At 35.2% G+C, this 576,716-nt stretch overlaps 2 protein-coding genes and 3 pseudogenes across 7 annotated transcripts; 3 read left to right on the plus strand and 2 right to left on the minus strand.

The window, feature by feature from the left end:
- Positions 1-61,406: 61,406 nt before the first annotated feature.
- Positions 61,407-220,763, plus strand: Elapor2 (endosome-lysosome associated apoptosis and autophagy regulator family member 2). Of its 3 annotated transcripts, XM_078040122.1 has the most exons (22): positions 61,408-61,803; positions 136,717-136,837; positions 158,282-158,477; positions 161,037-161,184; positions 164,373-164,459; positions 166,741-166,846; positions 167,863-168,015; positions 168,606-168,694; positions 176,647-176,827; positions 177,314-177,442; positions 183,564-183,654; positions 184,465-184,567; positions 186,159-186,296; positions 187,776-188,039; positions 188,733-188,906; positions 191,919-192,108; positions 193,558-193,654; positions 194,339-194,440; positions 204,754-204,880; positions 206,979-207,157; positions 208,169-208,334; positions 218,030-220,763. In XM_078040122.1, the coding sequence occupies exons 1-22, from the start codon at positions 61,603-61,605 to the stop codon at positions 218,087-218,089; spliced, it is 3,102 nt and encodes a 1,033-aa protein (XP_077896248.1). In that variant the 5' UTR covers positions 61,408-61,602; the 3' UTR covers positions 218,090-220,763. The 3 variants fall into 3 exon arrangements, with proteins under 3 accessions (XP_077896249.1, XP_077896248.1, XP_077896250.1); XM_078040123.1 differs by lacking the exon at positions 164,373-164,459 and having other exon boundaries at positions 61,407-61,803; XM_078040124.1 differs by lacking the exons at positions 61,408-61,803; positions 136,717-136,837 and adding an exon at positions 149,600-149,617.
- Positions 142,097-143,312, plus strand: LOC101956886 (catalase pseudogene; annotated as a pseudogene).
- LOC110596880 (catalase pseudogene) lies at positions 143,086-143,813 on the plus strand (annotated as a pseudogene).
- Positions 220,764-225,490: 4,727 nt separating the features above from the next.
- Grm3 (glutamate metabotropic receptor 3) lies at positions 225,491-433,009 on the minus strand. 4 transcript variants are annotated; one of them, XM_040291707.2, is made up of 8 exons: positions 432,032-433,009; positions 416,865-416,948; positions 386,181-386,235; positions 310,422-311,033; positions 290,440-291,295; positions 249,824-250,890; positions 239,789-239,963; positions 238,366-239,077 (listed from the first exon to the last, which is right to left on the minus strand). In XM_040291707.2, the coding sequence occupies exons 4-8, from the start codon at positions 310,887-310,889 to the stop codon at positions 238,959-238,961; spliced, it is 2,685 nt and encodes an 894-aa protein (XP_040147641.1). In that variant the 5' UTR covers positions 310,890-311,033; positions 386,181-386,235; positions 416,865-416,948; positions 432,032-433,009; the 3' UTR covers positions 238,366-238,958. The 4 variants fall into 4 exon arrangements, with proteins under 4 accessions (XP_005335985.1, XP_040147641.1, XP_040147640.1 ...); XM_040291706.2 differs by lacking the exon at positions 416,865-416,948; XM_005335928.4 differs by lacking the exons at positions 238,366-239,077; positions 386,181-386,235; positions 416,865-416,948 and adding an exon at positions 225,491-226,054 and having other exon boundaries at positions 432,032-433,008.
- A 60,546-nt stretch (positions 433,010-493,555) lies between these two features.
- Positions 493,556-493,900, minus strand: LOC101956304 (U1 small nuclear ribonucleoprotein C pseudogene; annotated as a pseudogene).
- Between the last annotated feature and the right edge of the window lie 82,816 nt (positions 493,901-576,716).

Here is a 576,716-nt window from a genome sequence, read left to right on the forward strand (position 1 = left end):
TGTGTATTTAAATTTGTCCAGAATCTTACATTTTAATTGCATATTTTTATTTTGCTAATTTTAAGAGTTGCTGAGGTGGATAATAAGAAGGAAAACAGCTAGTCTGTGCTATAAGTGGAAAAGAAAAGGGTGAGGATGACCCTTTTTAGTGCTTGCACATGCCAATAGTGGCATCAGATTGGATGAATATATTAACTTGATAGTTCTTGGCTTTAGTCAGATATCAGAATCATATGGGAAATTTGTTTAAGATGCAGCCATTTAGGTTTTATTCTACTTTCCTGAGCCTGTGTATTCCTTATAAACTTTCTGAGTGGTTTTAATATACATTCAAGTTCGAGAACAAGTGCATTAACAAATCATCCCTGTGGTAGATATTATTTCCTGCTTTTCAGAAACCCAAAAGATCAAGGAGCTTAAAACAGTGATTTTTGCATTAATAGGTGGAGATTTAGAAAGTTGAAGATATTAGTTGAAGTTAATATGACATTATTCTTGTGCATAGTCTGATAAGAACTAATGTTATTATAGGTATGCTTAGAAAAAAACATTGAATATTAAACCACAAAGAAATAAAATTTCTCAGGGTTAGTTTGTCACTTTTTATATTTTCAGACCTCTTTTTCATTAAGCTTTTCAAAATTAAGTAAATATAACTTCAAAAACAACAAGGAAAAACTTTTTCTCTCAACACTAATGTTTCTGGTGTATCCCTAAATGCATGAAGCTATTTATGCATTTTAAAAATATGTAAGTAATTTTGGGTTATCTTTCTCTAGCCACAGTCTCATTAGCTTCCCACTATATATGAAATAAAAAGTCAGATTTTCCACATGATCTAAAAGATACTTCATGATCTGGCCTTACCTGCTTCTTTAATTTCTGCCATCTTCCTTGGCTATATACCACCTTGCTGCTTTTGTGCTGAGCATCTTATAGTCGTGCTTTCTTTGCCTGAAATAGGCTTCCCCAACTAAGTCTGGCTTTCAGGTCTTACCTCACTATATTTTGTATGGTTTATCCTATAAGTCCATGTTTTTTTTCTTTATAGCATTGATCACTATGTGAAAGTATCTAATTTTTTTTTAACTTTTTGCCATCTTCTCCACTTACAAGAAAACTCTGTGTGAATAAGGATTTTGTCTTATTCCATAAAATCTAGACAGGAACAATGCATGGCACACAATAGGGCATGTTACTTATCTGTTGAGTTAATTTACATACCTTTATGAGGACACATGCACACTTTAAGACATTTGCACCTATGGGGTCATGATATGTTTTCTTTAAAAATTGGGTTATGAAAATTTTCCAAGAAACATATATAGATCAATCTAGTTTTTAAATTTTTTTGTTTTGTTTTTATGACTTTCTTTGTTGATCTGGATATTTTAGATGTTTCTAGGTTTTCCATTTTTTTAAATCATGGCAATGAATATCCTCATACTAGTATCTTTTGATTCTCTCTTGTAAAATTTTACTATTTCAGATACATGTGTATTTGAATGACATTTTATCAAAATAACTGTGTTATGTGATTGATATTGCTAGTAGGAGGAAGTTATTACTATTCATTAAAATGAATACCTGAGGATTTCCAAAGATCAGTAGAAATATTATTATGGAGAAGACTTTGCTTCTCTTACTGTAGCTCCAAACTTATTGTAGGTGATATTATTATGTGTAAAGTGTCAATTCTTTAATGAATTTCTTGGAAAAGAAAGAAGTACTTTTCTTATTATTGAGACTTTTGAAGTGAAACAAAGAATTGGTTAACATTTCAAGTGTAAAATTCAGTGGACTCCATGCCTGCTGACCCTTGAGGAATTTCAAAAGGCTGGCTGATGTGTTATTGATTGCACTGGTTCTAATTAGTTCTAGAAAGTGGGCAGCCCTTGGACCAGGGTAGGGGATACAGGGCCCAGGGCAAATCATAGTATGAGTCCCTTTCTCTGCTCCACAAACCTTGTCAATCTAGTGCTATCAGGTTGTGAGGAATACAGATAGTCTTGTTGATGAGTTTCTAAAAGGACTGTGGATGGTACAAGGAAGTGAGTGAGAGGCTGTTACTCTAGCTGAGCTCTGTAAAGGAGGATAAAAAAATGCACTTTGATACACTCAATGTTCATGTAAGATTTAGGCCTGAATAATGAATTCCACTTATAATTATAATGCACTAATAAAATTATTAGTAGTAGTAGTAGTAAAATAGAAAGGTGATCAGTAGAGTATATCAATAGAGTAGAACAAGTGGATTGGGGAAGGAGAAGGAGGGAAAAGTACTGGGGAATGAGATTGATCAAATTATGTCATAATGCATTCCATGATTATATATAATTATAGTACACCAATAAAAATAAAATTAAAAAATATTTTTTAAAAATTTAGGTCTGATCAGTCAGCAGAATCAATTTCTGCTTTGCCCCATGGCTGTTGCCTTGATTTACAGTTCAGTTTTACCTTTCAGTAAGAGGAGAGGAGAAGGTGAATGGCAGTAAGCCCAGGAAATTTATCTGATCCATATAACCTAGATCAGTATTTTTTTCAAAGAATTACTTTCCTCTGGACATCCTCCAGTTTATCAGTGTTTGTTTTAAATACATCAGTGTAAACCTAAGCAGGAACTCCCACCTGCTGTTCCCACCCCAGCCTATATTTTGGTATGTTGTCACCCTCTGGGCAGCCACAAGTTACAGTAGCCAAGAACAATGGCCAGCTCTTTTAAGACCTGGCAGGGCCTGCCTCTGCTTGGTGGTAATTCCAGGTTCCTTTACAGAGCCAGCCCCAAGCAGAAAGAATGTCAAGGGAGAATCTTTGCGTAGCATATGCATTGTATTTATTTATTTATATTTAAAAAATATTTTTAAGTTGTCAATGGACCTTTGTTTTTTTATTTATTTATATGTGATTCTGAGAATCAAACCCAGTACCTCACATATGCCATGCAAACGCTCTACCACTAAGCCACAACCCCCGCCCAACATATGCATTTTAAATGCACAGTGAATTCTTTTTTTAAAAAAAACATTTTTTAGTTGTAGTTGGACACAATACATTTATCTATCTATCTATCTTGAAAGGTTAAAAGAGATTGGAATGTCAAGGATAAGATTTAAGATTAAGTTCTGTTTTCCTGGAACCTGAAACTCCTGTAGAAGTCAAAAACAATTCCCGGAAATGCCCACTAGATGTATGTTGAAATCTCCTCTGACTATCTGGCTGCTCTACGAAAACACCCCCTTCCAGAAACCGTGCAGTTCAGCATGTACACACCTCAGGGCTCAGACCAATCAGTTCTAATGTACACCTTTCTTTGTACTGACCAATCACCCCTACCTGACCTGTTTCTGCCAGTGAATGTGCTAATCATGTTTTAGAGTTGTTATTTGATTTTCCTGCAGTGTGCGATGATTTGCTATGCTGTATGCTAAGTCCCTGCTCTTTCCAAGAAATGTATATAAGCTCTGCTTAAGTTGTACTCGGGGCTCTCTGCTCTATTCAAGTGAGCTCTGAGCCCCAGCATGCTGGACCCCCAATAAACCCTTTGCTGTTGCATGAGACAGTCTCTTGGTGGTCTTTTCCTTCGACGTTCGCCTGACCTTTACAATCTATCTATCTATTTATCTATCTATCTATCTATCTATCTATCTATCTATCTATCTATCTATTACTTGGTGCTAAGGATTGAATCCAGGGCCTCCCACGTGCTAGGCAGGCACTCTACTACTGAGCCACAATCCCAGCCCCAGCACAGTGAATTCTTTTAATTATAACCAAATAAATACTTTCAGCCTTATCATTCTGATTAGCAAGTCCTCTTCACGTTGGAAGAAGGGAATTGGCATAAAGTGGGTAGACTGGCAAATGGAGTCTTTCCTCTACATATCTAGATTAAGTTTTTTTAATTAGTTGCTCAAGACAATACAATGATCTTGACATATCATACATTTGATTCAAATAGGGTATGAATTCTCATTTTTCCACATGTACAGATTGCAGGATCACATTGGTTATACATCCATGTGTATACATACAGCAATCCTAGTGTCAGTTGTATTCTGCTGCCCTCCCTATCCCCACCTCCCCTCCCATCCCCTCCCATCACTATTCTCTACCCATTCTACTCTGACACTTATCTTTCTCTCTCTCTTTTTTTTCTTCCCTTCCCCCTGACACCATCGTATATGTATTTTGTGAATCCAAGAGGGTCTCCTTCCATCTTCTGTGCAATTCCCCTTCTCCCTCCCTTTCCTTCTCTCCTCTTTTCCTTGTTTCATGGTAATCTTCTTCTCATGCTCTTCCTTCCTACTCTGTTTTGAATCACCTCCCTTATATCAGAGAAGACATTTGGCATTTGTTTTTTAGGGATTGGCTAACTTTGCTTAGCATAATTTGCTCTAGTGCCATCCATTTCCCTGCAAATACCATGATCTTGTTATTTTTTAGTGCTGAGTAATATTCTATTATGTATAAATGCCACTTTTTAAAAATCTATTCATCTGTTGAAGGGCATCTGGGTTGGTACCACAGTCTAGCTATTGTGAATTGTGCTGCTATGAACATTGATGTAGCTGTGTGTTTAGAGCCACAGCTAAGTCAGAATGGCCCCTGGCATTTTGCCAATAGTATTGGTTGAGAGGCAAGCCATTAAGATGATGCTGGATTGATTCGGTTGTATATTAGACTTTTACTGTCCACCTCGGCCTGCTACTTTGGAGTTCTCGTGGGGATTCCCAGAGAGTTCCCATTGGTTGGGGAAGTGCGGGAGGAGGGATTTCCGGAAGAGAGATTTCCGCTTGTGGGTTCCTGGAGGAGCTGTGTGGCATTCGGGAGAGTTCCCAGGGAGCGTGTGTGGAGTGTGCTGGTGGAGTTCAGAAATAAAGTTTGTTCCTGCTTCAGTGGCTCATGATTTGTGCCCAGCCAGACTGCAGCAGCTGTGACCCTGTAGTATGCTCTTTTTAGGTCTTTTGGGTATAGTTGGAGAAGGGGAATAGCTGGGTCAAATGGTGGTTCCATTCTCAGCTTTCCAAGGAATCTCCATACTGCCCTCCAAATTGGCTAGACCAGTTTGCAGTCCCACCAGCAAAGTACAAGTGTACCTTTTCCCTCACATTCCTGCCAGCACTTGTTGTTGTTTGACTTCATAATGGCTGCCTTTCTTACTGGAGTGAGATGGTATCTTAGAGTGGTTTTAAAACCGAGTTTTCAAGTAGAAATATTAGTACTCAGTTTAAGCAACAAATGACTACAGATAGGGGATAGTTTGATTCCACCTTGATTCCTATTACTTTTTACCTTTCTGTGCTGATTTATGTAATTTTGGTGGTTCTTTATTTGTTTTAGTTTTTCTTTTCTTTTTTCTTTTTTTTTAAGCTAAATATTGGGGGAAGGAAGCATATAGAGATAGGTGATAACGATGTCAGGAGTGTTCTCATCTATCTGGGAAAATTCTGGTACTAATAGCACCAGATTTCATTAGATGTCAAAACACCTTGGAAAGAAGATGAGGCTGGTGGCTGAGAGCCCCACTACCCAGTAAGGACAATGTCAGAATGATAGATGAAAACCACATTGGGATTTTTCCCTTTCTTTCTTTTTAAATCCCAGTGCTTACTGTAAAAGAGTGTAACGACAATGAGTAGAGTATTGAATTTTTAGTAAAGAATGAAATGTGGGAAGGTTTCTCACCTGTATAAGACACTTTTTAGGAATGTTTGCCTTTGAATTCTGCTTGAGGTATCTCATTAGCAGTTTCCATGTTATCAGTAGGCTGAATTGTATAATAACTTCAAAAATTCCACCTGGAAGACTCTTGGATAATTTTTTTTTTTTTGTACTGGGAACATGCTATCTGTGAGCTTAACCCCAGACCATTTTTTAAAAACGTCAGTTAATAATTAACTTATTAGAGCATTATAATTTTACACAGTATTTGGGTTCATTTTAGCAAATTATACATGCAAAGAATTTTATTTCCCACTTTTTCTTTCCTTCTCCTTCCCACTTTTTTTTCTGTTGATCTTTTTACTCCTTTATTTATTTTTGATTGTTATTTTCTACATTATACATAAGGGTAAGATTCCCTTTGATAAACACACACATACACACACACAGGTACATATATATATATATATATATATATATATATATACATAATATGCATATAGCATGGGATATACAGTATGTGTGTGTATATATATATCTAACATGATCTTGTTAAATTCATTTCACATTTCTCTTTCCTTTACCTCTCACTCTTTTACTTCTACTCCACTGATCTTCCTTGTGTCTTTATTGTATCTAATCCCTCACACCTTCTTTCCCTTATTTTTTTCTAGCTTCCACATGAGAGAAAACATTCAACCCTTAATTTTCTGAGTCTGACTTATTTCATTTACCACAATTTTCTTCGTTTACTGACAAAAACTCCATTATTTCATTGTTTATGGCTGAGTAAAACTCCTTTGTGTATACATGACACATTTTCTTCATCCATTCATCTATTGATGGGAATTTGGGTTGATTCCATAATTTGCTATTGAGAATTGTGCAGCTATAAGCATTGAGCTGGCTATATTTCTATAGTATGTAGAGTTTGGTTCTTTTGAATAAATGCTGATGAATGGGATAGCTGGGTCATATGGTGATTTCATTCCTATTTTTTTTTGAAGAATCTCTATACAACTTCCAAAGTGATTGTACTAATTCGAAGTTTCACCAACAATGTACGAGTGTGCTTTTTACTGCAAATTTTTGCCAGCATTTATTAGTATTGATATTCTTGATCATTGTCATTCTGACTAGAGTCAGGTGAAATATCAGTGCAGTTTTGATTTGCATTTCCATGATTGCTAATGATGTTGAACATTTTTTTTCATATATTTCTTGGTCATTTTTGTTTCTTCTTTTGAAAAGTTTCTGTTTAATTCTTTTGCCCATTGATTGGGATATATATATATATATATATATATATATATATTTTGGCACTGAGGGGTTTTTTGGTATTAATTTTCTATCAGAGGAGTAGCTGGCAAAGTGCTTTTTTTTACCATTATGTAGGCTCTCTTCATGCTCTTATTTCCTTCACTGTGCAGAAGTTGATAATATTCTGCAAAATTTGATAATATCCTACTTATTACTAGTCTTATTTCTTGAGTTTTAAGGTTCTTGTTGAGGAAGTCCGTGCCTGCATCTATATGATGGACCCATGTTTTCTTCCAGCAGTTGCAAAGTTTCTGATCTAATTCTAAGACTCTGATCCATTTTGATTTGATTTCTTTATAGTGTGAAAGATAGGGATCTAAGTTAGTTTTTCTACATATAGATATCCAGTTTTCCCAGCATCATTTGTTAAAAAAAGGCTATCTTTTCTCCAACATATATCTTTGATAAATTTGTCAAGTGTCAGATGGCCTTAAGTATGTGAGCTTCTTTCTGAGTCATCTGTTTTATTTCATTGTTTTTCATGTCTAGTTTGATGCCAATACCATGCTGTTTTTGCTACTATAGCTCTGTAGTATACTTTGAGATTGGACATTGCATCACTTTTCTTATTCAGAATTTCTCCAGCTATTCTGGGTCCCTTATTCTTCCAAATAAATTTAAGGACTATTATGATTTAGATATTAGGGGTTCCCCCCAATTTATGTATAAGATAATGCAAGAAAGTTTAGAGATGAATTGATTGGGTTATGAGAGCCTTAACCTAATCAATGAATTAATCCCCCTGACAGGTGGTATCTGTAAGGCAAGAAGGGTGTGACTGGAGGGTGTGATTGGAGGCATGCCTTTGGGATCTATACTTTGTTTCTGGTGAATGGAGTCTCTCTCTCTCTCTCTCTCTCTCTCTCTCTCTCTCTCTCTCTCTCTCCATCCTAATGCTTTCCTCTCTCACACTCTCCTACCATGATGTTCTGCTTCATCTAGAGCTCAGAGCAATGGAGCTTACTGACTGTGTATATGGACCACTGAAACTGTAAGCACCAAATTAACTTGTCTAATATTGCTATTATCAGGCCTTTTGTTCACAGCATTGAAAAAAGCTAACTAAAATTGTTTTTTCTAGTCCTATAAAGAATGTCATTAGCATTTTAGTGGGAATTGCATTGAATCTGAATATTGCTTTTGGGAGTATGATTATTTTTACAGTATTAATTCCACTTAGCCAATAACAAATCCCCATCCATTTTTAATTTTTATTTTGAGGCAGGATCTTGCTAAGTTTCTGAGGCTGGCTTTGAACCTGCATCCAACTGCCTCAGGTTCTGAAGTTGCTGAGATTGCAGATGTATCCCACTGCACCTTGTTTAGATGCTTGTCTATTTTATGTTGTATTCCAGAGAACTTGGAAGAATCTGAATATTAAGAGATAGAAGGCCAGTTCTGCTAGTGGTAACCAAAGGCTTTTGTTAATACTCTATTTGGGGAAATTGCTACAATCTCATGAAGATTTTACTATATTTTAAAAAAATGGTGCTTATTCAGTAAATGATATGGTAGCACTTTCCCTTGAACATAGGAAAGAAACTTTATAGTATACAACTTTGCCCTCAACCTAAGAACATATTATTAATGTTAATGATTTCTAAGTCACTATTATTTTGCCTGATGCTGGTAGGGAAGGGTCCCTCTGGAGGTTCCAAATACTTACTTCCATCATTATAAATAATACTTCTAATAATCATTGAAAATTCTTTTGTAAATGTAATTTTATAAATTGAGTAATAATTAAAACTCTGGTGAATTATTTCATTTCATGTAGATTTCCATTTTATGGTATTGAGCATCTTTATTTTAAAGCCAGGTATACTTAATGAGTAGTTTCCACTTAGGAAATGAATAATCCTAATCCTTTCATCCTTAAAGGAGGGGAATAAAGAGGCAGACATCACAGGAAACAGGAAAAGATTGAGTTATTCACCCTTTCTGTGGGTAACAAAGAGAGCTTAGAGACTATAGTCCAAGGATGAATTCATTTTTCCAAAACAGAGACTATTTCTTGTGTCTGATTGTAGACATTCTTTCAGAAATAATATGAGTGAAAAGGAGCACAGTAGAGAGTACACAGTTATCTCCTCCAAAGAAGTAAAATTTACATCAAACACATATTTATGCTTAATTTTTGGGTCTATTTTAAAACTCCAGAATGACTCTAAAATTTTATTGGATTAATTTTTAAAAACATTTTAGTTGTAGATGAACATAATACCTTTTATTTATTTTTTATGTGGTACTGAGGATTGAACCCAGTGCCTTGCATATGCTAGTCAAGTGCTCTATCACTGAGCTACAACCCCAGCCCTGGATTAAAGAATTTAAAAGGCATATTGTGCATTTTTGGAAAGTTAGGATCATAAGTTGAATAGGACCTGGAAAATCATTGGAGATGTGGTAAGATTATCCAAATCTATGACACAGCATTTTCGAGCTTTGACCAAAACTAGATTGACAGATGGTAGCATAATGAAAGCAGGGAAGCAGATACTGTGAGGCTGTAAGGAAGGGTCAGTAATGGGAAAGAAGAATATTTTAAGTGGGACATTTCATTCTCTTACCCTGAAATTGCCAGAAAAAAATATTTTCTAGAGCATCAGGAAACAATATGAAGGATGACAACAAGGCCTTAGCAACAATCAACACTCTTGCACTGGGAATTAAGACCCAACCTAACACAACTCAGAGTGGTACAAGTGAGTAAGCATGGGATATCCCTGAATATGTAGGCCAAGTTCCTCTGAGGGCTACCATGTCTAATTTTATGTTGTCATGAAAAGATGGCAACAAACAAATAACAAGGAGATGGGTCCATTTATTTTTTCTTGTTAATTTCATTGCGGTTTCTTCCTGTAAGACCCTTAATAAAATGAACAGTACCACAGCATAGTTTGAGTTTTCTCAAGTTTTACATTTTTTTTTCTCTCATTCCTCTCCTACCCTTTTGCTCAGTCATAAGACATAATTATTAAATGCTCCAGTTGTTTACCCCTTGAATTAATTATCATAAGATATAGAGACACAAGTTCTGCTACCTGTTACACATCATTAAGTGAGTTCATTAAAGCACTAAATTATATTAGGATGGAAAATATTTATGAGTTTTGCTCATTTATATACAATGTGCTGCACACTTTGTTTTTGAACAACTATCTGTACAAAGGTCTTGAAGAGAGAAGTAAAACCTACATATTATATAGCCTCTTAAAAAACACAATTGAGTAACTCATCTTTGTCTGGTTTGTGTTGCTATAACAAAATACCAGAGGTTTAGTAACTTATAAAAAATAGAAATTTATTTGTTTCATAGTTCTAGAGGTTCAGAAGTTAAAGATCAAGGGGTATATCTGATAAGGGCCTTCTTGATATATCATAACATGGCTGAAAGCATCACATGGGGAGACAGTGAGCCAGAGAAGGTCAAACTTGCTTTTCTAATAAACCTGTTTTGTGATAATGAGCCCATCCCATGATAAAGACTTTAATTCATTCATGAGGGCAGAGTTCTCTTACCTAATTGCTTCTTAAAAGGTCCCATCTCAACACTCTTGCACTGAGAATTAAGAACTTTGAGGGATATCTTCAAACCACTGCAGAACTCCACAGTAATTATTGATCCACAATAAGTCCCCATAGTGCTCAAGTTTAGTTTGGGTGAGATTACAGAGCTCCACTGCTTGGACCTTTAAGAAAACCATGTTTGTACATATGCCAATTTCTATTAACAGCAACTGTGCTACAGTTTCTCTGTTAGAAAGTTACTAACCCTAGCAAAAGTGCTATTCCAAAGAGCTCCAAATTCATTCTCTAGGTAATTGGTGGGAGCATGGGTGGTCATCATGTTGGCAATCTCTGAGGGAGACAGAACGGATCAACCTGAGGCTTGTTTGAGGGTCCTTGTGTATGTAGAGATCATCCCACCCTGACAGAGTCTGACAACTGGCTCTAAGATATATATCTTTGATGCTGACTAGAGCTTTAGGTCTCAAGGCTCTGATGTCAGATTTATCTGGAAGTAAGTCTTGGGTTTGTCACTCACTAATTATGTGAAGGCTGAATCTCAATTTTCATATCTATCTTGCTTTCTAGAGTTGTTTGAAGGTTAAATTAATCATGTCTATAACGGCTCCATTAAGGATAGTTATTGTTATTTTAGTGATGTAACCATGGATGTTTCCATTCTCTCCTAAAGATTGGGTATGAGGGTTAGGAAGTAGAAGAAGACAGTTGTGTGCCTAGGAGACAATATGGCTACACTGCCTAGAATTTTACACAACCCTTGAGTTCCTGTGGCCCCTGACTTCTTAATGTTCTTTGTTTCCTTCCTTCCCAGAGCCTGAGTTTAAGAGTTAGAAATAATGAACTGATGAGTAGACAACACTGAGATGAGTATATATCCCCTCTACAGGATATTTGTTTAAAATAGTTATAGATTTAAATATTCTCAAAAAGAGGCCAGAGTCTGTAGACCAGCACTGAGTCCAGAGTAGAGATTCTGGGATTTTACTGTGTTCAAATTTCTCTAGGATAAAAGACTGAATCAAATAGGAAATTTAGCAAACGTGGTACTATGGGTTGATTTGTGTCTTTCCTCCCAGTGTTTTCATATGTTCATTTCATCCTCCAGCAACTCAGAATATGACTTTATTTGGAAATGGAGTGATTATAGATGTAATTATAGTCATGCACCCCTTAATGGCAAGGATAGTTCTGAAGAACTAATCATTAGGTGATTTTATTGTTATATGAACGTCATAGAGGGTATTTGCACAAACCTAAATGTTATAGCCTACTACACACCTAAGCTATATGATATAATCTATTGCTCCTCAGCTATAAACACGCATAGTATGTCACAATACTGTATACTGTAGGAACTGTAACACTATGGTAAGTATTTTGTAGCTAAACATGGAAAAGGTACAATAAAAATACTAGGTGATGGGAATTTTTTAGCTTCATTATAATTTGGGACCACTGTTGTATATGTTGTCCATTGTTAACCAAAACATTATTATATGGCATATGATTGTTAAGATGACACCATACTCCTGTACGATCATCTAATGATCATTTTAATCCTCTAGTTCAACACAGGGACCCTAATGCAATATGGGTGGTGTCCTTTATAAAAAAGAAACATTTAGAGGCAAACACATACACACACAGAAAGAACATCATGTGAATGCAAAAGCAGATATTGGGTAATTAATCTATAAGCCAAGGAATGACAAAATATCCAGCAAACCATCTGACCCAGAAGAGAGGCATGGAATAGATTTTCAGCATAGCTCTCAGAAGGAACCAACTCTGCTGACACTTTAATCTTGGACTTCTAACCTCCAGCCTGAGAGATAATACATTTCTGCTTTTTGGGACATCCAGTTTATGGTACTTAGTTATGGCAGTGCTGAAAAACTAAAGCGTGTACACACACACACACACACACACACACACACACACACACACTGTTATCTAGATTTCTCTTAAACATGGTTTGCACTAGGGTGAAGCAAGTGAGGCATTTGCCTCAGGCATAAAATTTAAAAAGCACCAAAATGCCTCTCAGTAATAATAACATTCTAATACAATAGTTAGGACTTTAACATTCAATTTACAATAACTAAACTATGGAATCAACCTAGATGTCCTTCAATAGATGGATGGATAAAGAAAATGTGTATATATACACAATGGAATATTACTCAGCTTTAAAGAAGAATGAAATTATAGCATTTACAGGTAAATGGGTGGAACTAGAGAATATCATGCTAAGTGAAATAAGCCAGTCCCCAAAAACCAAAAGCGGTATGTTTTCTTTGATAAGCAGAAGCTGATGCATAGTGGGGTGGGATTGGGGTGGATGGGTAGGGAAGAATGAAGGAACTTTGGATTGTGCAGAGGGAAGTGAGGGGAAGGGAGGGGCTGTGAGATGGGAAGGACAGTAGAATGAGACAGACATTATTATGCTATATACATGTGATTATACTACTAGTGTGACTCTGCACCATGTACAGCCAGAGGAATGAGAAGTTGTGCACCATTTGTGTACAGTGTGTCAAAAGGCATTCTACTGTCATGTATAATTAGAACAAATTTTTAAAAATTTTAAAATATTAATTAAAAAATATATACCAAATGTAATATCACTTTTCAAATAAGGACAGGATATTTTTGCTGAATATTTTAAAACATGGTGCAAAAGTAACAAAAAATTAATACTGATCCTTCCTTTATTTAAACTTTTGATATTTTATTGTGGATTTTTGCATTATTTTTATTCCTTAAAATGTTGTATAAAATATGATTCATCTTGATTACTGAGATTATTGGTATGCCTTACATTTTACACCTGATTTGCCTCACCTTAGCTCTTGCTCTGCCTCAAAACCAGGCTAGGACGTTATTTTCAGCACACTTAGCTGAAATCTCTGTGACTCCTACATTCATCATTTTGTTGTGGGCCCAAGGAATGATGAAGTGCTTGCTGGATATTTCCATTTGGTTTTCATGTCACCTCAGATATAAGGATTAACATGATACTCAACATCTCAATTCAAAAGTGATTCCTTTGCTGTCACCATCTTTAGTTATAATATTACTCTTCCATCAATTCAAAACTTCATTACCATTATTAACACTGCTGTCTCCTGTGTCATCCATATCCAGTTCTTAAGTCAGGCTAATTCTTTCCCTTGCTTCTGAGTAAAAACGATTTCATTGGGTTTTTTGTAAATTAAAACATTGAGAAATAAAATTGTATATATTTTAGCACCTATTAAAAAGAGAGTGAAAATTTATCATTAATCTCACCATTCAGATAATCTCCCTCTCTTAATATTGCAGCATATATTCTTCTAGATACTTTATATTTGCTCTTCCAAACATATTTTTAAAAATGGACTTAACCTACAAAAATTAACACAAAATGGATCAAAGATCTAGTAATTAAACCAGAAATTATGCAAATCCTAGGAGAAAACATAGGGCCAACATTCCAGCATTTAGGCACAGGCAATGGCTTTCTGTATAGGACCTCTAAAGTTCAGGAAATAATGCCAACAGTTAATACATGGTATGGCATCAAATCAAAAAGCTTATGCACAGCAAAGGAAACAATTAGGAATGTGAAGAGAGAACCTATAGAATGGGAGGAAATCTTTGCTAGTTAGTCTTCTGACATACTAATATTCAGAATATTAAAAAAACTCAAAGGACTTGACATCGCCACCACCACTACCACCAACAACAGCAACAAATAATCTTATTAATAAATGGGTAAATGAAGTAAACATACACTTTCAAAAAGAAGAAACACAATGTCAACAAATATGTGAAACATGTTCAACATTATTAGCAATTAGGGGAATGTAAATCAAAACTTTGCTAAGATTTTATTTCACTCCAGTCAGAACAGTAGCCATCAAGAATATAAATAATAATAAATGCTGGAGAGGATGTGGAGAAAAGGGAAATTTTACACTGTTGTTGGGATTTTAAATTAGTACAACCATTGTGGAAATCAGTATGGAGTTTTCTAAAGACTAGGCATGGAACCACCATATGACCCAGCTTTACCACTCCTCAGTATTTATCCTAAAGAATTAAAGTCAGCATACTATAGTGATACATGTATGCCAATGTTTATAGCAACACAATTCATAATAGCCAAACTATAGAACCAGCCTAAGTGTCCATCAACAGATGATAAAGAAAGTGTGTGTATGAATGTGTGTGTATGTGTGTGTGTGTGTGTGTGTGTATAATTTTTTTCAACTATAAAAAAGTTAAATTATGTCTCTAGCAGGAAGTTAAATGGAAACTGAAACCATTAGATTAAGTGAAATAAACCAAACTCAGAAGGTCAAAGATTACATATTTTCTCTTATATGTGAAAATTAGGAAAAAGGAAAAGAAGGTGTTGGTGGGGGCAGTTTTATGAAAATTGAAGGGAAATCAGTGGAGTAGAGGAGGGGAACTAAAGGGAGGGAGAATGGGAGAGAAAGAGAAAATATTGGAGAATGATATTGATCACATTATATTGTATGCATGTATGAATATGTAAGAATAAATCCCACCATTATGTAGAACTTTAATGCACCAATAAAAATATGGAAAAAATGGTCTTAGGCTATATATGCTATTTGGTAATTTTCTCTTGTTAACATGTTAATTGTTAGTTGTGGATAGTTTTCATGTTAGCTCCATAACATTCAAATAAATGGATTTACCTTATTATAATTAATAATTATAATAAGGTAAATCCATTTAGAATATTTTAGAATATTAAGATTATATCTGTGGTTTACTGCTATACACAACACCACAATATACTTGATGGCTTCCTTAAGCTAAATTGTTAAAGTGAAATTATTGGCCCAAAATCGTACACATTACTTTTTTGTACTTATTGCTAAATTAAAAAATTATCTCCTTCACCATTGGTTTATAGAAGTGCCTCCTTTCTCCTGGATATCATTTAGTCTTTTTAATATTTCACTTGTTTTGTGAATTGTCTATTCATGTCCTTTATATTTTTCTCTTTTGGATTATTCATCTCTTTAAAAATTAAATAGCTTCTATATTTAGGATTTATCTGTGCATTGACTCCTAGTTAGTATTATATATATTGCTAATCTTTTCTCCAATATGCTATTGATCTTTGAACTTCATGTTGTATTTTATCCAACTGGAAGTTTTATGTAGTAATATCTGTCAATATTTTTCTTCATTTCTTACTTGAGAAATTATACTTAGAAAATCCTTCTCCACAAAGGGATTTAACTAAAATTTCTTCCAGAATAGTCATAGTTTAAGTTTTGAAAGTACATTATTAATCCATTTAAAATTCATGTGGTGTAAAGGTTCTGAGGGTTCTTTCTTTCTAATCCTCTTTCTTGTTTCTAATCTTTTTTTGGGCCAGGTATAATTGTAGTTATTTTCTAATTTGTCTTTCTGTCTTTCCTTATTTTTTGATTAAAAATATTATTCATGTTACCCTTTTAAAGACTCTAAAGATTTTCCATTGTTAAAAAAAATATAAAAGCTAAAACCTCAGAGGACCCTAGCCATTCCTGTTTCTCTAAACATATTCCTCAATCTCTAGAGAAGCTTCCTACTCATGATGGGCTGATACAATCCCTGTCTCCTCACCAAGCTTCTGTCCTTTGTGCATCAGAGATGCTGTTTTCTTCTGAAATACCCTGCCCAAATCCAAACCATTTTTTGAGGTATCTCTAAGAAGTCCTTTCTGGTGCACAGTATTCACAGAGTCTCCCTGTACCTCCATCTTAAACTCCTATATATCTTGGATATTTCATTTTTTAGTTGTATACTAACTTATTACTTAACTTTCCATTCATATATTTAAAGTCATGAAGTTACAGAGTTGGAAGAGACTCCAAGATCTGTGCCATTCAATGTGATATCTGACATGGAAATGCTTCCACAATATTCTTGCTGGACCTCCATAATGGAGAACTCACTATATCCAATGAATGCCCATGCCATTCCCAGCCATAATACCCTAAAATCTGCCTTCTTTTGTCTTTTACTCTTGTGGGGAGTTATAGAAAGGACAATAAATGTGTTTGGAAAAATCACCTTTGAATCTTAACTCTATAACCAAATCATTTTGTGATCTTAGGCAAAAAGAAATTTGTTCTACTTCTGTTGGGCTTCCGTTTCCTCATTTACAAAATAGAAATAATAATACCTAACTCATAATATTACAGTATGAATAACATTGAGACTTAAATAAATTGGGACATACATGAAATTCTCTGGCATAGATCTTAGTATTAAGAGACTGTTAATAAATATTGGTTGAATTAAAATTTGCTATACTTTTGTGTTAACAGACAAAAGCAATTCCTACATGTTAGAATTATAAGCAATTTGCTGAAGTCTTCTCCATCATATATTTCTAGTTACTTGAGTTATTTTCTGATATCATAACTTCTCAAGTCATGATTTCCTGCTTCCCTGGTTACTCTCTTCTTAATATAATCTACTTTTTTTTTCACAGATTCCATTTAAAGAAAGGAATTCTTACCTCCAGTAGGCACCCCAAAAGTTACCTCACCAGTATCCTGTCATTCCATACCTAATTTTGCAATTATAGCAGTTCTCAAACTTGGAAAGCTTTTTAAGAGTATTAATGCTACATCCATCAATTCTGTTCTAAAAGATGTCTACAGGGCCAGGGAATGTGATTCGGCAGTAGAACACTTGCCTTGCTACATGCTCTGCAAAAAGGGAAAAGATCCTGAGTGAGGACTGAGCACTGAAAATTCTTAACTTCTGATCAGGTGATTCTGATATGCATGGGTCTTTTCTTTTTTATTGATTTTTAAAATACATGGCAGTGGAGTGTATTGCAATTCATATTACAAATATAGAACACATTTTCATATCTCTGGCTGTAGATAAAGTATATTCACACCAATTTGTGTCTTCATCCATGTACTTTGGATAAGGATGTTCATCACATTCTACCAACATTTCTACCTCCTGCCTCTTCCCTTCCCCTCCCACCCCTCTGCCCTATCTAGAGTTCTTCTATTCCTCCCTGCGTGGGTCTTTTCTTTAGGAACATTTTCACAATCTCCACTTGAAATGCTTAAAGCCAGAAGTGTTTCATACCATGATTCTTCTTCCCTTACCTCTTGGAAAATTTACATACACTATTATGAAACATCTTCAGTGGGTATGGATCTGCACCTTGCAGTTAAATACATAAATATTTTGGCAGTGAGATACATAAGTATTCAAATTAAGAGGAAACAGTAAAGTCTATAAATAGCCTCATTACTAGCTGAAACCAAGTTTGGCAGGCAAAAGAACTGGTCATGAAATTGAAGAAGAAAATCGCAGTTTTTAGAACTTCTAACTAGTCGATAAGGGTGAGCCAGATCTAAGTGGCATCTTTCCAGTTTTTAGCCTGGTGTGCTCTCCAAACCTACCAGCTTACAAAATGTATGCACCAAATAAGTGAATGATACAAACTTTCAATGTGGTATCTCCAGTTCTATTGGTTATTTCCTAAAGTTGGTTCTATTCCAACAAAGAGTGCCTCTGGATCTTAAAACTGGAAAAAAATTAACTTAAAAAACACTGAAGGATGACAATAAAAAATCAGTTTGTTTTGTTATTATTTTCTTAAGATTTCTATCCCATAAATAAATACATATCAACTCACTGGGAAAAAAAAGGAGATTTTTCTTTTATGAGAGTTAAGAGGACCAATAAAACATTGACTTCCCTATAGTATTTTGTGCAAGGCATCATATCAATATCAGTAAAAATTGAGAAAAAGATACATGCACAGTTGGAAAAATGTAAAATTCACTAAAATCCACAATGAAGCATTCTTAGTAAGAATATACTTTCTTTAACTAGAATTGTTAAATCCAAGTTTAATTGATATTAAATAAGATTTACCAGGGTCTGCAGCATACATAGCATTAGGCAATAAATAAATAATTAAATAAACAACTCAATCTCTAGTTTTGTTTAATTTCAAATAGAAGGACTCAGAAATCAGAGTTGTGTATACACATTTAAATAATTAAATAAACAACTCAATCTCTAGTTTTGTTTAATTTCAAATAGAAGGACTCAGAAATCAGAGTTGTGTATACACATTTAGTTGGTACATAACAGCACACTTCCCGCAGTTTGTAAAAAGGAAGCACTTAAGAGACATTAAGGTAGTGAGGTTTACTGAGTGGTACTCTGAATCCTATTTACAAGGAGGAATACTTTGTGTGTGTGTGTGTGTGTGTGTGTGTATGTGTACATATTCGTATGTATAAAAAAGATTAATTATAAAGAGCTGGCCCATGTGATCATGGAGGCTGGCAACACTAAAATCTGTAGTATGTGGCAGTAGGCTTGAGACCCAGGAGAACTGACAGTGCAGAAAATGTCCAAAGTGGTCTGCTGGAGAATTTCCTGTTGCTCAGGGAGATAGGTCTTTTTGTTTTGTTCAGGCCATCAGCTGATTGAACAAGGCTCTCCACTGTTTTAAAGGATAATTTGCTTCACTCAAAGTTTACTGATTTAGATGTTAAGTCTCATCCAAAAATATCTTTCAAGTAGATATGTAAAATTAACTAACACAGACATTAATTCAAAATAACATTCCCCCATCCTCAAAATTTAGGTTTAATTATTTATATTTAGATTTTTTAAAAGCTTCAAATGTGTAATGCTCCTTTTCATATACACATTATACACATATAACATATTAACATATATAATATACATTATACAATATATCATGTATATATTTAATATATATTATAATATCATAATACATATATACATTATATTTAATATGATAAATTTAATATATTATAATACATAGTACATTATACATACATATATATTATACATACATATATATTATATATGTATGTATAATGTATATGCATATATAATGATACATAAACATGAATGCATCTTAAAAATATACATATAAAATTTATAGATAAATCTTATATATATATATGTGTGTGTGTATACCTTAAAAAAGATACATATATATCTTTCTAAAGGAACACACATTTTTTTTAAATTTTTTTAATTCATTCTAATTAGTTATACATGACCATCGAATGCATTTTGACATATTATACATAAACAAAGTATAACTTTTCATTATTCTGGTTGTCCATGATATAGGATTATACAGGTCATGTAATCATATATGTACACAGGGTGATAATGTTCAATTCATTCTACTATCTTTTCTACCCTTGTGTCTCCTCTACTTCCTTCACTTCCCTCTGTCTAATCCAAAGTATCTCTGTTCTCCCTCCTCATTGTGAATTAGCATCCACAATATCAGAGAAAACATTCAGCCTTTGGTTCTTTGGAGTGGCTTATTTGGCTTAGCATAATTATCTCCAGTTCCATCCATTTACTGGCAAATGCCACGATTACATTCTTCTTTAAGGATGATTAATATTCCATGTGTATATATACCACATTTTCTTTTTGCATTCATCAGTTGAAGGGTACCTAGATTGGTTCCATAGTTTAGCCATTGTGAACTGAGCTGCTATAAACATTGATGTGGGTACATACATTTAGAAAGTTTCTAAGTGGGGCTGGTGTTGTGGCTCAGTGGTAGAGCACTTGCCTAGCTCATGCAAGGCTCTGGGTTTGATCCTAAGCACCACATAAAAATAAAATAAATGTATTGTGTCCAACTACAATTAACAAAAAAGTTCCCAAGTAAGCACCACAGTTGGAGTACCAAGTGGCCATTATTTTATATTCGTAGTTCAGATGGTGTTATGGTTATATGTAAGGTGTTCCCCAAAAGCTCACATGTGAGAGAACGCAAGAAGGTTCAGAAGAGAAATGATTGTAAGAGTCTTTACCAATTGGTGACTTAGTCCTTAGATAAGGAGTAATTGAGTGGTCATTGAAGTGGTAGGGGGTGGCTGGAGGAAGTGGTTCATTGCAGGTGTGGCTAAGGGGTGTATATTTGTATCTGGAGCATGAAATCCCTCTCTCTGCTCTCTGATCATGATGTGAGCTGCTTCCCTATGCCACTCTTTTCCACCATGATGTTCAGCCTCACCTTGAGCTCCAAGAATTGGAGCTGGCCTTCTATGGACTAAGACCTCTGAAACCATGAGCCCTTAAACTTTTCCTCCTCTACACTTGTTCTGGTTGGGTCTTTGAATCACAGCTGTAAAAAATCTGACTAAAACAGAGGAAAAGAATATAGAGAAAAAATGGGGAAGAGGAATCTTTCCTGTCTAAAAAGCCTCTGGGGAAACAGGAAAGAACTTAGTTAACTAAGACTTTGAAAGACTAGAGGGAGACCCCGAGGTAAGGGAAACATCCTTTGGACTGGACAGCAAAGAAAGTGGGAAGGAAGATCAAGGAGAGCTTCCAAGCTGTGTCCCTGAGGAGATCCCCACTCCCCACCCCTTGTCCATTCACCCTGTGGAGAGAAAGACTCCAAAAGAAATGTGGGGAAACTGTGGAGTTACATAAATCATTCCTGTGGAAGATGTGGAGATTCAGCAAGGAAATTAATCTGGCCAGTGTAAGATGTGCCTGATAATTCTCTTTTTTAACAGTATTGATTTGTTTTGTGCTTACTCTGTGCCAAATGCTTTACATATTTTCTTATTTCATCCTCACACGAACCCCATGAGCCATGGGGTTGATATCTTCACTATGTTTATTTTACAGCTGATGCTCACTGGCATGAGAGGATTTGCTCCCATTCCAGTTAGTAGGGGACCAGAACTAAAATTTTTGTGGATGGAGTAAATTGACATCTGTAACATATTTGGAGCAGTGCTTGAAATTTAGCAAATATTCTATAAATATTAGCAATTATTTTTATGATTCCTTGATGTTAGATTTGAGAAGATCCCCTCCCAATTCTTTCTCTTCTATCCATAGACCTAAAATTTTCTTTCTGCCCCTATTCCCAAAGGAGCCAACAGACACTGTGACCTGTGGTCACTCCTCCAGCCAAGCCAAAGGAATTCAGGTGGGAAAAAACCACATTCCCCAAAATTTGTAAGAAACAAGAAGAGAGGGAAAGCACCTTTTCAAATTTATGGAAACAGGAAGTGGTGACTCCAATAGGGTGAAGGGATAAATGAGGGTGTTTTCCTAGGAATTTCTGGAGAGAAGGAAGAGAACACAGAAAGGCAGAGGCCCCGGGCTGGTGGGGAAGCTTCTCCTCAAACTAGCGCAACAGAAGGAAAGAAGGACTGCATTGGAGACCCAGGAAGCACTCCAAACTCCCTGTGATGAGTGATTTTCACCTGAATCATTGAATAAAAAACTATTCAATCCATCCTTGGGGTCTAGTGTATAGATATTCATTTGAGCACCTTATTTGATAATATGAAGTCACTGCAGCAGAGGAGATGATCATGGGCAAACTACTGAGCATCCAGGGCAGACACCTGAAATTGACAGTAGGCGAGAACAGTAGGAATTTTCACTATGCTTCTCTCTTACGCCTCGACAGCAGAGTGTGTTTGTATGAATTAGTGAATTCTACTTTTTAGCTTAAGCCAGTTTTACTTGAGTTTCTGACATTTGTAACTAGGAAGATTCCTGACCCGTCAGTCCAAATAATTGGGGGGAAACAAAATCTTTTTATTTTCTATTTAATAAAAAGAAGAGATTTGAGAAGAAACCAAAGAACTGGAGAAGTAGAATTCATTATCCTGATTTTAGAGGGCAAAAGCCCAGGTGATATGTACTAGGTTATGTAATTAAAATAAGAAGATAAATCTTGATTTTGAATTATGAAAGTTAGCTAGTATTTACACAACTTTTGAATTCTCACTGAGGGTGAAAACTTCTTTTGTTTTCCCTCAAGGACAACTGCCTCTAGTGAGAGAACTTGCAAATTATATTGACTTTAGACATCCTGGGATCAGGGCAATTATTTTTTATTGTATAATAGGAACTTGGCATTTGGATTTTAATGCTTCAGTCTCCTTAGTTGGTTCATGGGCATCCTTGCTGGCCAGGTGGCTGTGCCCTCAGCATGCTAGGCAACAGGACCTGACAAATCCTTCAGGTGGAATAGTTAATCTGCTGGCTTTTCCACTCTGTGTGAACGCACATCACTATGTGCCCGAGAAAGTTCATTTTAAAGAATATGCCTATGAGGCTGTATTTTTTCCTTTGGATCTTGTACTGATGGCTTAAAAGTAAAAAAAAAACTGTTGTAATTAAGATATTATTGCAGAAAAAAATTATAAATTGTCTTTTGAGATTTTTTTCTATAGAGAGATTTATTATGTATTTTAATATAAAAGTAGAATACATTTAATATGTAAAATAGTATCCAAAAATAGTGTGGCAAAAAAGTGAGTCATATATTAAACTTCCAAAGACGGTTGTCAATTTTCTCATGTCTAAGATGTCATTGATTTTTTTACATTGTAGTAGAATTTAGATTTATATTCAGGGAAAAAATACCAGTTTTAGGTATACAACTTAATAAGTCTGATAAAGGTCTGATAAATCCCAAAGCAATTATAGGTTTTTATCATTACCTCTTTTTTCTTGAGTGGAATCATATAGTATGCACTCTTGTGTGTGTGTGTGTGTGTGTGTGTGTGTGTGTGTTCTATTATGTTTAACATAAAGTTGAACAAATTATGTGGTGGGCATCAGGAGTTCATACTTGCTTATTGCTGAGTAGTATTCCATTGTATTAATATAACAATATGTTTATGCATCTCCTGATGAACATTTGGCTTGTTTTATAATTTTGGTTATTATGAGTATTGCTTTGCTATACATTCTTGCAAATGTCTTTTTTTAGTAGATATATACTTTCATTTCATTTGGATAATTACCTAGGGGAGGAATTGCTGTGTCTTGGCATAAGTATTTAACTTTATGTGAAACTTTCTGTTTTCTTCAATGATTATGAACTATTCTGTACTTCTAACAGCAATATCTGAAAGTTTCAGTATAACTTTTCAGTAATCATTTTTAATATTTTTATTTTTTATTTAATTAGCACATAATACTGATATGTATTTATGAAATACAGTGTGGTAGTTCATTACATGTGTGTAATGTGTAATGATCAATCAGGATAATTACCATTTCTATTGCCTTATCATTTCTTGTTTGGAGCATGCGATGCCTTCAAATCGTCTCTTCTAGCTCTTCATAAAATCTGTAACAAGTGGTTATAAACTGTGTCACCCTATGTGCTATACAACACTAGATAGTTCCGCCTATCTAACTATATTTTGGTACCTATTTTATAACCTTCCTCCATCTTCCTTCCTCTTTCATTCCCTAGTCTCTAGTAATCATTTATCTATTCTCTTCTTTGAGATCAACTTGTTTAACTTGCTCATATGAGTGAGAACATGCAGTATTTACCTTTCTGTGTCTGGTTTATTTCACTTAACAGTATATCTCCCTCAATTTCCAACAATTTTGCCACAAATGGTAAGGATTTATAGTGAATAATATTCCATTGTTCTTATAAGCCACACATTCTTTATTGGTTCATCTGTCAATGGATACCTAGGTTGATTCCATATCTTAGCTGTTGTGAATAGTGCTACAATAAGTAAGGGATTGCAGGTTAGCTTGGGTAGCTGATTTCATTTTCTTTGGATAGTACCCAGAAGTGGGATTGCTTGATCATATGATAGATCTGTATTTAGTTTTGTGAGAAACTTTCATGCCATTTTTCATAATGGCTATACTATTTGACATTCCCACCAATTTTGAATTAAGAAGTCTCCTTTCTCTACATCCTCACCAGCAGTGACAATATTTTTTTTATAATATCCATTCTAACCGAAGTGAGATGATAAGTCACTGTGGATTTTATTTTCATCATGATGATTAGTAATGCAGGATATTTTTTTCATTTGTTAGTTATTTTTACATCTTCTTTTGAGAAATGTCTATTCAGATCATTTGCCCATATTTATCAGATTGTTCTTTGTTTTTGAGTTCCATGTATTCTAAATTCATAAATATTTTGTGGATATTTTCTCCCTTACTGTACATTGTCTTTTCCCTTGGTTGTTTTCTTTGCTTGGCAGAAGCTCCTTAGTTTGATATAATTCCAGTTGTCTGTTTTTGCTTTTGGTGTCTGTGCTTTTGGTGACTTATCAAAATAATAATAATAATAATAATAATAATAATAATAATAATAATAATAATAATTTCCTACATCAAGGTCCTGAGGTGTTTCTCCTATATTTTCTTCTGGTAGTTTCATAATTTCAGGTCTTACATTTAGGTCTTTCATTCATTTTGAGTTGATTTTTTGTATATGGTGAAAAATAAGAGTCTAGTTTCATTCTTCTGTATATTGATTTCCAATTTTTCCTGAGCCATTTATTGAAGAGGCTGTACTTTTTCTTCAATATATGTTTTTAGTTGCTTTGTTGGAGTTGGTTTGATGTGTGGATTTATTTCTGTATTATATTTATTGATTTGGAATGTTGAATCATCCTTGCACCTCTGGAATAAATTCCACTTGATCATGGTATTTTTAAAAAGTCTGTAATTGGGGACTGAGGTTGTGGTTCAGTGGTAGAGCACTTGCCTCACATGTATGAGGTACTGGGTTTGATCCTCAGAACCACATAAAAATAAATAAATAAAATAAAGTTATTGTGTCACTCTACAACTAAAAGTATAAAAATATGTGACTAGATTCAGTTTGCTAATATTTTTGTGAGCATTTTTGCATCTAGGTTCAACTGGGGTCTTTGTTTTGGAGTCTTTCTTTTTAGTTGTGTTCTGTCTGGTTTTGATATCAGGAGAATGCTGGCCTTATAGAATGAGTTTGTGAGAGTTTCATCTCTTAATTTTTTGGAATAGTTTGAAAAGAATTAGTGTAGCTTTTCTTTAAAAGGTTGGTAGAATTCAGCAGTAAAGACATCTGAACCTAAGCTTTTTTTTTCTTTAGAGAATTTTTACTGCTGAATCACTCCTTATTAGTGTGTTCTAGGTTTCAAATGTCCTCTTGTACATACACACCTATTTAACCAATTCCTTATATTTAATTACCTCTGTTGAAATATTTACTCTGTTGTCTGTTTTCCTGGTTAGAACCTAATGTACAATAATAGGAATGATTTCAAGAAAAAGACTCTAAAATGTGGGATTGTGGAATTGGTTCTGTTACGCCCTTAGCTTTAAATGTACTGCTAAATTCCTTATCAGCAAAAATTGAGTTTAATAATCTATGACATGCATTAATATCATGATTGATTAAATGATCTCTTATGGTTGATTGTGAATAAGTGTTTATTGAAGAAAATGTCTTCAAAATCAGGTAGTATATGCATCTTTCTGGTAGTATAGTATTCCTCACTTATCATCAGGAGATATATACCAAGATCTCTTGTGGATGCCTGAAACCAAAGGTACTAACTACTAAACCCTATATATACCACATTTTTTCCTACATATGCATATTTATGATAAAGTTTAATTGATAAATTAGGAACAAAGAGATTAATAATGAATAATGAAATAGTATAATTATAACAATATACTATAAAAAATTTGCCAGCATTATTCCCCATGCTTTAGGGTCATTATTAAGTAATTATATTTTATCAGTTACCACTTTTAATATTTATTTATTAAGTAATTAGTCATTTAGTAGCCAATTTGATCATCAGGTTGGCTGTCTCATATCTGATATGATGATGATCAAATTGGCTACTAAATGACTAATAGGTGGTAGGGTATACAGTATGGATATGTGGAGCAAAGGGACAATTCATGTCCCAGGCAGGACAGAGAGCAATGGTGTGGGATTTCATATGCTACTTAAAACAGCACATACTTTGAAACTTAAGAATTGTTTATTTCTGGTATTTTCCAGTTCACAATTTCAACTGCAGTTGACATTGGGAGACTGAAATCATGGAGAGTGAAACTGCAGATGGGTGGGTGTTGGAGAACTACTGTAATTAAAACCCCAAATCTAGAAGTTAGCATTACTGACTTCAACTGCACTGGAGAGTTTGCAGAGAGAAAATGGTAAGTCCAGCTTCTTAAATTCTCAACAAAAGACACTGCCAGCAAACCAGAGTCTCTGTAGCAGCCACAAAAGAATTTCTTATCTTTTTGTAGCCACTGAGCTGACTTTGCAGGTCAGTCCAGAATTTGATGGTGTAGTTTGCAGAATTACAACTCAGATTTAAAGATTTGCCAATCGGTTACTTGAAAGTTAAGATATTTGTTGGGAAGGAATGATACTTGAAATAGGGTATCTGGGTAGACTCAGACAAAGCTGAAATCATTAACCCTTCAGTTTTTCTGAGCCTCCCTTGAAACAGAATGAGCTTCTCCTAATGTATTTGAGCAGACTGGCCTTCCCTTCCTGGAAGTCCTGGTAATAATCCTGCCTGAGGCAGCAGCCTTACAAGGGAATGCCTGGTCTTGTTAAGATCCACCAGCACCACCTTTCCTGGCCTATAACTCCATAACTTAAGTTAGATATTGTACAAGATATGATTCAGGGGATATAATTTATACTTGAAACAATTGAAAAATTTTGCTAATATATAGTGTTATGGTTTGAACATGAGGTGTCCCCTGAAAGCTCATGAATAGATTATGAAAGCTGTAACCTAATTAATGGATTAATCCACTTGATGGATTAAAATTAGCAAAGACTATTTTAATGGGTGATAAATGTAGGCATGAAGGGTATGACTGGAAGAAGTGGGTCACTGGGAGCCTGTCTTGGGAATAATGTATTTTGCCCCTGGTTCCTTGCGCGTGCGTTCTCTCTCTTTCTCTCTCTCTCTCTCTCTCTCTCTCTCTCTCCCATCTTTTTGTGATGAGCTGAGCAGCTCTCCTCTGCTATGCCTTCCACTTTGATGTTCTGCCTCACCTTAAGCCAGAGCAATGGAGCAGGCTGACCATGGATTGAACCTCTGAAATTGTGAACATAGATAAACTTTTCCTGCTTAAAGTTGTTCTTACAAGGTATTTTGGTCACTGTAACACAGAAACTGACTAACATATATATGTTGGTAGAAACCTGGTGAATTTTTGTGGGAATAATTTTTTTGTTTTTAGATTAAAGTAGATGAAATATAACACTGAATTAGGTTCAATTTATCGATATTACTTCATTGCTATCTAGAAGTGGCTGTAACTGTTTGCTTGCTTAAAACATGGGTTCTGTGGCAGTCTACATTCAATAAGGTTCAATGTGTTTGAACTTCTGGACATAAAATTGAAGAAGGAATTAAAACGTTTAGGGAGGTAGGAACATTCATATTTCCCCATGCCCTCCACCTTACTAGAGAAGACTCAAAGATAACTTTCTTCATGAAGGCTTGAGAAATATGTTAGTGAGAGGGGTTCCAGCATCTATAAAAGTAACTGTGGTGATCTGTTTTTGTAGATAAGAGATGCTGGTGGTAGAGTCTTCCACTGAAATAGTGAGGATATTGGCATCCCAGAAAGGCAGAGTACAGGTAGTAGTACTTAACTACCAGAGATAAGGTAGCACAGTTGCTATAATTGGCAGCAGGAATTAAGTAGAATCAGAATGCTTGACTTATTTCACACAGGAAGACACTGAGGCCCTCCAAATTTAAATTTGGAGAATTAAATTTGGAGATATGGGTTCCAGGTAGAACTGGAACCCATATCTCTCAACTTCCAGTCTGAAACTTCTCTTCATTTGTCCTTTACCTTATTTAAGCCAAAACCCATTTTATTGTTCTGGTCTGTTCTTCAATTCTGAAGTCCACTTTGACTTTATTAATATGTTAATATTGACTTTGTTAATACGAATTGCACTTTGACATCTTATGATTCATGCATAGGGCTTATGGATAGAAAACAATGAGAAAATTCTGTTATGAACAAGAACACAAATTGTGATCCATTACAGTCATAGTACTTTTATGCTCTTTTTAAGTTACAAAGGCAAAATTAAGTAATTGCAAAGCCTAAAATGTTTATTATCTGGCCCTGTACAGACTAAGTTTGCCTATCCTTGTTTTAAAAATTAAAAGCATTAGAGGTAAAGCTTAAGTTCCTTGTGATCACCCCTCTTTTTGTCAATATAAATTCTGTGAGATTATATTTTCATATTTGTAGATTACTTATAGATTTTAATAACCTATCATTTCTCTGGTTGCCATGGAAGATGGGCAGATTTACTGGAAGACAAATTGGAATGACTCTTTGCTAAAGAATGTGGGCTACTTGGTCTCCTTTTTCAAAGGTGTACTTTAAAGAATTTAGTTACTGTAGAGAACTTTTACAGTTTACTGTAAAGTGACTTCCTAGTATTAATTAAGATGAAACTTTACATTTTCAATTGCTAACATTAACTATATTAAAAACTCTTCCCTCATTAATTTTTAAGGCCTATTAATTTGTCAAATTTAAAAATAACATGCAATTGATAAAAACATACATATGCAATAGGTATTTGAAAAATATTCTCAATGAGAATAGAAATCAGGGATTTGCAAATGAAACCTACAAAGAGATGTTTTCTCACACGTGTTAGAATGGCTGTTATCAACCAAACCCCAAAGACGACAAGTGTTAAGAAAGATGTGGGGAAATTAGAACCTTTGCGTACTGTTTAGGAATGCAAAATAGAGTAGGTGTTCTGAAATATAGTATGGTGGTCCCCCCTTTTTTTTTTTTACTATTGCTATCTTATTCTTTTTTACAAATTTTCTTATTTATAATTATACATGATAGTAGAATGTGTTTTGACATATTATACATACATAGAGTATAACTTTCTATTTTTGTGTTGTACATGTTGTGGAGTTACACTGGTTGTGTATTCATACAGGAACATAGGAAAATTATGTCTGATTCATTCTACTGTCTTTGGAGGTTTCTTTTGTTAGTCAACTTTTGCGTCACTGTGACCAAAATACCTGACAAGAACAACGTAAAGTAGGAAAAGTTTATGGTTAGCTGACTTCATTGCTCTGGGATCAAGGTGAGGCAAAACATCTTGGCCGAAGGCATGGGAGAGGAAAGCAGTTTAGGATATGATGACCAGGAAGGAGGGGGGGGGAGGATTAATTAGGTTACAACTATCATAACATAATTATTTCACATCTGAATATTCTTGCATGGTCTCACACATGAGCTTTTGGGGATATCTCATATCCAAATCATAACATTCCTCAGAAAATTAAAATAGAATGGCTATTTGCTCCAGCAATCAAATGTCTGGGTATTTACCCCAAATTGAAATGAGGACTTCAAAGAGATATTAGCACTTCTATGTTTATTACAGCATTATTCATAATAGCTAAGATTTTAGAAACAAATGCCTATTGAAGGATGATGGATAAATAAAATGTGGTATATGCATACAATGGAATATTATTCAGCCTTAGAAAGGAAATTCTGCAGTATGTGAAGATGTGGGTGAACGTAGAGGACATCATGATAAGTAAAATAAGCCAAACACAGGAAGACAAATACTGCATGATTGCACTTAGATGAGGCAACTAAAATAATCAAATTTTTAGAATTGAAGAGTAGAATAGTGATTACCTAAGGCTGAGGAGAGAGAAAATGGGTAATTACTAAACAACAAAATATACCTTCAGTCAAACAAAGTGAATAAACTCTAGAGATCTGGTGTACAACATTGTATCTATAATCAACAACCGTTTACTGCACACTTAAAGTTTTATCAAGTGTTATTAGGTTTTCCTATCACAATAATAATGATAAAAATACACATTTACTATATAAAATTGGAAAAAAGATATCAAGAAATATAAAGATGAAAAAATTATAACTATTGATCCATCACTTAAAGAAAATTATTTTTAGAATTGTTTCTTTTTCAGCATCAATTTTAATTAAAATGTTTAACTTTAATTTAAAAAGGTTAAATAAATAAAAATTCATTCATTTTTATGATTGTTTCTAAATTATCCTCAAATGTACTATTTATATTTAGTCAATAGATAACTAGTTATCATCTCCCCCTTTTTTTTTCATGTGAAATGTCAAGCTGTATATATTTTCTGAAAACCAAGAAGCATGCCTATGTCTAGGACAGGTTGTTACTTCCTAAATTATTGAAGTCATACTAAAGGTACAGTTGTTCTGAGATGATTGATTTTTTTCATTATCCCACAGGCCTGCATATTTTTCTAGGTTGTTCCTTTCCCACTATTCATATTTTCAAAATCTTTTATGGGAACAGAAACATAAAAAAAATCATAACATGATTTTCCATTTTGGTGCCTCAGTCACCTGCCTTTATCTTCCTTGTGGAACCTTGCCACAGTTTCTCAGTTACGTTTGTCCACAAGATAGGGCATGGCTTGTTGGAATGCTTTGCAATGAATGTAATACCTGGAAACGTGCCAGCCTTCAGACCTATTTCAAAAACCTCTTTTCCAGTAATTGAACAAATATGTTGACTGAATAATGATTTGATTCTTACTTAAGCCTTATTTTATACAAAATAAGATTATGTTTACATTTTTAAAGAGGCCTTCATTGACTACTGTATTAGTTTCCTATTGCTGTTATAACAAATGACTCAAATTTAGAAGCTTCAAACAATGCAAATCCATTATTTTGCAGTTATGGATGTCACAAGTCTTAAATGGTTCCCCTAGGGTAAAATCAAGATGTTGGCAAGGCTCAGCTTCTTTCTGGAGGCCCTAGGGGAGTATCTGTTTTCTTGCCTTTTTCAGTTTCTAGGGATCTCTCATAGCCCTCTTCTGTTTTCAAAGCCAAAGATGACCTTTCAAGTGTTTTTTGCCTCATATCTCTGACCTTGACATTTCTGCCTCCCTCTTCCACATATAAGAAATCTATGATTATATTGGGTCCACCCTGAATAAAATTCAGGATGATCTTCCCTGTCAAGGACCTTAAGTTAATCACAATCTTAAAATACTTCTTGGATGCAAGGCAATATATTAATAAATTCTGTGGATTAGTACACAGATATCATTGGGTTTACAGGGTACATTACTTTGCCTACTACAAATGCTTTCAAAGAGGGAATAGTATCTGAAACAGTACAGAACATATTTTCTGGGGTCAAATTTTAAGGTTCCCAGAGGTTGCCTGGTGGTGTTTGCAGACAGTCCTCCATGTTCAATAGCTAGGGCAATAGAAATAGGAGACCTAGGTAATGTAGGAAGTCAGGTATACCAGTAGTAGGTTAATTCTTTTCAGAGGCACAAAAGGAGATATTGCACATTCAGCAGAGCTTAGAAACCTAAAGGAGGATCAAATTAGGAGTTTGGGATCTGCATCATGAGAAAATTTTATGAAAAAAAACAGGAAACAAATGACAACATGATGATTATCACCAAATTGTCAAAGGACTGTTATATAAAACAAGGAAGGAAAATCAACTTGATTATTGAATATGTAGTGATATTTATTGCTAAGGAAAAGGACACATAAATTAGTATTACTATGACTTCTTTTTTTGGTTACAACAGATTTTTAAATATATTTAAACAGAGTTGGTGCCCTCATAATTATGGAATGAGAAAAAATTAAGCAAATGCTTGCTTTTTGAAGTCCAATTTTGCTCTTGTTTTTTATTTTTAAATGATTCATATAATCACTAGTATAGTAACAGAAGTAGGAAATTGATATTTTTTTAGATTCTATTTATGTTAGGCATCACACAGGGACTTACAAAAAAAGATCTATGTTTACTATTGTAATTATTTACTATTTTTTTTCAGAGAGAGAGAGAGAGAATTTTTTAAATTTATTTTTTAGTTTTCGGTGGACACAACATCTTTATTTTATTTTTATGTGCTGCTGAGGATCGAACCCAGCACTTTGCACATGCCAGGCGAGCACATTACTGCTTGATCCACATCCCCAGCTCTCTTTTCTAATTTTTCTAATTTTTTAATTTTTTATTTGTTTAATTAGTTATACATGACTATAAAATGCATTTTGACATATTGTACACAAATGGAGCATAACTTCTCATTCTTCTGGCTGTACATGGTGTAGAGTCACACCAGTAGTGTAATCATACATGTATATAGGGTAATAATGTCTGCTCATTCTACCATCCTTCCCATCCCCACATCTCCAACCCTCCCTATAATCTTTCCCCTCCTCTGACTTTCCTCTATACAAACCAAAGTTTCTTCCTTCTTCCCTACCCCCTGGCCCCATTAAGGATCAGCAACTGCTTATCACAGAAAACATTCAGCTTTTGGTTTTTAGGGACTGGCTTATTTCATTTAGCATGATGTTCTCTAGTTCCACCCATTTACCTATAAATGCCATAATTTTATTCCTCTTTAAGGCTGACTAGTATTTCATTATGTATATGTATCACATTTTCTTTGTCCGTTCAATCTAGGTTGATTCCATAGTTTAGCTATTGTGAATTGACCTGCTATAAACATTGATGTGGCTTCGTCCCTGTAGTAAGCCGATTTTAATTCCTTTGGGTACAGACCGAGGAGTGGGAGAGCTGGGTCAAATGGTGGTTCTATTACAAGGTTCTGAGGTATCTCCATACTGCTTTCCATAGTGCTTGCACCAATTTGCAATCCCACCAGCAATGTATGAGTGTATCTTTGTCCCCATATCCTTGTCAACACTTATTGTTGCTTGAAATTTTGATAATTGCCATTCTGACTGTCATGAGATGAAATCTTAGAGTAGTTTTGATTTAGATTTCTCTAACTGATAGAGATAATGGACATTTTTTCATATGTTTGTTGATCAGTTGTATTACTTCTTCTGTGAAGTGTTTTTTCAGTTCCTTAGTCCATTTATTGATTAGTTTATGTTCTTTTTGGTGTTAAGTTTTTTGAGTTCTTTATATGTCCTGCAGACTCATTCTCTGAGGTATGTGTGGTAAAGCTTTTTTTCCCATTCTGTAGACTCTCTCATCATGTTATTGATTGTTTCCTTTGCTAAGAAGGTATTTAATTTGAATCAATCTCATTTATTGATTATTGATTTTACTTCTTGTGCTTTAGGAGTCTTGTTAAAAAAGTCAGGTATTAAGCAAACATAATGAAGATTTGAGACTACTTTTTCTTCTATTAGGCACAGGGTCTCTGTTCTAGTGTCTATGTCTTTGATTCACTTTTTAAAAATTAAATTATTTATTTATTCTAATTTTTTATACACAATAGCAGAATGCAATTCATTTCATATTACACATATAGAGCACAATTTTTCAAGTCACTGATTGTACACAAAGTATTTTCACACCATTCATGTCTTCATACATGTACTTAGGGTAATGATGTCTAACTCATTTCATCATCATCCCTACCCCCTTGCCCTCTGTCTTCTCCTCCTTCTCCTTTGCCCTATCTAAAGTTCCTCTATTCCTCTCATGCTCCCCCTCCATCGCCATTATGGATCAGCATCCTCATATTAAAGAAAACATTCGGCCTTTGGGTTTTTGGGACAGGCTTACTTCACTTAGCATTATATTCTCCAACTCTATCAAAATTTACCTGAAAATGCCATGATTTTATTCTCTTTTAATGCTGAGTAATGTTTCATTGTGTATAAATACCAAAGTTTCCCTATCCATTCATCTACTGATGGGCATCTGGGTTGGTTCCACAATTTAGCTATTGTGAATTGTGCTGGTATAAACATTGATATGGCTGTGTCCCTGTAGTATGCTGTTTTTACATCCTTTGGGTATAAACCAAGGAGTGGGAGAGCTGGGTCAAATGATGGTTCCATTCCAAGTTTTCCAAGGAATCTCCATACTGCTTTCCAGATTGGCTTCACCAATTTGCAGTTCCACAAACAATGTATGAGTGTGCCTTTTCCCCCACATCCTCGCCAACACTCATGGTTGTTTGTGTTCTTGATAGTAGCCATTCTGACTGGAGTGAGATGAAGTCTTAGAGTAGTTTTGATTTGCATTTCTCCAATTGCTAGAGATGTTGAACTTTTTTTCATATATTTGTTAATTGATTGTATATCTTCTTCTGAGAAGTGTCTGTTCAGTTCCTTGGCCCATTTATTGATTGGGTTATTTGATTTTTGTGGTGTTAAGGTTTTTGTGTGCTTTATATATCCTGGAGATTAGTGCTCTATCTGATGTGTTTGTGGTAAATATTTGCTCTCATTCTGTAGGCTCTTTATTCACCTCACTCATTGTTTCTTTTGCTAAGAAGAAGTTTTTAGTTTGAATCCATCCCATTTATTGATTCTTGGTTTTAATTCTTGCTCTACAAGAGTCATATTAAGAAAGTTGGGGTCTAATTCGACACGATGAAGATTTGGGCCTATTTTTTCTTCCATTAGGTGCAAGTAATGGTTTAATTCCTAAGTCCTTGATCCACTTGAATTGAGTTTTGTGCATGGAGAGAGACAGAGGTTTAATTTCATTTTGTTTTATGTGGATTCCCAATTTTCCCAGCACCATTTGTTGAATAGGCTATCTTTTCTCCTATGTATGTTTTTGGTGTCTTTGGTATGAGATAACTGTTTCTGTGTCTCCTCTTTGTACCTTTGTACCATTGGTCTACGTGTCTATTTTGGTACCAATTTCATGCCTTTTTTTTTTATTAACTATTGCTCTGTAGCATAGTTTAAGTTCTATTATTGTGATGCCCCCTGCTTCACTCTTCTTCCTGAAGACTGCTTTGGCTATTCTGGGTCTCTTATTTTTCCAGATGAATTTCATGATTGCTTTTTTTTTAGTTCTATGAAGAATGTCATTGAAATTTTAATAGGCATTAAATTAAATCTATATAATGGTTTTGGAAGTATGGCCATTTTGACTGTATTAATTCTGCTTATCCCAGAGCATATGAGATCTTCCCATCTTCTAAGATCTCCAATTTCTTTCTTTAGAGTTTTGTAGTTTTCACTGTAGAGGTCTTTCACCTCTTTTTTTTGTACCAGGAATTGTACCCAGGGATGCCAAATCACTGAGATACATCCCAAGCCCTTTTTAAAATATTTTATTTATATATAGGGTTCCACTGAGTTGCAAATGTCTTTCTAAATTGCTGAGTCTGGCTTTGAACTTGTGATTCTCCTATCTCAGCCTCCCTAGTGCTGGGATTACAGGCATATGACACTGCACCCAGTGGTGTCTTTCACCTCTTCATAGACTGATTCCCAAGTATTTTTTTTGAGGCTATTGTAAATGGGGTTTTCCAAATTTCTCTCGGAGTGGATTTATCGCTTATGTATAGAAATGCATTTGATTTACGGGTATTGATTTTTATCCTGCTACTTTGCTCAATTCATTTGTTAGTTCTAGAAGATTTCTGGTGGAATTTTTGGATCTTCTAAATATAGAATCATGTCATCAACAAATAGTGATAGTTTGAGTTCTTCTTTCCTTTGTGTGTCCCTTTAATTTATTTCTTTTGTCTGATTGCTTTCACTAGAGTTTCAAAGACTATGTTGAATAGAAGTGGTGAAAGAGGGCATCCCTGTCTTGTTCCAGTTTTTAGAGGGAATGCTTTCAATTTTTCTCCATTTAGAATGATGTTGGCCTTGGGTTTAGCATAAATAGCTTTTACAATGTTGATGTATGTTTCTACTATCCCTAGTTTTTCTCATGTTTTGAAAATGAAGAGGTGCTGTATTTTGTCAAATGGTTTTGCTGCATCTATTGACATAAACATGTGATTCTAAATCTACCAATGTGATGTATTACACTTATCGATTTCCATATATTGAATTTACCTTGCTTCCCTGGGATGAACCCCATTTGATCATGGTGCACTATCTTTTAAAAATGTTTTTGTATGCAATTTGCCAGAATTTTATTGAAAATTTTTGTGTCTATGTTCATCAGGCATATTGGTCTGAAGTTTTCTTTCCTTGGTGTGTCTTTGTTTGGTTTTGGTATCAGGGTGATACTAGCCTCATAGAATGAGTTTCGAAGTGTTTCCCCCTTTTTATTTGGTGGAATAATTTGAAGAGTATTAGTATTAATTCTTCTTTGAACATCTTTTAGAACTCTGCTGAGAATTTGTCTAGTCCTGGGCTTTTCTTGGTTGGTAGGCTTTTAATGGCATCTTCTATTTCCTTGCTTAAAATTGATGTTTAAATTGTGTATGTCCTCCTGATTTAGTTTGAACTGATAATATGCCTCTCATATGCTGAAATTTGCCAGTGTCTTTGAGCTTTTCTACTTTACTAGAGAATAAATTTTCAAAATAGTTTCTAATTATAGTCTGTATTTTAGTAGTATCTGTAGTGATATTTCTTTTTTCATCATGAATTTTAGTAATCTGAGTTTCTCTCTCCTTCTTTTTGTTAGTGTGGCTAAGGGTTTATCAATTTTATTTATTTTTTTCAAAGAACCAGTCTTTTTGTTTCGTCAATTTTTTTTCAATTATTTCTTTTGTTTGAATTTTATTGATTTTAGACCTGATTTTAATTATTTCTTGTCTTCTACTACTTTTGGTGCTGATTTGCTCTTCTTTTTCTAGGGCTTTGAGATGTACTGTCAGGTTGTTTATTTGTTGAATCTTTATTCTTTTGATGAATGAGCTCAATGCAATGACCTTTCCTTTTAGCAGTGTCTTCATAGTATCCCAGAAACATTGGTATGTTGTATAGGAGTTCTCATTTACCTCCAAGATTTTTTTTATCTCCTCCCTGATGTCTTCTTTATCCATACATCATTCAATAGTGTATTGTTTTGTCTTCAGGTTTAGAAGTAGCTTCTATTTTTTATTTTATCATTGATTTCTAATTTCATTCCATTATTATCTGATAGAATATAAGGTAGTATCTCTATTTATTTGTATTTGCTAAGACTTGATTTGTGGCATAACATATGGTCTATTTTAGAGACATCTATTTGCTCCTGAGAAGAAAGTGTATTTGGGCGTTAATGGATGAAATATTCTACATATGCCTGGTAAGTCTAAATTATTAATTGTATTATTTAGTTCTATAGTTTCTTTGTCTAGTTTTTGTTTGAAAGATCTATCTAGGAATGAGAGAGGTGTGTTAAAGTTAACTAGTACTATTGTGTTGTGGTGTACTTGATTCTTGAAATGGAGAAGGGTTTATATATATATAGAAACTCCATTGTTTGGGGCATAGATATTTACAATTGTTATGTCTTGTTGATGAATGATAGCAATATGAAATGACCTTCTTTACCCCTTCTGACTAACTTTGTTTTGAAGTCCACTTTATCTGATATGAGGATGGAAACCCCTGCTTGTTTATATAGTCCATGTGAGTAATATGTTTTTTCCCATCTTTTCACCTTTAGTCTGTGGGTGTCTTTTCCTATATGATGAGTCTCTTAAAGGCAACATTATTGTTGACAGACACTTGGATTGTTTACAGGTTTTCATTATAACCAACAATGCTCACGTAAACATTCTTTCACAAGTGTTGTGAAGTGAGAATATTTTTGTAGGGAATATCTTTTTAGGAGTGTAATTGCTGGAACAGTATGAATGCATTGATTTTATTGCATAATGTCATAGTGTTTTTTCCATGGTATTTTACCAGTTTGCACTCCCATTGATCATGTAAACATTTTCACTTGCTCCACAACCACATTATACTTAGAAATTCAGTGAATTGTCACTTTTTAACTCTTGTTTTTCTGGTGTCTAAGTGTAGTTTTAATTTGTATGCCCCTGAGTTCTTGTGATTTTTTTAGTCATTTATGTTTCCATTTCTATCACTTTTCAGGACCTTTGCCCTTTTTCTACTGGCTTATTTGTATTTTTATCATTAATTTGGATGGATTTTTTTGTTTTAATTATGTTCTGTTTTTCAATATACCATTTGCCAGTACTTTGTGATGCAAATATTTTATTTCAATTTATGATTTACCTATCACTTTTAAATGGATTCTTGAGAACTCCTAGACATTACTCGGCTCCCATACAGGTCACTCAGCTGCTATCTACTCTCAGCACAAGGCGATCATCAGGCTCCCCCCAGCCCACCCCACACCCTGGTGCTGGAAGCAGACTGCCTCCATCTTGGCTCACCTTCCTTACCATATTTGGTGGGGGCAGCTCCCAGATTGGAACTCAAGCTTGCCAGGTACCAGGTTTCCAACTACCCTCTTTCCCCAGTGGTGGTAACTCAGCACCGTAGCTTCCCAAGAAAACAGCTCTCAGTGGGATGGGTGTGCAGTGTGACTAGAGCACCACCCAAAGGAGCTCCAGGGAGAGAGGTCCCTCAGTTAAGAACTGCTAAGGGAGAGGGAAACAGGGCAAAAGTTTGGAGACTAACAGAGAGAACAGGAACTGGGAAATCTTCAAGCAAGATAGGAAGATAGGACCATGAGATCAAGTCATATGAGCAGACTCAAAGAGACTCTTGAGATGTAGTTTCCCTGCAGGGACTAGCAGGTGCCATTCCTCACTTCCAGGTGCCCTGCACCAGGAACAGTCTTCCTACCCTGGTTACCTTTACCATCCTGAGGGTAGAGATACCAGCTAACAACAGACAACCCCACCTACTGGATGAAAAGGGAAGCTGGAAAGACAAAAATCTCTGAAACTAGCAACAATCCTGGTTTCTTCCTTCAAGAAATTTTTTTTCTAAATACATATGTGTGTTTATTTTATGTACTTTACTGTCTTCCCACGTACTTGTCTACTCCAAACTACTTCTTGTCTATTCTCTTGCTACTAACCCTCTTCATAAGATTTCTCTTTCACACTTCCTAAGATATATTATCTCTATATTCTCATATCCTATCTCCTCAGCATATCATCCTATGCTTTATTCCCAGTGCATTGTCCACCATCAGAAACTGTAAACCCTTTTACAAATCTACTGATTATATTATAGATAATAACTGAATCCAACATTTCTGTACATTGTGACCAAACTGTAAACGTCCTAATAGGAACCAATTGTTCATTGATAGTATTATCTACACTGAGATCTGTTAACATTGTCTTCCCCACAAAAAAAGGGGTTTTTAAACCCTACAGGAGCACTACAAACCTATAGGGTAAAAACAATAACACACATGACCCACAGAGCTAGAAGGGAAGACACCTGCGCAACATGAAAAGACAAGGGAAGAAAGTGCCCCAAACAAATCAACATACCACATCATTAGAATCCATGGCAACCCCAGCAGAAGAAAATACAGAGAAGGAGTTCAGGATGTACACGATTAAAATGTTCTGTGAGCTGAAATAAAATATAAGAGAGCAAATAAAGGCAGCAAAAGATAATTTTGACAATGAGCTAAACAAACAAATACAGGAAGCAAAAGATCACCTCAACAGGGAGATAGAGTTTCTAAACAAACAAATAAACAAACAAAAAACAAAACAAAACAAAAACCCAGAAATCCTTGAAATGAAAGAAACAATAAAAAAATTAAAATTTCAATTGAAAACATCACCAACAGAGCAGACCACTTGGAAGACAGAACATCAGACACTGAAGATAAAATTTACAATCTTGAAAAGAATGTAGACCACACAGTGAAAATGGTAAGAAACTATGAGCAGAACACTCAAGAAATATGGGATAGTATGAAAAGACCAAATTTAAGAATTATTGGGGTAGAGGAAGGCATAGAGTTCCCAACCAAAGGAATGAACAATCTATTCAATGAAATAGTATCAGAAAACTTTCCAAACATGAAGAATGAATTGGAAAACCAAATTCAAGAAGACTACAGGATGCTGAATGTACAAAATCACAATAGATCCACACCAAGGCAAATTATAACAAAAATGCCCAACATATAGAATAAGGAGATAATATTAAAAGCCACGAGAGAAAGGAGTCAGATTACATATAGAGGGAAACCAATTAGGATAACAGCAGATTTTTCAACACAGACCCTGAAAGCTAGAAGGTTCTAGAACAACATATATCAAGCTCTGAAGGAAAAGGGATGCCAACAAAGAATTTTCTATCCAGCAAAATTAAGCTTTAGATTTGATGATGAAGTAAAAACCTAACATTTTAACAAAAGTTAAAAGAATTTACAGCTAGAAAACTGGCACTACAAAACATCCTTGGCAAAATATTCCATGAAGAGGAAAAGAAAAACAATAATGAAAATCAGCAGAGGGAGGTAGTATCCTAAAAGAAAAAAAAAAACGCTAATAAAAAAAGAAATCAAATCAAGTTAAATACCAAAAATAAACAAAAATGGCTGGGAATACAAAAAATGTCTCAATAATAATCTTTTTTTAAAGAGAGAAAGAGAGAGAGAGAGAGAATTTTAACATTTATTTTTTAGTTTTCGGCAGACACAACATCTCTGTTTGTATGTGGTGCTGAGGATCGAACCGGGGCCGCACACATGCCAGGCAAGCGTGCTACTGCTTGAGCCACATCCCAAGCCCAATAATAATCTTGAATGTTAATATCCTAAAGTCACCAATCAAAAGACATAACAATTATAAATATATACGACCCAAACAATGGAGCGTCTATGTTCATCAAAAAAATTCTTCTCAAGTTAAATGGATTTCTCTTTTATTTACACAAGTATTACATTTTAATGTAGTCAAGTTTATCCCTTTTCCTATATAGTTTGTTTTGATTGTGTCCTAGTTAAACCTCTTTTACCCTAAGGTATTAAAAATACTTTCTTCAAAAATGTTTTATTTTAACTATTTAGTCATGTAATTCTTAAAATATCTGGTATTTTGGGGGAATATAATTGTATTTTTTTCACATGGTTATCCAACTTGAGTGTACACGTTCTCCACCAAATTGGGCTTCTCTGTCATATATCAAGTTTTATGACTTGTATAATCAAAAAGCCACTCTTCATTTCTAGATCAATCTCAACAATATGTTTCAATTAAATTGTTTTCATTTAAAAATAAATTTTGTCTATGATGGATCAATGTGCAACTGTTTAGCAGAAAATCTGAGGCAGGGAGACCAGTAAGAAGTGTGTCAGTTTCAAGAAAATAACACTCTGAATCATGACAGTGATATGGAAGACAACAGGACAAAAATGTGGAAAGTAGCAAAGGAAGAACTCATCGCACTTACTAGGGAATTGAATATGGAAAACAAAGTAATTTAGGTATTAAGTATTGCTGCAAGTTTGGGCTTATATGACATTGGCTTTAGAAAAAATAATTTCAATGCTAAATTTATTGAAATTGATGTGGCTCTAGGACACTGAGGTAGAGATTTAGGAAGCATAAGTGTGTAATTGATAGTTAAATCTGTTGGAGGGATGTTTTTAGAATTCTTGTTGTTTTCTCAAAGTATTCCTATTGTTTCTGAAGTATTCTTTATATATTTTAGATACTAATCCTTCTCCCACACATATCCTCTTCCAGTTTATGTCTTTTTGTTTGTTTTAAATCTCTTTATGGCATCTTGTGAACAGAAGTTTGAAAGTATTATGTAGTTAATTTTATCAATAGTTTTCTTTATATTTGAGCATTTTATTTAAAAGATCTTTCCATAATGATATCATGAAAGTATTTTCTTATATTATATTCTAATTATAGTTTTTGTAGTCACATATAGTTAACAAAACCAACTGAAAATAATTGATATTTATGGCATCAGGTAGGAAGGAATACAATATAATTTCCCCCAAATGATACCAAATTGTCCCAGCACCGTCTAATGAAAACCTAATTACTGTCAATTAATTTTCAATATCTTTATATATAGTGATAGATATGAGTCTGTTTTTTATATTTAAGATATCTTCTATTATTTCTCTATTATTTATTGGACATTTCAGTACCACTTGATTTTAATTTTGTAGTTTTATAAGGTATCTCAATGTCTGGATAGGCAAGTCCTTAAACCTTATTTTTTCCTCTCTTCATAGAGTAGCATTATGACAATTTTTTGACCATGGACCTTGATATAAATTTAGACTTAATATGTTAATTTATATTTACACATGGGAAAAAACAGAGTTTTTATTGCATTGAGTTTATATATGAATTGTAGAGCTGGAATATTCATGATATTGAGTCCTTTAGTTTTATGAGTATTGTGTAACTTGTGATGTACTTAGGTCTTCTTTAATATTTTTAAGTATAGTTTTATATTTTTGTCAATAGTAGTTTTCCCTATTTTTTTTTTTACAAATTTGCTTTCAAATTTCAAATTTATTTTCAAATGTTTTTTTTTTTTTAAAAAAAAACTAGGTATTAAACCCAGGGGAGCTTACCCACTGAGCTGAGTTGCTTTAGGATCTTCCTAAGTTGCTAAGGCTGGCTTTGAAATTGATATGCTCCTTCCTCAGCCTCCTTAGCCTCTGGAATTACAGGTACGAGCCACCATGCTTAGCAAATTCCATACATTTTTAGTTTGGTTTAAAAAACCACCTTTTCTATTCTATCCTCAGCACTATAAAAACTAAAACTAAATAAATAAATAAACAAACCCCTCCTTTCCAACTTCTAATTGTTGGTATGAAAAAATGTAATAGATTTTTTACTCTGCAAATTCTTTTCTTAATTCTAGAAATTACCTATATATTTTGTTGTTATTTTTAAATAAAAAGGTTATATCACTTGAAAATAATATTTTTTTTCTTTAATTCTTTCTTCTGTTTATTTCCTTTTATTTTCTTTTGGTACTGGCTGGAAACTTCAGTACAAGGTTGAATAAAGTGAACATTCTGATCATTTTCCCAAGATGAAAAGAAATGTTTTACCATTAAGTTTAGTGCTACTGTGTTTGTTTAATGGTAGTTGTTTTTGCAGCTATTCCTTATCAGGTAAAGAAATTTTGTTAATTAAAAACCAAACAAAAACCAAAAAAAAAAAAATACATTTCTCCATCTGCTTCCTGGTCGCCATGTCCTGAGCTGATTTCCTCTACCTTGGTTTTATTTTTTTGCCATGATGTTCTGCTTCACCTTGAGCCCATAGCTATGGGGTTTGCTAACCATGGACTGAACGTCTGAAACCGTGAACCAAAATATATTTTTCTTCTTTTCTGTTGGTGACCAAAAACCTGATAAGAACAATTTGAGGAAGAAAATTGTATTTGGGGGCTCATGGTTTCAGACGTCTCAGTCTGTAGATGGCCAACTTCATCCCTCAGGGCCAAAGGTAGGACATCATGGTGGAAGGGTATGGTAGAGGAAAGCACCTCAGGACATTACTAGGAAGGAGATAGGGGGAAGAGAGAGAGAGAGAGAGAGAGAGAGAGAGAGAGAGAGAGAGAGAGAGAGAGTGAATCTACTCTTCAGATACAAAATATTACCCCAAAGGCATACTTCCAATGATCCGCCTTCTCTAGTCACACCTTCTCTGCCTACAGTCACCACTAAGTTAATTTCTATTAGGGGATTAACACACTGTGTTAAGGCTCTCATAACCCAATCATTTTGCTTCTAAATCTTCTTGCATTTTTTCACACATGAGCTTTTGTGGGACACCTAGTATCTAAAGTGAGCAACTTTGTACAATGAGAATAGGAAAAATTGCTTGAGGGCATGTCAGAAATTGGCAGGACCATACCCATCTCATGCCCAAGGGGATAACAGTAAAAATTCCTTTGATAAGAGAACATAGGAGCACCTTGCCTACACAGGTGGTCCATGGAAGTTGTTTCACCATGCTTTGCAGCCGAGGTACTCAGAGACTGCTACAGCCATGCTTTCAGGAGGTTTTCCTACCGCTCAAGGTGGTGGCAGACCCTGGAATTGAATACATAAGTCAGGTTCTATGGGAATGCAGGATGCTGGAGTTATGGGGTCAAGGAGGCTTCAACTGATATTTCAAAGGAAGACCTAAGAGGCTAGGCAAAATACATCAGAACTGGAATCCCTGCAGACAACCAGAGAGGGTGATATCTGAATATGTGAAAAGGAAGTTGATGCTATAGTGGATATCCCTGAGATTAAGAGATGTCAGTAACACAAAATGTTTGTTGAGGAAAGCTGTAGGAATTGAGCAGAGATAAGCCAAGAGAGAATCCATGAGGGCTGCACCCAGCAAGGCCATAAGGGCAGAGTTAGACAAGCCTTTGGAGAGAACATCATAAGGTCATGTGCCTTAGGTACTGGTCATGGAGCTACAGGACTTGTTTGCTGAGCTGGATTTCACTCTTGCTTTGGTTCCATTCTTTATTTTTATGTCCATATTTCTCCACTGTGAAATGGAAATAATTTCTCTGTGCCATTACATATAGTATGTGTATAAATTGTTTTTGATCTTTATAGGGAAAAACATCCACGAGTTTGCCTTGAATCTCAGATGAGATTTTATTTTCTTTTATTATTTATTTATGTAACTCAGCCACATCCTCAGTCCTATTTTGTATTTTATTTAGAGACAGGGTCTCACTGAGTTGCTTAGCACCTTGCTTTTTGCTGAGGCTGGCTTTGAAGTCATGATGTTCCTACCTCAGCCTCCTGAGCTGCTGGGATTACAGGCATGCACCTCTGCATCCAGCTCAGATAAGATTTTAGACTTGGACCTTGGGCAATGCTGGAATTGTTAAGAGATTTTATTAATTTTTAGTTAATGGAAATTAACTAAAAATATTTTGTATTGTTCATGTGCATGAGCTTTTGGGAATCAGGGCTGAAATGTTATGGTTAGGATATGATGTATCCCCAAAAGCTCATGGGTGAGGCAATGCAAGAATTTTTGGAAGTGAAATGATTAGCTCATGAGACCTATAACCTAGTTAATGGATGAATCCATAGAAATGAATTAACTGGGTGGAAATTATAGGCAGTTAGGGTATGGCTGGAGGAAGTACATTATTGGAAGAGTGACTTTGGGGTTTAATTTTTGTCCCTGGTGAGCTCTCTCTGCTTCCTGGTTGCTGTGTCCTGATCTGCTTCCTTCTGCCATGCCCTTTTCCCATGACATTCTTCCTTAGCTTGGGCCCAGAGCTCTGAAGTTGGTCTACCATGGACTGATCCCTGAATCTGTGAGCCAAAAAAATTAACTAACTAACTAACTAACTAACTAAGTAACTATCAGTGCTGAACTTTGAACTGGAACAAGGGAAAGAGAAGGAAAATGTATTCATTTTAATTTCAATTACTATTTCATTTTTTATTTCTTATTGTTCTATGTTCTTCCGTATTCCCTCACTCTTTTATCTTTCTCCTTCCTTCTACTCCTCCCCTTTCTTCCTCTTTTCCTTTCTTTTAAACCAGTTTTGTCTTTTTAATGTTCTCTTATTTTCCCTTTATATTTTCAGGGACTTCTAATTTTTTTAACATTTTTAAATATTTGACATTTATTCTTTTGTTTTATAATTTCAACATTTAAAGTCATATGTGTCTAATCTTGGTCTTTGTTGCTGCTTCTATTTTCCACTTGAGGTAACTTACTTCCTCGTGCATTTTTGCATTTTAACTACAAGTTCATATTGTTTTTGGAGTTCCACCTGTTTGAAGTTTTGAAGACCTGTATTGACAATTTATATCTCCAGAGAACACTTATTTGTACTTGTTTCTGCCAAACATGGGATGAGTAGAGGTGGTCATGGAGCAGAGTTACTCTATTAACAGAAACATTTCAAATTGTCTTGTCTGATGATTTTTGGAATATACTCATGACATGAGATTAGGCCGCAAGTTCAGGTGAGTGCCAGTTTGTGGATATGAATTCCAAGGGGCAGTTTTGGATTCCCTCTATCCAATGCCATTTGTATGTGTTTGTTTGTGTGTGTGTGTGTGTGTGTGTGTGTGTTTTGTGGAACTGGGGACTGAACCCAGGGGTGCTCCACCACTGAGCTTCATCTGAGTCTTTCTTATTTTTTATTTTGAGACGTCTCACTAAATTATCCAGGCTGTCTTTAACTTGTGATACTCCTGTCTCAGCCTCCAAAGTTGTAGAGATTATAGGTCTGCACCACCATGCCTAGCCCTGATGCCATGTTTTATAATAGGCAATTTTCTTTACTGTCTTCTGAATTTATTTCTCATTCACATATACCTTGAGGGTTCAGACCTTTGGGGTTCCTGATTTATTAAGGCATATCTTACCAGATTCCTCATCTTGGGCAAGTTGTTCCCAGGATTTATCTCCTGTTATCTGTGAGTACAGAAGCTCAAGTTCACCTTCATGGGCAAATGTCCTCAAGGGGAAAGTCAGCTTCACACTTAGCTTACCTCTTTGGATTCCTATTTTCACTTAGCTTTTGGTTAAATTTATTTTTAACACAACAATGCATTTAAAATAATTTTATTATTTCAATTATTTTCAGTAAGAGAGGGGGTCACAGTGTCAAGTGTGTCATGTTACTGTAAAATGGAATTTTTAGAGTCTTTGAAAATTATTTACTTCTGTGATAAATTTAAGATTTGGCATAGAAAGAATGGGATGATTTTTTATGAATAAAAGATATTATAAACACAAGATCATAGACCAGATGCTTATCTATTTTCTCACTCTCATATATATTTTTACTGAGTACTCTGTTATGTAATGAGCCATGTTGCACTGTATGAGACACCAATAAGTACATTGAATAGCTCTTGAATTTCAAGGACTTTATAGATACATGATGAATTTAATAAAAATGATATAATTTAAATAATCATACCCCATTGATGAAATAAAGCAAAGCATTGGGTGATATTTTATCTCAACCTACAGGTTAGATGTAGGGAATGAATGGAAAGTCATTCTAGGTAGAAGGAACAAAGAGTCTGAGCAAAGATATGGAAGTAAAAAAGCATGGAATGATTTTAGATAACTGCATGCCTGGCTGGGATTGCAAGTGATTTTAGGGCAATGGTTAATGATAAGAAAGAAAAGCCAGACTGAAGTCAGATTATGAAGGGCCATGAGTTCTAGGTGAAGCAATTTGAACTTAAATTAGCAGGAGGACTAATTTAATATTTAATTAAATAATATGTGTTTATATTATTTACAAAATAAATTTTACAAACATTTTATTTAAAGAAATTTTAAAACAAAGTATGTTTAATATAATATTACTTAATATTAGCTTGAGTTACTAATAGACACATAAATCTCTTAATTTTTTACCATCTGTAATATGTCATTTATACAAGGGTGACAGTATAATGAAGATAGATTCAGTTGAACTCTAGCAATTATATGCAGAGATAAAAAGAGAAAGGAATAAAGTACAGGAGTGTGAAACATGTAAAATATTGTTGCTTTATTCAGTTTCTGATATGAATAATCTTTATTTCTGATGATGGCTTTATATTGTTTACATAATTACTACTTTCTCCTATTTCTTAGAAAACAAAATTATTTTCTTAATAGGTTTGAAACCACATCTTGCTATTTCCTTCTCTGAAAAAGATTCAAGCCTGAGTTGTAACCTTGAGGACACAATATTTAGAAGCTCTTTTTTTTTTTAAATCTTATTTTAAATAGAAGAGCAGAACTGGTTCTTGATCAAATAGTTTTGGTCATTTTATTTTATTTTAATAGGTTATGTGATTCATTTCACAGGTCATTCCTATAAATTTCTTAGGCTCCCTTATTCTGTTGCTCAGAAAAAAAATCATTAAATGCCAATCAGGATTTGCGGTATCCAAATTCAAGCTTCACTTTATAAATGCTAAGGATCAGAGAATTATCAAAGGAACACTAATAGGCATACCACAAATGGATAATGTAATTTTTAGTTCTGAACTGAGATGAAAAATGAGAATGTGTGTCTTTCCCCACTCAATTACCCGAACCTCATTAGGGTCTGGCCAACATGTGGGGAAATGATACAGCTGAGTCTTTCTCAGGCAAAATACATTAACATTACAAATGAAACTTGGTCTGAATGTATCTCAAGGAGAATTTTCTCTCAGAGGTGTAGTAAGAATTACATTATCAGTGTGGTTATTAAGCTCTATTGAATAATTCTGTGTTTTAGAAAAGGAAAGTGACCTCTTGTATCTCCCAGAGGGATAATCACATTACAGATATATTTAAGATAAAGCTAATTGGGATAGGACAGTAGTTGTAACACTAGCTTTACAAAAATACATGGGGGAAGTTTGATTTTCAGTTAAAAAATACAAAGTATTTTAAATGAAACATTTCACAATATTGGATTTAGATGCATGACCTTTATTTCTTCTTAGTCAAACAGCTCATATTATGTTTTAGCTTGTAGGTGGAGAGCAAAGAGCAAAAATATACTATTCAAAATTCTCAATTTTGTATGTCTTCAAAATATGGACACAAAAGTCCTCCATAACAAGAATAACTATTATTTTTCTTCAGTTGTCAGAGTTACATATTTATGACATTTTAACTGACTTGAAATCTGGGTATTTCCCAAAATGTAATGTCAAAAGAAATTTATGAGGTCATTTTTGTAAGCATTAATAAAGTTATATGTGACAATACTCAGATTATTGAATTTTAACTTAAGTTTGCATCCTAAATGTTGCTTGAATTGTTTTAAAAAGAGACAAAACTGTAAAGTAGAACTGAAAAGAAACATTATTAAAAGTCTATTAAGTGCTAAACAATGAAATTAAAGATAATAGAAAATTGTGAAATCTCTTGACTGTATTATGGCATGTCAAAGCCAGGAAAGACTATAGGACAGGTTTGTGGTCTTTATGGATTAATACTGGGCTGCCAAGCATCTATGAAAAGTTCTGGATAACCTTCTAGAAAAGGTAATTCACTTGGGATGGTTAATTCTATAAAGGAAAAAGTAAAACTATTAGTTTGGCTAAATAGATAATGTAAACAAAACCCTACAATTATACTGTTGATCTTAAAGATGTCCAATAGGTCAAGATCACAAGCATGAATTCCAAAAAGCAACATGTTATGTTTCCTGGCTAAAATAAATTCAGAATACTCTTTAGACTGAGAAGACATGGGGACTCAAATCTGATGTGGATGCAGAAAGCACTACATACAATTATGTGAATAAATATATGGTATTATGAATATAAAAATAATGTAAAACTAATAGTGCTTTGTTTTTCAAAACATAATGAATACTGAATATAGGTAAATAATACTTAATAAGTAGTTAATACAAAACATTAAATACTTAAATGGTAATCGCTAAGATCTAAAATAGATTTACTATCTGTATATTATTTCAGACTAATATGATATTTTTTTGATAGAATTACTATATATGAGCTGGGATGACAAATCTATATTTCAGTAGGATACTTAAACGTATCACATCCTTGTGGAAAAATGGAGAAATATGGACTGAACAAGTGAGTGTATCAGGGGTTGAATGATTGTGTTGATACTGTATGATGTGTGAAGTGATGGCATCTGCAGAAAAGGTTCTAGCAGCTTATGGCCTTCTTCCACATAATGAAATTTATTGGTAACTAGAACACAGGGAAACTTTTCTTATAATATTTGCAGTTATAAAAAGTAACAGGGGTCAAAACACTTTAGATCATGAATTCAGTATCTCTAACAATTTTGACAGGGTAGATCAAGGCACCGAATCCAGTAAGATTACTTTTGAAATATAGGATCCTGAACCTGGGGATGTAATATAAACTTATTCTGATAAGCTAGTTCTAATGTCTAACCATATTACTATATTTCCCTAAGCCTCAGTTTCCTTATGTGTAAAATAATAATTGTTCTCACTGAGATAAAGGCTTAGCATAGTGCTGGCCTATAGTAAATGTTCAATAGATGCTAGTAATTATTTTTCCAGAAATGCTGGAATAGAATACAAGTTTTGCCAGTTATGGGGTATTTGAACTTGGGTAAGCTATTTGTCCTTTGTAATCTTCATTTGCAAATAAAGATAAAAATAGTTCCTAACACATAGGTGGTTGTCATGAGAATTAAGTGAGAAGATAATGTGAGGCCCCTTTGAAGTGCTTGGCACCTAGTGAGCTCTTAATGAATGCTATCAATTATACTGAGCATTAGTGTGACTTCCAGAAAATCCACTTTGACATTAAACTTCAAAGATAGAACAATAACCTCTCTATAATAAGGGAAATTATACTGTTTCACAGATTAAATCTGTGCCACTATGTCAGTTTGAGTGTAAATTTTAAGAGGAATATTGGAAAATTTAGGTATACACAAAATGAAATCCTGAAAATAATGGGGAAAAGAGAGAAAATTTATTAAGAGAAGAGATTATGAAGTGAGGAAGCTCTCTGAAGTGTTGTAATTGGAAGAGCAATGAATCTTGCCCTGTGTGAACCCTAGACTTAGACTGACAATAGGGAGATTTTTGGCCCCTCAAAAGAAAGGCTTACTATGAGAGCTGTCCAATGGTGGACCTCTGAAGAGAAGAGAGTAACTTCTCAGTCACTGAAAGTTTTTTGTTTTTATTTGATTTTATTTAGTTTTTGGTTGAAAAGTCATTTGAGGGAGAGCTGCAGAGAGGATTCAGGAATTTGAGATGGGATTTGCTCAGTGAACTTTAAAGGCCAATCCTTCTCTGAGGTTCTATAGCTGTTGACTTCCTTACAGTGCTTAACATTTAAAACCTTTTTAAAAACTTGTGCTCAGTCACCTAGTCTTTTCTTTCAGATTATTTGACTGAAGTATTCCATACTAAGTAAAAATTGCATAGCCCTGACCTTTAAGGGCTAAAATTTATTTCCTTCATTGCTTTTATTTGAGATATCGGGGGAAATGGATTTGCAGAATCTGTGCATGTCAATCATACTTACATTTCTTTTAAAACAGGAAAGTTGGTAAAATGGTTAAAGAACTCTTGGGTCACAAGATTTCTAATGGCTCAGCTTTACTATCCTGCATTGCTCCTGTGTCCCCAGCAAGGTCAATATTAGCTAATAGGTATGCAAATATTGGGCATATAGTTCACAAACAAGCTTGTTATTGAAAAGCATTCTTTGAACAATGAGTCTCATAGGAAAAATTGTATTGACATTTACTATCTCATTCACCATTACATTCTGCTTCCAAGTGATATAATTTTTCTTGCTTTTTAGTTCATGCTTCCTTGCCTAAGAATTATGTTTTTTAAAAAAAAAAAACTCAAGGATTAGCCCTCTGCTTTTGCATAAATTAACAAATAAATCTTAAGTGGCCCTGAAGGGCAATGGAGAAGGGAACTTCTTGTATACTTTTCCTAGAAGAAGGTAACCCGATAGTAGATCATACCAACCAAATCATGGGCAGTAGCTGAAGGTTTGGTTAAAGAATGAAGGAGTTGTGAGCAAGAGGATTAGAGTTTCTCTGAGAAGGAAGATTGGGGCATAATATCAAGTAAACCTCTTGAGAAGGGCCCAGCATGTGAGAATATTAATGTATCATATGAATTTTCACCACCTGTTCAACAACCAAGTGAACTAGATCACCCACTATGTTGATTTAACTCCTTTCCCTAATAGCCTATGTTAGTGAGGTCATAAACAATGAATGATACATCATAGCAGTGATGAAGTGGCACATGCCTCCATAAAAATTGATGAACTCTCTCCCAGGGTTATCTAGCTATGGCCATGGCTGAATGCCTAGTTTGTCAATGGTGGATACCAATAGAGTGAGCCCTCAATATTGTATGCCACAATAAGGGGACAAGCTTTTCTTCTGATTGAGTTTCCTCTATTATACAGTGAATAGCATTTTATCCTCACTGGACTATTTACTTATATTGGGGGCTACCATGCTACTTTTGTTGACTTAATGAATTCCTCACTCATTTATTGCTTTCTTGTTAAATATTACTTTTAATCAAGAAACTAATTTTATAGCAAAATAATTAAGTTCAGTGTTTTGGGGATTCCCACAAAACCTCCATTCAGAAGCAGCTGGTTTATGGCACAGCAGAATAATTTAAGGAAGAATTCTTCACAGCATCAACTTGTAAACAATACCTTTTGACATTGGGGTGGTGTCTTTCAGAATAAAATGTATTCTCTGAACTGATAAATAATAAATGATGCTGTTTCTCTTAGAGCCAAAATCTGGGAAGTGAAGTAGGGATGGAATTTCTCATTATTACACTAAATGGACATTCCATAAAAATTTTCCTTTCCAATGCCATTACTTTAGCCTCTGCTAGTTTGGAGGTCTTGGTATTCATTAGAGAAATATACCACCAGAGGATAGAATTGACATGGAAGTTAAGATTGCCATGTATCCTTTTTGGACTTTTCTAACCAATAGACTAGCAAGTAAAGAAAAAAAAAGTTTACTATCATAGTTTCCTAAAATTCTCTATGATTGAAAACAGGGATTCTTTTGGAGTGCCTTCTCCTGTTGTAATATCCCGTGATAATAATAAGTGAAAGACCACAGCTTATAAATTAGGATCATTAATGGTCAGATCACTCAGGAATTAAACTTTGAATTACTCTTTCAGACAAAGAATTGTGACCAACTGAGATGATGACTCATTATATATTGGAAGAAAGTTATTGATAGAGAATTCCAAAAGTAATTATAGAAATGAAAAATTATTGTAGTTACTCATATTTTCTTCCTTGTTCTCCTATATGTATAATTTATATATTAACATGTTTCTTCTTTTGGGTCTCTAGTTTTTTCCAAAATAATTTTTTCATATCTATAAAACTTAATATATTGTCAGCTTTAGTGAATGATAACTTTAGATCATTAGGTTGTGATACTTTCCTAAGGTTTTAATTATTAAATAAACATATAGTGAAATTAACTTTTTGGTGTATAGTTTTATAAATTTTAACAGATGGGTATAATTTTAATACCTGTGGTACCCACTTCTAAAATCAAAATACAAAATAGTTTCATCATCTCTATGAATCTCCTTTGTGTTATTCCTTTATGGTTATTTCTTTGTTTTACAATCCCAATCCTTGACAACCACTGATTTCTATCATTAGAGTTTGTCTTTTTGAAAATGCCATATAAATGGGATCATATATTCCATAATCTTTTGATACTGGCTTTCTTTTCTTAGCTCAATGCCTTTGAGATTCATTGAGTTAAAATTTCATTCCCTTTTATTGTTGAATAATAATCCCCAAGTTTTTAATATGTGGTGGATTGGGGGTAGGTATTTTTATAATTTACCCAGTAGGTTTCAGGATATTAAGATTGTATTGTCGCTGAACTAGAAGAGAAATGAACATTGCCTAGAGATGAAAGTTTTAATTCAGGAATAAGAGTGTGTATGTATGTTGAATGGCAAGAGGGTGAACTGCTGCAGAAATTGTAGTTTGTTTCTCTTTTACTTATTTTGTCCCTTTCTAAGTGTGCCTTCCTGAACCAAACATCACCAAGACTCTCTCTCATCTAGATTCTACAATAAAAGTAGGTTTTGTTAGGAAAATTTGGAAGGAGTAAATGAGGAACATGAGGCAGCAGATTCATAAGCAAAGATTAATTCTTCTGGAAATCATGGCAACAGGGGCATTTGATTCTTCTATTCTAGTAGGCACAGAAGTTTGAGTGGCATGTGAAGTTTGCAGGGGAATTCCCACTACAGTAATTTTGTGGCCTGATAAACTATGATTCACTTGATTATAGAGATGAAAGCTTTGTTCAATGTCTTTCCAAGAAATTCTATAAAGCACCCATATATACTGTATAATGTAATGTAATAAATATGCAATAGTTTTCTTTCTGTTTAAATTGGATAAAATGGATTCTGTTATCTGCAATTAATTCTCCATCTCACAAACTGAGAATCTGGGGATTCCTCCCTAACTCATCTTTGGATACATTTTAGAAAGTACTAAATTAATTGTAGTGTGTTTGAAGTATTTCATTTTAACAACGAAAAATTACTTGCTCTCATGTATAGTGACCACACAATGCATTTATTCATGCAACACATATTTATGGAATGCTTGTGTGGTAGATCTGCAATTACAACAATTAAAAGCAAAACAAAACCCTATTTTCATGGAGCTTCAATATACTGTGGAGAAACAGGCAAATAAGTAAAATATGCAGCATGTAAGATGTTGATAGTCTCAGGGGAAAAAGAAAAGCAAGAAAGGAGACAGGACTTTTCAGGGATTTTAGGGAAAAAGTCCCTGAGAAATGACATTTGAGTAAAGATCTGATAAAAAGAAGAGCATTTTGGGCAAAGGAAACAAAAATGCAAGGCCCTGAGATGGATGCAGATTCTGCAGGTTGAAGGAACAAGGAGGCCAGAATGGCTGGGAAGCAGGAAATTAAGTGCCTTTGAGATCATACACCGAAGTGCAAAGGAACTAAAATTTTATGCTAAAGATCAACATACAAGTATCCTAATATGTGTAATTTCTTATCACCAAAAAATGTTAAAAAAAAAACCATAAAAATTCTTAGAGAAAACTCCTGGTCTAAGAAGACACTGGAGACACTGTGCATCTTGGGAGTCGTTGGACACCAGAGGAGAAACACAGGTGTATATAATGAAGGAACTACACTTGAAGAAAAACCATGGCAGATGTTTTGTGAACATGAACTCATTATGTACATGAACTCATTGCACACCAACTTATGATGTCAGGTATTTTTAGCTCTAGTTTTCAGATGAAGAAATTGAAACTAAGGGTGATTAGGTAATGTTCTTGAGATCACACAGCCAGAAAGAGAGGAGTTTCAATTTAAAACACAGGTTTATCTGATCTCACATTGTAATTATAAATTTTATGTGTCAGCTTGACTAGATCAAGGGATACCCAGACAGCTGAGTATATCTAGGTATCTGTGAGAAAGTTTCTGGAAGAGATTAGCATTTGGATCACCATCCTCACCAATGTGGATGAACATCATTCAGTCTATGGAGGCCTGAATAGAACAAAAAGGTGGAGGAAAGGTGAATTCTCTCCTTTATTTTCTCCTGCCCTGAAACATCCCAGCTCAAGGCCTTCAATCTTGAGCTGAATCATACCACTGGCTTTTCTGTATCTTCAGCTTGCAGAGGACAAATTGTAGGACTTATTGACCTCCATTATTAATGTTAATCAATTCTCATACGTCTACTTACATTTCTCTCTCCTCTGTTAGTTTCTATTAGATCTGTTTCTTAGGGGAACCCTAATGCAACATTTTCCTTGAATAGTTCCACAAACTCTCACAGCAGATTCAACTCTCTATTCAAGGTAAATACTTCTTCTTTATCTACAAATAACTTTGTTTTAATCCTTGAGGGAAGTGGAGAGCAAGGTAGATACATTCCACTGGTAAAAGGCTTTCATGGACTTAAGAGAAAGGAAATCAAGGCACTCTGATTTAGCCTTTCCTCATATGACCTGTTTTCCATTTTTTAAAAAATCTCTTCTGTTCCTTTTAAAATCCCCTCAATTTATCTTTCTGGGTTCCCCATTCCTCTTTTCCTAGAAATAAAAATTAATGATGTATAAAATTCAGAATATGATAGGAAAAATAGCTTAAGTACCATATTAACTTTTAATGTACTCCAGTTTTCTTATTTTAAAAAATTGAACAAATATGTTTTCTGTAAAAAATCTGAAAGTGTAGAAAAAAAATAAAGTATTGGCAAAAATTACCTACTTCATATTACACAGAAAATACCCCTATTAATCATTTTAGCTATCTTCTCAGTCTTCTAGGGATTGAAATCAGAGGTTTCACATACTAATGATGCACTTACCACTGACCTCCATCTCAAGCCCTTTCACTGTTTTCAAAAATTTTTAAATTTTTTGTAGTATGTGGATACAACCCCTTTATTTTATTTTTATGTTGTGCTGAGTATAGAATCCAGTGCCTTACACGTGCTAGGCGAGTGCTCTACCAACTGAGTTATAACCTCAGCCCCTCAATATGGCTTTGTAAACCTAGTTAAGATCATATCCTATGCAATAATTTAAATTATTAAACATTTTAAAAAATAAAGAAAAGTACAAAAGACAATAAAACTCTTAAGTGGGTGAATGCTACAATCTAACTACCTGTGTTTGAAAATCCACACTGTCTCTTCCTGAGGAATTTGCATCTTTGTTTTCTCGTAATGAGAATAATAAGAGCATCTACCTTAAAGGGTTGTTTTAAGGGTTAAATGAAGTAGTACTTGAAAAGGTTTCAGAACAGTGCTAGTACTTCTAGTAGAACAAGTACTACTAGTTCATCTGTGTTCAACAAATGTTAGCTATTATAGTAATTGCTACCCAAACTAATAAAACATGTGTGCTTCAACTTTTTTTTTTATATATCCTCACTTCTTTCCTCCTTCTCCCTTTCATCCTTCTTCCCTTCCAGAAATAAGGCATTAAAGGTACAGATATGCCCCCCACCCCCTTGTTTTTAACTCCTTCCCAATCTCATTTTTCTTTATTCTCTTCTAGGAAATTGCTATCCTGAAATTGATTCATATCCATCTGCACATGTTTTTATACTTTTATTATATTCAGTATAGCTATTCTGCATAAATTTTGTATCTTGATTTTCCCCACTTTACTGAAAGCATTTTCTTAAGCATTTCCATTTGACAGACACCTTCCATAAAATATTTCTTTGTGTTGGGATAATATATGATTGAACATATTAAATTAAATTTGGCTTAATGCTGCCTCCTTATGTACTAAACTGTAACCTAACTTGAGAATATATTTTTGTAACAAGTAGATGAGTCTTGGCTAATTATAGCAGCCCATTTTTCAGCCAATCAAGGCTACAAACTATACAAGGCAAATGCAGAGCTAGAACCAATCAGGCTATTTCTGAAAGTCACTTCCTTTTCTATTAATATAGCCTGCTCATGCTGCTGAGTGGAATTCTCTGAACCTTTACTGTTTCAGGATGCTGCCTGATTCATGAATGGTTTCTTTGCTCAAATGCTGCTACATTCATCTAAAGATTTTCTTTTATCACGTAGCATTATTTACTTGTTTTCCTACTATTAGATATTTACGTTTCATTTACTGTGTTACAAGTGCATCTTTGTTCTTATGTTTTAGTATACAACTTTGATGGTTTCATCAGGTAGAATTGATTGACATCAAAGAACACAAATATTTTCAGTAATTTTTAATGATTATAAAAAGAACATGATAATTATGGAAAAAGTGAAAACAGAGTGTCTGTAAAAATTAAAAGAAAAACATCTGTTTTGCCATCAGTTAGTAGAGAATATATTTTTGTAACAAGTTTGGTTTATTTTATTCTAATCATATTCCTTTCACAAAACACACTTGACGTCTTCACTTTACCACCATATTCCTTAAGATTTGTTTCTGGCTTTTATTATATCAACACATTTCTTCAATTCATTTAATATTCTATGGAAAACATAATTTTTAATATCTGTGTATTTCTCCCACATGAAGTAGCATAATTTATTTAGCCATTTGTCTTTTGGGGCACTTAAGTTTTTTTTTTTTTTTTTGGTACCAGCGATGGAACCCAGGGGCACTCTACCACTGAGTCACATCCCCAGCCCTATTTTGTATTTTATTTAGAGACAGGCTTCTCACTGAGTTGTTTTAACACCTCACCTTTGTTGAGGCTGGCTTTGAACCCGCAATTCTCCAGCCTCAGCCTACCAAGAGGCTGGGATTACAGGCGAGCACCAATAGTGAGTATTCCTATTTAGTACCTTTGTTTTCATTATTTACTGGTTCCTTGGACTCCTGTAAGTAAAAATTACTAGGTTAAGGCATAAACATTTTAATATGTTGTCAAATTGTTCTCCAGAAATACGTGTTCTCATACATGTGTAATCTATAATACACATTTTCCATAATTATTACATTTTTGCTAATTTAATGTAGAAATACTTTATATTAATGTCTTCATTCTGACTTTATACAATTTATTTTTTTTTTAGAATTTTGTTACTTGAACTTATTTAGATTATTTTCCTAACTTTGTGCTTAGCCAATCTTTAAAAATTTGGGGTTATATATAAACTTATTTATAAACTTAAAGCAATCAGCTTTAAATTTTAAAAGAAATAAAACAAACTTACAAGTATAGCATCATATTAGCTAAGGTTTTGTTGATTTTTTAACAAAGTTAAGCTCAATTTTCAGATACACCCTGCAAAAAAGAAAATTGATGATCATCTAGTGCCTTTAAAGTGTTTAAATCTTCATAGTTAAAAACTCTCCCAAAGAATTCCATTAGGAATTTTTTATTAAAACATATTTAAAGAAACTAGACTTTTAGGAGTAAATTATTGGTTAACCACCAACTATTTGAATAATCTGCTGTTAGATTATAAAATAATAGTTTCAAGAAGACTTTAGAGTTTTGGGGGGAATTTGTTTTCTCTGTATGCTGATTTTAATTACCTAAAGTTAAGATTTTTTTTTCTATAGGTGACATCAGTAAGAGAAAATTATTTGTGAGTTACAAATTGACCTACTTAGGAAAATCTGTAATTATCATTTAACCTAGGTACACTGACTTAAGATGACCTTAATTTTTACAAGGGAAGAAAATGTCTTCAATTCATTAGTTATGTTGGTAGTTATGTTCCAAAATAATAGCATAATTTGACTCATGTAAATTTCCAATGAAGTAAAGAATAAAAATAATACATAAAGAAAATGACAAAGGAAGAAGATATAGGCATCTGTATGATTTTGTAGAGGTCCAGGTACTTATAAATGTAAAATAAAGGAAAAAATTACAAAAGGAAATGTCACTATATTTAAGAACATAAAAATGAAGTCTTCTTCAGGAAAGGTTACCAGAAAGTATATTAAAATAAAGATTATAAACTGAGGAAAATGCTTTTGACATATTTGGAAAACATGCATAAAACTTATAAGGATTGCTTACAAATCAATAAAAAAGACAAAACTTTGATTCAAAAATGGCCAGAGTACCAACAAAAAGTTTATACATGCTGACATGAGATACAAATAGATACAAGTAGTCAGTAAACATATATTAAAGGTTATTCAGTATCACTGTCATGGTTTGGATCTGGAATGTCCCTTAAAGTCTCATGTGTTGAAGGCTTGATCCCCAATGCAGCAAGGTTTAAAGGTGGGGTTTAAGGGTAGTGATTGTATTATGAGGGCTTTGACTCATGAATGGATTAACCCATTGATGGGTTCATGATTGAATGGATATTGTGGAGCCTAGTCAGAGGAAGCAGTAACTGGGAATGTGCCCTGGAAGGGTATATCTTGTTTTTTGCCCCCTCCACAGTTTCTCTCTCTCTCTCTCTCTCTCTCTCTCTCTCTCTCTCTCTCTCTCTCTCTCTCTCCTTCCTGATAACCCTGGATGAACAGTTTTGTTCTGCCTCACCCTTCCTGCCATGATATCCCTCCTTGCTTCAGGCCCAAAGCAATGGAGGTAGCTGCTCATGGTGTACAACCTCTAAAACTGGACCCCAAATAAATTTTTCCTCCTTTAAGTAGATGTTCTGAAGTATTTTGTCACAGTGCCAGAAAGTTAACATAATCACTAATAATAAAAATACATTTAAAAATACTAATAAGAGCATATTTCTCTTCTACCAAAATGGCAGATATTTAAAGTATCATAATCTAATGTGATGTGACATAAATACTCATAAACTACTGGGAACAGTTGATAGTATTGTTTTGGAGAGAATTTATGCATTGTTCATGAAAAACTTTAAAAATGTACATACCCTATGAACTAATGATATCAATTCTGGAAAAGTATCACGAAAAATTGAAAAATATGAAAAAAAGAAAGTTTAAAAATATGCACATAGTTTATGTATTAAGGACATTCATTCTAGAATTATTTATAACATTGAATACTTGAGAAACAATGCCTAATAGCCAATAGTAAATTATATATTTCCAAAAAGTAGAAGATATTATGCAATTATTAAAATTGTATTGTTGGAGACTTTAATCACTTGAGAAAGTACTCACGTTTTTAAGTAAAAAGTATAAGCAAAATTATTTACAAATTATTATTCCAATTTTGGAGTACACACAGAGTTAATAAAACAAGAAGGAAATATCTACAAATATTAATACCATTAATAATAGTGGCGTCTTCTTTGGGTAGTGGGATCCATGGTGATTTTTATATTCTTCCTAATATTCTTTAGTATTTTCCAAAATGTTTACAATAAACAGAATACATATGCATCACATATATTTTGCACTATATATCTACATATTTATAACTATATGTTTATACCTACATCTAGGTATATTTATTTTTCTCTCTCCCTATATATCTGAACATACACATATGTATATAGAGAGTGTTTCACTTGAAAATGTTTATTAAGCTGATATTAGAGAGAAGGCTGCAGACAGAATCAGGTCAATTTATGTTTTGTGTGACAGGTAGATTTCTTCAGGTAATCAATTGTCAAAAATTTGGGCTTCTTTTTGAACAGGATAACTAACTCATTCACAGAATTTTAGACCGAGAAGGCACCCTGGAGATCCCAGCTACCAAGGTCTGTCCATCATGTTCACACTTGGTTCCCACTACCTAGTTCAGTTACCCCAGTCTTTCTACAGGAGAAGCTGCTTTCTCCAGAAACAAAACGGCTTACTTGCCCAAGGTTACACATCCCGGGGAAAATAACACCAGTATCAGCAATAATTAGGATTACTATTATTATTAGTACTTATCACATCTACTATGTTCCAGGCACTCTTCTAAGTGCTTTATGTGCATCAACTTATTTAACACTTATAACAACTCTCCAGTATTGTTATTATTTTCACTAAATAGGCGAGAAACGGAATCACACACTACATCTTTTACCTCAGTCCTCTGTCCTACCCGCCATTTCCTACAAACCCTAATCACCTAGAAATTGGATCCAAGGCTGGCCCACATGGGTCTTTCAAGTGCGTCCCTAGGTTACTTCTCTCTGTGTGCATGACTGGGGAGATTTTAAAGACCCGCTGTATGAAAATAATGTCCTGATGACCTGTATTACTCGGGCTTCATCCCTGGAGCGTCCCTACTGCTGCTCCGTGGGGACCAAGATATAGGAAACACTCCGGGGGTCACCGGCCTGTCTCATCCTCTGTCTTGCAACGAAGCTCCCCGCTCCGGCGGCAGGGCATCCCCTCCAGGCAAGCGGCGCTGGGCCTTAGCCCCTGCCCGCGCCACCTGCTCCCCGGCGCCCGCGTCCCCGCCCCGCGTCCCGCCCCCGCGCCGCGCCCGCGTCCCGCGGTCCCTCCCTCCGGCGTGACGGGAGCACCGGCGCCAGCTGCCCGGGCAGCCAGCGCAGCGGAGCTGTCAGCAGGCGCACTGACAGGGGCGAGCGAGCGCGGAGCCCAGGGAGCGCACCCTCCTCGCAGCCAGGGAACCGGAGCTGCCGCCCCACCTGGGGAGGCTGCCTTCCTGTCCGCCGGCCGACCACCGCGGGACGGAGATGCTGCTGCTCGCCCTGCTGCAGGAGCGGGGCGGGGGCCGGGGGCGGCCGGCGGGGATGCCCCGCCGCGGGCGCGCGCCGCCCTGGAGCCTCGCCTGGATTTGCTGCTGGGTTTTCGCCGGCTGTCAGGCGGCCTGGGCTGGGGACTTGCCCTCCTCCTCCTCCTCCTCCTCCAGCCGCCCGCTTCCTCCTTGCCAGGAGGTGAGCAGCACCTGGTCCCTTACCTGGAGTTTGCCGAGAGGGCGGGGGAGGGGTTGACTGTTTATTTCTTCATTTGCCTTCGTCACCTTTTTCCTTGTTGGAGGACAGGGTTTTCGTTTTGTTTCAAGGGATGAAGTTGACCGCCCCTGGTAGCTGGCCTGGAGAGGGTGTGTGGCTTTGATGCCTATCTGGTGATGTTTTCTGTTCGCGCTTATTTTTTTCGGGGGCGGCTGCGGCGGGGGGGTCGGCTCTGAAGGACTTTGCGGTGCCCTCTTTTGGAGGGTCAGGTTTGAGGACTTGGGGTCGAGGGAGACGTTTCGACAAGGGGAGGAGACTGGGGAAGCCCCGCCAGTGAGAATTGGAGAACTATCTCATTACAGTTTTTCCTGAGACCCAGATACAGACTCAGGAGGGTTTCCCGCGCCTCCCCCTTTTCTCCACTCCCAAGTGTCTACAAAGGTTTTCGTCTTACTTCCCTGTGCTCACCTTCCTGATAAGGCCCTGGGGAACTGCTAAGCCTGTGTGTAGTGTCATTTGGCATTCTTCTGGCAAAATATGGATATAAATTGGTTAGGAAAAAAAAAAGAGTATACTTGGAGAAGAGGCGGGCTGGTGATGTAGAAAATTAGAAAAGACAGAGTGAATATGCTCCTTTTGGGAGGTGCTTAATCACCTGGCTGAAGCTGTGCAGCTGTGCATTTTATAGATTGAGATTATTGTGAATTTACATCCAAGAAGGATAATTTATGGGTGATGAGATTTCCTCTAGGTTTTAGGGGAACATGACTTAGTGTACCAAAAATTTACAGGGGGTGTCATCGTTTGGTACTTGTATTAGGTGTTTATCATTTAAATGTTCTAGAAAGTGCATCCTCTTAATAAAAATCAATGAGGGGAAGGAAGCAACATTTCTGACCTACTTTGAATGATTACATTGAAGAGGATATGAGAGGTGGGTCCTGTTTTTAGGAAGATTGCTAGGAATCAGGGTGATGGGGCATTTGAACTTAAGCAGCAAAAATAAGTTAGCCAATATCCCCTCTGGGAAGAAAGCCCAGAGCTTATTTCTTGTGTAGATTGTTATAACTTCTGAATTTTACACAGGTTTGATTGAGAGAGGATCTGCATTCTTGACATCACCATCATCCATGGATTTTCAGCTTCCTTTCTCATAATACAAGTCCCAGGACAGCCTGAAATGAAAGAGAATTAGATCAAAGGCTTGTGTGGGAAGACACAGAAGTGTTGTGATAGGGGAAATCAGGGCATGCTCTCAATAAACAGCTGTATTTAATTTCAGAGTTTTTAGTATAATTAGTTTAATATGTATTCCACAACTTTATCACCTGAGAATAATCCATTCTTCCAGGTTTCTACGGAGAGTGCTCCTTGGACATCTTCAGTTTGAGCAGTTGTGACAGTAGAAACTTTATCCTTTACCCCCATCCTCCAACACCCATCAGTCCCAATATGCAGAATGTGTGTTTTCTGAAGTGAAAAGTCTTCAAGCTTCTTGTAACATTAATTCTTAAGTAATGAAGAATCTGTTCAAAATAGGTGAAGGTCAAGGGCAGTAGAGGATATACTTTGGTCACTACAACCAGACTAATCCTTGAGATGAGCAAATGTTCTATACACATGTACCCAGTCGGAACAGAGTATAAGTCTACAACCCAAGGCAGAAGCATGGAAAGAGAAGTAGGGAGATGATAGAAGGCTCAGGAAGGCCTTGTTAAGTCAATCCCAGCTTTTTATTGGTTTTAGAAATTGCCTGTGATTTATCCTTTTAGCTCTCAAATTTGACTTTTCCTTCTGACAATAGGAATAGTAAAATGTACAGGAGGATGCTACTGAGCCTGCTTGTGGCTAGCTGTGTTTTTAGAAATGGTCACAGTTCCATTTATATTCCTCTTGATGACTAACAGAATTATAAGATCATTAACTGTGAATTGAGTTCCTTTGGAAATAGAAAAGGCCTAGTGGCCTTCCAGGGACAATATCTGCTTTTCCCTAGTCTTACCAGCTGAGCTAATATGCAAACTTTATTGTTTCACTGTGGCATTGTTTTATTGTTTTATTGTTTCATTGTGGCAAGAGTAAAGCACGGAAGGCAAGGGATTTTCAGGCTTTAAGGGTAAGGTTATTTGGAGGGGCATGCCCTTGAGCTTAGTGCTTTCTTCTGATATACAGCTGTGGAAGTGTGGGCCCAACTCCTGTGAACAAAGAGACAGTTACAGTAACTGCTGTGTGTCACTGCTGCGAGTTTGTCCCTTTGCACTCTTTGTTAATATTAGAGGAAGTGAAAGCTGGATACAAAGGATAGGGCTATGAGGTGGGGAAGAGAGTAAGACCAGTTAAAGTGAGAGGTTTTGAGGATGGAAACTAAAGCCAACTCTTGATTTGAGAGCATGTTGAGGAGTATGGAAAAATCTGGAGGTCATTCTAAACCTTGTTTGTCTCATCATCATTTATAAAAGTACTCCTGCTTACCTAAGTTACAAAGTCTAGCAGTTTCTTTGCCTAGTTGTAGAGAAGAGCAATGAAAGGAAAGGGAGCACAGAAAATTGGCCTGGGAGTAATCTAGTGATGATTGCCTGAGAGCAGAAAAAGGCCCTTCAAAAAGACAACTGGGTATGAGTAAAAGTTTCACTTAAACTCTTGCAAAGGATTGGACTCTGGGGTGAAATTCATTAAAAAAAAATCAGCTTCCTTTATCAGTGTCCTTGGATTATGGAGTTGAAAAGGAGAGAAAAATATGATTGCTTTGGAATGTTCAGCTGGTGATCAAATCAACAGGATGGAAGTATAGGCACAAACAGGAAGTGATAGTTTGGAAGAGAGAAAAAAAATGTAAAGTCAATGTACCAGCAGATAAAGAACAAGAATGGGATGTGACTTTGGTAATTGGTATTCAAAGAAAAAAAGGACCATACATCAGAAGTACTTGAGCTTTCATATGGAGGAATTTACAGAAGGTATTTTCTGGGTATCTGTTTTTCAATTGTAAAATAAAAGTAATACAAAATGACCTACTTACTTTATTGTGAGGATGAGATTAATATATTAAAGGAAAACATCTATGTAAATATAAGAGTTCTTTATTGTTAGATTAGCAGAGCTAGATGCTATTATTTCAGCAAGGGTCTACAGCGAGCCTTCAAAGGTTCAGAGGATAGGTCTATCTGAGAATTGAAATGGGATTTTTGACTCAGTGAATAAAAGGACTTAATTGGGCTGCCAGAAGAAAAAAATAAAAAGGCCAGAAGATGATTCAGAGTTGGAGTAGGGTATTAAAAGATAGAGTACATGAGAGGAAAAAGAACAGAACTAAGTGGATTATGTATGCATTATTTAAATTTGGTAAATTAAATCACGTGATAGCTGATTCTTAGTTCACTGCTCTAAAATCTTGCATAATGTGATTCTGCTGGTCTGTTTGAATCTTTATTGAATGATGACTTTCCAACAGTTTTTTATTTCACAAATATTTATTCTGCTTATACTGTATTGCAAGCAAAATGTCATGATGTAAAATCACACACACAAAAAATATGCATAGGTAAGGATGAGACAGATATGTAAATGAACAACTGCAATTAAGGGATTTGGTGCCACAAAAGAGGAGAGGGGCAGTCAAATCTCCTGGGGAGGATCAAAAAAGATCCTACTCACACTTTCTACAGAGGAAGCGAATGACGCATGAAAAATGAGTAGGAATTTGCCAAAAGACAAGGTTCAGGTGTGTTCTGGTTTGGGGAAAGCTGTTTCCATATAGAGCATAGACTGAAAAAGGACAGAAGTACAAAACTGCTTTGTGTTATAATTGGTTATCACTGGAGTACAGTGTACAATGAGAAGCTTAATGAAAATGAATCTGAGAGGCAGGCAGGAGCTGATCCCAAGGGACCTTTTATTATGCTGAGAAGCTGATCTTCATTTGGTAGGTAAGGATTTAAAAAGCAGGAGTAACATGCTTTAGTTTGGCAATGGTATGGAGGCCCCATTAGAACGGAGGAAATAGGAAGAGGTGTGACTTCTTAGGAGGTGATTGTAATAGTTCAGGTAAAGAATGGCAGATCCTCAATTAGGGAGTAGCAATGAAGGGGGGTAAGAGGGCTTAATTTAGGAGATAGAATTGACAGTAAATGGATATAAGATTGAAGGAGTAAGATACTCTGGCATGATTAGAGAAAGTTGCTTCTAACCTCCAGGTGATCCAGTATGAGGGAGATGAGATAAGGAACTTCCTTCTGGAGAGTGTGACTTTGAGTGGTTCAATCAGCAATTAGGGTGTCAGGCCCTGTTGCTCCGGAGCAGAGCATGGTCTGGACTGGTGCAGAGATCTCAGAATCACTTGATGGGAAGGTGCACTGAAACTACTGTGTTAGCAGAAATCCAAATCATCCAGGGAGAACAAAGGTCAAAGATAGGACTTGATTTTTGGCTAATGTTAAAGAAAACAGAAATTGAGGAAATGCAAAGGCAATGACTAGAAAGGAAGAAATATGACAGGATGAAGTTTTGAGGTAAAGGAGAACAGCTTTGAAGAAGAAAGGGCTGGTTTTGTGTCAGTTGCCCAAAGAATTCCTGATAAAATGAGGACTGGAAAGAGAAGATTGAATTTGCCAATTATGTCTCTGGTACTTTGTGCCAGAATAATTCCTGGGGGGTAGAGGAGATGAGTTAACATTAATGGGAGGTAAGGCCATGGAGATAGGGTAGAATTGTGTTACATGGCCTCCCTAGATTTGGTAAGATAGTGGGGCTTCTAAGTCTACATAAATCAGAAGGATGATAAATGGCCATGTTTTCTATTCCACACTATTCCTCAAAACAGTTGAGAAATATCCTTTGTGCAGGAAATCCCTGTAAGTCATGGGCTATGGGGAAAGGTGACAGAAATTCTAGAGTCATACTGTCACTGAAGGAGTTAGGACTCTGCTTCTGTTTTTAAGCAGTTAACATAATTAATCTTGCCTGTTACCCTGTGGAGGTGAATTTTCCATTTTGAGTTCTTATGCTCAGAACCATTTCTCATGTTTTAGGCAAATGTGAGCAAGTATTCACACCATCAATATTTACAATGTAAAACTAAGAGTTGACAGATCTGTGAAGTGTCATATTTTAGCACAGGGGATGGAAATAGCAGAACATAGTACAGAGTGGCACGCTTTCCTTTCACAGTGTATTCTTCAGCAATGTCTTGGTTTTTATTCTTTATTGTTAGAAAATACAAGTGAAATTTTGGTTGCCTTTTAATTCCCTTTGAAGAAACCATGCATAATTCTCTTTTGTCTTTCTGAATATGTTATATATAGTATTTTAGTATTCAATACATATTTGTTATGTAATTATGTACCAGGTATGGATACTAAAATAACACACACACACACACACACACACACACACACACACACACACACACAGGCCCTGCCCACATAGAGCTTTGTAATCTCTTGGCAGATTAAAAACAAGCCCACATATCCTGTATTTACATTTGCAAGCACAATAACAAAAAAATCACTGTGTGCAGTGGGAGTGTAGCCACCCTAGTTGGGGTAAGAGACCAGAGATTCCTCTGGAAAAGCTAATACCCAAAGGATGAATAGGAGTTTATTGTATGAAGGTCATTGCTGATGGTGAGAGAGCTTCTCAGACAGAAGAAGCCTCCTGGCCTAGATCAATTCCAAGACCCTCCCTTAACTCTTCCTGAACTACAAAAGGCAATAGATCTTTTTTCTTATCTGAATTTTAGTCAGAACATTTGATTTACTCTTTGGCATCCATATACTGTCCTACAGTGTTGCATATACATAGGGTCACCCTGTATGGATTGGTGAATTGTGTTCTGTATAAGGGCACACAGCTGAGAGGAAGGAGGAACTAGAAACCATTCAGGGCTCGGTGTGCCCAGCCATCTGCCCTGGCATAGGCCAGCATTCATTGAGAGGAAGGGGTACCTTGTTCCAATTCATATCCCAAAGGGGGCACAATTTTAAAAATCACACAGAGATACCATGTATTTCACCAGAGACTTTGAACACACATACATTGTTTTCCCCAAATATGTATAGTATATATACACACATATACACACACACACATACATACCTTCATATGTATGTGTGTGTGTGTATTTGGTACCAGGGATTGAACACAAGGGTGCTTAACCATGGAGCCACATTCCCCAGACCTTTTTATGTTTTATTTAAAAACAGGGTCTCATTACATTGCTTAGGGCCTCATTAGGTTTGCTAAGGCTGGCTATGATCTTTCGATCCTTCTACCTCAGCTTCTAGGGCCGTAGGGATTACAGGCATGTGCCACTGCACCCAGCTCCATATATTTTTGTTTAAGGCACTTTAAGAGTTTTAAAACTAAGTAAAAACACAGGTCTTCTTCTCTGGAAGAACTAATCATTGCCTTAAAATTGCAGTAAGTAGTTGGTTTATGATTTTTCAGCTATATGAAGGAATTGATCTTTATGGTACATTTAATCATAATTTGTACTTCTCTCAATTGAACCAGATTTAAGACTCTGAAATAGATACCCAGGGATCAGAATATACTGAAATTTATTCTTAGTTTACAACTTTGGATTTGAAGATACTATGTGTTACCCTTACTCAAAGCTTTGCTCTTATAGGCTCTTTTCTAGGTCATTGATTCTGAAAGTGTGGAGGATCAGTAGAGTCAAAATTACCCCCAGATTATCAAAAATGCAAATTCGTGGGCTCTGCACACAACGTTCTGAAACAGAAACTCTGGGGTTGAGACCCAGCATTCTGTATTACAAGCAGCTCATCTGGTATATGCTTCACTCTGAAGTAGAAGGACCACTGAATAAAGATACATAGTTTAGTGGCCTGAAACCCAGGGAGCTGTTTCATTGCTAGAATTCCTTAAATTGTCACCCACCTGATTTCCGGCTTCTGCAGGGCATCTTAGAAATTTGTTAAGTAATTACATCAAGTGGACCATGAGATCTCCTTTATTTAAAAAAAATTCTTTTAGTTGTAGATGAACACAATATCTATATTTTATTTATTCATTTTTATTTGGTGCTGTGTATTAAACCCAGTTCCTCATATGTGCTAGGCCAGACTCCACCACTGCGCCACAACCCCAGACCTCTCCTGTTCTTATGAAGAACCTCAGCCAGTGTTTCTGTGTTACCTTCTATATACCAGTATCCATGCAAAACACTTAAAATAAGACGCAGAGGATTTCGTTACTAAGCTGTAGGAGTTCACAGGCTGATAGAAGCAGCAATCATGGAAATCAATAAATATCTTTCCCTAGAAATGTATTAGAATAGAAATACCTAGTAATATTAAGAGAGGATGGGCAGTCTTCTTGATAAATATTTTCCAGTGTTTGCTACTTACAGGTGCGTGCGTGTGTGTGTGCGTGTGTGTGTGTGTGTGTGTATGTGTGTGTGTTTACATTTTTTCCCTGATGCAAGTGTCTTTTGATGGACTATAAGCAGTATTGATAATAATTAAAGAACCTGATTCAAACCTGAGTCTTGCCGCTGGTCTATGCGCCTTTGAGCACATCAACCTTTCTGTATCTTTCTTTGCTGAAAATGCAGATAATAAATCCTACCTCTTCTATGTTAGAGTTGCTGTGAGGATCAAGCTAATGCATTTGAAAATTCTTTATGAATTCCAGTGCAATGGGTAATATTGGTTATAGTTCTCATAAGTGAAGAGCAATGTTTCTATGGTATTGGGTTGAAGAGTGAAAGAAAGAGAGAATATAGGTAGACTAATTTTTTATTTACCAAAGTATTCTTTAGGAGTACTCTTTCCTAACTATAAAAGTTGTGAGTAAATTGCCCTGTCTTCACTAAAATGTTCACTTGGTTTCAGGCAAACAATACTCCTGGTTTTTCTCTTACCCCATTATCATCCCTTTTAGTCTTTGAAGGGCCTCCTTGTCTCCCTGACTTCTTTCCATGGGCACATTTCAGGGCTCAATCCTTGGCCTTTCCATCTTTTCTGTCATTCTCACACTATTGGCGATGTCACTCAGCCTCTTGGATTTAAATAACACTGACTTGTGGATAGCTCCCAAATTTACATCTCCTGTGTGGACCATCCCTGGATTCCTATCAAACATAGCCTTTTAACACTTGGATAGGTAGCTCAAATCTCATATTCCCGAACTGAGTTCCTAATACTTGCTCCAAACCTACTCAGAATTTCCCTATTTTATTTAGGTGCAACTCCTCCCTATTTTATTTAGGTGTAGCTCCCTTGAGGCTCCATCTACTTGTTTGTCTTCAGTATCTTGCATCCAACCTATTAGCAGTTTCTCTTGTCTGTGCTTTAAAATAGATAGATTGGGGACTTGTACCACTTTGCCTGTGACTTCTGGATTACAACACTATCATATTTTACTTGAGCTTTTGTGATAACTTCCCATTTTGATGGTTCAGTACAGCCAAGAGATCACATTAAAACCTATGTAAGATCATGTTACTCTTCAGCTTGAAACCTATGTAAGATCATGTTACTCTTCAGCTTGAAACCCTTATAAGACTTCATTCAGAATCACAGCTCTGATGGTGGTCCTTTGGGCCTTCTTGAAGCCTTGAATATTACCTATTATCACTCTCCCTGTCTTACTCTGTTTTGTCCTGCTACATCAGAATATTACAGATGGGTTGATTTATAATAAATAAAATGTTTGGCTAACAGTTCTGGGGGTGAAGAAGTTGAAAACCAAAGAGCTGCATCTGGTGAAGGCCTCTTGCTGTACCACTGAAGGTGAAGTGGTAAGAGAGAGCAAGAATGAGCAAGAGGGGCCTGAACTTTCCCTTTCACAACAAACTCATTCCTGTGATAATAGCATCGTCCCTTCATAGAGTGGAGCCTTCATGACCTGGATGCCTCCTGTTTAGGCCCCACCTCCAGAACACCGCATTAGGGATTAAGTTTCTAATGCATGAATTTTGGGAAGCACCTTTAAACAGAAGTGCCTCCTATTTTTCACTCTGCTTAACCTACCCTGGTCTCCTTGCTCTTTCTAGAAAATGTTATATGAGCTCTTTTCTCATATAACATATTTTCTATTGTCTCTTTCTTCTACCTGGAACACTCTTCCCTCAGGTATTGTAGGAGGCTTTTTTCATCATGTACTTCAGGTTTCTATTCAATCATTACCTTCTCAGTCAGGCTTTCCTTAGCCACCTGTTTAAAATCCCACCCCCTTTCTCTCTCCATCCATTTCATGCTTTTAGTTTTCTCTGTAGCACTTTCAGTATCCATAATAAAATATATTTGAATCACTTATACTATTTATGACTCCTCCCTCTCTCAGTAATTGTAAGCTCCATAAAATGCTTATGTATGTGTAAACACAAACACACACACACACACCCCCCCCCACACACACACACACTTGGACAGTGCCTGGTACTATATGTATGTATGTTTGTATGTGTGTGTGTGTGTGTGAATAAATTTAATTTTTGATAAGTAGGTTGTTTTTAATTGTAGTATAAGATGTTTACAATAAATAGCAATGTGAAAAATTACCTGAGTTTCTGTGTGGTGGTGCCTGCCTGTAATTCCAGTGGCTCTGGAGGCTGAGGCAGGAGGATTGTAAGTTCAAAGCCAGCCTCAGAAAAAGTGAGGCACTAAGCAACTCAGTGAGACCCTGTCTCTAAATAAAATACAAAATAGGGCTGGGGATGTGGTTCAGTGGTTGAGTGCCCCTGAGTTCAGTCCCCAGTAACATCCCCCTCCCCAATTATCTGGGTTTCTAATTATCGAAATAGATTACTAAGATTTATTAAGATAGATCTAAGATTACTAAGATTTAAGATTTCTGCTGGATATGAATGATAGCCTTACTCTGGAGGATATAAACTATAGCCTAGCCAATATTGAAAACTGTTACTTTTTTACTAATTTGATGGTAGAAAATGCTATGTCATTGTAATGTAATCACTTGTTAGTGTGCTTAGAGAAATGTCACTTAGTTTTTCATATTTCCCTTTTATAGAATTTTTACTTAGGTATTTTTGTTTTTCTTATTATGTGGCTCTTATTTTATAGTACAGATAACATATGTGCACTGAAAATATTCCTTAGATTTTTCTTCTAGTTGTTTTGAGATATATAAATCCTAGAAAAAGCAATTATTTATTTAGACTATACAATAATATGGAATTATATTCCTTAACATATCAAATTGACATTAAAAATATTCTAATCTTTTAAAAATAAATATTTGGTACATAGTACCTTATTAAATTTCTGAAATATATGAAATTTTTCGTGTATTTGGGTGAGAAAAATGTTGAAGCCATTGCAGGGTGTCTAAGAAATTTTGGATTTGGGTTGGCATTTTTTTCTATAAGTGTGTTTTTGAAATTTCAAAGTAGAACTATTTCATTCTTTGTTATTTCTTTTTCAGTGGTCATATGTTTATTTGCCTATCTAGCATTTAATAAGTTCATATCATATATTTCTCATAGAAAAACTCAAAATATGTGATTATGGGACAGATGGTTATTAAATGCAGATATGAAGTTGTGCACAGGGTTGTAAAGAACCACAGAAGGAGCAAATGAATCAAACTAAGGAGCTCTGCAGCACAAGTGATGTTTCAACTCAATTTTGAAGGATTTTCAGAAGTGCTTTATAGGATATGCAGCAGCCCACATATGGCAGTTGAAGATAAAGGTGTGCAACAGTAGAAAGGAACTAAATAATATGACCAGTTCAAGGGCCAGTATGAATGGCATGTGGGTGGGAGTGGCAAGAGGTGCCTAGGTGAAGAGGAAGGCAGAGACTGAGGGGTTTGGAAGGCAGAAAGATTGTTGTTTCTGAGAGTAGAGGAAGATAAAAAGGGTATTATATTTAAGGCAGGAAGATCAGTTAGGCGACTGTTTTATTCTCCTTATGGGAGAAGCAGCAGACAAATGAAAACCCAGAGCTCAGCAAATGGAGAAGGTGGGAGGAGATGGATTTGACAGCTATTAAAGAGATCCCATCTTTAGGAGTCTGTGACTGAGTGATAAATTTCAGTCTCCCATGACTTCTAGGTAGGAAGAAGCTGGGCAAAAGTGGAATGAGTTCAGTGTTGCACATTCAGAGTTTTAAATGCCCATGGGACACTTAAAATATGGTCTCCTGGAGACAGTTAGAGGTACAGGAATGCAGCTGGGACAGCTTGGGAGCCATGAGTTCACGAGAGGCAATTAAAGCTATGGGTGTTGACGAGATCACCTAGGCTGTGAGCACATAGCAAGAGCAGTGTATTGAGGAGGGTGCTTAGGGAAATGCCAGCATTTAAGGAGCAAGCAGAGTGAGAAGCATTTGATGATACTGAGGAGGCACAGCTAGTGGAGTGTGATTAATTAGCATAGGAACTTGCTAGAGGTTGATGGGGAGGGCACCAGTAAATCTGGAGTATGATATAGACATGGTTTTTCTCATATTCAGCAAGGCATTTGTATTGGTCTCATATCCATATGGTCAAGATATAGAAATTTGTGATCAATGGTGGGATACTGGGCAGATTCTTGGCTTTTTAAACAAATGTACACTGAGGTTATTAATTTAAGGAATTGATGCTAAGCTGGAGGAAATTTGCCAATGCAGTATTTTTAGCCTTATTATCTAATCTCTGTCCTGTAAATGTTTTACTACTACCATTTTAAACCAATACTTTCCTTTTGAGAAGGCTATCCAATTTTTTTTTTTAAAATCAAAAGCTGGGAAGCATGCCTAATGAGTTGGAAAGAAGAATTGGGATTCAAAGTGATTTTGAAAGGTTAGAATAATGAGCAAACAAACATAAATATTTTAAAAGTAGACTGTTCTTTTTTATTCTGAAAATTACATGTTTTAGGATGGGGAAATCTTACTTAAAAGTACTTTTGAAGTCACAGATGTCACACGACTGCTAGGAGCAATGATGGAGGGTCTTCTGTTCTGTTGATATGAACAGGGTGATTGATTCATGGAAGGTAGACATTTAACTTGGGTTATGAATTCAACTTAGGTGTGATATTTGCAGAGGGATATTGAAATAAGATGATACTGGCTTCAGATATAAATTAGGTGACTTATTTACAAAGTGTGTCACGTGAGGACTAGTCAGGGGAATTGGGATTTTAGCTTAGAGAAGACTTAAGGGGCCACAATAATGAGCTTCAAACATATTAAGTGCAGTATGGAAGAGGCATTGGTATAATGCTAATTTAGAGTACAAGATTTGGATTAGTAGGTAGCAGACAGAAGAATGCAGGACTGAGTTCATCCAGGAAAGTGTTGTATATCTGTAGGAACTGCTTCTTTGTACTCTAAACATTCAGGGTTCCTGCTTTGAAGGGCCTTTTGGCCTGGGTTGGGTCTATGGAAACAATGAATTTTGGTTACTGCCCTGTGCCTCTATTACCAGAGTGCATTCAATCTGTCCTTGGAGCTTTAATCCTAGAACATTCTTTTCTTTCTGTCATGCTTAGCACTTTATTCTAAGATTGCAACAATGTAAACATAAAACATGCCCTTTTGACATTAATCTCATATCCTAAAATTGAGAACGGAAAGAATTGGCTCTGTCAAATGTAAGCTTAATATATACTTCTACTTGATAGTTCTTGAACTTATCAATAATGCTTACTAGGAAATGACTTGAGCCAAAATAATAATTGATGCTTTAACATATCTGAGCCTGTTATGCTAGGAAAGTGCCTCTCTAGCTAAAGAGCACATAAATATTAGCACAATCTGCTCTTTTTTGTTTCATTTTTTTTTTGCATTTGTCACTTTTTAAAATTAAAAGCAATATATGAGCATTCTAGAAAAATGAAGCAATAAAAATATGCATAACCCCACTAAATAATACTAATCTTAATAGTTTAGCATTTATTATAGGAATAATAATTAATAAAAAAAACAATAGCCAGGTAAAATTTTAAGTGCTTTTTGTGTATGAACTCACTCATCCTGCAAACTATAATGAGTGTGATCCTAACATTTTCTAGTATGACTATTACTTATGATCCCAAGCTGCTACCTAGCATCTACTCTTAATCTGTATTGCCTCTATCATATGTTATCAAGTGTTCTTTGCATATATTACATTACACACATCTACACATTCACAAAATGGGAATATTCAATGAATATAGTGTGGTGATTTTCTTTTGTATCTAAAAATATACTGTAAACTTATTTCCATATTTTGACTCATTAAAAAAATTTTTTTAGGGATACTATGAGTCTCTTTGTCCTCTGGATAGTCAGTTTTTATAATCAGTAATTTGAACAATATATAATTCATTCTTTCTCTTTTGACTTACTTTCTATGCCATGTTTTTATATGTGAGTATATATGAACATATATTCTTTAAAATCTATTATATATATAAAACACATGATACTATTATATATATATATATAAACACATGATACTATTTTATATATATGTGTGTTATATATTGATATATATATATATATCACATGATACACATTAATATGATTTCTTTTGGACTGTTTTTGGGACCAAGATAGCACAAAAAGCTGAGCATGGTGGAACATGCCTATAATCCCGGGGACTCTGGAGGCTGAGGCAGGAAGATTGCAAGTTTAAAGCCAGCCTCAGAAACTTAGTGAGGCCCTAAGCAACTTAGTGAGATCCTGTCTCAAAACAAAAAATAAAAAAGGGCTGGGGGTGTGGCTTAATGGTTAAGTACCCCTAGGTTCAATCCCCAGTACCAAAAAAAGATTGCATGCAGTTTTATAATATGGTTTTATATGATACTGCATGCTTTTCTTTCATTCAAAGATTTCTCAGCTGTTCTTGCTCATTTAGTCTTCTGGTTCAAACTCAGAATACTTTTGAAAAGTTTTGCAATTTCCTTTGGATTTTCTTAAGTCTGCTTATTTAGGAAAAATGTCATCTTTGTAGCATTATCTTGGTTTCGAGGGCATAGTCAGCTTTAGTATTTATTGAGACATTCTGTATCTCTCAGCCTTTGTATTTCTCACTATTTTATTTGGTTAATACCCCCTACAATTTAACCTTTTAATTGATTTTTCCCTGAAAAATCATTGTTATTTTTACAAATGAATATTTAGTTTCTTACAGAGCTGTCTTGTTAATTCTAAAGTTTTGATTAGTTATCTTTGTTTTTCTTGACATCATGTACCATTTATTGAGAAGTTAAACACATGAAACATATTACTTATATTAATAGTACCTCACAGCAATACATATCTCTACATTTAGAGATGAAGAAAATGAAACTCAAAGGTAATTAATAACTTGCAAAAAAAAAAAAAGACAAAACTGGCCAGCCATAAAGATTGGATGTATTTGTCTTCCTGCTACCTCTCCCTCTACAGAACTGATATATGTTCACCATTTGGCATAATTGATTCTTAGAAGCTATGTATTGTGCACCAAGCAGCTATTTACAACTTTTTCCCTGGTAGTCAGTTTCCAATCATTCATTTTTCTCAAAGTAGTACTTCCTTTCTCATGTGTTTCAGAAATCTTTTGTCTCCAGGGTAGATGCCAGTTTTCCACGTTTCAATAAGGAGAGCTCTGTGTACTGCTGCGCTACCCAAATACAAGGTGTGAGGTGGCTGTTGAGCCTCTTCTCTTGAGGATGGCTTCTCTGTGCAGAGTACCTAGCCCAATGTCTTTTGGCAGACAAACTTCCTTCTCATGCTTTGCTGATGAGCTGAGGTAGTCTCATTCTGTCTCTACCAGATTCTTAATTTTGGAGAATTTGTTCTAAAAAGCAGAGCTGTCTGTGGTTCTACCGTGTAAGCAACGTGTGACAAGTACTAGACTAAGGGCATTTTCTGGTACTGTTTTTTTTTTTTTTCTCTACGGTTCTGGAAATAAAGGATGTAATGTAAAGGTAAATTAAGTTGGAACAAGTGTGTGATAGGACTATGTCATATGAAACCAGACATGCAACATTTCAAAACCAAAAAGGCAGACCACCATCGTTGAAAAAACAATGTATACTAAGGAAAAAATCAGAGAAAAAAGTTGGTGGTCTGTAGTTCTTTTTACCACATTTTAATGTTTTTGTTATTTTTATTCCTTTTTTCTTTTGAGATTTTTCCACAGTAATTATAGTCCAGGCATTATTCTAAATGTTTATTCACTGTTTCAAGGACTTTTCAGGGAAAAATTAGTTAAAAGGTTAAATTGCAGGGGGTATCAACCAAATAAAATAGTGAGAAATACAAAGGCTGAGAGATACAGAATGTCTCAATAAATACTGAAGCTGACTATGCCCTCAAAACCAAGATAATGCTACAAAGATGACATTTTTCCTAAATAAGCAGACTTAAGAAAATCCAAAGGAAATTGCAAAACTTTTCAAAAGTATTCTGAGTTTGAACCAGAAGACTAAATGAGCAAGAACAGCTGAGAAATCTTTGAATGAAAGAAAAGCATGCAGTATCATATAAAATCATATTATAAAACTGCATGCAATCTTTTTTTTTTTTTGTACTGGGGATTGAATCTAGGGGTACATAACCACTGAGCTACATCTCCAGCCTGTTTTATTTATTTTTAATTAATTTATTTATTTATATTAAATTTTGAGTCCTGGTCTTGCTATGTTGCTTAGGACCTTGCTAAGTTGCGGAGTCTGGCTTTGAACTCACGATCCTCCTGGTTCAGCCTCTCAAGCATTTTGTATTATTTTGTTGTTGTTCTGAGGATTGAACTCCAGGGCACTTAACAACTGAGTCACATCCCCAGTCCTTTTTTCACATTTTATTTGGACACAGGTTCTCACTGAATTGCTTAGGGCCTAAGTTGCTGAGGCTGGCTTTGAACTTGAGATCCTCCTGTCTCAGCTTCCTGAACTGCTGGAATTATAGACATGCACCACTGTGCCCAGCTCCTTATTCTTAAGTGAATGATAATAATCCTTGAAAGTGTTAGTTGCATAAATTATGGGTAGACTACACCATTGCTTCAATTTAAAAAGAGGTTATTGAAGACTAATTGAAGTATACTAAACTCTGAATATTGGAGTATACATTTTGGTCAGTTTTGACATTGTATACACTTATGAAACTATCATTATACTCAAGATAGTGATTTTCAACATCATGAAAAAATTTCTGGCTCCTTTTGTAATCAAACCCTCCCTCTATTCCAGGCAGCCAATGATTGATATATGCTTTCTGTTATTCCAGATGCAGTTGCCGTTTCTAGAATTATAGATAAATGGAGTCATATGGCATGCATTTTTTTGGGGGGGGGGCTGGCTTCTTTCAATTTGGTCTAATGATTTTGAAGTTTATTCTGTTGTGATGTGTATCAAGTTCATTTCTTTTTATTGCTGGCTAGTATTCTTTAATGGTTGTACCACAATTTGTTATTCCATAAGCTATCTATTAAACTCCTACATGATAATTTAATCCATGAACATTCATTATCCAAATAGGTTGTTTATTAAGTTCAACAGCAGCAGTCTACAATATGTAAGCCCTGTGGGAATGATGAAATTCTGGGAGTCATTTCTGGAGGGAATTTTATACTTCACTCTGTATTTAGTGCTTTTCAGATATATTCTCTTGCTTTCTTCATTTTTGAAGAACTAATCATTCAGTTAGTCAGTGTACATATGCTTGTTTTGAGTAGTCTGCCTGGCTGCCTATATATCATTTCATTATCAATTAATGAACACATGCTCTCAGAGTGCAGGTAGGTATGAATGGTGGATCACATAGCACTCTTTCAGAGGTTAAAAGGAGGACTTTGTGTAGTTCATGGTAATGTAATGGGCAGTTGCATACTCTGGATAATGAAAGCAGATTTTGTGTTTAATTGGAAGGACAACTAAATATATATGTATATTATTTGAAATTATATTGCTATAAGTAAATACAGCAAAATAGCTAGGTTTTATTTAATTTTGGTGGAAGTGATAAGCGTTTGGTTGATATGTTTGAATTTAGAGCAAGATAAGAATTCTTTTAGATTAATGATAGTTCTGCAAGTTTGGGAGTTCCAAAATGGTTTTCTTCTTCTTATTATTATTTTGTTTCTGGAAAACAAAGCATATTGGTACATATCCTATGACTGGATGACATGTCTCAATCTAGGTTTATCTCTTCTTAGAGTTCACCTTCTGTAGCAGAAGGTGATGACCTTGGCAGGACAGGGAGAATGTGTGTAGCTCACTTGACATGATGGTGGTGAGTTCTGCATCTCTATGGTGAACGTAGGTAAAGGCAGGCTAGTATTTAACCTGACCTTCTTTTCAGTTATGAGTCTTGGCCATCCTTTCAAAACCAGACTCTACCTTTATTTCCATAATTTGCTCCTCTTTTTCAAATCCTTAAAGTCTGTTTTTTAATTCTGGTGGTTTTTTCCTAAATCTCCACCAGTGGGTTTTTTGTTTATTTGTTTGTTTTAATGCTCAGTGTACTCTATCTCTCTGTAGCACTTGCTCCTGCTTCTAGGCTGCTCCTTCATGCTTTCCTAGTCTGCAATTTTGTATCTCTCATTGTTACATCCTATTTTTCTTAGCTAGCCATAGTTGCCTTGCGTTTTCTAAAATGTCAGTTATGTCAGAGTTGCACTTTTGGTCTTTTTCTCTTTTTATTGTGTATGTCTTGTCTGAGTGATCATATCCACATTTACTTTTATTAATTCTCATTTTTCTATAAACAGAAGTAATATACTTGTTATAAACAATTTGAATAATTTGAACAAGCAGAAGAGATGACAATCACCTGCAATCCTACCCATGGAGAAGCATACTTATAATTTTTCATCTAATTGTGTGTTTTACCTGCAACCTTTGTTTAAATGACTGCTAAACTGAACATCCAATGCTTAGTTTTATCAAGTTCCAAAAGCAGATTTATAACTCCTTAAACTATGAAAAGAATTGTGAAAAAAATAATTCTTTTCTTTTAGGAACTTATAGTCTAAATGAAGTGATTGTCAGCTCAACTGCATATTAGAATGATAAATCAGTAGTTTATTTCCAGATTAGAAATCTCTGAGGACAGGGTTCAGGCACCAGGTTCCAATGTGTAGTTAGGGTTAAGAATCTCTTGTCTAATGGCTAATTTTCAAATTGTTGTTTATTTAACACTGAATCTAGGCCAAGCCATGTGGTGTTCACTCATTTTTCCAGCAAATATTTATTCAGTCCTTCTTATGTTTATCCCTGATCCAGATACCAGGAATACATCAGAGACCAAAACCACAAGAGTTCCTATTCCTATAGACTAAGATAGAGATTATACAAATACATGGCAGGTGGTGATAAGTCTAGAAAGAAAAATAGGTTACAGAATGGGGTGATATCAAGGAACAATGCTAGAGTGTTTGAGCAATGCCTGAGTGAGGAACAGAGTCAAGCCATGCAGATAACTGGAGAAAGAGCTCCTGGACACAGGGAATGACAAATACAAAGGCCTGTAAGGAGCATACAGATGGTGTGGTCAAAGAAAAGGGAGACATGGTAGGGATGAGGACACAGAGGTCAGATGGTTGGAGTGTGGCAGATCACAAGGTGCTTTTCAGGACAAGTTAACGATTTTGCCTTTTCATCTGAATGAGATGAAAGCCATGGAGAGTTTGGAGCACAGAAATAACATGAATTACATGTAAAAAGATCATTCAAGCTGCTATGTGTGAAATAGGCTGTCAGAGATATGGTTGAGAACAGATGAGTGAGATTATTATAGGAATCTAGATGAGGCACTATGGCATCTTAGAGGTTTTAGGAATGAAGTGGTAAGAAGCAATTTGATTCTGGATGACATATTTTGTATGTCAAATGTATTTCACACGTATTGAAAGAGGTCACAGGCTTTACTAAGATCTCCCTTAGAGTGACCTTAGCTAGAGAAAGGAGAGGTCAGGAACCAAGCACTGGGTCACCTTGGGAGCGTTAATTAAGAGATTAGAGCGAGAAGGGGATTCTGGAGGCCAAATGAATGGTGTTGATGAAGAGAGTTTTAGAGTGAGGGAAACTGGTTGCTAGAGCTAGAAGAGGAATGTCGAGAACTGATTCTTGGATTTAACAAGGTGGAAGTCTTCAAAGGTCTTGAAGAGAGCAGTTTAGGTCAAGTGATAGAGGCAAAAACCTGATTGGAGTGTATTAGGAGAAAATGGGAAGGAAGGAGGTGGACCCTGGGAACAGGCTGTTCTTTGCAGGATCTTTGATAGTCAGGGTGAAGTTGACTGAAGAGGAAAGTATAGTTACTTGATGAGAGTAATGCTGAGTATAGTGTACCTTAATGTTCCTTACAAATGCAGGATTTTATTCTAAGAATATCAACTCTAGTTTTATTTTTTAAATTTATGATATCTTGTTTAAGAATCTCCTAAAATGAGGTATACCTATAATTTTCAATCTTAATCAGAGACATTTTAATCATTTCAGCCACTTTATGTCACATGACAGTTCCCCTGCATTCTAGTTTGGATATATCTTTTTGTATTGCTTTTCTAGGGTAGTTATAACAAAATACCACAAAATGGGTGGCTTAAGGAACACAATCTTATAAAGTCAGGAGGCTGGAAGTCTCAAACCTAGGTACTGGAAGGGCTGGTTCCTTTTAAGGGGTGGAGGAGGGATCTATCCAGGCCTATTCTATTTGCTGTAGGGGATCCTCTTTTCCTTATGTCTCTTCACATCTATCTTCCCTTCTTGCCTGTCATTTGATTCAAATTTTCTTTTCACAAGGTTCTCAGTCATATTGGATTTAGGCCTGTCTTATAACTCCATTTTAACTTGGGTTGGTCTATAAAAGCCAAATAAGGTCACATTCTAAGGTACTAGAGGTACCTTAGAATTTTGGGAAATACAGATCAACTCATGAAACCTTCACTTTCCCAGATGCTTATTTCTGTTTTATTTTAATAACATTTACAATCATTTCTGCTGTGATATTTAGGCATAGTTACTGGATTCTTCATCCAGTCTTGGTGACATTAGGTGACATTAGAGACAACTTGGGAAGGAGATAGGTTTCCTGCTATAAAATGAACACTTGCTAAATTAGAAAATAATTTTATCTTAAAAGAGAAACATAAAATGAATTGGGGAGGTGGTCTCTTAATAGTTTCTATGAACAGATGGTCAGATCTTTCTTAGACTTTTCATTTATTCTTAAAATTTAAACAGTAGAACCAGTAAGCTAGTGGATGGAAACTTTTTCCTGCCTTGGGAAGAAGAGATAAAGTGTCTTGCCTATGGAAAAAAATGTATTAAATAATATACTGTCTCTCTGCTCTTATCAGGATGGCAGCACAGTCTAGTTCTAAATAAAGGCCAACATCTCACCTGAAAGTACATCACTTTCATTATGGAGAGAAATTAGGCTTGTTATAAGAATTTTTTGTTGTTGCACCAAGGAGAAAGTATTATAGAAATTGGGTCATATTTGTATAACTAGGTGTGTGATCTCCTTTTCTCTCTGTAGAGTTGCTTCTTTTCCAGCACTGTGTTGGAAAATATAGGCCATTAGGATGCATCCTTATGAAGCAGTTTATGACTCTAATAGGATTTATTTGGAAATTGTAAAACACAGATCATAACTGATGATTGTGGATGTCAGCACACATACCCATTAGCTCTAAGTTCTTTAATGCAACAAGGAAGAGAGAATCTAAATTTAATTGTGAAATAGAGGATACATTTTTTATACTTATCATTTTCTTATATTCTTAATAATATAATACATAAATGAACAAAATATTTGTGATGAAAATACATATTAAATAGAATCCTTATTTGGATATTTTTCACTTACTTTCTGACTTTGCAACCTAACCTTTAGCAATGCTCTAAAATAGCCACTGACTAAATCTCTTGAGAGAGTCTTGATATTTTAATTTTGTATACTTGGTTTAAATATTTTTTTTAAAAAAATCATATTATTTAACTTTAAACTAAAGAAAATTGACTCGTGAGACCAAATTCTTTAGCATTAAGATAGCTTGAACATATTATCAATGGTTCCTTTACAGATGAAACCTGGTGTAGAGCTGTCTATGTTCTTTTCAAGTTGAAACTGATGTGATTCTGCAATCTGTATACGGGGTAAAAATGGGAGTTCATAACCCACTTGAATCAAAGTGTGAAATATGATATATCAAGAACTATGTAATGTTTTGAACAACCAATAAAAAAAAAGAAAAAAAAAGAAACCTGGTGTAGAGGAGATGCTAACTGAGCAAGCAGACAAGATACAGTCTTGCCTTGGCTTCATTATCTACCTCATCAGGGACACTGTCCAGTGACAGCTGAATCTGATCTTCTGCATTCATGAGATCACAGCCTTGCAGGTTCTCCCTTATTTCCTCATGTCCAATGACTCTGCAGAGACATGTTTTCCTTACTGCTTTCTCAGGGACTGTACTGATGGAACTTCAAAGAACATATGGAGGCAGATATATGCGTAGGTCTTGATTTTATGTTTTGGTAGACTGGTTTATTTAAGCAAATACACAGGAGAACATGTTTGTTTAAAGTTTTCTTTTGTGCCAGCTGCTGTTTTTTCTTTTTCCTGGCCTGGCCTGCCAGAAATGTGCACCTTTATTTCTAGAACATTTCACAGAAATTTTCAGTTAATAGTTTTTTTTTTCCCTTCAGAAAATTAATTGGCTCTTTAGAAAATGTAAGATGTATGTCTAACATGTTGAGTTTTTTTGAAAAATTGTGCTCAAGTTTGGTTTTGTTTGAAATTGAATGTTTTTAATTTAGTAGAATTAATTGCTGAGTGTTAGAAACTTAATGATTTTTAAATACTATCTACAGAATTGGCATTACAGCAGCTTGAAAAACAGCCTAATTTCAATTACTCAGAAGAAAAATTTTGCTTTTATCACTTTTTTTTTTTTTTAAATGAATTGATGGAGAGGTGTTGCACAGTTGGTTATGTGTGCATGAGAGTGAGATGGGATGACCATTGGACTCTGAGTTAGGAGACCCTGTTATGGGCCTTTTCTTGTTGCTAATTGCTAATTTCTTGCTTTCTCTTGGCTCCATCTTTTTATTTGGAAAAGAAGAAAATTGATGTAGCTCATCTATAAAGTCTTGTTGAGCTTGACATCTTGTGACTTTTTCCCTTCTAGTTTTATATTGTTAGAGAAACAGGAATTATGTCTGCTTCTCATTAGGTACTCTTAGCTGAGTTCTGTTCATTATGATTCTACCAGGATGTAGCTTGATAGTGTATAGAAAACAAGTGTTTTCTACAAATAGTAGGAAGGCCTCTCAAATCTGGCCTGTGTTATTTTTTCCCTGACCACTCTTTCTCTTGTTTCTCTTTTCTCTCACTTCCTCCCCCTCCCCCACATTTACGACTTTTTTCTCCAATAGATGATTGGTTCTTTCATTTCATTTAGTCATCTAAGTCATTTGAATTTAAACATTTAGCATGAGATACTTAATATTCTTCAAGACAAGGTTTGGGGCCTTAGAGGTCTCAGGCTTATATAATTCTGCCTTGGTTTATAGGGTGACCCCATAATAAGGAGTATTCACTTTAGTAGTAAATTATATCCATGAAAGTTGGCCTATTTTTTTTTTCCTATAGGAAAATATTTGGGCTAGTGACTTGAGGTAGGCATCTGGGTGATACTTGCTTTTCATTTGAATCCTCCTTATTCAATAATCTATGGTCTTCAACTGCTGAGCCCTTATCTTCTCATTTGAAAGCGATTGTAGCCCACAGGGAAGTTTTAAAAGAATGACTCCTGAGTAGAGATTATACAGTACTCTTAACTGGAAAGGCCTAACATTGTAGGGGTATGTGTGCATCTCAATTTTAAATTACACATGAAAAAATAATTCTCGAAATCCGAATACAGTTATATGTTGGAGGGTTGAAATAGAAAATAAAATGATCCTCAGATTCCTAAGATGATCTTTGTTCCAAGACTAGCTGAGAAAATTCTGAGAAAGAAGGGTGCTAAGGGAAAGAACTCCCATAGCCTACAGACAGGAGTATTATAGACTTTCCATCAACAGCTGGGTAATATTCACCAAGAGCTTTAAAACACATAATGCCACCAAATTTTCTACATCTTTTTCTTTTAATACTAGACATGGAACCCAGAGGTCTACTACCACTAAGCTACATCCTCAGCCATTTTTACTTTTATTTTGAGATAGGATCTCTCTAAGTTGCCCAAGCTGGCCTTGAATTTGCAATTCTCCTGCTTTAGCCTCCTGAGTAACTGGGATTAGAGGAATGCACCACCATGCCTGATTTAATGCTCTATTTCTATGATGATCTTAAGTAAATTGAATAATAGCATACATGTAATGTTTATCTTATATTTATTCATAAACAACCCAAATTTTTAATAGTAGACAGGTTAAATATAGTTTCCTCTATTAAATACAATACCACAGGGCATTTAAATGTGATGATATAAATCATGTTTATTTATATACAAGAGGTTTTACAGTATGGTAAGTAGATTACAAAACATTTTATGAAAACATTGACATAAGCATATACATATATATGTTTATATACATGTATGTATATTTGGTAAAATATGCACCAAATTATTAACTGTGGTTTTCTCTTGATTGCAAGGTTATGTGTGGTCTTTACTTCATAGACTTACTTATATTTCTAATTTTTCTGCAACAATTCTTAAAACAAAATACAGCATAATATTTACAACAGTGGAGAGGAATAGACTCTGGCTGGGATTAAAAATTTCAATTTTATTACTTAACTAACTGTAATCTCAAGAAAATTACTTTATTTCTGTTTGTGTCTTTCTCATCTGGAGATATAATAATAATTAAAATAATAATACCTACTCTATAGGATTGTTGTGAGGAGTTGGCATACTTTATATATATACACACACTCTTTAGAATAATGGATAGTATTATATTAATATCACCAGTAATTATTTCTATAATAAAAATAGCAAGAGAGACCAACTAGCATGCATAGAATTTATGGGTGGAGGAAATTATAGGAGGAAGTAATTGAAACAATTTGGTAAACTTTAAAGAAGAATGTGATAATTAGATGTTTTACTTTTTTTCCTTTGCTATTTTAAAGTTTTAAATAAAAAATAATTTATTGAGGTAGAATTCAAAATTGTAAAATTAACCACTTTAAGTGAATAGTTCAGTGGCATTTATTATACTATATTCATAATGTGTCAAATCATCATCTTTATGTAAATTCTAAAATAAAACCCTATAACAACTAGGCAGTTTTTCTTCATAGCACGACCCCCCACTTGCTGGCAGCCACTCATCTGCATTCTATCTTTATGGATTTACTTCTACTGGATATTTCATATAAATAGAATCTTATAATATGTGCCTTTTATGTCTGGCTTCTTTGACTTAGTATTACTGTTTTGGAGCTTCATCCACTTTGTATTAGTATCAGTACTTTATTGGTGTTTAAATAATAGTTCATTGTATGCAGAAACCACAGTTTTTCTATTCATCCATTGATAGACACTTGGTTTCTTTCTACCTTTGGCTATTATGCAAAATGCTGCTATCAATAGATGTTTGCCTTTATTGAACAGTTTATTCTTCTGTAGTATATTTATCATAGAAAATTTAGAAAATACAGAAACATAAATAATATAAATTTACATTTTCGTATTGTTCTTTTAAATGTTTTTTTTTTTAATGTGAGTATGTATTGTGTGTGAAAACAGCTGTGAACAAAAATACATTTTCTTAAAAGTGAAAAACTGAGATTATAGTATACATTCTGTTTATGGCTATTTACCATCTAATAGTTTTGAATATTTTCTAATGTCTATAAGTTTCTAGTACATCATGATTTTAACAGGATTTATTTTACAAATATCTACCGATAAAAGTTTAGCTTTTGATCCTATTTTAAGTGCTGTGATGAGTACTGCTTTATATAGAATACCACTTAATTATTTTTCAAGGATAAAGTCCTAGGAATAGGATTGTTTTTTCAATGATTACATGCTTATAAGGATTTTGTAACACATTGCCAAATTTCCTTACATTCCTGCCAGCAACTTTTGAATGTTTCTACTTTTGTATGTGTCTACTTTTGTTTCCTCATGTAATTTTATTCATAATCATTTTCATTTTAACAAAATAGTATCTCTTTTGTATTTTTAAAATTTATACCTATATGAAATGTTTTATTAGATGTTATTGTTTTCTTCCTTTTGTGTATGCCTCCTTCATGACCTGTAGTGAGTTTTTCTTAATGAGTAGAATAGTATTTTTAAAAATATAGTGAAGATGTAAATCTTAACAATCTATTACATTTTTACCCCTAAGTTGCTATTTTTTTCCTCATTTGGTCTATGAAATTTTGGCCCCAGGACAGTTATAATTTTTAATGTAATATAATTGGTCATTCTTTGCTCTTTTTGGTTTCTGCCTTTGCTTACATGTTTTTCTGTCTTAGGTTACTTATGTATATGTTTGAATATGAGCAGAAATCCTGATAGTGTCTTATTTGAACAGGAATGCTGCTTGTCTCAATATTTACTTTGCTACATTGAGCTTTCTGCAATAGCTTTGAAAAACTGCAATTAATTGAGAGCTATTTGAACCACAGCTTAGGATCTTCTGTGTTATACTTCAGAGATAGACACATACCACTAGGAAACAAGGGCACATCTGGGACCTGCTCAGGGAACCCATTTCTACGGTGTGTGCTAGAGTCGGAACACATTTCTGTGGCTTCCTCTCTGTGTTTGTCTGAATCCAGAGGCTTACCACTTATATTGCCCTTTGAGGTAATAAGCCTCCTCCATCAAAGAGAGACTGAATTTTGTTCATCATACTACATGTACCTCTATAGGAAATTGAACTGATTCTGTTTCAGAAGAAATTGTTTTTACCCTTAGAAAAATCATTTAACCAGAACACCTCATTTTTCAAGATACTCAATTCTTTTGTCTTTGGTATATTGGTAAAATATTCCTACCTACCAGGAAACAAATTATATGAATTGATGTTAACATAGGTAAGAGTCTAGCATTTTCTCCTTTCATTAAATGTTGAAATTGAAAGTGATTTTTCTGGTGGTATGAAATGGGAACATCTGTTTACTTCAGGCAGATGTTAATGACAAATCATTTAGCCTTTTTTCTCTCTTTTCTATTTAACTCTGAATAATCCTTTTTTGCCTTTGTACAAAAGTAATACACATTTAGTATCTGAAAAATACTTTTCATTTTTAAAGACCTATAACAGAAGGCCTTTCAATAAATAACTTAGTGAGAAATTTAAAATTTATATTCATTGAAGAAACTTTAGACAGGAGAAAAGAACTGGGATTAAAATTGGTGTCAGGTAACTTCTAAAGCAAATAATCTGTTTGTGTCTAATAGAGATGACCTTTAGAAAAGCATCACAGTTCACAATGAACTTATCAATTTTATTTGTGGTACCGTATTTTGATACAGAATATTAAAAGGAAAGATTAAAGTAAAAACATCGCTTTTTGCTTATGCTGCAAAAAATATTTACAAAAGGTTAAAAACTGATCTCACTGACTGATTAGTTAATGCTAATAAAAATCTGTCCATGAGCATGCACAGATATAATTTGTATGGTGATTATTTATAGTCATAGTGTTTTCTGTCTTTTCCTGTAGCATATTACCCCTTTTTTCTTTTTTCTACCAGTTTTACTTATATAAAATCAATAGTTATAGTTGGTGTACAACAAACTGCACATATTTAATGCATAGAGTTTTATGAGTTCGGACTGTGACACCATCATCACAATCCATATAGTAAATACATCCATCACCTCTAAAAGTTTCTTTCCACAGCAGGTACTTTCTGAAGTGAATTAAAAATGTTAGATTATATACAGTGTCATCATTTTCTCATTTAAATATAATGCCATATTACAAGATTTAAGAGCTCTTCAAATACCTTAGATAAAAGAAAAAGTTTATCCATTTCTTGTATTAAATGGTTGATTTGTGTAAATAAAAATTTAAAGTTTAAGGCACATACCCTCATTTGCTTCATTTCATCCAGTAAAGGGGTTTTTAGTTATTTCTTTAATCTTCATATAACTTGTTAATATCATTATTGTGACTGCTTTATGAATAGAGTAGATGTGCTATTGACATTGGTATGCTTGAAATTCTAGAAATAAACCTATTTGTCCATTATCTTTCACTTCTTATGATAGTCACATCTTAACCAAATCCAGATTATTAAATAATTATCTGGAAATAACAATAAGCACTGTGACTTTTACCACTTACAGTTAATTCTTGTTACCTACTATAGTCATGGTCTGTCAAATTATTGAGAAGACTAAAGTAGCCAATACTGGACAGTTACTCCAAGGGGAATGCAGAGACTTTCATCATATTTTTGTCAACAGACTGAAACATAGCTTTTTTTAAAATGTGTATTTCTGTTTAAAGACATCTTATTTAATAAATATTGTGCTTTGTTCCATTTAACCCACAGCCAACAACACCATAAATCACATGTATTTTCTCTGTAAGGAACTTCACACCCTTCTAGAAACACTAGGAAAATTGGGAGGAGCATTTTATATGGAAAAATCACCCATATAAAGTGAAAAATAAAATGATACACAGTAAACTGATAAAAGGACACTTATAGTATGAGAGCTGAAATAAGAAGGCAGAATATAACATTGTTATCACCTAATTTACCTTTTGCTGGAAAAAAAAGGTGGCTTTCTTTTTGCCACTTTATATGTGTCCATGAATGACAGGGAAAGTACCACAAGTACTGGTTTCAAGGTTACAAATATATTTTAGTAGAATTTGCAAGTATGTAATCCACAAATGATGAGAATCAATTGCAGCTGCTTGGAAATTTTTCTGAAGTGAAATAGGACTGAAATAATTTAAACACATCTTGATGATGTAGGGTAATCATTATGGAGATTGTTATGAAGATAAAGGGTAGATCTGAGAACCTGTTTACTGAGAACCTGTCACTTCTGCTCCTAGTGTGGCTCAGTTCACAATGCCTTTTTCAACACCTGCTCTTCCCTCCTTCTCTCCCACCTGGTCCTTCTCAATTGGGAGATTTTAGGCATCTAACATTCCCCTTCCCTTCCTTGCTTTCCTAAACTGAATTCTATTACCTAGGAACATCCTGGGGATCTTAGGAGAAAGTGGAAAAAAAGCTCATGATAAGATTAAGATCAGTTTTTAGATGAGTTAAACTCAATCAACTTTAATTTTTTTAATTTTTTTAAATTTTGCTTATTTTTTATTTGAGCATTAAAATTATACATAGCACTTGGGTTAATTTTGGCAAAATAACATATGCAAGGGATTTGATTTAAATCCCCATTCCCCCTGCTTTTCTTTCACTCCTCCCTCCCCCATTCTCCCTCTTCTCTAATGATCTTCCTTACTCAATCAACTTTTATATGAGGGTAAGAGGGAAATTTAGTACCTTACTGTTAGGAAAGTTTCCCCCTTCTGATTGAGAAGCTTTTAATAATATTTTGTTTCCCTGATGAATGAGAAGATTTAGAATGCCAGAGCCTTCGCTGTGAGGTCTGACAGGGGATGATCTGTGAAGCTCGGGCTAATATCTTCAGCTTTATTCTCTCCCATTTGTATTGAATATAAACTGTGATATGAAGCAGATGCCTGCTAATTATTCTGGCATATATTCCTACTTCTAGGTTACATTTTCTTCATTTTATAATATTGGAAGCTAAGGTTGGGAAACAAGCTAAGTGTCTTAGAGTAACAGTAGAGCTGATGAAGACATTTGCCAAATATGCCTTTGTGCTCTGTTGAGTGGCTTTGTTACCCCATCTGCATGGTTTTTGTGCTTTACTTCCCTCCTACGCAGGTCAATTTTAAAAATTTTATAGTCAATTTTTTTGATGATTTTCTAATCATTGCATATTTTGAATCTTTATCCCATGCCTTGTGCTCTGGTCTTTTCAGCAGTGAGAGACTATGTGAACAATTTCCTTTCTTAGAAAAGTCCCAGTTTAAAGCTACCTCTGCCAAAGGGCCCACTGAAGATAAGACTTTCATTATACTTCTTTCATTCCAGTTGGGATAGTCTTTTAAAGTTTAGCTTCTATTACATTGTTGTTGCGTTGTGGTATCTTCAGAGTGATGTAGATGTTCTAAATGCAAAAAGGACCACTAGCTTGGGATGGAGGGGCATAACTGAATTAAAACTTACTGATTGCCAGTAGAAAGGGTAGATCTAGACAGTCTAATACCTTAGTCATTAGCCATGTATGACTGTTGGCCGCTTGAAATATGGCTAGTTCAAACGAGGTGTGCGGTATGTATGAAGTACACCCTGACCTAAATGATTGAGTACAATAAAAGAATGTAGTTTCTTGTTGATTTTCTTACATGTTCAAATGATATGAGGTTAATGTATCCTACTGAAATTACTTATATCTGATCTTTTTACCCTATAAAAATTAAAATTACGTGTGTTACTTATATTTGTAGCTTATATTTCTGTTGAACCATTTATATCATACATAGCTGGTGAAGATGTTATGCCAAACAATTAAATTGTGTAGACAGTGTTTATTGTTTCCTTCTCTCATCTTTCTTCCTTTCCTATAAATATACCTATAATCTAATCCTGTTGAGTAGAAAGTAAAGAAATATAAAAATTTTATTCACAGATACTTCCTAGAGACCCACCTACCACACTTCTCATTATAGAAGTTGTTATGTACTTTTGTAAAAGCTCCTGAGATAACAAATTAGTAAGAGCTGGATAATAGAATGCAATATTTTTATATGGCAAGGTTAAGTCAACTGGCAAATTTGATAACTAGCAAACTGAAAAAAAATCGCATGTATTTAATATAGATGGAGTATTTGTATTAAAAGCATTTGTATTAAAAGGAGTTTAAAATAAATACATGTGCTAGGTGTGGTGGCACATGCCAGTAATCCCAGTAACTCTGGAGGGTAAGGCAGGAGGATGGATGGCAAGTTCCAGGCCAACCTCAGCAACTTAGCAAGACCTTGTCTCAAAATAAAAAATAAAGAGAGCTGGCGATGTAGTCAGTGGTAGAGTGCCCCTTGGTTCAATTTGAAGTACTACAAACAAAACAAAACACCAAACTGCAATCTTTGTTCAAGTATGAGTTACCTTGAAATTTGTTACTATAAGTCAAAAAGAACTGAATATTTTCAAGATGTTCAGCAGTATAAAGAACTTTAAAATTCCGAATGAAATTTAGAGAGGTGGATTCAGAGTAGAAAAGTTTCTCTCCTCTTTAACTTTGCTTGATATAGCATCAAGCCCAGTGTTCCTTTGCAAACATGGTTTGTGGTGATATTTTAAAATTTCTAAAGCCTTTATTATAAAAGTACCATTTTTGCTCATATAAATTTGGACAATTTAAAATTATGTATATATAATTTTAATGTCTGTTACAGTTTAACAAATCTCTAAATGATGTATATTCCATATTCTATAGTAGTATGTAGTCTTTGTTTTTTTTGGGGGGGACAGTAATGGGGATTGAGAACTCTGGGGTACTCGACCATTGAGCCACATCTCCAGCCCTATTTTTTATTTTATTTAGAGATAGGATCTCACTGAGTTGCTGAAGGTCTCAACTAAGTTGTTGAGGCTGGCTTTGAACTCATGATCCTCCTGCCTCCGATGGGATTATAGGGATGTGGCAATAATTGACAATATAAACAATAATTGAGCATATATAGGGACTTACAGACTAAAATTGAAATCAGTCTCTAATATTTTCTGATTCATTTAGTATTTGGTACAATGTGGGGGATGAAAAATATTTAGTAATTAAAAGAGAGAAGGTCTCATCCACTTGCCTTCTGAATGTAGAGAGAAGCACCACATAATCTGGCTAAGGAAAAAATGGTTATTTAATGACAATTACAGTGTTATTTATATTTTTCCTTAAATAGCTGCTTTGACTTTTATCATTGCTTCTGAATTCATTTTGGATAAAGTGTCTTGTTTGGACTTTTCATTCATTTTAGGATTGGCTAATTTTATTAGGCAAAAAAAAAATGACTTGGGACAAATGATTTTAGTTTAGTATCCTGTTCATCCCAAGCTTGGCTTCTTATTCATGCAGTTTTTCACTATGCTGGGTCAGTCTTTATAATGTCAATAAACTGGAACAGTGAGCTATCTATTTTATGTATGTGGCTTTTCCAGTTGTTTTCTTGGAGGGAAGAATCAAAGAAAGGAACAGAATGTCATGGGCAAAGGAACATAAAATGTTTTGTTTTGGTAGTTTTCTTTCTTTAATTTAGTAGTTAAATTAAAGTTTTATTTGAGTACATTCTCCACCACTGTTCCTTAACCCTTCGTGGAATTTTTGTTAACTGCATATTTTAAACAAGAGGACTAGGTAACTGCAACTGTGAAGTTAGAAATTTTATGCTTATTCCTCCATTAATAAAAACATCTCAGTTATAGATTAGAATACTCCGTTCTAAAGCTTTTTGAGGTATAACTGATACACAAAATTGCAAAGATTTGACATGTTTACTGTGATGACTTTGGATTTATGCATGTATTTTTGATTCCATCATCACAATCAAAGGATCAAACATCCAAACCTCAAAAATTTCCTTGTGTTATTTTTATTTGGGGTGGAGTAAGTATACTTACCATGGGAACTATCCTCTTAACACATTTTAAAGAGAACAACATACTGTTAACTATTAGCATTTTCTAGAACTTACTCATTTTCACATTGGAAAGTTGTCACCCATTGAACAACAGTTTTCCAATTTCCCCTTCTCTCCAACCGTTCATTGGCAACCACCATTCCAGTTTGACTTTTTGGATACCTCCTATGAATAGAATTATGTGGTTTTCCTTCTGTGAATGGTTTATTTCAGTTACCATGATATCCTTTGAGATCATTCATGTTACAAATAGTAGATCCTCCTTTTTAAAGACGAATGATATTCCAGTGTATGTATATACCACATTTTCTTTACCAGTTCATCAATTTGGGCTGTTTCCATAGCTTAGCTATTGTGAATAATGTTACAGTAAACATAAATGTGAAAACATTTCTTTGAGATCCTGAGTTAGGTTCTTTTGGACCTATACCTAAACATGGAATTAATGGACTCTATGGAAGTTCTTTTTAAATTTTTTAAGGATACCCCTCACCCCGCCATGCTGTTTTCCATCATGGTCAAACCATTCTACATTCCCAAACAAAGAAACTAGTCTCTCCATATCCTTGCAAATACCTTTTCTTTTTAAAATATAATAGCCATTATAACAGGTATGAAGTGATAGTTCATTGTGGTTTTGATGTACATTTCTCCAGTTAGAATAATGGACACTTTCGTATACTTGGTAACCATTTGTTTGTTGTCTTTAAAGAACTGTATAGTCAAGTCTTCTGCCTGTTTTGAAATTGGCTTTTTAAATTTTGCTATTGTGTTATCTGAGATGTTCTTGAAGATAAGTGGTTCCTGAGTTCTGCTTGTCCATCCTCTGCCTAATCATGTTTAAGAATAATAGCTATTATTTACTGAATGGTTATTTATGACCATTGAAAACCTAGATTGTTTCACTTTGTAAATTAATATAAAGGGGAGGGGCTTCTTTGTGGACATAGCTTTCAGCATCACAGTGTTGACTGGATTTCAAGACCACTCAATACCCTCAAGAGGGTGTATTCATGCAGTGTAGATATGGATGCATATGGATCCCTCCTGCTTATGACATGCTGAATGTTGTGAGGAAAACCTTACATATAGTATCTAAGTTTCAATTATTTCATATTTATCTGAGTATTAAATCTAAGAGCAATTATTTGTTTTATTAGACTTGTTTATTTTAATTACTACTTCCAGTTGTATATTTTCATAAATGAGAAACTGAAGTAATAACAGTCTAAGTAACTTACACTTTCTATTCTTGTAATGAATGAGGTCAATGCAATGAACTTTCCTCTTACCACTGCCTTCATAGTTTCCCAGAGATTTTGATATGTTTTGTAAGTATTCTCATTTATCTCTAAGAATTCTTTTTTTTATCTCCTCTCTGATGTCTTCTGCTATACATTCATTATTTAATAGTGTATTATTTAGTCTCCAGGTATCAGAGTAGTTTCTATTTTTTATTTAATCATTGACTTCTAATTTCATTCCATTATGATCTGATAGAATGCAGGGTAGTATCTCTATTTGTCTGTATTTGCTAAGACTTGCTTTGTGGCATAACTTATAGTCTATTTTAGAGAGGAATCCATGTGCGGTTGAGAAAAAAAAGTGTATTTGCTCATTGATGGATGAAATATTCTATATATGTCTATTAAGTCTAAATTATTGATTATATCATTGAGTTCTATAGTTTCTTTGTTTAGTTTTTGTTTGGAAGATCTTTACAGTGGTGAGAGAGGTGTGTTAAAATCACCCAGTATTATTGTGTTGTAGTCTATTTGATTCTTGATATTGAGAAGGGTTTGTTTGATGTACATGGATGCTCTGTTGTTTTGGGCGTAACTATTAATGATTGTTATGTCTTATTGATGTGCGATTCCCTTCAGTAGTATGAAATGTTCTTCTTTATCCCTTCTGGCTTTGGCTTGAAGTTCACTTTATCTGATATGAGGATGGAAACCTCTGATTGTTTACACAGTCCATGTGAAGGATTTTTTTTTTCCTATCCTTTCACCTCCAATCTGTGGATGTCTTTTCCTATGAGATGAGTATCCCAGCATATTGTTGGGCTTACATGGTATTTCCAATGGTGCTTTTTCACTTCACATGTTGGAGATTCATTTTATTCCATTCATATCTACTAAATCAGCTTAGTACTACTTGAATCCAAATTTCAAAGATTCCCAACTGGAAAGTTGACAAAGTTATTGGCAGAGATGAGAAGTGTCAAGAATTTTAATTGTTTTATTCTCCCCTCGGAAAGAACATATTTGTTTATAAGAATTAAAGCTAGCTATAAGTGATGATGTGAATTTCACTGGGAAGTTTTACAATAGCTACAGGCACTCATTTTATTTCTTAATCTGGGAAGAGACTTTTGGAGAAATGAAATGCTTTTGAACTTGACTTTTTCTTCCTATTTTTTTAAAAAGTGAGTTTACCTGGAAAGATATTTCAAAGGCAGCATTTATAAAAGGATGTTTACCCACTGAGATTTTAAAGGGTGTTATTTAAATCTTTCATAGGTGTATTGGAGAAAAACAGAAAAGTTTATAAATCTGTACACGTAACTTCATTCTAGTGTGGAGAGCGTTAATAGGTTTCTTTAGAGATAAGTTTATAAAATGTTTTGTGAGCACACTTAATGTTTATTAGCCTGCTTGACAAACTGATGGTTACCTTGAGGCTCTTTATGCCTAGAGGTGAGATCTCTTAACAGAGTTTTTGAATTGTTGCTTTACTTGTCTGTTAGATTAGCAGTTTACTTGAGGCTAATCTATATCAAGTAGCCACCCCCACCCATCTTTTCTTATTCCAAAGCACTGGGGCATTCCAATGACTAAAAGATTAAATTCATATACCTCATATACCTCTGAATTCATATACCTTTGAATACCTGGTATTCAAAGCTCTTAAATGATATGGCCTTAAGCTACTTTTTGAATGTATTTTTAAAAGTATTGCTCCTTTTTTTGCTCTGTACTTAAATCCCAGTAATCTCCTCACAATTCCTATAATAAATCCCACAATTTGCTTCTCACTATTTTTCTTTAATGTTTCCTTTGTGTAGAACACCTTTGTCCTTGAAATAAATCTGTTCTTCCATGAAGCCACCATGACTCTCCCCGGCTGAAGTCAATGTGCTTGCAGGCTTATTTAGTTAACTGTGTACTTTTCTTTTGGTAGTTATCACAATTCTTCTTCCATGCTGGCTAGTCTTACTTAGTGTATAAAAGAGAAAATACCCATGTCTTATAGGTCTTTTTTGGAATAATTAAAAGCAAGGACCCAGATATATTTTGAAGTCATGAATCAGTAAGTTCAGATAGGTTCTTTTTTTTTCTAAATTATTCTAAATTCATTGTATAGCTTTTTGTGTATTAGTTACCATTTATAAACTAGTTTTCCGATGGCTTACTTTTATTTTCCTGATTACTTTTTTTTGTGGTAGATTTTCATTTTTTAAATTATTTTAAACTGGGTTGGCCTTGTGGCTTAGTGGTAGTGCTCTCGCCTAGCAAGCGTGAGGCCCTGGGTTCAATCCTCAGCACCACATAAAAACAAATAAAGGTATTGCATCCAACTACAACTAAAAAATAAACATTAAAAATTATTTTAAACTTAAATTTGCAAAGATAGTACAAGGAACTAAGCCACTTGATACTCTTTAGCCTGCTTGGCAACTAATTGATGGTTACTTTGAGCCTCTTTATGACAAAAGATGAGAAGATCATATTTGCTAATTGTTGTATTTTGTCCCAATATTTTATTTGCATTCATTCTTTCTCTGTGAACTATTTGAGAATAACTTGGAGATATCATGGCCCTTTGTCACTTCATACTTCAGTACATATTTCCTAATAATAGGTAATTTTTGACTCAACCATAGAACAATTATTAAAATCAGGACATTTTACATAGACCCGTCATTCCTTTCTGGTCTACGGTCCATGTTCTGATTTCAACAGGTTCTGAATGGTGAGATCTATAGCTGCTGTTTCCCCATCCAGCCACAGTCCAGGACCCCACATTCATTTTGCTGTTATGCCTCTGTAGCTGCCTTCCATCTGGAGCAGTCACATCTTGCTTGTTCTGCACATTTCTGAAAAGTATTGTTATTAAGATTATATTATTTCCTTCAGATTTGTTTTATGTGATATTTCTTCAGGTCTAGATTGAAATTATATTTTTGACACAAACAGCATGGAAGCAGAGGCTTGTGTACCACATCAGGATATCAGACCCTGGGTTTGTCATTTGGTTAAGCCTACCAGGAATTTCCATTATTATTTTCTCTTTGTGGTCAATTAGTAATTTGTAGAGAGATACATTCAGACTATAAATATCTTTGTTCTTATCAAACTTTGACCCACTAGTTTTAGCCATCATTAATAATTTTATAACTTCTAGGCTTAATAGTTGACCATGAGTTGAAAAGAAGGCCTATTGCTTTTTCTTCATTTATTTATTTAATCAATATGCACTGATGAACGCTTATTTCAGTCAATAATTTTGATTATTTTGATGAACTATTAGGCCCAAATTCATCCAATTGAAGCCCCTTCAAGCTGGGTACTGTGTTACCTTTATCTGTTTCATTAATTCTTTGCACATTTCCTTACTTTTTGCACAAGATGTTCTAAATTCATTGTAAACTTTTTCTGCCCTAGCCTTTGAATTAACTTTTTCACTAAGAAGCCTTGATTTCTTTAATAGAGTATGATATTTTTGAAACTAGATCTGGGATATGGGAGCATGTTTGTTCTATTCTGTCATTTCTTGTAGTTATTCTTAGTAGACAAAGCTAGAAAATGTGTTTGTGCATGCTTATACACATGTACATTTCTATCTACATATCCTACTTCTATATCTGTTCATATTAAAAAATACCAGTGTGTACTGGTAACATCAATTCTAACCAAACATCTCTGGGTACATTAACATCTTCCTCCTTTCTTCAGTTATTAACTCCTTTTTCCAGCAGTGAGAAACCTGGGTGCAATTACATTCATTTGCTCAAGTCTACAATACACTAAGTAGTTTCATAATTTGTAGTATATACTAGTACAAAAAAAAAAACCCCACCAAACTACCAACTAGAGTTCAATATTTGTTTGATTTTTTTGGGTGCAATGTACACACAAATGCACATATCTTAAGTGTACAATTGAGTTTTAACAAAGGCATATCTCTGTTAAGACTGAGACTATTTCCATCACTCAAAAGTTTCCCTTGTGTTCATTTCAAGTTATTTTTTCCCCAGTTTCCTCTACAACCCTTCCATTAAGAGGCAATCACTTTCTGGCTCTTTTTACCAAGAGTGTAGCTTTGCTGGTTCTTGAACTTTATGTAAATGGAATCATGCAGTATATATTGTGTTATGTGTTTTGACATCTTCCACTCAGCATGGTGTTTTTGAGATTCAGACACATTGTTATGTATATCATCAGCTAACTTGTTTTAATTGCTGAGAGCCATATTCTCTTATTTAACTAGGCCACATTTATTTATCCATTCTTCTGTTGAGCTACATGTGGGTTGTTTCCAGTTTTTAGCTATTATGAATAAATTAGATGACTATAAATATTTTTATACAAGTTTTTGTTCACATTTTGATTTTATATCTTTTGATCATACTCTTAGAAATAGGATGACTGACCATTGGTAGATGTTTACTGAGCTGCCAAAGAAACTGCCAAATTCTTGTTCCAAAGTGATTGTACTATTTTTCACTCCCTTCCGTAAATGGACCTGTAATTGTTTTGCATCCTTGTCAATCTTCTGAGCTTTCAATCTGTTTAGTTATAACAGTTCTAATGAATGTGTAGTAATACCTCATTGTTGAATTGGCATTTCCCTGATAAAAAAAGATGCAGGCATTTTTAAATGTGTATATTGGTCATTTGCATATCATTCTTTGTGAAATTTCTATTGAAGTGTTCTGCTGATTGTAAGTTTGGTTATTTTTACTATTGAGTTATAAGAGCTCTTTATATATGCTGACTGTGAATTCTTTGCTAGAAGTGTGTTTCTAGAATATTTTATTCTAATCTATGACCTGCCTATTTCTTTTTCTTAATGTTGTCTTTTGGTGGACAGGTATTTTAAATTTGAATAAAGCCCAATTTACCTATTTATTATTTCTTTTATGATTATTATATTTTGTAACCTATCAAAGAAATCTTTACCTATTCTTGATTGTGAAGGTATTTATTTTCCTGTTATCTTCTAAAAGTAACATTTTAGGTCTATGATCTATCTTGAATTAATTTTTATGTAAAGGTATGAGGGTAGGAATGAAGTTTCTATTATTTTTTTTTCATATAGATATTCTGTTATTCCAATACAATTTATTGAGAAGACTTTTCTTTTCCCATTGAATTACTTTGGCACCATTTTGAAAAATCAATTGCCCATATAAGTGTGAGTTTTCTGAATAATTAATTACAACCATGGCTTTGATATTCACTGAGCTGTTATTTTATATTCCAAGTGGCATTCATAAAACTTCCTCTCGGCTTCTTCCTAGGGATAATTTGTTGTGGCTTGACCAACTCTTCTTCAAACACCAAGAAAAATTGGAGTGTTTTTTGCTCTGGGGTGAAATTTATCACTGAGGTCTAGCACTTGTGCTATTTGCTTTTTTTTTTTTTTTAACTATGTCCTTTGCTAACTCAGAAGCCTTCCTGGGTAATTCCATTTTTAAAATCTTGTTTAGGAAATAATAGCTTTATAATGTATTAAATCAGTCTGTCCTTTCTATCAGTACATTATTGCCATGGTGCTGGTGGTAAATACAATAAAATCAGCATGCTTTTCTCTTCCCCACCCCCCGCCGTTTCTCTACTCAATATTTATACATTCTGTTATAAACTGCATCATTGTGGGTCTGTGGGATAAATGGAAATTGCATTTTTTGTGATCACATTTCATAAACTGGACCTAACCACTGAGCATATAGACAAGGTGAAATTTCCCACAATGTACCTGCACTTAGCCTGTATGAGATACACAAATACATACTTCCCCTACTACCAGGAAGAATAGAAACCTACCTTGGAGATCTCATTACTTGTACCTCTGGGCTACTGCAAAGAGGGGTCATTGCTCTCCTTCTTACTGCTTATTATATAGAAATAATTTCCCCAAGGTCAGCAGTTTTCTTTTTGGCTTAATATTTATTCTTTGGAAAAAGATATTTAAAGGTGTCTCATTTTTCTCTTCTCGCTCTTTCATGCACAGCAATTTAGGTCTTTCTCTCCTGTTAATATTCCAGTGGTTTTCATGGTAAGAATGTGTAGTCTGCAATTAGGTGTGCAGCTGATGATGTGCCTCCAGTAGCCATCAGCCTGTGGCCTTGACAGCGTGCAAGTGTTAGAAGAAATGTGTTGGGCAGCTATTGTTATCTCTAGTTCCTCACAGCTGAGCAAGAATAATGGCAGATGACAGGGCAGGCAGGCTCAAGGCTCCCACACAGAGTTGGTTTCTGTAGTGTCTTGTGCACAAGAGCCTGCCAAACATGCTTAGAGTTTGTGGTAGGGGCTCCACAAGGCTGACAGGGCAGCAACATCATGTTTGGATTGTGAACATGAATTGAATTAATATTAGCTTCTTTTGTAAGGCAAAGTGAAAGTACATAATGAAATAAGTAACGTGTGTGGAAACATTGATTTTTGTTTCATACTGGAGCACAGAGGCCAGGCCTGTTCTCTGCTCTGGTGTTTGAATGGGGGCTGATCTTTTGCCTGCAGTTATTGTGCCTTCATTTTGGAAACAAGCACATTCTTCTTTTGTTTTCCCCACCTGTCTTGGAGAGAGGGGCATCTGTTGTCATATCCATTATTTATCTGTGAGAAACACTGTTATTTAACTATCTTTTCTGCTGCTGGAGGCAGCTTGGCTCTCTCCCTTTAGAAAGGATTCTAGGACTCAATGCTGTAAATACGTTTTAATTAGTGAGCTCATGTCCAGGCTGCAACTTGCTTAGCTTCTTAGGTGGCTTTGTAGATGAGCACCTCTAAAGCAAAATGGAGCAGCCTGAGAGTATGTGCACTTCCTTAGAGCTATGCTCACATCTCACAGTAGAGAGCAGGGGTACTGATTTTCCCAGCACCATTGTTCCTGTCTGACTCTGATGTAACAGAGACCGACTTTCTAAGTTACTTCATGTGCTTCCTTTGCACTGTACTTTTACCAGCTTTGAAGAAGAAAACCACTCTTTACTCCAGCATAGCACAGCTCACATTCTAGAGAATGCTTTATTCTCAGAGCCCCAGTGCCTTTATTTTCAAATGAAGGCATTTGAATCATGATGAGTTTTCAGATTTTTGAGCTCTAAGTTTAGATACCTTGTTGACAGTTGGGGTCCTAGGGAGTAAAAAGCCATAATGTCAGAAGCCCCAAAGTCCATGGAAAGGGACTCCTGGCTGGTACCACATGTATTATGGTTGTGGTAATTTATGGTTTCAGCTGGCCCCTGTAATGGGTTTGCCTTTGCCTTTGTCAATAGGGCAGAATCTTGCAGAATCTTGTTTGCTCTTCATCTTTCTTTGAAAATAAACAAGATGGAACTCTCTCTTGACATACTAGCATGAATTTTTGCAACATTTTGGTTTTCAGAATGACTTTAATAGTCCATATAAATCCTATGAGATTTGCTGGACAGATGGTATTAACTCTTTTAGGGAGTGTAAATCCAGCCTTTGAGAGGACTCTCTCAAAGAAGACTACCCTGCTGGTGTGGCTAAGCCTGGGATGAGGACCTAGGTTTCTAACTACCCATAACAAAGAGGTTACATGATGATGGGTAAGAACTAAGAGATTCCCTTCCTGATACTGCTTTGGAGACAACTCACGATGGGGAGCACAGGAGGTACATTCCTTATGTTTTAGAATAGAAAAATTTCCTTTTGTTCTACCAATCCCATAAAGCAGCATTTGTTAAGAGAAAGCAGGCCTGTAGAACTCATGAACTCTCTGTGGCCACCTAAGAATGAAAAGTCTGTAGGGAGGACATAGTAATTATTACTTTTTCGTTCTTGGAGGGTTAAGTATCATGTTTTCCAACCAAAACTAAGCCCAAAATCCAGGAAAGCATCTAATCCACTTCTAGAATGGTTTAAAAAATATTTTTAATTAAATAACACATGATAGTTACATGTAGTAGTGGGATTCATTTTCACATATTCATAAATGCATATAACATAGTTTTCTTCATTTCAATCCCCAGAAGTTCCTCTTTCACTCCATTCCATTATCTCTCTGATCCCTTTCCTTTACTATTGGTCTTCCTTCATTTAATTTATTTTTAAATTGGTACATTATAGTTATATATAAAATTGGAATTAATTATGACATACTCATGCATATGGTATAATTTGATCAACTTCATTCCCCAGTTCTTTCCCATTTCCTTCCTTTCTACCTCTCCCTTTGTCCTTTTGTTTCTCTTCTACATAACTCCCTTCTGTTTTCACCAGATCCCCCTTTTTATTCTCTTTTTCTGTTTACCTCCCACATATGAGAGAGCATTTGACCCTTGACTTTTTGAGTCACTTGGCATGATATTCTCCAGTTCCATTTATTTACCAGAAAATAACATAATTTCATTCTTTTTTATGGCTGAGTAGAACTTCATTGTGTGTATATACCTTATTTTCTTTATCATTGGTCCTTTGATGGGCTCCTAGGCTGGTTCCATAGCTTGACTATTGTGGATTGATCTGCAATAAACATAGGTATGTATGTATTACTATAGTATGCTGATTTTAGTTTTTTTGTGGATAAATGCCAAGGAATGGGATTCTGGTTCATATGGTGGTTCCATTCCTAGTCATTGGAGGAATCTTCATACAGCTTTCCAAAGTGGTTGTATTAATTTCCAGTCCCACCAACAATGTGTAGGTATACCTTTTCCCTCACATCCTCATCAGCAATTATTGGCATTTGTATTCTTGATGATTGTCATTCTAATTGAGTGCAAGATGAAATCTCAGTATAGTTTTAATTTGCGTTTCCCTGATTGCTAAGGATGTTGAACACTTTTTCATCTATTTGTTAGCTATTTTTATTTCGATTGAGAAATGTCTCTTTAGATCCTTTGCTTATTTATTGAGTGGGTTATTTGTTTTTTGGTCTTTTTTTTGCATTCTTTATGTATTTTGATTATTAATCCTTGCTGGGAAGTGTAACCAGCAAAGGCTTTTCTCCCATTCTATAGGCTCTCTCATCACATTCTTAATTGTTTCCTTTGTGGGTTTCACTTATCTCCTGGAGTTTCCATTGGCTTGCAACTCACAGAAGTGACCCCATTACTGTGCTGGAATGACGAGCCTGGTGGATAGATGGAGTCCCACTTGTGCCAAAGCATCACAAAATCCCTAAAGACTAGGAGTGGTGGGGCTATGTTTCCTCAAGTCCTCAATGATAAGGATACAAAGTTGACTGGGTAGGAGGCATAGGTGGGTCACTGTGGGAGATCCACTCCAACTAGGTGAGGAGGCACAGGCCCAAACAGGGAAAATTCTGCTTACCCCTATCAGGGGGCATCTAGAGGAGACACAAAAACTCTCCTCTCAGAACTTTGTGTGCCTTCTGGAGGGAATAGTGCAAGGTGGAATGCTTTGTCTAGCCCAAGAAGATCTGAGTGGTAAAAGGCACCACTACTTAGCATTCATAAAGGGGCGCAGCCCATGCTGATGATGGTGATGATTATTCAGTACTCGATACTGGATCAGATACTACAGAAGGGACTGCTGCTGTATAACCCCCTTGGTTTCTCCTGGCTGTCCTCAACAGAGCCAGTGTGTGGACTAGGGAGGAAGAGCAGGTCACTCCCTCTCCATCTTAGGTAGCAACTAGTAACACTGCACGAGTATAATCTATGTGGAAGGGTACCCTGGCTTTGAAGTTGTTTAGGCCACAATTTAAACTGAAAATGACTAGATATATTATTGATTTAGTCAGAGATATGTCTAATTGGCAAGTTAAAGTTTGGGGCCCCGCTGGTGGGTTCCTTAACATAGGATTGTAATATTTAATAAAAAGGTACTATGCTATATAGGAGACTCTTCAGCCAAAACTGACATAATCGCCAATCAGCATTGACTTGCAGCTCTCTGGGAACACATTTTATTTCATTAAGTTAAGGTATGCATGGAAAAATAGGGTTTCTTTATTTTTCATAATTGAGCCGCCCTCAGATGACCCCCAGACTGCTGAATAAAAGGTGACCCGGTGGACTGATTTTAGAACATCGAGGCAAACTTAGTCTGGTTCCCAAATTTAAGAGGGTCTTTTAGCAGCTCAGTGTATTTGGTTATATGTTCTTTCTTTTTGATCTGAGCCCATGTTGTCTGCAGGGGAATTTGTGTGAATTGGGATGGAGCTGGGTTTAGGGGATCTTACAGTGGAGGGAAAGATGGGTAGTTGATTTTATAAGAATAGTCCTTGTTTTGTTTGATGGTTCCTCCGCAATTATAGCATTGTCCTCTCTTGACTTCTAAAACTGAAGACACCAGATTTGTTAGGGAACCTGCAGTCTCTCTCTTTGATTTATTAGGGAGGGCTCAGTGGTTCTGCTTATTAATTTGGATCTGTATCCCCTGGCATGGTGCTGTGAGCCTTTGAGGTTTGGCTCTGATTTCTTCAAACATATACCATGTCAGTTTCTCTGCTACATTATCCAGCCAAATGCTGAGCTGTTTTCATGTCTGCCCCTGTGGACCTGTAGAGATTTCTGGGTCCCTTCCGTCTTTCACCCAATGGAAGGAGGCCAGATTATGCACACTTAGGCATTTTCTCTCATCGACCTCACTGCTGTCTTGGATTATTGTAGGGGTATCCAGCCAGATGATCTTATGCCCAAGATCCACACAGGAAGCTAGACTTTCCTCTCGACCTGTCTGACCACACGCCTAGCCTCTGGGCCTTGAGCTCAACCAAGGGTGGTTTAGATACACACCTTTCCCTTGTGGGTCCACCCTTTTTTCCCTCACAATCATCTGGGGGCTTTCTACCTCTTCTATTTGGACCAGAATTTCCTTTATGTCATTCCTGGTAGAATAGTTTCTGTGGAACCTATTTTATGATAAAAGCATAAACAGAGCACTATTGTTCTTATACAGCGATCTTATTTCATCCTCCCCACAATTCTGTGTTACAGTCTTTCCATTTATAAATGAAGAGACGTTTATGGATGAAGCTCAGGGAAATCCAGGCAATCTTCTAGGTCACACATCTAATCAGACACAGAATTGAGATTTAAGCTCCTCACTTCATGGCACTCACCCCTCTTCTCTTGTCCAGAATGTGTGGCTGCTCTAATTCAGCTCTCTTTACAGGATACACCAACTTTGCCAGAAATTCAGCAGTGCAGCTGCAGCTCCTTTTTGCTATGGGTCAGTGGCTGATGTTTTGTTCTTGTGATTGAAAACACTGAAACAATAGTACTTTCCCTACGTTTTTAATTAGCAAAGCTGAAGGTTGTGATATGAAGCCAATGGTTGGGGTTTATCTATTTTATATTCAGTAAAATATGTAGAATGGGGTTGGCACTTGCTTAGGTTAATAGCAAAGGAAGTATAATGAAAACAGCAGCAAAATAAATGTCTGGCTCATAATCTCCAGCAAGCCAGTGACATTGCAGGGTTGAGTCGGCTGCCGCGTCAGGGCCAGTGGGTGAATTTAGTCTGCTCCCGAAGGCCATGAGGCGTATCTGCGGCAACTGTGTTTACATGACACCTTAATATTTATTGGAATATGGGGGTTCAGGAACTTATTTTCCTGGCTTAGAAAACCACCGAGAGAAAAAGAAGATTTAAGCCTTTTAGTCTGTGGCTGGGGGACAAGGAAGGACTTTTCCTAAATAGCCCTTATTAAGGCTGCAGTTATCCTGATGGGCCACTTTCACCTTACACTTATATACCCTCTCTTCTTTCTCCTCCCCTACTTCCTTCTCCCCCCCACCCTCCACCCCGTAAAGATGTTTCTTGGAAAAAGGAATGATGAGCATTAACCTGAACAACTTCACAAGGAGTGGTGTGACCGTTTGCAGGGGTGTCATCAAATGTCACTTTAGCTTTCCATGGTTCATGCAGCATTTTGCCTTCAAATGGACAGTGATGTGTTTGTTCTCTGTGAGGTTAATCTGGCTCTTTCGGATGTATTTTCAGTCAAATTCAGGAAGCTCCATATGGCACTGTTTTTATTCTTGCATCATCTAGGTGTTGACCTTTAGACCTGAAATTAGTCTGCTCTGAAAACAGATGAAATATGAATGAGAATCATCTCATGTATATGGATCTTTGTTATGAACAGTTTATCCTCAGTGCTTTAAGCCATAAAATTATTCCAAAACATAAAAGAATTTACACAGAGGAATAGAATCCATTCAACCTAAACTAGATCCATCTTCCCAAAACTCACGTAAAATATAATGCTGAAACCATACTGAACTTTGCTACCACTGGCAGAGCTAGTTATTGCTCAGTTTTCCCTGGGGAGGCTTGGTGCTTTACCAGGTAGTGTTGATAAAGCAGGGTGTGCTGTCTCCAGAAGCCATTGCACAATTCTAATAAACAGAAGCAGAACGGAGACTCAGAATATATGATTATGGAAACTGACCTAATTTTCTACTTGAAGCCATAATTCCAAATCATTTAGATGCTTTACTCTGCATTTTATATATGCAATTGATTTTTATAGTTGAATAACCAAGAGAGTAATTGATAGGAAGTTTCATTATTAAAATTAGTTAAGAGTTACCCTAGAAAATTTACTGATGGGGATAAACATTTTTCATTTTAACTATTTCCCCTCTGGGATTGTTGTTGGGAAGCTTTCTTTATCCTTATAGCCAAGTAATACACATAATATAGTGATTAAAGCAAGCTCTGTTTTAAAAATTGCTAGAAAATCAAAATACTAAATATCTTGCATGAATCGAGTGGGATTATATGCAGGATGTTCTGAAGTGACCACACTGGGGACTGCCACTCAAAGGCTATTGGTGCCAAAGTGAGACTTTGTCAAATGTTTGTTTTTCTATTGTTTTGTTTTTTCTTTCTTTTTTGGCTGATGCTGACTAGGTTTTATAGGAGATTTTTTTTACCTCCCTTTCATTGATATGAAATATGAGTAATACCAGAAGTAGGAAGAAAGGGGGTGGAGATTACAAATTTGACATATATATATATATATATATATATATATATATATATATATATATTTTAGAGAGAGAGAGAGGGAGAGAGAGAGAGGAAGAGAGAGAGAGGGAGAAAGAGAATATCTTTTTGTAGATGGACACAACACAATACCTTTTATTTATTTATTTATTTATTTTATGTGGTGCTGAGAATCGAACCCGGGTCCCGCCTGTGCTAGGCAAGCGCTCTACTGCTAAGCCACAATCCCAGCCCTTTGATATATTTTTAATTTGACTAGCATATAAGACAAAACGTGTTTTATAAGTCTTGAAAGTTCCAGAACTCTTCAATGAAAACTCCATACATTATCACTTTCCTGCATCTGTAGCTTGATGATCCTATTGTTCATGAGGCATTATAGTTCTCTAAGGTTCTTTGGGGGGAAAAATGAAACAGTATGAAATTCTAAAAAAAAAATTGGTAGAATAGATATTTTTTTCATTGGATTTATGGAAAATTGATGATCTTAAAAATAAGAACTACTATATACTATAAATCCATAGCTTCTATTAACCTGAATAGAACCCTGAAAGTAGGGTTGATGAGTGGTCCTGAGCTGGAGGGTGTGTGAGTTTCTCCCCCAGAGAACAATTGGCAATTTCTGAAGACATTTTCCATTGTTGTGATTAGGTGGTGATTTGAGCAGCTACTGGTGGGTAGAGGTCAGGGATTCTATTAAACCTCCTGCAGTGCATAAAGCAGCTCCCTGCTACACCCATTTTCCATCCCCAAATGTCAGAATCAACTATGGACAAACCCTGCACTAGACTCAGAGGTAGAAAACCCTGGATGTGAATTCTAGCTCACCACTTTCTAAACATCAAACATTAAGCCAAACTGTTTATGTTCTCTGAGCCTCAACTTTGTAGAAATACAGATAATTATTATTTTTTTTGGCTTTGCAGTAAAGATCACTATGCACTAATGGATGTTAAAATACATTCTACAAATTCTGTGATAAAGTAAACACATTTGAGTGTTTTGATATTATCATTGGTTAACCAGAACACCTTCTTGATGAAATCAGAATTTTCTGTATAATGATTGATATCAAAAGAGAGGTCTTGGGTTCATATTTGTTTTATGTCCTCACATACCATGGTATGTTTATAAAGGAGCAGCATGTTTTTGTTAAATATGTACATGCATGTTATATACCCTATATTAATCATAGATATTTGTTCACCCTTATGTTTTTGTGGTTTAATTTGTTTAGCTCCCAAGGACTGGGTCTAGTTGTTTGCTTCCTGAGATGCCTATCACATGATAAGTGTTTCCTTTATTAGTGCCTACTAAGGGCTTTTTCATGAATAGTAAAAGTGAGATGAGGTTTCCCTGGTCATAAAGGAAAATTGAAAGAAATGATAATTTATTCTCTCTCTGCATACTGTCTTGCCTGGAGGTGACATTTGGAGCTACTACAACCACCTCATTGCCAATTTAAGTATGAAGCCAGCCCTGCTGGAAAAATAGGTAGACATTTTGAGGACATCCTTCAATGATTGAATCAGTGAACTTTGAAAAAGCTTCCGCCTTGGTGACTTCATGTTGTAAGACAAAATTCAATTTCTTTTTAAAACTAGTTTGAGTAGGAATTTTTTGTTACTTGTAGCCCAAGATACAATGATGCTGAACATATTGAATGAATGAGTGAATGAGGCATGGAGTATAGCCCTGTCTGTTTTTTTTTTTCCTTTTCTTTTCTCTCTCTCTCTCTCTCTCTCTCTGAAATTGAGAAAATTCCTTAGGAATGTTTTTCTTATTATAGTGTTAGGAGACCCTAAAAGAAAACTTATGTCTTACTTTAGACTATGGACAAAGGTTGTTTAATCAACTTAGTTCTTAAAAAAACATATGTGTTCACGGGACTGTTCCTCAGAGATATGTAATTTGTTCACGTTTTTGCCACATCACTGAAGCATCTAAAATTATTGATGAGTAGCTTATACTAATCTGACAGCTGTTGTTTGAAATTTTAAAAACATGATAAATGACTTTTATTTATCATTGTTATACCTCCTAATTCAATCAAATGTCTGAGCCTTTCTTTGCAATTCTCTGTGTGTTTGGAAGAAAAGGAAGTCTAATGTGGTCTCCTCGTTCCCATGTAGGTGTCTCATTTCTAGGGTTATTCTTGTGCTCTTTCCTTTGAGTACAGCGTAAAGGGATATGGCTGGTAATTACCCAAATTACTCATATTCATTGAACATCTTTGCTACTGCGCTCAGATGATAAAAAGAGATATGAAACTTCTAGCCCCTATAGAAATTAAAATTAGTCCTGAACATACAAGTTGTAGTGAGAAAGGCAATCTGAGGAGTCACATCAGTGGTATAGGCAAAAAAGCTCAAAGAGGTCAAGGAGAAATTTGAACTTGCAGTAGATTCCATTGAGGAGAAGTATTGAGGAGAAATATTGTTAAGAACAAAAGAATTTAGATAAATGGTATGTTTGTATGGATGTTATAATTTTATCTTGAATGTCTTCTGAAGGCCCACATGTTAAAGGTTTGGTCTCTGGGATGGTACTGTCAGAAGGTGGTGGGGCCTGGTGGAAAGTCCTTAGGTCATTGGAGCTCTGTCCTTGAAGACAATAATGGGATCCCAGCCCCTTTTTCTTTTGTTCTTTTGCTTCCTGAGCATGAGGTAAACAATTTGACTCTGCCATGAGGCCCAAAACAATGGGGCTAACCAGTCAAGGAATGGAGCCTCCAAAACTGTGAACTAAAGTAACCCTTTCTCTTTTTAGGGTGATTATCTCAGGTATTTGTTATAGTAATGGAAAGTTGATTAATACAGTGCCTGTATGTGTGTGGTGAGTAGGGGAAATGTGTTTATACTAGAAGGTGCAGATGGGAACATGGTGTGTTTGACAGTTAATAATAAGGTAAGTAATAAGAACACTGGGATTTTGTACAAGTTGGATTTTTAGAGGCTTTGAGGGTTAGATTTTGGAGAATTTGGAATTATAGAAAAGTGGTTTAGATTGTATTATAATCTTAAATTTATAATTGGTTTTGGTAGAAAAAATGATAAAAGTATAATTCTAATTTCATATAAACTATATTTGTTAAAATGAGAGATTTTTTTCATCAGCAGTAACAAACAATTTCTACCCCCAATACTTGTAAGATTCTGCTCATTTTTAATAAACAAGGTTGATTTTCTTCCCTCTTTTTTAATATCAACATTCGGCAGTTATGATATTTTATTGAAATAATTAATCTCTAATTCTGCCATTTGCCTTTGGGGCAGGGCCATGTCTCGTCTGTTATATTCCCAATACTTATTGCATAGTGTAGGATTACCACCTGATGGGTAAGTAAACTCTGGGTTCTAGTCACTTCATTTTGTAAGATTTTTGTTTATGCTCTCAGTAGTTTTTACAGTTGTAGCATTTTTAAGATGAGATAGATTATGTCTCATGACATTATGATCGTGATATTCTTTAATGAAAAGATTGCAGGTTCTGGGCTTGGGTTGTGGCTCAGAGGTAGAATGCTTGTCTCAAATGTGTGACATACTAGGTTTGATACTCAGCACTATATAAGAATAAATAAAATGAAGGTATTATGTCCATTTTAAAAAATATTAAAGCAAATAAGATTGCAGGTTCTATTCTAAATCAATATAGGATTTCCAAAATCTGACCTTATTAAGTTATTTTGTTTCATAATATCAGAGAAGACATTATCTAAACTACTGTTTCGAACAATATAGTTCTGTTTCCATAGTAATGTAAATAGGAGCAAATTCATCTTTTCATGTGCTGGGAAAGACAAAGAGCAGGTTATTGCTGGGAAAAACAAAGAGCAGGTTAGTGCTAAGTCAAAATTATTTTTGCTAACTTTTCATGTGAATGTAGGTTAGAAAATAATGTGGGTCTAATTTCTTTAGTATAAGATTATGGTAACTCTCATCCATTTTATTAGGATTTGATCCTGCTAAAGATTGTGTTATACGTAGAAATACTTGGTTTCAGAAATTTCTTTTATTAGGAACTAAAATTTACAAGCTCATGTCTTCATGTGGTTTTTGTTGTTTTTCTTTTTTGTTTTTAAGTCAGCTTCCTGTTGTAGTAGGAGTTTATTTCCTTTTCCATCATTGACACTATTTTTATTTATACATTGGAAAGAACATATTAGGTAGTTTCCTTTTGATATTTATTATCCCATTCATTCTTAGTTTTAGAAACCTGAGCATTGTGCCGATTTAGAAGACTCTTTCCCAGGCTTTATAGCTTGTGGCCTTTAAGTTTGTGCAAATGAGATATAAATAGATGTGTCAGGTGAGATTCTCAGGAAGGTTCTTTAAAAGGGAGAGAGCACATGTTCTCTCCTGTTTCTCTTCAGTTCTTATTGTCTGGCTGATTGTAATATAAATGGAATGGCTGGAACTTCAGTAGCTGTCTTAGATCATGAGGTGACCTGGAGGATGGAAGCCAAGAAACAGGAAGCAGTAAGACAGGAGGAGCCTCAGGGTTTCATGGAGCATCCAACCCAGCTCTGGACTGCTTTTATTTCCTTGCTTTTACCTAAGAGAACAAACTCTGAAATAACAGAAAATGGGGAAAGTTTTCCCAACTGTCAATAATAACTCAGTAATTAATTTAATAACCAGGAAAATCCTCATATTTTCAAAGTAGAAGACTATAAATTCTTATCACAGGTTACATATGATGATTCTATAACTTCAAATGAGAAAATCTGGAGGTGAGAATCTGTTTTACTGGAAAGATAGGCAGTGGGGTGCATAAGATAAAACATGGGTCTTGATTAATAAACAAGATTTAAGCATTCCACATTGTGTACTCACATTCAAAACACCATGCTATACATAATACATACATACGATTTAAGTTATCATTCAAAAAATAAATTTTAAGTAATCTCAAGGCAAAAATCAGGCTTGTGCACAAGACATCTTGGAACATTTGCCTAGTGTCTGTTTGTTTGTTTGTTGCTAGGGATTGAACCTAGGGGCACTTAATCACTGAGCCACATCCCCAGCCCTTTTTAATTTTTTTTTTTTTTAATTTTGAGACAGGATCTTGCTAAGTTGCTTAGGGCCTCATTAAATTGTTAAACTGACTTTAAACTTGTGATCCTCCTGGGATTACAGGCATGTGCCACTGCACCCAACTCATTTGCCTGGATTCTGTCACTGACTAGCTAGCTATTCAGTTGCATGGTAATTTAATAGCATGAGTACTCTTGTTCCTTCAATTATAGAGTGAATCATCCAGTGTTCACCCAATAACAGTCCCTTGAAGCAGTGTTTCCTGTGTGCCATCTATACGCTGTCTTTTGACTAGCCTTGGGACTCTTATAGATATCATCTCTATCTTACTTGTGGGGCTCATCGTTTTCCTCTATATGCAATCAATCTAAATATGATATATTTGAGGTAAATCTATATGATTACGTAGAGGCATAGATTAGTGAACACAAAAATAAAGTGCTGGTGAGTTTATTTACAGTTCAGATGAATTAATTCAGCCGTTTCATGACAAACACATCCTCTAGATGAAAGAAAATTTCCTTTGACATATTTTTCAAGTGTTATGGCCATAAAAGCTTTGCAGTTGAAGTGCCTATTCCAGGGAGATTAAGCCAAATAGCATGAGAGAGCTTATTGCTGCTTCTTTGGGAATACGGATGAAAGAATTATTTTATGATGAGGCCACAAACTATTAAGGTTTAAACTGAAGAAAGGCTGTTGGCCCACTTAGCTGTTCTCTAACTTTGCTGTTGGCTTGGTGTGCCTAGTGGTCCTCAGAAAACAAGGAACCTCTAACCTGCTTTTTATCTTGGAGGAGAGTCACAGCTAGCTCACAACTTTGAAATCTTGAGGAATAAAGATTTATAAGATTATTTCTTCATGTAGCAATTCTTAAATTGCTTTTTGACCTCAAGTTTCTTCTTTAATTTTACCCAAAGTTGAATAGGAACATGTCCAATTTTGAATTTTGGGGGCTTACAATCTTGCTTCACACTAATAATATATCATTTTCTTTATACTGATGCTCCTCAATTTATGATGGCCATATGTCCCAATAAACCCAATACAATTAAAAGCCTTTATGTTGAAGGTGTGTTCCATATTCCACAGATTACTGAACATCACAGCTCAGGAACATAGTGAACTGAGTGTGGATTGCTTTCCCTCATAGTCACAGGGCCAATTGGGAGTTGTGGCTTGCTGCTGCCAAATATAGTGAGAGTATCATACTTCAGATCACTATCCTGGGAAGAGATCAAAACTCAAAGTTTGAAGTACAGTTTCTACTGATAGCATTTCAGTTTTGTACCATTGAGAAATCAAAAATTTGCAAGATGAAATATCATAATTGGGGACCATCTATATTTTATTATTTGTTAATTTTTTGCTCCTTGAAATCTTGGTTTAAAGAATGGAACTCAACATGGGCATCCCTCTTGAAAGTTGCATCAGGGAAGCAAGCCACATGCAGAGAGCATCAGAAATGGCAGTCAGCTTTAAAGAAGAACTAACACCAATCTTCCTGAAATTATTCCATGAAATAGAAAAGGAGGGAACACTGCCAAACTCATTCTAAGAAGCCAGTGTCACCTGATACCCAAAGTGGATAAAGATACATAAAGAAAAAAAAATCTGTAGACCAATATTGTTGATGAACATAGATGCAAAAATTCCTTATAAAATATTGGCAAACCACATACAAAAACACATTAAAAGATAGTGCACCATGATCAAGTGGGGTTCGTCCCAGGGTTGCAAGGTTAGTTCAACATACAGAAATCAATAAATGTAATTCATCACATAAACAGACTTAAGGACAAAAATCATGTGATCATCTCAATAGATGCAGAAAAAGCATTTGACAAAGTACAGCATCCTTTCATGCTTAAAACACTAGAAAACTAGGGACAGAAGGAACTTCAACATTGTAGAGACTGAATACAACAATCCCAAGGCCAACATTATACTAAATGGAGACAAGCTGAAAGCATTTACTTTAAAAACACGAAAAAGACAAGGATGCCCACTTTTACCACTCTTTTTCAACATAGTCCTTGAAACTCTAGTCAGCAATCAGGCAAGAGAAGAAAATTAAATGGATACAAATAGGAAAAGAAGAGCTCAAATTATCTGTTTGCTGACGACACAATCCTATATTTAGAAGACCCAGAAAAACTCTACCAGAATTCTAGAGCTCATAAATAAATTCAGCAAAGTAGCAGAACACAAGAGCAATATTCATTAATCAATAGCCTTCCTATATTCCAATGATGAATCTGCTGAGAAAGAAATTAGAAAAACTGTCCCATTCACAATTGACAAACTAAAAAAACAACTTGAGAATCAAATTAACAAAAGAAGTGAAGACAAGACTCCTACAGTGCAGTAAGTAAAATAAAAAATTAATAAGTGGGATGGCATCAAATCAAAAAGCTTCTTCACAGCAAAGGAAACAAGAGTATGAGGAGAGAGCCTATAGAATGGGAAAAAATATTTTCCATCTGCACCTCAGATAGAGCATTAATATTTAGGATATATAAAGAATTCAGAAACTTAACACCAAAATAAAAATAAAACAAAACCGAAAACCAACCCAAACAAAATAACCCAATCAACAAATGGGCAAAAGAACTGAACAGAAACTTTTCAAAAGAAGAAATATAAATGATCAACAAACATTTGAAAAAACATGTTCAACATCTTTACCAATCATGGAAATACAAATTAAAACTATATTAATATTTCTATCACTCCAATAATAGTGACAATTATCAAGAATACAAATAAGAATAAATGTTGGCAAGGATGTGGGGAAAAATATGTTTATACATTGTTAGTGGGACTACAAATTAGTACAATCACTCTGGAAGAAGAATGGTAATTCCTCAAAAAACTAGGAATGGAACCATATAACCCAGTTATCCCACTCCTCGGTGTATAGCTAAAAGATTTAAAATCAGCATACTAAAATGATGTAGTCACATCAATGTTTATAGCAGCACAATAAACAATAGCCAAGCTATGGAACCAACCTAGGTGCCCTTTAACAGATGAATGGATAAAGAAATTGTGGTATATATACACAGGTATATTACTTAGCCATAAAGAAGAATGACATTATGGCATTTTTAAAATCGATATATTTTTTAAAATAAATGACAGCAAAATGCATTGCAATTCTTATTACACATATAAAGCACAATTTTTCATCTCTCTGGTTGTATATAAAGTATGTTGACACCAATTAGTGTTTTCATACATATATTTTGGATAATGATTTCTATCACATTCCACCTATGGCATTTGCTGGTAAACGAATGCTCAGCGAAATAAGACAGTCCCAAAAAGTCAAAGGTCGAATGATTTCTCTGATATGTGAAACCTAATCCACATTTCAGAGTGCTGGGGGTTAAAGAAAAATAGAAGAAAGATCCCTGGGGTAGAAAAAGGGGAGTTAAGGGAAGGGAGGAAAATGGGATAGGGAAAGACCATGTAATGAATCTGATCTAATTTTCTATGCACATATAACAATATGCCACAGTGAATCTTACCATCGTGTGTGTCCACAAGACACTGATTTAAAAAAAATAACTGTAAATAGCAGAAAGATCAGTAGAGTAGAGGGAAAGGAACAGAGGTAAGGAGGAGGGGAGACAAAGGGGAAGAAGTGGGGACTGAATTCAAACAAATTATATGTAATGTTTTTATAATTATATCAAAATGAATTCTAATGTTATATATAACTAAAAAGAACCAAAGTAAAAAAAAATGAAAAAAGAAATGGTGGTCAGATCTGCCATTGGGAGAAAAAGTATAGCTAAAAATTAAAATCAGTTCTGGTTCATGAGTTTCTTTTCATTTGTTTCTAAGGAACTAAAAATTACAAGATCATTTCTATTAAGTCTCACTGGCAGTGGTGTGGAAGTTTCTTAAGATATAAGGGGTAAAAGTATGTGGAAATACAACTTTTAAAAAGGCAGTCTCTATTCTTGGTATGCTTGCTTGTATATATAATTCTTCAGAAGTCTTTGAAATGCACTGCCAATCCATAGACACCGCCCTCCTCCCAACATTGTGCACTCACAGTTGGCTAGCCTGCCTCAGGCTTTCCTTTTCTGGGAGCCCAGGTAGACAAAAGCCAGTATGCAAGAATCTTGTGCATATTTTGTGCATATTTTGTGGGCTGGGATTATGGCTCAATGGCAGTGCACTCGTCTGACATACCTAAGACACTAGGTTCAATCCTCAACATCACATAAAAATAAATAATAAATTAATAAATAAATAAATGGTATTGTGTCCATCTACAACTAAAAAATATTTTAAAATGCACATTTTTGCTTGTGCATATTTTACTCCCTTCTTTATAGCTAAACAGAAAGACATTTGGAGCCTAGAGGATATAGCCTACATAATTTAAAAGGGAAATAAAGTCAACCTTGATTAAAATTGAATCATTAAAAAAATAACTACAATCTGGTAGCTTGCTAATTATGAAGCTCACAAAAATAGATGATTGGTTAGCTTCATGTGTTCATTTTAGTTTAATAACATGAAGATATTTCATTATATATAAGGGGTCTTTGCAATTTTTATTTGTAGTTATTCATGATTTTGTCACACTCTGAGTTAGGATGGCTCATTTTCTACTTAAGTTGCTTGCATGCATAAAAAAAAAATAAACTTACTTTTTGTTTAAGCTTTAGGAAGAAATTTATTTTTGGACGAGTGGGATATATTTTGGCTCATTTTTTCATGCAAAAAAACATGTGCTGTGAATCAGTTATGTGCAGTTTAAGGTTCCATGATAGGTTTATAAGATTTTTAAAGAGATGTCATTATCCTTTCCCTTGGCTATTTGTATTCTTTGGAGGAAGGGAGACACACACACACACACAATGTAAATGTGATAACAAATTTTATTGTCATTTTGACACAGACATGCTCTTTGAAAACTATAGTTAAATTTTTAAACTTTTGTAGCAAAAAAGTGTTACACAGTTTTCTAGTAATAGTGGTGGCCATTCTTGCATAGCAGTTAATCTAATCTGGGTACTGTCCTAAGTACCTTCATATATGTGATGATTCACTTAATTTTTACAATAATCCTGCAAGGGAGATATTATTAACTGCACTCTACAAGAAAAAGATACTTCAGCAGACTGCCCAGGAAGCAAACCAAATCTAGTTTCAGAGACTTATATTTTCTTTCATCATAGCAAAATTCTGTCTCTTGATCGAAAGATAATATAACAGAAATAGCAGAGTTTCCTCTGCAATTTCCAGAAGGATCTTCATATCTCTAAGAATCTCTTCCTTCTAAAATCAAATATCAGCACTTTTATGGACTAGATATTTGCTTCCCTGCAAATGCATGTGTCCATCCCCTGACCTTGAGTGTGAGCACATTTGGAGGTGCGGCCTTTGGGACATAATTAGAGTTAGACTAGGTCAACAGGGAGGAGGAGGAGGAGAGAGATCTCTTTCCCTGTCCCTTATTTGTTAACTATAAGCTTAATTTGATCTGGGTGGGGACAATCATATATATTGAAGACTATTCCATCCAGATCATTGAGAAACACTGATGGATAAAGAAAACATTTAGCTGTGGGTATTAGGCTTGTCTCTATAAAGTTGAACTTGTTTGCAGTACTTTTGATTCTTTCCTTCTAATTTTTGAATTACAAAAGCTAACAAACCCCCAAATTAATTGCAATTTAAGATACTAATGCTATAATGGACCTACTCACTGAGAGACTTAGACTTCTTAATTGAGATTTATTAGTTAAGCAAAGGTATACATTCTCCTCTTCTAATAAGTTAGTCAATAAATGCTTACCAAGGACATGTTGCGATTTTCAGAGCTGTTCTTCATTCCTGAGCCACAGTTTATACATCATCCCAGATCTGATCTTGTCTTAATGTCTGGTTCAGCTGCTTGCTGAAGTTATGGGTTGGATGCTGCAGGCACAATCCTTTATGTTGCCTGAAGGAAGAACCCAATAGCACCTTTCTTCACTCCCATGCCATGACTTCTTGCCCTACGATTCCCCTTTTGCTACTGAAACTTGGTGGGGTTTCTTTAGCACTCACATATATGCTACCTGGAAGCTCTGAGGAGTTGACATCCTGTGAAAGTTGTAAGATCCAAAATGGCATTGCTTGTATCACAACAGTGACCAAATAAATAAATAAATAAATAATATGTAAAAAAACCTGAAATGTTTTGAAGGAGGGGGATCTCATGTGTGTGTCCCTGATTACAGGAACTATTCACAAATAACTTGACCAGAACTACAGTCTTTCACAGAGGCCACTACAACTTTCTACAAAAAATACTATGATGAGGATGTTGGATAATGCCCAACAACTGTGTGTTTAATCTTGGACTTGTATCTTCCTGTTATTACTCCTCATGGCCAAGGATATTGTTTCTAAATATCTTATCTGAGCGTCCATATTTTTCCCCTTAAAAACTTCCCCTTGCCTCAGTCTCCTTGAGTATGCTCATAGTTTACTATGGCATGCATATTCCTATAGCTGTGTTCCACTCTTCCCAAGTAAATATAATTATTCTTTGGAGAATCTCTCTCTGTTATTTAGGTCGAAAATCCTGTGTGGCCAAACTTTGACCAAGGTGAGAAGGAAGTTAGTGGATAGTCTTCCTTTTTTAAAAAAATTCTGGAATGGCCATTTGGAGACTCAGTCACTTCAGACTGCCTCTATGAAGGCAATCTACAAATCTAACCAGAGTTTGTAAGGAAACTGTGTCCAGCTGTTGACACACACACTTAGATATTCTCTCATTGTCCTGCCTCACTCCTGCTTCCTTGGAATTGGATTTGTCTATAGTCTGTTATCTCAAAAGTTCTTGCCTCCTGGTCTATTTTCTGGGAAAATGGGTCTCATTTTGCTCTGAAAGAATCTCTTGGTGGGATTGCACTGTAAATCACAATGATACTATGTGATGAGTATGAGAGTATATAGGAGCTGGGGTACAAGACAGGAGTAATTAGTTCTGGATTATAGATAGAGGATGGGAGATAAGAAAATACTCCCCAGAGGATATTTCCTGAGTTGAGATTTGAACAATGACTCCTGTAAAACTCATTAGGTGCCTGGGGTAGAGGAGGACTCTCCAGGGAGCGGGAATCATGTAAAAATCTCAAGACAGCCAGGGTCATGCATTACAGTTGGAGCACATGGTGGGAGGTACAGCTGGAAGACAGAGCTTATCAATGGCCTTGATGACACATTGCTTGTATGGCATGAAAGATCAGTTTTGTGGAGTCACAAAGAGGCAGAAGTCAGATCTTAGTGACTTAAGGTATAAATGAGGGACAATAATGAGACACTACTTTTTCAGGAAGCATGGCTAGGAAGAAATGAAGAGAAGTTGGAGAGGTATGGAAGGTGTATTAGTTAGAGTCCTGCACAGCGCTCTCTCTCTCTCTCTCTCCCTCTCTCTCTCACACACACACACACACAAAAAAAAAAAAAAAAAAAAAAAAAAAAACAGCCTCTCACTAGAATTTAATAAAGACTCCTTATGGAGAGGTAGGCCGATTTAAGGAATCCCATACTGGAAGCACTAGGAAATAACCAACAGGAACAGATCTGAAAGCTGTTAGCACTAAAGGGGAAGGGGAGAAAATGGCATTTTAAAAGGAGAGGGATATAAATGCTTCCCTCCCTCTACTCCTTCTTGTGCCTCCCTTTGGAAGAGCAGGACCTGAATCCACATGGCAGGGGAGCCCAAGTGATATGGTCCAGGGAGGTTAGCCCCTCCAGGCCTAATTTGGAGTAAACAAGAGTGGAGAATGGATGTGGAGAGCAAATGATGAATCACTAACAGAGCATCAGTGGGGACTTTTTAAAAAATAATTGGAGAGTCATTAATCATTTATTTGTTGAGAGGGAAAGGAAGATAAGAGAGGCATTATAGAAGGAAGAAAGAGGCAGAATAACTAATGGAATAAGTGAGGAGAGGATGAGATCTGGTTGGCAGAGTTACTCATTTTGGAAAATCAGAAGGATGGCTCATTCCCTGAGACCCCAGGAAGGAGGCAAGCATGTGAGTGTACGTGGGCATTCCCATACACAGAGAGGGGAGACAATCTGGGGAGGGAGATTTGTGCCTGGAGAACGTTCATTTTCTTGTCAAGGTAAGATGCAAGGTTATTTGTTGTGAGCAAAGGGACTGAACGTTAGCATATGGCTTGAAATATTGTTTATTCTAGAATTTTCATCAGGAGTATGGGAAATTGAGTTGACAAGAGAAGATGCACAAAAAGACTGAGAAGGGGTAGAGCTTTGGCTGAGATAGGAAGTTATATAGTGCTGAAAGCAAGTAATGGAAGAGGGAAATATTCATGGTACACATTAATAAGTAAATTGCTAACATTAGCAGCTGTGATATAGTGAAGAAGGACTTATGCTATTTTGGGCTCTTAGCTGTCCTCACCCATACTGATAGACCCCAGAAACCTGAATCTCAGATGCCTCACAATACTCCATCTCAATTGTAATACCATTTATTCTAAAATGTGCCAGAATTTTATTGTCTTTTTTTGGAGGGTGAGAGAAATCTTTTCTGTGTTAAATGTATGATCATTTTTTCCCAACCAAAATTTGCAACATGTATCCAGTTTAATTTTACATTATTATTTAAATTTTTTTAAATGTGTCATTTTTAGATATATGTGACTGTAGAGTGTGTGTATTTTGACATATTATACATATATGGAGTATAATTTATTCTAATTAGGATCCCATTCTTGCAGTTGTTCATGATATGGAGTTTCATTGGGGTTGTATTCATATATGAACATAGGAAAGTTATGTCTGATTCATTCTACTGTGTTTCCTATTTCCACCCTCCCTTCCCTTTATTTCCCAATGTCTAATCCAGTGAACGTCTATTCTTTGCTTATCCCCTGTATTGTGTGCTGGCATCCACATATCAGAACATTTGGCCTTTGGTTTTTTGGGGATCGGCTTATTTCACTTAGCTTGATAGTCTCTAGTTCAATTCATTTACCAGTAAATGCCATAATTTCATTCTTCTCTACTCCATTGTGTATATATACCATATTTTGTTTATCTATGCATCTGTTGAAGGGCACCTAGATTGGTTCCATAGCTTAGCTATTGTGAGTAGAGCTGCTATAAACATGGATGTGGCCATGTCACTGTAGTTGCTATAGTATGCTGATTTTAAGTCCTTTGAGAATATGTGGAGGAGTGGGATAACTGGGTCAAACGGTGGTTCCATTCCAAATTTTCTAAGGAATGTTCATACTGCTTCTCAGAGTGGTTGCACCAATTTGCAGTCACACCATCAATATGTGAGTGTACCTTTTCCCCCCACATCCTCACCAACATTTATTGTTACTTGTATACTTGATAACTGCCATTGTCACTAGTGAGATGGAACCTCAGTGTAATTTTAATTTGCATTTCTCTAATTGCTAGATAATTTTACATAATTTTTAATATCTCTGTCAAAGACCAAGTCTGCCTTCACCTGAAATGTCTAAGGATTCTCCTGAAGCACTTCTCTTCATCCCAGCTGGTGAGATTGGGTGTTGTATTTCTTTTCTCAACCTGTGTGTGGGACCCTAGGCTGCACTGGCTTGGCCTGAGGCCACCTACCTCTGTCTCACCTTCAGGCTGTGGTCTCTGACTAATTGCCCTTTAATTATTCTGTACTTTTTCTTGCTTCCCTCCACATTCTGGCTTTCCCACTATCAAGACTTTCTCTTTTGTGGACTCAAACCTTGGCTCACCAGGGTTTAGGCATATGCCAAATTACGGACTTAATGAATTATTTCTTTTTTTAAAAAAAGAAAATATTTGATTTTTGATTGACACATTGTTGTGTACATTTATGGGGTACAATGCTACATTTTGATTTATGTATACATTGGGTAATGATCAAATCAATATGATTATCATATCCAACCTCTTAAACTTTTATCATTTCTTTGTAGTAAGAACACTCAAAATTCTCTTCTATTTAGAGATATATAGTACATCATTGTGAACTACAGTTACATTACTACACCACAGAACACCAGAACTTATTCCTCCTATTTGCAGATTTTTACTCACTGACCAATCTCTTTCTATCTCAAAAACCTCCCTTAGTTCTTACATTATCTCGTAGTTTAAGGCTGGACCATGATATTATGCTTCCCTCTATTTTTGTTTGTTTTTTTTGATTTATTATCTACTGTTAATGATTTGAGTCCTGTTTTGTGAATATTCCTGTCACTTGTAGTTGAATCTTGTCCCTTGGGGTTTATTCAGAAGTGTTGTGCAAATATTATCTAATAGTCCTTTAAGGTGCATGAAGTGGTTTTAGTCTAGCTTTTGAAACTCTGTGGTGTATTCTGAGGGAATCGGCAATTTCTGACCCTCTAATTTCACTACCTTTTGTGGAGGCAGCCTTTTTCCTCACAGTAAGTTTTGATTTCTTTGCTGAATTACTGTGCAATCTTTCTTTTCAGATATTGTAAGCATCACAATAACAGCTTCACTGATAACAGATGAGTATATAGTTGGCCCATTGTTAAGTTTGCTCAGGCACAGATTGACAGTTATGTCATTCTGCATAGCCTGTCCCAAGTTCCTTTCGATGTGGATTTCAGAAGTCTTGAAATCTTAAAAGTGAGGATGCATAGTAATGTCTGTATCATAGTATTGCTAGGAGGAGCAAATCACAAAATATATGTGAAACATCTTCACAAACTGCAATGAGCTAGCTGTTACAGTCCCTCCTTTCTAGTATCTAGTAGAGTGCATGACCAGAAGTACAATAATTTAGGAAGCCTTTACCTGCACACAAACTTAAATATTACTATATCTATGTGGGGATAGTCATTTCATATGTGTGTAGTGCTTTTAGTTAGCTTATTTATTCTTATAGCTCTATAAGATAAGGAAGGAAAATTGCATCTTATTAGAGATAGACAAGAAAATTGAGGTTCAGAGGGGTCAAGTAGCTTTTCTAGGGCATATAGTTGAAAACATGAGGCTGTTGGAACTAGATTCAAGTTCTTCTTAGACTCCTTAGACAAATCCACCTGTTTTATGTTTCTGAGATGGATCACAGAGATGGGTGAGAACATTGAGAAAATATTCCTTCGTTTTTCCTACAAAGGAAAACTGAACAAGTCTTAGGGTAAAGAATAAGGCAAAGAGACTTTATAACTCCCAATCAGTGAGCCTTTGTTTTTTGTCTTCTTTCATTCAGAGGCGCGCAGAGGTGAATTAGATATTTTGACAAGATCTTTTAGATTGCTTTTAAAAACATGGATCAGAAAAAGCTGTAGCAAAGAAAGCCATTCTTGTGTTTAAAATATTTTTTGCATAAATACTTATTACTAGAATAATAAAAGCATGATATGATATCATAATTTTAAAATAAATGTACTTAGGAAAATGACTGAAAACCTAGCAGTGGTTATTTCTGGTTGATGGGATTTTGATAGTTATTTATTTCTTTGTTTCTCTGTTTTCTAAATTCTTCACACTGAATATGGATTGCTTTGTACTTGGAAAATTAAAAAATTATTGTTTTGAAATGGGCATATGAAGAAAGTAGACAAAGCTGAGTAATTAGAAGGCTTGTGTAGAAAATAAAGATATTTTGGAGCAAACAACTTGTGAATAATGATTTTAAAATTTATTTTGAGTCATTGACTCCTCAGGAAATATAGTGGTGCTGAGAGTAGAGAGAGATACTGAGAGAGATTGGGCCAAGGGTGCTGTTGTTGGATAAACTCTGCCTTCTGGGAGAGTCAGAGAGGGATAGTGAGCATTCAGTTTTTGTTTTTATTTCTGCTTCTGAAGTTTTAAGGTTTAGCATTAGTTCTCAGGATCTAACAAGGCAGCTACAGTAACCATGAGACATATAGACTTAAGTTCTAACTACATATGCTACCTAGATCAGCTGTATGATATTGAGGTGGGGGTAAAATCTTTTCCTGTGTCCTTATTTAAAATTTCTTACCTCATAAGGTAATGGACAGCATTGCTAAGCCATGAATATTCAAATATATGATGCTATATTAATCAATATTGGATGGCAGCTGCCCTCACTCCCCCAATGCTCTACTTGGTCAGGACTTAAGACATTCATGAAGATAAGATGTTTCTATAGAGCTACTGTCTACCTTAAATATCTGTCAGATATTTGCTGGTGACACCAACCCAATTCATACCTCTTTGACTTCAAAACAGTATTTGCTGGGTAAATGAAAGAGTTGGTTGAAATGTACGACAGCACTGGAGACCTCTGGCCTTAGGGTAACTCATGGAGTAAAATTTAATAGCTACTTTCAATTCTTTTCTTGAGAATTCTAATAATAATATTTTGTTGTCATGTGTTGCTTATCTTTGAGTACCATGCAACTTTGAATACCATGCAATTTTGTGTTGTGTTTGGATATTTTAAATATCATCTTCTGAGACTCTAGATCCTTTTAAATCTTCTGCAGAACATTGATTTGTTTGTTTTAGCAGGCAGTCAGCCTCCTTAGGTTCAGTCTACATGTTCCTTCTCACCTATGGTGGTTCTTGTGTTGGTTCAGTGTTCAGAGGTTTTGTTATCCCTCCCTGGACCCCAGCCAGGGGTGTTGGGGGTGTTGTCTACTCCTTGCTTGAGCTTCTCAGGGTTTATTCAGAGTGGTAGCTCCCATTGCAGTTCAGTACTGCCTTTGCTCTGCCTCTTTGAGCATATTCTACACAGGCACAGTGTGTGGGTCATCCTGGGACTTGTGTTGGTTCATACACAGAATGTGTGTGGGGGGGCTTGCTCTTCTCCTTTACACTCTGGGATCTTTTTTCAGTGACTCCTTTGTATGTTTCCTCTGGCCAGAAAAATGGATTATTGTGTAGTTCCAGTGTCCATGCTCTAGTTCAGTGTCACTTCACTGGGATAAAGTGACAGGAGAAAAAGAATTTTGGTGATTTTTCTCCCAAAGTCTTCCATAGCAGGAGTTCCTCGTTTTTGTTTCTTCATGCAGAGACACAGGTTTTAAGTGCCATTTCTCCACCAGTGTTGGCCTTGAGGCAGGGCTGGAAGAGGTAGAAGAGGGGAAAAGAAGCACATGCATCTCCCCCTGCCAAGTACACAAGTTCTCCAGCTAACAGGGATCCCTTTTTTTGATCTTCTACCCAGAAAGACAAGCTTTTCTTGGAGGTTTTCCAGTCTACACTGTGTGGGTCCCTGATTTGTTTATCTTCCTTTCAATGCTAGGAAAAAAAGGAAAGAAAAGAAGCCAGAACTTATTTGCCATTGTTAGTTGCTAGAAAGTAACTTTTGGCTTTTCCTCTCAATCTATCTTCTTTATTTTATTTTATTTTATTTTTTTAATGTGGTGCTGAAGATCAAACTCAGTGACTCACACATGGTAGGTGAGTGCTCTACCTCTCAGCCACAACTCCAGCCCTCAATCTATCTTCTATTATTTATTTTGCAGAATCTCAGTTTTTAAATTTTTGTCAGAGTGGAAAGAGAGGCCATCATGGACTTCCTCAATCTTGGCTGTCACCAGTGAATAATTCATTATAATTGGTCAGGTAGCATGTCTACATTAGGACCCAGCCAGGGGTTGTAGTTCTGTGATTAATTTGCCAGCCAAAACTGCATGATGTCTTAGAATAGTTCCCCAAAGTGTAATGAGGGTAGAAAGCATGATGTTACCCAAAGAAATGGAAAGTAATGCTGGGTACAGAACACCAAATATCTACTGTTTCTAATGAAAAGGAAGCCTGTTAATAAGTGTTTGTTTTCTAAGAAGTGTAGTTATGACAAGAGGTATTATTAGGGTTATACTATTCATTTTAAAAAATTCAACTGATTGGATATCTTATTTTTATTTAGCTCACAAATTTTGCATGCAAAAACATGATTTGGGATGTTAAAAATTTTAGAGGCACTTATCACCTATGCTATTTTTGTAGATGCTCTTTACAAGTAAAGCTCAATTTCAAGTAGCAGCAAGGACAAGATTTAGCTTTTGAATTTAAATGGTATTTTTATAAATCCTTTACATCGGAATTCTGCCAGTGGCTCAGCTGAATTCAAACATGGAGTTGCCCAGCATGGCGCCAAATTGTGGTTAGCAAAGTGTGCTGTTCATTCTCCTTCAACTCCTTTTCATCCTTTCTCCCATTCTGTTCCACTTTTCTTTGTCTCCTTTGTGTCTGTATACCTGGACAGAACTTCAGTTAGGGTTAGAACTTAAGTTAGGTAGCTTATCCTAAAGTTAGGAGAAATGTGAATATTTTTTTGTGTCTTATCAAAGCAAGTTCCTAAAAGTAGGGGGGATTAGTACATTTTAATATTACATAATATAGTTTAACTGTAGAAAAATTTGAAAATATAGGCTCATATAAGACAATACCATGATACTCATTATTCAGGCAATCATCATCAGCCCTTTAGAATATATACTGGTCGTCCTTTTTACACATATTGATTACACACAAATAAAATTCAGATGTACTGCTTCACAACCTTAATTTTTTACACTTAAATATGTCATAAAATTATTTTGTTTTTAAATATCTCTTGCTGTTATCATTTAGAAATGGACTGTATAAAATCCAATCTCATCACATGTGAACTATAATTTACTAACCAGCCTTTTTGTGGCATTTGATTGTTTTAATGGTTTCTCTAAATAATGCTGTGATGAAAACATACTATAGTTTTCTTGGGTTATGTGCCTTAAAGTGGAATTGTTGTGTCATGGGGTATATATAATGCATTTCTAAAACTTGCATGCAGTATCTCTTGGTGCTGATTAAATAGTTTGGTTACTCAAAATTTGCAGGAGCAAAGGTGCCTTTGCAGTTTCAGCCTGATTAACTTAAAGAATTTGTAGTTTACATTTTATATAGGTAAGTTTACAACCATATATAACTAGCCATAACTAGAATTTGTTTTTCCCCTTTTGAAAAATTGTGCCTCAGCAGATCATCATCCAATTTTTATTTGGGTTAGCATAACAACAAACCCATCAAAAACCCAAACTATAAAAACTACCTAAATCCAACATCCCTTCAAGAGATAGACAGACCCTTCTGCCTGTCAGGAAATTTTATCCATTGAGGGGTAGAAAACTTTTTTTGCTGTTTGTTTAAATGTTTTCACGTAGTAGAAACCAGCATCACCTCCAGACCAGACCTATCTGATCTCTGCTGTAGATAGCCACACTCTGATCATCTTCCAACTGTGTTCTTCCTCCTCTTCTACCGTCTATGGATCAGGAGCTGTGCTGCCTGCATGCCACAGCCCACCCTTTGCCTCCTTCATACCACACTCTGGGCAATGTGGCTTTAGAATTATATGCCTAAAATGCCTGAAAGTGCTGCTGCCATTGTAGAAGGGCACTAGCAGACAGGCTGTTGTCACCTCTTGTATATGAAGGAGCCTCCTAAGATGTGGCATGGCTAAAGAAGAGAAAGGAATGCCTTAATTTATACATTTTCTCTTGGTTCTACAAATGTTACGGATGCCAGTGAGATGCTTACTTTGGGACAAGCTGTGGGGTGTGAGGGCGTGGGTAGGAGCAGAAGCTGGAAGGCCCCTTAGGCTGTTGGTGGTAGTCATCTAGGTGTCAGGAGCTGGTCATTGAAATAGGGCAGTGGTCAGGAAGACGATCTTCTTGACTGTGTAGGACTCTTCTGTGGGCCAATTCAAGTGGGGTGATGTTATGAGAATTATGTTGGAAAGCTTATAGGCAAATGTTGATATTATTACTAGCAATAATAGTAATAATCATAGTGTGAATAAAAGATACATTCCAGCTAATCTCAATTCTAGGGTAAGCAAGTATGCAGATCAGCTGAAATGGTTTGGGAAAGGGAGCCAGTGTGTGGGCAATACCCACTGAAGGCACCTTTGGGAGAGCAGGAAGGTGGTGGCTCTGCCCTTCCTTGGGATGGTGGTCCAAGTGGAAACAACAGTGGTGTTGGAGTGACTGGGCCTGGCCACAAGTGTGGGGGAAGTGCCCCTGAGCTGGATCTCACTATTTAGTTATTCACAGGGTTCAGGAAGATGCTTTTTTCCTTCCTCTTGCTGTATTTGATGTCTTTTGATCTGTAATCTTCCTCATTCAATATTTTTGGAGGAAATAGCTCTTTTTCTCTTGCTTGCTAAAGAACAAAAATTGAGAGGCATGCCTTCTCATATAGATTTTCAACCAGTCTTGTCCTTTTAAGTCTGTTACTCCCCGCTAATTTTTGGGATGTCTAATGCCTTCAATTCCACCTTTTTGTTGTTGTTGTTGTTGTTCTCATTCTAAGGGTGTTTAGTCCTTAGCTTTCAGATTGTCTTGTTTTGAACAGTCAATTAGAACTCACCTAATGCTTCCCATCTTCCAGAAATATTTGTTAACACCTGGCGTCTATTGCCATTTCCCCTTCGGTTCTCTTTATTTTTGTATGCTTATAGCATTTTCATTCTTTTACTCTGTTCTCTTTAGAAATTTTTTTAAGTTCTTGTACAGGTTTGTAGACAGCAGAGATAAGCATATATTTAATTCAGTAAGTTTAGATGCAATTAGTAAGATAATCATTGCATATGCTTCAAGACTATTTTATATAGAGACATGAATTTTCTTCAGCATCTTTTGTGAGAGTTTCTATGAGGGTTATTAATATTATATATTGTCCTTCTGTAGGTTTCCTGAGAAAATTAAATAAACCTATAATTTTCCTGAGGAAACTTGTTTTAGGATATTTATTTTTTTGAAAAATTTCCCTGGCAGTACCTGATAACTGGATGTGGTTCATTTCCTTTTATCAAGAACAGTGAAAATGTAGGTCGTAGACTATAGCATATAAGGCAAACCTTTTTTTTTTTTTCAAAGATTAAGAGGAGCCTGAGGAGCAAGGTTAGTTGTCTCTAAGGGTCTTAAATTTAGTAATGGCAGAGGAGAGATTGAATTCTAGCCCTGTTGCCAGTTCGTCACCTAACTCTTTACAAGCTGGGATTGAGGCCATAAAAGGATAATCCTCTAAACTGGGTCCTTCTAAGAAAGGAACCCCACACACTTTCATTCACACTAAAATGTAAGCCCTATGAGAACAGGGCTTGAGTATCTGGTTTCCAGCTATCTCCAACATCTACACAGTGGCACATGCAAGGTGCCATATATTGAATTAAACATATATTGAATTAAAGAAAGGAAGGGTCTTGTTTACCCAGATAGATATTGAAGGCAGGTTTCAGATATGAAACTTCTTCAAAACAATTTCCAAAAAACAATACAGTATCCACAAGTGAAGTGAAAAAGATGTGTCATAAATAGATCATGTTTACATTACTTAGCAGTAGGTTTCCATGGTAACCTTGTGTTCTTTTTATAAGAGAAAAATCTGAAAATTGCTGTGCGATTTTTCTGCACTTGGGTACTTAATAATGTCGGCTAAGGACCTACTGTAAGTCCTGCGTGTCTCCTTATGTGTTCTCAAGCTTGGGGCCTTTCTACACACTACAATGAAGCAGGCGCACTCACTGGAACTGAAGCTGAAGGGTTTGTGCCAGGCTCTCCTTTCCCTCTTGCTGTTTCACTCTCAAGGAAGTGTGCCAAGTGCTTTGCTGAGCATGATATTCAAGAGCTTTTCTCCCAGAGGAGTAGCAGCCTCCTCAAATACAAGGTTGTGCAATTCTCAACATTTTGCATTAAAATAAAAAGGAATAGAAGGAATTTCACATTAAGAAAATGAAATGAGGACAATGAATTACATTGGCTTCTTTTTGTCCCCTCTCTTGTGTTCTTATAGGTATCAGCATTTTCTTTGCTTTGAAGTCAGAGGCCTTCAACTTCCTCTGCTCTTTTTGATTCTGTACTAGAATTTGTGGTCCTCAGGCTGGGGATGTGGCTCAAGAGGTAGCGCGCTCGCCTGGCATGCGTGCGCCCCGGGTTTGATCCTCAGCACCACATACAAAAACAAAGATGTTGTGTCCGCCGAAAACTAAAAAATAAATATTAAAAAAATTTAAAAAAAGAATTTGTGGTCCTCTGTTGTATCTTTAACTGTAGCCAGTTCAGCATTTGGAGGATAGACAGCCTCAGAATGCTGACTTTTCTCATTGGCGATTCACAAATGAAGAGACCTCAGTACAGAGTACCAGGCTGCTGTGTTCCTTCATTCATTTGAGGATTTGCTCTCTCCTCTGTTCACCCTAAGATAACCTATTTCACTGCATGCATCTAGGCATGCATTTCTAGGTTGATCTTGTTGCTTACTGTGCCTTATTAATTAACTATTTATGAGGAAAGTGGTCAGCAGAATACTTACAGATCTTGCCTATCTGTTAGGGCCTTCTCCTTGATGCTTTTTCAGACTATTCCATCTCATGGGGATTTCATTTGACTCTGTAAAAATAATACAGTGGAGTCACATTTTGCATGCTTTACCACATATATTCTACAGAATGTGATTCTAAATGTTTAAAGATGTTTATTTTTCTAGAAAACTTGTCTTCTAAAATGCAAGTCCTCTGAGTGCTAAGAAATGGGTGTGTGATAGAGTGCTTAAGGAAGAATGGGCTGTACTAAAATTATTGAGCAATGGTACAACATTGTACCTTATGTGACATGAGACTTAAGGGATTTTTACTGGTATGTATTGTATGTATTTATTTTTTGGTACTGGGCATTTAACCCAAGGATACTTACCCACTGAGATACATCCACAGCCCTTTATTTTATTTTTTATTTTTATTTTTTGAGACAAGGTCTTGCTAAGTGCTTAGGGCCTCACTGAGTGGCTGAGGCTCACCTCAAACCTCTATCCTCCTACCTTGGCCTCCCACTTTAGCCTTCTGTGTCACTGGGATCACAGGTGTGTGCTTTTACAGGGGAGATTACAGCCACCACACTGGCTTTTAGTGGTAACTTTGACTAGATAGATTTTGTTTTTACAATTTTTATTTTTTTATTCTAATTTGTTATATATGACAGTAGAATGTATTACAATTCATATTATACATATAGAGCACAATGTTTCATATCTCTGTTTATACACAAAGTAGAGTCACACCATTGGTGTCTTCATACATGTACTTAGAGTAATGATGTCCATCTCATTCCACCATCTTTCCTATCCCCATACTCCCTCCCTTCCTTCCCTCCCCTTTGCTCTATCTAGAGTTCATCTAATCCTCCCATGATCCCCCTCCCAAACCCACTATGAATCAGCCTCTTTATATTAGAGAATAGTTCAGCATTTATTTTTTTGGGGGCGGGGGGAGCTTGGCTAACTTCACTTAGCATTATATTCTCCAATTCTATCCATTTACCTGAAAATGCCATGATTTTATTATCTTTTAATGCTGAATAGTACTCCATCATCCATTCATTTACTGAAGGGCATCTAGATAGATTTTTTTTATTGACACACTGACTTGTAGTACTGGTGTTCTCTTGGAACCTTTATTCTTTATGCTTTCTTATAAAATTGTGTGTGTGTGTGTGTGTGTGTGTGTGTGTGTGTGTGTGTCTAGTTCACTCTAACAAAATCATAAGCCTGTTGAGTATAGGAGCTGTGTATTGTCTTAAATCACCCCCATACTCTTTAGGCCATATTACTTATTTAGTAATTAAGTGCCTGGGAATAAAAAAAAAATACTAATTTTTATATAAAAATGACATTGGTATATACATAAGTCACTTAATACAATATATGTTAATGTCTGCTAGAGTTTTGGTCTTGAATGCCTTTGAAAGGCCCATGTGTTAAAAAGACTTGGCCCCTGGGGTAGTGATTTTTGGAGTTGGTGGAACCGTAGGAAGTGGGGTCACTGGGGCTATGCCCTTAAAGGGGATAATGGGATCCTGACCCCTTCCTCTCATTTGTTTGCTTCTTGACTGATGAGGTGAGTATTTTTGCTGCTTTTCTACACGCCCAAAACAAGGGGGCCATTCAGTCATGGAGTGGAACCTCTAAAACTGAGCCAAAGTGCACTTTTTATAAGTTCATTATCTCAGGTATTTCAGGATAATGATGGAACACCGACTAATACAATGTCTCTATAACAGTAATACATATGTATTTTGTCAATATATAAACATACATAATTTATACATGAGATCTTTTCAAAACACTGTCTAGCCTACGTGTTAAATAGTAAATATTGTTATCAGAATTGAGAAATGAGTCCCAAGGTTTATAATGAATACCATGAGCCTTTTTTAGGGTAGATGACGTTGGTGTTTGGGAGTGCTGTTAGCATTCAATATTTACTTGGGTATATTCTGACATTCTCTGTTTTAGAAATAAGACAATACAATTTAATGTTTTTGTTGTTATTTAAGAATCTGTGCCTGTATTTTGATTTGTGAGTGCATGTGAGTAGTTGGGTAGTTTTGTGTATGTGGGGTGCCTTGATATCTATAGAAGGATAATTTTCCTTTAAGTGTTTTGTGGTCAGGCATAATTCCATGCTCTATTCCTTTTTGGGTTGTTTCCTGCTCCCACATATTTATAATGTTAGGCTTACAGGGAACTTTGTTGCTTGGAGCAGTGTCTTCATGCCCCAATATTCAGTGATTTGCAGACATGTTTAAATAACATTCATCCTTCACATTGAAGTGCACAAGGCACTTCTTCTTATTTGTAATTTGGAGAAATGTAGCTTGTGAGCTGATGTCTGTTTTTTAGAGTGTGCTATGACTCACTTAAGTGTGTTTGGAAATAAAATGTCAGGTGCCCTGAGTGTATGAAAAATTGCCAAGAATTTTCCCCTTGTCAGGCAAAATTGTGAAACACATTGAAAAAGGCAGAAAGAATTTCTGTGTGTCCTGTGTAGTGCACGTTCCTGAATTATCAGTTTCTGTAGAGGTCTTTCTTTGTCTTTGAATGATTTCACAACACTGTTAGAAGTAGGAAATTGATAGCATTACCAGTGATTCTCATGAAGACATGAGAATGCATTTTAGCCTTTGGAACACAATTGATCATTATCCTCTATATATTTACCATTTTTATGTTAATTAAATTCATTTCACTTTCCTGATTGTCTTTGTCCCTTGAGTTCTTTGAACTGGTGGTAGCATCCTATTGATTTGACATGCTAATAAAAATTACAAAGTCCTTGACATGTATTAATTTTATATTTGTATAAGAAATGATTTTACCTTTTCTCTTAAACTTGTCTCTTAACATCAGAAAATTCCCATTTCTGAAGGATTGATTTAAGCATTCAATCTTTATTTGAGTTGTGTTTAGTTAGGGTCTTGAGTGTTAAGTATAAATCTGAAAATTTATGTGGTGTAATTCTCTTTCCCAGAGTATCATTCAGAATACTTGGGAGGGGCTGTCATATAATGTCTCTTTAGTAATTTTACTACATAACACCACTTCTTAGATCTTTCTGTGGATTGAAGAGTTTCCTTCAGAAGAGATTTTTTAAATTGTTATTTGTTACCAAGCCATATGAAATAGCCTATTAAATAATTTAAAATAAACTCCATCTGGCTTGTACTACAGTCCAAATCCCTGACCCCTGTGCTATCCTCTGCATGAAATAGGTTTGTTTTCATTTTGGTATTTTAAAATTCTAAATAAACATGTCAATGCTTCTTGCTTACATCCTAAGAGTTTGGTATAACAACAGTAGCTATGGCCCTTTGGAGTCATTGGGTAATTTGGAAAGGGTAAATAGGATAAAAGAATCTTAGGGAAATTAAGTGGTGTATGACACACAATATTACAGCCAGAAAACATAATGCCTTTTTCATCTACTTATTACTGTTCTCATCTTGGATGTGGCAGCCTGGATAACTCAAAGGCAGTGTTGGAGAAGTGCTTTCTGGAGCTTACCTTATTTTATGCAGAGGCCTTGCTTCATTTGAAATTCATGCCAGATTTCCCCGCATCATTATTTTGCTAAGATGATAAGAAATAACCTAAATTTTCCATATAGAGGCCAGGATCTTCTCAGTGGGATATGGAAATAAGGGAGATGTTCTAATACAAATAACTGGGAACAGAGAAACCTGAAAGCCATTATGCAAATGAATGACCAGTCAAGCTACTCTATTAGAGGATTGTGGGAAACTGAATAATGCTTCCACCCAAAAAGAAAAAGAAACACAAAAACAAAAGATATCCAAATTCTTATCCCTAGAACACGGAGGTGTTGCCATATATGACAAAAAAAAAAAAAAGGAGGAAGATATAAATTGAGAACCTTAAGGGAAGATACCCAGATGGGCTTTGAGTGCAATCATAAGAGGAGAAAAGGCCGAGGCAGAGACTGGAGTTGCACAGCCATGGACAGTGAATGCCAACAGCCCCCAGAAGCCTAAGGAAAGAGATGGATTTTTCCCTAAAGCTTTCTGAGGAAGTATGGCCTGCCAATACCTTGAGGTGTGGAACTATTTTTCGACTTCTGACCCATACAACTATGAGAGAATAGATTTCTGTTGTCACAAAATGTATTTTGTGGTAATTCACTACAGATAACCATAGGAAATGATTATAGTTTGGGGGAACTGGAAGTGAAGTGCTATTATAATCAATACGTAAAAGAGGGGACGTGACTTTACAATGGGGTATCAAGCAGAGGCTGGAAGAATTTTGAAATACATGATAGACATCCTGGATTGTCTTGAACAAACTTGATAAATAAACAAAGATGAAAAAGACTGCTGGTGAAGGCTCAGGAAATATCACAAGCATGGTAGAAAATGGCTACATTTTCTTAGTATGTAAATTATCATAAACAGAGTATTGTAAAAAGTACAGATGAGCTGCTTTCTTCTTATTGCTTAGAGTAAAATATGAGAAGAAAAAGATGAACCAAGGGTACAGTAACAAAAAGAAAACCCAAACTGTGGATTTGGAAAATTATGTTTATCTAGATTGGAAAATATATTAAAACAGGATATTAATTGTTGGGAAAGGCTGCTGTGGAAAACAGGCAAGGGTGATGGCCTTCCCGTTCCTACTTCCCCACGGTGAAGTCATTAGGTACTTCTGTGCTTCTCTGTCATTAATATAGTCAGGGAGGCCAAACAAAATAGATGAGGGGCCTAATAGCAACATTCTGGGTACTGGATTAAATTAATAGGCTATAGAGGATAGATTTGGGATTTCTCTTATTCTTGAAATGCTCTTGTAACATCTTATCCTGATTCCCCTCCATTCAAGCATTGCTCATGTGTAATGTGCTGTGACCAGAGGAGGGCATTGTGAGATTTTCAAAGCAACCAAAAGCCAGAGACAAGTGGGTTGGCCTTAAATTGGCAATTGTAATAAATGGTCTATTTTAATACTCAGTGACTAATGGCAGCCTGCTGTGGTGGATGTGAATTGAGCTTGGGAGAGTTGCTTAGAAAATCTGTAATTTTTTTCTCTAGTATTTGAATGATCAATTATTATACTTTGTTAAATTTTAAACAGGGCAAGAACTAGGTCAATGGGAATGGTTCTGTTATTTCTTTGAAACACTTGGAGTGACTGACAGCAGTCAGTTTCCTAGTGTTATTTTGCTCTTTGTTGTACTCCTATCTATCAATCTTAGCGCTTAAAAAGCCTGCAAAAGAGATGGAGAAATGTGCTGTAGTCTTTGGGTTTAGGGGTATATGGTATGAAAGAATAAAGGTTACAGCTTGAGAATGTTGTCTGACCTTCCCTCCCCCATATCTTGAGTGCCTGCTATATGCCTTATATAATATTTTTTTTTGTATTGGGAATTGAACCCAGGGGTGCTTAACCTCCCTTTTAATTTGTTATTTAGATACAGGGCCTAAGTTGCTTAAAGCCTTACTTAATTGTGGAGGCTGGCCTTGAGCTTGTGATCCTCCTGCACCAGCCTCCCTAGCTGTTGGGATTGCAGGAGTGTGCCACTGTGCCAGGCTATCTAATACATTTTTGATCAATAAACTGCTTAGTGGGTGGAGTGGGAAAGGAACTCAAGTCAAACGGGGTGGTGTTTGGATAGAGGCTTACAAGCTAATTGTGTTAGAATGATTGATGAAGCACAGTTGTCTCATTAGAATCAGCTCTAACAAAGGCTTGTTTTGTGCCTGTTTGCAGAAAGATTACCACTTTGAATATACGGAATGTGATAGCAGTGGCTCCAGGTGGAGAGTTGCCATTCCCAATTCTGCAGTGGACTGTTCCGGCTTGCCTGACCCAGTGAGGGGCAAAGAATGCAGTATGTGCTGACTTTTTGATCATTTATTTTTCTCATTAAACCATAACATCTTAATATTAGCCCTGGGTATCAATTATAATGAATTATAATGAGACCTTGGAGAAATGAATGTATCTTGTTGCTGTCTAGCAGAATACATGGGGTCCTTCTGTGCAAAGTCCGTGATAAGACATGGATGTATTAAGTATCAGTATTATTGTTATTTGTAAAATTTTTTTATTTGAAATTTTGGAGGGCAGAGTGGCAGAATTTATCATTAGTGGATTTTTAAAAATTTTAAATTAAAAGAATTATTTGTTCTAATTAGTTATATATGACAGTAGAATACACTATGATACATCTTACATAAATGGAGTATAGTTTCTCATTCTTCTGGTTGTACATGTTGTAGAATTCCACCAGTTGTGTAGTCATATGTGTATATAGGGTAATAATGTCTGATTCATTATACTATCCTTCCTATCCAACACCCCTTCCTCGTCCTTAACTCTCCTCTACCTAATCCAAAGTAACTGTATTCTTCCCTAGCCCCCTGCCTTATTGTAAGTTAGCATCCCCATATCAGAGAGATCATTCAGCCTTTGTATTTTGGGGATTGACTTATTTTGCTTAGCATAATATTTTCCAGTTACATCCATTTACCTGAAAATGCCATAATTTTATTCTTCTTTAAGGATGAGTAACTTTCTTTATTCATTCATCTGAATAAAGATGAATTTTCTTTATTCATTCATCTGTTTAAGGGCACCTAGATTGGTTCCACAGTTTAGCTATTGTGAGTTTGAGTTGTTATAAACATTGATGTGGCTGTGGAATTTTTAATTGGGTAAATATCACTGAAAGTTTGTCATTTAAACATTTTTAAGTATATAGAACTATTATAAGTATATAGAACTATAGTAGCACTTAGTCATATTGTTTTCCTACTATTACTACCATCTATCCACAAAACTCATCTTGTAGTGGATTCCTTTCTTTTTAAAGCCACAAAAATACTTTGAGGTAATTTTTTGTAAGTATAGCCTATAAATAGATTATAGAATTACTAAAGGTCATATTTAATAACTTTACTTTTTAAAATTAAGAAGATTTGAAGTGTAACATTATGAGTTAACAGAGAAATACATTGTGGAATTTATTTTCATGCACAAACTCTATCTTTTTAAAAAGAAACTCTTTAATTTGGTAAGTCAGGGGTGTCAGGAGTTTCTACAGTAAAGTAGTCTAGGGGTAGCCTAAGGTTCAAAGTCAGATGGATTTACATTTTTTCCAGCAGTGTTCCAAATGGTATTCCTAAAAGTTTAGACAGTCTGTTTCTAAATGAAAATACAGGTAAGTAAATTTGTTAAATGGAAAACTAATTCTTTCTTATTCATAGAGCACCTCTCTCTTATTAGCTGGGAGAGCTTAAGCTTAAGTGGTGAGTTCACTGCACTCGGGGAGACTGCAGTAATTCTATGAGAAAAACACCATTATTTCTTGGTGAATGATATTAAATGAGTACATAGAGAACCTGAGTGCCTCTCCCTGCAAGATATTAGCAAGAGCCTGAAGAGACAGGAGGTTCAGTAGAGAAGAAGGTGATGTGAGCCTAGGGTCTAGGCAGCCTCCTGTGCAGAGGAGAGATCAATTCTCAGTAAGGAGGACTGCAGGGAAAGGGAAAGAGAGCCTGAGTAATACCAATGTAGTCAGTTTATTGTAATTGGCTTTGGCTACCTTCCTAGAACATCTGTATGGTATTTATACTTTTTTACTTGGCAGATGTCTTGATTTCATTCTAAACAACTCAATTCTGTCAGACTATCTAACCATTATGAGTAGTAACTGCATATTTGCATGATCTGGTGGTTCTGGCTACCACTGGATGTGGAGAGCCAATTGTCAGTTTGAAATCTGCCATGGTGGAAGATTTGCTCCAAATTAAAGGCCTTCTTCCCTGGCAGCCAGATTTTAAGTATTTAGCAATACACTATTGATTAAGTGTATTTGCCAAAGTTTCAAAATTCTGTTACAGAATTAATGCCTGAATAGTAATCATTACCAACTGAATGATGCTTGAGACCCTTTTGTTCATTATTTATTTAATAGTCCATAGATTATTTGAATTTGACTGTCCAGCAAGAACTTTTCTAAAATCTCTGACTAGTAATCAAATTACTTTTAATTATTACTTACATTAAAATGATAGTTATTTTAAAAACAATAACATTTATGTGATTGCTGGGACATTTTTTATCTTTGTTTTTGTTTAAAATCAGAATTTTCAAATATTCCTGTATAATTAATATATTTGCTCTGGTAGTTTGCAATATGACCTTAGGTCTATGACTTTTTCCTTGTTATGGTAAAGAAATTATTTTAAACTTTACAAGTAAATTAGTTGATCTAGCTAACTTAGAAGCACAGTTAATTTGTAATGTTGTTACCACATTACCAGTTATTAGTGTTTTGTTGTGGATGGCAGGGTAATAATAACTGATTATTTCAGTGGCTTAGATTTTCTGTTGCTAATAATACCTACAATTTCTCAAATTGTGATTATGTACCAAACATTGTACTTGGAGCTGTATGTCATTATTCCATTGTAATCTTAAAACAGCCCTCTGAGGTAGCTACTACAAGGTTGACTGTCCTTTATGTGAAATACTTGGGATCAAAAGTGTTTTGGATTTCAGATTTTTTCTGACTTTTGGAATACTTGTATATGCATAATAAGATATCTTGGGGATGGGACCCAAGTCTAAACACAAAATTCATTTATGTCCTATATGAACCTTATATGCACAAGGTTCAAGCACAACAAAAACTGACATCTGACTTCTCATTAACTTCACTCATTTCTGCATCATAACACTTTGTAATAATTACAGAACAAGAGAATACAGCCCCAGTTTGAACCCTGTGGCTTCTCCACCATTGGGTCAATCTCCTCTTTTATCCTGGAAGCACAAGCATTTCTAACATCTCTTCTTGACCTTCTAAGTGTCCTTTGATGTTCTTAGATCATCAAAAACAATGGTCCTCCTGGAGTGATTTCCTGGGTGATAGTCTCTTTTAATCTTTCTTTGGAAACAGGGCCCTTTGGCCTCAAACTAAATCTTAGAAGTGAAGACCTAGATATCCTTGGAGATGACGTGTGAAGAGAACTCTTTTATGTGTTTTCAGACAAGTCTAAAACACTGAGAGAGAAATAAACATAATATATCTCTTTTATATTCTCACATTTTTAAGGGGGATATGTGCCATGTATTTCTTACCCTTTCAAATATTTCTGAGTCTTAGACTTCAGTTACAACCTTAACATCATATTCTAATTAAGGATGACAATTTAAACATAATTCACTTGGTGTGTAAGCATTAAATGGGTCATTGTCTTTCGGATATTGTTTAATCTTGTACTTCAGAATTCATAATGTGCAAATCAATAATATATATGAAATAATCATTATTATCAAATGTATGACATGAAATGGATGTCTATATGGATATATTTGTGCATGTATATGTATATAATGTGTAGTACATGTGTTTGAGTTACTTTTTTATTTCTCATATAGGATTTAGTGAATTAATGTGGTTTCAATGAGACATTACTTTTACGTAAGTACGATTACATGTGTATATATCTATATTCTAATCTTTGGTTGTAAGCTTCTAATATTTAGTTTTATTAAGTGCTATGTTCAGATTAGTTAATTAAAACCTTAGATATAGATTCTTTTTAAAAAAAATTTTAGGGACTGGGGTTGTGGCTCAGTAGTAGAGCACTTGCCTGGCATGTATGAGGCCCTGGGTTGATCCTCAGTGCCACATATAGGTAAACAATTAAAGTGAAAAATCCATTGGCAACTAAAAATATTATTTTTTTTAAAAAAATTCTAATTTGGGGCTGGGGATGTGGCTCAAGTGGTAGTGCACTCGCCTGGCATGAGTGAGGCACTGAGTTCAATTCTCAGCACCACATAAAAATAAAATAAAGATATTGTGTCCACCTGAAACTAAAAAATAAATATTTTTTTAAAAATTCTAATTAGTTATACATGACAGTAGAATGCATTTTACATTTTGACACATCATACATAAATGGAATGTAACTTCTTGTTTGTCTGGTTGTATATGGTGTAGAGTTACACATGCAAATCATGCACATAGGGTAATAATGTCTCATTCATTCTACTGTCATTCATACCCTCATGCTATCTGCTCTCCCTTCACTCCCCTGTCTAGTCAAAAATACCTCTGTTCTTCCCCCACTTATTATGAGTTAGCATCTGCATTGGATAGAGATTCCTTTTTCTCTTTTATTTCTCTCAAATTTATTGTTAAAACCCATGTTTAATGATCCATAAGAAATATGCATAATTATGTTAGACAAAATATACTTTAATTAAAAACTGTTACAAGAGACAAAGAAGATCATTAATGATAAAATACCAATTAAACAGAAAGATAGAACAATTATAAATATACCCAACATTAGAGCACCTAAATATATAAAGCAAACACTGATAAATCTTAAGGGATAAATAGACAGAAATAAAATAATAGCAGGAAAATTCACTATCCCACTTAAAATAAAGGAAATATCATCCAGATAGAAAAATCAATGAAGAAATAACAGATTTTAACAGTCCTGTAGAAAAAAAATGGACCTAACAGATACATACAGAACATTCTGCTCTATAGCAAAATAATATACTTTATTTTCAAGCACATGTGTAACATTGTTCAGAATAAATCACATGCCAGGTCATAAAAATTCTTAACAAATTTAAGAAGATTGAAATTCTTTCAAGTATCTTTTCTGACTATAGTAGAATGAAACTAGAAATCAGTAACAAAAGAAAGGGAGCCACATGACCCAAGACCACCTGCAATGGTCCATAATGCCAATCAGGCATCTGTCATGATAGACAGAATCTAGCAGATGTACAGAATCTAGCCAATGAACAGATGAAACTCTGGAAGGAACAGAGGGTCATGTAGAAACCTGATGTCTTTACTCTCAAGGTGGTAACCCAATAGAAGATAGACTTTTTTTTTTTTGCATTACAATTCTTATTACACATATACAGCACAATTTTTCCATATCTTTAGTTGTATATAAAGTATGTTGACACTAATTCGTGTCTTCATACATGTACTTTGCCACATTCCACCATCCTTGCTAACCCCTGCCCCTCCCTTTCCCTCCCACCCCTCTGCCCTATCTAGAGTTCCTCTATTCCTCCCACTCTCCCCCTCCCTACCCCACTATGAATCATCTCCTCCTTATATCAGAGAAAATATTTGGTATTTGTTTTTTTTTTTTTGCATTGGCTGACTTTGCTTGGCATTATCTTCTCCAATGCCATAGAAAATAGACTTAATATTATTACAGCAGGACCCCAAGGGCCTCTTCTTGTTCAGGATGTGGTTTTCACTGATGAAAAAAAAAAGAGACTTTCACTTTGACAAAGACAGAATTCCTTAGAAAGTCATGGATACTAAAGGAGCAGGGGCCTTTGGCTACTTTGAGCTCATGCATGACATCACCAGATACTTTGGGGCAAGGAAATTTGTGCATATTAGAAAGAGGACTCTCAGTGCACTTTGATTCTCTACTGTTCCTGGAGAATTGGGGTCAACTGACAGAGTTCATGATCCTTGTGGGTTTGTAGTGAAATTTTACACAGAAGATGATAACTTGAATCTTGTTGGAAATAATACTCTGATTTTTTTCATCAGGGATGCCATATTGTTTCCATCAATGAATCATAGCTAAAACAGAAATCCCCAAATATACCTGAAGATGTGGACATGGTCTGAGACTTCTGGAACCTACTTCCTGAGTCTCTGATCAGGTTTCTTTCTTATTCAGTGATCAAGGGATTAATGGACATCAGTACATGAGTGGATATGGATCACACACTTTCAAGCTGGTTAATGCAAATGAAGAGGCACTTTATTGTAAATTCTAATATAAGACTGATGAGAGCATTAAAAAACCTTTCTGTTAAAAATGCAGCAAGAATTTGCAAGGAAAATGCTGACTCTGGCCTCCAGAATCTTTTTAAAAAATACTTATTTTTTTAGTTGTAGTTGTCAATATTTTTATTTTTTATTTATTTATTTTTATGTGGTGCTGAGGATCAAACCCAGGGCCTTGCACACGCTAGGCGAGTGCTCTACCGCTGAGCTACAACCCAGCCCCTCCAGGATCTTTTTTAAACACCACTACCACCTACAGTTCCTCCTCTTGAAAATTTTACATCTTGGTCATGTTGTTTAATCATGCAGAAACTTTTCCATTTAATCCATTTGATGTCACTAAGGTTTGACCTCATAATCCTTTTATCCCAGTTGGTAAATTGGTCTTATACTGGAATCCAGTTAATTACTTTGCTGAAATTGAACAGATGGACTTTGTGTAAGCAACATGCTTCCCAGTCCTTATAAAATGCTGCAGGGACACCTTTTCCTATCCTGACATTCACTTCTACCACCTGCAATCCAGATGTCTTTGGATACCCATGAACTGTCCCTTTTGTGCTGGAGTGGCCATCTATGATGATGATATGCCTGTGCCCATGTGCATGTACAACAATCAGCGTGCTTCTCCAGATTACTCTCTCAATAGCTTTGGTGCTCCAGAACAACTCTTCTGCCTTGGGGAAGAGTATCCAATGTTCTGCAGGTGTTCTGTGCTTTCACAGTGCCAATGATGATAGTGCCACTCAGGCATGACCATTCTATGGGGACATGTTGAGTGAAGAGTGGAAGGAATGCCTGAGTGAGAACACTGCTGGCCAACAGAAGACACATAACTTTTCATCTAGAAGAAAGTAGTCAAGAACTTCACTGATGTCCGTGATGCCTATGGAGCTATGTCCAGGCTGTTTTGGACAAATATAGCAGTGAGAAGTGTGAAAACATGATTCAGACTTTTATGTAGTCTGAGTCTTACTTGGATGTAAGAGAGGAAGCTAATCTGTGAGACCAGAGAGCCAAGTGCCTTGTCAAGGAGCTGTCTGCCTTTGAAACAACGCATAATGTTGATGGATGTGACCCACTTATGGCTGGATGGGAGATTCCTATTCAAATGCACAAATGCAAGCTAATATCTTCAAATGGTAATCCAGGTTTCTATAGCAAATAATGTAACACTGATTTTTATTGTTATTTCTCTAGGAGAAAATGAAGGTCAGGGCTTAACAGTCATTTCAAAGAAATATATATTTGCTTTTGATGGTTGAATTATTCATTAAAATAAGTACAAGGAAAGTTTCTAGCCAGAAATATGATTTTACTTGATAAGAAAATTATCTTGGTGAAATTAGCATGTTAACATAGCTTATTATATAAAAATATGGCTATCATTGTAAAATAAGAAAAGGCAAAAATGATCCACTCAGAAATTTTTATTTTTCTATGGTTCTTGTAGGGAAAATATGTTTAATATACCAGTGTCGGCAAAAGATAACTTTAGCACCATTGTGGCTTAATGTTTATTGCTGTCTGTAATTGATCAGGTTCATTTTTTTAAAATCTGGAATTACATTTATGCTAATACAATATTGATTTTGCAACAGACGGAGTTGTAATTGCTTGCATTTTTACAATAAGTCTGTACATAGAAGAAAAATGGAAAATTGAAAAATTTATGAATACATGGAAATTAAACTACATACTCCTAAACAACCATTGGGTCAAAGAAGAAATCAAATGGAAATCAGAGAATGTCTCAAGAGAGACAAAACAGAAACACAATATTTTAAAAGTTATGTGATGCAGCAAAAGCAGTTTTAGGAAATTTTATGGTGATGAATGCCTACATTAAAAAAGAAGAAAGATCTCAAACAGCCTAATATTACATATCAAGGAATTAGAAAAAGGAAACCAAACTACTAAGTTCAAAGCTGACAGAAGGAAGGAAATAATAGAAAACTGAATTATTTATTTAGCACATTAAAAGAATGATACACAATGACTAAATAGGATTTATTCCTAGGATCCAAGGATGGTAACACATGCAACTTGATTATGACATTAACTGAACAAAGAATAAAAAAATCACAGTTATCACAATAGATTCAGAAAAAGCATTTTGAAAAAATAAACACTCATTATGATATAAACTTTAAATAATTAGATATAGAAGGAACTTACCTCAACACAATGAAGGCCATATATGATAGGCCCACAGCTAACATTATACACAATTGTAAAATAACAAACTTTTTTTTAAAGATCAGAATAAGGCAAGAATGCTTAGTCTTGTCACATTTATTCATTATAATGGAAGTCCTCGCTAGAGCAGTTGGGCAAGAGGAAGAAATATAAGACATCTAAATTGGAAAGGAAGAAGTAAAGATATCTCTTTTTGACAATGACGTGATCTTGTATGTAGAGAACTTTAAAGACTCCATACACAAAAAATTTATAGAGCTAGTAAATGAACTGAGCAATCTTATAGGATACAAAATAAACATATAAAAATTACTTGTATTTCTATACGCTAACAATGAACTATCCAAACAGGAAAACAAGAAAACAATCCCATTTGCAAAAATGCCAAAAGTAATAAGGTAGGAATAAACCTTATGAAGGAAATAAAAGATCTGTACACTGAAAAACTAAAAATACCAATAGAAGAAATTAAGGCAGACACAAGAAAATGGAAAGATATTCCATGCTCATGGACTGGAAGAATTATTATTGTTAAAATGTCCATATTACCCAGCAGATTTATTCCATGGAATCCCTGTCAAAATCCCAGTGTCATTTTTTAAAGAAGAAATAGAAAAAAACACCTTAAGATTCACAATTACCACAATAGATTCAGAAAAAACAGGACATCCTGAGTAGCCAAAACAATTTTGAGCAAAAAGAAAAAAAAAAACCAAAACGGGAGGTACTACACTTTCTAATATCAAAATATTTTATGTAGCTACCCTAATAAAAATAGCATGTATTTGCATATAAATAGGTAATAGACTGATGAAACAGAATACAGAGCCCATACATAAACCTATGCATATATAGTCAGCTAATTTTCCAGAGTATAAGAGAGAACAGTGTTTTCCAAGAATGATTCCAAAAAAATCAGGTATCCACATGCAAAAGAAATTAGATCCTTATAAGCAGAATCAACTCAAGATGTATTACAGTCTTAAATGTAAGATCTGACACTATAAAACTAGAACATAGAGAAAAATATACAACATTAGTCTGGGCAATGATTTTTTTGGATTTGACCCAAAAGCTCAGACAAGAAAACAAAAAAATCAACCACCGGAATTACATCAAACTAAGATGTTTCTACACAGCAAAAGAAATAATTAATGAAATTAAATGGCAACCTATGGAATATGAGAAAATATTTGTAAATCAGATATCTGAAAAAGCCTTAATTTCTAAAATATATGGAATTCTGTAAGTTAATAGCAAGAATACAAACAACCCAAAATAGAAATGGGCAAAGGAACTAAATAAACATTTTTTTCAAAGAAGACATATTCTAGGTGTCATGACACATGCCTGTAATCCCTGTGATTTGGGAGACTGAGGCAAGAGGATCACAAGTTTGAGACCAGTTTTGGCAACCTAAAGCAACTTAGGGAGGCCCTTAGCAACTTAGGGAGACCATGTCTCAAAGTAAAAAAAAAAAAAAAAAAGGTTGGGGATGCACCTCAGTGGTGAAGTGCCCCTGGTTTAAAAAAAAAAAAGAAAAAAGACATACAAATGGCTATTAGACATGTGAAAAGGAGCTTAACACCATTAGTCATCAGGGAAATTCAAATCAAGACCATAATGAAATATCATTTCACACTTATTAGAATGGATATGACCAAAAAAATTTAAAAAGTAACAAATGTTCACAAGGATATGGAGAAAAAGAACCTTTATATGCAAATGAGGGAATGTAAATTGGTGCAGCTATTATGGAAAACCGAATGTAGATTCCTCAAAAAAATAGAAGTTTCACTACTGAGTATATTCAATGGTATTAAGATCAGGATATAGAAGGGATATCTGCATTCCCATATTCATTGCAATATTACTCACAATAGCCAAGATATAGAAGTAACCTAAATGTTCATTGAGAGGTGAATGGATAAAGAAAATGTGGTATACACATAGAATCGAATACTATTTAACTTTTATAAAGAAATTTTGCCATTTGTGACAACATGGATTTGAACATGAAGGGCATTATGATAATTAAGCCAGACATAGAAAGACAAATATTGTATGACATGATGAGTCTAAATAGTCAAACTTCTAGAAGCATAGAGTGCAATGATGGTTTTCAGGGACTGAGGAGAGGGGAATATAGGTAGATGGCAGTCAAAGGCTATAGTGTTTCAGTTATACAAGATGAGTAAGTCCTAGAGATTTGCTGTACAGCATCATGCCTAGGTAACAATATTGTATTGTATGCTTAAGAACTTGTTAAGGTAGATTTTACACTTAAATGTTATTTCATACAAAAAAAAGAACAAATACAAAGAGTGAGTGAAAGCCTTTGGAGGAGATTTATAGGTTTATGGAATAGATTGTGGCGATGACTCCATGGGTATATTACTCATCATACTGTGTATTTTGACAATATACAGCAAGTTATATGTCAATGAAGTGGATTTTGTGTTGTTTTGTTTTTGTTTTCAAGGAGTGAGTAGAGTAATGGTGGCAGTTTGAGTCAATAGCTTTTTATTCCAGTTTGGAAGTGAAAGAAGAGAAATATTCCCGCGGTAAGAGAATTGATTTTGGTTTACTGGGTGAGATTTAAAAAAATACACTACTTAGAGTGATAGACTTTTCAAGCACAGATTTTTTCCCCCAGGATTCAATACATTGTTTGTTTTATCGGCACATTGACACTGAATGGCAATTGTGTATCATTCTCCTAGTCTGCTCCCTGGAATACTAATCCCAAGTAATGTTTTATGTAAACCAGAAATGTGTGTCAATATTTTCTTTGGTAAAGTACTAGAACATATGGAAAATTGTTCATACTGCATTTCCCTAATAGAAAGAGATTTAAATTTTATAGGAAATTTCTAAGAAACTTATAGAACATTCCTATATGTTTTAAGTGCATTCCATTTTATCCATTTCCAAATGTATTTGATCAGAGAACAGAAGACTTTTTTTCTCTTTGGTTCTGTGGATAGAACTCAGGACCTTGTATATGTCAAGCAAGCCTACCACTGAGTTACAGCTCCAGCCCAATTATACACTCTTTTATCTAATGTATATTAGGATCCCTTATGTTAATTTCTGAAGAATATTATTTTTAGAAAACATGATTTAAATACATATACTTTCAAAATAGACAAATTGACCAAGGGAATTAAAAAGTGCAGAAACTGATCTATGCATTTGTGGTGAAATGATTTCTGACAAAGGTGCCAAAAATATATAATGAAAAAAGAACAGCATCTTCAATACAGGATGCTAGAACAACTGGATATGCACATACAGAAGGATGAAATTGAACCATATATCTCATACCATGTAAAAAAAATCAACTCAAAATAGACTAAAAACTTATTAAACATAAGACCTGAAATGGCTAGAAGACCATAGGTAAAACCATTTAACATTGGTATGAACACTGGCTTTTCACATTTGACCCCAGAATCTCAGTCAACGAAGCCAAAAAATAGATAACTTGCGATTCTAACAAGTGAGAAAAATCATACAGTACAGGAAACAGCAGAGTGAAAATAATTGAAGAAAAAATGTTTTAGACTGATAATGGATTAATATTCAAATATATAAGGAACCCAAACAACTAAATAGCAAAAACATAAATACCACAAATAAAAATATTGATAAAAAACCTGAATGGAATTTCTCAAAAGAAGATCATCAGGTATGTGAAAAAATGTCAAATATCAGCAATCATTAGGGAAATTTAATTTAAAAGCACAATGAGATATCATTTTACATGTGTTCCAAAGACTATGATCAGAAAGATGAATAATAACAAGAATCAATGAAGATGTGGACAAAAGGAAACTCTTGTATACTATTGGTGGGAATGTAAATTAATATAGCCATTATAGAAAATAGTATGGAGTTTCCTCAGTAAACTGAAGATAGAACTACCACATGATCCAGCAATCCACATCTGGGCATCTACCCAAAGATTTTAAGTAAGTACATTGAAGAGATAACTGATCTACCATATTTATTGTATCATTATTCATAGTCAAATTATGGAAGTAATTTAAGTATCAACTAGTGAACAGATAAAGAAATTGTGAGGTATACACACAATTCAATATATTGAGCCTTGAACAAGAGGAGAATTACATCATTTGCAACTACAAGGATGAACCTGAAAGTCATTGTGTTAGGTGAAACAAGTCAGGCACAGAAAGACAAATACAGTATGTTATCATTTACTTGTGGAATCTAAAATTGAAGTGGTAGAAAAGCAGGTAGTAGAATGGTGGTTACCAGATATTGTTGGTCAAAGGATACAATATTTCAGTTAGTCAGGATGAGTAAATGATAAGTATTTGAAATGGTATGTTGATTCAGTCATCCATATTGTACATATATATTTTAGCATCACTTTGTATACCATACTTAATATACAATTATAATTTGTCATTATCCAATAACAAATTTAAAAGATAAAAGAAACATATATGCCTGGCTAATCTAGTAAATTTTTGTATTAAGTTACTTATGCTATGATTTAATTAATTTCATGTATTTTCTTTGAGTTCTAGCTGCAGCACTTTTGCACTGTTCAATTGACAACCACCCACAGTTGGTAGTCAGGTATGGTATGTCTCTGGGCTTAAAGCCTTTCCTGTAGCTGACTTCTTTGTTTCTGAGCAAAATATTCCAGTTATTTATTGAGCTTTATTTCATTCATTGAATATACCTTTGTTGAATATTTCCTATATTCTTGACAAGATGGATACAAAGTAAATGAAAAAAATTCCTGAATTTCAGGACCTTTCATTTCAATAGAACTACAATAAATTAATTGTGGCATAGGAGTTAAAATGCCTGATAGATTTATGTTATCAAGGTTGATCTTACCAAGGAGGAAGGGATGCTCAGAGAGTCAAGACAACTTCATAGTAATGTAGATATAACTTTGAAGTTTAGATTCATCAGTTACCAGATGAATAACCTTGGAAAACAATCCACCCCTGGTAAGGTTTATGTGCAAAATTGGGTCCTGATTTAGGATTCAGCCATACTTTTTGGTCAATTTGTGTTAATTCTTTGAGTATCTTTGTGGTGAACACTGAAGAAAGTTCTGTAATTTGATGATGCAAGTAAGTATTTTTATTACCTCCTCTACTTACTTAAAAAATACAGTTGAGGAACTGAAATAAAGCCTAAAGCCATATATTTTGGTGATAGGTGAGATTTGAAAACAGGAGGTTGAGCATCTTGGATCCATCTTGATCCCAGGGAACTGCCTCTTTGGAATACATGTGCATGTTGAACAAGGCTTCATACACTTCTGGAGGCTTTTTTAACTTTACCTTCTTGATGGAAATGATACTCTGATATCCTGATAGGTAAATGGGCTTTTTAAAAGATGGCATTGAAGGCTCACATATATTTACAGGATCATTTAAATGAATTATTTCTATAGATTTTATTCTTAATTGTATATACTTTCAGAAAGAGAATAACATTTAAGAAGTTACTTAGTTTGGGAAGTCTATGCGTAGTATGTTGTTGGTGAATGATACACAATATGCTTTCATTATTTAACAAGGCATTCTCAATAGGCCTAGTTGGTGAGTTTGAGTAGCAGATGGGAAGAGTGTTGAAGTTGAATCTTCTCAGTAACACAGTGGTGGTTAAAAAGCTGGCACAAGTGGAATCCTTAAGACATGAGATAAAAACTGTTGGGAACAGCTCAGAAGCAGGATTTATATTGATTGTGGTATTTTGTAGGAGCTGTATTGAGGAAACTTCTTTGAAAAAAGTGTTTTGTAAGGAGATTAAAGAACTGAGACCTTAAAACTGCAATTGAGGTCAGAGAGACTATCAGGAATAGTTGAGGGTGACTGGCACTTTCTGAGGAAGAGGAAACATTCAACATGATAAGAACCAAAATTTTGGGACAGAATTGAAGTTGAGAGAACTGACTTCACAGGTATTTGGGTCTGTTCCCCTCGATGACCTCATCAAGTATTCTGAATATTTTTTCCCCCTGACCTTCACTGTTTTCTTTTTTCTACATTCTTTGGTTATCCTGTGCACAATGAACTAGGGTTTGTCTCCTTTTGTATCAAGCATTGATGTCAAGAAGCCACAATAAAATACATTTGTATTTTTAATTTTTTTTAAAGTTTAAAACTACTTTAGCATGGATTATTAAAAGGAGAAAAGTTTTTTGTATAGGCTCTGCTAGTTTAATGTAGATTATCTGTGATGTTCAACCCCCTGCCAGGGGTTGAATTCTTTGAAGCTTGTGACTGATCCATCCTCTGTATGAAGTGCAGTGGTAATTTTTTAGTTCTACCTTAGAGGGCTCTGAGGATCCACTGGAAAGGATGTCAGATGTGAGGCTCAGGTTTCAGAGATGGAGAGGCAATACTTTTGCTAAAATATTCTTTTCAGAGAATGGCGAATTAGAAAATGTTAGCCAGAACTTGTTTTTTATTAATGTGCTCTTTTGTGTACCTCCTGTCTTACTTTCATTTTGCAAAATGAGAGGTGAAAATTATTTTTTCTTGCTTCTCTAAGAACTGTACAACTAAGAACTTAGAAGTGACATTTTTGTGGTTTATAACGTTATCCCTAGTTCTTAGTAAAAAATCCCAGAACGTTATTGGTAGGATTCAGCTCTAACAGTCCAGCTCTGTTAATTTAGTTGTGTCATTCTGAATTTACACAGTACTTTCTGCATGTCACTTAATGTGGCTCAGTGGTACTGTTGGAATAGAACTGATGTCTTTTGACCTCTGGGGCAGAGTGATTTTTTAGTGTTTTTATTTTTCACTTGAAATGAACACATTGGATTTCTCAGCTTAGTACAATATTTGGGTTGCATGGTACCAGGAGAAGTCATGGAGAGTCTGCTACTGATATTTCAGAGAAGTTAAACAAAGTTGCTCAAGGTCACACAGATGAGAAAACTAAAAATCTGAATCGAGATGCTTTGGATCACATAAACTCAGAAGTCCTATTGGGTCATTCTGATAGAATTTGTGTATCACAGATTTATCTATCTTAAATAAAATCATGCCTCAAACCCCATAATGTGTAAATTATAGGAAAGTACTACCATAGCTTCTTCATGCTCATTAATATTTACCCTTGTGGGAACATTGCAGTGTCTGCCACTATTAGAATTTCAACAGTGTTGCCTTCCATTATCTCCATCCAGCCTTAAATTGAGCATGGTAGATCCAGTCTTCCTTGCAACCCTGTATATTTTGACAAGAAAATATCCTCTTAAGATTAAAAAAAGAAAGTGGGGGGAGGGGGGGCTGTGTGTGGCTCAGTGGTAGAGTGCTTGCCTGGCATGCGTGAGGCACTGGATTTGATCCTCAGCACCACATAAATATAAAATAAAGATATTGTATCCACCTAAAACGAAAAAATAAATATTAAAAAAGATTAAAAAAAAACTTTCCAGTGAAAAGGAAGAAATATTCCCACAAGCCATGAAAAACTGGTTTGAAGTGAATTAGAGAACACAGCAAGAAGTGGCCTGTTGTAATGTCGCATTTTGGCTTCCTCCTGTCTCACTTTTATTTTGCAAAATAGGGGATAAAAATGTTTTTTTCTCTGATTAATAATTTCACAACTAAAAACTTAAAAATATAGCAATAACATATCATCCTCATAATGGGCACTGGGGAAGGAAGAAGAGCTGAGATTTGCTGGGCACAGTGTGCTGTTCAGCTTTTCTTAGATACAATTTCCTCCTTTCTTTTTGTTTTCTATGAGAAGAATCATGATAATAAACCCAACAGCTACATAAAATATTAATTATCTGATAATGATAATTAATTGGCTATGTGAATGCTAGAAGTAAAATTTATTTTTGAGGCCTACAAAGTACACATTATATTTCTTCTTTGTATTGCCCTTAATGATAGAGAGTAATAATATAATAGTTGCAAGAGTACCTCTCCGTACAGTCAAAATACAAAATGTCTATGGCTTTAATCTTATTCATCTTTTTAAATGAGTCTAATTAATTGAATAAAAATAGACATACTGGCTCTTCCTGATTTTGGAATTGATTTAACATTCCCCATAAATATATATAATTATTTTGTACTTAGCTATTATCTTAGGTTGATAAATAAAATGGGTTTTACAATGACTTTAAGCTTAGAGAAATGTAAATTTGGTCTCTTTTGAGAAAGACCAGTCTAGTCCAGACTAACACAGAAGCTCTGTGAGAGTTGGGGCAATTTCTATCTTATTTACCAAAATATCCTTAGTGCCTAGTATTTGCCTAACAAATAGTAGGTACTCAGGACATTTTGCTGAATAAATTAAATATAGTGTGGTTCCTAGATATTTTCTTGTATAAAATTACATAGGTTCATTATATCATCAACATCTCATTAAACAAGTAAGTCAGAAGTCCTTTTATTTATATTATTTCAATTTGGTGTTTAGAAAACATTTTAATAATAAAAATTGAACAAAAATAGCAAAATGAATGAATTATGAATAAATGTAATTGATAACCATAACCTTTCAAAGCATGAAGTCTCTGGAGGAAGCAAAGCTAAATCTAAGAGGCCCTTTGATAAAAAGATTAAAAATAGTTGCTCTTTATTGTTAGACATAAATCATAGATGAAAATCAGCACATAAATGATTCAGTTCAGTAACTTATTTGGCTCATTGTTCTGGTCTATGCATGATGATAGCAATGCTCTGGATTTTCATATCACTCTTTACTTTCCACAGAGATAGTGGCTCCATTGTCTCTCACTAGACCACCACAAGCAATCCTACCAGAGAGAAAGGGATAGGGTTGTTCTCAATAAAATGCATGTGAATGGAGACATGGAGGATTAAGTGAATTGCCCAAGACATTGCTACTTGGTGATGGACAAATGCTTTTTTCTATATCTGATTCCTCATACCTGCATATTTGAACCTTTACAGATTCACAGTAGCAGAAATAGATAATGGGAGAAGAGGCATAAAACCAAGAATAAAAGAACAGTGAGTGCAGCCCGGGGCCTCCTGATTGCAGTTAGACTTCAAGGGGCTGAGTTTAAAAAATCTCTCTTCCATGAGATGCTTCAGTAAAGAATGTGAAATCCCAGACTGAGCCCACTGCTAAGTAGTATGTGATCTTAAACCAAGAATGTCTTTCTGTTATTGTATCAAAACTTTGGGGTTTGCTTATCTTTATTTCAGTTAAGTTACTCTAGTTTTCCAAGGTTTTTGAACAATAAAAACAGTATTTCAGATATGACTAATTGATTAAATTGACATGGTCAGTTCCCACTACAGTTAACAGCTATAATATAATAGCTATCATCCTGCCTATTGAAAATGTCCTGAGTAGTACTCTAAAAATATCTGAATGAAGAATGTAGTCCCTGAGATAACAAATAACAATAAAGGATTCTTTTAATCCAATCAAAGACCAAATGCCAAGGTAGCAATGTTGAAACAAAATTACTGAGGCTGACATAGAAGATATCAGCAGAAGAAAATCTGACTATAGCTGGTGACTGCCAAATGAGTCTGTAGTACTGTTGACATAAACCCGTGGAGTCGACTGTATTTTAACACAGAAGGTGTGGTTCTGAAGTTGGCTATGAGGATAAAAAAGAAAATATTGAGGAGAAGCAAATGATTAAAGTGTGAAAAGCTTTAGACTTTTTAGTTCTCCTGTGTTATTAAAGGCCCTATGCCTAGTCTTAACTTTGACCGTATAATTGTTCTGAAGAAATACAATACCATTAATCCAGTAGCCAAGATCTTTTTAAAATGTATTTCCCAGGCCCCTGAACTCAATCCCTTGAAGTCTAAACTGTATCTAGTAGGTATTAGTATTATATTACTAATAGTTGTATTTAATATTTATTGTGTCTTTATGAATATTACACTGCCAGATGCTTCAAATGAAGTATTTTATTCTCAAAGTTCTTTGAGATAGTTATTATTATGGTCTTCCTTTCATAGGCAAAGTCATTAGATTTATGGAAGTTAGGAACTTCTAAAATATTTCTCAAATGCATGTTTTAGGTACAATGCATTAAAAATTCCATAATAAATATAAAACTGGGAAATTTTATTTATTTATTGCTTTATAATTCATTTGAACATTGCTTAAGAGTTAAGGACATGAAATGAAAAATGACGTGAAGTACAATCATGAATTCAGTTGGACTTGTTCACCCTTTTTTTATTAGCTGGTTGCTCGAATTAAATTTTCTTTCGGGTAACACCTTTGGAATAAGAGAGACCAGGATTTGAATATTAACTTTACTGATTATTAACTGGCTACCTTTATAATCAGGTTATTTAAATATCCTGTGGCTTACTTTCCTTATCTGGTATATGGGCATAAAATCCTCCTCACAGGTCTCTTGTAAATACAGTTGATCCTAATTTTTCAAGGATCCTGAATTTGCAAATTTGACCATTTGCTGTGATTTATTCATGACCCTGAAGTCAGTACATGTAAAGTTTTTAGTCATTTACAGAGTTGTAAGATATTTTAGTTACCCATGAACAAGGTGAATGACTTCTTATTTGATCTCTCATACGATAAACAAATATCCCTTTGTGGTCCATTTAGTTGCCATGATTTTACCATTTTAAGTATTTACTTAGGAGATTCTGCCACTTATAATAGCCCTCTAAGTATAGTGCTAAAGTACTGAATAGTTATCTTACGCAAAGAAGGCTGATATATGCCTTTTGGAGAAAATATTTTATAAGGCTTATAAAATATTATAAGCCTTGTTGAGGCGTGAGTTGTAGGGCTATTGTCTGTTTGTTCAATGTTAATAAATCAGCAATTTATGTTAAATAAGATATTGTTGTTACTGGGGATTGAATCCAGGGATGCTTTCCCACTGAGCTATAGTCCAAATGTTTTCATTTTTTAAATTTTAGACTGGGTCTTCCTGAGTTTCTGAGGCCTCAAACTTGTAAACCTCCTGCCTCAGCCTCCCTAGTTTGTTGTTGGGATTACAGGAGTGTGCCACCACATCTAGCTTACTAAAATATTTTTAAACAGAAATAAATGGAGATCTTGTGACCAGAGGCTAACCCTGAATTTTCACTAGGAAAAGTGGCTCAGTGTTTACTAATTTCATGTTCCCAGAGACTGTATAAATTTAGCAAGAATAACAATAGTTTACTGTTTGTAAAGTACCAAGTGCAACACTTTAGTATATTATAAAGACTCAGTATATTCACTTTCAACTTTTTCTTAGTTTTCCTTCTTACTCAACAGTACTTCTGAAAGAGTTTAGGATGTTCTTTTTAATAGGGCAATAAATACTCTGAAATAATATCACTGGTTTAAAAGGCAAGATTCTCAAACACAATTTTTCTTCGTTTTAGCTTTTATGCTCCCTTATAACAACATATTATAAAATATTCTTATTAATTAATTAAAAGGTCAGTTTTGAACCCCAGGCAGGCTAAATTGTCTTCAAAGGTAACTTTATCAGTAAGTAAAATGTTCAGCTTTGTGGTGGACGATGCAGTCTCTTTTGCAACTATTCAAATTTGCCATTATATTATAAAAGGAGTCATAGACAATATGAAAATGAATAACATAGCTGTCTTATTAAGACTATAAAAACAGGCTAGATTTGGCCTGTGGGCTATAGTTCAAAAATTTTTGATTTTGTAATATTGGCTCTTGGTTTGTGATATCATTTATCATAATAGGGAAATAGCATGTGATTCTGAGTTTGCTTAAAAAAAAAAAATTCCTTACCTGGGTTTCTACTGGTTGTCCTGGTAGTAATTATAATAACATGTGATAAGCATTTGTTATATGCCAGGCACTAAGTTAATCACTTTATACTATAATTTATTTTCTCAGCATGGCCCTATAAGACAACTATTGTAATAATTATCTCATTTTTTAGGAACAGAAATCAAGGCCTAAAGAGGTAAAGTAACTCATTCTAGATCACGAAATTAGGACAAGGTATAATCTAGTCCTAGAGTTGTATCCTCCATCCCTAGGATAATTTTGGACTTGTAGCTGGTATTCAATATTCTTTGCCTAACCTTTCCTTATTTTCCAATGTTTTACTTATTTGGGGATGTTGACCTGAATGTTAAAAGTTCATTGTACAGCATTAAGTTTTTTGAAGAGAAGCATTATATTAATTCAGTGGATAAGTAAGTGGATGAAAGTGGGTTTTAGCTCTAATTCTTTAATTAGTTTTTCAAAATTAGCTTGTTTTTATCTCTGGCTAAGTTTTTAGTGTATTCTGAAAGAGGAGTTTGCCTGAACGTGAGGCTTTGCTGCTTCACTCTCTGCTGGAAGATTTGTTTCTCTTCATCAGATAATTTGGACATTTTATTTTGTTCTTTTTTCTTTGGTATCCTGATTAAAGGATTAGAAAGCCCTTTTCTAGGTTTGAGTCACTAATACCACCCTGTCCAGAGCCTTTAGCTTCAGGGACATTGATTTGCATTTGTTGAATGCATAATGACTTAGCAGAAGAACTGCCTCTTTCCCTGTTAACTATGTTAACTGTTCTTACATTGCCCATGTCTGCCATCTCTAGGTGCAGTTCTCAGAGTGAATAAAGATATCAGAAGTAGGTGTGGACAGGAGATATGACCAGGGTGGTGCTGAGAACATTGAAAACATAAGCTTGAGGCTTCAGAATGGAGATAATTGGTTTAGCTATCATATTGCCCTTCTGTGGTCCCTTTATATTTAGTTCTCACTCCTAACTGAACATTTTATTTAGGCTTGGTATGTGCCAGATACAGCTAGGAATCCAAAAATAATGGCCTCCCCCCCCCCCCAGCTGAAGGTCACATGTTCCCTGCTAAGTTGTCTCTCTAGATAGAAATGCTTTAGTGGAGGTCTTCTGTAGAGTATACTTTGGGGCATGGAGGGAGGCAGAAATGACTGCCTGGTATACTGAAGTGTTCAGTCATAAAGAGAATCATTTTTTGAACTGGGAACAGAATTTACCAGTTAGAGTAAGTTAGTTGGCCAACATCTCTGGGAAAGAAGACCATCACAGCAAGAGGGAGGATGAAGTATTTGGGGAATGATATGCATTTTGTTGATTGTAAGAGGGTGAGACAAGGGGATGAGCTGGGTAAAATCAGGGCCAGATTGTGCAACGTATGTATCGACGAGGCAGATATTAGAAGCCTTTTCTTAGGGTGTAATGTGATCAGTTCTATAAAAATAATTCTGGTGATGTAGGGTAAAGGGAAAAAATTAATGGAGAATTCCAGTGACTAATGGGTTGTATATTCTTCTGCCTTCTAGCTTTCTCTTGCGCTTCTGGAGAGTATCTAGAGATGAAGAACCAGGTATGCAGTAAGTGTGCCGAAGGCACCTACTCCTTGGGCAGTGGCATCAAATTTGATGAATGGGATGAATTGCCAGCAGGATTTTCCAACGTTGCAACATTCATGGACACTGTGGTGGGCCCTTCTGACAACAGGCCAGACGGCTGTAACAAGTAAGAATCCAAAGGAGCCTTTGGATCTTGACTGAGTACTTGAGAAGGGTATAGTTTCTCTCTTCCAGAGAGAAGTTAAGGATAATCTTACTACTGATGGGGGTTACAGATAAGCTAATTGCAAAGAGTCATATTTTTTGGATAGTCATTACAAATAATGTAGCTAAATTTTCATGAAGCTTTAAAATAATTACCCTCAGGATATAATAGATATTGTATACAAAAAAGCAATAAAGCTTTTAGGAAAAAAATTTTTTCTCATATTTAAAACCAAACTTAAGTCAGTGATGTTTCTACTATCCTTTTTCTAATTTTTAGTGGGTAAATTCAAATTGTTTTTTTTTCTTTCAAAAGGAAGAATTTATAACCTTCATTTAAACTTGATCATTTCCTGCAAGAGCAAGTGGCTTAAATAACTAATGTGGCCTTTGTTTAGTTCCTGGGAGATTATAGCTTTGCCTATGGCAGTGTTGGAGACATGTTAAATTGTTTCAGAAAAAAAAAAGCCAAATATTTCTCTTTGGGCTTTGCCCTTTCCTGTCCTCTTGTATTGATTATGTAACTATGTGGCCATGTTTTGCAAATGAAACTTCCAGCCCCTGGCTAACTTCTGATAAGAGGGGTTTCTCGGGAACCTTGAAGTTTTACTCCTTAGTCTGTTGGCAGTGATCTAAGGATGCTAGACAATTATTTAGCTGTTCTAGACGATGTGTTTCCTTCTTTCCTTCCCTTTCTCTTTCTCTCCTTCTTACCTTCACTCTTCTTTTCAGCTCACTGTGCCAAACAACATTGATTTATCATACTCCGCTGATCATAATATTATTATTCTTTATGTTTAATTGTTAGTCTTTTTTTTTTTCCTGTAACACTGGAAACTAAGTCGTTTATAAAGAAAAGAGGTTTATTTAGTTCATAGTTCCAGAAGTCTAAGAGCATGGTGCTGGCATCTGTTTGGCATCTGAGGAGGGCTTCATACAATTTCAACTCAAGGCAGAAAATGAAAATGAATGTTGTCATATGCAAAGGAAGAAAAAGGGGCCAACCTCCTGAAATAGCGAGAAAAACATGAATTTATTCATGAGAGCTCAGATCCCATGATCCAACACTTATTTGTGGCTCTGCTACTTTTTTTAAAAATTGATTTTATTATTATTTTTTAAATTCACGACAACAGTAGAATGCATTACAATCCTTATTACACATATAGAGCACAATTTAAGTTGGCTATTAATTTCAGTCTGGATCTGGCAGGGACAAACCACCTTCAAAACTTCAGCAATGTGTGTGCACACACTGTGTTTTAAATAAAATATTTCCTTAGAGAAGAGTACAAGTAGGATGTTACAAAACTTCAGATCTTTGTTTTGGTGATCAGAGGATATGGACAGGGCTTCCTCGTGTACCCTATGGAATAGTTTATCAAAAAAATTCAATGATAAGCAGAGGTTTTTCAAAGTAGTGTCTTTTGGTATAATTTTCTCAATGTAAATTTCAGTTTGATATTGCTATGCTTTTTTTCCTTCTCTGCTCCCTTCCTTTTTCCCACCTACCTGATCTTATATTCTGTTTACTTTTTCTTTGGTTTGGTCATATAGAAGATTTAAATATAAAGCCAAAAGAGTTCTTTGTATATTATGGACATGCGTTCTTGTACATGTATATTTGTATAATATTTACTGTATATTAAGACAGATACATATATGTGTGTTTGTGATACTACTTTCAAGTCTGTGGCTTTTGCTTTTTTATTTTCTTAATGATATTCTTTGATAACATTAAGGTTAAAATTTGAAAAAATAATAGTTTATCAATTTTATCTCTTACAGGTAGTTTTGTTATATCTTATGATATCTTTGCTAACACTGGGTTGTGAAGGCTAGAAATTGCAATATGTGTTCTTATCATAGTGTAGGTAGTTATTATACTTTTGTAAGAGTGTAGTTACACCTATACTCTCATTTTTGTGCTATTGTCATGTATTTAGAAACATAATTTCTGAAATACAATGATTGTTTTAAATAATCATTTGTCATTGACACAACCTCAAAAAGATTTAGGAACTCAAATGCCAACTCAGTTATTGATGAGTTTTCTTTCTTATGGTGTATAACTTTCTAAATGACTTAAATATGAAAAAATTAAACATTATATATTAATCTAAATATGTACAATCATGGTACTCTTTCTTCCTTTCCATAGATTTTCCGTGTGTGTGTATATGTTTATAAATAAAATTTAAGATGTTGTTTGAAAGAATAATTCCACTTAAGGCTACTGGGTTAGTGTTCATCTTGTTGGTGATCAAACTTTTTTTGGTGAAAAAATAGCAGTTTCATAGAAAATTGCTCAGATAACCTTCAATGATTTAGGAAGTTATGTACTATCAGGAAATGAACCTCCCCTCAGTAATGGAGTTGGCCTTAGAGCAGCTGAAAAAGCTCAGGGTGTTTTCTGCTGTGCTTTGCTGATGGAACTACTTTTGAATCTGGGGTATAGCTTTGTGACCTGAAGTGGTTTCTGAAAACTAACAGAAAATGCATCTTGGCTTTGTTTCCACAGCTCTTCTTGGATCCCTCGTGGAAACTACATAGAGTCTAATCGTGATGACTGTACGGTGTCTCTAATCTATGCTGTGCACCTTAAGAAGTCAGGCTATGTCTTCTTTGAGTACCAGTATGTCGACAACAACATCTTCTTTGAATTCTTCGTAAGACCTTTTATATTCTAGACTCCACTTTTTGAAAGGCATTCCTGTAAATTTCCCTTAATCTTTGTTGCACTCCACTTTATATGCCTTCTCCTTTTTGTGTGTGTAAGTGACCCTGTAAGTATTATAGGAAAAGTTAATTTTTTTCTATAGCATTTGAGTTTATAGTTAATATTGTTTCTTTATTTTTGCACTCTCACCTTATAGTGTAATATTGGCTTGTTTTGCTTCTGGTTATACTCATTAGATAACTGGTTTAGACTGTGTGTGACAAATATTTTCCCCAAGATTCATTTTTAACTTAATTTTTTATGGCTGAAAATGCTATTTTGTTAAAAATATATTTTGCCAATTTTAGTTTTTAATTAATTTTTTCTCTTTATAGTTTCAAATATATATATATATATATATATATACACACACACACACATATATATATACACACAACTATACACATACATATATATTCTTTTTTTACTGATTAGAATTACTTAAATGTTTTCATGGGCAAATGTTTAAAAAAGAGAAATTACCATATTTTCTGATTCTGTGGATTTTTACAGTCCAAAGAAGTTTATGAATTCGATAGTTGGTGCATTTGATCTTAAATATGATTATAGAATATAGAATACTATGATAGACCAACAGAATAATGAGCTGGGTTATGTAACTATTTTATGTAAACTGTACTTAATCTAGCAAATATTTATTGTGGCATGGACTCAAAACACTTGAGAAAATGTTTTCTGATTGACTTCTTATACCAATAGTGTGTGTTATAGTAGTAAATGGGAGAATATCTTGGAAAATGTTTTCGTGCGCCAGATTTAAGGAACAAATGTACTAACAGCTCTGAAACAAATGTGTATTGTCATTGGTAATGGGTATTTTACATCAAAAGTTTGGTGGCAATAGATATTTTCCAGGAAACTATGAGCCTTAGATTTGAAGTCAAGAGACTCTGACTCTATCCTGCCTCAATAGTTGTTAACTGTGTGTTCTTGAGCAATGGAATTAACTTTCCGGTCCTTGGCATTCCCTTGTGTGAGAGGACACTTGAAGGAGCCTCCTAGCACTAATATCCTTCGATGAGCTTAAAATGTTAAGCAGTGTTCAAACAGATTTATCTTTTAAGCTACATTTTGTTTGCAAAACTCTTCTCCGGGTAAATGATTTTCTATTTCTTGGGACATTTAAACAGTATTGCTAAAACTAAAATAATGTTGAAAGGCAAGGCAGTTATCTATTGTTAGAATAAATGTGTATTTTTGTAGTTTAGTATACTCAATAAATCCCTTGAGAACTGTCAATAAGGGTACTCTTAGGGCATAATGTTTCATTACTTTCATTTCAATGGTGCCTCTGTTCTTTTGGTTTTAGTTTGAAAGGGGATGGGAAATTCATGCTCCTTTTATTGATGCTTCAGCTTTATAGGTTGCAATTTATTGACTCAGAGTGTTAATACCTCACAGTCATCATGCTCCTGGTTAATAGAAAAGAAGCATTTGAAGGCTAAAAGATATAGTTGTGCTCTGACAATTACACATGTGAGCATCATGTAATTTGAAGCATTCATCCCAACCAATTTTTAAAATGCTGAAACTGAAACCTAGAGAGAGTAAGTGATTGCACCAAGATTACACCTTTACTAGCTTCAGAAAGAGTAATGGAGCTCAGGTCATCTGAGCGGTGGTGGAACGTCACGGTAACATATGATGTCTGCCTTCAGCTGTAAAAAGCTCTCAGCTTGTCTATATACTGCCCAACAGAGGAACATTCAGGACCTATGTCCTCTCCCGAATGAAAGAAGTATGAAAACAGTCAGTATGCTTATGATATAAATAAGACAAGAATTCAATTAAAGTAAATTTCCTGGGTAGCAGATATTCTCTGGTATTTAGATGGTAAAGGGATCCCTTTTCTCATAAGTAAGCCTTTAGAAAATACAACTTCTGGAGAAATTTTAATGTTTGTAAATTAATCAGGAGGATGACCAAAGTAGCAAAACAATTTAGAGAGACTTTCTGCAGAAGTACAGATAATGAGATCTTATTTTAACTTGGCTCTGTTACTGACTACTTTGCAATACTGAAATGTTGACCTAACTTTTGGATACTTTTGTTTTCTACATAGACCTGAAAGAGTATTGTCCTAACTCTTAAGCATTTTGCAAGAACTGAGGGGAAAGGTCAAGGTTTTTGGTATTAAAAATGATCTGTAGTCATTTGAATTGGAATGGCAAATAATTAACATTTACACTGTGTTAGATTTTTTTTGTTGCTGTGATCAAAATACCTGAAAGAACAACTTAGAATAGAAAATGTTTATTTACGCTAATGGTTTCAAGGGTCGCAGTGGAGTGATCCTGACTCCATTGTTGTAGCCCTGAGATGAGGCTGAACATCATGGCTGAAGGCCATGGTAGAGAAATGCTGCTCAGCTCATGGTGAGCAGGACACAGCAAGAGCAAGGGAGGCTGTAGCAATGAAATATAAACCCCAAAGTCACACCCGTCCAGACACACCCTTGTTCCTGTGGCCACACCCTATCTGTCTACATTCTTCACCCAGATAGTCCTTTCAAAATATAAACAAATGAAATGGATTAATCTGCTGATTAGGTTACATCTCTCATAAAATAATCATCTCACCACCTGCATTAACAGGACTTCAGGGGGATTCCTCATATCCAAGCCATAACACCCCCAAATAACAATTTGGAACTTTTATTTTGGCTGTGGTCACTTAACCTGTACATTGAGTCCTGGGGAAATGAAAACAAAGCAGTCTTTACTTACTAACTTAATATTTCACTGTCATGAATCCACATATCATCTTGTTTACTTTTGTACACTTGGACTTGCCTGGTAAATACAAGCTGCTAAAACATTTTGATAAGCTGGGTAGATTTTTTTGTAATGACTTTCAATGATAATTGTTTCCCCTCTCTCTCCTCATGGGCTAGTCTTTTTGTCTCAATGAGATGGTTTACTTAGAACTGCTCACCCATGTGTGCAGCTATCACTTTGTCTCCAGAGGTCTCTGGTGTGTTTAGTTGTTGAGAATTACTGGTGGCCACCATTATTTAGTATGTACAGAAAGACATTCTTGCAGCCTGTGCTGGACTATGGAATTTAGTGAAAGCCATTATTCCAGAATCTTTACTGAGACCCTGTGTTTAATCCACAGATTCAAAATGATCAGTGCCAGGAGATGGATACCACCACAGACAAGTGGGTAAAACTCACTGACAATGGAGAATGGGGCTCTCATTCTGTAAGTCTCTTTGTTTTTCCTTCTTCTTTTCTATTAATCCCATTCTCCTCCTTCCTTTTCCAGTCTTTTCTAAGCATTCATTTTAAGAAAAGGAAAATAAATTTTTTTTATTAATTAAGATAATTTCCATTTAGGGAAGAAATTTCTCCTAAGTTTCATCAACTCATATTTTTTTTTATTTTTTAGGTTATATTTTCCTACATTTTCTTCTCTCCTTATATTTCTTTCTTTTTCTGTTCCCATCATATTTCAACTTTCTTCCCTTTTCAAGAAAGAAGTCTATTCAAAACCAATATACAAAATTGACAAAATCTAAAGTATATAAATTTTAAAATGTGCCTGTTTCACACAATATGATCATCGTCACTTGTCATTGAAAAGATCTTTGAATTCCTTTCATCTGACCTTCTCTTCAGTGTCCCCTGCAAGTGATTTTCAAGCTTGTTTTGTTGGGCACTGTGCTTTCTCCATTGTTGGACAGCTCTCTGATTTTCACAAAATTCATCCACATTGGGCTTCAACCTGCTTCATATGTATTTGCCTCCAGTGGTCAAATTCTACTCTTTCAGTTACATTAAGTATAGTAACTACCTATTTCTTCACAGGGCATCTCTTTAAATATTTGAAGGCAGGATTACCAGATATGTGATTTGGTGAATCTTTTATTACTTGAGGCACTTACCCTTTGGAGTATGGCAGTATTTAAAATCTATTTCTGGCTTATAGTTGTATTTCTTTGAGTGATTTGCTCAATCTCTTAGCATCTGATTTTTTTTTTTTCATTTCAGAAATGGGAGAAGTGCTGCTGAATTAAATGGGGTGATGTCTGGGAAGGGACTCACATAGTGTCTGTAATGTAGACTGAGTTATGTTTCAATGAATCCATTCTTGCCTTTTTGATTGTGGCAGTTGCCAAATCCTTGAATGATTAACACAGTGTACCCTTGCAGAGGTTTTCTTTTTATATGTATGTTTGAAAGTAATGTTGGTACCACTTAATATTCACTCATCTAAGCACCCAGTCAGCTGGGCTTTGAAAATACAGTAACCCTTGGCAACAGATATGCTCTCTTCACTTTTGATTACAAGTGGAAAGTACTGAATCCACTTACTTCTCTAGCTCTCGGGCCTGATGAAGTAGTTGGGTTGATTAATTTTACATAGCTTGAATTTGACCAGCCAAAAAGTGCATACAAAAATAAAAGTAGCAAAAGACAAAACAAGAAACCCTTAAAATTGGCTCATTTGCCTGTATCAGCATGAAACTTAACAGAATATTAGTTTAATTTATAATTAGAAAAATTTTCCAGTGGCAAAGGGATCAAATACTAGACATAGTGTCACTGAGGTTCAGTTAATTGTAAGAGTTAAGTTATTCTATAAGAACAGACCTATTTTATTGCTATTGCAGTGTTGTTTTAAAGTAATTTAAAAAGCAAGCTGTATTAAACTATTTCTATTGCTATAACAATATGCCCAAGATTGAGTACTTTATAAGGAAAAAAGGTTTATTTAGACTACAGTTTTAGAGGTTTCAGGGGCATGGTGGCAACATCTACTTGGCTTTTGTGGGGGCATAATGATCACAGGATAGTGATTTACAGGAAGCCAGAGATTCCAGGGGAGATCCAGGATTTCCCTTTCATAATGACTTAGTCTTGGAGGAACTAACTTGCTCTATGAAACAAGCAGTAATCTGTTTCTAGGACAGTGCTCCCAATGGTATAATTGCTTCCCACTTGCCCCACCTCTTAAAAGTTTCACTACCTCTTGACACCACCAAATTTCCAATGCATGAACCTTTAGGGGACACACTCAAGCCACATTCAGATCCTATACAAACCATAGCAGAAGCAAGCTTATTCTCTTGCTTGTTTGTTTTCAGAGCTTAAAGATGTACTTGTGAATGGCAGTCTATAAATATGCAAGTGGGCCGAGTGACTTTCACCCTTTACAATGAATCCTCTTTAAATATAAATATAAGACTTCATGTAATGGTTCGAAAGTTATTTTGTCTTTTTGTTTAGACTTGAAGGGTTCTTCTTGTTTCTTGGTATATTTTGTGGATTGGCAGACTATTTTATTTTTTAAAGAAAATGTTGTCTTCAGAGCTGAGGTCAGAATTAACTATAGGCTTAAATTTGTTGGTTTTAAATTAATTGTGTTTCCTTATAATGCATAGAAAAGTATGTGAGTGAGAAGCTTTTGTGTGTGATTGGAATTGGAAACAGCTTGGCTTATCTGACCTGAGTGTGTTGTTTTTTTTTTTTTTTTTGCACAGGTAATGCTGAAATCAGGCACAAACATACTGTACTGGAGAACTACAGGCATCCTTATGGGTTCTAAGGCTGTCAAGCCCGTCTTGGTGAAAAATATCACAATTGAAGGTATTTCACAGCATGCTGTTTTAGCAGTCATTTATCCAGTTTTATAGTTAAAATATTTATTTTAACCAGAACTGGCTGGCTCAAGGTGCATAGAATGAGAACTATATTAGGTATCATACAGGTCTAGAGACCCTGGTTTTAGTACTAGAAAATTCATTGATTCATAAGTTTACTTTTTCCTTATACCTTTGAACTGAATTATTTAATCTGTGTAAAGACGTAAACATGATGATGATTTTACATATCTGTAAATGAAGTTTCTCTCTTAATAGGAGACTATATTCATTCAATATCTACTGTGCCAGACTTTGAGCCTACTTGGGGAGTTAATAATCTGGTTACTGCTATATCCATAAAAATAATAATCTTGAAAACATCTCCACCAGACTGTTTCACTAAGCCTCTTGGGCCTCTCTGGACCATCTGGGTCATTTCTGGCCCAGGTGCACATCTAATAAACCCAACTATAGTTTATGCTCAACTAGAGGTACTTTTAATTAAAGTAGTGATTCTTCTTTATTAAAGTTTGGCTTATATTTTACTGTGTTCTAATTGTGTTTGTTCCGGTGATGTTAACTAATTAGTCACACAGACATCTGCTGGCCAACACTGGAATTACAAACTGGAAGACCAGCCATTTCTAGGATCTTATAGGTTTTATCTGTTACTTAATAAGTAGTGAAGAAAAAGGGAACAGGTCCCACAAAGAGCAGAGAATTGTAGGGGACCTTAGAGTTTATCCCATTCTGACATAGTATATTTGTATTTGATGAATCATTTAATATGTTTACTCTACTTCAATAAAAATTCTTAAGGGTTTGCTGTACTAATTGTGTTTGATTCAGTAGATATCCCAGTTCTTTGCTTTCTTAGTGATGAATTAATGAAATAAAAGGATTGGGTTGAGCTTACTATTGATATTTCCCTCTCATTTCTGTGTGGAATCAGTATGCAGGCACTGACTAACTTGCTGATGTGGGTCTTCCTTCCATGCCCTCTTTTTCATTTCCACACAGGGGTGGCTTACACTTCAGAATGTTTTCCATGCAAGCCAGGGACATTCAGCAACAGGCCAGGTTCATTCAACTGCCAGGTGTGTCCCAGAAACACCTATTCTGAGAAAGGGGCCAAAGAATGCATAAGGTGTAAAGAGGATGCCCAGTTTTCAGGTAGGACTGGCTTATACTCTCTCTTCTTTATAAATTTATCTTGATCAAGTATACTGATCAAGTAAACTGTCACAGGCTAGCAATGGTGGGTCAGATGTCAACGTGCTAAAGAGAATCAATATTGAATGGAGAAAGGCACATCTATCCTTTCATCTCTTTCTATGTGGGTTCTCCCCCTTTGTCTATGTTTTTCTTTCATTCCACACTCCATAGGTAAGAGCTATGGCTATGTTTATATCAATCTAACCCATGTTTTACTTTTAGATGATTTGTGGGCATAGATATATACTGAGAAACTTTTATTTTTTTCCAAATTTCCAGTATTCAATGATAATGAACAAAACATAATGTCTCCTGGGAGCACTATGATATGCTCCATGTATATCATGGATAGATTTATTGCTCTAGAGAAAATGAAAATGTAGACCTTTATTTTCTGTAGGTCTAGCTAATTCAACCTAAATTGCTTTGGTAAGATTACCTTTTATTTAACTTTTTTAAAATTTTGTTCTGATTTTTGCCTTTTCTTAGAGTCACAATGGACCATTTATGAATTTTGGGTTTTTTTTTTATGTATGCATGCATTGCAGAGGAAGGATCCAGTGAGTGCACGGAGCGCCCACCCTGTACCACAAAAGACTATTTCCAGATCCATACTCCATGTGATGAAGATGGAAAGGTATCAGCAGTGTTCAGAAAAATCTATCCCATATTTATCCAACTGTTTCCCTAATTTGGACACACTCCAATTTGTTCATGAGGGAGATTTTATAGAGGATTTCTGAGTTTAGGTGTTGGAGCCTGCCTTCCTGGCTTTCATTTCCAAATCTGTTACTTATTAGTTCTGTGGGTACATGATTGGATGCCTCTAAATCTCAGTTTTTTTCATCTGTAAAATGGGGTTGATATCAATACTGTGAGACTGCTATGAGAATACATGAGATATTCAGTATAAAGTTCCCAACCCAGTTCCTGGCATTTAGTGAGCCATGAATTAGTCCTATTTTTATTTTTTATTTTTTGGTACTAGGGATTGAACACAGGGGTGCTTTACCACTGAGCTACATCTCCAGTCCATTTTGATTTTTTATTTTTTAAAATTTTGAGACAGGGTCTCACTAAGTTGCTTAGGACCTCACTAAGTTGCTGAGGCTGGCCTCAAACTTAAGATCCTCCTGCCTCATCCTTCCCAGTTGCTGGGATTATAGACATGCACAACCACACCCAGCTGATGACTGCTATTTTTAACAGTTATATTTTTTTTCATAAGTAATGTCAGGAAGAAATCAGATTTCAAATGTGTATTACAACTCACTAGATGAAAATATCTTATAACTTCTATTTAATTATTTGGCTACTCAGCGGTTGTATTAATAAAAGCTACGTAGATGACTCACCATTCTCATAATTAAATAATTAACGTATACAATCCCACGTCAGAAGAGAAACTGAGATTAAAGTGGCTGCTAGGTAATGTTTCTTACATATTTGTACCTTTGAAATAATGACATGTTTTAAACTTACTTTGGAAAACACACATAATTGTCAGAAGAATTATTCCTTCCCCCCCTTTAATTTTTCATTCCCAAGTTCTAATCTGTACTTTTTATATTTACATTGATTATCTTACCCTTAAATCTTTATTTTTTAAAAGGACTATTGTTTTGAATGCTTAAGACCAAATACATTCCAGTTTAGATTAGTGGAAACTTAAAATGGTAAGAAGTATAAATATCACTTTCAATTAGAACAGCCACTCAAACTAACAGCTGTTAATTGACAAGGAGTTGGAAAATAAGGTCTTGGTGGCCCTACACCAATGGCCAAGTAAGAGTGCTTACTACTAGTGGGCTGAAGAGTGATTTGGTACAGTATTTTTAGATGAACTTTTATTAGCTAAACTTAACAATAAGCCAGGCAAAGATAGTTTATTCTATGTAATCATTAATTCTGCATTACGGGGACTTGAATACATTCTAATATGCAAAAGGATTTTATCTGAGCTAACACAAAAAATATACAAAAGTCATATTTCCTATTTTAATAATGAGTACAGTGTCCATGATCAGCGTGACAAAATCTAGTTGCTGTGGGCCTAACAGAAGTAAGAGCATATGTGAATGTATTGTATGTAGAATGCACTCACACACACACTTGCCACTACATGCCCATGCATGTGAATTGTGTTTTCCCATTGAGTCTGGAGGAGCTCTAAACATGTTCTTTGTAGATTTTTATAGAACAAAATAGTTTACTAGAACTCTATAAATTCAGTGTTTTATTTTGTTTTGTTTTTAGAGAGACTTTAGATTTATTTTAAGATAAATGTTTCTGGCTTCAGAAGTAGACAGGAAAGCAGTGGCTACAGTGCTAATATACAGATACACACACACACACACACACACACACATACACACACTGAGATTATGGAAGTGAATTCAGGATTTTTTCTATTTCTGTTTGTTCTAGCACTTTTATTTGTTCCAGTTTCATATTTTTAAAAGATATTCTGACTTTGCTGAGACCAGCCTAATGATTTGCCAGTAGTTTAAAGATACGTCACATGTTGTTCAACAAATATGTTTGGTTCTCTTTGTCCTGTGATGCTCTCTTTGACCTCTCTTTCCCCTTTCTTAGAGAAGATCATCAAATTGATTAAATAGGAAAGCAGCTGTTGAGGTATATATATTCTGAACTTAGAATTTATAGGATATACGTTTCTGTATTTATTTTTAATCTTATTTCAAAATAAATTGCTTTCTTCCTATAGAGGAAATTTTTTTTCAGAAAAATGCTAATAGGTAATTGGAGTTATTCTAATCTTGATGCTCTCATTAACATCCTAAACATGTGGAATGCCTACTCATTTATTTATTTAGTGAATCTATACTGAGCACTGGTTACACACAGAGTACTGGGTGATAAGGGCAGAGCTTAGGATAGAGAAAAATGTAGACATCTTCATAGATGTGGAGTTTTCTAACTTCAGTGTGCATCAGACTCACCTGGAGGGCTAAAATGCTTTTTTTGTGTTGCAAAAAGAGTGATTCTGTCAAGCACATAGAAAGCATATACTCTTAAATATCACGAGAAGGTCTAAAAAGATTTCCTGTCTATACTTGGAATTCCTACAGAATTTTGTGCATGCCTCTCTTGATACTTGGTAATCATTGGTTTGATAGAATTTTGAAATCAGATCACTATATTGCAAATTGACCATTTTCTCCACTGATCTCACAGCTTCCTATAGATAGAGAATGATTCTTACCCATTTAAAAAAACATCTCTAAACTAGTATAATAATAGCTGGCACATAGGAGGTAGTGATACATGTTAAACAAGTGAACGAGAGACTTAGTAAATAAATGGTAATTATGTTGATTACCACTTTGTGTATTACATTCTGTCCTTTGGATAAAGCTTGAGAAAATTTGACAAAATGGGCAAAATGTAGTGGAGAGAGGCCCGTATATTTTATATAAAATATGGTTGAAGAAGCTGGGGCTATTTCTTTTAATTGGGGAAAGACAGTGGGATGGAAGAATCATGTTCATCTTTGTGACATTTCTTACCTGTCTTGCAGAGATTTGGTCTTTCTCAGGGGATACCCATGACATTTGTATTCCTCTTAGAAATGATGATGATGACAATAATTATAGTAATAGTAATGATAGCATTACTACCAAAAGACACTATCACTATCATGTACATGTTTATGCATGTACTCTCTTCATATCTGTGTGTCCACACATTCAAACATTTCCTCTAGTTGTTTATTTCAACAGTTGTGCACTTTAAACATTATTATACCCAGTTTGTTGATGAGGAAACTGCACACTGAGGTGAAGTAACTTCCCTAATGTAACAGCTAGAAAGTCTTAAGGCTGGAACTCTCACCCAGATTGTTTTCAAATCTAGTGCTTTATATCCCCTTCATGCATTTTATTTTAGATATTATAGCAGTTTGTGAACCTTTCTCATCACTATTAGTCTATAATCTCTTTTGGAGCAAACAACTTGTCTTATTAATATTTGAATGTCTCACTGTGCTTTGTTTTAATCTAGGTACAGAAAAAATTCCTAAATAGTTATTTTAAGCACACAAGGGAACTATTAGAAAGAAGAAATATACTTTTTAATGTTATTTCATGAGTCAAATTTTGGGCTAATCAGGTGATCTTACAGAAGGTAAGCTCCAGCCAAAGGTAATAGTGTTCTAAGAGGCATAGTTGCCCACTCCTAAAATAACATGTCTTGTCAAATAGGGAACTTTTTATAAGGGTAGAAAAGCTCTTGGTAGGGAAGGATGGTTTAGAAGGAAGCCTTCTTAGAGGAGGTGTTTTAGTCACCTTTTTTACTATTCTGATTAAGGGACCTGGTCAGAACAACTATGGATAAAGAAAAGTTTATGTGGGAGCTCAGTTTCAGAGGTCTCAGTCCAAAAGTGGCTGGCTCCATTCCTTGGGGCTCAAGGTGAGCAGGACATCATGGTGGAAGAGTGTGGTGGAGGGAAGCAGCTCACATGATGTTCAGAAAGCAGAGAGAGAGACTCCACTTGTCAGATTACAAAAAAATATATACTCCAAGACCATGCCCCCAATACCCATCTCCACCAGCCATACCCTACCCACCTTCAGTTTTATCACTCAGTTAATCCCCGTCAAGGGATTAATTCACTGATTGGGTTAAGGCTTTTGTAACCTAATCATTTCTTCTCTAAATCTTCATGCATTGTCTCACACATGAGCTTTTGGAAGACACCTTACATATAAACTATGTAGACATCAGTTTACATGAACAACTGCTTTACCTTTGAGTTCAGGAAGTTTGTGGATCATAAGTTGCTAGTATTTTTGAATCAATTTGCCTTGTACTTTCTTTCCTTTTTTGTGATATCAAAGATAGCACAAATTATTGCAAATGCCCAAATATCTATCTGTAACATAGTACTTCTGAATGATCCTGTAGAGATAAGTGTAAGAGATATTTTAAAAATAGGGTATAAAAGGTTATGAGTATTTGATCTGACTTTGTTTACATAGGATTTAAGCAAGTTAAATATACCTGGAGCCTACGTTGCTTAATTAAGATGGTAGGGAAGCAATATGGTACTTCTCAGCAACCAAGGGTGTCTGAACTTGTTTAAAATAAAAATTTTAGTCTTTAAAAATATAGAAATTTTAAAAAACAGCTTATTGAAAGAGAATTATCACATAATGTGTTTTGTCGTTGGGCTGCAGTGTCTTGCCAGGGTGATTTCTCCTGCACAGGAGGGGATAAGCCTCCTGAGAAAACAGTCTGAAATAATTAGTGAAGAAATAAAAGACAGAGTGAAAGAATAGGTTTAAGGCAGAGCACCTGATAGGCCTAGCCCACACAGGAGCTGGAGCTGCCAATTGAAAAGTGGCTTGGATGGGTTATTTAAGAGGGTATATCAAAGGAAGGGATAAGGTTTCAGGGGTGGAATCTTGCTTCATGATGTCTTGCAGTCAACAGATTGATTGGCATGTTGGCAGGTTACACCCATCTCTAAGAGCTTGTGTGGCTACAGCAGGTCACCCCATCTCTGGTGCTATGTAGGACGTGGCAGAGCTGAATAGGACTCACATGTATCTGGGCAATCTTACCAGCACGATTGCCACTGGAAGTTCCCAAATACCAGATTTTCCTATTCAGTGGGTGTCCATGCACATTCGGTCCACACCACACATAATCCATGTAGGGCTCTTGACAGTATTTTAACCACTTAAAGTATGCAATATGGTGTTTTTAGTATATTTATCATTATCTAATTTAAAACATTTTCTTGCCTAAAGTTCTGATGCGAACCTCCAGTTAAATCCCTGTGTTGTCATTGAGGAAGATGACCACCAAGGTTGTCAAGAGCTTAGAAAGGGAAGAAGGAGATAACTATATGGGAAAACAGAAAAGCAGCAAAGCTTTGTAGGAACGGAATTCAGGTAGAGGCTTCCATGTAGCTAGGTAGACTGAGGACCTACTTTAAGCATGCATGAATGTTGAACATGATTTTGAAAGAGGAGTCAAATACAACCTGGCAGCATCTTGTGGGTCATTCAGGAGACAAATGATGAATGCCTTTGGCAACTGGAAATATCAAGGTTTGAAAGAGGCAGGGAGGCCAGCATTAACTTGCTTGGCTGAGACCTCCTGTGCCAGAATAACCTGGAGCACAAGGCAGCTAGGTGAGTGGCCATGGGTAGACCCCTGTTAAAGCACATGTAATTCAGCTCTGATAAATTCAGCCAGTCTATAAAGGGTTAGTACAAAGGAACATTTGAAAGAAGAAAACAGTTACTATGGGCAAATTCAGTCTCAAAAGTTGCATATATGTTAGTCCTCCTGGACTTGAACTTTACTTAATAAGGGAGCCAGTTTCCAATAGATTCCTCTGTGTGTGTGTGTGTGTGTGTGTGTGTGCATGTGTGTGTGTGCATGCGTGTGCACGCACACACGCACATTTGTGTGTGTATTTTAAATTACAGAAATACACAGGGGCATTGTACCTCTTTTGTAATCTTAATGGCAATCTAGTAAATTTTACTCTATTAGGGTTGTGATTTCACAAAAACATCTTATAATTATATATCATAGAATTAATTGTTGATTTTCACCTGCATTAGAAGCCATCTGGTGTTAAGTGTCATTAATATTAATTATTGTCTTTCCTAGTCAGCTGAAGTTGAAAGCATCTGTTCCCATTAGAAACAGAGGCAGAGAATCAATCTGCCATGTGAAGTGAGGGGCTTTGTAAACAAAACTTTTGCTGCAGAGTCAAATGTAAAATTTGACTAATCAATATTTAAATGCTTAAAGGTAGTGCACATTTTCTAATTTGTAAAAATTTGGTTTACTTGCATTGGAAGTTATATGGTTAGCTGACTTCTCAGAATGGATTTTTACATCTTTTTATTTTTATCTTTGCCAAACTGTCACTCTTTGACTAGTTCTACTTCACCATTTACCAGTTGTACATGGCTTTTGGGTGGGTTATTTAACAGCTATGATTTGGATTGTTTCCTCATTTCTAAATAATATACAAAGTGATTGTGAAGATTATATGGTGGTGCACAGTATCAACACCCATCACCTGCATGTGGTTACAAACTATTCTCAACTGTATAGTAGCTCATGTTTTTATTAATGCTGAAATAAATCAGGAAATAAATGGACCAGAATTTGAAATTTATTGTTATTAAGCCAGAATTTTAAAAATCCAACCCTTGAAATGTAATGATGTTTCATCTTCTTAGAATCACTGAATTTTACATTGCCCTTCCAGAGGGAAGTTGAGAACCCATTATAGAGATAGTATGTAATTAACTTTTTTAGCTATTTAGGAAGTCCCAGCTGGAGTTGCCATTATTTTATAGATGGTAACAGAGGCCTTTGGGTGAAACGGCTGGTTAAAATTTATCATGATACTGTTATAAAGTGAATGTGAGAAAAGGGAGATACAAAAAAATATTGTTTATAATCATGTTGAGACATATAATTTTATAGCATTTTGTTAAGCATCCTTGTTCACTGGGCAATATACTCTTCCTAATACTTGAGGATAAAATTGAGGGACCTAAGGGCTTACAATACATAATTTTCTACTAACTAGAAATAATTGTGGAAAATTGCTTTTAATTTTGATTCTTCTGGTTCAGTAGTAGACTTCCTATGGCAGAAGTTGTTTTAAAGGATTATGAACATATTCAGCAGATTATTAGACATATGGGAGAAATGTTTAGTCTGATTTTCAAAAGCTATATTTTGTTATGAAAGAGTTTTTTTTTAATTTTTCTGTTTACATCAGAATACTTGTTTTCCCTGGAACATATCGATTTTGTTTTAGAATAGCTAATTCATTTGATATTTCTGGTTTCAAAGTGAGACTATCAAGTTTATGATAACAGCTTTTTGGGTTTGGCTGAGTTAGTTATTTTCTTATATCTTGTTTTGTGTGGGGTGAGTGCAGGTGTGGAGGAGGAGAAAGGATGGGGTTTAAAGGACTGTTCTCCCTGAGGGTAGAGGCTGTCTGAACCCTTAGGTTCAGAACACATGAAACAGGGCCTAGAAGCTCCAGAGAAAATAATTTAGCTATAGCTAGACAGACATTAAGTTATTGAAAAAGTCTCAGAGAGCAACAAATATTTGTGAACCATTAGGATTGAAATAGGAAGTCTTTTCTATTCATTTTGAAAAATGATCTTTTGCCATCAGTGTGTGCAAAGTATGGTGTGATGTGCTGTGGCTAGAGGATAGGGAAAGTGCAGTGGAGGTCTCAGATGAGAAGATAAAATCACTGCACGGAAACCCACAGTTATTGAATAAGGTGAATGACTGGATAGAAGGGTAAGGACAATAATCAGGTTATCTATATTTTAAAAAGCGATTTCATCATGAGGAACTGCTGTGTATGTGGACCCTAAACTGTGTATGTAGCTTAGGGTAAAAACAATCATAAGGAATGGTCATTTCTCCACCAAACTGCTTTTTCTGTTATTTTGTCATTGATATTTTAGATTTTCTTCAGCTAGCCCTTCTATTCTGCCACTGTTTTCCCATTTCCTAGGCTCCAGTATAATGTTTTTGTGATAATGTATGCTTGCTTACTTTTTATAGACGCAGATAATGTACAAGTGGATAGAACCCAAAATCTGCAGGGAAGATCTCACCGATGCTATTAGATTGCCCCCTTCTGGAGAGAAGAAAGATTGTCCACCTTGCAACCCTGGATTTTATAACAATGGTTCATCTACTTGTCAACCCTGCCCTCCTGGGACCTTTTCAGATGGAACAAAGGGTAGGATGTCAGTGGTCCATGAGTTGAACCTGTAGCAAAATAAACTTGTTGGACTATTGTGACCTTATTCTAAATTGTTTTTATGGAAGAATTCTTTTAAGAGACAATTTTCTTATTGAGATAATAGCATTGTGAGACCACAATGACTTATTTAACATATGAAGTGATCTGTTTTAATGGCATGTTGTATGACACTCTCTCAATGGAATAAGTGTAAGTTATGTGTACACATACACTGCAGAACAGTATACCACTATGCAAGCAAAAATGCCAAATATATACACATACCAACACATTCTACCCAGAATTTTTTCCAGATCACTTTTTAAAATTTACCAATTTCTAAGGAAATTGATGGACCTATCTCTCCCCTTTCCACCTCCCTCTCTGCTAATTATGGTTTTGTGATGCTTAGAGGAATGAGAAAGTTGTCCAGATGCAGTTTAATTGTTTTTTTTTTTTTTTTGCCCCACTTGTCTTCTGTAGAATGTAGACCATGTCCAGCGGGAACGGAGCCGGCACTTGGGTTTGAATATAAATGGTGGAATGTCCTTCCTGGCAACATGAAAACTTCCTGTTTCAATGTTGGGAACTCCAAGTGTGACGGAATGAATGGTGAGTTCAGAGACACCTTCTTGGCAGTAGATACCATTCTTTTATAGACTCAGCTCTTTAAAACATGCCAAATATAGGCACAAGGAACTTCAGTCTTATTCAGCTATGTGTCCATCTTCCAGGATTCACTTTAAAACAGTAAATACAGGCAGATGACCTTCCAGTAAAAAACATAAAATGCAGCAGTTACCCACTTTTCTGTACTTTTACTTTCTGCAGTTTCAGTTACCTGCAGTAAGCAGTTGTCTAAAAATATCAAGTGGAAAATTACAGAAATAAACAATTTAGGAGTTTTAAATTGCATGCTATTCTAAGTAGCTGATGAAGTCTCACACCATCATGCTGTGTCCCACCCAGGATGTGAATTATTCCTTTGTCTTGTTACAGTACTGTTCAGCTATACAGTCTGTCCACTGGTTACTTGGTAGCCATCATAGTTAACAGAGCCACTGTGCAGGTGCCACGTGTTTGTTCAAATAACTCTTTACGTAATATGGACAATTCAGGGATGCCAAAGAGAAGGTGCTGAGTAGTGATGCTGGCAGTTCAAATGTGCTTGAGAAAAGCCAGAAAGTGCTTCCTTTAGGTGAAAAGGTAAACATTCTCAACTAAGTAAGGAAAGAAAAATGTTGCATGCTGAGGTTGCTAAGATGTGAAATTGTGAAGGTAGAAAAAACTAAATTTGTTCTAGTATTGCTATTTTATTTCAAGCTGCAAAAATTACAGCTGCAGTGTATGATAAGTGCTCAGTTAAGATGGAAAGGCATTAAATTATGGTGCTCAGTTTTATCTGGTTTTAGACATCCACTGGGGTTCTTGGAACATGCCCTGAGCATGTATTAGTTTTGCATTTTTTGGAGTCAGTTTCAAAGTAGATATTGAAGATCACCATTTATGACTATAAATACCAGTATAGAATTGCCAACGTAACAAAATCTGTGTTGTTTACACTAAAGAGGAATATGTCAGCATCTCTGTTTTTGGCTCAATACTGCGCCATGGTAAAGGATTTATGATCTCAAATTCCCTTAACCATAGAGTCTGTGGGTGTGTTAATTAAATACGTATGATCCCCACTAATCAAAAACTTGAAAATGTGGCTGAGTTCTGTAGGACTGTTACTCAATATTATTGTTTCCATAGTGTTTGTTGGTTGAATGAATCACATTATCAACCTATGTATTTTTAAACTTGACACTAGAGACTGGTACTAAAAATACCAGGGCTTTACACTGAAATGCATTCTTTAATTTTATCAGTTCATTAGTATTTTTATCAGCTTTCCTTTTTCCATATTATACTTGTTTATTATGTAAACACACATATATGCACACTCACACAAGGCATACTTTTTAAATGCATATGCTTTAAGTTAGTACCTTGCCAAATAGACACATTTGGGATGTAGGAAGTGATATGTACACATGGATAGTGAGATTGGCAAATAATATGTCTTTAAATAATATTGATTAAACAGATGAGTGAAAGAGGGAAAGATAAGACCGTAATATATCAAATGTGAAATATTCCTCTTTTTAAACCAATAATCCCAGTTTTAGGAATTTATCCTGGGGGGGTGGGAATATCACAATTATTATCTGGCCATGAAGGTTTATGTTCCTAAAAATATGTGCTGTGATTGAATTCTAAGTGTATGAAGTTAAAACCTATTGAAAAAATAAAATCGGGAGGACCAGAGTATTGAATGAACTATAAAAGGACTAAGATGTGTGTGTGTGTGTGTGTGTGTGTGTCTGTGTGTGTGTATTGTGTATTCACTTGGTGGATGAGATTACATGGAACTTTTATATGATCTTACCAAGGCTTTACTCTAGCTTTCTATGACAATATTGATTTACTTGCTTACTCTTTTACTTAAAAGGTATATTTTTTATATTTCCATTAAGTTTTAGAAATGTTAAATTATTTTAAAAACATGAAGCTCTGTTGTACTAGTGTGTGATAACGAAATAGTAAACAGTAAAGAACACAAAGATACAAGGTGGAGTATGTTTCTGTGCTGTCATAGCATCAACCTTGTGTGAGGAGCAGCACTCCGAGGAGGATCCAGTGAGAGGTGGATAGCCTGCCTGGTGGGACAGTTGCTGTCCATGGTGATGGAGTTAGAATGGGTGTGGTTTGACCGACTTGACTGTGTGGCTTGGAATGCTTTGAGGCTCATCATTCTCAGTATGAATTCTGCATAGTTTTAGAACACATATGGGGAAGTAAATTTTTGTGTATTGGAATTATGTTTAAAAGGAATTCCAGTGCAGTCATTATATGGATTTTATATAAAAAATAATTTTACAATCTGGTTCAAGAATTTTTAAATCCTATTTTCCAACTCAATAGTAACTTCTGGGGATTTATACCAAGGAAACAATGTGATGTAAAGAAAGAAATCATATCAAAAGATATTAATTTTAGTATTTATAAGAGGGAAAAGAGGCAAAAACTAAAATTTCAACAATGCAAGTGTGGCTAAATAAATTATGTAATAACCATCTAACATTATTAAGTTATGAAAACTAGGAGAGGATTTTTAATGAGGAAATATTTTTGATATAATGATTTGAATAGATAATGCTAAATGAAAAAAAATCAGAAAATAAAATGGATTATATAGTAAGTCTTAGATGTATTAAAGAAAAGTATACAATAGAAAAATCACTAAGAGAAACACCAAAATATTGAGGATATAACTTGGGGTGGGAAGTTTCTATGAAGTATGAAATTACTTCGTTTACTTTGCTACATTTGGTAAGTGTTCATCATGGACATATATTGCTTTCAGAATCAGAGTAACAGCAGGAGATATTGCTTGAAAAATATATCCATTTGACCCGACAATTTCTTTACTGAGATTCTTTTTCATAGAAATACCTAAGTACAGAAAAACCACCAAATGTATTCATTATATTATCATCTATACTAATTAAAGGCAAAAACAGTCTAAATGGCTAAAATGGATATGTGATCAACTTTGAATGATTTGGTAAACTGTGAAAAATCAATTTTACCTGTCTAGATCATAAAATGTTAATGTAGTTACTAACATATCCATGAAGTAAGTATACATAAAATACTTATGAAATGGTATTCATTTATAAAACGTGATATTCAAGGTTATCTGCGGTAGAGTTCAGGGGTATAAAAGCACACATGCACTGAAAGACAGTAAAAGAAACACCTCAATTGTTAATGCTGGTTGTTTCTGATAAGATTGTAAGTAATTTTAGGTTTCATCTTTTACATTTTTTGTAGCCTTAATATTTTTATAGGAAATATAAATATGGTTTTAAAAAACAAAAAATTCAAATATAAAGTGTATATAGAAAGATGGAAAGTGTGGAATTTACTTAGAAAAAACACAAAATTGCACATGTAAAAATGCACACACAGACAAAACCTGGAAGGGAATGTCTAAAAATTATAACAATTATTAGGGTGTTAGTTTAAAAGTAAATGGTTTTTAAACATTTTTTTAATTTGTTTTAACTAGTTATACATGACAGTAGAATGCATTTCTGTACTTTGATATATCATACATAGATAGGATATAATTTCTCATTTTTCTGAGTGTATATGTTACAGAATCATATTGGTCATGTAGTCACATATATACATACAGTAATAATGTATGTTTCATTCTATTATCTTTCCTATCCCCACATTCCCTTCCCTCCCCTCCCATCACTTCCCTCTGCCTAATAGAAGGTAATGCTATTCTTCCCTAGTGTCCCCCCCCACCTTATTGTGAATTAGCATCCGTATATTAGAGAAAACATTTGGCCTTTGGTTTTGTGGGATTGGCTTATTTCGCTTAGCATGATATTCTCCAACTCCAACTATTTACTGACAAATGCCATAATTTCACTCTTCTTTAAGACTGAGTAATATTTCAAGTTTTTGAGATCATTTTAGCTGATAGTGTTCTACATAGTTGTGATGATTGCGAATGGATGAAATGACAACTATCTCACAGTAGAAGGCTAGTGCTTCCTAGGTTTCTGCCAATTTTGATCTGTCCTACTTTTCAGAGCTCTAGTTTAACATTCCTGAGTTGTGTTGTACAACACAGTGACTATTAGCCCCATGTGGCCATTAAATACTTGAATTGTGACTAGTTCAAATTGATGTGTATTGCAAGTATAAAATAAGCATAAGTATATTCAGTGTTTCAGTATGAAAAAGGTGAAATGTCTGCTAATTCTTTATATTAATTACATTGGATCTCTTTATTTTCTGTCGTTGGTGTCTTTCTTGCTTAAATTGGTATGGGCATATTAGTTCCCCAGGGAACTGCCCAACAGAGTCCCCTGTCTGGATGGCTTAAAACAACAGAATTGTATTCTCAATATTTTGGAGGCCACACATCAAAGTTTTACTGGGTGATGTTCTCTGAAGCCTGGAGGGGAAGATCCCTTCTTGTCTTTTCCAGCTTCTCGTGACCCCAGGTGCTCTTTGGCTATGGCAGTTTAATTTAACTCTGACCTCTCTTCTTCATCTGGCCCTCCTCCTTCTCTGTGTTTGTCTGCGTCTTCACATGGTGTTGTCCCCTGTGTGTCTGTCTGTCCTTATTTCCCTCTTCTCCTGAGGACACCAGCTCTTTTGGCCCATCATAACCACTTCATTTTAACATTGTTTCATCTGCCAAGCCTCTATTTCCAAATAAGGTCCTGTTCACAGGTATTGAGAGTTAGAATTCCAACAAATGTTTTCTGTGATTCAAACCATAGTAATAAATGTTCTGTTTGACCTACTGTTTGGCTAGAGTTTCCCTGAGAGTAGTAGCAGAGTTCTCACAAGGTAGTGCCCCAAACTATACTGACAGTGGGATCAGTTGGAATTCCAAAGAAAGAAGCTCTAAATATTAGGATGATCAGTCCAAAGCACTTTTTAGGGAAACTTACATACTGAGTGTTACAACATAACTTCCCAAAGGCACAGTGAGTTTGGAAGGTTCTACCTAGGTTTTTCTGCACTGAGGGTTAGGACAGAGTTTACAGGAGGGTTTGAGGAACTTGGCTTAGGGACAGGGCTGGTTTATTTCAGAGTTTTGAGCAACAGTGTAAACACTGTATCAGTGCTTGGGAATCGTCACCACCTCTGGATTGGGTTCAAGCTTGCTGGAAAAACATGCATCTGGCCAAGTCATGGGATATTCAAGGAATTCTGTATTTCTTGGTCAGTTCAGAGAGAACATGGAAAACCTGGAGGACTCTACAATAAGCAGTATCGAAACACAAGAGATGTTTCCTCTCACAGTTACAGTAATCCCTTCCAAATACTGTTCTCTTGATATGTCTTTTAATCCTTCCTTTTCTTTGTCCTTTCCTGCTCTTCTGTCCTTCTTCTTGGCATTTCTGAATGTTAGGAGGCATTCTTAGGAAGCATTTATGAAGTCTTCCTTTCACCCTCACCACACAATAGCAGTAAACCTAAAAGCCTCTCATATTATCTCCACTGCAGCCATGGGTATCTCTTCCACTGGACCAGTTTGTTTCATGGTTATTTAACTCTTAGCATTAGGAGTTGATTTGCTTTTTTTTTTTCTTTTAACCACCTGAACCTTTAGATAGCAGAACAGAGAGCACTTAGAAGCAGTAGATTAGTATATATTATTTAAAAGACTAGTTTGATTGAGGTCTATTTAACATGATACCCTTCTATAACTTGATTGTTGATTATGTGTTTCAAAAACTACTGAATCACCAATCTAGCACTAATATAAATCCTTAGTTTTTTTCTCTTACTTCTTGAAGTAGTGATTATTGACATTGATTACTATAAACTAGGATTTTCTATCTCAGTGTATTAGAATGAATAAAGACTGTTTAGTTTTTTTAAAATCATGCTTCAGTGAGAAAACTATTGTTGGTTTTACCATTAGATAATTTTATGCAGAACAGTACATTCATAAAATCTTTATTGGTATCTACAAGTTTCCCTATGTATGCAATTTACAATTGACTTAAAAACAGGTAATTCTTTTGGAGTATTTCTAACTTTGAACATAAACACTAATTCCCTTGTAACTTTTACCTTAAATAAAATGATTTTTGAGTATCATTAATGGAATTTTTACTAATAAAAATGACTTTTTTTAAATTCACAGGTTGGGAGGTGGCTGGAGATCATATCCAGAGTGGAGCTGGAGGTTCTGATAATGATTACCTGATCTTAAACTTGCATATTCCAGGATTTAAGTAAGGAAAACCAATTCTGATTCCTTTCTGTAAGAATCTTCACACCTGCTTCCCTCTAGAAATATGGCTGCCATTATTGCATATATTAGTTTGCAAATCTTAGTAAAAATAAGTTGTCACAGAATTATGTATTAAATTTAGGAATATCTGTAGAGTCAGTGACTGAGAAACTACAAATGTTTAGTTGTGTGTTACTGGAGTGAAGCTAAAAATGTTTAGAATAATACATCAAAAGCTATAATAACCATTATTCTTGGATGCTTAATGAAGAGTCTTAGCCTAAATTGTTTGCAGGAATATTTTTTGGTTTATTTATTTATTTTCTCAGTTCTACCTGTAAAGGAAGATGTTATAAATTGATTAATCTCATTTTGCTTTAGTCCCCCTTATTGAGATTCCCTGTAGAGGTCTTTATTTTTTTAAATAATTTTTTATACCTTTACTTTATTTATTGATTTTTATGTGGTGCTGAGGATTGAACCCAGGGCCTCGCATGTGCTAGGTGAGCGCTGTACCGCTGAGCCACAATCCCAGCCCTAAGAGGTCTTTATTCTTGCTTTAGGATCAGTGGGAGCATAGACAGCAGGAGATGCAGGCATATTTTCATGGCTGTGTAGACTTCACCTTAGAACGAGGTGGGTGGACTTGCAGAATCTGAGTGAGGAAGAAGTTGTGCTTTGGACGGCGCTATAGAATAGGGAAAGAGAAGAACTACGTAGTTTTCAACTTAACAGGAAAAGTTGCTTACTTTTGTTGTAAAATTATATTTAGGACATAATGTAAATATTGCAATTTTAATCTGTCAAATAGACCACCAACATCTATGACTGGAGCCACAGGTTCTGAACTAGGAAGAATAACCTTTGTCTTTGAGACCCTCTGTTCCGCAGACTGTGTCCTGTACTTCATGGTGGTAAGTCGAAGAGAAGCTTTCAAAGGCAAATTTCAGAATTTATCATTCATTCTTTCAAGTATGAATTTCCTTATGCAAGTTGGAATGAGAATCCTATTGTTCTGGATATTCTTAGAAGTTTCTAGAAAACATTTAAACATGTTTAAAGAAGTCATTAAGAATTGTGCAAAAATAGAAATGAATTACAGTAGATGGGATAGAGAGAGAAGAGGGGAAGGGAGGGGAGGGAAGGGGGGATAGTAGAGGATAGGAAAGGCAGCAGAATACAACAGACACTAGTATGGCAATATGTAAATCAGTGGATGTGTAACCGATGTGATTCTGCAATCTGTATACGGGGTAAAGATGGGAGTTCATAACCCACTTGAATCAAAGTGTGAAATATGATATGTCAAGAACTATGTAATGTTTTGAACAACCAACAATAAAAATTTTTAAAAAAGTAATATATGAAAAAAAAAGAAAACATTTATTCCTCCTGGGGAGAAATAAGTGAAGAGGCCCAGGTGACTGATAAAGTCCAGGGAATATTAACCTGTAGAAAATTCCTTTGTAAAAATATGCACCAGCAGAATGAAAATTCTCCCTTAATTACCAGTCAGCAATTTAAACTCTTAGGAAGGAGAAGTGTATTAATAAGTAAGAGCAGAAAATAATGAAGGTGTGGAGCATTGGGAAAAAAGAAAATTTTTCTTATTAAATTTAACACATTTAGAAAAAGGACTTTATTATCCACATGTCATAATTTTGCCTGTTTCTTTTCTTACTCCCAGCTTGAGAAAAGTAACAATTCAAAACTCACCAAGACCTCAAATGGATTTTAGGAAATTGCTGGCTAAGATTTTAACATTACTTTTTTGGGACAGTACTGGCAATTAAACATAGGAGCTTGTAACCACTGAGCAACACCCTCAGTGATTTTCATTTTTTTATTTTGAGGTAGGATCTTGCTAAATTGCCAAGGATGATCTCATTTGCAAGCCTCCTGCCTCAGCCTCTCAAGTTGCGGGATTACATCTGTGCATCATGGCATCTGGCTTAACAGTACATTTAAATAGTGACTTCATAGATCTGCTCTGTTTTTGTTTGTGCTTTTCCTCAGCAACTCTTTATTAACTAGTTAATAATCATTAATGACTTCCCCCATGATATGCAAGATATGTGGAGATTTGAATGTTTTGTGATTACTAGCTATTTAAATGGAGACTAATTTATTCTGAAAAAAATATTGATTTTATAGCAGTAAAATAAATTATGGATGATCTTCAATACATCATCTATTTACCACAAATAACCAATAGGTCTTCAGTTACTCTGGTGCTATTCCTTTATTTCTATAATCTGTTAGATGGTGCCATTGCTGAAATTCAAACTATTGTCTTTCAACTAGACTGTCAATAATCTCCTACTTTGCTGTTATGCTTACTCTATCATCTATGCTGCTGTCAAAATTAAAATGCAAATTTCCAGGCCCTGTTCTAGACTTATAGGAGCTCTGTGGAAGAGACATAGCAGTCTATATTTGTAAGATATATTATATGTCTATTAATACTGAGTTTGTGCTTTATTTTATATTTTTCCACTCTTTTAGGATATTAATAGAAAAAGTACCAATGTGGTGGAATCATGGGGTGGAACCAAAGAAAAACAAGCATACACCCACATCATCTTCAAGAATGCCACATTTACATTTACATGGGCATTCCAGAGAACTAATCAAGGTCAAGATGTAAGTTCCAAACACTCTTTTTTTAAAAAAACATAAAGATGGTGCCCCCTTGTGGAGATGTACACAAAGAGATCACACAAATATGGATGAAAAAGACTTAGATTTTTATTCATGTGGAATCAGTCATCTGGCTAAGTAATGGATTGGTGTAAAAATGGGTAACTTATTTTATCTTTTGAGAGTAAGAATGTCTGAAATGTAATAACAATATTTCTTTAAATTATTCTGAATTCTGAACTAATTATAGTTGCTTAAAGCTTAAGAGAAAATCTAATTTTGTAGCTATTTAAAAACTTGTCTCTATTAAAGCTTTCTGAGATTTTGAGAAGGTTGGTAACTGTCTTCTTTGTCTGAATTATCTGGTGCTGTTTGATTTTTCTATGATGTTATCTCTTAGGGAATGTGTCAGTACACACAATTGGGTTAACACACAAGATCATTTCCTTTTTTGTATTTTTCTGGCTAGATAGACCTCATTCCCCCCTGCCCTAAGTAAATTCCATTGTGTGTTTTGATGGTGATAGGATTGTTATTTTTTGTGGGTCTTCGTACATATGACCTTAGCAAGATGAGAACAAGGTGAATATCTTGTTCAGAAATGGCCTTAATGCTATGGCGGCAAATTAGTGCATTTTCTGTCTTCCCTTGAGGCTTCCAGTGGGGAACCTATTCTCCAGATTTTACCTGACTCCACTTGTTCTTCAGGAGGGTTCAGATCACCATCTTGTGGGTCATGAACATGTGATGGGATCTTACTTCTTTCTTCACTTCTTTTCTATCTTTGTCCAGGTTCCCCCCCCCCAAAAAAAAAAGAAAAAAAAAGCCATTTGAATAAACATTATTCTACTAGAGCTAAGTTCACTGCTTGATGAAAACCAGACCTTAATTAACCCAATATCACAAGAAGGAAAATATAGTAAGATCCAGGATTTTGCTCCCTATTTCATATCCTTTCAGCAGAAATAAATATACCTGTATGAGTAAAAACACTAGAGAAGAGAAGGAAAGCTGAAAGGAGTGATGTGATTTTATCAGTATTACACAGCTAGTGTCTGAGTGGGGACAAGAGGTTCTAATCTTCCAGGATTTTCTGTTCCCTAGTCTATTGGTTTTCTACCCTACCTCAGTGTGTCACTAGATTTAGACTTAGACCTGAATAAACAATGATGAGAGAAAAGTTGTTCCTTTGCTAAAGTTCAGCAGTTCTTCCAAACATAAAAGTCTATAAATATGCTCGAGTTTATACCAAATACGACACATCTCATGTCAATTGTGGTGAGACTCCAAGTTTCCAAATTCAAGATTTAGGATTTTTTAAAAAAGAAGAACCAAATAAGAGTGATATTAATTCATTGTCAATTACAAACTATTAGGTTGGAACACTCTACTTAGTTGTTTTGGTGATAGCAACATAAAATGTAATCTAGTTGTACAACTAAGCTCCAAGGCAGAAGTCATTACTTTCTGCTTTCTTTTTAGAATAGACGGTTCATCAATGACATGGTGAAGATCTATTCTATCATAGCCACTAATGCAGTTGATGGGGTGGCGTCTTCATGCCGTGCCTGTGCCCTTGGTTCTGAACAGTCGGGCTCATCGTGTGTCCCCTGCCCCCCAGGCCACTACATTGAGAAAGAAACCAACCAGTGCAAGGAGTGTCCACCTGACACCTACCTGTCCATACATCAGGTCTATGGCAAGGAGGCTTGTATTCCCTGTGGGCCTGGGAGTAAAAGCACTCAGGTAAGTAGGCTGTGTTTCGGTTATTCTCAGAGAAGCATATTTTAATAGGTCAACTCAAGCATTCCCCTTAATGTTTCTCTAGAAGTTATAACATTGCTATTTATTCTGGGAAAAAAAGAGGTTTTTAATTCCCTTTCCTGTTTGCTCTCTTTTTATGTTTATGCAGCACTGAATGTGTGCTATGAATGGACTGGTTACTAAGAATTTAAAATGTTAAGCAAAGAACTCAAATAAGAAATGTTTTCCAAAAAATGCTGGAATTGATTTCTTATGCATTATTAAGGTAGAGCACATAAAATACTTTTGTAGGTTGGCTGTAGGAATTATCTGAGATGTAGAAAGTGTATCTTACAACATTTAAAGTACAGGTTAATGTTATATTACAGACGGAAGTAAAAGTAGTTTTAAATTGGCATAACAGGAAATTTTTACTATTTCTTAAAGTACCTTCCTATAAGAAACTTATTTAAGAATAACTTTACTCTGACTTTAAAAGAATCTGAGGCCTCTAAACTCTGCCTAGAAAAATTTACAATGTAGAAATTTTCTGTATTAGGATGGTAAAATATAACAAAGACAAAATTACTGAAATAGTTTTTATACCTAGAACTTTTAAGGACACATTTTTAGTAGTAGTTAATACTTTCTTTATTTCAATATTGTTTCTTTGTGTTTTGTTCTCTTTAAATAAAGGATCACTCAGTTTGCTATAGCGACTGCTTTTTCTACCATGAAAAAGAAAATCAGAGTTTGCATTATGACTTCAGCAACCTCAGCAGCGTGGGTTCCTTAATGAATGGGCCCAGCTTCACCTCCAAAGGAACAAAATATTTCCATTTCTTCAATATCAGTTTATGTGGGCATGAGGTGAGTTTTAGATATCAAGAAGAGACAGAGCTGTATACTAGCTCTGATTAAGTTGATATTTTCTGTGTTGGTAAACCAGTAAAATCTCCCTGGGAACTAAAAACCAATGTCAGGAACTGAGCTTTGATTGCTTAAATCCTCTGTTCCCTCTTATGATATTTACAGCTTTCTTTACCAGGGTTGACATCATTTGGTTCTTTGTCCATCAAAGCATTATTCAGTTAGCTGAACCCCAAGACTTGGAGCTGTGGTGTAGTGCATTGAAAGTTTTCTTTTTCTTTTTCTTTTTCCTGATAAAATTGGGCGAGGCTTATTAAACCCCATCTATTTTTTCAGGCAAGCAATTATGATTTGAGAGTTTTATTCTTGCTTATTGTATTATGGTTCTCCAGAAACACAGGAAAAAAATTATATGAGAAAGGATTTATTAGGAGAATTGGCTAATGGGGTTATAGAGGCCAAGAAATCCCATGATAAACTATGTCTAAGTTGGAGACCATGGTATACTGGCAGCATGCCTGAGTCCTAGTCCAAAAGGTTCAAAACCAGAATGTCAGTCGTATAATTCTCAATTGAGACTGAAGGCCTGAGAACCCCAGAGGTAGGTGGGTGGTGAGAGTAGGGCTGCTGATGTGATCTGTGGAGTCCCAAAGCCAGGGAGCCTGAAATTCCAATGTCCTGGGCAGGAGAAGTCGAGAGTCCCAGCTCCAGAAGTGAGAAGAAATCCTTTCCCTCTGCCTTTTTGTTCTATCTGGATCCCCAGCTAATTTAATGGTGCCCACTTGCCTTGAGGTGCATCTTCCCAGTCAGTCCACTGGCTTACACACCAGTCTCCTCCAGCAACACTCTCATAAACACCTGCAGAATTAATGCTTTGCCAGTTCTCCAGGCTTTCCTTCAGCCAGCCAGTCAAGTTAACAAATCAACCAGCATACTTATATTGTCAGTTTGATGTCTTCAGAAGAAAAATGATTGTAAGAGGAAGTTTTACAAAATAAAAAGGAGATATGCAGGGACAAATATCAATTGATAAGATAGCCTTTGCTAATAATGGAATTTTATTTTTGTCAGAGGAAGCAGAAACTTTTTTTTAGTGGATCTCTATGTCCAATATTTTTATGGACATATGAAGTTGGTGCTGGGAAGAATGTATATGTATATACCATCAACAAAGTTGAGAATATAATAAGGCATTTCCTCCATGCCTCTTTCTATAGTAACTTCTAAATATTTTCTTCATTATGAAATGCTGTATCAAACTTGTTAAAAGGAAATAGAGCTCTGATGAACACAGAAGTTTTAAAAAAAAAACAACAGATCTATACACTTTACATGATGTATATTTATCCTTTCTTGACTTTACAAGGAGAGATCCAAAATACTTACTATATGGGTTAGTCACCCAGGCTGTTCAATAAGTAAATTTATATTAAATACCTATTGTATGTCAGATATTATATGAGGCACGGAATGAGATTAATTCCATTATCTAGCACACTTCCTAGTTTTATCCTACTGTCTCTTCTTTTATCTTCTCTCTTTTTTTTTTCTTTTTGGGGGGTGGGGAGTGGGTTCAAGGGATTGAGTTTAGGGGCACTTGACCACTGAGACACATTCCCAGCCCTATTTTGTATTTTATTTAATGACAGGGTCTCACTGAGTCACTTAGCACCTCACTTTTGCTGAGCCTGACTTTAAACTCGCTGTCCTCCTGCCTCAGTCTCCCAAGCTGCTGGGATTAAAGCATGCATCACCGCGCCTGGCTCTTTTTATTCTCACTCATTTTATTTTAGTCTTTCCTTTGTTTCTCTTTCTTTCCTCAGTACATTCTCTCTGCTCTTTTCCATTATTTTGCCTTAGCTTCAACAATTTAAGATTAGCAAAAAATATATAGAATCCTTATTGGAGTGAGAAGAACTTGTAGAGGGAGAAAAATTTATATGTCATGATTGCAAATTGTGTTAGGAAAGAAAATTCTGTATACTTTATGTCTTTATTTTATTTTATTTTACTTTACTTTATTTTGGGGGGTACCAGGGATTGAACTCAGGGACAATTGAGCACTGAGTCACATCCCTAGCCCTATTTTGTATTTCATTAGAGACAGAGTCTCATTGAGTTGCTTAGCGCCTGGCTAAAGTGCTGAGGCTGGCTTTGAACTTGCGATCCTCCTGCCTCCTCCTTCTGAGCTGCTGGTATTACAGACTTGTGCCACCATACCCAGCTCTACTTTATGTCTTTCTGTGCACAGTCTATATATCTAAGATAAATGAGATCGTTTTCCTATTTTCTTTTTATATTTCTTTCTGGAAATTATGGAGCAAGCTACAGTTCTTTGCATTGGGATAACAGTATATTTAAATATACTATGTTTAAACCATCTTTCAATTTTTACAAATAAATTTTGCATTCTAGCTAATATCTAAATGATTTTTAAAATTAACCTCTTATATTGTCTTCATTTTATAGTTAAACAGATTCACATCACTGGATCTAAGAGTAGGTGAATAAAGATACTTGAAGTAGGTGAATAAAGATACTGTTTAGAATTTGGACGTGCTGGATTTTTGCTGCAATATGACTTTTAGGCTTTCTTTTTCAGCTTTTATATTATCTTTATGCCACACTCAGGCCTGTGAAGGAGAAGGCAAGGCAAGCCTTTTTCCTTGGCATTAAAACCTTTGCCAGCTCTTTGTTGGTCTCTTTGCATTCCTTCATATCCTGTGAGCTGGACTCTCATAGATGACTTAGTTATATGGCTTCCATCCAACATGAATGAAGAACAGTAGAGCTTGAATAACTGGAGTGGCTCTCAACCTGGGCTGAACATTTGCATTGCCTTGAGAGCTGTTAAAAACACTAATACCTGGGCTTTACCCCAGATCCCTTAAATCAGAATCTCTGTGATAAAGAGAGAGCCATGCTCTCCTAGAGCTCTCCTAGAGCAAGGCTAACTGAGATTCAGTTTAGAGACTGACTTTCAGTAAAACCTCTTGCAACTTTGTTTCCTAGGGGAAGAAGATGGCTCTCTGTACTAATAACATATCGGATTTTACAGTAAAGGAAATGGTGGCAGGATCAGATGATTACACCAACTTGGTAGGGGCTTTTGTGTGCCAGTCAACAATTATCCCTTCTGAAAGTAAGGGTTTCCGAGCAGCCTTGTCATCCCAGTCCATCATTCTGGCAGACACATTTTTAGGTAAGTTCCCCATGGTTAATATGTGCATGCATACATTTATTCTAAAATTATGGTAATGGTAATTTGTTATGACACTGGTGATTACCACAGAAGATTAAGACAAAAAGGTAACTCTAAATCATTATTTTGCAAAATGGTTTAAAAGCTTCTGTGTGTGGGATCTGATCAACCTCTGAGAGTACAAGATTCTAATTTTACATATTAACTCATATGATAAATCATGTTCTATGCCTTTCTTCAGATTCTCTAAGAGTTTAAAAAGCAAAATAATTTTTAAAATTGAAGTAAACAAAACAAAAAAACCAAAGCAAGAACAGTATACAAACATAATCTAAATCTAAATTATAGTATGTGCCACTAATATACATAATTTTTCTGAGATCTAAAGTAAACTGGTAGCAAATGTGAGGTGCTGAGTTTCTCCCCATGTGCTCCAGGTATCTGGGTCCTGAAAGCTATAGGGACGTTTTTAGAAGAAACCAGATTTGTAAGTAGTGATTCTTAGGAATCAAGTTCATTGAACTTGATTGAACCTCTGGGGTGAGGGTTTGGAATCCAGCAAGTGCCATGAGTGGTTGTGATGTGCAGCGATATTTGAGAATCCATGCTCTCTTCTTCATAGGCATGCAGCTTCAGATTCCAGGTCAAGGCCCATCACTTGGCTTGCACTCATCACCAGAACTCTGTTAGAAGCAAAGATGCTGTTAATGCTGGCATTTCAGTTCTATCATCATTTTTCTTGCCTCTTAAATTAAAAAGTCTTGCTTTTCTGCTTATTAGATCAAGAACATTTTAGAGTTATTTTCTGGAAGTTATTAGTATTCACATATGTATATATAATATGTATGTATTACAAATATATTTTACACATGTATATATTGAAGTGTATATATTTTGAAATGGCATATGTCTTTCTGTGCTATCCAGACTGGTCTTGAACTCCTGGGCTCAAGTGATCTTCCTGCCTCATTCTCTTGAGTAGCTGTGGCTACAGATGTGCATGCTGCAGCTGGCTGGGCACAGAAAATTTTACTTTGTCAAATATGTGTATATTGAACCATGATCAAGAAGCTATATTAGCAAAATAGCCTAGCATATTGACAAAACTCACCAGAGGATAACAATTTTAAAAAGTAGATTTTGAACTATTAGAACTGGAAAGTACTTTAGAGAGTATCTAGGTTACTTCATGCATTCAACAGATCCAAAAATAAGACCTAGGGAAGTTAAGTAACTTAAGTTAAATTGCAAGGCCAGGGAGTAGGATTTTTTCTCTTTTGGAGTGTTTGGGAAGTTCCTTATTTTTACCAGGAATGCATTAATTTAATGCAGTATTTCTGGTGAAATGACAGTTATCAAAGTAAAGCTATTTGCTATTCAGATGTACAGAAATTAAATAAACCTAGTTTTCCCATATTGCTTAATAGTTTCTTTTTTAATGTCATCTAGGAGTAACAGTTGAAACCACATTGCAAAACATTAATATAAAAGAAGACATGTTCCCAGTTTCACCAAGCCAAATACCAGATGTGCATTTCTTTTATAAGTAAGTGAAGATACTGCTTTCCTTGAATATTCTTTATCAAAAGGAACGCATATATATCTCTATATATGGATTTTATTTCCCATTCTCTATTGTTAAGTTCGTGGGAAGATATATAATATCACCTCTGGGTGCCTAGCATGGTAGCTTAAATTGAACAGATAATAAAAAAACTGATCATTACGTGACTTAGTAAAAAGAAGGAAACTTGGAATATTTAAAAAGCCTTATGTGATTTCTCTCAAATACACACACACACAAACACACACACACACACACATAAATGTATATATTATATATATACATGCACACATATGCACTTTTAAATTAGGCAATAAGGACACTCTAGTTCATTGTCTAGGTAGTAATTCTAATTCACACAAAAAAACATCAGCCTAAGTAGGTCTGAACCCTGTTCCCTTTAAGAACATTTTGATTATATGCCCTTTAAGAACATTTTAATTATAATTTGATTAAAATTCTATAGCTTTACCAAACATCTTGATTATAGCTTTGTCACTTTACCTGGGAAAGGTGTCAGCTTTGCATAGTCAAAATAAGTGACCTGAATTTGTATTCTAAATTAGCAAACTTTAATACATTTTTCTTCTTCATAGAGCATGAGAATGATTATACACATGATCTGTATCACCTCTGTTTTTTAAAATACTATTTGTCTCATAATAGGTCTTCCACAACTACAACGTCCTGTATTAATGGCCGATCAACTGCTGTGAAAATGAGGTGTAATCCTACTAAACCTGGAGCGGGCGTGATTTCAGTCCCCAGGTATTCTTATTTATATGTGATTGTTCCACATTTGTATTTTATAGTACACATAATAGATATATACATACTTATTTTTAGAGGCAAAACCTAGAATCTTATTTTAAAACATTATTTATGGAAATAAAGCAGAAAGAGAACAAAAGTATCTGTAGGTTTTTGTTGAGGGATATACTAAGCATGGGTGAAGAAGAAAGAATAGGTACCTGGTCAATATCAATATTTCCCTATCTCCTTAATGACATATCCTTATTCCATTTGCCTTGAATATCTAATTCTTTTGAAAGTTATTTAGGTACAATTAATTACACTGTGTCCTTGTATTTATTCTTAGTGTTTCATATAAATTCCTTGAGAGCTGGATTTAGTACAAGATTAACAACTAACTAGTTGGGTGATCTTGATTAAGTAATCTAACCTCCGAGTTATAGTTTCTTTCTCTGAAAGAGGATGGGACCAGGGTGGAGAGTTTGTAAGATTCATTTACAGCTCCTCAGACTTCTGTTTAATGATAGGGGAATCACTGGTTAGTCTGGCCTACAGGATAAAATACAGTTCATTCCCCTGACTGACTGGCATTGAGGTAGCAGCACTTCACAGTCTAGATATGATTATACAGTTCACTTTGTGTGGGCACAGTAGGGGAGCATAAGCAATTTCCTGGGTTTAGAAAACTGTCAACTTAAGTAAAGGCTGCTTTCATGGTGTGAGGGACATTCAAATGTCTCTTGATTTTTATTTTTCACATTTATTGTTTAGTGTTTAGATTATTTTTCACGTTTTGTTCAGTATATAGATTATTTCTAATCTTATTAGTATTAAGGTATCTTTGGATCGTAGTTCAACTTGCAGATTTTTCTCCATTAAACTTCAAAGTCATGTATTTTGAAAAAGAAAATGATTGATTTTTTTGATAATTTCATAATAACCCCTGAGAAATTTTAGCTAGTTTGTTTATGTCACATCAGGATAGGAAATTAGTGGTCTAAGCATTGCTTCATTTTGTGTATCCTAAAAATAACTGTAGTGGAAACACACTGTTTTTAGTTTCTTTTGGGGTATAAAGGCATACCAGCATTCACATCTCACCAACTGCATCTCTCTGGTTTTCACAGACCTACAAATTAATTATTCTTTTCACCTATTCAAGGTGATAGAAGAACGTGATGAGAGGAGTATAAAAGGTAATAAATGGCAGAAAAAGGAGCAGGGAGAGACAGATGCTCTGTAGCCTCAGATGATCCTTCTGCAGCCTCTAAGCCAGAGTCCAGGCAGCAAACCACACTGTCTTTATGAAAAGATGTGTTCAGAGGGTACAGTGATAAAAGCTCAAGTCTTTCATCATTCTCTGATAGTCTGCCAGAGAGCCTGGAGTTCAGGTGCTCCTTCTATTTACTGTAGCACATCTGAGGTCCCTTTTGGACCTTGCAACTAACCTCTTGAGGGCTATCCTCTGGGAGCCTAATTGGATGGCTTCTGAAGCCTCTGCTAGGTCTTTGATTCAAACAAATCATGCTCCTAAAGGATAGTTCTCACCTTAAGAGAGTTTATTACTCTGACTCTGCTAAGGTACGTCTTGATGTTTTAATGCAATAACAAAAATAGTCTCAAAGGGTTAAATGATGGCATCTAGAAACTGAACTTTTCCTTGAGAGGAGAGAACCAGTTAAGTTTCTTTTCTCACCTCTGGCAATCTTTGCCACTTAGGGATTAACTGTCTTTGCCAGGGTTTTTCAATATCATCTGCAACCGAATACCTTAGGGTCTCTATTTTTAAAACTGATTTCTAGAACTTACAGAATGTCTGGAGGTTAACACAGGAATATTTTTAAAAACGCAAGGTGATTATGTTGCATATTAAAATTTGAGAATAATTTATCTTAACCTACATTTTTAGATATGGCTTCCCCCCCACCCCCCCAGAGACAGAGTTTTGCTTCTTGGTTTTGTGAAAAACTGATTTAAAATGCCATGGTCTTCAGAGTAGAGTCTTCGCCGTATCTTGAGAGCTCTTTGTCTGAAGTTGTGATGCATCCTGATGTGTACAGACCATTCCTCTAGGGAACTACTTAAATCCCACAGTCTAAATGTGCTGACCTCTAGTTTTTCCTTGAATCTATTTCCCATCAGGGCACAAGGGGGAGCTCAGGGACCAGAATATGAGAAACAGCAGCTTATCCTGAAATAATTGGATTTCTTTCTTTCTTCCTTTCTTTTCTTTTCTTTTTTTTTTTTTTTTTTTTTTTTTTTTTTTTTTTAGCTTCAGGGCTGAATAAAGATTTCCTACAAACAGGTTTCTCAGGCTGCTTTTTAAGAGATCTCATTTTGCACTTTTTTTTTTTTTTTAAGCTTTAAGATCTCCAGGGAAGATTGAGAGATGCTAACTAGACCCCAGTCCTTGAGAAGCCTACTGTACTGACTAAGAAGTCTCAGAGGGAGACCTTGGTAGCTTGAAAATGATGCCATCCCCAGGAATTCTCCTTCTTGGCCAAGAATACTGGCAAATCAGGCCAAAGGATATTAACAGTAATAATGTTGGTTGAGATTTTGAATCTCAGTGGCCTAGGAAACTGTTGAAAGACCTTCAGCCCTTGAAAAGTGAAAATGTCTTAATGCGGGGTGGAGAGAAAGGGAAATGGGGGTTCACTCTGGGTGAGAAAAAGGGAATGGGTGTTTTTTCTGTGTGGCACGTGAACTTCACAGGAGCAGCAAGTCATCTGGGCTGCCTACTCTTGTGCAATTGAAAACACCAACCTGTCTGTTTTGTCTGGCAAATGTATTTGGTTTCTAATTCCACAAAGTTTGTGGAGGGTGTGAGACATTTTAGTTGAAAATTTAGCAGCCTGGAGTCTGCCTTGTACAATCTGACAGCTGGAATGGACTTTTGAGTTTTTGTAGTGAAGTTTGCTCCTTGGGTAGAGACTATATTACCTACATAATAGACTATAAAGATCCCTAGGTGAACCTCTAAGCTTCCTAAATAGATGTCTCTCCAGGCTTTCTAAACCTAAGTTATGATCTGAGGTACATGGAGAAACCAAAGCTTCCTTTTTCATTAGGAGTAATGCAGACTTAAGTGTGTCCAAAGGACTCATGAGTCCTGGGAATGTGGTTCAGTATAAAGTGCTTACCTGGCATGCAAGTGGCCCTGGGTTTAATCCCCTGTACCACAAACAGACAAACAAACAAACAAACAAAACATCCTATTCACAAAATCATGAGAAATTATTGGAAGGTGAAAAGGTTATATTGTTGCAGGAAACACACTGGTTGAGAAGCAGCAAGCAGTCCTCGGAGGGAACTCCAAACTATTTTATTGTGGAGGGCCCAGAGGAAAACAAAACTCCAAATTCTGAGCCCTGATCCACAGTTTCTCACAACATTGATAGGTTATTTGGCATCATTTAGACCCATCCTATCACTGGGGCTTTTTTCCTCTTTAAAAAATATTCCTACTTTATGGGGCTAAAGGCCTTGTATAGGGTCTTTAACATAAAGCATGCTCACAGAAACAGATAAGAAGAAAGGGGTCTTTTCACAGGCATCTGTTACATTGCAAGAAGGAGTAGTCAGACTCCTAGGGCATTTATTTACAATCCAAAAAGGTAGGGTCCCATGGTTAATTAGGCTTCCTGGAGAAAGGCTGAAAGAGGGGAGGAGAACTGACCCTTTCTCCAGGCATTGGTTTCTTACCATAATGTTTTTATAATTTCATTTCATAACCAGGTTTGGTTTTGCCATCACAATATGAAGTCCTTCTTAGAAAGCAGGCTGTGGGAACCATTTTTACTCTCATAATAGATCTGCCATAGTGTCAATGAGATCCTTGAGTCAAACCCATTTCACTTCACAGAGCAGGAAACAAGGCCCCAGGTTGTGTGGCTAAGAAGTGGCATAGTCACGATGCAGTGATCTCCCGACTGCCTCTCTGGTTCTTGTCACTCCATGTTCTTTCATTTTGCCATTTCCCTTCCACTTACTTATAGGCAGAGATTTGCATAGAATCCCACTAAGCAAAGAGGCATGTGGCATATTTATCCCAGAGAGAACTCAACTGATGTACGAGATATTGGTACCTTCTTATAATAAGGTTGTTAAAGCATCATCCTGATCTCTTTCCTTCCCTTCATCCCTCCCAATTTATGACTTTGTTTAGCTGCTTGAGTAGCTTAAAAATTAGTCTAAAATTGTTTTTCAAAATCTTTCTCAAATCCCAAATCCATCTTAATTTTCAGTGTGGTCTCTGGGGCTATTGTACCCCATGAAAGGGCTGCTTCACAGTTCTGTTCAGGGGTGGGGCACTGCAGAGGTGTGTTTCACAGGTTCTAACTTATAGACATTTTAGCAAAATCACCAGAATTATTGGATGCTAATGTAGTGTTTTGTTTGGTCTTTGGAAAGGATTGTTAAAGACAGAAAGTCTATCCATTTTAAGTTAAGAGCCCAAGAAAGATGTTTAAGTGATTTCCTTATTTTCTTGTTTCCTTTGAACCTTTATGGACAAACAATACATGTCTAAGTCTGTATAAGGTAAATTAAAAAGGCAATAGATCTCAAATTATTAAAGCCAAATATGTTATTAGAATATTAAAATGTATGAAGCATATAATGGCATTTAGGAGCATATGTGATAACTGAAAGCCATTATGATCAAGAATTGGAGAAGTCAATACTTGCTGAAATTGTATAGTTCAAACACTAACAAGTAATCTTCAGATGCAACATGATGACATTACAAGACAGTCAAAGTTTTAGAATCATTTTGAAATATTTATAATAAAACTTAATTTTTTTTCACTAGAGAAGAAAAAGAAAATGTGGATAAAAGAAAACTGGGCAGTCAGTCAGTTAAGTTTGTCCAGATCTTCATCAGATGCTGACTTTAGATAATTAATCCAGGATAGTCTCTTTAGGAAGGAACATTTTTTTTTCAGGAGATTGGTATAATTCAATATCCCTATATCAAAGAGCTTCCAGTAAAAAAAAAAAAAACAAAGCAAAAAAAAACTTGTGTTCTTAACTCAGTCTGCTAGGGTCTGAATGTTTATATCCTCCTCAGTTCACACACTGCAATAGCAGCATCTAATGCCAAACCCAAGCTGATATTAAAAGTAGTGGTTTGAGAGATAATAGGTCATGCCATGATAAGAATGTGATTAGTATTCTTATAACAGAGACCCCAGGGAACTAACTAGCACCTCTGCTTTATGAGGTCACAAGATAGCACCATCTATGAAACAGAGAGCAAGCCCTCATTAGATACCAAATCTGCTTGCTCCTTAATCTTGGTTGGACTTCCCAGCCATTAGAACCGCAAAAAATAAATTTCTTATGTATTTATGTATTCAGTTTAGTGTATTTTAGTATAGCAGCCTGAGTAGACTAAAACAGTCATGAGTGACTTACACTTTTCCAGCCTTAGCTAAACAAATTTGAAGTAAGATATGATGGTGTTTTATGGATTCCACACAAGGGGGCCTTCTGTCAATAACAAGACATCCTTAGTAGAGAAAAACTAAGTTTTGTGAGATGCCAAAACTGAGAGGAGTTACCAGCTGCAAGTTAGAGACAGCATCCCCTATGCTTTGGGGGATGCCAACAAACCCACAAAAACTCCCTGTGAAAGATGCTCAGCAACGGTAGTGCCCTGACACCAGATGACAAATATTCCAGGAGCACAAGACTGTCAACTTTCCACTGTCTCCCAAGAGTAATTTTCAGATCATCAGAAAAATATTGGCAAGGTAACTACATTTTTTTAAAACTCTGGGTTCTGAGTGGAATTTTGGCGAAACAAATTTACATTCACTTATAAACCATCAAACAATTAATAATAGAGTATTATCAGATCATAAAAAGATTCTTCTCCTTGAATTCATAACCAAATCTATTCTGCTTTAAGTAAGATGATTTATTTAAAAGATGAAACCAGTTGCCCATTCCTCCCTCTAGTTATTCCCCCAAGAAATGTATCCCACTTTAGAATCCAAATTCTACCTTCGTAAATAAAGATTCACCTAATCCCTATACATTACCAGTGCCACCCCAATTCACAAGGTAATATCAGGGTTAAGTAAGAAAAATGGGAAATCTATTCTTGGCTGAACTGGTCATACTTTGAATCAGTCTTTTCTCTCCCCAGAATTCATAGCACATGTAGTCATCCTGCAGAACCCTGGCCTCACATGCCCCAGCCACCCATGACCATGTACTGTCTCTTTAGACATTTCCTTCCTGGTTTCTGTGCTGTTTGAGTAGCCCAAAGATTATCAAAGACGAATAATTCATGACAACTCTGCATTCCTGCTTTTAAAAGTTAGGGGAGGTCAGGGAGATGGTGATGGCATAGGTAATAAAGGGAAAACTGAGTTTCAAATGTTTGGCAATAATGCACTTACCTATTTTGCTACTTGCTTTTTTGTTCTCTTGGTAGAAGAAAGTATTTTTTTGTAGTTTTTCTCTTGTACTTTCTTCTGTTTTCATTCTATAAATAAGCACTGTTGAAATTATTATTGCTTCGTATATCCTTGTCATTGATTTAAAAACTGTGCATTTTAGGTTTGAAAGAAAGGATCAAATTTGGATGTTTCACATTTTAAATGATTTATTGAGTTAAAAGCACTAAGTAATTGATTCTGAACTAAACTCCTTTTAGCCTAAGAGTATCTTTTAAAAAGTGAAGTCTACCAAGGATAGACATTGTAGCGTTTTGACATTTAATGACAATGTGTCTTGATTTTTTTTTTAGTTTCTGTAGCAACTATAAGTTTTTCAGAAAGTAATGTGCCTTAGTAACAGTCTTAAATTTTTCCAGTGCTTTAAAATTTTTCTTTCATTTTATTAGAACTATGTTATAGGTTGTCATGGTGGTGCACACCTGTAATCCCAGCTGCTTTGGAGGCTGAGGCAGGAGGATCACACGTTCAGCAAGTCTCAACAACTTAGCAAGGCCCTAAGCAATTTAGTGAGACCCTGTTTCAAAATATAAATATAAAATAAAAAGGGCTGGGGATGTGGTTCAGTGGTTGAGTGCCTCTGGGTCCTATGCCTGGTACAAAACAAAACAAAACAAAACAAGAAAAACAACAACATCAAAAACCTATGCTGTAAAGTCAGCAGAGCACATATTTGATTTTAACAAATTACAAAAGTAAGAGAGAGGGAGGAGTTGAATCATTTGAGGGAAAATATGCTTTCATTTTAAAGTCCAGTTAGAATTGTAAACTGAGTCTTTTTTCCAGAGGTTTTGCAACTTGATTATTTTTTCCTTTTTGCTCTCATCTAAATTCTTTTTTCTCAAACTTAAATAGACTTACCCTTCTGTTTTCTCAAGCGAAATAATTTATTTTCTTTTCCCTTAAAATTTCTCTGTGTTGGGAAGATAAAGTTGAAAAAAATATGTGAGGAGATATTTGAGTTGAAGGGCCTATTGGTACTTTTTGCTACATGAACAGAAAGTATATTACTTTTAAAGTTGTAAATAATTATTATGAAATTAATAATTTTATTCTTGAAGAATTTTTTTCTAACTGGCTATATAGTTTTTAAAAAGAACAGTTTTGAGTCTTTTACTACTCTTAAAAAAAGTGGAAAGTAGGGATAATATTTTATGTAGCATGGTTTTCATCTTTCATTTTTACTTCTCTTTTTTAAGCCTCTCTTTGGTTCTCAGTTAGAATATATTAATTACTCCCTTTTTACAAATAGATAAATTAAGGCATATAAGATTTAAGCCATTTTTCTAAAGAATCACTGTTTGCCATTGTTCTTATGGGCCTCTGTTATAACATGCTGTAGGAAATGTTGCCTTTAGTTACCTTCTGCCTGTGTCTACTTAGTCTAAAGCACACAGACATTTGGAAAAATAGCATGTGAAATATGGTGAAGTTTTAGGCACATCAATTCTTTAAAAAATTTTTTTAAAAATTTTGGTACAAGAAACTGAACTTAGAGGTGGTTAACCACTAAGCCACATCCTCAGTCCTTTTTAATTTTTTATTTCATGGTCTCACTGAGTTGCTTAGAGCCTTGCTAAGTTGCTGAGGCTGACATTGAACTTGGGAATCTTACTGCTTCAGTTCTTCCGAGTCACTGGGATTACCAAACATGAGCCCGGATAGATTTTTTTTTTTTTAATATTCACAATTCCAGAGTGTCTTAGAATATTTTTAATTAAATAACAGTATGAAATTTTACTTTGCTGATAGACAAGAATAATTTTGGATTAGGTATCTTTTTTTTTTTTTTTTTTTTTTTGGTACCAGAGATTGAATCCGGAGACACTTAAACACTGAGCAACATCCCCAGCCCTTTTTACATGATATTTAGAGACAGGGTCTTGCTATGTTGCTTAAGTCCTAGCTAAGTTGCTGAGGCTGGCTTTGAACTTGCTATCCTCCTGCCTCAGCCTCCAAAGCCACTGGATTACAGGAGTGCACCAATGTGCCTGGCTTTGGACTATGTATCTTTTTAATGGTTAAAAAGACATTTGCAATTAAAACTCAAAAAAGATGTATTATATAACATTCTCATTTTTTTATATCCATCTTTTATTGTTGTTATTTGGCATTTTAGGAGACCCGTACTCAACACCTGTCAAGGCCTAAAGGTTCAGGGAAGGCCTGCATTTACAAGACTTGATGTAAGGGAGCTGGAAGCATGGTAGACAAACTAATAATATACTCTTAGTTTTAATGAATTCATGAACAAAATATCTATTCTTTCTAGAATCTTTCCAAGTAGCTTGTATCAGTAATGATACACATACAGGCGGTTGATTTTAAACCTTTCTGTTTATCTTCCTAAAATCAAAGAGGCAGATTGATATAATGGACCTGCCCACCAGAGTGCAGTATTTCAAAAAGTCTCCATTCAGGCCATCCCAGGGGGTTGGCTCAGTGCCATCCTGCCCCTGTGTCTAAGCCCGAGCCATCATCTCCAGTGGTGAAGGTAACCCTTAGGTCAAGGAAGTCAGGGACTGCAAAATCATTTGCCTCACTGAGCTGCATGTTGACCTGATGGTTGGTTGGTTTGTTCACTCTAGACATTTCTGTGATCATATTTTCGCCTGCTCTCTAAAAGACCATGGTCCTGAGTGCCATTTTTTTTCTTAAAGCACTCCCTTAAGCAGGTTACCTTCAATAGAAACTGCAACCACCTTAACACCTGAGGCTTTTCAACACCTAGTTCCTGACTGTGTCCAGCACAAGCTCACCACCTTGCTCTTGGAAGCTCCAGCAACAATGATCCAGATGTAATTTCCTACCGGTTCATCATATCATTCCATTCCCTTGGCAGGAATTGCTTTGCTTTCTCCCCTTCTCATCAGGTTGTCTCCTACTGAATATTCTGGACTTAGCTTAGACATCACTTCTACCAAGAACCTTACCAGAGCTCTTTCTGTCATTATCTGTGTCATTCTGTAAATTTTTTTGAAAAATGGATTTTTAGAGAGAGAGAATTCACATACCATACAATATACCCATTGAAAGCATATAACTCAGGGGTTTTTATGTTGTGTTTTTTTTTTTTTCACAATGTGGTGTCATGTAGAGGCATCACCACAATGTTAGAACATTTTCATTACCTTAGAATGAAACTCTTAACCTTTTTTTGGTCTCACCTTCCTGTACCTTAGTCCTCTTCCAAGTCCCAAGCAACCACCTGTCTACTTTCCATCTTTAAAGATCCCCCTATCCTGGTCTTTCATATGAATGGAATTATATAACGTGGAATTTTGTGACTTTTTTTTCACTGAGCACAATATTTTCAACGTCTGTCAAGTTGTAGCATGTGTCAGTACTGAGCTTCTCTTTATGCCTAAATGATACTCCAAGTGCTGACATTATATTTTTTTAATCCATGTGTCAGATGATGAAGATTTGGGTATTTCCCACCTTTTGGTCATAATGAGCATTGCTACTCTGAATAGTCATGTAGAAGTGTTTGTATGGACATATGCTTTCATTTTTCTTGGGTAGATACTTAGGAGTAGACTTGCTGGATCATATGACCACTCTGTGTTTAATTGTTTGAGGCATTTCCAGACTCTTCCTGACAATTTTTGTCATTTGATATTCCCATCAGCAGTGTATAAAGGTTCGAGTCTCTCCACATTCTCATGACAGTTACTATAATCTTTTTTATTTTAGCCATCCTGATAGGTGCCAAGAGTTATCTCATTGTGGTTTTCAGCTCCTTTAGTTTTTTTTCCCCATATGTGTTTCCTTAGCATTCACATTGTGCTCCCCAGTATGCAGTAGGCACTCAAATGTTGATTGAAATGCATGGAATGCATTTTCGATTTTTTATTTCAGCAAGTGCCCAGCAGGCACCTGTGATGGATGTGCATTCTATTTCCTGTGGGAGAGTGCTGAAGCTTGCCCTCTGTGCACCGAGCATGACTTCCATGAGATTGAGGGAGCCTGCAAAAGAGGATTTCAGGTAAGGACCAAACCAATCTATAGATATCATTGACAAATTACAACTTATTGCTGAGTTCTCCATTATGTCAATGATAGGAATGGCTTTCTTTGGATGTTTCAGCTTCATGATTAAAAAAAAAAACAGTTACTGAAAAATATTACAGTGAGTATCTTTTAATTTTTAATCATCTTACTATTTCAGTTCTGTCCTTTATAACTTTTTACTTTATGCTGACCACTTTATGCACTTCCCCAGTTTTACAACTATATCAAATGCAGATGAAAATAAAGTTAAACTTATGCAATCTAAGTCCTGCCTGTATAGCTGATATGAACGAAAAGATCTGTACAGCTTGTGATAAGAGTGCTCTTATCAAATTGGATCTCAAAAATCTATCCCAGGTTCTAAGTGTGTATTAAGCGTTGCAGCTAAAGTCATGCAGTAGTAAAGATTTGAGTGATACCATGTTAGCTCTGAGAGAAATATTTTTAGATTTATCATCAAATTTATCTTAATCCTGTTCAAAGTATATCCCTACATGTTGGAAGAATAAATCTTTTGGCTGCAGTGTCAGCTGTTTTTGTTTCCAATGCTATGTGAATGGATAAAGGGACAAAGTTTCTAATTAATAGTTACAGAATGACTAAAACATTTTGTCAGTTGCTCGAGTTTTTTTTTTTCTTTGTATTTAATGAGTTGATTAAGATGTTAAGCACTGGTTTTACAAGTGTCTTTAATTTTGAAGCTTTAAGATGTGTAAGTCTGCCACTAGACATTAGAGCTTGCCATTTTCATTGAATGTTATACATTTTATAAAACCATATAAACTCTGACACAATCTTTTTTTTCTTGGTAGAATGCACTTCAAATGTAGTCGGTGTTTGCTCCCTAGAGTTTACAGTTTTCTCTGTATTGTCTTGATTTACATTTAGAGATGCAGCAGCAAGATTTGAATATACCTCTGTATTTCACTTCATCATTGTTATAAAAATGTAACCTATTTAAAAAATAATTTATTTGATCTATGCTTAATGAAAATATCACAGGTATCATCTATTAAAAAAAAACCTCAATCACTAATATTCTAAAACACAGGCAGAAAGTTCTTATTCAAACCTTTATTGAAACTTTTCCTCGAAGTAAAAAAGATTCTTCTGCATATCACTTCATGGCTTACTGCAAAAATATCCTTATCCACATAAGACATAAAAGTAAAAATTATGGTGTCATTCTTATGTTAATGTGTGGATAAAGTAATCATCATGTGCCATACAATTTAAGGATACACAATAATGTCCTATGTCATTTAATGTCATTGAATATAATCATACAAATTGCTACTGGTCAGTGGTACATGTTGAACTATATATATAAGCAACCATGCCCTGCACTCTGATTTTCATTTTTGATATGCCTTATTTGGTCTACTTATTTCAAAAGTTCCTGGTTGAGATCTAGTATATTGCTTTTATTATTCAGTGGCTAGGTGTAACTTGCTATATGGGAAACATTGTTATAAAGGAATTAAGTCACCTACTTTGGGAGGTCAAGAGTACCAGATGTGGGAAGGGGTGACCCAGAGTAATGCCCTTCTTATTTTGGCACACAGCAGAAGGGTGTAGTCTGTGTGTCTATTGCCATACCATCTACCAAGTCTGCCAGCCATGGTGCAAATACATGCCTTGGGCCTGGGGTCTCTTCTGTTTAAGGGAGAGACTTGTTGGACTTATGGGCCTAAGTGGTGGGAGAGTAAAATCTCTTCTAATTAATTATATTAAACGACTAAAGTTTTCATTTAAAAGCAAAATTAATATGTCAGTGTCATTGAAATTTGAGGAAAATGGCCTAAAGATGTGTCTAGATGAATTCATTTTCAACATGTAGTACACCCTTCTGATGTGACAATTTATGTCTTTATTTAGTTTTTACATTTTCTTTTGTTATTTTATTCACTTTCTTCTTTATCTCTTCCTTCTTTGGAGCTAAGTTTAATATGAATGAGGGATTAATAAATTCTTCTACATGAGAATTGACCCAATAACCCATCTAGCTTTCAGAACTGAATCTGAATCTTATTTCTTCTCTCATCTCTGTTTCAATTTACTTATTTTAAAAGGAAACCTTATATGTCTGGAATGAACCTAAATGGTGCATTAAAGGAATTTCTTTGCCTGAGAAAAAACTGTCAACCTGTGAAACAGTTGACTTTTGGCTAAAAGTAGGAGCTGGCGTGGGAGCTTTCACAGCCGTTTTGCTGGTGGCTCTAACATGCTACTTCTGGAAGAAGAATCAAAAGTAAGTATCCTCATTGCATCATCATGTAAGAACTGAACTCTAGGGTCTGTTTGTGTTGTGAAATTTTTAGACCTAATCATTAAATCTTGTACATTATCTCAGAGATGTGTTTCTTCTAGTGAAGTGGTTATTTCTACTCTGACAGTAGAAATATCATAGAACATTAAAGTTCATTGAATTAGAGTCTCTTATTAAAAAGAAACAGAAAAATGGAGGCTTCAGGTTATCCAGTGACTGTAACAGAGCTGAGATTTGAAGGCAGAATTTCCCTCTTAGTCTGTTTTTTTGTTTTATGACATCATGCTGTCTTTATGCTGCACTTTTAAAATTTCTTATGGGAGGATATTTGCAAAGAAACTGACTAAGTATATAGGCAAATATCACATTTATTTACCCCACGTCTCCAAGAGTCTGGGATTGAATATTGATTCTAACCCCTGAATGCATATTGATCTGTTATACAACTTGAATCTTTTTCAATGATTTACATCTCAGTGGGGCTATAGAAAAATCTGTATTCTAACATCTAGGGTCAACCTTAATATCTGAGGTGCTAAGTTAAGCATAAAGGTGTGAATGATACAGGGAGACAGTAAATATCAACTCATTTGCCTGTTTGATATTTTCATCCTTATGAACTAAACTTTGAAAAACGTGATAGTGAATTGTCATGAGCATATTAATAAATTAAGGAAATGTATTCAGACCTCAAGATTTTTCTTTGTTTTTCAAATGTTATTCATAACCAGACACTTCAGTCAATTTAAAGTAAGTGATAGAATTAACTGTGTTGAACTGATTCTCTGACATTCTGTGAAGTATTTTTTATGTACATGGTTGATAAAAGAGAACACGTAAAGCCCATGACTTTAGGTGAGGGAAATTTGTTGATAGTACAAGAAGACAATTTAATGAGCTGCTATATAACCACATACAGTAAGTATTAATTTATTATTGATGTAAATGGCTACTTTATTTATTTATTTGCTTGTTTTATTTACTACCACTTAGACTGGAGTACAAATATTCCAAATTGGTAATGACAACTAACTCAAAAGAGTGTGAACTCCCAGCTGCAGACAGTTGTGCTATAATGGAAGGGGAAGATAATGAAGAGGAAGTTGTATATTCAAATAAACAGTCTCTACTGGGAAAACTCAAATCTTTGGCAACAAAGGTGAGAGTAGAATTTTAGACTGGAATTACTGAGCATTTATAAACTGGGGCCGTATTAGCCTAATAGCATTCAAGCAAAGTTCTGTCATTCATCATGTTTATCTCTCAGTGGATATGTATCTAACGGAAACACTCTTAGAAGTACATGATGTAAATACAAAAATATTCACTGCAGGACTGTTTTTAACTAGTCAACAAAGTAGAATCAACTTTATGTACCATCAATAAGGAGTTAGATGAGAAATTTTTATATATCAAAGTAATGGAATATTTTATGGCTCTATGCTGTTAAAAATTGAGATGTCTATGTTTTCTGATAGTAGATCCAGGATAAAGTAAAAACAACAAGTAAACTATCATATTTATGTTAGTATTCACATAATAAACATAATAACAGTAGCTGCTTTTTGAGATTAGGGAAATAATGAGAGTACATAGTCTTTGAAGTAGTACCTTTTTGTAATATTTGAATTTTCACAAAGATAATGTGTTATCTTATAATTTTAAAAAACAAAATGTTAGGTTAATAAAAGATCTCATCTGTGTCCATACTTTTATTTTTGTGTTTATTTTATAACAAAGTTAACTTACATGGAGAAAACAAAAGTTACATAAACTGTTGAGGTGTTTAGGATACCATCATGTTTTTCTGATTTGGAATGACTACTGTATATAAACATAATGTGAAACCTTAAATATTATGTGAAAACACATTTTATTGGCATTCTTCACCCTTGACTTAAGAGATATAAATGGCCAATTTACCCACTCAAGATTAAAAATTAGAATGAATCAGAAGAAAGCAAATACATTTTGAATGATTTTTCAGGAAGTTAGACAAAACACATAAGATTACATTTATAGAGCATTTAGAGTAACTATCTTCTTTTTATTATTCTAATTTAGGCACACAAACATAGAGGATTATCTAACAATATAATAAATAAACCATTTTCCCTTTCTACAAATGGGTTATTTAATTTTAATTTTTTATATGGGAGTTTAGGGAATGTACGATTGCTGTGGAATAATAAATACATAGTGATTGCCAAAGATGGAAATTTCAAAAACTAAGAGACCCAGTATGCTTCCCATGTCTACATGGGCCCTGTCAGGGGGTTCAGTGAGCGGCTTACTCAACTAAGTGGAAATTATCCTCTTGATCTGGAATCATAGCAATCCAACAAGACAATTCAAGTATATCAGTGCAGTTACAACAGTTTATATTAATGACTGCACAGATTTTTGTTTCAAGTCATCAAGGAGGAGGTATAAGGTAATTATATTGTCTATAACAACATATGGAGAATGAGTTAATGTTGCCCTAAATGCCTTCAATGAATGAGGTGATATAATTGATTATTTTTGCCAAAGTTAGGGATGAATTTCATACCCCTTTTCTAATTGGACAACTACCCATTCAATGAGTGTAAGTAGTATTATTCACTCATTTTTGAAATATTCTTACAATTATCTAGGGGTTACATGATTTATTGTGGATGTTTCTCTAAAGATGAAAATTTGATATGACTATTTCTAAGGTACAAGCCACTATATTTTTAGGCTAAAATAAAGTAATGCTTGGTTTCCACATAAGAAGTACAATCCTGGAGGTGTGCATGCTGCCTCTGGAAGGAAAGTTGTATTTATAAATGTTGGGGACCCTAAGTGGAACTTAAATCAGTCCAGCAGCATAGATTGGCAGTGCCTGAAATATAAACTTGCTGAATAATAAACTTTAGGGTTTTCAGTTCATCCCAAATAAGTATGTGTATTATCAATCAGGAGACTGCCTAAGGATAGTCAGTTCAACTTTTCCTGCTTGTCCATACTACAAATGGGGTATCACATTTGTCTATCCATGTGATGACTGAGTGAAGGCTATGGTATTGGAGGTGTTGATTGATGTTATTCTGGAGCAGAAGCTGGGGCCATCCCCTGCCACATCTAATAGATTTATTAGTAAGCTATCTTACAAATAATGGCAGTCCAATTGTGATTAGAGCATATGGTGGGTATGGCAGATCCAGAAATCAGTTAAATTAAAGCTCTTTGCAACAATTTGAGAGAGCCACATATGGGCATTTTTCTTCGTAGCACAGTGACAAAATGGCTCTGAAAAACAGATTATTGCTAGTGTCACTCCTTCCTCATCCCTTTCAGTGTCTAAGGCATCTCCTTCCAAGTGCCCCATTATCAGACTATATTGTTATCTCCATCCACGGCCACCATCCCATTTCTGTTGTTACAGATTCACCTTATTTCTGCTCATCCTCCACTGACACCTAAATTTAACTTCCAGAACATTCAGGTTCAAGAAGGACAAAGGCATTTTAAAAAAACTTTGGAGACCTAGTGTGTGCCCCACTTTTGTTCATGTAGGCCATAATAGGGAGGCTGCTTAAGCAATATACTCTATAATTTGTCATTATCTTTTTGATCTAGAATCATAAAAATTCAACAAGACAAAATACAGGTGGTGGTTAATTATAATTATATTCAAAAATTCTAGGCTCCCTTTGAACTAGGGCTATCTCTAGAGGTTGTACCCAGGCAGTATAGGATTGCTATTGAAATAAACTTTATATAGTTTTGTTTCAAGGGCAAAAATAATAAGGTTAGAGTTAACTGATTAGTGGTGAAGCACAACCAGTAGTCCAAAAAGTGGTCAAAGGTATGATATAATCAATTACCCAAGGAAAAAACTGATCAAATTTTGGATTCTCAAGTCTGGTAAGCTGTGGTGCCCTCTATCAAAAAAAAAAAAAAAATAGAGTCTTTTCGCTTTTTGCCCAATATATGATGACAAATGCATTAGACCCATAAAAGGGTGAGATGACGACCTACACAGCATTTGTGGCAGTCTGTCTTGTGCAGACTTTCTCAGCAAATTGATTCTATTTGATCTTTTCGTAAGATAGATCCTTAGCTCTGAGTAACATATATGATGTGATCAGAAGCAAAGATTTATTTCTGGAGTCTGTGTCCGCAAAAAAGGTTGACTTGAATATGCCAGTCTGAAGTTTTTCAAGTGGCAGACAAAATAGGTCATTTTTAATAGCTCAAGAAATGGTAAACATATGAAGTTTATTAAGAGAAGTATTATCCAAATTTAAGAAAATGCCTTGGAGGTCTACCCACTGAACAGAACAATCTTGTCAGTTTTTAGTTATGTATATACGAGGCTGAAGCAGAAAGTGGACACCATTGGGTTTCAGGTCAACTACCTCTACAGTGAACAGGCCCAGACAGGTAGTAGCAATTTAATGAATCAAGTGTTCCACTGAGCCAGAGGATTTGTTTGGAGCACTAGAATAGGTGATAAAATTGCCTCCGAAGGGTTTGCTGCCATATTTTCTTTTGAGGTGGATGTCACTGAGAACAGACCAGCTACACTTGAATATTTGTCATTTATCTTTGAAAAATCTAAGCTCATTGGGCCCTTCCCATGTTGTTGTCCCACGGTAAATGAAACTTATTCCAATATATAGTTATAAGGTTTGCATGGGAATAATATTCAGTTTTAAATAAAGTTCAGTAACAAACTAATAGTTGATCTTCAAAAGGACTGTATTTGTCATCTATGTCAAGGAGTGATGAGTTTAAAACCCCACAGGGGGTTTCTGGGTTGAGATTGCCTCCCACTGTCAGAGTCTACAAATGGCAAAATCATTAATTGCAGAGAATTGTATCACAAAGTTGTTAGAGTTGTAAGATCACAAAGGTAAAGTGTGGCCCAGCATTTAGGACAATTTATAACATATCCTGTTTGGGCCCAATTCAAAGGATGCTACTTTTTGGGTTAAATGATATAAAAGATCAAATAGGATATTCAAGAAAGGCCCATGTTCTCTCTAGAATCAAAGAATCAAGTCAGGAGTTAGACTATTTTTCCTTGACTCCTGAATAGATTCAGCATTACAAAATACACCTACACAGTCCCAAGGAATATTATTACTGGGTCCCTGAGTTTTGTTGTGATTAATCAGCCTCCTCTTCAAGTAGAAGTGTGATAACCCGGGTAGGGCTTAATATTGTTAAGAAGGAGGCTTAATATTGGATACCAATTAAATAGTGACCCCTTGGGTATCAGAAGGCATGAAACCGTGTGTGAAACACTAGCTCATGCAGAGGAGCTAAGAGCCACTGGGGTGGTCTACTAGCTCTTCTCTAAAAGTGACTGTTCTTGATCAGGAGAATGTTATCAAGTACTTATTACATATAAGATCAAGTCCAACTGTATGTTCAGACAAAGAAGCAACAACAGTACTTTGAATGTGCAGATTTAACTTTGCCTCAGGTTACATTGTTTTCCCTTTATTGATCCTTGCTCACATTCCATTATTTGCATGGCCCTTTCTTCCTATAGGTTCAGTTAGGATGATGACCTGGCTGCTTGCTATCAAAAGAATCCTATTTGAGAACCCCCTCTCCAAGGTTTCCTAGCTGATTCAGATGGATGTGTATGATTTTTAAGCTCTCTTGGTTACAGGAAAACTTTGGTTTGTCTGCTGATCACCTTTCTTCTTGAAGCCGCTGAAATCAGGATAGATGGAGACGGAAAGATTAAGTATAAAGAGAAAGAGAATCTCTGTGTCAGCAGATATGACTTTTGCTTTTGAGAAGCACATCTGCTGCTCATGATTGAACTAATTGGTTTAGTTTTTGTCTACCCAGAATTTGGGGTTAAGGTTATTATTATTGACATCATTTATTTCAGCTTTGGCATCCCTTGACTCAGAGACCACATCAATATTTCTTTCAGGGTAACACTGGAGGTTTTATGTCTTTTTGTTGATCTAGACTTGGCTTATATATTGGAACCTTCTTTAAAAGAGATAAACTTATCCTAATCCAGGATATTTCTTTCTGGGTTGCCATATATCTAAGTTAATGCTTAGTTTTGACAAAGGATAGGAGAAATCTCCAGGGTGCAGCTGACCATGCTAATTTATCTAGGTTCCTTTGGGTCAGTTTCTATTCTTCAGTGGTCTTATTTCACCTTGGAAACTCAATTATGGCAGTAAAAGTCCAAATAATAGTATCTCACAGAGTATTCTTATGTAAATTACTCTCAGGAAACCTCTCAGAGAAAACAAAGCTCTGTAATTATAGGAACCACTACAAAATCTCTGAGCCCTTTATCTTTCACTTTTAGTGTATCTAGGTTTGGCTTGATAGGTGGCAAGAGATGCTGAAACCTAAAATGGACTAGTTGTTGCCATTCTTCCTTAACATTCATTAAGCCCTGACATATCCTCTTAGCCAAGACTCTAACAGTTCACCAGGTTTCTGTTCATAAACGGTTTCCATTTTCTTCCCTTTCTTATTCATTGTAGGTACAAATCTCTATAGCTTTTATCTTAAAAGAGTGAATTCTTACTTTATTATCTGGATAAATTTTAGTGCTGGTTATTCCATGGGGAACTTCTGAGGTGAATTGCCTGATTAGTAAGGAAGTCTTTCTATCCAGAGGAGAATTAACAACATTCAGAGCAGTTTCCAGGAAGCTGAACTGTAAACCCATTAGTCTGCTTCCCATCTTCCTACAACCACCTCCCAATTCCTCTTCATTATTGGCAGATAAAATGAGGGATCGATTATTGCCCTTTTGACCAGAATTTGGTCAGCATATTTATTACCAATTTCTATGGCTTCTAAGTAATTCTTCCTCCCTCAAATCTTGGGTGTGAAGCTATCATCTTTTCTCTTCTAGAAACCATGTCTCTGTCGTTTACCCATCCTCATTAGCAAAGCAATGAAGAACTCTGAAGGTTTTGAAAATTTTCTCTACTTGTAGCCAACATGTTGGTCTGCCATGGTTTCATGAGCCCTTTAGAAAACAAAAGTCTCCTGATTCAAGCATAAAACAGTTTATTATTCATAACAATAGTATACAAAATATCACTGTTTGTTTTGGTTCCTCAAACCTTACTTCCCACAAGAGTGAAGTGAAGAAGACTAGATGACAGAATGGATTGTATTATAGAAGAGCAACCCATGGGTTGTGGAGCCTGAATCTTGTATTATAGGCAGTAAGTATGTTTACTATTTTCTCCACACGGGGAGGCATTGTCTCACCTTTCAGGATAGTAAGTGAACTTTTCCTTTGCTTTGAAAGGAGACATTATCTATCATCCAAGATTTTTGTTTTTGTTTTGTATTAACATCTTTGAAAGTTTATTTAAATTAAGGGGCATTCTGTGATCTTCTTCACAAGATATGTAGAAATCCATGGTTAAAATTTCAAGTGTCAATTTAGACTTCTCTGTACTGATTTGGTCCTGTGAGTCCCCATTTGTAAGGGCATTATCTTATAATAATGAAAGGAATATTTAGGTACCAGGGAAGTTGTTTAAGAGAAAGTAATTCCTAAGCTGAATCTTAAAGAAAAAATGGAATTGTTCAGAGGAGAGATGTCAAATGATGTATAAATTTTAAAGTATTTCCTAATATTACAGTACTTCCTCTGTTGTTATAGTATGACCAGAGCATTTTATTTTGAATAGCAATTTTAGCATAATAATCTTTCTTTTTTTAACTCTTTAAAATTAGATTTTAGCTATTACATAGAAGTTGAAAAAAATAAGCAATAATTTTTAGAAACTACCATCTAAATTTTACTATGCTTGCTTTGTTATTATATGCATCCATCTGTCCATCCCTTTAACTATTTAACAGTCTCTCTGCTTTTTTTTTTTTTTTGATGTTTCAAAGTAAGTTGAAGACTTTGATATACTTCATGACCAAACACTTCAAAATACATATCATTGATTAGAATTCAATATTTTAAGATTTTTTTATGGTGGAATGCATATATCACAGTATACATATAATTTGATGAATTTTGAGAATGTATTTGCCAGTATAAATAAAAATCCTAACAAGATATGGAATATAAGCATCTCCTGAAACTAACCTTGTGTCCTTTTGCATGCTGTTAATCCCTCTTCTCCCAAAGGAAACTACTATATCAATCTTTGAAACTATAGATTAGTTTTTAGAACCTTATTTAATTGCAATTACATGTTTTTTCTTTCACTCTTTTATATATTTTTGAGATTCATCTACCTTGTTCTGTTATTCAGTAATGTTTTTCTTTTTATACAGGAATAGTAAGCTATTGTATGGATATAATATTTTTTGTTCTCTTAAAGGATACCTGTGCTATTTACAGTGTTTCACTATGAATAAAGCTGTGAATATCATTGTGGAAGTCTTATTATGTGTCACATTTTTTATGCATGATTCCAGAGAGCAGAAATTTTTTAAATTGCCGTATCATGTAGGATTTATCTTATGTATTCTTGCTTTATCTTTATATTCTTATTCATGTTCTAAAGGCTATACCTTACTTCATATTTCCTTAGTAGTTCACTACATACAAACATACTTATATATGTGTTTATTTTTTTTAATTTTCCCCAGCAATTAAAAAGGATTTTTTTGGTTTCTTTTATTTCTTTAATCCAGAATCATTTATGACATATATGAAGTGATGTGCTAGGTTTTGGGGATATGTCAAATTAGCCATAGTTTCTTATCTCAGACACTTAGAATATTGTGGGAAGACATATCACCAAGCACCCAGAGAATCTTCCAGTATGGCAAGAATAAAGAGTAGGATCTATTGGAGCACAGGGGAGAGGGAGTGCAGTAGCAGAGGTAGTAACAAGGTAAGGAGAATCTTTTGGGAGAATCCTTTGGAACTAGTTGGCTTTTGAATAGGCTTTTCAATTTAGAGTTTAAAAAGACCACCCTGTGTGGCATCTTTTTGTGCATGAGCAAACAAAGACCTAGAGGGGCTCACTTATTTGTACAAAGGAACTAGATGGGGATTAGAACGTCTCACATCTCTGGAGTTCAATCTAGTATTTTTCCTGATGTGAAGTGGTGTTTTAATACATTGCTGTAACCACGGATTGATAATCCACCATGTATGATGCCTTGGTCTTGCCTTGCAAATTAAAAAAAAAAAAAAGTTTCCACTATCAGGAAGTTAACTCCAATAGTGCCATTACCTAATTATACACACATGCACACACCCACACGTTTATGTGTTTATGTATATACCCTACCATATCAGCAATAGGAGTAAAATCCTATGTAAACACAGAGGATATGACTCAAGTCCTATGATCCAAACATAACTTGATGAAGGGTTTTTAAGTGTTTTACTTGATAAATGACCACAGAAATCTCAGATTTCCTTGTTAGTTCATATCTGATACTCTAAAGTGCTTTTCTTTGATATGCCCTATCTCTCTGAGGGTAGATATTTTGTTATATTCATTTTTATATTCCTAACGTCTAGTTTTATCCCACACTGCAATGCAAGCTTAATAATATTCCAATTATCAATAGTCATTTTACACAATTGTCAAGGCTGATAAACACTAGACTCCAGACAAGTTTTTAGAGAACCTGTCAGCAAAAGCACTAAGGATCTCTGTAGTCTACTCTCCCAGTGGCCTGTCCTCTCAGCAAAGCCAGGGAAGGAGCAATATGTTGGTATTTATCCTATGATTTTCTTTTACAATCCTATCCCTGTAACCCTAAAGCTCTTGGACTTCTCTCCCCAAGTAAAAGCAAACACAAAAGCAGAAACCCTTCCTGACAGCTATTCAGTGTCTACTTCCTGTCATTTTCTTATGTTTATGCTTCCACTTTAGACACATATTTATTTTCACCTAGGACTTGTTGACTTCCTGTTTTATTTTATTTTAAAAGTAATCCTAGTTCTCTCATCTTCTCATTTAAAAAGTCTTCAGAAAACATTCTCTGTTTTAATAATTAAGATTGGGAGAAATTTCACCTTCTTTATCTCTTTTTACCCATTAAAGAAAAATAATTTAATAGGCTACATTTTGAATGTATTGCATGGCACCATCAATGATATATTTGAATTAAAACTTTGAAGCATTATCTAATATGACTTGTTTAATATCTTTAGTAGACATGTACTCAGAAGATTTTTTTTTAAACATGTCTGTGTGCTGGGTGTGGTTGTGTATGCCTATAATCCCAGGGACTTGGGAGGTGGATGCAGGAGGATCGAAAGTTCGAAGACAGGCTAATCAACTGAATGAGACCCTGTTTCAAAATTAAAAACACAAAAAAAATTATTAACAGAGGACTGGTTATGTAGCTCAGTGGTAGAATGCTCTTGAGTTTAATCCCCAGTACTGCAAACAAACAACCTCCCCACTCCCAAAACCAAACAATAAAAAAAGTCAGTGAACTCAAATGATCTTCTGATTCCTTTTTTGTTTCTGCTGTCCTTTTTATTTTTTTTTAGCCTCTGTTATCCTGAGATTATTTAGTGTCTGTCAGTTCTATTTTGTCCACAATTAGTCTGGCAAGGTCATTGATTTCAGCATCAAGGTCAGGCGTGCCCTTAAGAAGGCTCTCAGTGATTTTTTTACAGGAATTACAGCTGCATCTTTTGATATCTATTGCAATCATGTGTTTGCTTCTATTTTGGATGTGTCTGTCTTATCTCTTGGGCATCAAAAGCACCCTTCAGGGTAGGCATGCTATTTGTTTTATGTCTGCCACCTTATCTTAGATGTAAAATCCTAATTACAAGTGGCAGGTACATAGATTCAGATGATTTTTTGAAACTTTCCTTCTGGAAAAGATCCCAAAATTTTACTGGAATTTCAATAAATTTATTTTGTTAATTTTTTTCCCTAGGAAAAAGAAGACCATTTTGAATCTGTTCAATTGAAATCCTCAAGATCACCCAATATATGAAGAGACAGTGCTGTAGCCTTCAGACTAATGAACAAAGAAACCGTCTCTGTGGTTTTACAGGACCCTGTGTTAGGGTGTGTCTTCACACCTGTCATGTTGGTGATCTCACAGAGGAAGGCCTTGGCACTGAAATGAGAAAGAGGTTGAAATGTTTGATTGCCTTATCACATGGTCAAGTACCTTGCCAAACAAAGGAAAGCAAATGATTTGGGTCTCAACTGAAGATGAAACTTAACTCAGGAAGAGATTTATCTGTATATACACATAACTGAAAACCAAGTTTAAGCCCACCAGTGCACTGCTGATGCATGCCATATAATTATTGGGTAATTTTTATTCTTTATAATGTCTACATAAAAAGTGTGCTTTGGAGGGCAGATGTGAGCATAAGCCTTGTGATCTTGTTTATGTCTTGTCTTTGTTTATGTTTGGGGGAAGATTTGAAAAAAATTTAAAGGTATAATTATTTTTCCCATTATTTATTTTCTCAACAGACCTTAAACATCTTTTCTATTAAAAAAAATGGTGAGCAATGAAAGACAATAAATTTTTCTTTTTACATAGGGCATTTTTACTTGGTTTCCGAAGCTTATGTCATCAGTAATATTTTAGAAAGAATTAGCATGTATTGGGGTTATTTAAACCTATAATTGCCTTTGAAATTCCATCCTTGTTGGAATTGGTAAGAAGAGCTTGACTGGAAGTTTGAAGGAATATTAAAAAAAAAAAACACGTGGGCGTAAGAAGGCTTTGACTTTCCATTAATGCAAATAAGCAGGTATTATCATAAAAGTAAAATGGCTTAAAACAGTTTGTTGGTGCCTGAAGAATAAATAAGTGGGAAAACTTGTTATTAAACTAGTTGTACAATTATGAAGAAGAAAGGGCTTCTTCTTCTTAAGTCCAAATAACTGTACAGAGGTATTGGGATAATTTCACAGTCAAGAAAATGTTAGTGGGACATTTCCTTCATGTAAAAGCACCAGAGGTTTGATTATTTTTCTGCTGCAAGACTTTGAGGATTATGACTTTGGTGGAAGCATCTTACCCCACCCCCACCCCCACTAAGCCAATAGACAGGAATTCAATTTTGGAAACGCATATATTGTATTCATGATAAGAATGTGATTGTACTATAAACAGTTATGAAATAAGTAGTGTTCTTATTCAAAACTGATCCAGAAAATTGTGATATTTCTTATGATGGATTACTAGTCATAGCACAACTTGGACATTATTTGTTAAAAGAAGTTTGAAGATAGATTTAACCAATTTTGTGTAAATTTTGTTTTGGAACTGAGAAACAAGAGGGTTCACTGGCAATTGATGATCTAAGGTGCTCTGGTTCGTTTCCAATAAACAGTTATCTTTACAGACCTTAATCCAGATTTTTAAAAAAGATCTGTGTTGGCTAAAGGAGGCAGGGTATAGGTATAAGGTTTTTGCCCCAGATATTTCAATGAAATATGAGTTGTAACTTTTGATATTGCAGACAGTCTCATCATTTTTGTGAAAAAATGGGATAAAATGAATAATTGTGTATTTGACTGGTGGATAAAACACTAGACCATTTGATTTCATTAAATGAATTTTTTGTTTTGTGTACAGCTCTGCTGTTGTGTACAGGTATAGAGGAAGTTGCCATTGTTTCATTGTTCATTATGGGTTTCAAGAGGATATCACAGTGTATAAAACTTTTTTTTCCACTTAAATTCTTGAATCTTTATATAAAGAAGAAATTATTTTGGCATTACTCATTTTTATCCCACTAATAGACTATTGGTATGCCTTCCCCCATCTTGACAAAATTTAACCAGAAGAATGAAAATACACTTGAAATGCACCCTTTCAGAGGAACCCTGATAAAGTTGTACAGACTGGACAGACTCAGAAAGTTTCTGCAGTCACCAGTCACCTCTCTCTTCATCTTCTGCTGTGCTCAACATGTATGTTTCAAGCCATAGAGATAATTGGGATTTGCTCCCAGGTAGCTTCTTTCTTCTCTTGTCACTGGACTAAAATCTCTGACATGTCAAAAATGCCTTAAATTTTTAATGAACTCTCTGAAAATGTAGTTGATATTAAAGAATTTATTTATTTTATTTCTAATTTTAGATACTAAATAGATTTTGTCAGCTCAGTCCCAGCTTTGGAAATAGCTGCCTATTTCCTTTGGATTCCAGTGGCTTGTCATTTTATTTGAAGAGCTGAAGAAAAATGACAGAATATTATGAGGAAAATATTCAGATCAATTCTGGTTATAAAATTCACTTCATATCTGGTCTTTGCAAAGCTCAGTGAAATGTTGAAAACATAAACAAATTAATTATGTTTCTGTGACTTAATTGACATTTGTTGTTCCTTTACCCCTAAGTGGTAGAAAAAGGTGTTATTTGTTATTTTCCAAAAGGCCCAGTTTTGAGGCCTTAAATACTTCATTAAATCAACTGTCGCCTATAACATCTCTTAGCACTATGTGAAAACTATTTAAATCAATTTTACACGGGATGAGAACATGTCTTCTATGGATAAATTATATCATGCCATTTAATGATGTTGAGCAATTTGATATGTGTTCATTTGATTTAAAAGACTGACTTTTATTATTATTGATTTTTCCCCCTTTGGTTACTCATAATCAAATCCTTCCTAGGATTAAAAATATTTCGTATTATTTTCGTGTAGACCTTTGTCATTATTTTCTTCCCAAGGAAAAAAGGCGGCTTATCGGTTATGGTGGAAAAATTGCTTGGGTCATCATTTACCATCTGGGATCTCTGGGTCCTCAGTTGGTAGGTCATGCTCAACTGTGCTTCTTCAAGACCCATTTGGTGTCTTCACCAAGACTATCATTTGATGTCTGTTGATAGAACTTTGCATAGCTCATAGTTGTTCCTTAATGGGAGGCTAATGTGTAGATAGATTATTTCTCTTTTCCTCATGAAAGTAAAATTTCCTGGGAGATAGGATGAAAATGTGACTTAATTATCCAGTTTAAAGTCAATATATTGTTTATATTTATCTTTTTACATTAATGACATGTAGAAGAGATTTTCAGAAGACCTAAAATCCTTCATCTTTATTTTAGGTAAGTCATGAGTAGTATCCCATATTTACAGATCCAAGTCTAAATTAAGGCTGCCTTAAATAAGAGTTCCTAAGGATAAGATGGGGGTAGACTTTCAAAAATATCAACACCGAAATCATTCTTTGGAAGCTAAATTAGTACTCATAGTACTGGCTTGAGATTATACTCTTGTTAAATTTTATTTCTTTTGGTTTATCATTTTTTAAAAAAACATTTTTTAGTTGTCAGTGTATCTTCTTTCCATTTGTTTATTTATTTGTGGTGCTGAGGATTGAACCCAGGGCCTCACACATGCCAGGCAAGTGCTCTACCATTGAGCCACAACTCCAGCCCCCTTGGTTTATCATTTTGAGGTGAGCCCATTTTAGGATAATAAATAAAAGAAGTAAAACTTTCAAGTGGGAATGAATTATTGATTGATATTACTATTGCAATTGTCTAGATTAGAGGACAGCAAATTTTTTTAAGGGTTACCCAGTACATATTTTTGGCTTTGCAGGACATGTGGTCATATTGCAATTACTTGGCTCTACTATTGCAGCATGAAAGCAGCCACAGACCCACAAACAGTATGTAAAAGAAGGGGTGTAATTGCACCCTAGTGAAACTTCACTCATGAATGCTAAAATTTGAGTTTCTGTTAAAAGTCTTGAAATACAATTTTGATATTTTTCTAATTATATAAAAATGTAGATGCATTCTTATCTCACAGGCTTTGTAAAAACAGGTTGTGACTGACTTTGGCCTATGGGCTAGGGTTTACTAATCCCTCATTTAGATTACATCAAACCAGTATAAGCAAAACTGATCCGAAGACTCTGCACACAGGTTCTTTTCCCTTTGTTGGAGCTTACCACCTAAATTTTGTCAAGTCTCCTGAGATGTTCATGAAGAAAATGACCCATCACCTGCCCTTACTGATTCAGTCACCTACCAAAGTGAGATCATCTCCTGAATTCCTCTTGCAGTTCTGGGCTCCATTATGAATATTAATTGGCAAATGGTTAAACTAAAGCAAGAGAATGAGTTTTAAGAAAATTAGAAAAGTTGATTTTTGAGCTTTCTCTCAATGAGGTTAATATGACATTTACTGCTCATGTAATTGGTTTTAGAGATAATATTCAGTCCTTTATATAGATTAATTTAAAATAACTATGTGGAAATAGGGGATATTGATGCATAAAAACAGCTCCAGCATAGATTCTTGAGACCTGGCACTGGAGAGTGTTCCCTAATTTATTTACATTCATTCAGGAAGGGTACACCTTCATCCCCAGTTCTATTTTAAGACATATAGAGCTGCAAAAGGCATTCCGGATTTCTTTAATGATTGGTGACTCAAGAAACTCATTTCAAGTTTTCCTGTACAAAATGCTCCATTAAGGCTTTTAATTGCTAGAATTTTCCTCATCTTATTAATAACTTGTAGAAGGAAAGCTCTGTCTAAAAGAGCTTATGCGTTTTGGCATATTTGGATTGAAGGGGGAAATTTTTTTTTTTTTATCTGAGACAACTGATTTCAAGGACCATTGATTGCATTTCAAATAAGAGTTAAACCAGTGAGAATTATGCAAATCAAAATCTTCTGTCATAGAGCAGTATGGATAACTAACTGCCTTATCTGTGGGTTTGGCCCTTTGTCTTTAGAGCTCTAGTTATAATCCTGCTTCCCAGCCTTTCACTTTCATAGCTTCTCCAAGTTCACAAACCTTCTTTGCAAAGCTCTTGGCCTTGAAATTTACAGAGGGCGATACAGCAGGAACCAGCAGAAAGAAGATGTGTAGTCAAAGGCGGAGAAAGTCCACTGGCTGAATTACCTACTTTCTCACCATTCTTTAAACTGTTCTGTGTGTGGTCTACAAAGCATCTTGCCTCACAGTTCAAAAATAGGAACTGGTTTATTTTATCATGATAAACTTTGATGGTCAGAAAAATCTATTCTTATTGAAACTGGAGTTACATGGAACACCTCAGAATCTGTAAATACTCAGAAAAACATGGCTAATCAAATATACAGTTTGGTTCTGATTTTTTTTTTTTAACGAATAGAACGTATCATTTAGCTTAGGTTCCCTAAATTTTGGAAGTCTTTCAAAGATGGATTGTCTCAATCAGTTTTATATTACAGAAGGACAAAGTGTTTCTGATGTAGAGAAAGAAAACCCCCCAAAATAACATAAGTTTTCATGGCTTATGTTAAAAAATATTTTATAGAAGCTATTTTCCACATATATATGTGGAATTTAAAAAAAATATTTCTAGACAACACATGTTATGTGATGCACTTCAAATCTGAAACAAGTCATGTAGCAAGGCAGGAGAAAATGACAGGAGATGTCAGTTAATGTCTTTTCAGTGTACTGGCAGGGCATGAAATATCGTGAGCATAGATAAAAACCCAGACCTCAAAACCACCCTTTTTCTCATGATTTGTACACAAGCCCGATTGTCTTGTTTTAAAAGGTCGGTGATCATTTTGATTGTTTGAGGCATCAGCTGCATCTCTGCACAACCCATCTGATATTGTCTTCCACAGACTGTCACATTCCATCAGTGGATTCAGTTTATTTTCTCTCCCATCAGCCTTACCTCAGTTTTATCCTGAACAGATGCTCACTCAGAGTGCACTTATCTGGCACTCCTGCTAGTTTCAGTCACAGCAGAATTTATTTTTGTCATTTGATGGTTTTGAATGTCTTACTCAGTCTACCACAATTACTACCCAAATTCCAGGTTCCTGTTTGAATATGAGAATTCAGGGACTAGTGAACACTATTGTTTCAAGTATCTGTGAGCTTTGGGTTGATTGGTTAGGTTGCTGATTCAAATGCATTCAGAAGGAAGAGAATTTCTAACTTCTGAATACTTTATTTCCTCCAAGGCCAGTCCTGTTGTCTTTTATACACCTGTTCATAATTTCTGGATGTTTTAAAAATACTGTCAGTGTCTTGCTTATTTCAAGCCTTGACTATTTAGCTTGAGGGTCCCTCGTATCCTTGATTCTACTCTGCTTTCTTCTCACTATCTTCCTTGGACACAGGTAACCTCATTAAAATATTTTCTAGTCTTTATGCTTCTTAAATGTGGAGACTGCATCTTACTCATCTTTCTTCCTTTTGTGTACCAAATAGTGGCCTCAAAAAATATGTCCATATCCTATTCCCTGGAACCTAAGAGTGTTACTTTATTCAGATAAAGGACCTTATGTAGATTGGATTTAGGGCCTACTGAGATTATCCAAGATTGTTTCATCTTGACATCCTTAATTGTATCTTTCAAGAGACATAGAAGACAAGATAGGCACAGAGGAGAATGTGATGTGAAGATGGAGGCAGAATTTGGAATGATGTGGCCATAAGCCAAGGAACCTGGCAACCTCTAAACACTAGAAACGGTGTGGAATGAATGAATTCTTTGGGGTCTCTGAAGGAGCATGCCCTCCTGACACTTTGATTTCAGCCCTCTGGCTTCCACAACTGTGAGAGAATAAAATTTGTATTATTTTTAAGCCACATATTTTGTGGTGATTTCTTACATCAGCCACAGGAAACTAACATTTTCTATATCTATGGCACCTGGTGCAGGATCTGGCCGATAGTTATGTTGTCAGTAAATGCTCCCACATTAATTAATATATGGGACTACAAGGTTGACAGAAATAGGACAGTATTAGGAAAGAATAAGCCAGTTTTAGCTTACCTATACTTTTCCTGTTCACTCCTCTATTTAGGAAAATTCAATTTTCAAGTTTAGTGACAAGCCTGTGTGCCTGAGCATTGTTCCTTGGACTTTGGAAAAACATTGGGAAATAAGATACCCTGTATTTCTATTGCTTCATTCCGCTATGAATAGTAAGAGTGATTTTCCATGAAAGGACAAGATGCTTTTCAGTCTGTTTCCTAGTAATGAAGTTTGTGTTTGGAAATGAGAGTCATCAGATTTTTCTGGCAGTCCGGTTTCTATATTAGGTTTTAGGAAATTTTTCTTTGCCTAAGAGCTCTATTTGAGCAATTCTGGGCTCTCATATGGATATGGCTTTAAAAAGCAAAAAAAAAAAAAAAAAAAAAACCCTAGTATGTATGGAATCACTTAAGTAGCCAGGTGCATATGGTATCAACTTCTGATCATTGTTATCTGTAGAGAAGTCCAGATCTGTTCACAACTTTCTAGCAGGGTAATAACTTGAGTTGAAAGTATGCATGGATATAAAGAAAAGTAGGTAATTTGTTCCAACATTAAAAGTAAAAATGACCTAAAATACATACATTCAAATTACACTAAGTGATTGAAAAAGGACAAACTATTATCCACCATGCTGGAAAACCTTGAAGGTTTTATTCCCAATAACTTTACATTAATACAGATGCTTTTTATTTTGTGCTCAGAAAAACAATCTGTTACACGTAATGTAACTTTAATATACAACATAGAAACTCATCCTAAATTAGTTACAACAAGAACCTACAAAAAACTTCATAGGAAAAAAGTTACCTAATATTGCCACCGTATTTTTTTTTTTTTTTTAGTAGACTGACCCTGTCAGACCCTGTCACCAATGCTCAGCTCTGTAAACAATGGTTATTTTCATGTTCTGGGGGAATTGTTAATAATAGGGGCACTAAAATCATCCTAGAAAGTTCTAGCACATCACTATATACTGTACAGTCCTCAAAAATAATTTATTGTACTGTTTCTAAAAAAAGGTACTAGAGTTGTTCTTTTGCTCTGTTTCCATTCTGGAGCTGCACATGAGCACATTTGTCTAACAGTCTAAAAACACAATAACTGAACTGCAAATCACAATCACAGAGACGAAGTGGTGGAGTCTAGGACTTCCCGCCCATTGCACACCGTCGGGACATATGTGCTTGCAGAGGCTGCAAAACAAAGCGGGACAGAAAACTCGGTTAAGTAGGTCACATAGGAAATGCATGGATTATCACAGATACTACATTAAGTTAAAACTCATTTTAACTTGGCTTTGGCTTAATGCTGTAGTAGGTCAACTTGCAAATATGTTCTGTTTAAAATGAGTTTGTATCTTGGAACATACCTTCACACAGCATACCTCTTGTAGAGAGAATCTATAAACATAATCATTGCTGAAAGAAGTTTTGTGTGTTGAAAATTAACTTTGATAATCTATAAACTGGTGGAAATACAATGCACAAAATCAAAAGATTCAATCAATTTTCTTATAGTTTGTTATTTACTATTTTCAAAATCTTTAACTAGTTTTGTTATCTCTGGTAAGTGGTGACTCCTGCAGGGCCCCATGAGTCATCTGTGAACTCCACTGCCTTGGAGGAGGGGTGATATATTTTCTTTGCTCGTTTTGCATTTTTTAAATAAGAAATCTAAGTACAGAAAAGTTTTATCTATTTCACCCTTTGTGCTTTTCCTTTTCACTGAATGAGGACAAAAACAAGTATCCTCCTTCCCCATGGGAGGAAACCATATTGCCAATAGAGTAGTTTAAAGAAATGGCCCTACACTACCTTTAAAGTCTATGTATGTCGAGTTCATTGATTTGTCTGTTTGTACATACCCTGAACAGCAGGGGCTGGTCCTGCAGGCCATCTGATGACAACCCAGATCAAATTGACCAGTCATCTGTCCCATCCTTTAAGGATATATGAACTGATATCATGCTAAAATGTTCATGTCTGATAGTGGATATGTTCTTGCCCTGGAAAATTGCATTTCACATAGAAATTTCTTTAAACATAAAGGAGTAACTGTGAACTTTGGGATATGTGGCATTCTGTGGGGTCATGTTTATCATACGTGGGGCCCTGAAATCTTTTGGCCAGTCCACCACTAGGAAAACTAAAGTGTCTCAATTTTGCATTGATAACTTGGGTAGGTATATGAGAAAACCTCTAAAGTCAAGTCTGTGTGGTTGCCTAAATTCATAGTGGAGTCATGTGGCATACTAAATCTTAGAGATATTTTTCCTTTTATTATTGTTAGGACAAGGTTCAATTTTCATTATGATGTGAATCCATTACAGCCACATATCTTTCAGGATAGGAATTGCACAACCTACATCTCCTGAAGCTTCTACAATGAAGATATTTTTAACACAGTGTATACCAGACAAATGCTTGATGGGCAGTGATTGTAATTCAAAATGTAAGGGCCTTATTTTATTATTTTCAAAGTATTTTCATATTCTTTATTTCCAGCAACAAAGCTAGAGAAGGTAAGAGAAAGCAGGAAGCAAACTTTAAAACCCAGGTCCCTGGAAACTTAGGGGAGTACTCCAGGTCATTGAAAATGTGCTCCTTCTGGAGCCCCCTTGTATCTAAGCACCTGCTTGACATCTGCATGTGTATATTTCATGAAAATTTCAAAATCAGTGTCCAAAGAAAAACTCTTGATTCTGTAACCTGTCCCTATTTAGCCTTCCTGTCTTCAGTAAATGGTCTCACTATCTTACCCAGACCAAATGTCTAAAAGTTATGGTTATTTTTTTTTTCATTGTATATCCCACATCAAACCTATTACAAGATCCTATCAACTCTCTTTGAACACCTGACTATTTTTCTCTCTGCACCCACTACCTTTGTCAAGAAAAAAACAGAAAGGCCCACCCATCCCAAAACCATACTGCTCAGAGACCTCACATATGTAGCCCATTGTTTGAAACCACTATTGTCTGTCTTCTGAGTATGGCGGTAACGGTAACTGTATCACTGACATTCCTGTTTTTACTCTTGTCTCCTGGTGATATGTTTTCTACAGAGCAGTGAGAATATAGTTAGCCCTCTGTATCCTTTGTTCTGCATTCTTTGATTCAACCAACTATAGATTGAAAATATTCTGGAAAAAAATATTTTTGTTCATGTTCAGATTTTTTGGCATTCCCTAAAGAATACAATATAACAATTATTTATACAGAATTTATATTGTATTAGTAATTATAAGTAATTTAGAGGTAATATAAAGTATACTGGAGGATGTACATAGGTTATGTGCAAATATTATGCCTTTTTATATGAACGACTCGAGCATCCATGGCTTTGTATACTTGTGGACTCCTGATACCAATCCCCCTTGATACTGGGGAATGACTATATTTTTAAACACAAGCCCCCTACCTACACACCTCCAAGGGATTTTTTTTTTTTTTTTGTACGTTAACTCCCTCCTCTGGCTTATAAATACCAGTACGATTTGGTCTATGCCTCTCTTTCTGTGTTACCTCATTCCACATGTTTTCTCTGCCTTTTTGTTTTTGTTTTCCAGCACAGCAAATCTGTTTCTCAACTTTGTGCCTTTGCAGTAACTGTTGCCTCTGCCAGGAACATTTCCTCTCTGATGATCTTGTCTGGCTCCTTCTTGTCATTGGCATCTGACATATCACCTCCCCAGAAAGGCTGTTATCAGGTCACCTAATCTAAAGCATTCAGTTACTCTGTCACATCAACTGGTTTTAAAACAGGCTAGCCCCATTGTTTCTGCCTTATTTTTTTCTATGATTATCTTTTCTCTTTGTTGCTGTTATTGTTATTATCTATACTTTTGACCAGAAAATATATGGGAACTTTGCTTGTCTGTTTCATCATTTATTTATCTCTGATGAGGACCATGGAATAGCCTGTATAAAAAATCCCTGAATGATCATATAACTGTTTGCATTTATATGCAAAGAATGAGACAACCAATGAAAATTTTAAGAAGGCAATTGGCTACACATGAGGCCTCTGAGAAACCTTGTTTGGAGACAGGTGGGCCTTTCTGTTTCTCAAACCACACTGTGCTAATAACCATCATCTACCCTTGCAAAGAGAACTGGCTCAGGCTGTGAGCTCTCTGTAGCAAGCATGCTGCCTTTGACATTTTCACTAATCCCTTTATCTTTCCCAGGATCAAGTTTTATTATTTCTGTACAGGATTTTCATTTTTCAAGATTGAAGAGGAATGATGTGTCATGAGGGTAAGTCAAGGAGAGCAAAGGACTGGTGTACAAATGCCCCTCTCTACCCTGGACTTGCCTAATACCCCCCCACCCCCGCCCACATTTATTGAGGTTGTATCAGAAACCTACTTTGAACTCCCAATGAAACTTGATGTGACTCTTTTTTTTTGAAGTCAGTTTGTTCAGTGCCTCTAATTACTTAATCATCAGGTGTGTTTTGACTAGGTAGGAAATATAGGGGCTGCAAAAGCTAGTAGCTGCATGGTTGAAAATACTTTTCTATTATATACCCCACGGACATCATTTGGAGTTTATAGAAGAATTTTGAGTACTCATCCTGCTCTACAGGGACAATAAAAGGAATGCCTGAAGCCAGAATATTTATACTCTTTGTGAGGAAGATAATACAAATTCTTATAAGAAATAACACCAGCAAAAACATCCACAAGACATCTCCTGCAGATATTTTTTCCCTTAAATTCTTTGTAGCCTCTTGAAGGAAACTCTGCCTTGTATTTTTCTGCTTCTCCTTTACTGTTTCATCTGTAGCTTTTGCAGTACATTTTATTATATAAGAAAAAATTCTCATTTTTGCACATGGTGCTGAATATAGTAGAGGAATTATTGTTTTATGAGTTTACTATCTCAATTACTTTGCCTTTCATAAATATTTTACATGTGCCTCCCATATTAGCTCATCTGTTATTTCCCAAGGTAGTAAAATATGTGGAAGAACAGAGTATTATCATTTTTGTGTGTGTTTGTGATGAGCTTTTGCTATTGTTCTGATGAAATTCTCAGGAGATTTTTAATGGTGTAACTTTAGCCCATTTTCTTAAGTGTGGTTAAGCAGATTTCTGTAATCATCCTGCCAGAAATAAGAGGCTAGCAGGCCTATTTTTGGCTTTTCTGGGACTTGGGGTGAGCAGCAGCTGTTAGTTACTGTAGGCTAAGGTGGTGCTTTTTGCCATTCAAAGAGAAAACTGAAGGCAGCTGAAAAAGACCTCATAAGCTTCACTATTGATCACAAAAGGGCAATTTATACCCATCAAAAGGCATAATTTGCTTCACAAACTTGGTGAAACATTGGAGATCAATGCAGCCAAGTGGCAGCTTTATCTCGCTCTGTGAAATCCACTCGTAATGCATGGGCTGGCTGGGCTTTGTGGAAAATGATGACTTTTTTCAGGTAACTGGTCCCCCAATCAATGCTAAACATATTTACTTAATAGATTCTTATGGATACCAAGTCTGTTAGTCAATTCAGTGACTGAGACTGGTTCCTGAGAATTAATGTTCTTACTATAACTCTGTAGTACATCACAGTCAGAAGAAAATAAAACAAACATTTCAACAGAACAGACATTCCAGTTTGTCCCCATCTGTTCCGTTTCCTTGTTCCCTGTGACCCCAAAAAATTTTTCCCAGGATAACTGCTTGTTTAGATGTTGTAATGTTATGGTTATGGAATCCACTTTCCATCAGCCATTGGTAGCCTTGTCTTCTGCTTTGTTATTGAATCTGTTTTCCTACTAGTCACCTTTAGTTTACTTGACCTGTTCCAGAAGAAGTTCATCTGCTGATGATCACATGTTGTCTGGGAAGATGAGGATGCCATTAGCTACAGGGTGGTTTGTCTAATCTTATCAGAGATTTCACAGTAGAAGATGGAGAAGGCACTATTAAGAATCACAGACTGATATCTCAGGAAGTGTTTCCTCTTTATGATCTAAGTAATGGTCTTGAACTATTAACAGCAGGTTAAAATGAAATCATTATGCTGTGGGGTAAAAATTTACAAACACAAGATTTAGTTTCAAATGTGGGGCTGGAACTGTATGAAAGCAAAGACTTCTTTCTTCATCCCAGGATTCTTGTCTTATAAGATTCACAGAAAGAGACAATATGTCGTGTACCATTTTTTAGGAGCCACAATTCAATTTAATTACCACATCAGCAGAAATTTCAATTGGTTTTGAACTAACTACATCACACCATTGTTGCTGCATCATGCTGTTTTTCCAGTCATGCTCTTTTATTCTCTGCTCCCTCCCCCAAGAAGTACAAAGTGAATGTCTGGTAAGTAATTGGTAAATGAAATAACTCCATAAATTGATGCACTGTTTTTCTGATTCTGCATTTTTCTAAACACCTTTTAGTTGCCCAACATCTCCTTTTCTATTTGAATATGGATAGAAATTCATTCAAAGATCAGAAGCTCATTCACCCAGAGGCTCAATAAGTCAATGTAAGCTGCATATGTTACTATGCCTAGGGATCAAAGTCTGAAGATGAAAGTGTTAAACAGTAATAAAATTATGACAGGCACAGGTCCTTTTCCTGGTGGAGCTAATCCTATTAGCTTTACCTTCAAATTATACACAGTATCTAAACACTTTATTCGATTCCCCTGCCATCACCCTATCTGAGCCACCAACATTTGGGCCATGCAGTAGTTTCCTGTAGGGGTTTTTAGCCCTAGTTCCCTCCTGACCTGAGGGAGAGATGGGGAGAGCCTGCCCCGAACAGGAGACCAGGACGAGCCAAGAAAGGAGAGGGCTGACTGACCACCCACAGCCAGCCCTCCCTCGAAGGAGGCCAATCAGACGCGTCAGGGGGACCAGTCAAAGCAGGATCTCGTTTAATGAGAAAACACACACAGCTAATATAAGGCACAGGAGCCAATCAGGATAAAGATCAGCAGGGTGAGGAGAGTTCACGTGTACACATATCCTACAGGCAGTAATGGGAGACACGAGCTGTGCAGGAGGGAGGGTGGAAGGGTTCTGAGCCTATCCTAGAGGTGGTCCAATTTTTCGTCACAACCCACAGCAACTCCTTCTGGCTGATCACCAGGTGCTATCTTAGCTACATGTGGCCCCAGGACCGGGAAGCAAGTAGCTGAAAGTAAGTTAGGTTTCCTCCTTTCTGATGCAACATGCCCCACATGTTACATCATGCCCTACAGTTTCCTAAATGATTTCTCTGCCTGCCCCCTGTGTTATAGTCTAAGACACAGCCAAAACAATGCTTTTAAGGCCAGATCATGCCACACCTCTGAGGAAACTCTTCTAGTGCTTTCTCATTTCTTTCAATAGAAGAAGCAAAAGTCCTTACAATGGCCTCTGAAATCCTAAACGATTTGTTTTCTGTCTGTCCTCATCTCCTCTCATGTTCACCCTGTAGGTTTTCCTGTGGTGACCTTGGCCTCTTTGGTATCTTCCCAACTTTGGGCCTTTGCATTCACTACTCTACTGGCCTGGAATGTCATTCCTTCAGATGTCAGCATGACTCATTTCCTTTGTTTCCTTCATGTCTGCTCAAATGTCATTTTATCTAAGAGGCCTTCCCTGGTCACTCAAATGAACAAATAAATAAATATCTCTCTGTGTCTCCATCGTGGCTTCTTTGTCCATCCCCCACCAAAAAATTCATTTCTTCCCATCACTTATCAACAGCTGATACATGTTATTGTTTTATCTGTCTGTGCCCCTCGTCTGGTCCAATAGAACAGCACACAGCATGAGTGTAGAACTTGTCAATTGTGTTCATTACTCTATACCCAGTGCCTAGAACTGAACCCAGGCTGAAAGTGTTTCCTCAGTGAATGAGTGAATTGAAGATGAGTCATATCAGATTCTTACATTTACTTGGTAATGGGACCCTCTCCAAAAGCCTCTGAAATTATACCAGGTAAGGCAGACCTTCCTTCTGGCTCTCCATATTTTTCACATCTGTAGGGTAAAAAATATGTATGAAAAATAAGTGTAGCCTATTTTTCATGGTGTCTAAGTACCCAAGGCTCTCCATGTTCTCCAGAGAATTTCACTTAAAGTAAAAAAGAAGTAGGAAAGAGAAATTGGGTATGATAAATCAGTGTTATCTTTTGCTTGCCTTGTTCTAAAATACAGATGGTCAATAGTTAATTATATACATATTTTCTTTTTAAAGCTAGTATCTATATAGTTGTGATAATGATATTTTCCCAAAGACATTTAATAATTCTAAAGTTACATGAAAATATGTTTGATTATAATTAATCTCTCGTACACTGTTGAGCTCTCTGGTTTATGAGTTCCCTAAACCCGGTTCAAATGCACAAGTCAGAAGGGGGAAATATGCAATGGAATTCAAGATTGGATACTCGCTTTAAAAAGACCATTAAATGACAAATCATGTCTTTGACATAAACAGCCAGTCAGTACTGGCTGATCATATTCTTTCATTGGTCTTCATCGAATCACATTGTCTGAAAAGCTTTGTGGGCATCCCCTCTGGAAGGTCTTCCCTTTTCCATGTGCAGTGTGCTCATGTGGAGCCCTGGGTTCTCCAATGGACTTGATCTGTGCTGTGGAACTCCCTGGCATGGGGCTTTTGAGATCTAAATCTGTACTGAACAAGATGCTGTCAGGTGTAGAGCTGAAAGGAGAACTTTTAACTTAAAAAAGAGAGACATGAATTTGTAGAGGCTAAGATTCTCATTGTCAAAATAGACTCTGAGGTGAATTTTGTAGCTGGGCAGAGGCAGAAAATTTGGGGAGGCAAGAGCAGCAATAAAACAGCTCTTGAGAGTTTTGTTTTTTGATTTCAGTTGCCAAATTCCTTAAAGTATCAAATAGATAAGGCCCTGGTTTTTCTCATCTGGAAATGTAGTTATTAGAATAAATGATTCTTAGCAGCCTTTCCAGCCCCCAAATCTGTGGTCACTATTATTATAGAAAGTAGACTATGTTTGCTTAAGGAAAAAAGCAAAACCTAGCAAAATATTAAAGGTAAAGAGAAAGTAATTTAACGGTTGGAAAAGAGCAGCGATGAGAAAAAACAATGGTGTTGTTGAATAGAATAAACAGAGGTCTAGACATGAACTCTTGAATACAAGTGGGATATTCTATTATACCTGGAGACTCTTTTCTTCTGTGCTCAGTTAGGGAGGAAGCAGAAGGGAATGGGATGATGTTTTCAGGAATGCAGTGGACTTTTCAAGAAGAAAAACTGATTGACACCTATTTGAATTGGATGTACCATGTTCTTCTACCTGGAAGCAGATGGCTTAACCTGTGGACTGCTCTAGGCTCCCCCTGAATTGCCCACTGAAGATGTGTATTTATAATATATTCATGTCTGTGTTGACAAAGATGGTTCATTCAGTCTGTGTTAACAGATAACTTGCCAATTAGCCTGGTCAGGCTAGTTCATGTGTCACAAGGGGACTCCCTAAACTTATAGTGCCTAGGTATAGCTGCTGTTTCTCTAAAACTGCAACATAGAGAAGAAACTTGGATGTTATCATAGTACTTTTTTTTTCTTTTATAAAGTTATATTCAGGCTTCAACAATGGCTTTGCCCCCTGCTAACTAGGGCATCTTCAAAGGCTCAGCCATGGATAAATACAAAGTCTCATCCTCATACATTTGCTTTTAGTTGCTATAGTTCTATGGAAAATTATGCTACAATTCTAGAAGACTGTTCATTTCATCTTTTTATTATACTCTCATTTTCTAATATGAAAATACTTTGTAATAAAGAATAACTCTATTAATTGGAGCAGTAAACACATTACCATCCTGACAGGTGACTTTCTGAATAAGGTTTTGGCAGAGGAAATCAATTTCTATGTGCCTACAGCTCCTCAGGGACCCAAATCTGGGCATTGCTAGTTAACAGAAGCCTCTTGACTAATTGTAATGATAATGACACACATACATCTAAATAATCACCATGAGCATATTCCTGTAGCACCAAATGTGAGTAAAAATAGCTCTGAATAGTATGGGACTCACTTCATTTCCACCTCTCTTCCTAGTCTATGCTGATACGAAAGCATATTGATGTCAACATTCTAATCTGCACAGCTCCTGTAGGGTTTTACATTGCATAACCTCATGTGTAGATCCAGTTTGTCTCCTTCAATATTTTGCAGTTCCACTTAACATTTCCAGCATGTAATTTTGATTGTCTGTCTTTGGGAAAAGGCTGTGAGCAGAACAGAATAAAGAATGACCTCTTTTCTTTTTTATCCAAATACAAAGGATGTTTGCTTATGTGTGTGGGTGTGGGAGCAGCATTGCAAGGATGCATTCAGGTTGCCAAGGTCTCTGAGTTATACTGCCACTGGAAGGAGCATGTCCACATTTAGGTGCTTCTATCCTCCAGGGCCCTGGAGAAAGCTTAGGAAATAACTGAATGGGTATGTGACCACTAACATCATGAGGCCAGGGAAGAGAGAACACCACTCTCTCTTTGAACCCAATGCCTGCCTCTTCTCTAAAGCTCATTTAAGATGACCTCCTTGTGTTACACTGATATTAATGGATAAAGTAAACAAGGATGTTTCATGTTGGGGTTCTCAAAATATTTTCTCCTGGACCACTTCCACTGAAGCAGCTGGGTTATCTGTTACAAACCAGATTTCTGGCCTTTACCCCAAACCACAGGAACTGGTATATCCATGGGTGGGGCCAGAGAATCTCCATTTCAAAGAATTTTTTTTTTTACACAGATGTTTGGGAACCATTGACCTATGGTTAATGGAGAAGAGTTAAAGTTTCACTTATATTTATTCTGACTTCCATTGTATATAATTAATAGATACAACTTGAAGTGTTCTCTTTTGCAAATAGTAATATGTGAAACATTTCTCAAATGGTGCATTTTCTAAGATGTCCTAAACCATATTCTTTCTTCCATGCCTGCTTCTCAGTTTGGTCATACTTACCATTTTTTTGGGGGGGATTTTTTACCTTAATAACACAATACAATAATATTTCTGTATTAACCACTTTAGTTACTGTCAAAAGGCTAACCTAGATTACAGAGAATTGTGGTTTTTTACCATTTTCCTGTCAGAGAACTAACTGGCAATTAATGTGGCTATACCTTCAAGTCTGGGAGACTTCTTGGTATCATTATGAAGAACATGCATTTTATTCAGATTGCACATACAGATTCAATCAACTGCAGATCAAAAATATTTGGAAAGAATTGTATCTGTACTGAATATGCACATGCATTTTCCTTTTCATTACTCTCTAAAGAATATTATAACAACTTTTTACACAATATTTTATGAGGTATCATAAGTAATCCAAAGATGATTTAAAGTATATGGGAGGGTGTGAATAGGTAATAGACAAATACTGTACCATTTTGTATAAAGGATTTTGGTATCTTTGGGCAGGTGGTGAGGATAGTATCCTGAAACTAATCCTTCACAGATACCAAGGGATGAATGTACTTTATATTGAATGTTATTGATATTGCTGCTGATTTTGGACTTATTTTCTCCAGAGATGAAAGAAAATACTCCACATATGGATGAGAGTAAATTGGTATTGAAACAGAGTTATCCTCTATCCTCTCCACATTGAGTAATTTATTCCTGCATAACAAACTTCTCATAGCTTAAATGTCTTAAAACAACCACTCTTTTATTATTACACATGGTTTTGTGGGTCAGGAATTCAGGTAGGGCTTGGCTGGGCAATTCCCCTGCTTTATAAGGCCTTGCCTCGGATCCTTCTACTGTTTCTGCTGAGATTGAGCTGATCTGGAGGATCCATGATATTTCACTCTTATTCTTTTGCACTTTGGTAGGAAGTTTCTTTTTTTTTTAATTTTTTATTTTTTTATTGGTTGTTCACAACATTACAAAGCTCTTGACATATCATATTTCATACATTAGATTGAAGTGGGTTATGAACTCCCAATTTTACCCCAAATGCAGACCAGAGACATGCTCCATAAAAGAGGAAGTAGAAATTGGTCTGGTCAGTACACTGGTACAATATGACTGGTGCTATATTTATTCATCAAAGCTATGGTAGAAGTTTTCCAGATTTAAGGGGAGAGAGATAGATTGACTTTTGAAGAGTCTGGGTTCATTTTTATTATGTCACATTCCCTGAATCCTAACTCAATCCAGGCCTATACTCTTTTTAGGGGATTGTAGCAATTTCACACAATTAATCCTATTTTCTACCTAAAAGCACCAAACACACTAAAGAAAGTTCATGATCCATTAATGGGTACACTCCATAGCATGCAAAAGCACTGCCCTAGATGTTAAGCTTCATGCGGCCAGGGACTCTGTCATAGTCATATGGTGTACACAGTGCTTAGAAATTTCTGGTATATAGTAGGTACTCAAGAATTTAATAAAAAATATAAATTTCATGATAATAGTTCCAACTTATTAAAATGGAAATGATTATAACTGCAAGTCAAGAAATCCAAGGTCAACTCCTGACTCTTAAATCATTGTGTATCCTTGAGGAATAACTTCAAATCTCAATTTTCTTTACCTACAAAATAGATATCTGGAATTCATGAGGAGAAAATGACTTCATAAATGCAAATCTACTTTGAATAAGAGATATAGAATCACAAATAACAGATGAATGCATTTGTTACTTACTTTGGAATGCATAGGCATATTATATATAATTTTCATTTTGTTATATAGTACGATTTCACTGATTTGGATTAACTAATTAGGGTAATACTCCTGAAACACTTAAAATACGAATTTAGAACTTTTAAGAGGAAGGAAATTTATTTAAAGTATCATTGAGTAATAAAATAGTCTAAAAATGTTGGGTTGGGCAGATACCAACCTGGAAGCACTAATTGGATCATATCAGGTTAGCATACTGAGAACAGCTTAGGCAGGTCCATTGTAGTCACAGTACATTGTTTTTGTGTAAATGGAAATTTCTAAATTTCTGAAGAGAGACTTGGCTGGGTAAAGGGCCCTTGTTGTTCCTTTAGGAATTTGTTCATTCACATATATATTAGGAAATGCTGCCATTTCTGAATTATTGGTCTGGATATATGAGATTCTGAACAAAGTCTGTGGGAGACTTAAGGACTTTGCTGACTTGTTCCAGCAACAATCTAGAGATTTGAGATATCAACAGAGACCAGAGGTAACTCATCCTCCACAGGGAACCTCCTTTCACCCTCCCTGTAAAGTCTACCAAAAACCTAGCATCATGAGAACTCTCCCAGCTTGCTCTCTGAGAGAGGTTACATGATACTGTAGTCAGGTCGCTGGCTTTGAAATCAGAGGTTTTTGACCCTAAAATCAAGTTCAGCCACTTTTAAAATATGTGAGCCTAACTGGGTTTCTTTACCTCAAAGAGTTATGAACATTAAATAAAATATACAGTACACACACACACACACACACACACACACACACACACACACACATATATCATATTTAACAAAATTCCCAACACATAGAAAATACTCAGTACATGATAGTTCCTGTTAGACATTGTTATTGTTTATTGCCAGTTCTTTCTTGTCTGGACTAGCTACTTGTTACAATTGGGCTACAAAGGAAGACATTTTTCTGAAGAAATAAGCATGTTTCTTTATTTTACAGGTCTTACCATATCCTGGGATTCAACCATTGTGAAACCTGGGGATTTAACTGGAAAGACAGTAAGTCCCCACCCATGGCAGCTAAGGAGCTATGATAGGTACAGTGTATCACTGAACACATGTGCTCAGTCTGCCAGTCTTCCTTCTGTTTGCTGGGGGAGGGTTGCTTTGTGAAATTCTGTACTTTGTTGAAGAAATTGGGGCACTGATGTGATTGCTCACCCTGTGATGCTGAGCTATTTTGAAGTATCCTTTCTAATTGCCTTGAGGCAAAATGGTGAAGTAGTCATTTGTCTCTGTCACTTCTAATCCTCCCTCCCTCCTCCTGGCTCCATTCCCCTTCTTTCTCCTCCTCTCCCGTCTGTCAGTGCAATTCTCTTACCAAATACCATAAATTAGCTGAAAGTGGTTTAAAAGGCTGTCCCCTTCAGGTACATTTGTGCTTTAGAAAACTCTATAAAAGAATTAAGTCACTGATTCTCGAAGGATAGTGTTTCAGACATCTGCTGGCCAGTAGGAGAGGGATCTTTGGACTGGGCAGATGTCCTGGGGTCCTTCAGTTCACACTGCCTTCTCAGCTGGCTCTCAGCTGAAAAAACATGGTGTCATTGAAATAGGAAAATCTATTCCAGCATTTTCCAAGGTGTCTTCCATGGGAAGTGAAATGGTTTTAGTGTAGTCAAATACTTTTAAGAAATTCTGAATAACATTGTGAATGAAACATTTTCTTGCTGTAGAAGTTTCTCAAAACTTTTAACAGGCTCATGGTAAAGAGAGTACTTTAAACTTTTAAGAGGGTATTTAGGCTGTAGCATTTTTTCCATTTTATTTTATTATTTTCCCCTTTCATTTTGCAGGAAGCACCCTCACCATCTGTGTGACATAGGATATACTTTACAAGCACCAAACTTGTCCAACACTCCAGTCCAATGAGTAAACTGAGACAGGGACAATACAATATCTTGCATAAGGTATTAAAGTGATCACTGAACAAGATCAGAGGTCAGGTTATTTGGCTCCACAACAGGGTCAAAAACCCTAATCACAATTATAGGTTAAAGGTCCTTCTTCTCTCTTAGTCTGTACATAGTGCTCAAACAGAAAGTTTGACTCTCCTGCTCTCCACCATATCTTTAACTCTTAAGAAATTATCTGACACACAGGTATGGTGATAATTAGTACTTACTAATATTGAATTGAGAGTGCTCATGGGGGCAGACATAAGTTGCCTGTTCCTGCCAGCCTGGTCTCTACTTTGATGATCTATGTAAGAAAGAGTCAATGTTGAGTCCATACTTACACTGAGAATATGTGGTTCCCGTTCCACTGACACTGAACCTGTTGAGGTGCAGTCTGTGTGTGACCACATTCTTCTGGGGTTGGAACAGGATGATGTGCACCTTGGGTGCAAACAAACAGCCCAAGACCACAAAGCCACTCAGGCTAACGGAGATGCACATGGTTGTCGTCTGCACCTACAAGACAAGAAAGGGTTGGCTAGTAATTGTATGCTGCAAATTCCAGCTGGTCACTACCTACAGACAGGACTAAAGAGACCAAAGAGAGAAACCAGAATCAGCCATAATTGTATTCTTATTTTAGTTAAAACTATGTAGTAATTATATTGAATCTTCTGTGTTTGTGATATGGAAACATGGCTAAGGACTTATTTATAAGCAAACTTCCTTTGTGTGGGTTGCTCCTGAATGGTTGCCAAGTTTTCACATGGATTTTCTTTTCTTTTCTATCTATAAAGATATTTATGCAGAACCACTGAAGTAAAAATCTTCAATAGTAAAACATAAATATTCTATGATGAAGTGGCCAGATTGCCGACAATTTCTGTCAATGAACTCAGCTTACTTAAGTTTCACTACATTATGAATCAATTTGGACTTTAATATTTTCCCATCCTCCTTTCCTGCTGGGAGTTCCGCCTATCAACCATATTGGGAGAAGCTGTCAACTTCTTTGTGTGCTAGTATTTCTTTTATATATTTTGTTGGCATCTTTCTGAATTTTGGTACTTCAGGTATTCACCATAAATCCTTGTGTTCTCTAGGATTCTATACTCCATCCTTGACAGAATGTTTAATTCTCCTCCTCTTTGCTTCCTCTGGAAGTATACCTTTGAGTGGGAACTATCATCTCTTCTTATAGTTTTGCTCTCTTCTCTGATTTTATCATTTCTCTTGGTTTCTATTCCCATAGATCTACTGAAAAATTATGCATTATACCCCACTTATTTTATCACCTTCAGTACTGAAAAGTGATCAATTAATGACTTCTTCTGCTAGTTTTGTGAACACTTACCACATATACTCGGAGGTTCCTAGTTATTCTAGTATAATTTTGGATTTACTTTTTCTTCCTCCTAAGGCAAATGTTATTATCAAATAGCATAATTTCTAGTGTCCTAAAGTCTATGATCTTCATTTCTAATCAAGAAAAGCTGAACTGAAGACTGAGCAATTGATTGGAGAAGGCACATACATTTAGGAGGCTTTATTCTGATATTTATTTACTTTGGGGGGGAGATATTGGGGGATGAACTAATGAGCCACATCCCCAGCCCAATCTTGTATTTTATTTAGAGATAGGGTCTTACAGAGTTGTTTAGTGCCTCTCTTTTGCTGAGGCTAGCTTTGAACACATGATCCTCCTACCTCAGCCTCCTGAGCCACTGGGATTACAGGTGTGTGCCACCACACCCAGCCTGGTTTTTATTTAAATAAAAAGAAACAAAAATACTTGGGTTATGTTTTTGGTATGTATGTGTGCAAGTATAGGTGTGTGCGTGCATTCATTTGTGTGTATATTGGGAGTGATGATGCTGGGGCTGTAGCCCAGGGCCTTGAACATGTAAGGCAAGTGCTCTATCACTGAGCTACACCCAGCTTGTAGTATATTTCTTCAGACCCTAGTTTTATTTTAAATGCTGAAAGCATAATTCATCTATGTCATTGTCTTCCTTAACTATCCCAGTGCCCTCAAATTTTGGGTCCCCACATTTAGGCTCCTTTCCCTTTTGCCTTCTTCTCAGAAAGGAGGCTATTATCCAATTCTATGATATAAAACCTTGATAAATCTGTTATAATTTGTTTCATTTTACATATAGGTGTAATAAGGATTTTAGAATTATACTCCTTTTACCTCAGTTTTGACTGTGAAACTAATATAAGAGACAGCACATGTCAGAGTGGAGGGAGAAAAAATCCAAATATGCAAATTTTGAAGGAGAACTTTTTAAAGATGTTTCTATAACCATTCAAAGTTCTCACACTTTCAGACATTATAAGGAGCTGGGATTGGGCGGGTATATAACTCAGTGGTAGAATGCTTGCCTAGCATCCATGAGGCCCTTGGTCTATTCCTAGCACCTGTCCTACAACAAAAGACATTATAAAAAGAGGACAGAAGAGGCCTTTAGGAGAAGATCTTGGGAAAAACTGCACTATGAATTCTATGCCCACACTTAAAGCTGAGTGAGAGGTGCTTTTATGTGGCCATTTCAGGAAGAATCTGGTGTCTCTACAGAAGGAGATGCCCTGGATTGGTGCTGAATTCCTGCTTTGGAAATCCAGAAGGTGAGAAAATGCTAATCACCTTAGTCGAATTGAGAGAGACTTGCTACTATATTGCGATATTGTATTACTGTAAGAATTTATTAAAAGAAAAAATAGGTAGGAGGTACACATGGACAAAATGGGCAACACAAGAGCCATCCTGGGTAGTCCTGGGCCAAATGTGGGGGAGCCTAGAAACTTTCACAGAAAGAGGCTAATGGTATACAGCTAGATGCCTTGGGATTGAGGAAGGAGCCATAAGAGACTACTCAAGACTAGAGAATTACCAGTCAACTCACTCAATGACCTTCAGGAGAAAAAGACTAGAAGGGAAACTTGGAAAATCATTAGAAAATACCCTTAATTTATCTTCCAGCCATCCTAAGTATGTATCTTTAACCACTTGTGGATTTTGAGATAATAAAGCCATCCAGCTACATAAGAATTGTCCTACTTGTTCCTTCTTTAATCAGGGTCAAGAGGGAAACAGCAATTGGTGAATTGGGAAATACAAAAAAGGAGAAGTTAACCAATGAAGGCTATTACCTCAATGCACACCAGACCTCAGGAGGAAATGCAAATTTATGTTAAGATATAATTTCAGTAATTACATAGGCCTAGACATTTTAATTTATTAATAGAGATGATTTCTAGTAGAAAATGATTATAGGAACTTGTATTACCTAAGAGCCTACAAATTCATAGATCTGCCAAGGTCATGAGTATTTTCATTCACTGTTCTCTCCCTAGCATCAGAGCGGTACCTAATATATCTATGAATTTCCATTCAGGGGAAGGGCATGATTATCCTCACTAAATACTAAAGGGATGAGGTGAGGCAGAACCAAAGGTGAGTTTTGATCAGAGTTTGTGTGCCGTATTTACTCAATATGACTGTTGTAAATTTGAAATCTTTATTTATTTATTTTATAAAGCCCAAGTATCAGCCTCATAGTTTCAGTTGTCCAGTTCCTTTAGTAAATTATTTACACTCTGTATTTAGCCACAATTCTATTCCCTGACTCTTTGTACACTGGAAGTCCAAGCTACTCTATTTTTATGGCCCTTAACTCTCAGCAACATTGGTTCATCTGGTCTCTTTTTGCTCCCTGGTCACATCATCTTCTCTCACTGGCTGTTCCTTGTTTTAGTTATTTCTTTTAAGTGTTGGAGTGTCACAGACCTCAGTTTTGGATTCTCTTCTTTATCTCATTTATATTCCATGACTTAAATACTTGCTGGAGTAATTATATCCAAATATTTATTACTGGCTTATTACTGGTTCAGGCTGATCCTCTGTTTTTCATGTTCTTTTGGATATAATAAGCTTATACTATTAATATGGAAGAAAAATTTGATCCCCTTCCTAAAATGTCCCTATTTGAGTAAATGACACAAAATGCCACCTGACTGTACAAGTCAAAACCTGGAATCATCTTTGATTTTTGCCATTGCCCTTACACCCACAAATCCAATCCAACAGCAAGTTCTGTTAGTTCTATTGGGAGGTAGTTCTCTGTTGGTGACTCATGTTTCTATATATCTTGCAAACAGAGGCTCTGACTGTGTTCTGAACATTCTTTGCAAGGATACTTATATAGAAAGAACATTTGAAGATGGAGATAGTGCTCACTTCTATAGCCAAGGGCCATCATATGACTGTGTGAGCATTAGAGTTCAGGACCACTGCAAAGGCTGATACTGGCTATTGTTATATAAAAATTTTCAAGCTAACTTGTCACCTTATAAGTAGAGTAAAATCCTAGGCAGCCTTTGATAATTTTGCAATGAGCATGGAATGCTAATAGATAGCTTTGTAAAAAAGAAACTATGAGGGTTTCAAGGGCTGATTAATAGGATTTTAGGGAAGTCCATGAGAACCAGTAGCAAACATATTGACATGGGTGGGGTTTAAAGGCAGAGTAATAAGATGTAAGTTCAAAGATAGCTGCTGGAACAGCACCCTGTCACCAACTCCCCTCTGGGAGGAAGTGGTGAAGTGAATTCTTCCTTAGTAGAATTCAGAAAATTTCTACTGAGTGGGCACAAAGTTTCACTCCCTTTCATATTAAAGTATGCACCTATGCTGAGCCTGAAAAGAGAGATTTTCAGAAAAGACATAAACCCAGTGAATCATTTTTACTTTGGCTGGTATCCTGGGGAAGCTGAGAGGATAGGGAACATAAGACATATTGAGGAAGAATGGGCACACTGAGCCCTCTCAGGGTGCATCCTCTCCTATAACTTCACAGGGCAAGCTTAGATTCATTCCAAGATATAGTTGAAGGTCTCAGAGCTTTCTCAGTGCAACCTGGTTATAGAAAAGGAGCTTCAGTTCTCATGGTGAGACTTTCCAAAGGCAAGAAAACTCTGGGGGGAAATCGTAGGTGAGGTAGCAATTAGTATTGGGGCACTTACATATCTGAATTGGGTTTACAGTACTGGCAAAGGGTTTACAGTACTGGCTTCAATACACCTGTATTGAAGAATGAGACACAGATGCAAAGAAATCTAGATAAATTCTTGCTATCAACTGGTGTTCTGAAAAACTTCCTTAACCTTTATGTTAAAAACAAGCAAGACTCTAAGAGCTATTATTATGATGAAATAACAAATGCCCTGGATTAAAGTAGGTATCTTTAAACATTCAGTTATTGCTGTGTGGACCAAGGTCAGGTTAGTTGAAGATCACAAGCTATGAGTCCTAGGCAGAAAGCTATAGATCCTGGCTTCTGAGTCAATGTATGCCAAAGTTGAAATGAATAGTGACAGTAATAATGATCTTATCATCCAGTTTAGGCTTTTGGTTCCTCTAAAACATTTGAATCTTCCTTAGAGGAGTCACAAGTTGCTGTTCAGTGCTGAAAACTGAAAGCAAATGTGTCTTGCTTACTGTCTTGAAGCTGTCCTCTTTCCTCACCATTCCCTACTCTACCCCACTATCCACCCTGATTTTAGCTGCTTTAGGAGAAAGATGCTTAAGGTTAGGACTAGGGTTTCTCCATTAGGAAGGATGGTTGAATTCTATGTACATAAGACCAAGTCGACTGGCAAACTTGAGATGGGAGGAATTCAAGTTTTTATTCTGTATTTGGTATAGACACCTGGATCATACCCCTACTAGACTTGTCATAGGGAAGGCAGGGCAGGGACAATAGGAAGGCATTTGAGGCACTTGTTTAAGATGCAAATTTATTGGGACAGAAAAACTCAAAAAAAACCCCACATTCTTTTAATGTAGTTTTTAAAAATTAATGGTAAAATCCATGATGAACACAATATTAATACTTTAAATAAGAATTGGATCAGTAACAGTGCCATACCATGACATATTCAATCCTAATGCAAAAAGGAAAAAAAAAAGTAATTCTGACCTTATCTTGATTACTGAGTATGCAGGTGTCCCCTAGTTCACTTTACATTGCTTTGTGGAAATTGGGACTAAGGAAATCCACACAAATACTGACACCATCACTATTTCTGTGGTTTTAAAAAAATCTTTTGTCTATGAATCAGGAATCTTAAGTCTTCTTCTAGCCTTTCTGTAACTATATGGCAGTCTAACCCTACGGATTGCACATAGAGAAAGAACTATTCATAGTGGGGTATAGTGGTGCACACCTGTATTCCCAGTGACCCAGGAAGGTAAGGCAGGAGGATCACAAATTTGAGATCAGCGTTGGTAACCTAGCAAGACCCTGTCTAAAAAAAAAAAAAAAAAAAAAAAGTAAAATAAAAAGAAAAGAGCTGGGGATGTAGCTCGGGGTAAAGCACCCTTGTGTTCAGTCCCCAGTACCCCAAACCAAAAACTGAAAACCATTTCACAGTTTTTAAAGGGTTCTAGCTCCACTTTCAGTCATTCCCTTGTTAACATGATGCCCTAGCTGCTAAAGGCTTTGTTCCTACCAAAGCAGCCTAACCAGTCTCCCTATTCCTGCCTTTTCTTTTCCTTTCTGTCATACAAACAGTCATTATAGCCCCTTGATGTTTTTTCCCTAAAATGTAATCTCAGAGTCACCTTGGCTTGAAAAATTTTAAATAGTTTCCTTTTCCATATGAAGTAAAATTTAAATCTTTTTCTCTGGCCTGTGAAGTCCTACATGATCTAGTTCCTGTGCCTCTCTCATATCAAATCATTCTTCTAGTTGCTCATAAAATTGTGGCTGTGAGTGCCTTTCTTTTCTAAGACATTTTGCAAAAGTATGTTTGTACTTGCTGTTTCTTCTGCTTAGCACATAGAATTACAACTGTGGCATGAGTTAGCCTCCATTTTCACTCATTTATTATTAACTTCCATTTCTATCCTCCCCTACTCCCTACCAGACAGTAAGTAATAAAAGAGGAGGGACGTTTCTATGCTGATAGCTACATCACCAAGGTCTAAAAGTGTTCAAATATTTCACTAAAGAAGTATTATGAAATGGGCACAAGAAAAGTAGGGATGACAGATATTTTTATTTTTTATTTTTTGGAAAGAATTTGAGATTTGATACACTTTTTAAAATCACTAAAATAGGGGTGGGGATATAGCTCAGTTGGTAAAGTGCTTGCCTTGCACGCACAAGGCCCTGAGTTCAATCCCCTGCACCAAAAAAGAAAAAAAAAACTCTTCAAAATACTCAAGTGAGTAAATTGGAATTTTACTATAAGTTACTTGAATCTTGTTACAATTCTAGAGTGACTTCCAAGGTCTCTTCCTACTATAGTAAAGTGCTTTACCTGCCCAAACCCAATACTGAAAGTATGGCTCTTTGTCTAGCAGGACTGCATTCCCAGAGCTTGTTAGAAATCCAGAATTGTGGAACCTTTTCCTTCTTACTATATTAGAATCTCATTTTTACAATATCCTCCACGTGATTTGTATTCACATTAATGTTTGAGACACACTGTGATAATTCCTTTTTCAAGACAAAATTTTTAAAAATTCCATTGCTCACCACTGCATGAGTTGGCCTGCATTTTCATTCATTCGTTATTTACTTTTCATTTCTATTTCCCACTAGACAGTAAATTACCAAAAAAGGAGGGACTTATCTACGTGAAGAGCTGTATCTCCAAGGTCTATAAGAGTAAAAATACTTTTGGAAAGTGTGAATGAACAAAATACTCAGTAATTACTCTTAGTGATTCCTTTATGGAACATTTTCCCACATAAACATAGCCTAGGTTTTATTTATGCAATTTAATATATGTACTGGATACCCAATGACTCAGTGTTTGATTCTTAACCTGAAAAGTTTTGGTTGTAATATAGCAGGAGATGACCTGGGAAATTTTTCAAAGAGCCTTTGAATTTTTGCCTTTTTACTGAATCCTTACTTGCTCTGTCTTGGATGCCTGCACTAGTTCTAGATTCTTCTTCAAATCTGTCCTTCACGTTTGAGATAGATAAGTTTGTGGTACAGTATCAAGGGCATGGATTTGGATCAGAAAAAACTCGTCCTATTATTTCTTAACTGTGCCACCTGGGAAGTTAATTATCCTCTGAGTTTGTTTACTCATTTCTCTGATGGATAATAAAATTTGCTTTTCAGGGTGTTAATGAGGATAAGTGAACTCATGTATGCAAAGCACCCAACAGAGTAAGTTGATCAGGAAGGAAGGAATTGTGAATACTTGCTCTCTTACCTTTCATCATGTCTCTTTTTGTCTAAATATCAACCAACCAAAAGAAATTAAGAAAAATTTTTAAGAACTCAAGATTCAAAGCCCTTAATCATCATCTAAATGAAATTCCCTGCTGGTATAATCTGGCCAAATTGACAATTCCCATTCAGTTTTCAATAGACCCACCCTCCCTGCAACTCATTTTCCAATGAGTAGGACAAATATAACTGCCTTCTGGTTTGATTTATTCCTGTCATGTCTCAGCCTTCCTTAACTGTACCTGTCCACCAAGGTATGGGGTAAAATCCTACATCTTCAAGAAGTATCCCTGGAGAGACTAAGCTCTTAATGATCTGTTTTTTGAAATCCAGAGATATTGAGTTTGTATCATCAGTTTAATTATAAACTATTCTATGTTAATCCCAAATTATTTCATGCTTGGTCTCTTCAGCATATATGAAATGTATATTCCTTAAGATCTATAGGCATGAATGAGTGTGTAAAGACCAAAGATGGGATAGGGCATTAAAATACATTAACAGTAGTCTTTTAATCCTCAAACTCTGAAAATTCAAACTCTCCTGTGGTTCATATATTCTTTCCTTTGATTTTGCTGATCCAGTGCAAATGTTAGCTCTTAAAGATTTTCAATTTTTTTTTATGGTTAGTCTTAAAATGTTTGGCCATTACTCCAAAGCTGAACTTAGGGTCTCAATTTTTATCATTCATTCATTAGTGCACTCTACAGGTTTGATTCACATAGTTGTGAATAATTTAAATAAACTATATGTGTTAAGTTTTGCCAATTTCTTGATCCAATGCTTTGAATAGATTTTTCTTCCTTTGTCATTTTCTTTTGATTTTTTAAAAAAGTATTTTAATTGACAAAAATTGTGTATGTATATCACATACAATATGATGTGTTCAAGTATGCAATACTGAAGAAGGGTTAAATCATGTTAATTGATATGCAATATCTCACATACTTACCATTGTGTGTGTGTATGTGTGTGTGTGTGTGTGTGTGTGTGTGTGTGTGTTGAGAACACCTAAAATCTCAGTCTCTTAGTGATTTACTAAGGATGATATAGCCACCATAATATTTTGAATTTTTTCCTTTTTATCTGGAATTTTGTATCTGCTTTGTCTTCCTTTTGGGATGCAATTTTTAGGTTTTGGCAATGTAAGAATTGCTGGCAAACAGAAGATCTGGGGGTTATTATACCTATGGGGCATTTCATTTTGTGAACTCATGGTATAACTAGGAAACTAGTATGCTTCTGGAAAATTTTAATCTCTGAGGACTTAAAAAATATAGTGAAAAAAAACCAATTGCCCAAGGAGAAAAATTCTTATACTTACCCAGTGTAAGATACTAAAGTCAGAATTTTTAATGTTAAAAATAACTAATGAATGGTTTAAACAGTTTGGGAAATTATGATGGAATGATGAGTTTACTTTTAGAAGAGGTGGTAATTATATGGGAGTCCAGAAATTTAAACTGTATGACTTACATAGGTAACTTGTACATGCACAGTAAAATATTTGAGTATTTCATGGGTTCTTGGTCTCTATATACACACACATAACATATTTGTATGTGAAACTAAAGTTTTAGAAAAGGCATAGCAAATTAACATTACATATGAATCTGTTTTAGAGAAGTAATAAAGCATAATAAAATGTTTCAATCTTTAAACTGGTTCTCTATTAATGTCACAAGTGTGTTTTTAATTTGTAGCTAAGTTCTCTTCTGTCTAATTGAAGGATTCTCATTAGGTTCTTAGTGATTATGTCTTATTTTCTTATAAATTGCTTTTAAAATTTAATTTAAAAATTCATGTGTATGTATTACATTTCCTTTACTACTAAATTATAAATTGCTTGAATGATAGCATTTACATTTATTTTCTCCACTGTGCCTAGCACAGTGCTCTGAACAAGACACATTCTAATGAAATGCTTTAAAAACATACTTGATTAAGTTTTACATATAATCTCAAGGTTCATCTTGGCATTTGCATTTATTCAGTTTACTCCTGAGATGAAATAAAAACGTTCTATTTTCACTTCTACACTCTGCAACATTGACAAGGTAAAACAACAAAGGAATGAAGAAACTAGTTAAAACAAAGAAAAGAAAAAAGCAATCAATAACTTACTCTATAGTCACTCGATGTCACATAAAATATAGGGAGGAAGGCCAACCAGATGATGCAGGTGGTGTACATGGTAAAACCTATGAACTTGGCTTCGTTGAAGTTTTCCGGGCACTTCCTTGTTTTGAAGGCATACACAGTGCATAGAATCACCAGGATCACATCATAGGTAAGAGAGATCAGCATGCTGGAATCTCTGACATTGCATTTTAAGATGACTGTTTCCCGCTTCTCTGGAAGAGTATACCTCCTGGTGCCTGGAGCCTCCAGGATGAGCCACACAGACACTACTATAATTTGCACCAGTATCAGACCCAGGCAGATGAAAACCTGTGAACTGGGGCTGATGAATTTGGGCCTCTGAGCGCCATTCTTGACCCCATCGAAGATACGGGCGATGCAGTTTGTCTTGGTCAGCAGAGCTGAATAACAGACAGCAAAGGAAGTCCCCAGCCCCAGCCGGCGCAAAGCACAAATGACAGGTGATGGTTTGGCAATGAAGAAGAATGTCATGCAATATGACAGGCTAACCCCAAACAGCAAGATGTAGCAGAGTTCCCGGCCTGATGCTTTGACCAAGGGTGTGTTGTTGTGCTTGATAAACACAGTTATAACCATGCACGTACACATAAACCCCAGGCAGGCAATGGAGACTGGGCCAATGGCCCAGGCATCTTCCCATCTGATGTAGTCCTCAGGAAGATCAAAGCATCCAGATAAGTCTGCAGTGGGCCACTGCCCAGGCCCACAGTCCATACAGGTAAACTCATCAATCAGGTATTCGTAAGGCTCACATGGGATGCAAATCCAGCAGCAGACATCCCCTGGTTGCATGTTCTTCATTTCATTGGGGGCACAGGGGTCGCTGCACTGGGAAGTGGGGATTGAGTTCCGGGACCAGTGGATAGAGTCAACATCTAATGATAAGGTTTCTGCCCAGTGACCAACCTTCAAGTAGGAATACTTTCCACCCACAAACTGGAAATTGAACACGTTGTATCGTCCCATTCCATCTCCAAAAGTGTCAAACTTGACGATGCTATCTGCACCTTTATTTGGGTTGAATGGAGCTGTGATAGGTAAAATGAAAGAGAAAAAAAGGAACACTTGTTTAGGTGTCTTATATGTGATCAGTCAATTGCTTTATGTCACACACTTAGCAAAGTTGCAGTAACAGAACAGAGACTCCAAGGCTGACATAATTCATCAGTTAACATTGAAAATTACACATCAAAAGCTACTAGAGTACTTATGCATTCATAAATTCACTTAACATTACTGAGTGTCTAGTGGGTGCCAAATGCCAGTGATAAAAATGAGTACAATACAGTGCTGCCTTCAGAGGAGCTTATTGTGTAACAGAGGAACTGGCAAACAGGTTGTCATCCTGTGTGTGGTGTGCAAATATTCTTTTCTTGAAATATTTCTCAATGGGAATAGGATATAATCTCATGTCTCATTACATATTATGTATAGCTATCCAAATGTTTCTAATCCTTGTGGGGTATGTTGAAGTATGCCTATAATCCCAGTGACTGGGAAGACTGAGGCAGGAGGACCACAAGTTTGAGGCCAGGCTCAGCCACTTAGCCAAGACCTTGTTTTAAAATAAAAATAAAAAAGGACCTATGGCATACTCAATAGTGGAGTGTCCTGGATTCAATCCTCAGTACACCCTGCCCCCCCACACACAAATTTCACATCTTAAATATTTGCATGAAGTTATAAAAGTAATAGAATTTCAGAATAATTTAGGAAAAAATTTCTCATTATAGATGTATGATATAATTCTTTTTAAAAGTTCAGATGAATCACGGAGAAAAAAAATTGACACACACTAGGAATTCTTCAACCCTAATATTTTAATGTCTTAGAGTATATTTGTCCAAAACAGTAAAATGTTATATTTACTGTTTTGGAGTATATTTGTATGTATCTATATATAGCATATTCCCTTCTACATAAACACCTAGGTATCTTAAAGTTACCAACAGTATGTAGGACCTAGTTAAATATCTAGGTTAAAGTTTGTTCCTTAGTGGGAAGGGTCAGCAGCAATCTGTAAATTGGTCCACTCTCAATGCTGTCCCTTTCCTATCTTTCCCTGCAAGTCCTTCAGAGCAGCAGGTCTCTGAACACTTCTGTTGCAGTTTGTCATGTCTCTCTCGCTGACATCTGTTGCCACCTTGATAACCTTCTTTTTTTGTACTGGGATTTGAACTCAGGGGCACTTAACCACTGAGCCACATCCCCACCCTGCTTTTTATTTTTTTTAATTTTGAGACAGGTCCTTGCTAAGTTGCTGAGGCCAGCCTCAAACATTTAACCCTCCTGCCTCAGCCTCTCAAGTCGCTGGGATTACATGTGTGTGCAGCACATCTGGCCCTGATCACCTTTTTGTTTAAGTTTCTCTAGTACAATTTATTCTTAGTACACCTTAGTTTGCAGTATTAAGTGTCATAGAAATGTTACACTCAAGTAATAGAGCTCTAGAGAAAGACATTGACTCAGAAGGGAAGTTTCATTTAATATGTCAGTTTCTGAGTTAGCCTGCTGACTTCCCAACTGTGGATGCTAGGTTGTGGTTATTAGTGTGTAATTGTCTTCATGATGTGCCTGAAGCTTTCCATTTGGCTGAGGTCAAGTCGGTGAGTCTGTGATCACTTATTTTTATGCCACCTCCTCTGATCCACTGTGTGCTTACTATTTCACACTGCCTGTCTTTACTCTTTCCTGGGACTTAGAAGAGGAATTGTGCCACAGTTTCTGTGGTATACAGACACACATAGTTAGGACAGGTTTGCCAAGGTGATACTTCCTTGTGAATACATGGAACCGGCAGAGTAAGAACAAGATATTTATAAGTTGACCCAGTACATGCTAGAATTTTGCATATGGTAAAGGTGGCATCTCAAACAAGTAAAGAAATTTAATACACAATATTAGGTAACTGTTTGGTGAATTGGAAAAAAGTTGAATTGGTATTTCCTACCTTATACCCAAATTAGTTCTGAAAGGATCACAGTTTTATACATGAAAAATAAAACCATTATAAACTGCTAGAATTAAAACAGGCAAATTAACATCAGAGTGGGAGAAATTCTTTTTAACTACTACCAAAAGTGCAGAAACATTACAAAACGTAACCATATAAGTTAAAAAATCCCAATTAACAACAAACATAACAGAAAGCACAAATTTCAACTCATATTGAAGAAAATGGGCAAATTTCTAATATTTATATATATAAATATTATATATATAAATATTAGATTTATATTTATATATAATATATATAAATATATAATGGATTCTGATAACACAATAGTCAAATTATCAAAGGATATGAAAACATATATCATAAAAAAGGATAATAAAGTGATTCTTAAACATGAGACTATGCTTAACAGTGGTCAAAATATAGAAAATGCAAACTGTCAGAGGCAAAATAATAGTCCTTCAGAGATGCTTATGTTCTTATCTTCCAGAGCCTGAGAATGTTATGCTAGCCAACAATAAAGAATTAAGGTTGCAGATGGAATTAAGATTGCAAATCAGCTGACTCACAGTAGGTAGATTATTTTGTTTTATCTGGATAAACTCAATGTAATGAATCAGGATCCTTAAATATGAAAGAAATAGGCAGAAGTGCCAGTGTCAGAGTGATGAATAGGAGGAGGGCTAGATTGACCTTGCTGGCTTTGAATATAGAAGGGTCTTTGTATATGGGCAGCTGATAGAAATGGAAAGACAGAAAAATGGATTCTGCACTTGGGCCCTCAGAAAGGAATGCAGCCCTGTGGGAATTTTGCTTTTCAGCCCAGTAACAACCATTCTGGACTTCTACCCTCCAGAAATGTTAAATAATAAGTGTATATTTCTTTAAACCACCAAGTTTGTAGCAATTTGTCACAGCAGCTATAGGAAACTAATATGCAGTAGAACTATTTTGCATTTGCAACATGTGTTCTATTAATTAGATTATAGTGAAGCAGGAACTCTTACCCTGCTCTTGGGTGTATAAATTTGTTCACCTCTACCTGAGGATACTGACAAGATTTTCAAAATGACAGATGCTTTAGCTTTTGACTCAGTAATTTTAATTTGTGATATGTATTTCATAGATTTGCCTATGTGTGAATAATGTTTTATAATGTTGTTTACTGAAGTACTGTTTGTAATAGAAAAAAAGTTGCAAATGGCCCAGTTGCTTATCAATAGATTGCATTAATAATAAATACAGCAGAACATTACCTAGGTATGAAAAAAAATAAGGAAGTGTTTGGTGTTGTGAAGTATGGACATGATAAAAAACCTAAAAGTCACATTGCTATGTGTAACAAAAACAAAACAAAACAAAACAAAAAAACCACAGGTATTCAATTTGTTATGTATTAAATAAATAGGGAAAACAATATAATCTTCTTTTCTATGTATAAAAGAATTCTGGAAGCATGCCTAAGATTAGCGGTTACCTACAGGCAAGAGATGGGGGGAGCAGACAGGCTTCCTTGTAAGAAAAAGATATTTATAAGTGACAGGGTAGTGAAGCAAAGATAGGAGAGAAACTTTAGTGAATGTCCTCTCATACTTTCTACATCTTAAAGCATTCAGATATTTCATTTACTCAAAAATTAAATAATTAAAAAGAAAACTTAAATGGACAAATATAACCAGGCACTTTAGCAGACTTCTAATCTGAAAGAGAGAGACTGGGAAAAAATATCCAAAGCAAAACAGAGAAGAAACTTAGAGAAAATAGAGAGGATGCAGGGAGGAAAGACAAAGCCTTTAAAACATTAATATATCCAGAGAGAAGAATGAAGAGATTATGTCTCTGAGATAGGTGCAGGATCATCTCAAAGAGGTATAGAGAATAAGAATGAGCTTTTGGAAATGATGTAGCAAAAACAGAAATTTCATATAAGGATTGAAAGATTAATATGAGCAAACTCTTGAACTTTGAACAAAATTCTTGGAAAAAATTAGAAAATATAATAGGAAAAGGATCACACTGGAATTTCAGCATTGAACCAACAGAAAGAGAACACAGAGGATATTTCAAGAGTCAAAAGGCACACTTGTGGGCACTGGACATGGTTTGGGGAAAGGTGAGGCAAAAGACTTTTCTTTCTCTAAAATGTCTTATATTAGTAAAAATCATGTCCATGTCTTATTTTGCAAAAAAATAAGGTTAAAATAGAATCATTGAGCAAGGTCAGGCAGAACAGTTTATAAAGTACATAAATCATGAAAATAATACTGCTGCAAATATAACAATTGCTTGAAAATTATAACAATGCTTGAGAAGCATTTGTGATACAATATCATTTTGTGATGAATAAATAAATAGTACTTCGGGTGGAATGTTATTGTTTAATAAATGTTTACCCCTCATGAAATTTATTTGGTTGAATTGTAAAATATGTAACAAAATGTGGTCCAGTGTCTAAATCCTTTAGGACACAGCCACATCAATGTTTACAGCAGCACAATTCACAATAGCTAAACTGTGGAGCCAACCTAGATGCCCTTCAGTAGATGAATGAATAAAAAAAAAGTGGCATTTATACACAATGGAATATTACTCAGCAATAAAAAAGAATAAGATCATGGCATTTGCAGGGAAATGGATAGCATTAGAGAAGATTATGCTAAGTGAAGTTAGTCAATCCCCAAAAAAACAAATGCCGAAGAATGTCTTCTCTGATATAAGTGGGGTGACTCAAAATGGGGTTGAGACGGAGAGCAAGGGAGGAAGATTACCTCTAGATAGGGAATAGGGGTGGGAGGGAAAGAGAGAGAGAAAGGGAATAGCATGGATGGTGAAAGGAGACTCTCATCATTATGCAAAATACATGTATGAAGATGTGAATTTGGTGTCAACATATATAATCAGAGATATGATAAATTATGGTATAATGGTATATTAAGAATTGTAGTGCAAAAATAAATTTAAAAAAATAAAGTGGAAGAAGAAATCATAAAAGAATTGCAATGCAAAAATAAATAAATAAATAAATAATATAAAATACATTAAAATACTTCAAATAAACCCATTATAAATTCTAAGCAAAAATACATTGCCAAAAGAAGTGCCCTGATTCTTAGTTTGGAATACAGAGTTGCAAGTATCTACACTAGAATGGAAAAGGTGAACCACATCTGTAAAATACTCTACAAGTGAGAATAGTTCTGTTCTTGAATGGTGATCATAAACACACACTGGCTTTGGGTGCTCTTGGCAAACTCTCGGGTGTCACTGGAGTGACTTCAAGTGGCAGAGCAGAGGCCCTGCTGTACTGATCCTATTGCCTTCCTGATGCATTTAGAGTTGCCTCCCTGTTAAATGACTCACTAGGAAAATGGCTAAGGTCAGTGAACTGGAACCGTGATTCCCCAGCAATCAGTCATACAGCTTTTTTTGTGTGTGAGAAAACTCTGGGGAGTTTGCTATTTCTCAACTTGGGTCTCACCAAGAGAACAAGCATTATTCAGAATGGAAAAACCAATCACTTCACCTTTCATTGGTATTACAGTGGCATGAAAGAGCCCAAACTAAAAGGGGGAAAGAAAGAATAACCAGAAAATGGTAGGTTTTCTTTAAAGAAGAATTTACAAATTCTCCAAAATCAGATTCCAAGTCCCTTATCACTCTAATGCCTCGAAATGAGGACCTCATTTTTAGAAGGTACCTGTTTTGGCCTCGGGTCAAGGGAAAGATTTCTCAGTGTAGCTCATTATCCAATTAGTTCCAATCTCAGCATTGAATGAATTTATTTGAAAGGTTTAATACCAAGATGACCAGCCCTCCTAGGACCCATTCGGTAGAGATGAGTCAAAACTATTTCTTAGAAATATCATAGGTCAATGGCAGGACAAACTTAAATTGGTTCTTTATATATATTTTTTTTTCTCAGACAAAGTCCAATTAAGGTAAAACAATAATGTGGCTCATAAGAGGCCTTCAGTAATGGGACTATTGCCTCCACTGCCAGGGGTCACATTTGTAAGTACTAATGAAGATTGCAAAAGCTACCAGCAGCAACATGGCTCCAGTTGGACAACTGGGGCCTCACTACAGTGTGAACTAATCTGAAGAAATGCAATAAACATGTAGGTGAAAAGACAGAAGATGGCATCTCCCTTGAAAGACCACATTAGAGGTTGAGAGGTGATGAAAGCAAAATCCTTTGTTTTACAAACATTATGCAGCAAGAAAATAGGAAATAAGAGTGAATCGCTGGCTGGCAGTAATTTCCATACTAATTAGGAACAAAATGGCTGAAGCATTTCTCAGTTATTGACCAAGTACAGCATTTGGGACAGAACATCACTTAGAAGCCTTAGGTGCTTGAAAAGAACCTAATATGCACAGGTAAGGTGGGTTTTTGAGAAAAGATACAAAAAAGTGCATTGTATTTTTTTTTAAAGTGCTATGACTTTTGAAAAGAGCTCTCTTCCATTCTCTTAAAGAGTTAACCTGGGGCTAATACACTACCAGTGATTAGTACATTAGGGCTGTCATAACAAAGTACCATAAACCGGGTGATTTAAAATGATGAAGATTTGTTGTCTCACAGCTCTGTATCAAATCACAGTGTTGGCAGGGTTGTGTCCTCTGAGAGTGTGTGTAGGAATCTTCTGATAAACATGGAATAACCACCTTCACCAGAAGGTGGTTGTCAGCAATCTTTTGTGTCCCTTGGCTGACAGATGCATCACTACAATTTTCTACCTTTAGGAGGTGAGCTCTCTGTCTGTGTGTCCAATTTTCCCCACTTTATAAGGACACTAGTGATACTGGATTAGGGCCCACATGAATGAACTCTTTAATTTGGTTATTTCTGTGAAGAATCTATTTCCAATAAAGTCACATTCTGAGTTGCCAGGGCTATAGCTTCACAAACACAATGTCTTTATGGAAAGGATATAATTCCTCCCATATCAACCATGTACTACTCTTGCCTGATGTTGAAGTTTATACTAATGTAACCATAAAGTAGGTCTTGTTTTGTATCTAACATCTTTTGTTCAAAATAAAGTGTTGTGAGATGTATTCATGCAGTGATGAGAAGCTCTAGTTGGTTAATTTTTAATGATGCATAGCATTTAATTAAGGTGTGCCAAATTTATTTTTTATCGTTCTGTTGGTGGACACTTCTTTCAAAAAATTTCTATTAGCTTGTATAAGTAATGTTCTGTCTTTAGTTGGATTATCCCAGAAGTAAGCCTCTAGACTAAATTTGAGCTTGAGCTATTGATTTGGGAGGTAAGAAGTAAAAAATGAAGACATAGGTGAGAAGGAATCCAAATCCAATAAAGCGTGCATTGATAAGTGAGGCAGGTAGATCTCTGGCTTACTGTGGCCCACTGGGAGGCAGTGTAGAATGGGAGTTGGAGTAATGTAATGACAGTACATTAGAAGAGTATCCATTGTGTGCCTTTCTTATAATACCCCAACTTACTCACCAGCATGGATGAGACAACCCTTATTTGTCATTGGTTGATGACTGCTCCAGGAGTGTTAACTTCAGGGGACTTCTGGCATTTTCTAGTTATAGGTAGAGCTCCTGTGGCCAAACAAACCTCCCAAGCAGAGAATCACAGACACTTTTGTTTAAAGACTATTAGCATGCATGAGAATGTAGGAATGTGATTGGTAAGGAGATATGGGTGATATACTGACATCTGCTACATGCTGCAATGATCGTTTTTTTATGCATCTACTAGTTTACACATGTATGAGTTTCTATTTGTGTGGGCATATATGCATATACACACACACAAACACACACACATATAATAGAGTTGTAAGATTTTTGAGTTCCAGTTGCTTCATATTTTTAATGTTAGTCATTTTAGACATTTGATGGAAATGTGGTATCTACCATACCACTGGGGGGTGGGGTTGGTAATCGTGCTTTCCTTATACTTAATGTTGAGTACTCTTTCATAAGTTAATTACATAGTTGGAAGTATTTTTTATAAAGTGCCTTTTCAAATCTCACCTACATTGATTTTCTGACTTTTAAAATTTGGCAGAATTTTTTATATATTCTGGAAACAAGCCTTTTCAAATATGTGTTGCAGCTCTCTGTTCCCACTCTCTGGCTTGTCTTTTCACTTGCTTGGTAGTGTTGTCCAATAAACTCATATTATTAATTTTAACACCCAATAAATTATTACTTTTATGTCCAGTTTCCAATTTATCAATTTTTCACTTTTTGATTAGTATCTTCCTTACTCTGTTATTTTTTATCTACTCTAAGATTATGAACATGTAACTCTAAAATCTGAGGTTCTCAGATTTCAAAAGAACAGTGTGTCATTAATCCATAAACTCTTTCTCTGTGCTGATGGTGTGATGTGCATTTAACTTTAAGGGAATTCATGGCAGTACATTTGAAGAGTATCCATTGTGTGCCTTTCTCATCAAATCCTAAGCCTACAACAGGGATAATGACATCTTTGTTCTCTCTTCGAAAGCAGTGCTGGGCACATAGTAGGTTTTTAGTAATTGTTTCCTAAATAGATCATTAGACTCATTAGAATCATCTCAGGAACTTAGAAATCATACTAAGGCCTGATAAACATAAACACAGACCAGTCAAATATAAGCCTTAAAGAAAATGAGTCTTTTGACAAATTTTGATATCCTATTATATAGCCAAGGTTGAGAATGACTGGTGGGCAGGAGTGTAACAGTGGCATTTAGCTGAATATCCCACAAAGCATAAGACACACTTTCAGAATAAATGAATATCTGACCCACAAAGTCACCAATGCTGAATTTGAGAAATGCTTGCTTTGAACTTCTAGATATATTTCAAAAATCTCAATCCCCTTTGTAAATGGAAAGTGCCCATACCAGATGAATTCTTTATGGTCTTCCCATCTCAGGTTACTGTTACCTGTCTTTTCCACCCCCTCCAGTCATTCCCAGCTTACATACTTCCTTTGATATTCTCCTTTGCAGGAATCTCCTTTCCCCATTCACGAGCAGCCTCACGGGAGCTTCAGTGCCCCTTAATCCTGTCTTGACCACAGACCTCATTTTGCCCAGATCTTCAAAGTTCCCTTTTATCTATCTTTTGTAAAACCATGGACATCTCCTTTTTGTCAATCACCTTCCAGGAAAAAGCACATTCTTGTCTGTAGCAGGAGTAGGAGATATACAGCCTTTTAGAGCCAACTCACAGCAAGAATACCTGTGGTGAGTAAGAGTTAAGTGGGGTCTCTGTGGGAAGTCTCTCCATTTGATTTCTAGCCCCATCACAAACCTGAACGCCCAAGAATACTATGTGACTTTGCAACACTTACCAAGGATTTCAATTTGTAAAGAGAAATTGTGAATTCTGAAGACAAAGTCAATCTGTCCTCTGGTTTCTGAATGTGACTAGGGTCATGGAGCAGAGCACAAATAAAAATGAAGATGGGAGAACACAGAAGGGTTTCCCCAAGTTAAAACTGGGTAGAAATACATATCCATACTTTTTTTTTTTTAAGAAGGAGGCATATGTTTAACTTTGTTCTGTCCTTAAATTGCTTCTCCACCTGCCGTACTACAGACTTAAATGTGCAGAAGAGTGAAATGTGATACGGACAGAAGGTGAAAACTGCTGAGAAAATCCCATTCAGAGATGCTCCAGTAAGTCAGCAGTGCAAACTACGAAGAAAGGATTTGAAAGTTGGTAGCACAGCTAATAGTCTAAAGAAAGCAATCACAGTAACGAGAATACTTAATAAAACGAGCTTTCCCATTTTTAAGCAAACAATAGACTTCTTTATATAAAAAGCAGAACAGCAGAAATTCTATTCAGTCTCTGAAGATGAACGTGCCAAAGATAAGCACAGTGGCTTAGCATGCAGTCACTGAAATTTCCATGGGTGAAACAAATTAATTTCTATTCTTTTGCCTGGTGCATGCATAGACATGTATTTGACTCCCTGTGTAGTATCATGTAAAGAGAATACAAGGGAAAATAAATTACTTCTCCTGCCTGCTCACTGGTCTATTGTTAAGTTGTCATGTGCTTCCCAAGCTACCGTAGCATGGCTTAGACTTCTCTTTTTACAGAGAGGAGCTGCATTATTGAACCATAAGATTTCAAGTGACCTTGTCAGGTCATCAAGCATATCCACACATTGCTAAGAAGTTCCAAGTCTACATCTTCTTGAAAGAGTCGCTGTCCTACAGGAAATAATTAAAGTGACAAAGTGAAAAGTTATGATTTTAAAAATTTCTCCTCTTCCTCATGTCACAATTTCTATTTTGAATTATTCTGAAAATAATGGTATAAAAGGAATCATACATCTGGTTATTTTGTTCCCTTTCTAGAAAATACTCTTGGAAATTGATCAACCCCAGAAATCCATTCAGTTCTTTTGAGTCCCATTTCTGCTCTTCTCCATATTGTGTTAAATTAATAAAGTAGATTAATTTAACTTAATAAAGTAGATTAGTTTAACTGGTTGTGGTGCCCTACATATCCCATATGCTTAAAAATTATATATGTATATCTCCATGTCTTTCTTGCATAAACTCCTACTTTTCCTATCCCATGTTTTTGCTGTGAAACAAGGGAAGGTGGCATTTCCAACATCCACATCTTCACTCAACAGTCTCTTTTAAACAGATGGAGGAAGTCAGCAGTTAGTAGTAAATGTGAGAATCATGATACTCACATGTCAGCATCCAACCAGGTGGTAGTAGGGAGTTAATGCAATTTCTTCTTCAGGCTTTTCTCCTTCCTTTTCCCCTTCCCCTTTTGTTCTCATAATTCTTTGTTTCTAATATCCACTCCACCCTGTAGGCTCAATCAAGCAAAGCTAATTCTCATCCACGCACTGGACACTGTGTGTCTTACCCCTTCAGGGACAGACAATTCAAGAGATCCCAGTTAAAGACAATATCAAACCCCATAATGAATAAATTAGTAGTGCAGGAATCTGATATGTTAGTGGAGAAAGAAATTTGGATAGGAGGTTTGTCCAGCTTTCCTAAAATTATATACTTTAGAGAAAAATACATTTTTGTTCTCAGATCATGTTTTAGCCTTAGCTCCAGGAAAAAAGGAACTTTTGTTCCCCGGTTTCCATTGTTTCCCACCATTTTATTTTCCTCTGCAGAGGAGAACTGCAGGTTCAATTGGTGAAGTTTGACATTTACAGGACCTTGTTCCACAAGGGACAGGATCATAGCATTTAAAATAGCCATCATGAGCAGGAGGCTAAATGATGGAGAGGCTAAGTTTTTAGTACTGGCCCTGGCCATCTTTATGCCCACCTTTGTACTTCCAGACTCCAAGCTCTACAGACCAGTGGGACGTGCCTCAGCAGTTCTCACCCTGCCCTGGGTTCTCTGTTCCACCTGCAGATGGGGAAGGGAGACCTGCCACTCACTCACACACATGGATGTTTAGATAGTAGGCTTGAACCATTGAGATGATGGTTGTGAGAAACCAAAACTTTTTGTCTTCTGGCCCTAGGCCCAGCTATAATATTAGATAAGTCTTTTTGAAGGAAGATGGTGGGAGAGAAGATCAGGTAACTTGCTCAGTTATTAAAAGAAGTTGAAAATTATTTACTTTTGTCCCTTATGTGTTTAGAACCTTTAGGAAAGGAAAAGGGAAAGTAGGATTTGGGCACTAAGTCTCATCCTACATTACATACCCCCACTAGCTCCATGCTATTAACCACGTAATTTCTGTTAGTCCAGCTAGTAACGTATGTTTTAAAAAGGGACAGAGAACATTAAGGAGAAGAGGATGAAGCTCCATTGAACAAAAGTTATTTAGTAGCATCATTCAAATTTCAAAAGCTTGTTTTCTTTCAAACTGAAGTTGAGGGGCGAATGTACCAGTGCTAGATTAGAAAAAGGCAGGGACAGTAGAAAAGTGAGAGAAAATTGGGAGGGTTTGAGGCATGGTGGTGAATGCTAGCTTGTCCATCTTTGCCTTTCAATTGGATATTGGTTTCTGCTATTATCCCAGTTTAGTCCTCATTAGGAAATGTATAGTACGAGCTGCACTTCAAATGATGTCCAGTGTTTAGAGAGTGCTATGTGATAGGAAGCCATAATTACCACCCTAGCCTATTTTCATAGCCTTCTGCTGTTTTCTGTACCCCATCTCCTCCTTTTCTGGTTCACTCTTCTTTTAAAATGTCGTCAAGTTTCCACAATCACCAGTATCCCATTACTCCATTGAATGAAGGCTTAAATGACTTTCCTGTTGCATCCAGCAATGCTGATAGGAATATTCTAATAAAAAATAGTTTTGTAATCAAACAAGCTGGATTAGGTTAAGCATTTTTTATGACTAGACATAGAGGTTAGTTCTTAGTATTGGTGAATCTGCTTTGAGAACCATTCGGAAATTAAAATAGTATATACACTTACTACAATTTTTATTGTCAAGTTTTATTTTGATTAATTTACCTTATTTAAGGATAACTAACCTCTATTGAATTGGTATGACATGGAGCAACACCCTACATAATAAAGTACTGCTATAAATTTCTCAGTTCTACACAATATGGTTGCTTGCCCTTCACATCTTTCACCCTAACCCTTCATAATCCACAATAGAACCTAATCACTCCCTTCTTTGTTGCTCATATACAACTCATAATTCTCTACCTGTGCAGCTTTATTCAATTTTTTCTTGTACTTGATATCACCTTCCTTCCTTGTAACACCTGTAAAATAGCCTTTAATGACAACGCAAATGTTATTTCTACTGTCCTTGCTGTTTGTTTCTCAGTTGAAAGTGCTAATTCCTCTGTGATGCTAGGTATCTCATTCCTTTTCTTCGGAATTTTTCATCTTTTTTTACACACTATAATCATTTTTCTTTGCCTATCTTTCATTGCTATATTACTAGGCCTATGTTGTGAGCTCCTTAGTGGTGCAAACTAAACATTATTATCTTTAAATAGGAATTATAGTGAGATCTATAGTTTAAATTTAGCCTAAGAAATGTTTTGTTTGGCCTGCACTGTGTTTTTCGTGTCTTTTAGTAAACTTGGTATTTACTAAACTCTGGGTCAGTATCCAATAGTAAAATGTTGAGAGAAAAATTTAGATTTTTTTTTCTTCTCTTGAAACAGGGACTGATCTGGTGCCTCTGGGCCTTTGTTAATCACAGCCACAACTGCAGAGCATTTTAGTTTGCCTGGCCCCCACCTGGACAGACTAATCTGCCTAATGACATAGTTGAATTTTCATCCCTTTAAGCAATGTCATTTAGAATAGGCTCTAAAAATGGTTGTTTTAAGTCAGATGTAATTATCTCAAAAATATCAAGGGAGAAGGAAAAAAGATCCCTTGTTAGAAAAAAAAATTATGGAGTGACAGACTATTAAGTTTGATTAAAGAAGTGAGGTGATAGAGGATGTAAATAAATAACTTATGTTTGATGATAAATGACCCCTGTACTGGAGTCCAGAACACTTGTATGTGTATCTCTACTAGAATATGATTCACCCTCAATGTATTTATTTGTTCCGATTCATTGTCTAGACTAAGTTCCAAGATCTGGGGCTATAATGTGTCACTATTCCCTGGAGTCTGACTGTGTAGTTGGAGTCTCAGCTTCACTATTTACTGGTCTCTTTACTTTTTTATGTGCATCTCAGAGGGTTATTGTGAACGTTTAATGGAGAGTGCTTAGTGTAGTGTCTAATGTGTAGAAAGTATCCTGTAACTATTGCCTTGAATGGTAGAGTACCTGCCATCCAGTAGGTATTCAGTTAACATTTTTTGAATGAATGAGTCAATTTGTGTCCACTATGGAACCACTGTGTTATCAGTCAGCTGTTTTTCTGAGTTTTGGTTAAATGGCTTGATTATTACAAGAATCATTGCAATTCAGATCACAGACTTCATTTACCTAAATTAGACTAAACCACCTATAGATGTATGACATTTTATTTTTTCTAGTTAACAAAAACAAAAAACAAAAAACTCCATCCTTTTTTTTTTCAGAGCATATTATATGCAGTATTGCCCTATTTTCCACTTTTGCAAATCACATGTGAATTAGCTTAGTTTCACCCTACCCTGAAATCTTGCCTGATTACTTCTGCTAGAGTTGGGTGTTAACACCAAACACACACACACACACACACACACACACACACACACACACACACACAGACTCAAAAAGCTAGAGGCAGTGAAGAAATGTTAAACTGTTTGCAGGAAATAATCTTGGCTATGGAAATGAGGAAGCAAGAACATGTGACCTTGCCCCCTTTACCTTTAGGGACATCTTTGCTGGAAGATGGGCATTGGGTGCAGTTGGACAGGAAAGGCGCTTAGGAGACTGAAAGTGCTTACTTTGCAGAGTTAGTTCTGGTCTGTAGATGCATAGACATGCTTTTCTACCTGATCTTTTCTTTCAGAGAAACTATAAGATTTTTGAAAGCTGGAATTTGCCTTATTATGTTCTAACCTTAGCACTAAATGTGTGCAGGAGGAATGGATAAATGAATTAGGGAACAAAGAATGAAAAATATGAGGCATAAAGCAAGGAACTTTCCTAAATATCTGCTGATATTCCATGTTGATAAAATTCTTATAAACCTATAAGGCTTATATTATTACATGGTAAAAGCACTGGGAAGGATCCTTGTATACTTGGAGTTAAAACTTCAAATCTTTTGTCTGAAAATTGAAAAACACAAGGGACATCTATTATTATTATTATTATTATTATTATTATTATTATTTTCTTTTCAAGTGCTGGGGATTGAACCCAAGGCCTGCTACACACATAGGTAAGTGTTCTACCACTGAGCTCCATCTTCAGCCCTAAAATTGAAAAATATTTGGAAATAGATTGTCTGCTTATTCAAGGTATTGAATAGCTTCAAGATACTAATTTATATTATCTATTTTTAAATAATGATTTAGAGTCATTAATATTGCATTGCCTCTCTTCCCAAGTGCTATGATTGAGATTCTGATGCAAGTCCCAGGCTATACCCTGCCATTCTGTAAATGCAAGTCTGGTCCTACTACAATCACCGCAGGCATGCTTATAGACAACTTCCAGGCAAAACCATCAAATGCTTGAGTTTTAATTACCCAGTCTCCTTTTCACATCATTTATACTCTCAATATGTTATGAGCCAGATCTCTTCTTCACATCAACCCGGAAAATGTGTGATTATTGATTATAGAAACCAGAATACAAAGTTAAATCACTCTAAGAGTTCTTTCATAGGTTCATCTTGTAAAGGTTGAATTTACATTGTAGAAAATAAGATATTTTCTCTAGTAATTAAAATTAATATGGTCACCTGGGAACAGATAATTTTTGGAATGGTGGAAAGAAAACACCTGAGAGTATCAAGGAATTTGCTCCACATCTAGGCTCGCCTGAAATTTGGTGGATATCACTTTACACATGTACCTTCTATTCCCATTTTGTTTTGATCTTAGAGTACCTTATGTAGAGCAGAAGGCATTTTTTTTTTTTTTTTTTTTTTTTACTGTAGCAAGTGTTTTCTACTTTACAGCTAGTAATAGAATGACTTTGGGAGGTAGTGGAGATGCCTGTGATTTTGGCATTCAAGTTCTACATCTTGGATCAAGTGCCCCTGAGTAATTACACTACAGAAATTGCAGTTTTCAGGCAAGTTCATTCTTTGTTTGCTGATCACAGCAGTTTCCATGTGTTTATACCCCCAGGCCTGCTGGGCCATGTAGAATTAGCCTCAACTCTGCCTCTCCATCTCTGATTGTTGCTGCTGCAGTGGTCAGGTTTCTATATTGTTCTTCAAACAGTTTCAAAATTGTCCTTGGAGCATTTCTTTTGTTGGCTTTAGGATTTGCGACAGTCTTTCTTGAAGGCGCTATATGGTAACTCATTTGAAGCACAAGCGATAGTATTTTTGAGGTAGCAATTGGAACAAATATAAAGTTCCTTTTTTTCCCCCAAAGCTTTGCTTGATAATGTGTAATTTTTAGAAGGAAGAAATTTGCAAAAATTGTTGCAGAATAAAGGGGAAAGGTGAAAAACTACTTTTTTTCTTAGATTTACTGCTTCCCACACATGCATAAAGACATACAATGACAGCTATTTCTTTCATTTTCATTTTCATCCCAGGAATTCAGCAAATAGCATCAGCATCTCCAGCTGTGATAATTGCAGTGTAAAGTGAAGCACTCTTTCAAGTGGAGTAGTTGGAACTGTTTGAGCGGGCTGGTGGGGATATGTGTTTTACACGCTGATACATCTTATAACAGAAGTGTCTGAGATAGATGTTAGGGGTCATTGCGTGAAGACTCTAAGGCTTTTTTGACCTGTTTTAATCAGAGGTGTATTCAGTGAGATATGGTCACCAGGGCACATCTGCACGCAAGGAAGTTGATACACCTCTTTGAGGCATTGTGGAATCACATCTTCTTTCATTGCTAATTGTACTCAATTTCTGGACTTTTGTGAGCTGCTGGTTTGGATAAGATTGCAAGCATGGTTTGGACATCGAGGCATTTGGCATATCTGCTCACTTTATTGAATAATGTACTTGGCGAAGTCCATTGTGTACCTTCTCCTCAGTTCCTTCTTTTAACCAAATGAGGAAGAAATCACAGACTACATATGATTGTTGTTGCACAGGTACCTGTTTGTGTACCTACTATGTATCAGCCCATTGAATTTAACCCAATATGTGAGTCCGTATTGACAATTTACAGAGGAGGAGACCTTGTATGAAAGAGCTCGAGTCATGTAATGAGTAAGGGAAAGCCTAGGACCAAATCAAGGAGGCAGGGCTCTAGCCTCGTATTTTAACTCTGTTGTGCCCTGCCCTAGCCTACTCGGATTCTTAGGTTCTTTGGTCTTATTTACATATGTGTTGCTAGTGCTTCCCAAGACACTGAGTTTATCTGCTATAGTCATTGTCACCTGCTGATTTAGCTGTCTAGAAGACAGAAACTTGTCTTATTCCTCCTTATGATATAGCGTAAGGGGCACCTTGTAAGCATAGCAACGAGTGCTTAGTGAAACTCCAACTAGGAATGACAAGCAGCGCTTCTCTTGCAATCAAAATCACCTTCACAGTGTTGATGTGAGGATTTCTATAAACAGGTCCTTGAGAAGGAATTCATTTTTCTGCTGTCACCAATAAAAGTAGTGATTTACACTAGAAGGAATGTCCTGGTCTGCAATATGAGATAACATCTAAGAAGGTAGGCTCAGCATGTGTGTGTGTGTGTGTGTGTGTGTGTGTGTGTGTGTGACATGATCTACTTCAGTAGATTCAAATTCATTTGCTAGCACTATACTACACATTTGATATTTCCTTTTTTTGATATGAATGGCTTCTGGGTAAGTTTAATGTTACAGTTTTGAGCATCTAATTTATTGAGGATAACTTTTGACATTGTATTTGTGAGTTATTTTTGGAGACATTGAATTAAAAGACATTTAATTTGAGCAATCAAAAAGAATTGTCTCTTTTTAATTAGGAGGAAGGGGGAAAATTGAGAAAATGAAAAGTCCCTAAATTTTCTCCTTTTTCTTAATTCACACATATTCTTTTATTTTTAGTGTCAACCTCTTGAGGTAGATTTCACTACTATTCCATTTACTAAAATAGCTCAGAAAGCCTACATTTAAATACTTCCAGAAAAGTAGATTTTTGTTTTTAGCATAGTAACTGATGTTCCAGCTTCAGTTGAGATTCCTGAACTCCTGCCTCAATCCATTGTTCATATTTTGGTCAGAACAATATTCCTAAAACTGCACTTGCTATGTCACTCTCTTGATCAAAGCCCTCTAATGAGGGTTGGGGATGTAGCCAAAGGATAAAGCACTTGCCTAGAATGTATGAGGCCCTGGGTATAATTCTCAGCAAGGAGAAAAATGAATAAAACTCTTCAATAGGTTTTTGCCTTTATGAAAAGAAGTTCTCAACACTCTTGCTGTCCTTGATAAGGACTCTCTTACCTCTCTAGCAAAGGCTTAACTGCTGCCTCCTAGCCTTCTTGTTCCTTAACACTTGTCTCTGCACCACCTTATTCCCTCCTTTATGCATGGGATTTCCTTTGCCTGTGTCCCTGTTCACCTGACAAATGTATGTCTTGAGACATCAATTACTTTTTGTTGGCCTTCCAAAATTAGAATGCATAAACTCCTTTGTTTCCCCATAGTTCTTGATCTAACCTCATGCATCTAGCATCTGGTAGATCTAGAGCTAAATGAGGGAATGATATACCCATGATCCTGACCTTCATGGAAGTTGTCCTGGTGGGCTACAAACAAGCAATACAATGTCAAATTCTGACCAGTGCTATGATGAAACCTAGAGTAAGGGTGTGGAGAGTGATGGATGGGGGCAGGGAACAGAGAGGATTCTTTAGATCCAGTAATGCAGGAAATTTTCTTTAGGGAAGTAAGTATTTGAACTTAAAGATAAGAAGCCAGCCATTTGAAGGTCTGGAGGAAAGAAAGTTCTAGATAGAAGGAAGAACAAATACAGAATTTTTAAGGTTTGAACATGCTTGATGTGTTTGGTGAACCACAGAAGTCAATGCAGTTGATGCACAGGGAATTCAGAGAAAAGGAGGCAAGACATGAAGGTGTCATGTCAGGCAAGGGACCGGATCATAAGGGGTCATACAGACTTCAGGAATGTACTTAGATATTACTTTCTCATTCATGAAAAGTTTTCAGGGGTCTGATTCAATTTGAAAATTTTACAGCTCATCCTAGTTTCCATGTGGAGAATGAACTCTAGAAACATAAGGAAAACCAGTAACTTTCAGAAGTGGAAGTAAGAGGTAAAGATGGATGTCTTGCAGAAGGAGTACAGATGGTAAGATGTGGTCACGTTTTGGATATCTTTTGAGCAGTGCTCATGAACTGAACATTGGAAGTGGAGGAAAAGAGAGTACTCAAAGTATAGATTTCTTTAAATGAGTGGATAATGGTGGTGTGGGAATGATATGTAGAGGAGCAATTGAGTTGTGGGGCTTAGAGGTGGAAGGACAGGGGGAGGGGAGAAGTGAAAACACAGAATTTTAAATTGTATATGCTAACTTTGAGATATTTTTTAAATATCTAAGATGGGATGTCAAACATCAGTAAATATTCAATCTAGATGGCAGCAGAAAGAATAGGGAGAGAAGAAAAAACATGATTATCTCATGGATTTATGATTATATCAAGTTGATATCAGGGTTTCTAGGAGGCAAGTACACAGACATGGTAGACAGATGAAGCTTTAGGACATCCCATCATTTAGAGTTTGCACACACAATGAGAAGAAGGACTGAGAGAGAAGGGCCAGTGAGAAAGGAGAAAGAGTATGGAATCGAGGATGTTAGTGGAAGACCACAGTGTGATGAAAGGGAGCAGAATCCGTGGCATCCTAAATAAGAAAGAATAAAGAAGTCAATAATCATCTGGGCCCCTTGTGGGTTAGACTTATCACACTGTGTTGTATTCACTCTTTTACCTGAAGGCAGAGATTGAACATAATGAAGATAATATAGATTTTATTTAAATGAATGGATATGGGAATTTTATTTAAATGATAGTGATGTGGGAATGATAACTTTTCTAGCCTCAGTGTGTAGATAAAGGGCCTAACACATAGTAGGTGCTTGATAAGTATTTAGCAGCTGAACTGATGAATAAATGCATTCCAAAGCCTGGTACAATGACTGCTGAACTTGACCACGTTCAGAAAATCTGAGAAATTTTCCTGTTCTTGCACTGACCTCCAAGTTAAATTGTACTTTAAATTTTCTCTAATAAGTGACATAAAAATAGGTGATCAAAAGCTCACTGAATAGCATTCTTTAAAAAATGATGGATAGCTGGACGGAGCATACTGTACAAGAGGGAACTGGGAAGAATGAACTATATTTTCAGTTAATTTTATATTCATAAATAAGATTGGATTTATAGCTCTGCTTTGATTCACCTCATTGAAAGCTAAAAGAGAGAACTGAGTCTTTCCCCAAAGGAAATCTAAAACTGAATACAGCATAGATGGTAATGGTGCTTTAGCGTAACTTTCAATAATGTATCATTTTATAATTTAATAAGAATCCTAGGGAGATATATTAGAAGGGACATATAAAGCATTTAAGGTTCCTTGGAGAAAGCTATTCATAATTTTAAAATTATGGTGATAATTATTGGATAATGAGGAAGATTAAAATTACATCTGATCTACACCTTGACAAGCTTCATTTCCTTGGAGCTCTCCCTTTATTCCCAAACTGGGAAAAGAATAAGACTTTTGTTGTGGTTATTTGATTCTTCCTCTACCAACTCCCCCTGCCCCCATGTCTTTGGTTAAGAAATTCTTCATATTACTTCTAAATAAGAATATTTCTAAATATTCTTCATCTTTTTTCCAAATATTGGGATAAATCAGTGTTCTGGTCTATAATTTTTTTCCTCTTCTCTCTTTTCATCTCTTCCCTAAGTGACCTGATTTTATTTATTGTCATTTTAAATATGCTGATGACTTCCAAACCTCTCTAATTCAGAAGCAGCCCCTGAAATATGTATTCTCAAATCCTATTGCTTACCAGACTGTGAATTCTTGAAGATAGGAATTGACATCTATTTTATCCATGATTGTATCAAAAAGCACTTGATGTTTATCCCCCAAGAAATGTTTCCAGAAAGGCAATAACAATGATAAGAGTGAACAGCACTGTATTTCTCCTAACTTGACAACTTTTTTGGTGGGGGGAGGTTACTGGAGATTGAACTCAGGGGCACTCACTGAGCCACATCTCCAGCTCTATGTTGTATTTAGAGACAGGGTCTCATTGAGGTTGCTTAGCACTTTGACATTGCTGAGGCTGGCTTTGAACTCACGATCCTCCTGCCTCAGCCTCCCAAGCTGCTGGGATTACAGGCATGTGCTACTGCGCCCAGGATAAATTGCCCATTTTATTATTGAATGCTTTAAATTTGCTAGAGTACCCCCATCCCAAACCCCTTCTTCATACATTTAATTCAAATGTCACCTTTGTGGTGATGAAACAGTATATCCTTTCAGCTAGAAGTGATTTAAACCTTCCAGGTACTCATGAAACTTCATTGGATCTTTTTTTCTGTTACTTAGCCAAGGATGAATTAACACAAGAACAATAGATTCAGATCATTCCAGTGCTATAAAACAAGTCCTTCTCTTCACTGCCCCAGTCTGGAATGTTTTTACTACACTGGATTGTTTCATGGTTTTATGTTTGTTCTTCTGTAATGTAAGTTGGCAGTAGAGAGACACAAGGAGAGATGCTTTGTGTTTATGAGGAGATTTGCCTACCTATAAATAGACATTTTTATCCTGGTTTGTTCAAGACAGTCCTCGTGTGTGCATGTTCTTGCATAATTGTGCACAAGTGTATGTTTGCCTAATCTGTAAGGTGAATCTATGAGTGTAGAAATCACAGCCCTTGATACATTTTAAAGTGATTCATGTACAGAAAAGAACAGTGACATAAAATTGTGCATAATGTAAGTAATTTCCCCCAGAATTTGTATTTGTATATGATGGCAGAAAATTGACTACCCATATTTCCTTTTACATAGAGGAGTTTATTTTCTTAGTGATCTCTGATGTTATATTTGGAGAGTGACCATGGCTTAGAGTTGAACATACCAACCAAAAGCCACCTCTTATGAGAGTGGACAAGTCATCCATGGAGGTATTGGCATTCAGGTATGATGTGGGGATGTAGGGAGATCCCACAGATATCTGGGCTCCCTGACTGGGCTTTAGAAGAAGCATTTTTCTGATGTGAAGTTCCTGTAAGTATATATACATTCTGTCCAGCAGATGGAGTGTTCGCAGCAAATTGTTTTCTCCAATCCCACCCCCTCCTTGGAAATTAACCACCAGGTTTCTGCCAGAACCTGCCACATTCAGGGTGACATATGATGCCGTTAAAATAAAATACAAAGGTTAGAGAAAGATCAGTAATAAGTCCTAAGCTGAACATAGATTTTAAGAAACCACCTCTAAAAGAGTCTAGAAATTAATAGTCCATAATGTGATGAAAAATCCCAGCTGACTTCAAAGGAACCTCTTGCCTTCTTTTTAAAGAATTCTGTTTAATGCATAATTCACTCAGTCCATGAAACATTCTGGGAAACTTTTGGATGGATATCAGCCTTTTAATTTAAAATTATGCACTCTGGGAAATGGCTGGCACTGAAGGTGGGAGTCTACTAGGTAATTTACACCACAATCAAATTGCAATTACAAAGGAGATTAAAACATGGCTTTAAAGAATCTAACTCCACCCTCAGGGCTACTAGCTGTTTGGTAAACAGAGAAAGAGTGGGCCTGTAATTAAAGGAAACCTGTAATTAAAAATTTCAAACCTCTTCAGCTTTGTTAGGGTGACATTAAAATCTCAAGGGAAAGGGAAGGAGCCTCATTTCCAGGAATCTTAGGGAGGTAGTTTTATGTCTTCAAGGGGGTGCATTTCTTCTGATATTGTCTACCTATCTTCTACTTTTATTTTTTCAATTGATACTATTCATATTTTTAGGAATAACATGAAGAATTTTCTTATCACTGGAGGATGACTATAGAGGAGATGAGTATGTTCAGGCTGTGACAGTGACTTAGCCATATAATTTGGAGTGCTAACTCCAAGGCAGAGGCTCTATAAAGAATCAGAGTTGTCTGGGTCCATCTTTTGATCATGCCTAGAAGGTTACTGTTCCCTAAGGATTTTTTAAGACCTGTCCATGCTAGAAAATTGAAAGAGGAGGAAACCCAAGTAGGGGACTAGGCAAAATGATATAGTGTGAAAAGATTATCTTAAACTTTCTTCTTCATCCTGGGTGCCAATTCCTCCAGAGCTCTTCTCTGTGGTGGTTCCTCAGGATAATGCCCTGAGCAAGTCATGTTCTATTAGGGTGATAAAAAGACATGTCCTTTGGGAGGCCTTAAATTGCATGCTATTTTCTTAAATGGTGCCTATAAGTCCTGGCCACCATGATGTGACCATACATATCCTACCTAATATCTGGAACTTTAATAGGAACCAAGGTGTGATCTTGGGTAACCCCACATCTGCATAGCAATATATATACTTCCACTATAAAACTTCCTTCAGTTTTTAACTTGTGCTTCATTAATAACTCTGATTTCCGTCAAACCAATATCCTAAGCTAATCCCAAATAAATGGTTATTCTGATGTTAACAATTCTTTAAAAATGAGGTTGATTAAAAATGCAACTGGTATTATCTGAACTCTGAGGTAAATAACTGATTAAATGAAAATATACAGGCCTGATTTTAAAGATATTTAATTCCGCTTCCTTGTAGGAATTTGACTCAATTCTAAACAGATTGAGAGATTAAAATATTTTGCATGATGTCTAAGATGTTTCATTTCTAAAGACCTATGAAGCTAGAAAAGTGTTTTCAGAGGCTCTCAGAAATATAATTAATTACTGAATTAGGTCCTTAGAGACAGGAACTGCTTACAGCCTGATACAGACCTTTTATCTAGTTAATTAGCTTTATAGGAAGAATTTTGCACATTTAGCAGATGAGTATAGATTTTATTACTTGAAACACAATACAATTTATTTTTATGTTGTATTTTTAAATTAGAGAAAAAAGAGAAAAATAATCTTGAACTCTGAAATAATTCCAGAAGTCCTGATAATAATGAAGGGCACTGTGATAAGACATCATTCTCTCAATCACATTGTACTGCCAAAGGAAAATTAAAATTGAAGCCATTTAAAGCCCTCCAGATAGACCAATTCATTCAAGATAAGAGACTTGTGGTGTTCCAGAGAATTTTAGTTGCTCATTATATGGAGAAAACTGCTTCTCCACATACGAATGAACCACACTGCAAAAAGCTGTTCATAAATCCCTTTGCTACTAAGTCCAAAGTGATGGCAAGGAGATTTGCTAGCCATCCCTTCCTTTCCACTAAACACTTGAAGTGGTGAAATGGACATATTATTCTCTTCCCAAAGAGAAAAAATTTTCCTCATCAAAAATCTGCTGAGATAGAATTACCCTTGATGTCCCCTGCAAATGCCCTCAGGAGTTTCTCAGCAGCGATTTTCTCCTTCACAACCTTGATGCTCACTTAGATTCTGCTTAGATTCTAATGGGCCCTGATGCCATTGAACCATCTGCAGCTTGAAAAAGAATTTCAGCAGTAACATTTTCACCGAGAATAGTTTTTAAGCTCTTAAACTCAATTCTCATCTCCTTTTGAATGAACAAATGGCTATCAGGCATCAGAGGTAAACAGTGATTGTCTAATCACGGACTCCAAAGCTCCCCCCACCCTTTTCTCAGTTGTGTTTCCTTGGGTGTTGATGTACAACCACATAAGTACAGTCATATTGGTGTGTCCCAAGTAGTCTGAGGCAATCTCTAACTTGGAGAATCACCTACACTCTCCAAATTCTTCGTCTCACATGGCACTGCAAAGTGAATCACTTTTCTTAACACTTGCAAAACTATTTCACATCTCTTTTCTTTTGTAATCACATATACCTTCTTACTTGTACTTATTTCCTTTACTTGAACCTTTCAAAAATGGGGTAAATAATTATCATAAAAACATTTCAAACTGAAACTCTGTAGCAGTTGTAAACATGATAGCTACATAAATGCTTACACCCTTATATGTTTAGGTAGAATGTGTGCAATTTTTTTTGTTGGTGATAGCTTTGCTAATTTGAATATAAATTAGTAGTTTTATGTCTATAAGGAGAGTACTATCTATTATGTAATTTCCATTATGTATAAATTTTATACTATATGTCAAGACAGTTGTAACTATTATATAAACTTTCTATTACATAGAAATACACCTCTGTTTTCCTCATTTAATAATTGAGTATAATGAGCTGAAAAGGGGAGAAGATTTAAAACTTGAAAACATAGACTAAATTACCCTTCTGGTTTTTCCAATGAGGAACGCTGTGGCAGCCTTCAGTGCAGGCTCAGATTGATGTGAGGGAGCAGCAAGTCACCATTTAGGGTTTGGAGGAGATTTGCCATGACTATATCAGGTGGGTAAGAATGTCATCCAAACTGCTGAGTCTCTCTATTCATCTGCCCTGAACGGTCACCAGAGATGACAGTTCCTGGTGAGTGGAGTCATTGCAGGAAGAGAAAATCGTTTATGGGATGGAGAAACAAAAATGCTCCATGGAGTGATTTAGTTATTTTATTGCTGTTTTTAGGACCAGGATAAAACATGGCTTAAAGTTCAAAAGTTGATTCTATTAGCAATCTGAAAAAAAAATGTGAAAAGACATCAAGCTGAATGTTTTTTTCTAGCCCTTCAGCAACCCTTTATTGCTGTCACTTATCATGAACTTTTACTCTGCTAATAGCTTATGAGCAGTTGGATGGCACCTCATGTGCTATAAACAAAAAATTTATGGGTCAGATATGTTGCTATCATTTTCTCTCTCCTTTCCCTAATTTTTACCTGATGTTTCTCCCTTATGGTGAAAAAGGAAAATACATGTTCTGGCCAATTTTTGTATGAGCTCCAAACAAACAGGAAAAATAACACTTTGGTCCATGTTGATAGAAGATGCTCCCACAGGACAAGAAACAGTATTGACTAGATGAAATTTTGATGAAGTGGGAAAAATGATCCACTGTTTCAGTGGTACTGAAAGATAAGCTGAAGAAACTATTTTATGGTAATTTTATGAAAAAACATATGAGAACTTATTCCAGTGGGTATATTTAAATGTATTGTGTGTGCATGTGAATGTATTTGTCACAAATGAATATGTTATGGAAAAAAAAAGTTCTTCTCAAAAACTAATCTGTCATTTAATATATGACATAACTGAAGCCCAAAGAGCTTGATTGACTTGCTCAAGGCCATAGAGCTGGTTAATGGCATGACTTGGGCAAGCCTCACACTTCTTGATTCTGAGTGCATTGTATTTCATTTATATCACTATATGTGGTTGCATGAAAATTACTTTGAATTAGAGTTACCCTCTAATTAGAGTTAACCTCCAGGAAAAGATAAAAATTTTAAAAAGAAGATGTTTCTGGACTCACAGAGGGAATGTTTTCAGTTAATATATTATCTGAATTGGTTTCCAATTCAGAGGAACCAAGAAAGATTACGTTGCTGTTTTTGGCGAAATGGAACCAAAATATGAAACTTCTAATGATATGCTATTTATTAGCCTGGTTGTTCTTCAGAATGAAAGCAGTAATTATCAGTGAATTACTAGCAGAATGCTATCTTTTCATTTCAGATTAGATCTGTGACCATCTTGAACACAAATTTTGTGTTTTCCATGTTCCCATATGTTAATAATAGTCCCAATTGTATAAGGGGCGTCAATATTTTCTTCCATAATATTGAGGAGACATGTTTAGTTTATTGACTTTTTGACAAAGATGGTATTGAATAAACTATTACAGGCCAGAATCTATGTGGTTTTGTTTATAAGTGAAAAAAAACTAATGTTGTCACAAATCATAGAGGAGAAGATCCCACCACAGAGAGAAAAGACTGTGGTGCTAACCTTGAGGATGATGTCCTACCCATCAGATTCATGCAAATATTTATGCAATTTTTCAATGGTTTACCCTTCAGTTGCCTCTCAAGAATTCTTCTTTGAGTTAATTCTTGCCCTTTTCTCAATCCCTGGTTAGAATTTGTATTCCCTTTAACTATATTTAAGAAGCATCATTTGCTTGGGATCGGTATAAAGATCAAATGAAATGCTGCATTTGAAAGTATGTTTTTAAGCCTACGGTATCAAATGGCTGATTTTATTGCCCTAATACTTCTATTACAGCTGTCAATGCAGACTGCCTCATGCTGTCTTTCAAGATGTACCCTTGCCTTTCCCAGGAGACAGGTTTTCCTCAGCATGCTTTTCCTTTGTCCCCTTTCCAGTGTCTGACAAAAGAAAAATGCTTCAATAATTGTTGCAGAAATGACATAACACATTGGTCAATAAAGCTCACAATATTTTATGATGCTCTTATAATTAATAATACATTATGTGGGGATGGGAGTAACCACCTTGCTCTTCCTATAATGGAAAGAACATGCAAGAGGTCAAAGCAACCTGAGGATAGCTTGAAGTCACACAATTAGACTAGAGGTATTCTTTTTCAGAGAAGAAAACCCTTTTGTCCCAACATTCAGGACTAGGTGAACGTCACTTGGAGATTTTATTTTTTTCTTTAGACATGATCAGCAATTGTATGATAGGAAGTCTGAATGGGAAATGTACAGATTTCTATTGAAATACATGACATTTTGGTAAGTGCTTGAATCTCTTCTTAGGTCTTGAGGATAAAAATTACAAGATCATGAGAGGTAAACTCATCTGTGCTTAATTGGTATTGTACATCAGAGAGAACTGACTATGGTTTTTAGCCAAGTGCCTTGGGATTTTAATAAATGGCTTCTTCCTGGGAAATTAAAATAGCTGAGGATACTTGATATTTATAGAAATATATATATATATATATATATATATATATATATATATATATATCAGGATGTCAACATTGATTAGTCTCTTTAGGTTTATCTATTGGCTTTTTTATATGTAACTATAATTTTAAAATGTGTCTTATTCCAACTCTGTGATATTGCTCCTGTCACTTCTCAGAGCCTCCACTGCTTCTAATTGCAGAATTAAAGTAAAAAAACTTAGAAACTTGTACAAGATCTGGACCCTATACCTCTCTGACCTCACCTCTTCTTCCATGCTAATTTCATCCAGCCACACTGGTTCTTTTGCTTCGCTTCAAACACATCCAGGAGGCTCTCACCTCAGACTTTGTTATTCCCTTGCTGGAAATGCTCTTTGCAGCAATGCCTCTCTCTCATTTCCTTCAAGTCTCTGCTCATAAATCAAACTGTCAGTGAGATATCTTTTACCAACCTTATATAAAATAGTAAATCCAACATCATCACCACTACCCTACACACACACACACACACACACACACACACACACACACACTGCTTAATTCACAGGGTCTAAGGCTGGGACTGATGCAAAGAAGATCTACAATAAGTGCTGAATGACTACATGAAATTTCCCTGTTTCTTCAAAGTCTGTCTCTAGTCCATTTCCTTTAGGATTCTTCCAGTATGAGTGGAGAATATATTACTATCTTCTTTAAATACAACCAGTAATTCTCATTCTCTCAGAAATAGACATGTCTTAATCATATGAAAGGTAAGGACAAACATGCCATCTTCACTAGGTCTATTTGGAGTATCTGTTATGTTTCTAAACCATTAACAGAAGAAACCTGAACTGGCTCTGGGACTTGCTGCAATCCATAGGGCCATGATTCAGTGTCTTTTACTCTTTTTGGTGTTAGTATTTTCTTAAGACTCTTCAACAATAACCATAACCAGAGTACTTTTGGCCTCTAGTTATATATTTTTTTTTCTACTTTATCACATAGAAATCACTGTGCTCCCTGTTATCTTGGAAGTCAAGGGGATATATTATTGGATAATGATCAAAGAATATAAATTCTATTCTAGGAAGAGTTCTTTCTCTTTGACCTTGGGTAAGTGACCTCACCTCTCCCATCCTTTACATTCTCATCTAGACAATGGTAAATAACATTGACTTGACCCACCTAGTTCACAGAGCTGTGGTAAGGTTAAAATGACAGTGTGTTTAAAGTGATTTAGAAATGATGAAGTGCCAAGTGGGCATACCTCATCATAACAAGTACCAGCATCTTAGAATTTTGAATTCTTGGCAATGTTGTTGTTTTATCTTCTTGCCTGAGTTCTTGTCATGGGCCATGGAGCATGAGGGACATGTAAATAAACTCCTTGCCAAAATGCAGCTTGGGATATGGGAAAAGGGGATGGACCTGCACACTCAGGGGATCAAGTTAATTAATTCAATCTCTCTGGTCTAGTAGCTTGAATGAGCAAATTTAAACTGTAAATGGCAGGGAAAAGAAAAAAGTTGGAGGCTGGGATATAGGCCTTTGCTTTCTCAGTTCTGTTGTTAAATTAATTAGTTAATTTTAGTTGGATTTTAAAAGTGTCTGTCAGAATCCTATATATTGCTACAGTATTTTAAATATTATGATATAATTTTCCCAAGAGAAACAATATAAAGTATACTTTCTTTTCCATGCTATTTAGCAAACGGATTAATTCAGCCTCAAGAAACTCCTGCAAAGCCAGATGCAGTGGCACCTGTCTGTAATTCCAGCCACTCAGAAGGCTAAGGCAGAAGGATTGCAAACTCAAGGCCAGTCTGAGACCCTGTCTCATTCCTGTGGAGGAAACTCATTGGTAAAGCACAGGTAGGTTCAATCCCCAGTACCAAAATAAAAACAAAAAGAACAAAACCCTGCAAGATAAACTTGCCTAGCACTTATGAGGCTCTGAGTTCCATTCCCAGAACCATAAAACAAAAACAAACAAAAGATCCTTGCAAGACAAAAGGCAGAAGAAGAACATGTAAATTTCCCCAGGGAAAAGGAAGAAATTTAACTGAGAAGAAATTAACCACAGAACAAGTTTTTAGGAAGAACTTAATCAGGCAAAATCAGTCAAGTGACCCATGTTAGGAAGCTGACATGTTTGTTTTCCTATTAGAAATATTTTATTTATAATTTACTGTTTAAATATGTCTAAAGAAGACATAGAGTTCTTAGTGACTAAAAATAAGGAGATGAACAGTTTCATTATAAATGCCTTGTTTTTTCACTTTTATTAAAATTGAGGTTATCAAAGTTTCATTTTTTATTAGACATAACAAGCATTTTAGGAACAGAAATGTCTTTTTATAAGAACCCAGAAAAGTTGGTATTGTGCTACCATGTAGTTATCAGTGATCAAGTAACCTATAAACAAAAAATTTCAACAGGGAATTCTTAAGTTCGAATTTAATAATGAATCTATAGTATTTAACTCTTTTAGAAATAAAAGCTGAGTTGTGACAAACTACCACAATCTGCTGATAACAATGAACTCAATGAGAAAAATGCGCAGACACACGGAGAAAACCCACAAAACTATAATGGTTGTGCATAGAAATTCTATAAGAGTTTCAGACCTAGTATTTTTCTCCTTTCTTTTATCAATTCACTTTTAATTAAATATGGAGGTTTGTAATTAGAGCAAGAGAATGGGGTGATATGGAAGAAAAATGTAGTCTTAAATAACATTTAAGACAGTGATTACTTTTTTTTTTTCCTGTGATTTACTATTGATTCTCGGAAATAATGGTATGATATTGCAAACATTGATCTGGTGCAATTTGATGCTCTCAGAGGAAGGAGTGAAATATATAATTGGAGGTCTATGCTATGAGTCATTCTTTACTGAAGACATCATTATGGCAATTAATGAAAGAGTTAACAAATACATTTTTGGATAATGAATTTTAGGTGATCATTTATTATTATTGCTATTGTCCATAAGCTGAACCAAATGGCATTGACATTGCACCTTTTTTTCTAAAAATGTCATAGTCCTACTCAGTGTTAATCTTTTAGGAAGTATTTTCTGACCCTCTATCACTGTGATTTCTCTTTTTTGTGTACATACTGTGAACTTACCCCTCTCAAGGTGCCAATGGTGAACTGGGGTAGTGTGTATAAGTTATATTTATATTCTTTAATTACACTTGCTAGTTGAAAAGCTACTTGAGGGCTGAAATAACTTTTTTACTCTTTGTTTTTTATTCTTCTTAGTGCCTGTTACTGATACCCATGAAACACTGAAAGTTTCATAATGATATCATGATGTTCTATCTTCATTACATGCATGTCACTGTTGCCCACAAATTCACTTCATTTTTTAAAATATGTTTTTAGTTGTAGTTGGACACAATACATTTTATTTATTTATTTATTTATTTATTTATTTATTTATTTATTTATTTATTTATTTATTTATTTATTTTGTGTTGTTGAGGATGGATCCCAGCACCTCACAATTGCTAGGAGAGCACTCTATCACTGAGCCCCAACCCCAGCCCCCCTCTCTCCATCTTTTAAAGAATATTATAAAAGGACTCAATTCATAATATTAAATTTCCAATTCTGTCTTTGCTTTATCATGAAGAACAAATTTTTAAGAAGTTTGCTATGATAAAAGGTGAGACCTATAGCTAACCAACTGTTTACTATAGGAATAGGAAGTGCAATCTTGTTTCAACAAAGAATCTTCTTTTTTGGGTGGGGCAGAGAGTACCAGGGATTGAACTCAGGGGCACTTGACCACTGAACCACATCCCAAGCCCTGTTTTGTATTTTATTTAGAGACAGGGTCTCACTGAGTTGCTTAGCACCTTTCTTTTGTTGAGGCTGGCTTTGAACTCATGATCTTCCTGTCTTAGCTTCCTGAGCTGCTGGGATTATACTGTGCCTGGCTCAACAAAGAATCTTAATGACTTGGACCAATGGTTCTCAAATTATTCTCCTACACTTGGGTTTTGTATGTGATAAACCCATTCTACAACTAAAACAGAAATAATAATCTTTTCTGAATTGGCTAACTAATTAATACACTATATTGACAAATTGTTATATTTGGAAAATTTGGTTACTTCTTGAAGAAGAATGACTGAATGAATGGACAAATAGCAGGTTAATATTCATGGTCAATCTTAGACATGTAGTTATACTTGGCTCAGTGGGCTTATGTGTGTATGTCTTAACTTTTGTAGTTGAAATATTAGTTTAAGGATTTAATATAGCTCTCTGCTAGATAAACTGTTTTTTAAATAGAATTACATATTTAAATATTCTGAGATGCTATTACTATAACTTTTGAGGACTCTGTTAAATTTATTTTACTTTAGACAGTGGGAGGAATCCTTTGACTACCATAGTTGTAGAATAAGTCAGACATAAGTGGAGTGCCTACATTGCCCCAGATCCAGTATTAGGGGTTAGTGACATGTAAACTTTCCTGCTAATATCATATAAAGTAACTAAGGAGCACTGCACACACTTGTTAAATGTCTAAAGTGAGAGGGAAATAGAAATGGTGGACAGTTGTCAAGGTCTGTAGACATCCTTCTCAATGCTTACTTCTCGGGATGTTGTGTTAGCATCCCTAATCTTCAGAAGTTGGGTCCAGTGCTCAGGCACAATGAAAATTATGGTAAGTCCCTGGGAGGATTACCAAATTAAACTCTGGGAAGAACTTCCCATACCTTCCTATTTCATTAGATGATGATCCTGTAGAAAAAAATGTGTGTGGTTGCTGTCCGGGTCAGGAATGTTTTGTTGAGCCCACTGAAAATACTTCCTTTCTCTATGTTCGTTTTTCAGTGTCCCATTGAAGAAGAGGGGTAGCATCAAAGTATATGAAAGTAGGAAAAATATGGGTTTTCAACTTGACCATGACAATGTTTTCAGATTAGAAACCCTTAAAGACTAGGTTGTTTTGGGATTACACAGGATGTCAGAAAGGTCAGGAATATAGGGTGACTGATTTTTAAATGGTATATTAGTTGCAGTAAAAATACTCAAAACATTTTCTCCAACCTTCATATTCTTTTGTGAATGATAGTCCTGTAAATATGCCACAGTGTTTAAAAGTATGGAAAGATAGAGGAAATATGTATTTATTATATTTTTTTCTTCTGATTAGCAAAGTGGTAGATCTATTTCTTTCATACTTCTTTGGGGATGATGAGAATTTATTTTTTTCTGTTTCACAGAAGAATTCGAATAAATTAAGATAAAATTAGGCTTTATAAAATAGTAATAATAATAGTAACTATAATAATAGTAATAGCAAATAGCAGCAGAAAGCACAGACCAAAGTCCACAATTAGGCGTCCACTGCATGACCTTAAAATTAGAACCATTTCTCAAGCTCCTAAGACACCAAAGCACAGATGCACAGTGCATAAACAAATAAGTGAGCACATTAGTGGTGCCCTTAGAGGGTTTAAATCTTATTCTTGTAACCCCAGGAAGCTGACCAGAGAGAAAGGGGAAGAAAGAAGTACAGGATATTTATCTTTACGTTTTCGAAATGCTTTTGATCAGGAGAGCTGGAACAAGTTTCTGTGCTTTTGTGGGAACTACAAATGTTCCAGTGGAGGAAGCAAGATCAAGAGCAGTTTGCTCTTTCAGGGACTTCAAAGCCCATTCATCTAAAGATGTGGCCATTACCATTTTGGCTTCCTCGCTGTGCCTTGGATGGCCCTGTACTTTTCAAGAGGAAAGCCTTGCTGGGTTGGGGCCAGCTAAAATGTATTCCTTGGAGTGCAATGTCCTAGAAAATCTGCCCTGCCTGGCCTGTGCTTTGTGATTATAGTCCCAACCAGGCTTGATCCTCACTCCTATTGGATGAGTCAGGCGCAGAGGTGAATGGGGCAGCAAGCCTGGACTACCCATTTTCTGCATCTGCTGCTCTTCCAGATATGGAGAATTGTAAACATAAGATCAAAGTTGGGTCCTATCCACCAGGTGCTAGGTCCATGATCTCTGTAGGCTGCTGCTTTATGGTACTAAGAAGTGAGTGGAGGCTGGGGAAAGCAAGCAAGCAAACAAACAAACAAAATCTGTCATAGCTGTGCATCCTATTTAGTCCTGTTTTGGTCACCAGTAATAGGGGATTGCTCTCTTCACTGTTAAGTTAAGCTCTGGGATTTGGATTTGTTCATGGAATTTAGATCTATTCTGGAAAAAAGCTACACAATAATTTTCCAATCCCAAACCAAAAGTAAAACCAAAGCCAAAACAGCACAAAAAGCAAAGGGCAATGCCCCAATAGTGTTGCTCCCACTAATCCTGCTTCTATAGTTTGGAGTTTTTCTGGAGACTAGAGACTAGTGTACCTTCCAGGAAATAGGGACTGCATCTTTCTTGTTTCTTGCTGGGTCCCTAGGGCCCTGGCACACATTTAAATATCTGTGGAATGAATGATTAAATCAGGGCTTTGTTGTATCTTCTATTTATTATGCGATCTTGGACAAATTTCCTCTGAAATTAAATCTTTAATTTCTCCATTCTCAAAGATGGTAGCCCACCCTTGAGAATCACACAGGGGAATGTTAAGAATGAGTCCTGAGATAGTGTCCACTTGAAACTGAATTTGTATTGGGTGCTTCTGGTAGTATGTTCAATAAGTGGTTACTCTTTTTTCTTTTGAATTGAGTGTATTCCACTTGCCACGTCCCCCTGACAGTTGAGTCCACTTTTGTGTGCTTTAGTAAGTGAAGATAATAATGCTGACATCCTAAATTTCCACCTCTGTCAAGTGAGGAGTAGGCACAAAGCTCATCATTCAGGAAGGTCCTTTATAACTCTATGATTTTATTCTGTTCTACTTTCTAGGACTGATCTGAGAATGAAAAGTGAGAGATATTGTACTGCACCGTGAACAGAGTGACAGTGACATTGCATTTCTTTAAATGTTTAATAGGCCTCTCTATTTCCTCTGTTCTTAACTGTCTGAGGTAGTTTATGTTTTCCTTTTATATGCTGCACAGGCAAAATTTTACTCAGAGTCACTTTGAAAAGTCACATGACACGAAACATAATTCTCATTTAAATATTTACTTTTGAATGTTGGGAAACCATGACTCTTTCACATAGAAAATTTATTTAATTAAAAATTTGCTTTCAAACTTCATATTCTAAGGTTTGGGATTTAAGTTCCACCTTGCAAAGTTCGAGTGTTGGATACACCACTTTTCTCCAATTAGTTGAGCAAGTGGCCCAGGAGCATTGAAGGGATAATAAAATGGAACACAAAAAGAAGCATATCTTAAACCTTTTGATAAGCATTTCCTTAATATCTAGTATGTGCCAGAAGTTGTGTTCAGTTCAGTGTTTGACATCAAAGACATCCTATCCCCAGAGCCTTTGTGTATGTCTAAAAGCAACACTAGATTTAGTAAACTAGATTTCAATCATGGCCCTGCCACTAAACTGATGTATGACCATAGGAAAATGGGTTTCATTTTGGGGAGTTTCCTCTACAAGATGGTGATGAATATCTTCAAGCTCTAATGGTATTTGGTTTTACATTTATCTCAAAGGAAATGATAGAACATAACTGAAAGAGAGTGCTTAGGTAAAAGAAAGCCATTTCAGAAGTCATATAGTACACTTTTCTTTCTTGAAATTCACTTGTTAATAAATAAAACATATACATTAAATTTTCATGAAAGAATAACCTTATAAATCTGTTGATTGATTTTTTTCATTCCTCATTCCTTCAGTAAACATTTATATAATGCCTCTTCTATCCCCGAAACTGTTAGGTATTTGAGATAAGAGATGATATATATGTTCTGTCCCTTGGAAGAGCTCACAGTTCTGGCAATAGAGATGAGAAGAAAAATCCTAGTTTGGTTGTGAAATGCTGTTCATAGTAAATAAATATTTACTGAGCACCTATTATGCTGGGAACACACAAGTGAACAAAATCAGTAATGACTTCTGTTTTCCTGAAGCCAAAATGCTAGTGTGAGGATCAAACAATAAAGAATAAACACTAAAGTAATAAATGATGTGTGTAGCAGGAGATGAAAAAAAAGCATGAGATCAAAAGAAAGAAGAGCAGGTTAAAGGGAAAAGGGGGCAACTGTGGTGGGCCTCAGGGTGGGAGGGACACCCTGGGGTTTTCTGGCAGAGGAGGTAATATATAAATGAAGACATGAGGCAAGCAAGGGAGCTGGTTAGCCCAGGGATATGTGAGGAAGAGCACTATAGTCAGAGAATTGGCTGGGGAAAAAAAAAAAAAAGCCCTGGGGTACAAACAGTGCTTGATGGTATGCAGTGAGAAAGAGGGAGCTTGAGGGACACCAACAGAGCTGAGGGGCGGGGGCAGGTCCAGCAGGACCTCTCAGGCCTGACGGATCATGTGAAGCCCGAGAGAAGTCCTTGGAGGGTGTGAGCACAGGAGAGACTTGCTGTGCCTTACATTTTTAAAGGGCATTCTGGCTGTCAGGTTGAGAATAGATTGTGGAGGCTGGTTGGAGGTAGGCTTAATTGGAAGGATAATACCGAATGTAGACTAGAGGTGTTGGTGGCTGGGACCTTGGTGGTGGTCGTAGCCATTGCGATGATGAGAAGCGATCAGATCCTGGATCCATGTTGAAGGTGGAGCCAACAGGATATTTTGGCAGATTGGATGGAAGGTATGAGGGAAAGCAAAATGCCAGAACAATGCGGGAAAATGAGGAGGGGCACTTAGTTCAGTTTAGAAGTTCAAGTTAAGTTTCCTTAGCAAATATCAAGTAAATTGACTATTGAAGACACATAGGAATAGAGGCAGATACGGCAGATGGGGGCAGGGCGAGAGTGTTCTAGGTGGAAGAACTGATATGTTCAGATGGTACGAAGGCAAAACAATGGCATAAGATATCTGGGGGAACTGCATGTAGTTTCAGTGGAAAGAAGGGTGAATGTGGGATATACATGGGATCCAACCCATGTCAGAAAGCTCACTATTTAGAAGAAATTTAATAAGGCATAGCTCTTCAAAATCTATTTTGCAAAAGGAATATTCAAACTGTGTTAACTTTAAACAAAACTCATGTTGATCAATGCTTGTATTACCTAGTAAGAAAGCACCAAACATCAGAGAATATTTTAAACTCTGTGGTTAAAATACTAAGGAGGCCTAGCTTTTTCATCCTGTAAAGGTGAGAGTTATTAGAGAATTGGTTACCACTATCCCTTTTCAGAAGAATCTTGGAGTAAATGCATTTGGAAAGAACATTTTTTTTGGCCCAACTGAGCAGATTTTGTGTCTGCTAAGTGTTTACTATGTGCCTAGTCCATTGCATCAATATTCAAATTAGAAAAATAGAGATAATATATCATAAAAAAATGACAAGCACCTGTTTTGCAATAGCTGACAAAGAAAAAAAACTTGATACCTTTTCAATCATAAGTCAGTAATATGACATTTATGCTTATAATCTTTAATCTATATCTAAATTTAAAAATATGTATATAGTTAGTCATATACAGGTTACTATGAACTCAAATGTCATTCTATAATCTCCATTCTCTTCTATTTATATACCTCCTAGTAAAGTACTAGGTTCTTACAGTCAATCTTTACCTTTAAAAAAATGTACTACTTTTAATATCTTGGTACCCTCCCATTAGTTATGCATCGTCTTGTCTAATTCTCATTGCTAAGCATATTCACCTTGTGGCCAATATACATTTCCTCTATTTTCTATAGTTTAAACCTGCTTTTCATCTTGCTGCTCTCTTCAGAGACGGAGAGGGACTGATAATGTATGGCAAATTGAGAAGGTTAAAGCAGCACTTTGTAGTCAGGTATGCATAGCCAAACTGAGTTGTTGAACTAGAGCTAGTAATTGAACAAGAGAGACAAAAAAGAAGATACTTTTGTTTCATTTATCTTAATAATGGCATTATTTCTTCACTTTTCTTTGGCTTTTAAAACCCAAGCAGTCAGATGAAGGAAAATGTTTTGGTTACATAAATCACCTTGCAAAGGCTCTCTGAAATCTTGAGCTTTCGTGTTGATAAGTGGATATATTTGTATATTTTCATCAAAGGATTAATAAGCAAACTAGAAAAACAAAGTTAATTAATAAATGTGGTGAATAAAGATAAATGGTTATCCCAAGAGTAGTTTGAAGGTGTTATGTGTTGAATTATCTTAAGAATTAAATGCATTGTAGATGCTAATTTTGGATAACCCAGAGTTCATTTAGTTTTAGAGTAAAGGAATTCTTTTTTAATGACTCTATGATTCATTTATCTTCTGGATATGTCAATCAGAAGGGATCTGGAATTTTGAGATGAATGTTTATTTAGTTCTGTTTATATTTATATGTGTATATATGTTATTGTTTGTATATGAATCAACAGACATGTGAGAATGCAGAGTGCAAAAATTTATGACCACTTTTAATAATCATTCTAATGGTAAGAGGTTATTTCTATCAGATGAATAAGAGGGAAGAGTGACAGTAAGGATTTATATTGCTTTTGTCTCCTTTTGGGGAGAGTGAAGAAGACAAGTAACACAAAAAATGCATGATGGCATTATTTGTGCTTATTTTCAAGGCTGCCTGTGGGTGAGAATTCCAGAATAGGAGCTAATGTTCACAGACTTCTCTTGCCTACTGCCAGCAATTTTTGCAGACCACTGTACTTCTTTATTTTTTAAATTTTTATATTTTTGGTTGTAGTTGGGCATAATACCTTTATTTTATTTATTTATTTTTATGTGGTGCTGAGGATTAAACCCAGCACCTCACATATGCTAGGCAAGCACTCTACTGCAGAGCCACAACCCCAGCCCAGACCACTGTACTTCTGAGGCATCACCTTTAATATGGATGTGACACCTTCCAGTTGCTTCAATGATAGTAACATATATGTGTATAAATTTTCAGGTCTTAGATGATAAATAAATTGATAAAGACTATGTAGTCTTGAATGATGCCCTAAAGCATGAAAGATTATAGCAATTTAGGCAAATGCAAGTATTGTATGATTGTAATGTTTCGGCATCAAAATTGTTTGTGTCTAATATTAATTACCATTTTATGATTTGCATTAAGCCTGAGTTCCCAGAACTAGTCACTTGATGAAATGATGTCTTAGTACAGAATGCAAACCTAAAGATTTTTCTTTTATATGTTAAAGATGCATTAAAATAAAATACAGCTGGGTAGAGTGGTGTATGCCTGTAATCTCAGCAATTTGGGAAGCTAAAGCTGGAGGATTACAAGTTCAAGGCCAGCCTCAGCAATTTAGTGAGGCCAAACAACTTAGCAAGACCCTGTCTTAAAAAGTAAAAAGGTCTGGGGATGTATCCCAGTGGCAAAACACCCCTGTGTTCAATCCCCAGTATAAATAGATAGATAGATAGATAGATAGATAGATAGATAGATAGATAACAAAACAAATGACTATATTTAGAAATATTCAGACATATTTAGAAATAAATGAAGAGGCAGCAAAAATATCTTAGAATATACTTTGCATGGTCACTACTGATCAAAATGACTTCCATTAATCTTCAATTTGATTATATATATTAAGACTCTCAGAAAAAGTTTCACTGAACACCATAATTCAAGAAAAACCACAACTCTTAAAACCCATAGGAAAAGTTTTCTGTATAACAGAAGAAATAAACTACAATGTCTGGGTATCTTTTCAGTTTTGCCCTTAATTAAGCACTGGGAAAAGTGACTTTTTTTCTCTTTCACCCACTGTGAAAGTTATGAGATTCTTTTGCTCAATCTCCCACAAGGAAGGCTTGGAAGTTCATGTTCTTTAGACAGTTGCCAATTTTGTTAAAGGAGATTAAATGGCCATGTCACATGTGTCATATCCTGCAGCTAACAATGAGAAAGAGCAAATGTAGCATGGCCCACATCTGGGTAGCTACCACAGTGGGGCCATCAGCCTAGGAGGCCTTTGATTCTCATATACTAAATCAACTAAGATTACTTAAAAATAAGTAAAAAACTCAAAAAGCCTTCTTTTTGTACCTTGAATATATGTTCAACAGTTTAAACTTTTGTGGCTCTGAAACAAGGATTTCTGGTTGGGGACAGAGGTATTCAGTTCCTGAATGATTCCACCTGTTTGCACCATAGAAGATGATTAAAGGCGCCTTGCTTACCTGTGAAATTGATTTTCAGCAAGTAATCCTTGTACAGCTTCTTTCCATCCAGGATCTTCATTGCATCGCAGAGCTTGGTAGTGTTAGGACAGAGGGTGCGCTGCATTTTGTGCAGGGCATGGGCCATGGCATAGACAGCATTCACCACAAACATGATCTTGGATTCTTGCTCATAGTTGCTGCTGTCAATGGCCAGGTGCTTGTCGCAAACCCGCCGGTGGTTTCTCTTGTTCTGGAGGCTACACTGGAACTTCTGTTCCCAGAAATCCCGAAACCAGGGATTGCGATGATTGTTGTAAGGGTTGAGGCTCTGGAAATAGCGGTCGAACTGGCGGACAGGATGCGAGGCCAACTCCAGAGTGATGGCACCATATGCCACATGCTCGCTGCCTTTGACAATGCTTTCCTGTGCGCCCCAGCCATCGCTGGCTACCCAGGTGAAGGAAGCATTGATGCGGCTGGCTGCGGCGATGAGCTCGCGTGAATCGTCACTGCGCATGAAGAGGACCACGACTCGCGCATTGGGCTTCTGCAGCAGCTCGCGTATCACACTGTCGTAGGACTTGCGGATGTTGGAGCGGCCCACCTTCTCTGAGGTCGCAATGCAGATATTGCGCAGGCGGGCTTCTTGCTCAAAGGCCTCAATCCCAGTCTCTCCGTAGTCGCCCTCAGAGGCCACAGTAGACACGTAGGTCCAGTTGAAGAAGCGCAAGATCTCGGCCATGGCTTTGGCCTGGTAGAAGTCGGGGGGCACGGTCCTGGCAAAGTAATCATAGCGCGATTTGTCGCTGAGTTTGGCACTGGTGGACGCATAGCTTATCTGAGGGATCTGGAAGAGCCTCAGCAGGTTTGCCACCTGGGAGAAGGAGAGAGAGGGAGTTCTTTCTTTAAAACTTCGAGGAAATTAAATGAATGAACATGAAAACTGATAACACCTGCCTTACCTTTGACCAGTACCCTTTCATCTCTAAATCAGCACACTTTTTTTTTTTTTGTCAGTTCTTGAGAGTATATTAGACCCTTGCCTGGATACTCTACTTGGATATTTAGGAAGGTGATCCAAAGCAGGTAGTGTTTGCTCTGGGAAAGTGCATAGTGCTAAATGAGAAGGGCACCACCTGGTAGAATTTTCTAGACTATGGTAAACCCTAGACTAGGAAAATCTGTTCAGATGTCGTCAGTGTGGTTGTTATAAGTTTCTGGGGTCCTGCTAGAGCTCAAACAATGAACTACAGTGAATTGGCCAAATTCAGTTTTTAGACAACTTGGCTGCAGTTGTATAGAAAGAGCCAGGGTGTTTAATTCTCACTTCCCCCTCTTTTGCTAAAAACGGCAGACTCTGAAAGAGTTTAATTTGGGAACTATGTGCCACATGGACAGTCCAAATTAGACATTTATTATCTAGGTTAAGCAAAAGAAAAAAAAATCAATTCTACTGAAATTCTATTTGGTCCACTCAAAAACTTAGGCATACACTGTTCTAAACTTTTGAAAAACTTGACCAACTTCTTCTGTTTTCATTTTCTTAAAAATTGATTCCGTTTGGACTATGTGAAGGGAAAACATACAAATATGCTATTCTTGCAGTATTTTTAAAATTATAAATCAAAGAAGCATTGAGGACATTGTCAAAAATGAACTCCCTTCTTTAAAATGTTTAAAGCTTATTCTGAATCAAAATTTAAGTATCTTAAAAATCAGCTGTCAACAGTATTTTTATGTATTAATTGTAAAAATGAAAAGGAAAGTGACACTAGTTTAATGAGGAGGGTTGCATAGAGCTTTTATAGAAATATGTAGTTATGAATACAAAATAATAATGTGTTTTTATTCTCCCAGTCTTCTGAAAACTTTTGTTTCTATACTGACTTTAGTTAAATTATATAATATTCTAAGTGGACGTTAATCAGAAACAACTTGAATATTTTAATGTACTTTAAGTGCATTGAAATGAGTGCTTTCAAATTTTCCTTCTGGAAATTGTGGTTTCACATTTATATTTGACATGTAGGGAGCACAGCTTGAAATAGGCAGCTGTTAGCAAAGAGCACAAGCAACATAAAACAACTGACATCTGAGTCCTGATTAATCATCATTTCATGTGACAAAGGAAACCAGCAACCAAGTTCATACATAGCTACACAGCATGTTATTGAAGATCTGGCCTGCTATTAAAACTAACACTTGATATAGCCCAGAGCTATCAAAATGTTTTCCGTATCTTTTCAAATCCTGGTATTTCTTACTTAACCACAGATTGAATACCCAGACAATCGAGGGCTTGACACACAACATAATGAAAAATTAGAATTCAAATTTTTTTTTTGCATTTGGCATTTCAGAATATGGGAAAATTTGGGAGAATGGAGGTGAATGGGTGGACAAAACCTAGTATGCCATGTATTTATTCTTTTCTTACAATCTGGGAAAAAAAATGACCTATACTGACTCATTTGAAAACAGTAGTATTACTTATTTACTCAGTCTGATTGAAGTGGCAGGTGGCACTGTGACAGTACTAACATTTATTCTAGAATGAGTACCTGGCTGCCATTGGATTAATGTGCCACTTTGGCAGGCTTGGTGATAAAGCCCTATCTGTGCAGAGATTTGACTTGATTATGGACTCTCTCGGTAGCACTGGAGAGACCATCTCTTAATGCAATACAGGTACTTTATTCATCTTGAAGTATATTCATCAGGAACTGAACTTTTTAGGGAGACAGAATATAAAATACACAGAGACATTATTTTCTGACAGGTAGGAACCACAGTGGAAAGATTCAAAATGGCTGGAACTTTCTTCTCTCAGAAAGTCTGGAGTAATAAAGTTGATAAAGAAAACATGTCTTTTGACTGCTAGAATACTATGACTTCATGTCTACTTCTCTGGGACTTCTAAGAACAATTCACAATCAAGGAAGACTACACAGGAAAATGAGTTTGACAATGAACTTGAGATATAATGACAACATTGAAAAGTGCACAATGAACTGAAGCCTGTATAGGAAGACTGTGGGCTAGAATAAAACAGCAATTATTGCCATCATTGGGAAAGTTATATATAACTTTGTGCATGTGTGTTTAATGAGGAGACTACAACCAACTCTAGGAAAAGAAGGCATGTTTGGTGAATTGAAACATTAAGATGGAACTCTAATAAATATGTATAATTTCAATTGGATCACCTATATGAATAACATGGGTCAATAACATAGTTCAAAGTTATGATATTCAGACTTACATTAAAAATACATTTAATACAAATAAATAATCAAGCAAAGCAACATAGAACTACTTTTATCATAGTGAGTTGTTCCTTTTAAAATTAATTTCTTTAGATTATAAGAATAAACATGATTAATTTAAAAATAAATACTACAGAAGGCAGTAGATCATTAATCTATTTTCTTTCCTTCCTTCCCCTCCCTCACCCATACCAACCTGATTTCTAGAGAAGATGAATGTTCATAGTTCTTTAGTACATTTTAAAAATGTGTTTGTTCTGTTGTAAAACCAGTTACCAATGTATTGAGTATGTGTATATATTGTCTTCTTTGATATTTATAACATCCCTTTGTGGTGGATATTATTATCTCTATTTTAATATGTAAAAACTGAGTTCTACAAGGTGAGGAAACATGTTCATAGTTGTTTGGCTAGAATATGGAAGCAGATTAAGATGTAAAACCAATTCTTTTGACTTCAAGTACCATAGTCATCCCTTTACAATTTTTTTCTATACTGTGTGACCATAACCTGAGACTTAAAGCCCAGAAAGACAGGCAGGTGGGAAGAACAGGAGAGCAATGTCATTATACATACCACAAATTGCTTAACTGCTATTAGTAGGAGCTTTCTTTTTAATGTAAAATTTTAAATTAGGTTTGGGAGGGGGTGTCCAGGTAGTTGTCAGCTGAGTCCTCTGTTCTATTTGTCTAAAAGTTGAGCATTTAAAACATTCATAACTTGCTTACTGTCCATATGGTTTCTTTGAGAAAGCATGAAGAAGTAAGGGAAACTCCTACACACTGGACATTACTTTGAATGGTAAAGGAAGAATCATTTTATGATAGGGAAGTAATGTGAAATCTTGAAAGAAAGTTACCCAACATGTTATTATTAGTAGGAGAGGAGGAAGGAAAACCAGGATCTAGTTATAGCTGTTTTAGAAAAAAAGCATTTTAAAAGAAGAGATATGCTTCATATAGACACAGATTCTAAAAACGAATATAGCATAAGAGAGAGGAAGATTTAAAAAATAATTCATATAATAGAGAATAGTTTTAACAAGACATAGAGGATAAGAACTCCAAAAAATCAGCTGGGTTGTTGGCTTGCACTGGGACATTTGATTGTGAAAACAACTAGTGACTGGAGATGGTAGATATGTTGGGGTCATCCCCATACACAATATAAAAGACCAGCATAAACCTGTGAGAAAGAGAGGCACAAAAGCATAGAATGTGGAAATGGAACAATTTTTTTGTTGTTGTTGTCATTAGATTTTGAAATTATGTTTCAGAAGAAGATGTGTAGGAAGAAATAGAACTAATGGATAAGAAAGTTGATTCTATATCAGTAAAAGAAAGTCACTGTTCAGACCCTCTTGCTTTCTCATTCTCCCCATTAAGGATGAATCTAACATAGAAATAGTAACATAAATAATATGAAAAGGCTAACTCACACTAAGGTAGGAGAAAAACCACAAGAAAAGTTCCTAATCATATTGTGTTTGTTTTTAGCAGGGAGTTTTGGAAGAAATTTTAGGTTAAATCATGGAATCATTATAAACAGTCATTGAGAAATCAATGACGGGATGACTGAGGATAAAAGGGGGTGAAGAAGGGAAAACTAAGAAAATATAAATCAAGAATAAGTGTAAGTCAACAAGCATGATATGTTTTCCTAGCACTGAATTTTCTAAGAGAGAGCATATAAACACTTAGAAATGAATCAGGCAATTTTTAGGAGTCAGCATGGGTTCACTGAGAGTGAATTCTTTCAGAAAGACTTCTTTTCAACATTCATTGAACCATTTAGGCAAGAATTGTAGCTAGGAGGACCATGACTTCAACAAAGTATTGGTGACATTACTTGGACTTGTGGGTGAAATGAAAAGTAATAGGAGTTGGATAACTAAGTTAAACATATTCAAAGAGAGCAGCTTTGAAGAAAGCTGTATATGGTGGTCCAGTAAGATTGATTGTTTTATCAATGCTATTGGAGAATATATAAATAAGTTCCAAGATATTACATTTTAAAGCTGGAAGAAACCACAAAGATAATTTAAGTCTTTTGCTTTCTAGGGAAGGAAATAGAAGTTTCCAGGGTAAAATGTCTTTATCAATTTTTATAATCAAGGGTAGAAAAGCTAAAATTGGAGCCCCGTCATGTGATTTCCCCAAAGGACAATGCTCTCTCTTTGGAATCCAGGTGATATTACATAGGGTGAGATACAAGTTTCCAGATTTAAGAGAAAATCACACAAGTGACAAGATAAGAAGAAAACTAGGGAAAATGAACTTATAAATGAAAAGTTGAATGTTGAAGTTTGGCATGTCCAAGAAATCACTTTAGATTTCAATGTGGAATTCCTCAAAAGTGGACAGAATAGATCTATTTCAGCCTTCTCATTATCTAAGTTCCTGTTCTTGGATATTCCTTTTGAGAAGCCTTTTTAAAAATCTCTGATATTTTTAATAGTCCTAATATTTTTTTTTGCCAGCTACTATTTTACCTGTTGTAGATGTGTTGTCTCCTCAATTCTTGTAATGATCTTATGGGCTAGGAATCTACCATTATTCAATTTCACAGATTGAAGAACTGAGGTATAACATGTCTCAGGATTTTACTGGAACCCTCACAGGAGTTAGAGGAAGGATTTGATTCCATGAATTCTGAAACTACTTACTGTACTCGCTTTTCCCAGATTCACTCAGTCCACTTTGCTACCCAAGTTCATAACTGATTCATCTCACAATAAAGCTGTGAGGATACACTTCAAGGTATAACATACTTGTCTATCTTTATTTCTGAAACCATAAACTCCTTTATTTGAGGACAGCAAACAGTCATTTCTTGTTATCAAAAGTGTATTTTTTCATTTTTCAGTCTGTGCTTCTTGGTGGCTCCATAAATGCCATTTACTGACTGACCATCAATGGAGATAATAGTGATCCTCTAAGAATCTACTGGGGAATTTCCACTGGGAGGATGAAAGTTTCAAGCCATAAATATCACCAGTGGGTTTGACTTGATCATTTATATGAGAAGCACCATGACCTTATAGCAGAGCCCATTATTTCTTAGGGCCTGTGAGGCTCAATGCAGGTAAATGACATTTATCAGAGCCCTTTCCATGTGTAGTTGTATATTATTGTTTTATATTCAATATTCAAGTACTTTGGGTTAGCCATTTTCTTGGTGGTTTGAACTTGTCCAGGACTAGGAATTGCAATGTTTTCATTGTAGCATATCAAGTCACAAATATATTGCCTTTTCTTTTTAACTGAAGAAGACATGTTTGGGATGCTAATCAGTGATTATTATTTTTTCCAGCAGATGCTATGTTCTAAAATTAGTGTTTTTGTCATCTTTCCATATATATAGTTGTAAGCATGGATGGTTTAGGATGGGCTTCACCTTCCTAAATTTAAAACCAATTTCTCTAAATTGTCTCTGTATAAACTAGGAATATACAAAAAGAAGTCAATATTATGTCAACTGGATCTGGCTTTTATACAATTCTCTTTAGACTGAAAAATGCATTTTTGTTCTGAGGAAAACAAACTAAGGCCTTATCATAAAGCCTTGGTTCTCAAACCATGTAGACCTAAAGTAAGATTCAAATAGATATATACTTCAGGTAGGCTTCGCCCAGTGAACTGACACTAAGGCCTATTGGTAAAGCAGGGTTTTTTTCTGGAGAGAAACGCATCTTGTATGGGATATAGAAGCAGTCAAATACTCAAGCTTGCATCAGTTGCTCACGCGTTATTCTTACTTTAGGATTGTGCCAAGTTTTACCCAGTTGCTCTTATAGGCATCCAGACCCTACTGTTCACTGATGGGAATTATGAGTTGCACACCAATTTATTTGAGGGTTTTACTTCTCTTGACAATTTTTAAGCAAGTCACAAGGATTCTTCTTTTTAGGATTTCAAGTGCCATGCTTTATTTCAGTGATCCTGTGATCATGAGAGCAAAAGAGTGTGAACTCTGAGAAGGACCTCAGGCAGTCCTCTATTCTTTTCATGTTGTGAAAAAAGAGAATGTCAGATGGAAAATTTCAGAGTCAACTGTGAGCACACACATCAGTCCTATGGTCACTCTTCCTATTCAGGATGTCCATGATATTCCCATTTCAAACATGAGTTTTGTGCCTTCTGTCATGACAATTATTTCTAATAGAAAACAAAAAGGATTATGCACATTTATAGTCACTAGACTTTAAAAAGAGTTTTCACTAAAGAAATTTTCCTTACTCTCAAAAGTTATGGGCTTCTGAGTCTTGTGCTAATACATTAAAGGGAACAGCAACAACTGGTTTTTATGTGGACCTATGCTCAGCTACAAAAATTCCAGATGGCAAAGAGGCATCAAGTGCTTACTTCCAAGAAAAATGCTATTCACAGAGCTGAACTATATACATTTTTTAAAAGATGGTGTTGAGGCTGTCTTAAGAATCTGGAGACTTTATAATAACCTCCATGGGTTTGCCTTTGTATTCTGTGCTGTTCACAGTTCATCTCTCTTTGGGGCTGTTCTCTAAGAATAAGCCTACACCTTTAATTGTTTTGTCACACATGACTGTGCTGAATGGTTTTTTTTTCAGTTTAATGCTTATATTTGAGCCTGGAAGAGAACCATTGAGGGTTACCCTTTGAACCATCTGTTTCCTTGTAGCCCAGGTTATCATATAAAACAAATTCTAGAAATTTTGATGCTAGGAAACCTCAGTGCCCTTTCTATTTAGAATGATCAAGTCAAACTATTAGCTGTACAAAATCCCAGATTGGCTTGTATTTTAAAGTGGAACTGGAGGTGGTAGATAGTTGAGAAACTGCCTGAGGAATTCAAGCTGTTCACATCAAATGAGTTGTCTGCTCATAGAGGATGCCAATCATATTATTATTGTAGAAAGGATTAGTCACTTTTTTGGGCCATATCTGCAGCACATCTGGAAACATTTTCCATTGAAATAAGTTGACTACAGTTCATGTGTTAAGGTCAGGGATTAATCTTGATTTAATCATATAATGAAATATAGCAAATGTCAGTTTACTTAGTAGAATCTGCAAAAGTCATCAACTCTACATTCCAGAACCCCCCAAAATTCATGGGTCAAAGTTCCATATTGCCATTCCCATTCAATAGCATGACTCAGTCTCAATCATGTTCCATGGATATTCCAAACAAAGAACTCCTTAATAGAAGCAGAAACCTGAAAAATGGTTCACAGCTACGATGATTTGTGTCCCAAATCTTTCCTGAAACAACTGCACTCAAAACCTGTGGTGTGCAATCTAGATTGTCATGTACTTTACATTTTATTCTTCATTTGAAACTAAGGGATTCACGAATAGTGAGGTTATCTATTTTGGTATTCTCATGGCTCAACATTGAGACTGAAATGCCACGCAGACCAAGAAGAATTCCTCGAATCACATTAGTGCAGAAGACAAGCATTTTAAGTCCTGACAGGGTTTTCACCATGACAATGCCACTCCACATTCAACAAGGGTCTGTCTTGCTCCCATGCTAACAAGAAATTATCTCAGAAATAACCTTTTTTTTTTTTTTTTCATTCAGACTCAGCAGGTACTTAGAAGAAAGAAAAGGAGGCATTTTGCCCACTGGAACAGTCTTTATCTCTCTTTGCTCCTCTTTTTCCCCCATGATTAACTGCAAGAGAAAACATGGAACTGAATTGACTTGGGTTCTGGACACTGATGATGGGGTCAAAAGGTCTTTGTCATGTCTCACCCAGAGTGTTTGTGCTGGCCAGCAATACCTGTGAAAGATAACTCCCAGGGCGACTTGACACCAACAGACTTGTCAAAAACATGTCCCTTAGTGCCTTAGGTATTGATTTTTGACAATGTCCCTTGAAGATTTAACATAGTTACAAGTTGATGCATCCATATTTTTCTATGACCCCTGAACTCACTTGTAATAACAATAATATGACAAAGACAGCTTTATCAATAAAAAAAGGCATTGCAATCCTTGTTGGTGGTTTAAAGAATACAAACTTGGGAGCTGAAGGCTGTAGCCTGTTTCCTTAAGTGCTCATTATTTACTAAAGAAGTCCCATGGTAATTTAGAGCACAAAGATATACACTGTGGCAAACAAAACTATGATATTTGGAATGATTTCTTTGTTAACTATTCATTAATTCAACAGAGCTGTTAGGCCCAAAAGGAAAAAAAGTGTCATGGCTGAGTGCATAGAGCTGGAATCAGACAAGCCACAGGCCAGCATTAGAATCCTAGCTTCTTCCTTCACTAGCTATGTGGCCCTAGGCCACTTATTTTAACTCCATGTACTTCAGTTTCTTCATCTGTAAAAAGAGAATAGTAATTCCTGGCTTAGGAAGTTATGTGAGGTTTAAATGATAATGTATAAGAATCCCTTAACTCATTGTCTATAAAAGTGATAGAGAGGATGACATTGTCTAATTCAGTAGTCATTCATTCAGCCAACTTTGATTGATACCTATTATACAAGGTATTCTTTTAAAATGAGGGCATTGTGCCTTCATTGTCCTCAAGGAGGTTATTATTTTCTAGGAGACAAAAAAAAGCCAAGGATAAAATTTTGAGATATATGTATACAAGCTCATGTAAAACTCAGGTGAAAGAGCAATTAATTACACTCAGGTAAGATATGGCCATAACATTTAGGCATGATTCTGAAAAATAAGTGGAAGTCTTACAAGCAGAGAAAGGGAAAAGGAAGTTTTTAGGTAGAGGAGACAACACAGAGAGAGACATTCACACTGCTTAATAGTACCAGATCCTTCTATGTCATCACAGTACCCAGTGCCTCACAGGGATTAGTAGAAGGCAAGGAAGCATAGGATTGTGGTCACATTGCCAAGATATTTTATGTGCCATTATAAGTATTTTGGTCTTTACTATTTAAGAGATAAAGAGCCATGAACATTTTTTTAGGGAAGGGAATGACATGAACAAAATTATATTTTAAAAAGACCACAGTGGATGACATCCAACTTGGAAAGAAAAAGTCTGGAAAGGATCAGTAGACACATTAAAGATTTATTCTCATTTAGACTATGAATTCTTGAAGGCAGGAACCTCATATTTCCAATAACACCAAAAAAGTTAATAATAGAAATACCAGTATTGGGGGTTTAGAAAAAACTTGAGTCTGCCTAAACTATTTTATTGGTTGATAGTCATTATTCAGGTGCTCAGATTTTAATTTGTGCCATTATAGGATAGCTTGAATCCTTGGAAGGAAGCAGGTCATAAATTTTATAGTTGTTAAAAACTGTAGAAAGGCTCAAGAATTTTTAACTTTCTGAAAGCATCACAGAAAAGATAACACAAAGACTTTCTTTAGTGTAGAAATAAGAGCTGAGAGGCAAATAGCCATTATAGCTGTTGAAATTTGCCTGGTGACAACAATCTACATTATTACTGCCTTTCTTCAAATCTTATATGAATTATATATCTAATACAACTATGTAAACATGAACAATATATATTTAATGAATCTGTTAAATTTTGTTAGAAAGTTACTTTTTATAGAAAGTTTCTGAACAAATTGTACATCACATGCCACTAAATATGTTCCACATTGGGACAGCTTCATTACCTGGTTTATTTTCTAAGAAGCCCCATTGTAAACCTGTGACATCCATCCAAATTGGAGGCAGAGTTCCTGGAAGGAATCAACTAGTTCCTGGGATGTACACCTTGCAAATTCAATCCTATTAAATGATGGCATATTTCTCAACATGCTTTGCCATTCTAACTACCTGGCAAGGAAATTTGATCATTATTTGGAAGATAATTTAATTTTTTTTTAGTTGTAGATGGACACAATATCTTTATTTTGTTTATTTTTTATGTGGTGCTGAGGATGGAACCCAGTGCCTCACACATGCCAGGCAACTGCTCAACCCTAGCCCTGGAAGATAATTTTTGAAAGTATCCTTTTGATTGTATTTTCTCGTGTTGTACTTCCCTCTGTTGGAATGTAAAGTCAAAGAGCTGGCAAGAATTAAGACTTTGTCACTAGTAACAGAGGGATTTCCATAATATACCAGGTGGTGGTGTCAAAAATAGCAACATCACAATTTTAGTGTTTCAAGTCCTCCTGATATACTGCCTGGAGTATCACTGTTTGCTTAGAATTTACCTGCAGGTGTTTCTGGGACACTGTGCTTAAATTCCCAAAGTCTACTAATTGGAAAAACACTCTGTGAGTTTTCAACTGCATGTTTTCATAGATCAGTAGAAGCACTTCTACTACATTAAATAACTGGACTTTCATTATTATCAACTGCTAAGAATTGGCTCTTTCTATATTGAAATAGTGAACCTTGTACATGTTGATCCATTAAAAGGCACATATTTAATAGCAATTTGAAAAGAGAACTTGGTGTCATTAAAGTCAAATCATGTCTTAGTTAACAGTGTCAGAAATCTTATTTCAATTAGTTTACCTATTAATCTCTAACCATAAAAGCCTTGCTAATATGTTAAGAATGTCTATATCCCTTGCTTTTCAATCCATGACTTCCATGATGGATATGAGATCTGCAGCATAAGCCTGGTTCATGGGTCTTTCTATTGCCCTGTGAATTGATGACGTGTGAAGAGTGGTCCTGATGGTAACCTCTTGTCTTTCACTAGTTTCTAAATAAATGCATGAAAGAAGGGGAATTAATTAAGGAACAAATTAACCCCAAAGCAAAGGGGGAAAATTTTATATCTTAGACAATTACTTCTGATGAGAAATTTCTACAATGAAACTATGTTAGCAGAAGCATTTTTAATTGCTGGTTCTGTTTCCTCCCACACTATGTTAAAGTCCTTGAACATCATTGCCCTTCATTGCAGGAGGCAAAGCAAGAGCAATGGAGGGAGGTTTCATAACAGCTTTTATGAGATTGCTTTACAATGAAAAGTCTGGGAAGAAAATAAATTTTAAAATTCTGAGATAACTTTTGAGTAAAGTTTTCTGAAGCTTAGATGATATGAGGGAGTGATGTGGACAGCAGCGTGGGTGGCAAGCTATCTAGATTCGAAGGATCTCACTACTTGTAAACTGATAGAAACTTGAGGTTGGTACTTAACCTTTGTGAGTCTCAATTATTTTTTAAATTGTTCCACTTAGTCTGGAGATGTTAAAAGAAACCAACAAAACAAAATGAAAAATGAACAGATAATAGTATCTGCTAAAATGTTGAATGCTTATTAGCTAAAGCACTATTTTGTTCCTTTTTGTGTATTTTCTTATTTAATTTCCATGATAATTCAATGAAAGGGATATTGTTATGGTTTAAATGTGAGGTGGTCCACAAAAGCTTATGTGTGAGACAATGTAAGAAGGTTTAGAGAAGAAATGGTTGGGTTACAAGAGTATTAACCCAATCAGTGAATTTATCACCTGATGGGATTAATTGGTAATTGCAAGCAGGTAGGGTGTGGCTGGAGGAAGTGGAGCATTGGGGGAGTGGCTTTGAGGTATGTATTCCTATTTGGCGAGTGGAGATGGATCTGTTTTCTGTCATTGTGTGAGCTGTTTCCCTCTGCCACACTCTTCAGCCAAGATGTTCAATCTCACCTGGAGTCTCTGGGGGGATGGAGCTGGCTGTATTACTGACTGAGACCTCTAAACTGTGAACCCCTAAATAAGCTTTTTCTCCTAAAATTGTCCTGATCAGATCTTTTAGTCACAGTGGTGAAAAAGCTGACTAAAGCAGATATTATTATTATCTTCATCTTAGACATGAGGAAACAGCAATAAGGGGTTGAGTAAGTCCTAGTCCTAGAGTTTTTAATTACTGTGTTAAAATTTTTGAGAAAGGTACTCTAAAAATTTTATGTATAGGTTGTCACGTATTTCTTTTATAAATAAATAAAATGATTCACTGTAATCATTTTATTTGCAACATTGAACTCACTAAATACATCTATCACTTTTACTTTATTAGTGATAGACATTGATAATAGGTTAATAAATACATTTTGAGTGCTTTCATTCTGCTCTACTTTAGGGCATAATGCTGTTCCCTTTTCCTTTGTGTTAGCTAGGAGCACATTGTTAGCTAGGAGCACAGGCACTCTTCATGTTCTTTCTGCAGAAAGATTGCATAGAGCCAGATTAGGATAAGGATGGGGCTCCAAGTTTATCTGTAATGGTTCTGAGTATCTAGTTGTTTTGAGTCTTGGATAGTGTTTTGATTTGGATGTGAGGTGTTCCCCCAAAACTCACAAGTAAGACAATGCAAGAAGGTTCAGAGGAGAAATGTTTGGGTTGAAAGAGTCTTAATCCAATGATAATTTAATCCCCTGGTAGGGATTAACTGAATGGTAACTGAAGTGGTAGGGTATGGCTGAAGGAGGTGGGAACTGGGGTTTGGTTTTGTATATATATTTGTATCTGGAGAGTTGAATCTTTCTCTCTGCATTTTGATCACCATGATGTGAGTTGCTTTCCTCTGCCATCCTCTCCTCCATGATATTCAGCCTCACCTCAAGTCTGAGGAGCACAGCCAGGCTTCTATGGACTGAGACCTCTGAAACTGTGAGCCCTCAAATAAACTTTTCCTTCTCTACAATTGTTTTCAGGTCAGATCCTTTAGCCACAGCAGTGAGAAAACTGACTAAAACAGTCTTCTCTGGAAGAGTTGCTCTAAGGACCAATGGATTGGAGTTCCTTGAGCTGTTCTCAAGTCAAGGCATCTTGTGGCATAGATGCAGACAGTGAGGAGAGGATGGGGGTAATTTTGTTTCACATGCTCATCTTTCTACATCAACTGTTTGTTATGTCAAACTCACTTTTCCACTGTAGGAAAATGCTTGTTTCTTATTTATTAACATCCAGACTGATGTATAATAGGTTGGTCATGGTCATGACCCCAATCCAAGATTCATTTGGAGATTTTCAGCTGTTTGGACATGAAGCAGTTTATAATATATTACTTCTTTCAATTCATTTGAAACCTTTCCACTTCTTACCTGGTAGAGCCATTATACTAGGAGCCAACAAAACAAATATAGATGGATATGGTTCCTAAATTCAAGTGGCTTTATAGTTTGGAGGAAAAAAATATATATGTAAATGAAAATTATAGTGAGTTAATAAGTTAGTAATAGAGGTGTGTGTTTTTGTAGTAGGAGCTTGGGAAAGGCTACTCCAAAACAGGTTTTCAGCTGAGGATTGATAGTGTAGGATAACTAAAGCATACTGTATTACCATTATAAGAAACACTGTTTTCTTTTTGGAGGTCTATCAAGATACCCCTCTTTATACTATAAAAAAGCAACTTCCTAGGGAGACTTCAGAGGTAGGTTTTCTGTTTAAACAGAACTAAAAATCTTTTTCCTGTTCAACTTCATTCCTTTCTGCTCATTCTGTTATTCTTCCCGATCTCCTAGTACTTATGTTGTCAATTGTCAGGTCCTACACTTGCACCTGTTTATTGACATTTCTAATTTGCTTTTACATGCCTCAGAGGCTTGTAAGATGCTTTACTATTTTTGAATTTTATTTTACATTCTTTCTGCTCCATGTCATTTAGACACTACACAACAGTTTTTGATGTGTCTAAAATATATCTGCTTAGTAAAAGCAATGTTATGATGAAAAATAATTTTATATATGCTCCTTAGTTGGAATATATAGGTAATTTAGGTGCTTATGTCATAATATTACAAAATACTTCCACAATCTAGAAAAAAAATAATTGGACTGCTGTTTCAAAATGGTCCTGATAGAAAAGTACTTATTATTTATTTTTCATTGTTTTAGATATTTCATTTGCAATCACTTAGGCCCTAATAGAATGTTTTGATTAACCACATACAATTATAAAATTAAGCAACATCCTTTAGTGCCATATAATTCAAATACTAATCTGATATTTTGCTATTTTTAATAAACGGTTGGCTTTTGTTTGAACAACTTTGGTAACAGGGGACATTATTCTTTCTTGTCCCTCACTTATAGGCAATTTCATTTCTCAGAACTCATTTTTCTATTGGCCCCAAATATGCCTTCCTCTAGATTGGAGATTTTGAGAAAAGGAGTTAGTTTTGTAACTTGGTAATGTATGGAAATACTTTTGGGTGTCGTAACTCGGGCTGCTGGCACCTATAGGTAGAGGCTAGGATGCTCCTAAACATTCTACAATAATATATGACCTCACATATCAAAGAGTTTTCCAGACAAAAATGTCAATACTATCAAGGTTGAGAAACTTTGCTCTAGATTCAATCTATTTATCCACAGAGAAAGTGTAACTGTTTCCATTAGCAGCCTTTCAGATATTTGGAGACAGCTAACTCTGTGAAGGCTTTTGTATTCTTGGACTATTTTTTCAATTTTCCTGTAAGAGTAGCAATTAATGTATGACCTTCCCAAAAACATTTGAGGGGGAATGAGGAATGAATCATTAAAGTACAGCAATACTTGATACAAATTGACCAGTGGGGTTCACAAACTCTACCAGCACTATGGAATTGGGTGGAAGAAGTAAAATAAAACGGTCTCTTTCTCCTTTTCCCCATGTAACTAAAGTCCACAAAATTTATTGCAAAGAATTTGGTTTAAGGAGTAATTCTTCCCACGGATATAATCTGAGAAATACATCGTATGTATGTCCAAAGTCATGTCATGATAAACTATGTCATAAAAACTGCTGCTCAGAGTTAGAGTTCCTGGGCTGTAGATTGTACTAGAAATCTTGAAAAAGGGTATAACTATACTAGGGATGAAAAGGAGGTTCAAGACAAACCTCTGACTTTTCTATGAGCTAAACTTTTAGAGGCCATTTAACCCAAATCCTCATTTATTGCTTGGGTCACTTTAATATTCATAGACGAAACAATGACTGGGTAACTTATACTTCCATGTTCCATTGAAAATTTGTTCTACATAGGCAAGAAAGAATGAGAAAATGTTGCATCCTCCAAAAAGAGTCAGGAACATTTTGGGCACATTTCAAGGAACATTTTTGACTGGACCACTTAGGAACTAACTACAGCCTATTTGAAAAGCACAAGCATAAACATTGCTTCTAAATAAGTACCACAAAGACAGTTGCTTAGCTAAAGGCAACCAACCTGATTCCCTTCTTGAAGAAATACTATTTTCCCTGAAGTGAGGGGTTTGCAGGCTTATAGAGAAGATTAGGATATAGTATTAAAATGCTTTGAAAAAGAACTTACCAGAGGGGTGAATAGACCCCCCAACTCCATTTGCTAATATAGAAGGATTTTGATGCTTGGTTTTATTGAATACTCAATTAAAAAATCAATAGTGTTGCTTTGTGAAGGACCACCACAGAGTGGTTTGTCATCCTTAATTAGAACATTAGGAAAATAATTATCTAGGTCTTCATCAATGGTGATATGGCTTAACCCAGCAAATCTTAAGACTCCTCTCTTCCATTCAAAGCCCGCTCCTATAACACAGCAGGAGATGTCTTCTTTGCTGTATTCCTAAGAATTCCTCTTCTTTAGTGGGAAGAAAAGGAAGCTGTAGAGGAAGTACCCCCTGAGGCAATGTGGCCAATGAAGCAACCCAGAGTTTATAACATCTAAACAACTGACCCAGCCACAGAAGGAAGATGCACAAATATGAATCTCTAAAATTCTCTCCCAATGGGCAATTTTGTTACTGAAAGTTCCGGGCTTCAGTTAGTGACAAATGAATGACAGACATTTTTTAAATTATAGATTTGTACTCATTTGCTTCTACAGTTTCATCCTTTTCCCTGACCTAATTCAGTTCAAGCAGAAACACTTTCCAGGATATATTGAGGAAGTTGAAAGGAGAAAAGAGAGGATGGCAGGACTACCAGGTACATGCTATCCTCATGGTCATCAGACACCAGGTGCATGATGAGAATCATTCATGGAAACTGAAGAGGGTGAGTAAGAACGATACCCACAAAAATCTTCTATAGTGTCTCCCTCATTAATGTACAAGAGTGCCTTAAATTCACCATTAGGAGCCTACTACTTTGGATTGACACTAAGGATATTTTTAAGAATTCTTATTAAAGGACAAATATGTTTGCAAGGATAACATACTTCAATTCTTAGCTGTGTAAAGGCCTCTTTGGACCTCTTTTCATTCATGATGTTTTGCTGAAAGGAAGGTCTGATGTAGAAAGTTTCCTTGGAAGGGTGCCTGGAGGTCACTGATTAGGGACCATTTGTTCCATCTCCCAGATTTTCTTTGTTCTTGAGTGTGGCCTAATCACAGAGCTGAGTAGTCAGAGGGCATGGAGACCCCTACTCTGTCCCTTTCTCTTTAGCTCACCTCCTTACTTTTGCCAAAGTCCTTGTCCCCATCCCCATAAACATTTACCACAAATTTATGTTCAACCTCCTCAGATCCAGTATCTACTTCTCACTGTGGCCCTATCAACCTTTGTCTAATCCAACTTTCATTCTGTCATCTAATTACTGAATTAGAGTAATTGCTATTTCGCAGTAGTACTGAACCCCCAGCCAGGCATTAAATGCCTTAAAGTCAAGAACATGTTCTATATGACTTTAGTATTCTCTCTAACCCTGTCACAGAGCAGAGCACACATTAGGCTCTTTATCCAGACTGACTTGCTGGGGGACCAGCCCATGATCTCATTAGACTGCTTGGCCACTGCAAAGGCCACAGAATTAGTTTTAAATGTAGCTTCTCAGCTGACTTTTCCTATAATTTTGGAACACAATAGGAACCATTTAATGAATCTTAATTTTTTTGGTGAAGAATTTTTCATGGATTTCCTCAATTTCTCCTTTCCACATCTTTTTGAGGTAGATTCTATTTTGCTCATTTTACAACTAACCAGCAAATGGCAATGTTGGACTTCACACCCAGGTCTTTCTGATGTCAAAATTTATACTCATTTTTCTTTATTTTTAGTGGTGGAGACAAAAACCATATCAGCATTTGTCACTTTATGGTATATTGACCAGATAAATTAAATAAAAAGCAAGGTCCTTTGATGAGTAAGATTAGTGTTTTCTTCCCTTGAGGACCAGTAAAGAGTTTTAGAAGCCTAGATTTTTTCCCCTTAAACCAGTCTCACCTCTCCTTGGAGTTATAATGTCAAAAGAGTAAAATTAGGTAAAAATTTTATTTTGCAACATGTAGCTTGTTAAATACTTTGAATAAATCATTATGACACATCTGCTCTGGAATAGTGCTATTTACTATGTTGGGATGGCTTAATGTCAGAAAAACATATATTCCTGTTCCTTATTAGCAGTAACATTGGGCATAATATAAATGTTTGTGAAATGATTGACATTCACAGATGAAATTGTTATTAAAGTATGGTGGGTATACATCTTAAATTTTCTCTTTTCTCTAAATAACAAATTCTACCTCTACTGACCCAAGTATAGAAATAGTGACAAAATTAACATGCTGTGCTTTGAGATGTGCAATATTTTCTATTCATCTAATGAAGTCAAAGGGTGTTTATGAAAAACCAATTATCCTAATTACTTATAATATGACTGTGTGCTCTAAAGAGGGAAAGAAATTTGAAATAGCTCATTTAGAGCAACACAGAATAACACGTAGAATTTTAAGTGCTGCAAATCTGGGATATAGAAATAAGGCTATTCCAATGCAAATAGAGCCACTTGAAGTGGGTTTGTGACATACAAAGACAATGTGAGTATCTTTAATGCTTGGGCTTTGATTACAGTAATTTGGTAGGAGGCAAAGTGTATTACTCTTAGAATCATGGACTTTTAATACTGTGACAATAGTGTTCTCACCAGAAAACAAATTGAACTTTAAGTAACACTGAAATCACATGTGGTAGCTGAAAAAGCAGAAAAGTACAAAAGATCTGAATTCTAGATTTTGTGCTTCCTACCAATGGAAGTTTTCTTGAGACCAACATCTCTTTGGGAATTGGGAAAATGAGAAGGTTGAGCTGGATGATTTCTCAGTTCTGTTCTGTTTCTAAATTCTATGATCATGTACATAAGCACTGCAAGAATTTGAATGTTTCTTTTTTCCTAGCAAAACCTGAGAATCAGTTATCAGCTTTGTATCTACTTCATGTGCTAAGTCTTTTTGTTTTTTGGGGAGAGGGTTAATTATCTGGATTCTCTGTATACATTTTAAAGTTTATATACTGAGAAATTCTTTATATTGTCCCAACAAAATGATGCTTTAGTGAAAAATGTGTGTGAGTTCAGGTATATTGTACCTTCCTATGATTGCTTTTATCCATGGATTGAAATTCCTATTTTATGGAATTATGTAGCACTATTATTTACTGTGGGCAGGCCATTCTTTCCTGCTTCTTGACTCTGAGCTGAGCCCCATGGAATTGCTTCAGCTAATGGGATACTAGCAGATATGACACAAGCAGGAGCTTGAAGAGGAAATATGCAGTTGAGTTTGCATTCCCTCACACCCCTGCCATCACTCTGAGAACTTCCATGGACTAGAGCATTGATTCTAGGAGACAACCTGGGCAAAACCACCCACTGCTAAGCCCAGTCTCCATTGGCTTACTGTAAAGGAAAAAGTCATTACTTCAGGCTTGTAAACTAATAAGTAATTGGGTCAAACAATTGAATTTCAGGGCATTGTGTTATGATGCAATAGCTACCTTTGTTATCAAATACTGATAGAAATATGACATCATCCATTGACAAAATTATTAGGATAGCCTTCTTTTGTTGCCCCCAAGACATAAAAGCAAAGAGACACAGCTTTTAGCAGGAATATATGCCAGTCTTACCTGTATGGAAACACTGCTGTAAGAGCCACCAATGACCCCTGCAATGAGCAGAGGGATATTTTCTTGAATGGCATATGATCCGTCAGGACACATATACTCAGCTTCATCCACTTTAGTCAAAGATGCCCTGACAAACTCCAGTGATTGCTCTAAAGCATAGGTATCCCTTGAGCATGTATCCAGAATATGAACACCCAACTTCACTCCGGGTAGAAGGTAATTGTCTTTGTTGATTTCATCAATAGCAAACAACATAGCTTCCAGGCGTTGGATCCCTCGATCTTCATTGATTCGCCCACAGTCTTCAGTTCCAGTGCCTTTTTCATTAATAGGAAATAGGCCCCCCAAAACAAGGTCACCTTCTATTTTAATCTCCCTCCTCATAAAGTTATGATCCCCTAAAGAGAGTAAAAATCCCTTTGAAAATAAAGCTAAAGTAAGAACTTGAAGTCTTGTCCACATCTTCATGAATCCTTTTTCTGCGCCTCTGGGAGATATCAAGAGATAGAGCCAACGTCGCCCGCTAGTTCTCCTTTCTCATTTCCAAACTGGATCTTTGTCTTGTCCTTCACGTAAGGGAAGATCAGACTAACAGCGCCTGTCACCAAATTCCTAAAGAGATAAAAATTATATGAACAAATATGGTAAAGAAAGCAACAATACATACATTGATGGTCTCCCATCAGAAGTTTGATGGACTAATGACTCCAATTGCCATACCCAAACACACACTTCACCATGGCCCAGACACTCTCCCACAGGTATGCCTACCGGGTCTCATAATATATGATGGGGTGGACTTTAGTGGTCCCATCTCACAGAAGTGGCTGGAGAGGACTAAAGATGTAAAGTGACTTGGCCAATGTACTTAGATTGGAGATAGGGTTCAGACTCTTGTTCTAATGCCAAGTTCAGTACCCTACTCAGTCATTCACTTTCATTTTGGTAGGACAGCAACCTGTATCCCCATTCAGCTTCATGTGTAAACTTGCCCCTTTTGTGGACTCTTGGCCTTTCTATTTGGAAACAAAACACAAAATTAACTCTGTTACCAAGTCAGCACTTTTACCACCACATCCCTCTTCCCCTCTTCATACATGAGCTCTCCAAAGAAATCTTTGTGGTGTTGCTCTGCTTCATCTCATCCTAGATGCTCTCAGCCCTCTGGATTCAATGTTCTGTCTTCAGCCAGGTGAGGTGGTACACACCTATAATCCTAGCAACTTCTCAGTGTTTTTTTTTTTTTTTTAAAGATAAAAGATTCTGTTCCCACTGCTATAATAAAATGGTTTTGGAAAAAGCTACTATTAAACTAGTTTCTACATTGAAAAAAAAACCCACTCTACTCTTCATTTTACCTGGGCTTTATGGAAATCTTGATTATTGTCTACATGTTACAACTCCTAGATTTCTGTTCTCATGCTTCATTTCTGGGTACATCTCAAATTCCATTGCTGAACAGCTGCCCTCCCCCTTTCTCTCAACTCCCTATGCCGATCTAACTCATTTTTTTTAATAGTTTCACCACCCACTTAAATGGGTTCCAAATTCCTTGGTCATCTGCTTGCTAAACAGTTTTACCCACACATCCTTTGGACACTTCAAGGTCCGCATGTCATAAACTCTCCCTTATCTCTGAGAATGGATCTTCTCTGTGTCCAGGCTCTCAAGTCAAAAATCCACACTCCAGCATCCTCTCCTTTTCACCTTCTTCCACCCTCTTCCTATTGGCCACTAATCCCTGAAGAGTCTGCCTGTTTAACCTCTGCCAAAGCCATTGCTTCTTCCCTATCCTCATGATCCCAGGCTCTTATCAGGATCATGGCAATAGATTCTACAGAGCTGCTGGCAGCCCAACAAAGCACTGTTTTTATGAATTAAGATATCGCTTTCTCAGGTACAATTTTTAAATTTATGGTACAGCTATAGATGATGAAGTATGATTGCTGGTCATGTAGCCAGTGTCACAGGCAGTTCCTGGTGTGGCCCTCACATTTCAAGGTATGCAATAGTGCTAGTGCTGGAGTTTGCAAAGTAGGTTGTAGCTTGGGACAGGGTAGAATGTATGTATCCACTGTGAATTAGGCTAAGCTGTGCTGTGAAGATCATGCTTTTGAGAGTAGTCGGGGTCTTCTCATGGAGCTTTCCAAAACACTGGAGCTGGCCAATTCCATGTGCACATGAACCCACGAAGCCATGGTATTCTCAGACTCCCAGCTCCCTAGCAATAGAGCAAACTTTCGGTCAGTTCACACTCTTTCCTCCCTCCTGCAAGGTGAAATGTGCTTACTGTTTTCAGAGTCATGTGAGAGGTGTGTCAGCCTGTGATTTCTGGAGCATTCTCCTGAGAGGGTGCAGCCACCTGTCCGAGAGTGTGTGGTCCAGTTGGCTTGTCTTTTCTCCTACTTTTATGTGTGATTGTCTATTGTTGGGGGCTTTATGAAGGAGGGGCCTCTCCTAGCTCCTTCCAGACTCAATCAGGATCCTGGAAGCCACACCATCACTTGTATGCTCCCAGATGAATTAGCCAATGTTAATAATCTGAATAGTGTCCCATTGGAGGAGCCGCGCTAATGCATAGTCTTAATTACTGCTTGGAATGGCCCATCTCCTGTCAGACTCTACCAATCTTTCCTTGGCTACAGGTTTAAGAATTGACTTCTTGTAAGCATTTCTCAGTGCTCCATGAGCTTGTTCCTGGCCAGCTGTCAAGCCTTACTGCTCATTGTGCCCATCAGCCTTGTCACCCCTCTGCCTTTAAATCCCAAGTTCCAGACATAGAACTGTGTAGACTTCAGTGGATGCTCAGGAGCTGATGACCCCTTGCTCCCACCCATGCTGTTGCCTTTTCAAGGAATGCCCTTCTATACTCATTTGTTGGCAAACACCTACTTGCCACGTAGGACTCAGAAGTCTCTGCCAAGAAAGTCTAAGTATTCTTTCCTCTCTCTTCCCCAGTTAAATTGTTTACTTCCTGCTTTATATTCCTGCTGTAGCCCCTTCAAGAAATATCTGCTATCTGCTATTGCATTATAATTCATATCGTTTCCTGTACGTGCTCATGGGAATAAATGAAATGTCACAGCATTTAGGATTATTTAGGTACCAAGAACAAAAACTCTCAATGAAAAAAATTGAGACAGGTACTAGTCTACTGTTTACTTCAACATTTTTGACATTTCTCCCTTCTCATGTTAGCAGTGCCCTTTAAAACCCAGCTTTCCACTTGCTTTCTGTTCCTTTCATGTGGAACAAATGATGAGTTGTTTTCTGGAGACACACAGTCAGCTGGGCTTTGCTTTGTTTATTTATTTAGGTGTGAATCTTGGCAGTGAGGGCGGCTACAGTCCTTGGAATGCTCAATGTTAACTCAGGGCATCTCTAGGATTCCTGCCACAGGGCACCAGGAAGTCTAATAATAATAATTTTTTAAGAAGTTGATACTGCAGCACCTTTTTTACTTTTTCTTTTTCACTTTTTTTTTTTTTTTTTTTGGTCTTGTATCAATTTCTGGTCTCTCTTTGATCTTTATGTACAATTCCCTTTGAAGTGAAACAGTCTTGGATGGAAGGCAAAAGATACTGATCATTATTGCTAATGATAAAGATGCAGAAATTGCTCTACAAAATCATTGTTTTATTTGCCTAATAACAGAGAAAAGTTAACTGGAAGAAAGTCAATAACTCAGGGCTTACCATGTATGTTTATTAAAAATATAGGCATCTCTTGAATATGAAGAAAGTTTGACTATTCTGACTATTCATAGAGTAAAGATGACCTGATAGTCCATAGTAAGCTTATTTCTCTGTTAGGAAAATGCTTTAAGTCAAAGAAGACTTCAAATGAAGTGCTTCATTACAGTAATGGTAGAAGAATATATTGATCTATCTGTCTTACAGGTGGGGGCTGTGTTTATTTATCTCTATATACCTCGGAGCTGGCATAGTGGCTGCAATCCAGAAGATATTCAACAAATGTTTCTTGAAAGTAGATATCAATGATAATTATGTCTGCAAATAACTCTTTACTATTTAATTCCTGGCTTGGGAAATGGGAGATTAAAGAAGGGAAATGGGTTGTTTTTATCTCATTATACATCTAATTGCCCCAGATGATATTTTTTTATTGTGTTCTTTGATGGAGAGTGCCAACAGGTAAATATTTAGAAAATAATACTGTAGCAGTTGAGTATCCTTAATCTGAAAATCTGTAATGTGATATCCTGCAAAATCTGACATGGTAGCACAAAAGAAAATTACAAACCTGACCACATGAAATGGGCCACACTCAAAATGTAGGCACACTAAACATTGTGTAAAATTACTTTCAGGGTACATGTGTAAGGTGTATGTGAAACATAAATGAATTTCATGTTTAGATTTGGGTCCTATTCTGAAGAGATCTTGTTTTGTATATATTATATGTATAATAAATTTTAAAAATCTGAAATCTGAACAATTCTAGTTTCAACCATTTCTGATAAGGGTTTTCAACTTGTATACATGGAAAAGAAAATTCTTCCTCTGATTTTGGAAATTGCATTTGAGGTTAAGTTCCTGTGAAGCTCTAAGGTGTGTGGCTGAGAACTGGCCTACATTTACATCTGTGATTTTGGTCAGGAGAATACTAAATAAAAAAAAATGCATAATATCTTATCTCAAAGGCTCAGAGATACATTCATTCATCAAATATTTATTGAATTCCTCCTATATGTGTGCTAGGCCATGAGCTAGATACCAAGAATATATACTTCAAGTATAGACAAATAAGCATTATCCCTAATGTTAAATAACATTCTAAATGCTTAGACATTTTTTATATAGAGTGATGGAAAATTGTTCAAATAATTCCCTGATTTTTTAAATACTTGAAAGTAAGTATACCATGGATTTACTGTTATTAAGAGCTTGACTAAAAAAGCAATCCACTCATACAACATATATTAAATAAATTTAGAAATTAGATATGCTTGGGGCTGGGATTGTGGCTTAGAGGTAGAACACTTGCTTACCCTACGTGAAGCACTGGGTTCAATCCTCAGCACCACATAAAAATAAAATAAATCAAAATATTGTGTCCACCTATAACTAAAAAATAAATATTAAAAAAACTAAATATGTTGGCTATAAAACATTGTTATTATGACTGATAACAATGTCATGTAACATATTTTTTAAGCCTTCTGACAGGGCTATCTTCAAGTAATGTTTAATGTAGTCTTACAGAATTACAAATCAAAAAATCAGTTAGAGTAATATTTAACTATACTGTCTTAGTATTTTCTTATTTACCTTTTTCCTTAAAGTAGAATTTATAATGATTAAGACTGCAGGACTATACATAATTTAGAAATATTTAGTAGTATTTAAAATGAAGCCCTAAGAAACTGAAAGAAGAAAAAATTAAAATTTAGCATTGAAAAAAATAAGACAAATATGCCTAATTCAATTCCATTGTTTATGTCTGTGTAACAGCTTATGGGATTGTGGAAAAGGGCAACAACCACTTCTTTTCAGGTTCCTTTCATTATAAATCAGTTGGCAGCACATTCCCCAGGTAAACAGACTCCCTCCTGCAGCCACATTCATATGCAGCTGGAGAATTGCAGCTCTACAGTCAAAGTTCTCCATTCAGGGATGAAGAGTGGTGTGTCACTATAAACAAGCATGTGTAGCCCTTGGTAGGCAACCTGCTCACCAGTGTTTTATTAATCAGTGCACTAATAGAATCTCAGAAGTTTGCTGTGACCATAACCCCTGGAATATGTGGGCAGGAAACATTTCTATATTCTGCATATGCTAACATGTATTTTTCTTCCTCTCTTGACTTTGCTCAGGGACTTAGTGTTGGAAACAAAATCCACTTCAACTTAATGAATAAGTAGTTATCCAGGGAAAAGAGAGAGGGTCTATTTGGGATAGATAATGTCAGAAACCATGCTCCTTTTTTTTCTGGAAATAAATCTTTAAGTTGCTGAAGCATTTCTGAGTGTGCTCAAAATCTGCTCACTCAACCATCTGGAGCAAAGTTGAGCTTATTCCTATCATATATAATATGAGTGTGACTTTATAATTTATTAACTGTCAGAATTATAGGCAACAAAGGGCATAACCATTGCTCTTAGACTGCCATTTTCAACTGAATAAACAGGGGCTTTGTTGCACCTCTATTTTTAATGATAGAATAAATCATTACATGATTTTAATTCCTCAATTCTTACTAAGAAAAAGGTATATATTTTTTTTTCCTGGACACATTTAAGAAGCTATTATGAATAGCTGACTGTTTGAAACTCAATCACTTTTAGCAGGTCTTTTTAACCTTCCTCATTTTTCCAACTGTGAGGGGTCCCTCCATTTGATGCATTACTACATACCCTGCTGTATTTGTCGTGGGGATCATATTTTGTTTTATGCTTTATTTGCACTGTTTTTTCTTACATTGAAAATTGTTCCTGTTAGATGGTAAGACACTATAGACCAAGGACAATGTATTAAATGCTTTGTGTTTCCCACAGTGTCTCATACTCAGTTGTCAAATGTTGGGTACATGATAAATTCCAAGTAGCATTTAAGTTTTTGAGAGAGTCTAATCAAGAGATTTGAAAAATAATATGGAAAGCCCATTCAGAGAATGAAAAAAATCACTCAAAGAAGGTCATTTTTAAAATGATATTACAGAGAAATCTATAATATTAAAATGAACTGACATTTTAATATTGAACAGTTGGTCGATTTTTTAGAGGAAGAAATGTATAATTAAAACTGGGAAAGTTGAGAGCATTTGGAGAAACTAGAAATAAAATACATATTGTTGATCCGACAGCGATTGGAAGGAATATAAAGTAATGCACCAGGGCTGGTGATATAGCTCAGGGGGAAAGGAGCTGCCTAGCATGTGTGAGGCCTTAGGTGCAAACTCCAGCACCACAAAAATAAATAATAATAAAAATTAAAAAGAGTAATGCATCTAATGAAAGGTAAAGTCCATTGAAAGTATGAAGGATGGGGTAGAATAGCATGGTGTGGACCATGCCTAAAGACTAAGATTTGAAGTTAGGGAGAAGAGCTTAGCTTTTCCTCTGTTTGAATTTAAGGCTGTTTGAAATTCTATAATGTATATAACACTTTAAATAACTAAGAAATTAGGTTGAATAGTGGGAATTCTTTGAGGAGACCCATTCCTGTGAGCCTATTTTATTCATAGAGAAGATGAAAGTGGCCCAAGAACTCTGGAGGACTGCACTGAGGGGGACAATACTGCCAGATGAGATAATGGAGCCAAAAAAGGAATATTGATGTTCCTTAGAGAGGCCCATTTTGCTATTTGGCCTTGGACCAAAATAAAATTTAAAACTTAAAAATCACACATTGTTTTCTTTTATCTTTTGAATTTAGAGGAAAGCGTCTTTATGATGTAGGCAAACAGATTTACAGTTGTGCTAAATTTTGGCTCTTATATAATTCTAATCAATAGGAACTTGGTTGGATCACTCAATATAAAAATACATGAAAGATCTGCTCACTTCCCTTCAAAGCAAATCTTTATTTCCCTAAACATCAAAGTGCACAATATATTCTCGTGTGTGTGTGTGTGTGTGTGTGTGTGTTTGTGCACACGTTGTGTGTTACTATTTATCCTGTTTTTTTTTTTAATATTCTCAAGTTTCCTAACCTCAGTACAAATCTTTGAGTTGGAGCCTCCCTAAACTCCCTGTGGTTTACCTTTGTTCTCATTCTCTTAGAAGCTGCCAAGTCTAATAGAAGTTACAGGTTTGTCAGCATGAACAGAGAGTTTAGAAACTAAGTTTGTCAAAAGCTTTCCCTTTGCTTCTGGACAAAATGGTGAAGGGGTGAAATGGAGGAATACCTTTATAGGATTCTTTACCGATGGGCAATATGGCCCATCAAATGGCCGTTATTAATGATACCTAGGAATATACAGTTCCTATTCTTGCATGATTATGAAGTCTTCTCACAGAAAATTGACTCATTGATTCTGGTGAGAACGAATTACATTATTTGTTGTTAAGGTGAGAAAGAGAGGGAAAGAAAGTAGAACAAATTGTTCAAGGTGACAGTTAAGTTGTAAGCATGTAACTAGGATTAGCGTTTAGGAAAACTTCAGCATTATTGCCCAAGTCCACAAAAGAAAACATGCACATATTTCCACCAAAGTATCACTCCTGACTTTCAAATTTTCTTTAGTGTATGATTGGTTAAAATGTTTAAAAAAGCACCATCTTTGCCTGGTACCAAATGATGTCTTCAGAATATCTGTAGCTTCTGCTTATTGCTATGTCATAGTAACTGGTATTGGATTTGCCATTCTGCTGGAAATAGCTATAAAATTGAACAAAATATATAAACAAACTATGATTACCAAGAGAATCACCCAATGAATCTCCCATAATTACCCTCTGATTTCTTTAGTATTACGCATGGGGACACTTCTTACCCTGAAGCAGTGGCAGTCTTACTGGCCTAAACAAATAAAAGATGAGAGTCTGGACTATTAAAGTGATTGCAACTTTCAGAGCAGAGAGCTGAGTGGAGATGGAGTGGTGCAAGTATTTGGCTGGTATTTGGCAAGACTCGGTGAGATCTGGCAGATAGCACCTGTCTGCATTAGGGTTGAGGGATAAATGTTGATATCAGAGGCTATGTACAATTGTGCCTCAGCACCTGAAGGGACTTGGTTCTAATATTCTCTGTAAATAATAAAATCCTCAAATGTTTAAGTTTCTTAAATAAAATGGTCTAGTATTTACACCTAACCTACCTGTGTCCTTCCATAGACTTCAGATAATCTCTATATTATTTATAATACCTTGTACAATATAAGTGCTATGAAAATAGTTGTTATATTGTATTGTTTATGAAATAAATGTCTGCATGTGTTCATTACAGACACACCAATCATAGTACATAACAGAGATAAAAAAGAAATAGAGCTGAAACAATGAATCTGGAGAGAGACTGTGGATCTGTGAACTGCCAGGAGGCTACAGCAGAGTATGTCTATGTTTCATGTCACTCATGTGGGTTCAGATTAATGCTCAACATGTGGTAAATTCAAATTTTGCTTTTTGGAATTTTCTAGAAATTTTTCCTATTTTGTAAATGTAACTGGTGGAATGCACAGATGGAGAACATATGAATATGGAGTTTTGACTGTATATCTGAGTGATGTGAGAGACCCAACCCAGCTGGAAGGCAGAGATCAAACTAGGCAACTTTATACTTTTCATTAAAACCCCAGAAAGGCAGTACTCTATGAAGGCTAAGCTCTGGAATAAAGGACATGTCATAGGAAGAAGTACAGAGCAGACTTACCCTAATAAAGACTAAAACTAATCTAACAAAACTAAAATGATCCACCTATTGCTTACTTATTGCCTAAAACAAAACTCAAAACTCTTAAAGGAAAATGACATAATTAAACTGTCTACAAACATATCTTTCATAGTGACTAACATGCAATAAAAATTCTTTGATATATAGGAAAATAAAAAAGTGTCACCCAAAGAGAGAAAACACCATTAGCAATAAGCCCTGAAATGACTCACAATTTGTAATTAATACATGAGGACTTTAAATTGACTATTCCAAATGCTAAAACACTTAAATAAACTCAGCAGAAAGGGGAAACTACAAAAAACATTGTACTATAATTCTTGAACTCAAAAGTAAAATATCTAAAACAAAAATTTCATGGGAGGAAGGTAACAGATTAAAGCTGGCAAAATAATGAACTTAGAAGATATATTTAATAAGAAAAAGTATCTAATCTGACCAGAGAGAAAAAAGATTGAGAACAAATTGAACAAAGCTTCAGTTTTTTGCTTAGAAATATTAAGTAGTCTAATTTAAGTGTATTAGAATTTCAGAAGGAGAGGAGAGAATATGGAAGGAAAAATTTTTTTGAAGAAATAATACATAAAAATTCCCCAAATTTGGTTGTTAACAAGACGACTATAATACCAAGAAAATCAGCAAACTCTAAGCAGGATAACTACAACTAAAATAATTTATTTGCAAATTGAAGTTAAGTTGATAACATAAAAGGTAAAGGGAAAACTTAGGAAACATTCAGGGTAAAACAACACATATATGCACAAAAACAATACGAATGACAATCAACTTATTAACAGAATCAATGGTAGCCATAAACCAGTGCGAGGACATCTTTAAAATTCTAAGGGGGGAAAATGATCAAGCATTACATAATTCTATTTCCTGAACTATAGTTCAATATATATAGGTATATATATATTTTATAAACAGATATATATATATATATATATATATATATATATATATATATCTCAAAGATCTATTTATAGAAACAAAGATCTATTTTAGGCAACTAAAGCTGAGAGTTACATTATGAAAAATACTAAAGGAATTACATCAAACTAACAGAAAAGAACATCAAAGAAAAACCAAACCTATAAGAAGGAATGAAGATCACTGAAATGTTTGATGTGTGGATAAATACTGAAGAATATCTGTGAGTTTAGTCACTACGCATTGTTACAATAGTTTCATGGAAACTAAATTTTCTGAAATAAAAAAAAAACAGTAGGAAAAGATGAGTTCCATTACCATTTTGGCAATTTTGTTGTTAGATTTTATTCTTTCTATATGTATAGGTTTGAATATTTCCTGTTAGAAACTCTTTGGGGCCTTCTAGAGTCCTTCTGTTAAAAGAATGATACCATAATTCAAAATATTTGCTTCTAAATGCAGCATTTAATACCACATCCTTCTTTAATTTTATAGCTACTGTTAGATTGAATCAAGGCTGAAATCTAGCTGGTACACACTGTGCAATTGTACTACTTGTTCAGATGTTGAAATACTTCTGTCAAGTTGGCAAATGGCCAATCCTCCAAGTCCTTGGAACATTCCTCCACTTTTCTGGCTGTTCTTATTCCTCTTGTGTCCTCCAGAACCTCTCACCTACACCTTGAATTTCTTCATGATCTGGAAATTCAAGTATTAAATTCAGGCACACTAGTATCTTTGGATTCCAACTTCAAGGTTATGGTTCCTCTCCGTTTTATTTACTTGCTATTCGTTGTTATGCCTTTTGAATACTAGCCCTGAATTCTCTTGCTGGATATGATGTTGGAGATTTGGGGAAAGTTTTACTTTTAAGCAAAATCCTCATTAGCTGAAACACAACTGGTTTTTCCTTTGTAGTCTGACTGATTGGAATCTATTATCCATTTTTCTGGAAGCTACAGTATAGTTTTCCGTTGGGAACCAAAACATATGCTTCTAAGGTGAGGCAAATCCACTCCTGGGGCTTGACAGGTAGCTTGTGACATACCTGAATATCTAGAGTGTCTAAGTGTAGCCACTGCTTCAGGGATGAGCCTATGGTTAAATTATCATCAACCAGGCTAATGTAAGAAAAAAGTTAAAGAACCATTAGGGTAATTTCTTTCAGAGACACTCAGAAGAATGGACATAAACTTGGGAGCTGTTTTTGGCCATCTTACCATCATGAGACAAGAGCTTTTCTGAGAATAAACTCAGAGAAATTGAGAGCCACGTTATGAGAGAATGGTAATACCTAACAATATTATATATGCTGCTTAATCCAGCTAAGATTTCCTGGTTACATAAGAGAATAAATTCCTTTTTTTAAACTTAAGTCAGTTTGAAATTTTTTTTTGTAACTTTCCTCTAAATGATTCCAAAATAGCATCTTTCTGCTTTCCCAGTCCCTTTCCATTAATGAGAGTAAAGTTTATTGAGCACATGCTATGTGCTAAAACTATAATTATTCTTCATTGATAATTTTTTTTTTAATTCCACAACTGTTTTCCTAGTTATGCCTTTCTGTAGATTCCTGATGCTATCATAACTCTTAGATGGTCCCAGGCTTCATTATGGCTCCTAATGTGCTACCTTATTTATGATGGGTCTTTCTAAAATATAATACTCCAACATCATCCTTCATGCTGATATCAGAGTTCTAATTTCTCATTTGTGTTACTTTTCATAGGTCAGGTCATTTTTCTTGCTTTATCTCCACATGTACCCACTTGCCCTTTTGCTTTCCAGTGAGTTGATGCAGCACATAGCTCTCTCCAGATGTGGCCACTGGATCTTAGACTTTCCAGCCTCCAGAATTGTGAGCCCAAACTGCTTTCTTTATAAATTACCCAGTCTCAGGAATTCTCTTATAGTAACAAAAAACAGATGAAAAATCATCTTTTATAGTAAGCAATTAGTTTTCATCACAGAAATGCAAATTTATTTTTTACCCATTCAGGGATAATCAACTTTTAAGTGGACAAAATACTGGCTTAAAAGTTAGAGAAACATTTTATTCATGGAATTTTAGATATCTTAGAGTACAGATAGTTAAGAATAGGGTTTTTTAAAATGTTTTCAAGTCATAGCACCTATGAACTCTGTGCTTAAATATAAGCCAACTTCTATAAGATTTCAGATTAAAATCATACTTCATCAAGTAGGTGATTAAATACCATTAAAAGTTATTTCTGGCAAGGCGAGGCTATTCTGGTTATTAAAATGACCTTAAATAAACGTTTTTCAATTCTGCTTTGCTGAAAAATTCTGGGGTAAATCATTCTTGTGCCACAATCAGCTGGGACAAGCTCTCAAGAGTCAATAATGTGTATCTCTTCCTAAATCTGTATTTGGTGGCATCGTGTTGGGAGCAAACAACTGGCCATGATGGGAATATTTATGTCACAAAATTTAACAGCTGCTAAAAATCAGTCCCCCTACAGTTCCCAAGATCTGGGTGTTAAACAGTTACTAGTGGTTTATTACATAGTATGCCCTTAAATTCCATTCCTAGAGAATCAAATAGGAAGATCCCGAGAAAGCAACATAGCATAGCACCTTAGAACAGTGCTTTTCTACTGCAGATCAAATTTCTGCACCCTATTTATGCATCATGATCTATATTAATAAATCACAACGAACATTTTAAAGGAAATACTGATAATATAGAAATATTTAACTAAAACATTTATGTAGAAAGGACGAATATTGTTTTCTAAAATCTTCTTTAGGCATCTATATGTCTGTACATAACTATTTGTTCTGTGTTAAATTGTGAAATAATTTCTCACTGGGTCATGGTAAAAAAATGAAATAAAAACTTCAAAAGCCACTTCTTTAACTTTCAATTTACTTATTTTTGTGGTGCTAAGAATTAAACCCAGGGCCTAACCCTACTAAGCAAGCACTCTACCACTGAGTTACAATCTCTGTTGAAAAACTACTGCTTGAGAATACATACTCTGTAATCAATGGTTTAAATCTACTTTATGACCCCATGATCTGGCTGTATCTCTGTTCCTTGTCTTACATGTGTGTAAAGTGAAGACAACAGTAATATCTATTGCCTGAGATTATTTTTAAATGAAGTAATAGATAATAGCTCAATAACTATTAGCTATTATTAGAATTTGTGGTAGTGAGGATAATTGCCAGTAGCTCTGTTGAAATTAGGAGGGGTATTCTGAACTTATCACATAATCGACATAGTCCAAAGCCACTATTGTTCCAGGGCTGGACAACACTAACCATCTAGCCTTTATTTCTTCATTTAGTGAATTATCACCACCTGGTGATAATTCTGCAGCTCCTCTCTGGAAGATGTGATCCTGAGAAATTGCTGTTTGCCTGAATGATGCCAGGGGGACCTAAGCTCCAAAGTGTTCAGTAAATTCTGGATTTTTCAGTGTTTAATGGGTGCTTAATATCATAAAATGCCAGGAGCAGATGGAAAGAGACACCCCCCCACCCCCACCAACACACACACAAAGAAAAGTTTCAAGGTGCTCACAGCAATTTACTTTATTCTATTTCTTTAGAAAATGTTTTCATCCCTGCTCCTTTGATCCACTCCTATTGTACCGAGTTTTGCTGCGGGGGCACTGGGAACTTCTTGTTCTGAGTCAGTCTGGGCTAAGACATTAATGGACTCCTGTGCCAAAAGCAGAATATTCCCTAAGGTTGTACCAGCCAAACTGTCTCTGACTTCATCTTCATTGCCACAGGCATTAGGGGCCTTAACTACAAAGAGCCTGGGCCCTCTATAACAATTGCTAGTCTTCCAATTCCATGGCAAATACTATAGCAGTTAGTAGCTTTTAACTTTCATCACAACTACTGTGCCTGTGTCCATGAGTTTGGGTTCCCTCTCCTCTCCTATCCACTCCCTACGTGGGTTTCAGGGAAGACTGATCTTTACTATCTCAGTACATGTTCAAATGTAGGAAGTTCCCAATGGTATAGCTGTAACTTTAGACATAATTTTTTAGCTATCAGGACCTGTGTGTCTCTTGTATAGCTTTGAACTGTTTAAAGTGATTCTGATTTTACCTGTGCTTTGAAAAGAGGCAGTATAACACAAAACCCTCTACAACAGAGCCTCGAGGTTTGCTTCCCTTTCTTTGTATTACACCCAAGCTATCAGCATGGAATTATGGCACTCCTGTGTTACACAAGGGACCATTTCCCCAGGTGACAAATGGAGGACTAGACACAGAAGAGTGGATACTGCATGAATATGTTTATATAAAAGCTTAAACCAAGTGGAAGTAATCTATGGTGTTAGAAGCCTGGTTGGATTTTACTCTTGGGTGTGTGGGAAGTTAGTGATTGAAGGCAGCATGAGGGCTTCTCAAGCTTTGATAGATTTCTGTTTCTTGATGGGGATTCTTGTTTCATGATGGGTGTTCAGTTTATAAAAGTTCATCAAACTGCACCGTTAGGATATGAGCATTTTTCTGTATGTATATTATACTTCAGTGACATTTAAAATGAGAAAACAGGGCTGAAGTGACAAGGAATGGCAAGCACAGCTGTGTAGTTTTAAAACTTGGATTTATATCACAAACTGGCCACTAGGGTATTGATAGTAACTTTCCCTTGTGGCTTATTAGTAGCATTCGCCCTGATGAAAGGATCCCCTAATGCCTGGTGGAAGCCCTAGTGTAAAGTAAAGTGTCTTAAGTCACTGTGAGTGAGCAATGGCCATGCAGAAGCCTCTTCTACCCTCTGGTAGGTTCTAAGACTACAGGGATGAATAGGACAGCATGTACGCTACATATAGTAAAAATATGGTTTCTTGGAACTCTGATAACTGTCAGAAGCTAAATAGAAAATACAACTCCAATTTACTTTGTCAGACCATTCTAGGGTGACAAGTGGGAGGAGAGTCAAAGGTTTCCCCATCCTTGCCATAGTTGGGTGCTTCTACCCTATAGTTTGGCAGGTTACCACTTTAAGTTGGATAGACAAGCTGTTATAGCTGAAGTCTACAAGTGCTGTGGCATGCTAAGACTAAATTTATAGTCTTATTGGTCAATGTCTCCCAAGGGCCCTGGTGAGAAAGGCTTGATCCCTAGCCCATGGCACTCTTTGGAGGTGGTGGAACCTTTAAGAGGTGGAGCCTGGTAGAAGATCATCCAGTCACTGAAGGTGTGCCCTTGAAAGGGATATTGGGACCTCAACCCCTTCCTTTTTCTCTGTTTTGCATCTGGGCCATGAGTTGAATGGCTCCACCATGTGCTCCCCACCATGATGTACTGCTATGCCACAGGTCTCAAAGCTACCAACCATGAACTGAAACCTTCCAAACTGCGAGCCAAGATAGATTTTTCCTCTTTTTAAGATGATTATCTAAAGTATTTTGTTACAGTATGGAAGGCTGACTAACACAAAGGCTTCAGTTTACTGTTTCTCTTTTCAGATGAGATTGACCTTTGAGTCTGACTATCTGGCCCATTGTGATGCCTGATGCTATTTTAAACAACTGGGAAACTGTTGTCAACAGAGACAAACTTTTGGTCTAAGATCAAAATGTCAATAGGTAACAATCTGGAGAGTAGATCCCAGACATTTGCTTCTATTATTTTCCATATTCTCCATATTTCTGGTTACAGTAGACTCTTATATTTAAAATGTTCACAAATATTTATTTTGAAAGTTATTTTTAGTTATTCTTGCTATCCCAACCTTTTAGCTCACATTCTTTTCTCTTGTATTCAAGCTTTCACCAAGTCCAGGTTGCTGTTTTGCTCATAGTAGCTCCAAATTTGGCTTCTCCTTTCTGTTGCTGTTAGATAACATCATTCTTTTATTGATCTTTGTTTCTGTGTGCTGCAGCTTTCTGTTTGATTTCATACATCTTTCTGCTGTTTCAGTCTGTTCAAGGCACCTCTCTAAACTTGAATTTACCTGTGGTCACTTGAGCAGATTCAAATATCTCATCACTCTAAATTTAGTCTTAGCATGCTAGTTTCAATGATTTTTCTCCATTTCTTTCTTTTTTCTTCTCTTTAACAGCCCATTTTGTTTAGTTCCTAGGAAGTACAAGGACAACTCTTTATCAATTTCCTTTCTACTTCTAACTCAGTGTACTTTTCCAAGTTTGGACAAATTAGTTCAGATGGTTAGGTTATTAAAGTCTACATCACTTAATTTGTCTATGTTGTATTATCTTAGAGAAAACTTGTTACACTTTTGTTCATCATCTATTGTACAAAAACATATCATTAGTCATAAAGTGAACTGCAGTACAAATTGTCTGGAAAGCTTGGCACAAACTAGTGATTATGGCTATACGTTTACATTCCTGCAGATCTGTACAGGTGAGGATGATCTTATTTGTGATGGATAATGTGTTGCCAGGCATATAGTAAGTATACAATAAATATTTGTTGACTAAATGAACGACCATTTTATCCTTTTGTTTCACACTTTACAGTAAATGTCAGCTTTCATTTTTACTGTTTTCTTCATTCCTGAATGAGAAAATTGACTAACATTTTTTGAACTCATATGCAAGTTGCTTTACATATGCTTATTTACTGTTTCCAAGATTTCTGTTGTAAACAGAGACATAAAACTACCTTAAGGGCAACCTTAAGTCCTATTTTATCAGGACCTTCCAGAGGCTGAGCAGTAGAATACATCTGTTTAATTCCCAGACCTTTGAATTTCCTATTATAAGTCCTTTGAGAATTCTAACATCCCAGGGCACACTGGAAAGAAGATAAGAAAATTTGACACATGAGGCACCTTCATGTTTTTTTTTTTTTTTTTTTTGTGTGTGTGTGTGTATGTGTGCTTCTTTTACCTTAAACATATTTTTGTTTTGTTTTGTTTCTTGCAGTACCAGGGATTAAACCCAGGACATCACACAAGCTAGGCAAGTACTGTATCACTGAGCCACATCCCCATCCCACCCTTAAAATATCTGTGATGACTTCACTTAAATTCCAGTCTCAAGTCTATACACGTTCCAGTTTAATTTCAGGAGACTTTTCTTCTAGGCCATGACACTTGGATATGATCCTGCCTAGGGAGGAGACCTTTGAATGTGAATTTGTTTCCACATCTGGCATCCATTAGCCTTCTCATCAAGGCCATTTTTGGAGCCAACTTCATTGACTGTGCAGATGTTTCTTTAACTTTTTTCTTAGCACAAGATATTTACACCTTGCTGTTTAGCGCACATATGGGGTAATAACCTTGGGGAATTTCAAAAGTCCTGAGCTGCAATCCCTGTAAAATTGTATGCAAAGTTATCCCAGTGGTATGGATGCTGAACTAACGAAGCATCACCCAGTGACCCATTTCACAATGGGAGGGCTGCCACTTATAGGACTGTAATGGGTCCACGAGATGTCACTCGAAGGATGGCATTTCATATGACACCCAGAGGAGAACTAAATACCAAGAGGAAAGCAGATTTTTGTCTAAAAACATTATTTCTTTATTAGAAAAACTAATGATATTAAGAACTAGAAAATAGACCCTGATTTTTAAATGTGAAGTATCACCTTATATTTTATTTTCAACTATACAAAATATGAGTAAAAATGTTTTCTTAAATATTATGGATGTTGCCCAGACTTTGAATGAAATCCCATGCTAGCATGTTTGCATGAGTGTGTTTTGAATAATCTTTGTGTGTTGATCCAAACAAATTCTTCAATGTTTGCACTTGGCCGCTCTTCTGGAATGTATTATTACTATCTATGGAAGCTTGGCATATGGGATGTCAGAACAATGACACTATCTTCAACATGGGTAAACCAAAGGGAAAGATATGCATTCTTTTGGGTGTTCTGAGTTGATTTTATGACAATCAGTGAATAATAAGACAGTAGCCTAATTCTATGAAAAATTTCACAATATCCACCTCCCCCACCAACAGTATACCTCTTAATTTACTAGTTTCACTGTAATTTTCTACTGTCATTCTCCCTGTACCACAAATAAATTGTGCTCTTGTTTTTAAGATCTGACTATTTATAGATTATAAAATGTTTTAGTAAGGAAGCCTCAGAAATCATCCAGGCTGATCATTCAGACTCTCAATTATCATCTGAAGAATCTTAGTTGCTAGAGCCTTGCCTAAAAACTTACTTAAGTGCTCTTGCCCTGCATACAGTCTAGTCTATGTGTGGAACATATTTTAGAGCATCTGTGATTATAACATACTGTGTTTTGTTCTTCCAGTATATGTTCTCCATTTAGCTAGAGACCTATTACTTTCCTCCAAATGATTTGGAATTCCTACTGACATACTTCTTCCATTACACAATAGTATCCTTTCCTGAGGGGACAATTGGCTAAAGAGGCAGGAGTACCCGTGTGTGAGCCAAGGCAGAAATATTCTATTTTTAAAAACAGGGATTCATGGCAGCCAGCTGAAGAAAACATGAAGTGTGTGTTGGCCCTGTACTTGTGCTTAGAGAACAATGGTGAAAGGTTAAAATAAAAGCAAGAATCAAAATAATAGGTATATCCACAGGCTATCTCCTGCTAGGTAAGGAACAAAAAGGGAATGTTTCCTTGTGGAAGGCACCTACTGCAGTCTACAGAGCTTTTGAAAAAGAAGTTAACCACAGGGAGACAGGAGAAGCAGCAGCATAGAGGACAAACTACAGAACACTAACTGTTCCCCACACAAACATTAGCTGCAGGCTGTGCTGTTTAGTGGGGTGTGAAATCACAATTAACAGAGCAAGGGTTTTGTAAGTGAGCCGAAGCTGATTCAGATTACATCCTGCTATTAGCTGCTTTTAGAACAACCACATTGAACAACTCCATGTTTATTGGACTGTGATATGTTCTTGAAGAAATCATTAATAAAAACAGTTGATTATCATTATATTCGCTGTGTCGGTATTTTAGATCTTAACTGTTTATGATCTTTACCAATGTGGGATGAAGAAGCAGGAAATGTGTTAAGTTGAATAGATAGTCAGAGTTGGTGGTACCAGAGTGTTGCAATAGAGTCTTTCTGAGATTTTTATTTATCCATTTATGCATGTCTGGTGAATATTATACTTGAACTCTTGAATGTGGTTTAGATTAAAACTGTTTAATACTTGATGATGTAGACAAGTGATAGCTCAGAAAGCATATCAATCTGATAAAGAGAACAGAATCTTGGATTTATGTGGAATACTTTAAAGATATTAAACATCATGTTTGTCATTGTAATAGCTTTTTTTTAAATAAAATAAAATGAGCTCTTAGAAAATAGGAATCAAAATTTTAAGAATAAATTCTGTCAATTTTCTCCTAAAATAATGACTTTGAATTTTTTTCTTTTTACTCTTAAAACATTAGATGATCCATTCTTATTTCTGTTTTGATATGTCAGTGAGGGTTTAGAAGCTAAACATTTTATGGAGAGCATATTTTATGGCTATAACAGTATTTTGTTGAGAATACTGAAACTTTGTTAAGCTGATGTAGCAGCTAACTTTTCACAGCATAGCTCAAGGGTTCCCTGCTTAAATTTTTTTGCAGGATAATTGAATGTGTAATGGGATAATAGAATACTTATGTGTGGAAGTGAACTTGTAGAATGGCTCTTCCAGCTTCTATGCAGTCCTGGAGCTATGAATGGTCTTGTCACAATATTAACTCACTTCTTAGAGCTAGGACTAGAACCAGGTTTATGACTCCCAAATCCTCTTTGAATATGATGTCCATACCAAAAGTTGTTAGTTGTCTTCACTACATACAATCTGAAAAATTAGTGCAGAGTTGACATGAGAATTTGAAGTCAGTATGAGACACTTGGATCCTTCCACTTTATATCCAGTCTAAGTTGGGTGATGTTTGCCAACCTTATCATTCAAAGAAGCTTATTCCAAATGATCTGTTTTACTCAGAAATTACTAAAAATGGATCTCTGTCCAATATTTCTCTGGAGTAAAATGATATATGCCTTGTAAAATCAGCTCTCCTGAATTCTGGCACTAGCAAATGCTTCAGGCTAGGAATTCATTCTGGTTTAGAAGGTGACACAGAGGTGATGACAGCCATGGCTGGATTCTGATGAGTTACGTGGCCTTGAAAAGTCTCTGAGTTTTTAGTTTTTCGATTTTTTGAATAAACAGATTGAACTAAATGATCTGTAAGGCATACTCTAACTTCTACATTTTCCATTTTAAGTATTGACAGATATTTTTGGAATTCTCGTAGTTTATGTGCTTCATCCTCCTCTAGCACAGGTTTCTATTGAAGTGTTTTGGAGATCACACACACATATATTTTACATATATGTTTTATAGTGTTTGTGTGTGTCTATTACATATTAGTCATATATTTGGTTCTATTTTCCAGTTATAAGGATATATTTGGCTGAGAGTTGTCACTCTTTCTCTTATCCACTGCCTCATATCTCTCCTCTAGGATGATACACAAATGAAATAGTCACAAAATAAGGATTAATGAGCCAGATTGTTGTGTCTAGTTACAAGTAAAAAATAATTTTAAAAAAGAATACATTGGAAAATATTCTGAGGAACTGGTTTGGATTAGATATGCGGTAGCCCCAAAAGCTCACCTGTGAGACAGTGCAAGAATCTTCTAAATTAAAATGATTAGATTATGAGAGGTTGATCCTAATCAGTGGATTAATCTTCTGATGGTTTAATTGGGTGATAACTGTAGGCAAGTAGGAAATGGCTAGAGAAGTTAGGTCACTTGGGGCATGCCTTTGGGATTTATATTTTGTCCTGGTGAGCAGAGTGCATTCCCACCCCCACCCACCTCTTTCTTTCATCTCTGATTCCTGTGGCTTTGTGGTATACACTTACATGGACCCAGATCTATGAAGTCAGCCAATCATGGACTGAAACTTTGAATCTGTGAGCTAAAATAAACTTTTCCTCCTCTATGTCATTCTTATCAATTCTTTTAGTCAGGGTGATGAAAAACCAAACTGAAACAGAAACTCATTGCTAGTGAGAGATTTAATGCTTGTTGCTCACTTGCAAGAAACTTTGGTGAAGTTGAAAGAAAAGGAGGGGAAAAAGGAAAAGGAAAATACTTGAGACCCTACTTTGTTCTGAGCATGGTACTAGACACATCTATTTGGTTCTGATTCTGTCCTCTTCACCATTCACTTCCTACAACAAATATTGATTTGTGCACTTAGATTCTAGGCACCCAAGATGCTGAGGTGAAGACAGATGTGGTCTTTGTCCTTAGTGAGACATTTAATCATCTACATACTATATCCTCAACTTTACACAAAAGAAGTTCCTACATTTTTGTAAAACTACAGACTATATTTAGAAAATCTGAAATATCTCCCTACTTTTAGAAATTTCTCCTCACTATAAAGGATAGAAAGATTAGATATGTATACTTTTTACTACAATGATGATATAGTATGTTCCATTTAAAAAATCCCTATTCTAAAGGCCCAATTTCTCAGTATCCTTACCTCAGGGTAAGCAGATATGCAGTAAGGCATTGACATCATATTCTAATTGGAGGCTTAGTGAGACTAAATGACTTCTCTAAGGTCATAGCATGAGGTGGCAGTGAGCCCCTGATCCAAGGTGACTGCAGGGCTCTGCAGTTCTAGTTATGTTGTTTTTGCCTTTCTGTTTAATCAGATTTTTTGGTGCCAAGTTTTCATGTTTGGACAGTGGTGTTTTAAACTGGGGCCTGCCTTCTCCAAGGTGGGCCAATGCTAAGATAAGAGAAGCCTCACTCTATCTTTTGGCCAATGCCACATTCCACCCAGCAGCTCAGCTAAGAATAATTAGATAAAACATACCTCCCTCTGTCCTTAAGGGCTTTGGGTTCATGTGCCAAGTCAAATAGACTTTATCTCAGTCAAGCATTGCATGCCCCTCTGCTGTGGCCAAATGCCCAAACATTTTGCTGCTGTTCTGCAGAAGGAAAATGACCCACACGCCAGCACTGGAAGGTACTAGAGGTGGAAGGAATATTTCTATAATGTAAAATATGCAAATGAGAAATCTTGGCTTTCCTTCTCATCATAAATCAGCTACTATCACATTGGCCCAGGAAATGCCAAGAGAGCCAAGGTAGCCAAATATGGCGTCAGAAAAGGGAACCCCCATGGACAGTTTGGCTAGGAATCCAAGGCCAGGGAATGAGCAATAAAGCCAAGTCCATTTCTGTCTCTGTGGGTCGCCATTCTATATAGTTTGGAGAGTGCTTTTATAAGAGGCATCATATTTTGTGTGGTAGAGAGTCCATCTCAGCACTTATTTTAATCACCACACTATAGTTCGTATGAGTTCCTTAATTATATATTCAGCTCCTTATCTATGTTTGTGCATCACAATACTGACACACTGCCTGGCCCATGGCAGGAATTTGTCCTTTACCTCTGAGACTGGTGCTCAATCCACACCAGTCTTATGTTGCAGATATAGGAACAGGAGCTTGGAAACTTCCCTGATACCTTCCATGGAATATAATCTGTTGGAAATCTGCTATTTCTGCCTCTGGTCTCAGGTGCCTCTTGGTGGGGCCTCAAAGTAGAAAGTTATGTTCTCCATTATAGGGTAAAGTCAACAACATAGCCCTCTACATTCTTTTCTAGGGCCCTAGAAAACTAGGGAGAAAAAGTAAAATAAAATATTTTTTAAAGGAAAAAAAAAAAAAGAAAATCTGAGAGAGACACCAATTGTACATCAAGTTGCTGCAGAGGCCAAGAGTGCCTGGTGCTGCATGTCTGCTATTGCACCCCTTCAAAGAAAGTTTAGCATACTCTAGTACAGCTTGGGACTGATTCCACCACAGATGTTGTCTTAGCAGGAAAGAAGGGGTGTGAGTTATGCTGATGGCCAGATGTTGCCCAGAACTGAGTGGAGAGATACATTTGTAGTGGACCTATGAAGAAGAGCAAGATTGGAGAGCCAATCTTGTGAATTTTCTTCCAATCTTAAATAACTCAATCTTAAATCTCAATTTTCTCATCTGTAAGATGAGCCTGATAGCATCTGCCCTAGAGTGTTACTTGTGACCCTAAATGAGATTATGCTCATGAATGTGCTTAGTGGACCATCTTATCACTTTCTGAGACAGCTCCCTTCTTGAGGAATTACTTCTGGAAGCAGTTTGGGTCAGACTTCAAATTAACTAGTATATTATATATTTGATAGATTTGGAGGAGGGGCTAATCTCTCCCTCCCAGTTCACAGAGATCCTGATCCCTGGTTTCTCATGAGGCCTATAATTCTATTATTCTTTATACACCATGTGTCTTATTATAATATAAATTTCACTGGCAAGAATGATAACACAGTCTTTTTCTTTCTTCCTTTCTTTTTTTTTTTCATCTAATAGAGGATATTTTTGATGCCTCAGGTAAGTGGTTGCTATGAAAGTTCTAAAAACAGATGTCAAATCTTCTGATTTTTTCCTGGTTGCAGAGATAGACCGGGTTTAGGATTTCAGATTGAGTCTCAGAGCATGAACAATATATTCAGCTTCAACAGAGAGGAAATATAATCCATGAACCCTTGTAGATAAGTGTTCTTAAATAGAAAGGGAAGAATGAAGGGATAATAAAATCTTCACGAAGTTTTTCCAACTTTATTGTGGTTTTCTTTTGGTTTTTCAGAAAGTGTGTTCCTGAACAGGCACGGTAGTGCATGTCTATAATCCCAGCTGTTAGGGAAGCTGAGGCAGGAGAATCACAAGTTTAAAGACAGCTTCAGCAATTTAGGCCTTAAACAACTCAGAGGCACCCATTTCTAAATAAAATATTTAAAAGGGCTGGGGTTGTGGACCTGTCAAGAGAAGAATGAAGGCCTTTTTCTCTGGGTCTATAAAATGCTTTCCCTAAAGTGCTTTGCAAAGGTCACATTTAATCACAATATACATCTCTTATTGAGATAGATAATAAAAATTCGCTTCGTAAAGAAATCTTTGCTCAAATCCTTTGCTCAATTTCCTATCTTAACATGTCTATACCGTTCTGTCTAACTCTCAAGTTCTTTGGTAATGTATACTGTACCTGAACAACTCAATATCTTATTGCCCTCCACTATTTTTCATATATGTTCTATTTTATTCATTATTATCGGAGATTGTATTTCCCCAAATATTTCTGGTCCTACTTTCTTTTCCAGAACCTTGCTGTTCTGTCCTCAAGTGGAGAAGGTTTTATACAACTTACACATACTTGAGTTTAAATTGTCAGCTACACTTCAACAAGGTTTTTTTTTTTTTTTAAACAAACAAACAAACAAAAATGAGGTGAAATATATTTCCCCTCCCCTGAAACTGGAAAGATTTTTTATTCCTCCTGTTGAATAAAAATAAGTAAAAGTGCCAAATAAATGTTGCCTGTGACACTAGGCTGCAAAATGTGATGAGGTTCCTATTGTGGCTGCTCTCTTTCTAGAGATGCTCACCCTTAGAACCAAACACCTTTTTTTAAAAAAAAAAAATATATATATATATATATATATTAGTTGTTGTTGGACACAACATCTTTATTTCACTTATTCATTTATTTTTTATGTAGTACTGAGGATCGAACCCAGGGTCTCGCACATTCGAGATGAGCGCTCTACCACCGAGTCACAACCCCAGCCCCAGAACCAAACACCTTTTTATGAAGAAGCCAAACAGTTACTTAGAGAGACACATGTAAGTGTACCAGCAGACATATAGCAATAACTACCAGAGTGTTAGGGAACAAGTGTTCAGGTGATTCTAGACAGTAGGTTTGAGCTGCCCCAGGTGGTGATGAGTGAGGGAGAGATGAATTATTTCTACCCAGCCCTGGTGAAGGCAGCCTGCCTTTAATCAGAGGTTCATGAGAAAAATGTGAGTATGCTGAGTATTCATCATGTTAGAGATTAAGTTTGGGAATGTTTGATAATCAGAACAGCTGGGGACTACTACTCTCCATTTACATTTAAGTTTTTTGAGGTCAAAAATCATATTCTGTCTGTCCTTTATGTGGAGAACCCATCAACGCTGAGCATATAACATATGCAACAAAAATGGTCCTTGGTGATGGAATCCAGCAATTTACAAACCATCCCACAGCTGAAGGATATGAAAATAGATATCCTGGACCCTGCTTCTTGAGATTTTCAAGTAAAGGTCTGGGGTGGTGCCCAGAAAAGCCTTCTGGTAAAGATTTAGACTTGGAAACCAATGATATGGTTTACTCTTCTATCCTTAAAGAGGCAAAAGTAGGACCAGAGGCAGGAAGGGAACTTATTTTAGGTACTAAAGCAAATTAGAGTTGAAACTGGAACTCAAATCCTTTGTCTCTCGCCCTGGCTTGTCTTCTAAAACACCTTTATTTAGATAACTCAGCATAGTTGACTAGGGATATTAACTTCCTGTACCCCCTGTTCTTCAAGGCAACTCTGTAGTACATTTATCTCTGCTCCATAACACATAATCTAGTTTTTCAAGTGAATAAAATATTTCCATGCTTTCATGTCTGGGTGAAAAGGGCCCAAGAAACACTGTAGGAGGGGAAACAGGTGGAGGTGTTTTTGCCTGACTGTCAGGGTCAATACACACACACACACACACACACACACACACACACACACACACACACACACACTCTGATTCCTTCATCTTCCTGCAAACATGAAGCTAGAATGAAGTGTACAGGTTGATCTGTGTACCTCTATTGACCGGCTCCACCATGGGCCACATGAAAATGGGATTGTGCTGAAAGTCATTCCATTATCTGGAAGGTGGCAGGTCAACAAAGGATATGTTCTGGATGAAATGAAATTAAGGAGTCAGAAGTCCTTGCAATGGACCTCCTTCTGCTTTCTGAGTCTTCAGTCAGTCTTTATATTGATTTTTGAAAACAACAACAACAACAACAAATCCAAATATTTTTAAGAGGGCTCTGATTCACAGAAATCACCTCAGCCTGTCTCTGCCATAATCTAAGGTTAAATCTTTAATGAAATTTCCTTATGGACTTCTTTCGGAACTTTTTTTTTTTAAAGAGAGAGAGAGAGAGAATTTTTTAATATTTATTTTTTAGTTCGCGGCGGAAACAACATCTTTGTATGTGGTGCTGAGGATCGAACCCAGGCAGCATGCATGTAAGGCAAGCGTGCTACCGCTTGAGCCACATCCTCAGCCCTTCTTTTGGAACTTTTATTTTAGGATCATAAATATTTTCTTGATATTTGATTTTGAATTGAAAGAAAGATTTATCTTTTTATTCTGGTTAGGTTTTAATTTTTACATTTATTTTTTATTGGTAATAGAGCTTGTTGTTTGAATTTTTTTCTTTTGTCAAAAAATCTTGCCTCTTAAAAGAGTTAGTTTCTATTTTTGAACCAAGAGAATATTGCTGAGGGATGTATTATCATTTCATCTTTTACTTTCAAGTCTCAACTTTCCAGGTTAAGAGAGCATGAGTTACTCTCAGAATGAGTTATTCTAGGGACACTTTATGTTCACTTGTTCCTCCCCAGAATGGAAGGTGAACTGTGGAATGATCGTCAAATCTTAACTACCACTCCTATTACTTTATAATTGGAGTCTTTTTTTCCTTCCAGTTTGTAAATTTTCTCATTTACATTAGGTTGCATTTTCTTCTGATTGGTAAATTTTTTTCTATTACATTTTGGTTTACTTAAATTTGACTATCCCTTTGGGCATTTTGTTGATGTTTGTATTCTTTCTAGTCATGTAAATTTGAATTTATAACATTAATACTTTTGAATGCTTGCAATAGTATCAACCTCGTCTTATTAATATCAACAATATTTTCTTTAGTCCTCACAATATACTAGTAAATTAGATGATATTCCCATTTTAGAGAAGAGGATACTGAAGACGGAAATGAGAATATATAAGTTGCTAAATAGCACAAAACTGGTAGAAGAGCTTAATTTTTTATTTGTGTATGTCGGGTAATAAATCTACCTGTCTTCTTCTAGGTGTACATTTGGCTCTGTTTTTTTTTTTTTTTTTTTTTTTTTTTTTAAGTTTCCTAAAGGTGCATTTAGTTTACCTAATTGGCTGTGCTCATCATCAGAATCACCTGCAGGGCTGGGTAAACCATGAGTTGCAGGCTCCGCCCCCAGGGTTTCTAATAAAGGAGACCTCGTAGGGTTCAGAAGTTGGTATTTTCGACAAATTGCCTGTTTGTATAGCTGCTGCTAGTCTGGGACATCTCTGTGGGAACCACTGATTAAAGTAAAGGTAAGTAAGACCTTTCAACACAGTTAATTTCATCCAAACATGACAAGCTAATATATAATATCAATCAATTTAGGAATTCTTTTGTTTTCCTCAGAGAAACAAAGTTATGTATAATTAAAAATTTCTGAGCTTTCTGAGGCTTGTGGTGATACTCTCATACTAAGGTTATTTTCTCAAATTTAAGTGATGCCTTTGACTGAATGGGCCACAGACCGTATGCTTTTAGACAATTGAGAATATTCATTCTTCCACATCTGTGCTTGGGCACAAAAATCCACAGTCCATCAATTAAAGGGAGGTATTTAATCCTAGTAGCTAAGGAACTTTCTGTGTAACTTGGCCATTTTCTAGCTCTTTCGTTACAGCCCTTAGTTTTGGCAGACGTTTATGGTAGCATGGATCTGATTTTGCTAGTAAGTGATAATGTGAAGCCTTTCTGTTGTTTGTTTTTATGTTCATTGAGCATTCTCATTATTGGTAGTCAGTTTTCATCAAAGCCAGCCCTTCCTGACTCACTATTACATTGGGTTGCTTGGTAGAATTTTGAATTGCTGTTAGTTAAATGACTTATTTTGTGAATTGCTCAAGAAGGATATGAGAGGGCCAGGGAGATGGGAATCTTGGGAGTTGAGCTACCAGAAATACAGGAGGAAAAGCAACTTTGATATAAAAGGTGGGCATATGGCTGGATGAAAAGTCTCAGCTGTATCTCCCTGAGTAATATTACTGCTGTTTCCCCCACAATTCCACCATCTTATAAATGTAGAGTCAGAAAATGGTGATATTATTTAAACCATGGGTAAATTTTGTAGCCCTGAGGAAGTATATACTGTATTTTAGGATACTTCTAGTACTATATTATATGAATCACAAGGCATTTGAGATGGTATCAGAAACCATCTATTAAAACTCCTTCCACATATGAAATGCTTATGCAATGCCTATTAAATTGCCTGGAATTAAAACTTTGATTTCATTCTCATTATACATTGAGTTTAATCGTACATCAAGTCAAACTTTCCATTGCACCCCAACACCCACTGCATCAGGAGACTAGATTTAGAGTAAAAACTATTTGAGCTTTGCTCACAGGGTATGTGATCTTGGATACATACTTAGCTTCCCTGTCAGTTTCCTCATCTATAAAATGGGGAAAAGAACATATGTTTCTCAAGAAAGTTGTGAAGTTTAAATAAAGTTAGAGATTATATAGTAAAGAGTAAAATGCTGGCTTTATATTTGACTTCCAAATTTTGTCATTATCTGGCTCTCACAATTGATTCAGCTTTGTATCTCACATCCTCCAAAGTGACTTCTCCAGTCAGACTTTTTTCCTCTGGGTTCTTGAAATGCCATTCTGTTCTCCTTGACTTTACTTGGGAGCTTTCATGCTTTTTACTTAGCCAAAAATATGAGGATTTGGCATCTCCCGGTACAGTTGGATTTTCTGTTCTCAGAGTAGGTCGGCTATTGAGGGGAAATGACTGTGAAACAGTCAGTGTGAAACCTTGTAATTGCTAGATCTTGAATCTCTATTTCCTGAATCTCTAGTTCCTGAACTATTCTCTGTCCAGCCCTGTGATGGGCATGGAGCATCCTAAAGAAATACATGGTCCCCTCCTGCTGTTCTCTTCCTATCATTCAATCAGGTTCACTAACTACACTGCCACACTGCTGCCTATAAATTATTCCCAGCAGAATATATTTTCTAAATCTGGCAAGTGTTCTTAGGTCAAGTCTGACAAGGGGCATCTAAATGGTAAGGAGAATGTACACTGTAGATTTCATGCAGAACTAACCAGGGCATGCTGAAATCATAATGAGAGTATTTATCCTTCTTGCCTACCAGCTTATAGATTGATAGATGGGCTGTTTCATTACAGATTTGCCATTATATTTCATCTCCCTTTTTTTTTCTATAGCTGCCCTACACACCATATTTATTTTATGGCCTGTCCCTACAGAAGCTGTTTGAACCCTTATTAACTGCTGGCAAAGCTGCCCCTCAGCAAATTTCTGGAGGTTTCTGTATCCAAAATGGATGTGTCATGAAGAACATTTTTATTAGTTTCTTGATGTATTTTTGATAGTGAAGAAAGTAACTATAGTAGACTGAAGTTCATATTATTAAACACCTGAGAAAGCAGGTGTTTAATATTTTAATAACTAATGAACTAAGCATTTCACTTGTGCCTGGTGCTGTTATGCATTTTATGCATGTGGTCATTAACAGTTTTCAAGAACTCAGAGGAAGGTATTATATTCCTCTTTACAAATGAAGTAAGTAGTAGGTGATGTTCAGAGAGACTTAGTATGTGTCAGAGCAAGCACCCAATTGGAATTGCAAACGTATCAGGTCCTATTTCTGTAACCTGTTATGTTCTTGAGCAAGTGAAGCAAACTCTGTAAACCAATTTCTTCATAAAATCCACTCTGTTACTTGTGGTGAAGTGCAAGCACTGGTCTTAGCCCTTGAAAGTTATCTCTTAAACATTACTGTGATGAGTAAAGCCATTGCGGGGATTCAGACCAGTTTCTGTGTTGTGTGTCCTTTGTCTCAAGCCCAAGCTGAAGCTGATTTCTCTTTTTCATGCTGAATTAACATCTTACCTAGCAGGTGAGCTTGGCTATTGTTGAAGGAGCTTCAGCAATGATCACTTTTCAAGTAGAATCAGATGATGTCTGTTCACTGAGGGACCTATTAACATTGAGTTTGGGCTTCTGTTATAATGTAAAAAGAAATTTCTTTTGTCTTATGAACCTATCTGGACAATTTTCATTAGATACGTTCATTTTAAGGAAACATGAAAATTTTAGTTTACAAAAGAGCAATATGGGTGCAGAAGAGTTGTGAATGTGTTAGATATTTACTAAATCTGGCTGCTCCTCCTCTTAAGTAGACACAACACCTACATGTGGTCACTTGACTGAATTCTACTAGTGATGTAAGAGCAGAATATAGTCCACATGAACCTCACCATAGTTTGGTTTCCATGGTATCCCTTTATTTGTTGAACTGAAGACAAGCAGGGAGACTCTGGAAACCATGATTGGATGGTGCAGAGTCACAGATGAAAAGTACCTAAATCTCTTTGAATTGGCACCAATCAAAAATGTTTAAGTGGAATTTACTTGAGGAAAATATAACTTTGGTGTTGTATATTATTTATCTGGGGATTTTTTTGCTACATCAAACTAATATAGAAATATTTCACAAACTTTGCCAATTGTGCCAGTCAGATGAACTTTTAGCTCCTTATCTTTTTCATCTCTTGATGAGTTAAGGCTCAACAGCTACAAGTGGGAGCCTGCATCTGGCTCCTGGAGATTGCCTTGAATCCCTTCCTTATTTGCCTATCTGCCCCCTATCCCATGATGCTCTTTACAAGACTTTCCTGGGTGTTAGCATGGACCAATCCAGATCTGCCTCCACCCACCACTCTTCGTACTGTATTTGTATTCTTCAGTACGTCATATGTAATATTCAGTACAGTTCAGACAATTTGAAACTTTATTCAGCTCAACACTGCAAAGTCGTCTTCTTTGACTACAATGGGAAAAATAAGCTGGGCAGGCCAGGGAGTTCATTTTGATTTCTCTGCTTAAGGACTATGTAGCCTCAAGTAAGCCTATATTTCTCTTAAACATAGGGTCCCTGTCTGTAAAAATGTAACTGATTCCTGTGCTCCTTCTCTTTCTCAGATGCTTTGAGCATGGGCATATGATTGATGATAGCATTTCTAAGGAATCAGAAAGTACACTGTAGGGCATTATAATTATCATAGAAAATAATGAGAACATTGGAATCTTTATAGTAAGATGGTACTTAGTACCATTGTGGAGGGCATTGGGTGGATTAAAACAAATTAGTAGAAGACTTCATTTGATCCTTTTTTCATCCATTTCTGTCTAGTTTTATGGACTAGTAATTCACTGAACTAACAGCTTCATGATTTGGTTTTAGGTTTTTTATAATACCTACTTTGCAGAGTTGTAAAAACCAGGTGAGTGCAAATTGGCCACTGACAGATATAATAATTAATATAATTGAAAGGTTTTCTACAGGTCATGTATTTCCAGAATTTATAACTGATTATATGCATATTAGTAATATTTAACAATAGAAATAAGGAAGCAGGTAATCTAATATGAAAAATTGGAAGGCACAGCAAATTGCTTAGGTAAATCTTAGCATAATGCCAACTAGTGAGATTTTTTTCCCTCCTTGGTCTGACTTAAAATTTTATTAAGAATTCTTTGCAGTTATCTAAGAATAAATTTGGTATATGAAGAGCTTATTTGTACCAAGCAGTGCAGCAATTTACAGCTAGGTATATTTGCTCTTGGACTGAAACCTGAGGAGGTAGGCTAACAGCAGGAAGATTGTATCATCATTAAACACGACTAGTTGCTCTTTCCCATTGAGCTATTTTAGGATAGCTTTTCTTCAAATCCCTGTGGTCTCTTGTAGATTAAGCCTAACTACCACATTAAACTTTTATCTGGTTTCATATGCAAATAAAGGCTATCCTCCCTGCTCCATTTAATCCTTTCCCTGCAACCATTTTAACAAAATGTGTGAGTCCATTACTAATAGTAATAATAAGCCTTCACATGTTTTAAATTCAAGGAAATATTCACATTACCCAATATGTGAATACAATATTAGCATATGTTGCTCTGCTAAGGGTAATAGAAGAAAATGAATTTTTGTGTTTAAAGAAAGGAATGTAACTCCATTTGACTGAGCTGGTATGTGTGATGTGGGAAAGTGGAAGAGGAGGAGAGAGGGAAAAGGGACACTGGCATTGGAAATGCAAATCAAAAGGACAAGTGAGGAAAAGTTACAGGAAATAAGAGCCTGGTAAAAGAGTTTCACCAAGTATTCCAAGCTAGCAGGGAACGGAAATGTATCTGGGCATATTTGTCTGTGAAGGATATTTGTGTTCTTAGAAGGCTTTGTTCTGGAATGAGGATACATGCTGAGAGATTTCCTGTGTGACATTTATGGGAATATGAGCTTCTTTTTCTTTATAAGTAAATATTTGAGTTACCTAACCCTCATACATCTTTGAAGAGGTTTACGGCTTATGACTAATTCCATATTATCGATAAACAGAAATAGAAATGGCATCCAAAAGTGATCTCCTAATTTCATTTTAGCCTTCAGTTTCAAATGGCAGAATTGTTAACAAATAGCAGAACTGATGAACTAGGTGCTGCTTTTTACCTGCTGGACATATTTTCTGGGAAAGGAACTAATTCAATAATGGCCAAAATCAGTGAGCAGTAGGTACAATGGAGGAATCAAAGGGCTTGGAAAATATACAGACTGTATAATTAATGGTACTTTCAAGGGAGAAGCATGAGAAGAACCTCAAGTGCTCCATTTTCTGAGTTTGAACTAAGCCCTTCTTCCTATTGGGAGCCCCATATTCTAGGGAGTGAGCTTCTAAGTCTCAGCCTTTATGGTCTCCCCAACACTTCTTCCCCCATGGAGTTTGTTTATATATAGTGCTTTTCTGCCTCTGATGTACTGCCTATCATTCTAGTTTCCTTCTGGGTTTGGATCCCAACACTGTTTAGAGTCCATAGAAATGGTATAGATCGCACCAGTTTCACACTCTACTAAAATATGGAACTGGATGTGACTTCATTTTGTTCTTCTGTGAAATGATCACCTAGGATGATCTTCAAATGATAATTAACTCTATCTTTAAGTGGTACTTAATTCCTTTAAGTGGTACTTAATTCCTGATATGTATGCTACTATTTACTACCCATGTGACAACTGAAAACTTATTAAAACTTTTTATTGTCTCATGTCAGGTTGGTATAGCATGAATAATTATGTCATAGGACTGTTGAAGATGAAATTAGTTAAGCCTTGGGACATTGCCTGCCACATATTAAACCCTCAAAAATACTAGCTGTTATTTTTTCTGTTCTTACAAATATTGTTGTTACTTTGCTATTGTACTATATAGTCTGTATTAAAATCTCCTGAATCTCTTCTGAACTTGCCATGCTCTTTGAACACTGACAACAGCCTCTGTAGCCAGGCTCATTTTCCCAACCCTAGTTCTAATCTGTTGCAGAATTTTCCTCTGCTGTAGTTTGAATCTGCCTCCTACTCGAGCATGCTTAAATTCTAATGTTATAGGACTTAATATTTCCATTTTTAAGGCACTTAGTATGTTATACTTTAAAATTATTTATACATTTTTTTCTCTGCTAACATAGTCTCTTTATAGCTGGAGACCTCATTTACCTTTTCATGTCTAATATAGAAGGCCCTCATGCATGTATTTTGATTGAAAGCTTCTCCAGACAGAATATATATTTTCTAAAAATTTAACCCTTCAAACCAAAGTAGTGATTACAAATAAGAGTTTTTACTTCTGTTAATTTCATTAAGTATGTATTAATTACCAATCCTGTATAACTTAGAAAAATGTAGCTAAACTAAACATATATATCAGTTATCTACTGTAAACTAGTCACTGTATTAGGCTTTGGTAATAATAAAAAAACAAACTTGGGCACTGCATTTGGCTATATAAGATAAAGAATAAATATGTGAGTTCATATTCTTAGATGTATTAATTCAGCCAGGTATTCAGTCATTTAATATTTAAGGACCTGTTATATTGCTCATGGAGAAGCTGAAGAACAGTTATTACTGGAGTGTGACCTGGGGTCTCCCTACCAAGGTGCTCATGTTCTAGCATACTTGATATGATGGCCTCTCAGATTCTCAACCTAGTTCATATACATTCAGAAATTCTATGAGATAGATATGAAAACCAGATTAAACCATATTTTCAGATGAAGAAATTAAGAATCATAAATCAAGTGATTTGTCCAGATATAATTAAATAGTAAAGACTTGAAAGGCAGATTGCTATAACATCAAATAATCAGGGATCATAGTAAAGTATGTAAAATGAATAATTTTTTTATGAAAACAAGTTGAATATTGTCAGTTTCATATGGTCCAATCTAATATACATAGAATCTGTAGCTTTGGAAAGAATAGAGGAGGAAGTAAAATTTAATGTAGATATTAGAAAAATTGATAGTTTTATAGGAATAGGGTACTCAATAAGACTAAGGCATTTGGCAGAAATTCTCATGTTTATCCAAGGGAATTTTATATGAACCACTGACTAGATTATTGGGAATAAATGTGGAAACACTAGGTCCAGGTAATGGGGAGTTTGCAGGGAGGGGAGAAAAAACTCTGAAAGCTTGTGTGTTTTTTGGTAGCTCCTGGAGAGATTTTCTGCTATTGGACTAACAATATGGAAGCTCTGAGCCAGGCAGGATGCTGATGTGAAGCTATACATGTGTGGGCATGCATGTGTAAATACACCAAATCAGTGTGGAGAGTGACCAGGATTAGGAACTGTTAGGAATCAAGATCAGAAGTGAGTCAGTGTTTGTGGTAGTTCTGGAAACTTGAAGGAATTGATGTAATAAAGAATTTCATGAGAAGAATCAAAATTATTTTACTCTTTTCATTTTTGCATAGTGAGTAAGGAGAGGAAAAAAATCTGATTCTCAAGATTCAAACCCAAGTGACTAAAGGAAACATGAGACTACAGATTGAAAGAAGGCTGTTAGGATAAGGACTTACTTGGGGAAGAGAAGGCAACATGGTGAGTTTAGTTTGAGGATTTGAGCTGCCACTGGTGGCACACACTTACCAGAGATTTGGGAGATTGAGGCAGGAGGATTACAAGTTTGAGGCCAGCCTCAGTATGCAATTGAAAGCATCCAATAGGTAGCTAAAGTAAGGTTTATAGCTTTACAAAGGTGGGTAATGGAGTGAAGCTTTTAGAGATTAATGATTTAAATCAGAATATTTAATAATCTCACTGAGAAAGATGGCATTGTATAGAATGGCACTGAAGGACAGAAACTTAAGAATGCCTAGACTTCAGGGCAACATACACAGCCAGGCAAAGACACAGAGCAGGAGCATTCAGAGAAGTAGCATCATAGATGCAAGTTCCTCAAGACCTAGTAAAAACTGGCACTGTCAAATTGTCTTAGTATATTCAGTGAAGATGAGAGCAAATCCCATTTGTGAATATTGGGCTAGTGCAAAGCCAGAAGTATCCCTCAAAGGTGGTTTTTTTTTTGGAGGGATGTGGCGGTAGAGAGGGGAAGCACCCCTCCCATATGGTGATTCCAAAGGAAGATGTAATACTAGAGGGGAAAAAAAGCAAGAAATGTAGGTTATCATACAAAGTGTCCCACTTGATAGATCAGGAATCTAAAACTGTTGGAGGAAATATGGTCTGATCAGTACTAATTTTGAAAGTCATTTTGAGAGTATGTATACATGTTTGTGTATTTACACGTATGTGTATACATGCATGCTCAAGTAAGAGTCAAGGTCATGTCCTTTCTGTCCAATTTATCAGAAATTAGTTTTGTAAAGTTATTAAAAGGAGAGACAAAGAGACTTATCTCAAACACTACTTTTCCTTATGAAAGAGCAAAAAAAATGAATGGAAGGGAGTAACAAGTTCAATGCTAGGAAAATGAGCTTATCAGAGATGAACTGTTGGGCGATCCTTTCCAGTGAAGTCCTCCACCCTTTTTAATAGGTTCCTACTATTGCTACTAGTAATGCTATTTTTCATAGTAACTTAGATATTCTGCCTTATTGAAAGAATGAAAATCTTATCTAATCAAAGAATAGAGAAATACAAACATTATTCTGTGATTTTTGAAATTATTTCTATTCTACAGAAACAAATATAAATGATTTGCTCATTTTTAGTTAGAAAGGTATATTATTTCATTCATGTACATGAGAATGTTAGTTTTCCTTTCAGTTATAACCAAGGTACAAGCCTTAAGTGCACTGATGTATTTTCAAGGAAAATGAGTAAAGTTAATAATTTAGAAATCTTGGCTTTTGTCCATATCAGAAAAGAATGTGTTTGGAATCAGAACAATAAAGCAGTATTTCTGTCTGAAGCATTTTTCCACCACTAGTCGGTCAGGATCACTCCTGTGCTGAACAATATGTAGCACAAGGGTACTCTAGAAACATATTGATGGATCTATAGCAAGAAATAGTACTATTGGCAAGTGTTATATGTCAGGCACTATTCTAAGAATGTTGGATTAGATATATTAACTCCCTTCCTCCTTCCAACATTCTCCTGCAGTAAACACTGGTATCACTTTACAGATGGAGAGAGATGAAGATGTTACTTTGCTGGCGTGAGCAGAACTGGGATTTGAGCAGGCAGCCCTGCTTAGTAGTCTATACTCTTAGCCATTATACTGTGATTTTTTTCTAAGGGCCATCAGCATTCTTCAACTTAGAAAAAAATCTGAAATGATCTCACAATAGGAAGCTAAACATAAGTAATTTGGGGTGACTGCATCTGGATTCACTCTATAAAGCAAAACCAGAACAGATAAAAGAATGCTGCTTTCTTTTGGGATAAATTGTCTATGGCAACTGTAAACTCCTTATCTTGGAAGGTTATTTTAATATATTAAGGAATATATCAACAAAATGCCCCTGGAAATGAAGGAATTGGGTTTCTTTGGACTCTATGCATCACCCCAAACCCTGTAATAATGATCGTGCATCTCTATGACTACATTTCGCTGTGGGAGGCTTGGACTTAATTGCAGTTACTTTACCAGTTTTATTGCCTGCTCATTAGCTAAATGATGAAATCCCAACCAACAGAACAGATGTGGACGTGGATGCACTGCTCTGTGTGTGACAAATGAAGGACAGTAAGCATATGGGGAAAGTCACACCTGAGTACTCAAAAGTGATAGGACAAGTGGAAGCCTGCTGAGAGGAAGGGAAGAGATGATGTGAAGGACTGTTAGCTCAGTAGTGTGGCACAGTGCAGGGACCAGGACTTGGGAAGAGTTTAAATCTGATTACTCATTTGCCTCATTTAATTCATTGATTTACTTAAGATTCCTATTGCCTGGGGAAGGAGGGGTCAGTTATCAGGTTGATGTACCTTGTTTGCTAAGTTTTCAGGAAAGACAAGGTTGTGCAAACTTTCTAGAAGTAGGCTGAGAAAATGATAGATGCAAACTATAAATTGTCCAAATATGTTTGACTTTCAATAATTCTTTTATTTCTATTCCATGGGTAATGCCTCTCTGTCACATACCTTCTCCTTGGTCATCCTTTTGTTTTCCAGGAGGAAGAAGGACTGGTAATACTTCTACCAGCTGCATTTTTGGTCTTAATTCTAAGCTTCTAGAGGGCAGAGTCTGGGTCCATTGTGCATGCCATGTCATAGTGTCTACTGTAAGGGACTAATAGATATTAACAGAGCTTGGTAGGAAAGTAATAATAAAAGTAGTTATGAACATCCTCCCACATACACAAAAAATATCTTTTAAGCCAATACAAATTCTCTTCAGGTTACCATGTGTCATTTTGAGACATTATACTTATACCCCAAGATGCATAATGTTTAAAATAGTGTGTGTGTGTGTGTGTGTGTGTGTGTGTGTGTGTGTGTGTGTGTGTGGAGAGAGAGAGAGAGAGAGAGACTGACTGACTTACTGGACTTACACTTTTTTTTTTTTGGTAAAGATAGTAAACATTCTAGGTGTTGAAGGGTATACAGTTTCTGTTGCAACTATTCAACTCTGTTGTGATTGTCTAAAACCTGTTATTTATAATACACAAAAAATGTATGCAGTTGTGTTCCAATAAAACTTCATGCATACCACTCTGGAAAGCAGTATGGAGATTCCTCAGAAATCTTGTAATGGAACCACTATTTGACCCAGTTATCCCACTCTTCAGTACATACCCCAAAGACTTAAAATCAGCATCCTATAGTAACACAGTTACATCCATGTTTATAGAAGTTCATTTCACAATAGTTAAGCTCTGGAGCCAACCTAGGTGCCTTTCAGCAGATTAATGGATAAAGAAAATGTAATACAAATACACACTGGAGTATTATTCAGCCATAAAGAAGAATGAAATTGTGCCATCTGTTGGTAAATGGATAGAATTGGAAACTATCATGCTAAGTGATAAGCCAATCCCGGAAAGCCAAAGGTTGAATGTTTTCTCTGATAAGTAGATGCTAACACAATAAGTGGGGGAGGGGAAAATAGAAGCTTATTAGATTAGACAAAGGGGAATGAAGGGAAGGGGAGGGAGGGAAGATAGGAATAGGAAAGACAGTGGAATGATCAGACATAACTTCTATGTACATATATGAATACACCACAGTGAATCTCCACATGTACATACAACCATAAGAATGGGATCACAATTAGAATAAGTTATATTCCATGTATGTATAATATGTAAAAATACTCTACTGTCATATATATCTAAACAAATTTACACACACACACACACACACACACACACACACACTTCATGCACAAAAGCAGTGGGTCAAATTTATTCTGCAGGCAAAATCTCAGACTCTTGGTTTAGTTTATATACACTTGCTCCTTCTCTCCCCACATCTATGTATACATATATACATGGACTCCAAAATCTCATATTAAATATCCATTGGGATAATGCTACAATGTGTCATGTATTGTAGTAAACATAAAAAGGTAAGGAGAGGAAAAGGTAGCATCTTTAGAAACTTACTGGTTAGTGAAGAAAATGGGTAAAACAGGTAAATACAAATGCTTTGTAATATGTGTCATGATAGTATTATGCATAATAGGCCAAGGGGAACACACAGGCTCCTGAGGAGGAGTTTACTGAAGGGAGTCTTCCTGGACCAGTGGTATTCAGGAGTTAACTAGAAAAAGAAAGAGCTGGAATACATGTGAATGTAGTGGGGCTTGGGCACAAGTAGGGACCAGACCAAAATGGACTTTGCCTTCCCAAAGAGCTTGCTGCTTTCTCCTGAGGGATCTTGTGTGATTAAAGTAGTTTTCTCCTATTAAAACCTTCCACAAATTTTCTGTGAATCTCTGTTTTCTTGTGCTACGCCACCTTCTCCCTTGTGTTATAGTTTGTCTTGCACTTGCCTTCTTCCTGTCTAGTTTAATTTCCTTAGAAAAGAGTATTCTGCCTGATTAATTTGTACTGTGTCCTAATCTACAGGTTCTATCCCTGGTTGGGATTTGAAACATCATTTATTAACTATATTTGATTCCCACTCAGGTCTTTTCTTCCTCTGCCATAATCCTGGCTGCAACTTCAAAGTTGTCCATTTCATTTTGTTCCTTATTATGAGTACTGAGACCTCTCTTGACACACACACATTTAGGACTCCTGTATTATGGGGACTCACTCTATTAAAGAACATTACAGTACTATGTTCTTAAGTAGATTGTAAGTCTTTGGGGTATATACCAAGGAGTGGGATAACTGGGTCAAATGGTGGTTCCATTCCAAGTTTTCTGAGGAATCTCCATACTGATTTCCAGAGTGGTTGCACCAATTTGCAGTCCCACCATTTTCCCCACACCCTTTCCAACAATTATTGTTACTTGTAGTCTTGATAATTGCCATTCTGACTGGAGTGAGAGGAAATCTCCGTGTAGTTTTAATTTGTTCTTCTCTAATTGCTTGAGATGCTGAGCACTTTTTCATATATTGACAATTTGTACTTATTCTATGAAGTGTCTATTCAGTTTCTTTGCCCATTTATGAATTGGGTTATTTGTGCTATTATATTTTTTGGTGTTAAGTTTTTAAGAGTGCTTTATATATCCTGGAGACTAATGTTCTATTTGAGGGCATGTGACAAAGATTTGTGCCCATTCTGTAGGCTCTCTTTTCAAGTTATTGTTTCCTTTGCTGTGAAAAAGCTTTTTAGTTTGATATCATTCCATTTATTGAGTCTTGATTTTACTTCTTGTGTTTTAGAAGTCTTGTTGAGGAAGTTGATTCCTAAGCTGACATGATGAGAGTTAGGCCTAGGTTTTCTTCTAATAGGCACAGGGTCTCTGGTCTGATTCCTCACTCCTTGATCCATTTTGAGTTGAGTTTTGTGCAGGGTGAGAGATTGGGATTAAATTTCATTCTGTTATATGTGGATTCCCAGTTTTCCCAGCATCATTTGAAGAGGCTATCTTTTGTCCAATGTAAGTTGATGGCACCTTGTCTACTATGAGATCACTGTATTTGTGTGGATTTGTTTCTCTGTGTCTTCTATTCTATTCCATTGGTCTTCATGTATGTTTTGGTACCAATACCATGCTGTTTTTATACTACAGCTCTGTAGTATAATTTAAGGTCTGTTATTGTGTAGCCTATAGCATTTCAGTTCATAATAGCTGAGCTATGGAACAAACCAAGGTGCCCTAAAACAGATTAATGGATAAAGAAAATGTGTTATAAATACACAGTGGAATTATACTCAGTTATTAAAAAAATGACATTTTGACATTTATCAGAAAATGGATGGATCTGGAGACTATTATAATAGGCAAAATTAGCCAATCCAAAAAGACTAAAGGTCAAATGTTTTCTCTGACATGTGCATGCTGACACAACCACATTTGTGTGCATTTTGCGGTGGGGGATGCAAGAATAGAAGTTCAATAGATAAAGGGGAATGAAGGGAAGGGAGTAGGAATGGGAATAGGAAAGGCAGTGAAATGGGTCTGATGTAACTTTTCTATATGAATATATCACAGTGAATCTCCACATCATCTACAACCAGAAGACTGGGATCCTAAGTAGAACAAGATGTACTTCATGTTTGTATAAGTGTCAAAATATACTCTACTGTCATGTATAACTAAAAAAACAATAAGAAGAGCATCACTAAGAAAATGACTGTATTAATTTGCAATAGATGATCATGGTACACAGGGAATGTTAATGATTAAAGGGAGCAGGCATTCTGAGGTTTAACTTTAAAAGTGCTTTAACACTTTTCATTTTTTTTTCTTTTTTTTTTTAATTTTTTTTTTATTGGTTGTTCACAACATTACAAAGCTCTTGACATATCATATTTCATACATTAGATTGAAGTGGGTTATGAACTCCCAATTTTACAACACTTTCATTTTTAATTATGTGTTTGAAAAGTAACTTATCTTAGACAAGAAAGGAGTACTTTTGGGTTTGTGTTCTATATTGTTCTGAGTAATAGGAATAGTCTGAAATGTCTAATGGTTCCCCATATGGAGGGAAGGTTTAGTGATAGATTCAGAAAAGAATGTGGAGAGGAAGGAAGTGTGTGAGAACACAAAGGGTGGACTTGGTCCATGCAACCTTGCATACCAACTCTGAACTGTACACCACAATGTCATTGATGTAAAAACTGTGAAATCGGTCCATAGCTTTAAGGACCTTGGGTGAATTCATTCCCCTCATGCAGGTCTGTAAGCCTTTTTCTAACCTTAGGAAGAAGATTGGTCTTTTGTTTTGGAAAAACTGTCATGAAAAAATAGATCCCTTGGTTGAAGGAGTTGGTCTCTGTTCATTCTTCAGGGTGAGGGCTGGTACTTTTTTGAATATACATAGGCAGTCTTGTCAAATTGGAACTGCTAGAGATGTTCTTAGATTAATGCTAGATATAGATGCAATTAATAGAAGAAACAATGACCTCTGGAAAAAACAAAACTGATACTTTTTACCATGTAAATATAAAGTGGCAAATGTCACATAGTTCACTTACTATTCAGTAGGTGAGGTGAATTATTTGCTTCCCCCTAAATTCATACTTTGAAGCCCAGTTAATCCCCAATATGACTGTATTTGAAGGTATTTAAGTCATCAGGATAGTTTCTTTACTAGTGGGATTAATATCTTCATAAGAATAGAAAGAAACTAGAGTTTATGTTCTCTCTCTACCATGTGAAAACATTACCAGAAAAAGTGCACTTACTAATAATTGAATTGGCCAACATTTTGACCTTGCCTTCCCAGCCTCCAGAACTATGAGAAATAATTTCAGTTGTTTAAGCCACAGAGTCTATGGTAATTTGTTACAGAAGCCCACACAGAGTAAGACAAGGATTTCAGCTCACAAAATGGAACGAAATAATTATTGTTTGTCTACTGTGGCTGGCTGTGTTTTGCAGAGGGCTGTCCTGCCTGCTTTTCTACAATAAATCTGTTTTGAATCTGTTTTGAATCCGTTTCTCCAGCCTATCACTATGGGAGGGCTTTCTGTAAGAGACTGTGCTGGAAATGATGCCGTGTGACCTGTGAGTCTAGGACATTCCTATGTTGCCTTTTAGTGATGTAACTTTGAAAGACCACACCTAACAGTTTGGCAGATTATGAATGTTCATTCACTCAGTGATAAATTGAATTGACTTTTACAAATGATCTAATTTTCCCAACTCAAGAGTATGATTCATGAATTAGCAGTAGAAAATAATAACTAGGATCTTGCAAGAAACGCTCTTAGGTCCCATCCCAGGCCTGTTGAATCAGAATCTGCATTTTAAACTGTATCCCCAGGTGTTTCAAGTGCACGTTAGAATTTTAGGAACACCAATTCAACTGATTTTGGCATTCACCTAGGGAAAACTTCCCAGCCGTGCGATAGTTGATCTATTTCCTACTGTCTGTTCTCCAATGCATTATTGGGAAGAAACTAACGAGCTCCTGGGAAAATGATTCTACAATCCAGAAATTTTATCTTAAAGTTAGTCCTTAGGGAAGCTATAGAGATAGACTATATGAGCTCTGAAACCTTGTGATTTACATTCTATGATAATTAAAGTTAAAATCTGTAATAGTGTTTTTCCCCAGATATTCCTGAAGAGCAGTCCCTCAGGGGGAAAAAAAAAAAACAAAAACCAGTTCTACCTGTGTATGGTTTGTACAGGAAATCAAAAAGCAGCCTGCTGATTTACTTTAGTTTATTTATCTACATATCTCTTGGCCCAATTTCGTTGTACAAGATGACCTAAATAGTAGTGGCTGCCTGCTCATGTCATGGAAAAGTGCTGCTGGGGTGGGAGTGATCCATTTTCACCTGTGAAGTAATTGCTCGGAAGTGTGTGAAATGGGGACCAAAGCGCCTCTTTCAGGAAGGCCAGGAATGAGCCATTCTCCCCTCCCCTTAGATTTACCTCATTTAAAATTAATGAACCTGCAGTTCTGATCTATAACTGTAAATACATGTTATTTAAAATCCATTTGTTACCACATGCACTGTCTTTAGCACCAATCTGGCATTGTTTGTCATCTAGGAGGGTCTACAAGTGACTAGTTCAGCACAAGCCTTTCTACCCAAGGGCCAAGCTGAGGACTTCAAGTGCAGGGAGAGAAATCCTTAAGCACTCAGAATTCTCTGCTTGGCCAAGTGTCCCCAGCCATGTCTTCCTCCTCCCTCAAAGAACTGTCCTTGTCACCTCAACCACTAGATAGTTCCACAACCCATACTACCCTGATGAAATGCAGACAGAGCTCAGTTTTTTGAACTCCTTTAGTAAAAAGTTCTTTAGTGAATTGACAATTCCTATTCTTTCATAGCAGATCCTATGTTGATCAACTTTTTCATAGAGCAAACTTTGAGATTTAAAGTGATGCTAAGAAAGGGCCATTTTATTTTTCTCCCTTAGTTCCAAAGGGGTTCATCCAGTCACCATTCTGTATATAATATTCCTCCAAGTACTAGGAGAATATCATTTCTACCCAGCCTCTTTTCTAGACTAGTAATTTCAATTTCGTTTATCTTTTCTCACAGGTGTCATTTTCCTTCCTTTTTGTCATTATACCTATTATCTGAAACATATTCTGTAAGTTACTTTTTATTTTATTTTTTATAGGTGTGAAACTTGACAGAAGACTTATATTTCATAGGGTTCTGCCCATATGAAGAATAACAGTGATTACCTCCTTGGGAATCATTTAACAAACAATTTCTATATTATCTGATTTTTTGCATCATTCAAAAAAATAACTTGTACTATGTACAAAATCAAATTTTATAGTATTAATAATATTGCTGGTTGTATCATTTGGAGCTATTAGAATGGCATTAAGAATGTCCAATTCTAAATTTTTTAAAATGGGAGAACATGAATGAGCAGAAATATAGTGAATGAAGATCAGAAAGCAGTTATCCAATGACCTTAGAATTAGCACATTAAGACTATTAAAAAAACAACAAAACAACAAAAAACTATCTTCAACTTAGGCCATACTGAGAAAAATGCAGTCTCTTATGGGTAGTTCATTACTGTAATATTTTGTTCATGGGCTATTACATTATAGACAAGCTGGAGTCTGACCAGAGACCAGCTTCTAGGAGCCAGGGATTGCAATCTAACCATCCTTGTGGTTCACATCCCTGATGTTTATCAAGTGCTTAGTAGCACATTTGTGCAGCTCCCACCCCACATACACACACATGAACAAAGATAACAAATATATTAAGTAGATAGTAAAAGTCTGGCAACTAGAACAAATAAATTCATGGAGAAACTGAATGATAAGTGTTCTAATACAGGCAACTCATTTATCATAAATAAGAGCTTTTTTCATATTTGCTAGGAAAGGGGTAGGAGTGTAGCATGCACAAGACCCTGGGTTTGATCCTCAGCATTGGAAAAAAATTTTGTTGCATAATATAAATCATTTTTGAAAAATAAAGACTTCTGAGAACAACTCAAGATAAAAGGAATCAAAGTTGCTGGTGGTAGGGAGAGGAAGGAGTTAGGACTCTATTCTTCAGAAGACTCTGAGGATTCTTATGACTGCATGATAGTGAGGACTGCAGGATCTCGGGTTTCTTGAAATTTTCAGTTTTTGTAAGATACCTTTTCTCCCAGGGATCCAGTGTTCCAGAAGGATCATGTTATGGTTTGGATATGAGGTACCTCCCTGCCCAATTCCTGTGTTAATGCAGGAATATTCAGATGTAAAATGATTGGACTAAGAAAACTTTAACCTCATCAGTCCATTCTAGTATGAATACCAAACTGGATAGTAATGGTATGTAGGTGGATGTGGCTGGAGAAAGTAAGTCACTGGGGGTGTGCCTTTAGGGCATATGTTTTGGCACCTCATGTTCTCTGGATCTAGGCTCCCACGAGCTAAGCTGATTTCCTCTACCATGCCTTTCTGCCATGATGTTCTGCCTCATTTTGGTCCCAGAGCAATGAGTCCACTGACCATGAACTAAATCTATAATAAACAGTGAGCTAAAATAAACTTTCCTGACTCTAAGTTGTTCTTGTTGGTTTTTTTTTTTTTTGGTCCCAGGATGTAAAAGTAACATGGAGGGGTCTTCACTTCATTAAGTGGTCCTTGACTACTCCAACATTCCAAGGAACCCATGTTTCTCCCATACAGGCCTCCCAATGATGTTCTGTCTCCAAGGTGCCCAAATAGCTCACACTTCCGTGTGGTAGTTCAGGTCTTTCTTTGTGGTATTAATTGGGTCTGTTATTCCTGCAGAATGCCTCCCAGTGCCAACCCAGACTTTCTCTTTTGCCTTACAATGCACCTATTCTGGATATCATCCTCTTGACCAGGCAACAAGAATATTTTAATAGAGGTGGAGATTATAATAGTCAAATATCTAGTAGTGAAAATTAAACACCTTTGACCCACTGGTAAAGAGATTTTATGGTCCTCAAATCTTAGTGTATAAAAATATTGTTGTATAGCACAGTACTCATACCTAAGTATCTGTATTTTGCATGTTTCATGTTAGATTTAATTGGGTAGTTTAAGTTTAAAATCTGAATTATCAAGTTGAAATTCCTGAACTAATAGTACAATAACCTATTATGAAATAAGCTACTCTTTACACAAGAGGCTATAGATGTATAGAAAGTATATTGATCAGGTTCATTTTTTGTTAAGGAAGAAAAGTAACTTCCAGGTTTTTAGGGGTCAAAAGGATGCTTCCTAGATTTTCCCCTTACTTGATATTTCATCCAAGAAGCCATGAGGAAGAAATTAAAAACTCATCAGCAAATCAGCATGAAGGCTGAGATGCTGAAAGCTTTCATCTGTTAAATACCATGCTCCTGGGTAATTCCTTTTGAACTCTTCTGCTCAGTAGAATAATTTGCAACTGATTTGGTTCTGAGCAATGGGGATTCTTGAGAGGACAGCTGTCTATATAGTAAGTGAGCAAGAATGTGAGTGCATAAATGGTGTATGTTGGAGACCTAGACAGCCTACTTGGTAGAGCATTAGCTTCCCATTGGGGTCTGAGGTCAGCAAACACTTGAGCCAGCTACCTAAATCAGTTCCTGCTCTGTTCCCATCATTTGTTTATTTCTGTTATAGCACACAGAGAACTTGTTTGTCTGATTCTTTACCATAGTGAAAAACTAAGAGGCAGTTTCTCACTTCTTTATCTCCAGTAATTTAAAAAAGTACTTTCAACATAATGAGTGCTTAGTAAATATTTGTTGAATGAACAAATTAATGAGTGAGCACTTTCATACAAATTCTAATGGGTGGACTTATTTGAGGTACTGAATGTTCATGTTACTCACGGATACACTGTGCTAGCTCATACTGAATATTCAACAGTACTTTGCTCTTCCATGACTGTCTCTGGAAAATGCCAATGAAGAGCTAGGTAGAAAGGGCAGGGGGTTGATGAAATGTTCAAAAGGAGGGGCTGGGCTCTGTAATACACATCTCATGGTGTGGCCAAAGCATACAGACAATTACTTTCCTTTATCTCCTGGTATTTTGTATCAGTGTGAAGGCATATGCTTAACATTTTCAGTACCAAATTCACTCTAATTCATTCCCATGACTTCACTTGTTATCTCCATTCCAACTTCCATCCATCTTGTGTTGAAAGCTTTTTTTTTTAAATTAACTCATCAATGTCACTCTTACTTTGGTACCACCTGGCACCTCAGCATACTAAACATGGTATACTTGATAGTGTCCCTTCCCACGTGCATTTCCCTTCAAGTTCCCTCTATCTTGGTATCCTCTTGGTTGTTCATTGAATAAAAACTGAATTTATCCTAATGTCCTCCTTTTCCTTTATTGCCCACATTCAATCACTAAGATACAATCTAGTTCCTAAATGGTTTTTGAGTGTGTCATCATGTTCGTTTTATGCCTGCCATTTCAGTTCAAGTCACCATCATCTCTCACTTGGGCTATTGTAATAATCAATCTTTCTCTTGTCACTACTGTCCTGTCCCAGCTATTACCTGTAGGCTCTTCCTGTGTTCTATGTGGCCTTTCCAGCTCTGCTTCTTGCCTACTTTCCTGTTCTCACCTTATACTACTTTCATTCTTTTCATTTATACTTCAGGAAATGTTGGGCTCTAGTCAGAACCAGCCTTCCCATCCCACCCTTTTTCATACTTCAGACATTCAATCACACTAGGGCCATGGTCTTTAGGCTCTTTGACTTGCTAAGTCCTACTTGCCCTCTCTATCATAGCTTAAAGGGTTTCATTGAATAGTTCTGATTTCCCAGTGGGGGTACATTGTCCTGTTTGGTGCTTTTATGGAATTTCATGTTTCTCCTTTTGTATCACACATTCATACTTAAGATAACTTGCTCAGTGTTTGTCTTCCTCATTGAAGTGTGAAGTTCACTCTGTCATATAATAAATACTATGTGAAGTTGAAAGAATAAGTAGATTCTACTTTTCCCTACAATTGTTTGCTCCCAACCTTGTAAAATATTACATTTCTAGGGAACTCGAGACCCAAGTCCAGCTGAATTAATCCTTTGCATTCCATTATGTTTTTTATAACCTATTATAGAATTTATAAAACTTCATAGCAAGTTTTTTTTTTTTTTTTTTTTTTTTTTTTTTTTGGGTCATAGTCCTGCCTTCTTGGGCTGTCAGCTCCTTGAGAGCAGGCCTACATATTATTGCTGACATTGTTCCAGGCACATTAAGATAAATGTCTGTGATGCTCCAAGAAAGCTTACTAGAAGGACATATGAAGAACATTCCTGGAGAATTATGAGTGTAGACCCTTTCCAGTCTTCAGAATTCTTATTATTGAGGGGGGGGCAGTAAAAATCCTTAGAGGTTATGATTAATAAAAACAAAACAAAAACCTAAAGGACTACTTACCCTGCTTCTTAAACCTTGAGAATCCAGTCTTTTACTACAGATTAATAATACCCTAAATAAGCTAAGTGAATCATTTTCAACTGCATTTTTTCTTTTTTTTCTTTTCAGAATTGCTTGATGCAGAACCTTATTTACATGGATGAATGCTTCACTAGAAAGTTTTCTTTAGTCAATCCAAAGTGTAACAGGCTTTCTTATTAAATGTATTACTTAAAGGTCCTGAACATGAAAATAATGTTCTTTCCAAATGAAGTCAGAAATGTTTTTGATTCCACCTTTCTAGCCAGCCAGTGCCATTTAGAGCTTAGAAACAGCAGTGGCTTAGCTTGGGTCTCTTTGGTGGGCCTCAGCTCTGTCAGTAATGTTTTTCCCCACCTCCCTATATTTAATATAGGTCACCAAGGCCTTGAAGGGTGAAATTAGTTGTCACAAATTACTGAATAGCATAATGCTATTGGCATCCAGGTATCCTAATTTCTAGTTTGAGCCTCTCTTCTCTACACTTTCTCTCCCACGCGTAGACTTGTCTTTGCAGAGGTGGATAGTAGCTGTGAGATGTTGTATTCAATACCAGTACCTTTGGGAATTACATCCCTGGCAGACCAGTACTAGGTCTCAAGTGTTTGGAAACAACTGTTTCTAGTAGAAATGTCTGAGATTGACTAGAGAAAAGCACAAGTGTCCTTTCACATCCTCTTTTCTCTCTGTCCCTTTCTCTATTCCTTTCTCTGTCACACACACATACAATGCATCATTCTTATTCTAAGGGTCAGATTATAGTAAATCTGAAAGTAAACAGTACCTTGTTGGTTTTCCTGTGTTGATTTAATTGACTAAGTCTTTGTACTCAAATCTTGGGTGATGGTTAGTTAAGATAAAGTGTGATGTGGAATTCACGCATGGGTGAGACTGCTTGCTTTACAACACCAAGATAAATGCCAGACTGCAATAATGTCTTCAGGTCAGGTAGGCTGAAATATGTAAATGGTAACAGATTTCCATTTCCATTCTTATAAAACCCTGCTAATAAGGCAAATTTCAAGCCTAAAATATCACACTCAGCAATGAAGACATTAGTTTTGCTTATACAACACTATTCACACTTGTAGGATTTCTGACAGTTTCAGGAACTCATGAGAATTAAGAAGCCTCTAGCAAATGAATGCACATCAATAAAATATCCTGAGTGAGCTTTTTTTTTTTTTTTTTAAAGCTGATCCCATATTTTCTACTTAAAGTCACTGACAGTGAAGATGGTATGTGCCATGTTTTACAATGACTTTTTGATGTGTTCTTCCTCTTCTGAATATTCCCTTTGTGCTTTTGAAATCAATAGTGCTGCAGAGTTTTACCTGATCTTTAATATTTCAAAACCCCTTTCCTCAGTGCCCATCTTTTCATAGCCAGAGTTTAGTAAGCCTTGAAGACATGGGATGTAAGGGTTTGTCAAGTAACACCGAAGATTTCCTACTGTTTGCTTTCAGAAGGGGAGGCACTAAAAAAATGACCAACTATACACTAATCCACATTGTTTCAATAGTTTTTTATTGTTTATTATTTTAGGAGAACAACAAAAACTTACAGTATCATTGTGATCACTTCATAAATTTATATCTGATAAGGAGAGATTGAAGAAAAGTAGGATGAAAAATAAAACAGAATGGAATAATAGCCCCTTGCTGGTAGCCATTCTGCTGTCTGTATTTATCAGATTGAAAGTAGTAAATGTCATTATGAATTTAAATAAAAGTCATTGCTCACATGTAGTTGAATGAAAGGAGCAATTTGGTATATTTCACTGTGGGGACATGGAATTTAAAAGCAATCAAGTTCATTTCTTTGACAATGACATCTTTTTTTATCAAAACTAAATTGAATCCTGCCTCTTCCGAGGTGAGTATCAAATCTACTTGAGGAGTTGGCATAGCCCAGTGATAAGAGAATCAGACTTAAAAGCTAAGCTAGTTATGTCTTTTTTAATGACACTAATAGCTATGTTTATTTTATACTGTGTATTTTTTACATGCCTTGACTCACTTAATCTTCATTATCTTCTGACACACATACTACTACTATCCTCTACAGATCAAGACTGTGAGGCAGGAAGTTTTAAGTAAGTAGCCAAAGGACACAAAGCTAATAAGTGGAATTCCAGAACTTGAACCTGGGTAAGAGTTCCAGAGTTCTATTTTCTGTTACTCATACTGGAAAAAAAAAAACTTTAATCTGTAAATCTGAATTAGTCATTGGCCACTTCAACAGTGGTGGAGATATTAGGGTGAAACAAAATGTTTCACTTTTTGGGGTTCTGGTGTTCAAATTATTTCAACAGGGAAACTGGAGATTGTTTTTCTGATGACCTCATGCAAAATGTAAGCCAATATTAGGTTTAGATTAGCCCATGCACATGGTCACTACTGGTTGGTAGTAGATGCCTTTGATCACTTTTTGAAAGTCTTGTGAAGTTATTGGGAGATTTGGGGGGCTTTAGAATAGGAAAAGATGAGGCAAATCTCATAGTTTTTTTTTTGTTGTTGTTGTTGTTGTTTTTGTTTACTAGGTGTTTGATTTGGACAGATTTCTTAGCATTTCTCAGTCTGTTTTCTTACAATATTCTCCAAAGCAAAAGTTGTTTTGAGGATTAAGTGAAATGGTACAATATATTAGGAATGTCAAATGCTCAGTAAATGTCTTCTATTTTCCTCTTTTTATTTCTTTTCTCTCTTCTTTCCCTTTCTCACAGTGTACTAACAAGTTTATCTTTTCTTTACATCTGATCAGAGAAGGCCAAGTGTTGTGAGCATATGTCCTCATCCCTGTCTTGACTCTTATGAGTTTCCTGTATGACAAATTGGATGGTGGGATATCTATCTCCACTATTCCAGCTGTCAAATGGCATTTGCATTTATATGAAAAGGGGGTATGGTAACAATTGATCTAAACTTGACCCAGAGCTTTGAAGATGAAAAATGCCATGTAACTGCTTGTTCCTATAATGTAGCATGACCTTCAAATGACTTCTTTTTTTAAAGATGAAATCATCATTGCTTTTATATTTTCTTTTCCTTATAATCTCCCTAGCTTTCCCACTGTCACACTCTCTCATCCCTATTTTCCAGGCCTTCTATGTTTCAATGCCATTGCAAGGTGACACATCAACATTTTCTCTTAGTATTCTAAACTTGTGTGCATTGACCTTTGAGAATAAGCCAGTATTTCAGAATTAGGCTCAAGATTTATTAGAATGACCTTTATGAATCATTGTTGAGGTAGATTTGGTCTGGGAGGTCACCCATTTAAATTTTCATCTGGCAAATCCACTGACTAGACCACAAACCATTTATTCATAAACAATTATTGAACATCCATTCGTGCCAGTACTATAACAATTTCTGAGACTATGTGGCCTGGAAATGAGCCTAGAAAGAGCTGACAGTCTGGCAAGGGAGATAGACTTGTCATGATATTAAGAGACATTTACTGAGACACCTTACTTACAATGCCTCATCTAGCTCTCACAACAAATATTAAATAAGGGAAACAGAGGCTTAGAGAGGTTAAGTAATGTGCCTATGAATGGGTTGAGTCAGCAGGTAGTAGGTGGGGTGCAAACCAAATCTCATTGGTGTTAAAGTCCATCTTTCCACTATTCTCCACTGCTTTGTGCGTTGATAGATTATTTTTATTTTTGCTTAATTGCAACCAAGGTAACCAAGAGATAACTGGTGTTTGAAACGTTAATAAAGCCAATTTCCATTTATATTTGGTCTTGGTTACCTCTTCCACTTCCTAACGTGGGTGATTGACAAACATAGAATGACACCTGCTGGAAGGTGGAGTTATACTTGGCCCTCTTGTTCTAATGAGCTATTTTCTGATCAGGGTACTGGCAGAGGTAAGCTCATTAAAGGTAATGCTTTTTTTAAAAAAAGAAAGAAGAAAAAAATTACAGAAATGGTTATAGAGGGAAATTTTTGATCTAAGAATTGTTTTCGTGATAATGAAATGGTAAATGGTAGTCAGAGGTTTGGAATGCTTTTGAAGTTGAAATTGGTTTAAAATGCGACTCTTCTTTTAAAGAAGTGAAAACTTTAAGGAAAATAGTGTTCTTTATTTTTGTAGTCCATAACCAGGCAGGTGATTATCATTTGAAACATTTGTTCAACAGATGAATGAATGCCTGTACCATAAAAATGTTTTTTCTAAATCATTTATGTGTAATGTCTGTGCTCATCCTATACTCTTGGGGAGTTTTAGGGCACTTTGGGAATAGCTGTGTATTCAATAAGGTGAATCTTTTTAAATTTTTGAATGGATGAAAAGATTTCAATTTTATATTAATATATTTGACTTAGCAAACTAAATTACTTGGCAGCACAGCATAGTGCTTAAAAGAATGTGCTCTGGATGAAGAGTTTATGGATTCAAGTCTTGGCTCTTTTACTAACTAAATGACTTTGTGCGAGTTACTTAACCTTTCTACATCTTTTTTTTTCTTCTTTCCGTAAGATGGGAATAATTGTATTTTCATCATTATGGTCATATGAAAGAGCCTATACATACTAAAAAGTTATTATCTGAACTGATTGTTGAAGTGACTAAGGCAAACTTTCTACAGTACAAGGAGGGGAAAGCTTGGGAACGAAAGTTCAGGAAAAAGTATATTGTATCAGATATGAAATTAGGTCAGTCCTGGTCTTCTGAGAGACGAAGCCAAAATGGAATTAACATGCAAGAATTTCATGAGGGGGAATATTTGTGTAAGTAAAATGAAGAGGTAGCTTAAGAAAGCTAGGAGAGCCATTAGTGATCCCAGATATTGATGTGAAAAGTGGCAGTTAAATGGAGAAGGAGCAGGTGTTGCTGGATGTGTCCTGGACTTCTGTGCAAGAAGACTCGGGAGGCTGCATGTAAAAGCTGGCTGCCACAGGAGCCAGTGTCTTCCAGGTAGGAACCTGCTTTAGTATCACTGCCACATTCCATCGTGGGCTCTAGAAGAAAGATCCCAGCATAAGAGAACCAGAGTGCTCAGTGCTCAGTGATAGGAAACCTTGATCAACTATGTTCTCCATATGTGGAAATCTGCAAAACTAATTCTCATTGTTGCCACAGAAATTAATTTATAACTGAATATCTGGACATTTTCTATGTATATAGAACTACTTTGCTAGAAATTGTGGGAGATATGAAGTTGGTAAAGTTGCAATTCTGCTGCCCAGGCATATGTAACTCAAATATGAGACTTTATTTAGTACCAAATGAGGCATAGAAAAAGCGGGCCCAAAAGAATAGGGAAGTAGGCTTTGAGCTGGGCTTTGCTTTCAAGGATAGGTCATGCTTGATGGGGCTGGGGAGTGGTTTGGAGGCTGTGAAAGACAGTGACAGGCAAAGGTTTGAAGGGGGAAGATAAGGGACGTGCATGGGAAACTGTTAATACAGATTATCTGGATAAGTAAATAAGAGTGGTGGTTACCTTAGACATGGGATGGGATTTGGTCATAAAAAACAGTCTGGGACTAAGTCATGGAGCACATTGAATATGAAGTTAAACTTTATTTTAAATACAATTGTTAAAGGTTTTCAAATAGAGTAACTTAACAACATAGAACTTTTAGGAAGACAGCTCTATGCAGCAAATAGAATCTATTGGGAAATTATGTCAGAAGGTAGGAAGAATGGCTCAGAAAGATATAGAATAGTTTATATAACCAGTAACTAGAGGCACTGTGGAAGAGAGTAAGGGTCATGGGGCATTTTGAAGGTAATATAAGTAAGGGGTGGGGGAGAAACTAAGACCAACCCTGAAATTTTCTGCTTAAAGGTCTGAAATTAATTAGGATGCCATTAACAGAGGATATACAAAAGTAGAAGTTCTGTAGAAAATGAATTCTGTCTTTGACTAATAAATTTCAGGTATTTTCCCAACGTTCAAGGACAATGCCCAGAATTTTGGAACTAAGTATCTAAACTATAGATTTGGTCAAGTTTAAGGGGTGTGTGTGTGTGTGTGTGTGTGTGTGTGTGTGTGTGTGTGTGTAAAATATATATTATATATACTAATAGAGGTAGTAAATCTGGTCCCCTGGAAATAAATAAAAGTGAAAGGAGGAAAACACTAAAGATAGAACTTTGGGGAATGGCAGTTTAATGGAGATGGGAGGAAGAGAGATATCAAAATGAGCTTGGCTTCAGAGCACAGGGTAAAGGACAATATATGCATAGTTATCTGTAAGTCAGTGATGATGGTAAACTCCTATGTGTCATTTCATGTTTTAAATGATATTGGTGACCAGTAATAGAAAATTTTATGGAATGCTGGTAGTGGAACAGAGTCTGCAAAGAACTGAAGAGAAACTGAAGAGGAAAAGATAAAGGAAAGTTTTTTTTTTCAAGTAAATGAAAAGATAGTAGGAAAATGATTAGTATATTTAACTTACTATCAGCTATGATATAATATCTGAAATTTTTTTTACAAGAATAACCCATAAAATGTGGTATAATTCATGTATTTATATACATATATACATGCAATGATCTTGTTCTGTATTAGGATTTGTTCTGCAAAGTTGTCCAGCATTAAATTTTCACAAGAGCTGTGATGTATGAATTTTTACAGGCAATTTGGTCTATTGAAATTCTAAAACTTAAAAATAAACATGATTATTGAGTACCTACTATATGAAGTATATTCTATTATGGTCCCCACTTTATGGGTAAGGAAATGGGCTCAGAGAAGGTACTCGTCTGAAATCATACCACTACTAAATGGTAGAGTGAAGACTGTAAGATTAGTCAGATAACATAGGAGAGACACTTAAAGGGTCTCTAGAATTTTCTATCTCTGATTTTAGTATCCTGCTGACCTTTATGTGCCTGAGTTTCTCATCTATCTTGTCAATTATTGCTGTAGGTGCCTGGCACATAGTAACTTTTCAAAGGCATGCTATCTGGTTCTGGTGTCCATACTCAAGTGCTGGGCTAAATCATCTTCCACACAGTGGCAGAAAACACGATTGTGTACTGGAGTTGAAAATTGTAGAGGCAGATACTTAATTTTCTTTATTCTATTGTAAATTTAGGATGTATTTTTAATTTCTCTCCCCAAGTAGTTATTGAGAAGACAGCACATGTGCAGAGTAGCAGCTTACATATAGACATAGTGACTCAGAAAATGAGTATTTCATATGAGAGTTTCTTTTTGTTTTGCTTTTTTTTCCCCTGGGTTATCTGCTTTCTTAGTAGATATAAAACATAGAACATACTCCAAATAAATTCTGGGACAGCTGTCTATTTGTGATTAAGGACTTAGGAAAAACAGATGAGTAGCCACTTAGAATGGCAAGAAAGACAATAAATAATCTATAGTTGAGATTAAAAAAAAAGACAATTTTAAGTCTACTAATGAGTTCCTTCAAAATTGGGGAGTTCAGAGAAAAAAAGTAGATTATATTATGTTACTAATTGGTTACATTTACATAATGAAAAATAAGTCAATTAAATGTTTTATATAATAAAGTACATTTGCAACCTATTTTCCTTATGAACAAGTGGTCTCTTACATGACTGAATATAAGGCCATACTCAAACCTGGGTTTGACATAGAAGGAAATACTCTAATTTCATAAATAGCAAGATATTCTATGGTGTTGGTTCCTTAAATAGATTATTCCCAACCATTACTTAGCTTTGCAATTAAAATCAACAAGTACAAATGTTTTCTCAAAGCTCTCCAAAGGTAACTACTACTACTTACGTGTTCCACTTCTACTTTTCTCTTTCCACCAAGTTTTAGGATATCTTTACTTTTGATACGTCTTTCAGTTACAGACCTGTATCCTAATTTTAAAAATCCCTGCATTCCTAAATCTATAGAACTTACAGAACTTTTGATCTACTATAGAATGGCATTTCAAGGTCTAAAGTGATCCCTCAGGAAAAAAAGAAAACTGGGCTGATAGATCTGAGCTGATCACAGAGAATCTGAGGTGCTCTCTGGGGATGAGGAAAAGAGAGGTGGCTCCACTTGGTCAACCTGTAAGGGATTTGCAGGGCTCAGGCTAGAAGTGCTGAGGATGAGGTGCTAGAAGTGCTAAGGTTGAGGCAATTCTGAAATTAAAGGGCCACAAAAAGCTACCAATGGGAAGCCTAGTTAGGTATGCCAGCAAATGGCATCTTCACCTGACTGATGGCCCCAAATAGCTTCTTATGGGATGAGTAATGAGATGATCTGCAAGAGGAAATGTGAGCCACTGGGGTAAGAAGGGGATAGAGTACAGGTGACTAGGGGAGAGCTGGTGAGCTGGGGAAATTGGCAGGGTATCACTTCAGTTAAAGAGACTGCACAGAAGTAGAAAATTGAAGCAGTTGAGAAATTTTAGAATACATGATACAATGGCATGGGAGGCTGAGGCAGGTGAATCACAAGTTCAAAACCAGCCTCAGCAACTTGGTGAGAACTGTTACAAAATAAAAAATAAAAAGGGCTAGGGATGTGGCTCCATGATTAAGCACCTTTGGATTCAATCCTTGGTACTAAAAAAATTAAAAAAATACAATTTGATCAAAACTCAAGGTCTGAAATTGTGAGAACAGGACCAAACTCAGCCTTCACTATTATAAAAGTGCACTCCAAGTACAGCACATGAGAAATCTAAGCTTTGGGTTACTTTTAATATAAACAAAAGAAGAGACCATGGGTATATAGATTAAAATCTATTTGTTGAAGTGAAATAACCTCTTTTCTAAGATAAAACATTAAATTTTATTCACTGGTTTGTGGGGAGTGGAGGAAAGAGATTAGAGATACTCTATTGTCAAGGTACTCTCCTACATTTTGTTTATATGCAGACTAACCCTTAAATTAGACCTAGTAGATCAACGTTTTATATTTTAAAGATATGCTCAGACAAGATTCTGGCCAGCTCCTGGTCACAGAACCTCCCTCTGGTCAGGAGATCTCCTTAATGATGCATAATTAGGAGTCATGCCCTCATTACCTGGAAACTGATTTGCTTCTGGGTGAATTTCTTTAGCTCTATTCTTCCATTAGTGGGCTCAGTAAGATCTCACATAGCACCAAGGGGAAATGTGTCTAAATCCAACTCTGGTTGGATTAGTTGACATGGGGTCCCTCTGATCCTCTGCCAGCTGTCTATTCCCAGCTGGCAAATGTCCCCACCTCCTTTTTAAAGGTTGTTGTCAATGCTGAGCTTCCTGCCAGCAGGAGTTGGTCTCCCCTCAATTGAGGGCAGCATGCCCTCAGTCAGCATTTAGATTCTTGTGTGAAGACATTCATGGATGAAACTCCCCACTGCTTCTCATCTGCCTTCTGTTTTTGGAGTTTCCCAGACATCTTATGAACTGTTAGACTTCTGTGTGTGGCCACTGTGGGGTGGTGGCAGGAGGGGGGAAGTATTGATGACACAAACTGGAGAGGCTACTGGGCATGGAGCCTGAATGTTTATAGACCTCATTCCCATAGATTTTCAAGTGTCAAGAAGGGGACTTACAGTGCCTGGCATGTGGCCCAGAAGATTGCATTAGAAAAGGGCCTATGGATTGAATGTTTTCCTTTCTTGGAACCTGCCTAGTGCCATGATCAGGAGTGCAGATTCTAAATCAGAAGACCTGGATCAGCCTCTAGCACTGGGGTAGATCAATTGACAGTCTCTCCATGATATTGAGCTAATTGAATATTCTTTATGCACTTCAAATTTCTTATTCGTAAAGTGGGAATAACAGCCTTATCCTTTTTCATAGTGTTCTTGTAAAATTCAAAAATGAACTATGTGTAAGGTACTTTTAACAGAGACTGGCACTTGGCAAACACTGTGTAATTCTTTATAAATTAAACTAGGGTCATGTCCTGCAGGTTCAATGGATTGAAAACAAACATCAATTTACAACTGATGAGTGGGAGAGGTAGTATCTATAGTTGCCACTTATCGGATATTTACCATTATATGAAGAGTACACCAATCATTTTTTGGTAATAATTAGCACACACAGACCACTCTCATCTGCCAGGTACATTGCAAACTACTTCTTTTAGCAACCTGGCAGGGTTATGCATGTAATTTTGTCATCTCCATTGCATCTTGAAGCATGATGACCTCCCGCTTAAAGTCCCACAGCCAGGAATGGAACAAAATTTTGAATCCAGGCAAAAGGGTCCCAGAGTCTGCTCTTTACCACTGTAAATTGTCTCTCAATGAAACCCTTCTTAATGTATCATGATCTTATGAGAAGGTCATTATTACTACTCTCATTGTACAGAAGATGAAAGGAACCTTTAGAGAAATTTAGCAAGTTGCCTACAGCTGTCCTGCAAGAAAGTGAGAGATAACTTGAAATCAAACATACTTGTTAAAAATATCAAATTTTCTTGATTCACCTTTATGTTAATATGAGTATAGCAAAGGTGGAAAGGGGGGGCAACAACAAAGTATGTGTTATCAGGGCCACTTTGGAATATTCAAGATGTGGAACATGTGAATGTGCTTAAGCACCTTTCAGAGAAGTGTTTATAAAAACTCATCAAGAAATGATGTCTGCTTTTAGCTACTCTTGCTATAGGTCTAATTCTGTCTTCTAGGGAAGTATTTCCTCAAAGAACATTTTAAAAAGCAGAAGAGAGATGTTCAATGTTATAATGCTCAGTGAAAAAAATCTGAGTGCAAAATTGTATAACAACTTCTAGGTAAAAATATTCAGCCATATGGACAAATCCCTGGAAGGGAATACAAAGTTATGAACATATTTGCTTTTCTGCTAAGGTAGTGAAATTGTGAATTACAAAATGATTTTCTTCCAATATTGCTATTAGATAATTAAAGAAGACAATTTTAAAAACCAGTCTGTTTTGTCAATATTGGTCCCTGCCCCTACACCTTTGGTCAATATTCCTAGTTCATGATCATGTGCCTGATATTCTAGAGTAACTTCTAATGCCATGCATATTTAGCCACAGTGCTCTTGGCTTCCAGATCTATATACCCTCATGTGATCCTGTGCTTCTTTGACTATTTTTTAAAATTGTTGTCTATTTGATTTGTAGTGGCTTCTGTTTGACCCTTTGTTTATCCACATACTGTCTGCCATAAACCCTGCCACAAAGCCACATTTGACCAATACCAGCTAGATGTGATCTCCTCTCCCATGGGCTCACTCTCTATAGCTGCCACATATGACCTATTATGAGTTCATCTTTTTTGTCCTTCTAGATTGCAAGCATCTTGAGATCATGGTCTCACTGGACTCTTTCTACCTTGCATATTGTCTTATAAATTGCAGGGTATTTTGCAATACAATTTAATAGATGAAAGTAATACATTATAAAAAGAAAGAACTCTGTTCACCATATGTTAAAGGCTAAGGATTATTTCCAGTAATAATACACTGTTTGCACCTTCAGAAATAAAAGAATATTTCAAAATATAGGACTATAAGGATTAAAAAAATACAAAAATTTCAATGGCTTGGGTGGCTGAGGCAAGAGGATCATGAGTTCAAACCCAGCCTCAAGGCACTAAGCAACTCAATGAGACCCTTTCACTTTAAAAATAAATAAATAAAAATGCAAAATGTGGTTGGGATGTGGCTAAGTACCCCTGAGTTCAATCCCTAGTACCCACCCCCAACAATTCTTTGTAAATTGGATTCATTTAAATTGTTTTAGTAATTTTCATTATACTTAGAATTCTAAGACTAGTATATAAAATTTCTGTCCCAGTAGTATATGGATCTGTATACACAAAGGGTCAGTTTTATCATCTTAGGTAGATGACTTTGTGATAAGCTTATGTCTGATGTCACATTTTTGGTGCTTTGACACTTGTGTGTTTGCTTTAGTCTTTTGTGAAATCGCCTTTGGTTTTATATTTTAGTGAATTTAATCTGTGTAATCTTTTCAAAGATGAAATTGATTAGGTGACACTTATGTTCTCTAAGTGTAATGGTATAAGATTATCAAGGAAGCCAAGAATAAAAAACCTAGAAATTTGAAAATTCATTTTTTTCTGTTTTCTTTTCAACACTTTGTGCAAACACATGTGCCAGATTTGACAGTTATAAGTGTTCACACATATTTTTCCTAAGTGTTTAAACTCCTAGAGCTTTGTCTACTTGCTCATAGCTCAGCGTACAGATGACTTAGACCATCTGCTAGTACAGCCTTAGCTTCCTCTTTCAGTGAAATACCTGAAGTGCCTGTTTGATTTTTCAAATCACTTATCCATTGTGAAGAGTCTGTCTCAAAGATGGAAAGCAGAGATGACCCTCTCCATTCTCCAGTGAGGGAACCTCTATGTTGGTGCCAATCGACCAGCACTTCACTTCGGTGAGATGTAATGAAAGCCATTCTTTGTGTTTCACTTTAATGGGAAAATAAATGGTCCAAAGATTGAAAAATAAATGACATTGAAAGAAAAAGGCAAGGCAATTTAAAAGAAGGAAGGAAGAAGGAAAGAATGAAGAAAAAGCTGTTATTGTTAATGTCTAATTAAACAGCTTTATAACATCGAAATTTTAGCATTACCTATCAGATTACTCATAGCAAAATAATATCTGTATTATACATAAGTTCCCTTATTAAATTTCCATTTTGCTTTTATAAAAATGCTGCATCTATGAAAGAATGAACTCTACATGATTAGAACATAGATATCTATGACCGTTTAGCATAACATATTCAATATTCTTTGCAAGATTAATTAAATAGGTTCATAGTTAACATTGGTTGACTTGTGATTAGTTTTTATAGTTTTGCACACTTAAGGTTTCTCTAAAATCCAAGCCTTTGAGAATCTAGAGAAAAGAAAAATGTGTTAGTGGATATTTGATACAGACTTAACTGAAAAAGGAAAGGTAATCGGTAAAGGAATTTCAAAGGAACAGTAGAAAAGGATGTTAATTTCCATGTAAATGTATTCAGAGGTCTAGGCTTTTCAGTTTTCCAAGGTGTAAGAATTAATTATCAGTTTGCAAGAACAAAATTTATTCATGGTAAGAGCTATAGCAATCAGAATTCTCTAGGTGTAAAATTCATGAAATTAATATTGAGCTGATTAGAGTTGAATAAATCATCTTCTTTCTTTTGGTGTATTGCAAACTCTGAACTGTTTGATGTTGCCCTTTGGCATACTTGTGAGCAATACTTAAAGATTACTTGTATATGTTCAGGCTTACAAAGGAAGAAGTTAAATATGTTCTTGTTCCTAGTAAAAGTACATCGGTAGGGATGCTGTCTTTCTTTTGTCCCAATATTATGTTTCTCATCTTTAAAGGACTATTTGGTTGATAATCAACAATATGGATGTTGCTGTCATAGATGATTATTTTTGTATTCATATAAATTGTAGTCTTTATCTACTATTTTATCTGTATTTCTAATAAAGATGCTTAGTTTAAAAATATGCTCTAATGTGCATGAGAAAAATATGAAAAACTTTAGTACAATTTATTAAAGTGCAGTAACAATCATATTTGGTTGTATGGCCTAAACAAGGCTGCCATATAGAATCTTAGCAGAAACTAAGAAAATACCTTAAAGAAATAAAAGCTGCAGCCATCACCTAAAATAACTAGAGGGCTGACCGAAAACCAACCAAAGGGAAAGAGTAATGGGATTAAACAACTTTGTAAATGGAGCTATATCAGGTAATCTTTAATGAGGTTTTCTTTGGGCATTTTTAAAAAGTCTCAAGCTCTGTATTATCTTAAAGATCATTGAATACATATGTCTATTATCCATTAGAACAGATTAACACTACAAGGAGTTTGTAAGAAGATATAAACCCATTTTATCGATTCATTTATCTGCATTAATTAAAAATGACATTGTATGTTTCAGTGGAACATATTCAAGGAACTGTTTTTTGGGCTTTTTTTTTTTTTCTTTTTTTTGAGACGCCATCATCAACTTTCCACATTGCCTGATGAATCATTCCACTTGGCTGAGCTTTGGTTTAGTCAAAGGAAGAGAAGGACGAACAAACGAATGCACATTCCTAGAGAACAAAGTGAAAATTTCCCTCCTCCTATTCTTTTGGCATTGTGATATAGGATATGAGCATTACATAATCCCCAAATAACATTTCCCTCCCTGCAGGAGAAGTGTGAAGCAGGCAGAACGTCTCATTCTTTTCAGATAAGAATAAAATTGTTTAAGGAAAGCCTTAAGGGACCAGTGACTCTTTATTCCAAATTAAAGTTTCAGTGAGATTGCTCAGACACATTTTGTGAGAGTGTACAGGAAATACAAGAAGAGGCATGGGGAGAAAAAGTGGAACGAGGTAAGATATTTGGAAATAACCACACTAGTCATTGTTGTGGGATGATTACTACACCAAACTGTGCAGACTTCAGCTAACTGCATAAGCCTGGGGCTTTCCACTGGCTGGGCCTTCCCCAGTTGCACAGCCTTAGAGAGGTAGGGACGTGGAGACCATGGGTACATTTTGTTTCAACGACCCTTAATGCAAGCAGCTTCTAGAATACTTCAGCACACTTGTCTCTCTTCTATCTACTGTTTGCTCAGCTTTCTTACCTGAGCTTAAATTCCAAGAGTGCTCTCTCAAACTACTCATAGAAATGACATGAACTTTTAACATTGTAACTTAGTGCAGAGGAGGATTCTCCCACCAACTAAGGGAGTGAAGCACTTGTAACCAACAAATCTTTGTCTCTAGGTAGGATTTCTGGGGAATGACATAAGTATTTCCACGTTCATATAAAGTGAGATCTGATGATTAAAAAATTTAGATTACAGTTTAATAAAATTATTGATATAGGAAAGTTTCAGACTCCAGGAATATCTTCTTAAGACATTCAGCTGGGAAAAACAAAGAACATGATAGGCCTTACTGTCAAGGTTCTCAGTGAGAAAAACCACAGGTAATTATTACTATGTGTCCCCAAAATATGAAAGCAAAAATTCATCTCTAGGGTTATTTGTTTAACAAAAGAAAGTTTATACAGCTTGTAGGAAATTGTCTCTTGGAACTTGAAATGGATTGCTGTTCTCTTTTATGTTTGTTCTGCCTAGTTTTTCCTCCTGAAGGGTAAAATTCCTGAAGTCCCAACTGTAAGCTACTTTTTGACATGTAGGCTCACTGCTGAAACTGGCATTGTGTCATTTCCCTTGACTTAAATCAAGAAATGTATTTAGGTGCTAGAACTTGCCAAGTACCCAAGTGTTTTGCCAGAGCCAAATACTATGTTTAAAGGGGGAAAAAAAGGAAAGAATGAAAAAAGAAAGGGGGTAATCTAAAGAAAGAGATCATTCTGTTCACTCTTGCCTACAGTTTAGGGAGGGTTGATTTTTTTTTTTTTTTAATAAAAAAGAGCAAAGGGAGAACAATAATTGAATCTTTGAGGGATTATAATGCTGAGCTCCAGAATGAGTCATATACCCTTAAGGACAATTTTAGAACTTAGATTCTTAAAAATATGATAACTCTGTATTTTCCATGTTTGACCTCAAAAGCTTTCTTGTCGGGAGCACCTAGCAGTGATATGCAGGTACTTATGAAAGCCTGGCTGAAGAACAGTCCTCTTTCATCTGGACACATCACTCACTCTGTTCCCCAAAGAGTGTACAACACAAGGTACAGCAAGGGATGAAAAGATGCAGATGCAGCCAGACAGTCTGATCCACCCTGGTGATCCACAGGGCGACAGTGTCCCAGCCAAGGAGTGATGTAGACAATGCCCCAGATAAACCAGGCAGGAATTTCTTTTCTTCTGTTTCTATTCTTATATGGCCTCATGCTCATTTGTACTTGGCTAAGCTTATTATCTTCCTGATAATTAGAATGAGAATAGTAAGAAGGACTTCCTTAGGAGATCTAGGTCTCATGTTAGCTCAAAGTATTTCTAAACTGTGTAGCCTTGGCCAAGGCTCATCAGTGTCTTTCTCACTGAAGAGGGGGAAACTGACTCCATTATGCTTACCTTATAGCATTGTTGTAAAGCCAACATAAGCATAGGAAAATCTGTACAAATATGAAAGTACATCAATTTTATGTAAAATGAATTATTCTTTTTAATTCAGGAAAGCCCTCCTTAGCCAGAGTTTCAGCCTATCCTCCCTCAAATGGCCATTCTTGCAAATTGTGTACCATTTATAAATTCACAGATTTTGTTTTCCATAAGAGTTTTCCTTTTGGATATTGAGATGTCATTAAGTACGTTTGAATGTTACAATTGGATAATCATCCCTTGAATAATCTAACTTAGGCAAAAAGCACAAGAAGGTAAAATAGTTGAGCAAATTATGGGTGATTCAAAATTTCATTCTAAGTCAAAGGAAAAATGCATCATATAGAAAATGAAGCGGGGGTGGGGGGGTGGGGACAGTCTTAGAAATAGTATACAATACAAGCAAACTTAAACTGCCTTAACTTTTAGGACCACCTACAGGAGATTTTCCTCAACTTTCATCATTATCATCTTTGCCAATAAGAATTCATCACATTTTTATCAAAGAATTAAGACTTTAGTTTCTGGATTCTGAGTTTCAATGTCTCTTATTTTGAATTCTCAATTGCAGTGAAGTTTTCCCTAATAAAATAGCAAATAATTGTTCTGGTATTATAGCATTCTAATTAATATTGTAATAATTAACATCATACATGGGCATAGTAAAAATAAGACTATAAGAAATGCTTTTAAATTGGAACTTCTTTTTCTGATCATATCTAGCTTTTTTCTAGGCTCTGATTATTATGAAAAACGGTTGAAGAAAACCTGTGTTTTCCAGTTTAATTCTTCATATGAGTGTACTTGCGGTTTGAATAGTAAAGTCTTGATAATTTGGATTATGTTTGGGATAATAAAAATTCAAAAGTGTAGACTACTTACTTAAATGAAGTTTTACTGCAATATTAACTTCAGTTAATCTTGGGTTGAAACCATATGTTTAAATGGTAGAGAATAAATTTTTGGTGTGTATACTATTAACCCAAGTTGAACGCTTTTGAGTTTGTGTATCTGTGAACACTAGTGTTTATTTTATCCAGCCACCAAGTAGAATATAAGACAGTAGAAACAATTTATTTTGAGTGACCCAGTAACACTGGATTTTTATGAAACTGTCTGGTATTCTCTGTAAAGTATCAGAAAAGGATTCCAGTATTGCCCAACACTCTACTCTCTAGATACCTTAATCACATTCTGTGTCAAGATATTGAGACATAAATAAGATAACTGTCTGGCTTCACTAAAGAGTGTGAGGAAATTTTCGCACAGGCCAAGAAAAATAGAAAGTATTTTCCAAAGCAATAAAAAAGGCTATTAATTAAAATACAGTGAAAATTCAAGGGAAAAATTAAAGTCATGGTTAGTAGTTGGGGACTGAGGTGAGGCTTCTCCCAAGAATTTGAAAGTAAGATTGTGGGCTCCAGTTTCACTTCATAATTAAAGATCAGAGAAGAAATCTCCCATATTAAACAATTCAGAAAAAAAAAAGGTTTCTTGAAGAATACTCAGAAAACTGCCTTTTAATGAATTCCCTTAGTTTTAAATAACTCTTTTATTTCTAATTTCATGCTTCTCAAAATATTTTCTGATTATGAATTAGCTTCTTGTTTAAGTCCATCTGAAAGGAGCAGTTGGGCTCCTTATGCAGATTTAGTTATTCCTATCTCCAAGACCTTTTTATTCTTTAATGCGAATCAATGCAATGACATCCTGACTTTTATATATCAGTTTCATAAGACTGCTTAGCAGAAGCCCCTGACAGATGGATCTGCTTTCAGTGTGCTCAGAATATCTGTGGGCTAGGGGCAGCCTCTGGATGGTGGTCACTTCACCAAGTACACAGAGTATGCCACAAAGCCTGGCATGGCCTACACTGCTGACTGCCCTCCTAATGATCAATCAGCCAAAGGCCTTTGTAAAACAGACATTTGCTGGAACCTTATAAAGACTCCAAGTTAACCTGAATAGAGGACAAGGTTTTCCTGTCCTTAAAATTTTTTTTTTTTTTTTTTTTTAAGAATGATACATGGAACATTTTCTCCACCTTTATACCCCTGCCCTGGATATGTTCTTTCTAATTTCATGGTACAGAACTTTTTCTCTCCAGTGCAATTTCCCCTTGGCCAAATTCTTCCAAAAACATTTTGTTAATTCTTGGAGGAATTGGACATGTACTGAAATCTGTTTTTTATTTCAGCATGTGATAGAATATAGAATTTATGTTCATGCTAAAAAAAAATAACACATTTTGCGACTGAATAAACCATGTTCAAATTTTGGAAAGCAAAGTACCATAAAAAGAAAATACAAATTCTCTGTGATACCACTAGATGTAGGTGCTCCGCTTTTTTAAAAACCTGCTTGTTTATCACGACCAGTGTTATGTTTAGTAACTCTATCAAAATGCTTTGTTATTCAGTGGGAGACATTGAAGTTAGGGAGAAAAATGTGCTTTAGAAGTAGTCATTAAGAGTAATAGTTGCTCAGTTATTAAACCACCAGAATAAATAGCCAGAGAACCATCCACAGTCTGCCTCAGGACAGATTTACAAGGCCCAGGTAATGGCTAGAGAATGAAAATTTCAATTTTAGTTGCTGCATCTAATTTCTTATAAAAGCTATAGGTATTAACATCTAGTAATCTAATGGAGAAAAATTCTCCCTATTAAGGTAGAGATCTGCTTTGTGTGAATTTTCTTTCTGAATCAGATCCTCCTAATAAATAAGCAGGTCACAACTTAAGGGTCCCACTCCTGAAGTGGTCTAATGATCCCTGCCATCTCTATTTCTCTTAGGTTAAACTTTCTTTTCTTTTCTAACTTTAAAAATCTCTTGTTATATATATGTGATTGAAGATCTTTGGAGGCTTTCAGAATTCATTAGTGGCCCCTCTCTGGATTTGACCTCAACAGTTATTAAACTGAACAGTTTGCTAGTCAAGAAACACCTTCAGAAGTGGGCATGCTTTCTGAGCTACAAGCCAAGACTAAATTTTAACAAAGAAGACAAGATAGGGTGTGAAATAAAACTGTCTTGGACAATCAGAAGATGAGGCAGCTACAATTGTGCATTAGTGTTCCAGGTGTTTAAACATTTACCGATTAATCAAAGGACTTTCATACTAGGCAAAAGGTACATGGAAAAGGGTGGGGGATTTGTTTGATAAGGTTTCTCTGGGTGTGAGCTTTAAGGAACTCTTTACTCTTAAAAGGTCGATTGTGGTGTAGCATGATAGTTTGTTATAGAATGTCCAAGAATACTTTGTTAAAAATAGTGGGTCTCAATTGGGTTATGAACTCCCATTTTTACCCCAAATACAAATTGCAGAATCACATCGGTTACACACTCACATTTTTAATGGCATATTAGTGACTATTGTATTCTGCTACCTTTCCTATCCCCTACTATTTTTTGATTCATTTTTTAAAAGGGACTATATCTTTTATTAGGATCTATCATTACACTTGTCTTTGGTTTCTATGATATACAATTATGTCATAAACTCTGGTTTGTCTTTGTATATAAATAAATTAGGAATCAGCAATAAAAAAAAAATAGGCCTTTGAGGCCTTGATGTGGCCCCTCGTTTGAATTTTCTTTTTTAGTAATTGAGATGTATGCTACTGTAGGAAATGGATGGAGAATAGTTATGGCTAAAATATCTATTTCAGTTTATTTCCACTTAATATGTTAGCCCAGACATTTTTTCTTAAATTAATACCTATAAAACTGGTAAACTTACTTAAATGTTCTGAGCTTTGGATTTTTGATTTATAAAATGAAGAATATCCCCTACCATTGTTAGGGTTAAGGAGAAGATCTACATAGGCACTAATTAGCAGAGTCGGCAGGTTAGTCCCTGTCCTTTTCTATCCTCAAATACTTCCTAAATCAGAGATGAGAATTGGTGTCTGTTTTAAAGCAGCTTTAGGACTCCTTGGAGTTATTACCTTTTAGGCTGAGTCAATATCAGGTAAAAACACCATAAACAGCTGGTGATGGTCGGCTTATAAAGAGATTTTGTATTTTAGAAGGGAAATAATTTCAAACTTGAGTAATGTTTATTACCTCTAATTTGTAAATTTAAAAACTTGGAATACTTTTAAATAAGTATTTCCTAAAAATTTTTTATATTTAAACTCTGAGGGTGATTGTGGAGAAAAGTTCAAGTTTAAAAAGACTTTCACATTTTTCACAGACCCTCTAGGAAGGAACAAAGTCTTTTCCATTCTCTGAAAAATCAGATCTGAATTCCTCCCACCAGTCAAGCCTTTCCAAAACTCCACCTTCCTTTAGTAAGCATTTTTCTGTCCTTTCCAAATTCCAATAATCTGTGTCAGGTTGGTCTTCCCATTGGTTTTGTCTATGAAGCATTTCTATTATTATTATTATTATTATTATTTACTAAATTCTACAATGTCACCTACTCTTCCTCTATTCAGAATGCTTTGTTTTCAAAGCTCCCATGTGAGGAGATGATTAATTTTATTTAGGCATACAGTTTAAAAATCATCCTCCTTAGTTTCCTCCCTGTTTCCTCTTCTCTTCTCCTAGTCTCCTTTTCTTTCCTGATGTATGCAGTTCCTTAAAAAATAGCTTGGTTTATTTTTTTCTTGTACATGAAGGTCCACATCTTTTTGAAGAAATGGGCATCTTTCCCCCATTTTTGTCCCCAAAGGATAGAGATCTGAGATCACAGAAGAAGACATAGAGGGAGGAGAGCCAGAATAGCACAGTAACTATCACTCTTAGGAGTTTCATTGTTGCTTTTCTACAACTTAGAAAGCCACCATGGTTCTCTAAATGGCAGCTGCATTAGATTCAGATTGTTTGTTCTGGGGGATGAGAATCATCTTTTGGAACAGCTAGTTCTGGTAATTTATCTACATAATCTCCTTTAATCTTCTCTATTGTTGTTGGAGGTAGGCATTATTATTCTAATTTTTCTGTACAGGAAACTAAAATTTAGAGGCCTTAAGTTACTTTCTTAAAGTATCACAGCAAGTAAATAACATGAAGCCATGTGGTATCTGATGACAAACTCAACTTTGGCTCCTTAAATGAACAGTCAATATAGTTCATCTGGCATTCACCCGATACAGACTCAGTAATCAACAACAGGACTAGGATCTAGGTCGTTTTGTCCCATCCCCTCTATTAAAACTCTTCTCTAAATCACTGTGCAAGTGTGATATAAATTCAGAATTTTATATTTATAAGTTTTATATAATAGTAATACTTTATTCTATTTGAAATCATAAAAATTACCCACATAGCTTGTGGGCAGGGTCCCTTTTGTATTCTTTTCAGTTTAACATGGTATTTACTATGCTGGACATAAATATATTGAAAACTGAAGAGAATAGAAAGATTTTAATTCCAGGCTTTATGTAATTTAATTTTCAAAATTGAAACAAAACCCACACATGTGGCTATCAAATCAAATATCTGCTTTATAATGAACACCTTTCTAAAATCTTGCATCAATATACAGGTGGAAGGAAATAGATCATTTTCTATGACGGGTTCTCTATTTTTAATCCACCACAAGTTCATTGTCTTTTCTTATCTACTGTTCAATGAACTTCAGTTGGGGGGGGGATAAATGAATCAGGAAGGTAATTGAAGTACATTTATCGACTCCTTTATCTTAGGTCACTTGTCCAGGAATCAAGCAAATGAATACTTTTAAGGACTTGATAAGCATTGGTACAATCCAGTATCACAAATGCTCTCTGATTGCAGTAATTAACTTTGTGGTCATGAAAGAGAACCCTTGATCTTCCTTCATTACCCAACACAAATTCTGAAAGAATTACATGAAAGTAGCCTGTGAACAAACAGTATGTGTAAGGAAGTGAAGGTACAAGTTAATTCCCTTCCAATCTCTAGAAAGCCAGTCATTGTGTACCTTATAAAACTACAAACCCTGTCCTGGATTAGTAATTTTCCTCAGGAAAACAGAAGAACAAAAAAAATGACCTTTCATAGCCAAATAAATCACTTCTTAAGTGAAACCAGATGCTTTAAAAATATATACCTTGGATCAGCATTTAATAATTTTTATGATTTCTGTATTTCATGTGGTTTTCTTTTTCTGTTTTAGACAGATGTCAAAAAAGGGCTCAATTTTGTTTCTTGCGATTTTCAAGGATGATGTGTACTTTATTCCTGAGTTGCTTGGTTAGTTGTTATTAGAGATAATTTCCATTCTCATTCTTTTCAAAACTGAAAGAATCTAAGTGAAGGAAACAGTTGTCAATCCAAACTGACACCTCCACAGTCCATATTGGCTTAACAACTTTGATAATCATTCAGTTGTCTTTTACAACTATGAATGAAAAACTCTGGAATGCATAGTGTGGAAGTGATCTATGAACTTAATACAGAATTACCTACATGAAACAGTGGAGTTGTAGTGAAATGGCTATTATTCATTTCTAGTGCAATGACTTGAAATTAGGCAATGCAGTTATTAAATGACATTTTCTTCAAGTTCAGCTAACTGGGTTGAAAGGAGGTGGAGGATAAAGCTTTTACTTTTTGTTACTTCCAGGTCCAGAACAGTATTCTGTAAAGAGTAGGTGCTCAATAAATACTTGTTATAATGAATTGCATTTCTGGGACAGATGGCAATCTCTCTCCCAGGTATCGTTTATTCTGAGATTATGGGGTCATACTCTAAGAAGTTCCAGGGATAATTCTTGGTTGTAGGTGTGATGGATTTTGGGGAATTACAAATATAGTTGAATTTTAGCCTCAAGGAAATTCTTCCCTAACATTATACAATGATTTTTGTTAGTGAACTGTTTTGTAGTTCATTGTGATGAGGCCTTGTTTTCCCAGAATTCAGGGTCCTGACATTTTGTAAGTTGACGATTTTTCCTGGTGATGATGACTTTGGCTGGGATCTTGTCCTTTTTTTTTTTTTTCCTTCAATCACCCAGTTAAGTTGAGTTCTTTTGACTCCTAGCCCAGACGTCTGTATTTCTTCAGTTTTCTGATAGACTGTCTGATGTTAAAGCTTGCCTACTTGTGCAATTATTTCTTACTGTGTTTGAAGTGGGGGATAGGTGGGGAGCAGCAAAGATCAGTATGAAATGCATGAGCTTCAAACTGATCCATGCCTTAAGGTAGGCTCTGCCATTTACTAGTTATGTACAATTTTCCCCTCCTGGAGCCTTGGTGGTCTTTTTTGAAAACGGGTATTATATCACTCACCTTGAAGGATTTTGATGAGTTAAATGAGATAACCTTGGGAAAGTACTTGGCACAGAGCCTCACACAGAGCATACTTTCCTGAGAGTGGTCTGCCATCAAATTACCCTTAATCTATGCCCCTCCCCTGCTAATGATAACCACCTATCACCAGACAGTTCTTTCTGACAATAAAAGTGCACCTGTCTGGATATGATTATATTACCAGCCTGAGAACTGTCTCAATTTTCTACCATTTCATGATGGATCTGTCCAGTCTCCAGGTGCTGAATCAAGGGGCCACTCCAAAAGGTCTTTGCACGTTCTGAGCCCCATGTCTGACACCTACTTTACGATTGCTTTTGTAAATCATTTTTCACTTTTTTTCTCTCTCATGAAATAGAAGTATTTTGAAAAATTACATTTTAATTTTGAGATAATGTTAGTGTTTATGTGTACCTTAATCATTAATTTTTAAAAAATCTGTGCTTGTTATATACCATGCACTGTTAAAGCACCAGATATTTCTTGAAAATAAAATAGACAAAAATCCCTTAATATTAAAGGAAATAAACAATAAACCCTATGTCCTAACATGGTAAATTCTATGAAGTAAAATAAAAAGTGGGATGGTGAGATGTAGCAGGAATGTGTTGATGTGTGCATCCAAGTAGAGGCAAGGATGATGTGCCAGTACAACACATAGCAGTTGTGTAAAATCCATAAGCAGAGTGCAACATAAGAGTGACAGCTCTGAAGGATGCTGCTGGAAGAACAGCAAGAGTTACTGGTATTATCATAATGATTGAGGAGAAGGAGACAAAAGAGAAAGTTAAGGATAAGATTGGGCAGACTCTGTAGTCCATGATAGGAAATTTGTATTCTAAGAAAAAGTTTGAAAACCGAAGAACAGAGCCTTATTTATGCTTGTTGAGGAAAATTTGTCTAATTTGCCCTTCCAAGGATTATTTTCTAGGGAAATGTGCCATAGTTTTACACTCAGTTTGTTTTATTTTGTAGTGATGGGGCTTGAACCCAAGGCCTTGTCCATGCAAAATATGTGCTATACCACTGAGCTGCATTCTAGCTCCATCCCAACCCTTTGCTTCATTTTAAGTAAGGCCCAGAGTGTGAAATTGCATATTAACTTACACATTTTTGTTCTTTAGAAATGCAAAAATTTCTAAGCTGGGTGTGGTGGTGCACAACTGTAATCCCAGTGGCTCCTGCGGCTCCAGCAGGAGGATTGTGAGTTCAAAGCCAGCCTCAGCAACTTTGAGAGCCCCTAAGCAACTCAGACCCCTGTCTCTAATAAAATATAAAAAAGGGCTAGGGCTATGGCTTAGTGGTTACACATGCCTGGATTCAATCCCTGGTACCCCCCAAATAAATAATGAAATGCAAAAACTTCTGATTGGCAAAAAGAATAGAAAAGATAACCCCAAAGATTACAGTTTTCATGCCTGTAAGATATTAACCAGTTTTATCTCTTAGCAAAATCTTTTAGTATGCCTTTCCTAAGTGCTCCATTTATCTAATTGTCCTTTGAACTAGCTTTGCAATCTTCTATTGATGGGTTGAATATCTTTAATGTACTCTGTATTCACTGAGTGTCATGGTTTTAGCTTTGGAGGAATTTAGTCTCTAACATGCTAAGAAAGCTCATTTTGGCTACTGAGTGGAGAATGGATTGTATGATCATTTGTGGGACAAGATGTTAGGAGTGGAAGCTGGAAGACAGATGGGAAGAAGGATACAGTGGTCAAGGTAATGGGAATGTCAAGGTGACCTGGCCAGTTCTAGTGGTGGGATGGGAAGACCTGATTGGATTTTACATTTGATTTGGAAGTAAGAGTAAGACTTGCTGATAAATGACTGGAGAGCAAGATACAGAAAGAAAGATAGGATTTTTGTTTGGGCACCTGGCAAATCATGCTGGAGAAACAGCAGGATTAAAGAGATTTTTTTTTTGATAGATTAACGTTAGACATAATCTATGCCTGTTTGGCAAATTTCCTTACAGTAAAGATATCCATGTTTTTTAAATAATCGGGAGAATCTTAGGTTTTAGTGAACATTTATAATTATGTATATGCTCTTTATTTGTATCCTATAGATGTACATACATGAGCATACTAGTGGTCTGAAATTTTGTTGTACATACACATAATATTGGCATACTTTTCCTTGAACTAGTAAAAATAATCCCATTCTCCCAAATGAATAAAGTTCAGCTCTAAGAATTAAGTTAAATTATTTTACCAACTCCAAAGACTTTTTTTTTTTAACTATAAAAGTCTTTACAGGGCTGGGGGTTATGTCTTAGCGGTAGAGTGTTCACCTCACATGTGCAAGGCCCTGGGTTCCATCCTCAGCACCACATAAAAATAGTAATTAAAAAAAGTCTTTACAATGATACAACTTCTTACTTAACTGATGAATAATTGCTTTAAAAAGAAAACACCAAATTCATTAGTCTCACTGAAACCTTTCTTTTTTAGATAGAAATTACTGTCTTATTGTATGTCACCATATATGAATGTATTTAATGAGACAATTTTTTAAAAACGGCACTCAGGATATATAGATTATTATTATGTAAAACTGTTAGGAAAATTTTTGGTGACAATAGTTCTTGAGCCTCTAACTGAAAATACCTTGACTACTGGATTTAAACAGCAACCCACTATCCAAAGTTTACACTTCTCCCTAGCAGTACTGATTCCTTTGTTTCTTGTTAGTTTTATTTTCATTTTCTGTTTATGTATTGTTTATTATTTATCTTTCTCCCTAGAATAAACCCCCTGAGGGTAGGATCTTATTTACTGTATGTGAAATGTCTAGTGTAGTGCTAAGCACATACTAAGTGCTCAGAAAATTGAATAAATGAATGAGAGACTTGCAGTAATTGGAGAATGCTTTCCAATCTAAAAATGGCACAGAAAGATAATTCAACTTAGCTGCACGTGACTTATAATAACTATTTATACAGCAGATTCATCCTATCTTTTGGTTAGGCTAATGTTAAAATTATATTTAGCATCCTAAATGTATAATGGTCAGAATCTTAGGTATCCTCAGAGTATGCTTGGTGATCTTGGGAGATGTTTATCAGACATGTAATATAATCATGGGTGAGTAACATAAGAGTTGTTTTCCCATATCTTGGATTGTAAATTGTGATTAGTATCACCTGCTTTGTAGAATTGTGGGAACTAAGTGAACCATTATACAACAAACCATAGATCAATGTTCTTCTGGTAGATATCATTCAATAAAAGCTTTAACCTATCTTATTTATATGAATCAATTATAGTAAGGGATTCAAATAATAGCTACTTGAATTCTTGAAAATTAAACACTTGGAAATTTGTCAATGGGTATTAAAAAAAAGCTCAAACTATGAAGTAAATCACTATTTAAAATATACACATGACTTTAGTTGACCCAGAAAAATGATGGGAGTTTTTATATATAAGATCAACTTGCATATTAATGATTTTTTTGAGTTAGTATTTTACTCCCCTACTTCCAGCTGATCAATTCTTGAAAATAAAAGATTTTAGGAAGAATTTGCCTATTATTTTTGACTATTTTTTTCCTAAAATTTATTTCAGAGCTCTCATATAGAAGAAAAAATGTAAAATGAATTCTTAAAATTTTAGGGACAAGAAACATTTTAAATACCCAACAATATGGGAATACCATAGAAGAGAATCATATCTGGCAAAAACTTCATCTTTTAGGAATTCTCATCTTCATAACAAAAAACCTTAGAATTCAAGAGAAACAATTTCCCCCTTGAGGAATGAAGAAAACTGTACTCAAATATATAATAATATGCAGATAGAGTAAATTTATTTCACAATGTAGTTCCTTTCCTGTTGTTTCCTTTATCTCCAGCTTCTCGATCCCATAAATGATAGCAGTTTACCCAGATATCTAGTTGAAATTTAGGGGATCACTCTTGCTCTTTCCTTCCTTGCTATACACAGTCAGTAAGGTGGACTTACAATTATCTACATTTTGAATCTGACTACTTGATCTTTCATGGCAATGGTGCATTCCAGACTGGGAAAGCATCATCTCTTACCTTAAGGCCACTGGTCTTCCCACTTCATCTCTTATAAATTCATTCTTCATTCAACCTTTAATATAAATAAGATCATATCCATTCTCTGTTGGAAATACTTCATTTGCCACTCATTGTTCTTACAATCAAATTGAAAAAAAAAAAACAGCCTGGCATTAATGATGAACTTCACCTTTTGCAAGTTCATCTTGCCCCACTTCTTTCCAGGTCCTTGAGCTTTCATTTCTTTCCTGACTTGAGGTCTGATTTCTTGGAACTTTGTACTCTTTTGTTGTTGTTGTTGTTATAATCAGTTATACATGACAGCAGAATGCTTTTTAATTCATTGTACACAAGTGGGGCACAATTTTTCACTTCTCTAGTTACACACAGAGTAGGGTTACATTATTAGAGGAATCATACATGTACCTGGGATAATAATGTTCATCTCATTCTACTATCTTTCCTACCCCTATTCCCTCCCTTCCTCTCCCCTCCCCTCCCCTTTGCCCAATCCAAAGTTCCTCCATTTATCCCATGCCCCCACCTCCCATTATGGATTAGCATCTGCTTATCAGAAAACATTCGGCCTTTGGTTTTCTGGGATTGACTTACTTCCAGTAGCATGATAGTCTCTAACTCATCCATTTACCTGCAAATGTCATAATTTTATTCTCTCTTAATGCTGAATAATATTCAATTGTGTGTGTATATGTATATGTATATATATATATATATATATGTATATATACATATATATATATATATAAAATCAGTTTCTTTATCCACTCATCTATTGAAGGTCATCTAGGTTGGTTCCACAGTTTGGCTACTTTGAATTGTGCTGCTATAAATATTGACGTGGTTGTGTCACTATAGTATGATGTTTTTAAGTCCTTTGGGTATAGTCTGAGAGGGATAGCTGGGTCAAATAGTGGTTCCATTCCAAGTTTTCTAAGGTATCTTCATACTCCTCTCCAGCGTGGTTGCACCAGTTTGCAGTCTTACCAGTAATGTATGAGTATGCCTTTTTCCCCACATGCTCACCAACACTTATTGTTGTTTATATTCATAATAACTGCCATTCTTACTGGCGTGAGATGAAATCTTAGAGTAGTTTTGATTTGCATTTCTCTAATTACTAGAAATGGTGAACATTTTTTTCATGTTTGTTGATTGTATATCTTCTGAGAAGTGTCTGTTCAGGAACTTTCTACTCATTTCACTTAAAGCCCTTCATGGAAGGGATGATACTTATGACCATCTACCTAAAACAGGTCACTTGCCTGTCAAACTTGGAAACGCATTCATTCCACTTCCATATTTTACTTTCATTTTTTTTATTTTAATGGCAAAGTCTCTCTGATTCACCATTTTATCTCCAATGTTTAGCACAATCCTAGAACAGGGAAGATATTTACTGAATAATTGCAAATGCATCATCTGTCCCTCAACAAAGTATAATCTATGATGATATTTTAAAAAATATAAGCAAAGATAGAAAAGGTCATACTAAAAACTAATTGACTAATGATGATCTTTCTTAGGAAAAGCTCAATAAGCTTCAGATTCAAAATTTTCTTATTTCTTTGTAATGCCTAGTCCCTCAAGAGACCTTCATGTAGATGAATTCTCACTGCTCTGATTCCTCACCAGAATCGGGTTTTCTTTTCTCTTTTTTTAATTTCAAAAATTATAACCTCCAGCTGTTCACCACCTCTTCATGGCTTGTATTTTTATTTTCTTCATTCTATTTGTATAATTCTATATGTCAATTTTTCTCTAAGCATAAAGTATCAACATTTTGCTATTTCAGAAGTATTATGGTACTAAACTATCAAAGGTAAAGTTACATGGCAAACAACTATTTTCTTGAGGGGGAAAAAAGGAAATAACTTATTCTTTGTTTCATTATAAATTTATACTTAGGCTCTTACTATTTCTGATTATTTTTTTCTGCTCTTTTTTTTTTTTTTTTTGGTACCAGGGTTTGAACTCGGGGGCACTCTACCACTGAACCACCTCCCCAGCTCTATTTCATATTTTATTGAGAGAGAGAGCGTCTTGTGGAGTTGCTTAGCTCCTCACCATTGCTGAGGCTGGCTTTGAACTTGAAACCTCCTGCCTCAGCCTACAGAGCAGCTGGGATTACAGGCATGCACAACAGTGCCCAGCCTTTTCTGCGACATTATATTAAATGTTGCCTATCATGTAGTTAAATAAATTATCTGAGGTGGGTATAATTTGTGAATAAATAAGTTATTCACTTATTGTCCCCTCCCCCTCTTTTTAACTTCAGAATGTTAATGATTCATGGTAACTTTCTCTGTGGTGCAGCTAAAACCTACCACCAGGATGAGGATAATAGAGATGATTCAATTACTTAGGACTTCATGTTGGGGTATATTTGTAAATAAAATTAGTTGATAGAGACTAGATCTTGGGATACTAAAGCCTTGAGAAGACTGACTGAAAACTGTTATTTCTTAACCCTTTGGGAACATTTAAAACATAGAGTACTCATTTCAAATCTAAAAAATGGTGTAATATATATGTGTGTAGGTATATATCTATATCATACATATAAAATAGAGTATGCTGTAGTTATTGTAAAATTCTATAAACCAAAATAGGTAAAATTCATTAACTATGTCATTCTAAACTTCTATATCCTTAATTGAATTTTTTGTTGGCCTTTTCCTATTAGTTACTGAAAGAAAGATTAAAAATGCCTCATGATTATGGATTGTAAATTATATCTTTAGTTCTACAAACTTTTGCTGTTTATAATTGAAATTTATTGTTAAATATAAAATTATAAATTCATAAATATCTTTCTATAGACTTATTTTTTTAAATATATCTTTATATCTTGTAGTTTTACTTGAGATCTCCAATGTCTTATATTAATAGAGCTATAAAATTTCTTTTAGTTAATATTTACATGTAAGATCTGTTTTCCTCCTTTCCTTTCAAACTATATTTCCATTTATTTAAGATATTTCTTTGTTAAATAAAAAAAATACAAAGCACAGCTATATTTTATCCAGTCTGACAAAGTATACTTAAATATAATTTTGTAGTTTGCATGGAATTTTTTTCCAACTTTTGTGAGGTATAATTGACAAATACTGTAAAATTTCAAGGTGTAAAACATGTTTACATGGATGCATGCATTGTGAAATGAAAATCCTCTATTTTAGTTGGAGAGTTGAATACATTTACCTTAAATATTGATTTATCTCATGCAAATATATCATCTTGCTATTAATAATGTTGATCTCATTGCTTACCCTTTTTTTTGCGGGCTTCCTTTTTACGGAGTCATATTATTATATTTTGTTACATTTAAAATTCCTTTACAATTTTAATTTTACATTCTTCTATTACTGTTGGTGGTTGTGATTTACTATGTCCTGAACATGCAAAACACTTATAACCATTTAATTACATTACTCCCCTTCAACCTTTTGTTTATCTCCCATAATATTTCACTTACAGATTTATCCTAAATGCCAGACATTACATATTTATTTTAATAGTGATTCTGCATTTGAGTTTAGCCAAAAATTTATCCTTTTTTCACTGTTTCCTGAAGTTTGTGTTCCTTTATGATTACTTTCCTTGAGTACTTTTAGTGTCTTTCATAGTGTAGGTTTACCTGCAAAAAATTCTCATCTTTTGAATTTCTGATAATATCTATTTTGCCTTTTATTTTCCTGAAATATATTTTTCCTGGCTACATAATTCTAGGCTAATAGTATTTATCTTATATGTGCAGTTCATTGCCTTGTTTCAACATTTTTCTATTGTAGTCAACTGGCTTGGCTTTTCTTCTTACTGAAGATATAATGTGTACCCTTGCCTCATCCCAGGTAATTTGCTTCCCTCACTGGGCTGGGGGTTAAACCCAGGGCTTTGTACATGCCAGGCAAACACTCTTCCACTGAGCTGGCCTCCAGTACTCTTTAAATGCTCTTTTTGCTTTGATTTCTAATAGTGTTAGTATGATGTCATTAAATATAATTTTATTCATATTTATCATACTTAGTGTATGTAGGTTTTGAATCTTTAGTACGTAAAATTAAGCATTTTTCATCAATTTCAGAAAAATTCCTGGCGCACACAAGTGCAGTACTGGTGATAGAACCCCAATGATGCTCTACCACTGAGTTACATCCCCAGCCCTTTTTATCTTTTACTTGAAGACAGGGTTTTGTCAGATTGCTGAGTCTGCCCTTCAATTGCAGTTGTCCTACCTCAGCTTCTGAGTAGCTAGCTGGGTTATAGGTGTGCGTCTGGCAGAGGCCAATATTTTTCTAAAAATGATTGTATTATTCTTTCTCCCTTCTTTCTAGCATTCTGATTATATGCATTTAGACCTTTTCTCTGGATCTGATGTTTCACTGATAATTTGTGCTATACTTTCTACCTTTCTCCTTTTATATAGGCCTCAATCTGGGCATTTTTTATTAGTGTTTTCAGTTCATTCAACTTTCTATTCCAATGTATACCATATATTATTGAACTTTTCTACTGAATACCCAATTTTGATTTTTTTTTCCTGTTGCAGAATTTCAATTTGGTACTTTTATGGATTTCTGTTTTTCTACAAAATTTCCATCCTTTCCTCTATGTATATAAATATATTAATCGTGGCTCTTTTTAAATTCTTGTGTAATAATTTTAGTATATGAAACCCTTTGTTGCCTGTTTGGACTTTCAGTGTTCTGTTTTCTGATGAGTTTGTTCTGTTTTTAGCAAGCCTTGTGTGTTTGGAAGGAAGGCGAACAGTACAGACATCACGTTCAGTATTGGATTTTCTTTCACTAGTCTGATAGTGGCAGTGGGTCATCTTGATCTCTTAGATGAATGCTGTTTGTCGTTCTAAGGGCTGAACTATCTTACTTGTCCTTATCCTTGAGTGAGGCTTCACAGCCTCTTGATTCAAAGCTGTTGTTACTTACTTAGCACTGCCTTTTGGGGGGACTCAGACACTTTTTATTTTTATCTTTTTTAACCCTAGTACTACACAGCTCTGGAAAATCTTTTTAGCTTCCATTGCTTTGTGTTGGGTTTTCTTCAGTTCTGCCCTCTGTACCGCTCAAGAAAAAATTGAAATCATATTTTGAGACTCCTCGCCCTGGGCTTCCTTCTTCCTTGGATTTTTGCCCTTAAACTTCCAGTTTTTCTGGCACCTCTGAACTCTTCAAGGAAGCAAGAGCCCTTCTTGATGCTTTAGTTTTGCTCCCCAAGCCAAAGAAAACTGGAGAGTTCTACAGAGAAAACCTGAAGTACTTCTCTTCCTTAGGGGACTATAGCCTTTCACTTTGCTCAACTTTAGTAGTTCTCCAGAGATTGCAAAGTTTTTTTTTTTAATATTTCACTCAAGATTTTTAATTGTTTATGGTATGAAGATAACTAATCTCTCATGCCTATTATTGAAACTGATGGTTTTTATTTTTAAGCTACATGTATTCAACATTCATTTTTGCCAGGCATGGTGCTTAGGGATTTAATCATCTTATTTTATTTCATCCCTACGGTAAAGTGTTTTAGGTAGTTATTTTCATATTTTAGATAAAGAAACTGAGACTTAGAAAGGATAATAAGCAACTAGTATGAGCAGGATTAGTTTATCTAGATCTGTCTGATGCTGAGGCGGCAAGATGTGTTTTAAAAGCTTGTGTCCTTTATCTTGAGCAAAGAAGAGAGAGGCTTGTTTCAGTCACCCATGAAGAGCACCAGGGATTGCTTGACTATTTCTTCAACTGATGCCTTATCACCCCAGACTTGTTTTACTTCTTATTGGACTCTGATCTCTCTAAGCTCTACTGGTGATATGAAAGAGCAGTAAGAAAAAAAAAAACTTGTTTATTATTTTTCTTAAAGCCTTATTTAAAGAACACTTTTGAGGAAACAATGTACGTCATACCAACTGTCTTTGTTACTTTAATTGCTACTTAAAGAGATTTTCAGATAATTTGTCTTAAACCATTTTCTATTTTGGTTTGTGTAATTCATTAACTGAAGGTAGCAGGCATGATGTAAGTAAAAGCAAATGGAGATATTTTAAAGAAAGAGAAATTGAATTTAACAGCAGCTTTGAATAAAAAGAGAAAAGTAAGTACCAAAGACTGAATTAATGCGTGGGAAATAATAATCGATGACATCCATAGGATGCTTACGTGGTGCCTGGTACTGTAACAAATTCACATAATTAGTCCTCATACCATGTTTCTGATGAGGTTGCATTGTTATCACTGTTTTGTAGATGAGGAAACTGAGGCATGGAGAGGTCTAATAAATTTCCTAAAGCTAAAAAGTGGCAGAGGTAGGAATCTCAAACTTGGCTTTCTGGTTGTATGTCCCATAGAAAGAATTAATACTTAGTGAAATCTTGATTAACCTGAATTGGGATGCTATTATTTATTCTCAAAGTCAAGCATAATTATTATATGTTCTATTTTAATGCTAGTTAACAATTTTGCTAAAAAAAAGTCCCGTTTTATGATATATCCCTGAGATAATGCTAAGAGAAAGAGGGATAAGTGAAGGCAAACTTTCTAAGAATCTGAAATAAAATTTTGAGGAGGGCTAAGGGAAATTATGGATATAAAAGTATATTAGCTATATAAGAATGTAAGTTTAAAGAATCATTTTTATTGTTTCTTAATTGTTTTTAGATATACATGACAATAGGGTGTATTTTGACATATTATACATGGAGTGCAACCCATTCCAATTTGGATCCCATTTTTGTGATTGTACATGATATGAAGTCACACTGCTCATGCATTCACACATGAGCATAGGAAAGTCCAATTCATTCTGCTGTCTTTCCCATCCCCTGTCCCTTCCTTCATTCCCCTTTGTCTAATCTAATGAACTTCTATATTTCCCCTCCCTACCCTCCCTTATTATGGGTTAGCATCCACATATCAGAATATTTGGCCTTTGGTTTTCTGTACTCACTCTTTCTCTTAGCATGATCTTCTCCAGTTCCATCCATTTATCGGCAAATGCTATAATGTCATTCTTCTTTATAGCTGAATAATATTCCATTGTGTATACATACCACATTTTGTTTATCCATTCATCCATTGAAGGATACCTAGATTGGTTTCATAGCTTGTAAATTGAACTGCTATAAACATTGATGTGGCTGTGTCACCGTAGTATGCTGATTTTAAGCCCTTTGGGTATATATCAAGGCATGGGATAACTGGGTCAAATGGTGGTTCCAGTCCAAGTTTTCTGAAGAATTGTCATTGTGCTTTACAGGGTAATTGCACCAATTTACAGTCCCATCAGCAATGTATGGTATACCCTTTGCCCTACATCCTCACCAATATTTATTGTTAGTTGTATTCTTTTTTTAATATTTATTTTTTAGTATTTGGCCGACACAATATCTTTGTCTGTATGTGGTGCTGAGGATCGAACCCAGGCTGAACGCATGCCAGGTGAGCACGCTACCGCTTGAGCCAAATCCCCAGCCCTAGTTGTATTCTTGATAATTGCCATTCTGACTAGAGTAAGATGGAATCTGATATAGTTTTACTTTGTATTTCTCTAATTGCTAGAGATGTTGAACATTTTTTTATATATTTTTTTGGTCATTTGTATTTATTCTATGAAGTGCCTGTTCAGTTATTTTGCCCATTTATTGACTAGGTTATTTGTTTTGGGGGTTAAGTTTTTTTAGTTCTTTGTATATCCTGGAGACTAATGCTGTATCTGAGGTACATTTGGTAAAGATTTTCTCACATTCTGTAGGGTCTCATCACATTCTTGGTTGTTTTCTTTGCTGTGAAGCTTTTAGTTAGATGCCATCCCATTTATTGATTTTTAATTTTATTTCTTGTGCTTTAGGAGTCTTATTGAAGAAGCCCATTGCTGAGCTGACATGATGGAGAGTTGGGCCTACTTTTTCTTCTAGTAGGTGCAAGGTCTCTGGTTTAATGCCTAGGTCCTTGATACACTTTGAATTGAGTTTTGTGCACAGTGAAAGATAGGGGTTTAATTTCATTTTGCTGCATATGGATTTCTAGTTTTTCCAGCACCATTTGTTAAAGAGGCTATCTTTTCTCCAATGTTTGTTTATGGTGCTTTTGTCTAGTAAGAGATAACTGTATTTTTGTGGTTATATCTCTGTGTCTTCTATTCTGTTTCATTGGTTTTCTTCAAGGGATCTGAAAACTGTTAACAAACCAGAATAATTCATGTAATCCCAGTGGGTTGGGAGGCTGAGGCAAGAGGAGAGTGAGTTCAAAGCCAGCCTCAGTAAAAGTGAGGCACTAAGCAACTCGGTGAGACCCTGTCTCTAAATAAAATATGAAATAGGGTTGAGGAGGTGGCTCAGTGGTTGAGTGTCCTTGAGTTCAATCCCTGATACCATACAAAACAAAACAAAATACCAACAGAACAATTGCTGTCTAATCCTTTACAAATTCATGAACTCATTTATTCTGTTGATGTTTATAATACGCTGTGCATTGAAAGAAAGCTGTCATTTAATATGTAATATTTGAGTCAGGTAATAAACTAGGTCATTTTATAAACTTTATTATATTGCCATAGCCCTCTATGCAATGTCTTCTTCCTGTATTCAGTTGAGTAAACTGTGGTTAGTAGCCATTAATAATTTGTGCATTGTCAGAGAAATAATGGCTGTGCAGGTTACTAGTTGAGATGGTCTGTCAGCCTGGGACAGAATGACTCCAAGAACAAGTTTCTAATGCTGTCAGGTGCTTACACAGGCACAGGGAAGGTACGGGGAAGGAATGTCAGTCCCAGGAGTAAGGCAGTTTGGGACCACAGACAGCTTTACAATCTGGTAGCAGAGATAAGAAAGAGTATAAATTTAATACTATAAAGAATGCAGCATGTATCATAATTGAGATGCAATGTTTAGATCTTCAAAGGAGGGAGAGATTACTTCTAGCTGTGATAATTAAAGCTCTAGAGGAAAGAAAAGACCTGAAGGATATACTGTATAAACTGTAAACCATGATCGTGTTATCACATAATAGCCGCTGAAGAGCTTCTGTGCTCAAAGTGGGGAAGGATGCTCTCTGCTCTAAGCTACCAAGCGTTCATCTGAGCCTTTTCTAAAGGCACCTGTCACTTTCTATCTCATTATGATTGAATGTGCACATGCTTTCCCAATGACCTCCTTCAAGGTACAAACTCCCTCCTCAGTGATTCTTATAGTGTCTGGCACAATACTATGACATGAAATAGCAGGAGTGTTTCCAGATCCTTTTTCCCTTAATATCAATGATGTCATGCTCTTCTGGCATCTTTATCTCTCTCTGGATTCTCATCAGGCTCCTTAGGTGAGAAGGTGGTGTTCTCAGTCTTTAGTCAGCTGGCATCTGCTTCTCACATAGCACCAGTTGCAGGACACCCTGCAGCCTCCTACTGACAGCCATGACTGCCTGCCTACTCAAATGAACAGGTAGGTGTGAACTCCAGATCACTTTGTACAACCTCCTGGCATTCAGTTTCAGCTATGTGTCCCATAGCCAATTTGATGCACCACGTCTCAAACCAATCTCATTCTTCTCCCTCAGATATCCAACTCCTCCATGTGTCCATCTATGTTAATCACAGGGCCACCCAGAAACCCGAATCGCTTGCCTCCTTGTCTTCTCTCCTTGCTTGTCTACATCTACTCACAAAGTTCTGTCACCTTTCAGGAAATGCTTCTCTTACATCTTTTTGCTCCAATAAATCTGTATGACCACTATCAAATTTGAAACCCCATTATATCTTATTTGATTATTTCAGAATCTCTATTACTTCAGGCTTATTCTCTTATGATCTATTGTTTTTTAAACTACTTCCTCAAATGATTTTTTTAAGTGCAAACCTGAATATGCTATCGCTTTAACATCTTGGATTTTCAGTGCCTATAGATGAGAATTGAACTTTTCAGTGTTGCAAATAGGAACAGCATCTTCTCTATCTCTTGCTTTGCCTCTGTTTCAGATCAATGTCTTGTCTGTTCTGAACTGTTCTTCCTTGATCCTTGGCACATCAGTGGCTTATCCTGCTTGAGATATTGACTTTGTTTGTCTGACTCGGGCTTCAATACTAAGCTTAAGATTTTCCTCTTCCAGGATAATATGACATATCTTCTACTTGGGATTAGGTATTCCTTCTATTTTCTGGGAGAACATTCTATGCTAATTTCTATCATGGTTCTTATCACACTGGACTTTTTTTTTCTTTTAACATCACCCTCTTTTGCACTCACCTTTCTGTATTTTGAAAGAAGAAACCTTGTTTTGTTTATATAGACTACAATGGACTGCTTATTATATGGTACATTGGAAGAGCTCAGTAAACTGTTGCTGAATAAGTTTATAAAGAATTATTGACAAAATATTTTGAGAACAAAGAATCTATGCTTTTTAATGTGAAATTTAAGTTTACTTCAGTTTTGGAGAAAGCAATGTGAATTTCATCTTCATGGTCATATGCTTTTTATTTCCTAATCCTCAGCACTCTTCCACCAGAATTCTCCCAAAATGGCAAATAATAGAAGTGTAGGCCAAAGCATAGTACAAAACAAGAATAATAAGCACAATTTTCCTTAAGTATGCATTATCCTGAATCTAATGGTTACTGCCTTGTTTGCAATATATTGGGTACACAGAACTGGAACATAACAAATTGGATTTTTTAGTATTTTGATGGCATTCACATAAAATGCAAGTGCTCATATATGCACATAATTATGACATGCACTGTATTTTACTTCTGTAATATTTTTGCTTTTTGTGACATCCCCAATACTGCTCTACTGACATTTTTTATTCTTCTCATGATTCTTTGTGATAGGCAAAATGTACAGATAATCAACTAGATCACACTATGAAAAACTTACATAAAATATGTATCTCCTAGTGTTACATTCTGTTTTGCAAATGTATTGTATATTTACAAGTGAGAATTGTTTAGCCACTCAGTGTGGTTATTAGAAAGTCCTGAGTTCATTTCTGTTTTACAAACACAAGGCTCCCATTTTAGAATTGATAAACTACAGGGATTGTGGGCTCAGCAGTGTGGGATGAAAATTTCAGGCAGCATCACTGATGAATACTTTTGAAGTGAGATCACAGTATATCACAAGAATACTTTTCTCAGGAATACAACCTAAGTTTTTCAATTTACATGGGTTGATATATCTTGAAATGCAGGGTTAGTTCTACACCTCATTAACATATTTGTCAGTGCTTTTGTGCCACATGAAATCATGGAAATGAAATAAGAGCATGAAGAGAAGATAGGATTCAACCCAGGGAAAACGAAAAGGTAAAATGTTATGCCAGTATTCAAATACATACCAGAGACTTGCATAGGCATGTTAGATGTTGGGCCATGGCTCCATTTTCTTGTATTTACCAGCTGTTCTTATATCCTCGCCCTACCTTGCCCCCTGGCCACCAAAAACTTTGCTAAATTAAATATGGAGCCACTGATAAATAATGTAGACACATTGAAAAAAGAGCAGACTCATTCCTTATTGATGCCAGAACACATTAATATCTAATTCTATTAATGTGCAAAGGTATAGGAAATATCTAGAGAAAAAGGAAATGTAAATGAGACATATCTTTTGATCTTAAAAACTGATAGGATATTAAAACTACTGTCTGGCTCAATTCTCTTGGCCATTATGAAGATCTCCTGTGATATTTGAAATTGTGGGTGCTCTAACATTTGCTGAATTTTTTTCTACTCTGGTAGAGTTGTTTTTATTGGTTTTGCTATAATGGTAATTATTTAGAAATACTATGAGGAGAAAATCATCCTGTTCAGTTAGTGTGGGTGTGTTGTTCCTGAACTCAATGCTAGGATAATTTTGTTTCCTTCCTGTATACTTGAACATGGAGTCTCATTGTGAATTGAGTCGCAGGATAATCAGAGAGGAAAGAGGATTAGATGTTTCTTAATTTAAACTACCAAGGCCAATGGTCCTTTACATATAGACATGCCAAGTTTAAGAATTGGGAAGCATCAAAGAAAAGAACACATGAAATTGCTCATCCTTGGTGGATAAAGTGTGGCTATGTTATGGTTTGGATGTGAGGTGTCCCCCAAAATCTCATTGTGAGACCGTGCAAGAAGGTTCAGAGGAGAAATGACTGGGTTGTAAAGTCTTAACTCAATCAGTGATTTAATACCCTTAAGGGGATTAACTGAATAGTAACTGAAGTGGTTTGTCAGTGTTTTGTGCCAGATGAAATCATGAAAATGAAATACAAGAGCATGAAGAGAAGATAGGATTCACAGGGAAACTCAAAAGGTTAAATGTTATCCCCATATTCAAATACATACCAGAGACTTTCAGAGGCATATGTTAGATGTTGGCCCATTGCTCCACTTCCTTCAATTCCTACTGGAGAAAGTGGGAATTGGGTTGTGGCTTTGGTGTATATATGTACAGTTGGCTATATATATTTTTAGTTGGCAAGTAGAGTCCTTCTGTGTTTCCTAATCACCATGATGTGAGCTGCTTCCCTCTGTTACCCTCTCCAGCCATTATGTTCAGCCTTGCCTCAAGCCCTGAGGAATGCAGCCGGCCCACTATGGCATAAGACCTCTGAAACTGTGAACTCTCAAATAAACTCTTCCTCCTCTATAATTGTGCTGGTGGGGTCCTTTAGTCACAGCCTCAAAAAAACTGACTACAACAGGCTAATTCCTCAGAACATGTGGAATGGGAAGGGACTGGGGATCAGAACAGCCCATCTATGTGAATTCAGGACCTTGGGCTTCTCATCTGTGGAGTTTTTGTACTCTTTGTGATCATTCTTCAGCAATCACTTGGCATTTAATACAGTTTTGTTGAAAGCTTTAATTGATCATAATTATGCTATATCTGGAATATTAATGTTAGGATTTTGTCTAATAAGTCTACTAAAGTGGGATGTGTTAAAATGAGAAGCAACTACCCTATGCACAGTAGAGGAAGCTGAAAATAAGTAGTGAGGATAAACCTTGGATAAAGGCAGCATTGTTACTAGTCTGTCTACAAATTTATCCTTTAAGATCAAGTCATAGAGGTTTAGGTTATAATTGAAGTAAGCCATATTGTCTGTTTATAACTTTTCCATAAGCTTTGTCCACTAATATTAATTTATCCTTCTAGAGATAATGTGAATAAAACCGAGAGAAAATACAGATGATGAGAGTTAGAATGATATTCCAATTGTAGAGTCCTTTAAAATGTTCTTTCAAAATGACTATGGTTCCCACAGTCTTCATATTTTGTGTTTTCTATACGCTTCATCATCGTGGTTGCTCATTTCAAGAACCACATGTGCCTTTTAAAGTGTGGCATGTGAAACTGCTCAGAATATTATACCTGAGCTATGGGACCCTCCCAAGACAGTGGGACCACCACTTTCCTTGTTCACACACTGGATTTCTGTTAGTGAAATCTAAGCCTGTATTTTAATTTTTATCCTCAATTAGAATATAGTTTCCTAAAGAATATTGTGATTTCTATGTAAGCAAAGAGAGAAAAGTTCACTTCAAATATATTGGGTTTTAAATATGTGGCTTTGCGTAAACAAACTAGAGGTAAATTTGTCCATTCGTTTGCTGATATAGCCACCAGAATAGTTTGATTTTGCTTTTAAATAAGTTTTGTCGTCTTTAGCAAAATAAGTCAGTTGAAGAATTAAATCTGAACTTCTTTGGGTGGGTTATAGAAGTATAAAGAATGAGCTATGGGCAAGAGGACCCAGGGAAAAAATGCAGTTTTCTTTTGAATAGGACCAGGGGGACAGGTGAAAGGGGAGGAAAAATAAGAATGGGGCAGTGACAACTATTGCCAACACAGTTACTCCCTTCCATGTACCCCTAGTCTGATGTAAGCAGTAGATTATTCTTCCTTTAAAAAATACTGGTGGTTTGTCTGCATTTTTATTTTCTCATGTGAGTGAGATAGGATAAGGCTAAGTGGAGAATACCCCTTCGTCCCCAGCTCCTCTGGATAGTGATCACCGAAAACAAATATTGGCATGTTAAACTTGTAGATAATTCAAATTCATGGTCTGTTTTTGAGAAATGCTTCCAAGGCAGTTCCTTTACTCGTCAAACAACTTTTAAAAGATGCAGTTCTTTAATAAAAATACTTGTGTCTATATGTTGTCATGTAATAACATTCAAACCTTTGATAATCCAAATTCATTTATTTAAATATATTTACTTCCACAAGTTGATAACATCTGTAGATATGCCTGTCACATATGTATTTATTAGCCTGATCATTGATAAAATGGTCAGAAAAGAGATTAGTTCCACGGAAAATCATTAGAGAGTGAGATGAATCAAGGGTTACATGACACATTAATCAATATGATGTGGACCATTTACCTAACCATTAATATGTACTTCCAGCCTATTATTCTCTAGTCTACATATCCATCTTGCTCAGAGCTATAAGACTTTTTCAAAAACCTTGTGAAAGCAAGAAAACTATTATTAAGATGGAATTTCAGAATTAGAAAGGAGCTTTAGGAATCATGTACTATATCCTTCTCACCTTGAAGAGAATATTGATCTAACTACTAACATTATCACAAAAGCAGAATTGCCTCATACTGAAAATATACTGACTGGAGAGCTCCATGTCACCTTCTAAGGGGTCAAAAATCTCCCGAGAGTTTTCTATTCTAGAAACAGAGTTAAAACCAGCACATAATAGTTTTCATAGTTCATTTGTGTATCCTTGGGAAAGTTCATAAATATTTGTCAAGTCCACAATTTTCTCACCTCTCCTGATGGCTGATTTCTCAGACATCTATAATATCATGATAAAACCTAGAGATTCCTGCCTGACACTGGAACATAACTTCTTGGTTTGGAGACATGAAATCAGAAATCACTTCACATAATTCCTTAACACATTTTTAACTGGGAAATCATCACTGTCTTGTGCCGTCTTTCTAACATGATTTGTTTTGACAGAAAAAGAAGTGATGTTAACAAGACCTCTGCTTGGAGAAATGGGTTTATAGCCTATACTTTTCTTGTTTTAAACATAACTTTAGGAAATTCTTTTCATCTTCCTTAGCATTATTCATAAGCCTGAGTTATTACTATTGAATTCCTGATATCATTCTTAAAAGTTGTATCATTCTTTCATATTCCATTCATAGTTCTGTTTCCTCCTGCTACCTTTTGTTCCTGAATGTAGAATGTATTTTTAGAATGTATTTTTTCCTGTTTATAAAAGGAATATTTACTGAAGAAAACTTAAACCAGAGAACAATATAAAGAGTAAAATAAAAAACAACTGTAATTCTACCACCAAGAAGTAATGATTACTCATATTTTAATATACCTCATTTTTATGCATATGTATCTTTACAAGCTAAGACCATATTCATATCTATACTGGATTTTTACCTTGTAATAATTTTTTCTATATAGCCTGTAATATTTTAATACAATATATTTTAATGTTTTCAAAACTTTTTTATTACATGCATTAGAATTTACTTACTAATATCCTTTCTAGGAAATTTAGGCTCTTTGAATTGTTTTGTTCTTACAGATAAAATGTATTGAATTTTCTTCTGCTTTAAAAACTGCACTTTATCACAGTCCCCTACCCAGGTACAATAAGTTGCTTAAACTTTTGTTTTTCTTATGTGAGCAGTTAAAATTATATACTGTAGTCATAATTTAGTTTGAGTTTCCTGTCCTTTGTAAACTATTTTTTTTTCAATCTAAACAATGTCTTATTGCTATTTTCTGAAATTTTAGAAACACCTTTCTCTAGATTAGAATATATATCTGGCTAGATGATTCATTTGCTTTTTCCTGGGCTACCCATCAATTTCCCAGTAAGTTCTTCCTTTACATCTGTACTGAATATTATAGAATAATAAAGTTTGATAATTGATATCATCAATTGTCTATTATGATACCTTGGTTTTCAGGTAAATGTTTTTCTGTGGGTTTCTAAAACAGTAAATTAATAATCACATGTCTTTCATAAGTTGAGTGACAAAATGTGCTTGACTTCAGTGGAAGGTTAATTGGGCAAAAGAGAAATCTGGAACTAGAAAGCATGTTTGGTCAGTGTCTCCTGAGGCTAGTAAGGACAGGAGTACCATTCTGACTAGTTACCACATTTCAGCAGGACATTGGCTGCCAACTCAATACCTGGGTTCTGAGACTCTTCCCCTTAAAAACAACAACAAAAAAATACAATTTTAAGAGTTCTCAAGGTGTCAAATGGACAAGGAATTAAGCTAGGAATCTTGTTCAAATTAGAGTTTTTAATAGAAAATGGATATTAAGTGGAGTTCGAGTCATATAAATGAGGAAATGCAGAATGGAACGGTAAAGACTTGGGGACAGTGAGAGGAAAGGTGCTTGGGGTTCCAGCTAGTTAATCAACACTGGGCTCTGGGGTACTGGTGGGCTTGAATTTAATACATATGATCTGCACCAGTCAAGATTGGATCAGGGGCTATATAAAACTGAGAATGTAGCTTGAGGTCTTGGTAAATACTGTTGTGAAGGATTAAACTGAAGAAAACACTGGAATGACAAATATCAAAGCACAACTATACTAGATCATCTCATTTTGGCCAATAGAAGTTTCCACAGATGAAAAGATAGTTGCGTGCTATCTTTTTGTCATTACTTCCCTACCTCTCTGAGGTTTTATCAGAAAAGCTTCATCTGTATACTTCATCTAAATATATAGCCTACATTATTGCCCAGTTCCCAGTAGCAATTCCGTCTCTTTCATGCTTATAGAAGTAAATTTTGCTGTTCTTCTACTAAATAAGCTTGATACAGTTATGTCTACGAATTTTAGTAACTCCTTAAATCTTAGAAGAGATCATCTCTGATCATTTAAAACTTTTACAAGTTATGTTTTAATTTGTATATTTTAGCCTTTTTATTAGAATATGCCTATGAAGTTATGTCTTTTTAAAATTTTGTCAGATTTATTCTTTGTATCTTGGATGTATTTTTATCATTCCTCATTTTTTTGTTTTTTGGGGTTTTTTTTGTTTTGATAAAGAATCACTTGGTGTTTCTGTTCCCCTCATTTTAGTTTTCCAATGTTAATGGAACTATTGTTTTCATGGTATTTATACTTTTATTGGGATATTTTTCTTCTCTTTCTCAGATTTAAATCTAGAATATTTTTGATCAGATCAGCAACTCTTCTAACAGACACTTTCTGGGTCCTTCTGAGATATACTTTATCCCTTTCCAGAAGCTACATCAGATACTTCTGTAATCTATATAGAATTTCTTGGCTTGGAATCATAAACATTGATGAAATTCATGTAGCTTCTTTTTTTTTCTTATTCTGAAAACTTTTATTTTCAAAGTTATTTCCATCACTGATTGGATTTAACACAGTATCAATTACCATTCAGCATGTTAGCCTTTATGATAATGTTGTTTTCAAGTTTTTCCAGTCTTCATCATTTTCTCTTTTTTTTTTTTATTGTTGGTCGTTCAAAACATTACACAGTTCTTAATACATCATATTTCACAGTTTGATTCAAGCGGGTTATGAACTCCCAACTTTACCCCGTATACAGATTGCTGTATCACATCAGTTACCCTTCCATTGATTGACATATTGCCTTTCTAGTGTCTGATGTATTCTGCTGTCAGTCCTGTTCTCTACTATCCCCCCTCCCCTCCCCTCCCCTCCCCTTTTCTCTCTCTACCCCTTCTACTGTAAATCATTTCTTCCATTTGTATTATCTTGTCTTACCCCTCCTTTTCTCTTATATATCATTTTGTATAACCCTGAGGATCGCCTTCCATTTCCATGCGATTTCCCTTCTCACTCCCTTTCCCTCCCACCTCTCATCCCTGTTTAATGTAAATCTTCTTCTCAAGCTCTTCGTCCCTACCCTGTCCTTGTTTACTCCCCTTATATCAAAGGGGTCATTTGGTATTTGTTTTTTAACGATTGACTAGCTTCACTTAGCATAATCTACTCTAATGCCATCCATTTCCCTCCAAATTCTATGATTTTGTCATTTTTTAATGCAGAGTAATACTCCATTGTGTATAAATGCCACATTTTTTTTATCCATTCATCTATTGAAGGGCATCTAGGCTGATTCCACCATCTTGCTATCATGAATTGTGCTGCTATGAACATCGATGTAGCAGTGTCCCTGTAGCATGCTCTTATTAGGTCTTTAGGGAATAGACCGAGAAGGGAAATAGCTGGGTCAAGTGGTGGTTCCATTCCCAGCTTTCCAAGAAATCTCCATACTGCTTTCCAAATTGGCTGCACCAATTTGCAGTCCCACCAGCAATGAACAAGAGTGCCCTTTTCCCCGCATCCTCTCCAGCACTTATTGTTGTTTGACTTCTATTGAGAGCTTTAGCTTGGGGGAATTAAAGCCTAAGGCTTAAATCCCCCCCACCTTAACTGGAGGATACACTTCAGAATGTCATCATACCCTTCTTAGGATATTCCAGGAATTATGTATTACTTTTGCTTCTGTTTCTTAACACTTCCTTTCATATCTTTCCTCATATTGAAAGAATTAACAAAATATAGGTAGCTTTAAAAATTAAAGAGAATTCAATACACATTTTATTAAAGAAAGTCTGTATTCATTATTTTGGGCACTTTTATTCTTAAGGCTTTTTTTGTTTTTTTTAGAAGTGAGACATTTGGATCTACGAAAAATTTTGAAATAAACAGTACTTCCTTTAGCAAGAAAAGTCTGCTTTCTCATTTTTCTTTGGATTTAAATCTCTACAGATGAAATAGAGAACCACACTTGACTAGAAATCAATCTAGTCATTATTCTATTTAGAGTGTATTTCTTTAGGATAAAGTTTGAGAAGATGGATTACAGGAGTTCCTCTTAAATCCTCATCCCATCTGCAAGCCTACCGAGGACATGTTAAGCCTGGGTCTGGCTGCAGCTCTGGGAGCCCTACTCTGTTTTGTTGTTTTACTAGGACCATTGGTAGGTTATTAGCTTTCACTTCATTTGGATTTGGTTTACTGGTGTTCAATCTGTGTTACATGAGTTTTAACTTCTGGTTGCCTCTTGAGGCTTCCAATTTAGGCAGACACAGAACACTCCAGAAGCAGGGATTTGATGTGTTCTGTAAGGACTTATAATAGAGCATGGTTCAACCTTTGAGCTTGCTATGGGCTGGGGGTGAGGGTAGGTCCATTAGTCATACTTGAATGAGATTCTATATTCTCAGAAATGACTACATAGTTATCTATTTAACAGCTGTCAAATCATCTTGATTCTAGCCTTAATTCTCCAAGAAGCCCCAAGGATAAAGTCTGTAATCAAAATGTAGATATACATTAAGATATTGGACATGGTCTACTAAGGAGCTACTATTATACCAATTTACATAGGGATATAAAATAAGTAATGTATTTCCCTCACTGCACCTACAGTCTATTTATATAAAGATAACATGCACAAATAATACAGAATAGTTTCTGTAATGGTAAAAGATTTTAGAGGGCAAGGAAGAGATACATCCTGAGTTTAATGGACAAAAAAATACTTCTGAGAAAGCTACCTAAGAGATTGTGATGTGTACATTGGGACTTATAAATGAATATCGTTTAGTCAGCTGTAGAGGATAGAAAGATCTTTAATCTGAGAAAATATTGCAGTCAAAAAATAGTGCAGTATGTAGCAGCAAGCAATTTATTGTTATTTATAATAAGTGATGGGACTTGAAGTTTTAGACCTACTCAGGAATTGGATCATTGTGTTTTTAAAGATTTTTAAGGAAATTTTCACTCCTTATGTGGGTGATGGGAAATATCTTTTAGGTTTTCAGTAAGTGAGATGACCACTGACAAATTTATGGCTTTGGTAGACTTTTCTGAAAGTGGAAAGGATATTTGCTGTGGTTATTTTTAAAATGTGTTTGCAATTTCTTTGGTACTCCTTCTCTCAGAAGGTAGAGACCAATTCCTTCCCCTTGAATGTGGGCTAAACTTCATGATGCACTTCTAACAAAGAGAACATAATGGAAGCAGTTGTATGTGATTCAGAAGTGGTTTATAACAATCATTGAGGGTTCCTCTTTGTTCTCACTCTCTCAGATCACTGGCTGTGGAGAAGACAGCTGCCACGTTGCAAAAATACTCAGGAAACTTTTAGAGAGCCATGTGACAAGGAATTGAGGTGTTCTGTACCAATTGGGGGGGGAGGAAATATTGTGGAAGTGGATTCTTTAATATGGTCACATTTTCTGATGACTGACCAGAACTGCCAATTAAGCTGCCCCTGGATTCCTGATCCTCAGATGCTATGTGAGATAATAAATTTTGTTGTTTTTAAATAGCTGTATTTTAGTGTAATTTGTTACACAGCAATAGATAATTCATACACTTGTTCTTGAGAAAAGTAGGACTTCAATACAGGCAGATAAGCCAAGAGGTTGTTGTAATTGACCAGGTTAGAAATAAGAGTCTAGTTTAGGGCAGGTAATAGTGGATCAAATGCAAATGTCTAAAACCAGGAAGAGTTAAAAATCTCTTGTTTTCAAGAAATGATTAAATGTGGAGATGGAGGAGGAGTCGAGTTGATTTTTTTTTTTTCCTTGTCTCTTGCTTAGACTTCCCTTAGGGATGGTGGGAGAAGAAACTAACTTTTGGAGAGATGATGGATTCAGTTTGGACATTGAATTTGAAATCTCTGAAATGCCCAGGTAGAATGTACAGAGTGGAAAAGAATGTCAGTGAAGAGATTGGGAATAAGGAATCATGAGCATACAGGGTGCAATTGAAATGGTAAACACAAATATTTAGTGAAAAGTGCTTAGAGTAAGAGAAGCAACCAAGAAACAGTTGGCATAAATATGACATTGTGGGAAGGCATGAAGGATACTGGAAAAGGTAGAGAAACTTGAAAAGGTAGATAGTCTGATTTCAGACAACACATAGGAAACCTCACTGTGACACTAATGAGAAGACGGCAAGAATGGGTGTCCTAATAAATTTTGAGAGGGTTTTATCATTGAGAGGAAGCATTCTTGGTGGTACACATTTTCCAAATGATCACTTGATAAAATAAGGGTGATGCCAGCTGAGTAGAGAGGAGGGGTCTTGGAATAAATATAGAGGGAAAATAAAGAATAAGATGAACTAGGGCAGTTAAAGGAATAGATGGATAGTGCCAAGTACTTGGCCATGTCTTTGATGCTACTAATAAGAAAATATGATAATATATGTAATTAGGCTCTTTCTGTTTCAGTTTAGCAGGTGCCCTAAAGCCAACACTGACACTATAGATAACAGCTTATTTGTGCAAGGCATGCTGCAAAAGATTATGAAATTGGTTTCATAACTCCCAGTTCATCACCTTTTTTAAAAAATATATTTTTTAGTTGTAGTTAAACACAATACTTTTATTTTAATGTGGTGCTGAGATCAAACCCAGGGCCTCACATGTGCTAGGTGAGTGTTCTACTGCTGAGTCACAATGCCAGCCCATCACCTTTCTTCAGAGAAAAGTCAATATAGATCTAAGGGATATTGAAGTACTCTTTCAGGGGATGTGTTGATTTTTTTTTTTTTTTTTTTGTGTCCACTACTCCACATCCCTAGAGAGAGGCAGGTGTGATTTTTGTACATTTTAAAAGAAGTCACGGAAAGGGATTTGTGACAAGTCCCTGGAAAGATTGACACAAGTAACGAGTAACGTAGAGTTCTGGAGACATGATCAAAGGTTAAGGACCTGGCTAAGGTTGGCAGAACAGAAGACAATGCTTTGAAAACTGGTTGCATTTCTACCACGAAGAGGGATAAACCTGTCTCGAAAGTACGAGGTGTGCCGTTCCACAAAGCAGCCAGCCCATAGTATCTTTAAGGTCTGGGAACCACGTCCCAGACAACCATGCAAGATGAGATGGGTTCTGGAGTAAGATATTGCTAGATCTCGCAGCTGTGGCATTTTCCAGCACAAAGTCAAGGGAAAGTAGGAAAGGGAACAGTCTTCTGGAAACCACAAATGTACACCATAAATCACCTATGGATATATTATGCATAGAAGGAACTGATAGCAGGCCATAGCTGGGCCTGCCAAGATTTTGTTATCCATTTATAAAATTTGTCAGCGCAATTGTGAAGCCAAGGCAATATCTATGGAATGGATACAGGGGACAAACAAGATAAGAAATAAAAAAAATACATTAGTTATAATCCTTCCTTTACTATGGGCCTCCTAAGCGTCGACCAACAGTCCAGTTGGAGAGAAGGAGAAGACTTGTATTTGCCTGATTTCACCCTAGAATGGAATGTATTGGATATGCTTTAGAAAGAACCAGATTTCTTATCACCTAAGATTGATCAGAGAATCCATGTGACCTGCCTGAGCATTTATTCAAGGGTGGGAAAAAGCAAAGCAGCATCAATAACAATATTCCAAGAAATTTAGTAATAGTGGGAAAATTAAGATTACTTTCTAATTGAAAAGAATATTAGAAGTTTTGTTGTTGATGGTTGGTCAGTTTTTCAGTGCCACCTGCATATCTGCTTGAGCCTTTTTTTATGATGTCAGTAAATGAATGAGGTGATGAGGGATTAAGAGTTCTAATAGGAAAATGGTTCAAATGTGTCATTTGTAAAATTCAAGCTCAAGGGAAATCTAAAGATAAGGCAAGGCTCCTAGGAAATACACTTTCTTTCCTTTCTAAAATCACCACCTGATGATTAACTGGGCTGCACAAAAGCTACAGTTGTGTTTTCTTTTTTGAGGAAACAGTTTATGTATGTTAGTGAGTCTATTCCTCAGTGACAGTTACTTTTCCAAGGTAAGAGCAGGTAGCTACACAATACCATTTTCAGGATAAGTCTATACTAGATTAGTAACTCCCTTTACTCTCCTCTTCCTCCCTTCCATGTTTCCCTGCCTCTTGAAGAAGGGGTCACTAGAAAGTGTGAGAATTGCCCAAGGATTATATGAAGTTGTGGCAACTAAAGTGAATGCCTCATTTGCATGTGAGAGAAAAGCCCAAACAACACTATCAAAGGGTGTTAAACCATCCAGTGAGGTGGTTAGAATTAATTTAAAGCACTCTAAAGCCGATGCTAATGAAAGAATCTTCCTATGATAGTAATTTAGCCTGCCCTGCCTGTGTGAAGTGGAAGGTGTGTATGTTTTCATGTGAATATGAAACTGCTGATTAGCTAAATTGTTCATAATTAATGGCCTATATAATTAAAACAATAAAACTAACTTGATGTTTCAGTTTTTTGTTTTGTTTTTTGAACCAGCAGAATCCTGCTAAAGAGAGGGTTATCTAAATAGATGATAATATGCATGATGACAATTGAAGGTTAATAAAGAGGGTGGGATTGTGGCTCAGTAGCAGAGTGCTTGCCTCGCACACATGTGAGGCATTGGGTTCAATCCTCAGCACCACATAAATAAATAAAAAATAAAGGTATTGTGTCCATCTACAACTAAAATATTAAAAAGAAGAAATAATAAAGACACACAAAACAAGATGGACAGACTTGAATTAAGGACCTAACGAAATCACCTACTTTTAATATATGTCCATAAACTGGACAAAAGTCTCCCATCAAACAGGGTCATATTTAGAAGGATTGGTGACTGAAGGTATGTTGATAGGAAGGGAAAGAATGAAAAGAGTAGAAAAGATCTGATTAACTACTAAAATTTCCCTTTAAGCCAACAATTTGGCTCCCTCCAGTGTCTGCTTAAAGAGCCTGTTTATTGATTGGGTAAAAGTGACTAGAAGGCTTGGTGAGTAATTATTAGAACTTGTAACTCCAAAGAAACCCTAGTTGGCATTTCAAGACTTCATGTCTCTTTGCTTCAAATGACATCTCTTAAGAGCAGAGCATTTCAAAAGCTGCAAAGATTCTCAGAGATGATCAATATAAAAGATTGGGGCCAAAGTATGTGAGTGACAGGCAGGCCATTGCTTGAGCATGCTTTGTTTTACCAGGAAATAACTTCTAAGAGCAGAGTAAGGCAATGCAAACATCCACTCTTTCCAAGGGTGGTTGAAATACTATGCTGTGCCTTTGCTAAAAGCTTGGTCACATAGAGAGATAATATGATGTTGAAGCTCTGCTTCATATTTATTGAAATAACCTATCTCTGCTTTGTGAAATCAGGAAAAAGGCAGAAGGCACAGTGGGTGAGGGAGAATCCTACAGGACACGTTGAGATTCTTACTGTGATATGCACTAGTATTGCTTCACTGAAAGCAAAGCAATCACTACTTGAAAATCATATCTTCAACCACAGGTATTTCCTTTCTCTGCTTTCGGACTTAGTTGAATCATCCATTATTCTATGACCTTAATTCTGTAACAATCTAGGCCAGTCAGGCAACTCTACTATTTAGGTCAGATGTGCAAGTACTACATTGTTAGTTACCTGGTATGTGTATAACATCAGTTATTTTACGAAATAATTTTTGAAGGATTTTGACATTTGCAATAGAGATGATCCATAAATCCTTCATTTGATAAATTGCTTCCTGCTGCCTTCTTCCTGTCAGAGGTACTGAGCTTGAAAATGAGATCAAACTTCTGGAAAGAAATATGCTTTATATAAATTTGTTCCTACTCATATTATTTCATAGTCTCCTATGACAACCTTAGCGTCAAAGATTTATTCTGGGTAGTTAAGTTACACAACAAAATATCAGTCGTGAATTTTGGCAAGAAATTCACTAACTGTGTAACTTGCCAGGAACAGGTATCCATATGGAATAAACAGAAGTTGGGAAAATAGGTAAGCTCATGCTCACCAGAGCCTGTGTCTCTGAATTAGTTTCCCAATTTGGTTTGATAAAATAAATATCAGATTTATCAGTGCCTCAGTCTATATCTTTAGCAAGATGTACTTAATGAACAAGACAGTTTTTTTTTCATACACACAAAATACAATAGCTGGTCTGAGTACTACAATTGTTTTGGGGGTGGGGGTGGTTCTGAAACTTGAAGATCTATATGGGAAATGTAAATGAATAAAACAACACACAACGGCTCCAAAACATCAAAGTCTGTTTAAGGTGACTTTCAGAGGTGGATATCTACTTTTAAATAGAAAACCCTTTACTTAAGTTGCTCCGGTGTTAGGTGAAAAAAAAAAATCATAAACCCCCAAATGTATCCATAAGGACAAAATTGGTTCTAGAGAGATTATTTTAATTTTCTTGGGGTTAAGCCCAAGAGAGGCCATGTCTTGTGAAAAGAGTCATATTTTTGGCCATAGAAAAGCAGTATAGTAACGTAAAGTATCTTTCCATTTGCTTCTAGGAGTAAACCATTTTCTGAAGTTAATATAGAGAAAAGGGAAGCTAATCAGATCCTCTTCTGTGGTGCAAGATGAAAGATTCTTTCTATAAAATGAGTTATTAATTCCCAAAGTTTTATCCTAGATTCCCCTGCTTATTAAGTGCAACTTAAAACCTCTAAGGGATTATTTGACTTTCACTATCTCTTGCTTTTGTTAAAATATATTTCAACTTTCTCCTGTAATTAACATTAACATCAAGTTCTTATTTCTAACTTCAAGGCTCTCAGAATGCTAAGATTACAATATAAATTTAGATAAAAATGATTAGAGGGTAAGAGCATTCACAAAATATAAATGACAGAAAATATGTCTAACAGCCCACATTATTGTGCAGTCCTCAAACTTGTTCTTCTTCAGATTTTGCCGAATATAAGTAAACGTCTGACACTCTGAGTTAACATTTAAAAATACGCATTAGTTTCATAATCACTGCAGTGCAGAAGTTATTAAAGCGACAGCAATTCAGCATAAAAGAAGCCAGGAAATTTTCTGCATTGTTTTTCTTTATACCAAATGGCAATTCATATGAAATTTTCATTTTCATAACTTTAGAACACATGATCTACATAAACATAAGGAATAGAACATGATTAATAGATCCCACTATGAAATGTAGTCTATAAAATTATATAGACATAAGTAAAACATTGATTGATAGTTGTATTTTAATATCCACATGGGAATTATGAAAAGAGTTGAATTAGTGTGATTATGGGATATTACTATTTGAGCAAAGAATAAGAAATTTATTTATGTCAATAGATATTACTCTAGGTACAGACTTGGTTCAGCATTGGTGAGTTTCAGTTAACATTTAATGAGAACCTCCCAAAGGCCAGACCCTAGTAGGTATTTTTATATTTATTACTTTCCCTGATCTGAGCAACATGCATCTTTCAGGAGAGGAGCTTGTAAGTGACAGAATTGGGATTCATAGCATGCTCTTCCCACACCAAGTGTGGTGCTCATCACCTCATGTTTTCTCTATCAAATATATTCAGTTTAACAGCTGAAGAAAACAATGAAAAAAAACTTAGATTTCCTCTTATCAGGTAAAGTTTGACTAATGAAAAATGTATCTTTCTAAGCAGACTTTCACAGCTACCACAATCAATGAAACCTAGAATGAAACCCTTGTATTCTAAGACTGAAATTATTTTAGTTATCATTCCCAGAAAGTTGAGAAAGAAAGTTCATAATGTGTTCAAGTCAACCTCATTGATTTACATGATGGTGGCCAGATATTCCCAAGGCTAAGCTATCACTGCCCCTTAGTTCTAGGATGCTCAATTAAGAATGAAATTACTACTGTGCCTGACTTTGGGTTTACTAGCACTTGTGTGTTAAGATGAGTATACAAATTTTTCGAATGTGTGGGTGAAGCCTCTTGGGGCTTCCTGGCCAAATGTAACCTGCATCTGTTTGCACCAGAGTTGTGCAGGCTGTACTGGGTAGAGATGATTTTGTCATTTCTTTGGATGAGCCTCCTGTAGCTTCTGAATGCACTCTTTGTTCCCAAATCCCTAGGACACAATAGATAGTCATCAACAATGGCTTGTTTCTTTTTAGAGTGTCAAAAACAATTGAGATAAACAATGTCTAGAATCTGATCTCTTCTTTTAATGCATAAATAATTTTGAACTTTGTGTAAAAGCAGGGAAAAAGCTTATTGATTGATTTTGCTTGATTCATTCATTTTGTATATTCTGAACAGCTGTGGAAAGGTCAAGATGATATCTAATATCCATAACCCATACATCAAGTCCTTTCAGTTTTTAACCACTAAAAATTTTCTTTAAATCATTCACTTGTCATTATTTCTAAATATGCCAACTCGGTTTATGCTACCATTTTCTGTCTTCTAAACACTTGCAAAAATCGCCTAATTGGTCCACCTGTATCCATTTTGATCCCTCAGCCCACTCCATTTTCCACATTCTCATGAGCATTATTTTTTCTTTAAGTAAATGAATAAATGATCCACTCCCTCTTGTACTTAAATGATTTCTCATTGGTCTTAGGATAAGGAAAACCCCCAACACATATACCATTTCCATTTTCAGTGTTCTGGACACTGACTCTTCAGCTCCTTGCAGGTGCCATACTCTCTTCTTTAAAATTACTCTGCTGCTGTCCATCCTTCTTCATAAAACTTGATTTCTTCCCATCTTCTCTTAGTTAACTCTAATCCTCCAGTTGTCGTTTTTTTATGGAACCCTGACTTCTATGATATTAAACCCTCCCACAACATTGTATACCACTTCTTATTATCATGTGCCATAGTTGCAAATTTACATTGGAGACATTTGAATCTGTCGCTCCAACTAGATAATAAACTCCACATGGGCATGGACTTATACTCTCAGCCTAAAATGTTATAAATTTCTTAAGGTCTATATGGCCTTTTGATCTTTCCTTAATTTATGATCTGAACTTAATAATGATTGTTCAATCTAATCTCCAAGGAATTATAAGAAATGTAATTCAGTAGAATATAAGAAATATGTGTGAAGTCTTTTGTCCAATGTTCCCCCTTAGGATATCCCATCTCCTAGCCAATCTTAGTGACTAGCCCTTATTTGTATAGATTTTTCATTTTTTAATTCCTCAAAAACAGTTTTATTCTCAGTCTCTTCAATTTTCTTTCTCCTTATTTTAGTCATTCAAGGTGTTCAACACATTGATCCCATCAACTTTTGGGTGGGATGGGAATCAAGATATTAAGCACATTGTACTAATAATTTTCTGACCTAATTTGCCCTCCCAGAAGCATCATTACAGTTAGTATTATCTTATTTTGAAATAAGTGTTCATCTCTTTGTTTTCATGATACCATGTTCTTTTGGTTTGCTTCTTACCTCATTGTCCACTACTGATTAACATTTATATATAATATATATATTTTCATGGTGCTGGCATTCAAACCTAGGGTCTAGTACATGCTAGGAAAGCACTCTACCACTGAGCCAAATGCCTAGCCCTGATACTTGTTATCATTTGGTAAGCACCTACCAAGTGCCAGACTCTAGTAGGTAACTATATATTTATATTATCTTCTTTGATCTGAAAAATATTATAAGGTTGATACTATACTGACTACTTATCTGGATTTTTTTTGTATTCCATTCCTTGGTCTGAGATCCTGTATCCTTCCATATTACATTTATATTCCAAGTGATCTTGTTGGTAAAAATTATCTTTGTTATTGGATAGTAGATGGATTATAAGTACATTTTAAATTTCTAGGAAAGGTTATTGAGCATTTGCAAATACATACTATTTTACTTTTATCTACTGCATTAGACATAGATTTTTATACTGGCCCAAATTTTGGTGCATCTTTTGAACTTAATTTGTTACTTATGAGGGCAAAAGCTATAACAGAAATTAGAAACTACTACAGAATATCTGAATGGATGTTTACTTTAGAAACAAATCTTATGTTTGGAGGCATCCATAGGTATTTGGGGTTAGATATGCTGATACCGAAGTACAAAGGCAAGGATACAAAAATAAGCTATTAGAATATATTTAGAAAATAATCACTTGAAAAAGGTTGTTTCATATGAAGTTCATAGCTTCAGAAATTCATCTCTAAAATAAAAGCTAGTAACTCAGGAGACACAGCATAGCACACAATGTGCTAAGAATATTTGAGTACATGAGAGGAATATTTGAACCAATGACTGACAGAGCAAAACTCTTAAAAACAGAATTTAGATATACATGAAACCAAATACTAAAATAAAATTTCATCATTAAAATTTATTAATTTCCTCATGGTGACACAAAAGTAAACACTACAGAAATATCAAAACTTATCACTGAGCTATGGTAATATACTGTGTCAATCAAGTCAGCAGCTCATTATAATTCAACAAATATTTGTTGAGTACTCATTGTGTTCAAGGTCTTTATTCCTCTTTTCCCTCCTCCATTATTTTATTTATTCACTGAACAATTATTATTTTTGAAGTATAATATACTTCAGCAGCACAGAAATGACCAAGACATGACTTGCTGCTAGGAACACATATAGCCAGGTGCAGTGCACGTACCTTTAATCCCTGTTACTCTGGAGGGAGTCTGAAGGAGGAAGGATTTCAAATTCCAGGATAGCCTGGAAGCCAGACCCTGATTCAAAATAAAAAAGGGCTGAGGGTATAGCTCATGGTAGTGTGCCCCTAGGTTCAATCCTCAGTACTGCCAAAAAATAAAAATAAGAAAGGTTTCATTAACTGCTATACATTTTTTTATCAAGAAGGAATAATAAAGGTATTGCAAGATAACCTCTTTGCCATAATAAGATTTTATTTCAAAGCATATGATTTTGGATTTTAAAAATATATCAAAAAAGGAAGCAAAAGGCAACACAATTAAATTTGGTTAAAATATTCTCAATTATTTTTGAAAAATAGTTTATAAGATAGTCTGCTTGAAACTAATATTTCCTTAATTCTGAAACAGCTAGTTGTAATACTTGCCATGAATATGAGTATATTTTGAGGAGAAAATGTTATTACATAAAATGCACAAATAAATAGAATTTTATCTCAATTGCAAAAACATTAAACTGTGAAAGTACCTATTATGTTTTATGGAGGAATTATTGTAGATAGTAAATCAATTTACTAGCTAATGGTCTTTTCTAGCCTTATATGACTTATTGATTGGTTTTATTTTTTGTCATTTAAAATATATTTTATAATTAATTTCAGAATAACATGGGCAAAATATGCTTTTTATTCTGCAAAATTTAGATTGGTCTCACCTATGTTTTCCAGTGTCATGTGATTCAGTACTTTTTTTTCTTTTTAATTGTTTAAGAAAGTTGGGTATGGTGGCAGATGCCTGTAATCCCAGCAATTTGGAAAGCTGAGGCAGGGAGAATCACAAGTTAGAGGTCAGCACTAGCAATTTACTGAGATCCTATCTCAAAATAAAAAGTAAAAAGGACTGGGGGTGTAGCTCAGTGGTAGAGCACCCTGGGTTGAATTCATAGTACTGCAAGAAAAATAAGTAAAACAACATGGCTGAGATATGCTTTCATAATTACACAAAGGTTTATCTAGCCTCAGGAAATAGATCACCAGAAAATATGGCTCCCACTCTGTCTACCAAGTACCTTTTGAATTTTTAAAAGTCTTAAGCACATGATCACTTATAAGGTAACACTACACATAGCTTAGTTCCTGCAAGTTCTAAACAAATGAGCTGTTTGAGGTCAAATCTACAGATTTCCAGCACTTACTGTAGGGTCTGACACATTAAGAAGGTGCTAGTCAAAAGTTTTGGGGAAGAATGGATGGATGTACCAAAATATACTAAGTTAAAGCAAATGGATACTTACATGTGCTAAGATATCCTGGGAATGAAGTCCTTAGTATTTTCTTAGTCATCATAATTGTACATTTTGATGCATAATGTTTTTTTCCTGTTCAAAACAGTAAGCAAATTGAATAAAAGACACTTTGAGGTATCTCCTAGGCCTCTGTCCATAATTTGGGGGAAGTCCATTCCCTTGTAGACTGTTATTCACTCTTTTTTGACTAAAAATATTAGATGAGGGAACTTGATGCCACTCATGCTTTTTCTAATTTTAAATAGTTTTAAAACTAAATTAAGATTGTTGAGATTAGGGATTGCATTTTTGATTGTTTACTGTTCTGCTCCTCAGTTCTATACTCAGTGCCAAGAGCAGTACCAAGACTGATAGATGTGCTCGATTAACACCTATTGACAGCATAAATAAAAATGGCAAGATTAAATGAAAGAAGCTATAGAATGAACATTATAAGGTCCATATTAGCTAGCTAAGATATGTATGGGAGTATCATATTTGAGACTACTATAATTTTTACTATCAACATTTGTAGCTAGCAGTATTAACAATTTATCAGCAAATGCTCAGCTCCCCACTTTGTTAGAACTGTATAGTCTAGCTGATAACCAAAAATAGATATAACTGTACTAAGCACTTTTATAATCAGATCAGCTAATAAAATCATACAGGCCATAGCCTTATACATCTTCATTAATGAGCAAGATTGTATTTTATAATCAGATTTCTGATGTCATCAAGCATCTTTCTTTGGGATAATTTCAAACCAAATTATCAAAATAAGGATTTTCAAACATTGTATTTTCTCTCTTCCTTTTGTTGGTAAATTATTTGGTTCACTTTTTCTTATTTCTTTGTTTTGGGAATTAGTTCTTAACACTACATGGACTCAATGAAAAGCCCTATCTCCAGATACTGAGTTTACGCAACAAAAATTCCCCGTCTGTCACAGATCTTCTCCTAGGATACATGGAAAAGCAAAGTTCAGCTAAACTGCACGATTAATTCATGATTACTTCTGAATAGAGAGAAAAGGTTGCTTAAAGCTGTTCTGTTCTCCTCTTAGGGATTTAAGGTCAGTTTCAAGAAGCAAAATTACTATTCTTTCAAAGTTGTCTCTCCTGATTTGTATTCCTGCAATTATCTCCTCAGGACCTCTTTATTTTTAACTTGGAAACTCGGCTTAATAAATCAATTCAAGGATTAGCTACATGTAAACATACCTGTTCTGATGAATGGACAGGTAAAGGAATAAATAGGACAGTTTCTTTCTTGACCAGTGGCTTCACCAATGTATCAATTAGTTTTGTTTTACACAAGGAATCTGAGACATTTTCACCCCAGAAAACAAGGACAATTATTATTATTATTATTATTATTATTATTATTATTATTTGCTTTAGTCTCTTCCTCTTTTTATAATATAAAAATAAAAAATAGTGGACAGATTCTAGAGATCAGAAGAACAAATATTTTATGAGGAAATAAAATCTTAGAAGATGATTCTTGAAGCTTTAGCTAACTCTCGACTTAACTGAAATTGGAAGATTTTTTTTCAAAAATAAGAAACATAAGCAGTTAAATATATTCTCAATAATACTAGCAAATTGCAACAATATTTAACTACACTACTAATTTTTATTGTTTTAAAAAAGCTGAGAATGTTCTTAGGGCATGGATAGATGAGGATGGTGGGAACCTAAGGTTGAGAATAATTCTATAAACTAGGCCCACCATGCTGACTCCCACAGGTTTTCTTTTTCAAGAAGCAATTTACCTGCAGCCCTGCCTGGCCTCAATGGACAGAATGTTATATTCCTTAGTAAACTATTCACTAAAGGAGAAATATAGGCCCAAAATAATGTTGATAAGAGTAATCCAAGTTACCCTGAAGGAAGAAGCTTTTGTAACCAGATCCTAAAACTCTGGGATGATAAGGATAGTTCCTCTTCATGAAATCTGTAAGAATGTATGGTTAAGAATCCAATTAGAACAGGTCAGCATGGGCCAAGGTGACCTGGAGTTGCCATGACAGTGGGGACTTGAAAATTTGACACCCTGCTCTTAGTCTGGAGTGAAGAGGTGGACCTGGACAGGACTCTGGAAATTTCTCTAGGATCTCCAATTAAACTGAAGTGCAGGAGAGGCACATGATTCTCTCCTCTTCTGAGAAGATCTCCTCTCTCCTTTGAGTGTCCTCTCTCCCTATCCCTTCAATGAACTCATTCCTGTTACTCTAGCGACAGGTCTGAAATCTTTTCGATTTGATCACAAGAATCAGAGTTCAAAGAGGGGATCTTCATTGTGCCTCAGTTTCTTGGAAGGTCCTAGCTCTGTAACATTGTCACTAGGTTTAAAGTTTTTTTTTTTTTTTTATTTTCAGATCAAGGGATTTAAGTCAGTTATTCATATGTATATGTATATGAGTATATAAGGGATTCTGGGGAAGAGGAAGCTGACACTCGTAGGAAGTTTATTCAACTTTCAGTTTTTGTTTATTTCCCTCTGTTTCCCATTGTTTATACCTCACTGTTTAAGGTAAATGAACAAGTAAGCATTTATAGAATGAGGAAATACACTGAAGAAAAAAAAAAAAAACTTATTTCCAGAATTGTTATTAATTTGCTGGCTACCAATTTAAAATTATATTTATAAATATAAATTCTTTCTTTTTATTATAATGGGGTACTGATTCAGACATGGGATGCTGAATTCTGTTGTGTTTAGTTACAAAGTTTACTTATAGAAAATTGTATGGCTAAGAGAAATCCTAAAGATCAATACCCTGATCTTATAGATGAGTAAAATGAGCTCCAGAGAAATTTAACTAACCACTGTTGTTTATTCAATAAATGTTTATTGATCTTCTGCTATGTAGGACTGGTTCTGCTGGATAACAGATAGATGCAGCCGTGAATATATATGCATGCCTGGCCTGAGGCTTGTTAGCACTTACAAATTGTAGCAGGGAGATAGACAGTTAAGTAGTGTGAGGAAGGAAAGTTCAGAGAGCTTGAAGAGACCAGCATGTTAGAGAATTTATAGTGAGCCCCAAAGAAAAGTTGGAGTTGGTCAGTACACTGGGAGTTGCAGAGTCTATGGGCAATCCTAGGGAGAAGGGGCAGGCAGTAAGCTATTGCCTTTGTGTGGAACAGGAAATGTGAGGGGGCAGGGAATGAGAAAGAGAGCTAGATACATATGCAAATCAAGAGGTGGGAGTGGCAGGTAAATAGTGATTCCAGGATTCCAAGAGCAATGGAAAACCTTTGAAAGTTTTAAGCAGTGGTAACATACTCAGATTTGTATATTTCAAAGATCATTTTGGTCACAGTCAGACAGATGAAGACAAGAGTCAGAAGCCAGTGGTTCTATTACAGAACCTTGGGGAGAGCTTATGGTGGCTTAACCTATCTATGGACACAGACTCTCAAATCAAAGCTGCATAGAGAACATGGATTTCATCCCTATGTATTATTTTCAAAGGATTAGTATTTTGACGAATTTTACTTAAATACTTTTTTGGAAAAAAATCCCCTTTATTAAACAAGGGATTTCATACAGCATGTCCTTTTCTATTGTTAAAGAAGGAAAATGATTATCTTTAATTATTTTGGCTGGTGTTTTTCATCCAACAGCTAATTCCTACCTAGTAGGCACGATTCATCTTTATGTCTATTTCATGTTTCCTATTCCCATTGCCACTGCCCTAGTTTAGGCCATCATTACCTCTCACCTGGACTGATATCACAACCTGCCAACTCATCTCCCTGTCTCCCAAGCAAAGATTTCCTCATATTTATCTTAATATTGTGCTTTCAGATTCCCCTGCTCAGATACCTTTGGAGATTTCTGTCTGCCTGCAGGAGAAATGTTAGCCATTACAGCATCTTCTCTTAGATATTTACCTTCTGCTCTCAACCCTCACACACCCTACTCTTAAACCAAGTCATATCACATAGAGAACCCACACCCCCTCTAAAGTGTAGAATGGTGTTCTCTAAGTTTCTCAGCCAAGATACAGATGCAAATTTTCCATGATAATCCTACAGCTGTGTCAAATAGAAGAATTATTGGCTTCTTGGTAGTCTCCCAGCCTAGCTTCTGAATTTTTCTGTTACTGTTGTTGCATGTATACACATCTGGTCTCTTCTACAAGAATGTAAGTCCTTAGGTCAGGCACAGTGTCTTGCTTGGTTCTTTGAAATTAACAGGTACTCATTAAGGATTTATTTCATTGAATTGATGTCACAATGCCAAATTTTAAAATATTTATATGAAGTTATTTTGTTTGCAATCCAAATGCCTTCAGGAAAATAGTGCAATTTATGGATTAAAATTAAAAATGTAACAAAATAATTCTTAAAGGGCAACACAAGAAGAGGAAAAATTGTATTAATATTTCATCATGGAAGGTATTTGCTGATTAAATTTAAAAATTAAAATAGGGCTTCTTTATTCATTAAATATTTATTAAATATTGTTATATGTTCCATGCATTATTATAGACTTTGCTAAAAAGGAAAAAAAAAAAAACTTTGTCCTTTTGAAGCTAATTCTAGTTAGGGAGACAGATAAATGTTTTAGCCAAATGTTAAATTATCTCACAGACACCAATTTCTGAAAGTCTTTATGTACATAGCCCAATATCGAACATTTTTTGGATTATTAAAAAACTCATCATCTTTTTTACTTAGGCTGTATTACTATAATCATACATTCATCAAGCATCTATCAGAATACCAGTGCCTAGGTGCTTTGCTAAATCCTGGTATTCACAGCCAAATAGGAAATGGTAGCTATTGAGCCAGTAGATGTGCTGCACATCAGTATGTCCCAAGGAAGAAAGTATCAGGAAATGCTTACAAGGAACAAATAACATGGTATCATACAATGGACTAGCTCAGACTCCAGCCAAGGACATACAGAGGATGAGAGAGGGACCAGCTACATTGATGCTTTGTTAGTGGAGCAGAAAAGACTGCTATACCAGACTGGTCCATATTCTTGTGACTTTTCTGTAATATTATGTGAGTGATTCCTATGGCATCAGCCAGGAGTGAAAGGGGACCCAGAAAGTGGCAACAGGACACCAGAAATGAGTCTGTGTTGACCCCTGAAAGAACAAGAACCAAGGACATGTGGTCAGACAAAGCAGTGTCAAGAAACTGAGGTAAGGGATTCTTGGCAATGGAGAGAGAAGTCTCAACATGGGGGGTAGGGTGCACCCACATGCACAGTCAGTCTTAAAAATTCAGGGGCCAGAGTATGGGAAACCTGTCAGATGAGAACCTTTCTTTTCCTATTAAACTCCCTACCCCTGACTACCTTCCACCCCTACCTATGGAGGAGCAAGAACTTAGGTTAGTGAGAAAAACAAAGAAGGGTAGTCAATAACCCTGGGAGTATTTGGGCTACTTTTCAGACTTGATATAAGCTCCTGCTGAGGTTGGAGAAAAGACTTAATTATAATGTTCAAAATTTCAGTTATTATTGGTCTAGGCATACTGATTTTTGAACAGACTATTTTCAAATTAAGGCTTATTGTTTTATTGCACAAGTTTATTTTACTGAATATATTTTAAAGGAAAGTGAGAAATAAAAACAAATCTGCTTTTTGATTTTATTCTAAAGTTATTTTTCTGCCTACCTATCATTCATGCCAAGATATACTTCACTATTCACGTGTACATCCACTGAGGACTGTATGGATGTTTTAGATAAACAGGTGGAAACTTCTTTAGTATAGACTTCCATGAAGCAAGATTTTGACGTGGAATTTAAACATAGGTTTGTAGAAAGGAGAAAGAGAACATATTCTAAAGGAAGTTACTATTACAATGATGTACAAAGCTTATCTTGGACACAAACAGAAAGTAGATGTTGGTATTTAGGAAATCCGAGTAGAGGATACATCTGGGGCCTGACTGTAGAAGGCCTTGATGATCAACCTAAGAAATTAGTTTAAAAAACCAACCAAACAAACAAACAAAAACCCTAGGAGTAGGATAGAAAAAATTTGTTATTCACCAAGCTATCTTTTCTTTTTAACATCACATTATATTTTTTTTTCTTGGTACTTTGCTTAGTGTCTGACTCTTAACTATTGCAAGTAGTTTATTCTGGAACAGTGACTGGGCACACAGTAGGTGCTCATCAAATATCTCATAAATAATTAAATGAAGGAACACACTTAAGAAGATAAACTATTAAAGGAGACTGAGAGAAAAGTGATAGCCTGGGCTAGGTTTTGACAGTGGCGGAAGAGAAAAGAAGGCAGGATACTGTTTGAGTGGTGAAGGCAGGAGCCAATAGAGAACCAAGCATGGGGGACATCAGTAGGTGATTCTAAGATATTGACTATCCACTGGGAAAATGATGGTATCTCTCCTAAAACCTGGAAGTAAGGGGGAAGGAGCTAGTTTGAGGGTGAAGGGTTTTAGGTACATGGAGCCTGGTATATCAGTGAGCAGTGCCATCTTCAGGGAGAAGCACAGTGACCATCTTAGAGAGCCCAAAAGCCAGGCTCTGCTGGAGGTAAAGTGCAGCTTCAACAATGAAATATGGTGACTGAGCTACTGGAGTTTTAAAACCTCAAACTTCAATGTTTGGAAGAACAGAGGTGTGGTCTGTAAAACGTTTTGTTTTTGTTTTTGTTTTTACTGTGGCTATTTTACTGTTGCTATTAAGTGTGGAATTTCAGTGAAGGCAAAGAATTAGCATGGCCCCGCCCCCCCACAGGAGCTAAAGCTGGTGGCCCAGGCTGAGCCTCTTCCACTCCGCACTGCCCATCCTCATTCTCTCTCCAGCATTTTTCCCATGTGGTTCTGAACGCTGCTTAAGAAACTATCTTTGTGAAGATTGCCAGCTTCAGCTAAGCAACCATTCACTTGAACGAAGTAGGAGCTGAGTGCAGAATGTGTAAGTTGCCAAATGAGGTTCTCCCCACCCCCCTGCCGCCCTGCAGATCCGGAGGGAGTGGGGGAATTGTGACAAAGCAATGTTTTCCCACATCCCCTGGCTTGCAAGGATATAGCTACAAAGACAATTGGAGTTCTAAGTGGGCAGTTTTACAAATACAGATTCTGTTCTTAGAAATGTTTCAGTTAATGGTACTTCTCAAACACCAGTAAGTTCTCTTTCTAATATCTCAGTGTCACAGTTAAAAAACACAGGATAAAAAGTCAAAAAGGGGGAAAGTTTCCTGAGAAGACTATGCAAAAGATATTGTATGTGTTTGTGTATCTTACAGAAAATTATTTTAAGAAACAGAAAAAATTCTCTAATTAATTTGAGGCCTCTAGAAAATCTATTCATACAACTCAAACTGCTTTATTAGTAGAGCTTAATTAATACTCAGGCTTGTAGACTTTAGACAACTGGTTAATCCAATTAGGGTGGAATTGCTGTGGGAAAAATTTGGTACAAGCGGTTCACTGGATGGTCCCTGTAAGACCATCATTCTGTGTGTAATTGATATGGACTGAATATTTGTGTTGTTCCAAAATTCATATCCTGAACTCTTAATCTCCAGTGTGAGAGAATTTGGAGATGAGGGTTTTGTCAGATAATTCAGTTTAGATGAGATCTTTAGGGTGGGGTCCCCATGATTAGACTGGTATCCATACACGAATTCTCTCTCTCCCTGCCCTATGTGGACACAGCAAAATTGCAGCCAGCTTAGGAAGAGGTCCCTTACCAGGAACCAAATCTGGCACCTTGATTTTGGACTTCTCAGACTCCAGAACTGAAAAATAAATGCTAGTCATTTGTGGAATTTTGTTATAGCAGCCTGAGCAGTGTGTCAGCAGTGTTCTCAAGCTTAACTCGGGCCCAAGAAGAATCTGAAGTTAATAGGTGCATTTCTAACCCCCAATCTAAACAGTGTGTTTCAATTAGTCTTGGATGCATCTGGCCAGTATTCTTTATTTTAAGTAAACTTTAGAGTGATACAGATGCAGTCTCTTCTGGGCAATTATTTGCCAAACACTATTTATAGCAGAGGTTAGCAGATGATTGCTTTTGTTCAATAGGTGGGAGGAAGGGAGGGTGATATGGAAAGGAGGAGGAGAATGACTCTGACTTTGTCCTTCACCTCTCTCACTCTTCCTTACTTGAAAGTTCCAACCTTTCCCATTTGAGGAGCACCTAAAACTACCAGCTTCCTTCCCAAAGCACATAGCAATGAACACATATTTAGGATCTTAGAAAAGCAAGGACAGTGAGCTTGATGTAACCTCTCAAACTTTTTTTTTTTTCCTGCCAGAGCTTTATTGGTTCAATAACTGCAGAGAAGGTCTATTTTCTCTCAAACTCCTGCATTATGAATATTCAGGAAATCATAGCCAAGTAAGGTCTAGTTTATGCAAAATTGTGAAGTAGGCCAAAAATCATAAATTAATTGCCCCTCCCCATCAAACTGAGGAAAGTTAGTTTGCTGAAAAGTGAGCCTATAGATAGATTAAAATAGTGTTGGAGACAGTATACTAGATGTATCTAAAAAAAAAAAAATGTTCTTTGGTACCTTTGGATGAAAAACTTTAGTTTGAAATTTGAAGAATTTAGTGAATCAAGGCAGGTACTAGAAGAGATTTTTAGAGGAGTAGGACAACTGGAGCTTTTGGAATTCTTCAAAATAATTTTGCTTAGGGCAGGGCTTGAGCAGTCTAAGGACCAGATGTGTTAGGGATAGACATCCTATGTCCTGGCTCCTTATGAGTTTTGAAGTGAGGGTTGGCCTGGACCAGTATCTCTGAACTTGACAGAAATCACTGGGATTAATGCATTAGCAAGTAGACAGTCTCTGCTTTTTCAGGAAAAATAAGATGTTTGAAAATAGAAACAGTTAATTATATATTTCAAATCTCATTTTCTCCTTGAGGCAGATTCAAATGCCAATTGTTTCTGACCTTGTAGTGCCATCTCTCAAATTGGCATGTATTTTGACATATTTTTTAAAAGTGTTTTCCATTATGTTGTATTCACTAACACATGGTGTATTGAGACTGTTAAGCAAAATACAAAATATTACTAATAATCTATCTGCTATGTCTTATTAACAAGGAAAAAAAAAAAAGCTTCTACCAGATGGAGGGAACGATCTGTGATATCCTTTTTTTTTTTTTTTAATGTCCATAAAATATTCTAGTACAAATCGGAGAAAGACCCTCAAGTAAAGACTCATGTTTCGGTTCCTTTGGTTGTGTGAAAATAAGTATAAATTTATGCAATTAAGGCAGCAGGTTTCCTGCCTGTAGGAAAATACCCAGTTCAGAAATTCATGAGATGTGAGTTTTTTTCAGAGTTGCTCAGCTGACTGAGCCTTTGGAACCACCAGTAGGTCACCTCACTTCTCCTATGCTTGGTGTGTTTAAAATTTCCAATCCCCGAGTCAATCCGGCTTCATGCTGTTGTATATACTGTGGATAAATGCCCCCGATGTGTAAGATGCTGAGAGTTTCTTACATAAACATGAACCATTACTATTCCAGCTGGGTAAAGAAATTTCAAAATTTTACTAGTCTACAAAATATTTTTTGCCAGTTCTCCTGATAAGTAATCAGGTTGTAAGAGGAGAGAAATATGAATGTTTTAGCTCTGACAAGCAGCAATGCTGTTCACCTCCATGATGGCTACTGGTGAGACTAGAATCTTGCCGCTGTATTTAGTTTAACAGGTTGTGATGTAAATTGAAATCAGGTTCTAGGAATTTTTCAGAGATGGTATTCATTTCTCAGATTGTTAATAAATCTATCATTTTCATAGATTTATTTCATGCTATAGCAAAATTCTTACCACAGGGGAGTTGGTCAATAATTATCATCTATTATGACACATCATTAGTTCTGTCACCTCAACATTCAGCACAGTATCTCCACAGAGCATCAGAATATATGTGTGTATATATACATATACACACATATATATACACCACCAAATACATTTATACTCACATATTTTGCTTATATTATATATTTAACATCTTAAATTTGAATTCATCTGGAAAAGAAGTAACAAACTTTCATTCACTCAATAATTCTGATAACACCTTTAGAATTTCAAGATAGATTTTGGAAGCATCTTCCACTTTACATATGTTTGTAAAACTTTGTGTATATTTTAACCTTTTTTTTTTCCTCACTACAAGCTCTGAATCTTGTTTTGGTCATAATAAATGTGTAATAAATATTTTTGGATCAGTTGTTTTTGTATTAACTAATTTTTTCGTTCTTGTGGTAATCTCTTTGGTAAGGGAGTCTCCTCAAATCCTAAATTGACTCTAAAAGGAACCTTAATTTGAAATTCACTATACTGTCTATATTCCCATGTTAAATATATTGGTCGCATTTTTTTTTGGAAACCATGTGTTGGCATCACAGTTTTTGAAAATTTCCATTTATTGGGTGGATATCTACACTATTTCAACTGAATTTTCTCAAACATTGTGTTTGAATATAGTATGGATACAGGCAATGACAGTGAAAGTATATTCTAACAAGGAATGAAAGATGAGAGCTATCTTGTGCTTTCTGTGGTGCTATCTTCTTTGTCTATGGCTTTCTTTTCAAACATGGTGTTTTAATCCATGCTTTGTATACTTTATATCTGAATATTTTCCAAATTTATTTCCCTCCTTAAAGTACGTTGTACGATCTCCTGTTCCATAATAAGACTGCTCATTTGATGAGACGAGATTATATTCTGTATAAACACTGAATTCTTAGAATGCCTCTCTCTGCCAGGGTGAAATCACAGATATATTAATGGCCTACTTTTCCTATACCAAGAAAATTGATTTCCCCTTTGTTTCTAAGGAAAATCATTTTGAGGGTACTTGCCACTATGTGATGAATGGCACTATAAAAACACTTTCGGATGTCAGGAAGGAGAACTCTGGTTTAAAAATTGTTTAATCCATGCAGTGCAATTTTATTCCCTTAAAAATACAGTGAGTTTTGGCATGACATTCCCATTCACTGTCTCCTTAACTTAATCCACACAACTATGTATATGTACCATCTAATGCTCAACAAGCAGTAAGGAGGACACTACCAACTGGTATCTTTAGTTGCTGATCACCTTATGCCTAGTCCTGTATTTTCTGGACTTGCCAAGTGTGCCTAGCAACTTATTTCCTGGTTTATATCATTTACTCCTCTACTGTCTAGCGGAACTCACATTTCAATGCCTGAGACTCTGAGATAAAATTGAGTGGGATGGTGAGTCTACTAAGATATTTGCTTAAGAATCTTAAAGAAGCATACACATGAATGTGTTGGAACCAGATTTTAAGTGAACAAAGTGAAAACCTGCTTTTCTCTTGTGGTTATTTCAGGCTTTTCTATTTATAAAGTAACCTTCCCATATGGTTTCTCCATATAAATCTAAAATATTCCATATTGATAGAAGAATGATTTAAGCTTACTTTTCATGATACAGCACAGTAAAGAATTTGGCCTTAATTCTACTTGCTTTTTTAGTTTGTTTCAGCATGAAGGGACCACTGAAAATTCTAACAGAATTACTATATTGTGTTCACATACACAGAAACTCTATATATGCTGTGATAGTCCTAGCACATTCTATTAATTATGGAAATCACTTTCATTTCAATAGTGGAATTTACATGACAACAGCTTCTGGGGCTCAGTGGAGCATCAGACTTGCATGTCACAGAATTCCCTTGTAGTGTGGGCGTTGACAGGGTTCTGTTGACAACAAATTTGCAATGAAAATGTCTCATAATTGTGTATCCACATAGAACATTGCTCAGAAGGGATCGTTTCAATATTCACATTGGTCACCAATGTCAGAGAAGGCAATTTCCTCACTCTTACCTTAGTTAACCAAATTATTAGAAATATATAGCCATAAACATACATATAAATGGCCTAAAAGATTTATCTATATATTTAGCAAAGATATCTGGATGAAGAGCTATCACCTTTGTATTCTTTCTTATAACTCTATTAAGGTTTTATATTTTTATAAATTTTCTATTTACATGCAGACTCTAAATCAGATAAGAGGATGAACTAGTCCAGAAGGGTAGGAGGAGTTAGTAATACTATAAAACAATCAGAAAAAAATTAGGCTGAATATCGGAGCAAAGTTCTTAATAGGGAAGAATCATACTGTAAAATAGTCTAACACTCTGGAAAAAGTCATTATCTGAATCATTTAAAATTAGACTGGACTGAAGAATTCCAAAATACAATAAGACCAAGCCCACTTTACAAGTGAAAAGAGGAGGATGATCTAATAGTTTCTATCATCTCAGTGATTACTATGATTTTACTCATTTTATGTGTTCAATCTTGATAGATAATCTTCTCTCATTTTATGCTACTTTTTGAGAACAATTTAAGCAAATTCATGTAATGCAGAATTGGATGCATTTAGCAGAGACTCAAAAGAGATGTGAATGCACAATGAACTCTGTGTAAAATAGTAAAGCGAGACAACTGAGTAAACATCTACCCTTTTTTGGAAGTTAGCACTGGGGAAAACAAGTCTCACCCCATAACTCTGGCTTTATTCCAGTGTGCATAAATGTATCCTGCTCTCCTGCCTTTTCAACAGTAATTAGATATTAGTTCTCATTTATTTTGTTGAATGGTTTCTTGGGGTGATATTTTTTCTTTTGGTGATGTCGAGTGCAGGAAAACAAATGGAATATTTCATCCCCAAGCCAACAGGCTATATTTTGTTAGGAGGAAAAAAAAAATCTCTAGAAAGAGACCACATTTCCTTTTGTGATTGATCATTTTTATGGAATGTACAAGAAAGAGAAGATGATTTAATGGAAAAAAAAGTTTGACATAAAAAATAGAGGAAAATGTACCCAGAGAAGTTGTAATATGCTGTTGTGGTGAATCTTTTAAAATAAGAATGTCTTCAATTTTGTGTGCTTCTAATTGATCACCTGTCATGGAGTAGACAAGTAGGACAGGCAACCTTTTGAGAATTATCCAAATTATGTCATGCAATACATGCATTAATTTAATTTTTAATCACTTAATTTTATACTATCTTTGTATTTAACTTAATTGCAGTAACATAAAATCAGAGATGGGCTCATTTTGATATTTGATAAGTGTAAATCAGATGATTTGTTTCACAATTATGTACACAGACTTTTTAAAAAGTCCACCATATACAAAAGTTCAATTAACAGAGTTTATTTTCATTATTTATAATATCCATGTAGCTTTCCACATATTTTCTTCACTTACAGATGGCATATTCCTGAAGTGCAAAAAATACTATTCAACATAAATAAATATCCTTTTCATTAAGCCCATAATTTAGTCTATTTTGTGTGCTAGCACAGTTTTCTCTAATTTAAGGTGCACATTTTGTTAGTAAGAGTCTAGATTATAGAACTAGTGGCTTAATGCTGAAATTTGGTGGAGTGGCAGGGCTTATTAATATTGTAAGTTTTCTTATTCATATTTTTTGTTTTTAGTCAAATGAATATAGATTTAGTCCAATGAATATAAATTTCCACTGCCTTATTTGTGAAAATATGAATTTCAAGACTTCCTTTCCACATTTTGTATGCCAAACACCTGTGTTACTTTACACATAAATCTAGATAGCCTAGGACCTGTCTATTCAAAGTATCTGTGTATTCCTGCTGGGCAATCAGTACCTCAAAGGATGGACAGCTCAAACCCACAGGTGGGGGAAATCTTTGTAAATATGATGCTGCACTTGCAGAAAGGAAAATATCACTTTATTAATGCCTGATGTATAATGGTTTTCGGATCTTTTCAAATTCTATTTGAATGTTTTTGGGAAAAGGCACATAGCAGTATAATAGAATCATAATGACAATTGAAGTGTCCTGAAAATATTTGGTAGGAATTGTTGTCCTAAGGAGTTTAGTTAGTATAATGGTAACCCATATGTTTTCAGTAATACATATTTGAAATATACTTAGGCAAACAATAGAGTTTAGGTACCAGCTTTAATATATGATCAGATAAACAAAAACAGATTTACACTTAGGTAAATGAATAATGCTCCCAAATGAATGCTTCTTTCATTTCTACCCAAAGAAACATAACATTGCTCTAGTGAACAGTTCTAGGTCCCAGCAACACAAAGAAATTCAAGCAAAGAAACTCCAAGTAATGAACTGTGCCTGGGGTGCTAAACTCATACTAATGTCAGCTCACAATAATCTCAACTTTGAATATGCCAATATATAATCATCTCTATACATAACCCAAATAAATCTTTATTATTCAAACAAGAATGGACATATTTTATAAGTAAATCTGTTGAGTACTTGACCAGAGATCTTTAGGAGTGTGTAGTTCTGTTTTCAAAATTCACAATGCTCTAAGATACTTAACAAACCATCAATCTTAAAGTATTATACCTTTGAGACTTTTTACACATTTGTTGACCCAAGGAAGAACTAGAAGCAAATTAAATGAAAATTTTGAGATCAAGCTTATTTGATTTATTATTTAGTCTATTTTTGGATGGGAATCTCCCACCCTCTTAGTTATCTCACTGTCAGATAAGAAAATAGAACAGGATCCATGAAGAGATATGCTCCCAGTCTGGCTCTTTGATTTTTCATTCAAGCCCAAAGGAGAGAAGGGCAGCAAGTTAGGGCTCCTTTCCAAGCATGCTTGTGGGAGGGAGGACCTCTGACTGCCCCTGGCTGCAAAGCTTATCCGGGCAGTACCAAATCCTGCAGACCGCTACCCACCTCGCCTGGCAACCTCTACACCCACATGAAACTGCCAGTGTGTCAGCCAGTCATCTCACGGGTTCCTGTGCACAAAGCCTAGCAAGCTCCCAAATAGAAATGAATCGTGAGCCCAGAGCAGAGCTGGAGGCGGTTGGCTTGTGAGTCTGGTGTCTCTGGGGGTCCACCAGTGCTAGTTAGTCCCTTTCCCTCTTGCTCCCTGGCTGCAGATGTGTACTCTGAAATCTGCCTCCTTCCGGAGACACAGATGTGCGCGCAAACACACACATTTTCACTCACGCACACCTACACCTCCTCTGCCCTCTACCTTTCCCATCCCCGGCATATCTATAGGGACTGGTCCGTGCTGTGCCTCTACTTTCCCAGCTGTGCCTGCCCCATACAACACCCAAGCTCCTGCGCCCTCGCTGGGCGCCCTCCAGAGGGACACATCCTCCTCTGGGCTCCTTACCTCGCACCGACAACTCCTGGCAGGAACTGGAGCTGACCACGGTGGCGGCGGTGAGCCTGCACTTGGGCTCTGGCTCATGGTTGGTCCTCTTCATCCGACACAAAAGGGGTAGCTTGCTGCCTTTGTCCTTTCCAAATCCAAGGGAGAACTTATTTTGCCCCCGAAATGGCCAACTTGTGCGTGCAGTTTCCTGTCACAGTGCCCCCTGCCCCCGCCCCCTCCTGGCTGTGCGCTGGACCATTGCCCAGCGGCAGAGCATCCAGGCCTCCGAGTCAAGGGGGAGTGGGAAAAGGGAGGGGTAGAGGAGAAAAGAGGGAGGAGGTTGGGGGAAATGGGGACCCAGTGGTCTTCTGCAGAGGGAAGGGAAGTACTTCAAAGCCCAGTTCCCCTCCTCCTCTTTACAGGCAAACCCACTTCCTAGGCTCGGAAGCAACTTTCCTTCACCTTGGACAGGCTGAAACCGTCGCAGCTAATTGGGACTCTCAGCTGAGGCATGGACCTTCTGGCATCCTTTCCTTTTCATTTGTTTCCCCCTTTACTCGTTCTCTTTTTCCCTTTTCTCTCCCCTCCCCCTTCTTCCCTCCTTTTATAGGGGTGTATCTGCAGAGTCTTCAGTGAGACAGGGTACCTAGAGAAGAGGAGGATTATAAAGAAAGCCAGGGCGGTTTTGCTGGTTGCTCTGCCTCACTGGGATTGCAATCCTTAGGCAGTGCAAGCGAAGGTCGGTGAATTTCGGAGAAGTGGGGTAAAGGGGCGTGGGGCAGTAGAGTGGGCGTCGGCTCCAACTTTGAAGCTCTGCTACAGCTCTCGGCTTGCAGGTGAGCAGGGACTAACAGTCGTTTCTAGGAAGAACTCTCCTGTGGGTCCCCGTGCAACTGGCTGACCGCATGCTGGAGGAGACAAGGGAAAGCAGGAGCGAGTGAGCCAGGGAGGCGGTGCGCAGCTCTGCCCCACACGCGGCTTAACTGCACATTGGGAGCCCCGGGAGAGGGCTTTTGCAGAACAATCCCTGGGTCAGGAGGGAGGGAGACGCTCCGGTTTCCTAGCAACTCTCATCAATCTTCTCCGGATAGCTCCCTCTGAAGGAATTCGATTGGACAGCCCCAGGAGAGAAGTCACGCCCCTTCAAGAATGCTGGGCTGCTGCTTTTTCTCATTCTCCCAAATTTCTTGGGCGGAATAAGATTCTAGAGGAGTGTGAAATTATCTTCTTTTTTATGCTACTGTGCAAACCACACTGCTCCCTTACAGCTACCCCCTACACTCCCAGATTAGTCCTGTAGTCCTACTTGTGATTAAAATTGTCAGGGTTTTCTACAGAACCTCTTCTTTCTTCTTAAAATTAAATAAATAAAAACCCTAAATCGGTGACGTAGGCACAAAAGAGAAAAAGGCACACGGAAATAGCCTTAATAGGCTGCAAGCTACAGATAAAATCCTAAAGGTAAAATTCCAGACATCCATTCTGTATTTAGAAATGCATCGTGTTTAATTTCAAAATAAAACTTCACTAATTTTTCCACCCTGATATACCAACTTTGTATTAATCAAGAACTGAGTTATATGAAGCCAGACACAATTGAAATTAATGCTTAGATGCTTCATTTATTCTTTAATGTTAAGTTGTTTAACTCCTGTCTTTTGTAACCTAACTGGAACATTTAAACTACATAGATAATCGAACAACGATTCTTTTAGAGGGCCAGTAATATTTAGAAGGCAAACGTGCATATGTATTTTATTTTAAATTCCACTAAACCAAGGAATTTAGGTATTCAAATAGTTAGCATTTTTTATTATATAGCAAAATGCTAGAAGTGCCTCTTTAAAACCTTTTTAGAATGCAATGGTATCACCATAATACAAAGAAAAGTGACTCTTTATATTTTATTACTACTATCTAACATATTTAGTTCAGCACAAACACATTAGGTCTTTGAAAGACAATGTCCAATGGAAAACTGAGTATCAAGGAGCAATGACAGAAATAATGAGGAAGATAAAGTCTTGGGCACTGCAAAGATCTTCATATACTCAAAAAGCCACACTAGCAGATTTTGATCTCTTTCAGAATGTGCCAGAAGATATCATCATGCATTTCTAAGACCTTATCAGAATCAGTTGAGATTGATAAAAGTAGAAGAGTTCTGGTATCTGCATCACATTAAAAAAGAAATGTAGGTGTTTGTTCAAAGAGTTTCTGATATCTGGCATAGTCTGTATGTAGACACTTAATATATCAATGCTTGTAATGTGTAGTGACTGAAATACTGAAGCAAATTACCTGTCTGTCATCAGAGCTGGTCTTATGGGATACTTCTTGCCCTTCCCCATTCTGATGAACCAAAATGCCATTCTGCTTGATGTAAATACATTGCCTGAATTTGAATCTGGAATTCTCATCATTTCATAGCTGTGTAACCTTGGACTAGTTTCTTAAACTCTGTTTTTAATCATCTATAAAATGGACTAATTGTTTATACTTCAGTTGTTTATCTTAAAGATTAGTAGATCCATGTAAACAGCATATAAATATTAATTACTATTATTAGTTTCTTGTTTATAGTTAGCTGATGGCATTTTATCATCAAACATATAGAATATTTATTGGAAGGTAATTCACCTTGAACTTCTTCCTTAGTAAATTAAATACATCATTGACCAGAAATATACCTTAGCTTTTAGCATTTATTTGTTGGTGTTTATTTTCAAGTTGCTTTACAAAAGCTTCAAGGAATCAGGCTAAATAATTGCTGACTAAATGACACACCAATTAAGAAATTACATTTTTTCTGTCCCCTCACCCTCCCCAAATGTTCTAGCTGGGCTCCATTTCTAACAATTCTAGTTTTCCTTTTTAAGTACCTCTGGTGTAGCATCTTTATCAAAACCAAATCTTGGGCTGGGGTTGTGGCTTAGTAGTAGTGTGCCTGCCTGGTATGTGTGAGACACTGGGTTCAATCCCCAGCACCACATAAAAATAAATAAAGTATTGTGCCCATCTATAATTAAAAAAAAGTTGATAAAAAAACTCCATTTTTTTTTCAAGTAAAATAGATGTGTGTTTAGCATCTGGTTACTTTCTAGTTCATATTGTTTTACTAGTTTAACCTTTAATCCATTTATATTTGTCCAAATGATTAATCATGATACTTCTATTAGAGCACTTTATAGTGAACACACTAATTTTTGATTTTTTGCTTTAAAAATATGGCCTACAAAGTATATACCATCTTTCATCAGAAAGTAACCCGGAAACTGATGTACTATCATCATTAATTACAGATAAAATACTTTCCCATCCTTATGCTGATCACTAGCATTCTCTTCAGAGCAAATTTCTTTTTCAATTCAGAATTCAATTTCATTGCTGTGTTTTACTACTATTGAGGATTATACAATTATTTTGATCATATACTATACCATCTTACACAGAACAGTTCTGGTTTATGCCTGCTATCTGGGTGTATTCAGAGACCTTACTTTATTTATCAAAAGTGTCAGGTTTGGGCATTAAATCATATAGCTCCTCCAACCTTCTAAGTATCTGACCATACAATATCTTTTGACTCAGTCTGTGATTGCTTTGTCTGCCCTATGACTCTTAAATTTATTTGTATAACTTTTCCAGGATAGGACTGATCAATTATAGAAATTTATTACATATATCTTTGTAAATTATAGTATACTTACAAAATATTAAAGTTTCTTTAATTTGCTTGTAAGCATACCTCTTATTCATTTTTTTTTTTTGATACGAGGAATTGAACCCAGGGGCATTTAACCACCGAGTTATATCCCCATCCTTTTAATATTTTTTATTTTGAAATGGAGTCTTGCTAAGAGGCATGGCATCTTGATAAGTTGTTCAGGCTGGCCTTGAGCTTGCAATTCTCCTGCCTCAGTCTCCTAAGCTGTGGGGTTAGAGGCATGTGCCACCACACCCAACTATTTTTAAATAGAAGAAAGATCAGTGGAGTAGACAAAGGAGAATGAATGGAATAGGGAAAGGCAGTGGAATGAATGTGACCTAATTTTCCTATGTATGTATGTGAATATACCACAGTGAATCTCAACATTTACAACACACTAAAAAAAAAAAATAAGTAGCAGAAAGATCAGTAGACTATAGAGAAGAAAGAGGGAGGAGGGGAGGAAAAGGAGATTTACTGGGGACTGAATTAGAGTAAATTATATTCCATGCTTTTAGAATTATGTCAAAATGAATCCTACTGTTACGTACAATTAGAACCAATAAAAGTTTCCTGTTTTTTTCTATAAATTCTGATTTTGATTATTGTTACACAATATTAAAAAAATCCTAGCCTTGGTTTTGACTAAAGCTCCAAGAAAAAGAGGTGCCAACATCCATATTTCAAAGAGTTTTCAGTCTGCTTGTATTGAATTTGAGTTGGGGTATCTTTAAACCATATGGAATGTAAGAGTCACAGTATAACAAGTAGAAAGGGGAAGGACACTGGAATATGGAGAATTTTCTATGTGCTCTAATGGGGCAGATACAGGCTAGAATGAATGTGCTGCTGCTATAGGGAAATCACCCCTGTGTTGCCCTGGAATTAGGGGATGTAGTGGGCTGCTTTTTAATTCACAACAGAGAAGACAAAGTGTTGTTGCCTAGTTTGTCTCTCAGAGGCCCGAGGGAAGAGGCTTTTGGCAGGTAAATGGGAGGGTTTCTTTTACACTTCTTGTGGAGAGAGTAAGCGTGGAGAAGGAGACACATTTTCTTAGCTCCTACCTGGAAGGGATTAATGAGAATCTGTGGATTTCATAGATATCTCTGGAGGGTACAGGGCTGTGGTAGTGGAACCTTGAGGTTGTGCTCTGCACAAAGGTGCCTGGCTATCAGAGAAGTAAAGGAGAGCGATTCTTCTGTGGGGCATCTGTTTGTACTCCATCAATCTGGTGCGATGGCTTTTAAAAAAATTCACATAATTGATGGTAAGAGAAGCCTGAAGGTGAAGTGGGGAGGGCAGTAGTAAGTCGCCAGTCATGAATGCTTCATCAGAATTGGGTCAGATTCTGCAGTGAGAGATCCCAGGAGCCTTAGGGTCTTCAGAGGATGGACTAAATTGGCATCTGCAAAGTCAGTGTTGAAAACTGCTCAGCCCAGGGAAAAGCAATGCTAGAGCAGTACTGGACAAACCAGAGTTTCTTTGTCCCTTCATACTTGGTCTTTGACCTCTGCTACTAAGAGTTCAAAAGTTCCAGCCTATGATTTAAGGTAAAGAGGGGATGAGGACAGAAGAGACTGTTGGCTCCAATTGTGGGCTTCCCTCCTGATGCTCCCCAGGTTGAGTGAGGGGCACAGCATCAGCTCTGAGGGATGTTTTGAGTTTCGGTTATTATTCTGCCTTAGATCTAGTTCCTCCTGTGTCTGTAATGTATTTATTTTTACTGATGTGTGAAGAGTGAAGGGAAGGGGCGCTGGGGCTGTGCCTCAGTGGTAGAGCACTTGCCTAGCACGCGTGAGGCACTGGGTTCGATCCTCAGCACCACATAAAAATAAAATAATGATAAAATAAAGATATTGTGTCTACCTATAACTAAAAAAAAATTTAAAAAAACAGTGAAGGGAAGAATTTTTATCCTGGAAATATTTGAAAGTCAAGGTGCTGGCCTTGAATACATCCAAGGGGGATAGAGAAGAACTAGCAACATAGGTAAGGTATGCAGGGCCAATGGTGTTTTTGTGGTGCTTTGAGCTTTATTTGGGCTCTTTTTTTTTTTTTTTTTGTACCAGGGATTGAACCCAGTAAATTATTTCTTCATTTTGAGACAGGATTTTGATAAGTTGCTTAGGGTCTTGCTAAGTTGCTGAGCCCTGAGGCTGGCTTTGAACTTACAATCCTTCTGCCTGGGCCTCTGGAGCTGCTGCACTGTCACTCCTGGTTACTTTGGATTCTTAAGCAATTCCCCCGACCCCCCACTGATTTTTCACAACAGCAAAAGGAAAAGAAAATAAGTAGTCCCATTTATGATTTTTTGTTTTGGTTATGTCCTGCATATTGTGTAGTTAGCACCTGGATTATGGTAAATTCTAAATTTAAATGTTTACATGTTAAAATATTTTCTGTCCATAATATGGCTGCTTTCGAACATTGTAAATTTTGATCATTAAAAAATTACGATGGCTGTCATATTTTTGGTTTTAACACTGGTGCTTATGGAAATGTGTATATGTGTAGGGTGGAGCAGGGAGGAGAAGGCAAGCCCAGTAGATATTTGTTGAATTACTGAGTTAACTGTAAAAGATTAAAATGTCTCCTTATATTTTATGGCTGAGTAAACTGAGTCCTGAAATAGCATGGATTCTTGATTATTTTTTATACAGGAGGAGCTTAGATTATTAACTTGGTTCATCAAACTGCAAACTTCATGTGGGAGAGAGTGTTTGTGTTTTCTGCTATCTGGAGTGCCTAACACTGTCTGGCATATTGTAGATTTCTTTAGGCATCTAATGAACAAAAGATTAAGTGACCAAAAGAAGTTCTTAGGGATTTTGTGTCAAATTCCATATTTTCATAACATGAGACTGGTTTTAGGTTTCCTTAAATAATTTTAGGGGGCAGGGTGGGATAATAGGATCTTGTAAAGATTATAAGCATGGTAGGGGCACTAGAGCCTCCAGGCACAGCCATTGCTTAGAGATTTAACCTAAGTAGATAATGTGTGTAGTCACTGCTGTTGCTATGGGCTTGTGACTCCACTCTAAATAAATGATGCAAAGCAAACACTACAGGAGCACAGGAGACAGAAAAGCATATCAACTAAGTTTGTTTAGCCACCTATACATTCCTCCCCCCCCCTCAGATTTTGGCATAGGTTTCCATTGTATATTTTAGATATAACATATTTTGGTGCTATTTATTTTGGTTTTATGTTGATTATTTCTTTCCTGATATTTCAAGTCTGTCTCTCATACCTGGAAGTGATGGCATACTATTTGTTTCCAAATTGCCCATTCCTATCAAAGCAGGTTTTGATTAATTATGTATTTAAGTAACATTCATTGAAAACTGTCCTGGTGCAAATACAATGCCAAGTATTTAGGATACCAAGAAGATGAGAAAACCTAACCTGAAGATTTTTTTATTTCAATAATGATGAGCAGAAAATTAAACAACTTGTTAAAAATATAATGTGATACCTAAAGGCAGTCCTTTAGGAAAACAATAATCTAAAGTGGCTAGTATATAATAATTATGATAGAAGTCCTGAGTTTAGTCTTTGACTATGATGATCCAAGCAATGAATTTGTTATTCTATGAGTATACCACTTCTAAAATTTGAAATAAATATGTATGAGAAAGGGAAGTAGGATAGCTAGAAATGATTTTTGGCTGTAAGTAACACCCATCTAGCAATGGCTTTAATAAATAGTGCTTTTCTAGATATTATGTATTTTCACATAGTGAGAGTATGGAATTAGGCAGCCTCTGGCTCAGTGTTGTCAGAGCCAGCAACTCTTTTCCTTTATGCTGCATTATTGCTGCTTTAGCTCCAGCTATCACATCATCAACTGAGGAGTAACAGGACTAGCAACACTATATGTATATTTGCTCTGCTTGTCAAGAATGTATTATTGTTTTCATTTCTCATAACCATACAACATAGATACTACTGTTCATGTTTCACTGGCCAGACTTGTTTATATAAGACTTCCCCTAGATGTACCTTAGGTTGGAAAAGTATTAACTAGCTTTCTAGCTTTGTTCATAAGCTAGAAAGCTTCGTTATTATAAGATATGAAAGAGGAGGTGAAGGGTTTGGTTGGTGGGCTAGCCAGCCAGTAGTGTCTGACTTGGGGAATTTTCTCACTACTTAATTTGTTTCGTTCATATATTTTGGAAATATTCGTTTTTTTTTTGGTACGAGGGATGCTTTTCCACTGAGCCACATACCCAGCCCCTTTTTATGTTTTATTTTGAGATAAGGTCTTGCTAAATTGCTGAGGATGGCTTTGAATTTTCGATCCTCCTACCTCAGTCTCTAGAATCTCTAGGATTAGAGGCAGGCACCTCTGTGCCCTGCTACTTCCCTCTTGTTTTATCTTTTCTCCCTCGAGATAATTTTCCAGCCCTTGATGTAGGTATTCATTTCTGAAATATGAATGTTGTTCACTGAGATACCTCTAGTTTTGTTCTTAGAGATTCATTTAATAATAAGTATTGAGTGCCCATTCTGTGCCTGGCAATGTGGTATATGTTGAGTATGCAAGATAGATTAGTTTAATAGAACTCTTGGAGTTGTGGCACTAAGAGTCAGAAAATGCTTTCAATCAATATAGACGTTTATTTTTAGGAATGTTCTGACCATAGCCCTATGACTGTGGGTGATATCACAAGCTCTCAGTATTGTATTTCAAGCTTTTTACTCTAATTGACTCTGCTTTTTCATTATTTTGTATGCTACTCTGGAAATATTCATTTCATTAAAAACAAAAGCAAACAAAAACACTTCCATACCTCCTAATTTCCTCCTTTAACCTTTCATATGTTTGAAAAACATTTAATGAGTTCTGCAGGTTCATAAATGAATCCAGTTTTCATTGTGAAAGGCATTGTCTTTACTAGGGAAATGTTTACTATAATGAAAATCAAGGCCCTAATAACAAGGACTTTTTCCCCCCCCTGGCCTAGTATGAGGGTATCTTAAGAGTGGAAGGAATCTGGGTGGAGATAGCCAAACTTAATGTCATTTATTTACATTCAGATGCTATCACTTCTAGGCTTGAATTTAATAAAATTTATCAGGGAAGCATTTTTCTCAGGCAAAATGTGTTTGGCTTGAATGATCTTAGCAATTGAGTAAAGATTTTAATTAGGTAATTATTCCTATTCTCCAGGTTATTTTGGTGGTGGAGATTCAGTCATTGAGGGCAGGCTACTTCAATTATATGTGGTGCCAAATTAGCAGCAAGCCATAAGAGTGCTACTACCTCACCAAAATTAAAGTTCATACTGCTCAAAATCAAATATCTCAGACTGAAAAGAAGCTTTGGATTTAAGTTCTGGGGGAATTTTTATTAAAATTATGCATTATTTGCTAATCTTTCATTCACTGTTTTTCCTACAATATAACTATTTTGATTCTAAAAGTTGCAGACTAAATGAGCTCTTAATGAGGAGCAAAGGTTAGAATGTAATGTTGTCTTTCTTCCCACTGGTTTACAGGGAGGAAAGTGCAAATCCCCTTCTTGAATGAATTACTTTTCTTCCTAAGTTGACTCCTCTAAGGATAAATTTGTTCTTGTATATTCTGACTCTAAGGAAGAAACGGAAGTTAAAGGAATATGTATAGATCAGAGAATTGCTGAATAAGGACAGTAAGATGCTCACAGGAAAGACAACTAATCCAGTGCTTCTCAAACTCTTTCCTGCTCAGAACCCATGAGAGACAATGTTCCAGCTGGTAATCATTCTGAAAGAAATACTTAGTTATTTTGAATTCTGTTGTCAGCTGTAACTCCATTCTCTTTCTTCCACTGAAGTAGGATATTGGAACGCAGGTAAGAATAACTTCTTGCTAGGATCACACTTGTATTCATGCTAGCTTACACAGAAAGTAGAACATTCAGCAAAGGAAAACAGCCCAAAACTTACTACATTCTCATAAGAACTGTTGACTTCTTCCACTTTTATGCCCCTTGCAAAAATTGCTAGTTTGTGAAGTCCAGGGAATCTTCATCAGGCTCCTCAATTATTACATGATTAATATTCTTCCCTAGAATAAACACTTTTGAGATTTCAAAATGCTTTTACTTTCAGATTTTACCAAATTCTTGGAATTAAAAAAAAAGTCCTATTGCCCATATTTTTCTGAGGAGGAATCTAAGGCTTATGTTTAAGATCAGACAGCAAATGTTTACTAAAGTCAGAACTTCAAGCAAATGGATTTTTAATCCACTATGTGTGCCAATATCCCAACCTGCCTTCCATTGTTCCCCCTTCATTGGGTAATGCCTTTAGGCTGCATCTCTTTCCACTCCAGAACACTTTATGCTTGAGCCTATTGTACATTTAGCTTGCTCCTTAGGGCTTAAATGAGTCAATTTTGTGTTGCTAAGACCAAAATTCCTGATATAAACAGTTTACAGGGGGTAAGGCTTTATTTTGGGTCATAGTTTGAATTTTCAGTCCATGGTCAGCTGGCTCCAAGGCAAAAAAATCAGGGCACAAGAGTGTAGAAGAGGAAAACCACTTACCTTATGGAAGCCAGGAAGCAGAGAGGAAAGGCCAGGAACAAGAAATGCCCTTCTAGGCATGCCCCAGTGACTGATATCCTCCAACCTTACCCCATTGCTCCCAGTTTCAACCACCTCCCAGTTATTGATGGCTTAATCAACTGATGAGGTCAGAGTCCTTGTGATCCAATCATTTCTCCAAATTCCCATCCATCAACATTGCTGGACTGGAGACCAAGCCTTCAACACATGAGACTTTGAGGTATGTTTGAGATCCATACCATAGTATGGCACAAACTTTTTTCCTTCTCAAAATTCTGAATGTGCCGTTTCTCCAGGACTTTAATATTGTATGGCTCTGTAATGAATAAAAAAGTGTTATTTTAAAAATTCCATCTCAATTTAGGAGTTAACCAGGTAATAGTTACCTTACTAAGGTAAGTTTTAACTTCAAGGACTTATGGAGATTTTCAGCTATCTTGGAAAGTAATAAGATTATAAATATCTTTTGAAAATAATGAATGGGAGAATGATAGCAAGGATCTCTCCATAATCTAAAATGAAATAATCCAGCCAAAAATCTTATGAGAATATTGGGTTAATATCCATGATCACTTGTCTCATGATTCAATCAACCTCATGGTAAAACATGAGGGAAGGTATTACATTAGGTCCACTTGTACCAAGATCTTGGCCTGGAACTTAAGCTAATGTCTGGATCATATGCTTAGAATTAGAGAATGTCAAAGATATTGCCAACTACCTGCTTGATTACAACCATAGAAAGATGGTGTAGGGCATGTACAGTTTGTGAAAAGTCTGATGATGTAATTATCTATGTATTAGAGATAAATTAGCTAGGTGTATCCATCAGAGATGATGAAAATCCATTGTTATAGGAAACAAAATCTCTTGGCTTAAAACAATACTCAAACTCCATGTTGATTAAAGGTTACCTAGAATCTCTTCTGTTAGTGGCCCTTCCTCTGGAACCCAGGCTGGTGATCTGCAACATTGGGTGGATGTGGCAAAGGAAAAGAAAGATCTACAGAGTTTCACATCAGCACTTAAATGTGCTTCAAGAACATACAAGCATAGATTGTATGTACGACTTAAAGACGGAACTGATGCCAACAGCCACAAGGGATTTCAGTTTTATCCTGTGCTCAGAAGGCAGAGAGCCTAAATAAAACAACTGAACAACACTAATGGCTGCCACAATGATAAAGTAGTGTTGATCTTGTGTATTCTTTCCTAATATACACAAAAAAGGTCTCAAATGTTCCACTAGTGCTTTGCATACATTGCTTCATGTAATGGGAGGGAGGTAGTATTATTATTTATATAAAGATGAAGACACTGGATGAAGTGAGGTTAAATGGCTTGCCCATGTAGTAAATGGTGGGGCTAAGGTTAAGGCTCTGACTCCAAAGACGATGCCCTTAAGAGTGACATTGCATTTATGAAATACTTCTGTGTCCTTCAGGCTCCATAATTTAGTTAATGATTTACTTTTAAAGGTCCTTTTCACTGGGTCCCTGAATGTCCTTTTCTTTGATGTTATGAAAGCATGCTTTTAAACGTCAATACAAAGTGAAAATGAGCAATTGAATCTTGCTATAGAGACAAAGACTGTAATATCTGAACTAAAGGGAAAGTTATGAGACCAGTAGGACAGTTGCACTGATTAAACTTATCAGACCAAATATGAAATTGTCTTGTTCTGAGAAGATCAAGTTCTAGGTCCTATTTTTCATTGCTATATAAAATGTTGGTTCAGTGTTTGAAAATTGCAAGTAGTAGTTCCAAAATATTTATTACCTTTAATTATTTTGAAATTGAAATTTCCACTTAGTAATTTCATTTCAAACTTTAAAAATTAATATTACTTTATACTTAGGAGAAAATTTCCATGGGAAAAAAATTTATAGAAGTGGCTTTTTCCATATTAAACATTTTAGAAATGACTTTAGGTATCATCTTCTAAACTATTGCAAATGTTTTGAAATACAGTGCTAATTTTTGGTTGGGTGAGGATCTCTCTCCTCTTGTTTCACATTTCCAAAAACTCAAGAATTAAGCAGACTACTCCCTGGCTGCCCGGCCCACCTTTGCTCCCAGGAAGGAGTCAATCATTACACAACTAACATACATGAAGAATGACCAGGTGTGAGCAGCTTAACTAGTTTGGCTTACTTAACCTCAGTGGAATGTGCCTTCTTGCAGATATCCTATTTCATATTTCTTCTACTCTAAAACACATTTTTATGAACAATATCTTTGAATAAATGTTTACCTTATGATAAATGATAAGTACTAATTTAGATAATAAGGAAAGTTCTTTTTTTTAAATGTACATAAAATAATGGCACACTTTACAAACCTGATGACTTTCGTTAGACAAAATGTAGTATTTTGTTCTGCTCTTCAACATACGGGGCACAGCATTGGGAATGTGCATGGTTTACAAATCCAAGATTTGACCCCAATCATTTCCTTGGTAATAAAGCTGGCATCTCTAGACTCTTGACTCATTTGATCAGCTCTTGGTTCTGAACTTGAACAGGGAGACAGAAGTATTACATCCTAAATCTATAAACCCCCAAATCTTATACATTGGATCAGATACCTTGACAATAGTTAAGGAACAGAAGCTGAGATGGAAAAGAAACAGAGGAGATAAAGGCAGGCTGCTGAAGCAAGAAACCATAAGTTATCAAAAGGGTATTGTTGTGTTCAGTTTACCAGTCAGGAGTAGAGGTGTAAGTCATGGGTTTTTGACTTTGGAAGATGTAGTAACCTTCGACAGCATGCCATATGGCTACTTTTTACAGTTTTATTATTGGTTTTTAGCTCAAATGACCTAGGTGGGTGGCATTAGGCCTCAGGCTTTAGTAAATTGGCCAGGTGAGATTTTGACTTTGATGGGTCAGTGAAGCATATTAACTGTGTCCCCAGAAAGTGACAGTTTTTATTCAGGCAAGGCTGCAAGCACCTGTGCCTTAGACAAACTCCAGCCTCAGTTAGCACTCCTGGGTGAGACACTGAGAGCAAGACCTTGAAAATTTATAAGCATAGTGTGGCCTAGTATTTTCACTGAAGGAGAGTTGAGATTAGTTCTCTTAGGACTTGGAAGAAATAACACTATTTATTTCTTGCTTTTAAACAGCAAGGCAGTTGAGTTTTTCATGTTCTTCAGAACAACAGGGAAGTTTGCACAGCTGTGCCAGACCTTTGTAGGCACCTCTTGATCAGCTGACCCATGTTCTGTTAGTCTTTGGGTTATATCACTTGCTTTCAAGGCCAAGAGAGAGAAATGATGAGGGAATAAACTCTGTTCTGAGAGTTGGCTTGAGAGCTGTTAAGTGACTAAACTTTGGCTATGGATCCTAATGTTAGACACCCAGAGAAATATAATAAAATTTTATAAATGAATGGATAAATAAAACAAATGGAGGCCCTTCCTATGGACAGAAAATGTTATACTTTTGGGATGCAGTAAAGACATATAGCTCAAAATAGGTTGTTGCAAACCCACTAAGAAGATGATTAAAGAGCTGGTAACTTGGAATTCTCTATATAAAGTTACCTCAGGCAATTGAAAAGAAACTGAAATGATTAGTTAATAACAAAATAAAGGAAGACTGCTAAGTCAGCCAAAGAGAGTTGCTTATTGGAAAAATTGGTATTTTAACCAACAACCAAGACGAATATTCTTATATATTTGACAAGTTATACTGGTCAGATATAAAAGGAAAAATTAGTTGAACTAGGTCAAACTGTCCAGTTAGAAGATAGTAGAAAAGGATAGATACTGGCTTAGTTGTTACTAGGATAGAAGAGATGACTGGGACTCAAAGAATTCTCAAAGAATGGCAGGTTCTCAGAGGAGGATTGAATAATTGTGCTGGAAAGAATCAAGATCCAAGTGACTATGGAGAGGATCTTTACAAAAAATGTACATAGAGAAGCCCTGGTAAGAATAATTGAGTAAATATACCTGGAAGATTAGGATGACTGTCACAGTTGGTGATAATAATTTTGGGGCATATTTAAAAGGTTAAAACTAGGAAGAACAGTGCTAAAACATAAGAAACAATTGATAAGTGAGTTTCTAGATGACAGTAACTATGGGGGGGTGGGGAGAGTGAGTTATTATCTTTGTCCTTAGGGAACTTGCTTGAGAAATTTGTGGAATTTCTGTTGAACAGGAAGGCATGAAAAAACAAAGAATCAGAATAATAGCAATAGATGGGATATTTGTCTATGTCAGTCTTTAAACAAACATTCTACAGATTATCCAGTAAAGGAAGCTGAAAATGGTAAGATTTTGTACAGACCTAAACTCACTGATTCATATCTTTCACTGCGGGAGGCTTCAAAAGATAAAATCTGAAGTATATTGGATAAATAAGCTTCTTGGTTAGGAAAAAAAAGTAAATCATAAGTCACTGAAACTGTGAACAGTACGAACCCTATTATATCAAGTAGTGAAAGAAAGAAACTAACTTAAGCAAAAATGGAACTGTTACTAGCATCCTGTAAAATAGTTAAGATAGAAAAGAAAAAAATTTAAGATATAAAAAGAAATATCTGAGAAACTTTCACAGCCAAGACCAGCTTGAGCAAATATGGCTACTAAATGCAATGTGATATCCTGAATGGGAGCAGGAAATAGAAAAAGGACATTAGATGAAAACTACATACATGGAAGAAACAGATTTCAAGCACTGTCTTAATATTACTTTAGGTGATGTCGTAATATTACATACTAAAGAAGTTGTAAATAATTGGGGATACTGGGTATGGGTACATGGGAATCCTGTACTCTTGATGTAACTTTTCATTTAAAATTACTTGGGAATATAAGTTTTATTTAAAAAAAAATTATTGGAAAGTCAGCTGAGACGTGGAGCTGTTGCAAAGGGAAAGGATTGTGTTCTGAGAAGCACTATTGGACTTTTCTTGGCTATGAGATGAAGAACACCAGTATCCACTCTAATATGAAAGTCCACAACTCAGGGGAGCCTGAAGTACCTTTTCTTGAGAGGAAGATTTTATGCTATAAGAAGACACAATGTAAATAGCTACTGATATGCAAGATTAAAAATATACATTACACGACATTCTGGACATTAAGGCATTAATCAGTGCTGATAGTCTGACATTGGGGTGCCAGAAACATGGGGCCCAAAGGGGAAATGAAAATTAAGAGGGTCTGAATATGTTGAATGGTAAAGAAAAGCACAAAAAAAATGCCTTAATGTGCCTGCACCCACCAGAATTGCAATTTTCCAAACATCACCAGAAAAGCAAACACATGGGAGAAGCAACTTGAAGATGAGGGTGGTGTAATGGGATGACTTTTCCACCTGATGGCCTTGTTGCTATCATCACTCTGTTGGTAGAATTGAGTTTAATCCCACAGGTTGTAGATTCTGGGCAGCCCTCATAGACTGACTGGCATCTCGGCAAAGCTAATACCAGGATTTTATCTGTTCATTTTTTTTTCCTTCAGATGCCATTGAGATTCTACTATGAAATTTAGAATTATTAAGTATTGAATTTGAAAACATAATTTTGCTTGTGATAACTTCCAGGAGCTAAATAATAACTTATTTTCTAGATAGTAAATAGTTTATAATATTAGGACTCAGAAACTACAGTGAAATTTGGTATGTCACATTAACTTTTTAGTTTCTTTAAAAGGATAGCTTATGCTGGGCACCATGGAACACACCTGTAATCCCAACGGCTCAGGAGGTTGAGATGAGAAGAACGTGAGTTCAAAGGCAGCCTCAGTAATGACGAGGTGCGAAGCAACTCAGTGAGATCCTGTCTCTAAATAAAATACAAAATAGGGCTGGGATATAGCTTAGTGGTCAAGCGCCCATAAATTCAATCCTCGGTACCAAAAAAAAAAAAAAAAATACACACACGCACACACACACACACATTAGATATTTACTAACAAGTGTGTTAAGTCTTGAGTTACAAAAGTACCACCAAGGTTGGAACTGTTGAAGGCTGCTTTTCTCCTGGCATCAAGAATGTACCCTATTTTGAGTTCTTTATATACCCTAGTGATTAGTGCTCTATCTGATGTGTGAGGGGTAAAGATTTGCTGCCAAGATGTAGGCTCTCTATTCACCTCACAGATTATTTCTTCTGCTGAGAAGAAACTTTTTAGTTTGAGTCCATCCCATTTGATTCTGGATTTTAATTCTTGAGCCACACGAGTCTTATTAAGGAAGTGGGGGCCTAGTCCCACATGATGGAGATTATGGCCTACTTTTTCTTCTATTAGGTGCACGGTCTCTGGTTGTATTCCTAAGTCCTTGATCCGTTTTGAGTTGAGTTTTGTGCATGGTGAGATAGGGGGGTTTAATTTCATTTTGTTGCATATGGATTTCCAGTTTTCCCAGCACCATTTGTTGAAGAGGCTAACTTTTCTTCAGTGCAAGTTCTTGGTGCATCTTTGTCTAATATTTGTCTAATATAAGATAATTGTAGTTTTGTGGGTTAGTCTCTGTGTCCTCTATTCTGTACCATTGATCTACAAGTCTCTTTTGGTGCCAATACCATGCTGGTTTTTGTTACTATTGGCTCTGTAGTATAGTTTAAGGTCTGGTATAGTGATGCCACCTATTTCACTCTTCCTGCTAAGGATTGCTTTAGCTATTCTGGGTCTCTTATTTTTCCAGGTGAATTTCATAATTCCTTTTTTTATTTTTATGAGGAATGTCATTTGGTTTTGGATCAGAATTGCATTAAATCTGTATATTGCTTTTGGAAGTATGGTCATTTTGATAATATCAATTCTGCCTAACCAAGAGCAAGGTAGATCTTTCCATCTTCTAAGGTCTTCTTTGACTTCTTTCTTTAGGGTTCTGTAATATTCATTATATAGATCTTTCACCTCTTTTGTTAAGTTGATTCCCAAGTATTTTATTGCTTCTTTTTTTTTTTTGAGGCTATTGTAAATGGGGTAATTTTCATCGTTTCCATTTTGATTTATCACTGATATACAGAAATGCCTTTGATTTATGGGTGTTGATTTTATATCCTACTTTTCTGAATCCATTTGTTCTAGAAGTTTTCTGGTGGAACTTTTAGGGTCTTCTAGGTATAGAATCACATCATAAGCAAATAGTGCCAATTTGAGTTCTTCTTTTCCTATGTGTATTCTTTTAATTATAACCCCATCAAGAAATGGGCCAAGGACCTGAACAGAAACTCTTCAGAAGATGATATACAATCAATCAACAAATATATGAAAATATGTTCATCATTACTAGCATTTAGAGAAATGCAAATAAAAACCACACCAAGATTTTATCCCACTTCAGTCAGAATGGCAGCTATTATGCATAGAAACAACAATAAGTGTTGGCAAGGATGTGGAGATGTGGAGAAAAAGGTACATTCATATATTGCTGGTGGGATTGCAAATAGGTGCAGCCAATATGGAGTTTCCTTGGAAAACTGGGAATGGAATCACCATCTGACCCAACTATCTCACTCCTCAGTCTATATGCAAAGGACTTAAAAACAGCATGCTATAGGGACACATCCATACCAATGTTTATAGCAGCACAATTCACAGTAGCTAAACTGTGGAACCAAACTGGATGCCCTTCAGTAGATGAATGGATAAAGAAATGTGGCATATATACACAATGGAATATTACTCAACATTAAAAGATAACAAAATCATGACATTTGCAGGTAAACAGATGGAGTTAGAGAAGATAATGCTAAGTGAGTTAGCCAATCCCAAAAAAACAAATGCTGGATGTTTTCTTCGATGTAAGGAGACTGACTCATAGTAGGATAGGGATAGGGAGCATGGGAGAAGTATATGAACTCTAGATAGAGCAGAGGTATTGGAGGGGAAAGGAGGGGGACATGGGGTTAGAAATGATGGTGGAATGTAATGGACAATATTATCCAAAGTTCATGTATGAAGACATGATTGGTATGAATATACTTTATATACAATCAGAGATATGAAAAATTGTGCTCTATATGTGTAATAAGAATTGTAATGCATTATGAGGTCATGTATTTTTAAAAAATGTACCCTATTGAGATTGAATAAAACATGACATGAAGGAGGATGCATTTTAAACTACTAATTTCCTAGGGATTTTGACTCACTAAGAAAATAGGATTTTATTTCTTTTGATTATAAATGATAAAAGGATTCCTGTTTTATACTGTAATTTTTTTAAAAAAAATACATTGAGTGTTATATTTAGGTTAGGCCATATCTGTACTTTTATAGTCAGAGAATTTTAATACTATTATTTAATCATATTGTAGATCTTCTGATAAGAAGTTTTAAACATTGTAGCTGAATATCATTTGGGACAGGAAATAGAAAAGTGTATTAACTTCCTTCATAACATGGAAGTGTGGCTTGAGCTGAATATAATTAATTCGTTGTTGAGACCCATATAAAATCTATTATGAATAAAACAATATATTATGAAAATAAGTGGATATTTTACATAAATAATGAGAATAAACATTGGAATAGCACTTTAAATTTATAATTTTATCACACTATTAGACTGATTCATCTGTATCTCTTTCTCTAAACTTCCTTATACTTTCCAAGCAAATCTTACTTCCAGCTTTGGCACCGTGAATGCAACAAATATTTGAAAAATTAAGCAAAACAAATGAATAAATTCTGTAATAAAAATGCAAGTCATTCCTACTTTTTTTTTTTTTTTTTGTATTGGGAATTGGACTCGGGGGCACTTAACCAATGAACCACATACCCAGCCCTTTTTATTTTGAGATGGGGTCTTGGTTGGTTGCTTAGGGCCTTACTAACTCACTGAGGCTGGCTTTGAACTTTCAATCTTTCTGCCTCAGCCTCCAGAGTCACTAAGATAACAGGCATGCAACACCATACATATTATAAAAACATTTAAATGTAACCTATAAGATTAACAATACCATTTTACATTTAAGTTTCAAAGCAACACTATGGGAAGGCATTTTAAGGAATGAGAATCTGTTGCTCAATAAAATCAGGTAAATTTTTCAAGAGCACACTGGTATGTGCAAAACCACAGATCACAAACTGCTTTTTCTCTTCTAAAGGAGGGCACTTTCCATTACACAGACTGTTAGTCAGCTTTTCATTGTTAGGATAAAATATCTGAGAAAAACAACTTACAGGTGGAAAGATTCATTTTGGCTCCTGGTTTGAGTTTCAGCCCATGGTTGTCTGGCTCTGTTGCTTTGGAAGGGCTTGGCAGAGGATAGCTGCTTGGTCAGGGCATTGGAAGCACAACAAGAGTGAGAGGCCAGGGATAAAATATAGTCCCCAAAGACATGTCCCGAAGGACCCATACCCTTCTTCTGGGTCCATCTCCTACAATTCCTAACATCTCCCAGTAGTCCATTCAAATTATAAAAACCTCAATGGATAAATCCATCAATGAGGGCACAGCTCTCATGATCCAATGACTTCATCAAACCCTACCCATGAACATTGCTGACCTAGGACCAAACTTTCAACACATGAGTATTTGGGGGACATTCCAGATTTAAATCATAACAGAACTGTAAGAAAACATGGCTTTCATTTATTTTCATGGTACTGTTTTTTTTTTTCTTTTTCATTCATGTGTAAAGATATAACTTAAACAGAAAGACTTTTTGACTGGTAGTAATTTACTTTCCTTAGGGTCCTCAGTGGTGACATAATTGATATTTGTTGCCATTGATTAAAAGTCACATTAAGTTTAATACTGTCAGCTGAGTACAAAAATAACATTTTCATAATGACTTTTAATAAACATGGAAGAAGTGATTTCATTACATTCATAAATTTGATTAATGATATTTTCCCAAGACCAAAATAAATGAGCTTCTCATTTGCACACTTAATTATTACGTTATAGGTGGATTCCTCTGTTGTACGTTTTTTGAGGGAGAGGAGTGCTCTAGAAATGGGTCTAGTAAACAACTGTCAAAACTGACTCAATAACATGATCAGTCTGAGACTTCTGAAATTTTCATTTACCAACAGAGAACAACATTTTTATTCACTCAGACTTTCACTATGGTAAAATATGGATATGATTCTTTTTTATCTAAAAACAATTGTTCTAGTCACATACTTCTGGATTCTTGACATGCCCTCACAATACATTTTCTCTGAGTCTTCCTTATCTCAGTAAATAGCAGTAAATGAATGCTGTTTTTGTTCTGCAACTTTTGATTTAAAACTTTACTCCTCTTTCTCCCATAAGTTCTATCTTCAGTCTAAAACCAAAATTTAGCCATTATTTGATTACCACCACTGTTTGGTACACTTCTTGTCTTGCCCATTTTCAGTTTTTGTCAATCTACTGTTCCGAAGATCACATCATGTTCTTACTATACTAAAGACCTCAAATGTTTCTGCTTTCATTTGAGTAAAACACAAAGTCTTAACTATGACCAATGAGACTTTGTGTATGAATCCACTACTCCAGTCACTATTCCCCAAATTCTGAATCTAGATGCTTCCCCACCAATCCATTCTAGCTATCTTGAGCCCTATGGCAGATTGTATCCTCAGGGCTTTTGTACCTCCATGTCCTTTGCCTGGGATAATTTCCCCCATATTTTTATATGACCAACTGTCTCAATTATTTTGTATCTTTACAATAAAGTTTCTAGACTTTCTGTCTAAAAAGTTAGCACATTTTTCTTTCTCCTCAATTTTCCCCCTTCACAATATTTCTAGTTATCTGGTACAAATATAGTAGATATACCTATCATGTCAATTGTCTTTATTTCCAACAAAATATATGATCCAGGAGGGCAGGAAATTTGTCCATGCACTGCTTTTCTCAACTATCTAAAAAAGTGCTCAATATATAATAGACATCTGTTAAATAATGTGTTGGTAAAATAATTTTGCTCTTATATACACTTTATATCAGCCCAAAGATAGATGCTTAGAATCTGAGACTTGGTGACAGGTGTATTCTAGTATACAACTCTGAAGGAGTAGTCTGTCCTAGGGAAAATGGGATAGAGCTACAGAGGTTAGTAAATTCTGCATATGCTTTTGAAAATTGGGGCTCTTATTAGTGAGTAGGATTCAGACTATCTGGGTAGATTATGGAATATTAGAAACATTGGTACCAAGCACCAGATCCTCCCAAGTTGAGAATCTTAAGGTCACTGTTTTATACTTTTTGTAGAAAGTAGAACTGGTACCTCCCCCAAAGCCAAACACTGTATACATAATCTGAACATGAATAAAAGCAGGACTTGGAGGAATTTCCTGTGAAATAACTGAAAAAAAGTGGCCATCAACTCCTAGGATGTTATGGACAGAAGCTGGAGGTTGTTAGGTGGTTGCCAGATTTTCATCATGAGGCAAAGATTGAAGTAATGAAAAACAAAAACTGAAGAGACCCAATAGAGCTCAAGGCTGATTCTGGGCCCACGGGTGATTGTTGCTGTGCCTCAGGAAAACTACAGCAGACAACATTTGGGAAGTAAGTACAACAAACACTGGGAATCCACTTGTAATGAGAAAGTTAGTCTTAGAGTTGGTGATTCTATTGATTGTAGCTCCTGAAAGGATATGGATTCTAAGGTCATCAGTGAAAATAAAGGTAAGTCAGTAATAGAAACTAGGAGTCACATGAAAAGCCTTTAACCCTTGGGATATAGCATCTTTCTGTATATAGTTCTCAGACCAATGGCTCCATTGTTCAACTGGAGCATTCATATTACCTGAGAATGGTTCACAAGCCCAGTACAGTGTAAACTGGGTTCCCAAATAAAAGCAGTCATTAGGGGAAGGGCAAAATTCAGGCACTTGACCATTTAATTTACCCTCCCTCATTTTTTAAAATTAACTCTCATTACATATACAGCTGCTGAAAAGGTAGAGTTAAATTTCACTGACTTGACAAGACTGAAAACAAAATATGTGCCAAATGCTGTGCTAGTGTGTAATATGTAGATTTTTAAGAGACATTTATTCCCTCTTACCTCTGCCCCACACCCCTCCCCCTTTTAACTGTCAGCTCAAAGCACTTTCAAAAGTACACTCAGTCTCTAAAGGATATCTCCAGCTACAATCTCTCCTTTTAATTCTGAAGTTATCTTTATAATTGAGTTAACTCTATAATTTTATTCTAGTTTCAATGTTGTCTAGCTATATTTGCCTGAGTACCATTTTTTTTTATATCAAGATGTAGATTTTAAATAAGAGCACAGTCAGAGCCCTCTATCTGTACTTCCCTGAACTTCTCATATCTTATCTAACAGTGCCCTATTAAACATTTGTTTTGTGCATTCTAGCTATAGAGATAAGAGTGACTGTCACTTTCAGGCATAAACTGAAAGTCCACTGGAAACCATTTGATTCGTAACAGTCAAAAAGAGTTGGTGAAACTATGAAATTTACATAATTTTTCAAGAAGTCTTATAAACATCATCTCAAACAAAAGAGAATTCATTAAAAGTCATTTGAAAATAATTTAGACTTTTGGGAATTTGACTTTCATAGGCCTTGTATGGGAAGAAAGAGAGCAAAGATAATTTGTTTTGAATTAAGATGTGTTCCCATGATGTAGGCTCCCTATTTACCTCTCTTATTGTTTCTTTTGCTGAGAAAAAACTTTTTAGTTTGAGTAAGTCCCATTTGTTGATTCTAGATATTAACTCTTGTGCTATGGGTGTCCTATTGAGGAATTTGGAGCCCGACCCCACAGTATGTAGGTCGTAGCCAACTTTTTCTTCTATCAGATGCCGTGTCTCTGATTTGATATCAAGCTCCTTGATCCATTTTGAGTTAACTTTTGTGCATGGCGAGAGAAAGGGATTCAGTTTCATTTTGTTGCATATGGATTTCCAGTTTTCCCAGCACCATTTGTTGAAGATGCTATCCTACATAATGGGAACAAATCTTTACTCCTCACACTTCAGATATAGCCCTAATATCCAGAGTATATAAAGAACTCAAAAAATTAGACAATAAGATAACAAATAACCCAAACAACAAATGGGCCAAGGACCTGAACAGACACTTCTCACAGGAGGACATACAATCAATCAACAAGTACATGAAAAAATGGTCACCATCTCTAGCAGTCAGAGAAATGCAAATCAAAACCACCCTAAGATACCATCTCACTCCAGTAAGAGTGGCAGCCATTATGAAGTCAAACAACAACAAGTGCTGGAGAGGATGTGGGGAAAAGGGTACACTTGTACATTGTTGGTGGGACTGCAAATTGGTGCAGCCAATTTGGAAAGCAGTATGGAGATTTCTTGGAAAGCTGGGAATGGAACCACCATTTGACCCAGCTATTCCCCTTCTGGGTCTATTCCCTAAAGACCTAAAAAAGAGCATGCTACAGGGACACTGCTACATCGATATTCATATCAGCACAATTCACAATAGGAAGACTGGAAACAACCTAGATGCCCTTCAATAGACGAATGGATAAAAAAATGTGGCATTTATACACAATGGAGTATTACTCTGCATTAAAAAATGACAAAATCATAGAATTTGGAGGGAAATGGATGGCATTAGAGCAGATTATGCTAAGTGAAGCTAGCCAATCCCTAAAAAACAAATGCCAAATGTCTTCTTTGATATAAGGAGAGTAACTAAGAACAGAGTAGGGAAGAAGAGCATGAGAAGAAGACTAACATTAAACAGGGATGAGAGGTGGGAGGGAAAGGGAGAGAGAAGGGAAATTGCATGGAAATGGAAGGAGACCCTCAGGGTTATACAAAATTACATACAAGAGGAAGTGAGGGGAAAGGGAAAAATAATACAAGGGGGAGAAATGAATTACAGTAGAGGGGGTAGAGAGAGAAGAGGGGAGGAGAGTGGAGGGGAGGGGGGATAGTAGAGGATAGGAAAGGCAGCAAAATACAACAGACATGAGTATGTCAATATGTAAATCAATGGAAGTGCAACTGATGTGGTTCTGCAATCTGTATACGGGGTAAAAATGGGAGTTCATAACCCACTTGAATCAAAGTGTGAAATATGATATATCAAGAACTATGTAATGTTTTGAACAACCAATTAAAAAAAAAGATGTGTTTATACTACTTAAAAAAATCAAAGCCAATAATTTCAATAAAGTTACTTTATATATAGGTAGGTTAATTTATATTAAAACCATATTTTCATTAAAATTTTAGGACATTGTGGTTCTCTTTCAAAGGAAAAGTTTTAAAAGAAACTCAAGGTATTAACCATTTTCTGATCTGAAGTTTGCCATATTGGCATCATATGTGGTTTTGATCTTAGTTTGTGTAGAAAATTTCTTATACTTCACAACTTTTATTTTCAATATTAGAAATCAAGGATCCTGTTATATATAGTACTAATGACAGATAATGCAAAAACTTATTTCCTGACCTAAAGTGATTTCTGGTAACATTTATTAAAAGTTTTTTAAATACATATACTATGTGTATACAATATACAAATGTGTGTGTAACCCAAAGGATGAAACATCTGTGGATATATTTCCTAAAACAGCATGAGGTGATTTACATGTAAAGATATGGGATATTTCATACCTCATTTTTTTGGCCTTTTGTTGAAACATATTTTTTTCAGGATGGCATATATAAAGTCCAAAAGTAGAGTAATTTTAGACTAGATGATGCATGTTAATTTCATCTTTGAAGCAAAACTGATTATCATGGATGGCAGTGCCCATAGAACTTTTCAGATTATCCTGACAGAAATAATTTCCAGAGAGAATGGATTTATGGCAGAGGCTGGGAGAGGATGTTCTTAGAAGGTTTGACTAACTGCTGTGGCTTTGAAATTTGATGAAGTGTCTATCCAATAATTGGCAGATAAATACTTTTACAAGGGTGCTCAGCTCATCATTGGGGACTGGAGTCTGATTGGACAAAGAAAAGGTGAAGGAATTCTTACTCACTTTGGCTCCATGACTCTTTGAAGCAAAAGACTATGATTTCTTAGTACTCTAAGCTATGGTTTAGTTTGCACAGACCTGTTCAGGACTCCTAGCAAATCTGTTCTACTTGTGGCTTACCATGTGTTATTTCAAATAGATGAATAGATATGCTCTATTTATCTCACTTTTATCCCATAAAATATTTTTAAAAACCAAAATATTGCATATGATTTTTTAAAAAATCAAAAAGGATAGGAAGAGCTATAATAAAAAATGGCAATCTTAGTGGCTCATCCTGCTTTTCAGAGCAGTAGCTTTTAACTTCTTCCAATATTTTGAAATAGTACATCTATACAACTGTTTCTTGATTTATCAATTGTACAAACAATCATTTCTTTACTATTATGATACAAGAGGATTTATTTCACTTGCTAATCACTGAGACTCTGAAGCACAGTTATATCATCTTTTTCTCATTTCTTCCTTGAGGAAATTTTTGACTATATAATAAAAAGAACATCTGTACTTATAGATATCCTATTCTTTCAAATGTAAGAAGTGTCTTTTGAATCTATATGTTTTTTAATAAGATGATGAGTACTTCTATTCGTTAACCACTTCTTTTCCCATTTCCATCTTTCAGCTCTTGCCAGACTTGTTTATTTTTACATCCTCAAAAGTGTCTAACATTGAGATCCTGTTCAGTTTTTAAGCAGGATGTTTTCTCTATAGGTTAATTGTAAAAGTTGAAAATGAATAAAAAGCATATGTTTATGGTTATGCAAATATTTTGCAGTAAAGAACAAATTAATTCACTAACATATCCAGTCCTAATTCCAATGATAAATGCCCATATCTAATATTAAATTCAAACACATTTTTCTTTTTTGAATTCTGACAACTGCCGAAAACTGTACCACATTTTAATTTGCATAATATCCTGAAAGCAATCTTCTTATACAGATCTTATCTTCTGGGATTTGATTTTGTTTTTATTTTAGAACAAACTTATGTCTTTATTGCACTTCTTTCTTATTTTTTAGCTGCTTACTTTTTTTTGTCTATGTGCAGTCTCTTTTTCTTAAAGCCCACTGATTTCTTAATCTAACTTGAAATCATTGTATCCTATTTTTTCCCCTATTTACCTTTATTGGCATATTTTAATATAAAATAATGGTTGGATCCATTGTTACATATGTGTACATGTACACAATAAAACAAGATAATTTGAGCTGGGCAAGGTGGCACACACCTGTAATCCCAGCAGCTCTGGAGGATGAGACAGGAGGATCCTGTGTTCAAAGCCAGCCGGAACAAACAACTCAGTGAGACCCTGTCTCTAAATAAAATACAGAATAGGGCTGGGGATGTGGCTCAGTGGACAAGTGTCCCTGAGTTCAATCCCAGGTACCGAAAAAAACAAAACAAAACAAATAAAGCAATATAATTTGGCCACTATTGTCCTCTGGTCCTTCCCTTCTTCTTTCTCTTCTTTCCCCTGGTCCTTTCCCTCTATTTACTCTCCCTTTGATTTTCATGAGATCTTCCCCAACCTCTCTCTTCCTTTTTCCTATCTAGTCTCCACATGAGGGAGGAAACATACCCCTTAACTTTCTGCATTTGACTTATTTTGCTTAACATGATGTTCTCAAGTTCCATTCATTTTCCTGCAAATGACGTAATTTCAGTCTTTAAGCTTTGTCTCATATTTGAACCATGGCATCTGTATAGTTTACTTTACAGTTTCTAATTGCTGTTCATTTGCTTTTTTTTAAAATTATTTCTTAAACTCTCAACTGTAACATTGGGTATCCCTTCCCCTCCTACCTGTGTGGGTATGTGTGAATTCGAAGAACTTCCTTCTACTGTTTTCTACTTTGGACTTTGTCTTTTGTTTCTTAAAACCTAATATTACAATTGTATACTCTCAGTATACACTTCCAATGTGGAGCACATGAGAATAAATATTGGATCATTTCCTCATTATAAAATGCTTTAATCACACCTCATGTTAGTGAATAAATTTGGCTGGAATCCTAGACTGAAAATTATTCTCCCGAAAAACTTTGAAGGAATTTCCATAATTGTTGTCGTACCTTTAATATTACTGAAATTTCAGATGCCAGTCTAATTCTCCATTAGACTGGAATGACTTGGAAGTCATCCATTCTTTTTGATAGTTTGTTCCTTTCTGAAAATGTTTAGTTATCCTCGATAGTATGACAGTTCACAATAATAAATTTATTTTGGTGAATTTAAAAATCCATTGTGGTTGGTATTTGGAATTTATATCTTTAAAATTCTCATCTCTGTTTTACCACAGTCTTTTATCTTCAACTTCTTCCTTTAATTTCCCTAAGATTTTACTTTTCTTCTGTCTTCTTGGAAGTACTATTAATTGAATAGTTCCACCAAGGAAATATGCATTAGCTCCCCTATCAGTTATTAGTCATTTCATATTTTTTAACCTTTATTTGAAACTTTGTAATTAAAAAGACTTTTTTAAAAAAATTATTTTATTATGGTAAAATACTTAAGACATAAGACACATACACTCCTTTTTTTTTTTTTTAAACTGGGGATTGAACCCAGGGGGCTTTAACCATTGAGCGACATCCCTAGCTCTTCCCCTTACCTCTTTATTTTTGAGACAGGCTGGAGGCTGGCTTTGAACTTACCATCCTCCTGCCTTCAGCCTCCTGAGCTACTGGGATTATAGGCATGTGCCACCATGCTTCATCTGAGACATACTCTTTTATTTAATATTTAAGTAAATATTATTACTATAGAATAATGTTGTATAGCATATCTCTACAGTTTATTAATTTTGCTTAACTATAGCTAATGTCTATTGATTAGTAATTTCCAATTTGCTAGGGAAAGAATATTTTTTAACAAACAGCGTTGGAAAAACTGGATATCCACAGGCAGAATAAATTAAGCCCTCATCTCAAAAATCAACTCAAAATGGATTAAAGATTTGAGATCATAAAACAATAGAGGAAAACACAGGAAAGAGTCAAGAATAGAGCAAGATGACTGACTTGAGAACACTTTCCTCTACAAAAGGAACCAAAACAAGAGGAAAATAATGTTATTTCCTTGGAGTGTTGAGGCAGAGCATTGGAGTCTGGTGGGGATGTTGAAGAGACATTGCAGAACATGGAGACATGATGACATTATGAAGAAAGGAACTGAGCACACAGAGTCTACTGTTCTTTTTCTCAAGATCAACACTGAGCCCAAATGTCCTTTGCTCTGGAGGAAAAGGGAAAATAAAAAAAAAAATTACCCTTACTCAGCCCTTAAAACTAGCATATGGTTTAGGTTACCCTCCCACAGCCTGTACAAACACCTGGGTAGCCAACTCTGAGTGGCTCAGCCTGTTGATACCCTTAAAACAGATGGGTGGTCCTATTTACCCTTCCATTGTGATGGAACTAACCAGGTGGCCCCATCCATCTTCCTGCTCCAGAAGTAGTCAAATAGCCTGACCCATCTATCCTTAGCCCTGGAAAGAACCTGGGCAACCAGACTTAAGAGGGTTGACCTGCTAAGGCTCTTAGGAATCAGTCAGGTGGCCTCACCCACCCAACCTCAGTTCCAAACTTAGCCTGAGAGCGTCCTGAATGTCTAGGCTGTAATCAGCTCAGAGAAACAAATAAGCAGCCATGCTCAGTGATTCATAACCTGGGAAGCAGCTGAGCAGCCTTTCCTAAGTGACTTTGCCCTGAAATTCCCAGGAAGCATCCAGGTGACCTGCCCATCTTCCTGTGGTTACAACAAGAAGAATTTTAGAAATTGGTATAATGAAATTTAACAATGCTTGAATGACTAGTGGGTCAATGAAAAAATTGATGAATTTTTAAAAAATTTAAAACAAATAGAAAATGCAACATAGCAAAACCTATGAAATATAGAAAAAGCAGCATCAGGTGGAAAGTTAATAGTAATAATGTCTATTTTTAAATGACTTAAACTGTACAATGTGCAACTTACTCAATATTAGGAAAAGGAAAAGAATAACAAAACATAAATCAATGGAATCAATGTCATCGATGAAACAAGAATTGATTTTTATGAAAACAAATGTTTAGCTAGAGAAAAGGTGAGAGAAAGAACTCCAAAAAAATTAAAGATGAAAATGGAGTCAGTACAGATAGAAACACAAAGATCACGAGGGACTATCTTAAACTATGCCAGCAAGTTGGAAAATATAGAGAAAATGGGCAAATTTCTGGACATATTGTCTCAAGAATTGAACCATGAGGACAGAGAAAATTTGAACAGAACAATAACAAGTAACGAGATTGAATCAGTAATAAAAATTTCCCAACAAAGAAAAGCCTAGGACCAGATGGCCCCACTACTAAACTTTGATAAACTTTAAAAGAACTAACTGAATTGGGAAAATCTGAAATTGTTTCCTTTCAGATCAGGAACAAGACGAGAATGTCTGCTCTGACCACTTTTGTTCGATGTAGCATTGAAACATCGAGAGCAGGAAGATAAGAGAAAGACACAAAGGCTACCAAAACAGGAAAAGCTAATTTCAAATTATCTCCCTTATCAGATGACATGATTTTATATATTGAAAATCTTCAAAACCACACCTAGAACTGTTATAGAAATCCAGTTAAGTTGAAGGATACCATATTAACACTCAAAAATCAGGAACTTTTTATACACCAATAATGAAAATACTGAGTGTATGCATGTGTGTGTGTGTGTGTGTGTATGTGATCTCCAAGTATCTATATTTGTAGCTATTGTAAATGGGATGTATATATATATATAATATATGTATATATACACAAATTAAACAAGATTATATATATATATATTTTTCTTTATAGATAAAAATCTCCAAATGAATGTGTGTGTGTAAATAAATTTAGTCAAAGTAGGAAATAATCTCTACAATGAACATTACAAAACACTGATGAAAAAATTGAAAAAGAATATACAACAAATGGAGAAGTATTACATGTTCATGGACAAGAAGAATTAATGTTAAAATGTTCATACTAACAAAAGTAATCAACAAATTCAATGCAATTTCTATCTAAATATCAATGACATTCTCTATAGAAATGGAGAAAAATGTTCTTAAAATTTGTATATACAACCACAGGAAAATAAAAAAACAAATGGTGAAAACAATCTGCAGCATAAATAACAAAGTTTGAAAACATTAAAATACCTGATTTCAAAACATACTACAGAGCAATAGTAACCAAAACAGCATGAAGCCAACATAACCTAAGCTCACAGAACAATGGAACAGACTAGAAGACCCAGAAATAAATCCATGTGTACAGACAATAAATTTTTGGAAAAGCAAGAAAATTTCAGCAAGAGAAAGGAAAGTCTCTTCAATTGTGGTCCTGGGGAAACTGGATATCCACATACAGAAGAAAGAAACTAAACTCCCACATCTCGCCATGTATTAAAATTCAGAGTACTTTAAAGACTTGAGTGTAACACCCAGGCATGTCTATTAATGAGGAGAAAATATAGGGGAAATGTTCCAGGACATTGGGAGTTGCAACATTTTTTTATGACCCCCAAAGTATGGTAATGAAAGCAAAAAGGAGCAAATATCAAACTATACAAACATCAAACTATACAGCTTGTGTGTTGCAAAGAAAACAATGGAGTGAAGAAACAACTTGCAGATTTGGAGAAAATATTTTCAAATAGTAATCTGATAGGAAGTTAATATCCAAAGTACATGAGAAATCAATAGCAAGAAAACAACACAATTTCTAAATAACGGGCAATAGACTTGAATAGGCATGTCTCAAAGATATACAAAAGACCAACAGACATACAAAAAAATACTCAACATTATTAATTATCACAGAAACGCAAACTAAAATCCAAATGAGGTATCATCTCACAACTTTTAGAATGCCTATCATCAATATGATGAAAGGTAAAAATTGTTGGCAAGAATGTGGAGGAAAGCACATTGTTAGTGCACCTTTATGGAAAACAGCCATTGTGTTTTTGCGAAACCTGTATAAGAATTACTATATGATTTAACAATGCCACCACTGGGTATGTAAATTACCCAGGAAGCATTATTCACAATAGTGAGGATTTGAAATCAATCTGTCATCAGCAGATGAATTGATAAAATGGAGTATATATGCACAATATATTATTCAGCCTTAAAATAATAAGAAAATTCTGTCACTTGTGACAACATGCATAAATCTACTGAACACTAAGTGAAATAAGCCAGGCACAGAAAGAAAAGTACCACATGGTCTTACTTGCATGTGGAGTGTGACAATGTTGAACAGAGTAAAATGGTTCTTCCCAGAGGTTGAGCATCCTAAAAGATGTAGGGAAACCTTAATCAAAGGACCTATAATTTAAAATGTATGGAATGAATAATTTGAAGAGTTTTATGATACAATCATTAGTAATATATACTGGAAATTTGTTAAGAGTAGATTTTAAGTGTTTTCATCAGAAATGATAAATATGTGAGGTAATACATGTTGAAAAGGTTCACTACATGTTGTACAATGTATACATATATCAAACATCATTTTGTATACCATAAATATCTGTAAGTTTGCTTGTCAAAAATAAGGAAAAATTGATTAAGAAAATAACTTCAGTTACACACTTCGATCCTATCAATTTGACTAATTTGACTATTTTAGATGCCCCATGAATGTGTAACCATATTTGTCTTTCTGTGACTGGTGTATTTCACTTAGAATGATATGGTCAAAGTTCCCTGTTGTCACAAGTGGAAAGTTTTTTTTAAGACTGAATAATTCCATTGAAATTATATACTTTATGTTCTTTATCCAATCACCTGTTATTGAACATTTAAGTTGCTTTTCATCTTTGTTATTGTGAACAGTGCTATAATGAACATGGGAGTGCATAGATAGCTTCAATATCTTGACTTTAATTATTCTGGACAATACTTTGATGGATCACATGCTAATTCTATTTTAAATTTTTTAAGAAACATCCATGTGGTTTTCCATATTAGCTGTACCATTTTGAAATCCTACATGCAAGTGTTCTAATTTCACCAACACTTGTCTTTTGCCATTCTGACAAGCATCAGGTGCTATTTTACTGTGGGTTTAATGTGTATTTCCCAAATGATTAATCAGATTGAACATTTTTCATATAACTGTTGGTCATGTAACTTTTTTGAGAAATGTCTTTTTAAGTTGACCCCATTTAATCATAGTGTTAATATTTTTTTCTGTTCAATTTGAGAAATTCTTCATACATTTTAGAGATTGTCCTCTTATCAGATAAGTGTTTTGGAAATATTTAATCTCATTGTGTCATTTGCCTTTTTAATTCTGGATTGTTTCTTTTACTGTGTGGTAGATTTTTAGTGTGACGTAGTCTGACTTTTCTGTTCTTGTTTTTGTGTCTGAGCTTTTGATATTATATCTGTGAAATAATTGTAAAGACCAATGTCATTAAGATTTTTTCCTTTATTTTCTCCCAGAAAGGCTACAGTTTCAGATCTTAGACTTAAGTCTTTAATCCATTTTGAATTGCTTTTTTACACATGGGTCACATTTTATTTTTTTGTATGAGGACATCCTATTTCTTTGACACCATTTGTTGGAGACCCTCCACATTGTCCGTTTTTTTTTTTTTTTTCAGAATCAAGTGACTGTTTAAGTATGGATTTATTACTAGGCTTTATAATCTGTTACATTGGAATATATTAAAAAAACCACACACATATGCCTCTGTTATTCCCATACTGTTTTGATTATTATAGCTTTTAAATATATTTTATAGAAAATGTTAAAATTTCAACATTGTTCTTTATTCCTAAAATTTTCTATTCATATTTTTTTATCATTCTATATTAGGATGTTTAAGCTACTGTAGCAAAATACTATAGTTACCACACCTCAAATAACTAATAAAAAACAAATCTATTTCTTATAGATATGGGACCCAAGAAATTCAATATCAAAGGGCTAGCAATTTAGTGTGTGGTGAGGACCTCTTTCTTGGTTCAAAAGGGGTGCCTTCTTGGGGGGGAGGGTCTTCACACAGTGGAAACGATGAATGAACTCCTGTAGACCTATTTTATAAGATCACTAATCTCATTGATGAAAGCTCTAATATGATGAAAGCCGAAATATGTTGCACCTCCCAAATCAATTACAATGATGATTTCAATACGAATTTTGAGAGAACACAAGCATTGAGATCATAGCACATATGAATAAAATTGTGATTGTGTTTCTGTTAAAAAATTGACATTTTGGTAGGCATTTCATGGAATCTTTAGTCAGTATAGACATGTTGACAATATTTTTTCAGTCCACAAACATGGGATTTTTTTCCCTTTTTGTGTGTTTATCTTAATTTCTTTCATCAATGTTTTATAGTTTTCAATATAGATGTAGCATCTCTTATCTAAAAATGGAAAATAAAGTGTTCCAAGCTCTGAAAGGTTTTGAGTGTCAACATGATACTGCCAAAGGAAAATTCCATACCTTCCTCATGTGATAGGTCACAGTAAAAATTTAGGGACACAAAAAGTATTATAAAAAATATTTTCAGGCTATGTGTATCTGCAAAACATAAATGAATTTCTTGAAAATTGGGTTACATGTCCAATACACATCATTATGTACGTACAAATATTTCCAAATCCAAAAAATCCCAAACCCAAAGTTCTCTGATTTCAAACCTTTTGGATAAGGGTCATTCAACCTGTAAATAAATCTTTTTCCTCCTTAGTTTATTCCTTCACATTTTATCGTGTGTGTGTGTGTGTGTGTGTGTGTGTGTGTGTGTGTGGTGGTGCTGCTGCTAAGGATTGAACCCAGGGCATTGTGCATGCAAAGCAAGAACTCTATCAACTGAGCTATATCCCTAGTCTATTTTATCATCTCTTTTGATGCTATTATATATAAGGTTATTTTACTTAATTTTTTTTTAGTTAGTACATCGTTAGTGCATTGAAACAAAACTGATTTGGGGTACGATGATTTTATATCTTGCAACTCAACTGTATTTGTTTATTCTAACAGCTATTTTGTGTATGTTATATTATCTGCAACAGGAAAATCTAATTTATTCCTTTATAATTTGGATGACTTTTATTATTTTTCTTGCCTAATTGTTCTCTTTAGGACTTCTAGTAGTATGTTGAATAGAAGCCTAAAGACTTGATATCCTTGCTTTGTTTCTGATCTTAGAGGAAAAGGTTTTTATTTTTCATCACCGAGTACAATGTTAACTGTGGGTTTTTCATAGATTATTATGCAAAACCTTATTATGTTGATGCAAATTCTTTATATTTCTAGTTAAGATTTTTTTGTTGCATTTTTTTTTCTCTGCACCTATTGAGAAGATAATGTGGTTTTATTTTTTTTTTTATTATGTTAACAGGGCATATCATTGATTTTGTACATAGAACCATCTGGCATCCTAGAATAAATTCCACTTAGTTAGGGAATCTGTTTTATTGTACTATTGAATTCACTTTGCTCACATTTTGTTGAGGATTTTTGCATTTACACTGATCAGGGACATTGGCCTATAGTTTTGTTTTCTTTTTCTGGCTTTGATATCAGGATATGCTGGCTTCACAAAAAGAGTTTGGAAGTATTACTTCCATTTAAATATTTTGGAAGAGTTTGAGAGGGAATGATATGAATTCTTCTTTAAATATTTGTTAAATTCATCAGAGAAGCCATCTGGTCTAGGCTTTTCATCGTTGAGAGGTTTTTCCTTACTGATTCAATCTCCATACTAGTTTTAGGTCTGTTCAGATTTTCTTTTGTCTTGGTAGACTGCTTATTTCTTAAAATCTATCAATTGTTCTAGGTTATCCAGCTTATTGGCATATAACCTTTCATAGTAATCTAATAATCTTTTTCAGTTTTGAGGTTTCACTTGTAAGTGTCTCTTTCATTTCTGATTTTATTATATCTGATTTATTTTCATCTAATTTCTGATGTATTTGGAGAGAACCGGTTTTTTTTTCTCAATCTGGCCAAAAGTGTGTAAATTTTGTTCTCAAAAAATCAACTCTTACTCATTGATTTCTTTTTGTTTTGATTTTATTTATTTCTTCTCTAATATTATTTCCTTCTCTCTGATAAAATTGGGCTCAGTTTGTTCTTCATTTTCTAGCTTCTTGAGGTGTTAAATTGGGTTGTTTACTGAAGATCATTCTTGTTTTTTTTAGCCTTTTATTTTTAACAGATACATAAAAACATAAAATTTATATTAATATGGCATTGTGTGATATTTGATCCATATACACATTGTATAATCTTTAAATCAGGTTAATATCTACCTTTTCAAATATTCATTTTTTTTTGCTAAAACATTCAAAATCCTTCATTCTAATTTTTTTCTTTATTCTAGTTTTTTGATGTAAGTATTTATCACTGTGATCTTTTCTCTCAGCCTTGCTTCTGTCACCCATAATCTTTACTATATCTTGCTTTCAATTATCTCAAATTCTCAAATTCTCTTTTCACTTCTTCTTTGACTTAATGGGTTTTCAGGAGTATGTTATTTAATGTACACATATTTGTAATTTTTTTTTCAGTTTTCTTCTACTGATTTCTAGTTGTGAACAGAAAATGTATTTGGAATAATTTCAGTCTTAAATGTGTTAAGAGACTTTTTTTGACACCTAGTATAGGTACTATCCTGGAGAAATATCCATGTGTACTTGAGAAAATTTTGTATTTTTTGTGTTGATGTATTATACATGTCTATAATGTCTATTTAGTTTTTTGTACTGTTGCTCAAGTCCTTTATTAAGAACTGATTTTTCTGTGTGAATGTTCTAGTTAGTACCAAAAAATGAGATATTGAGGGTTCTTACTATTATTGCATTGATGCTTATTTTCCCTTCAGTTCTGTTAATATTAGCTTTATGTATTTAGGTGCTCTGATATTTTGTACATATATATTTGTAATTGTTTTATCTTCCTATGGGTTGGCATTTTAATTGTGTATGATATGATGACCTTCTTTGATTCTTGATTCTTTTGACAGTTCTTTACTTACTACTTACATCAGATAAAATAGACAGTAAGTATAGCCACCCTTTTTTTCTTTTGATTAGCATTTGCATAAAATATCCATCTCTCCATATTTAGCCTATGTTCTTATATCTAAAATGAATTTCTTATAGATATACTTGAGTTTTACTTTTAAAAAAATCCACTCAGCTATTCTATGCTTTTGCTTGGGCAGTTTATTTCATTTATATTTAATAAATTATCTACAAGGAAGATTTGTTATTGCCACATTGTTTCATTTGTTTATTGTTCATTGTTTTCTCTTGGTTACATAACTCTTTTGTCTTTTCCTCACTGACTTCCTTTGTGTTTTGTTGATTTTTAAAATGTGCAACTTCCATAGGTACTTTGGTGGTTACTTTGTGGCTTAATTATTTTATAGTTGTAATAGTCTCTAGTTAAGCTGGTAATTTAACTAGTTGGAAATACCATTTACTTTTCTGTCAGTAGTATCAGAGAAACAACATTAAATGACTTGTGAAATGATTCTTCATTTCAATTGCATGCTAAAACTCTACATTTTAGTTCTCTTGCCCTACGTACTTTGTTATCATTGTCATAATTTATGAGTTCATTTTGTATATCTTTAACATATAATTATCTTTAATATTTTTTGTCTTCTGTTTTGTATATATTTGTATACATATATAATAACTGAATTTTACTTACCTGACATCATTAGAGTAATACAGTTTCAGCATTCTGTATTTGTCAGTATGTTTACTTTTATCAGTGAATTTTGCATTTCCCAATGCTCCAAATTGCCATTTAACATTCTCTATATAGACCTGAGGAACTTCTGTTATCTTTTATTGCAGGCAGAAATCTAATAGTGAATGAATTTCTCCAGCTTTTGTTTGAGAAAATATTGTTTCTTTGTTTATAAAGGACAGGTTTTCTCTATATGTAATATTTCTGATTGACAGTTCCTTTTTACCAGCGCTACGAATATGTCAGCCCAACCCCTTCTGTCTACCAGAGTTCTGGGGTGGAGTAGGGGGAGCAGCCCACTGATAGTCTTATGGATGTTACCTTGTATGTGACAAGTCAGTTTTATCTTGTTTCTTTCACAATTCCCTCTTTCTCTTCATCTTTAGACAATTTGATTTTAATGAGTCTTGGTGTAGATTTGAGTTATTTGGTGGCTGCTGGGGATATTGGATCTGGACATATACTTCCTTGCAGATTTTGGAAAAATGCAACATTATTTTTTTGAATAAATTTCTGGTCCTTTCTTTTATCTTCTTATTCTCATAATGCATATGTACATATCTATTTGATAGTGTCTTAGAAGTCCTTTAAGCTTCTCTTATACATTTTCATTCTTTTTGCTCTAATTTATTTCCAATGATGTGTCTTTGAGTTTATTTTTCTTCCTTCTGCTTGATCTGCTCTGCTAGAGAACCTTTGTAGTAAAAGTGTTAGTTGAATTAGTGTGTTCTTTATCTCCATGATTTCTCTTTGGTACTTTTAAAATATGTCTAATCTCTTTTGATATCCTCTTTATTCAAGTATGTTTCTCCATCGCAAACTTCATGATAGTTATTTTAACTTCTCTCTTAGACATGCTATAACTATTTCATTTGAGTTCATTATTAGTTTTTTTTTAAACATCTTTGCCTGATTCTTCATTTTTACTGAATCTTTATGTTGGTGTCACCCCATAGAGTAAGGCAGGCACTTTTCCCTGACTACTTTTGCACCTGAGGGAACCCCACCAATTATCCTGGTCCAAAATTCGGGAGGGCTTCCACCATTTGGCTTCCTCTTTATGAAGAATCGGGTAGCTGTTTTTGATGTACACTTTGCTAAGCCAATGGTAGGGAGATATCAGGTCTACCGGCCCTAACTGCTATCTTTACTCTCCTCTAGGTTGTTAAGAATAACATGTCAGAGGCAAGGTTTTTAGGGGTCTCCTGAGAAGTTGGGAAGTTAGATATTGGAACCAAATTCTTCCCTCAACAGGGAAAAACAAAGAGCTAGATTTTTAAAAATTGTTCTAAGTAGTTATACATGACAGTAGAATGCATTTTGATAAATAATACATAAATGGTTTATTATTTCTTGTTCTTCTGGTTGTACATAATGTAGAATCACACTGGTCATGTAATCATATATGTACATAGGGTAATAATGTCTGATTCATTCTACTGTCCATACTCCCTCCCACTCCCTTCACGCCCCTCTGCCCAATCCAAAGTACTTCTATTTTTCCCTAGCCCCCCTCTTCCTTATTGTGAATTAGCATCTGCACATAAGAGAAAACATTCAGCATTTGATTTTTGGGGAGATTGGCTTATTTTGCCTAGCATTATATTCTCTTGCTTCATCCATTTACCTGCAAATGCCATAATTTCATTCTTGTTTAAGACTGAGTAATATTCCTTTGTGTATATATGTAGCACAGTTTCTTTATACATTCTTCTGTTGAAGGACATCTAGGTTAGTTCCATAACTTAGCTATTGTGAATTGAGCTGCTATGAACATTGATATGCCTGCATCCCTGTACTATTCTGATTTTAAGTCTTTGGGGTATAAACTGAGGAGTGGGGATAGTTGTGTCAAGAGGTGGTTCCATTCCAAGTTTTCTGAGGAATCTCCATCCTGCTTTCCATAATGGTTGCACCAATTTGCATTCCCACCAGTAACATAAGAGTATATGCCTTTTGCCCCTCCCGCCTGCCCCAGCCTCCCCAACATTTATTGTTGCTTGTATTCTTGATAATTGCCATTCTGACTGGAGTGAGATGAAATCTTAGTAGTATTGATTTGCATTTCTCTAATTGCTAGAGATGTTGAACATTTTTCCATATATTTGTTGATTGACTGTATTTCATCTTCTGTAGAGTGTCTGTTTGGTTTTTTTAGCCCATTTATTGATTGGGTTATTTGTTTTTTTGTGTTTTTTTTGTTAAGTTTTTTGAGTTTTTCATATGTCCTGGAGATTAACAGAGAGCTGGAGTATTTTTTTCTGCATGTTTTGTGCTAAGCAAGTTGGCGAATCTATGCTATCTCCCAAATCAACCTGCCTTTTCCTTTTCCCTTCAGGCAGAGAGACTATACCAAACTTGTTAGAGTACCAAGACTCACAAGACAGAATTCAGAATCTGGGGCATTCCCTCAGAAGAGTAGGGATGCTACAAATGTGCTGCACCCTCTTGCCTTACCTTGGAGAAGCTTGCAGGTGGGAGATCTCTTCCTCTATGTATGACATTGTTGCCAAAGGCATAGAATCTGGCAAGAGGGTGTCCTAAGTCTCCCTACTACCATTAGTATATGTGGTTACACATTCATGAAGGGTGCAAGAGCCTTTCAACTAGTTTCTAAATTTCACACAAAGGGAATTTGTCTCAAAACTGTTTCTGAATTAATGTGCTTGAGGGAGGAACGAAGATCCAGGGCTTCCTATTTCTCCATTTTGCTTATGGCAAATAATTCATTTTTTTCAATAATAATGTTAATTATTAAACATTTGACTCCATTGAAAGTATCATAATTTGATTTATCATATTTAGTCTCATTGAGGATGATTTTTTATCTCATCTTTTACTTACATATGTATCTTTTCTCTTTTGTCAGTTTTCCTGCTCATCTCGTCTTTTATTTCAAGTACTTTTCCATTCCTAGAATTTTTTTTTCTGCTTATTCATTTAAGAGTGACAGAATTATAAGCTCTGTGTAGGTGGGAGAAAACTTATTGACAGGTTAGTTTTACTTCAGAGTGAGTGTACATTAATTTATGGAATTCCTGATCACTAAAGATAGGAGAACATCACTTTGGGTTGCTGGGTCCCCAGTAATTTGCTAAATTATGTCTGCACAGTTTATTCATCTGGTAAAATTGGTAATTGCACAGATTCAAGTAATTGAAAGAACTCTCAGGACTTTCATGAGGAATATTCAACCAAGGCTTTAATAGACACAAAAGAGATAATGCACAATCTAAGAAAGATATGTGGATGCCAACCCATAACAAGGAAGTGTAGAGAGGGAAAGTATAGAAGTTTGTTAGATTAGATAAAGTAGAATGAAGGGAAAGGAGGGGAGATGAGAATAGGGAAAGACAGTAGAAAGAATCAAATAAAACTTTGCCTATGCTCATATACAAATACTAGACTAGAGTCACTGTACATCATGTACCACCACAAGAATGGGATCCAGATTAGAATGTGTTGTACTCCACGTATGTATAATATGTGAAATATACCCTACTGTCATATATATCTAAAGACAACAAATCACAAAAATTTTAAAAAGAAATAGAGTATGGATAATTGCCAAAAGATCTGAGATTTCTCAGTATAGCCCATTGGGATCTTTTCTCAGTGGCAAAAACATTCTTCATTTTCACATTATAAATTACTAGGGCATGTGCAAGGTATCTTGGTTTCAGGGGAATAAGGAAAATTAATTAAAGGTCTTTTATCCCTCACTAGAAGAAATCCTGGGGATACTTGGAGGGTTACCCTTGCTGTAAATGAACCCTATCCTCACATAGCATAGACCTTCCGAAATTTCTTGCTCATTAACAAAAGTCTCTACTATATGCATTCTGTTTTGTTTCCTCTATTTGATAGTTTTTCAACTTCTTTCAGAATTTTTGTCAAAATATATTGACTATTAGTGATAGTCATTTTTATTCATTTATCATTTTAATATATATATACATATACATATAAAGGCAGATGAAATAAATAAGCATATTAGGATTTCCATCTTGAATAGGAAATCCTTGCTTTATAAAGGTAATTTGTAGCATTATATGATGATTCTGCTTAGCATTAGGAAGAGAAATATGTAGGAAATGGGAAAGTCTAGCTAGCCACCACTTTAGCAGGCGATGATGAATTTCTCAAGTCCTAAGTTATGTGTTTATTATTAAATCAATATTTAAAATGGTGTTTTTATTTATTTGTAATCCTAGAATATGCTATATGTATTATGTTAGGCATTAAGGTAGGCTTTAGTAACCTTTTTTTTAACCTTTAGTATCTTGCTCCTTTGTAAGCAAAGAAATTAGTGTATTTTAATTTCAAAACAATAAGTTTTTAAAATAAACTATTAGAACAAAGACTATTTGTTACAACCTTTTGGTTAAGTTGGCTATTAACTGGGTTGCAGAGTTATTCTGTATGAAAAATGATTTCTGTAACAGTCTGTCCAAGCAGGAATTGGGTTTATCTGCTGTAGAGCTCTTAGGCATTTAAGACTCATTATTAAGTTATAAGAATTATATAACAATGTCAGGCTTCAAGTCATTTGAAATGCTGGTTGTTTAAATGTAAATAATTTGTGTCCTTAAACTGACCTATATATTTAAAATGTTTAGCCTAGGATTATTACTGGTAAGGGTTCATCCATCCATTTGTTTTTGTAATTCCTTCTTTTGTGGTCTGTTATATAAAATGGAAATACAGTTAGACAGTATCCAAATGTTCTCATTAATCCAAGGTGTGAAGTTCCCTAGGGGAAAAAATACAATTTATACCCTAGAGGCAGCCTGATTTCTGAGCCTTACCATTGCTACTTTGACTGCTTTAACTATTTTGTGCTGTTTATTTCAGATTTCATTCACACACAGATACTTACTGTATATGTACCACGGTCTTATATTTAACCAAGATTTTAATTTACTATCAGCTAAAAAGGAAAAAAAAAACTCTATTTCTATGTAGTCCTAGTTATCACTATTTTTATTGCTTTTATTTACCTGGTATTCAGAAAGTTTCTTTAAAGACCCTTTTAAAATCTATATATCTGTATGTTACAGTAGCCAAGACTAAAAGACTAAACTACAAAAGTTAAAGAACAGCCTTGATAGTTCCCTAGGGCTACAAATCTTGAAATAAAATTTTTTATCCTTGGAGAACTACAAATCAGGAATGAGAAGGAAGGATTAAGAATATATGTCTGAGTATTCTTTTAAGGGCATTTATATAAATTAAGTACCAAATCAATAGTTTGATTGTTATGAAAACATATGATATATAAAGCAAAAAAAGTTTGTTGCTCTTTCCTAATCGTTCTCTACCTCTTTATGGCTCACTGTTAACATAATTTCATATTTTGAGATTTTTAAAGCTCATACAAACACATGCAGGTATTCTTTTTTTGCTATAAAATTAGGTTAATAATAAACATATTATACTAAAGACATTTTTTTAACATGAGATATCTTAAACATCTCATACTAGTACTGATCTTTCAGTTTTTTAAGAGCATTATTCAGATACAGTAAATTGTTTAATTTTGAAGTGTACAATTTGATAAGTTGTGACATGTGCATTCCCTTGTGAAATCATCACTACAATCAAAAGAACTGAAAATATCATTCACTGAAAAATTCCCTCACTTTATTTTCTGATTTCTTTTCTATACCTATCTCCCTTCTATGTACTCCTCCGGCAGCTTCTGAACTCCTTTTTTTCACTATAGATTAATTTGCATTTTATAGAACTTTATTTAAATGGAAGCATACGAGCATAATTTATTTTATTTTTATAGTGCTGGGAATTGAACCCAGTGCCTCACGTATGCTAGGCAAGCACTTAACCCACTAAGCGGAGTACATATTATTTTTAAACCTGGCTTTTTTCACTTAGCATAATTATTTTAAAATTCCTAATTAATATTATTTTTAATTGACATATAATACTTGTATTTAATTTTGGGATACAGTATGTGCATTGAATACATATATTCAATGTATAATGATCAAATCAGGGTAATTAGCATTTCCCTGTCCTCGAATATTATTGTTTCTCTCTATATAAAGAATCTTCAAAATTTTCCAGTTATTTTGAAATGTATAATAAATTACTAATGCACATATCAATAGGGCATTACATTTTATTGATGAATAGTATTCAGTTATTTGACATATCACAATTCATCCATTCGCCTTGTGATACGTATTTGGGTTATTTCAGTTTGGGCTGTTAGATACAGGAACTATGAACATTTTCTTCAGGTGTTTGAGCAGAAACATCTTTTTATTTCTCTTGCGTATTCACATAAAAGTTAAATGTCTAGGTCATATGATGGGAGAAGGATAAGTATTTTAGAAGCTGCCAGAATGATTTTCTAAAGTGGTTTTAAGTGGGTGAAAGTACCACTTCCTTCAGATCCTTGACTTGGGGCATTTCTAATAGGTATGTAGTAGTGTCGCATTTGCCTTTTAGATGAATTTTTCTGATTACTAATAATGTTAAGAATATTTTAACATGTTTATTTGCTCTCATAGATCTTTTTCAACAAATCTTTTAGAATGGCTCATTACTTTCTATTAAAAAGGATTGCTAGATGTTGATTCAGATGGTGCTGAATCTGTAGATCAATATTGGGAGGGTACATATTAATTTCAATTTATGAGCATATTAGATCTAGTGATTTGTTTAGGTATTTAGTTTCTCTCAGCAATATTTTATAGACTTAATTGTATAGGATTCTCATTTCTTTGTAAAATTTATCTCTAAGATTTTTGTGATTTTGATGCTATTGTGTTACAGAATTTGATTTTTTTCCCTGCTTTTTCATAGCTAATATGTAGAATATACTTGATGATTTTATGTTGATAGTGCTAAATGTACTTATTTTAATTGCTTTTTAAAAATAGATTCCATAGGGCTTTATATATAAATTATCAGGTCACCTGTTAATATTTAAAACTTATTTCTATTTATCAGTATGTTTGAAATTAATTCTATTTTCTGATTTTATTACCCAAGCTGGAGATGATGAGCTTTATTTTATTTTTCATAATGTTAGAGAAGATTCACTTAGTCCTCACAATTAGCATGATGCAGTAAATTTTTTGTATGTGTATATGATAAGTTTGACGAATTTTCCTTTTAGTTCTAGATCAGAATTTTATCTGGATTGTTCCTAAGGCATTGTGCTAAGACTTGTCTTCAATATTTGAGATCATTATATTAATTTTTTTCTTTAAGTCTATTGCATATTGACTTATTTCCAATTCTTAAGCCTGTTTTACATTCCCACATGTGGTCAGAGCATGTTATTCTTTTTAACATATTTATTCAATTTGATGATGGAATATTTCTGTTAGTTTTGCATTATTATTACAAATGCCTGGGATAATCGACTTAGGGTTCGTTTTGGCTTGTAATTTTGGAGGTTTTGGTCTATGACTGCTTGGCCCTATTGCTTTGGAATTGTTGAAAGGTAGTATATCATGGCAGAGAGCGTGTAGTAGAGAAAAAGTGCTCATCTCAAGAGCAAAGAGCAAAAAGAAGGAAGAAGAGGAAGGTGGGGTCTCAGGATTCCCTTCAAGAGCTTTTCGTGAATGATCTTGACTCCCACTGGGCCCTACTTCGTGAAGTTTCTACCTTCTGGGGAGAAGGCTTTTGCTATATGGACCTTTCTAGGACATGTAAGATTCAAATCTTGGCTTTTTTTAATTAATATTTTTTAGTTGTAGATGTACACAATACCTTTATTTATTTGTCTTTATATGGTGTTGAGGATGAAACCCAGAGTCTCACCCATGCTAGGAGAGTTCTCTACCACTGAGCCACAACCCCAGGCCCTGGCTTTTTTTGTTTGTTTGTTTTTTACAAATTTTGCATCTAAGGCTATGAGCGATATTGGTATTAGGTTTTGTTTGCTAGTGACTTTGGATTTGAAATGATAGTAATTCTGAATCAAAGTGTAACTTGGAAAGTATTCCTTCTTTAAATATCAATTTTAGGATCGATAATTTTCCCTAATTTTTTCCCCAGCATTCACCAATGAAGCACTGTGAGCCTAAAGATATTTTTTGTGTGTGTGGAAAAAAATATTAACGATAAATTCAAATGAATTGATTTAGGGCTTAAATTATTCATATTTAACTAAGCTTTGGAAATTTGAGTGTTTCAAGGGATTTCTTCCTTTCAATTTTTGATAGACTTTTTATTTCATTTAGTTCAAAACACTTTCTAATATCCCTTTTGATTTATTTGGCCCATGGATTATTTAGAAATTGGGCATTCTTGCCCCCATTACTTGGAGTTTTTGAGAGTGCTTTCTGTAATTATTTTCTAATTTATTGTATCTTTTTAAACTTATTGAGACTTGTTTTTTAGCTCAGAATATATTGATATGCCTGCTGTTATACAAGTGTTAATTAGGTAAAATAGATTAAAGTGATGTTCCTGTTTTTCAATGTCCTTACTGATTTTTTTCTTACTGATTTTTCTGTATTCTCATTTCATCAACTTTTGAAAGAGGACTTTTAAACTCCTACTCTATGCTTTTTGTAATTTGAAGTTCTGTTATTAGGTAAATAAATATTTAGGGTTATTTCCTCTAGGAATTGATGCTTTTGTTATTACAAAACAATCTTTTTAAATAAATAAGTATATTTACGTAAATAAGGCATTTATTTGTGTGGGTACTATTGCTAGTATTTTTTATTCAGTTGCATTGACCCAATTTTGAAAATCTATTTTTTCCTCCTTGAATAACTTCCTTTAATACTTTTTATAATGCAAATATACTGATGATGAATGCTTAGACATATGAAAGCTAAATTTTACCTTGTTAAAGGTGTTTTTGAATTATTTTTTTTATTGTTTTAAGAATTATGATTTAACTTTTTTTAAGGATTATTCTTTTTAAATTTTTTTTAGAACTGGTATGACACTAGCAGCTTTCATATCATTCATCCTTATGTGGCTGGGGGACAATCTTAAGTCCTTGTTTGTAAGTCTAACTTGTTCAGAGAAGAAATCTCAAATAACATAGAAACATTACCTGGGGTCTTTTCTTTCAAGTATGTTGTTGATCTTGTCTTTCTAGTTCACATTTTCCATCTTTGCCTTTTTTCTTCCATATGATTTGATTCTCTCCTTTTAAGACATTGTCTCATTACTTTTTTTTTAAATTTATTTTTTGGATATAGTTGAACACAATACCTTTATTCTGTTTATTTTTATGTGGTGCTGAGGATCAAACTCGGAGCCTTGCACATGCTAGGCGAGCACTCTACCGCTGAACCCCAGCCCCAGCCCTCATTACTGGTTATAAACAAACATTTGATTATGATGTAGTTTTGCAGAAATGTATTGCTGTTTCTTGTTCTTTTTTTTTTTCATTGAAAGTCTTGTATCTTGTTGATAATTTTTACAACATTCATAAAAAATTTGGCCTTTATTACTTCAAATAATATCAATTCTTCCTGTTTCTGGGTACTATAATTCAATGTATATTTTATTGCCTAATGTTACCTATACTTTACCGATCCCTAATTCTATTATTATTATTATTATTATTATTATTATTATTATTGGTTTTTCCCCCTGTTTAATGTTGGACTATATTATCACTAAGCCTTAAATTTGCAACAGTTTCTTCTGCAATGTCTGATCTACTAGAACTATCCTATGCATTTTCGTCTTAAGATTTTAGTTTTTGTCTTTAGGAGTTGAATTAGGTACTCTTTTGTATCTCCTATGTCTTTATTTTAGAAAGTGAGTTCAATATTTTCTCAAGTTTCCTAAACGTAAGAAATAGTTACAACTGCTTTTGTGTCTGTTAACTCTATCATCTGTATTATTTCAGGGTCAGTTTCAAGTGATTCATTATTGTCCTCATTATGGATTGTGTTTTCCTCCTTTACATGTCATGTGATTTTTCACAGGATGCCAGGGCCTGTAAAATTTACCTTTTTGGGGTGTTTTTAAATTTCTAAAACTATTCATTAGCTCTATTCTGGACTGTAGTTATTTGTAAGTAAGTTGATCTATTGAGGGTCTTATTTAATTTTTGATAGGTGAAACCATAAAATGTTCGTCTAGAATTAAGTTTTCTATACTACAGAAATAGGATCCCTGTTAATACTATGTTATATAAATTACGAGGTTTTTCTACTCTGGCTATTGGGAACAGATTTTACTCCCAGCCCTATGTGAGCTCTAATATTATGTCTTGAAATTCTTTTTTCCCCACTCCGTCCCACAATCTTGGTAGTTTTCTGATGCTCAAGCACTCATCAGTATTTAAATAAATACCAAAGGGAGGAGCCTCTTCTGACTTTTCTCTTGTGTAGCTCTCTCCCTTCCATTACTCATATTCTGATCCACAAATTCTAAGTTCCCTGGCTTTACTGGACTCACAGATCTGTTTTAGGTGTGCAGCCAGGAACTATATGGGCTTTCCCCCCGTCTCTCTTAGTCACCAAATTGAAACAGGTTTGACAGAAAGTTTGAAACTCCTAAAGCTAACCACTTGGCTTCCATTACCTAATGCCTAATGTCTAGTGATGGAGAGACTTTGGTTCATGTATGTTTTCTACTTTTTTTTTTTTTTTTTAGTTTCTGGGAGAGTAGATTTAGTCATTGTTACTCTTGGTTGGAAGCAAAAGTCTCCTTATTTTTAATGGCTTCAAAGAGTCTATTGTATTATTTAAATCAATTTATCTAGATACTGACTAAAGGGCATTAATGTTGATGTTTAAAATGATAATATGGAAATAATAAATCTTATGTTTATATTTAAACTTAGCCTCTGAATTATATCCCCAGCCTTTTACTTTATTTTGAGAATAAAAAGGATAAGTTAGATCTAGAAGAAAAAATTAAATGGCATTTTATGAATAAGAACAGTGGTTATCTTTTTCTCACAATTTTGGAGGAGATGGAAGATATAGCAAATAGACTAAGGTATAAATCCTAGTGTTTGGTAAATGTTTTTAAGAAGTAATTAATTTAAAAACGTTTTGTTGAGTTCCAGTTATTTGATGGCATTGACATAGCCAGTATTTCTTGGAAAAGATACTAATGGACATTCTATTGAGTATGGTCATTATATTTTATGTTTTATATTAGATTCTTCAGCTTTTACATTTTTCATTTAAAAATTTTTAATTTTAATTAATGAAGGATGTATTCTAAACAAAATAAAAACATTTTCAAAATAATCCCTGTCATACTACTGAATTTATTTTAAAGTATAATATTATGGTAATAAATATGATTTCAACACTAGCACTGGACACTGGATTTAATGAGACTAATAAACTCAACGAATTTAGGGAAGTAGATTTTCGTATTTGTAAAAATTACTTGAACTTATCAGAAAATCTTCTAGTAGACATTGCATAAGTAAGCATCATTTCTGAAGCAGTTATCTTTTTAATGAAGATACTTAGGGTAGAAGAAACATTTCTTCAGTAGTTACAACATCCACACATACTGAAGGCATCGTAGCTCTTCCAAATGTGATGTGATCTTCCATGCACAATTTTTATTGTCAATTGTTTTCTTAAGAAATATCAGAATGAACCAGGCATAGTGATGCTTGCTTCTAATCCTAGCAATTTATGTGGCTGAGGCAGGATCACAAGTTCAATGTCAGTCTCAGCAATTTAGTGAGACCTTATCTCAAAATAAAAAAGTTAAGGGCTGGGGATGTAATTCAGAGGCTAAGATCCCCTGAGTTCAATACTCATACCAAACAAAACAAACAAACAAAACCCCCAAATCAGAATTAAATGCTAAGTAATTTTTTAGGGGTTAGAGATTATCTGATTTAATGGGTATTTCTTTCCCTAGAAGAACACTTCAAGTTTAAAAAGGTGAAAATAGAGGAAAGGATAATACTGCTGTGAATCACATTTTATTAAGAGGAATATTTCACAGTTGTGTGATTCTTAATTAATGAACATGCTAATAGGATTTTGTAACTAGGCCTGCCTATTAATTTTCTATTCCAGGGAAATAGCACCAATTTTGGACTACACAGTTAGTTCAAAGCAGAATACCTGGTGAGCTTGGGACCAGGGACAGATCAGGTTTTTGTGGGACTGGCAGTTGATTTAATTTGGTGAGCCAGGAGCTCTTCAGAAAAATTAATGCAAAATATAAAGCACAGAATTTGTTTATAAAAGGGTTATTTGTTTAAAATGAGAAAAACATTTAAAGTGTTATAGATTTAAAAAGATAGTTTTAAGCATGAAGAACACAAAATCCAGAAATAGTACATTTTTAATAATTTACTGCTTAAGAGATCTCGAATATCATATTATCCTTCTATTTTGTGCAGCCTTTTTTATTGACTTTCTTTCCCCATATGGTTACTGTGTTGTCCCAGTACCATTATTGGAAGAGATTTCCCTTTCCAGGTTAAATTTTTCTTGCATCCTTATTGTAAACCACTTGACTAAATGTGGGGTGTATTTTTGATTATGTAATGTTGTTATGTTACATTGATCTATTCTTTCAGCATTGCAACACCGTGTTGACTATTGACACATTCTGAAAAGTTCTGAAATTAAAGGCTAAGTCTTTCAACATCACTCTTTCTTTTTAAAACAAATCATCTTTAGTCCTTTGCCTTTCTAAACACATTTTTAAATTGTCCTGTTTCTAGGAAATAACATGCTAGAAGTTTGTATTACATTGAGTCTATAGGTAATCTTGGGTGAATTGGTATTTATTTATACAGTACTGAGTCTTCAGATCCACAACAACGTTTATATTGTCATTCACCTAGATTATATTTAATTCTTTTCAATAATATTTCATAGTTTTAATATACAGGCTTGGCATTTGTTTTTAATTTATGCCTAGCTGCTGAGTATGTAGTTTAGCGGTAGAGTGCTTGTCTAGCATATGCAAGGCCCTGGATTTAATCTTCATTAGCACTGGAAAAAATAATCTTAAATTTTTTTCTTTCTTCTTTTCTTTTTTATTTGGTACTGGGGATTGAATCCAGGGGCACAAATCCCCAGCCCTTTTTGTGTTTAATTTTGAGATGGGGTCTTACTGAGTTGCTAGGCCCTCACTAAGTTGCTGAGGCTGGCTTTGAACTTGCGATCCTTCTGCTTCAGCCTCTGGAGCTGCTGGGATTACAGGCCCATGCCTGTGCCCAGCCAATTCTAAATATTTTTATGCTGCTTAAAATTTTTATTTGAAAATCTTCATTGTTAGTATAGTGAAAATACAATTTGTGTTTTTCTAGTTCTTTATCCTACAACATTGATTATAGCAGTAGATTTGGGTTTTGGCAGATTCATCAGGACTTCCATGGTATGCAGTCATATCAGCTCTGAATGAGGGTTTTCCTCCTTTCCTCTTCTCCCCATTTTGCCTTTTCATCCACCTATCATTCTTTTACTGACTAGGAATTTAATGTCATGTTCAAAAGATGGCTAAATCAGCCTTGCCTTTTATTTCATCTTAGAAGGAAAAAGAGCTAAATAGATAATATTTCACCATTAAATAATACATTAATCATAGGTTTTACAAATTGTGCTTATTATCACATTGAAGAAATTTCCTTCTTAGTTTTCTGAGATTTTCTTGGGCTTTTTTTTGGAGGGTGGTGGAGGAGGATAGTTAAATGCCAATTTTTATTGATTAAAATGGCTGTAACATTTTGAAGTGTTGTTATACTGATAAATTACATCAATAGCTTATCATATTAAATCAAGACTGAATTTCTGTTTTATATTCAACTTGAAAGTGGTATAAAATCTATATATTTCTGAGTTTTATATTTATGAAGATTTCTGATTAGATTTTTAAAAAAGGATTTTTTAAACTATTTTTTCTAATGTACTTGTCTGGCACAGATAATAAGGAATACTAGCCTCATAAAATGACTAAATTTACTAGTTATTTTTCTCTATTAAAGATTTTCTATAGAATCAATACAGATTATTATTTAAATGTTTATGGAGATTCTTTGGTCATGCCACTTAGACCTAAAGTGTTATTTGTTTGATTATTTTTTGGGGGGATGGGTTATTTATGAATTGAATTTATTTAGAGTTTCTATTTCTTCTTTGGTTAGTTTTGGTGATTTTAATTTTTCAATAATGTTTTCCGTTTAATCTAAGTTGTTGAATTTATTGGCATAAAGATACTAACGCTATTCCATTATTCCATATGCATATATATTGGTACACATAATTAAACAGAATTGTAGGGTTCATGTGTCATATTAGTATACACATGTAACATATTTTGATCATTTGTACTCCACCATTATTTATACTACCTTCCCCTACATTCATGTCCTTTTTTTTAAACCCTCCCCCAAATTAATTCCACATATCAGGAAAAAGAAAATGCCTTACTTGTCTTTCTGAGTCTGATTTATTTCACTTAAAATGATGATCTCTAGTTCCATCCATTTTCCTATAAATAACATGATATTGTCCTTCTTTATGGCTGAATACTACTCTACTGTGCATGTGTATGTGTGTCCTATTTTCTTAATTCTTCTGTTGAAGAGCACCTACACTGATTACATAACTTCCCTATTGAAAATGGAGTGACAGTAATAAGGGGTGGTCAGATACTTCCATATGATGTTGACTTTTTAAAAAGATAAATAGGAAGAGTGGTATAACTGGATCATATGGTTGTTCTATTTTTAGTTTTTAGAAGAACCTCTATACTAATTTTCACAGTGGTTCTCCTCATTAACATTCCTGAAGAATATATGTTTCCCTTTTTTCTACAGCCTCACTAGCATTTATTTTTTTATTATTTTTTTTAATTCCTCCTTTTTAGTTATACATGACAGTGGAATATATTTTGATGTATCATATATCCATGGAGCATAACTTCCCATTTTTGTGGTTGTGTATAATGTAGAGTTATACTGGTTATGTATTCACATATGAATATAGGAAAGTTATGTCTGATTAGTTCTGTCTTTCCTATTCCTATACCCTTTCTCTTCCCCAACTCCACCCTACTCCCACCTATTGTGAATCAGCATCTGCATATCAGAGAGAACTTTAGGCCTTTGGTTTTTTGGGATTGGCTTATTTCGCTTAGCAAGATAGAATCTAGTTTGATCCATTTACCAGCAAATGCGATGACTTCATTCTTCCTGATGGCTAAATAATATTCCTGTGTGTGTGTGTGTGTGTGTGTGTGTGTGTGTGTGTGTGTGTGTGTGTGTGTGAGAGAGAGAGAGAGAGAGAGAGAGAGAGAGAGAGATTTTCTTTATCCATTCATTTGTTGAAGGGAACCTAGGTTGGTTCCATAGCTTAGCTATTGTGAATTGAGCTGCTGTAAACATTGATATGATTATGTCACTATAGTTTGATTTTAAGTCCTTTGAATACATGTGGAAGAGTGAGATAAGTGAGTCAAATGGTGACTCCATTCCAAGTTTTCTGAGAAATGTCCTTACTGATTTCCAGAGTGATTGGACCATTTCGCCATCCCACCAGCAATGTGTGAGTGTGCCTTTTCCCCCACATCCTTGTCAACATTTATTGTTACTTGTACCGTTGATAATTGCTATTCTGACTAGAGTGAGATGAAATTTTAGTGTAGTTTTAATTTCACCAGCATTTGTTGTTGGTTGTGTTCTTGATGACTGCCATTCTGACTGAGATGGAATTTTACTATAGTTTTGATTTGCATTTCTCTGTCATTATTGTATTTTTCATACCAGTTACATCTCTGATGATACCAACCTTTACGTTCCTGGTATTATTAATGTATCTCTATTTTTATATATTGTTTAAAGCAGTTCTGGAAGTTTATTAGTTTTATTAATATAGAAACAGGATTCATTATTTTGCACCTTTCTAATATAACATAATATTTATAACTTTATACTTTGTTTAAAGATTGAATTATCAGCATTTCACAAATGTTAATTTATTGTGTTTTATTATCATCCAGTTGCATATTTTCTAATTTCCAGCTGATATTATTTGTCCTTAAGTCTTTTGGCTGATATTATCATAGCTGTACCAAGTTTTTTATGATTAACACTTTCATGGTAAATCTTTATATAGAAATCCTTTTTGCTTTAAGGGTTTTGCTTTTAGGTTTATAGTGTACATAATTCTTATAAATAAATATACTTGGATCTAACTTTTTAAATATAGATTTATAGTTTGTGTTATAAGGGAAATGTTTTGCTTTTAAACTTTTAAACTAATTACTGACATGCTATTATGTTGGTATTTGATTTTGATTTTGTCCTACCTGTTCATTATTCATCAGTTGTTTTCTTTATCTCTTTTGGAAGCATTTTGAATATAATTTTAAATTCCTTTTTATTTTATTTGCATTTTATTCATTCCTTTGTGTTTCTTTGGGAGTTTTTCTTTAGATAATAAAATGTACATGTATAATTTATTGGAGATAACTTCAAAATCTTACTATTTTATGAATAATTTAAGAAATTTATAATCATGTATTTTCAATTGTTACATGTTTTACTTCTAAATATTCTATAACATACATTTCCTATTTTATTTTAAATGGACAGTTGTCTTAGGAACAACTAAATATGTGGTATAATAATTTCAAAGACCCTTGATAATTACTAATTTGCTTTTTTCTGTTCTTTGTTATTCTTTTAATACCAGTTTTTCTCACGTCCTTTTCTTTTAGCTTACCAAAAAATTTTTGTGGTGTTCGTAATGGAAATTAATTCCTTCATGTTTTTACTCTCTGAAAATGACTTCATGAGCTACAATTTTTACCAGTGAAATTGACATAAGTGAAGAAAAATTTATTCTTTGGTAAGCTTCTTGGAAATGGGCACTCTCACACTGCTGGTTATAAGGAACAGAAAATAATAGAACTATATACAGTTGTGTTTTTAAAATGTTTTATCTTTTGTCTTAAGTATTAAAAAACTTGGAATTATAAGAGAATCCAGGTGTGTGCAGATGTGTATATAGATTGTAAAGGGTGTATTTTATTTTTAATAGGAAAAAATGGATACAATATCAATTTATTTAGTAAATGACAACATACCCATGTGATAATGAAATACTACTTCACTATTAAAATTCATTTTTTAAGATTATGTTTCTAGAGTTGAGAAATGCTAAAAAGCTGTTGTGTATAATGTAAATATCTTCTGAAAAATACACATACTTTCACCTGCCTGGGGGAAAAAGCCATCAAATTTTACAGTGGTAATTTTTCTTTGTAATATTTGTTTTTTTTTCCCCCAACTTATTAGCCCTGAGTTTGCAATTAGACAAAATTCCTATACTGTTTTTTTCAAGAAATAATTATGAAGGGCAGCAGGAAATATTTAATATGCCATTGAGGAGAAAACACCTAAGAACTACTGACCTCTGGAATTGAGCTAATTCCCCAGAGAGGATAGATGTCTTTCTTGCCTGAAGGGCCAGGAATGGATCCATTTAATTTGTCTTCCTATCTTCTTGATTCCCCAGCTAATGAGCTGTGGTAAGGGGATAAAAGTTAAGCTGTAGAAGTCATGGAGGCCAAACATTGTAATCCTTAATTTAAAAAAAAGCCAATTATAAATGGAAGTGCCACTATATTTTATAGGACTAGTGAAAAGTTTGGTTTATACATTTTCAGGTTTCCAAAATGTTTTGAAGTTAGCATTTCATGTTTCTCAGGATGTGTTATGATTCGTTTTACCAGAGAACTAGGAACTGGAAAATTGTTAGTTTGGTGACCAGAAATGAAATATTTTGACCTGAGGCTAGTTGACCTGTCAGGGAACCAGTAATGAGCAGAAGAAGGGTATGTTTCATCTAACACTTCAGTTTCTATTTTTATCTGTGCACACATGCATTACTTTAAGGGATGTGCTCTGTGCATTTTGAAGTCTTGTAGTATTGTGACAAATTGGGATTTAGGTCTTAAGACATTGGGCTAATTGTCAACTCTGTTTCCTTGGTGAAAAAAAAATACAAAAGGACTTACTTAAAAGAGAACTTTAAAGCATTCTTATTAATTTCATAGTTCATAATATTAAAATGTTTCTTAGCATTAGATGGCTATTGCCAGAAAGAGGCATGGTTCAATTACTACTTAATATTACATCAAGAAAAACTTATTGTAACATGGATGTCAGGTAGGTTCTTTGTCTTGTCAATTCAAAGAATGAAATCCATGGACACAAGGGTGAGAGCAAATTAACAGGATTTATTACAGTAATAGAAAGAAAGAAAGAGCGAGCTCCCAAAGAGGGGTGGGTGACTGGTCCCAAGAGAGGTACACCAGTAGGTGTTTGTTGTCTAGGGATTTTTATGGGTTTGATCTGTCCCTGTAGGTGATGGGTAGAAAATCGGATTCAGAAAAGGGGCCAATCAATTCTATCTATTTTGTCAGCAAATCTAGACAAAAGAGATTTGTAAGCTGTCGAGTGGACTATTAATAATTACTTGGAGGTGGATTGTCTTTAAATGCAGTGTATATTCAATCACACCAATCATCAAATATAAACAATTAATGCAAAAATGTTAGGTGTGCTGGAGCATCTCACCTAGCACTCAATGAACACTAATTAAACACTATAAGCAAATCACAAAATCCTAGGACAACCACAAGCCCTAAAATACCTCTGATGCTACATGACTTCTCTTAGCCAAAGAACAGACCTTGTCATTGTCTGGTGGTTCTCTCCTTTTCTGACGTTCATCAGCTGGGCATCAGAGAATGGTGGAGTCAGTCCAGGACGGACAGCAAGGTGGCCAGTCTCACCAATGTCCTTGGAGCAATGTGGCAGGACCAGCAATTTAACAGTTCCAAATTAGTTGTGTGTGTTGGAGATTGGTTACACCCAGTGAAAATTGATGTTCATTGGTTATGTCCAGTGAGGTGATGTAACTGTAGCTGGGCATGATCTTTGCACATGTCCATGGAGCTGTGCTCCCTATCATTTGTAACCAGTCATTGCTAAGCATGTCTGGGTCTAAAGCCCCTTATACCTCCTTATCAATTGCAAGCAGACATGAGTAAGCAGTTCAGTGGCTGCTGTTCCTTATGGCCAGCAACTTAGTTCCATCATGTCTATGGCAGGTGCTCCTTACATAAGCCTTTATTAATACAAGGGTGGGAGTGAGAGTCTGTTGGCACAGAGGAAGTAAATATTGTGATTGATTGTGTCTCAGGGCTGTTAATAACTGCAATGGGGCTAGGATCAACTGGAATCAGAAGTTTGATTTCCCAATCCTGTCTTCCTCCTTTTCTTCTGAGACCCCTTTTCCTGGCTACATATGGATGATCTTTCTTTCTCATAATGTTGGATCTGGACATGAGTTCATAGGAAAACTTAAATATGAGTGTGTGTGCATATGTGTATATATATTCTTAGCATTATACTGTGACTATTATCTTTGGAAATTTTAACCTAATATTTTTTTTCAAAAATTTCATTTTTAACAGATATGTGACATTCTCCTAGAGGATAAGCCTTTCTTTTTTCCATCAATCAATGAATTGCTGTTGAACTATCCAATCTTTGTCCCAGGATGACAAAAAAGTTGCATAGTTTTAAGAAATGGCTTTATGAAACCCCAAGTATCAGTGATTGTACAATGAGATTACAAAAAGTTATTCCTAAACAACTTATTTTTAACTCTGGATATTCATATGTCATATAAATGAGAATAGTTAATCCTTGCCTTCTAGCAGATTTAAGTTAGATAGGTTTCCTAAAGATATATTAAATCTATGACTGCATATTAGTTTTGCTATACTTCAACCTCACTTTTTAGTTCATGATATTTATGTATCTCTTGGGATATTTTTATGGCTAAATTATTTACATTAGTATATAAATAAGAAACCAAGAATAACAACAAAAAATACCAAAAGAAAATTACCTGGCCTCTGAATATCCTGTTCTTCAAACTGAGGATAATTATTCCAGTGTTTTAGGGTAGTGCCATCATGAGGTTAAAATTGGATAACTTTAGAGTCCATTACAGAATCAGAAAAAGACAGAGTTGAAAAAGTTTTCCTTCTCTCCTTTTTATTGGAGATAAAGCCAGTACAAAGATAACATTTTCTTTTAGCTAACACACATTCTGTGAAGTAGAACAATTCTAAAACCAAATTGAGTAGATGATAACCTATTCAGTGTTTCCCAGATGTTGGCATCTTAAATTGAACATATATACCTTTATACTATATATATATATATATATATATATATATATATACACATATATACCTTTATACTATATATATATATGTATATATATATATATATATATACACACACACACACACATATATACTAATAATATAAACATTATTTTATTTTTAAAAGATTTGTTTTGGTAACATAGGGAAAAAGATTTGGCCTTTGTTTTATAAAAGTAAGGTCCAGGGGCTAAGGATATAGTTCAGCAGTAGAGCACTTGCCTACCATGCATAAGACCCTGAGTTCAATGCCTGGTTCTGCCAAAAGAAAAAAGGATAATCATTTCTTTAGTAGTATAATTTAAAATATACTAAGACTATGACTATTTTTATGAATTTCTATCTGAAAGTGTTAAGATGCTTTACATCTTAAAGTATTATAAGAAAATATGTAACGTGGATGAAAGAGTCATTGCAAAGAACCATAGATACCAAACACTGTAGAATTTATTTTTAAGATTGCAAATAAATAAAGAATGACTATTTTATAGAGAAATTTGCCCTGCTGTATACATTTATGTTAATTTGCTTTTAAAGAGCAAATTTAAAAAGATCTAGCTAAATAGAGTTTAAAAATTAATAGAAATCCCTGATTATTACCCTAGTTTAATTATTTGTCTTTGCTTTTGTCTTCAGCAAAATTCTCATTTAGCTTCTACATTGAAAATAAGAGAGATGAGAGAGGAAAGAGAGCTTTAAAAAAATTAAGATTTTTCCATTGTTCTGTAAATATATGAGACACAATAAAATTTATATTTACAGTAAGCCTGTTACCACTTAAAGCATGCATCTTTATTACGGATGCTGTATCTACACCTTCAAATAACATTTTAAGAAAGATTCCAACTTGATGAGATTTTGTAATAAGCTGGCAATTATGCATGCTATACTGCATTTGCCTTATTCATTTATATTGTCCTATTCATACAAGTAACTATGATGTACAAATATATCTTGGCAATTTTTGTTTTCCTAAAGTGGTTACCTATTCATAATTATAAAAAAATGGTAAAATGAAGTTTCTTTAATCAGACAAATTCTTAGATTATTAATTAGTACTTGAATAATTTGGCCACTTTTTTAGACCTCTGGATTATTAGTATATTTGGTCATACATAAAAATTAGTGCTGTTTTTTTTTGTCAGAGTTGCCAATATTTATAAATCACTTACCAATATTTTACAAATCATTGAGCCTCTTTCAGGATTCCATTTTTATTAGACCATTTATTATTATTGTTTATTTTATTAAATATTATTGGGTAGAAGCTACTAAGTTTGCTTCTATCAATCAACAAATAATCAATATTTAGTACATGGCTTTCATATGCTAGGGCAATAGTAGCTTAGGCTTGCATATTCACAATTTTACTTTTAAGATATTCACATTAAAAGAAACAGAAATAACATATAGGAATTCATGGTGAACAATAAACACTGGTGTTATAGTTTGGATCAGGAATATTCCCCAAAGGTCCATGGGTTAAAGATGTGGTCCCAGTTCATAGTGCTACTGAAAGATGGTGGATCTTTGAAAAAGTGAGGATTTCTAGGAGTTCTTCAGTTATGGGAAATTCCCTAGCAAGGACTGAAAGTACCCCAGTCCCTCTTTCTTCTTCTGTTTTTGCCTCTCAGTCATGAGGAGAGTAGTTTTGTTCTGCCACATGTTCTTGTTATGAGGTATCTGCTGCAACAGGCCCAAAGCAACAGAGTCAACTGATTATGGACTGAAACCTTTACAACTAGGGACTAAAGAAATCTTTTCTTTTTATAGGTTGATCGTCTTGGGTATTTGTGATAGTAATGAAAAGCCCACACAAGTAGTTTCTGATTATATATGTAATGTAGTGCCTATTATAAGTGTTGTAGTTATTTAGGCAAGAAAGATGGGCCTCTTATCCCAGACATATGGTCACCCAGGCTGAGTATACCAGAGGTGTCCTATAAAGCCACCATTATAAACAATAATAATACTTTTTGTGAAGGGTGAGAGTTTATTAAAATACAAAATAAAATTTCTCAAGTATATAACTTTGTTTCTTTGACTAGTTGTAAACCTGTGAAATATATTTTGGTTCTGTGTAGCTGTGGATAACTCTGTCTGGGATGAGATCCGTTTCCTCGTGCATTACATTCCTCAGGGATTCCATGCTACTAGAGACAAATACCCACATTTCACTTCTTGAATTTCTCTAAGGCTCTATGCCTAGTGAGTGGACAACTAGCAAATACTGAATACTGATATGCTTAGATCAGTTTCTTTCACATTGATCAAAAGGTGTTAATTAAGAGGTTTCAATTAAATAAACTGTATCAATGGTTCCTGTTATGAGTAGCTCACATGAGCAGGTCACCTTTGAAATTGATTTTAAGACTCATTAAGGATTTTAACTTGGACCAGAGGAGATTTAACATATTTCAATGGGGGGGGGAGGCTTATTAATGACTATTTTATTTGTTATTAGGCTTTCTGGGGAGCAAGTATGGATTGTAAGTATTATTAACAAAATAACATGTGACATGTACTGCTGAATATGATGAATATGATAATAAAAGTTTAAATTCCAAAGCTGATTTTAGATAATATAGCTTTTCATCTTAGGCATTTTCATCTTAAATTTTAGTCTTTTGATCATACACAAAAGATAATTCACATACTAACCAGTAGTGAGTGCAAAAACAGTGTTATATAAGAAGTATTAAACTACAGCATCATTAACATTCTTGGTGTGATTATCCTGATTGAATTTATTCTGAATGTGACAGTATGCTAAACTACTAAATGACTGGTTTTGGTTAAGGCAGTCTAAGAAAAAAATCAAATAAAACTTGTAATAGCCAGATGCATTACCAGGATATATATTATGTAGCTCCTGATGAATTACTTCTGGTTGCTTTAATTAAATTGGTGACATGGTTGTGAACAAAGTAAAAACTTCTTACCTCACTTTTGTACCTTTTCCTGGGAGCATGTTCCAGGATGGTCAGGCACAGAATTAGGTGGGTTTTATGGATAATTTCTCAATGTACACCTCCCATAGTAAATTTCACACAGAGGCTGAGCCTGTGAAATAGGTAGAGAAGACTAGATTTTTCATATTATCAGTTTCTATAATGTTGTACATATGGTCATAATCTTGACTTTATCCTATATTCATTGGTTGAGATCATTTTATTACTAATAATATCTGAAAATGTAACAGAAATTTGAATATAATAGAAGATCGATTGGTAAATGTCTTTAGAACTGATATAATAAAAAGCCATTTAATGTTAGAACATTTTATAGATTTCAAAAGGTTTCCACTGCATTAACTTCTTTAAAATGTAAAATGATTATATGAATGGGATAGACCTTGTTAATATAATATCCTTTCACAGATGAGGAAGCAAACATTTGAAGATTGACTGAAGATTGTATTTTAATTACTGTTAGAGCTAGCACTAAAATCTTCCTTTTGACTTCAATTTCAGGTCTTTCTCCCTTAACATAACATGCTATTCATAAAATATATTTTTCAGTTGACTCTTGTCAATTAAATTTCTAAAAGTTGTGTTTTAAGGCTAAATGGCAAGTAGACAAGAGTTGATCTTATTATATATGGGCTAATTTCACTGTATCTTAATTATCCCAAACAGAGTGTCCTCAAGTAGGAGGAAGTTGTTATAACAAGAGTTAGATAAGATTGAAACTGTTCCCAGTCTCACGTGACATTGTGGAAAATTTCTTAAATAATAAGTCTAAGAATTATGAAAGAATGTGAAGATAAAGAGATATTTAAGGGCTGGGATTATGGTTCAGCAGTAGAACACTCGCCTAGCATGTCAGAGGCCCTTGGTTTGATCCTCAGCACCATATAAAAATAAATAAAATAAAGGTAATGTGTCCAACTACAACTAAAAAGTAAATATTAAAAAAGAGATGTTTAAAAACATCATTAGAATACTATATCATGGATTCTTCATGGCATAGATGATCTGATCTATTTTTCAGGTGAACCATTTGAGAAAGGTTGTGTATGAATTCTCAAAGGCTAAAATGTTTAAATTTGACTTACATAATGTTATTAGTAATATCTTCATATTTGTGGCTGGTTAATCTAAGGAGTAATGATCAATGACAATTTTGGGTGGAGAATCTCAACATTTTGTTTTCCCTGTTGAAAACTGTTTCGTTTTTCTCTCTCTCCCTCCCTCTCTTTTTTTTTTTTACTTTTTCTAAAAGACCTGATGACTTTATTTTCACATTTCACAATACAAATGAAAACTGTACCTCTTGTTTCCAACTTCTCCCCACCGAAACTATTCTCTTTGATTAAAATGGGGAGCAAGTCTTTGTTGTCATACAGTCAACACATGATCTCCTGGTGAAGTAGAACAAGTAATATGAAACTGAAAGTAAGTGCCTCCTCTCTATCCTTATCTGTCTGGTCATGTCATTCCTGGCCCAGTGGGTACCATTATGGGACAAGCAAGAGGTCTCATCATGGGAGTCCCAGGCATCATTGGCATTTGATTTCCTATGAGTGGCCTCATTCTGGGAGCAGATTTCACTAGCATCATCCCGGAAGGAGGAGGGCCCATCATTAGCATCCTGGGAGAGCCTCCAATATAGAGTGCTGGCATCATATCAGGGCAAGGAAGACCTGGTAAGCTAGGGGGATATAGGATCATAATACCTGCTGGAGGAGGTACAGAGAATGGACTAGGAGATATCTTTCCTTGTTGAAATATAGCCGTTGATCTGTCAATCAGTCTCTGAGCCTGCTTTTCCATTCATTTCTGATAGTAGTCTTTCCCATTTTTGTGTTTCCAATGAGTCTTTCTCACAGATGGAGAGTCCTGTAGTAATCACAATAAAATTTTGACATGTTGCTCTACAGGCCCTTGACTACTTGGCTCTTCATTTCTCTTTATATAATTTAGATGTCTAAGTAAAAGGCCATGAAGACAAAATTCACACACCAACAACACCCACCACTACCAGCACATAATCACAAATTCTTCTGAGGTTCCTACTTTCTGGACATGAAATCTTATGAGTTAGTCACTAAAAGGACATTTAATTTTTAAAAGTCTTGTAAAATCAATAAATTGCCCAAAGAAGACAAGAATTCCTCTTGAATCTTCATGAAATAGCTCACAATATTAAGAAAAATTAATACAAAATTGATGTTTCCTAAAAACAAAATTCTATACTTCAGGACTATTTAATCATGCCTTAATTTTGGAATTTCAATAATGTTAACTAAGCTATACAATTTACTTAGCACAAGCCCATGAGGTTTGTAGGATTTTTTTTTTCTGAAACACAACAGAAATGCATTCATTCTTTTTTCCTAAGTGAGAAGGTCAGCTTAGTTCTCTAGTTTATATATTCCTGAAAACCTTAAATAACCCTAGGTATAAAATGCTGAGTCCAGACCCTGGAATTCATTACTCAAGAAGACATTTACCAAAGATCTTTTGATCTAATATTCTCAGTTTCATATATTTCCAGGACAGATGAAATATCTGAAATCTGTGGAAGAAAATGCTCAAAAATACTCAGTCACCATTCATCATCCTGTTGGATAATTTCATCCTGACTCTCATTCCTCTCAGAGGTTATTTGTTTTGGATGCAAGTCCTTTGCTAAAGGAATGTCTTGGTATCACTTGAGCTAGAGATACATAAGAAAAATGATAAGAGGCTTTGTAATGCCTTGGTAATATAGACAACCTTTAAAAATTATACAAAATACGTTTACTTAATTGCATGGTTTTTAATTGCTAAGAGAGTCAATGATAATGATGGTTTCTTTAAGAAATTGAAAAAAGAAATTCACTAGTGCATTCAATGAATACTTTATCCAGGTGTTCTTTGGAATATTTTCAAAGGGAAGAACCAGAAAAATATAACTATTAATGTGTCCATCTATGTGCTGGCTGTATGATGGGAAATGACCATGACAGTGCCTGGCATTTATCTGTTTCTAGTATGTCACAAGAATGTAGATGGTCAGCAACATAACTTCAAGGACAATTGGCTAATGTTAGAACTGGAGAAACCATTAGCAATCTTGGAATTTAAATATCTTTGCTTGATTGTGAATTTGATTGGATTATTTGAGCAGTTTGTAGGTGATTTGCTTGTATGTAGGAGATGGAGAACTTCTCGGACTACCTGCTTTAGTATAAAATGTTTTTTCAAGCAATCCTCCCCTCTGTACTGAATGTCTGCTTGCTAAGCCACTTTATTAATTTGGCAATATAAAATTATCAAGAATGCATAAGTAATTTGGTATTCCACATATCTTCATATTGAGAATGATATGCTCTAAAACTAGGGATTAACAAATGATGACCTGAGACAAATCTAACTCATTGCCTATTTTTTTGTATGATCCATGAGCTGAGATGGTTTTTGCATGTTTGAATAATTAATAATGATAATATTTTGTGACTTATAAAAATTTTTTGAGATTCAAATTTTACTAGCACATGAAGTCTTACAGGAATGCAACCATGTCATTCACAGATAGGCTGTCTTTGCTGCTTTCATACAATGATGTATTCATACATTGATATATTGGAATAGTTGTAGGAGAGCTCATATAATCTCTACAGAATTTGCTATTTAATCCTTTACTAAATTTTTGGCTAGGGCTGGGGATGTGGCTCAAGCAGTAGTGTGCTCACCTGGCATGTGTACAGCCCGGGTTCGATCCTCAGTACCACATACAAAGATGTTGTGTTCGCTGAAAACTAAAAAAATAAATATTAAAATTCTCTCTCTCTCTCTCTCTCTCTCTCTCTCTCTCTCTCTCTCTCTCTTTAAAAAATATAAATAAATTATTGGCTGACTTTGGTCTACATTATAGAAGTGCTTATTTTCTTCTCTTGAAATAGGACTAAAATTAATATTACATCTTCAAAGGAAAAATTGCTAGAGCAACAAGTAGGGATTATAAATGGATGTAGATGAAATCAAGTGGCAATATCTTCATTGTTCCGAGATTATTTTAATTTTCATGGTGATATTATTTAATTAAACACTACCCTTGAACGCTATTGGATTATCTGAAAAAGTTACAACTCTGAACACCTTGAAGTTTATGATTATTACTTTAATAATATAATAAGTTTCTTTAAAATAGTAAAAATATATCAAACATTTTTCTCCCATATTTTTATTGGTATGTTAAGTTGTACATAGTGGCTGAATTTGTTGTTACATATCTGTATATGTATACAATATAACAATATATAATTTGACTAATATCATTGCTCTCTATCCCCCCCACCCCATCTCCTGATTTCTTTCCTCCATTTTACTGCTTGCTTTGATTCAAAACTTCTCTTTAGACTTCACATTTAAAAAATTTATATCTGGTAAATACAAACAGAGCTCTCAACTGCCTCTAGTCTCTCATTAAAACCAGTGAGGAATAAACACCCAGGAAAAAGGCCATCAGGTGTGTCACTCTGAGAAAAACAAAACAAAACAAATGTCAGAAAACTTAAAGTAGGCAGCTGCAGGTCAAGTTCAATCCTCAGACATATTTTTTCTTTCTTAGACACAGTGTTTTCTTTGAAAAATTTGAAATAATTGCCAATATATAAAAATTGAGAGACTTCAAAGTTTGGGCTATTGTTTTTTTTTTTTCCAAAAGATCTGAGAGTGATGAGCACACATCCTGGGCTGTAGATGAGTAGCAGGGCACCCTTTATATAGGAAGCGTGGTTTCTCCAGTACAATGTAATCTCCAGCTCCATAGCTTTGCTCATTTTCCTTGCCTGCTTGGCCCAGGAACCCAGGAGCCTTGTATTAGGTTCCTCCAAGCAACTGGTGAATGAGGCAAAAAAGAATGAAGGCTTGTGTAGGAGTTGAAGAGAGCATGTGTGTTCCAGAGCATGTGTCTGCACATCTGCCTGAATGAGCAGTGCATGACAATGATATTGTCCTGCATTTAAATGAAAACAGTGAAAAAAGGCAGAAGATAGTATCTTCTTCATAGAATGAGAATTCACATATTGACGTTATCAAGTACACCTAAACATTTTTAAAAAGATGAAACCCAAGCCAAGATTTCAGAATATATAGACATTAATAAAAGTGAAAACACTATGAATTAGAAAGTATGCGATATAGTTATAGTAGTGCACAAAGGGTGTGTGTGTATGTGTGTATGTGTGTGTGTGCGCGTGCGCGCGCGCTATGAATTGAACTCAGGGGTGTTTTACCACCAAACTACTGAATTACACTCCCAGTTCTTTTGAGACAGGATATCACTAAATTGCTGAGCCTTGCTTCAAACTTGTGATCCTCCTGCCTTAGCTTCATCAGACCCTGGGATTACAGATATGCCTCCAGCACCAAAAGACAATATGTTGCCTTAAAAATATAACAGACAAAAAAAATGTGACAATCTATGGGTTACACATTAAATAAACTGATAAAGAACCACGATATAAATTTAAGCCAAGATTAAAATAGAAATTAGAATTCAATAGAGCAGATATTAATGATTAAGAGGATAAATGGTATAACTTTGGTGATTAGAATAAAATAAATCTCATGTATTATTAAATCTATAGTACCTTATGGTTTATACTGTATACATTCAAAATTAAGTGTTGGTATTAGACTTAAATCTTTTGTATGGTGGGAGGGATGACATAGATCAACTAAATTTCTAGCCGAGTCACAAATATATTTTACCATCACAGAATTTCTATATAGTATCTCATTATTTAGAACTTTGATTTTTAAATTATTTGCATTTACTTATTTATTATGAAATTTATACTTTAGAAATCAAATATTTTATTTATTTTTTTAAATAATTTTTTTAGTTGTAGATGGACACAATATCTTTATTAATTTATTTATGTGGTACTGAGGATCAAACCCAGTGCCTCACATGGGTTAGGAAAGCGCTCTACAAATGGGCCACAACTCCAGCCCCAAGTATTTTATTTTTTTAACCTGGTAGACATACATAGACTGTTAGCAGAAAGTCGCACTTCTCCCTATGGTTAGAAGGTAGAAACCAAAATCCAATTTTTTGTTCAAAGTCATTTATGAAATAAAGAAGTGATATGTGCCCAAAGATGCTTTTGCATGCAATCAACTATACCCTTTCATACCCCAGAGTTTTACTTTTGAGTATTTACTATGGTTCAGTCATTAGAATGTCATTCATTCATAATCCTTGTCTTTGACCTATATTGCTGTAAGTAGACCATGTATAAATGTACTATAGAAAAACCTCTAAATGCACTGATTCTAAATTTCTCAAAGAAAATAATTTTATTGCAAAAAATCATGGGATATTTATCAAAATATGATTTTATTTATGATAACTTTTATTCAGACTTTTAAATTTTATTTATCTTATAATCATTGCCAAGATTTTTTAAATGTTTGCTCTGTTTTATCTATAATAGGCACAGAAGGAGTGCTTCAGTGCTTATTATGTATGTACCAAGTACTGTGCCAAGTTATTTATATTCAATACAGTATTTAGTCTTCAGAACAGCTGCAAAATTCCCATTTTATAGATGCATAGACTGAGACGCAGTGGTTAAGCTTTTTGCTCATTATGAATCATCTGGGTAGCAGCACCTGGATTCCAAGCTGGACTCTGATCTGATTATTATTCTTAACCACTCTTCTTTACTCCCTCTAAGTAGAGCCTCTCTGAAACACTCTGAGGGGGTGTTTCTCCAAACTTTACGTTATCCTTAAAAAACCAATTTAAGCCTTTCTCTTGTATCTTTCATTCTTCAAAGGCATACATACTATCATTTGTATCATTATCACTGGGGTGCCTTTCAGTGTTGACTCTCTCTTACATCCAAATAGAAAGATTGTTTCCTGTGTTGTGTTACCACACACACACACACACACACACACACACACACACACACATACGCAAAGCCACTTGACGATATCCAGCACCCCCTAGCTATTCATGACTTGGAGGCAGGCATTAATGAAAGGGCAAAAGCACTTTTTAAGAAGTACCAGTGTCTATAATTAGACTTCTCTTTATTCCCTGGAGTAGTTCCCTTTTACAACCCTGATTTTTATCTGGAGGAATTTTTTACTATTCATAATTTTAGTGCATACTTTCACATAAGTCTATTTTAAGAAAAATTTAGTTTGGTCTCTATGAATCTTCTTTTAGTCTTTTTTTCCCCCCATAGAGTAGTTTATTACTATTTTCTTTGATTTTAGCTTTATTTTCAAATTGTTAAAATTGTAAACTGTATTTAAAATTTGCCCTTACTTGAAACACTAGTATACATTTTATGGGGTATAAAAGGATCATTTGATATGGTCATTGTGTAATGACCAAATCAAGGTAAATAGCATTTTTATTTCCTTAAACACTTATTATTTCTTAGTATTGTTACCTACAAAGTCTTCTAGTTCTTTATATAAATTTTTGATACGTTTTTGTAAAACACTGTCATCCTCCTATGCTGTGTAACACTGGAACTTATTTTTTTCTGTCTAACTGTATTTTAGTGTCCTGTGTTCAACCTTCTTTTTCACCCCTTCTCACTTCAGCATCTAAGTCTCTAGTCATCACTATTCAATTTTCTTCTATAAGATCAACTTTTTAATCTTCTCCATATGAGTAAAAATATGTGGTTAAAATTGCTAAAATTTTCATCTGTTTTGTTCAGAATGTCTCATTTCTTCTTTATTTTCATGCTACTTTCTTATTTACCTTAGCTCTCTACTAAGGTTCTAAGATATCCCCCATTCCTTTTTTTGTGTGTGGAGGGGTGGATACTGGGGATTGAACTCAGGGGCACTCAACCACTGAGCCACATTCCCAGCACCATTTTGTATTTTATTGAGAGCCAAGGTCTTGCTAAGTTGCCAAAGTCCTCACTAAATTGCTGAGGCTGACTTTGGACTTGCCATCCTCCTGCCTCAGCTTTCTGAGCTGCTGGGATTACAGGTATACACTACCATGCCTACTCCTTTGTCTTCATTGTTGATTAATTTTAGATCTCTTCTAAATGTCTAGCTTCCCATTTTCCCCTCTATCCACTTTCTCATTTTAAAATTTTCACTTTTGCAGGTTTTTCAGTTTCATCTTTGTTCTGCATGTTATGCCTCATTCAACATTTCTCTTCTTATTACTTAGCAGGCATCATACATTCCTTTGCATGAGTCATGAAAAATAAGGGAAGGAAATGTTATTTTAAAAAAAAGCTTTGTGTTAACAACCCTGTTTTTCTCTGCTCTTCTTATTTCTGTTTTAATGATTGTGTCTATTTATTTTGATAATAAACAGACTTAAACTGATACTCAAACATATGGCAATAAATTACCTAGTAAATTTAATCAAGAACACATCTGTGTGCCTCAGAAAGAAAAAAAAAAGAAATTACAAATATACTCCATATGAAATCTCTTTTTCTTATGAGGATACTATGATAATACATTCTTTATTTTTATATGATATTCTTTATTCTTTGCATTCTTCATTGTCTAGGATTGTTCCTAATGATCACAATACATTCTAAGGAAGCTCTTAGATGTTGTAGATCAAATTCTGTTACAGCAAAGTCCACTAGTATTTTAGTGGTTTTTTTTTCCAGAATTATTTAAACATAATTAGCTGTAATTTGAAAACGGGATACATGTGAGTATTGGTACTTTTAACCTAAAAATGTGTGGAAGAGGATTGGGGCTCCTTCACCAATCTGATGCTCTCATGCTAGTTCAACTCCTGTGAAGGAATGAGGAAGAGATTCTAATATCTTGTTGCTGTCAGCAGTCTTCGCTGCCTAGACCCCAAATACCAGATTAGAACTTATGCTCCAAGATTCCTGTATGTTCCCTCTACACTTACCACATATGCTAGAAATGGCTTTGTTGCTGACACTTATAAGTGTATAAATCTCAGAGTGGAAGCATCATCCTTTTTGGAAGAATGGTAGGAATGGATGGAGTGGAATGTACTGTGCTTGTATCCTTGAGAGGTGGATGAATGATACTCATGATGAATATATCTATTGAATGCCTTGAATGCCTACTTGGATTGAAAGGAAATATTAATCATAAAATGATAAACACTAACCTGCACTTAATATCTTCTATTAATCAGGCTTTGTGTTAAGTTTGCATTGTAATATTTTCTTAATGTTTATAAAAATCCTATGGAATTTTTATAAGAAATATCAGCCACACCTAAGAAACTTGCCTGAGGCTAAAGAGCAGGTAAATATTTGAGACAAATTTTATATCCATGTCTGCCTGACTCCAGAGAATAAATTTTCTCAATTCCTTAGTATTTGCAGAGTACATGCTATTGTACGCAGTATGCCAAGAATTACAAGAGATGTTATTCCCTTTCTAAAACTGGGATTCTGGAAATCCCTATTTTTTCATATATTTTAACTTCTGAATAAGACTAAGACAAAAATGTATGAATTGATCAGAAAGAAGGGAAAAAATATTTCGAGTCACGAACAAATTGTCCAAATTACTTCTCAGCGGGTTCCCTCCAAAAACCTTCTGCAAAACACATGTACACAAATCAAATAAAAGAACTCACTTCTCTTATTTATTTGAAATATAATGAAAGAGTCATATATTAAATTAAAAAGTCTGTGTTCTGGGAGTTTAAATGCTATCAATTCTATTATATGATTACATTTTAAGTCATCATCATTTTTGTCATTGAAGAAAGTAATTGCTGTTTCTATTGCTATTGGGAAATAACAAGTTAAATAATTATATAGAAGCTGTGTAATGGCCCCATAGAGCATGGAGAAAACAAATCAGGAAAGGATAATCAATTTTTCTGTACCATGAGGGCAAATGTTGTTCTAATAAATAAGAATTCCTTTCTATTACTTTGCATGCTGCTAGTGCTATGACTCACTGGTAAGATTTTGTTGTTCAATTTAAAGTGTTTTTGTCATTAGAACTTGTATAAAGTAATAATAGTTTTAGGTTCATTTTCATAAATGTAATTAAACTTTATCACTTCTTGTTGATGCAGCAAGCCAAGCAATAAATGGAGAGAAAAGGCCACAAACACAAACTTTGGATTCAATATAATATAAAATTAGCATCTTCTGTAGAATGGAATATATTGATAAAATGCATGGAATTCATCATGTTTAAACAACAAAATAAATAAAACCTAAAGGAAAAGTTTTCTTTCTAGCTATGGAGGTACAGAATACTTAATAAAGTCACAGTTATGCTATGGTTATGTTACAATACTTTAGTCAGATAACAGAGAAAGATGAACAATTTAAAACTTGGATCCATTACAAATCACATCCCTTGAATAAAAGATAGTTCATAAACCCATAATTGTGTGTTAGTCCAAAAAGCAACATATAGAGAAAGAGGATGCATTTTTTTATGTTGAAATATGCATTACACCTGAAAATCACTCAGCTTGAGGGGTTATGTTCTTTGGATAGATGAAGTGAAGAAATAGTTGGATAGTTGATTTCTCATAATGTGAATAACTTGTTTCTAAGTGATACTACTGTTGTTGTCAATTAAAGTTTATGTTTTAATGGTTTTATAGCATAAGCTCTACTGTAGGGACAAGTGTCAGTGCCTGTGGTTTGTTACTGATAAGTTTCTTCATTTTAGATTTGTAAATTCCTGATTGAAACTCAGCATGGTGGGAATGAGTCAATTCATGCAAGCTTCAAACACATATAAGGAGGAAATATATGTGGTACATACACATTAATTCATTTTCAAACTTACCTTCCAATCTAGACTTTTCAAAATAGGCGGAAATTATTAGAAGTTCTTGTATGATAGCACCTATATCACAATGCACAAATTTAATTTTTAAAAATCATTGTACAGTACCTAACAGTTATTTGAAACTATTTTTATTTCAAAACCTAATATACAGTTGAGTGAATGAAAAGGAAAGATATAAAAGGCACATAGTAGTATGCTCTACATGTAAACATTTCATTCATATTCCATCAATTGGTAGGTATAGTGATGATAAAGTAAAGCTTTCAAATATGTGAATGATTACTTGAAATATATCTTTCTTAACTATGAGATTTTATGATCTGCTTAAAGACAATATTCTTCAAAGGAGCTAGCATTGCATAAGTGTGTTTAAATTATTTAACTGTAGCCATTTTCTCTATAAAGAGCTTACAAAAGGCTTAAATAGAACATCTCAAAACTCCTCCTTAACTGTTACTTCTGAAGAGAGAAAAATCTGCAGAAATAAACATTTATCTAACTTCAGAAAAAGAATATAATGTCTTTCTTATAAAAATGTAGAATTCATTTTCTAAACCAATATTAAGGTCACAGTGAAATTGAGTGGAAGGTATAGAGACCGCCCACATTCTTCCTGTTTTCGACCCACATGGCCTCTTCCATTATCAACATCCCTCATAGGAGTGGAGTATTGGTTACAACTGATGAAACTGCACTGACCCATAGTTATTTCCCTGAGCCCATTGTTTACCCGTGGTTTCACTGTTGGTATTGTACATGCTCTGGATATGAATAAAGGCATATGTCCACCATTATTGTATCATACAAAGTAGTTCTACTGCTATAAAACTGCTCTAGGCTCTGTTCGTGTTCTGTCTCCTCCTGACAACCACTGATCTTTTTAAGTCTTCATAGTTGGTCCTTTTTAAAAATGTTATACAGTTAAGATCTTATAGTATGTAGCCTTTTCAGATTGGCTTCTTTCACTTTGTAATATGTGTTTAAGTTACCTGCATGTATCTTCAAGCCTTAATAGCTTATTTCCTTCTAGTGCTCAAGAATAACCCATTATCTAGATGTGCCAACAGTTATCCATTCACTTACCATTGAATGTTTTTGTTGTTTCCATGTTTAGGTAACTATAGGTAAACATGATATAAGCATCTATACAAAGGTTTTTGTGTAGACATAGGTTTCTAACTGCATTGAGTAAACACCAAGAAGAGCAGTTGCTAGATTAGTTTTGTATGAAACCACCAAACTGCCTTAAAATTTCCTGTATCATTTTCACTAGCAGCAAAGAATGAGAGTGTCTCTTGTTCCACGTTCTTGCCAGCATTTGGTATTGTCAGTGTTCTCACAACTCTCATAGATGTATAGTGACAATTCATTTTTTATTTAATACAGATTTCTCTGTGACATACAATGTGGAGCATCTCTTCACATGCTTATTTGTCATTTATATATCTTCTGCAATGGGGTATCAGTAAATGTCTGAACTGTTTGTAAATTGGATTGATTGTTTTCTTATCATTTAGTTTCAAGGGTTCTTTGTATACTTTGAATAACAATGCTTTTTCTCTCAGTCTGTGGCTTGACTTTTCATTTTCTTGATAGTATTTTGCATAGAGCAGAAACTGAATATTCTGCTTCTAAAACCCAAAATGGCATTGCTTCTCAAATGTTTCTTGGCTACAGATTTACTTTTAATTTCTTTTCACTGGCTCAGATATTTTTTGGAAAAAAAGTAGTGCTCTGTTTTAATTCTTTGGCGTGTAGAATGGAAGAGAGTGGGAGGAAGTGAGGGAGAGAGAGAGAGGGAAAGAGAAATAGGAAAAAATTATGAACAAAGATCTGAAGAAAACACCTGAAAATATTCATTGTATTTCTGAGTCCATCTAAGGGTGATTTCATTTTTTTTGATTCTTTATATTTTTGTAAATTTCTTGCAATAAACGATTTTTCCAGAGAAAAATTACTAAAATGCAAGTATTATTAGAAGTCCTAGAGATAACTTAAAGCATCTTTTATCTGAAGATTAAAGGGATTAACTTATTATAGATCAATGCTATCTAAAAAAATAAGTGAACCTCATTTGTAATCTAAAACTTCCTAGGCACCACGTGAAAACAGTAACAAGAAACAAGTTAAATGATTTGTGTGAGTGTGTGTGTGTGTGTGTGTACGCACCAGGAATTGAATCCAGGGGTGCTTAACCACTGAGCCACATGCCTAGTCCCTTTCATTTTTTACTCAGAATCAGGGTCTCGATAAGTTACTGAGGCTGAATTGGAATTTGTGATACTCCAGCCTCAGCCTTCTGAGCCATAAGGATTACAAGCGAACACCTGTAATCCTTATGGATTACATCAACTTTTAAGAACATAATTTATTGTGATTCTATCCCTCTTGCCTATTTTTTGCTTTGTTGTCATTGTTTTTAGTGTCATATTAAAAAAAAGATATCATTGCCTAGACCAACATCAGTTTTCTTCCACTCATTTTATAGTTTCAGGTCTTTTAAGTCTTTAACCCACTTTGAATTGAGTACAAGATGAGAGTCCAATTTCATAGTTTGCAGGCAAACAAGAATTGCATTCTTCAGTTCTCCCAGCATTTATCAAAGAGACTATGCTTTCCCCATTATGTGTTCTTGGCATGTTTGTTAAAGATGAGCTGATTTGTTTCTGGACTTCTTTCAAATTCATCTGTGTGTCTGTTTTTATGCAATACCAGGCTATTTTGATTACTGTAATTTTGTAATATATTTTACAACCAGAAAGTGTGATAAATAACTCCAGGTTTATTTTTTCATGCTCAAGACTCTTTTGGCTATTCACAGTATTTTGTGGTTCCACATCAAATTGAGGATGGTTTCCCTGTTTTTGTAAAGAAATCCCTTGAGATTTTGACAGGGATTGCACTGAATCTGTAGATCACTTTAAATTCTCTGCAGCAAAAATTTTTTAAAAATAATAAAGTGAAGTGATAACCTGCAGAATAGGAGAAATTATTTGCATATATTTTCAGATATTTGAAAATAGATGTGACAAAGTTTTGGTATGAGAAATATATAAGGAAATCAACATCAAAAAGACAAATAACTACACAAGAAGAACTAAGAAACTAGAGTGTCTTTTATCTCAAAAGAAGACATAAAATAGATAATAATCCTATGAAAATGTCATTATAAAGGAAATGCAAATCAGAACCAATGAGGTGTTATCTCACACCTGTTAAAATGGCTGTGACCAAAAAAACAGAAGATAACAAGTGCTAGAAAGAATGAAGAGAAAGAACCTTTGCACACTTGTGATAGAAATGTAAACTAGTACAACCATATGAAAAATAGTATGACAGTGACTCAAAAAATAATGACAAACAGAATTATCCTCTAACCCATCATCCCCAATCCTGGGTTTATATGGAAAGGAGGTGAAATCAGTACCTCAAAAGGATATGTGTGTTTCATATTCCTTTCAGAATTATTCATAATAGCAAAGGTATGGAAATGAAGTATCTGTTGATAAGTTAAATTGATACAAAAAATAGATTTTATTCAGCATCAGAAAAGGAAATTGTGTCAATGTAGAGGACATTATGCTAAGTGTACTAAGGCAGACACAGAAAGATAAATACTGCATGATATCACATGTGAAATGTAACAGTCAAATTCATAAAAGCAGCTAGGTGTGGTGGTACATGCTTGTAATCCCAGCGACTCAAGAGACTGAGTCAAGAGGAATGCAAATTCAAAGCCAGCCTCAGCAACATAATGAAGCCCTACACAACTTAGAGAGACTCTATCGCAAAATTTAAAAAAAAAAAAAAAGTAAGAAAGGAGATGTGACTCAGAGGTTAGGCATCCCTGGGTTTAATTTCCGATGCCAAACATAAGAAAAATAAAGTTTATAAAAGAAGCAATTAGAATGGTGGTTTCTACAGGACACGATATGGAGGAAATTGGGAGATGTTGGTTAAAGAGGATAAATGTTTAGTTACACAGGATGGGTAAGTTCTGCACTCCAATGTACAACCTGGTGATAACACAGTATTGGATACTTGGAATTTACTAAGATAATTGATCTTCAGTGTTCTTACCACACGTACACACAAAATAAGCAGAAACTAAAAGAATTTATAAACACCACGCCAGCACTACAAAACATACTTAATGTAATACTTTACAGAGAAGAAATGAAAAATAAATATCAAAGCCAGTAAATGAATGGATCTCAGTAGAATGGTCAATTAAAGGAGAATCAAATCTGACTTAAACATAAAAAATAAGTAATTTGTTTCCTTTTAATTTATGAAGAACAACACATCACTATCAAAAGCACGTATTTTTAAATTAAAAACAGTCACTGACTTGTGTCAGCTCTCAACGTCTGTTAGTAACTTCAAAGATTACTGCCCAAGTCAAAAAGAAACTCCTTCAATGTCAACAAAACATTCTTCAAGTTTTTCTTACAATTTTGGCAGTCAGTTTACATAGTCCTGATAATTACAATGAAATTTTCTCCATATTGCTTCATATTTCAAAAATGTATTAAAGCACTGTTATATGAGAAGAAATTTTAATTTCAACATAACTTCATCTAGGTCATAAACCACCTTTTCCTTTTTCAGAAACTCAGATTTAATTGAATTGGTAATGTGATATGATGAGGAAATTAAATTGTACTGCCATTTTTTATCTTCCAATATTGACTATCTTGTGAACACTTCTTTGTTTCAAGAATACTGAACTGGATAAAACAGAACAGTAAATCTTTGTAATTCAGATCTCAACCAATGAACATTGGCAAAGTAAATAAGATCATTAAATTTATTATATATCTTTTCATTATTTTTACCCTGCAGTGATTTATATCATTTATATGTACATCTGCATGTGTAGCTAGATCACTTTTATAGGATCTACTTTAGAAAATTGAGCACAAATATTTTCAATATTTATACACAGTGAATTTTTATATAATGGAATAAAGCAAGGAACATTAGTTTGTTTTAAACTTCTAATAAATCCAGATATTGATCCAATATAGCTAAAACACTATCAAAAACAAACTTCTTTAAGATTTTGCTATTATTCATCTTTAGCAGTTATAAAGGATTCAAAATTGTCTTTGCCAAGGCTTAAAACTTTTAGGCTATGAATTGGCAATCATACTTTTTTTTTTTTTAAATTATACAACCTGTGACAGAATACCATCATAAATATTAATCAACTCATGTATCTTGTATGATTCACACAAAGCTAAAGAAAACTATTCACTGTTTTTCAAAGTTTGAATTAATCACTTTCAAGCATAATGTTCTGATGACTTCATTGAAGATTTCACTTTTGTAAAATACACTTTTTAGACTTATAATTACTTTATAAAATTCATGTGAATAAAATTTATTTTACCATCTCTCCATCTAAATATGGCTTTGTTTCTAATCCAAGCAATTCTATACAATGTCAAATTAAAAGTTCAAATTTTGCCTAAAATCATTAAAATTTTTGTCATTTGTTTTTGAAGGTTGTTATTCTTTGAGTTTTGAGTGGAAGTTTAAAAATGTCTAGAACAACTCAAGGAGGTAAATTTGCTTTTTAATATTTTTTGTTTCACTATGTAGTTACAGGAAATTTTAAATTGATTAAAAAAATTTTACATGATAAATTTTGATTCTGATATAGCAAATTATAATTGATATTTGTTGATACTTATAACTTCTGTCTCCCTTTTGCTATATTTTTTGTCATAGTGTCAACTTCTCCATTTTTCACTAAATTCTGCATCAATCATAAGCATATAAAATAAATTTTAATTTGCCTATCATTTCATTTAAAGTTTTTTCTAATTAAAATTATAATTAATATTTTAATTACTAAATTTAATTTATGTATTTATAATTTTAACTTATATTAATTGCTTACAGTATTCAAATTAGTATGTTATATTTTAATGCCTTGCATAGAAAAAAAAATTCCAATAATCTATTGACACCACTTAGATGAGTAGTGGGTTTATGTGTAATATGTGAAATGTACTTCTCTGATACAGGAGCTGGGGAAAGCAATACCATCTCATTCTAGGTAAAAGTTAAAGGGATATGAAGTCCCACCAAAATGATGTTCAGTTCTAACATTTAAATTATATTTACTTGGGTTATTGCATATTTAAATTAAAAATTTATTTTCTCAGTCATGCTACCTGTCTTTCAACAGTTTGACAGCTAAAAGTGATTAGAATCTATTGTATTGACAGCATAATTTAGAGACGATAGCATTTTTCAAGTAACTAAAGTTTACTCATTGATTACTTAAGAACATTTAGAACTCATGTAGACTGAAATACTTGTATTGCACAGCACTCATCCTTCTTAAATGCTTTTTGATGATTTAGATCATTAATCTTTGAATTGTGTATGCCCTTTATAGTTCTGAGCATATACACTGTATGTAGGATAGTTTTGATTCTTTTGTTAAGTTATGTTCATAGTGTATACTCACTATTTCCTAAAAACACAGATTTACTTGCTTTTAGTATCAGTTTTCTCATCTGTTAAATTAAGATAACAATACTCTTCTATATACCATAGGATTAGATGGCATGATGTATTTAAACCAGCTAGAAAAATATTTGCCACATAGAAAATAACAAATTTTTTGCATGTTTATGTTCCATTAATCATTTTTTATTGAATGTTTTTCTTAATACCCAAAGCAACAGTGAAATGCCTTCTGTTGGGACTGGGGTTGTGGCTCAGTGGTATAGCACTTCCCTTGCAAGTGTGAGGCACTGGGTTTAATCTTCAGTACCACATAAAAATAAATAAAGGTATTATGTTCATCTACAATTTAAAAAAGAAAATTAAAAAACATGCCTTTTGTTATTGGTGCAATTAATACTGATGATAGCTTTATTTTTCTGTTTATATATTTATGAACCATAGAAAATGAACTGATTCCAGTCGTGCACTGAATAAAATTATGTGGCTCTAAGCAAGGAACTAAATATATCTTTCATAATTAAAAAAACCATGTTTTTAGAAAGCACTTGACTTACATGTTTTCAAAATATTTGAGTTCACTGGAGAAGTAGTTTTCACACCCATGAAGCATTAAGCCTGGGTAATGAATGGTTCCTTTTCAGGAATAGTTACAGGTTTTTCTTATGTAAAATAGGAAGAAACTTTAAAACTATTAAAATGTCCAAAGACAACTGATAAATAAAAATGGATAATATTCACACATTGGAGGATCAGGGCTTTACTCTCTTTTATTTATTTTATTAATACATAGTAACTGTGCACATGAATGAGATTCAGTGTGTATTTCCATATGTTCATATAGCATTCACCGTATCTTTTCTCACCCCCCCCACACTTGTCAGTCCCTGGTAAATACTTTTCTACCTTTTTTTTTTTTTTAAGTTTTTGTACTGAATTTTGCTTAACATGATGCCCTCCACTTCTACAGTTCTATTCATTTTGCTGTAAATGACAGCATTTCATTTTTCATTATGATTGAACAATACTCCAATATGCCTTAGTTTCTTTATTCTCTAATGTAGATCATTTGTCCATTTTAAAATTAGATTACTTGTTTTTTATTATTTTTTTTAGCTCTTTGTACAACTTGGATTTTAAACATGTCAGATGAATGGTTGGCAAATATTTTCTCCCAGTCTGTAGGTCATCTGTTCACTTTGTTGATTGCTTCCTTTGCAGAAGCTTTTAAGTTTGATATAATCCCATTTGTCAAAATTTTAGAAATCTTTTTTCTGTGCTTTTCTGGTTCTTTGCAGAAAATCATTGCTTGTACCAATATCATAAGTTTTCCCTGTTTTAGTATTTCAGGTCTCACATTAAGGTCTTTGATCCATTTTGAGTTGATTTTTGTACAGAGTGAGAGAGTCAAGCTTCAGTTTTTTTGCATATGGATATCCAGTTTTCTCAGAATATTTTGTTGAGGAAGTTCTTTTTTTCTTCAGTGGATGTTTTGGGCACTTTTATTTGGAATCACTTGGCTGCAGGTGCATGGATAAACCTATTTCTGGCTTCTCTATTCTCTTCCACTGGCTTTTAGTGATGCCAGTACCATGACATTTTCTGTATTATGACTCTATAGTATGTCTTGAAATTGGGTATTATGATACCTTGCTCTTTTTTGCTTATTGCTTTGGCTGTTGGGTCATTTTTACTTCCATATGAGTTTTAGGGTACTTTATTTTTTTAGGTCTGTGAAGAATGCTGTTAGTATTTTGATGGGAATTGCTTTGAATTTGTAGCTACTTTTGTTAGTATGGACATTTTAACATTAATTCTTGCAATCTGGGAACCTGGGAGGTCTTTTTATATGTTAGTGTCCACCTCCATTTCTTTCATCAATGTTTGTAAGTTTCATTGTGGAGGTCTTTTACCTCCTTAATTAAGTTTCCCCCTAGGGTTTTTTTTTCTGTTTTAAATGGAATTGTTTACATGATTTGTTTCTCATAAAATTTGTTACTGGTGTACAGAAAAAAACCTACTTATTTTAGATATTGATTTTTGTACACTTCTGCTTTACTCAATTTGTTTATCAGTTCTAATAGCCTTCTGATTGAATCTTTAGGTTTCTATGTATAGAATATCATCTGCAGGGATCATTTAACTTCCTCCTTTCTTTTTGTATTCCTTTTATTTATTTCTGTTGTTCATCACTCTGGCTCAAACTTTAATACAACATAAGAACTGTGAGAGTGGACAGCCTTGTTTCGTTTCTTAGAGGAAATGCTTTCAGATTTCCTTTTTTCAGTATGATGGAGGTGGGTTAGTCACATATAGCCTTTGTCATTTTGAGGTATAATTCTTCTACATCTTGTTTGTTCAGAACTTTTATCATGAAGTGATGTGGGATTGTATCAAATACCTTTTATGCAACTATTGAGAAAATCTTGATTTTAATCCTTCCTTCTGTTTATGTGACTTACTGTATTCCTTGATTTGCATATGTTGAGTCATCCTTGTATTTCTGGGATGAAATTAACTTGATCATTGGATATGATCTTTTCAGTGTTCTGCTGAATTTGATTTGCAAGTTTTTCTCAAGAGTTTTTACACCTGTGTTCCTCAGGGATGGTAGTTTACAGTTTCCTTTTCTGTTATGTCCTTGTTACAGTTTGGCAACAAGACTTTGATTATGTTACTCTATTCCTTCCTTCCTATAGGGTTTCTGCAGAGAACAGTTAGTTTAGTGGAGTTATCCTTACATATGACTTGGTACTTGCCTCTTACATTTTTTTGAATAATACAGTATAATTATATATAATAGTACAATTTATTTTGACTTATTTATACATATACATAGCATAATTTGGTCAGATTCTTTCCTCACTACCTCCCATTTCTTTCCTGTCCCTTGGTCCCCTTCCTCTGCTCTACTGTCTACCTTCTATTTTCATGAGACCTCCCACTTTTCTCCCCATTTTTTCTCTCTAGCTTTCTCATATGAGAGAAAAACATAAAACACTTAAGTTTCTTTCTTTAATGTATGCATGCATCCACTCATTTGTTCATTTAGTACTTATTGTGACATTAGTATTACCAGATATTGCTACTGAATGGATAAAAAATTAATTATAGACTATAATCTCACTCCTCAATGAGTTCACAGTCTGGGGATAAGAAAAAAATAAAGATTAAGCTTTTCCCTTAGGTTCCCTGGGTATTAACTTGGGAAAGCTAACCATCATTTATAGATTGAGGAATTTGAATTTTGCTTAGTAACATTCAACGTTCTTATTCTGACTTATTTCTTTAACATATTCCCCTCAAGTTCCATCCATTTTCCTGTAAACAACACAATTTTATTCTTTGTGGCTGAATTAAACTTCATTGGGTATATACACCACATTTTCTTCATTCTTCTCCTGATGGCCACCTCAGCTTGTTCTATAATTGGATTATTGAGAATTGTGTTGCTACAACTCTGAGTACATATGTGTCTCCATTCTGTTGGATAAATACTGAAGAGTGGTATGGCTGAATCATGTGGTTCCATTACTAGTGTTTTGAGGAAATTCCATACTAATTCTCATAATGGTTGTTTTAATTCACAATTCCACTAATAATGTGTAAGTACTTATCCAGATTTTAATATTCATTTTTGACAGTTTGACTATAAAATGCTATGGCATCTCCCTGGTCTCTTTGGGGTTTTATAAGTCTCTTGTACACGGATGCACACATCTTGCCCAAGGTTATGGAAATTTTCTGCTATTATTTCATTGAATAGGTTTTTTCATGCCTTTAACATTTATGATATTGATGCTTGATTGTTTAATCATGTCCCAAAGATCTTGAATGCTCTATTGATTTTCTTTTTTCCCCTCTATATGATATTCCAAAAGACATGTCTTCAAGCTCAGATATTCTTTCTTCTGCTGGTCTGGTCTTTTGTTAGAATTTCAACTGAATTCCAAGTTTGACTTATTGAGCTTTTCACTTCCAAGATTTCTGTTGGGTTCTTTCCAAAAATCTCTTTCTCTTTGTTGAATTTCTCATTCATATTCCACATTGTCTTCCTGGTTTCACTTAGACGTTCATCTGTATTTTCCAAGATCTCATTGAGATTTTTAAAAATCCATTTTTCTGAATTACTTTTCAGGCATCTCTTCCATTTTAACTTCTTTGGAATGTGCCACTGGACAGTCGAGAAGCACACATTTCAGCAGCATCACATTGCCTTGTTTTTTTCATTTCTTCTTGGGTTCCTTCTTAGGTATCTGGTGGGTTGAAAATAACTCCTGGCACTTTTATAAGAGGATCTTCTTGGTGGGCAGCTTTTTCCTATGTGTCTTGGGATATCAGTTTCTCAAGCAATCCCAAGGAGGCACTGTGGGTCATGTTCCTGTACCTTCTTTGGGTGTGATTAGTGAATTTGAGCACAGTATATACTGCGCTGAAGTGGAGATAGCCATGGTCTCTTCAAGGCATGCAAGTGTGGGGAAACTCTAGCCATTCTGATGGGTGTGTTAGGGAGACACTGGTTCCCTACACACAGAGAAGAGTGTGTAGGGAGCACACTGGCTTCTGCATTGGGATTAGTTGCCCCTATCTGGTTATGGGGCTCTCCTTAGGCACTGTTAGTGTTTGCTCTGCTATTTGCAAGGGTCCTTGATATTCTTCTATTTCAGAGATGATGAGGTGCCAGAAAGACTTGTCCTCTGACCCGGATGGTGAAATCAACCCAGACATTTTACAGGTGGTGGCAGAAACAACAGCTCCTCCTCTCTGGTGCTCACAGACAGTCCAGTCATAGTGGCAGCTGGTGGTAGGAACCATGTAGAGGTGGTAGCAGCAAGGGTTGCACTGTTCCTCTCTACTGCTACTGTGGTCATGCCTATGGAGGAATAGGACCTTCTCAGCCTTTTGTACCTGGAGAGAGGATGAAGGCGAGGGCCTTCCCCTCCTTGACTCTTTCACATTTAATGCCTGCCAGGAAGCAAACAAGAGTGGGTCACTGCTGGAGTTGAGCAAAATTCCTCTCAGAACCTCTCTTGGTTATGTGTACTCTGTGTCCGAGTTATAGCCAGAGCTTTCCTCCCTGACACCCATTCAGTTGAAGTACCCATCAGGAGTACAGTACGTGAGAGCAAAAAACACAGCTTGTGCCTGGCAGTTTCACTCTGGCTTTTCTTAGACTGTACATACTGGGGCAGGGTGACAGGCAGAGCCATGGCATTACTCATGGCTATCCTCAGCAAAACCATGGAGTTCTTTCCCTATTCTGCAATTAACAGATTCCTTGTGCAGTGTCCTTGTGTAGGGGGAAAGGTGGCAGGAACAATGAAGGTGACTGCCTACAGTCCTGGAACTGGCAGGAATCCTCAGGTGAATGACCACGGTCCTGGTCTCAGAGGATAGGCTCCCTGATCTACTGGTTTATGAGGGCGGTGCCCTCCATTTTCCCCTTACCCCCACTCTGTCATGTGGTAACATGTCAGTTTATAGTTCAGGGCAGTCAGTGGGTTTCTGTCATTCAGCCTACTGAACCAATTTTGGTTGGCAGGGCAGCAACCCACTGAGACTTATCATTGAAATGTCTGTGGGGTCTCTAAGATGGGAGCATAACATGCTCTCTGACCCTTACTCTAGTACAATTCGGAAAATCGGTCCCTTTCTCAAGATGATTCCTGGCTTCACCCTGGGAGATTGCTGGGAAATGATTGAAATCCTTTACATGACAAGGCTACTGCACAAATTTTAGGTTACTTACTGAGTTAGGCTGCAAATCTGTGAGGGTTGTGAATCTTTCCAATAGCTAGGATTGCCAGCATCTGTGCTGATAGTTTTCTGGGACTCTGTCATACTAACCTCTGCAGAGGGAAGATTCCCCCTACCCTGGCTGTGGAGCTGGAGAAGCGGATGCCCATAATATTTGTTTGTTTTGCTATGCTAGTGTCCCAGGTCTCTGAATCTTACAAGTTTTCCATTTTTCTCTTTCTGATTTCCAGTGTTCTTCCATGATCCCCTAACTGAAAATGCATTGGTACATCTTTGCTTTCATTCTTTGTGGAAAAGAAGGTGAGTACTGGGTGCTTCTGTTCAGTCATTTTCAACACAGCTCAAACTGTTTGAGAGATTTGTTGACAGAGGAAAATGTACGTGACATATTACTTGGTGAATTAAAAATGTCCATAATATTTATTTTTAAATAATGAAAATAAAGGTGAATTTTATTATTTCTAATTTTTATACAATAAAAATATTACTTGATTATAAAATAAAATTAAAAGGAGCACTTACAGATACACTTTTGGGAAACTCATTCTTGTTTTCTAGAGTTTTCTACAGAAATTAGAAATTTCCTGAAAATGATTTAGGGTTAGCTTAAGAATAATATTTTAGTCTGTAGGAGAAGAATTTGAGGCTTGACAAATACTGGGTCAATAGTATATAGATGATTGGGTGTTTCAGGTTTGTAACAGTGGTAATTTTCAAAAGTATAAAGTATCTAACATTTGGTACCTTCCTTTCACTTTATTTTGACTTTTGGGTTTTTTTTTATTAATACTCTCAAATAAATTTACTTTTCCAGTATTCTTGTGAATGACAGATCAAATTTGAGGAAAGTACTAAGAGCTTGAAAACTCTTAGAAATATCTTTCAAAAGTGGTTCAAAAGGTAATTATTTATTACATTAAAGAGATTATTAACAAAGTATAATTTTGCATTGCTGAGAAAGTTCTCTCCCCACCAATGTGACTTTTACTGCAGAAGGGATAGAGGGAAGTGAGAATATAAGGGACATCAAGGCAAGAATCAATCGGAAAGAGGATTTAGTGGGGAGGTGGGAGTCCCTTTCAATACCTTTTCAAGATTTGTAGAAAATAGTTTAAAAAATAGTGCTTTCCTTTAGCCTATTTTGGCACAGAGTTTAGTAAACATCAATAACCTTTTCTGCAAACAACATAAAACATCTTGCTGGGTTCATGTCATTGATTGTGTATAAAGGGAAGAGATGCTTCATGCCTTCAGGCCATGTCCTACCAAATTGTGTATGCCACCCATTGAACTAGTTTATCTGCAGTTTTACCTATATGTGATTTTTTTGATAATAAAATTAAATATTTGAGGTAGGATAGTAAGATATTGTTTTGAGTTTATAAGATTGGAGTTTGCTAGGATGCTAGGCTAATTGCTTTGGTAAATGGAATCCATTCATTGTTGAAGACGTGACATGTAGCTTTTAAAGCACCAACCGAGTTCACAAATCAATTATAAATTATTGAAATACTCATTAGGCACATTACCTTGTTGCATGGTTGTGACCAGATTTATTTATAAGAGGCCTAGAAATAATAAAAAAAGTTTGCATTAAAAATTTACAGCTCTGTTCTTGTATGTAATAGTTCTAATACATTTTAAAACACAAATATTAAGTGAATTTATTGAAAATTAAGTTGTTTAGAACTATTTTCTAATTCAAGCTTGATTGCAGAACTGATAACCTGATTGGATCAGTGATATAACATCTTCCTGGGGCAGGGGTTTTGGCTCAGTGGTAGAGCATTTGCCTAGCATTTGTGAGGCACTGTATTTGATTCTCAGCACCTCATATAAATAAATGAATAAAATAAAGGTCTATCAATGTCTAAAATAAATTACATAAATAAATAAATACACAAATAAATAAATAAATAAATAATCAATCTTCCTTATCCCTGATAAGAGAGCACCCCTTCCTCTGCTGGGATCTTGTACATTTAATTTCAGGTTAGTTAAAATGTGATAGTCTTATGGTAGGAAGCTCTGAATGGTTTTGAGGCTGAGATATGAGATGTTTTCTGCACAAAACCTGCAATTCAAAACCAGGCCACACCTTCAGTAGAGTTATCAATCTAAAGACCTATGCAGAATGGACTAAACAAGAAAGTAGGTTCTTACAACATAGCAGGGGGAAGGCAGGGAAAGAGGGGTAGGTATATCCTTAAAAAGAAATTTTCTCTGAGTCTTGAAACCTAGTTGAAATTATTCTTTTTTGGGGGAAGTGGGGACTAAACTTGGGGACTCAGTCACTGAGCCACATCCCCAGTCCCATTTTGTATTTTGTTTAGTGACGGGGTCTCACTGAGTTGCTAAGTGCCTTCTTTTTGCTAAGGCTGGCTTTGAATTCATGATCCTCCTGCCTTAGCCTATTGAGTGACTGGGATTACAGGAGTGCACCACTGCACTTGGCTCTAGCTGAAGTTATGTTCCTTTAATTAACCTATGGATTTTCTGTGGCCATAAAAATTGATATAGTTCTCTTACTGATCAGCCTCAAATAACAAATAACACCCTTCACTTAAGTTATACTGTATTACTCAATTCCTCCTGAGCTTTTCTTATTCTACTATCCGCCTTTCTGTCTTATGGCATTCCCTTGATTTGGCTAATTTTTCTACATGAATTTTACTTCTCAGTTTGCCCAATATAATCCTACCTATCCTTTGAGATATGTCACCTCTGCGTGGCTTTATTTGCTTTTATCTCTTCATTGCATTGTAAAATTACTTCTAAGTATTATTTTGTAGTATGAGTTAGCCAAAGTGGAGGTGGTGTTGAGATTATTCTAGGCAAGTAAAACAAAGTATTGAAAAAAGCTGAGCCTAGCAAGTTTCTGGCACATTTGGTAACCTGAACTTAAGTCATTCTCTATTATTGGAACATAATTGATGAAGGGTGGGTTGAAGTTGAGATGTAACTGGTTAGGATAACAAAGGTCAAATAATAGTGTTCCATAAATAGTATTGAAAGAAGAATGAATCATGAAGGACCTTAATTAAGTATATTTTATGATTTCCCTGAAACCATAGAGCCAGTTAGCAGAAAAGTCAGGATTTAAATTGAGTTTGCTTCCTACTTCAAAGCCTAAGCTCTCTAATATTCTGCATCTTAAAATAATTCCTTCACTGGAATGTGGAACCTGTATTAGTCCTGGGTATATAACACTGCTCAAAAAAATTAGCTTCAACGATGGAGGAGAAAGGAACATGATCCTAGGCAAATAGAGCAATATTTTTCTTTATTTTTCAAAGAGTGCACTGAGAGAAGGCAAACTCCTTAAAAACAGAGCTAGACAAGATTATAATTGAGAATTTTTTACAAATGCGGTTGAAAAGACTGAGAAATTTGTAAAGAAATAAATAATAATAAAGGGTGACACAGAGACAAGTTTCAGAGGCAGGGAAGGTGGCAGAGTGACTCTTTGTTCAAGTGGCCACGTTTATTTATACCAATAGGTTACATTCAGTCATTAGTACCATAACTACATCATTGTTTAAAGTATCAGGAAGGTTGCTTATTTTACAGTGACATTTAACAGTTATAATATGTAATCTTAGGAGCTTTGTGCAGTTCTCAAGAAAGTACATTGTCTGAAATTACTGTTAAATAGGCAGATCCACGAGCACTGAAGCTTGATGAAACATTGTAGTTATCAAGCAAGCAAGTTTCTTTATTCCTAGGATCTATGTGGCTGCAATCAAGGTCAAGGCTTGATGAGGCTCTATCACAGAGGCCTCTCAGGGCATTGCCATACCAGCTAGACATTGCATATATATTAGCTATATTACTAGATCCTAAGAAGATTTCAGGGTATTTTAAGGGTAGCACAGTGCCCGTTACTCCCTGGGAGTTTGCTCACCAGGGGAATGCTTCCTTATACTTTCCACAGTCAGAATCCCTACAAATGTTTTATCATTTGTATACAATTTCATGTATAGGAGGTGACCATTCCAAGAGAAATGTGACTAGTTTTGATTGAGGAAAATGAAATGGGCAGGATCAAGGGAATAAACATTTTCTTATAAGTAGAGCTAATTATAGTCTCACAAGCAAGTGTTTATAGAGCAAAACTATAACTCAATTCAGATATAATCTTAGAAAAGCTTGGAAAACTTCATAGACAAGATGTTTTTTTTTTCTTTTTTAAACCAATATATAAAAACTATGTATGAGATACCACTGACATTTTGAGATATATATATTATAAAGTTCATATGAGGGTATGCATGTATATCTCCAAGTATTTATCATACTCCAAATTTTCTCTTCTAGGTTTTCTGAAATTTTCAGTACAGGGCAGTGGGTGTATCTCAGGGTAGGGTGCTTGAGTAGTCTACATAAGGCCCTGGGTTCAGAACTCGGCAGGCAGTATGTGATCCTTATCTATAGTAACCTTGACAAGATGATTTCCTACAAAGAAAAATCAGAAGTTAAAATCTGAACTACAGGCTTATTTTGTGAGAAATAAATTAAACCATAATGTAGACTTGATTCTTAAACTTCCATGTAGGTCTTAAATTGGGGTTGTTATTCTCTTAATAACAAAAGTACCATCTAACAATATGTTCTGAGCCAGATGAAACCTGAGAAAAATGCTTTCAAAAGATGTGTGAAATACCTTTACAATGTCTCTTTATAATGTTAATTGTTTCTTTTCCTCTGTCTAGCAGTGTTCAGAAAACATACAAAATAATAGCAATATTCCCCAAATTTCATTAATCATTAGTATTAATGAATCCTTGAATGAATCTCAACTTGAATGAAATAAATTTCATTGGCCCATTTTAGAAATCTGCATTTTTTCTTTTCTTTTTTATTTGTTTTAATCAGTTACACATGACAGTATAATGATCTTGACATATTGTACATTTGAATCAGATGGGATATAATTTCTCATTTTTCTGAATGTACAGGTTGCAGAATTACATTGATCATGCAGTCACCTATATACCCACAGCAATACTAATGTCTATTTTATTCTGCTGTCCTTCCTGCATTTTTTAACACATACCTTGCCCCAGTTGTTTTGATGAAGAGCCTAACTCTAAGCACACATATGAATCATCTGTTATCCTAGGACTATGCAGAAAATAAGGAAGAATAAATTGGAGTTAGAGCAGAATAGTTCTTATGTACCTCTATCCTCCATATTATTTGGCAGTTTATTTAATAATTAATTTACCCATTATCAGTGATATGAAAGTTTGCTTATTTTATAACTGACATAGGGTGAGCAGGTCATCTCTGAAATTATTGGCTTTGGGCCCTAGATTTTGAATTATTATGAGTTTTGGCTCAATGAATTCCTTAATGGTTTCTCAATATGATTCCAAGAGTGCAAGAAAATTTATCATTGTGTTTTGAGGCATTAGTGTTAACATGGTAAGACCCTTTAGAGTAAGATCTGTATCTCAGAAAATTAGCTTTTCAAGCCCCTTAACATCCAGACAACATTGTACACCTGTTCTGAGTTCAGTGTGTATTTGGTAATGATATAAAGATGAGGGAAAGTGGTCTCCTTTGGGGTTAGGGGAATGCTTGATCATATAGGTGTGATTTAGGGAGTTTAGGCAATGTGATTTCATGCAATTGCAATCTAGTAGCTAAAGCTTAATCTATTAAAAATGCAAATATAACCCTTTTCAGATATTTATGCTTTGTGAGCATAAAGACTATGTAAGGTGGTAGGATATATAGTACTGTTACAACAGTGTTTGTGTGTGCATGAGAACGGGGGGAGGAGGGGGTAAAGAGAAGTGAAGAAGGGGAGGTGAACTACAAATGATGAAGAATAATAGAGACCTAAATTCTGGGACTCATGTGTCTCTGATTCTTTTGCTATATTTCCTCTTGATGGTGTTCAACTTTGAAGGTTAAGCCATGGGATATGGTGCTAGGGGCTTGTTTCTGCCCTCTCAAAAATTATAGTTTGCAATCTCCCCTTTCCAGTCAAGTGCTTCTAAACTTTGTGCTGAAGGAACTATAAAGAATAGTCGCTCAGCAAGGACTATTTATTTAGGGCCCTCCAGGGTACTGAGAGCTGAACCAGAGAAAATTAATAGCATTAGACTCTCCAGCTTTGATGCTGGTTCTGAAATACAGAGACTCTTGACAGGTATTTCCAAAGGGACATTTATACGTCTCTGTAATGTGTATTAAGAGAAGAAAAGTATTTGACCAGCTTATTAACACACTTTAATGTCTAATGTATGTTTTCAAAATCAGATATATTGAAAAATTCTTTTTCATATTCAAAATTCCACTTTTAAGTGCACAGCTTGAACTTGAAAAACATACATAACTGTGTTACTGCCACTAAAATTAAGATACAGAACAGTTTCACCACCTGTAGACATTCATGCCATTTTTGTCATTGACCATCCCCTCCATAGCCTGCACTTAGCACCATTGATCTCACATTGATCTCAATATCTGAAATAAGTTTATATTGAGGTGTGTGTGTGTGTGTGTGTGTGTGTGTGTGTGTGTGTGTGTAGGGCTACTTGTATATTCACACATCTATGAATACTCCAGTAAAACTCCCCCTCATATACAACAGTAAGAATATAGATTCTAATTAGAATAATTTATTCTCCATGTATATATAATATGTCAAAATACACCCTACTGTTATTTATATCTAAAAAGAATAAACAAAATAAATAAATAAAAATTTTAAAAAATGGGCTGGAGATGTGGCTCAGTAGGTAAACAACTTTGGTACCAAAAACAAAACAAAACAAAAAAAAAATACAACAAAAAAATTCAAGTTGTTTTCTAATTTCTTATTTAGTTTAGGAACAATTTTAGGTACATTGTTTAATTTCTAAACATTTGAGGATGTTTTAGTTGCCTTTTTCCTTTCATATTTTAGTTCAATTCCTTGATTTCATTTAACATTTGTCATAATATTTCCATCTTAAAATTCTCTAAGGTGTTTATTATTGCCCATCATATCATCTTTATTGGGGCATGTACTAAGTGAGTAAATTTTCTGCTATTGTTGAGAAAACCATAATTTGGTCAAGTTGATTGTTAGTATTTTTTAGAATTTTATATTCTTACTAATTTCCTGTCATATAACTTTACTAAATTTTAATAGTGTTGAACACACCAAATATAATTTTGAATTTGCCAATTTCTTTTGTATAACTTTGACGATCATTTTGTGTTTATTGTGGGTATTTTATTTAATATATCTTATGTATTTGTTAAATACACATTTAGGATTTTTATGTCTTCTTAATGAGTTGATCACTTCAGCACTATGTAAATCACTATCTCTGATAACATTCTTTGTTCTCAGATCTATCTTGTGTTATTTTAAGCACTCAACTTTAATTTCTGCATACTTTTTTCCCACTTTGAATCTGTAATTATAGGTAGGTTAAAGATGTATATATTTAATATAAATTTTTTAGGTGTATATTTATATTTAACTTATTCTACTATGGCATATGTGGAACATCTATATAAACTTAAATAGTATATAATACTCTTATAATATTTTAAGAATACATTTATATCCTAATGTAAGTATAGTAACATAACACATTTAAGCTGTAGATTGTGATTTCAAACTATTTTCAATACATCTGTCAATTGTATTGAAATATTTGCAGAATTGAAAATTTGGGACTTAATGTGTGTTATAGGCAGCATCTTTATGTTTATCACTTTCTTGTAGAAAGCATAGAATTGGGTCTTTTAAATCCAACATGGTAACCATGGAGGGGAGGGAGCAAGATGGCAGCTCAGAATCATCTCCTTATAATTAAATCAAGAGAGCTGAGGAAGACAGGTGAGAGACCACAATGTCTGGTTTTTATATAAAATAAAAACTGCATTGAAGGAGGAAAGAAGGAAAGAGTTGTCAATATTATTCTTTCTCAAACTCCAAGCAGCTCAGCATGGAGTGAGATATACTTCCTATTTAGGGAAGGGAGAGGGGTGTAAGTCCAATATGCAGACTTGAATTCAATACCTGACTTGCATGGAGAAACCCACTGTTGCGCAAAGCCTCATGGTCTCTGTCCCTAATGTATTATCTTCAGATTGAGTCAGGTGGCTAAGGAAATGCCTCTACTACTCTCTTCCTAACCTTGGGCACTAGAGTAAGGAGCAAGACTCTATCAGCTAGGGAATGTGCCAGCAAAATAAGTAATTTGCTTTGGAGTTCAGTGCTGGCCCACTATGGTAAGACCCAGTTCCTAATAGGGTCCCAAATCCCTATCCCCAAGCCAGTGCCCTCAGATGGAGCCTCTAGTCCTACTCTGCTACCAGAAAAAAAAAAAAATCCGGTGAGACCTATAACTGGGAATATTCTAATGGTCACTATCCTCAAGCCAGTGCTTCTGATCACCCCTGGTGAATCAGATTCACCCCTTATGCCATGTGGAGTTGTATGGCCTCAATCAATCAGACTTTCTACCCAATATCACCTGTAACAGATTGCAGCAGTTTCAGACCATTAGTCCAACTCAGCAAAAGTAAGTCCATAGCCTCATTGATCTTAATCCTGCCTCAGTGCTATGCTGGTCTTGGCAGACTATGGATTTTATATGTAACTCAGTTTAGTGGTATTGGTGTCCATGGGACTGCTCACCTGATTCCTTCTCTACAGTCAGGTAGCACAACACAGAGAAAGTAATTGGGTAGTGGGGAAGAAAAGAGAGCTAGTCTTCAATATTGGAGCATTCTAAATTTATATATATTGTTAATCTCTTGAGTTTGATGCTTTCTGATATTTTCTTTTTTCTAATTAATATATTTCTTGTATTCAGTTCAAAGAAATCATTTCTTGGTTCTAATAAATTTTCTTATTTTTTTTGATTATTTTTGGAAAGATATAACAAGACATCAGATATTTAGAAAGATAATAACAAGACATCAGATATTTAAAATATCAGAAGGAATGGAGTAGAAGTGTAGAGGTTTTTCATTACACTTTATTTTTTGTCTTTACAATCAATTTTAAGTTGTTATCACTTTGTAATAGCTTATTATAGTCAAAAGATATTTTTTGTAAGCCTCATAGTAACAACAATGCAAATTTCTGTAAAGACATGCTCAAACTAATAAGTAACTCAAACACGGTGAGAGAGTGAATAACTACAAAGGAATATTGTAAGCAAGGGAGAAAGGACACATATCAATATATTTACACTTCCTCTATTTTGTCCTTTGTGCTGTTCTTGTCATACATTATGTGCATACATGTTTTATAGAGCCCATAATGCATTGCTACAACTTTTAGCTTTAGAGAATTACTTTATAAAAGAATTAAGAAAAATATCCTTTGTGCTTATCCTTATTTTTTCAATCTTTTTTGATGCTCTCTTCCCTTTGTATAAATTTAAATTTCAATTATTTGCTAGAACACATTTTAAAATTGAGTGGATGTTTAGTGACAATGCATTATTTTTGCTTATATTTGAAAAAATTGTGCCGATTTCATTATTTTTAATCTTTCTACTGGTGAATATTTTCATTGAAATAAATATTATTGAGCACTTAATAAATATCAGGATCTATGACCCCCTACACACACACACACACACACACACACACACACACATATACACACATATACACACACACCTTCTAATCCAGTCCTGGCTAGGAGAAATGGTCAGAGGAAGATTTTTTAAAAATTTTTCCCCAGTAACATATTAGTTGAGAACTATAGGCTCAATTATAAGTACAGTGAATATAGACATATGGTTCTTAGTAAAAGTTACTATTTTTTAAACACAGTCAAAACCTTTAGATGCTCTGTTTTCCAGGGCATCAGAGTTAGAACTACTTAATGAAATCAGGCAGATTTAAACTGACTAGATATTTGGTCATTTTGATATATATTACAGTAGAATTATAACATGTATTAGTGTATTTCACAGCAGATAAGCAATCCAGGTAAATGTTGCTTTCCCCAAATTAGTGTTTGCTTAAAAAACATAAATAGGTCCTTTAAAAGGTTTGTTGTCAACTAGAGGATTTTTTATGAATTCACCAAGAACATACTTATTACATTGATTATATGCATATTTCTAATGTATTTTAGAACAAATATAAGGCAATGAAACACTTCTTGCTCATTCTTTTTGAAGAAAGTACTTAACTTTTTTTTGCAGTCTTCCCAAAATGTCACCTACAAAATTGACAATTGTCAAACACTTATCAATTTTCAACTAGGCAAGAATAGATTGCCTGATTTAAAAAAAATGCCACAAAACCTTCTGAATTTTAAACTAGTTATAATAACTATTTTAATTCATGATTGTGCCATGGGGAAATTAGAGCAGAGAGGATCATTTTTTCCCTCAGTACTGACATATTTCTATACTAAGATGTTATATTTTTAAAAATCCGAGTGGTAGCAGATAGGCACAGAGCAGATACATATAGTTCTGTTTTTCTACTCCTCCCACAAGGAATATTTCCTTGACAATTAGATACTAGATTAACTTCATGATCCAATGGCATATTTTAGGTGGCATACCTGCTTTTTCTTAAATTATGTGTACTTTAATACAAATGCACTCTAGCTTCCAATAGTTAGAAATGGGAGAGCAATATCATTTGATAACATGACAGAATAAGGAGGAGGATTGTTAAATTACTTCTTAAAGTATTTAGGTTAAGTAATGTTTGGTTAAGTGCAGAAAGATGGTGCTGCTAAAGTTATCTGGGGGAGGGGTTTGGAGAATGGAAATGACATGGAAGCTGAATTCCACTTTACTGGCTTGTCAGAGGTAAGGTTTGGAGGGAAATGTGCTATGAGAGATGATGTATGCATATAACATCATTTTATTTAGTCCTCACAATATCCTGCAAATGTGTCTTTTGCAGGTAACATTTTATGGGTGGGGTCATTTGGGCTTAGAGAATTTATGTATTTTTTTAAAAATTTGTTGGTCAAAGAAGAATTGGAATTTGCACCTGTGTCTAACTGTAATCCTATGTTTTAGTCTTTAAGAAAGCCAACTTAACTCTTCAGATTATTGCATACCATGTGCTAAAGTGTCAAGCATAGTGATGGGGACTTGGGATGTATAGATAAGTGAGATACATTTTCTACCTTTTAGTGATTTATAGCCTCTTGAAGAGAGCTGAGCTGGAAGGTAACTTCATAGTGTCAGAGTTTTATGGTCTGTAACAGAAGTAAGAACTGCCAAGGAGTGCTCAAAGGATGAAGTGACCAATTCTCTCTCAATACAATGGATCAGAACAGACCTTATGGTGGATGTGCTATCTCACTGACTATGAACCTGTGTTCAGCAGTCCAACCAGATGACAGGAATTGGAAAGGTCATTCCAAGGAAAGTATACAGCTTAAGCAAAGGTACAGAGACCCAAGTTTGCTAACAAATGCCTTGCAATAGATTCGTTCATTAGAATAGCTTTGATGCCCTAAGGAAATGGGGCACAATCTATTTTGGTGCCTTGTAAAGCACAGCTTGGCAAAATCAGGACCAGGTGATGCACTCAGTGGGATAATATCTCTGTGACATTGTCAACAAGAGGTTCCCTTTTTGAACAAAATAATTTTGGGTAAATGTGAAAACCAGAAAGTGGGATTTTGAACTTTAAACATTAAAAAAAATGCTAGTTTGGGAGAAAATTATAAGGGTCACTTAGAGTGTATGGACTCTGTATGGATCATTATAGCCCAATGGTGAGGCTTTAACATATCACAGCAAGAAAGGTTAGGCATAAGAAAGATGACTTAAAATTTTTAAAGAAAGTAAGTATTCATAAAGTTTAACTCTTGATTAAGAGGGCAGAACGTCCATTGGTGAATTTTAGCAGTTAAGGGGTAGTTGAAAAAGAAGACTGAAATAGGATTCGGTAGCTATTTAGAGTAGAGGATCTAAAAATTGGCTCCAGATGACAATCACTTGTACTACTTCAAAAAATTCAAATGTACCCCATACCAGTTAAGTGAGTAGAATTGGGAATGCTAGACAAGCATCACCATTTGAAAAGATCACTGGGCGATTAAAATGTCACAGAGCATGGAAACAAGTGTGCCAAGGACCAACATGTACCAAAGATCCCCTGGTTAGTTTTGTGTAACAAAACTTTGCCATCAAGAAAGAAATAGTGTAGCTATTTTCCTTTTCATATAAGTGCTCACGAATGCTGTTCATCAAACCAGGAATTGGAATTTCTGATGGATTGCTTCTAGAATCCCTTACATTGGCATAATGTTTGTGCCGCCCTGTCTATTATTATATAACTTAGAAGAAGACAGGACTGATGACTCATTGCCCTGTGCTGAAAAATCAGACAATGCAAACCAAATATTGTTCACATGGCACCTTTCCCAGAACACCTAAGCCACAAGAAAATATTATTGTGAGTTTTTGCTTTGTTTTGTGGATTAGTTGGGGCAATGAGTTTGACGTTCTTTTTATGAAAAATTGATATAAAAGGAATTGAAGCTAGAATCTAGATTTAATGATTTTCATGCCTGAATAACTTCATTTGTCCCTGCATTGCCTAATAGGTCAAGCCTCAATTCAATACTCACATGATTAAGGCTGTTGCCATAAATGCTATTTTTAAAGTAAAGAGTTTAAGAATGAAAAAAAAGTTTTGCTTTGCAATTGATATAGTTATCCCAAAAGTATCATATAATTACAGAAACAACTGGAAATTAAAGAAGGAATTGAGAATAGGCAATATTTAAAATATGCAGTAGGAATAAATATTATTCCTAAGGATAATTCTAAGTAAACTAATCCATGTACAAACCAAGATGTGATTATTGTACACCTCCAATATACTGGGTGTCACAGTGCAAATAAACAGAAGATAGTATTTTTGCCAAAGGAGGTTGTAATATATGTACATGAGTTTCTTGGTACAAAGAGGTTTCAGCACATTGGTGAGCTATGATAACACTTGCTATGAAATCATCATACATAGTAATAGAGAGTGAGATTTTAAAGAAAGCTAATGGAAGAAACTTGATCTTGTCCCATCATAGTTTGAAAGGAGTCACTTCTCTTTTATAACTTTCTTCAATATTACAGGAAAATATGTTAATCTCATACTTCAGATGAGATACATCAAAGGAGACTGGGAAGGAGGAGATTAATGAGATTTAAAGATTTTCCTTGGTCTAAATGGAAGGGAAGGCTGTGGGGAAAAGAACCTCTTGAACAAAAGACCAATAAAGCACCAGGTTTAAAATTCATGCTGTTTCCAAATTACTCCATAATGAATAGGGAACAAAGAACTCTGCATATCTTGTCTTTTTAATAAATTCCTCCATCAGACAATGAGCAGCTCTTCCACAGACTGAGTTCCTTATTGATACAGAGTATGTTATTCATCTTTAATTGCTTTGCAAACTGCAAGTGCCATCATATAAAAAGAATCTGATGATTGTAGAACATACCTTGAATTAAGATAAAAAATAAGGAAGCACCAGTTTAGGCTGTTTGGTCTGCCTGTTTTGTTGTAGACTTTTTATTTTCTCTTGGCATATTAATTCTGGAAATCATTGACTTTGTGTAGAAAAAATGAAGGTTTAAATTCTTCCATTCTGATATGAGAGTTTAAATCTCAGTTTTTGTATACTTTGACATTGTATAGATACATCTTAAATTACTTTGATTAATAATGCATTGAAAACTCACTGTGACATAAGGTGGGCTTCATGATGTGAATGAATTCAGCAGCTCAATAAAGCATTACATTCTGCTAAAACAAGCATCTAATGTACCAGTATAATACAACAAGTTGGAAATAAGGCAGCATATTTTTTCTACATAAATGCAATTTTTTTCTTGCCTGTGTACTTGAAAAGATCTGTAAATGAATATTTTTAGTTTTGCATATTTCTGTTTCTTAGAAAGTACAAACTCTGGATCTTAAATGAAAAAAAAATTTGGTGCCCTCAGTTTAGTTAACTTTTCATAATGGATTACTTGCTTTCCTTTCTGTGATTCCAGATGCACATTACTGGATTGTCTAATTAGACTGGAAATCGAACCTTTTGAGCATTTACTTAAAGGATTGAAAAGAATCCCATTTTCCCAAAAAAGCCTATAACATAGTTATACATAGGACCCAATAGGCAGTTCCTAAATGTATGGATCAAAAATATAATGAATTCTGATGTAAAAATATAATAAATTCTATATACTTTTGTTACTGAATAGAATTTGATTAATTTTAGGATGTGTTCTGTGTCAGGACTCTACTATTTCATTAACCATAAATGAAAAATAATTCAGAGTGGGTTAAAAGTGATTGAGTTTACAGAACAAAGGCTAATTTGAGCATAGGTGATTAGGTCTTAATTTTTGTTACCTTCCTTGCACCAATTTTAAGAGTATATCCATGTACGTTCTTCCAAAATCAAGATTCTGAAATTTCCATTGTCTTGAAAGCTCCCTCATGTCCAGGAAAAGGAAACCTTCCTCCATACATAGGCCTGGGTAGCCAGTAATGGCTGTTTAAAATTTTCAAATGACCTAAACCACAAGACAGTGGCTTAAATTTAGTATGTCAAATTTACTTCAAATTTAGTATGCTAAATGATACAGTGTGCTTTTGTCTTCTGTGAGTATAATATTTTGAGATCCATTTGTACATACCATTAGTTCGTTCATTTTTAGTGCTGACTAGTAGTCCATTGGATGGTTATACCACATTTTGTTCTTCCATTCATCTGTTGATGCCTATTTGGGTTGTTTTCCACTTTGGGTTGTAATGAGTCAAGGTGCTGTGAACATTGGTGCTCAAATACTTGTGTGGGCAAGTGTTTTCATTTCTATTGATTGAATACTTGGGAGTGAAATGGCAAGATGATATGGACATATAAACTGCTCTTTAGGAGAGTACCCAACTTTTTTCCAAAGTTCATTTATTATTTTTTATTTCCAAAAGTAAAGCATGAAAGTTCCATTGACCCCTCATTCTCACCAAAACTTACATGAATCTTCTAAAATTTTGACCCTTCAAGCGGAATTCATGGAATTTATATTTTATTTTTATTTCCGCATCTAATGATATCTAACAATTTTTACATACTTACCAGTCATTTACATATATACTCCTTTGAAATGCACATTTAGATTTTGGCAAATTGTATTGTTTTGCTTCTCTTACTAATGATTGAAGAACTTTTTCATATATTCTGGATTCATGTTCTATGCTAAACCTATGTATTGAGAATTCTGAGCATTTTCTTCCAGTCTATAGATTGTTTTTATTTTTGCTTTATATTTTAAGTGTCTTTTAAAATTCAAAAAGTTTAAATTTTTATAAAGTGTGACTTTTCATTTTTCTGTGATAGTTTTGCTTTCTTCTGTTTTAAGTAGTCTTTGTCTAATGCAGATTTTTCTTTCATGTTTTTCAGGTCTGTGATCCATTTCATCTTGATTTTTGCTATTGTGCGCAGTAATGGTAAGATTCTATTTTGCCTATATAGATATTTAATTTGGCCAATATAGTTTAATCAATAGATTTTTCTTTTTCCATTGATTGAGCTTGGAAACTTTGTTAAAAATCAATTTATTATGTACACATAGCTCACTCTTTAGATTATATATTCAGTTTAATTGGTGCTCAATTGATCAGTTTAACTATTCTCACAACAAACAACACACTCTATTATATCTATTATATTTAGGTAATTTCTGTTTCTGTTTTTTTATATATTATATAAATGTAAATATATTTCATTTTCCATTATATCCCATTCCTGGACTATGTATATTACATTTCCATAAATTTTAAAATCAACCTGTCACATCTTCTACAAAGCCTGCTAGAAATTTGAGATTGTGTTGAATTTGTAGGTTAATTTAGGGAGAACTGATATATAAACATTATCATGTTTTCTAATATATTTTAAATTTTTGGATGCTTTCGTTTATTTTTTGTTGTTCAACTGCTGCTAGTATATTGAATTATATTTTAACTTTTGGATACTGTCCTTATAATCTTGATCAGTTATTGGTTATAGAAGGTTTTTTTTCAGATTTCTTAAATGCAAAGATATGATTTATGAATATAGAGGATTTTCCATCTTTCAATCTTTATACTTTTAATCTCTTTTTATTATTGTACTGGCTAAACCTTCACTGTAATCTGGCACAAAAGTGTTGGGAATGCATGTAATTTACATTTTTTCTGTTCTTAACTGGGAAACCATTTTTCACCATTTTTAAAATAAATACCCTTTATCAATTTGAAGGCATTTCTTTATATTACCGGAAATTACTTTCCTTTTATTTTGTTCTAGGAACTCGGTTGTTGCTTTCTATTCCAGTAAACTCTTGCTTAAAAAAAAAAAATTACTGGTCACTAATTTGCTTTCTTGTGATCTTCGTATGTTTTTGACATCAGGCTTATGCTGGTATCACAAGTTGTGAAGACTTTTCTAGTCCAGTATTTTCACAGTTTTGTATTATGTCTTCCTCTATGTGTGCTAGGATATACTCGTAAAGCCCATGAATTCTGCTCTAGCTGTGCTTTGTGGTACTTTCATTATCATTCAGTTGTATGTATTTACTGATTTTTCAATGCAATTTCATCTTAGACAAAATTGTATTTAAATATCTACTTTAATTTTATTTGTACTTAGATTCAATTAATTTTAACTTTCATGAGAATTATTTTATTTTCCTAGAATGGCATATTGTAATGACTATTCCATGTGCACTAGGAAGTAATGTGTACTCTGCTGTGCTTTAGAATGTTCTAGTGATGTCATCAGGTTAACTCATTTGACAGTCTTATAAAACATTGGAAATTTGACATGTGCTCATGTTTTTAGTTCCTAGGAGTGGAGCTTTGAGGTTTATAACATACAATTTTGATTTCTTTTATTTCTGTTGTATTTTATTTAATTCTTGCCTCATATATTTTGAAGTTTTTGTTTGTGGTATATACATTTAGAATTTTTATAACTTGATAAATTGAACATTTGTCATTAGAAAGTGTTTTTCTATCTCCCTTGACCTAAAGTGTATTTTTTTTTTGTGTTAATATAGATACTTCACCATCCTTCTGATTAGCCATATGTGGCATATTACATTCCACTCTTTAATTTTTACCTGGTGGTTCTATTCTTAAAGTGGGTTTATTACAAGATGAGGTTGGTTATTGATTTTTTTAATGCAATCAGAAATTGCCTACCTTTTCATTGGCCTTTAGAACATTTATATTTAATGTGATTGTTGATATGGTTGTATGTAAATCTATAATATTGAAAAATTTTATTCTACTTGTTCTTTGTTCCATTTTTTCCTCTTTTCCTGCCTTGTTTTGAATTGAATATATCTTAATATTATATTTTAGCTGCAGAATTTATTTTATCTCTTAAGAATTATTGATTATACAGGGTTTACAATATGAATATTTAACTTACCACACTCTACTCTCAAATACTATTATATTCCTTCACATATGATGCAAGAAACATAATAGTATGGTTCGATTTTTTTTCTATTTTTGTCTTTGAACTATGGCTGTCATTGTTTTGTTTCCACATAAGCTAGACTTTCTATATTGCAGTGTACAGCTTTTTGTTGTTGTTAACTATAATCAATTATCTTCTAAGAAACTATAAAAAATAAGGACATTTGAAAATACACACACACACACACACACACACACACACACACACACACACACACACACCTACACCCCTTACATCAGTCTTCCTGTTCCTGGAGAACTTCTGGTGTTCTCTATTGTTCCTTCTTTCACTATTGTCCAAATCCTAGTTGAATATAAAATGTTTCAAATTGTGGTTTGTTAGCTAAAAATTATGTGGAATATACTAATAAATACCTGTAGTCATTTAATAGTAGCTTACTAATATCCTAAATGCACAGATGGAAACACATCCACAGACACACATATGTATATAAAAATTTAGACTTCTAACTTGAGATCAGACTGAAAGACAAGTTATATTTTGCTGTGTTTGGTAGATATCCATTTACTACATATGGTCTAAAATATAACTTGAAATCTTTCTGGGAAAAAAATAAGGCTTTATTATACTTGCTTTAAGCTTGTTGAAAAAACTTTGAAGATTAGACTTTAAAAGCATCTCTGAAATAGACTTACTAAAAAGAAATATTACTTCCATTTAGACATTAATAAAGATCTAGTCATTTTTCACGATGTAGATTTGCATTTACCTGGGAAGACTGTCCATTTATGAGCTAATTGGGTGTGTGTTTGTTTTTTTCCTAATCGGTGCTGTATGTGTCCCTTTGGTTTCAACTTGAGAAAAATCATAGCAGAGATACAGTTCTCAATAGGGAAATATGGATATAAAAGTACTTCATATTGCATTACTTTCAGAGTATAAGAATACTCATTCTAGATGAATTTGTGGCAACTTTTTATTGGAAGAAAAATTGTAAGGACTACAAACCTGAGATAGTAGATAGATATTTAAAGGCAGCTAGCTGGGTGACTCTGGAGGTTGAGGCAGGAGTATCACAAGCTCAAGGTCATCTTCAGCAATTTAATGAGGTCCTAACTTAGTGAGTCCTTATCTCCAAATTAAAAAAAAAATTAAAAAGGGCAGGAGATGTAGATTGGTGGTAAAATATTTCTGGGTTCAATCCCCATAACCTAAAGAAATAAAAACAGCTGAAAAACACATTTAAGAATTCCCCAGCTGGTTTATTGATGTGCAGATTCTAACTACACATTTTATTTAAACACAGTATGTTTTATTTATTCAGTAATATTTAACAGTTAAGAAAGAAAAACATGCTAGGCCTTTGTTACAATCTTCTTAAATTCTTTCAACAGCATTTTAAGAAATAGATGATATACACTTTGAGACATAAACAACTAGGAAGACAAAATGACTTGTATAACAAATGGAAAAACTAGTCTTTAAATTCAATGCCTTCCTTTCCAATTATGCCATTCATAATCAGGTAAGAAAATCTTATAATTTACCCTTTCATTTTTTAAAGCTAATTTAATTTTTCTTTCTCACTGTTTCCATCTCTGTCTCTAATTCTTTGTATGTTTTTGAAATGAAGGTTGATGAATAGAATAAGTGCTGTATCAGGTTTGAAATCTTAGTCTTCCTTTATTCTTTTCCATTACTGTAGCCCCACAGCTAAATCCTGTTGACAGATACATTCACAAATCTTCCTTTGACCATTTCTTATCACCTCTAACAAGATAGCTTTGCACCTTGTTTTAGCCACTGTTATCACTTCACTTGATCACTTCAGTAGCCTCTTGCTAGTAGTCCTGCTTCTGCCTCCTATTTTCAAGATAGTAACTTGCACATGTAAGATGAATCATGTCAGTCTTCTTTGTTGGGTCCCTTTGTTTCAGAGTAAAACCCTCTTATAGTGACCTAATAGGCCCTACAGGCTCCATTCACCTCTCTAACTTCATCTGCTGTTCTCCTTCAGCTTGTTCATTCTGATGCAGACTTTGAGACCATCCTCATCTTCCTATGGCATGCTAGTTTTGTTCTTGCATCAGGGTCTCTGCACTGGGTGTTATCTCTGCTTCATATTTTCATTCCCCAGATATCTGTATTAGTAACTTCATCTACAAGGTTTACTTAATATTGCTTTTCACTGGAGGTACTCTTACCACTATATTCAAAATTATAATGTATACTTTCAGTCTTCTGTATACTCTGATTTCTGTTCTTTCCATTGTCTTTGTTACTTTTAGATTTATTATATAATTCATTTTTCTCTATTATTTCTCTATCTATACTCCTTATCACAGATTTTAACCTCCAAAGTGAAGAGATTCTTATTTCAATTAGTGATCTCTGGTACACAGGAAAGGCTGGGAATATAGTGGGTAGTCAAATAATATTTATTAAATAAATGAATAGGTGCTATAATAGTGGTATTGGAATGAGGAGTTGTTGGAGACTGAGATGTGGAAAAGAGGCTGGAAGCAGGGAAGAGTGGGAAAAACTAGCATTAAATCCTGAAATGGATGACATAGTTCTAGAACCTGTCTATAAAATTCAGATCAGAACAGATGTTCACTACTGCTGAAGTGAACAAGTCTTTGCAGGTTCCTGAAATAATAGTGGTCTAAAAGCATGTTTGATTTTTGAAATGATCAGTTAAATATTCAATTTAAATAAATTATTAAATTCTCCCTGACCTTTATAAACCAGCACCGCCCAAATCTCTTTATGCTTAGCTTGGATTATGGCTGACAGCACATTTTATTTCTTAAAGACTTTCCTTTTTTTAATATATATATATACACACACACACATACAGTAAAGAGCCTTCTTTAGAAATCCAGGAAGAAGAATTCAGTCATTTTAGTGCTTTTGTGTGATAAGGTAGTAGGAATACATGAATTCCCCTGACAACCCAATAGATTTTGTGGGGAAAAAAATATACAAATAAAAGCAATTCATTCTTCACTATCACAAGATGCATCATAAGATGGGGTTTTTGAGAATAATTTGAGGTCAACAAGTCGAGAATGTGTTACTGGAGGTAAATTGTATGACTTTATGTTCCTGAGCAATAGCCATTCAACCAAGCAAAACTATCAGTTAAAGAATCAACCACGGAAAGACATGAAATGGTGTGACTATACTTTGTATACAACCAGAAATATGAAAAATTGTGCTGTATACGTGTAATAAGAATTGTAATGAATTCTGCTGTCATATATAAATTTTAAAAATATTAAATCAACCAGGGGAAGAAAAGCTGTGTGTCTTTCATAATATCATGAAAAACATGCCCTTTTTTTTGGGGGGGGGAGTGATGTTTAGTGAAAACATTAAATTGAATTGGCTCTAAAATTACCATCTTGAACCATTAGTCTTAAGCCAGCTACAAGTATTTTTTAACCTTGTAGAGGTTAATGCCTAACTCATCTGACTATTAAAAAAAAAAAGGAAAAGAATCTCTTTAAAATATTATTAGGAAAACCTAGTGCAACATTACAGTTTCAGTTACCCCTTATGGCATACCATTTACAAGGCTGAACAAAGAGTGATCTTATTCACAGTGCATAACAGCAACATTTAAATATTTATTACTCCAATAATTTGCATTCATATTTGCATACATGAGTAGGAATCAGTTTTTGAACTTCAAAACATAAAACATTTTCCCTTTTATCTCAACCTATGTTTTTCTCTAAGACAATTCCTAGATAAAATATTCCTATAAATATATGCTGATTTTAAGGAATTTCTAAGACATAAATTTATCTTTCAACCTGTCTTAGTAGACTAAGCACAGACCTTCCAACTTCTGTATCTTCAGCTTTTATATGTATTTCTTCATAAATTGATCTTAAAATTATTTGCAAAGCCATAAATAATACATTTTAATTTATTATCATAATTAATGGATATATATCTCATTGTAAATTTTTGCCTATTTTCAGCAGTTAAGCATTAACTTTTATCTACCACAAAGGCTGGTAATAGAAATTGCCTTGGGGTTTTAAACTTATAGAATAGCCAACTAAGGAAATAATTTTAAAAACTTTTGTTTTCTCCCATGTTATATATTTCTGTTAATTGCAAAGCATAGTTTTAAAAACAGATTATTGGGACATTTGGGGTATTCTGAATTCAGTTATGTGATAAAAGGTGTGATGGAGATTATGAAGTTTTTCATAGAGTAATTATGTATTTTCTATGCCTTATTATCCAAAAAGTTCTAGCTTTGGGACAATGCAAAGAGAATTGTGGTAAAAAGTGATGAATGATTAACATTTCCATATATATTTTAAAATTTTATATATTTAAATATAACTGTACACATATTTTTATATAAGTATATATGTATATATACACATATATTTACATAAATAAATATGTACATATATATTTACCTATATATTTAAATATAACTTAAGAGTTATCAGTTCTTAGTATTAATTTCCAAAAAGTATCATGGGTTAGTATACTGACTCCTTAAAAAAAAAAAGAATAATTTTGAAATATTGAAAGTTTTGACAATACATTGGATAAAACAGACAAAATTTTGTTCAGAATCAGTGTATGTTGTTTGATAGACAAGGCATATTTTATTATGAGAAAATACGAAAATATATTTGTCAATCATCTTCTGTTATCTTGGAAAATGTTTAATAATTTCTGATTCCTAATAATAATATTTATTAATGCTAGCTGCCAGACTGCTTGGTTTTTAGCTGTCCATCTTTATCTTTCATTAAATATAAAAGCTCTATTCATGATATCTGAAAAAACTAATAAAGTTATTTTTTTATCTTTACTCTTGGTTCTGATTTAAATAAACCCCAAAGGCAAAGGAGTTGCAAACGTACACATTTACTAAAGTAAAACCATACCTTAATGAAAGTATACTGCTCACCTCATAAATACCTTTATACGTTTAGTTACACATAAGATTAATTTGTTAAAAATTAACAAGAAATAGAATTTTGATTGATCTTTTAATACTTGCAAATTACTTAAACAGATGACTTAATTATATTAGATCCTTGTATTTTACTTTTGATATGACAGTTGTTAATTATCTTATGAAATTCATGCTGTAGTTTATGACTTGGCAGATTTTAAATATTATGAACTCTGAATGTACCTGTCTCTCTAGATTTCAGGCTAGTGGTTTGCCCTATAACCTGACTTCTCTGATGTATGCAAGAAAAGTCATCGATTTTCAAATTGCCCCATTTTTCTATTCTGACTTGGTGTCAGTTGATTTATTTTTTTTCTCCTATAACAAAGCATGGGTTCTTATTTGAAAGTCTCATAATTTCTTATTGGAGGCACAATATTGTGAATTTACCAATTTTTTTAGCTAGATACATTCATCCTACAAACATTCTCAGTTTTTTTTTTCCCCCTGGGATAAAATTATGTTACCTGAAAATACTTTGATTCCTTTGTGTCTTGCTTTTTTAGAGATTTTAGAAAGAATCATAGTCAGGTTTATTCTAGAACTAATTTTTACCACTGCTGAAGAAAGACACTTCTCTGATTTTCCTCTATTCCATTGAATTTTGAGGTTTTTCAATCTGGTTGGTAGTGAAACCAGAATTAAAGACAGGGAGTCAGTGTAGATAGGAAATCCAGTGGAATCCAGAGAAAGGAGGTCAGTTTGGGTCCCTGAAGTTGGAGAATCCCCTGAGTGATTGAAATATTAATGGATCCTTCACCCTTATCAAGATAACCTGCCCCTGCTACAACCTGTTGCTAAGGTAACTGGTCCCAGGAATTATCCCACCTAATAGGGAGTTATAAAAGTTAATGTCTCCTGGGCTGCTTACTGCCTAGGTTATTCCATTTGGCCTTTCCCTGGACCATCTGCTTCTCACCATTTTGGCCATCCCACCTGGACCATCTCCTGGGCCTAGTCATGTATGCAGGAAGGAGAGAGAGGGGGCAGAAGAAGGCAAAAAAACAAAGAAGGTCTAGGATATATAAAAGAGACAGAACACCGTCACTTCTTGGGATACCAGGATACCATCTATGGCCCCCTTCTTCCTCCCAGGAGAAGTCTGTGTTACCACTTTTTAAATAAACCCTGCTTTATAGGCTTGCTTTGGCATACTTCTGTATAATGTTCAAACTTCAACATGTGTGAAGGAAGAACTCCCCGATAACTGGTGGTATCAGTAGGAATGAGCACTTTACCTAGTCTTGCGTGCGTGTGTGTGTGTGTGTGTGTGTGTCTTCTAATATTTTCATGTAATAATTTGCCTGACTCATCTAGTGTCCTTACACACATGTGCTGATGGGTACTCAGCTAAATGGTGGAGGGGGATCCTTTGAAGGGTCTCTGTGGGGCTCTCTGTTTACAGTGCTTTCTGGTTTTCCTTTCTAAGAATTATAGCTAAACTTGGTCTCCCTGAATTCTAAGATGCCCTCCTAAAATCAGAAAGTTGTCTGACCTCTGCTTGGGTTGCTCTCCTTGTCCTGTCCTGGAAGGTCTTTTAAAGCAGTAAGTGGGAGTAACACATGATCAATCTCATTTGTTTCTCCTTGTGATGGCAAAAGGTATGACTTATGCAGTAAAGGGGGAGAAATAAAGAATGTCCATGCGCTTCTACCCTTCTCAATGCTTTATTCACTCAAATCACTCAATACAATATCACTCTGTAGGTTCTTAATCAAGAGAACAACAATCCTTAATGCTAGGCATTGCAATAGACAATTCACAACAACAAACAATTCTAGATTAATTAATTCACAGCAAACAATTCTAGATTAATTAATTCTAAGTAAACAATTCTAGATTGATTGATTCTAAGCACTGCAAGCGCACTTATTCAAGACAGCCTAATGACAGACATTCCCTCTGAGTGCTAAGTTCCAGTGTCAGATCAAAAGTCTCAAACCTTTGGCTTTAAGTCCAGCAGATGCACACTCACAGAATGTGGTGATCAAGTCAGCAACCAAGGTAGGCTTCTTCTAGGGGCCGGCTGAGGAGGCAGTCCTAGGGAGAAATTTTGGCCATCACCAGGGGAAAGATGTGGCTATAGAGTTTGAGAGTGGTGAGGAAGATGCAGAGGATCAATAAATGATGACAAGTGATGGGATGTCAATCCAGGTCCTCATCAGGCTCTCCAAGCTTGTGTTCATCAGTATTGGCTGGCTAAATCTCTGTTCATTTGCTCTACTATTTATACTAAATTTGGGGGCTTTTGACCCCCCCCTTTCAATCCTTGTCAGCTACCACCGGATTTCTCAGTGACACCATTTACCCTGGGGTTAAAACCTCTGGTCTGGTGGTCTGCACACTGATCTTTTCCTCTTTTCCTCTTATCAGGTAAGTACAGCCTGCCAGAGGCTTTACTCTGAGTTTATCAGAATGGGGGGAAGTGATTTGTTTGTGCCCGAGGGCCAAAGGCCATACTGGAGGGCTCCTTTAGGCATGCCTCATGAGACTGCAGGTTTCAAACTGGAGTTTTTAAAATAGAGTTGCTTAGGCTCAGGCCTAAGGCCATCCTCACACTTATCTCTAAGAGATCTCTACCCTTAAGGCCAGTATCTTGAAACCATTATTTCATTTACTTTTTACTCTTAGGTAGCAAGAGTATAATTCTGGTACATGTTTTCCACCTTGGCCAAAAGGGGAAGTTCAGATGCAGCTTTTGAGCACTTAAAATGTGGCTAATGCAGATTGACTTGTGCTGTTTGTGTAAAATACATGCCAGATTTTGAAGTGTCAGAATCAAAAATATTGTCTATGATTAATATTTTTATAGTAGTTAAATTTTGATATATTGGGTTGAATTTTTAAAAAATATTTAATTTTTAGTTGTAGTTGGACACTATACCTTTATTTTATTTATTTTTATGTGGTGCTGAGGATTGAACCCAGGGTCCCTCACATGCTAGGTGAGTGCTCTACCGCTGAGCCACACACAACCCCAGTCTCCTAGCTTGAAATATTATGTTATTAAATTCTCTTCTATTTTTGCCTTTTGAAATGTGACTGATAGAAAATTTAAAATTCTTTATGTATTTTCATTATATCTCTATCGCACAATGTGATTTTAAACATTCCATAGAACATAATTCTTACTGTATATTAATAATACCAAGTGATCAGGGAGTAAAAATACTTTGAATGATGTGTTAAAATACGTGTGCTCTTGTTATGCTCGAATTCGGGATCCCCAAAAGACCACCAGAGACCAAGATCGATGGAAGCAGCAAAGAGGCGTTTATTGCGATCTAGCTTGGCCCTCCAGGGGCACACAACAACTGGTGATGCTGAAAGGCCCCCGAGCCCAGGGTTTGCAACAGTTTTAAACACTCTTTGGGGAAGGCAGGGACTTCACATACATCATAGCATCTCTTAGCAAATCGTCACACATCATGTGAAAAAACAAACAACTCTTAACATTGATTATCACATTCACTGGCGGGAACAAGTTGGGTAAGGGTGATTGGTTAGTACAAGAGGGGATTCCTTTGAACTGATTGGTTTAATCCACAAGGGGAGTACATGCTGAACTACTTGATTTCCCAACATGTTATCAACCACCATAAACTACTGGGAGGGTCACCTGGCATCCCAGGTATTTTCCCTGTCTCATGCTGATTGGTGGTTGCTAGGGGGTTGCTATGGGTCCTCACCTAGCCTGAGTCAAGGACACCTGGCAGCAGATCTTTCCTGTTATTTGTAGAAAAACAACTCAGCAGGGTGGGTTTGTGCCTAGGAGTGTTCTGTTAATCTTTCCAAGGACAAGGGTCATGCCCCCTTCCTTGGACAGGCTTTGCTCTGAGGTAGAGGCTGGTTTCTCACTCTGGAGAACAACATCTACCATATTAAGATTTAGGAACTGCCACCATGATTGCTTTTAGGAGCCCCATGTTCCAGATTGTGCTCTCACCGACGACCTTGTTGTAACCAAAAGCTTGGTCCCTATCTCCAATGCCAATCAATGCCAAATTTAATAATGAGACCCTGGTTTTGAGAAAAAGGAAAAAGAAGTTTTATTGCTTTGCTAGCAAAGGACAAACACAGGAGACTCCTGTCTCAAAGGCTGTAACTCTCCTGATCAGGAGGGACAGGGGAGGGTTTTAAAGTAAGTTTTAAGAGTTACATTCCAGTAGGGGGGTCCTAGGGTGCCCTGAAGGCTGTTAGGATTCACTTGTTAATTTGGAAGCTATTCTTTTCCCAAGTCCTCAGCACCAACTCCTTCCAGTAGTGAGTGTGCTCAAGGGCAGTTAACTTGGGGAAGAAAAGATAACACTGTCTCCCTAACCTTGTTAGGGAGGAGGAGAGGGGAAGAAGAGAGAAGAAAAAAAAACACATTAAGAAAGAAAATAAACCTCAGAGAAATGAGGGCTACATTTAGAAGGTAAAGGGACCACTGTTACGTTGTGATGAGTTCCAATGACCAGAAAGGACATACATGGAAAAGATTTGGCTTGGTTTATAATGAATTAGCTTGATGATTTGCTGCTGCATTCAGCTGGTATGACCCTTAAAGACAATGTTAAAGAAAATTCTTCCTTAAGCAAGACCTTTTTCTTGGTGTGGAGAGAGTGTTGCCCTGAGGTAAGCATACATGTGAACTCCTTGGCTGTGACAAACACCTTGTCTCCTCAATTAGGAGCTCATAAAGAAAACAGGAGATTTAAGATGTGAAAAGAGATGTTATAGTTTGGATATGAAGTGTCTGGCAAAGCTCCTGTTAATACAGGAATACTTAGAGGTGAAATGATCAGCTTATGAGAGCTGTAACCTAATCAGTTTATCCTAGTTTGAATAAACTGACCTTGGTGGTAGGCAGTTGGGGCTTGGCTGGAGGAAGTGGGTCACTGGGGGTGTGACCTGGAAGGGTGTATCTTTCCCATGGCCCCTTCTCCATTCTCTCTAGCTCTCTGCTTTCTCATCTAGTCATGAATTGAGCAGCTTTCCTCTGCTAGGTCAATAAACAGACTGAATCTCTGAAACCATGAGCCTAAATAAACTTTTCCTCTTCTAAATTGTTCTTGACAGGTATTTTGGTCATAGCAATGCAAATGCTGACTAAAACAGATGGCTTTTGGGAATGGGCTCAGAGTTTCCAGATTTGTGTATCCACAGCAATGCCCATCTTACAGCATCCAAAATATGGGTAGTACTGAATAACTAGCTGGATATGGTGATTTGTCTGGTCTAGCCTTACATCAGTGATTGTGGTGTAGGGTCTTCAATGCAGCAATTATTTATACAGGGTAGCATCTTTGCATTGAGTGCTCTGAGAGAAGGTTCATTGGTCAACTGAAGCTGAATGTTTGATCCAGCACAGCAAAGACTGGTAATGAGTTGAGGACACCAGCCAGACCTCTGTGGAAAGGTCACTCTATCAAACCAGCAAAGGAAAGTTATTGTCTTTTATATGATTTGCATGTATTCTGAATAGGAGATGGCTTTCCCTGCTTTCAGTGGCTCAACCAGCACCATTATTTGAGGGCTCAGATTCTGTGAATGTTCTACCATTATGAGTCCTACATTCCTTTTCTTCAGTTCTAGTGACCCAGTTTACATTGAAGGTATAACAAGGTCATAACACATGACCATATCTACATTACTTAAAATCTTTGGACCTGATAAAATTTTGGAATAATTTCTTTTTTTTCCTTTCTTTTTTTCAGTACTGAGCATTTTTAAAATTCTAGTTTGTTATATATGACAGCAGAATACATTACAATTCATATTACACATATATAGCACAATTATTCATATCTTTAGTTGTATAAAAAGTATATTCACACCATTTGTATCTTCATATGTGTACTTAGGGTAATGATGTCCATCTCATTCTACCATATTTTCCACCCCCATGCTCCCTCCCTTTCCCTTCTACCCCTTTTTCCCTATCTAGAGTTCATCTAATCCTCCCATGCTCCCCCTCCCAACCCCACTATGAATCAGCCTCCTTATATCAGAGAAAATCCTTGGCATTTGGTTTTTTGGGGACTGGCTAACTTCACTTAGCAGTATCTTCTCTAACTCCATCCATTTACCTGCAAATGCCATGATTTTATTCTCTTTTATTGATGAGTAATGTTCTGTTGTGTATATATACCATATTTTCTTTATCCATTCATCTACTAAAGGGCATCTAGGTTGGTTCCACAGTTTAGCTATTGTGAATTGTGCTGCTGTAAACACTGATGTGGCTGTGTCCCTGTAGTATGCTGTTTTTAAGTCCTTTGGGTATAGACGGAGGAGTGGGACAACTGGGTCAAATGGTGGTTCCATTCACAGCTTTCCAAGGAATCTCCATCCTGCTTTCCCTAACAGTTGCACCAATTTGCAGTACCACCAGTATGTACCTTTCCCTCCACAGCCTCCTCAACATTTATTGTTGCTTATATTCTTGATAATTGCCCTTTTGACAGGAGTAAAATGAAATCTTAGTAGTTTTGATTTGCATTTCTCTAATTGCTAGAGATGTTTAACAATTTTTCATATATTTGTTGACTGATTGTATATCTTCTGAGAAGTGTCTGTTCAGTTCCTTGGCCCATTTATAGATTAGACTTTTTCTTTTTTATGTTTAACTTTTTGTTTTTGTTAGAGCACTAATCTCTAGTCCATATATCTGATGCAAGTGGTAAAACTTTGCACCCAAGATGTAGGGTCTCTATTCACCTCATTGTTTCTTTTGCTGAGAAGCTTTTTAATTTTAGTCCATCCCATTTATTGATTCTTGATTTTAATTCTTACACTATAGGAGCCTTATTAAGGAAGTAGGGGCCTAATCTGACATGATGGAGATTTAGGCCTACTTTTTCTTCTATTAAACACAGTGTCTCTGGTTTAATTCTTAGTGGATCAATTCATTGATCCACTTTGAGTTGAGTTTTGTGCATGGTAAGAGAGAGGGGTTTAATTTCATTTTGTTGCATATGGATTTCCAGTTTTCCCAGCATCATTTGTTGAAGAGGCTCTTTTCTCCAATATATGTTTTTGGCACCTTTGTCTAATATAAGATAACTGAATTATGTGGGTTAGCCTATGTGTCCTCTATTCTGTACCATTGGTCTACCAGTCTAATTTGGTTCCAGTACCACCCTGTTTTTGTTACTATTGCACTGTAATACAGTTTAAGGTCTGGGATTATGATGCCACCTGCTTTACTCTTCTTGCTAAGGATTGCTTTAACTATTCTGGGTCTCCTATTTTTCCAGACGAATTTCATGACTACTTTTTCTATTTCTATGAGGAATGTCCTTGAGTTTTGACAGGGATTGCATTAAATCTGTTTAGCGCTTTTGGTACTATGGTCATTTTGACAGTATTAATTCTGCTTATCCAAGAGCAAGGTAGCTCTTTCCATCTTCTAGGTTCTCTGATTTCTTTCTTTAGCATTCTATAGTTTTCATTGTAGAGGTCTTTCACCTCTTCATTAGGTTGATTCCCAAGTTTTTTTTTTTTTTTTTGAGGCTATTGTAAATGGGGTAGTTTTCCTTTGAGAGGATTTGTCACTGATATACAGAAATGCCTCTGATTTATGGGTGTTGATTTTATATCCTGCTACTTGCTGAATTCATTTACTAGTTCTAAAATTTTTCTGGTAGAATTTTTTGGGTCTTCTAGGTATATAATTATATGGTCAGCAAATAGAGCTAATTTGAGTTCTTCTCTTCCTATCCATATCCCTTTAATTTCTTTTGTCTGTCTAATTGCTTGGCCAGTGTTTAAAGAATTATGTTAAATAGAAGTGATGAAAGAGGGCATCCCTGTGTTGTACCAGTTTTTAGAGGGAATGCTTTCAATTTTTCTCCATTCAGAATGATGTTGGCCTGGGGCTTAGCATAGTTAGCTTTTACAATGTTGAGATATGTTTCTATTATCCCCTAGTTTTTTTTAAGTGTTTGAACATGAAGGGGTGCTGTATTTTGTCAACTGCTTCTTCTGCATCTATTGAGATGATCACATGATTCTTATCTTTATTCAGTTGATGTGGTGAATTACATTTATTGCTTTCCATATGTTGAACCAACCTTGTATCTCTGAATGAACCCCACTTGATTGTGGTGCATGACCTCTTTGCTGTTTTTGTATTTCATTTGCCAGAATTTTATTGAGAATTTTTACATTTATGTTCATTAGAGATATTGGTCTGAAGTTTTCTTTCTTTGCTGTGTCTTTGCCTGATTTAGGAATCAGGATGATATTGGCCTCATAGAAAGAGTTTGGAAGTGCTCCCCCTTTTTATATTTCCTGAAATACATGGAAGAGTATTGGTATTAGGACTTCCTTAAAGGTCTTATAGAACTTGGCTCTATATCTATTTGGTCCTGAGCTTTTCTTGGTTGGCAGGCTTCTGATGGCATCTTCTATTTCATTGCTTGAAATTGATCTGTTTAAATTATATATATCATCCTGACTCAATTTGGGCAAGTCATATGAGTCTATAAATTTGTCTATGCCTTTGATATTTTATATTTTATTGGAGTACAAATTTTCAATATGATTTCCAATTATCTTCTATATTTCTGTAGTGTCTGTTTTGATATTTCTTTTACATCACGTATGTTAGTAATTTGAGTTTTATTTTTCTTTGTCTTCATTAACATGGCTATGGTTTGTCAATTTTATTTTTTAAAAAAACTAACTTTTTTTCAATTTTTTGTTTTGTTTCAACTTCATTGATTTCCCCTCTAATTTCAAATATTTCCTGTCTTCTACTACTTTTTGTGTTGATTTTCCCCCCCCAGGGCTTTGAGATGTAATGGTAGGTCATTTATTTGTTGACTTTTTCTTTTTTTAAGGAATGAATTCCATGCAATAAACTTTCCTCTTAAAACTGCATTCAGAGTGTCCCAGATATTTTGATATGTTGTATCAGTGTTCCCATTTACCTCTAAGAATTTTTAATCTCCTTGATGTCCTCTGCAACACATTGTTCATTCAGTAGCATATTATTTTGTCTTGAGGTGTTGGAGTAATTTTTATTTTTTTATTTTAGCATTGATTTCTAATTCAATTCCATTATGATCTGATAAAATGCAAGGTAGTATCTCTACTTTTTGTATTTGCTAAGAGTTTCTTTGTGGCATAATATATGGTCTATTTTAGAGAAGATCCATGTGCTGCTGAGAAGATAGGGTATTCCCTCATTGAAGGATGAAATAGTCTATATATATCAGTTAAGTCTAAGTTATTGATTGTATTATTGCGTTCTATAGTTTCTTTATTCAGCTTTTGTTTGGAAGACCTAACCAGTGGAAGAGAGGTATGTTAAAGTTACCACAAATTATTGTGTTTTGGTCAATTTGATCTCTAACTTGAGAAGAATTTGTTTGAACATAAATACTCCATTGTTTCAGGCATATGTATTTATAATTTTTACGTCTTATTGGTGTATGGTTCCGTTGAGCAGAATGTAGTGTCCTCCTTTATTTTTATTTTTTTTAAAAAGAGAGAGAGAGAGAGAGAGAGAGAGAGAGAGAGAGAGAGAGAGAGAGAGGGAGAGAGAGAATTTTATCATTTTATTTTTTAGTTTTTGGCGGACACAACATCCCCATTTGTATGTGGTGCTGAGGATCAAACCCAGGCCGCACGCATGCCAGGCGAGCGCGCCACCACTTGAGCCACATCTCCAGCCCCTCCTTTATCTTTTTTTGATTCACTTTAGCTTGAAGTCTGCTTTATTTGATATAAGGATGGAAATCCCTGCTTGCTTTCACAGTCCATGTGAGTGGTATTATTTTTCCCAACTCTTCACCTTCGGTCTGTGGATGTCTTTTCCTATGAGATGAGTCTCTTGGAGGCAGCATATTGTTGGCTTTTTGTTTGTTTGTTTGGTCCAATCTGCTAGTCTATATCTTTTGATTGGTGAGTTTAGGCCATTAACATTCAGGGTTATTATTGAGACATGATTTGTATTCCCAGCCATTTTTGTTTATTTTTGTTATTTAACTTGATTTGATTTATCCTTTGATTAGTTTTTCCTTAGAGTATTATTATCCTCTGCTGATTTTCATCTTTGTTTTCCATTTCCTCTTCATGGAATATTTTCCCAGGATGTTCTGTAGTGCTGGTTTTCTAGCTGTAAATTCTTTTAACTTTTGTTTATCATGGAAGATTTTTATTTCATCATCAAATCTAATGCTTAATTTTGCTGGATACAAGATTCTTGCTTGACATGTATTTTCTTTCAGAGCTTGATATATGTTGTTCCAGGATCTTTTAGCTTTCAGGTCTCATTTGAAAAATCTGCATAAAACCTAATTGGTTTCTCCCTATATGCAATCTGATTCCTTTTTCTCGTGGCTTTTAATACTTTCTTCTTATTCTATATGTTACGCATTTTCATTATAACGTGACTTGTTGTAGATCTGTTGTAATTTTGTACATTTGCTGTACTGTAAGCCTCTTGAATTTAGTTTTCCAATTCATTCTTCATGTTTGGAAAATTTTCTGATATTATTTCATTGAATAGATTGTTCATTCCTTTGGTTTGGAAATTTATACCTTCTTCTATTCCAATAACTCTTACATTTGGTCTTTTCATTCTATCTCATATTTCTTGAATGTTCTGTTCAGGGTTTCTTACCAGTTTCACTGGTCTACATTCTTTTCAAGATTATATATCTTTTCTTCATTTTCTGAGGTCCTGTCTGTTGGTGATGCTTTCAATTGAACTTTTAATTTGGTTTATGGTTTTCTCACTTCAAGGATTTCTGTTATTTTTTTTAAGAACCTCTCTCTCTCTTGTAAAGTAATCTTTTGCTTCCTATATTTGTTTATGCAGCTCTTTATCTAAATGATCTTTTGCTGCTTGTATTTGCTTTTTTATATCATCCTTTAATTCACAGAACACTTTAATTATGTACATCCTGAATTCCTTCTCTGTCATTTCTTCTGTGCTGGCCATGGATTCTAATACTTAATTAGATTAATTCTTAATCTTAATTGGTTTGGAGCAGTTTTCATGTTGCTTGTATGTCTTCCCTTCTAGGACTATGGATATGAGGCATTACCATTTTTATCCCATAGGCTTATAGTGTCCTTGTAGGGTTCCAATACTTATTCTGGCCAGCTGGATTTCCAAACTGGGAGTTGCCCCCTCTGAAGATGGTGATGATGATGACCAAAGATGGAGGCACCTGCTTTCAGTGATGGGGTGTAGCGAGGGGTGAGGTGAGCCAGGTGATGGTGTTGGACATGGACGATGTGTTCAGAGAGAGCTCTGTGGCATGCAGTGTGTGGTACAGGCAAGCTACTGTGTATAAAGGACTATCTCTTAATGCAGAGTCCCAAGATGAAGGCGACCAGGGGAGCCCCACATTGGTAGATGAGGGACCACACAGGAGTGGTGACAGGAATTTCTGTGTGTGGGTAGCTGCTGGGTGTCCTGCATGGGAGAGGCATCTGGGATTTTTGCTCAGGTGGGTGACTGAAAGTTCTGCATGGGTGCTGATGCTGATGGTCCCACTCGGGTATTAGGTAGTCCTGCCAGGGCAAGTAGTTGGGAGACATATTCTGATGATGAGTCCTGGAGCCCTGGACAGGCTCAGTGGCTGTGTTTCCTACATAGGAGCAGGAATATCACTTGCAGAGAAACAGTATGCTCACTGCTTAAGTCCCAGGTCATGAAGTGACACAGAATGCTGCCTCCATCTGGCCTGCCATCTTGGATCCCATTTCTGGAATGATTTCTTAAAGAAATAGAAGAGTGTTAAACTAGCGCCTTTATTATGAAATGATGACATATATAGTGCTGTGCCTCTAACATGTAGAATACATGGGTCCAGTTTCCAAAGGGTAGAGGTAGTAAGGCTACCTTTTTACCATCATTACTACTTATTCAATGGGAATTTGTATTTCATATCTCTGAAAATTTAGGCTCAGTATGATTCCTAGGGAAAGGATGTATCTAGGAGATCTAACAAGTTACACTTTGCCCTCTCTCATTGAATATAATAAAAAAAACAAGCCCTTAAGGGCATTCTATATTACTCATTGTTGCAAGTCAAAATTAACTTAAAAATATGCACTTAAACTGTAGCATAAATATTTATGAGTTATAATCTTTTGAGAAATGCTATTTATAAAACTGACTCCAGAAGAGATAAAAAATATAGACAACTTATCACAGGATAAAAGTTTTAATTTTTATTTAAAAGATACTCTGAATGATTTAATAATAAAGACAAATTTTCCTTATTTTGTGTTAGATATTTTCTAAGACTTGGATCAAATAATTATGTAGTTCTAAAGTTTTGATAACATTTAAATTGTGAGAAATAATTATTTTATAGAAACCATTGTATTTGAAAAAGAGTAATGAACCAAACAATACTTCCCAAGTGGATGGGTTTAAATTAGATGTCTTTATAGGAATATATGACAAGTGTGATTAATAGTCATTTGATACTTCCTACTATATTTATGTATCTCAGAAACTGAGAAGCAAAGAAATCATGCCTCAGAAAACAATCTTTTCTATTTGTACTCTATATATACATATCTCACAACTAGAGAATTTGTCAGTCTTGGATAGTCTGTGGAGACAGCTAGTCAAATGGATGATGTGATAGATGATGAGTGGAAATTTATGACAGAAGAACAAGCAGAGAGTGGAGCATTTTTTTTTCCTTCCTGGCCATTTTTATCCCAGGATTGGTTATAAAATAAAGTTACTCAGACTCATTTTTAAAAATACTGAATTAAGGTATGTAAGTGCAGATCACTGGTAGAATGTGTGCTTAGAATGTACAAGGCCTTGAGTTTCATCTCCAGTTTTAAAAAATAAAACAACCCAAATGAACAAAAAATCTGAATAAAAGTTTAGTTTGAAATATATTTAAACTGATGTTGGGAGAAAAATGTGCATTTTTACACCTTTTTTTGATGCAATGTATAAAAACAAGAATTTAAGTTACCTAATTTTTATTGTTAAATATTTCAATGAATATGGTGCAATTTAAATTTACCATAATTTACCAGAAAAATTTGTAAAAAAAAAAATATGGAGAATAGGCTATTTTTTCAGTAAAGTAGGTTATTTTTCAGGTCAGCTCAAATTAATGTGACAATGATAAATCCTTTGATTTTGTAGCTAAGCTGTATCAATATACTTTTACAATTACTGAATTAAGTAAAATTACTTTTAATGCACATGAATTTTTTAAAAGTTCCACATCAACTAATGGCAAACTTCTTACTAATTGTGTCAGGAAACAGTTGTTTTCTGAGATTTGACTGTCCCCCTATTGAGATTGAGTTATGAAAGACATAATGAAACAATAATGGATAATACAGATAAGGAAATATAAACAGGATATTAATTTGTGTTTAGAATTTGCTAGGGTTTGAATGTATCACCCCAAAGTTCATGTTTTGGAAATAGAATCTCCAAATTTAAGTGTTAATGGTATTTATATGGGAGGAATTAGGATTATATGAAGTCATATAGTGGGGTACTCATGATGGCATTGATAGCTTAATAAGAGGAAAAGAAACCTGAGCTAGCACACTCTTGGCCTCTTGTCACAAGATGTCCTCTGCCATGTTCTGAGACAGCAAGAAGGCCTTCTGGTGCTATGATCTTGCACTTCCCAGCCCCCAGAACCATAATCCAATAAACTTCTTTATCAATTACCTGGTCTCAGGTATTTTATTATAACAATGGAAAATGGACTAGAGGAGTACTGAGGACTAGAGCACTTTGTATCATATTTCTGAAGAGAAGGAGAAGACCCCTTTTACTCATCAGGACAGACACATATGGGGAAAACAGTTCAAGCTTGTGGTAACAAATTTTCTTCCTAGGTCCCAGAGAAGTGGAGTAGGATTTTTGATGGGTGAGTTGGGAGAAGGAACTGAGTTGCTGAGTGTGTTTACTTCTAGTTGTCTTTGTATCCTTCTGTCGACTGGGAGTATGTTCTGGTCTGTTTTCTGCCTTGAGATAAAATGCCTTCCTCTTCAGGGTGATCTGGGTTGTTTTAAAATCTGATAGGGTCTGGGAGTATGAATCAAAGTTGAAGCATTGACAAGCCTGTTGTGACCACTCTACTTCCCTGACGTTTCATTTGTAACTTCCACACATCCTATTGTTTATGAACTTAGAAAAAAAATAGGTCATTATTGACCACAGATCTTTCAGTATGGAGAATGCTGTTCTGTATCACTAAGATTGCTATTTGCTACACCAAATAAATGAATACTGTAACTTAAATTTCATAAATGTGGACACTTTATCAAATAACTGTCTTAATGTGATTTTTGGTTTGATTTTATGTTTACTTCCTCTTGAGAAGGTCAGTTGGTCTCAGTGTGTTTGGGGATCTTCAGGATGATCTAGTAAATCAATGTCTGTTAAAGGGAGAAAAATAGGCAAAAATCCTCACTGCTAATGGAAAAATACTGCAGTAATATGACTCACTCCTCATGGGTCAGCAGTGTCATCTTCACAATTGGAACAGTGCATCATTACTTTGTATCTGTAGACCTACCTCCAGGCAGAAAAGCGAATGCCCTGATTTCTTGAAATTTCTTTTGGCTCTTGATTGAGGCAAGAGTGATAGTTATATTCATTTCATTTCCAAATAATTGTGTGTCCTTGTATTTTCTTGTTTCCACACCAATGGCTGGGATATCATTTTCATGAAATGACAAATCTCATAAAAGATTTTAAAATATTAATTATGAAGGATGAATTATCTACATTATATATTTGAATCAAAGAGCACAATTTTATTTGCAGGGTAAATTCAATAATTGCTTTTATGGTTATAATTTTAACATTTACCTTTTTCTGGTACAGATCATTTCCAAGCAAATTACAGATAGGAGAGCTTATTATTCAGCATGGTTCTGAATCAAATAGTACACTGTACATTGTAATTACTTTCCAGGCTAATGTACATTCCAGAGAGCATGTTAGAAAATGAGAGTTAGTATCATAACAGGATCTCAAACAATGGTCAATATTATCCTTACCTAATGTTGTAGTCATGGATGGATAAAGATATGTGGAAACATAGGTTATTTAGGGATGTATCAGTTCCAATATTAATTAAAAGGAAAAAGACTTGATCTAGGTGTTTTATATCATAATCATTTTAATTGTGATTTTCTTTTTAGAAACATCATCTCCATAATACATTTTAGTTATTTATATATCACTGATAAGTTAGGACTTCCTCATGCTTATTTAGTAGGACTTGATCTTACAAAGAATTCCTTCTGAAGGAACAGTCATGAAACACAAAATTTTGATCATAGCACTATATTTCAAAATTGGAGGAGATGGATGGTGAAATGTTTTACATGATATATGCCACTCAAGTTATTTTTAGCATCACAATAAGCTACAACATGAAACCTTAGTATGGGATAAACTATGAAAAAAGCATATAATTTATGTTTGAGAGGGACCAAAAATTAATACTATTTTTTATAATTCTTACAACTTCAGTGTATTTTTGGCTAGGCAGCAGGGAGAAAATTTGAAAGGTTTTTCCTACACTGCTAAAACCCAGGATGGATAATAATTTCTTGAGCATAGAACTAAGTAAAAATAATCATGATGATAGTAGTAGTAGTAGTAGTAGTAGTAGTAATAGTAGTAGTAACTCTTTCATGTCACTTTCTATATGCCAGACTGCACGCTAAGCTTTATGGTAAGGCCTCTTTCCACTTCAAGCATCAGAGAACCAGTAGGAGAGTGCTGGCAGTCTTAATAAGCAACTGGTGACTATACGTTACTCCAGAGGCATTTAAAGCCTCAGCAGAAGGGACAGATTAATAGAAAGACAAATGGTGGAATTGTGAGATACTGAGAGAAAGATGTACATGAGCCTTATGTAAAACAGTCTCCAATGACTTTTAAAATTAGTTGTTGGTAGCAATTCTGAAAAGAGGGGTCTGAGTTTCGGGTGAATAGACATTATTTACCATTATGTTGGTAAGACCGGAAAATAAATACATGTGAAAGAAAATGCTAGAAAACCTTCAGAGCTAGAACAAACACTTTTTAACTTATATAAAACATTCACTTGTTAATGTGGGCCTGCAAACATTGAAATAGGGGTTGAGCATTTCATCTAGGTTTCTTGAACCATCTGGTTTCCTAGGTTCTCTGCTTTGTCTATTCTTGATGAAATCAATGTTAATTGTGATAAAGCAAAAAGTATTTCATAAGTTTTAATTTACATTAATTACTCATTAATAGGTATCAAATACCAATACCAATAAATATTTTTAGAGACTCATGTTGGCCAGGACTCTCCAAGACATCTGCTATCTTTTGAGGAGTCCTCCAGATTCTCCCAAAGTATTATTTTGGGAGAATATTTTACCTTATGCATTTAAGACAACACACTTTAAATTTAAACTCTTAATTGGGAATAATCTGACTCATTATATTTTGGTAATAGTGTAGTCAATAGACAAGAGTTTAATGCATTCCTTATATCTAATACATCATATATTCAAATAATTGAATTACACAAAACTACATTCAGTATGATGAAATGAGCATTAAAAATTGAATTTCATTGTTCTTTGTAAAACAACTTGGATACGAGAAAAGATAATAAATGCACATATTTTTAGAATTATCCTTCTGAGACTTACAGAAACTTTCTAATAAAAAAACATTGCTAAACCTGGCCAATTTATTATTCCCATTTGCCTCTTAGATTAAGAAAATGATTCTTACAAAAAGCGTAGGAAAGTAATGGATGGGAATGCTTTACCTCATTGGAAGGAAAGTGAATTAGTCACAATAAAATTAGGCTTATGTTAAGGTACATTTAATGAACATTCAGTTTACAAAATCATAATGCCAATGGCCTTCTTCATCAGAAGATGTTTAAACTCATAAAGAGCATTTATTATGTTTCCTATAACCCTCACAAGCAAGAGTTACTTATCATTTCTTGGGAGATATTTGGATATCCTAAGGGTATTTCCTCCTTATTTAGAAAGACTCCTCAGAAAGTATAATTGTTCACAGTGTCATTGGTTCATCTGTTGGACAGGTCACTTTGCTTGCATACATGTGAACTTTGTCACAACCACATACAGAACCTATAATTCTCAAAGTCTTTGGCCCTTGTTAACTTCCTTCTTCAAAATTTCTTATTTCTAAATCTTCAAGAGATTGGTTCTGCCTCATCATTCATGTCTCAATGCAAATGTCAGCTTCTCCTGGGGCTTCTGCTAACTCTTCATCTAAAGTACCAATTTTAGTTATTCTATTTCATTATACTGTCTCAATTTTCTTCATTCCATTAGTTGCTACTTATTTATTCAGAGTGTATTTTTTAATGTGTCGGGTATTGTTGAAGGAGCTGAGGTATGATATATCAATGAAAAGATACATTTCTGCTCTCATGAACTTTACATTCTGAATTTCTTTGTAGTTTATTTTTATTGGCTTCCTACAAGTGTTTCAGCTCCATTAGAGCAGGGATCTTGTCCTTCTTGTTTTCTATTATATGTCAGTGTCTAGGATTATGTGGAAGAGTAGCTCAATACACTGCTGAATGAGTGTTCCTGTTTTGTAAAATGAGTGTTCCTGTTTTGTTCCTGTTTAATATCAATATGTCTCACTAATTTACCAGAATCCAGTATTGTTAATTTGCTCTGCAAACTGAAAAATGTACACAGAGGACTCGGACAGCACCATGGCAGTGGTTTATGCCCTAGTATGTCTGGTTTGATTACTCCCTTATTAGCTCATTCAGAATTAGTTGTGTTTTTTTTCCAAGCTTGTTTATCACTAGTGTTAGATTTTTTTGGGGTGGGTGGGGTGGGGTCAGGTACTGGGAATGGAACTCTGGGGCACTCAACCACTGAGCCACTTCCTCAACCCTATTTTTGTATTTTATTTAGAGACAGGGTCTCACTGAGTTGCTTAGTGCCTCACTTTTTGCTGAGACTGGCTTTGAACTTGTGATCCTCCTGCCTTAGCCTCCAGAGTTGCTGAGATTACAGAGCCTGGCAAGTGTTAGATGTTTTATGCATGATAATTGTAGATATTCATGAGGTACAGTGTGATATTTCAATACATGTGTATAATATGGCATGATCAGATCAGGGTAATTAAACAAGACATCATCTCAAACATTTATCATTTCTTTGTGTTGGAACATTCAAGATTCTGTCTTCTACCTGTTTTTAATGTACATTGTTGTTAGCTATAGTTATCCTACTCTTCTGTAGAATAGTAGGACATATTCCTCCTACTAATTCCAATATTGCACCTGTTAACCAACTATTCCACCTTCCCAACTTCTGGTAACATGTTTCTATTCTTTAATTCTATAAAATGAACATTTTAGCTTTTGCATATGAGTGAGAATATGTGGTATTTACATTTCTGTTCCTGGGTTATTTCATTTAACATACATTCTTCTAGGATTATCCATGTTGTAGCAAAGGGCAGGATTTCATTCTTTTATGACAGTAATATTTCGTTGTGGATATGTACTGCATTCTTTATTCATCCTCTATTGGACTTTAGATTGATTCCATATCTTGGTTATTGTGAATTGTTCTTCAGTAAGCATTGGAATGCACACATCTCTTAGACATATTGATTTCCTTTCCTTTGGTTCTATACCCAGTAGAGGAATTGCTAGATATGTTTTTCTATTTTAGTTTTATGAGGAACTCCTATATGGTATTTCATAATGGATATACTAATTTACATTCTCAAAGTATAGAAAAATTCTCTTTTCATGTTCTTGCCAGTGTTTGTTACTTTTTGTCTTTTGGTAATATTCACTCTTACAGGAGTGAAATGATATCTGATTTTGGCTTCAATTTGTTATTTGTGGTGATTATTGATGTTACTAATTTTTTCATATATTTTAGGTATTTGTATTTACATAATAATGGTGTCAAAAACATACACTGGGAAAAGATAATCTCTAACAAATGGTGCCAGGAAAAATGAAAATCTAAATGTAGAAGAATGAAATTTGAACCTAGTCTTTTACCATATTAAAATATAAATATATATATATATATATATATATAATGAATTAAAGACTTAATGTATGACTGGAAACTATGAAATTATTAGAAAAAAACATAGGGAAAATACTTTAGGACACTAGTCTGTACAATTTTTTGGTGGGGGATATGACCTCAAAAGCACAGGCAACAAAAGAAAAAATTGAGTGGGATTACATCCAACTAAAAACCTCTGCACAGCAACAAAAATGATCAATGGAATGCAAAGACAATCTACAAACTCTGAGAAAATACTTTCCAAACTATTTATCTGACAAGAAATTAAGATAACTCACAACACAACAGTAAAGAACAAATAATTCACTTTAAAAATGGATAAATGATTTGAAGAGTGTTAGATTTTTATTTATTCATAGAAAGTCACCCTAAGCTTATTGATTTAAAACAATGCATATTTAATATCTTATAACTTCTGTGGGTCAGAGGTCTGGACCCAGCTTAACCTGGTGTTACCTTCAGAGTCTATGATGAGGCTGAAATTAAGGAATTAGCCAGGTTAGAACTCATTTGAAGGCTCAACTGGGAAAAAAAGGAGGGGCTTGTGGGAAGAATTTGCTTTGTTGAGAGTGATTGATAGAAGGCCTCAGTCCCAGCAGCATGTTGGTCACAGGCCATGTTGCCATGTTAGCTTCTTTAGTATGGCCACTTGCTTCATGGAAGCATAGAAGCCAAGAACGCAAGAAAGTCTGAGTGAGACTGAAGTTTCACATGTGACAGTTACAACTTTTGTTAACTGTGTCATTTTAGTCATTTAGTTAGTGATGAAAACCAATGATGCATCAGTGGGGAAAAAGAGTCATTGGCAAAAACTGTTCATGCTTCATTAATAAAATAAAATTAAAAAAATTAATTTGCTAAGTAAAATTTTTGAAGTATATGTGGGCTAGAAGATGAAAATGACAAATCTATAATTCCACATACAGGTTTTTTAATGACTCTGTAATTTCTTACCCTACTTTAAATAAATGCACATTCAAATTATAAATTATAACTTATCCATTATGGATCTGACATAAGCAATAAAGAATATAGAAAGCTCATCAGCCTTACTGAAAAAGGCCCTATCACTACATTAAAATTATGGGAGGCACAAATATTTTTAACAAAGTGAGGTTGGTGTAGATATCAAAGAACTCATGGAATCCACCCTATTTAGCACTAACCCATTGAAATTAGTAATTTCAACATGTACTCTGAGGTGCATGCTGCTTAGAGATTTACAAAAGACCCAGAATCACTTATCAATAGAGAGAATTAGATGAGAGTCATTGTACAAATTGAACAAAAGAGATCTAAATGAGAATATGTCACATTTACTTAAGAAAACAATGTCATCAAAATCAGAACATGCAGCATCTAGAATCAGAAAATCAAAGAAGCCACAGTAACAACTTGCAGCTTTGCAGATTATATCCCAATTTTTTTAAAAAAAATCAGTATATTCTAGAATTTCAAAAAGTTTATTTTTATCAGTTTAATGTGGCTTACAAAAATCAGCACAGTTTTTCTGAATTATTCAAGGAAATGTGAAAAAAATAAACTTACATGAAAAGCCAAATTCTTTACAGATAATACAAGTTCATAACGCAATGTGGAAAAACTTGAAAGAAGCCACCATAAAGACTTTTAAGTTTTCTCTCCAATGTGATATTTTTGATTCAGCCTATACATGAAGAGTAACCAGAATGTCCTTGAAAAGTGATATAGGCCAAAATTTTCCATTTTTGAAAAAAATAAACCTAGAATACAGAACTGATAAAATCATTAGTATTCATTAAACAAGGGTTGATTTATTATTAATATGGATTTAAATTTTTACTTTAGACTTAGATAAATATAGGTGAAAAATACCATCGAAAGAGTGATAGTGCTATATAGTAAGCCCTAAACTGCAAGAATTAATTAAGACTGTAGGGTGGTAACTCAGTTGGGGCTAAATAAAGACCGCAGGGTTTCCCTAAAGAAAACACATGACAAAGTATAGTGGCAAATGATCTGGAAGTAAAATTATTGAAAGTGCAGAGTTAATATAAATAAAGTTAACAATGTATAAGCTATAAAATTGAACCTTGAACCAAAATTTGCACATGCACTACTTAAAAAAAAATCAGAGGTGATATATGAACTTACAGCTAAATAAACCTATAAAATTGTGATAAAAATGTTGTAGAGAAAAATCTTGAAAATATATCCATTCTTCTAAATAACTTAAAACAAGATCATTAAGGTAAATAAATGTTAAATTAAAATAATATATTTTAAATATTAAAAAAATTCTTCTAACATTTTATATTACCTGAATAAATACTAATTCAAAGAGTACTACGTGTGGAAACTTCTAGTGACTTAGTTTATTTAGTCAACCTTGACAGCTGGCTCAGCTGGTGCCTTAATGATATTTGTGAAATGTCCCTGTGCTTATCTTGCTAATGGCTGTTTGACTGCAAAGAAATGATATATTTGAAAGGAATAGGAATCTACAGATCATATTCCATAAAAGTTGCTAACTGAAATAATAATGTTGAAGGCTTGTTTCCATGAGTGTTTAAAAAAAAGGAAAAGACATTTGCTGGTAATATTATTTAATTTGAAGTGATTGGTGAGAATCTGAATTTACAATATTTAGTGTTCGATATATATTATCAAGCCCTGCAATGTAAACTAAAACTGGAAATGGCATCACTCACATTAAAAAAAAAAAAAAAAACCCAGATGATTGTAGTGTTCGTGATTGGTTACCTCCTTATCATTTTCTGCCTTTATCGTTACAATGTAGTAGTCACAATCACTAAGTAAAATCACATCCCTTTTTCAGAGTAATAGAGCAGGGATGCACATGTGTCTTAAGTTGGTCCTAAATGAGTGAAGCTCAGAGTTTTAATCCATGGTTGGGATAGAAAAGTTATCTATCTTCTAGAAGTCATGTGATAAGGCTAGTAGCACCTGGTATTGTTTCAGCCAGCTTGTTACCATGATTGACACCAGGCCTAAAATTAAATGTACATAGATAAGGCTGGAGCAGAGAGAACTGAAGAGAAATGCAACTGAAGGTGTGACAGGGTACATCTGAAGCAAGTCCTGCTTCTGAGTATTTCAGTAAAAAGAACAAAAGCATATGTAAGACAATGTAAATTGCATTTTTTTGTTGTTTGCAAAAAAATTCCTTTTATGCTGAATACATATTTAAGATACTGAAAGAACCATATAGAACTGAAGATTAGAACCCAGAATTTCCCACATGACTGTAAAGATGACAAGGTGGCTGTGTGTCATGAGCCCTGGAGGCTGCTTGGCAAGTGAGTGCTATTGCCAATGAATGCTTGGCAATAAAATTATTGATAGAACCATACTGCTGCTGGTGCTGCTGCAGTCTAATGGTGGTTGCCTTTTAATATTTAGTGTTCAGTTCTGCTGTAGACATGGAGAGCTTTTTTTCTTATTATTTTTTTTAACTTCAAAACAAACTGTACTTCTACTTGCCAATGCTATTTTCCTTCACACCTTGATCATCTTCAGCTAACAATATTAAATATTTATTGGAGTTACATATAACTGGGAATTATTAGATTGACCTCAGCTTTAAACCATAAAATATTCATTATTCTATCTTAAATTATTGATTGATATTACAAATGTACAGACACCACAATAGAAAAAAAGTTCAGCATTTTAACTGTTGACAAGGATTAAGTAGAATTGCTTCACCTGCAATCTTTTTTTTTCTCATTTTAGGAAGTTGATAAATTAGTACACTGGGTATTTTCACTTTCAGTGAGTACACTGGGTGCTTTAATTGCTTTTGATAATGTCTTGTCAGATATCTAGAATACTAGACAGAGACTGATGTGTTAATAAAATATTGATAACAACAAATAATAAAAGTAATAACTAATACTTATGATGTTTACCATGAGCCATGCACTATTTTATCACTTTCCATTTGTCAGGTTCCATACTCCTTATGACAACCTCAGAAAGTAGATATTATTGCCAGGTACACTGGTGCACGACTATAATCCCAGTGGCTTGGGAGGCTGAGGCAGGAGGATTTCGAGTTCAAAGCAAACCTCAACAAAAGGGAGCCCCTATCTTTAAATAAAATACAAAATAGGACTGAGAATGTGGCTCAGAGGTTGAGTGGCCCTGAGTTCAATCCCTGGTATGCCCCACTCCCCTAAAAAACTGTAGATACTATTATTTCTTTTTTACAGATGGGAAAGTTGAGCCACCCACAGTCACTTGCCCTAGGTCACAAAGCTTCAAGGTGGCAAAGCTGAGATTCAGTCCCTGGCAGTCTGGCTCTAGAGGACATGCAGTTAACTGCTAATGCCGACTACATATTATCCTAGTATTCTTCACTTCACTTGACATTGTGAGCAGACACCTGCATTAGGCTGGCTTTCTTGAAACTAATACAAGTAATTTTGTAATAAAGTATAGACAATTCAAACTACAAATTGGTCCCCACAGAGAAGTAGTGTCTCATATTTGGTGGTAAGAAACACCAGGTTCAACATATTACTGCATCATGTGAAAATATTCTGGATAGGTGGATGCTGATCACAGTGATTGAGGACTTCTTTGTACTGGGGAGACTATCAAGCAACATTAACTTGATGAACTTTTAAAACTACTTTTTCAAGTTTAACACAAATGTGGGGCATAGTTATTTTCTAAACCCTTGACATTAAAAAATCAGTATAGTTTTAGTTTGCATTTCTCAAATTGCTAGTGATATTGAACATTTTTTCATATACTTGTTGACCATTCATTTCCTTTGCCCATTTATTGATCGAGATTTTTTTTTTATTTTTTGGTGTTAAATATTTTGAGTTTTTTATATATCCTGGAGATTAATGCTTTACCTGAGGTACAGGTGGCAAAGGTTTTCTCCCATTCTGTAGGCTCTATCTTCACATTCTTGATTGTTTCCTTTGCTATGAAGAAGCTTTTTAGTTTGATACCATCTCATTTATTGATTCTTGATTTTACTTCTTGTGCTTTTCTTGTAAAGGAATTCAGTTTGTAAGCTGACATGATGAAGATACTTTTTCTGGTAGGCACAGGGTCTCTGGCCTAATGCCTAGGTCCTTAATCATCTTTGAGTTGAGTTTTGTGCAGGGTAAGAGAGAGGATTCTAATTTCACTTTGTTACGTATATGGATTTCCAGTTTTCCCAGCAGTACTTGTTGGAGAGAGTATCTTTTTCTCCAATGTATGTTTATGATTTCTTTGTCTAGTATGAGATAACTGTATTTATGTGGGTTTGTCTCTGTAGCTTCTGATCTGTATCGTTGGTTTTCATGTCTGTTTTGGTGCCAACACCTTTCCACTTTTGTTACTATGTCTCTGTAGTATAATTTAAGGTCTGGTATTGTGATGCCTCCTGCTTCACTTTTCTTGATGAAGATTGCTTTGGCTATCTGGGTCTCTTATTTTTCCAAATGAATTTCATGAATGCTTTTTCTATTTCTATGAAGAACTTCATCAGAACTTTAATAGGAACTGTACTAAATCAGTAAAGTGCTTTTGGTAGTATGGCCATTTTGACAACATTAACTCTGCCTATGCAAGAACATGGGTGTTCTTTTCATCTTCTAAGGTCTTCAATTTCTTTCTTTAGTATTCTATAGTTTCCATTGTAGAGGTCTTTTACCACTTTTATTATATTAATTCCCAAATATTTTATTTCTGGGGAACGTGGCTATTGTGAATGGGATAGTTTTCCTTATTTGGCTTTCAGTTGATTGATCACTGATGAATAGGAATGCAAATGATTTATGGATGTTCATTTTATATTCTGCTACTTTGATGAATTCATTTATGAGTTCTAGAAGTTTTCTGGTGGAGTTTTTTGGGGCCTTATAAATACAGAATCATGTCATTGGCAGATAGACAATGTTTTGAGTTCTTATTTTCCTATTTGTATTACTTTAATATCTAGTGTGTTGTGTTTTGAACATAAATGGATGCGGAATTTTGTCATGCTTTTTCTGTATCTATTGAGATAATCATGTGATTCTGTAAGTCTATTGATGTGATTAATTATGCTTATTGGTTTCTGTATATTGAACCAACCTTGAGTCCCAAAGATAAACCCCACTTGATCATGGTGCACTATCTTTTAAACATGTGTTCATATGTGATTTGCCAGTAATTTATTAAGAATTTTTGCATCTATATTCATTAGGGATATTGGTCTGTAATTTTCTTTCATTGATGTTACCTTTGTCTGGTTTTGGTATCAGAGACATAATAGCTTCATAGGATGAGTTTGGAAGAGTTCCCTCCTTTTCTAATTCATGGAATATTTTGAGAAGGGTTGGTGTTAGTTCTTCTTTGAAGGTCTAGTAGAACTCAGCTGAGTATCTATCTAGTCCTGAGCTTTTCTTTGTTGGTAGGCTTTTGATAGTGTCTTCAATTTCATTGCTTGAAATTGATCTGTTTAAATTTTCTATATCCTTTTGATTCAATTTGGATAGATCACATGTTTATAAATTTGTCAATGTCTTCAAGACTTTATATTTTATTAGAGTATAAATTTTTAAAATAGTTTGATTATTGTCAATTGTTCAGTAGCGTCCATTTTCTCTATTTACTGCTTTTGCTATTGATTTCTTCTTTTTCTAGGGCTTTGAGATGTAATGTTAGGTTATTAGTTTGGTGACTTTCTATTCTTTAATGAATAAGCTCAATGCAATGAACTGACTTCTTAGCACACGGTGTCCCAGAGATTTTGATATGTTAAATTATGTATTAATTTATTAAAATGTGTATCACTATTTTTATTTACCTTTAAGTATTTAATTTCATCCTTAATTTTGATTTCTTCTACCATCTATTGGTCGGTCATTCAATATAGCACATTAGTCTCCAGCTGTTAGAGTAGCTTCTATTTTTAAATTTTATCATTGAGTTCTAGTTTCATTTCATTATGATCTGATAGAATGCAAGGTGTTATCTCTATTCTTTTGTATTTGCTAAGAGTTGCTTTGTGGCCTATGCTATGTTCTATTTTAGAGAAAATCTGTGTGCTGCTGAAAAGAAAGTGTATTCAGTCATTGATGGATGAAATATTCTATGTATGTCTGTTAAGTCTAAATTATTAATTGTATTTTTTATTTCTATAGCTTCTTTATTTAGCTTTTGTTTGGAGAATCTATTCAATGGTGAGAGAGGTGTGTTAAAGTCATCCAGTATTATTGTCCTGTGGTCTATTTGATTATTGAAATTGACAAGGGATTGTTTGATGTATAGAGATGCTTCATTGTTTGGGGTGTAAATATTTATGATTGTTATGTCTTGTTAATTTGTCTTGTTAATTTATGATTCCCTTAAGAAGCATGAAATGTTTTTCTTTGTCCCTTTTGATTAACTTTGATTTCAAGTTCACTTTGTCTGATATGAGGATAGAAACCTCTGCTTGATTACCAGATCCATGTGAATGATGTTTTTTTTCCCCCATCCTTTTACCTTCAGTCTATGGATGTCTGCCTATGAGATGAGTTTCTTGGAGACAACATATTCTAAGGTCTTATTTATTAATCCAATCTGCCACTTTTATGTCTTTTTTTAATTAAAAAAATTGTTTTGGTTGTTGAGGACCTTTATTTATTTATTTATTTATATGAGGTGCTGAGAATTGTACCCAGTGCCTTACACATGCTAGGCAAGCTCTACCATTGAGCCACAACCCCAGCCCATGTTTTTTGATTGATGAGTTTAGGCCATTGACATTCAACGTTATTATTGAGAAATGATTTTTATTCTCTGTTTTTTGATTATTTCTGGTTTTAAATTTGAATTAGTTTCTCCTTTGACTATTATTTTAGTGTAGCTCCTCCCTTTGCTGGTTTTCACTTTTATTTTCCATTTCTTCTTCAGGAATTATCTTAAGTATGTTTTGTAGTGCAGGATTTCTAGTGGTAAATTCTTTTGTTTATCATGAAAGCTTTATTATTTCATCAAATCTGAAGCTTATTTTTTTGGTATATTTTTCTTGGCTGACATTCATTTTCTTTCAGAACTTGGCATATATTATTCCAAGACCTCATAGCTTTAAAGATCTAAAGATTGAGAAATCAGCCATGTGGGTTTCCCTCTAAATGTGACCATTTTTTTCCTTGCAGCATTTACAATTCTATCCTTATTTTGTATGTTAGGCATGTTATTAACAATGTGCCTTGGGGTGGGTCTCTTATAATTTTGTATATTTTCTGTAAGCCTCTTGTATTTGATTTTCCATTTCATTCTTTAGGTTTGAAAATTTTTCTGTTATTATTTCATTGAAAAGATAGTACATTTCCTTTGGTTTGTATTTTCTCACATTCATCTATCCCAATAAATCTTATTTTTTTTCAGATTACCCATATTTCCTGGAATCTTTGTTCATATTCTCTTAACATTTTTTCCTCAGTCAACTTGCCCTGCCCGCCCCCCCACAAGATTATATATTTTGTCTTCCTTGCCTAAAACTCTATATATTTTGTCTTCCTTGCCTAAAACTCTATCTCCCAAATGACCTACTCTGTTGGTGATTTCTTCCATTGAATTTTTAATTTGGTTTATTGATTCCTTCATTTTGAGGATTTCTGCCTGATTTTTTTTCAGAAACTTCCTTTATTGAAGTGATCTTTCCCTTCTGGTATTTTCTCTCTGATTTTACTCCTTTACCTCACAGATCAGTTTAACTATGAGCATTCTAAACTCCTTCTCTGACATTTTTTTCCACTGTGGTGTTGATATTCTGTTATTAGAGTATCTTGGTTTGTTTGGGAGGATTTTTTCCCTTGCTTTTTCATGTTGTTTGTGTGTTTCCCCATTTAACTGTATAAATCTGCAGCAGTAGAGTTTCTACCCTGTGAACTTAGTGTTTCTAACAGTTTCCAGGTTCTCACTGTTTAGAGGGAGACAAGTAGTTCAAAAACCAATGCAAACAATATGCAGCATTCAATCAAATAGTTTCTGCTGACATCTACAATGTTAATTGTCACAATAAACAGAAATGATATGATCAATTATTGCCCACATTAAAAACAAAAATGTTTGTAAAAGGCTTTACTATTTGAATGTTGAACAGGGGGAAAACAGAAGTTATATAGGATATAATGATTATGAGGAAGAGAAAAGAAAATTAAAGGAAGAGGGACAGAACAATAGAAATTGGCTATTAGCAGAAGAAAAGAGAGAGAGTCACAGGAATCAGGTGAGAGAAAAAATATAATGTAACAATTTTAAAAGTTAGAAATAAAAGTAAAAGAATAAATATCAAAACTAAAATATACTAATCAAATATCCTAGTCTTTAAAAAAAATGATCCATGAAAAATGTTTCAAAATGCTAGAAATGAGAAAATAAAACAAATATCAATATGTATAAATATCTATGAACCATTAAGGTCACAATTAAGTAGAGGAAAGAAAAGAAAAAACAAAAAGGAGAGAGGAAAAAGACTCGATTTAAAGTTAAAAAAATTGTTTCTGTTGGAGTTCAAAAGATTTTCAGCTTCTCAGCTTCTCTTAGCAGTGTTAGGTGGGGTCATCTGGAGCATGGTGCGTGGCCACCTTTTGGATTGCTGAAGTGAGAGACATAATCTAGAATCACGCACAATTTCTGGTGGTGAGGTTTAGACTTAGGTCGGCTCCAAGCTCTTCACGAATGCCAATGCATCTGGAAATTTTAAATCAACACACCTCAAGGATGCACCCCAGAGATCTCCCCGGGGTTCTACTGGTTGGTGGAGGAGCCAATGCTTAGTCCACTATATCACCTTGCTGAGAAACTGCCTAACTGCTTTCTTGGTTTCACAGCATTGAGTAACCAGGAAAGTGATGCTTTCTATTCCGCTATCTTGAAAACGCAACACTTGGCATTTTAAACAAATTACAGGAATCGGGGCCTAGTATTATTGTAAATATTAAAGAATTAAATTGACATGATTTACCTTGTAGAGATGAAATAAGAGCAAATAGGTGATCACTGTACTTTAAAATTTGATTGACAAGAAGTCTGTAGTATGACAGTGGATAGAAGTTTTTATGGAAGTAACAAAGTCATTTTCAAAATTATAAAGACCAAAAGGTAAATTTTGGAACAGGCTGATGTAGGTCATATTTTCCTTGAAATAATAATGCTCTGAGAAGTAGAAGTCTGAAATGCAGTTGCCAATAATGCCAAACAGAAAGCAGATGGGAAGGCATTAAAAGCGCCAATTTGACTTCACACAAAGTGATCCCACTTCAGATTTTACAAGATCATGTGGTTTCAGCTGCAACTTGCATAATTTTAGTAACTGAGTGCAATTCTGGCCAAGACATCCCTTCAAGCCTTGTCCTATATATCTAGCTGCCTATTGGATATCTACATGTGATGGTGTGGAATTAATCTCTCAGCAAATAATATCACAGAGTTCAACTTCCACTTAATTGTTAAAGGCTTTCACTGGTTTGTAAATTGAAAAGACTTTGGATTTCCTTTACATGTGTTCTTTCTTATTGTAAATAATTTTATAATTTTTCATAAACATCAAATTTTTATACATATTTTTGCTTTCAGTAATATAACTCTGCTTAGTATATTGTCAGTAGATAGAAAATTGCTTTCTTTGACTAAATTTTTTGTTTATGCAGATTAGCTCAGAGGTGCAACATCAAAAAATTACTAGCCATTTTCAGGGGTTGGGGGATGACATAGGGCCTGGCATAATTCTTGATGCTTCTACGTCCTTAACAGAACACATCAAATTTGGCTTTCATTCTGTGTGTCTCTCAATTCTGAACATTTTCTATAGTTCACTAGCTTAGATTGGAATGTCATATTTCACATGGAGGTTTGCGACTATGTCTCAATAAATGGTCCTTTCTCTCTCTTTTTTCTTTTTTGGCCATTATTTGAGTCATACCTTTTCAGCCATCAGAATGATTCTTGTACATAACAATCTTATCCTCACAGTTCCCCACATCAAATTCTGTATTTGCTCTCTATTGACTTTGTCCTCAAGAGTATAAACTCTATTCCAATGTACAGGGTCCCTCAAGATGTGGCTCTTATCTAATGACCAGACTCTACATAAGCATCCTTTCTGAAAGCCATCCTTGAGCCAATTCCAAAGTACTTATTCTTCTTGTAACCTGACTTTACTTTTTTCACTCTCTGTATATATACCCAATAATATGTTGATAAATCTATTGTGATTGTTATTTTAACTTACTACATATGATATATTTGTGATTTTGAGTCTTTGTAGGGGTCTAGGATACATTTTCTATGAAAATTATCCTTCTGCTTAGACCATATCCGAAGCAATCTTTAGTTTTGGGTATCAAATTTGAAGGAATAAAAGATATTACAGAACATTAAAAAATAAAACAAAAATGATTAATCTGGCTGTGTTCAAAATAACTTTCAACCAATAGTTAAGGACCTGTTTTATAGATAAGTTCTTTGGCTAAGTTTGTATATCTTACTTTTGTATGATTTGGGAGAAGTCATTAGGGACAGGAAGAATCTACAGAGATACTTGATTTTCTTGTAAAGAAGTATTTAATTACAAACTTTTACCTAAAGAACAAAAAGAGGGGGTATCTAATACATGCCCACATATCTGATTTCATTCTGAATCTTTTTTTTAATCTAATTAATTTTTCACCTTAAAATGATGTCTTATGCCTCAATACATTAACCAAGTCTTCCATTCAGGAACCATCAATGATCAGTTAAAAACAAGTGAGATGTCAACAACACTAACATTTTTGAGAAGCAATGCTTTTATTTTCACTTATTCATTTTTGTGGTGCTGGGGATTGAACCCACAGCCTTGTGCTTGCATGCAAGGCAAGCACTCTACCAACTGAGCTATAGAAGGAGTGCTTTCAAATCTTATCAAGTTTCTCATTTTCTCTTTGTTTGGTTCATGATCTCACAAAGTGTATTTGCCCAGCGTTTAATGTGACGAATAGAATGTAAAAGAAGGTGATTAATTAATGAAGAGAATATCTCCATTAAATTATAATATGCCTTTTTGACTGTTTTGTCTTTAGGCACTATTGATTTTTAATCTTTAAATTTAGCATGTCTAAATAAGTTTTTTTTTTGATAATTTGATCTTGGACTGTTAACTTAAATTATACTTATTTCAAATTATTTTAGCTTTTGCCATATAGCTATATATGATTTGTATACTATAATATTTTAATAAAAGCTAGTGTTTTTTAGAAATAAGTATTTTCGAAAAGGGATAATGCAAAAGTAATTTATTTCTTCCACTCAGAGATACTTCTGAGTATATTAATTTTCAAGCCATGTTTATTTTAATTAGTTATTTTACCCTATTTATACATTTGTAGTCCACTGTTCTCAGTATTATGTTGTGTGTATTATTACATGCATATAAACAAAACTCTTCCTAAATGTTTTTTAATCCACAATAATTAAAGACAGGATTTTATGAGCAGTTAGGTTTTAAAATTTTATGTATAAATGCCTTTTATACAGAAGAACGTATGGAAATTGGCTATTCAGTAACTACCATTCTAACTACTTGGGCACACATAATTAGAGAAAGGGAAATTTAAGAGAGAAAGCTTAAGTCAGTTCTGAACTACACAGGATGTCTCTAATGAAATGTCCACATCCACTAATTTCCTCCACTTGATTTATATCAGTTTTATTCCCTTTCACCTTTAAGCTTCTTTTGTTATTATCCTACAGCACTTTCTTAAAAGTCAAGTCACTTGAATTATTTGTATTCTAAATGCTAATTATATTCCATATGTAAAGCAGAGTTTTCCTTATGAGGTCCTAAATTAAGGATGATTATTAGACTACGAATCTTTTCTATTCTATAAATAGATAAAGTAGCAGTTCAAAATTGCTTCACTTTTATCTGGTCCATAATTTCTGAGAGAAGAAGAGTTGCTTAACTTCATTTACATATTAGCAACTTAACACATTACAGGCACTTATCCAGCAGCATTTAATAAAGAACAATAAGTGAAATTTGCTTTTTATAACATGATTAAAAATGAGGGAAGAACACAGAAGAAAAATATGACAAAAACTTGAAAATGGGTAGATATGATGTTGGCATGTGGATGCTTTCCTGTGTTATCTTGAACATATTTGCCTTCTTGGGTTCTAAATATGTGTGAATCCAACTAAGGCACATAAAGCCAAATCAGCTAAACTTTTCTCAAAGTAAAAATAATTCCTTCTGTAGTTTAACAATTTAATAATTAAAAGATAGCATATTACAGGGACAGAGCCACATCAATGTTTATAGTAGCACAATTCACAATAGCTAAACTGTGGAGCCAACCTAGCCTTCAGTGGATGAATGGATAAAAAAAAAAATGTGGCATGTATACACAATGGAACTTTACTCCACAATAAAAGAGAATAAAATCATGGCATTTTCAGGTAAATGGATGGCATTGTAGAAGATAATGCTAAATAAAGTTAGCCAATCCCCTCACCAAAAAATGTTTTCTCTGACATAAGGAGGCGGATTCATAGGGGGGCTAGGGTGAGGGAGCACGGGAGGAATAGATGAATTCTATAGGGAAGAGGGGTGGGAGGGGAAAGGATGGACAGGGGATTAGCAAGGATGGTGGAATGTGATAGACGATATTATCTAGTGTACATATATGAAGACACGAATTGGTGTCAATATACTTTATATACAACCAGATATATGAAAAATTGTGCTGTATACATGTAATAAGAACTATAATGCATTCTGATGTCATTTATTTTTTAAAAATCAATAAAAATAATAAAAGATAATAAAATAGTCTTACTTTTTTAGATTAAAATAATATCTAGCACATTTATAAAACAAACCTAATATAGATTGTCATAATGAACCATTTTTGTATCTGAAGCTAGTTTGGAAGTAATTTGCTTTCTTAAGTAATCTAGTATTCATTGGGTAGAAATTTGATAGGTACAGAAAATAAGATCACCTGTAGTTATTACCTAAGTAACTAATGTTGACATTTTGTTTCATATCTGTATATTTTTCTAAATAAAATTACATTTCCCCCCCAAAAACTGGGATTGAATCATGTATATATTTCAGTGAGAATTTTTTCTTCATGTATTTTGAGAATATACCAACATTTAGAATAAATACAGAATAAATAATGTTCTGTATTGTTTTAAGGATAGTATTTATTTGGCATGCTAATACCAAAATACGACAGCTTGAAAATGTTCTGTATATTAATTTTAATTAAAGTAAGTTGTGCCTTCAAGTTTTAAGTGTTGCAATAATACATATAGAAATCATTTAAAATAGCCTTGACTTATTAGTATAAAATCTATCTTTAGCTGCTTTTTTTAACATTTGGTGACAGGGACAATTTGGACATAAAAGGGAAAATTTGACTTTGCAGCTTTCTTTCTAAGATAGGCTGGCACAAAGAGCAGACTTTTAGGAAATTGTATTTATTACTAATGGTCAAAACAAGCAATTGAGTAAATAAATTTCAGATCATGCACATGCACACAGGAGCACCCTAAGATGAGCAAGTGTGGGCCACTTCCATAACTGAATAGAATTAATTGAAGTTATTCAATTGATAAGCCTCTCTAATGAGCATAGAATCTTCTGCATTTACAAAACAGTTGTATCTCTTCTTTACACCAGGTATTTCAAATTTTGCTGAATGCCTAGTGAGTTTCTAATACAAATACCAGTCCCACTCTACCAGCTAAATTGGTGCATGATGAGTCCCAAGCATTGACACATTTTAAAAAGTTCCCTAATGATCCTTATGTTGATCCAGTGATACAAAGTATTGCTTAAATGAATAAGGAATCCCAAAACTGGGTTTTGAGAGAGTAAAATTTCGTTTTAGTTTTCTAATTAGTGAGTACAAGAAAGGAATATGATGTAGGCTATTAACAGGGTAAAATATTTTTACTTGAGCAGATCTATTGCAACATTTAAAATAAATACAGAGTATTTACCTCTAAAAAGTTTAAATTTAACCTAAAATATTTTAAAAAACAATAGCATATATTTATTAGTATCTGTTCTTTATTGGTGGAAAAGCCCAAAACTTAAGAAATTTTCTATTCATATTAAAAAGCAAAACTACATTTTTATAACATAGTTGACCTCACTATGTTTATCTATGGCAAACAAAATAATCATTTTGTGATTTTGTAAATGTACTTCAAAATAATCATTTTAGAATTTTGTTTTTCACAAAACCATCTTTGTCTATTTCAAATTTGTGAGCAACAGAATGTTAAATAATTACCTCTCTTTGAGTAAAATTTGATTAAATTGACTAGCTCTTTTAAGTTGGGTTGATTTACATTAAATCCTTTCTTAAATCAAGATAATAAAAATGTTTCAAGTTGATTCTAAATCTATTCTGAAAAATACTAGTAAATCCCTTCATAATTAACTGAACCTAAAACAAGTTCAGAAAAAAAAATTGCTTTCTGGATTACCTACTACTGCCAAGAACCTAAAATCTGATTAACAAAATATTATTTCTCTCAGTTTATAATAAGCCATTCAGCTAACATACTTCTATATGTTTGATTTAGTCAATAAATCAAACATATAGAAATTCTTAGATGTTCATGTTCCAAAGAAGTCATTTAGGGGAATAAGGAAAAAATTCAGATTCTTAGGTTCCAATCTAGATTTATAGGCATGGTATCTAGGTATCTGCATTTTTTGAGCAAACATCCCCGTCCATTCTGATATAATAGTGGTTCACACTTGAGGAAATGTTTATCTCATTGTCCTTCTGCCTATATGTTTAGGGGAAAAATGTTGTGAAGTATACCTAACAGGTGTATAGGAAGGTTGATGGCTGTTAAATATTTTGTTTCCCTTGGAGGTGCAGAGCTCTTCTTTATAAGGAGCAGACCAGAATCTGTGCCCTGTGATTTATACAACAACCTATTTTTAATTTCTTCTCAAGTATCTACACTTCTTCCCATTGTTTAGGTACTTTATATCCAAAGGGTAAAGCCTTAAATGTGTACTGTCTTTTTATTTAATTTTATATAACTTTAAAAGTCTTAATTCATAAATATACTTCTCCAGTGCAATGTTATGTTTTGATGTGTATTCATAGTATGGAATGATTAAATCAGGTTTATTAACAAATCTATCACCTCACATACTTTTACAGTGGCAAAACAATTAGAATTTACTTTTTAATCTTTGAAATATATTGATATTGTATTTCTAACCATAAATATTCCAACCAGAAACTAGAAAAAGAACTGAAATAAGCATTCCTCAAAAGAAGACATAAAAAAATCCGACAGATATTTGAAAAAGAAAAAGTTTATCCTTGCTAATTATCAGGAAAAGGCAAATTAAAACCCCAATAAGATATCACTTATACCTGTTAAAATGATTAATATCAAAATGACAGAATATATGTGGTTGAAGATGTGGAGAAAAGGGATTCCTTGTGCGTTTGTTGTTGGTGGAGATATAAATTAATAGAGCAAGTGTGGAAAACAGTATGAAGATTCCTCAAGAAACTAAAAATAGAACTACCATATGATCCAGTAATCCCTCTTCTGGGTATATTTCCCAAGGAATTTAAATCAGTATGCTGAAGAGGTATCTGCACTCATGTTCATTGCAACATTATTCACGATTGCTAAGATATGGAAGCATTAAGGTTTCAATTAGAAACATCCAAGAGAAAAATGCATCTATTTAAATTCATGCTTAGGTATAAATTAATGTAATCTTTTCTTGAAAAAGAAGTACAATGTGAAAGGGACCGTAGGGGTACTCACCAGGGTATGGAAGAGGGGCTGGAGACCAGAAGTAGGGGAAAATAGCTCAGAGAGCAAAGTGTGGATGTTTTATAATATTAATTCTTTGCTTCCAACATCATATGATTTTTTAAAAAGGATTATTTGTGTATTTTTCAGTTACTTTCAGTAATGCCTTATTGTTTTCAGTGTGCAAATCTTTCATCTCCTTAGTAAAATTTATTCCTAGGTATTTTATTTTGATACTATCATAAATGGGATGATATTCTTAATTTTTGTTTCAGTTAGGTTATTATTTGTATATAGAAAATTACAAGTATTCTGTAATATGTAGATTTAAATCAATATCCATCAAAACTCTAATGCATATATAAAATTCCATATATTGTAAACATATACCAAACATGTGTATATATCTATATATAATGGAATATTTTTTCAGCTTTGAAAAATGGGGAGATCTTGCAATTTAACACAACAGGGATGGGGGACATTTTGCTAAATGAAATAAACCAGATATAAAAAGGAAAATATTTAATCTCATTTATGTATGAAATAAAAAAATAAAAACCAAGCTCAAATATAGGTACAGAATGAAATGGTATTAACCATAGGTGGGGTTTCAGAAGAGAAGAAATGGGAAGACATAGGTCAAAGGATAAAAAATATATCTGTAGAATGATCAAGTTTAGAGATCTAATGTACAACATGAAAACCAAAATATATTTCTTTTATCTCTTGACCCTATGTTTCCCATTTTTCTTCTCTCTCTGAAAACCCCCACCTCTGGTTAATACCCATTTCATTCTGTACCTATATTTGAGCTTGGTTTGTATTTTTTTTATTTCATACATAAAATGAGATTAAATATTTTCCTTTTTATATTGGTTTATTTCATTTAGCAAAATGTCCCCATCCCTGTTGTGTTAAATTGCAAGATCTCCCCATTTTTCAAAGCTGAAAAAAATATTCCATTATATATAGCTATATACACATGTTTGGTATTATGTTTACAATATATGGAATTTATATATGCATTAGAGTTTTTGATGGATATTGATTTAAATCTACATATTTACAGAATACTTGTATTTCTATATACAAATAATACCTAACTGAAACAAAAATAATAAGAATATCATCCCATTTATGATAGTATCAAATAAAATACCTAGGAATAAATTTTACTAAGGAGATGAAAGATTTGCACACTGAAAACAATAAGGCATTACTGAAAGTAAACTGAAAATACACAAAATAAATCCTTTTTAAAAAATCATATGATGTTGGAAGCAAAGAATTAATATTATAAAACATCCACACTTTGCTCTCTGAGCTATTTTCTCTCCAGAAAGTGGAAATCTATTTGAATTTGCTGGTCAATTCGTTTTGAGAAATGGTTTCTTTCCTTGAAAATTTCTTAGAGCATTTATATGCGACCTGCCCTTTCAGGGGATGTTCTGTTCAGCATTTCTCTAGCTTGTTTTGACCACCTGTCTGTTTTTGTGGAGAATTTCTTAGCCGATGAGAAGTATGCATGTCTAACGATGGCACACAAACCACTGCCTGGGATCTGTGGTCCTTTTATCACCTTCTTCCAGTCATTCCTCAATCAGCCCTTCTAACCCTCATTTAGTTTCAGAGACAAGCTATCTTCCTGGGTCAGTCCTTGCTTTAGCAGGGTCAGGTTGTTCCCTCAGGGAATGTTACCTGACCAGAGCTGTCACGCCAGATTTTCTTCTTTTATGTCCTTCTATTTTTCTTTCTTCTGAGAGGTCTGTGTATATAGTCCCTTGTAGATTGTCCTTCTTTTGTTACATTATGATTACATCTGCTGTAGGTCTGCATTAGAGTACACATGGTCTGCTTTTATGAATATTTGGTCCTTTCTCTAGATAGGGTAAGCTTCTTGAAGGCATTGACTATTTATCTTCATCTTTCCAGAACTGGTTTTCGGAATTGCCAAATTAATGAACAAATGGACAAATACAATTTCGCTCAAATGACATTTGCTTCCTGACTAGAAATCCTGAATTAAAGTGGAATTTGCCGTTTTGCAATCTCTCATTCTCCAGCCATTCGAAATTAAAATGTTAGGGCATAGTAGTTTGATTCCAAAGTATTCACATCACTCATTCCAGTATCCACTTGTTTAAACCACCATTCTCTCTGGCAGTGCTGGAGTGCCCACTGGGTTTTCCCCAGCTGTAGACAGATATTCTTGAAATAATGTGCTGTATTTAAAAACAAATGAGTTGTTCTTGATGGGACCCTGAGATGGAACACTTAGAATCATCAAGAGTGTTTCTTTCTCTTTTATGATTTAATTTCTTTAGAAAAACTCCATCAGAAAGAGCTCTAAACCTCCTATTTAACAAACACACATGATATTTACCATGTGCCAGATTATAAGCAATTAAGAGATATTAGCTCATCTAATCCTTATGAAAACTCTTCCAGACCGGCACTTTTGTTAACAGTATTTTACAGATGATGAAACACAGGCACAAGAGACAAGTGCATTGCCAGGGTGATGCTACTAAAAAATGAGGTTAGAATGTAATTCCAAGCAGTCAGGCTTCCAGGATTTGTGTTCCTAGTACTTAGCCGTACTACTTTCATTGTGTTTTAAGTTTGCAGTATTTTTAAACTTTGTGTAGAAGAATCACTGAGTCATTCCTAGAAAAATGTGCCACATTATGAAACTGCTTAAATGCTCTGTGAAAAGATTTTTTTTTTCCAGGTTAGCTAGTTGATAGAGAACAGAAATACACACATAAATAACTTAAAAGTTATTGATAGGATAGAATTGATTTTTTTTTTTCAAAGAGAGAGAGAGAGAGAAAGTTTTAAAATTTATTTTTAGTTATCGGCAGACACAACATCTTTGTTTGTATGTGGTGCTGAGGATCGAACCTGGGCCGCACACATGCCAGGTGAGCGCACTACATTTGAGCCACATCCCCAGCCCATAGGATTGATCTTTCCAAATGTACTCAAGTGGACTTTAAATATTGGGAAAGTAAACAAATTTTAACATGAAGGGGAGGTTTTTGAGTCAGTTATACTTTAAAAAAAATTTAGCTATACTATATTTTACTTTAAACTCATTGAAATCTTAAAGAGATTCAGCCCAGTGCCAGAAACTCTTGAGAATGATGGAGAAGACTGTTGGCTACACAGTTATTTCTACACCCAATAATTCTTTTTAATGATAAAATAGTCCAGGCAACAAGGCTTTAAGAATATAGATCACAGTGGTGATGAGAGTAGGAGAAAGTAAGACAATAGGAAGTGGGGAGAAAATTGCAAATCAGAAGATGGTTGAGCTCCATCTGCTCATT

This window comes from Ictidomys tridecemlineatus, chromosome 2 (genome assembly GCF_052094955.1).
Source record: "Ictidomys tridecemlineatus isolate mIctTri1 chromosome 2, mIctTri1.hap1, whole genome shotgun sequence".
NCBI classification, from domain to species: Eukaryota; Metazoa; Chordata; class Mammalia; order Rodentia; family Sciuridae; genus Ictidomys; species Ictidomys tridecemlineatus.

Coding starts and splice junctions, on each gene's coding strand:
- Elapor2 (XM_078040122.1), top strand. CDS start 61,603: ATGCTGCTGCTCGCCCTGCTGCAGGAGCGGGGCGGGGGCCGGGGGCGG. Junction 166,847..167,862: donor GAAAAATATCACAATTGAAG/GTATTTCACAGC, acceptor ATTTCCACACAG/GGGTGGCTTACACTTCAGAA. Junction 168,695..176,646: donor CATGTGATGAAGATGGAAAG/GTATCAGCAGTG, acceptor TACTTTTTATAG/ACGCAGATAATGTACAAGTG.
- Grm3 (XM_040291705.2), bottom strand. CDS start 310,889: ATGAAGATGTGGACAAGACTTCAAGTTCTTACTTTAGCTTTATTTTCA. Junction 291,296..310,421: donor ACAGCAGTGTTTCCATACAG/GTAAGACTGGCA, acceptor TCCTTCTCCCAG/GTGGCAAACCTGCTGAGGCT. Junction 239,078..239,788: donor GGGAACCACATATTCTCAGT/GTAAGTATGGAC, acceptor ATGTTTTTTCAG/CTGAGAGCCAGCTGAGAAGG.